General features: G+C 45.5%; 1 protein-coding gene across 2 annotated transcripts; it reads left to right on the top strand.

The window, feature by feature from the left end:
- The first annotated feature begins 167,450 nt into the window (after positions 1-167,450).
- Positions 167,451-470,067, top strand: TNFSF13B (TNF superfamily member 13b). 2 transcript variants are annotated; one of them, XM_069204247.1, is made up of 6 exons: positions 167,451-167,852; positions 167,975-168,074; positions 271,917-271,970; positions 334,966-335,078; positions 335,174-335,324; positions 380,932-381,149. In XM_069204247.1, the coding sequence occupies exons 1-6, from the start codon at positions 167,562-167,564 to the stop codon at positions 381,093-381,095; spliced, it is 873 nt and encodes a 290-aa protein (XP_069060348.1). In that variant the 5' UTR covers positions 167,451-167,561; the 3' UTR covers positions 381,096-381,149. The 2 variants fall into 2 exon arrangements, with proteins under 2 accessions (XP_069060348.1, XP_069060349.1); XM_069204248.1 differs by lacking the exon at positions 380,932-381,149 and adding an exon at positions 467,085-470,067 and having other exon boundaries at positions 167,455-167,852.
- Positions 470,068-545,635: the final 75,568 nt, after the last annotated feature.

The raw sequence follows: 545,635 nt of genomic DNA, 5'->3' as shown, positions 1-545,635 counted from the left end.
GCTATTTTTCTATTCTTCCTTTGCAGCTTTAACAACTTTTACAAGTTTATCGAAATAGTTCACGTCTAACTTAAAGGAAGTGCACACACTGTTGCTAGTGCTCTACATGTAACATTCTTTTGTCCTTGTCCTTAAGGTCATTTAGACCGGTTTGCTTTCAAAATAGCTGAGCCTGCTCCAGCTGAATTACTTTTGTCTGATTTGTTACCTGACTGGTGAGGTCATTTTATCCATAGTTGCAGCAGTTAAAGATCCAACTCTTTTTAAATTTAAGAGATAAAATTCAATCCCTCACTTTCCATTCTTTTCCAAACCCTTCTTCCTTCAATCTAAGATCACTATTTCATTGTGTATTTTTGTTCGTTTTTATGTAACATTTCGCATGTTTTTCCTATGTTTTTGAACTCCCCAGAGCGTTTTAGAACACCACGTTTATGTTACCCAATCGAGTATGGTAGTGCATTTGAATTATTTATTGTTTTAATTCCAAAATGACCTTCTAATTAATTGTGGTGTTCTGCAACTGCAAGACTCAGTCTAGCATCTTGAAATAGTTTCAAAGCACCAGCAAGCGGTGCTGCATGGCCTTGTCCCTTCACAGACTTAATTAACTGAGACGTGCAAGGTGCTATCCTTCAGGCTGACATTCGTTCTCAGCCTTTTTGTCCACATCCTCAGAGGTGAAAATCAAACAGAATTAAAGAACAAAAATTTACACATGTGAGAAGGACAAGTGTACATATGAGAAAGAAACTTTGTACCTTATCAAAAGAATCTGCATGGCCAGTAAGTAAGGAGGTGAGGAAGCGGCGAGCAATCTGCAGGTAGACGAGAGTATCCATTAGAATGATTAGGAAAGGTAAGTAACTTAAGTTTCGGATGGCTGCTTCTACCTGCAGATAACATATTTTTTTAATAAGCTTCCTAACAACACTACCAGATACTGGGTCTGAAGACTATGGCAAACCTGACTTGCAATATGGATGTTGCAAAATTATCTTTGCAGAGTTCGTATTCAAAGCACCAGTACTTAGTAAAGATTAACCAAACGCCTTGTTGCAGCCTGTCAAATCTAAAGAACATCAGCACCCTTGGACAGTGCTGCAAAAAAGTCACTTGCATGCTATTAGAATGCACCCTGCCACCGGTAGGTTGTTCCTTCTTAGCAATTGAAATGCTTTCCAGTGGGAGAACTTCCACTTCTGTATCCCCTTGCTATTTTTGTGTCTTGCTGTACACAGTAACATCTAGTCATAAAAATAGTTTTTCATGGGTCTGTCTGTCTAGATGCTCCAGACTTATTGCAGTTTCAAGCAAAGCAGTCACTCCTCATCCTTTTTAGGATGCAGACAAGGCATAAAGACTGGTAGGATTATACTGTGACTTTCAAAAAAGGGTGAATAATCTTTGGCAAGAAAGAGGTCAGAGTCTATAGCACAGACAAGTCCAGAATGAAGCAGAACATTGATAGAAGAGAAAGAGCCTGCAGTTTGCTCCCCTGCCAAGCTGCAGTAATGGTGAGAAGAAAGTCTGGAGTGAGGAGCCTCAAAGAGCATTTTTACATAGACTCACAGACTACCCCCATTAAAAAAAAACAAAGGGTGTGTTAAATTCAAGTCCCTTAAAAAAAAAAAAAAACACACACAGCAAAGGCAGACCAGGCATAATTATAAAGACAGATAAGGCTGGCAGGTAATCTTCAACCATGCCAAGAGCAAAGCCTTGCCCAGCCAAAAAGAATGCAACCTGCCAAAACAGCGAACAACTATAAGCATGTCGACTCCCTCTTGGGCAAATCAAGACTGAATGCATGACCCAAAGGCAAAATAAACAGATTTGCTGGAGGGACGGTATGCAGCACAAATAATTCCCACAACCTAAGAAGTCCAATTGAGAGAGCTCAAAAGGCTTGCAAAATTTCCATGCACAAAAGAGTAGGCTGAAAGGTTTTGGTTGGGCAACTTGTCAGTTTGCCGTACTACAACATCCTCCCGAAGAGAAAGAGGAGGTCTGACCATGAGGCACAACAGCACTGAATAGAAGATACTCCATAAACCCAGTGTGGAGTAATCTGAAACACTTGCTCTCACTCCTACCTGACTCTCAGAATTCTAGAAACCAGTGGATTTGGTGGGACTATATATTGCAGATTGAATCCCACCTAATATGCAATTAGTCCAAACGGCCTCTCGCAACTTGAACCTGTAGGGTGCAGAACAGATGACGTTACACATTCTCTAATGTGCCGAGACAACCAGTTCAGGCAGGAAGGCAACTCCAGCTCCTCTGGATGGATATATCACTTGTTATGGTCAAGGGACCACCTTCTTAGCGTATCTGGCTCCGAGAGATCACACCAGTTGACTCACAGCAAGTGAGACATTGTGATCTGTAGCTCAGCACCAGAAATTCAGCCTTTTTGTGTACAAGGAAAGAAAGTGTGTGCTGCCCTTCTTGGTGTACCACATCAGGGTTGTGTAGTCATGAAGGATTTGGACATACTTTACTCAGACTGCTGGAAAAATGCTTCAAGGGCAATCCAAATCATTGATAACTCAAGCAGATTGACATGGCATCTTTACAGGTTTTTTCACACATCAGATGGTCCTGCACCAAATATGACTGCAGATACTAGAAGCCCTCTTGAGAATAACCAGTCATTGAGATACTAGAATAGGTGTATCTCTCATCTGTAAAGGTGAGCTGTAACCACTGACAATCACAGGGCTGATGTAAGGACAATTGTGAGCTCTGCAAATTGGCAGTGAGTGGACTCAACAACAAATCATAGAATCTCCTGTATGGCTGCAAGATCAGGATGTGAAAATAAGCATCCTGCAAATCCAAGAGAAGGCAGCATCTTGAATTTCTCTTTGCGGAGGAAAGATTTTGTCATTTGAAGGTCTAGTATAGGTCAAAGTCTCCAGTCCTTGGGGATCAAAAGGTTTTGGAAATAACAATCTTTGCCATTTTCCTTCAAAGGAATCATCTCTGTGGCTCCCATGCTTAGTATGGTTAACACTTCCTTTGAAAGAGTCTTGGCTTGGACTGCTTAAGCGGGCCAGCAAATGAGTAAAGTGAGCGCAAACATCCTGGAATGCAAGGACAAAACCTTTCTCTACAATTTTGAGGACCAAATATTCTGAAATAATGGCATACCAGTTATCCCTTTTACCAGCAGTCTGTCCTTGGAACAGACACCAGCAGTCTGCATCTGACAAACACATCCAGGCTTGCTTCAAAGTAACCACACTCACGGATTTGGCTACAAAGACAACAGTAGCCGGATTGGCTCTCAGAATCTACTTAACCACATACTGTCTATATCTGATTAATTAAGCAAGAAACCACATTTGAATTTAGGGAAGGCTGGGTGTAGCCAAGTGGAAATTTCTAAAATGCTTTGGACTAACATGCCAGTTGGTAGGTAGAATTAGAGGGGTGCAAGAATGACCTGACAGAATAAGACTCTTTTCCGGCATAACATTTATGTATTTGGATTCCCATGGAAGCAGAGCAATTAGGAACAGATCGGGGCTCAGTTTTACAGCCCGCATCACAAAGCCTTTGGGTGATGGGCACACAGTGAGTTTACTACTGGTCTCCATGCACAGGTTTGTAGTTCTGAGCTTCCTGATGGCTTAACAAAGGAGTAGTTCAGGGCTTGCCCAACTTCACTGTATTGGAGCCACATTAAACGGGAGCAGACCCCCAAAATAAAGAGGTCAGCTATAAAATCTGTCATCATAGTCCTGGCACCTTTATATATACCTCAGTAAACAGTTGTTGGCCAGAGGTTTTCATTTTTGAATTTTGTTTTTGTATCATTAGAGAAGTAGTTTAGCTTGGGTAGACATTGCTAATCTGGGCTGATTTGTTGTTGTTGATTTTTTTTTTTTTTTTTTTTTGCTTGTTTTCTTCTTCCCCCTCTGGACCACATCTTTAAAAATGGTGGCTTTGTTTCAGTGATGATGTAATATTTCAGGAACCATGAGACAAATATACTTCATTTTGGTATCCAAACATAGGTTTTGGGGTCAAATAGTCATAGAGACAGAATATAACTCCTCAGAGCAACCTTTCTGCTATTTTCCAAAATGGTGGCTCTGTAATGATGTGCTTTAGCCATCATATTAGTAATTTATTTTAATATTGTTTTTGTTTTATGTTGATTCAGTTTTGTAAACATGAGCGAAGCAGGTAGTAGCAGAGGATCTTTACCTTCTGACAGAGTGTTGCGAACTACAGAATCTGAGGACTCCAACAAAGAACAATGTGTCAAATGTCAAATTAATCCGAAAGAAAAGCTAACATCAACTGCGGCTGGACGGGAGAGAGTTTGAGATGCTGCAGAAATACGACAAGACAAAGTTCACAAACCTTGAAACTGATGGGTGAAGATGATAATTTAATCATTGTAACAACAAGTGCTTTAAGTTGTATAGAATGGAAAAAGCCTGGAAAACAATTGTAAAAAAAATAACAGAAACCAGTGAATCACAACAAGGATCCAAGTCTTCTGAGAAAGCGAAGACAGCCAAACCCAATTCCCATCCATGTAGATATTCGATGGCTATCCCTCGTCCACCTCCAACAACTGATCAGAAAGCAGAGGTTCTTCAATGTGTTGTCTGTGGTTTAGCCAGAACAAGGGCCAAATGGATTGGTAAATGAAAAAAGTACAGAGTATGTGAGTCTCAAAGGGCAAACATGTATTTTCCTGCAGCTAGTTTCTTCCAATATGAAGATTTCATCCGAGCTGCTGATCTACACAATGAGGTGAATGTATTTGCAGTCAATTTGTATGCCCACCAGAACTGCATGTATGCATACATTGAAAAATATGAATGTACAATGTGCTCCCAGCTGCAACATAACCGTCAGCCTTCAGTTAAGTTTGCACTCTTTGAAAATGCAAATGAAGTGTTAATGTCACTCTTGAGTGCTGGCTACAGGTTCACACTCAGGGAGATCAGAGAAATAACGGTCAATATTGTTGAAACTATATAGACCCATTATAATGAAATTAAGATTTTTCTTTTGAGAATATACGACAGAAGTCATTTTTGTCAGTATAACAAAAAGAATGAGGCACTTATGATCTCAACTGATTTGACTCCTGAAGTTCTTGCTGCTGAAATAAGATCACACACTGTAGTAAAATCAACAGGATCCATTTTAGAAAACGTCCTGAAAGATTCAGATTTTGGACTTAATGAAAAAATGTTTAATGCCTCCCGAGCGTTCCAGATCATGGGAGTCAACAAGAATGCCTGATGTTGTCTTAACATTTTCTATTAACAAAACTTTTTTAGTTTGGAACAGAAGCCGACAACATTGATGATGGCTTTGAAGATATAAGCGCCGAAGTGGGAGACTATCCCTTGAAATGATAGGCTTATGCTATGCAAATTTACTGTCTTTTCCAGCACATATTGGGCTGGCGTTTGGTCTGACAAAACAAGCCCTGGCAAGGCAAAGAACCTTCATCTTTTGGGATAAAGCAAGGAGGACATCACCTGACTCTCTAAATTACTGTCTATGACAGGAGTTGCAACAGAGAAACTTATCCCCAGCCAGCATCTACCTCAAAGACTGCCTGCTCAAGGTAATCACTGGAGGAACACCAAGCCGCCATTTCGTCCAGAGCTCATGCCTGGATGGTCGTACTCACCCATACCAAGTTGGAACCCCAGATATATCTAAGCATGGGTTTCTCAAGAGCAATTCAAGACAAAATCTTGGAATATTGTCTTGGTCTGCTGCCTTGCTCCCTGCATCTTCCAAAATGGCAGAGAGCCAACCTGATAACCTGCAGATTGTGTGGCACAGCCCTTTAAGACATGCCACACATACCTTGCAGCTGTGGAAGGATCTGTCAGAGGAGGACAACTTTTAATAAAAGGAGAATTCACTCCCGGAGACAGGCTGTGATGGCCTTTTTTGCCCCAGATGAACCCCAACGGACCTGTCGATTTGTAAAGTCTCTTATGCAGGTCTCCCAAGAAATTGCCATAGGTGGACAGTGGAGAGTCCTGATATAGCCTCTTGTAATTTCCACCTGCCTGCGATTGCGACTTCATGTTTGCATGCTATTTACACAGTTGTTCCCACACCTGAGGGCCGTACTTTGGACTTGGCTGATGCAGTTGCTGTTATGAAAGCTTTGCACAAGTCACTTTATCCCCATTCACTCTTTCTTGGTCTTCTTACATCATGTGATGGTCGGCATCATGTATCCCCGCCACTAATCATTAAGCCTCATAAGGCTCCTGTAAACCTTGGCATGGGTGCGAGTAACAAATAAATGACGCTGGGCCTGTCAAAAAAATTTACTTTGCCTTTTAAACATTTTTAGGGTAATATATCATTTAATATGTATTTTATGTGTTCTTTATGATATGCAATAGCTCTAAGTAACTATGCAATAACATTTACTACTAATACTGTGTTTTCCAAATCCTGTTTTATGAATTACATCAAGGCAAAAAGAAAACTCTGCTACAAATGACTGTAAATCTATGACAAGTGCAAAAGTAGAGAGCTAATCACTTCAATGACTAGGATTTGTGTATCAACAAGTTATAATGACATAGTACAGAGCAGGAACTTGTTAGCAGCTCATGCTGTAAAATCTTGTGACTCGTACAGCACATCCCTTCCAAGTTGCTTTACCAGGAAAGGGTTTACAATTGCTGTTGTTGATAATTTTGATTTTGAAGACAGCTCTTCTTTGTCTGGAATATATAGCACACATGTTACTGCCATAGTGTTTTTTAAAGACTGTACCAATGAAGTAGTTGCTAGAAAACAAGCTGTGCTGCTTTAGGCATAAACAAAATAGCTTAAAGCTTATAACCCAACTGCCTTGCTAACGTGTGCAAAATTACTACAAGCCATCAGCACATTCCAGTCTACCAAAAAGTTTCAAAGTGGCTGAGGACATGGATCTTCTTCTACCTGATGCTGCGGTCCGCAAAGCTGATTTAGCTGAATTTATCATATTGCTTATTCATTGTGGACTGAAGGATGAAGAAAAGCCAGTATCTCTGTGGGCTAGACTTCATGCTCTGATCTCCCAGAATACTGTCCCGCTGAAGAAGGTTGGGTTTTTACCAGTAATACCATCTACAGGTACAAACTACACAACAGTATACACAGCTCTAAAACATTTCCAAAATGTCCGCGCTCAGCTTGAAGACTAGCCTATCCTGCCAATTTTCTGCAATTAAGGTGTTTTCTGTATTGTAGCTGACAATTTTAAGAGTAATCCAGTAGAATTTGATGCTCTCTATCCAATGATGGGCATTTTCTGCATGACAAATGTAGCGTTGCGGTGTGCAGGAAGTTATCTCAGTGGATGTGGCATAATCAATGCACTTATTGAGTCTGAAATGTTTGGAAGCAAAACTGTCCAATCGGTATTGAGCGGAACTAATTACCTTTGTTTGTTACATCATATCTGAGACTATAGAAACATTGCGTTGGAATGCTTTGTGAAACAAGAATGACAAATTAGGTTTTGAATATCTTATCTCAGAAGTGAACAACTGGGTGCACTTCATTCAAAATACATAATGCAAAACCAGTCAATGTTCACTAGAGTTTGTCAAAGAATGTGAAATAAAATCAGAACTTTGCAAGTACTTGGGGAAACATTTTACATGATATCCCTAGTGAAAAACTTGATACATGATGATCTGGAAGGTTATTGTGAGATGCACGTGTAGACTGTGGAGTCACTGATTACTGGGTTTCACAAATTCAATTGCATAAACTACCTGAGATATGGGTCCTGGTATTTGAAGAGACCCAAGAAGCTATAGGTGGAAAAACCATACCTCTACAGAAAATTCATTCTAAGACATTTTGTGGTGAAAGACAGAGAGGGAAGGTTCAATGCTATGGATCCAGATATGAAACTGGAACAGAGGATCCAGAGATCACAGAAAAGCCCCAAGGGAGTTTTTGGTCTGACATATAGAAGTGAATATGTTGCTAAATGGCACCTTCTTTACCATGAAGTCATTTCTATTTGCAATGTTTTCAGAAAGATGACCAATTCAAAATGAATGGACCATTGTGAAACTGTTCCTCACCACAAACGTGTGGGAAAGAGAGGGGGAATGTTTTAATAAACATGTTGACGGCCTTCTTCATGTCAATCAGCAGCAAAAAAAAAACCTTTGAAATGACTGAGCCTGTGTGACTACACAACTTTGTGACCAAACAATATGTGGATAACGATATAAAGGCACATCTACTGGATGTCCGGGAACATGGATCAAAATTATACGCAGAACTGAAGCAGGAGAGATTTGTATTGCAAGAGAATAAGCTGTTTGACATAATCACTAAAGGTACGCTTCCATGCTTTAATTGCCATAGTAAGAGTTTTGTCCAACCAACCATCACAAAACAGGTTACAAAAAAAATACTTTTGCAAGCACCTAGAGAGATGTTTGTAGCAAACGAAAAGGGGTGAATTTATCAAGGACATACTGTCGCATGATCTTCTTCCAACAACATTTGATGGATATGCTGCAAACAAACCAGTGAAGCACAAACTTGTACAAGAGCTCGAAAAAACCTTTCACCTGAAGAATTTCAATTAAAAAAGGTGTCCTAACTGAAAACCGCTGCTGTTGTGGACTAATTGTGAATGGTCAAGTTTTCATTCATGCAAAACTTCGGAGACGTCATTCAGGCTGTTCAGCGTCTTTGACAGTTATCTTGAACTGTCTGTCAAACAATGTGAGACAATCGGACAAATGTCTACGAGTGGAACAATTGGCCTTGCCTGCATCAAAAATTTGACACCTGTACCTCTGCTGCTTGATATATTTTGGTCATCAACATCGAACAAGGTCAACTTCAAGATGTTAGCTCGCCAAAACTTTGCTGATGCTTCAGTGAACACGGAATTTCCAATTATTGGAAGTGGCGTGATTGTTAATGATGAATTGATGCCTGCAGAGAGAGATTCAAAAGGTACGGGCCATATTGTTCAAGAACTTAACAGCAAATTGCTGGAAGCTGACTATTGTGTTGTGCCACATATTGAGTGGGCTGTTCAAAATGGTTCCAATCAAGTCATTGTACTGTCAAATGACACAGATGTTATGGTGCTACTTAGATTTGTTGCAATATTCATAAGTCAAGGATTGCCAGAGTTATGGATATGTATCGGAACTGGTGAAAAAAGACACTTAATCCTGCTTCATATTCTGTTCAAGAAACTTGACCCAGAGATGCCCAGAGTTCTTATCAATGCACATATTCTTACGAGTGATGACTATGAGTAAAACTGGAACAAAGCTTGGAGTTTTAACTGCTGAACCTGTGAAGTTTCTAAAAGGATTTGCTAAGACAGAAGATTGTGACTTTAAAAACAGAGAAAAATATGTTTGTGCATGTATGGAAAAAGAGTTCTGACTGTCACACATTTGACGATTTTCGGTACAGTGAGTGCAAGAGGTCAGTTCTACTAAATGTACTTCGACCATCATATTCTGTGCTCCGACACATTAAAAGAGCTTTATACTTGATCAGACGATGTGTAAATGTTTTGGATCATGCATATGTAGAGAAAGATCTGTGTGAATTTGGTTGGGGAGATATTGATGGGGTGCTAATACTTACACAATTTCTAAAGCCTCTATCCACAGAACTTACACATACAAAAAGCCGTCCCTGTTTATATGTTCATCTCAAATGTTCAACATTCTGCAAATGTACCACGAGCGATTGCCGAAACAAATAAAGTGAACTATGAAAATGTGTATTAAACAGCAGTGATTAACATATTTTTTTTCATATTCAGATCATAAACATTGTTTGGTTTATACATGAAAAGGATTAAAAAAAATGTTGTTTCATTTCTATATATTTCTCTTCTTCCTCTATTATAGCTGCCATTTTGGGAAATGCCTTTGCGATGGCTCTGATGAGTTATTTTCTGTCTCTATAAGATTAGTTGACCCCCAAAGCCTATGTTTTGACAACAAAATGAAGTATATAGGTATCATTTTACCTGAAATATTACATCATCACCGCACTACAGCCTTCATTTTAAAAAATGTCATCCCAAAAAATTCGGCCCGGATCAGCAATGTCTGCCCAAGCTAAAGTACTTCTCTAATGATCCAAAAGCAGAATTTTTGGGGAAGCCGGGATTAATATTTTTTGTACTTTTCAACCGGAAAAGGCAGGTTCAGTAGTTCTGTTGCTTTGTGGATGGCTGCAGTAAAGGAGAAGTCCTCTTCAATCAGTGAACCAGAGGGAAGCATGAGCTCCATCTCAGTGGATTAGTCCAGTTGATTGGCATTCTGCAGGTCAAAGCAGAGAACTTAGTCAGTGTTGTGATGGAGAAGAAACAGGCAACAACTTGCCCAAGCCTGGCTCAAACAACTTGACCAATATGAACACCTACTTTCATCCACAGTTAAATCACTATCAACTTAGGTACTGATCTCATCCTGAAGTGACACATTGGTAAGTAAACCAATAGGACCTGAAACCATACATTCCTCCCAGAAAGTGACGTCAAAAGTTCTGCTCAAGCTGTCATACCTTGTCATTTAGATAATGGCAATACCCTGCTTTACTGCTTCTGTCTCCACACAGGCCCCTTTTTAGTGGCATCCTACATGCCACAGCATGTCTCATGAAGGACCTGATTAAATAAGACTACATAACTCCTCTCCTGATAGACATCGACAGGCTTTCCTTGTTGGCTTGTATAGTTTTTAAAACCAGCTGCATCATCCAAAATACTTGCACAACTGGCAGTTTATGTGACAATGTTGGTTGCTACCTCCAGTGGCTCCAGGTACACCTGCAGCTAGAGCAGAGTGGAAACAAAGTGAAGTAGGAAAACAACAAGGCCAGAGGCCTCTACACATGCATCCGGAATTTGGACTAGCATCCTCTTAGCCATCAGGACTTCATTAACCCTGAACCATTTGTGTAGGAAAAAGCCAAAAAAACACCTCTTAAAAAAAAAAAATGCTACACCACAATATAGTAATGGCCCACTTCTGCTCTCAAAACCCAGCTACTCCCAGTCATTCGCCAATAGATCTTTGCCTTATACCCTCTGCAGCTCTCCTCTGCCTTTTGGCTACGTCCAAGCTATATGTGTATCAACTGCACACATGTATACACACATATGTATCACTGTTGTCATTCTGTGTGATGCATACTGGAAAACATCTAAATGCTCTCCAAATTGAAGATCAAGGAGGCTTCCATCCACACAAACGTATGAGGATGAGGCTCACAAAGAGGGACATCTTCAAAACATGCTCTTTAGCTTGGCCATTTCTGGAGGATCATTCCTATACTATGCCTTCACCCTCCTGTTTTCTGACCTTGTTTTGCTGACTTCAGAAATCTACACAATTTGCCACTGCTAACTAGAGCTAAATTGTTCTTCTTAAAACATGGTAGGATTGGCTTGTACCCAATTGGGATATTTAATTTGCTTTGTAAGTCCCTAGTAAAGTGGCCCTACCTTTAGTCCAGAACCTGTAAATTAAATGTTACTAGTGGGCATGAAGCACTGATTGTGCCACCCACTCAAGGAGCACTTTAAACATGTTTTAGGTCTGCTATGGCAGCCTGTGTGTCCAGTTTTAAACTGCCATATAGACCTGGTAATTTAAACCTTTTCCCAGGCCAAAACCGTTTTTAATAATACACGTCACCCCTAGGGTAGGCCCTCAACAGCCCTGAGGACAGGGTGTAATGTATTTAAAAAGTGGGGCAAGAACCTTTTAGTTTTACATGTCCTGGTAGTGAAAAACTGCTAAAGTTGTTTTTCACTACTGCAGGGCCTAACTCTCCCCTAGGCTAACATTGGAGCTACCTTAATTCATTTAATAAGCTGTAATTTCCAAATGGGAGCAGGTAACCATTTCATGTTTGATGTCTTTGTAATCCTAAAAAAACATACTCTTGTGGTGAAGTATGAATTTAAATTACAGTTTTGAAGATGCCCCTTTTAGAAAGTTGGTGGTTTCCTGCCTTAGCCATTTAGTGACTGTTGCCTGTCTCTGGGTCATGTGACTGGGTGTAGCTGACAGTTGGGCTTTGTGTATTACTCCTAGGCAGCCACACACAATAAAGAGCGTAGGTTTACTGGATGTGCCATCACTGGCAGGATGGAAGGGAGGAGCTGGACAGAGTCCTACATTTGAAAAGCCTGTGTCCTGCCTCAGACCAAGGGTTGTATATCCCCTGTAGTTAGCCTAGAGCCAGGACAGTATACTTAGGGACTTTATAAGGGATTTGTTTCTAGAAGCTCTTTTCAGTTTCCAGAGGAATGTCATGAGGTATAAATATTGGATCTCGGACACCAACTCTTCAGTACATTTCTTGACCTGTGGATACTCTGCCAGGAAGAAGGACTGTTGGGCTGTTGGAAAGACTGTCACTTTGCTGTACTGCTGCTCTGAAGGACTTCTGTCCTGCTGTGATGACTTGCTGCCTGTTTCCGTTTTGCCTAGTTTAGAAGGACTGGACTTGCATCTGCTGAAACCAGGACCCCGAACTGACTCCAAGGGTTAGGTGGCTGGCCTCCTGACTATGACCTCGAACAGAAGACTCCAATGACCTTGAACACAAAACCTGGACTCTGTGAGCCTACCTTGCCAAGTGGTGCCACCCCAGTCCTGGACCCTTGGAAGGGGACCTAAAGTGCTCTGGTAGCCACTGTGGATCCAGCAGAACAGACAAATCTCCTCTGCTGCACAGCGCAACCCCGAGCAGAACTGAAGGATCACCGCCGCTGCATGGATCGTCCCTATCACAACAGCCCGCATTGCATCGCAGCATGCAGCCTCTTCGTAACTACTACTGCGCAATGCATCCTTTGCGCAGGCCCTTGCATCCCCAGTTGACAGCAGCCATGACGACGTACTCCACATCACAGCTCATCTGATGCATCCTTGACTCCGTATTTTGCATCAATAGCCCTCTTCATCAGGATACTTGGTGGTGAAGTAGGCCCTTGCACCACAGCCTTGCTGCACTGGAAACCAACACGCTTCGGCTGTGCCACACATCTTTGAAACAGATCCTTGCAATGCTCCACAAACCAGGATTTAAGGTACTTTGTTCAGTGGACCTAACTGAATCCCTGTAGGTGGCCTGCACTCCAACATGGTCAGCCTGAACTTGAGACTGTTTCCCGGTCCACCGCAACCAGATATCCAGTTAGTAATTTGTGATTTGGCGCTATGTCCATTAAAACCTTTATAGTTGCATATCTTCAGATCTACTGATTTAATTTTTGTTGTTTTGATCTTGTTTTATTTATTAAAGATTACTCTATTTTTCTAATGTGTTTTGGGACCTTTTTGTGTTGTGTTTTCACTTTATTACTGTTTTTGAAGTGTTGGAAAAATACTTTACATGTGACCTCTAAATTAAGCTTCACTATTCTGTGCCAGGCTACCAGAGGGTTGAGCACAGGGTCATTTAGAGTTGTAGTGCCTCACCCTGACAAGTCTTGTGGCTGTTGCTTGACCAAGGCTCACACCCCAGTTAACCAACAACCCAACAAGGTCTTTGTGAATATTTTTGTGAGCTCTTGGACTGTTGCCTTTTGGGTCATCTACCTAAAAAAAGGGAAGTTTTAGTGGTAGTGCCCCATCAGTTGCAGGCTTCTGCGGGGTAGCACTTGGCTTCCCTGGGCTTGATTGACAATGTACATAAAATCCCACATATGGCAGTAACTGGAGTCATATTTGTGGCCGAGGCAGCAGAAGCTCCCTTCATGTGGTTCTGAGATCTACATCTGCTTAAGTCATGCACAATATAGCTTAAGGCCTGACACTTTCAGGGTGTGAGATGATGCCAATAAAGATGATGTTTATTGCTAGAAATCGTTTTAGTTTGATAAACACCAAAGAAGAGGAAATCTGGCCTGCATTAAGTGCTTTAGAAAAAGAGGAGCTAACTCGGAGGGGGTCACCTATGATAGATCTAAGTTGTCATGTTCGAAACCAAGACCGTAGGCACACTCTGGAGCTACTTCGGTTTTCCAGATCCAGTTTGGCACTCAAGGAGATTTAAAGGCGAGCATTTCTTTGTGTAAGACTATCTTTCACAAGTAACTTTCTTGATTGCACTGGTAATCATGAGCGCTTATAATTTAATTGTCATAGCATTAAGTTTCCCCTGACTTTCTAAATATCTTAAGTACATTCGATAAAGGAAGTGGAGAGAAGAAATTGGTAATAATTTAATGGCTTTCCAAACTGATTCTCAAATGTTTTGTATAGGTGGACATTTAAAATACATATACACTAGAGTGGCAGATTTAGCATTGCAAAAACAAGTGGCATATCCACGGCCAGCCATGTTTGCAATTTTCCTAGAAATTAAAGATACTTTCTTGTAAATGAAGGTACGAGAGTGTTTTAACAAGGGACATCTATCAGTAAAATATATTTTAACCAACACCTTCTCTGTTGAGCTGGACACGCCCATACCTCTTAAATCCCTGCCCTTTTCAGTTCTCAGCTTTGTGGGTAGTTGCTTCTTACTGCTGAGACAGAAAACTTTCAAAATATGTTAATTCTGAGTTTTGGGTACACTGCAGGTATTTGTGTAAGAGTCCAGAGCAGCTTGGCAGCCTCCTGTGTGCGTATCTGTATCCCCACCAGTCCCGTTTGTAGGGAATTGGAGGCTTTGCTTGTGGGGCACAATTTTAATGGGAGCTGTGACAGAGCTCTCACAAAGCACAAAAATATGATTCACGAAGGTGTACGGATTTCCAAGTGGAATCCCTGGCTCCCTCTTGGTAGCGTGGCGCAACCAGCATGGCGTTTTCTGGAAAAAATGCATGTATTAAGTGTGTGGCAGATAGCTAACTATTAATGGAAATAAAAACTTAAAATGTCCTGTCTAAGGTAGTTAAAAGACAAAAACTTAATTAAGGAGAGGATCCCAAAAATAGGATGCAGTTCTATATAGAATATAAACCGCCAAAAGCAACTGAACATGCAGTGTGATAGGATGTTAAGTGCAAAAATAAATGAACTCTTAAAGAAGTGTGTTTATTCCAATTGACTAGGTTGTAAGCGCCTGTTTTAACTCACCTGCTGCTGGCTACAAAGCGATGGTTGTGTTACTGCAAATTTGTTTGAGGAAAACTAATGTCTGCAGCAGGACAAACGGTTGTATGTCAATGCAACGCATGCCTTTACCACACAGTTTTTACGAACTAGATGGCTTTACAGTGCATTTTTAATAATATAAGCAAAATGAAACACACATAGACAGATATGCTAAAACGGAAGAGAGAACTCTGGGTAGTTCCCAAGTTTAAGTGAATAGCAGCTCCAATATAGAGCACCCTACAACACCAGCAACACTCAGTTGTTAAGCATAGGATTAGTACAGTGCTATCCACGCCAAGCTAGAAAGGGACAAAAGTCTTTAAGCCTGGGATTGGCACAGTGCCATCCATGCTGAGCTGTGAAATGGCAAACGCCTTTCACCACTCTACGCACAGTATTACAGCTTTGGATTGGTAAAATACCAACCAAACCAACGTGAAATGAGCATAAGCAACCCGATGCATTTTTTTGCCATCATTATAGCTCTTCAGAGAGGTTTAGCTTTGTCCAGACCCAAGAGACCACCCAATATAAGTCAAAAGTGACTGCTAATTGGTTGACAGGAGTGGTAGGTGTGCTGGGGTTTCACATGCATTGGTTTTTGTGCAACCTACACACTGCTTTTGCTGCCGGCTAATGGGCCAATAGTACGTCTGGTACCGTTTCAACGCTGCTTATCCTATGTGAGAGATGGCGAGGGTGTGATTGGACCTCATGAACCGTAACGCCCATATGGTTGTACCTGCACCATATGCTACTTTTTTTATTACGCACTTGCGACCATGCTGCGTTGGTGTAACATAACACCATCTGTTAATTCCAAAATAACTCCTGGCGATAGCTGCTGAAATAAATACAGGGGACGTGCTGAACACTGGAAGGGGGGCTACAAGTCCCATACTACTCTAGGCCCCAGGAGGCAGCCATCTCTCTGCACTAGCTGCCCCTAATCACCTTGTCAGCAGAGCTATAAAGCACCAGGGGGACTATGAGTCCCAGACTGATCTAGGCCCCAGGAGGCGGACATTTCACTGCACCAGCTGCCCCTAATCACCTCTCCAGCGCGCTATAAAGTGCCAGGGGGACAATGCAACAGGGGACAATGCAACGCAGCACTGGACAAGCCCGGGCCAAGGGCCGGCCCATCGGAGCCAGAAGGAGGCTGGGCTGGGCCACCCCTTTAACGTCCATCATTAAGAACTTGGCAAATCGATGGGGGGGGGGGGGGGGTCCACACTATATGCCACAGCAGTCCAGGTGGCGGGGGAAGCTGCATACCGCCTCCTGCAGTGACCGAAGGTGCACTGAATGATCTACGCTTCCGGCAGTTGGGGGCCACAGAAGGGTCTGGGCTCACTTATTCGATTCTTATTGCAATCTTATGAGCAGTGGGATGTTTGTTAGGAGAGCTTGAGCCTCTGGTTGGTGCTTGCTGGGGCCCCTTACTTTAATCTCACAGCATGCCTAGAGCTAAGACATCTTGTCATAAGACAACTAGCAAGGCTGCCCCCGGGCCTACGAACTCTATAGGTCAAATAGGTCACTGCAAGTCAAGTATGGACACATTTATAATAAAGGCTGTGGGGATAATCGATAAGGGAATTGAGCTGGCAGAGCGTCGGCTTTCTGTATCCTCCCTACTTTCCCCGCCCCTGGGGGCCTCATTAATAGGAGCTTCTAATGATGTAGAGCTAGTTGGGAGGGGAGGTAGTAGTGAGGTGATACTCTGTGATGATCCTGTGGCAGTTGGGATTCAGGGGAACATGGACGAGCCAGATCAGGCTCAGAGGCAGGAGTATGATCCCCTTGAGTCTGGAGCCCTGTATTTAGTTCCCACAAATAATACTGGCGATGAGTATTCTGGTATCTGGTAACAAGAGAGAGGAGGAGATGACCAGATCCAGAAAGAAATGATAATCGCTTAAGTTGTGGTAGTATCCAGTTGGCAGCCCAACGCTATGTTTCTTCGAAAAAAAGAGGAGGCAGCCCAACGCTCCATCTATTAAAAAAAAAAAAAAGAGGGGCAGTAATTGGAAGGGACAGGGACGAGGGCAGGCTCAGGGGGAGATGTTTGTACAGATGGAAGAAAAATTATGTAGCATCCTTGACTTAAAATTGCAGCCTTTAATCGAGCATCTCAACTCAATAGAGGCTATGATTAAACTATTTGAGTTTAGTCACGACAACAGAGATCCCTTTATCAAGCCTAGGGAGGGAGGTTGTGGCAGGACCCATGAGCCAGGTGGAATCCCTGACACCCAGAGAGCACGCCTGAGGGGGAAAAGAGAGGAATCGTTGATCCACCAAACAACAAGTAAAGGAAGAGGTCCACCTGTATTTAATGAACCCACTAAGGGACTTTTCCAACACCCAAGTAGTGGACACCGTGTTGGTGATGAGGAAGTACCCCGTAGGAGACCGTGGCAGTGGATCTGAGGAAGCTGGGTCTGTGTGTTTGCGTACTGACTCCTTTGATATACGACCTAGCATTCCTCCGGAGTGTACCCCCTACATTATTATCCTAAAGAATGTTCCTCGGTTACCTAGAGGAACAAGTGAGTCGCATAACTCATTACTAAATAAAGTTGCACACTGGTTACGGAAACAGTCGGGCTGGCCACAGGTCCTCTGTGAGGAAATTCTTACTACCCAAAAGGTGGCATGGGTGGGTCCTAGGCCAAAAGCTTCACAAGAGGACTGTATAATTGTGAACTTCAGTCACCTAGCAGTGTCCAATCGCTGTCAAATATGATTGGTGCTAAAACCCAAGTGAATGGGGGTATTAGGGTGTCACCCCTGAGTTTTTTTTTAATATCCTCCAGTAGCAAGGGGTTTTGGGAATTTACTGTCTGACCAACATCGATCGCTACAAACTGGGTGTATACAACATACTACCTTTAAGGTACCTATTTGGAACCATTACTACCCACTATTCACACTAGACCAGTTAGACTGACTAGGTCCTTTGTGGTTACAGAAGGGCAGGAAAACTCCTACACCCCAAGGACCAGCTGTCACCGAATCAATCGTAGAGGCTCCCGTAAGGGGGGCATCTTGTATATCGATGGGCAATGGACAAAAGGGTGATCCTCCCAAAAAGGTGGCTGAATACAGGACAAACTTATCACTAATCTCCTGGAATGTGGCGAGGATGAACCCTAAGGTAGCTGACAAAGCATGGAACTCCCTTTTAGGGAAATATGATGTCTGTGTGTTCAAAGAAACATGGGCTGTTAACAAGGTCTTTGTTAGAGGATTTACCTCTTATAGCATTGAAGCTCTGCCACCAAGGAAAATGGGCCGGGCAATGGGGGGGACTTATGATCTTGGTCAGAAATGACATAGGGGGTCATTCTGACCCTGGCGGTCGGTGATAAAGCGGCGGCAAACCCGCAAACAGGCCGGCGGTCAAAAAAATGGAATTCTAACCCTGGCGGGAACCGCCAACACAGGCCACCACTTTAACACTCCGACCGCCACGGCGGGACCGACAAACAGCGCGGCGGTCACCGCCAACAGGCAGGCGGCAGACAATGTACCGCCCACCCTATCACAACTCACCAATCCGCCACCTTTTCCGGGGCGGGAGCCCCGCCGATAAAAACACGGCGGAAACAGACTACGAACGGGAAAACGCTCATCTATACACACTCCACGAGGAAGGAGGACAGCATGGAGCCCGAATTACACATCCTACCAGCTATTGTCTACCTGCTCATCTACCAGGAGTACGAACGCCGGCGCAGACGACAACAGTGAGTACTGCACCTACGACACAGGCGAGGGGGGAGGAGGAAAGCTTACGGGCACACACATGCGCCATACACCCACCCCCCACCACAAATACCTACACCCCAATGCCGAGCAACAAGTCAGAGTGACACCACACAAACCCCCCGGAATAATGCAAAGACACAATTTAAATGATCTATAAAATATATGTATCAATAGCTCCATTGAAGGAATGGCAAATATGCCATATAAAAGATACAAAAATAAGGAATGAACATAGTCAACAATATATACATAGGCAAAAAGTCCTGCACATTCCGTCAAAGTTCCATAGTCCGTGGGCCAATGTGCCCAAACACATGGGCAAAGCCCACACAGGAGACCAGATACCATTGGAGAGAACACTGCAGGGGCATCAGATGATAAAACTACAGGCACCTCAGGGGGAAGGGAAGAGGGGGCACCTCAGCCACATGAGTCCACGACGCCAGATCCACGAGGGGCCTCCATGCCCACTGTCCCATCCTGGGGAGTGCAAAGCCACAGTCTCACAAGTCCCTACAGTGGGAGGCTTGCCCACTGTACCATCCTGGGGAGTGAAAGCCACAGTCTCTCAAGTCTCTACAGTGGGAGCCTTGCCCACTGGACCATCCTGGGGAGTGCAAAGCCACAGTCCATCAGATGGATTACCGGCTCCACTGTTATTGGAGGAGGCATGGTGCCCAGAGTGCTTCCTGAAGCCCTGCTCGACACAGAACCAGCACTGTCAATGGGCCAGCGGTGCTTAACAGGAAGGGCCCAGCGGAGCGGTGCTTGAGATGAAGGGCCCAGCGGAGCGGTGCTTGACAGGAAGGGCCCAGCGGTGCGGTGCTTGACAGGAAGGGCCCAGCGGAGCGGTGCTTGACAGGAAGGGCCCAGCGGAGCGGTGCTTGAGACGGCGGGGCCCAGCGGTGCGGTGCTTGAGACGGCGGGGCCCAGCGGAGCGGTGCTTGAGATGAAGGGCCCAGCGGAGCGGTGCTTAACAGGAAGGGCCCAGCGGAGCGGTGCTTGAGACGGCGGGTCCCAGCGGTGCGGTGCTTGAGACGGCGGGGCCCAGCGGAGCGGTGCTTGAGATGAAGGGCCCAGCGGAGCGGTGCTTGACAGGAAGGGCCCAGCGGTGCGGTGCTTGACAGGAAGGGCCCAGCGGAACGGTGCTTGAGATGAAGGGCCCAGCGGAGCGGTGCTTGACAGGAAGGGCCCAGCGGTGCGGTGCTTGAGACGGCGGGGCCCAGCGGAGCGGTACTTGACAGGAAGGGCCCAGCGGTGCGGTGCTTGACAGGAAGGGCCCAGCGGAGCGGTGGTTGAGACGGCGGGGCCCAGCGGTGCGGTGCTTGAGACGGCGGGGCCCAGCGGAGCGGTGCTTGAGATGAAGGGCCCAGCGGAGCGGTGCTTGACAGGAAGGGCCCAGCGGAGCGGTGCTTGAGACGGCGGGGCCCAGCGGTGCGGTGCTTGAGACGGCGGGGCCCAGCGGTGCGGTGCTTGAGACGGCGGGGCCCTGTTCAGCGGTTATTGTCCCGGCGGGGCCCTGTTCAGCGGTGCTCCTCCCGGCGGGGCCCGTTCAGCGGTTCTTGTCCCGGCGGGGCCCTGTTCAGCGGTTCTTGTCCCGGCGGGGCCCTGTTCAGCGGTGCTCCTCCCGGCGAGGCCCTGTTCAGCGGTGCTCCTCCCGGCGGGGCCCTGTTCAGCGGTGCTCCTCCCTGCGGGGCCCGTTCAGCGGTTCTTGTCCCGGCGGGGCCCTGTTCAGCGGTTCTTGTCCCGGCGGGGCCCTGTTCAGCGGTTCTTGTCCCGGCGGGGCCCTGTTCAGCGGTGCTCCTCCCGGCGGGGCCCTGTTCAGTGGTGCACCTCCCGGCGGGGCCCTGTTCAGCGGTGCTCCTCCCGGCGGGGCCCGTTCAGCGGTTCTTGTCCCGGCGGGGCCCTGTTCAGCGGCTCTTGTCCCGCCAGGGCCCTGTTCAGCGGTTCTTGTCCCGGCGGGGCCCTGTTCAGCGGTGCTCCTCCCGGCGGGGCCCTGTTCAACGGTGCTCCTCCCGGCGGGGCCCTGTTCAGCGGTGCTCCTCCCGGCGGGGCCCGTTCAGCGGTTCTTGTCCCGGCGGGGCCCTGTTCAGCGGTTCTTGTCCCGGCGGGGCCCTGTTCAGCGGTTCTTGTCCCGGCGGGGCCCTGTTCAGCGGTTCTCGTCCCGGCGGGGCCCTGTTCAGCGGTGCTCCTCCCGGCGGGGCCCTGTTCAGCGGTGCTCCTCCCGGCGGGGCCCTGTTCAGCAGTGCTCCTCCCGGCGGGGCCCGTTCAGCGGTTCTTGTCCCGGCGGGGCCCTGTTCAGCGGTTCTTGTCCCGGCGGGGCCCTGTTCAGCGGTTCTTGTCCCGCCGGGGCCCTGTTCAGCGGTTCTGGTCCCGCCGGGGCCCTGTTCAGCGGTTCTTGTCCCAGCGGGGCCCTGTTCAGCGGTGCTCCTCCCGGCAGGGCCCTGTTCAGCGGTGCTTGTCCTGTGTGTCTAGGGAGCCAGACCTGGGCAAGACTTCCCGCTCATTCACCATCCGAACTTGCGGTCGCGGCGCCCTCCTGTGATGGAGTCCTGGGCCCGTGGGTGTTGTCCGTCACACCCGGAATGGGGCTGGTGGGGCCCTCCTGGGCAGCTCGCCTGCTGCCTGACTTCTCCGCCCTGCTGCCCTTGCCCTCCTTCGCTGGAGCTCTGTGGCCCTTGCCTCCCTTGGATGATGTGGCAGGTGACGGGACAAGGCTACTGTCCTTGGTGGCAGCCGTCTCAGTCTTGTCGCGCCGGGCCTTTTTCTTTTTTGTCCTCTTCCCAGGGGGGGGGCTGGCTGTCCCCTTGCTGCTGGCCGATGTTCCTGCCCTAGGATCTGGTGGACTCCAATAGCCCTGCACTATGGTCACAGTAGATGCAGGGCTGGTGGTGGCTGAGGTGCTTTTTTTACTCTTACCAGATGGAGGGGGTGGGTCAGTGATTGGAACGAGCTCAAGGTTCGAAAAGAAAAGGACTTTGGAAGGACAGGGACGGGTAGGTGTAGTGGGTTTGGGAGTGGAGGAAGAGGATGTGGTTGTAGGAGAGTCAAGTGTGCTGTCTTTGGGTGCAGGTGCTTGTGACGGAGGCTGTCGTGAGGTGGATGGCTGTTGGGTGGGTGGCTGCCTGCGTTTGTGTGCTTTGGAAGAGGGGGTGACAGACACACTGGGAGAGGACACAGGGGACGTGTAAATGGCAGTGGGGGTGGTGACTGCACGTGTGCGGACTGTAATGGAGGGTGTGCTGGTGATGGAAGTACTGGCTGATGGTGGTGTGCATGCAGGTGTGAGTGGAGACGTCACAGGGAGGGAGGAGGGAGATGAGGAGGTGGGGGACACAGAGGTGGTAGTGACTGTTGGCATGTCTGCATCTGGATGTTGCTTGGGTGAATGCTTGTGGGATCTGTGGTGCTTATGTCTGGATGAGCTGCCCTTGGGTGTAGAGGTGTGTGCAGGCTGGTCTGATGGTGTGGATGGAATAGGCAGAGGAACAGGAGACTGGGACTGGGTGGAGGGAGTCAGAAGAGGGAGGCTGGAGACAGGGACAATGGCTGCCGTCAGTGCTGAGGCCAGAGCGTTGCACGATCGCTGATGGGCAGCCTGACCCGAATGAATGCCCTCCAGGTATGCATTGCTCCGATGCACCTCCCTTTCTACACCCTGGATGGCATTCAAAAAGGTAGACTGCCCAACAATGAGTGTCCTGTGGAGGTCAATGACCTCCTCACTGAGGGCAGCAGGGGTAACTGGGGCAGGGCCTGAGGTGCCTGGGGCGAAGGAGATGCCCGCCTTCCTGGGCGAGCGGGGACGTAGCGAAGGCTGAGGGGCTGCTGGGAGGGCGGGGCTGATGCGCTGGGTGGCGGCTGTACCTGTTGTGGCGGTGGGCGCGGATGTTGCCGCCACCGCTAGGGAGCTCCCTTCCGAGGACGTGTCGGTGTCGCTGACGTCTCCACGGGTCCCCGTTGTGGAGCTCCACTCGCCCTCCGTCTCACTGGTGTACTCGGAGTCTGTTGTATGGCCCTCCGGGGCCATGTGAGATGCAGCTCCCTCGTGCACCGATGCCACTTCTCCTCCGCCTGATGATGCTAATGCACACATGAACAGGAAGACAAAGAAAATGGGGGGGGGAGAAATGAAGACAGGTTGAGTGCATGCATTGGCAACACCGTTGTCGGAGAGGACAGACACAGAAGCCCCCTGAACTAGGCCGCGCAATGGGGGTACACTACTCAGTTATTGTGACTAGGCCTACGGGTCTATGGACGACAAATGCACACATGGGTGAGGCCGGACCATGGATAGCTGTACTTGGCACCCTACAGAGGTGGGGGGGGGGGCACAGGGCCGTGTCTAACGGAGGGGCCTAGCCTACAGAATGCACCCTGGCCTGGAGATAGCCACAGCCCTCCTCCCCCACCCAGACACCTTCACTGCGCGCAAAGATAGCAGAATGTGCTGATACTCACCCCCTTGTGTCTGCTGTGATGTCCTCACGCGCCCATCCAAATCGGGGTAGGCCACCGCCAGGATCCGGGACATCAGGGGGGTCAATTGGCGGCTGGCACCCCTCCTACGTTGGGAGGCCATCCCCAGCAGAGACTCGGCGGTCTTTCTGGTCCCGCGGCGGATGTCCTCCCACCTCTTTCGGCAGTGGGTGCCCCGTCTGTTGTGGACCCCCAGGGCCCGGACGTCCTTGGTGATGGCACGCCAAATGTCGATCTTCTGATGGGCGCTGACCTATGTGACATGTACAGGGTGGTAAAGGAAATCACATCAGTTTTCTGCCTGGTCAATGTGAGTGGACCCCCCCTCCCCAACCTTGCCATGTGGCACATGCTCTCATCTTTCGTGCGTTGCACTCCTCATTCGCTCCCCTCCCCACCATCTTACATACACCCCACTCAACACAGGCATAGCCCATTCAACGTGCACCCTGTGTACTAACCTGTTGGTCTGGAGGACCGTAGAGTAGCGCAAGCCGTTCCATGCATAGCGATTTGTGTACTGTGCAAGCTGTGTGAACTAACCTGTGGGTTGCTTGACTCTGTGCTCCATGTTGTCCTTCCTAGGCACCGTCCGCTGGGACTTGCGAGGAGAAGGATGAATCCTCCCGTGTACCGACCGCTGGTGGACCTGTCGACAATGGAAGAACGACATATCATACTTACATACCGGCTTGACAGAGCAACTATACATGAACTATGTGCCCAGCTGGAGCCAGACCTGATGCCCCCCATCCGCCAACCCACAGGGATTCCCCCTCTGGTGCAGGTTCTGTCAATACTCCATTTTTTGGCAAGTGGGTCTTTTCAGACAACAGTGGCCATATCATCTGGGATGTCTCAGCCTATGTTTTCTAAGGTTTTGTCCAGAGTGTTGTCTGCCCTGATGAAATACATGCAGAGCTACATTATTTTCCCTGAGGTGGGTGAATTGGCTACAGTGAAGGGTGATTTCTATGCCCTTGGACATATCCCCAACATCATTGGTGCCATTGATGGGACCCATGTGGCTTTGGTTCCCCCCAAAGAAAGTGAGCAGGTGTACCGAAACAGAAAAAGTTATCATTCGATGAATGTCCAGGTGGTCTGTTTGGCTGACCAGTACATCTCCCATGTAAATGCCAAGTTCCCAGGGTCAGTGCATGACGCGTATGTCATGCGAAATAGCAGCATCCCTTATGTGATGGAACAGCTACAGAGACACCGTGTGTGGCTAATTGGTGACTCTGGTTACCCCAACCTGTCGTGGCTACTGACCCCAGTGAGGAATCCCCGGACCAGGGCAGAGGAACGGTACAATGAGGCCCATGGGCGATCTAGGAGGATCATAGAAAGGACCTTCGGGGTCCTGAAGGCCAGGTTTAGGTGCCTGCATATGACAGGGGGATCCCTCATGTACTCACCAAAGAAGGTGTGCCAGATCATCGTGGCCTGCTGTATGCTTCACAATCTTGCATTGCGACGCCAGGTGCCTTTTCTGCAGGAGGATGGTCCAGATGGTGGTGTTGTTGTTGCAGCTGTGGAGCCTGTGGAAAGTGAAGAGACGACGGGGACGACACGGACAACAGGGATACAGTCATACAACAATACTTTCAGTAGCACACAGGTAAGAAACAGCCACCCCAATTTACATTTACTTGAGGCCTCATGCATATCCACTGTCTGTGTTTCCCCCCAGTTCCTGTTAACTGATTTGTGACTTTCCCTTCCCTTTTCAGAGCTGTATGACCCACTGCCTGACTTCAGCTTTGTTTGCCCATGGACTAAAGCTTATTGAAATTGGTATGTTGTCATCACAAAGTAACTGGACATTATTGAACCGTTATGTGTAATACATTTGTTAAGAATACAAGCAGACTCCTGTTTATTTAAGTGGAATAAGTGATTTATTTTAAGTGCTACATATAGGTAAATGATTGGGAAGCGGGGATGGGTGGGGGTGGAGTAATGTCCATAGCAGAGTCCAGTTCTCAGTCGCACAGGTGCATTGTCCATATGCCTGTGGAAGGATGGAGCAGGGGCAGTTCAAGGTTGGACAGGGTGACAATGTGGGGACAGTGGGATGACATCAGGGGGTATCTTAGGCTGGCGGGGGTCTTGCAATCCTACTCTGTCTTCTTGTGAGATCTCAGGTTCCGCTTGCGGGGTGGTTCTTCTTCTGCAGGAGGTGGGGTTCTGGTGGCCTGTCGTTGTGTGGGGGCTCCTGTCCACTAGCGCCGGCGGAGGTGGTAGGCTGTTCCTGGCCTGGGCTAGTGACAGGGGCCCTTTGGGGTGCCACATGGTCCCGCAATGTGGTGACGATCTGGGTAAGGGCCAGGACGATGGTCCCCATTGCGGAACCGATGTTCCTCAGTTCCTCCCTGAACCCCATGTACCGTTCCTCCTGCAGTTCCTGGATCTCCTGGAACCGGGCCATTACCGTCGCCATTGTCTCCTGGGAGCGGTGGTATGCTCCCATGATGGAGGAGAGGGCCTCTTGGAGAGTCGGTTCCCCGGGCCTGTCCCCCCCCCTGTCGCACAGCAGCCCTCCCAGTTCCCCTGTGTTCCTGGGCCTCTGTCCCCTGGACGGTGTGCCCACTACCACTGCCCCCAGGTCCCTGTTGTTGTTGCGGTGGTGGGTCAACCTGGGTGCCCTGTAGTGGTGGACATACTGCTGATTTACGTGCCCTGGAGACAGAGGCATGGGCCCGCTGGGTGGGAGCTGTGCTGGTGTTCCCAGAGGGGGTTGGGTCTGGTGTACCCTGTGGCTGTCTGTGGGGAACCGACTGTCCAGAGGTCCCCGATGGGCCGGGCTGGTCGTCTGGCTCCAGGGAGACAGAGCTGCTGTCATCGCTGGGGGCCTCTTCTGGGGGTGGGATGGACATCTCTGGACCCTCCGTGGCGGTGTGGTGGCGTTCGGGTCCTGCAGGGGTATAAAGGTATGGTTATTGCTTCTGTGTGTGGCATTTCGTGTGATGGGTGGGTGTCCGTGTACCCATGTGCAGGCATTTCCTTGTGGGGGCTTTTGTGAGGGTGGCTTGTGGGGGGGATGTGTGTGTGCAGTGGCCATGCTTTGGTGATGGGTGTCCATGCTTTGGGGTCGCATGCAGGGCTTGGTGTTGGGATGGGTGGGTTGTGATGGTGAGCCTTTTGCTAGGGGTTGGTGTGATGGGGAGGGGGTGAGGGTGGGGGTATGATTTGGCATGCAGGTGGGGTGGAGGTGGGAAGCAGTAGTGAAGATTTGCCTTACCAGAGTCCATTCCTCCGCCTACTCCTGCGAGGCCCTCAGGATGCAGGATGTGCAAGACTTCCTCCTCCCACGCGGTAAATTCTGGGGGAGTAGGTGGGGGTCCGCCGCCAGTCTTCTGCACCGCAATGTTGTGCCTTGATACCATGGAACGCACCTTCCCCCGTAGGTCGTTCCATCTCTTCCTGATGTCCTCCCGATTGCGTGGATGCTGTCCCACCGCATTAACCCTGTCCACTATCCTTTGCCATAGCTCCATCTTCCTGGCAATTGTGGTGTGCTGCACCTGTGCCCCGAAGAGCTGGGGCTCTACACGGACTATTTCCTCCACCATGACCCTGAGTTCGGCGTCACTGAACCTGGGGTGTCTTTGGGGTGCCATGGGATGGTGTGTTTGAGGTGTGGGGTGGTGTTTGTGGTGATGAGTGTGGTGCGTGTGGTGGTGTGTGGTGTTTGGTGCGTGGATTCTGTGTGGGTGATAGTGTTGTGTGCCTCTGTGTTGTGGGATTCTCTATTCTGTGCTCTGTCTCTAGCCTTCGTCAATGATTTCGGGTCGTAGGGGCTTGTGGGTGATGTGGGTGTGTGTTTTATATTGTGTTGGGTGTGTGGGAGTGGTGTTAGTATGTGTATCAGGTGTGTGTATTTCGAACTGACCAATGTGGCTGAGTTTTCTATGTGTGTGTGTATTTTGACTGCAGCGGTGTGTACCGCCAATGGAATGCCATGTTTGAAAGACCGCCGCGTGGATTTGTGGGTCGGAATGGTATGGGCGTATTTCTGTTGGCGTGACGGTGGAGGTTTGGTCAGCGCCATTTTTTCGCTGACCTTTGGTGTGGTGGATTTTTGAGGATGTCGGGTTTTCGGCGGTTTGCCAATTGCGGGTCAGAATGACCGTGGCGGTTCACCGCGGCGGTGTTATGGCGGCCTTCTGGCCGGCGGTAAGCGCCTTTTACCGCCGAGGTCAGAATGACCCCCATAGTCTGTAGGCATGAATTACTGAGGATAGACTCCCCCGACCTAATTGGCATTAGCTTATGAATCCCAAGGGGATTAACCTTGGTTATATTAAATGTGTATGCGCATAATTTGCAAGCAAACAGAGTCCTCAGTTTTGGCAATGCTTGAAATGCTAGTGGAAAGTTATAAAAGTAAGTCTAGCCTAATAGTGGCTGGAGACTTCAATAGCTCATTTGCCCTCTACATGGTAATCAGGGAAGAGAAAGAGCAATGGGGTGTCCCATAGCTAGTAGGTAGGCCAATAAGTCATCTTTCCCACATGGCCCTGCAGATAGTGTCAATGTTGGCAGCCCACGGGCTACGTACCTTTAATGGGAGAACAAACTTGGATCGAGCGGCCACTTTTAGAAGGGGGCACCAGGAATGTGATTGATTATATCTTGTTGGATGTGCGATTATGGCCGGATCTGGTAGATATGGAGGTATTTAGCACCACTGAGAGTGACCATCGCCCGCTAGCAGTATGGCTTAATACAGGGAAATTTGTTAGGTCTCCCAACTGGGGACTTTCAGACCTTCCGGAATCCAGTATCTCTAATAATCAGCGACTAGTAACGTGGCCTGGAGTCCTGGCTGATCGGGAAGCGCATGCTGAGATCTATCAGTGATTCGTGCAGTTTTCAGATGAATTTGAAGATCTGCATGTAGACCCCAATCTTTTTTTATAAACTCATGGTCTACTGTTTGATAAATTTAAATTGATTTTCTCTAGTGAATACCGAGGCAGCCGTAGGTCGGGATTAAAACATCCACATTGGTTTAATTGGGATTGTAGGATGGCTAAGCGGGTGCTGGTAACCGCCATAAGGGAGTGTAATCGAGCAGATATTAAGTATGCACGAGCAATGTATAAAAAGGCTCAAAGGGTGGCAAGGAAAGAAAGAGATGATGAAAGCTGGCAAAAGCTACTTAAAGCATTGAAGCTAAGAGATAATCATGCCTTCTGGGCCATAATATCAGATGGAGCTGGTGAATTGGGTACTTTGAGGCGCTGTAACATTGCACCAGATAAGTGGGAGGAACCCTTTGGTGCTTTATATTCAGTGAGTGTAAATGATAAGGGGGAGGTCTCTGGTGGTACCCCACATCAACACACAGGGAGGCCCTTAGTAAACCTTAATATACCATTAGGGGCGGAGAACCCTTGTATAGCTTTGGGTGAGGCAGGTGAGGCAGATAGTCCTCTAATTTTTTTTTCAATGAAAGACACGCTGGCATCTATCAACAGTCTGAAACCTCTTAAAGCTCCAGGCTTGGATGGAATTCCCACACTTATACAAGTCCGAACCACGAGTGTGGAAAGGGTTTATAAATCTTCTTTCTCATGCAATAGTAAGCGGGGGCAGAATGCCGGATACCCGGAAAGGGGGTGAAATTATTCCTGAATTTAAAAAAGGACCATCGATCAGGTATTTAGGTTTTCAGTATTGTACTAGAAACAGGTCCTCCTCCAACATCAGAGGTTACATCTAACCTTTGTTGATCTGCGAGCTGCTTTTGACTTAATCCCACATGATAAACTGTCGCAAGTTCTAAGGAAGATGGGAGTCCCTAGTAGTCTAGTGGACATCTTGATTAGACTACATTGTGGAAACTATGCCCAAGTCTGCCGGGGTGGGCTAGAAGTGACATCTAGAATTCCGATAGGCCGGGGGGTTTGACAAGATTGTGTGCTGGCCCCTACTCTTTTTTCTCTATATATGAATGACATCACTGATTATCTTGGACAGTGTATAAATGATTCTCCCACCATTTGTGATGGGAAAATCCCCAACCTTCTGTTTGCAGATGACTCGCTGCTAATTTCCAAGTCTCCAATGGGACTGCAAAATCTGGTTTTAAAATTCGGGTCCTTTTGTAGAGAAAGGGGGATGGAGATAAACTGCTCTAAGACCAAGTTTATGGTGTTTGAAAATTCTACAGTCAGATCGAGGAGCATAAAAGTGGGTGATTCCAACCTTGAAAGACTGTCAGAATTTGATTATCTAGGTATCACCGCGTCCCCAAAATTAAAATGGGATCCCCAAGTAGTAAAAAGTTCCCTAACACTAGCACATAGATCTAATACCATTCTTTGATTCTTCAGAGCCACAAGCACTCACTCTATTTCACCAGCTCTTGAGGCTTCTCGAGCTAAGGCCCTCATTGCAGCAACCTATGGAGCAGAAATATGGGGTATGCTAACTCACATAAGATTGAGATAGCTGAAAACAATTTTATTAGGGCACTAGCGGACGTACCACCTAGTACCCCACTTATACCCTTGAGATATGATATGGGTATTAATCGGGTGATTGATCAAATACAGCTAAAACCCCTACTCTATTGGGTATGGGTTTGGTCTACCCCCAAGTTGGCCACATATAGTGCATGTCTAAGACGCTTGGTAAGGCTAGACCCATCTCGGAAAGTTCCTTGGTTGGGCTTTGGCTTCGTATGGTTTAAAAAGTTGAAGCTTGAGGCACTCTGGGAACAGCCGACCAAATACGCAGTGTAGACAAACAGGTAGTTAAGGTGGCTTATTGGCAGTATATTAGGGTGCGCCAAGAGTATAGGCCTAACCTGGGTCATCTCACAGAAACATATCTGGAATTCAAAGTTGTGTCCAAATTTGAAGATTTCCTGGACTATGTTACGCCACCTAGGGCAAAAGGTTTGTATCTGCGATTTAGATACGGCTGCTTGCCCTTAAACGCTTTCTGTAGTTCGTAGCGAGGAGATGGGCCATCTGTCTTATGCCTCCTGTGTAAATCTAAGCCTGAAGCGGTAAATCATACTGTTATTGTCTACCCTGGGCATCGAGCCTCAAGGCGGCAGTGGCTTATGCCAGTTTGCTTATCCCTGGGGATTGGGGATTATCGAGTGGCGATGCGCCTGTTTAAGACAAGTACAGACAAGACTTTAGTCTATCCTATGAGCTGTTTTCTCCTGGGTGTGTGGATCAGAAGAGATAGGGCTCTGGCTCGGGAGGGGGCATGCGAGGAGGCTGGGGGGAGTTTTTCCACATGAAGTTTAAGGACTCTGGTATAGTAAGGTCCTTGATAGGCTTGTTGTTGCACTGCCACTTTACAAGGATCGATAGTGGGCTAGTTCTATAGCTAAAATAGAAGCCAAGCTCTGAATGAGCATTGGTGGTAGTGTAGGAGGGGCATAAATATTTTAAACATGTGTTTTTAATGGCTGAAAAGGTTTGAAGGATTTATAAACTGATTATGTGGAGCTAACAAAACCCTCAAAGAGATGGCCATAGTAATATATTGTGACAAGCAATTTAGGGTATATACAGAATGGAGCACCTTAGAAGTCCAGAGATCGATTAGTCTTTGCTGTCTTTTATGAACATTTCATTTTTACTGTTTTTATGTTAGTACTATATATAATTCTATATTTATTAATGTATTGTTTTGTATAATGTATGTTTTTTTATGCTTGCTTTTAGGGCAAACCGCCGAAATAAAGTATTTAAATTGAAGTCAAAACAACATCCTTTCAGTCTTTGAGTGGTGCATAAGTTATGCAAAAAAGGATGAGAGAACTCTGGGTAGTTCCTTAGGTGGAGTGCAGCTCTAATATTCCCATAGACAAAGCATTTTTTGTTTTGCCAATTAATTTGAAGTTGTTGGACAAATCTTCCATATATTTTCAAATGTAGTGTACAACCCACTTCAGCTGCTTTCTGCAAAGTTTTGGGATGATTCATCAAGAATGGGCAGAGAAAACGCGGGTCCCAAAATGCATTTCCCCATGCATTTTCTGGTAGGGATTTTAGACACAACTACAGTCTGAACCACTGGACAGAATTACACCAAATTTGGCAGAAAGCTAGATCTTGGGCCTGAAAACATGCTTTATATAAAGGAAAAAGAAATATAGGTATTTGGGGATGCGGATCCACTCTCTGGGGATCCGCAGATCCTGCGGAAAAGCAAGGCTCTTTTTGGCTGGCCGCAACCTGACACGAAAGTTGTGGCTGCCATTTTCTTTCTTGCTTGCGCTGGGGATAAAATGGGGAAAAGAAACACATGAGGTGGTCAGGATACCGCTATGTATTCTGACCCCATAAGGACACATGGAGCGGTCCCTTGGGCAAAAATGTGCCTAATTAAAAAAAAAAAAGAAATTTGGCCGAATTGCAGATCTGCAAATCCATTGTGTAGCTCAGCACCACCCCCAGAGTCATCACCCTTCTCTGGTCCGCCAATGTTACCATGTTTTGAGGAGAGAGCAGAAGCACTTTAGCACTGGTTAGCAGTGGCAAAGTTCACAGAGTCCTCAAGCTGACAAAAAAAATCCAGTAAAAGCAGGAGGTCAAAGGCAAAACGTTTGGGGATGACCTTGCAGGAAGAGCCATTTTCCAATAAAAGGAATCTCATTCAAACACCCCTTCCTAGCCTTGGTGGGGATATTATTTTGAAATGAGGGCTTATTGCATCCCACAAGCGCTTGGAGAACCTTTTCAATCCTATAATTTGAAGGTCTTCGAACTGTAGGTCACACACCCCTGGGTTTCTGTGGATAGCTTTTCCGGGGGACGGAGGGGTGAAATTCCTTGTCATCTTGGGCCTTAAGTTTAGGAAAGGTGCTTCAGTGCGGGTAGTCCACCGTTTTCCTTGTCTTTGTTTGCAAAGTCTGTTAAAACTGGGGAAGGGAAAATAAGGAGGTCGTAGTCTGATGGGCTGCTGTTAAGTTTGTTGCCTTTCTCACAGAAGGATTACTTAAACCCCTCTCAATTCTTTTTTATAAGACAATTATTCTTCGGCTCCCTTTTATATTATTTAAGGAGTAGATTATCTTCCACTGTTTTTATACTCACATCGACAAAGTCCAAAAATACGCTTTTTGTACCTGTTTTGATTTGAAAATACCAGGCATGATGGAAAAATACTACCCATGTAGTAAATCTGCACGCAAAGCAGCCCTTCTTAACAGTGGCACAGGGAAGGGCAGGTAAGTGGAACAGTTGTTTTCTATCAGAAAGGCAGAGTGAAAGCCTGATGAGGCTTCAGACCAACAGCCCGTGGGAGATAGGAGAGGTACAGAGACTTTTTTTTAAAAAGCATTTGCTATTACATCACTTCCAAATGCAGGTGCCATGTAGCGCTATATAGAATCGAATGACAAAGTGGCAGGTGGCAGCCATTCTGGAGGCCTCACAGCAATGGCACAGGAGAGAGGAGCGGTGTGGCTTTTTTATTACCAGTTATATATAATTATGAGAAATTGCAGGCAGTAAGTAGTACTATGTAGAATGCAATAATAAAGGGAACTTGGGGCATCTTGGTGGGTGCCTAAGAGCGCTGACCCAAGGGAGAGGGATAGGTGCGGAAGCACAGCGTTCAATATTGCAGAAGGTTAAATAGGACCTGGGCTGCAGGTTATTGAGAGGGAATATTGCTCCCCAGTAGGGTGAACAGATTGTGAGAAGCAAAAATCTGGTCAGTTCAGACATAAAAGTAGAACGAAAGCTGTCTGGAAAGGTTTGGGGTGATTCGTCAAGCGGAGGCCGAGAAAAAAGAGAAGGGTGGTCCCAATACACCTTTTCCTCATGCAGTGTCTATGGGTATTTTTTTTCGTTTTTTTAATACATTTTCAGCCCAAACCGCAGAAAGGATTTAAACCAAATTCGGCAGAAGGCTAGATCTTGAACCAGAAAGATCTTTTTGTTACTTGGTGTAAATTTGTTCAGTAGTTTTAGAGCTATTAAAGAAATAAAAATCTAGATACCTAGAGACACAGATCCTTTGCAGATCCATGGGTACGCATTGATCCGGGCAAAAACCAATGCCCAGATTGGCTAGCTGCAACCTGAAAGGAAAATTGTGGCCGCCATGTTGTTTCTTGACTGTGCCCCTGGGGAGAATTCATAAATAAAAACACGCATAGGGGGTCAGGATAGATGTATCCTGACCCCATAGGACACATGGGAAGGTCTCTAGGGGACTCCTCATGGGCGAAAAATTGCACACTTTTTTTATTGGCTGATCTGCAAATCCACTGTGGCACGCAACACGACCTCCAGTGTAAATCTGCTATGGATCCGTGGATCCGAAGTCCAATGGACCAAAAAACACAAACACACACCCTACCCCCGCCTCGCACGACCAAAGGCCGGGCACAGGGTGGTGTTGGGTTTTATGTGAGTTGGGGGGGGTTGGGTGCGGCCAGGCCCTGCTGCCAACTTCTGCCATGCATGGCCTTCAGCGATGGTTGTATTACTGTACGGTAATTATATATTTACTTTATGCTAAAAAAAATAAAAGGTTACAGGGACTTTATAGTAGGTTTATGTTTTACCCACAAAAACATAGAATTTCAGCAGTTATAATTATACTTATCTGAAGAAACTATACCTTGTCCTGTTAAGTAACTTTAGGCCATGAGTTATAACTATAAGTGCTGAATTTCTATGGTTTTGTGTGGGTGAAATGTCAACCTAAATATAACACCCCTGTAACCTTTGTTTATTCCAGTGTGTGTGTGTGTGTGTGTATTTATATATATATATATACACACACACACACACACACAGTGTGTCTGTGTATGTGTGTGTGTGTGTGTATGTGTGTGTGTGTATACATTTATGTATATGTATACGCACATGCACACACACACACACAATCACTTTGTCGGCGTTGCCTTTCCACACCAGTTGTGCCTGTACGGTGACGTGCACCATAGTGTCAATAAATAAACACTCTCATCCTACTGTATGGAAGACAGGAACTCCAAGAGAGAGTGAAATTAAATGATTTATTCAATCCAAACAAGAACACATTTCAGCATATTACTACATTTGTCAACCTGTTCACCACCATCTTAGTTCATCATTTATATAGTCACATGATCGCATTGTCCCACCACATTTACAATCATAATTGTTTTTTTAGTAAATATCCATCATATTATCACAAAGCTGACACACTTTATATCTAATATCCGCATTTGCAAACTTACCGCATTGCAATAATGTATTTTGAATTTTGCTTGTGTAAAACTACCCAAATATCACAAAACAAGGTGGTGAGGCATACAATTGACTAATGTGAAAGTCTTCCTCACACAATCTAGCCCAAATGGGCATTGTATAGAACTCCACCTCTCACCCCATTATGCAGATGTATAAAAACCCATTTTCTTTCGCTCATCAGCTTTGTGATGATAGAATTAAAGACCAAATTAAAACCTTATCCCTATATCTATGTTTACAAACAATTTCAAAATTTAAAATAATCATCACCTTATCTCAAATTGATATACAATTCCTCACTACTGTTTAATCCATTAGTTTATTTGGTATCAAAGGCAAGTATGTATCGCACGCCCTCCTGATCTCATGCTGGTTGTTAATGCCCCGGACTTCTTTGGATCCCTGCCTGGTTGCAAGACATCAGTCCCATGCAGGGTGATGACTGGGGGAGGCCCTGGCCTCACCAAGGGAAAATGCCATTGCATCCAAGTATCGTGTAATCTATTTATGATATCTCCAAAGAGTGCTTGTGGGAGAGAGGTCTGATCGCGTCTGCACAATGCCTGAGCAGCATGACAGGAAAGGGCGACTTTATACACACGTTATGAGGATGCGAGGTGTTGACTCCCTTCTGGGAGGGAGTGTTTCATTGTCTGGAAGGGGGTCGTGGACTCCAAGGTGTGCTTAGTTGCATATCACAGATGATACCAATGCTAACAGATATAAGCGTGCCTTGCTTTAGTTGGGTCTTGTTATCGCCAAAAGAGTCACAACAAGGGCCTGGAAAGAGCCCAAGGCGCCTTCCTTCGAGGTCTGGAAGAAAGGCCTAGATCATAGCATGCGACTGGAATGCCCAATTTATACTGTCAGCGTGTGTCCAAAAAAAGTATTACTGTATTTGGGAGGAATGAGCTGCATGCAGAGGGATACATTTGGAACTATGCCCTGTACCATAGTGGTCGCTGGGGGCTGAAATCCATGAGTTTGGTACATGATCTGGAGTGGGGAGGATGGGCTTATGTCAAGCGGGTGGCAATACACGTCATAGATTGGTCCTGGCAGGCAGCTGGGGGGGTGGATGGCTATATATATTTTCTTTTACCTAGTGGCAGTTGCCACTAGTTAGTTATAGATAGGACCTAGTTTCTATAGAAAAACTGTTTTTTGACTTGCCTATATCTTTGGCGCCGCTTTACAAATCAAAACAAAATTTTCTAAAAAAACTATTGATGCTCATGTCAGCTGCTGTCTGGAAATTTTTAGAGTGATATGTCAAGTGGGGACCGAGACAAAGGAGGGGTCATAAAAGGTGTGTTTCCAATGTTAATTCCTATGGAGATTTTGAACGGGTCCACAGCCCAAACCACTGGACGGAATTACACCAAATTTAGCAGAAAGGTGGCTCTTGGTCCAGAAATCACCCTTTTTTATTTGGTGTAAATCTATTCAGTAGTTTACGAAATATTAAAGAAAAACCAAATACGTATGTATAGGGTTGCAAAGGCTCTGCAAACCCTCCAGATCTCATCCTGAGATCTGATTGGCTGCCAACACTTGGGACTCAGCTTAAGCTGAGTCCCTGAAAAAATGATAAACAAAAAAAAGAGGGCCAGAGGGACTCCTTTCCCCACCCGAGCAAAAAAGTATTTTTGTTTTTGAATTTCCGTCAGGAGACATGGTGGATCCGCAGATCTGCTGAGAATGTGGCCACCCAGATCTGCTGAGAATGTGGCCACCCATAGCCCCTGGGAGTGCTACACCTCCAAGGGTCTAATAAAATGTAACAATCACCCTGCATTGTAGTTAATTGAAGCCCCAAGGAGGTGGTGGTCCCTGGGGCTGAATTTAAATGACCCCAGGACCTGCCCCACCCAGAGGTTCACTGAAACAAGCATGGGAGCCTGCGCTTGATTATTTTCTTTTTGTTTGAGTTTTGTTACAGTTTTGCAGTGTGAGACATTATTGGGGTGCTGCAATACCATTTGAGGATCTGTGCACCCATATGTATATCGGCCCATGTGCAGGCGGAGCCTGTTTCATGCCACTGATACCTGTGTTACCTAACGTAAATTCAAAAAGGATTCTTCACCTAAAGTACTTCCACAGAAAATGCAGAGGCTCTTTCATTGAAAACAATCATTGCAGGCTGGCCTACCATGCCATAACATCAGGGCAGACCAGTTGACACTTTTTTTTTTTTACATTTTCCAGAACAACCCCCTAACAGGAGGGTTTATTTTTTAAAAATCTCCCGGACAAGTAGAGAGCTTTCTCTCATGATTGCTAGTTGATTTCATCCTAGAGCTACTAACCCACCATATTGAATTCCATGTTAAGGTCACATATTCACCACTCTGATACCTGTGGGCCGTAGTACACATTTCAAAACGGCAATGGGACAGTGCACTGCATCATATCATAATAGGTAATTGCTCAGCACACTAAGTAAGCTATACTAAGTAAGCTAACACCTACCACAGCATTTCAACCTTGCCACACTACATTTTAGGGATCTGAATACATCACATGTTACTGCCACCTAGTAGAGGTTGCTGCAACATTGCAATCCACCTAAAGCACACTAATGCATCCTTCTACGCAGTATCCCCAGGTCAATAGTCTAATACACTGACCTTCATACACACTAATCCACTACTAAGAACTGTACCCTAAAGACACTAACCCACACAACTGTACTTCATTCCCAGCCACACTAACCTAATGGTGTTGTATGCATTAATGCATTACAGGAATGCAATACTGTACTGCAGTACTAGGAGGACTCTCATCCTTGGATTATTGCAGTTTTTATATCAACAATGTGAAAACATTAAAATTAATGTAGATAATAAAATACTTGGATTTGTTTGATTTTGTCAGAAAATATATTTGTGTATGTACTTCAGATGTTACAACCTGTTTGCAACAATGATGCAGGGCACTTTAGCATAGTCAGAAAATGGAACTGACCCAACCAAGTACCCACTAAATTTATAGGTAATAAATACTGTTTTTGTTCATCCTTTGCCTCAAATTTGGCATGGATTTAGTAATGACAACAATATATGCAAGTCAGAACCCATTTGCAGAGAATATAATTCTTTGGCAACAATACATTCATGATACACAAGGCCAATAGAAATAAGCAGCGGGGAGGGCCAAATTATGTGGCAGAGTTTACTAAATAAAGCATCAAGACAAGGCACGATATATAGCACAATGAGGCAAATTTTATGATAGTATGAACTAATTTTGGTGTTTTCACACAAGTTAATACTACCTGGCTAAACATTTACCATAGTACCAGTCTGACACCCAAATATGGAAGAAAGCAGCAGAAAGATGATCAATCGACCTTTGCAAATTACCTTATACTGAGCAGCAAAATGTATTGCTGTTTTTAATAACTTTTGATCAGTTTGAGCTATAAATATTTTTTTGTTCAAAATTGCAGATTATGTAGCAGATGGTGGGTTATGTGACAAATGCAAAATCATGCAGAAAATGCCTGCTGAAAGATGATCAGTCAACCTTTGCAAATGGCTTTATACTGAGCAGCAAAATATATTGCTGTTTTAATAACTTTTAATCAGTTTGAGCTATAAACATTTTTTTGTTAAAAATTGCAGATTATGTTGCTGATGGATGATGGATTATGTGGCAAATGCAAAATTATTCAGAAAATGCCCTGGCAACAAAATCATTACATTCCAGTGGCCCTGATGATATGGTGAAGAACACTTTGAAGATATAAAAGTTTCCATAGTTGGATTACTGCACAGGGCAACCGTCTAAAATTTGCAGTGGGGCCAGAATCAGTAAATTTGTTTTGCGGCCTCCTTAAATACATCAGTTGTCACCTTCATAGCAGTGGGGCAAGTGTACTTTCAGAGATGATTACTTTAAATGAGGTTAGTATCCCACATGAAAATATAGAGGATGAGGTTATCCAGTAGACTGATCAAGCAGAAAGCATGGTTTTTCTTTTGGAAAAAAGCTTCTAGAAGGTCAAAACTAAGGATCCTGATCTGAAGATTGTCTGTATGAGTACCAATGGTACCATGAGTAATGAATGCCGAATCTCAGCTCTAATGGTAAGATTTTACATAGAATCACTATACACCTGAAACAATTTCTGGATTGATGAAAAACAACTTTAATCACTTTTTCAGATACTCTGGTTTCTCTTCATATTGAATAAATCTTTCACCTAATCACTTTTTCAGGCTTACAATACCATTTTTATGGAGCATTAGTGATTTCAGTGCTGCATAGAATCAGTATGCAGTTATTAAATCAGTGATCATCTTGAATGAGATGCTACTGTTGTGAACCTCAGCACATCGGGTTAGGTCTCTTCAGCCCCAAGGAGATAATGCATATCACACTCCCCCCATTGGAGAAATAGAGATGAGACAAGTGTGTTACCTTTCTCTGTGACAAGTTAGGTTCATCCAGAATCCATGTGTTAGGAGTTAGACAGCATTGCCAGAGAAACTCATCCACCAGAAGAGATATCCATACGTGCATAAATGAATGCTGACTCTTATCCCAGCCCCTGCAAACAGTGAGTACATATGGCTGTTGTTTTTTTTTTAACGTATTTATTATGTTGTCAGGAAAGAAATATCAGAATGAGGGCACATGTTATGGTAATCTTAGCAGTCATATTAAAAAGACCGAATATGAGAATCCCCCCAAAGCATTTTACATCAGGCATCCCTACTTATCTAATCCCATCTAACACCTATTATTATTGTCCGCATCCTGGTTATTGTACTACTATTAGTAATTCACTAGCTAAATTATGCAAAGCCATGTAATTATCAACTCCTACCTTAAAAAGCTGTTGTGCTTGCAGTTTGATAATGGCCATCTGTCATATCTCCTCCAGCAATCAAAATCAGGGTCTGCTCCTCCCATATTCCTATGCCTCTCTCCTCTTATATCTTGCACTTGAAGGCACAAGCAATTCCTCTGTTAAGACATGTTCAAAAGGTAAGGAACTGTAACCAATACTTCTTCCTTCCAAGCTTCTTCCATGTGAGTCCGGATTCCCTTGCAGTGCTAATCGCTATGTGCCATCCTCTGGACATGAGGTTGAAGATTTTTCTCTGTTGCATTTGTTATTTTTGTTACTGTGACTAATGTAAACTGACCGCTACAATAATATGGTGATCTTGCACACTTATTTATCTAGCAAGACCAATAAGAGTTCTCTAGGCCATAAGCATACACATGCACAATCTAAAGAGTTAGGCCCATATTTATACTTTTTTAGCGCCGCATTTGTGTCATTTTTTGACGCAAAATCGGCGCAAACGTACAAAATACAATAGTATTTTGTTGGTTTGCGCCGTTTTTGCGTCAAAAAGCGGCGCAAATGTGGCACAAAAAAAGTATAAATATGGGCCTTAGTGTCATACATACATAGAATTGGGCCTGGTTTGTATGTCACATATATGTGTTAACAGGTAACCAAAAATGCACACAATATCCCCATATCATGTGAAATGATTGTGTCAGATTGACAATCATTTACCTGTCATTTTATTCTTCCTTGATAACAGCAGGCAATTTTTGTTAATTTAGTAGCATTAGATTCCAAATGTGTAATTATGTCTGTCTGTGTGCAATTCAGTTGTAATGTAATGGAGCAAAAAGAAAAGCTTAGTGGGTTTTGGAATAACTCTCAGTACTTCAGACCATATTGCTTCATGGTGTTACTCTTCAGTGGGTTAGGGGATTGCCCAGTTTCAGCCTTCCAATGTTCTGAGGAAGACAACTTTCAGATCAGAAATTCTCAATTCTTCTTCCATTTTACTGTACTTTATTGCTTTGGATCTTAGGCTAACCAATTACTTCACCTTCAGCTTAGCTTCTTCCAGCTACTTAGTTTTTTCATTTTGTGAAAACATTTCCAAGTATATACCCTAAAAGTTAACCCTAGTGTTTCTTTAAATATTCCAAGCATACCCTTTCCTGCTGATGTTATTTGTATTGTTATGCCTATTGTGCTAGATATGAAACACAGTTTCTAAGGCTTACAAAAAAGGTGATTATGTTGCTTATAAAATGTGTGGTTTTCTATTCGCACTATCTGCAAGTTGAGTTTTATAACAATCTCACATGATTCTAACACAAAGGGCCTGATTTAGAGTTTGACATACTTGGTTCTCCATTACAAACGTGACAGAGTATAGTGCCAGCCAAGCCCTCAGCCTGCCTGCCTCATTTGGTGAGGGGCAGATCGTAAGGTGTCTGTCAGCAGAGTCTCCATCAAATAAAAGCTTTCTCCGACAGCCCAAAGTGGTTGGGGCCGCCAGAAGAAGGCTATCAACCTGCTTGCTCTATTTAGGGTGAACAATTTAATGTCATTATTCTGTCTTTCACCACTACGAAAATCCTGGCAGTGATGGACATATATATACAATAATGACTGCCACACACTAGGATAAAACCCTCAAGGTGTGGGGGGAGGTCATACGTTTTTTGTTTATGAGGCAGAAAAAATATCAAAATCCACAAACGTGTTGTACTCTGAAAGTAACTATCATGAAGGTGGTTCACTTCAAGGTACAGAGATGACTGCTGGGCCAGGGTTAATCTCTAAATTTTACAGACAGTAGTCTGTCAGGATGGTGAAGGTATTATCCTCCAACTTCCTCATGAACAGAGTAACGTCCATGAAACCTAAAACCAGACCCTAAGACTTGCCTTGATAATAACTGATGATACTTGTCAATTCATTAAGGTTCATTTACAAGTGTTGGTAGTATTTTGAGCTGGCTGGTATAGCACATAGCAACACACTCATTTGTCTCACTCACAGTCTCTGAATATGTGTAACTTTGTTATTTGAGCAACAGTTTTTCCTGAATCTCAATCTATAAGTATAATGTTTCATTGTATCTAAAATCATAGTAATTTATGGTTTTACTTTTTCCTTGAAACATTAGCAGTTGCTGCATTTACATTCATCATAAAAACACCTTTTTTGCTTCCAATGTTAGAAATGGGGTCTCTAGTTAGCAGAGGTGCACACCTTTGTCCAAATAGGGATCACAATCCTAGTTAGGGTAAGTCACACACAATCCAAATTATCCTGTGCCCACCCTCTGGTACCTTGACACTGAGTAGACTGGACTAACTTAGAAGGCAATGTGTAAAATATTTGTGCAATAAATCGTGCAAACACCACAAAAAGACACCACACAGGTTTAGAAAACTATAAGATATTTATCTGATTAAAAAAGGTCAAAATGATCAAGATTTGATAATCACAAGTTGAACTATCACTTTTTGTAATGATAAGAAGAGTCTTTAGTTCTTAAAACCAAAAATTGTCTCTTGCAAGCACAAAGTACCTGGTTTGCGTCAAAATTACACGCACGAAAAAGGAAAACGGTAGGTGTGCGTCGAATTTGCGTGCACACACAGATGATGCTTTGATTCTTTTCCACGCAGCAAGGGCTTTGCTTTGAATTCCAGCAGGCAGGTTTGAATCATCTTTGCGATGCAGGGTCTTTTGACGCCCAGGTACAATGCGTGGAAATCCTGGGCGTGCAGGACGAAGTCACATCTGGTGCATGGATCCAGTGGGTGATGTGGCAGAGTCTCTATTGCATGGCTAGTGCTGCATTGATTCCTCTCACAGGAAGTCGGGCTGTGTTATTCCGGCTCGGCAATGCGTCGATTTAGTGGGCTGTGCATCAAAGTTCCAGTCACAACGTTGGTGCTGCGTTGATCTTCACTCAGGAAGCCGGACTGCATCATTCCAGTTCGGCGATGCAGTGATTTTCTCACCGCTGACAGGCTGTACGTCAATTCCAGCAGGCTGTGCGTTGATTTTTGCTGCACAAGGAGTTTCTTTGCAGAAATGAAGTCTTTATGACCCTGAGACTTCAGGAACAGGAGGCAAGCTCAATCCAAGCCCTTGAAGAGCACTTCTCAGCAGAGCCAGAGGCCAGCAAGGCAGCAGGGCAACAACAAGGAAGCAGTCCCTTACAGCAAAACAGTTCAAGTGAGTCCTTTGGGCATCCAGGCAGCTTTTCTTGGCAGGTTACAGGTTCTGGTGCGGAGTGTCTGTCCCAAGAAGTGTCTTAGTTGGTAGGGTCAGGAATCCAGTTCATTTACCCAAAAGTGCCTTTGAAGTGGGGGAGACTTCAAAGAGTGGTTTTGAAGTGCACAAGGTCCCCTTTCAGTACAACCATGTCTACCAGGGTCTCAGTAGGGGGTTTGGCAGTCCATTTTGTGAGGGCAGGCCACTGTCCTTTGAAACATAAGTGTCAGGCCCTCCACCCTTCCAGCCCAGGAAGACCCATTCAGTATGCAGATGTGTGCAGGTGTGACTGAGCATCCTGTGTTTGTGGTTGTCTGGGTGAAATGCTCAAGGGAGCTTTCAACCAGCCCAGCTCAGACGTGGATTGGAGACAAGCTGTAAGGCACAGAAGGATTTAAGTGCAGAGAAATGCCCACTTCCTAAAAGTAGCATGTCTAAAATAGTAATATAAAATCCAACTTCACCAATAGGCAGGATTGTGAATTACCATTCTGGCCTTACTAAATATGACCTGTTTACCCCTTTCTAATCAGAATCTACCACTCAAAAACTATATGAGGATAGCTCTAATGTTAGCCCATGAAAGGAGCAGGCCACATGGCAGTGAAAAGCAAATGTAGGAGTTTACCACTACCAGGACACATAAGACACAAAGATAAATGTTCTGCCTTTTACCTACATAGCACCTTGGGCTCTGGGTTTCCTAGGGCCTACCCTAGGGGTGGCATATATGTAGGAAAAGGGGGGTTTAAGGCTTGGCAAGTACTTTTAAATGCCAAGTCGAAGTGGCAGTAAAAGTGCACACACAGTCCTTGCAATGGCAGGCCTGAGACATGGTTAGGGGGCTACTTATGTGGGTGGCACAACCAGTTCTGCAGGCCCACTAGTAGCATTTCATTTACAGGCCCTGGGCACATATAGTGCATTTTACTAGGGACTTACAAGTAAATTAAATATGCCAATCGGATATGAGCCAATGTCACCATGTTTTAAGGGAGAGAGCATACACACTTTAGCACTGGTTGGCAGTCATAAAGTGAGCAGAGTCCTAAAACTAGCAAAAACAGTGTCAAAAAGTGGAGGGAGGCAGGCAAGAATTTGGGGATGACCACCCTAAGGCTGTGAGGTCTAACATGTGTCCCCCCAGCTGAAAGTGGGGAGAGCTACCCAACCCCTTGGGAGCTCTCATATCTAAGGCAGAAGTATCTGGGTCACCCCACACGCATCCCACATGGACTTCATGTACGCAGACATGAAGTTTGTGCCTCCTTCAGACACCACCTATTTTGGGAATCCCACATGGGTAAATATCCCCATTAGAGCTCTGGTCACCAACGGTGCAGTCACTGACCATAGAGGGATTGCCTCTGGATAGCAGGTTGCACGGTCCACCAAAACCAGTATAAACCTGTTGGTTAGGGCAGTTTTGGGTTTCAAGGGATCAATGGCATCGATGCCCACCCTTTCAAAGGGGGTGTCAACGACAGGGAGTGGGATCAGGGGGGCCTTTAGCCTTTTCCCTGTCTTCCCACTAGCCTGGCAGGTCGGGCAGGACCTACAGAAAGCCTCTGCGGTTACCCGAATTCGGGGCCAATAAAAGTAGGTGACAAGCCTGGCAAAGGTCTTGTCTTGCCCTAAATGTCCCGCCAGTAGGATGTTGTGAACCAACCCCAGTTGGAAGCCCCGGTAGCACTGGGGGACCTCCAGCACATGTGTTGCCCCAGCTTCCAGTACCTTGGACTCACTGTAAAGGAGATAATTCTCCCAATAGATATAGTGATCACCAGAGACTTCAACTGCTGCCTGGGCTGCGGCCTGTCACCTCAAACCCTCAAGAGTAGGGTACTCTTTCTGCGCTTTGCAGAACTCCTCCCTGGTTGGCCCACCCTCAACTTGCCAGCCAGCAAGCTCAGGCATGCAGGTTACCCAGGGCGGCGATGTCCTCCCCAGTTGGCTCAGGGGTCTCCTCCTCTGGGACCCCATCAACCACAGCGGGAACACCTGGGACCAGTTTCCCACACCCCTTTCTCTTCCTCTTTGTAGCTGTCTGGGCCATTGTTCCAGGCTCCAGACGCCCTTGACTCCCTTCCCGGACAGCCATGGACCGTGTGGTCATGCAGACCCACTCAGGCAAACCTAACATCTCCAGGTGAGACCTGAGCTCCACCTCCTTCCAGGCAGGCAATCCTCAGGCATGGCAGGACTCACAGCTACCTTTAGAGTACCAGAGACCCCCTCACACTCAAAGAGAACAAGAGCCACTGGTAGGTGACTTTCACAATTGTCAATGACTATGACCTGGTGGATTGTATTGGGGATGACCTGCTCTGCTGACACCAGCTGACCCCTAACAGTAGTCATGCTGGCTCCTGTATCACGCAGAGCCTCCACCCTTTGCCCATTAATGGAGACCCACTGTCTATACTTGGAAGTATTTGCAAGCAAGTGGGCTTTTGGCACCATTTCCTCATCTCCTATGGACAACAGGGTTACCTCTATCTGTTCCCCAAAACTCTCTGGGACTAACTCCTCCCCCAGGGCTACGCTAGTCAACCCAGGTGTGTGCCCTTCAGTGGGGGGCTGCGCCCGCATGGGACACTTGGAGTCGCCCTTGAAGTGACCATGCTTGGTGCACTCTAAGCATTTGGGTACCAAATCAAAGAACCCTGGCCTCTTCTCAGACTCAGACTGGGACTGGTTACCGCCACCCTCCTGGGAATTGTTTTGGGGGCCTTTTTCCCCCCTTTCTTCTGAAGGGAACCCTGACCACCTTTGTGGGTCTCTGGTGCTAACCCAGAGGTCCGCCTCCTCAGCAAGATTCCTACGGTCAGTCAGCTTTCTGTCAACTAGGTGCTGGCACAACTCTGTAAAGCAAAAACTGAGCATATGCTCCCTCAGAATCAAATTATACATCCCTACATAGTCATCTACTTTACTGCCCCACACCCATCCATTCAGTGCCTTACTGGAAACATCAAAAAAGTCTACCCAAGTCTGTGTGGAGAGTTTGGTGCTGTCCCTGAATCTCTGATGGTACTTCTCAGGGGTCAGCCCAAACTTGGCAAGGAAAATGGTTTTCATGGGTGGGTATGTGTTCTGATCCTTTTGGTCTAATGTAAGGAAGTGTCCCTCCCAACAACTGGAACATATCCCCACAAGCCTGCCCCCCATTGCTCTTCAGGAACCCCATGAGCCCTTAGTGCAACTTCATTAGCAGCCAACCATTTATAAATGTCATCTCCCACCACATAACTTGCCACCACATTCTTGGGTATATGAACCCTCTTGTCCCCAGCAGGTCCTGCATGTATGCTGCCACCATCACTGCTGGACTCAGATTGCCTAGACTTGAGGTCTGTCTCTTAGAGGCTCAGTTCATGAGCCAGAAGAAGTTTCTTTTCAGCCAAGGCTCTCTTAGCTGCAGCCTAAGCTCTTCTCTCCTCTGCCTCTCTCTGAGCTTTCTTTTCTTCTGCCTCCATTTTAACCTTGCCACTTGCAATTTAAATGCTCTCTCCTCCCTCCTTTCCTCTGCAGTCAGGCCATGGCTAGAGACACTGCTCCCTGGTTTAGCAGGGGACACAATTCCAGGGGTAACATACCCCACTGCTGGTGGCAGATCCTCTGAGAGGCCATTCTCTGGCTCCTCCACCTCAACATCCTCTTGTGAAGGGACTTCTCAGCGCCTTTTGGTCTCTTCCTTCCTGGAGGCACCCTGGGTAGGTACTCCCATTCCCTTGCAGAACCCTTTCAGCTGGCTGACATTATGGCCCTCATTACAACCCTGGCGGTCGGTCATAAAGCGGCAGTAAATCCACCAACAGGCCGGCGGTAAAAAGTTTTTTAATCATGACCATGGCGGAGACCGCCAACACACACAGCCACTTTAAGACTCCGACCACCACGGCGGTAACAACAAACACTGCGGCGGTCACCGCCAACAGACAGGCGGAAGACAATGTACCACCCACACTATTACAAGGCACCAATCCGCCAGATTTTCCGGGGCAGTACCAACGCCATCAAAAGCACGGCGGAAACAGCCTGTGGAATGGAAACCACTCACCTCTCGACACCCAACGAGGAACCAGGACGCCATGGAGCCTGAGTTACAGGTGCTACCAATGTTGGTTTACCTCCTCTTCTACCAGGAACATCAAAGACGGGGGTGACGACCACGGTGTGTACTGCACCTAGCACACAGGGGAGGGGGAGGAAAAAGAGAATGACACACACATGCAACACCCCCATCCCCACCCTCACCCACAACACCACACACACAAACACATGCAATAACATTACATTTACACCCTGTAACCCCCTGGAAGAACGCAAGGACCAAATGAAATGATTGTAACGGGTGTAATCATCGAAAATCCAGATAGGCCAACATAACTTTAAAAGATCAGTATATACAAATATTAACAACAAGTACACAAGTCCGTATACTGATCCATCACATGTCCGTGGACTAGTGGTCCCAAAAAGGATGGGCGAGGCCGACACATGACACCTGCCTCAAAACGGAGAGAACACTGCAGGGGCATCAGGTCGAAAAAAACACAGGCACCTCAGGGGGAAGGGGAGGGGGGGCACCTCAGCCGGATGATGGGACGACACCACTGCTCCTCGAGGGGGCTCCATGCCCACTGCCTGGTCCTGGGGAGTGCAAAGCCACAGTCTCTCAAGTGGGTGCACTGCCCACTGCTTGGTCCTGGGGAGTGCAAAGCTACAGTCTCTCAAGTCTCTCAAGTGGGTGCACTGCCCACTGCTTGGTCCTGGGGAGTGCAAAGCCACAGTCTCTTAAGTCTCTCAAGTGGGTGGATACCCACTGCCTGGTCCTGGGGAGTGCAAAGCCACAGTCTCTCAAGTGGGTGGTTGCCCACTGCTTGGTCCTGGGGAGTGCAAAGCCACAGTCTCTCAAGTGGGTGGTTTGCACACTGCTTGCTCCTGGGGAGTGCAAAGCCACAGTCTCTGGAGTGGATGCAGTTTTCCACTGGTTCTGGAGGGGGCTTTGTACCCAGAGTGCTTCATCCTGCCAAGGACTGGGGTAGTGGACGCATTTCTTCACTAGTTCTGTAGGGGCCTTTGGGCCCAGAGTGCTTCATCCTGCCAAGGACTGGGGAAGTGGATGCAGTTCTCCACTGGTTCTGGAGGGGGCTTTGTGCCCAGAGTGCTTCATCCTGCCAAGGACTGGGGTGGTGGATGCAGTTCTCCACTGGTTCAGGAGGTGGCTTTGTGCCCAGAGTGCTGCACCTGGGGTGTGGCAGTTCCCATTCTCTCACCTGGGTGTCTGAGCCACGAGATTTTCTGGGAACAGGTAGCATGTCACTCCATGGAGGCAGAGACACAATCCACCCTGCGGCGAGTTAGCCTGCCACCTGATGGTGCTGCCATTGCCGGTTGTGGTGCCTCATGTAGTGTGTGCAAGGTCCAGAACATCTCCTGCAGCCTCGGACGGCTGCCCACTGGGAATGCTGCTGATGTCCGCTGTGGTGGCACTGGCTGGGCACGTAGCGGGCAGGTGGCGGTGACTGCCGCGGTGTCTGCGGCGTGATGCTTCCTGTGGTGCAGGAGTCAGCACCTGTGGAGGGAGACACCAGGACGTCTCCTGCAGTCTCGGACGGCTGCCCACTGGGGATGATGCTGGGGCCTGTAGCAGAGGCAGCAGGCGTGCAGGTGGCGGTGGGTGCGAAGGTGGCCACTGCTGTACAGGTTGCTGTTCTGTCTTGCAAAAGGGGTGACACTAGTCCCTCACCCAGAGGCTGCGTGCCCTGAGCTGACTTCCCTTTGCCCTTGTGTCCCTTCCCCACCTTGGAAGTCGCTTTTGGGACCTTGGCACTGTCCTCTTTTGTCTTGGATAAGGCCTTGCTGGGTGGTTGGTGTGGGTTTTCCCTACAGCATGTGGGCCCCTTCTTCACCTTGGCAGGTGGTGTAATATGGTGAGCCTTGGCCTCACTAGGTGGCACACTGGCAGCCCTGATGGGTGCCGCCTTCGATGTTCCCGGACTTGCAGGGACCACAGTGCTCGAGGATTTTGTGCCTGAGGTGCTGGGCTGGGATCTGGACATCCTGGCCCTACAGGAAGGACGGGGGAGGTGTAGGGAAGAGGTCAATGTTAGCTAGGAAAAGGTTTTTAGACACACTGGGAAGGGAAGATGGAGGGAGTTTGTGAGTGGAGGAAGAGGTAGTGGTTGTAGGAGGTATACGTCTGCTGAGTTTGGGTGAGGGTGCATGGACTGGAGGCTGTTGTGAGGTGGATGGCTGTTGAGTGGGTGTGTGCCTGCGTTTGTGTACTTTGGGAGGAGGGCTCACAGACACACTGGGAGAGGACACAGGGGACGTGTGCATGGTAGTGGGGTGGTGATTGCACGTGAGCGGTGTGTGGTGATGGGCGTGCTGGTGATGGAGGTAGTGGCTGAGGATGTAGTGCATGCAGGTGTGAGTGGAGACAAGACTGGAAGGGAGGTGGAGGACGTGGAGGAGGGGGGACACAGTGGAGGCAGTGGATGTTGGTGTGTCTCCATGGGTATGGTGCTTGTGTGATTGCCTGTGTGATGTGCGGTGCTTATGTTTGCCTGAGCCACTTTTGTGTGTTGATGAGTGTGTCTGCTAGTCTGATGGTGTGCTTGGGATAGGCTGAGGTAGAGGGGATTGGGTCTGGGTAGTGGAAGTAGGAGGGGGGAGGCTGGACACAGGGACAATGGCTGCCATCAGTGCTGAGGCCAGAGCCTGAAATGCTCTCTGTTGGGCCGCCACGCCAGAATGAATGCCCTCCAGGTATGCATTTGTTTGTTGAAAAGGCCTCTCAACACCCTGGATGGCATTCAGTATGGTTGACTGCCCAACAGTGAGGGATCTCAGGAGGTCAATAGCCTCCTCACTGAGGGCAGCAGGGCTGACTGGGGCAGGGCCTGAGGTGCCTGGGGAGAAGGAGACGCCCACCCTCCTGGGTGAGCAGGCACAGGAAACACTCTGAGGGGCTGCTGGGAGGGCGGTGCTGGTAGGGGGGTGGCGACTGTACCTGTTGTTGTCGAGGGCACAGAGGTGCCCGCCACCACAAGGGAGCTCCCATGAGAGGAGGAGTCGCTGTCGCTGTCGCTGGTGTCTCCTCCTGTCCCCGTCGTGGAGCTCCCCTCGCCCTCCGTCCCACTGGTGCCTTCAGACTCCGTACATTCACCCTCCTGGGCCATGAGTGTTGCAGCTCCCTCCTGCTCCGGTGCCAATGCTCCTCTGCCAGATGATGCTAATGCACACAAGGACAGGGTGACAAAGCAAAAAGGGGGGGAAAGACAGAGGAGACACATGGTCAATGCCAGCAACAACACCACCGTTGGCGGACACAACACACAGGGAGCAGTCCTATGCACTAGGCCATGCACTAACAGCTCTTAGGAAAATCACCTGCCCATGGGGAACTGTGCCCAATCTCATTTGCTGCACACCTGGAGCCCACAGGAGCCTGACTAGGTGTAGATGGCCACTACCACTTTTGGAGTTGGAATGCCACAGAGCCTGCCTATCAAGGGACCTACCCTAGCAAGTTTGCCCTGGCCTAGGGGAACCAACAGCCCACTTCCCCCTCCCAGACACCTCGTAAAGCGTGCAGAGTCAGCTGCATGACACTGCACTCAACTCCTTGTGGCTGCTGTGATGCCCTCAAGCGCCCATCCAACTCAGGATATGTCACCACCAGGATCCGGTACATCATGGGGGTCATGGTGCGACGGGTACCCCTTCCACGTTGGGAGGCCATCCCCAGCTGGGCCTCCGCTGTCTTCTTGCTCCAGCAGAGCAGGTCCTCCCATCTTTTGCGGCAGTGTGTGCTCCGTCTATGGTAGACTCCCAACGTCCGCACTTCCTTGGCAATGGCACGCCAAATACCCTTCTTCTGGTGGGCGCTGAGCTACAGGAAAAGTGTAGTAAGAATGAATTTTACTCCCCCGTCCAGTTATTGTTACTCATTGGCAACAACTTCCCCACCAAGTCCTGAAACACATACACTGACCATCCTCACATGCTAGCCACAACCTCCCCACATGTACCTTTCATCCACACCACTCCATACATTCATGTCCCATTTATCATGTTCACAATGTACTCACCTGTTTGTCTGGAGGACCGTGGAGTAGCGTGTACTGGGGGAGGACCCCAGCCACCAGGTTGTCCAACTCCTCCGCAGTGAAGGCGGGGGCCCTATCCCCAGACACTTGCCATTGTCGCTTCCAGACTCAGGTCACAGCAGCACTTGCAGTGTAGGTCCTCTCCTGTTGAAGGTCAGGTATCAAGTGAGTGAACTGATAGAAAATGGTGGTTACGTCCGCGGCGGTGCGTACCGTCACCGCCGCCGTACATCCTCATTGACTCCTGGAACCCATAGGGCCCAATGACAACCAATGCTGAATTGCGCCGCAGTCTTCGTCCGCCTACTGCGACGCTGCACAATGCCAGCACAGTTACCTCATTTCCCCTTGTCCCTCCTTACAGGTCAGGCAGCTGCCATTTCAGGGGGCCACATGGCAGGGCAACTAAATGCGTCACAGCACTTTTGGGCAGGAATATGGACAGACAGCGCCACACACCGATTACATTACAATAGTGCAAAACACCCTTGTGCAAGCTATGTGGTGTATGACCCTCTTCTCACCCATCTTCTCCATAGGCACATCCGCTGGGGCAGATGATGAGATGGCATCATCCTCCGGTATACAGACCCCTGGTGGACCTGTCGACAATGGAAGGCAGACACATCATTATCACCTACAGACTTGATCGTGCCACAATCTATGAACTGTGTGCCCAGTTGGAGCCAGACCTGATGTCAGCTTCCCGCCATCCCACAGGAATCCCCCCTCTAGTGCAGGTCCTGTCAGTACTCCATTTCCTGGCCAGTGGTTCCTTTCAAACAACAGTGGCCACGGCATTAGGGATGTCACAGCCAATGTTCTCTAACGTGTTGTCCAGAGTGTTATATGCCCTTCTGAAACACATGCGCAGCTACATCGTTTTCTCTCAGGTGGAGGATTTGCCCACAGTGAAAGGTGACTTCTATGCCCTGGGACATATCCCCAACATCATTGGTGCCATTGATGGTAAACATGTGGCATTTGTCCCACCCCGCAGGAATGAACAGGTGTATAGAAAACCGCTAAAGCTGCCATTCCATGAATGTGCAGATGGTGTGTTTGCCTGACCAGTACATCTCCCATGTGAATGCCAAGTATCCTGGCTCAGTGCATGAAGCTTACATTTTGAGGAATAGCAGCATCCCTTATGTGATGGGCCAACTCCAGAGGCACTGTGTGTGGCTGGTAGGTGAGCCCAAGGTCCCCACACAGTTTGAATAGGTGTCTGGGTATGGGAGAGTCCCTAAGGGTTGGTGTGTGTCTAACAGATACCCATCGATATTTGCAGGTGACTCTGGCTACCCCAACCTCTTATGGCTACTGACCCCAGTGAGGAATCCCAGGACAAGGGCAGAGGAGTGCTACAATGAGGCACATAGGCGAACTAGGAGAATAATAGACCGCACCTTCAGCCTCCTGAAGGCCAGGTTCCGGTGCCTCCATCTGACAGATGGCTCCCTATACTACTCACCGAAGAAGGTGTGCCAGATCATCGTGGCATGCTGTATGTTGCACAACCTGGCTTTGCTACACCAGGTGCTTTTTCTGCAGGAGGATGGGCTTGATGTTGGTCTTGTGGCAGCTGTGGAGCCTGTGAACAATGAAGAAGAGGAGGCAGAAGAAGAAGATATAGACAACTGAAACAACATCATCATGCAATATGTCCAGTGAGACACAGGTAAGAGACTGGCACTGCTCCTCTCATATCAGACTACTGTAGGACATTGCATGATTCTGCCTTTTTACCTCTGTGTATGGACCCTGACAGTTCACTTTGCCTTTCTATTTCACAGATCTGTGTACCACTTTCTACCTTCTGCTATGTTTACTGCTGCCCAACAACTGTCAAACATTGGTATGTGAAAATGAACATTGACATTGATATTTGTCAGAGAGGTAATAACACACTTGTGAAAGTACAGACTGAGTCCAGATCGTTTTGTGATTCAAGGGTGTTTATTTAAGTGCTATTCAGTGGAGGGGTATGTGCAATGGGCTGGGGTGATGGTGGAGGAATGTCCATGGCGGAGTCCAGTCTCTTTCTATCACAGGTGCATTGTCCAAGGGGGCATAGGAAGTGGAGTAATGGCAGTTCAAGGTTGTCAGGGTGACATATTGGGACAGAAGGGTGACAATCAGGAGAGTCTTATTTCCTGGCGGGGGTCTTGGCAATGTTCTCTGTCTTGTGCCTGGATCTCAGGGACCGTTTGCGGGGTGATTCTCCTTCTGCAGGGGTTGGGGTGCTGGTGGCCTGTTGGTCCTGTGGTGGCACCTCCTGTCCACTAGCACCGGGGGACGTGGACGGCTGTTCATCGTTCAGGCTAATGTCCGGGGCCCGTTGGTGTGCCACTGTCTTCCTCATGGTATTGGCCATGTCTGCCAGCACCCCTGCAATGGTGACCAGAGTGGTGTTAATGGACTTCAAGTTCTCCCTGATCCCCATGTACTGTTCCACATGCAGCCGCTTGGTCTCCTGAAACTTGGTTAGTACCGTGCCCATGGTCTCCTGGGAATGGTGGTATGCTCCCATGTCGTTGGAGAGTGCCCCGTAGAGAGTGGGTTCCCTGGGCCTGTCCTCCCCATCGCACAGCAGTTCTCCCAGCTTCCCTGTTGTCCTGTGTCTCAGTCCCCTGAACCGTGTGCCCACTGCCACTGACCTCAGGTCCCCGATTGTCTTGGGGTAGTGGGTTTGCCTGGGGTCCCTGTAGTGGTGGACACACTGCTGATTGACGTGTCCTGGGGTCAGAGGGATGGGCCCGCTTGGTGGGTGCTGTGGTGGTGTTTCCTGAGGAGGAGGTTCAGTGGTGGTTCGGGACTGTGTCAGGGGACCCAACTGTCCAGAGGTCCCTGATGGGCCGGGCTGGTCATCTTGATCCAGGCGTGCAGAGCTGCTGTCGTCACTGTGGGCCTCTTCTGGGGGGGACTGAATATGGCTGGCACCTCCTGTCTGGTGATGCTGGATAGGGGTCCTGTTGGGGTGTAAATGCATAGTTATTGTATCTGTGTGTGCCATCTTGTGCATTGGGTGAGTTACCCTCTACTCCTGTGCTTGCATTATTGCTTTGGCCCTTGTGTGATTGGTGATTTTGGTGCCTGGGTGAGTCTCTCTACTGGACCTGCTTTGGTGATGGGTGACCATGCATTGGTGTTGCATGCAGGGCTTGGTTTTGGGATGTGTGGGTTGTGATAGTGGGGTATCTGTGAGGTGTTGGGGTGACGGGTGTGAGGGTAGGGGTAGGAGTTTGTGATGGCATGCAGGTAGGGTGGGGGGGATATAAAAGTAAATATTTGCCTTACCAGAGTCCAGTCCTCCTGCTACTCCTGCAAGGCCCTCAGGATGCATGATCGCCAGGACTTGCTCCTCCCATGTTGTTAGTTGTGGGGGAGGAGGTGGGGGTCCACCGCCAGTCCTCTGTATGGCTACCTGGTGTCTTGATACCACGGAACGTACCTTCCCCCGTAGGTCGTTCCACCTCTTCCTGATGTCATCCATGTTCTTGGATGCTGTCCCACTGCGTTGGCCCTGTTGACAATTCTCCGCCATAGCTCCGTCTTCCTAGCAATGGACATCTGCTGCACCTGTGATTCGAATATCCGTGGCTCTACCCGGATGATTTCCTCCACCATGACCCTGAGCTCCTCCTCAGAAAACCTTGGGTGTCTTTAAGGTGCCATAATGTGGTGTGGGTGATGTGTGAGGTGATGTTTGTTGTGCTGTGTGAAATGTTGTGTTGGTGTGTGTTCTTTGAGGTGCGTGGATGTTGTATGAGTGATGGTGTTGTGTGCCTGTGGATGCTGGTGTTGTGTTTGCTATTCTCTCTCTCTCTGCTTTTTGAAAACATTTTGTTGTAAGGGGTTGTGGGTAATGTGGGTGTGTGTTTTATAGTGGTGTGAGTGTGTGGTGTGTGTATGTGTATCAGGTGTGTGTATCTTGATTTGTCTAATGTGGTTATGTTTTGTAAATGTGTGTGAATTTTGAGCGCGGCGGTGTGTACCACCAGAGGATTACCACGTTTGAAAGACCACCATGTTGATTTGTGGGTCGTGATAGTGTGGGCGTATTCCTGTTGGCGTGACGGTGTAGGTTTTGCTATCACCAGTTTATCACTGACCTTTGTTGTGGCGGACTTGTGTGGGTGTCTATATTGTGGCGAAATACGAGATGTGGGTCGTAATACCTGTAGCGGATTTCCGCCGTGGGCACGGTATATTGACGGCCGTCAGCACGGTGGTAAGCGGGATTTACCGCCAGTGTTGTAATGAGGGTATGTATGTCTCCAGCTTGGCTAGGTCGAACTCTCCAGCTCCTACTTGAGACCCAACCAGAGACGTGTTGTTTGAGGATTTGGTTAAAATGTCAAGCAGAAAAACAAAACTGCAGAAAAAGAGAAAAAAAATAAAGATGACCTTTAACTGTGGGTAGGTAGTGTACATGTAGCTATTGTTTGTTACTGCACAAATATAAGTCCTATTCTCATCTCTGATCACCAATGTTAGAAATGGGGTCTCTAGTTGAGGTATACGCCTTTGTCCAAATAGGGATCGCATTCCTAGTCAGGACAAGTCAAACACAATCCAAATTATCCTGTGCCCACCCTCTGGTAGCTTGGCACTGAGCAGTCAGGCAATGTGTAAAGTATTTGTGCAATAAATCATTGAATAACATAGTGAGAACACCACAAAAAGACACCACACAGGTTTAGACAAATATAAGATATTTATTTATGTGATTAAATTAAGGTCAAAACAATCAAGATTTGACGATCACAAGTTGAAATATCACTTTTTGTGATGATAAGAAGAGTCTTGAGTTCTTAAAAGCAACAATTGTCTCTTGTAAGCACAAAGTACCTGGTTTGCATCAAAATAACACGCAAGAAGACCGCAGAGGAGGAGATGCGTGGAATAAAGTAGGTGTGCGTCAGATTTCCCAGTGCACACAGATGATACGTCGATTCTTTTCCATGCGTCAAGGGCTTTGCGTTGAATTCCGGCATGCAGGCTTGAGTCCTCTTTGCAATGCAGAGTCTTTCGACAGCCAGAGACGATGCGTGGAAATCCTGAGCGTGCGGGACAAAGTCGTAGCTGTTGCGTCGATCCGGTGGTCCATGCAGTGGAGTTTCTGTCGCACGGCTGGTGCTGCGTCGATTTCTCTCGCAGGAAGTTGGGCTGTGTCATTCCGGCTCTGCAATGCGTTAATCCGGTGGGCTGTGCATCAAAGTTTCGGTTGCAACATTGGCTCTGCATCGATCTTCACCCGGGGAGCTGGGCTGTGCCGTTCCAGTTCGGCGATGCAGTGGTTTTCTCACCGCTGGACAGGCTGTGCGTCGATTCCACCAGGCTGTGCGTCTATTTTCACCACAAAAGAAGTTTGGAGATGATGTATTTTTGGCCCTGAGACTTCAGGAACCAGAGGCAAGCTCAATCGAAGCCCTTGGAGAGCCCTTCTCAGCAGAGCCAGAGACCAGCAAGGCAGCAGGCCAACAGCAAGGCAACAGTCCTTTATAGCAAAGCAGTCTAGGTGAGTCCTTTGGGCAGCCAGACACCTTCTCTTGGCAGGTTGCAGGTTCTGGGGCAGAGTGCCTGTTCCAAGAACTATCCAAGTCAGTAGGGTTAGGGACCCAGTTGTTAGACCCCAAAGTGCCTTTGAAGTGGGGGAGACTTTAAAGAGTGGTTTTGAAGTGAACAAGGTCCCCTTCCAGTACAACCCTGTCTGCAAGGGTCACAGTAGGGGGTCCATTGTGTGAGGGAAGGCCACTGTCCTTTAAAATGGCAGGCCCTCCACCATTCCTGCCCAGAAAGACCCATTCAGTATGCAGATGTGTGCAGGTGTGACTGAACATCTTGTGTTTGTGGTTGTCAGGGTGAAATGCACAAGGGAGCAGTCAACCAGCCCAGCCCAGACATGGATTGGAGACAAGCTGCAAGGCACAGAAGGATTTAAGTGCAGAGAAATGCTCACTTTCTAAAAGTAGCATTTCTAAAGTGATAATATAAAACTACCATTCTGGCCTTACTAAATATGACCTGGTTACCCCTTTCTAATCAGAATCTACCACTTAAACAGTATATGAGGGTAGCTCTGATATTAGCCTATGAAAGGAGCAGGCCTCACAGCAGTGGAAAGCGAATTTAGGAGTTTTCCACTACTAGGAAATATAAGACACAGAGATATATGTCCTGCCTTTTACCTACGTAGCACCCTGCCCTCTGGGTTTGCTAGGGGTGACATATATGTAGAAAAAGTGGAGTTTAAGGCTTGGCAAGTACATTTAAATGCAAAGTTGAAGTGGCAGTGAAACTGCACACACAGGCCTTGCAATGGCAGGCCTGAGACATTTTTAGGGGGCTACTTATGTGGGTGGCACAACCAGTGCTGCAGGCCCACTAGTAGCATTTAGTTTATAGGCCCTGGGCACATGTTCTGCATTTTACGAGGGACGTACAAGTAAATAAAATATGTTAATTCGTTATGAGCCAATGTCACCATGTTTTAAGGGAGAGAAGATATACACTTTGACACTGGTTGGCAGTGGTAAAGTGTGCAGAGTCCCAAAACCAGTCAAAAAGTGGAGGGAGCAAGGCAGGCAAAAAGTTGGGGGTGACCATCCTAAGGCTGTGAGGTCTAACATGGATGATGTTTCAAGTGGGTTTGAGCAGTCTTTTGTGTTTAAAAACATGGATTGTTCTTGAGATATAGTTTATTGAATAGGAGTTTCCCAACTATATTTTAAGAAAGAGTTCTCTAGTTGTGTGTACCACACAGAATGTTTTGGAAGATACCCTTCAAACTGTAAACCAATAGGATTAATAGCCATTATCATCAGCCAGATGCCATAACCAACACAACAGTCCGTATTGAGCATAAGCTGTGCCACAACCATTACATGTGCAGTCATTACATTATAAATATGTACACAGTGTCAGTTGGCAAGTCAGTACACACCAATTGCAATCACAGTCTTAATCGTCTGCCCATAGGGTTTGTCAGAGGATGTATCCAACAACAAAAACCTTCCCTAGCACGGTCATGTGTGAGATTTCATGTAAGGAAAGTCCACTCTACAGACTTTATCAGTGTAATACCAATTCAGCTTGTTGGAAATGGCCCTCTCTACAGGGTCACCCCCAAACCTTGTGCCTTTTGTTCCTCCAATAGTTTGCTGATTTCTTTTTGTTTGCCTTAGGACTCTGAGCACTAACCAGTGCTAAAGTGCATGTGCTCACTCCCCTAAAACATGCTAACATTGGTGTATCCATAATTAGCATATTTAATTTACTTAGAAGCCCTCAGTGCACTATAGGTGCCTAGGGCCTCTACATTAAATGCTACTAGTGGGCCTGCAGCACAGATTGTGCTCCCCCACCTCATTAGCTCCTTAGGCATGCATCAGGCCTGCCACTGCAGAGTCTGTGGGTGCAGTTTGACAGCCATGGCGACTTGGCATTTAAAGCTCCTTTCCAAGCCTTAGACTCCCCTTTTATTACTCATAAGTCACACCTAAGATAGGCCCTAGGTAGCTAATAGGGCAGGGTGCTATGTAATTAAAAGGCAGGGCATATACTTTTACGTTTTACGTGTCCAGATAGTGAAAACCTCTCAAATTAATTTTTCACTACTGTGAGACCTATTCGTCTCCTTGGACTACATTGCGGATTCCTTATTATATTTAATAAAGTGTAATTCCATACTGAGAAGGAATAGCCCTGTCATGTTTAGTTCCTATGGAATTGTAATGATAAATCCTCTTTAATGGTAAAGTCGAATTTACTATGACAATTTTGAAAACGTCATTTTTAGAAAGTTGCCATTTTCCTTCTCTTAGCCCTGTGTGACTGCAGTCTGTCTCCAATACATGTCTGAGCTGGGGTGGCAGCTGATTTCCTACATTCCCTCTATAGAACCTCACACAAAGGAAGTGTAGGTGTAACAGGGTGGCCCTCTGCTTGCTGATGAGCCATCCTGGCAGGATGGGAGGAAAGAGCTGACACAAACACCTGAATAGGCAGTATCCTGCTCCTGCTGCAAGGGAAGACTTCTGTGCACTTCAAAGACCCCTCTTTGAAGTCACCCCCACTTCAAAGACACAGCTGGATATAAGTACTGGACCTCTTAGCCTACCAACTCAGTACACTTCTGGACCTGTGAAGAACTATGCCAGGAAGAATGACTGCTGTGCTGCTACAGGGACTATCACTCTGGAAGAACTGCTTTTCTGCTGTCATGCCTTGATGCCTGCTGCCCTCTGCCTACTGAGGAAAGACTGGTCTCATCTCACTTGAACTCAGAGTGATTGCAAGGGCTTGCTGGCTTGCCTCCAGTTCTTCTCAAGCCTCAGGGACACTAAAGACTTTGATCCATCGTCATCTTCAGCAACTGGACTTTACTTGCTGTTAGTCTCGACCTGCTAAGTGGTCCCAATATAGTACTGGGCCCTTGGAAGTCATTATAAAGTGTTGCAAATGTCAAAATCCACGCATCACGGCCGTTGCAGCAGTCGCAACCGACTTATCTCCTTCTATGCCAGCGGATCACTGCTCAAGGACTTTGCATTATTGGCTGCGTCACTCAGCAACGACGCATTGCCTTCATCAGAAAGGGTTTAATGATGATGCATCTTTGACTGCGCAGACCGGAACAGACAGATCGCCTGTATCCAAATGGATTAACGATGACGCATCGCCTCCTATGCTCCTTGCATCGGATCTTCAAGATCCTCCATCCAAAGGTACTTTTGCAGCAGGGCAGGTTTGGTCCTTGTATCCAAGCCACACTCCATTGCAGTTGGCCTAAACTTTCAGATTTGGTGCTTTATGTTTCTAAGCACTGTATCTGCAGATATTCTTTAAAAATGTATATATCTTGAATTCTGCTTGTTGGACTTTTTCGTTTTAGTCTTGTTTTGCTCATTAAATTAAGCTATATTTTTCTAACACGGTGTGGTGTCCATTGTGTAGGGTTTTCACTGATTTACTGTTTTAAGTGTTGCACAAACTGACTCTTAAGTTAAGCCTGACTACTCTGTGCTACCAGAGGGTAAGCACAGGTTAATTTATGGTGTGTATCTGACTTACCCTGACTAGGATTGTGGTTCCTGCTTGGACAGGGTGTATACCTCCGCCGACCAAAAAACCCAATTTCTAGGATAGCTTTATAGACCTTTTGCCTTTGACACATACCTTTTTTTCAAAAATATGTCAGGCTTACAGCCTTTGACATAACTTTTCATAATAAACAGAACAGTCTAATGACTTCTGACATAACATTCCCAATATGTAGACTTTTTGGCTGACGTATCCTATAAACATCCTTGGCCTACTGTATTGAGCTTAAGCTTTCCCACAATGCATAAAGTACAATACAAACTGATATAACATTCCCTAGTGAACCAATCAGTCCAATAGCATTGATTAATTTCTTGACACCATAACGAGCAACATTACTGAACATAATCTTTCCAATAAGGAACAAAGTGCAATACAATAATTATTTTCAGCAGCGCACCTACCCAATCAAAAGCTTGTACAGCAGATCAACGTGCTCAGATCTAAAGACACTCTCTCTGTACTGCTTCTTAAGGCTCTTTTTCGGGTGGTCATATAAGATCTTGTAACAGCTGCATTGCCAAGCCAGCTTAAAAATAACAAGTTGACCTATATTATTTTTCCTACGCCTTTCCCTTGCACCTGGTAGGTACAGTGTCTGAATACAAAGGCAAACACGGTTAACACCTGCTACATGCAATCAGGCCTGTAGTACAAGTAAAAGGAAAACAAATATAAATTGTATTGATGCATTTATTTGTTTATGTGTTTATTCATCCAATGTTGTTATTTAAAAAGGGGAAATTGCTTTTCTATTTCCCAAATCAAAATATAACACTCCCTATACATCAATACCAAGTTGTCTTTCTCATTGTTAACATTATGTGTTAATTTCAGCTGTTTCAATAAACTCTACTTCAGAACATTTATATTTCACGAATCTATTTAATGAGTTGCCCCTATTTAATTTCAATTTTTCTGACCAATCCCTTTCGGCAATAGAATTGCCCTTGCCTTGCCATTGTCCTTTTTATTTTCTACTGCTATTTCTGCCATGTGGAATAACTTTAGATCTTGATTTCTGAGTGACCACAGAATGAGCAAATAATGATCCGAAGTAATTCAAATTATATATATATATATTATTAGGCCTTATCAGGTCAGTTGCCTGCCAAGGAAAGCCACACATGGGTTATTTTTCCCAGGCTACTCTGTTCATAATGTTTCCCCAAAATATAATTATTAGACATTCCTGTTAGAAATGGGGTCTCTTGTTGGCAGTGGTTTGCACCCTGTTCAGGTAGGGACCCTCACTCTAGTCAGGGTAAGGGAGTCACACAGTTAAGATAACGACCTTGGTAGCATGGCACGAGCAGTCTGGCTTATCTCAGAGGCAACGTATAAAGTATTTGTACACACACACACACACACACAGTAACACAGTGAAAACACCACAAAAGTACTCCACACCAGTTTAGAAAAATAGCCAATAGTTACCTGAATAAAACAAGACCAAAACGACAAACATCCAACATGCACAAGTAAAGATACAAATTTACAAAGATCAAATCTTAGTACAGCGCTTAGAAAAACAATAGCTCCAACTTGGGCTATCACAACGTCTTGACAGAGTCATTCCCAACAGTCTGACGCCACTCTTGAGGGAGTGCGGGCCAATCACGGAGTTGCACGGACCCCAGGTACATTACCTTGGAAAACAAGGAAACAAAGACGTTGCATGGAGTCGGAGAGGTGAGGCGTTGCTGGAGTGAGTGCGGCATTGGTTCCATACTGCTACCGGGGAGGTGAGGCATCGGTCCCTTACTGCTAGGCAGGGGAGGTGAGGTGTTGGTTCCTTGCGGTTGCAGGGGAGGTGATGCAGCATCGGTGGCAAGGCATTGGTTACTTATGACAGGGCGGGGTCAATAAATCCAGCTGGTCAAGGCACAAGGGGTTGACTTTGCTGTGTTGCAATCACAGTACAGGACCACAGGTGCTGCAGCGGAGTCAGGTGTCAATGACATCGGTGACACCCACCCGGGACTCACGCTGTGGTGGGTCTTCAGCCTGCGGCGCCGGTCGCGATTGTTTCACTCAGCGAGGTCCAATGCTCCAGTGCAGGCAGGGCCACAGAGTTGGACAGCGGTGCTGGTTCTGAAGTCACTCTGGAGTCGATGTGCTTGTTTATTCTTTGTTACACCAGAACTCTCTCCCAAGGGCCCAGGAACTGGATTTGGCACCACTTGGCAAGACAGGACTCTCAGCTAGAGAGCCCAGGTGCTGGCAGATGAAGTCTTTGATATCCCTAAGACTTCTTAATAGGAGGCAAACTCAGTTCAAGCCCTTGAAGAACCTTTGGAAGCAGGATGTAGAAAGCAAAGTCCAGTCCTTTCACTCCCAGGACAGAAGCATCAAGTACCAGGCCAGCACAGCAAAGGAACAGGCTGAGTGGCAGTCCCTCCTACAGCATCCAGCTCTTCTTCCAGGCAACATTTCCTCAATCCAGATGTGTTCTCACTTTGTGGGTCAGAGGTCCAGTACTTATACCCATTTCTGTCTTTGGAGTAGGCAAACTCCAAAGAGACGTCTTTGTAGTTCACAAATGCCTACCTTTCCTTCCCTGGCCCCAGACACAATTCAGGGGGTTGGATACTACTTTGTGTAAGGACAGGCATAGCCCTCTTCAGGTGCAAGTGTCAGCTCCTCCCCCCATCACCATTCTAGCTCAGGAAGACCCATCAGGATATGCAGGGGACACCTCAGCTCCCTTTGTGTGACAGTCTAGAGTTAGTTCACAAACAGCCTCTGCTTGACTGTGGAATACATGTCTGGGTCAGGATGACAGTTAGGCAACTTTTAGAAAGTTGGCATTTTCTTGCTTAACTTAACCAACTTCACCCAAAGGTTTATTTCTAAATTGTGAGTTCAGAGACCCCAAACTCCACATCCCTATCTGCCCCCAATGGGAAATTACTCTTAAAAGATATTTCAAGGCAATCCCATGTTACCCTATGGGAGAGATAGTCCTTGCAATAGTGAAAAACTAATTTAGCAGTATTTCACCACCAGGACATATTAAACACACCAGTACATGTCCTATCTTTTAAATACACTGCACCCCACTCATTGGGATTCCTTGGACCTGCCTTAGGGTTGACTTACATGTAGTAAAAGGGGCGATTTGGGCCTGTGAAGTGGGTGCACTTGCCAGGTCGAAATGGCAGTTTAAAACTGTTCAGTTTAAAACTGAACACACAGACACTGCAATCGAAGGCCAGAAACATGTTTGCAGGGCTAGTCATGTGGTTGATAGTGCTGCAGGCCCACTAGTAGCATTTGATTTACAGGCCCAGGGCACACATGGTGCACTATGCAAGGGCCATACTAGTAAATCAAGTATGCAATTATGGATAAACCAATCACCAATACAGTTTAGACAGAGAGTAATTGCACTTTAGCCCTGGTCAGCAGTGGTAAAGTGTACAGAGTCCTAAAGCCAGCAAAAACGATGTGCAGCACAAATTCAAAAACAGGAGGCAGCAGGCAAGATGTTTGGAGATAACCCTGCAAAAATTTCATTTCCAACAATTCCCAAATCAAATGCCTCCAATTCCTCATTTTATTGGAGCAAATTTACTAATACTGTCCGCAGTAAGTTATGAACATGCACAGAATATTATTATACACAACGGAGGTTAGAGAAATGGTGTTTATGGGTGGCTTGATTAATTTTAACCTAGTCTTTATCTGAGAATACAAACCCCTACTATCCGTCTCACTTTGCTCTCACACTTTGGTCTCACCTTGCAATTGAGTTTGTCTTCTCTAGATAAACCCTTAGCAGGCAATGTAAAACTTCAGTATAGACCAACCGTTCTTTGATCTTAGACTTCTAGAAAGAAGATCCTTAATTGAAAAAGTAAAGAATCTTTCCTGAAACACAATTTAAATATTTTTGTTGGATATTAAAAAATGTTATTATACCTTCTCGTGACAAGATTTGATTTAGCTTCCACACCTGTATTTCTTCCCATTTTTCCCATTCCCTAGCAGACGTGGAACCTTTTTCTGGAAAAGTGGAAATCCTCCAAAATGGTAATTGTTTGCTACTATAAACGAACTAGCAAATCCTTGACAACAGACAGTTAATGTTTGAATTTTTATATGTTTTTAAACCTACAGCTATTATATTGGTCTTCAAAGCTTTTTATATCATACAGGTCGGTTATCTCTATGAGCCCTCCAGTACTTAACTGGAAATTCACGTCAGGATATTGTTGTGTAGCCATTTTAGTTATAGCTTCATACATGTTATTTTAGCAAACTAGGCCTGCCGCTGTGCACTTTTACCTAGACATATTTTATTCAGCTTTGTTTTATTATTTTAACAATAGCCACATTTGCGGCCTTGTTTTATTTTCTCTATCTAGCTGTTCTTTGCCTAGGCCAGCACTGCGTTTGTTTTTCTCTCTGTGCTTTTTTTCAAGGCTGCAGTAAGATAGGTTGCCAGCAAAAGTGGTACGCTTTGTCTCTAATGTTCACGGAAACATAAACACTCTTATTAGGGGATCCTTTCTTGGAACATCAGCTGTTTTATTATAAAAACACTACTTTGACCCATGCACGTTAGACGGAGATTCCAGCCAGATGACCACGACTGTATGCTGATTGCTGAGTGCTTCCCTGCAGCTGCTTATGTAGACTACAGGCTTCTTGCTCAGGTATGAGGGATGATGTCTTCCTAGGGTAACCTGAAGGGCAGAATTAGAGCTGAACATGCTGTGCTCTAACATAGCCTAGGTAGGTTCTATTCTTAACGATCGTATTGACAATATGATAGCGTTATTTTTATGTTTCACTCTCCTTGTCACAATTTTAATCCTCTCATGCTTCATCGTCCTAGTTATTGCAATACATGCTTTATTATCTAAGATGCAGATACTTCAATAAAACCTTATTGAACTATACTCTGCCTCTGATTGTCCTTGTATACGTGAGACTAATGTAACTGAGAGAAATGGATGTGGCCTGAGTGACCACGATTTCCCTGAGGAGTCAATTGTGTCATTCGCTCGGTTAACCAATCATCCCTGCTCTTGGGTGGAGACGAGGCACTGCTAGTTAGCCGGAACAAAACCCGGATTAGGCCGACAGGTGTCCCCTGTAGTGGGTTCAGATACAGTCCCTCAGTGCGAGTGATTCTGCCGCCCAGATCCAGTAGTCTAAGAATATTAAGAACATATGCGACAATATAATATTTTTTGAAGGGTTAGCAAGACTAATATTTTTCGATGCAAAATTGACTTAATTTGCTGTTGTGCTTTTTCAGTGCTTTTCTCATTTTGTTGGCCTTTTCCCCTTTTGCTTCCAAAAAACATGAGTAACATGACTCAAAGAGGGTTCCTCGCTTTAAGTGCACTGTGCCAAAAGTAGAAGTAGATAAATACTTGGTTTGTTTTCAGAGTGACTGGCCTTGGAGGAAGCCTTGGTACTTCCTTTCCTTTTTAACTAATTGGATCATTGTACAGGACTGATACTGGAATTCAATCAAGATCCTCTAAATCAATAAGGATACTCGTTCAGGTTTGCTCTAACAATGATATATTGCTTCCTTTGAGTTGGGGATTTAAAGCGCTATAAGGGCAGCTAAGAATGTTAAAGAAATTAGGGGTACAGTTGGGAAAATATATTTTGATTGACAAACACTAAGTGGGTCATTACGACCCTGGCGGTCAGAGACCGCCAGGGCTGAAGTGGCGTCTGTACCGCCAACAGGCTGGCGGTACGAAGACCCATATTATGACCGCGGCGGTACCGCCGCGGTCGCACCGCCGGGGCCTGCGGTTTCCCGTGCAGCTTTTCACTGTCTGCATAGCAGACAGTGAAAAGCGCGACGGGTGCAACTGCACCCGTCACACGGCCGCAACACCGCCGGCTCCATTAGGAGCCAGCTCCTATGTTGCGGCCGCATCCCCGCTGGGCCGGCGGGCGTAAACTAGGTTTGCGCCCGCCGGCCCAGCAGGGATGTTGTAATGGGCATTGCAGGAGTGCGGCCGCATGGCGGTTACAGCTTGGCGGGCGGCGGTAGCTGCCCGCCAATGTTGTAATGACCCCCTATGTGTCTGAATGAATATGGGGCCCCTTCCGTATTTCTAGATGCCTCTACATGGCATTTGCTTTGATTAGGCCCTGTTACTGGGCCTTTTCAAATCACTGCTGCTGTGTAGAATGAAGTACAGCTGAAGTACCTTGATTCCTGTCATAAATGTGGTGTAGTAGATGAATTCTCTCTTCCCTGGATAATTGTTTTCCTCTGGTCTGGAACTTTAAAGGATGATATACTGTACAATGTTCTCTGTCCCACTTCCTGCCAGATTGACCCTATGGAGCCCCGTGAAGTGTCTTCCCCATTTTCTTGTAGTGGTAGTTCCTGCCATGTGGGTTCTGCATGTAGTGACAACTTTGTGGACTTCAGCAAATGCTTACTACTTTCATTTTGTATTATTGGAGTTTAAAGACAGAGCCCTCAGGCCAACCCTTTCAAGCCGGATTTCACAAGGGGGTATGCTGCCTGAATTAATCTCCTGCAGACTTTAGATGCCCAAGCTTCCATGCGTCCAATAACATGCTCAAGGTGTCCTTTATCAAAACATAGGAACTGGCAAAGCCAAAGCTAGCATTGGTTGCCAGTTAATGCTTGTTTTGTTAAGATATAGTTTTTGAAAATCATTATTGCTGGGGAACAGTATAAATATAAACAAATACATTGGCTAAAAGCAAACATATTTTTGTCTGAAGTAGCACACATTGAAAAGTAGTCCCTGGCACTTTAAGGAAAAACGTTGTGTTTGGATATGTCCTTTGTGAAAGGTAAGAATGCCATCACCCACCGGGAAGTTAACCAATGCTGAAGTGGACTAACCATTTTCCCTTGCTGTATGCTGTAGTGGGTTGAACGAAAATATGAATGACACAATAAAAATCCAACGGATCAGGGGCAGAATAAAAATGTGAATTTTACAATAACAGGGCAATTGATGAGGAGGGCTGACTGAAATCACAAATAAATAGGTATATTGTATATATAATTTTAGTGAAATAATAATATTCTGGTCAGCATATTACTAGGGACTTATGAGTAAATTAAATATGCTAATCAGGTGTAAGCCAATTGTACCATGTTTTAGGAAGTGAACACAAGTACTTTAGCAATGGCTAACAGTGTTAAAGTGCACAGAGTACAAAGGCCCAAAAAACAAATTCAACAAAACAGTAGAGAATGCAAAGAGTTTGGAGATGACCACTGCAAGACTGACAGGCTTTAGAACTTTCAAGGTCTCTATGACCTTTAGGGGGAGCACTTAGAGTCCCTCAGAGTATCAGGCAGAGAGCAGCAGCAAAGTCCAGTCCAGGTCCAGTCTCCACTAGTCAGCAGTGATTCTTCACAAAAATTACTTCTTGCTTTTTTACGGGTGAGCGCAAAGTGCTCAGCTCCGTGTTGTTATCTCTCTTTGGGCTTCAAGCCACGCCCATGTCACGTCAGTGTATTTCATTGGTTCGTGGGCTTGCCTTTTAAAATCTGCTTGCTTTCATTAGTGGAAGGCATGCATACATCATGCCTTTTCTGGTGGTTAGCCCTTCTCGAGCGCAGCGACCAAGTACTGAAAACATACCAGGCTCGCTGTTTTCCGTCTGGTTTGTGGACTACTTTTCCTCTTTTTTAGCAGCGTGATCTCGCTTGGCAGAAGTCGAGCGCTTTGCATGACATCAACCCAGTTACATAGTTAATTGCACTTTTGCCAGTTACGTAGATAATTGCACTTTTTCCAATAGGTTTCACTACGAGTGAACTATTTCCATTTGTGTGTCTGCTTTGCACTGTTGGCAGCTGTCAGTTCGCTTATTTGAAACTTTTACTTTTCAATTTATATGGCAAGAAAAGTCCAGTTAGTTATGTGAAACTGTTTTATTTTCATTTTCAATTTATGTGGCACGAAAAGTCAGGTTAGGAGTTTACCATGCTAATTGCTTGTTTCTTTTGTCTGCCCCTTCGCGCTCCATGGCGCTTTGAAGTATCATTAGCCAAACCATTTTCATTGCCTCACAGTTGGAGTTGCAAACAAAAAGACGCATAAAAGTATTATAAATAAAAATAAAAATTAACAGTGTATTTTCCATACACAAAATGGCTATTAAATTCAAGTTTGCAAAACCAGATGTAATCTAAACCAATCAGCGCACAGCAACCGTCAGTTGCTAGGTAGACTATGCTAATATCTGCAATACAACTGTCTCTTGCTCTCTATAGACCTCAGATGCGTGCATCTCTACAGCACATGCACTACCATCCTGAGCTGTTTCACATGGTTTGGACCGGTGTTTATGCAGTCCTGCAGAAGGAGCAGTAAAATCACATCTGTCTAACTGGGATTGGGACTTGTGACCTACAGTTTACATGCACAGTCTTTGCAGCAGGCGCATTAACATTCTGAGATGTCTTGCTTGGATTGGAACTTGTGACTCTGGTCCACTTAGTGTTAGTGTCCATCTAAGTTTGGTACTTGTGACCTGTTGTGGGTAGGGTAGGCAACACACACATTCTCCCCAGCAGACACATTTACAACCAGAGATGGATTGGAACCAATACCAGCTAAAATACATGAGATTCTGCCTTGGGTCCGGTGACTACAGAGTTATTGCACTGGGATTGGCGCTTGGTGATATGCAGGTTACGCATGCACACTCTTTCTCCCCAATAGGCGCATTAACAGTCTAAGCTGTCAAGTATGGGTTGGAACTGGTAACTTCTAGGCGCTACACAAATCTGCAGTAGGATCAGAGTTATTTTCCCAGGACTAGTGCTTGTGAGCTGTAGATTTTGTTTACGCTACAGCAGGCACATTAACAGTCTGAGCTGTGTTGCATGGACCGGTAGCGGTGGCTTTCAGGATACACACTCAGCGGGCTGGTGAGGGATTTTTCTCACACTCACGATGATCACATATGTGCAGCCGCTTGGCTGCCAGCCTACCGCGATGACAAAGAGGAGCTGCTCCCACTGTCTCCCGCAAAATGGGGAAGAAGCACCCCAGGAGCTGCGGCACGAAGCAGGCCTCTGCAGAGGAGCGCACCATGGGCAGGTGAGAGTGGCACTGGGCAGTCCGGGAACTGGTGTGGACCACTTGCATTGGGCTGTGTCTGGACTATTACTCAATTTAAGTGTTTGCCTTTTTTTACCCCCCCGGTGCTTGTTATTAAAGGGTTCTAAGTACAAGTCTGCAAAGGAAACTACTGTGTGAGCTAATCATAGGAAAGATTTTATCTGAAAGGCCATGACATGCTGTGTCATTCTGATAGGGTCATTGTATGATTTTCTGCCATTTAGGAGCCACGTGCATTATGGGAGCGGTAATCATGGCTCATTTCCTGTGTTCTTAAGTACAAGAAACTGTGGTCTGGGTAAATACTCTCTGGCACGGTGTCTGGTAATAACAAACTGAGGAAGCCTCTTCTGACACAATATTGCGCAGTCTAGGCCTAGTTGTGGCAGCAGCTATGCTTCAGTTGCGGCGTTAACCTTTGCCCTCTGTGACGAGTGTGGAGGTCTCAGGTGTTCTGCCCTCCTGTGTAGAAGGGGAGAGGGTAATTAACCCTGCGCTGCTGCCACACATGTTGAAGTAAGCCTCAGCAAGGCTCACTAGTGCAAGGGGTTCACCTTTCTCTGCACAAAGTCCTTAGACCATGTAGGAAGAAGTTGGCACAGGAACTGAAATAAAAGACAAAGTTTATTAACCTCATGAGGTGGTACCACAGTTCAAACAGCACCCTTAGGTAATGCTTGAAGTAGCACACTGAAATGAGAGAGCATGGTCCTTTTATACCCACGCAGGGGCTAAAAGGAGGTGGTACAATTATAGAAGCAAGACTTGTATACATGTAAGGTCATGTGGAAAATGCACAGTCGACAGGTAGGAGGAGCTAACAGTTTTCAAGGACTAACAGCTGCAGACCTTACTGAGCATGTGCGAAAGTGGTAGATGCTAAATATAACTTGTCACTAGGCAGATTTCAAGAGTAGTTAACAGAAAGGTAGGACAGAGCACATGGTGAGCACATGGCAGCATGTGGCAGAGAAAATGGCTGCCATGAATACAAAATGGATTCCGCAAAATGTTCACAATAGTCACTAAATACAGATGTCTTCTGCTAATGCTTAATCTAATCGCTGCTAAACTACAACAGACAACCCTTTCAGCATTAGCTGAAGACATTCGTCTTTCTGGGATAATCTAAATATTCATCTTGTATATTTATGCTCATCATTTCAGCTATTTCCTTATCTAACATATGTTGTGCTTTCATTTCTGTAATATTTCTTTTGGTAGGCATACAAGCAGTAATACACATGGAGCAGAACATTGGACCACACTGAATACAGATACAGCATGTGAAAAATATTGTAATCATTACACACAGGATAGTCAGTAGTTTCCAGCCCCAGGCGGAAACAAGAGCCCAAAACCATCCAGAAAAAGTCCAAGTACCAGTCCCTGTGTGGATTTCTGCAGCAGTTTTATGCAATTTAGATATTGCATCATATACTGAAGGTGAGTGATCGGGAATGAAAACACAGCAACTACTACCGATGACGCGACATGCACCACCTCGGTCTGCTAATATCACATCTAGTACCATATGATTTTGGAGCGCTACAATCCTCGCAATTTGGAGCTCCTCAGTAATATTCCCAAGTGCCAGAGCTGCCTGATTGGAAACAGCTTCCACAACCCTAGTCAATCGTCTCACTTTCCTACTGTTTAACGCAGCACCCACAAAGGGGAATAACCCTAAATTAAAATCAACATATTGTTGCAGGCTAGTATCCGTTTGGTCTACCTCATTTGTACTTATTTCCCTTTTATATATATTGTTAATGATGTCATTGAACAGTTTTAAATCTCGGTGATATGATGCAGGGGCCAAAAACACAGGGGGTAATAGAAAAGATACATAACACACACCTGACCACCCAACAGGTAGTTGGTAATATCCATAGTTACCACAAACAAAATATGTATTATGTGAAGCTGTAAAACTACTATTATTTACACCCTCAATAGTTAAAATCAAGGTATAATCGATTATCCCTACTGGAATTCGCCCAATGCTACGTATACATAAATCTGCTTTAGTTTTTGTAACAGAAATCACAAATTGTTCTTTCTTGTCAGAGTCTCTTATATTTGTGAAGACATATGGTATTGAAACATTGTCCGGTTGATACTCTTCCCATTCCCATTTAGTTCCTTTGGCTTGGGGATATCCATCTTTGTCTTGGTAGCATACTTTATTAAGGCAAAAAAGAAGTCCGCCCTCTGTACGTTTTCCAGATGCAAACAAAAGCGTGTACCAAGCTTGACAAGAACCATTGTGTGAAAAAGGAAGAGGAATGAAAGGTGTTCCTCCTTTCTTTTGATGCGCAGGTATCATTCCACATACCTAACAGTTGGTAGTATTTGTAGCATTATGAGTATGATGCAACATCTGAATGAAAGTATTATTGAAGTACGATTGACGGTGCTTCTGCTCCTGATAGGGAAGCGTAAAGTAATAGTGATCCTCTGGTACTGGAGTAGTGGCAACAAAAAACTCACAAGCAGGAGCCTTCTTTTCAACAAACCAGGTGATTGTTGCTGTAACCACCAAAACAACAACAAACCCCATAGTACTAATGATCAGTTTGTTATTCATTTTAGCAACAGTGATAATCGACCCTTTCAGAAATGGATTAAAAACAATCGTTGGAGCTCTTATCCCTGGGCAGCCACTGATTTCTTCACCACGGGCCAAGACGGGTGTCTCTACTCTAATGCATGGCTGATCCCCCCCCCTTGCCACATTGGCTCTCCGTTTCACTAACCCAGGGCGGTAGCTCAACCAGTTTGTTTCAAAATATTTTCAGATTCTTTCCTCGGTCTCAAATTATATCGCGACACTCCAGAAGTCGTATGGTCCGGGAAGACCTCTGCAGATTCGTCAGGTGATATAGCACGGCCTTTCTCCGTAGTCAAAATCTCTCGATGATCGGTCAGCACAGCAGGTTCCACCAAGGTAGGTAGCACTCTCTTGCAGTGAGTACTATGGACCCATTTCTTTCAGTTCGTCACTCGAACTGCTGTCCTTGTCGCAAGGAGCACCTGTGCTGGGCCTCGCCACCTTGGTTCCAAGCTGCTTGATCTTTCAAAGGACGTAATCATCACCTGGTCACCAGGTCGGAGTTCATGGCCTTCACCTGTAGATCTGTCAGGAAGTGCTTCTCGAACCTGTTGATGAATAGAAACCAAATTGTCGGTTAACTGTGCCAAATAATCATTCATCAGGACACAAGGTACATCATATACAGATTTTGGCTTAGGAACTCCCCAAATATTCATTGGCCTTCCGAATACTATTTCGTATGGGCTAAGGCCGAGTCGAGAGTGTGGCACTGACCTAATAGACAATAATGCCAACGGTAATGCATCCGGCCAAGTTAAGGATGTGGAAGCCTGTATCTTTGCTAACGTCAGCTTTAAAGTAGCATTATACCTTTCCACCAACCGTGCTGATTGTGGGTTGAAAACCGCATGGAACTTCTGTTTGATCCCTAATCCTTTCAGGACATACTTAATAACTTCCCCAACAAAATGAGGTCCGTTATCACTCCATAAAGGTGTGCAAACACCAAACCTAGGGAAAAATTATTTCAAAAGCACCTTCGCTGGGGTAATGGCAGTATTATCCTTTGTGGGGTACGCCTCTATCCATTTACTGAAGGCACAAGCCACCACCAAGACATACTTTAAATTGTTGCAGCGTTCAAGCTGAATATAATCCATTTGTAGAACTTCAAAAGGTGCAGTTGGTGTAGCAAACCCTCCCGCAGGAGTTCGTGTCCCTTTTCCAGGATTGTATTGTAAACAGATCAAACAAGACTGTACTACTCTCTTAGCTGAACTGGAAATTTCTGGATGCTCCCAAACTTGCGTAAGCAACTTCATTATTGTTGAAGCTCCAACATGTGCCAGCCCATGTGCCATCTGAACCATAGGTTGTACAAAAGCTATAGGCAATTTCCTTTTATCCATCTGCTTATTCCTCCAACAGCCCTCATCATCCAATTCTCCATCTTCAGACCATTGCTCACGCTCTTTCACAGAAGCAGATTTCTGTATATCTAATACGTCTTGTCTATCATTATGCCAACGTTCAGCTTGTGACTTCACTACATACATAGAAGTAGTACTTTGCTGCATCGCAGTCTCACGTGCTACGTGGTCTGCAAGAGCATTACCTTGCCCTATCTTATTGATCACTTTCTTATGTGCACTACATTTCACAATAGCTAGTTTCTTTGGATATGTCAATGCAGTCAAGAGGTTATGCACTAATTCTCCGTGCATTATCTGCATCCCGTGGGATGTGAGAAAGCCTCTCTCCTTCCAAAGCAAACCAAAATCATGAGCCACTCCAAAAGCATAGCGGCTGTCTGTATAAATGTTCACACACAAGTCAGTACTAAGCTCACATGCTCGAGTCAAAGCTATTAGTTCAGCTGCTTGAGCTGACTTCTGTGGTATACGAGCTGTCTCCACTACCGTGTGTATTGTGGTGATTGCATATGCAGCTGAGGTCGTACCATCTGGCAACTTCAAACAAGACCCATCAACCCACAATTCCCCGTCTATATCTGGAAGTGGCGTATCTTGTAAATCAATACGACCCTTTGTCTGTTCTTCGGTAAGAAATATACAATCATGTGTTTCTTGTGACTGAGGCTGAGTAACCGGATATGGCACCAAAGTGGCTGGATTTAGTGTTGCACATCTCTTCAGTGTAATGTGAGGAGCCAGCTATGTCAAATCATATCCTGTTATACGGGCGCTAGTTAAATGTTGTGTCTTTGTTTGATTTAAAAGAGCATCAACCGCATGGGGTACTAACACCAACATCTTATGTGACAAAACTATCCCTTTACTCTGACGTATTGACACAGCTGTTGCGGCAACTGAACGAAAACACCCAGGCAACGCGCGAGCGACAGGATCAAGTACTGCTGAAAAATATGCACAGGGACACTGCTTATCGCCATGTGTCTGTACTAAAACTGACAATGCACATCCATCTTTCTCATGTACGTAAAGTTCAAAAGTCTTCATGTCATCTGCAGTACCTAACACTGGTGCGGAACAAAGGGCTTGTCGCAGCTGCCTGAAAGCAGTCTCACATTCATCTGTCCATGGGAGGGGCATTGGAGTATCTTTAGTCAAAAGTGCTAGCAAAGGTTTGACAATGTGTGAAAACCCTAGTATCCATTGCCTACAAAAAGAAGTAAGACCAAGGAATGCCCGAACATCTTTCTGGGTAGAGGGTACTGGTGTGTCTAAAATTGCTTGAATACGATCTGATGTAAGTGCACGGCCCTCCTTAGACAAAAGGTGACCTAAATAGGTTACCTTTGGTCTACAATATTGCAATTTCTTTCGTGACACTTTATGATGGTGTGAAGCAAGAAAAGAAAGTAAGGACAAAGTGCACTTTTCACATTGCTCAGGGGTATCAGCCGCCAACAAAATATCATCGACATATTGTATGAGAGCCACACCTTCAGGCAAAACAAAAGAATCAAGTTGTCGTTTTAACGCTTGACTATAAATACTTGGACTCTCCGTATAGCCTTGAGGAACTCTGCAAAATCTATATGATCGTTTATTCAAAGTAAAACCAAACAAATATCGGCTGTCAGGATGAATAGGGATCGAAAAGAAAGCATTCTTTTAGTCTATCACAGAGAACGTAGTTGCTGTCGGGGGAACCAAAGTAAGAAGTGTCGTGATGTCAGATACCACAGGATATTGTGGTATCACAATCTTATTGACTTCTCGTAAATCAATAATGAATCGGTAAATCCTAGTATCAGTATCCTTTTTCAGAATAGGAAGAATCGGACTGTTACAAACATTATACAGAACTTCCTCAACAACTCCAACTGCAATAAGATCATGCACAATTCGGGTGAAATGCTTCTTCGCCCTCCTGTGAAATTTTGTATTGAGGCAAACGTGGCAATACAGCTCCCTCCTTGACACTAATATGTACCGGTGGAATAATCATTTGTCCCACATCAGTATCTGAAGTAGCCCACAAAGTACTAGGGAGTGAAGCTAATGCAATATCCTCTTCAACAAGACAAACTCTTTCCATCACAGGATGATTATCATTTAAAATAACACGCACCCCTCCAGGACAGCATCGTATTGTAGCCCTGAAATACTTGAGCATATCAAGACCCACAATATTGTCTGGTGTATTTGGCGAAAGCAAAAATGGACATGGAGCAGTAAATTTATCAACATGGAATGCAAGTGGTTGTGACAATGGGCTAGGGGAAGGTGTTCCATCGAAACCTATCGATGTAATGGTTAAGCCAGACAGGGGAGCCCTTGGAATCAATTGTTTAGACAAGGCGCTACGAGTAGCTCCTGTATCAACCAGAAACTGATCAGTAGAACCCAAAACATGTGCTGTAACATAGGGACCCCTTTGATCTACTGGAACTTCAACTGATTCCTTACCCCATCCTAGGCAATCCTATGCATAAGTAGAATCTTGGAAATCAGGCTGCACATAGTTAGACATCTGGTATTGGTTCCGTCTATCAAAAGTGTTAAACCCATCCTGCCCTCGTACATTAGAATCAACCCTAGCATGATCATTCGTGCTTCTTCTTTGTCCTGAATATCCTGAGCGATTTTTCATTTGTCCCCGACCACGTGAACACTGCTGAACACGTAGTGCTGGACTGCGCCAGCCCAATGCCCAAATTTCTTACAATACGCACACTGATCAACAGACAAATTCGAACGAGTGTAAGAAGAACCATAAGATCCAAGTCCACCTCTATCACTACCTCTAAAAGGCGGACCATAAGCTTGAGCCAACATAACCTTCGTCTTTAATTCTTTAATCTTTTTGTCCTCGCTTCCTTTTGCTTCTAATTCCTGACGTTCATAATACTGAGCCATAGTCAAAAGAGAAACCGGAGTAGAGGTAGTCCATGAACTTTCACTAGCTTTTAGACGACTAGCTATTCCTGGTAACAGATTTGCAACATATTTATCGACAAACAAATGTCTGCCCGTATCATCTGACAATAACTGACCGCTAAAATCATGAAATGCTTCTTCAAAGCGTGTAAAGAAATCAGAGACCGATTCATCTGCCTTTTGCTTACAAGACGCTAAAACAGTCCAATCTATCTTTTTAGGGGGAATAATCGTTTTTAACTTAACTAATATGGCTGCAGGAAGATCTAGAATCAACTGATATGGCTTTTTCGCAGGTTCCCTATCCCCGTCCATCTGTTCTAATTCTTTCCATAATGCCCCAAAAACTGCACGATCATCAATTTTACGAACAGTTCTCCACATATCTGGCGGTAATATTAATCCGAAAAATAAATCAATGTCAGCCAAAGTCATAGTACAAGAACTAATTGCTCCCTCAACTTCCTCATAAAAGGCGGCTGGATTATTCCGCGGGTCAGGTAATGCTGTTTTAAGTGCCATTACATCTGCCCTATTCCAAGGAGTATACACCCAATTATAAATAAAATGACCCTTAGCATCAACAGAAGTTTTATCATCACTTGTACCCAATCCTTTAGGAGGAACATACAAAGGCGCGGCCTCCCGCATTGGTTTCGCTAGAACTATCATAGTCTTATCTGTTCCGAAGATGGAAGCTTGCACCCCACCGGTCTGAGATGTCCGTGCAACTATGTCCACAGCCCTTTTCTCCTCTTGCAAGCGGACTGCCGTAACACATAATTTCACCAAACGCCTGATTGCATCAGCCACCTGGGAGAAAACAAAAAGACCATCACGCATTTGCTTATGATCAGCTGCTACATCATCGGGCTCTAACTCATCAGAATATTTCCGATATAGTTCAATAACTTCTGAGCCAAATGCCTCAATAAAATATAGCTGCTCTTTTTCCGTCCACCCTTTCATGTTGTCTAAAAGTTCAGAAGCAGAGACAACGCTACAAATTGTTTTACGAGCAATAGATCTAAGCTCAGACGCACAGTCAGCAGGCAACATAGAGCGACTGTCTCGCATCTTCTGTTGCTCCGAACTGGAGACCTTAGCTAATTCATGAGGGGCAGAAGGGACGACATACGGAGGTTGAGGGCGATCTAGTAACAATAAATCATCATGTGGTTTATTAAGGATAGGATAGAGAGGTTGCCTAACGGTGTATTGGCCAGTTACCTGTAATTTACGTTCTTTCTCTTCTAGCTCCTTTAAGTCATTTATTTCTTTCTTTCTCATTTCCAATGCTTTCACATATACATTCTTCCGCTGCTCTTTCTCAAGCAAGGCTTGCTCACGCTTCACTCGTCCACGCACTTCTTTCTCCCACATTCGTACACAGTCAAACATATCTTGCCTAGACTTTCGCTACCACATACATTGTTCCACATACTCAATCTTTCGCAAATCAAATGACCCATGCATAGGCCAACGTAACTCAGGATCCGCACGAGTGTATTTATTCCATAATGTGCTGTACATTATAGAAGAAAGACCATGTTTAACATACATATCTCTATTTGGCATCCCCTCTGGGGGTGCCGGTTGCAATTCTTCCAGTCTCAAATTGGTACCATTACAAAAGCAACACATCCTACGAAGTGCGCTAAAAACAGGCATGTCAAAAATAGTGCAAAATATGCAATATTATAATCAAAGTAGCACTTAAGGTGCCGTTCAAATCAAAATTAAATTGGAGAAAATTCTCCTCATTACCTGCCTATATAAATTGCAATTTATATATCAATTCAAAGGATACAAATTGACTAGTCACCCAAAACACGAGAGCCACAGTAAGTAGTGCTAAACTACATTACCAAACAAAGGCATCAAAACCCACAGCAAGTGCCGTAAAATGGCTCTTACCAATCACAGGGTGTCCAGGTTCCAACTGCCAAGTTCTAAAATCGACCAAATGGTCACTGCATGCCGAATGAACAAAAAGGATCTCAGTCGAGGACCGGTGCCACCTGGATGGTCAAATCAGAAAGAAGGGAAAAACGCTGTGGATGCCAAGACTCGTGTCTCCTCAGGCATTGATCGTCCGCAGCGAGAGATCCCGATCCTTCGTCGCGACCAATCCGCTGGGCATCCGAGTCACTGATGAGTCCCTGTTCGGGCGCCAATTTGTTGAAGTAAGCCTCAGCAAGGCCTACTAGTGCAAGGGGTTCACCTTTCTCTGCACAAAGTCCTTAGACCATGTAGGAAAAAGTTGGCACAGGAACTGAAATAAAAGTCAAAGTTTATTAACCTCATGAGGTGGTACCACAGTTCAAACAGCACCCTTAGGTAATGCTTGAAGTAGCACACTGAACTGAGAGAGCATGGTCCTTTTATACCCACGCAGGGGCTAAAAGGAGGTGGTACAATTATAGAAGCAAGACTTGTATACATGTAAGGTCATGTGGAAAATGCACAGTCGACAGGTAGGAGGAGCTAACAGTTTTCAAGGACTAACAGCTGCAGACCTTACTGAGCATGTGCGAAAGTGGGAGATGCTAAATATAACTTGTCACTAGGCAGATTTCAAGAGTAGTTAATAGAAAGGTAGGACAGAGCACATGGTGAGCACATGGCAGAATGTGGCAGAGAAAATGGCTGCCATGAATACAAAATGGATTCCGCAAAATGTTCACAATAGTTACTAAATACAGATGTCTTCTGCTAATGCTTAATCTAATCGCTGCTAAACTACAACACACAGATTGGCCAGACAGAAGAATGCATGGAGTGAGGCAAGGCAGCATGGATTTTACTTGCACCCACCTCATGTGATTCTATCAACTGTGGAACTGTGGGGTGGGGCTGAAGGAAAGGATGTGTAAGGGCGCTCACAGAAATGAAAAGAACACAACTAATCTGTGGATGTGCTGGGAGCTCTGTGCCAGCTGCCCTGGACATCAGCAGGCCACAAGCTAAACGTGACTGTAGAAACTGTAGAAACTGTAATAAGCTGTATTATCCTGATGCCAGCAGATGATAAATCTACCACTTGCTGCATAACTGGGTACATTTATACAAAATATTTCATTATTTGTTCTGTAATATTAGTTAAAGAGATGTTTCATCCTCTGCTTGGAGATGAGGGTTTTTTAAGTATCAGCAGCAACAACAATTCACAGGGATGTGTTATAAAAAAAAAAACGAAGCATTGCCAGAAATAATGTGTGCGACACAACCCTTAAGTTGTTATGAAATGGATAGCATGCCTGCATGCCTGTCCTAAGGGATGCCACCTGACTCCCTGCACACCTGCTCGGGTGGCATCTGGGCAGCTGTTGCAAGTACTGTTAATGCTGTCACAGGGGTTAATGCTGCTGTCACATGTTGTCTGTACCCCTGGAACAGAGGTAGTGCCTTGCCTGTTTCAGTGTACCTGCACCAATAGGTAGTACTGGTACTGTGTCACTGAAACATTCTCTACAGCTGCTCAAACATGCTACCTTCCTGTACCACCTCATGCCATACAAAAGTCCACCTCTTGCACCCCCTACCCAAACTCTGGGTGTCCCTCCTACTTGCCCCTCTCTCTCTCATACTATCACACTTCTCTCTCGCTATTATGCACTCCTTCTCACATGTCACAGATGCCAATTGCAGCAGGTTCAGTGTGTCTGGAATCCTTTTGCAAGTCTAGGAGAGTTCTGAGGAAATCTGGGTGTTGGTCCAGCTTTGTAGGGTTTCACTAGCCTCAATGTGGGGGACTACCTGAGAGAACCGTATGGAGTAAAACGTTCGGACCAATGGAGTAAAAGTTACCTGACCTGCCCACTTTTGCCTTACTTCCTGTTTGTTTTACTGCAAACAGGCTCAAAATGCAACATGTCAGAGTGAACCCATGTTGGTAAAGGTCTTGGACCAAACTAAACTTGAGGAGATCCACAAGAATTGTCCTGGCATCCTGTTCTCTCCCTTTCAAGTACACCAAGGTGTTACATATGGCTCACCATACCAGTCAGGCAGCATTTGGCACTGTGGTGTCAACAGATAGCCCACAACTTGAACCATACATATTCTATTGAGCTTAGAAGAGTCATCTATACACATTCAGATCAGCCTATTGTGGCTCCTGTAAGTAATTTCACACCTCTTTCAAACCTCTTTCCATTCTGAGCACAGGCTGGGAGTTGGCAGAGGCTAAGACTAATTATCCTCCTCACAGCTAAGGCAGGTAAGGGGTAGCTTTCTGAAAGGTACTGTTCCTTAATATTTATTAACAATCTGACTTTGTCATTGAATGGGATTTTTAATAAATATTAAAAAAGTGGTTTAATTATTTTTCTAGCTGGTCCCATTCCTGAGATGAAGTAATAATATTTTAATTTAGACTCACATTTTGATCATAGAGACAGTAAGGCTTGCAGCAGTGAAAATAACTTTTAGGGACTGGTCAATATATGGACATGGTAACTTTAATTTCCTACATGTCCTACTTTTAAATGCCATACGTCGTACCTTGTGGGCTAGAAGGATTAAGTAAGGGTGGCTTACTAATGTAAAATTCAGATTTTACTTGTTAAAAATAGTTATTTGAACAGGTTGCACTGCAGGTTTTACACTGCAGCAGTCATGCTACAATGGCATGCCTGAAGATATGTTATCTTGTTATACTTGTGGATATTACAGCATGTTCTGCAGTCCACAAGTGAGGATTAAAAAGTCATGCTATAGTTGCTGTTTCTGCACTATATACTATGGCCTCATAGGAGCGTTAAAGATGCCAATTAGGGGTTAGACCATTTTTTACATGGTTAGTGGTTGGACCCTAAAAACCAGCAATAAAATTCAGCAAAAAAGGGGGTGACCATGCACACTTCCAACTCCCTCTTGGATCTGGCTCTTTTATTGAAATTATGGCGGTGATAATAAAGGCCAGGTAGAGCGAGAGGATCCCACCCTCCAAATACTGGGTGTGAAAATCAAAACATGTCTTCTCTCATGATGCTAGGACAGAGGAACACCACTGCCAGTGAATCCTGTTTTGAAATGTGACAGTATGCCTCCTTTCTAGGGCTTTGGGTTTATGGGGGTGTTTCTGGAATAAATTGTTAATCTGCAAGGGTGTATGGACAGAAGAAGCATCTTCCCTGGAGCATTCGCTAGTAGAAAAATCTTCCCAATGTGTCAGAAATTAAGGATGCCTTGGAAAAATTGGGATTTGCAAATGTCTTAAACTTTGCATTGCAGTTGACCCTGCACCTTGAAAGTGAGTGTATATTAAAGTAAAGAATTATACGAATCGGAACCGTCTGTGAAGCATGACTGCTGCAAGACAGGATGAACTCACCAAGCGAAGGGAAATTCAGATAATAAATTACAGGATTGTCCTGATTAGTGATAATAAATGGTCCAAATTATAATAGTTGAAACTAGAGGAGAAATTAGTTTGTGTTAAAACAGGAACACAAATACCAAACCTTAAACACAGTGGGTAAATGTGACAACAGTGGAGTGTAAACAACTATCTGCTATTACATTGAGCAGGCGAGCAATGCAACAGAGCGCAATTCATTGAACAAATAGACATGTGCATAAAATATTGATGCCTCTTTTGAAAGGCACCATGCTACTTGGAGGGACACTAATAGGAAAATGCCTTCATGGACATAAACCATTTTCCTGACATTCAAGACTGTGCGTGTTTCTGGCCTGTACAGTGCACGGTGTAAAATCCTTCAAGCCTTCTACTCTGTGCAGAATTATTTAAGTGCCAGGCTGTTACTGCCATTACTTCATTTTGTATCTGTTTCTATGCAAAGAAGGACACAGGAGACCCTTTGAAAGAGACAGGAGAATCATCATATATATTTCAGACCAGCAAATCTTATTTTGGATGAGTCCATTATTGTCTTTGAGCACAGACTGAGAAAGTGCGAGTGAATTAATGTGCCCATTTCAGTGCAACGAAACACTATTATTTTGCCATTTGTTTGTCATTGTAAGCAGGTGCATGAAAAACGCATGTGTTCATTTCAAATACTTGTCTCCTTTTTTTCAGATAATGTACACACCAAGACGTTCTTTCCATCACCTTCTTTTTCATCAGTTGATCCGTCTCTCCATCCATTGTTTTGCTTATCTTGTTATCTTCTCCCTTCCATCCATTTAACTCCTCTATGACTTCCCTATTCTTCCTCCTTTTGAGTTCTAGTATCTCTCTCTTCCACTCACTTCTTCACTACATTATCTCTTTTCCTCTGCTCCTGACCTCTGATTCGTCTCATATTTATTTTTCTGAGCATCATATTGCTCTTTCCTGTGCCAAAAAGGCTAAGGGGCATATTTACATGCCCTTAGCGCCATCTTGCGTCACATTAGCCTCATTTTTTACACTAATGTGGCATTAGGAAGACTTGTTTGCTGCACTGTGTTTACAAAGTGGCACAATGCTCGCATCGTGCCACTTTGCACCTCTTTGCGCCACATTATGCCTGCACCAGGCATAATGTTTGCAAGGTGAGAGTTCCGGCACTAGGAGGCTCGCAAAAATGGTGCAGTGAAATCTACAAAATTTCACTGCGCCATTTTTTGCATTATTTATAACACTTGCTTAAAGCAGGCGCTAAAATGATGCACCCATAGAAACCTAAGGGCTTCCTTGCACTTTGCTGCACTAGCATCAACATTTTTGATGCTAGTGCAACAAAGTGCGACAATAGCGTAAATAATTCTGACACTTTTGTCCTAACGACCGCCATGGTGCACCGTATTATAAACGGTGTCATTAGGTAGTGCAGGGGGCGATGCAACAAAATTGGCGCATCAGCACTGATGTGCCAGTTTCTTGTAAATATGTCCCTTTGATTTGGAACCTAGAGCAGACATTCGCAATGAGCTCTTGCGAGATTATAGGAGGTGACATTCCACAATGAGAACAGGTTTTACATTCAAATCCGCCATTTGGAAGAGAAAGGTTGCAATAAATCAACCCCAACCGCTCATTCTTTAAGATACCCGGCTCAATGAACACACAAAGGCATCTATTCCTATTTCTCTTCTTGTGGAAAGCCATGCTGTGGACTGCAGCTTCAGGGAGCACGTATTCCCTTAAGGAAAGTATGGTCTCCATTGTAGTAACAGCTCCTTCTCAGGGCTTTTTACAGATGTTGCTTGGCGCTCCAATCATATTAGGTAGAGGAGATTCCTGTTCTGTGCTTAAGATCCACTTCTGCAACGCCAATCGTTTTGTTTTCTACCCCGAGTGCTCTGGGACGATTTGTATCAGTGCGAGGTACATTGTGAATACAATAAATAAGTAACAGAATCTGTTGCCAGTGTACAACATATCTAGTAGCCCACATTCCCACACAGAGGGTCAAGTAGAGGGTATGGACTGACAAACAAAAGGCAGAATTGAACTGGATGCCAAAATGGCTAGGCGAACTGCGTCCTTCCGACCCCACAAGCCCACTTTCTCAGAAAGCTGACTAAACATGCCGAGTGAGGTATATGAGTGGATGAATGACACGCTGAGCACTGGAGCAGAAAGCCAGACTGGGGCCCACGTTAGTTTTACTATTGGACAGGCTTTTTATCAGAGTTAATGGCTGTAACAACAGTGACAACATTTACTACGTTAAAGTAGTAAAATGTTAACAAATAAACTGCCTATATTATATTATAGCTACTCTCATACTTAAAGTGTCTCAATAAAGTCACCTGATACACATCCAGCTTTCAGACTGACATGGCCTCAGCTATCCTACACAAAGTTCCAGAACGGAACTTTCCAGAAATTGGTAAAACAGAAACTTGCTATCTTTAAATACACCTCCCTTAAAGCTAGTGAGTTTTACCAATCGCTTATAGTGTCTGTCTCGAGCTATGTGAACTAAAGCTAAGGTAGGCTGCACAACGGTTGCTAGAACTCCCGAGGCAACACAAGATATTTTCTAAATCATCTCACATTAAAGAACTCTTGTGTACGAGTTCACGTGCGCGTGCCCTGACTGATAAGTTACAGATGGTAGGTACAATTTGTCACTTTTAAACTCTGTAGGTCTGTGCTACAGTGACAGAGGAAATGAGAGTGGAAAGACGGGTAATAATGTGCCAGTACTCACTGTTGAATTTCAAGGGGCAAGTGATCAGTTCGTTGAGAGCAGAGGGCATTGTAGGCATGGCTTCTCCACCGGGGCAGAGGAGCATCGCCCCCCACCCCCCGATAGCAGCAGCAGCTGTAAAGATTTTACTGTAAAACAATAATAAATTAGTTTATAGTAAAAGAGGTGGGGCCATGGGGCATGACAGGGATGGAGGGGGAGTGCACAGCACTCCGCTCAGTTTGCATGTGTGTTTGGCCAGCTGTCTCGGTCTGGCAGAACACACAGGCGCACTGGGCTGTCTCCAACCCGGCACTGTGTTACCGGGTTGGAGAGAGCAGGCAGAGACTCACAAGACAGCAGCGTTTGGAATGGCTGCAGGGCAGGGTGGGGGCATGTTCCTGCAACTGCAGCAGAGGAGTGGCGTGGTGGTGGCAGCGGCGGCGAGAAAGGTAAGTGGTTTTTTTTTTGTTTGTTTTTTTAAAATCCTCCTGCACGTGCCCCCGCCCCTTCAAAGTGCCACGAGCCGCTGCTGGTGCATTGCCAAATCTATTTAGTCCAGTTGCTGTGATGATGCATTACATCTGAAGCCATTTCTGGATGCCACCCCTTTCCCATCTTATCACAGGGGTAGGTGGGATCAGTCTTGATGTTTCCATCCTTCACTGAGAGGGAAAGGGTAGCCAGAACCTGCTCGACAGCCTCGCGATTGACAGGGCTAAATTCTAATCCTTCTGGCCTGTGATCAATTAGAAAAGTTGTATCATGGCACAGGATGTGTGGAACTACAGCCTTGGCAGCCCAACCATGGCCAGAGCTGACAAAAGTGAGCCCATCAAAAACTGCCACACCAAGCATATGTACATAATTGTATGTTGCTCTGAAAAGTGCCTGGCTCAGTAAGAGACAATGCTGTTAAAAAAAAAGAACCAAAAAAACAGAGGTGAAAGGGAAGTGGGTGAGGATCTGCATCCAGACACTCATAATAACAAGTAGGATTTATCTTGACTTGACTTCATTTTCTGTCATCTTGGCAGTAACATGAGGCAGGGTGTCTGAGCCCAATTGTCTTGTTTTCTTTAGATGATTTATATAGTCTATAGCTGCTGAACCCAGAGAATGTATACAAGGTGATGGGGAAACATAACAGGTAGAAAAGCAAAACTGTAGTAGCACTTTGAGTTGCATGGTTATATGAAAATTCCAAAAAGTGGGACATCCAGTTGTCCTGAATGGCACTATAGCGAAACTGAAAATATTATTTCTGGCTCTGATTGGTTTGTTGTCTTTGCTAGTAGAACTGGGAGAGATAGCCAGAGGAAAGAGCCTGTTTATTTACTAATGCTTTGCAAAGCCATTTGCAAAAAACTTGAAAGATATTGCATTTGTAAGATCTGACAACCTTAGGGCTGTCGTCTCCCAATTGTTTGCCTGTCTCCCTCCATTCTGATCTCGTTTTTTGCTGGTTTCAGGACTGCACACTTTTCCCCTGCTTACCAGTGCTGAAGTGCTTGTGTTCTCTCTTCTTAACATGGTAACACTGGCTCACACCCGATTGCCATATTTATTTTACTTGTAAGTCCCCAGTAAAGTGCACTATATGTGCCCATGTCCTGTAAATTAAATGCTACTAGTGGGCCTGCAGCACTGTTTGTGCTATCCACTTACGTAGCCCCTTAACCATGTCTCAGGCCTGCCATTGCAAGACCTGTAAGTGCAGTTTCACTGCCACTTTGACTTGGCATTTAAAGCTACTTGCCAAACCTTAAACTCCCTTTTCATTGCATATGCCACCCCTAAAGTAGGCCCTAGGTAGCCCTGGCAGGGTGCTTTGAAAGTAAAAGATAGGACATGTACGTGTAAGTTGTATGTGTCCTGGAAGTGAAAAATATTCAAAGTCGTTTTTCACTGTTGTGAAGCCTGCTCCTCTCGTAGGCCAGCATTGGAAATTCCCTTACATACCTTTAAGTGGTAACTTCCGATCTGAGAGGAGTGGTATTGTCATGTTTGGTATGGGTGAAATAGTAGAGAGAACTCCTGCTTACTGGTGAAATTAGATTTAGCCCTACTATTTTAGAAATGCCACTCTTAGAAAGTAGGCATTTTTCTTCCCCTCCTGCTCTCTGTGCCGTACAGCCTGTCTCCAATGCACTTCTGGTCTGTGCTGGTTGACAGCTCCCCTTGTGTGTTCCACCCAAACAGTTATTAACCCAGGGCACTCAGCTTCATCTGCATTAAAAGGCTAGTGGCCTGACCTCTCACAAAGTACTGGTAACCCTCCATAGGTCTCCTGGTAGATAGGGCTGGGTTGAAAGGGGAACTGGTGCACTTCAAAACCACTCTTTGAAGTCTCTTCCACTTCAGAGGGACATTTGGGTATAAACACTGGGTTTGCAACCCCCTAAAATCAGACACTTCTGGACCTACAACTGGACTCTATCAGAGGGATTGCCGTGCTGCCCAAAGGACTCATCTGGACTGCTTTTCTTGAAGGGCTGCTCTCCTGCTTGTTGCCCTGCTGCCCGTACTCTGCTGGAAGGATTTTGCTTTCCCCACATGTGATCTCCAAGGGCTTGGATGAGCTTGGCTTCTGTTAAAAAGTGTCAAGGACATCAAAGACTTCACCAGAGAGAGAGAGAAGATTCACCACGTTGGAAAATCGACACAACGCTTGCAAAAATTGATGCATCTTCGGCAGAATTGATGCAGCGCCTGTCTTGTGACTGGAAAAACTCCACAGTGCCTACTGGATCAATGCCTGTTTCATCCTTGCACTGCATTTTGGATTTTTCCACATTGTCCCTGGGCATCAAAATATCCAGCACCGCAGTATGGTGCCAAGGCTGCGCCCCCTGAAATTAACACACCACCTTGCCTACGAGGAAAGAATCAACACATCACCCCTGCCGCACAGGAAAAATCAACACTTCGCTTTACTTTCTAAAGCATCACCTCCTCTGCGGCCCTTTGTCTCTTCATTTTTGACGCATCCCAGGTAGTTTGTGCTAAAAATATAAATCCATTGATTCCTATGTACTAAAGACTTGCTAAACCTCTATCAAGTGATATTTTGACATGTGCATATTGGAATCTTGTCATTCTGATGTTATTTTATTCAGATAAATATTGTCTATTTTATTATTGCACAAATACTTTACACACTGCATTATAAGTTAAGCCGGCCAGCTCTGTGCCAAGCTACCCAAAGTTGACCACAGGATAATTTAGATTGTGTTGTGACTTACCCTGACTAGAATTGTGGTCCCAACTTGGACGTAAAGACCCAATTCCTAACAGAGTTCCACTGTCAATGTTTTAAAAAAAAAACATTTCTATTTTGGCGTTTTCACAGTGTACACGGCGTTCCGCAGCGAGTTTGTAGTTAATCATCCATTAAACAGTAAACAGTAAAAGACCAACCAGGTTAATACAGAACAAACAATACAAAAAAAGCAATAAAAAGAGAAATAATCAGCAAAGTAAAACGCTATCAAATAGCAACGCATCCCAGAGCTGGACGTTAATGTTAATACTAATGGTAATCGTGCCCTTGACCACCAACATGAGCGGTCCAGGTGTTCGTGAATGAAAATCAGTTGCACACGGGCCCCTACAATCATCAAGCGCAAGGTCTCATACATGCTACTCTATCTATAAGCACGAGGTGGGGGGTATCCCCCAATGGCCTCATGGTGGCATTCAGGAATGGGCAGGCAGACACCGGGGTGAGGTGGTCATGTGTCCAGATGTTGTCTGGACTGCCCCACAAAGCTCCTAGCACTAGGGATGGAAGAGATTGGATAGAGACTATCATGGGCAAAGGGGGAGGGTGTAAAAAGGACTCCCAGGTAGCCTCATACTGACTCATTTAATCATTAAGTGTATAAATTAAGGGCTTGCAGTCTGCCACCCCTACCAATTCCACTAGACACTCCGAGGGGTTAGGGAGAGAGGGCTGCCTCCAATGCTGCAAAATGCACACTTTGCCCGATGCATGGGCCATTGCTAGTCAATGTTTTGAATGTTTAGAGGTTATCACACAGTCCACCATGTTGTGGAGAAGGGCTAGGAGCATTGTGGGGTATGTGGTCTGTCAGTGCCAACCATACTGTTGACCAGATTGGCTGAAGTGCTAGGCAGTCACAGAGGATGTGTGGGGGGTGACAGATTACCAGCTCCGCACCTCCAGCAGGAGGAGAGTGGTAAGAGGCTAGCTCTGTGCAGCGTCTGAGGAGTCCAATGCCAACCATGCAGTACTTTGAAGTAGTGGAATTTCAGTTCAGCTTCTCGTAGGCGAGTGTCATGTGTGTGAAGGAGAATATATTGTCGTCAGTATAGTCCCTTGCTAGCATGACTCAATACTTATGCCTCACCTGCCTCCTGGTTGGTGTGGAGAACTGGTGGTTTACAAGTAAGTTATACAGACCAGATACTCCCAAGTTTCAAGATAATGTCTTATGGGGAAGTGGTGAATCTCGAACGCTGCTTGCAAATGTTTTCTAAGACAGTGGAGCATTTCGACATAGCACCAATATTTGGATGGGGAGGCTGAATTCCACTTGGAGCACTGGGAAAGCCTTACATTTTTAACTATCAAGAAGCTGATCAACCCTCATTATTCCTGCTGCCCTCCAGGGAGGTCATCAGAAGATGCGACCACCAATGTGTCTCCCTTGATTATGCCAAATACGAGTAGGGGCATGTAGCCATAAGCTGTTTACTAGCAGGATGAGGGAAGACCGCCACGTGGTCAGCATAGCTCTTGTCACCGGATTATCAGGTTGTAATGTGCTGGCCTTGAAGTTATAGAGGGAGTTGAGGGTCCTGTTATATCTCAGAAAACTCTCCTCCACGGAGACCCACATAGGCGGGTCTGAAGACAGCCAACAAATGAGTTCGGAAAGATGTTGCACTGTGCAGTATGAGGACATGTTTGACATACAGTGACCTCTGGATTCTGTGTGGGTATAGAGTTTGTCTAACTTTAGATGACAGCACATTACGTCCCATGTGAAGGACTGGATGGTGGACTCAATTTGCAACAACAGGTCCTTGGAAATCAGGATTGGGAGCATTCTAAATTCATAGTTAAAGGAAGGATCAATGAGCATTTTCATTGTCTGCACTCAGCTTCAAAGAGAGAGATGAACAGCCGACCAGCTGGCAAAGTTGGTACATGTCTTGGCCTACAGGGGGAGAAAATTATCATTTACTATATGGGAGAGAACTTTGTTCATTTGGATCCCAAGTTTCTTCATACCTTTGGGCACCCATCAGACGTTAAAGACCTCAACACAGGCTGTGGCACAGACCCAGGACACTGGCATCATCTTGCTCTTATCCCAGTTGATCGGAGATATGAGATAAGGAATCCATGAGGCTAATGAATGCTGAGAGACAATGCCCCGGCCTTGTCACCGTCAGGAGAATGTCGTCTGTGTACAGAAAGTCTTTGACAGTGACACCACCTAGTGTCACCCTGTGGATCTGATTCGAGGTTCAGATCACCAGGGCTAGAGGTTCCAAGCCCAGTAATAATAACAATGGGGAGAGAGGGCACCCCTGCCATGTCCCACAGCAAATCGGAACTCTACATGATAAGAACCCACCACAATTAAACCTCACTTTCTTCTTTTGGTAAAGCTATCTCACTATGGCGATGAATTGCTGTCCCACACCAAACCTCTGGAGAACCTTAAACAAATAAGGTCACTCCATGTGATAGGGTCTTCTCAGCAACCAAAGAAACCCCCAAGGTCCCCTGATCCGAGGTATTAGAGGTGCATAACAGGTGTGAGAGGGTCCAGGGGTGATTCCTAGACAACTTGCCCGGTCCGAACTTGACTTGGGATGGATGAATAAGTGACAGGATTACTCTGCTCAGTCTTTTTTTTGTTGTCTTCATACACGTCACAAAAACTCCTATATCATCCCCATAGTTGATCTTTGCACCCTTTCCAGAGTGAAGCTGATCATGCCAAGGAGCCCCCATTTCATTTCATTTAGACATCAAACGGTAGATAGAAAATCCACACTAGCCAGTCTAACGAAAGAGGGGGAAGAGGAGAAAGAATCATTGGACGTTGGTATACAAGACCTCACTTTATACCCTCCATATTGTAATAAAGCTGTACTTAGCCACCTCGCCACTTGAGAAAGGGGCCCACATTTCCTCTTTCCTCTTATTTGGGCCTCCCACCGCCAAATCCATTTTTGCAATATAGAAGAGGGCCTGAAGCCAATCCTTGAGAAGAGGAGGGGCATTCACCGTCCATTTTTGACCTATTTCCCTCCTGGCCTCCAAGATAGTATAGAAAATTAAGTTCTTTTGAGCTTTATGTCCATTGTGACTTTCGCCACCTACCCCTAGTGTCTGCCCAAAAATAATCAGAGGGAGAGTTACCAGAATTTCCCATCCCAACATACTAGAGAGAAAGTTACACAGATCTTTCCAGAGGAGCTCCACCACTGGACACTCCTAAAACATATGTATATCAGAATCAAGCTGTAAGTCACATTTAGGGCACTTGATTGCCTAGTTGCTATCTATTTTAGAGAGCCTTCCTGGGGATAAGTATGCTCTATATATAGTGAACAGATGGTTCCTCCTCAAAGGCGCCGGCTTTACTATCTTAAACAGAGTTAGCATAGAGGATTCCCACCACTGCACAACTTTTCCTTGTAGCATAACCTTCCCCAAAGGGAGATGGGCAGTGTAAATTCCCCATCCAATCCTTCTAATATATCCCAATACCAATTTGAAACCCGCTTGGGTCTGGGGCACTCTGCTAACACACACTCCTCCAAAAAGACGGCACCCCCAAATGATACTCGAGATTCCCGTAACCAGCCTTTTATTTGAGCATATTTCAATCTAGAGAAAACACCCCACAGCTTAACCTCAAGGTCCTCCAGGGAGATTACCACTCCTTTGCTAAATAGATCCCCCCAGGTCACTATACCTGCCTTCTTCAGTGGCAGTGCTAGACGTCCTTTAAGCATTCAGGAGTACCTGGGGAGTCCCAAATCGGAGCATAGGGGCTGTAATAGCTGACTCAAGCCACAACCCTCAAATGATACCAACTTGCCGCAAGGTCCCGGAGGGTTTTCAATTTTATCTTTTTGAAGAATTTTGGATCTCCACATTTGTAAAGACATCTCTTAGAGGCTCCATTGACAGTGCCCAGCATAGCTTTAAACATTACACCAATAGCCGAGGAGTCAGGAATAGAAAACAACATTTTTACGGAGTTCAGTTGGAATGCCCAGGCATAATAGTTTAAATCGAGAAGAGCCATCCCCCCTTTTTTCTCTTTCTCCTCAATTATTTCCATGAGATCCCAGGGCCTTTTGATGCCCCAAAAAAGGAATTAATAGCCTGTTGAAGCTTTAGCAAATACTGCCTATGCATTAGTAAAGGTATACAGAAAATTGACTTTGGGCAGAATCATTATTTTTGCCAAATGAACCTTCCCAACCAAAGTCAGGGGGAGATACATCCATCTCTGAAGAGATCTACACCTTTCCTCTAACACTGGCTTTAGATTCGTAATTTCAAGCTGATTAATGTCTTATGTAAATGAAATCCCTAAATATCTAATTTCTCTCTTCAGTTGTATTCGTCCCACCGACTTATGATTCCATGCCATAGCCTCTGTTTTCTCAGTATTCACCCGAAACCCCGACACTTTAACAATTGAAGGGTACAATAACCGAATTCCCTCTTATTTTCCTAGCCAGTGGCTCTATATACAAGTCAAACAACAGCGGGGAAAGAACTGCTTAGTGCCCCTTGTGATCTTCAAAGGCTCTGTAAGATTGCCATTTACTAAGACTCATGCAATGGGATCTTTATATAAGAGACCTATTGTTCCACACAAATGTTCTCCTAGACCAACTGATCTCAAAATTAAAGCTAAGTATTTTCAGTTCACTCTATTGAAGACCTTCATTGCATCCAGGGTAACTACAGCCAAAGGCATTTCAAAAGATGTGGCCATGTCTATTGCCCACACCAAATTATATGTCAATTCATGTGAAAATCTACCCTTGATTGATCCTTTCTGATCTGGATGGATTAATTGACCCACCACTCTGCTGAGTCTCTCAGCAAGATTTTTAGCAAATATCTTATAATCACAATTCAGCAGGGAGATAGGCCTATAAGAATCACACTTAAATGGACTCTTACCCAATTTCAGAATTAGTGCAATCGTAGCCTCATTCCATGACCCCGGGACAGGAGCCCTATCTTCAAAAATCACCGCAAATAATTCTACCATAATTGGAATTATTAACTCAGCCATCGTTTTATAGAATTCCATAGGAATGCCATCTGGCCCAGGTGCCTTGCCATCCTTACTATCAATCAGTACCTTCCTAATTTCCCCAGCAGAGATCAGGCTATTCAAAACAACTTGCTCCTCTTGTGAGATAGCTGGGAGTATATCATCCGCCAACCATTTACCAATATCCCCCTCTCTTACCTGAGCCTCTTCTTTATACAATTCAGAGAAGAAAGACTGAAAAGCTGCGTCCATTGCCTCGCTACTTGATGATCTCTCGCCTACTTGATTTATCTCTACTTCCTTAATATAGTTCCTCACTAAATCCTGCTTGCATTTCCAGACTAATAACTTCCCTGCATTCTCACCGTATTCATAGTGAGCTAGCTTAGTAGCCTCTACTCTTTTGACAAACCTAGCTTGTAACACCTCCTCCAACTGGAATCTCAACTCCTTCAACTTGTTCTCCAGAACCTCACCCTCCTCCTTCTTAGTATTCCCCAGTAATTGACTCCTTACTTTGAGCATTTCCTGTTCCAACTGGGAAGTAGCAACCCTAAACTTCCTGTTCTTCTAACTGGCTATGCTCATAAGTTTGCCTCTCATAACAGTTTTAAAGGTATCCCATACCATTGCCAAGGAAGCCGAACCCAGATTGGCTTTAAAAAAGACCTCCGTCTCTGTTCGTAACTGATCGAGAACCTCCAAATCTTGTAGTAGCGTACGGTCAAATGTCCATCTACTAGCACCCGACCCTCCAACCACCCTTAAACCTAATATCACCGCTGCATGATCTGAGAGGTGGGCGGGCAGATAAGTAATATTGCCTACCAAGCCCTCGAGCCTCAAGTCAACAAGAAAATAATCTATATGAGAGCATGCTTATATTTTTATTGTAAAGGAAAACTCCCTTAGATCTCCCTTTCTCTGCTGCCATAAATCCCTTAATCCCCACTCTTTCATCATTCCTCTCAAAAAGCGTTGAGATTTTGGAGTCCTTAATGACCTGCACTTCTCAGATCTCAGTTTGTAATCTAGCACAACATTAAAGTCTCCAGCGATTAAAACTGGATCCAGAAAGTCTACTAGCTGTGAGAAAGACTTTTCAAAAGGGCCAGTATCATCTCAATTCGGGCCGTAGAACCCCGCCACTGTAAATCTTCTGTTGTAAATTTGTAATTTGACTACAACTCATCTACCCACTGGATCAGATCATATCTCTAATAATCCTGCCTTGATCCCATGCTTGACTAACATAGCCACTCCCCTGGTATTAAAATTGTGCTCAGTGCAAGCATAGGAGTGTAGCCATTTTTGCTTTTTAAAGAGTTCAACCCCTTCTTCTCTGCTCAGATGGGTCTCCTGTAGAATTACAATTTGAACTGGGGAGACTTTTAGATATTGTAAGATTTTATCTCTCCTGCCTTTTGTTCTTAAACCATTAACATTCCAAGAAAGTATCTGGAAAGAACTACGCCTGGGGTCCCGGCATTCACTACTCTCATCAGCCATTATCCCCTGGGTGCCACAATAATTGAGGTGAAAGAGGAACCTTTTAAAACTTTTTTTCCCCACATGCTCCCCACCCTGTGACCCATCCCCTCCCTTGGAGAACCTCCTTCGAATAGTGGACTCAAATATGTCCACAATTAGAGCACACGTGACTGCCAGGCGAGGACCACAGATGTTACTTTACCGTAGCACTCTGCTCAGTCTTGTCACCAGAATTGTGTCCAGAATCTTAACATCCATGTTGATTAAGGATATGGTCTGGTAACTCTCACAGTCCAGGAGGTATTGGGAATGGTGCTGAGTGAGTCAGTGGTCTAGGCCTCCTTAAAGTCCCTGTGGGGCATCTGCATGACTGGGAGTTTGCAGGTTTTATAGAATTCTCCTTGGAATCTGTCCATACCCAGCGATTTACAAGTGTGGAGATTGGTTATCACCTCTCTTATCTCCTCCTGTGTGATCTCACACTCAAGGAGCACCCGACTTTCCTCAGAAAGAGCGAGTATGTGAAGGAAGTTCAGAAAGGACTTCTCCACTTCATAATTCGATAAACCAGAAGTGTCATATAGGGTCTCATAGTAGGATGCAAAGACTTCCACAATGTCTTCTGGGTGCACCTGAAGGGTCTCTTGCGAGTCCTGGATAGCTGGTACTGCAAACTGTGCCTTCAGCTGCTGAAGCTGAAAAGCTAATAGCTATCCGGATGTCTCCCCCGCTCGTGATGTCACCACTGGAGGTACTGCAATGCTTTTACAGCATCTGAAATGTATTGTTGGTTAAGAGCAAGCTTTGTGGCTTCCAGCCAGTGGCAATTCTCAACATATGTGGATTCTTTATGGGCAGAAGTGAATCAGATGATGGCCTCATCCAATTGCCTCCTCTCCATCCAGGCTTTACTGCGATTGAGAGTGGTGTCTCACATTAGCAACCCATACCAGGTGGTCTTGCCTGCTGCCTATATGTTCGGAGGAGAATCTATCAAGTGGGCATTGTCAGAGTGGTATACTCAGATGTGAGGCAAGGCAGCATTTTTCCTCTTCGGTCTTATAGATGGCCACATTCATTTGCCAGCCCCTGCCTGGAGGTGGCTTGTGGCACAGGTTTAAGGCAAGTTGAATTGGACAGTGGTCCAATATTTCCCCGGGCAGAATAGCAGCTTGGTACCCGTAATGAAGAAGAGGGCCCCGTATGAAGAAGTATTCTATTCTGGAGGATGTTTCATGAACCTTGGAGTAGTAAGGGTAATCTCTGTCTGTTGGATGGGAGAGATGACAGGTATTAATGAGATTGTGGTTTTCGAGGATGTCTTTCAGTACTGCCCTGTCTACAGCATGGCCAATATCTGGGGAGACCCATGCAGTCTAGAATTGGATCAGTGGCTAGGTTCCAGTCGCCCCCCTAGTACAACCCTGATGTCCCTGAATTCCATTACAAGCTGTGATATGTGCATCAAGAAGTGGGTTTTACTTGTTGTGGTTGCATAGAGTTAGTCCACTATGTACATGTGGCCTAATGTTTCGAGTCTGGTTAAGACATATCTGCCATTAGGGTCTACTCAAGTATGGAGTATGGTATGAGAAAAGGTTGTGCTGATGTGAATAGCAACACTGCATCACATTTCTTTGTGTTGTTGGCAGCTCACGGTCTGGGTCATTCAGGCAACTATGTACTATTCGTCCCACCCAATCCCTTTTCAGCTAGTCTGCCTCCACTGGGGAGATGTGGGTTTCTTGGATCAATGTGATGTATATGTGCTGATGTTTCAGGTAAGTTACTATCCTCATGCATTTGATATAGGTCTACTGCCTGTTCACATTAAGAGGTAGCATGTTCACAGGGACTCACATGGGGGTAGGCACTAGCATGGACAGTCTGGATGCAGAAGTCTGGGAGGTATGTACCCGAAAGGAGGCCAATGGCATAGACCAAGAAGTGTGTCAAGATGGATGAGTCTACAGAAACACTGGACCCAGGTGGTAGGGTACCACCGGTTAGGGGCAGTGTGACCGGGGAAGGGAGAGTAGAAAGCTTTCATTTTTACCTTAGTCTGCCTATCTTAGTTTACTAAGTTTGCTTTGTTTACTTTGTGGTAAAGCTGGGGTAGCTAAATTTATAAGTATAAAATTACTACTGCTGACTTTTTACACGTAGGCAGAGGACTCTGCCACCAGGAGATCTTGCTATGGTAAATTTAGGGACATTTGAAAAAGTGTAATAAACCTTAAAAAATAGGAAAATTATTTGTATGTTAAATAGTAACATAAATCATGTTATCGATTTATTTTAAATGTACAACAAAATAAAAAATACTAGAGCACTGGTAACTTAATGTTGATTTAAAAATGTAAACAATTTAAATATAGCAAATTATTTAAAAAAATTATTTAAAAAAATCCCTCCTAAACTGTGTACATAGTTGGAGACTCTCTCTGTCCCAGTGTTTGAGCGGTTGTCAACCAGGTTGCTACACAGTGGGAGGGAGCTGGTGATCCCATTGATGGTGGAAAATAGGGCAATAGGCCACCCTCTGATGGTTCTCCAGGCAAGGGGTAAGAGGGGTTGAGAGGGTCTCTGACCACAAGACCTGGTTATCCAGAGCACCAAGGTCCTTTCTAGGGTTGGGGTTTGCTGTCCAGAGTATGCTGTGGTAAGTGGAGGGGTGATCAGCACGGATCGGACCGGGGTGGAGAGGGGTGATGGAGATGATGGATTGGAGCTCCACCGCTGGGGAGAGTGAAAAGGTCATTCCAGCGGCAGGTGGTGAGGGGGTCATCTTGTGAAGTGCCTCTTTAGAATCAGCAGCTGCCCCCCAGGCATGAGCAAAATCACTTTCACAGAGGCCCCAGCGCATGTCAGTACTCTACGGAGCCACCCTCTTGCTCCATGGCTGGCTTCACTCTCTCCCACTGTAAAACATTATTGTCTGAAGCAAGGCAACAAAACAAAAAATATATGTCTGAGCTATTTCTTCATCTGTCGATAGGATACACAAAGGAGAAAGAGTGTCAACTGTAACCCATATTACTTGACACTACTTATAAGGTAGAAAATAATTATTGAAATCAGTAGCAATTTCATACACTGGGTCAGGAGCCACTTGAAAAAGTTCCAAATATCTAAAAGGTTTAAAACGCAAAGACTTATTTGGAACACAAATGGATCACAAAATGACATAATCTTGAACATCCTCATGCACTGTCAGCCACCAATAATATCAAGTAAAAACTTCCAGTTTAGTCCTAACTCCTCTGAATTGAAAAAGCAAACCCACTTGTAATTCTTTAGCTGGACTGAGAATTGCTTGTTGACTAAAACACAAATCTTTGTGCCATGTCTATGAAGATTTGAGTTGGAGAGCCCTTGGATCCTTGGAATCCAATTTCATTGAGCCTCTTTTGCCCTCTCCAAAAATGACTGAACAATTTCAATAATACAGTGAGGAAGAATTATATGCCTGGTCCCTTATTTCCTGGCTGCGCACTGTGCTCTTTGCTGTGAGTAAAAGGTTTTTTGACAAGTCCTGAGCTGGGGTCTATAGGGTGGGATGGTTGCTGGAAGCCCAAATTTTTAGGGATGCACACAGATTGCTGATCATGGAAAGTAGTGTGGATAGTTTGTCTATAATTAGGCCACATGTGCAGTTGGCCTGTGCATTGGCCGAGTCAGGATGTGCCTGCATTAGAAGAGATTCCAATTGATATTGAAGAGCTTCTACTAGAAGCTGCATGGTTTTAAGTAAGGATGACCATGCACCATCAGTGTACAATTCCCTAAAGTGTGGGCTGGTGTCCAGTCCTGTTGGCATGGTGACCCTTTTGTTTGGGGTCACACCGATGCTCTTGGCATTCTTATGGGTTGTTAAGCAGAGTTCTGTGCCAGACGTGGCCATGTGGGCAGGAAGGGAGTCTTGTGAGTATGCAGTCAGCACATCGTTCCATTCTTGCGTGCCTAGATATGATAGTATCTCTTTGTCCTCTGTTGCTGGAAATTTCCCTGCATTTGGGCTCCCTGAAAGCACTGACGATTGATGAGCTTGGTTTGTGCATATCCTTGATGTTGCTTTTGTGACAAAGTCTGTAAGTGAGGTCGCGTTCAGAGTACCTGCACGCAACAGGGACTCCTCTTTGGGGAACATGGTATGTGCCATTGCGGTTTCGTTGAGGGTTGAGGTGTTTTTGCAGATCACGTTTTGTTGGAGGGAGACCATCACCTGGTCCTCGAAGTCCTGCCCGGGTAATGCATGAATCTGTGCTTGGATAGTTTGCTCATGTTGCCACCAAGACAATATGGGTTTATTTGTAGTGGCAGATCTACTGTGACTTTGTCTTGCGGCTTCATCCGTTCTGGTAGGATTTTGCAGAGGTTAACTGCTTGCAGTGTGCATAGTGGAGATTGCAGGTTGTAACTGTGGCTGTAGACTCTGAATATTACTGTTGCTTGAGCAAATGAATGACCTAGCATTTTTCAGAAAGGAGAACTTTGTGTAGGTTTTCGCCTGAAGATCAGCAGTGCAGCATTTTTTTGCTTGTTCTAAGTTGTCACTAGTATTGGGCTTGCTGCTTCCTTGTCTGCTTCTGTCTCAGTCTCAATAAGGAAGGGGGCTGCCTGAAGTTTGGGGTGAATTGCTGATTCTTAGGGTTTTTGCTTCTGCTTTCCTGCTGCAGTTTTGTTGGGAAGAGATTTCCTTGTTTTTCTTGACTGCATGGTTTCCTTTCTTCTGTTACTTTCATCTGATTCGTGTGATTCGTGTGAATCTTAATGTTGAACTTGTTGGATTGTTGGGTCTGTAGGTTTATGAGGCCTGTATTGTTTAGTTCTCTTGTTGTACGATTATTTAAAGTGATGAGCACCGTGTGGGTCACCTCAACACAGCACTACCCAATCCCTCCCAACCAGCTTGAATCAATGTGTTGGTAGGGGCGGGGCTCTAGTGGTCTGGCAAGTGAGGCTCACCAGGCCCCTGCAAGACGCACCCAGCCTAACTGGGCCACTTCTGTGATGGCCCAAGGAACACACTTCGCAGTGACTGTCTTCAGTCACTACACTTGCCTGCTGCCTGGCTTGTGGTCAAGGCAATTGAGGCTCGCCAAGCCCCCGCAAGCCGTACCCAGCCTAACTGGGATGCTTCTGCGTTGGCCTGGGGCACACCCTTTACAGTAACTGCCTACAATCACTACACTTGCCTGTTTCTCATCACCTGGCTTGTGGAGTCTGCTGGGGATCTCCAGTCTGTGCTCAGAGTTCCTTTTCACTTCGTTGCAGAGTTTAAAGGCATTCAGAAAGGCAGTCAGTAGGGCCAGAATGGTTCACGGGGTTGATTAAATGATCCATGTATCAAGGTGCGACTAAGATGATACTAAGCTGACACTGACCCAGCTTGACATGTTCGAGATTCTGTGCAGGGGTGTGAAAGAAGGTCCTGTGTGGGAAGTACTGGGTGGTGCTGGCATGAGGAGTTCAGCTGGTCCTGTGCAAGGGAATGCTCAGGAGCCCGAGGAAGCAGCCAGGGCTCATGGTACAACGGCGCTGGTTGATTTGGCCCACAGTGCATCTGCAGTTGCAACGCTGACTCCCTGCCTGGCTCCCTGCCTCACGCTATTGGCTCCTGAAGATGGAGGATCTGCACTGAAGCCAAACAGGACAGGCAGGACAGGTGAGGCGACAGGGAGATGGACTGGCAGGGAGATGGACAAGCAGCCTCTCCTCAACCTTCTTCCCCCTTAGCTGATCCCCCAGTGCCACTATGCGGCTCAGGATGGTGGCAGATGATGGTGATGTGAGGAAGAGGGAGAGAAGGGCCAAGCGGGGCAGAGCACTCAACAGTACAGAGGAGCAGCACAAGAAAAAGCTGCAGGCTGGAGGTGCATCGTAGGGGCTAGGCCGAGCTGGTATCTGGAGACTGGGTGGGCTGGGACTCAGCCTGGCAACTGATCATGGTCTCCTGTCTCCCATCAAGGGTCTGAGTCTCTGGGGCCTGATCTTGGTCTCAGAGCTCTGAGGGCGCCACACACTGCAGACGCTGCACACGCTGCACACTGGAACACCTACTGCCTACTGCTTCTGGGACTGAAGGAAATGCCTCAAGTAAACATAGCAGTTAGTTACCTCTTTATGAGTTTTTACTACATTTTACACAGACTGGATGATGTCATCAGTGAAGTCATTTGAGATGTCATCAGTGATATCATCAATGATGTCACTGGCCATGTCATGAGTGATGTAATATGTGAGGCCAGAAGAGTGCATTGCGGGGCATAAGTTATAGTTAGGGCTGGCAACTATAACCGCAGAATTTCTGTGGTTTTGTCCATGTAAATTCAGTAACTAAATATAATGTCCTTGTAAACTTAGTTTTTTTAAGTGAATTTCTAAGATTTTTTTTATTTATTCTAGTCCCTAACTATAACGCCCCTGTAATCTTTGTTCATTTAAGTGAATTTCTAAGTTTTTTTTTTACATCTATTTTCTAACTATAACATCCCTGTAACCTTTGTTTTCTTCAGTGAATTTTCTAGTGTTTTCTTAACATTAAGTAAAATGCCCATCACGATGCATGATGGTAATTGGAGGGGGAGTGGGGATAAACGCAGGGACTGGCTTGGCATTGTGCTGTCATCAGCCAAGCTTGCTGCTCCTGCCCTTCCTGCAAATAAAGAGTACTCTGCTTATCACAGAACCGTATTCTATGTGCATTCTTCAGTAAGAAACTGCTTTTGTCACAGAGCTTGTTTTGTTATTGTGCAGTTCATTAGTAACAATTATAATGTAGCAGAATTTCCTATAAAATGCCATGAAACATCTGCATGCAAACTGCATGGTATAAGTCAGAAAGGTATATTCTTCCCCAATCTTTTATTATCCTAATGCTACTAAAAAACTATTTCTTCGGGTCGAAATAAATTGTTTATCAAAGTTGGTCCTAACTGAGTCTCCCATTCTGAATCTTGAGTTTATGCTTCCGCAGACCAAGTACTCTAAGAAAATTATTTCCAATATGAATCTTATGTGCATGTACACCTTGAATTCCCCTTGTTAACATTTTCTATACAGGAAATGTAGACACATGTGATTTACCGTCTCTCTATGTATGATGTAAAGTGCTCCAATATCCTTTGTTGGTAAGAGAGGTACTGTGAAACAAATGAAATATATGTGAGAGAGGAATTATAGGGTGATAAGAGGCACTGTTAGATCATGATGTTAGGAGCCATTAAAGAAAGCTAACAACAATTAATGTATCCTGGTGCACTTTAAGGTCAATGTTTACTATGGGTTAAGCACGTATAGTATTCCATGTATAAAGAAAAACATATTGGAAAATGCACAGTTTTTGCCATTTTTTCTTAAATTTTGTGGGAGGAGAGAAGACCTCCCAAGCTCTATTGTTGTGGTGAGGCTCACTCCGTATGAACCCTAGAGGGCTGGTCTGACAACATTTGCACACCTGGTTTGGGTTCTCAGTATAGGCCTGAAAATGTATTAGCTATGGTTATGTATTTTCATTTTGTTTTAAATTTTCCTATATTCGTGAATTCTTCTCAAACTGTCCTATCACATAGATTCCGGTTTATTCGAAGAATTTGCTGTGATATTTACAAAGTGATAAAATGATATATAGACATTCTTAACATTATTTTGGAGGTGGGAGGTTTAATAATGTAATGTTTTAATAATATACCCATGAGTAATTTGACTTTATAAGCATGTTCTAATACATATTTGAGTTTTTGTGGTGATATCGCAACCTCATCGCGACGTCCTTGCAAATATCATGTGACACAGGAATAAAGAGATCTGATTACCTAAAACAATCTTCATGTGTGAAAAGGAAGTCAACACCTTGTTTTTTCCCATTTGTCTTTAGCTGATAGGATGGAAAGGCTGTTTCACACCTTTCAGAAATGTTTTCTTTTGGGTGCTTTTGTTTACTAAAATGGATGCCTCCGCATCTTCTCAGGCTCCAGATGCAGAAAAACATTTATCCTCTTCTGAAGAAGAACAGCCAATACGGAAGGAAAGCATCAACTGGAAATAATTTTTGATCCCATCCAGAGAGAAGAAGGGTGTGGCATGGCAAGTGCAGTGTACGCTGTGCAGCAAAATGTTGCCTAGGGGGACTGCAAAGAAATACAGTCACAGGACCACTTCTATGTTGAAGTATCTCCAGGTGATGCATCCAAGACATTTATTCTGTGCTGAGAAGGAGCACAAAGAAGAATCTCAACCAAAAGCTTGAGAGCTACAGGTGGGGAGCACTATTGCAGTACCTGGGACAGAGGTTTTTCCAGCTGTTATCCCAGGTTTAAAGGACGTGGGCACTTTTTGTCAAAAGTGCAACAAGGTTATTTCTGTTGGGGAGCAATCTTTCTCTGCTAACCTAGCAGCCTTGCATTGTTGTACACGCTTTTTTCCTTTTTTTAAGTTTAATATATATGTACTAATTCTGTGCAGCTTGTTTTTCCAGTTTTGTGTTACAGGTTTTCCATTTTAAACAACAAAAACACCCAAAAAAGAAGTTAGAAAATCAGAAAAAAAAATAATAATAATAAGTTCCAGAAAATCTAAAATAAAGGTTATTTTTAAAACCACCTTATCTAGTTAAAAGAAAGTTGCTCTATATGTTTTTGTTTATATGTCTTAGTATGCACCTGTTAGTACGTGTGTTAATATTTATTTGTTGAATGAATGTTACAGTAAGAATCCATATGTGAGCAAAAGCCTATGTAATGTTTGAATGTCTGTTTGAGTGGGAATGTCTACATATGGATGAGTGTTTACTCGGGTGTGTCAGCGTATGCAACAGTATGTGTGCCTGTGTATATCAGTCTGTGTATGAGTGTGTGCATGGGTCTGTTAGTGTATGCAACAGTGGGTATATGAGTGCATGCATCAGTGAGTGCCTGGGTGTATTAGTATATGTATCAATGGGTGTCTGAGTATATCAGTGTAAGCATTAGTGTGTTCCTGGGTATGTCAGAATATGCGTCAGTGAGTGCCTAGGTGTATTTGTCTATGCATCAGTGTGTGCTTGGATGTATCACTGTATCTTTGAGTTTATTCTTGTATGCATTTGTGTGTGGCTGCGTGCGGTAGTGTATGCATTAGTGTGTGCCTCGATATATCAGTGTATGAATGAGTGTGTACCTGAGTGTGTCAGTGTATGTATTAGCATATGCATACACTGACACACTCAGGAAAGGTAAGTATATGTATTATTGGGTGCCTGTCTGTGTTAGTGTATGCATTAGTGTGTGCCTGAGTGTGTGAACATATGCATCAGTGTTTGCCTGGGTGTATTAGTGTATGCATCAGTGTGTCCCTGGGTGTGTCAGCCTACTTATCAGTGTCCGTCTGGATGTGTTGGTGAATGCATCAATGTGTGCTTGGATTTATCCCTGTATGGATGAGCGTGTTAGTGTATAGTGTAGCTGGGTGTGGTAGTGTATGCATTAGTGTGTGCCTGGTTGTGTCAGTATATGTGTCAGTGTGTGCCTGGATGTACTGGTGTATGCATCACTATGTGGCAGATTGTGTTAATGTGTGCTTGGATGTATCAGTGTATGCATGAGTGTTTACATGGGTGTGTCAGCATACAGATTAGCATGTGTCTTGGTATGTCAGTATAAGCATCAGTGTGTGCATGGATGTGCTAATATATGCATTGGTAGGTGTCACAGTGTATGTATCAGTGTGAGTATGGGTATGTCAGTGTATGCATGAGTGTGCGCCTGGGTGTGGTAGTGCATGCATCAGTATCTTCCTGAGTGTATCAGCGTGTCCATCAATGTGTGATTGGGTGTCTCATCATACATGTCAGTGTGTGAATGGTAAAGGTATGTACACGTGAGGTCCTGGGTATGTCAGGCTATGCATAACTATGTCTCTGGGTGTCTTATTGTATGCATCAGTGTGTGCCTGTGTATGTTAGTGTATCTATCAAAATGTGCCTGGATGAATCAGTTTGAGGATGAGTGTTGCTATATGCATGAGTGTGTGCCTAGGTATGGTAGTGTACGCATCAGTGTCTGTGTGGGTGTGTCAGCACATGTATCAGTGTGTGTCTAGGTGTATTAGTGTATGCATCGTTGTGTGACTGGGTGTGTCAGCATATGTGTCAGTGTGTGTCTGGGTGTATTAGTGTATGTATCAGTATGTGCTTAGGTGCATCGGTGCATGTATCACTGAGTGTATAGGTGTATTAGTGTATGCATGAATGCGTGCCTTGCTGTGTCAGTACATCAGTATGTGCCTGGTGTGTTAGTGTATGTATTAGGGTGTACCTGGGAGTGTTATTGTATGTATTAGTGTGTGCTTCAATGTATTAGTGTATGGATAAGTGCTTAGCTGGGCGTGTCAGAATGTGCATTAACATGTTCCTGGGTATATTAGTCTATGGATGAGTGTGTGCCTTGATGTAGTAGTGTACGCATCAATTAGTGCCTGGATGTCACAGCATATGCATAACACCTTAGTGTATTATTCTATAAATTCGTATGTGTGTTGATATGTTAGCTTATGCATCAGTGTGGGCTAAGGTATATTATTGTATGGCTGAGTGTACATCTGGGTGTCTTAGTGTATGCATCAGAGTCTGCCTGGGTGTGTTAGTGTACATATCAGTGTCTGCCTGGATGTATTAGTGTACTGATATGTTTGTAAGTGTATGTATAATTGTGTGCCTGATTGTGGTACTGTATGTATTAGCATGTGTATGGGTGTCCCAGCATATGCATTAGTATGTTCCTGGGTGTTTAAGCATATGCATCTGTGTGTGCCTGAGTGTGTTAGTCTAGGCATTAGTGTATGCATCAGTGTATAGCTGAGTGTACATCCTGCGATTGTCAGTCTATGCACTGGTATATACCTGGGTATGTTACTGTACGCACTAATGTCTATGATTGAAGAAAGATATATTTAGCTACCTATATTACTGCAATGAATCGTTCTGTTAATCTGTGTAAAAAGAGAGAAAACATAAATAGAAATTAAAGTGTCCTATAGTAAATTTGTCTGGTAAAGTTTCACAATCTGTAATTTTATAAACTATCGTTCATAATAAAAGATAACAAGTGTATATAATTGTATAGAAATGATATATATTATTTAAGCATCTCATTTTCCCTTTTTCACTGTTCTCAGCTTCAATACGTATACACTATAAATTAAGTGTTGTATAGATACTCATCACTGGACAGTGGGGTAAAAAGCAATCATATAGTCTGTAAATAAAAACATAGGTGCATGGTATGTTAGTTTCAATTAACATTACTATGCGTCACACTCACTACAAATAATTAATTATGTATTTTACCTATACTTATTAAGTAGTGTAATGTATATAAGCTTGATATAAATATTTTTCTATATTATGAGTCTTATAATACAATTAATATGGGTCAAGGATGGTAGTATATGAAAACCCTTATAAAATCATGACCATTGGTAGGCAGCATGATATTGTAGAATCTGGTAATCCTTTAATAAGCCGTAGAGTATGTCAGAGTTATTATTCTTATTCTTTTTTATATAATTTTGCAGCTATTCTTGAAACACCTGATTGTGAAGATATTCTTATGATATTCTGTACACCCATTTTTACTTTCTAAAAACTAGTTGAAGATCCAAAAACATGTTTAACTTTAATCACTTTATTAGTTTCTATATAAAATAGTTGTTTTACTTGTTTTTACTTTCTGATCTGTTTTTTCAGGTTAGTGGTGTGTCTGTTGTTTTGTTCCAGGAGTAAGTCCATTTTAATTTTCGGAAGCTATTATGAAGACATCACCCTTGGTAGGCCATAATCTTAACTTACTGCATCACTAGTCCTAGAAGTGAAGTATTCCTTTTTTTTAGTAGCAATCATCTTTAGAATTTTAATTCAATAAACAGAGGGGAAGAATGATAAGGTAATCACTGCTTGAATGTAGCTAGTGTCTAGATGTTATATTAACTACTTTGTGGAAGATACAAGGTTTCTTAAATTTTGCAGCACTTTTTAAAGACATCACCCCTGGTAGGCTGAATGATGTCTAAAATACTGAGAATCTCCATAGAAGGAGAATTGTATATTAGTTTTTTTAATAAATACATATTAGAATTTTGGTTGAAGAAAGAGAAGGTAAGAATTCCATAGTTTGAAATGTCGTTTTGGTTTGAATATAAGGTTTTGTAATTTGCATTCCATACATCCACTTTCAGTCTTTAAGTATACAGTATAGTGTCCAGATGTTATATTAACTCCTTCGTGAAAAGTAATAGCTACAATTGTATACATTTTTCCAGAAACTGAAATTTGTCCAGCTTTAAAGTTTGTGATTTTGTTTTCCAATTTAGATCCTTCTGCTCTGCATCATTGTAACATTAGTATTAAGTATTTTCTAGTTCTTTGTATATACAACGTATACATAAATTCTGTTCTACTATTTGGCCACATCATATTTTGGTTTGCATTTTTAATCAATCTGTCAAAAGACACAGTTTTCCTATCCAGTAGTGTGAAGTACAGAAATCCCTCACAATTTATTTGAGTACAGGATGTAAAAGAGCAATCTTCACAGCTATGGTTCCATTTATAACTGAGTCTAAAAAAACTCTTCAATATTTACTTCTTCTTCTAATGCTTCAATAACCATTAGAAATTATTGTGCACCTTGTTGACTGTTGAGATTAAATACTACTAATCCACTACATGCATTTACAAGGTCTTGAATACCTGACGCAGAATGTATTACAGTCTTTTCATTCAGTAAATATTGTAAAAAATGATACAGTGCAAATCACAACCCCTTATACGTTTTCTATTGAATTCCATTTATAACATGTGGTAAATGAAAGAATACATTGAGAACTACCTTTGCATAGCAGTTGACACCTGAACTGTTTTCCAGCCAGTAACCTACAATATCTCCCTTATTTTCCAATTTCTTCTTCTTAACATTGTCTAGCGCGTCCTTCTTTTTTTCTTCACTTCAATATCTGTTCATTCTTTTGCAAGCTTTCTCTTTGGACAGATTACCTATTTCTTATAAATAGGATATTCACCTAAGAGAGAAGCATATTAATTTTTTAAACGATTATACTCTCTCACACAGCTTATATTGGCACTAACTTTGCTTTCATCAAATTCAACCAAAAATAAACCAGACAATCTTCTATTACACAATAAGGCTACATATGACGTACCTTCTTTGCATACTGTACTTTCAATATTAATAAAAGCTGTGTCTAGACTTAAACCTTCTGATTTATGGGTAGTTGCAACATATGCTAGAGAGAATGGAAACTGTTGCTGACTGACATATAAATCCTTTACAAGCAAAAAAAGTAAAATACATTGGCCAATCTGCTTCAAACCATCAGTAGGATCACATTTTCCAACCAAATATTCAATCTCATCTCTGTTTAGAAAAATAATTAAATCAATAACTTTACCCACTGAACCATTTAATAACCCTACCTCAACATTTAAATTACCCTGCAAAATTATTCTACAGTTTTTGCACACATGTAAACATTTTCTATTCCTGCAATCATTAATACAGACTTCTCCAAAGAATCTAATTTTGCTTGTATTTTTTCAGTTAATAGTATTGTGACTCCTCGATGTTCCATTTTATCAATTGATGTGATTTCCAAAATATCGTCCTTCTCTACTATCAATAACTTTTCATTGAAGTTGGAACACTCTTGAAGTGTAGGCATTAAAAAGAGTATAGATTTCTCTTCTTGAATGAATTTGTACATTAGTTGTACTGCGGTACTCTTTGATGAAAATAACTTCTTGATAAGCCAACGTCGCGAAGCATGTTTACCATCCTTTGTTAAAACTCCCTAATGTCCTTTACAATATTTCCATATTCTATATCAGATGCTTGACACATATTCTTCAGTAGTTCCTTGTATTCAACATTTAACCAAATATTCACATTGCCAATACTCTCCAAAGAATTTCTTGTTTCATTGTGGAAAAATGTTTTGAAAACATATTGTCCATTCACAGGAGTTAGTTGAAGTAGGTCACCAAAGACAATTAAATGCTTCCCTCCAAAGAGTACGTCATAGTCTGTTATAAAACTTGGCTGCATTCTTAAGTGTATTAAGGCAAGCATTAAGTTTGACTTCATGCTCACCAAAACTCTGGAAACATTGTGACAAGCTTCAGCAGATAATTTCTGCTGTTCCAGTTTATCATGTTTAACAGGAAGCATAAGTAGCCGCTGTAAAGTAATTCCTTTAATGTTGTGAGCAACTAATCCTGTTGGTGCTGTTACTACACCTGATAAATTTGTTCCTGTAGTTTTCTCCACCTCATTCATAGCTATGGCTGCTTCATTTTGAATATCTGGTTCTCCAAGAAGATCTTGACTCACTGGTCCAGAACTTTGGCTGCTTTGTGAACTCTACGTCACCATCTCAGTAGCAATCATCTCTACCTGTTCAATTTAATCTTTCAACATTTGCCAATAGTTAGGAAAGACTTTAATCTTTCAACATTTGCCAATAGTTAGGAAAGACTGAACACTCAATGCTGTGTTTCACAGCACTGAAGGAGTCTTCTTAGGAGTCATAGGGCCTGATTCTAACTTTGGAGGACGGTGTTAAACCGTCCCAAAAGTGGCGGATATACCACCTACCGTATTACGAGTCCATTATATCCTATGGAACTCGTAATACGGTAGGTGGTATATCCGCCACTTTTGGGACGGTTTAACACCGTCCTCCAAAGTTAGAATTAGGCCCATAGTCTCCAAGTAATTCTGATTCATCACGCCATGGCTTGAACAGCTGCAAAAGTAAGCTTTCTGGGGTTAATTAGATTTCCTTTGCTGTGTCTCACTAAACAACCATCACATCCAAGTATTGCATACCTCCCTTCTTCTATGTTTTCTGTTACATTATATCTATACCTGTAGTGCTGAAGTACTTAATAGAGGCACATGTTTTCTAGATGTGGACTCTCTCTTCGGTAATTTGTCCAACATATTTGATTTTACAATGTCGCTACTTTGTGGATCAAACTCTGCAAGATACTAAGGCCCTCATTACAACCCTGGCGGTAAATCCTGCTTACCGCTGTGCTGAAGGCCGCCAACATACCATGGCGGAAATCCGTTTCAGGTATTACGATCCACATCTCGTAATCTGCCACAATACAGACACCCACACAAGTCCGCCACACCAAAGGTCAGTGATAAACTGGCAATACCAAAACCCACACCGTCATGCCAACAGGAATACACCCATACTACCACGACCCACGAATCAACATGGTGCTTTTTCAACCGCGGTAATCCATTGGTGGTACACACCGCCGCGTTCAAAATACACACACATTTACAACACACAACCAATTGGACAAATCAAAATACACACACCTGATACACATACACACACCACACCCACACCACTTTAAAACACACACCCACATTACCCACAACCCATTACAACAAAAATTTTTGTGAAGAAGCAAAGAGAGAGAATAGCAAACCCTACACCAGCATCCACAAGCACACAACACCATCACTCATACAACATCCACGCACCTCAAACAACACACACCAACACAACATTTCACACAGCACAACAAACATCATCTCACACATCACCATGGCACCTCAAAGACACCCCAGGTTTTCTAAAGGAGGAGCTCGGCATCATGGTGGAGGAAATCATCCGGGTCGAGCCACAGCTTTTAGGATCACAGGTGCAGCACACCTCCATTGCTAGGAAGATGGAGCTATGGTGGAAAATCATCGACAGGGTCAACATAGTGGGACAGCATCCAAGAACACGGGATGCCATCAGGAAGAGATGGAATGGCCTACGGGGGAAGGTGCGTTCCATGGTTTCAAGACACCAGATTGCTGTACAGAGGACTGGCAGTGGACCTCCACCTCCTCCCCCACAACTAACAACATGGGAGGAGCAAGTCTTGGCAATGCTGCATCCTGAGGGCCTTGCAGGAGTAGCAGGAGGACTGGACTCTGGTAAGTCGTATCTTTACTACTATATCCCCCACCCCACCTGCATGCCATCACATACCCCCACCCTCCCCCTCACCCCCATCACTCCAACACCTCACATTGCCCCACTATCACAACCCACCCATCCCAATACCAAGCCCTGCATGCAACACCAATGCATGGACACCCATTACCAAAGCATGTCCAGTACAGATACCCACACAGACCCCAAAACACTAATCACACAATGGCAAACACAACAATGCAAGCACAGAAGTAGAGGGTAACTCACCCAATGCACAATATGGCACACACAGATACAATAACTATGCATTTAGACCCCAACAGGACCCATACCCAACATCACCGGACAGGAGGTGCCAGACATATCCAGTCCCCCCACAGAAGGAGCCCACAGTGACGACAGCAGCTCTGCACGCTTGGATCTGGATGACCAGCCGGGCCCATGAGGGACCTCTGGACAGTCAGTTCCCCTGCGACAGTCCCAAACCACAAGAGAGCCTCCTCCCTCAGGAGACACCACCGCAGTACCCACCCAGCGGGCCCATCCCTCTGTCCCCAGGACAAATCAATCAGCAGTGTGTCCACCACTACAGGGACCCCAGGCAAACACACAAACCCAAGACAATCAGGGACCTGGGGTCAGTGGCAGTGGGCACACGGTTCAGGGGACAGAGGCACAGGATAACAGGGAAGCTGGGAGGACTGTTGTGCGACAGGGGGAGGACAGGCCCAGGAAACCCACTCTCCACGAGGCGCTCTCCAACATCATGGGAGCATACCATCATTCCCAGGAGACCATGGTCATGGTACTGGTCAAGTTTCAGGAGACCTAGCGGCTGCAGGAGGAACAGTACCTGGGGATCAGGGAGGACTTGAAGTCCATCAACACCACCCTTGTCACCATTGCAGGGGTGCTGGCAGACCTGGCCAACACCATGAGGGACACACTGGCACACAAACAGGCCCCTGACACTAGCCTGAATGATGAACAGCCCTCCACCTCCTCCGGTGCTAGTGGACAGGAGGCACCGCCACAGGAACAACAGGCCACCAGCACCCCACCACCAGCAGAAGGAGAACCATCCCGGAAACGGTCCCTGAGATCCAGGAACAAGACAGAGAACATTGCGAAGACCCCCTCCAGGAAAAAAGACTCTCCTTTTGTCCCACTTTGTTACCCTGACAACCTTGAACTGCCATCACTCCACTTCCTATGCCCCCCTTGGACAATGCACCTGTGAGACCAAGAGACCGAACTCTACCATGGACATTCCTCCACCATCACCTCAGCCCATTGCACACCCCCTCCACTTATTAGCACAGAAATAAACACCCTTGAATCACAAATCAATCTGGAGTCATTCTGTACTTTCACAAATGTGTAATTGCAACCTCTCAGAAATATAGCAATGTCAATGTTCATATCCACATACCAATGTTACATAGTTGTTGGGCAGCAGTAAACATAGCAGAGGGTACAAAGTGGGACCCAGATCTGTGAAATGGAAAGCCAAAGTGACATGTTGGGGTCCATACACAGAGGCAAAAAGGCAGATTTATGCTATGTCCTACAGTAGTATGAGATGTGAGAAGCAGTGCCATCCTCTTACCTGTGTCTCACTGGAAGTATTGCATGATGATGTTGTTTCGGTTGTCTATATCTTCTTCTTCTGCCTCCTCTTCTTCACTTTCCACAGGCTCCACAACTGCCACAAGACCAGCATCAGGCCCATCCTCCTGCAGAAAAGGCACCTGGCGTCGCAAAGCCAGGTTGTGCAACATACAGCATGCCACGATGATCTGGCACACCTTCTTCGGTGAGTAGTATAGGGATCCACCTGTCAGATGGAGGCACCGAAATCTGGCCTTCAGGAGGCCGAAGGTGCTCTCTATTATCCTCCTAGTTCACCCATGTGCCTCATTGTAGCTTTCCTCTGCCCTTCTCCTGGGATTACTCACTGGGGTCAGTAGCCATGAAAAGTTGGGGTAACCAGAGTCACCTGCAAATATCGAGGGTCAACTGTTAGACATCCTCCAACCCTTAGGGACTCTCCCATACCCAGACACCTAATTAAACTGTGTGGGGACCTTGGGCTCACCTATTAGCCACACACGGTGCCTCTGGAGTTGACCCATCACATAAGGGATGCTGCTATTCCTCAAAATGTAAGCGTCATGCACAGAGCCAGGATACTTGGCATTCACATGGGAGATGTACTGGTCTGCCAAACACACCATCTGCACATTCATAGAATGGTAGCTTTTGCGGTTTCTGTACACCTGTTCATTCCTGCAGTGGGGATGGACAAATGCCACATGTGTACCATCAATGGCACCAATAATGTTGGGGATATGTCCCAGGGCATCGAAGTCACCTTTCACTGTGGGCAAATCCTCCACCTGAGGGAACACGATGTAGCTGCGCATGTGTTTCAGCAGGGCAGATAACACTCTGGACAACACGTTAGAGAACATTGGCTGTGACATCCCTGATGCCATGGCCACTGTTGTTTAAAAGGAACCACTGGCCAGGAAATGGAGCACTTGCAGGACCTGCACTAGAGGGAGTATTCCTGTGGGATGGCGGATAGCTAACAACAGGTCTGGCTCCAAATGGGTACACAGTTCCTGGATTGTGGCACGATCAAGTCTGTATGTGATAATGATGTGCCTGTCTTCCATTGACAGGTCCACCAGGGGTCTGTACACCGGAGGATGCCGCCATCTCATCCCCTGCCCCAGCGGGTGTGCCCTATGGAGGAGAAGGGTGAGCAGAGGGTCATACGCCGCATAGGTTTCACAAGGCTGTTTAGCACAATCGTGATATAATCGTTGTGTGCCTTTGTCTGTCCGTATTCCTGGCCAAAAGTGCTGTGACACAGTTAGGTGGCCTGCCATGTGGCCCCCCGAAATGGCGGCTGCCTGACCTGCAAGGAGGGACAAGGGGAAATGAGGTAACCGCGCTGATGTTGTGCAGTGCCGCGGTAGGCGGTCGAAGTCTACTGTGCAATTTAGCATTGGTTATCACTGGGCTCTATGGGTTCCAGGAACCAATGACAATGTACGCCGGTGTTCACTCACTTGATACCTGACCTTCAACAGGAGAGGACCTACACTGCAAGTGCTGCTGTGACCTGCATCTGGAAGCGACAATGGCTACAGTGTCTTGGGAAAGGGCCCCTGCCTTCACTGCGGAGGAGTTGGACAAACTGGTGGATGGGGTCCTCCCCCAGTACACGCTACTCTACTGTCCTCCAGACAAACAGGTGAGTTAACTGTGAGCATGGTGGATGATACATGATTGTATGGAGTGTCGTGGATGGAAGAGACAGGGGGGGCACAGACCAGCATGTGAGGATGGTGAGTGTATGTTTTTGAGGGCCAGGGTGGGAGGTTTGTGGGCAATGAGTGAGAAGAACCAGACGGGGGAGTAACATCCATTTTTTCTTCACTATTCCTCTAGGTCAGCGCCCACCAGAAGAAGGGTATTTAGCGTGCCATCGGCAAGTAAGTGTGGACCCTGGGGGTCTACCAGAGACGGAGGACCCACTGCCGGAAAAGATGGGAAGACCTGCACTGCTGGAGCAAGAAGATGGCGGAGGCCTAGCTGGGGATGGCCTCCCAACGTGGAAGGGGTGCCCGTCGCACCATGACCCCCCTGATGTACCGGATCCTGGCGGTGGCATATCCTGAGTTGAACGGGCGTTTGAGGGTATCACAGCAGCCACAAGGGGGTGAGTACAGTCTCATTCAGCTGACTCTGCGCGCTTTACGAGGTGTCTGGGTAGGGGAAGTGGGCTGTGAGTTCCCCTAGGCCAGGGCAGAAGCACCAAGGTACTTCCATTGTTTTGCAGCCTCAGTGCCACTCCAAGCCCAAAGGTGGTAATTGCCCTCTACACCTAGTTAGGCTCCTGTGGGGTCCAACTGTACATCAAATGGGTCTTGGCAGAGTCCCCCATGGGCATGTGCTTTTCCCCTGCACTGTTAGTGCATGCGCTAGTGCATAGGGCTGCTCTCTGTGTGTTGTGTCCGCCAATGGTAGTGGTGTTGCAGGCATTGACCATGTGTCTCTTCTGTCTTTCCCCCCCTTTTTGTTTTGTCACCCTGTCATTGTGTGCATTAGCATCTTCTGGCGGAGGAGCACTGGCACCGGAGCAGGAGGGAGCTGCAACCCACATGGCCCTGGAGGGTGAATTTACGGAGTCTGAAGGCACCAGTGGGATGAAGGGCGAGGGGAGCTCCACAACGGGGACAGGAGCAGACACCAGCAACAGCGACTCCTCCTCTGATGGGAGCTCCCCTGCGGTGGCGGGCACTTCTGTGCCCACCGCAACAACAGGTACAGCTGCCACCCCCTCTACCAGCACCACCCTCCCAGCAGCCCCTCATCGAGTTTCCCGCGACCACTCACCTAGGAAGGTGGGCATCTCCTTCGCCCCAGGCACCTCAGGCCCTGCCCCAGTAAGCACTGCTGCCCTCAATAAGGAGGCTATTGACCTCCTGAGATCCCTCACTGTTGGGCAATCAACCATTTTGAATGCCATCCAGGGTGTCGAGAGGCATTTGCAGCAAACAAATGCATACCTGGAGGGCATTCACTCTGGCGTGGTGGCCCAACAGAGAGCATTTCAGGCTCTGGCCTCAGCACTGATAGCAGCCATTGTCCCTGTGTCCAGCCTCCCGACTCCAACCTCCACTACCCATACCCTATCCCCTGTACCTCAGCCTATCCCAAGCACACCATCAGACCTGCATGCATCAACACACGAGTGGACATGGCAAACATAAGCACCACACATCCCACAGGCACTCACACAAGCACCATCCCCATGCAGACACACCAACATCCACTGCCTCCACTGTGTCCCCCTCCTCCATGTCCTCCTCCTCCCTCCCTGTCTCGTCTCCACTCACACCTGCATGCAGGTGGCAGGATGAAGCACTCTGGGCACAAAGCCCCCTCCAGAACCAGTGAAAAATCACATCCACTCTCTCAGTCCTTGGCAGGATGAAGCACTCTGAGCACAAAGGCCCCTCCAGAACCAGTGGAGAATCACATCCACTCACACAGTCCTTGGCAGGATGAAGCTCTCTGGGCACAAAGCCCCCCTCCAGAACCAGTGGAGAATCGCATCCACTCACACAGTCATTGGCAGGATGAAGCACTCTGGGCACAAAGCCCCCTCCAGAACCAGTGGAACATGTCACTAACTTGAGAGACTGTGGTTTTGCACTCCCCAGGACCAATCGGTAGGCAAACCACCCACTTGAGAGACTCGAGAGACTGTGGCTTTGCACTCCCAGGACCAGCCAGTGGGCAAACCACCCACTTGAGAGGCTTGAGAGACTGTGGCTTGCACTCCCCAAGACCAAACTGTGGGCATGGAGCCCCCTCGTAGAGCAGTGGCGTTGTCCGATCATCCGGCTGAGGGGCCCACCTCCTGCTCCACCTGAGGTGCCTGTTTGTATTCGATCTGATGCCTCAGCAGTGTTCTCTCTGTTTTGAGTCAGGTATCATGTGTGGGCTTCGCCCATGAATTTTGTGACCACTGGTCCACGGACAATGATTGGAACACTATCCGGACTTGTGTAGTTGCTGTAGATATTTGTATATACTGATGATGTAAAGTTATCTTGGCCTATCTGATTTTTCGATGATTACACTCGATACAATCATTTCATTTTGTCCTTGTGTTCTTCCAGGGGATGATGGGGTATAAATGTAATGTTATTGCATGTATTTGTGTGTTTGCTGTTGTGGGTGAGGGTGCGCATTTGGGTGTTGTGTGTGTGTGTGTCACTCTCTCTTTCCTCCCCCCTCCCCTGTGTGCTAGGTGCAGTACTCACCGTGGTCGTCGCCGGCGTCTTTACTGCTCCTGGTAGAAGAGGAGGTAAACCAACATGGGCATGACCTGTAACTTGGGCTCCATGGCATCCTGGTTCCTCGTTGGGTGTCGAGAGGTGAGTGGTTTCTGTTCCAAAGACTTTTTCCGCCGTGCTTTTGATGGCGTTGGTACCGCCCCGGAAAAGGTGTCGGATAGGCCTGTTGTAATACAGTGGGCGGTACATTGTGTTCCGCCTGTCTGTTGGCAGTTACCGCCGAGGTGTTTGTTTCGACCGCCGTGGTGGTCGGAGTGTTAAAGTGGCTATCTATGTTGGCGGTTTCCGCCATGGTCGTGATTCCAATTTTTTTACCGCCAGCCTGTTGGCGGTATTACCGCCGCTTTAACACCGACAGCCAGGGTTGTAATGAGGGCCTAGATGTTCAGGAAAAACTGCCCTAGACTTACTCAAACAATTCCCCTTGACTTTGAGGATAATCTAGATGAGCTAAACCTCAGCTCTGCACACTCATAAGATCCAGTTTCTCTGTGGTAAAGCATTTTCAAGCTGAAACCGCACAATTTCTTAGTGAGGCTCTTTTCTGCAGAATTCTCCTCCCACATCTCCTTCATCTTTGTCGTCTCAGATTTTGTGATATACGAATTGACATATCAAGCAACAGCGAAAGAGTTATCTGCCACAAACTGTATGTCCATGTTTGCATTCCACATCTTTAAAATGACTGGATTATAATCATTAATGTGCTTCGAGGCTTCTGTTCTTTTCAGGTTGTAAGTAGTTTTCAGTGACTTTTTGTTAATGTATGTCCGACTGCAGACAGAAAGCTGTTTACTCTTCCTTCTGAAACTACAGTTCAAGGGAACCCAAAGCGACATCTTGTACAACATTTAGCTTTGATTCTATATTTCCGATGGCAGTACTTTCACATCTGTGATTTTGGAACTGCAGAATATATTGTCTCAAACCTTTTTCCCCAGTATCTTTAGGAATGGCACATGTTACATACTGTTCTATAAACAAGAGGAAGGACTCATCACTGTCTGCTCCAAATGTAGGTGCCTCTTTTATCTATAGTAGCATGTGAATATGAGGAGCACCTCCTGCTTGGTACTATTTACGCCAAAAGAAATCTGCTACATCACCAAGAGGAGAGTCAGTTTTGTTACAGAAGAAAAACATCAGTGCTTAAAGTATTTGCAAACATTAGCAGAACCTAAGGAACAAAGTTTAATGTCCTTAACTGTGCAGGGGCATCGTTATTGAAGTGGGCAGGCACCTCAGGGTGAGGAGGGGGGTACCTCAGCCAAAGCCAGGAACTCGCCCACTGGTTCTGCAGGGGGCTCCATACCCATATCCCAATGCCGGGGAGTTCAAGGTCACAGTCTTTGAGTTGGGGAACTCACCCACTGGTTCTGGAGGGGGCTCCATGCCTATTTCCCAATGCTGGGGAGTGCAAGGTCACAGTCTCTTAGGTGGGAAACTCGCCCACTGCTTTCTGGAGGGGGCTCGTTGCACAGCAGTCCCTGGAGGGTTTGCCTACATGTCTGCTGCTTGAGGTGAGGTCTGCACAGTCGCAGCTGGAGGTGAGGACTCCCTGACCACTGGTGGTGATGGTGGTACCCTGCCAGCTTCTGCTGGAGGTGAGGGCTGCCTTGTCTCAGCTGTGGAAGGTGCCTCCTGGGCAGCCTCCGTTGGAGGTGAGGGCTGCTGTGTGGCAGCTGTAGGTGAGGGCTTCTTCACTTTCATGGCAGGAGGTGAGGGCTTCTTCCCTGTCCTGGCTGTTGGACTGGGATCCTTCCCCTTCCTGGCTGTTGGAGTGGGATCCTTCCCCTTCCTGGCTGGTGGAGTGACGGGCAGGTCAGGCGGGTGGAGGGAAGAGGTCAAGTTTGGCAAGGAAATGTTTTAAGGGACACTGGGCATAATGAGGGTGGATGGATGGGAGTGGATGTTGAGGAAGTGGTTGTTGGAGGAGTATGTCTGCTGGACTTGGGTGCAGGTGCATGAGGAGTGTGCTAATGTGAGGTGGATGGCTTTTGGGTGTCTGAGTGCCTGCATTTGTGTCCTTTAGGAGGGGGGACAGACAGGGTGGGAGAGGACACAGGGGACGTGTGCATGGATGTTGTGGAGTTATCTGCAAGTGAGGTGTGTGTGCTGCTTGGTATGGTGATGCTGGTGGTGGATGTTGAAACAGTGCATGCAGGTGTGAGTGTGGACGTGACTGTGAGGGAGGTGGAGGAGGAGGAGGGGGAGACAGTGGAGGCAGTGGTTGTGGTTGTGCCTGCAACTGTCTTGTATTTGCGTGAGTGCTTGTGGGCTGAAATGTGATGCCTGTATTTGACTGTGCCACTCTTGTGTGTTGTCTTGTGTGCATACTTGTCAGCATGTGTGCATAGGATGAGTTGGGATTCAGGAGACTGGGACTCGGAAGGGGTAGTTGGAGGGGAGGCGGTAGGAACAGGAACAATGGCTGCTATCAGAGAGGAGGCCAGAGCCTGAATCAATCTCTGTTGGGCTGTCAATCCACCATGGATGTCCTCCAGGAATGCATTGGATTGCTGCATCTGGGATGCCAACCCCTGGATGGCATTCACAATGGTTGACCGCCCTACAGAGATGGATCTCAGGAGGTCAATAGCCTCCTCACTCAGGGCTCACTGGGGAAGGGTCTGAGGTGCCGGGGGCAAAGGAGATGCCCACCCTCCTGGGTGAGCGGGCACGGGCAACTCTCTGAGGCGCTATTGGGAGGGCAGTGCTGGTACGGGGGTGGCGGCTGTACCTGCAGGTGTGGTGGTCACAGAGGTGTCTGCCACCACCAGGTAGCTTCCATCCAAGGAGGTATCTGAATCTGTGTTGTTACCTCCTGTCTCCTGGTGCTACCCTCGCTCCCTGTTCCACTGGTTCCTTCTTCGTTGGTGGTCTTTGCCTCCTGGGGGATGCAGCTCCCTCTGTCACCAGTGCCACTGCTCCTCCGCCAGATGATGCTAATGCACACATAGACAGGATTACAGAAGGAAAAAGGAGGGAGAGAGAAAGGGAACACTGGGTCAATTACTGCACCAACACCACAGTTGGCATACACAGCACCGTCACACACAGGGATCAGGATTGGGTACTATGCATTGCACTGCCATTGATTTAGGTAGATGCCACAGCAAGATGGGGGCCAAACACTGCCAACTGCACCCCTCCTGGGACCCACAATTCCCTGACTGACATGGAATGCATTTACCACACACCCATTACCCTTGAGCTGGATCACACTGCAATGTCTGTCCTACCATTAAGGGGCACCCACTAACCCACATGCAGCCCCAGATCCCATGCCACCTACCAATTATTGTAGTAATGCCCACTGTACTCACCCCCTTGGGGCTGCTGTGATGCCCTCAAGCACCCATCCAGCTCTGTGTAGTCCACGGCCAGTCTGCGGGCCATCAGGGGGTCAGGTTCCGAAGGGGCACCCCTTCCCCGTTGGGAAGCCATCCCCAGCTGGGCCTCCGCGGTCTTCCTTGCCCAGCATTTCAGGTCCTCCCACCATTTCCTACAGTGGGTGCTTAGCCTGCTGTAGACCCCCCAGGGTCCGCACGTCCTTGGCAATGGCATACCCCACAATCCCTTCTTCTGATGGGCGCTGACCTGCAGAGGAAAAACAGACAGGAGGATACCATTAACCATACAATCCAGCCTGTCACACATATGGCCCACCAATCCCGTTTCCATCACCATTGGCACACACATCATCCGGCGCCCACCATGTACACTACCACCAGACATCCCCCCCAAGACACAATGCTTGCACACACATCCCCATGCATCCTTCCCACATGCATTGTGCCCATGGTGTTGGTCTGGAGGCTCATACAGCAGTCCATACTGGGGTAGAACCCCATCCACCAGTCGCTCCAACTCCTCTGAAGTGAAGGCAGGGGCCCTTTCCCCAGTCACACGGGCCATGGTAGGTTCCAGTCATAGGTCACAGCAGCACACGCAGTGTAGGTGTCGTCCTGTGGAAAGCCAGGAAGCAAGCGAGGAGTTGGATATAAAATGGCTGCCACATGTGCGCTGGTGTATACTGTCACCGCCGGCGCAGATCCCCATTGGCCACTGTACTCCATAGAGCCCCATATTAGCCTATGAGGAATTGCACTGTGGTGCAAGATTGCCTTCCGCCATGACGCCTAACGTCGGTGGAGTTACCTTACTTCCACCTGCCCCAAGATACAGTATAGGCGGTCGTCATTTCATGGTGGTGGACACGATCAGATAAACCGTAACTGCATCATTTACTAAATTAGCACATACATTGCCATTCACACTGTCCCATCACAGTGATGATGTATGTACACTGAGGTGGAGGTTCCATTGTTCAAATTGCAACAGCCTACTCACTCTTGTGTCCCTTAGATACCTACTGCTGCGGATGAATAGGAGGAGGAGACAAACCCCCGTGTTCAGACCCCTTGTAGACTTGGCTACCCTGGAGGACAGGCACATTATACTCACCCATAGATTGGACAGGACCACAATCACAGAGCTGTGCGACCAATTGGAACCTGACCTGATATCAGCCATCCGTCATCCCACTGGGTTCCCCCCTCTTGTGCAAGTGCTATCAGTGCTCCATTTCCTCGCAACTGGTTCTTTCCAAGTAACAGTGAGCTTGTCAGCAAGAATGTCACAGACAATGTTCTCAATCGTGCTGGCAAGGGTTGTGTTTGCCCTGGTGAAGCACATGTGCAGCTAAATTGTTTTCCCCCAGGAGCAAGATTTGGCCACTGTTAAGGCAGGATTCTATGCAATGGGCCGTATCCCCAATATTATTGGGGTGATTGACTATACACCTATTGCGTTAGTCCCCCTGCCAGAATGAACAGGTGTTCAGGAATCTGAAGAGTTTCTACTCACTGAATGTGCAAATGGTGTGCCTGGCTGACCAGTACATCTCCCACGTCACTGCCAAGTATCCTGGGTCGGTGCATGACGCCTTTGTCCTGAGGAATAGCAGCATCCCGTATGTGATGAGCCAACTACAGAGGCACAGGTTGTGGCTAATAGGTGAGCCTCAGTTCCCATCCACTGTATGTCAGTGTATGCCTTGAGGTGTTATCCCCATAGGATTGTGTAAGGCTAAAGTTTGTCCCTCACTATTTCGAGGTGACTCTGGCTACCCAAACCATTCGTGGCTCCTGAACCCTGTGAGGAATGCCAGGACAGGGGCTGAGAACCGTTATAATGAGGCACATGGGCGACCCAGAAGAATAATTGAAAGTACCTTCGGCCTACTCACCCAGGAATGTCTGCCAGATAGTAGTGGCATGCTGCATGTTGCACAACCTGGCCCTCAGACAGCATGTGCCTTTTCTGCAGGAAGAGGAGACTGGAGATGCCCCTGTGGCAGCAGTGGACCCTGAGGACAGTGAGGATGAGGAGGATGTGGACAACAGAACATCAGTTATACGTCAATACTTCCAATGACACACAGGTGAGACAGTGGAACTGATCATTGCTCTAATATTGATTTAATCTGTGTGACTGTGGCATGATGGCATTCACTTCCCTTGCATCTAAACTTACTGCATCTGTGGCTTATTGTTTTACAGATGTTGGTGATATGACAACAGTGTCCTGATGTGATTACTACAGACAGATAAAGGTCATTAATTGTATGCTATCACAGTGTCCATATCATTTGCACCAGATGTGATTGTTCCCCTAAATGCACATTTTCAACACATGAAATACTATCAGTCAAGTTGTGTTCAAGGGTGTTTATTGTGGTGCTATAAAATGGAGGGTTAAGTGCAATGGAATGGGGTGATGGTAGAAGAAAATCCAGGGTATTGTTCCAGTCTGTTTGTAGCACAAGTCCAGTATCCGAGGGCCCACAGGAAAGGGAGCCAAGGCATTTAAAAACGGACAATGGTGCAGGGCGGGACACAAGGGGCACAATCAGGAGAGTCTCATTTTCTGGTGGTGGTCTTGGCAAGTGGCTCTGGCTTCTGTCTGGGTCTCAGGGAACATTTGTGAGGTGGTTCACCTTCTGCAGGGGGAGGGGTGCTGGTGGACTGTGGGTCCTGTGGCGGGACCTCCTTCCCACTAGTTACAGCAGAGGTGGTGGGCTGGTCAATAGACTGGCTAGTTGTAGGAGCCCGCTGGTGTGCAGTCGATTCCCTCATGATGTTGGCCATGTCTGCCAGCACCCCTGCTATGGAGATCATGGTGGTGTTGAGAGCCTGCAAGTCCTCCCTGATCTATTGATGGTGTTGCTCCTGCAGCCGCTTGTTCTCCTGCATTTTGTCAAGGATCTGGTCCATCGGGTCCTGGGACTGTTGGTAGGTACCCAGGATCTTGGTGCGTGCCTCCTGGAGAGTTGATTCCCTGGGGCTGTCCTCCCTCTGGCGTACAGCGGTGCTCCCAGTGTCCCTGTTCCCCTGTGCCTCTGTCCCCTGAATGGTGTGCCCACTGCCACTGACCTCTGGTCCCTGATTGTCTTGAGTGTGAGGTGTGGACTGGGCTCCTTGTATAGGTGGGCACACTGCTGATTGACATGTCCTGGGGTCAGAGGTGTGGGTACGCTAGGTTGGTGCTGTGGTGTTAGATACTGATGGGGGAGGCTCTGTGGTGGACTGTGAGTGGGCTAGGGTGACCGAGTGTCCAGTGGTCCCTGATGGGCCAGGTTGTTGATCCAGATCCTGAAGTCCAGAGTTACTGTCATCACTGGGGGCATCTTCTGTTGCGGGACTGGTTTGACGTGGCACCTCCTCTCCCCTGACATTGGCTGGGGCACCTGCGGGGATGTAAGTGATGTATTATGCTTCATGCCTGTGACATATTGTACATCCCTAGCTTCCCTTCTATTGTTTCTGTATCCCTGCCACCTTGGTTTGTGTATATTGATGTATTGTGGGATTGTTAGTTCCCCTATGCTGTGCATGCTTTAGTGACGGGTGTCCATGCAGGGCTGGGAGGGCTGTCTGTGCATTGGTTTTGCATGCAGGGCTGGTCATTGTGGTTAGTCATGTGTGTAGGTGCAATGTGAAAGATGGAGTGGAATGATGGAAGTGAGGGTGAGGGGGGTGTGATGGCATGCAGGTATGGGGGTGTTGACTCACCAGTGTCCAGTCCTCTGGCAACTCAAGTGAGTCCGTCAGGCTGCAGTAATACCAAGACTTGCTCCTCCCATGCTCTGAGCTGTGGGGGAGTAGGTGGGGGTCCACCGCCAGTCCTCTGTTTGACGAGCTGGTGCCTTGCTGCTATGTAATGTACCTTCCCCCATAGGTCGGTCCATCTCTTCCTCATGTCATCCCTAGTTCTTGGATGCTGTCACACGGTGTTCACCCTGTTTATGATTCTCCACCATAGCTCCATCTTCCTGGCAATGGATATCTGCCGTACCTATGCTCCAAACAGCTTTGCCTCTATCCCGACTATTTCCTCCACCATGACCCTCAATTCCTCATCAGTGAAACAGGGGTACCTTTTTGGGGACATGGTTGTTGTGTGGTGTGTGTAAGTGTGTGGGTGTTGGGTACTGTGGTTGGGTGTTCATAGTGGTGTGCTTGAGGGATGTATGGGTGTATGTGGTGTGTGTGTCTAGTTGTTGCAGTGGTCTTCGGGTCAGTCTGGTGGCAATTATTTGTATTCGTAAAGGGTTGTGTGTAATCTAGGTTTTTGTTTTATAGTGCTGTGGGTGGGTGGTTGTGGTGTGTGTATGAGTGTCAGGTGTATGTTTATGGTATTGGCCAATGCTGTGTTGTTTTGTATTTGGATGTCCATTCTAAGCGCGCCGGTGTGCACTGCCAATGGTTTACCGCCGTTGAATGTTTACCGTGGTGATTCGTTGGTCGTGATGTAGTGGACATTGTTTTGTTGGCGTAACGGTATGAGTGTTGGTACTGCCACTTCAGCATTGACCTTTGGACTAGCGGATTTGTGTATGTGGCAGTATTTAGTCTGATTGGTGTGTGTGTGTCATAATATGGAGAACAGATATTTGCCACCACGTCGGTATGTTGGCGGCCGTTACTGTGGTGGTAAGCGGGATTTACCACCAATGTCATAATGAGGGCCTGAGTCTCAAAACAACATGTCTCATGTTTTAACCACAAAGCACCATCTCTATGCCCTACCTACAACCTAGCTGAGGGGTGAACTATGTATAGTACTATTCCAGTTTAAGGCTTGGCATTTGTGTTTTCAAATGTCATTTTGAGCTGCCAGGAAAATTACACACACACACAGCCTCTACAGTAGTAGGCCCTTGCCATGTTTAAAACACTAGTTTTCTTGATGGGTGACTAGCTTCTATTACTACTTGACTACATATCTTAGTGAGCGTATCAGTCCCTCTATGAGGGACTGATACACAAATGTTTAAATAAGTATCTTGGTAATGACTGGCTGTTTTAGTAACTCCATGGTCTAAATCTGTTTGAAATTGGCTGTATGAATGGCTCACTGGGTACGTTGGTGAGCACATAGTTATGTAACTGTGTTTTCAACTGGCTCTGATACTTCTGCACATATAATTGCTGTCTGTGTGTGTGAGTTAAAGTATAAGTGCCTCTGTCTGACTGGGTGAGGGAGAGGTTCCATGCTTTTGAAAACATGTAAGTGAGTTGCATTCTTATTGCTTTACTCTATATTGTACCGGGTATAAGTGTGCATTAGTAAATAAGTGAAACTAATAGGACATCTCTTACCTTTTAAGCACAAAGCACCATACTTTATTGCATACCCTAATACCCCAGGCACAGCTACCTCACTGGGGCTCAATTTGAAGTGGAAGGCTGGGGGCTGCCTGCACTCCTACAGCCTGAGGACTGCCACCCCGAGGCTAGAAACTAATTAATTGTGGTGGTGCATGTCCAACTGCAGCCTTTGGGACCAGCACCTCCCTGGGTCTAACAAGTATTTAAATGTGGGGGAGGCACCATGTCCCCCTACTGCTCCAGGGACCACCACCCCCCTGTTGCTAACAACTAATTAAATGCAGGGGACCACCCAACCCCCCCACAGCCTCAGGGGCAGTCACCTCCCCGGGACTAATAACTATTTAAATGTGGGAGGGGGACCTGCCTAACCCGCAGCTCCAGGGACCACCACCTCCCAGGAGCTAAACTTAAATAAAATAGGCGGTCTGTTTTGGACCCTTGCCCCGGGCACTACTGCCTACCTGGGGCTAATTGAATCACTGGAGAGGGGCCACGCAGCCCACTCAAGGAGCTATAGATGTCCCTAGAGACTGCCAGTGCCCAGTTCCGACTCCTGCTATGTCCTGGGGTGTCCATCCCAAGGACATAGCTGTTTGCTCTCACTTGGTGGGAGCTTTGACAGCTCCCATCATGTCAGAGCAAACACTCCACTTTCTGCAAGTAGGAACTGTCAAACAGCTCCTTCTTGCAGAAAGTGGAGATTTAATCTGTTTCCCTGCATGCTAACATGCATGCAGGGAGAGAGATGAAAACATTGCTCCCGCAAAAAGGGAGCTGCTATTTAAACCAGCTCCCTCCTTGTGGGAGCAGTGCTGGCTCCCACAGGATGCGAGGAGCAGGCTAGGACCATGGGGGCCTTAAGGGTCCCCCTGCGGTCCTGTCACTCTCTCTCTCTCTCTCTCTTCCATCCCTCAATGGAATGGAAGAGAGAGCAGGAGGGATTGTCATTACAATGGTCACTCCATACAATTACTTGTTTGATGCAAACAGTATAGTGACATTTTGATGGACAGCAGACCAGGGTCACTGCTGGCTTAATGGTAAAGGTCTTGGACTGTCAGTAGGTTGAATGCTCAAATCCTAGTATCTTATGACAGTGTGATTATTTGTTTTCTAGTGTTTTGACTGTCAAACATTCCTAGTGATGGAACATTGAAGTCTTTTCCCCCCTCAAAATCTGTGTGTTGAATGTCATGGCTAATTCTGGACACTTCACACCAAGGAGTCACCTCTGGCCTAGAGGTTACGGTCTCAAACATGCACACTGAAGGTTAAAGGTTCCAGTCTAAGTAAGTCTGTGGAAATGTCCTGCTTTAGTTTCTTTTCAACCATAAATATTTAAGTTACATACTGAAAGGTGATCTCACTCTTTTTAATTGACACAAACATTCTTCTTTTCAATAAGTCCAGAAATATCTAATCCTAATATCATTAATCAAAGCCTAAAACAACTCTATCTCTGTCTCTGTCTCTCAATTTCTCTCTGTCAAATCTTTCTCTAAATTGCTCTCCCTCTCTCTCAATGTCTCACTTTCTCTCTCTCTCTCTCTCTGACGGTAGGGTGGTTATAAGGGATTGGCTTCAGACCCTGGCCACAGGCCAGGCCCTGCAGCAACCTCCACTGCGCATGTCCGAAGGCCGTGTGCATCAGTAGTTGGATTAAAGTATAGTAATGAAAATTACTTTACATTAAAAAAACATACAAATTCACTGAAACAACAAAGGTTTCAGGGACGTAGTAGTTAGAAATTAGAATTAAAAAAACATAGAAATTTACATAAAAACAAAGGTTACAGGAAGGTTATTGTTAGTTTTTGAATTTACTCATTCAAATCCTTAGAAATTCACCAATTATAGTTATTTCAAGTAACTGTAGGTTGTCCCCTAAGGTAACTATAACTTACACCCTCACCATGCACTGTTAATTACCCCAGATATTACAGCAATAATTGCATCTTTTCTAACATAATTAATAATATCACTGTAACATTTGTTGTAAAATTATTCATTAAAAAACTGTGAATGGGGGGGGGGGGTGAGTTAGAGTTATTTCAAGTAACTACAACTCGCACCCTAAGGTAACTATAACTCATGCCCTCACCATGAACAGGTTTTTGCCATGTAGGGTTTTTTCTTCAACAATATGACTGCTAATGTTTCATTTACATTTTTATTGACATTGTGGAAGTTGTCATGAGTACTCTAATATCTAGGGTAATTAGCAGTGCATGGTGAAGGAGTGAGTTATAGTTACCTTAGGGCGCCAGTTATAGTTACTTGACATAACTCTAACTGCTGAATTACTATGGTTTTGTACTAGTTATTTCAGAACCTAACTATAATGACCCTGTAACCTTTGTTTTTTTCAGTGAATTTGTATGTTTTTTAACATAAAGTAATTTTAATAACTATACGTTAATCCACCGAACGCCTGCGGGGTTGGCAGCAGGGCCTATCTGCAAGCCAGGTCCTGTGGCCAACCCCTGATAATCACCAAACCTTGTGCCGCATACGGCCTTCTGATGTGCATGCCAGGGCTTGCCGCAGGCCCTGCTGCCAACCCCATAACCACCCAGTGTCTGGGTGGGTCAGGGAGTGGAGCATCAGTGTCGGAGTAGGTCTCTCAGTGGGTGCATGAGGGTCTGAGTGAGTCTGTGAGTGTGTGCTTGAGTGTTTGAGTGTGTCTTTGAATGGGTGAGGGTCTGAGAGAGTCTGTGATTGGGTGTGAGAGTACTATTATAAGTGAATTAATTAGTGTATGAATGACACAACACTGTGAACTTTTTTTGTTGTCGCCAATATTTGTGAATTTTTTTCCATGTTACACTAGGGGCTGTGCTCAGCTTCGCAACAATATCAATCAGCGTGAAAAAATATTTTTAAGTACATAATTTAACCCTCACAGACCCTTATATCACAGCTCTGGAGTCAGCGAACATACATCCTGACCCCTTATGCTACTTTTCATTTTATTTTTCAACCACTTGAACCTTGTCTGTTACCTAAAATGGTGGCCCCAAATTTCTGGTCAGGTTGTTGCCAGCTAATCACAGCATTCCTGTTGGGACGCGCATTCACGAATACGCTGTGACTGTCACAAAATAATTGCAAAAAATCCAAGGCCCTAGATATCCCCTTAAATTTCGGAAAAACTACTGAACAGATTTTCACCAAACATGCAAAAGTGTAATCTGCATACCATACCTACCTTTCTGCCAAATTTGGTAAAATTCTTTGTAGTGGTTTGGGCTGTAGTCATGTTTAAAATTCCTAATGATATTAACATGGGAAATGCACTTTTTTTACCCCACTTTTTTCTCGGCACCCACTTCAAAATCACCCCAAAACTTCCTGTGCGCAACTAAAACCACTGGGGCACTCCTTTTAGAAAACTTTGTGAAGATTTGTCAAACGGTGCCGAAGATATAGGCAAGTCACACATGCACGTTTTCGATGGAAACTTGGTCCTAACTATAACTACCTACTAGAGACCACCAGTACGTAAAATATATGTATATATATATACACATATATATTTATATATATGTGTATATATATATATATATATATATATATATATATAATTATATTAAAAAAAAGGTGATAGGGATATTATAGTTACGCTCACATTTAAATTCAAATGTACAAAACCATAGAAAGTCAGCAGGTATTGTTAGAGTTATTTTAACTAACTATAAATCATGCCCTCAGATAACTTTAACTCATGTCCTCACCATGCACTGTTAAATACCCCAGATAGTACAGATAGTACATCACTCATGGCGTCTCCTATGACATCATTGATAATATCACTGTAACAATTGCAGTAAAATTATCGAAGAGAAAAAATGATGTGTGTGGCGGGGGCCTGAGATATAGTTACCTTAGGGAACGAGTTATAGTTACTTGAAACGACTCTATCTATAACTGCTGGATTTCTATGGTTTTGTACATTTGAAACGTGAGCTTAACATCCCTGTATCCTTTGGTGTTGTTAATTTCTCTGTTTTCTTTTTTTATATCCTAACTATAACATCCCTGTAACCCATGTTTTTTTCAATGAATTACTGTGTTTTTTTTATATAAAGTAATTTTAATTACTTCACTGTAATCCAACCACCACCACACCCGGCCTCTGGCCAGGCCCTGCGTACTACTCCTTGTAAGTACCAATCCATAGCCACACACAACCTTCTGCCATGAGTGGCGGGTGTTGGCCGCATCGCCTTTGTCCACACTCAGGCCCTGTAGCCTATCCCATATAATCACCCAACCCTACGTCACTCTCAAAGTGCTTCTTTGCTTGGTGAATATGTGATTATATCCCTGTGCATCACAAACATGTCTCCAAAATCAGTGAGAAATGCTCTTGGGGGTCCTTTTAGTAAGCTTTCCATCATTCTTGGAAAATGGCAGGAAGGTTTTGCATACCAATAATGTATATGGGGTGGGGCCAAAAGAGCGGGGCTTCTAGGCCATTTCACATACTTGTAGTTTTTAAAAGGGAGAACACAATTGTTAGTCTAAGCAGCACATGACAAGAAAGAACCCACTCATCACAGTCACTCCATCAAGGATTACAGATAACGTTTCAAGATGCAAATGCAGAGAAAAAAGATTTGGTTTGCCTTGACCATGCACAAGAAATTAGGATGATTAGTTCTTTACATAAGTGGAGCTTCAAATTAGGCACCTGCTTTGTTTATGTCTATAAGTTTGATTTTTGTAAAATGAGCATCATGCCAGAAAGAATCCTGACCTGTTTATTTACCCAAGAAGAGGCCACCATTTTTGTCTACCCAACTGGAGTACTTTCTACTGGCTAATCAATAAGTGCTACCTCATTGGGGATATGTATAGTGCATCTCCTCCACTACAGCTGCATAAAGGATGCCGAGGTAATGTCTCCAGACCTTGTGTGTCTGTAACTTTGCCATTCTTATTGTTCCTTGAGCATCTTCATCAGATAACTTTTCATAGTGGAACTGCATAGAAAATGTACTTGGGAGTTTAGTTCTTTTTTTCATACCGGGGACCATGGGGGAAGTCTCAAGGACCCTCACTCCCAGCTGGCTCCCTGCCTCCTGCAGGAGCTGCAATTGCTCCTGCATGCAGTTAGCTGCTGGAAATGCAGCTCCCTTCATGTGGGAGCAATGCTTTCATCTCTTTCATAGCCTGCATGTCTGCGAGTAGGGAAATAAATGAAAATTCTGCTTCCAGCAAGCAGGCACATTTTGAAAGTTCCTGCTTGCTGGAAGTGGGGTGTTTGATTTTGCTTGTTGTTCAGCTGTCACAGTTCCCACCAAGAAAAAACAAAAAGCTATCTCCTGAGGGTGGGCACCTCAGGAGAGAGCTGACCCTGGGAGGTGGCGGTCACCAGGGCCATAAATGACTCAAGGAGGGGAGCCGCATGGCCGCCTCTTTTCTTTAGCATAGGCTGGCCCCGGAGAGGTGGTGATGCTCAGGGTTGTAAATGGCCCAGGAGGGGGGCAGCACTGCCCCCTCCCTATTTTAAAATTGAAAATTAGCCCCAGGGAAGTGGTGGTCCCCGGGCCAGGGGTCCGCGCAGACACCTTCCTTCACATTCATTTTTGCCCCAGGTAGGTGGTCATCCCCTGGGCTTTTGTAAGCCTCAGGATGGAAGTCTGTGTGCCCCCCCCCCTCCTTACTTTAAATAAGCCATTGGGAATTGGTGGTTCCTTTCCTTTTTTGTACTTAGCATGTTCCCAGGATCTGACCCACCCAGGAGCTGAATGAAAAACAAGCGCAGGGGACCGGGTTTGTTTTTTTTGTTTTTTTAATTTCGGTGGATCCGCTTGCAGAAAAATAAAAAATAAATGCTTTTTTGACCTGGTTGGGTGCTGGTGGGAGCCCAGCACCAAAGCCAGGGTGGTAAGGGTATTCCTTCCCGCACCCCTCTTTTCTTTTTTTTATGTTCTCTTTTGGGACTCGACTGAAGCCGAGTCACAGAATAGCTTCCAACACTACCTAGTGTTGGCAGCCAATCAGATCTCAGCATGAGATCTCTGGGATCTGCTGAACCTCTACGTCCCTAGATATACAAATTTGGATTTCTTTTAATTTCTTGAACACTACTGAAAGGATTTACACTAAATAACAGAAAGGGTGCTTTCAGGACCAAGAGCTACCTTTCTGCCAAATGTGGTGTAATTCAGTCCAGCGGTTCGGGTTGTGGTCATGTCTAAATCTCTATGGGAATTGACATAGGAAACCACTTTTTTAACCCACCTTTTTAATGACTCCTGCTTCATGGATCACCCCAAAACTTTTCATGTACAGCAAAACCCTAGAGGACACATTTTGTGGAAAATTTCATGAAGATTCATCAAATGGCGCAAAAAATATAGCCATGTCAAAAAACGCTTTTTCTATGGAAGCTAGATCCTAACCTAGGTCCCACTATCGAGTCTCAAAAGTAAACATCAAAAAAAAGAAAAGGAGGCAGGGTATGTTTACCCAACCCCTTAGCCTTGGTGCACAGGTTCCCCTGGGACCCCGTCTGGGCAAAAAAAAAAATTCTGTTTTTAACTCACAGTGAAATTTGCCAATTTCGCAATTATTTTTAAAAAAAAAGCAAGAATGCTTTCCCACGCCTGCTTTTAATTTTATTCCCAGGCTGGCCAGGTCCCGGGGGTATACCTATTTTTAATATTAAGGAGGAGGGCACACGGACCCCCCCCTCCTAGGGCTGGTAAAAGCCTAGGGGACCACCACCTCCATGGGGTTATATTTTAAAAATATGCGTGGGCCATTTGGGCCCACCGGGCCCTAGGACCACCACCTCCACCAGGCAGCATAATTTAAAAGAATAAGGGGGGCTGGGCAGAGTCCCCTAAGCCAGAAGGACCACCAATTCTCTTGGGCTAAATTTTAGGATTATACAGGGGGTCGCGCTGACCCCCCTAGGTCCCAGGGACTACTACCCCCTCAGGGCTAAATGAAAAAAAAAAGATGGGGGTCCGGGCAGACCCCCTATGGGCCCTGGGTACCACCACTTCTCTGGGGCTACAATAAACTTCACAGAAGGGACTGTGCGGACATATGTATGTTGGCTTCTCTTTGAATGTTTGAAGTTTACTGACACAGGATCCTCCATATGGACATGCATGAAAGAGGCATAGCTTCTGTGCAGAGTTGTAATTTGTCATCTCAAGCTTAATTGGGCCTTTGGATTTTAAAATCTGGTTAGAACCCAGCTTTAACATTTGTTGACTGGCAATTTGCTTAAAGGTTTGTGATGGAAAAATGTGTTATCTTTGGGAGTAAACTATTTGATTTGATTTGGATGTTTTCTGACATTTTCATATGTACCTTTTTGTCACAATGGCTGATTTACTAAAGCAATATACCATTACATCTTCTACACCTTTCTATTTGCAGGGGTATATAGAGTGTGTATGTTCTCCAAGAACCCAAGATACCCAGAGCAAACAACTGAGCTGCACTATAAAATGGTTTTATAGACCAATAAATATGGTGAAATATGTAGACTTAAAAATGGATATTAAGAAAACCTATGCACTTTAGAAATCGGCACAAGATAAGGAGTTATTTGTACATCTCTGAATTTATGGGTACCCGTACTAGTGTATGAGTCAGAGTTCTGTTTTTCAAAATGTCTTCTTTCTTATATACTGGCTTACATTTGAAAGACAAAAATGCAGTGAAATACAATTGGTACTAACAAATGTTCTACAATTCTATACTCCCACAATTCTTCTGATAACAATGGTACCTCACATGTGTGGGTAGGTCTAGTGGCTGCAACAGGAAATGGGCCAAAACACAACAGGGATGCATCACATTTTCCCACTGAAAATTGACCTTTTTTTCCAATATGGGGCGCTGTAGATTTTTGACCCTAGCTCAGTTGGCATTCAGAGAAACTTAGCCAACCTGTACATTTTTGTAAATGAGACACCTAGGTGCATCCAAGGTGGGGTGACGTGTATGTCTCACCAGGTTTATTTTACCCAGAATCCCTTGCAAACCTCAAACTATGACTACAAAAACACATTTTCTTCACATTTCTGTGATGGAAAGTTCTGGAATCTCTGGGGGAGCCACAAAGTTCCTTCCACTGGCAATCCCCCAAGTCTCCTGATAAAAGTGGTGTACATCGTTTGTGTGGGTCGGCCTAGTGCCTGCAACAGAAAATGGCCCAAAACACAACATAGACGCATCACATTTTTCCACTCAACACTGACCCTTTTTTCCAATGTGGATAGCCGTAGAATTTTAGATCCTACATAGCGGGCACCTGGGAAACCTAGCAAATAGGTACATTTTTTAAAACTAGGCACCTAGGGGTATCTACTGAGGGGTGGCTTGCATGGTTCTCACCAGGCTTTCTTACCCAGAACTACTTCAAAACCTAAAAGTTTGACAAAAAATTATATTTTGCTCTCATTTCTGTGATGGAAAGGTCTTGAATCTGTGGGAGAAACAAATTTGCTTCCACTCGGCATTCCCCCAAGTCTCTTAATAAAATGCTGCCTCTCTTGTGTGGGTAGGCCTGTGGCCCACAACACGAAGCGGCCGAAAACAAAATATAGACGCATCACATTTCTCCACCGAAAAAATGTCAATTTTTATCTATTGTGGGTACCTGCAGATTTTGGACCCTAGCTCAGCTGGCACCTACTGAAACCTAGCAAGTTCACTGGAATTAATATCTCAGAGCACAAAATTATTAGATGGAGTTGACTAAATTATGCGCCATAATGTGGAACTTTTTGTATTACTTCATTATATTTTTCATTTGTAATCTTGTAAACATGACAATACTGTCTGGCTAAATATTATATCTCATTAGTACCAGTTTAGCAATCAAATGCAAAAATAAGCAACTGAAAGATGACCAGTCAACCTTTGTGTAGTCCCTTTCACTGCCTGCAAACACATATATATATAGCATATACCACATGAATCTACCACCTGCTGCACAATCTGTAGATGGTAGACACATGTGATATGTGCAGTATATATATACATATATATATATATATATATATATATATATATATATATATATATATATATATATATATATATATTTTTAGAAATGTATTTTTTCTCCTGGGGTGGCACTATCTGCCCCCCTGAGGAAAAAAACACATTAAAAAAATATATACTGACCACCCCCCCAAAAAGAGGGTTGACCCAGGTGATAAGGGTCGACCCCTCACCTTTTATTTAGTTTTATTTTAAATGTTTTTAATATATCCCTCAAGAGGGTTGGGGATTGTCCTGTTACCACAAGGCTTGACCCTCTGTCATTTTCATTCTCCTGGGGACTGGATTGCACCCCCAAAAAACATCATTCATTTTTTTATTTTGTGTGCACAGAGGATGGGAATTGGCCCAATATGATGAGGGCCAAACCCCCCCAGAAAAGCTCCCAGGTGATCTAGTGTTTTCCTGATTGTGGCACAACCACAATCCACAATCAGGAAACAGTTTCAGGAAGGCCTCATTTGAAAGGGGAGACACTGTCATGTCAAACAAGCCCTCCCTGAAACCTGGGGAGGCAGTTTTTGGCTTTTTCCCCACTGGAATGGGAGAGAGCGCTTACCTAGCCCTTGCTCCGGCTCCAGTGGGGAAATTGTAATGTCTGCACGCTTCATGGTGAGAAGATGTCACAGATGGTTGTGGGAGTGGCTGGAGCTGAAATGTTTCTGCATCACCCAGCACCTTTTTTTAATGGAATCCTCACACTGAAGGATCCATTGGATCCCTCCTGCACTGGCGAATGTGTGCAGGTGTCAGCCGTTGGCTAACACCTGCAACAGATGGGTTTTTCAAAAAGTTTCAGCCCCACACATTTTAAAGGCCACAGTCTAGACCTGTTTTTTGGACCTTCTAATTCTGGAAACTGGGGTAAACTTCAACTCAAGTTAAATGGGTCACCATCTTATCAACTTCATCCTAAAGCCACAGCCATAAGTGTAAGCAGCAATTTCTTCAGGGGGTTGGCATAATGTTAATGGAGGCCGCAGCTTTATTAGTGCAGGCAGTGTAACACTACAGCAGCTGTAGTGTTATGCTGTACTGTGAACATGCATACCATGTTGTACCTAAATCCTAAATCCCATTGCCCCCCTCACAGACATCCATTGCCACAGCCCTGTAGCCCCCAGGGTCAAACCAGCCTCATGATATCACAATTAAAATGTCCCTGGAGTAAACCATATGTCCCCAGACTTGTTAATCACTTGGTGGAGGTGGAGAGCCCATCAAAAGCTTACAGTTTAGAAAATAGTTATAATCAGTGGGTAGAAGCAGCATTGGGTGTGGTCTTACCACTAAATAGAAGTCAGCCTGAAATGTACCAGAGCCTTAGCCCTTTGGTATATCACTATCTTTCTGAGGCAAAAAGAGGTTGTAAGAAAGTAGAAGGGAGAGTCCAAATTGGAACTAAAATGGGATTCATCACAACTGTAGCCTCTGCCAAAGCAGATTCCATTGAAAACAAATTCTAGCCATAGAGAACTCATCTAAGGAAATTTTCAAATTGGTGAGAACACTCTCCTCACTGAATTGCCTGTCCTCTGCTATTACACACCCACAAGAGCTTGCCTATGAGCTCTCTCACTATGGCGGTCATTCTGACCGCAGCGGTCGGCGGTCGCCGCCCTCCAAGCGGTTCCCGCCGAAAGACCGCTCCGCGGTCAAAAGACCGCGGTGGCCATTCCGGCTTTCCCGCTGGGCCGGCGGGCGACCGCCATAAGACCGCCGGCCGGCCCAGCGGGAAAGCCCCTTCAACAATGAAGCCGGCTCCGAATGGAGCCGGCGGAGTTGAATGTGTGCGACGGGTGCAGTGGCACCCATCGCGATTTTCACTGTCTGCAAAGCAGACAGTGAAAATCTTTGTGGGGCCCTGTCAGGGGGCCCCTGCACTGCCCATGCCAGTGGCATGGGCAGTACAGGGGCCCCCAGGGGCCCCACGGCACCCGTTCCCGCCATCCTGGTTCTGGCGGTGGACACCGCCAGAAACAGGCTGGCGGGAAGGGGGTCGGAATCCCCATGGCGGTGCTGCAAGCAGCGCCGCCATGGCGGATTCCCTGGGCCAGCGGGAAACCGCCGCCTCCCCTTTTCTGACTGCGACTTTACCGCCGCGGTCAGAATCGCCCAGGAAGCACCGCCAGCCTGTTGGTGGTGCTTCCGCTGTCCTCCGCCCTGGCGGTCATGGACCGCCAGGGTCGGAATGACCCCCTATGTTTGAAATAAAATAAGTGCCATCTGTGCCTCAGTATGTTTTCCGAGAGATGAGTCAGATCCTAATCGAAAGAATGTCTCCAGTCATCCATCTCCTCCTCTTACCAGTACATGTGAGGTATGTGTTTCTGGTTCTCACGATGGGCTGAATAAGTCACATTTGGTTGCTTGCTTAGGCCACTTTGAAATCCTGTCCGAGAAACACTTAACAACCATTGTTGCGTCTATTATGTTGAGCTCTCCCCTGGACCCTAATTCTCCAAAGTTTTGGTATATGGCTAGATGGCTCTTATACAGACTCTGTTGGTTGTTTGTAAGTTCTTAATCAATGCCTGGAAGCCTAAGGAGTGGAAACAGGCACTAATTGCCCCTCCGCTTAAAAAAGGTAAAGCAGATACCGGCTATTCTGTCAGATTTTCATCCTATTTGTTTTCTTCCATTTGTTGTTAAATTCTTGGAAAGAAATGTCAACTACCTGCTCTGTGGCTTCTTGAAGCAACACCACATTCTTGATTCTCTACAGTCAGGATTCCGTCCGTTACACAGCGCTGTACCACATTATTGACAGTTTTAGATGACCTGAGATTGTTGGCAGATAAGGAAGATCCTTTTGCCTTAGTTCTTCTCAAGATGTCTGCAGCATTTTAAACAGTGTCCCCCTCCTTTCTTCTTTCCAGACTTTTGTAGACCGCAATCTGAGGAATGGCTCAGCAATTGTGGAAATCCTATTTAGAGGATAGACACCAATCTATCTTCCTCCTTTTATGCCATCTCTCAGAGGACTTGGCAAAGGGGTCCTGCAGGGGTCTGCACTTATCCCCACCTTGCTCAATATTTACATATGTCCATTGGCTAATTTAGTGTGGTCTTTTGATATCAGGTGTATGAATTATATGAAGGACACTCATCATTGCCTCGGATAGGACAGGGAGAGTCTCGCTTGAGGCCGTCCATTAGTAAGTTTACTGTATCTTCGTGCTGCAATCCAATACCTTGAAGTTTAACACTGATAAGACTGAGGTTTTATGGGTCTCTCTCACTTCCCTGGCTAGACCTTTTTCTTCTGCTAGCGCGCCTAGGGCCAGATGTAGAAAAACAAAAAATTGCGACTCGCATTTTGCGAGTTGATGCGACTCGCAAAATGCGAGTCGCAATTCGGAATGCAAGGAAAAAAAAGGTGCCGAAATAGCGACTCGCACCCGGACTCGCAACGCAGTGTGCGAGTCCGCAGATTGCGAGGTCGCTTTTTGCGAGTGTGCAAAAAACGAACTCGCAATTAGCGAGTAGATGTCGCAAATTGCGATTACCTTGAAAATTGATTACAGGTGCAGCAGAACACTCCAGAAACCACTCCAGAACACTCTGGAAACACTTCCTGGCACATGATGATGACATCACAGCCAGGAAGTTTACAAATACACCTGGGAGGAGGCAGGACCACACACTTTTATAACTGCCGAATTTCACACAGGACAAACAGCAGCTGCCATGGAGGAACACCAAGAAAGAGGAAGCTGAAATTCTCTGAGAGGGAGCTGGAGGTGCTGACAGAGGAATGCTATCAGCACTATGATGACTTGTTTGGGAGATCAGCCCTCAATGTTCCTGAAGCCACCAAGAAACAGCTGTGGCAGGACATACAGGACAAGATTAATTCCCTGGGGGTGAGCCATAGGACCATCTACGACATCAAGAAAAGGTGGTATGACCTCCGCTCCCGGACCAAGGAGAGGGTGGCTGAAAGGCTCCGGGAGATGAGAGGCACAGGAGGGGGACCATCGTCTGTGCCACCACCCACACCCCTGGAAGAAAGGGTGGAAGAAACCTTGGAGCAGGAGGCAGTGTCTGGATTTGGGGACCTGGACACCTCAGAGCCCAGCACATCAACCGGTGAGTACCATGTGATATGCCTGTACCCCTATCAATGCCATACCCCACCCACCATGTACACAGGGGCATGCACAACCAAGATAGCTCCATTTCAGGGTAGCAAATGCCAGAATGATGCATTATGGGAAATGTAGTCAAGTAGGCAGTTCATAGGCAAATGTTTATTAGGAAGTGTGCAATAGATAGTAGACACTGACAGTCTGTTCCCCATGTCCCACAGGTCTCCAGCAAGACACCAACAACACTCCAAGCAGCCAGGCCCATGAGGACACCCCAGGACCCGCCTGCACCCCCACCTGCACGGTCAGCAGCATCCCTGCAGTAGCCACACCTGCTGCAACAATTCCACAAGAGGCTGCCCCAGCAACAGGCAGGGATGAGACAGGTGGAAGCACAGGGCAGCCACCGCTGCGCAGGCGTCGCAGGTCCATACCATCAGGGCTGCAGTCTGCATCCGGGCTCCTTCCTCCCAGCACCAGTGAGGCACATCTGCTTCGTGGTCAGTGCCTACAGAATAGAATTTTGGGGAGAATTAGTGGTGTGCTGCACCGCTTTGTGCGCAACAACCATGCCAGCATGCAGCACCTCAACACACGGATGGACATGATCTGCAGTAACACTGGGGACCTTGCCCATGCCATGAGGGAACTGGCGGAGGACTACTGGCCCAGGCCGAGGGTGGGCGGCGCAGGGATCGGCAGCTCCTGCACAGACTGGACAGGATGGCCACATCCATCGGCAGGCTCGCCATGAACACCACAGGCCTGTCGAGGAGGACAGTTGGGCTGCAAGTGGAGATGGGCCATTTCGCTGGGGATGTGGCTAGGGGCCTGGGACGTCTGACCCACATTATAGAAATGATGGAGACACGGGAAATGTCGAGGGCCACAGGGGAAACACCCCAGGACAGTGAGGAGGGCTCAACAGTGAGCAGTGTCTCTGTCACTGACAGCAGGGTGCTCAGGAGTGGCAGGCAGAGCACCACGGAAGCACCAGGGACCAGCCAGGCTGGCAGGAGGGGCAGAAGGTCTTAGAGATCACCCTGGACCATAAAATGTGGCACATGACGTTAATGTGCCACATGCCTGGTTAGCATTTTCCTGCCCATGGACAATCTTTACTTGTGAATAGTTTCATTAATGCACTAATAAATCAGTTATTTTTGATCCACTTAACAAATGGAGTTTTTGGTTAATAGGTGAGTATGGTGGGAGTTGACACGTACCGTCCAAAATATTGTGTTGCAATGTGTTCCCGTCTCAGTCTGCCTTGATTTGCCATGCTCCTATCCCCATGATGGCGATGTGGTTGTTCTTGCTCTTCATCATCAGGATCTGGGTCTGCAGGGGTGAGAGGTAGCCCACGTCGGGTGGCTATGTTGTGGAGGATGGCACATGCGACCACAATTTTGAATGCGGTAATGGGGGTGTATTGGAGGGCACCTCCACTGCGGTGGAGGCATCTGAATCTTGCCTTCAGGAGTCCGAAGGTGCGCTCGATGAGGTTCCTGGTCCTCTTATGTGCACTGTTGTATTGCCTCTCTGAATCATTGCTGGGTGTTAAAAACGGAGTCATGATCCAAGGCCTGAGAGCATATGCACTGTCACCTGTTGGGCACAAAAGTACACTGTTAGGAAGTCCAGATTGTCGTGCACAGTGACCTGTGTGTATGTCTGCAAGTGTCTGTGGCTCTACCTAGGAGGTAACCGTCTCCGAATTCCCCACGTTCCAGGCGTTGATGTATCCCACTATGCCTAAAAATGTATGAGTCATGGGTACTGCCTGGAAACTTAGCTACAATGTCAGTGATGACATAATGGGCGTCACAAACAACCTGAATATTGAGTGAGTGGGTACACTTTCTGTTGCGGAAAAGGTGTTCTAGATTAGCAGGGGGGCATATTTGAATGTGTGTCCCATCTACACACCCTATGACATGGGGAAAGTGGGCAATGCGGTAAAAGTCCAGCTTGGTGCTGTTCATTTCTGCCTCATTCCTTGGTAAGTATATGAAGTGGGACATGTGCATGACTAAGGCATCTAGGAAGGCCTGAGGAACCTTGACACTGCACTTTGGGATACCCCACCTGCCACAGCAATGACCCCTTGATAGCTCCCTGAGGCCAAGAGGTGCAGTGAGCATAGCACTTGCACATGCGTGGGGATGGCGCTGCCACGCAGAGTCTGGTGTTCTAGCTGTGGTTTGAGTAAATCAATTAATTCTAGTATGGCTGCGCTGCTAAGGCGGTATTTGTCATAGATCTCTTCCTCAGTTTGCTGAAAAAGAGTCTGCCTTGTTCTATATATCTTCTCCTGTCTGTGGCCCCTCCTGCTCCTCTGCTGTGCTGCGTGGACTCTCCTTCTCACTGCTATCAGGTATATCTCCGCCATCTTGTGTAACCCAGATGCCTTCTGGGTCTCCTTTTATACTTTGATAATGGTTACCACCTGCTCTGAGTTAGTGGTAAATGGGACATGCAAAATGGGCTTTTTGCGACTAGTCGCAATTTGCGAGTTGCAATTGCATAAGGTTTGCGACTCGCAAATTGCGACTTGGTATATGCGGGTCGCAAAATGGGGTCGCAACGGATGCGACTCGCAAACGGGTCCCATCGCTTTTTGGGAGTCGGAAATGGGCTTTTTGCATCCCATTTCCGATTTTGCACTGTCGCAAATAGCGATTCGGCCCGTTTGCGACTCGCAAACCTTTGCTACATCTGGCCCCTAGTCCTTAGTAAGTGAACTTACAAGGTGATGCATATAGGTCGATGAACCTTTTAGATCGCATGGTGTATCCTAGTCAAGCGGTAACCAATGGAATAGCAATAAACATTATAATCAACAAGGAACACCAAGAAAGGCCCTATCTAATAAGAAAATACTATCACTCTCAAAAAGGTTAATCATTTGTATTCCCTATTAGTTACAATTCTAATCAAAATATTTATTCGACTTTAATGTTAATCAAATGTTATTAGCATCATAAGCAACCATTCACCAAGAATTATTGATAAGTAAAAAACGAGCATCAACATAAGTCAGCAAATTCTTTAACATTTTTAATAATTCAGCAATGCAAGTCATTCAGTCAACTGTAACCATTAAGTGACCCTTGTCAGCCTACCTAACTCAAATTAGCATCAGCATGTGGGTCTTCATGCAAAAACAATTTAGACAAAAATCATTAATTTGCAAAAATCTATCTACAGAGAGAAAAATATTTTAAAACAGCGCAGTTGGTACCTAGAAGAAAAAACACACGTTAGTCAGTCACATTGTTATAGCTACCTATCCAAGATAAATCAGCAACGAGTCAGTCTTCGTCTCCAGGTCATCAGTCATCAGCAAGTATCAGGCTCACAGAGAGTAAGCCCAATTATCAGCACTTCGGACAGCGTCTCCTGACGTCATTAACTTTCGCCTCTCCGCTCTGAATTTCCTTCCCTTGTTATGACTTTTTTTTAGGGTCTCTCAGTCCGTCCCACAATTTGCTAATTGGTCAACCTTATCAGAGGTTATGACTCTAACCTATAGTTTTTGTTTACCACTTGCTTGCGTCGGTTCAAGCATCAAGTTCCATTAGTTTGATTGGTCCTTCTCTCTATGAGAATATCATCCGGCTTTTCAGGTAACAAAATTGTTGCCCACAGTCTTTTAGTCAGTGCATCCATTGTTCAAGTCCTGGGAAAGTACGTTTAGCCTACTCTACACATAATTGTGTCAACACCAGGACAGTGCGCGCTCTACGGGCATCTAGAATGCAAAAACCCAATACTTGCAAGATAAAGTAATTTATGCATTGTGATGATATGTTATTGTTTAACCTTTTGCATTGCAGAATTCCATCCAAAAGATTCATTTTTAAGGTGCTTATAAATACTGTACATTTACAATGTATTGCTGCAGACATTCAGAGTATGTTAGGGTGTGGTCCCTTTCCAGGGCCTTCTGGAGACTTTCCCTGCAATATGTCTGGGCGTGGTTCTAGGCTGGGCCAAGACTCTATAAAAGAGAGTCAGCCCAACTTCCAGTGCTCACTATTCAGATGTCCCGGTGCAGAGCAGCAGCTTCTTCCTGAGCTCCTGTCCCGGCGGCCTATTTGGATTTTCCAGTCTTCTGCACTCATCTCTCATTGGTGATCACTGTTTCCAGGCTGTAAGACGGTGTTTGGACATTTCCCAACACCGTAATTGAGAATCTTCATATTCTTGCTTTTAATTCTTAAATGAATAACAGATTACTTGTGCGCTGCCATTTTTTGACATTTGTATAGTGGTTTGCAAATAGGGAGGACGCGCAATTTATTCCATAAAGATTTGACTTCGTTATTACATTATTGTTCATTGCGCGCTGATATTTCTTGACATTTACATGATGTTTTACGAGTTGGCAAGACGTGCAACTCGTTTCATGAGCATTTAACTTTGTTGTTCATTGCGCGCTATCTTTTCTTGACATTTACATGGTGGCATTCGAATCGGCGAAACGCGCGATTCACTTCTCGTGTGTAATTCATGCTGTTCATTGTGCGCTATCATTTTCTGGCATTTACATGGTGGCATTCGAATCGGCAACACGCGCGATTCTTTCCTTGAGTGTTTTTTCATGTTGTTCATTGTGTGCTACTATTTCTTGGCATTTGTATGGTGGCATTTGAATCGACAAGGCGCGCGATTCTTTCCCTGAGTGCTTTTCATGTTGTTCATTGTGTGCTACTATTTCTTGGCATTTGTATGGTGGCATTTGAATCGGCAAGACGCGCAATTCTTTCCTCGTGTATAAATAATGTAAGTTACTGTGCGCTACCATTCTAAGACATTTTCTTGGTAGCATTTCAAGTTGACACGTCGCATGATTTATTCCTTGAATCTACGTTGTGTGATTTCATGGTGCACAAACCTTTATGGTGTTTAATACTCATATAAAAATCTGCAATGTGCGCAATTTACTTCCAAATGTTTTTTTCTGAGATGAACACAACAATACCAGCATTTTAGATGTAATGCTGTGTGTTCCTGATATGTATTCATAAAAGGAGATTCATATGGTTGTTTAGAAATTGCTCAGAGTGTTTTCTGATTCTCATGCTAAAGAAAGTACTTGAATCTGAAAGTCCTATTTAACTTTTCCTGTTTCCTCCTCAGGTATTTGGTCATCTAAAGCCTAGTAAGTTTTAGGATTATTCCAGGGTTGTTTATGTTTTTTCGGAAAAGACGAAGCTTAGAGTTGTAGCATGGTACTGATTTCATGAGATGTAATTTTGATGTTGTGTTTTAACCTTTTGCTTCCTACAGGTCTCCTTCCCAGCTGTTCCCGTCCTAATCCCCTTTTCCCCACTTGGACTCTCTTAGACTCTGTGATAAATCTAATCAGAGTATTGGAGCTGTCTTGTGGTGGAAGTGTTGGGAACGTGCACGGACCCCGAGGATCTGGTGACTCTGACAGAATAGTGAGCCCACAAATTATTATCCTCCTGGTTTGTGTATGTTCTCAGCATGGCCACACTGGACGAGCTAGTCAAGGCTATCACCCAGCTCCAGTCAGAAGTGGTATCATCAAAGGATTTGACAAATAGTCTAGCTGAGAGGGTGAGTCAGTTACAGAATAAGGTTGAGAAGTAAGAACAAAGTCCCACAGGTGTGTCTTGGCCAGGTACTTCTTCTCAAACTTCTGGAGGTAGCGCGACTAACATTTCCCTCAATGTTCCTTCAGCCATTCCTTTAGCTCCCCCAGAACGCTTCTCAGGTGATCCCTTGAAAGCGCAATAGTTTCTGGTTCAAGTGGAACTTCACTTCACCTGCAGACCACATACTTTCCCCGATGCCCAGTCTAAAGTAGCTTTCTTGTTGTCATATCTGTCTGGAGATGCAGCTTCTTGGGCTATTCCTCTTGTGCGTAAAAATAGTCCCCTGTTGTACAACTGGAAAAAATGTGTTCGTGAATTTGAGAGAGTTTTCGATCGTAGAACTGTAACACAGTCAGCAGATCGTGAATTATTAGACTTATGCCAAGGGAATCAGGACTTAGTGTCATATTTAGCCAACTTTAATCGGCTGGTCGCTGAGACATCCTGGCCTGAAGAAAAACAAGGGGTCTTGTTTTACAGGGGACTCAAAGAGGAGCTAAAAGACATCTTAGCGCAAATCGACCCACAACCTGCAAACTGTCAAGATTTAATAAACCTTGTCTTGAGGCTTGATCATCGTTTAAATGAACGAAAAGGACTGAAAAACATTCTTGGCATGCTCATGATAACAAATACCCAAGAACTCAGAGAGAAAGAACGCCGGAACCGATGGAAATTGGAACCATCAGGAGACCTTTGACCAAAGACGAAAAGGACCTACGCAGAAAAAATGGGCAATGTCTCTATTGTGGGCGGAAAGGTCATTTCGCCAAGATTGTCCAATCAAAACAAAGAGCAAGCGAGGCCCAGTTCAGAAAGTTGCAACCAATGCATCAGTCGAGTTGGAAAATCTAAAGCACCCAAGTTGCAGAGAAGGATTGCTCTTGGGTGTCACCGTGGATCCTTCACAATCCAAACATCTAAAATTGGGAATAAGAGTTCAGGTCAAGAAAAAGACCTATTTCAAGAAGGCTCTAGTCGACTCTGGGGCTACCGGAAACTTTGTTGACGCCCAATTGGTTCATGCATGCGGGATCTCATGTATTGAAAAGAAGACTCCAAAAACCATCCAGGCAGTTGATGGAAAACTCTTGACTGGAGGTCCGATAACTCTTCAGACTGTCCCCTTGACAATAATTTGTGAAGGTAAAAATCAAAGAAAGAAACATAAAGAGGAACTCATCCTTGACGTGATCCATTCTCCCCAGTATGGGATCATCCTTGGCTTGCCATGGTTAACTCATCACAATCCAGAGATTAATTGGGCTGAACGAAAAATCTTGTTCTCATCAGTGCTATGTAAAGAACATTGTCTCCAAAGGACTCAAGAATCGGAAGTTCGCCATTCTTACGTAGCTACCGCCGCAGAGAAAGAAGTTCAGTTGCCCAAACAGTATTCGTCTTATGAAGATGTATTTGATGAGAAGGAAACAGAGAACTTACCTCCTCATAGATCTTATGACTGTCAAATTGATCTAGTCCCAGGGGGGATACTTCCCAACTGTCGTGTGTATGCCCTGTCAGAATTTGAAAATCAACATTTACGAAAATACCTGGATAAATTCTTAGAGAATGGTTTCATCCGCCCCTCTAAGTCTCCCACAGCTTCTCCTTTGTTTTTTGTTCCAAAGGCGAACGGAGAGCTTCGAATTTGTATCGACTATAGGGGCTTGAATAAAATCACCATCAAGAACAAATATCCTTTGCCTCTAATTCCGGTCTTACTGGAACAAGTAAAGAAAGCAAAAATCTACACGAAGCTTGATCTTCGAGGTGCTTACCATTTGGTCAGAATGAGAGAGGGTGACGAATGGAAAACGGCATTCAAAACAAGATATGGCCTTTTTGAATACACCGTCATGCCTTTTGGTCTGTGCAATGCTCCAGCAATATTTCAATTTTTCTTAAATGACGTTCTTAGAGAGTACCTCGATATCTTTGCCATAGTTGACATTGATGACATTTTGATCTACTCAGACAATGAGAATGAACATGTTCAACATGTCAAGAAAATGTTGGCAGCCCTTCGTAAACACCATTTATATTGCAAGCTAACCAAGTGTGAGTTTCATGTTACCACAGTTGAGTTTTTAGGGGTTATCCTTACCCCTCAAGGTATGGTGATGGCAGAAAGGAAAGTAAAAGCCGTATCTGAATGGCCCATCCCAAAGACTGTTCGTGATGTACAATGTTTCCTGGGCTTTGCAAATTTTTACCGGAGGTTCATCAATCATTTCTCCCAGACAGTAACTCCAATTACTAAGTTATTAAGAAAGAAAGAAAAATTTGTATGGTCCCCAGAAGCAGACCAAGCCTTTTCAACTTTGAAAGAAGCTTTCTCCACTGCCCCAGTCTTGACTCATCCAGATGCGGATCGACCTTTCATAGTGGAAGCTGATGCTTCAGATGTGGCGATAGGAGCAGTCTTGTCACAACGAAACAAAGACACTGGTCAGCTTCATCCTGTAGCTTACATGTCTCGGAAGTTGAACGAAGCTATGTCATTGCTGAAAAAGAGCTTCTGGCGATTTGTGACGCCTTTAAAGAATGGAGACATCATTTGTTGGGAGCTAAATATACTGTCACAGTATATACTGATCATCGCAATCTTCAATTCATGAGTTGTGCCAGACTTTTGACTCCTCAGCAATTACGCTGGATGCTGTTTTTTACTGAGTTTGATTTTGTGGTAACCTTCCGGCCTGGTAAAGATAATCGCAAAGCTGACGCCTTGTCCCGCTAAGAGTCTACCACATTGCCTGCAGTTCAAACCTCCAGAGCTATCATTGCTCCTGACAAGGTCCTATGTATCATAAAAACAGAAGATTTCTTTGAAGACATCCGCAATTCATTCACTGTTGAAAAATGGCAGGCGTGGGCCCAAGCAGATCCGAAAAGATCAATCAAGCAAGGATTACCCTTTTACGATGCTCGTTTGTTCGTGCCCACTACCAAACTTCGCAAGATAGTGTTTCATTGGTTGCATGTTATACCTACAGCAGGTCACCCTGGTACTCCTAAAACTCTTGAATTAATCCAACGCTATTTTTGGTGGCCTACCTTAACAAAGGATGTAAAAACAATGGTAAACAACTGCGAAGTCTGTGCTCGCACTAAAACAAGTCATTCAAAACCGAAAGGGTTGTTACACCCACTCCCAACCCCAAGTCGTCCGTGGGAACACATCTCTTTAGACTTTATTACAGGTCTGCCAGTGGTTCAACAGCATTCAGTAATTCTGGTGGTAGTAGATAGTCTCACGAAATATGGACATTTCATTGCCTGTAAGAAATTACCCACCTCTAGTGAACTGGCAACTATCTTACTGAATAGAGTGGTTCGTTATCATGGACTGCCAAAAGTGATCCTCTCCGATCGGGGATCGCAATTTGCCTCCAACTTCTGGAAGACATGGTGTAAAACACTCCAAGTGACATCTACTCTATCTACTAGCCACCATCCTCAAACAGATGGTCAAACGGAGAGACTAAATCAGACTTTGAAGCAATACTTACGTGCTTACGCTGAAAAAGCACTTAATTCATGGACATCAATGCTCTGGTTAGCTGAGTTAGCCTACAACAACTCCTTCCACACTTCTACTGGCGTTACACCCTTCTTTGGTTTGTTTGGCTATCATCCTGACACCTTGCCCATCACAATTCCTCAAGAAAGCTCTCTCACTCCAGCTGTGTCAGAAATCATTCAACATTTGCATCAAACTCAGAAATCGATTCAACAACATTTAGAAAAAGCCAAACAAAAATACAAAAAGCATTATGACAAGAAACATTGTGAGGGACCGCAGTATCAACCTGGTGACAAAGTGTGGCTTTCCACAAAACATATAGACTTCAAGACGAAGCACATGTTCAACCCCAAATTTATAGGTCCTTACACTGTTCTTCAGCAAATCAATCCTGTGACCTATAAACTACAATTGCCAAAATCATTACGGATTCCTCCAGTGTTCCATACTTCCCTCTTAAAAAAGGCAGTCCAAAAGGTCCGCCCTCATCCAGCTCCTGTTCTAGTACAGGGGGAAGAAGAATATGAAGTCAAGAAAGTGTTGGACTCTAAACTGAGAGGGCGTAACCTATGGTACTTAATCTCATGGAAAGGTTATGGCCCTGAAAGTAATTCATGGGTTTCCGCATCTGATGTTCATTCTCCAGTACTTGTGAGATGCTTTCATCGTCTCAATCCAGATAAACCAGGCCCTAGAGCGCGCCTGGGAGAGGGGAGTACTGTCAACACCAGGACAGTGCGCTCTCTACGGGCATCTAGAATGCAAAAACCCAATACTTGCAAGATAAAGTAATTTATGCATTGTGATGATTTGTTATTGTTTAACCTTTTGCATTGCAGAATTCCATCCAAAAGATTCATTTTTAAGGTGCTTATAAATACTGTACATTTACAATGTATTGCTGCAGACATTCAGAGTGTGTTAGGGTGTGGTCCCTTTCCAGGGCCTTCTGGAGACTTTCCCTGCAACATGCCTGGGCGTGGTTCTAGGCTGGGCCAAAACTCTATAAAAGAGAGTCAGCCCAACTTCCAGTGCTCACTATTCAGAGGTCCCGGTGCAGAGCAGCAGCTTCTTCCTGAGCTCCTGTCCCGGCGGCCTATTTGGATTTTCCAGTCTTCTGCACTCATCTCTCATTGGTGATCACTGTTTCCAGGCGGTAAGACGGTGTTTGGACATTTCCCAACACCGTAATTGAGAATCTTCATATTCTTGCTTTTAATTCTTAAATGAATAACAGATTACTTGCGCTGCCATTTTTTTACATTTGTATAGTGGTTTGCAAATAGGGAGGACGCGCAATTTATTCCATAAAGATTTGACTTCGTTATTACATTATTGTTCATTGCGCGCTGATATTTCTTGACATTTACATGATGTTTTACGAGTTGGCAAGACGTGCAACTCGTTTCATGAGCATTTAACTTTGTTGTTCATTGCGCGCTATCTTTTCTTGACATTTACATGGTGGCATTCGAATCGGTGAAACGCGCGATTCACTTCTCGTGTGTAATTCATGCTGTTCATTGTGCGCTATCATTTTCTGGCATTTACATGGTGGCATTCGAATCGGCAACACGCGCGATTCTTTCCTTGAGTGTTTTTTCATGTTGTTCATTGTGTGCTACTATTTCTTGGCATTTGTATGGTGGCATTTGAATCAACAAGGCGTGCGATTCTTTCCCTGAGTGCTTTTCATGTTGTTCATTGTGTGCTACTATTTCTTGGCATTTGTATGGTGGCATTTGAATCGGCAAGACGCGCAATTCTTTCCTCGTGTATAAATAATGTAAGTTACTGTGCGCTACCATTCTAAGACATTTTCTTGGTAGCATTTCAAGTTGACACGTCGCGTGATTTATTCCTTGAATCTACGTTGTGTGATTTCATGGTGCACAAACCTTTATGGTGTTTAATACTCATATAAAAATCTGCAATGTGCGCAATTTACTTCCAAATGTTTTTTCTGAGATGAACACAACAATACCAGAATTTTAGATGTAATGCTGTGTGTTCCTGATATGTATTCATAAAAGGAGATTCATATGGTTGTTTAGAAATTGCTCAGAGTGTTTTCTGATTCCCATGCTAAAGAAAGTACTTGAATCTGAAAGTCCTATTTAACTTTTCCTGTTTCCTCCTCAGGTATTTGGTCATCTAAAGCCTAGTAAGTTTTAGGATTATTCCAGGGTTGTTTATGTTTTTTCGGAAAAGACGAAGCTTAGAGTTGTAGCATGGTACTGATTTCATGAGATGTAATTTTGATGTTGTGTTTTAACCTTTTGCTTCCTACAGGTCTCCTTCCCAGCTGTTCCCGTCCTAATCCCCTTTTCCCCACTTGGACTCTCTTAGACTCTGTGATAAATCAAATCAGAGTATTGGAGCTGTCTTGTGGTGGAAGTGTTGGGAACGTGCACGGACCCCGGGGATCTGGTGACTCTGACAATTGTATCAATTTGTCCTCATCATCTCCTGTCCTCTGGTACATTTGCAGAATTTTCTAGCAGAGCCCATCTGAACTCTATGCAGTTCCAGGTCCTTTTCTCCAGTTCCACTCCTCGGCAGCTCATCGCGTCTCCACGTTTAAGCAAGCAAGGCCCAGCGCCGACCAGGCCTCTAGCTCGGCTAAGTTAAGAACATGAATCATCATAAAACATAGGTTATACGTTCAAATATGACATATTAGTACATAATTTTTATATCTTTTCATTATTTAGCATTGTGAACACACATGATGACCACTCCCCATGGGCACATTTTACTCATACATGTTATTTTCAATTATTAGTTTCTTTTATCAATATTTCTCATTAGTAATTATATGCAAATTATTAGAAATTTCTTATATTAATATATCTTCTCTAACAGTCCCTCCTCTGATGACTAAATATGTCATCACACCTTTCTCTTGTCAATCATTGGACATATTACTTTCAGCCACATTTTGATTTCTTCTCCTTACATTTTCCCTATAGATTCTTCTTCTGGGTTGTTCTTCCCATTTTTGGCCCTATTTAATTTAATTTTCTGTCATAATTTACATGCCCCCCATAATCCTAATATAGCAATGATCACAATTACTATTCCTTGGACAATTTTCCACAGTATCCCACCCCAAGGTTGACCTAACCAATTTACCACAGTAACAAATCTATTTCCAACCTTTTCCCAAACTGCTGGTTCCTTCAGTTCTTTCAAATCCTTACTTGCATTAATTAAATTTGTAAGCAGATCCTTTATCTCTTTCTCGTTCTCAGGAATATATGAACAGCAGTGCCTTCCATTAATTATTTTACAGACTCCTCCGTCCTTCGCTAATAATATGTTTAAAGCAAGCCTATTTTGAAGCGTTATAACTCTATCCACAGCTAATTCAGTGTTTAGTAAAAGCATGGCTCCTGTAAAATTGATTAACATATTATCCACTATAGTAGATAGTTTTCGTATCTTATTTGCATTCAATATAACTCCTACTGAATGAATTTTTGCTCCCCAAATATCCCCTAGAATTGCAGAGGCTGCCTCTCTCCTTTGTCTCATCTGGTGTAACTCAGTCATTTTTGGTATCTTTTTCAGATCATCTATTTGATCAATCTTAGGAAAAACTATTCCCAAGTAACATGTCCCAGACCATCCTCTAGGAAGACGGTAATAAGCATTAAGTCCAAAAATAAAATAAATTGCAGGAATCATAGGGTCTGCACCATTCAGCATAAACGTCCATTTACTCTGAAAAAAAAAACACATGCCTACGTTCACTCATTCCCACAAATAAAGTGTCAGTGCATGATTTTGTCCTATACATACAAAGCTTCCCTACATGCAATTCATCTAAAGCTAATTTCCCTTGTGGTTTAATAGCAATGTAAGCATAATCATTCTTGTAAGTTCTTTTCTCTAAGCCTTTCTCTATTTTCTCTTTTAGTGCTTTTCTCCTGTCATCAGTATGCCCAATAAAGCTGTTTTCCATAGGTGTTAATAAGCAAGTTAAATTTTTACGATGCACATAAGCTGTGCCAAAGGTAAGTGTAGGCTCAAACAATCCTCCAACTAATACTATATCATGATCCTTAGCCACCCTACTCAAATATCTAACTATAGGAACAAAAGAAAATACCATGTCATAATTTGAATAAAAGTTTTGTATGTACTCCTGATTATAGAATCGAGTTAGTAGCAAACTACAAGTTATACCGTAAGTCAGAGGTAGGCTATGGTAAGTGACCCGTTCTTCCACAGAGGAAGTTATTTGCATGCACACAAGACAATCCCTTGCATCCATCGTTTCCACATACTTACTCAGCAATCGATAAAAGACGTTAGGAGACAGCTCTCCCTTTGCGTTAGTATAATCATGCAAATATTGCTCATCTAACTCAAACCTCTCTAAAGCTGTTAGTGTAGTAGTCTCAAGTAGAGATGTAACTTCAGCCTCTCTTATCTCATGAATTGACATTCCCACAATCATTATTATGAGCAATATCCTACACTCAAATATCTACAGTACTTAATGTTCCTAGTGTTATTATCTAATCCAGCCATGATCTGTAAAGAATCAGAAAGCAGAATTAACTCTTAATTAATATGCAACAAGAAAATAAAAAATATACTTCTTTTTCACACTTCAGCTTCACACAACAAGACCCCTTTTTCTTCCTTTGTCAAAATTGGTTAGCAGCTGGTCATCTCCAGGATTCTAAGTGTCATATCAGGCTATCAGCGTCTCTTCTGGTAAAATCAATAATCTCAGTTTCTTTTTCTTTTGCTCAACGACTCAGTCTATTGATTTCCTCCTTCAGGTTGCATCAAAATACTGATTCGGAACTTTTCTGTCAAAGCAAAAAGACATAAACTTGTTTTGCCAATCACTTGTTGCGGCATATGCCCAATCTGATCCTGCGTATCTTTGACTTGCTACTCTCTTTCTTTTCAACTTTCTTTCTAACTACTTTTCCATCACTCAATTCATCTTTCCTTGTGGTGTCTACTTCTTCCTCTATTTTCTCATTTATAACCAAGTCCCTTTTCTTGCCTATTTGATATTCAGGCCAGTGATCTCCTTTTCTTGCTCCTTCTGTCAACAATCTCTTCAAGATCGGACTCTTCTCCTTCCCCTTATCTGTAGTGCCTTCTCTTGAAGGACCTGCAACGGGTTCAGGAGGAGTCAGATCACTTTGGCTTTGACCTGTCTCAACTCTTTCCCCCTCTGGCTCTGACACTTGGTCTCTGCGTTTCCACACCCTTTGCTTCTGAGAGAACCTCTCCTGTGCATGGTTCTCTTGTCACCTCTGCTGGGTTGATCTCTCGTTCTGTCTCCTGAATTTCCATATCCTTGTCTCTTACTGGGGTGATCGATCCATCTTCCGCCAATTCTGGGTCTACTTCAGGCTCGACCTGCTCCGGTTATGGTTCAGGTAGAACTATTTGCTTTGCTGCTGTTGGTGTCCTCAACAACACTTTCTCATGCTCCTGAGGACTCACCACTTTCTTGGTATGGCTTGCATGTATTCAGTTAGGCAAACCTGCACACTTCACAGCTGTTGTAGTTGTCAACATCACTTGATACGGACCTCTCCAGCATGGCTCTAGGAAAGTCTTTCACCCATACTTTTTGATCACAACCCAATCTCCTGCTCTTAGATTGTGACCTGGGTCATGGATAGGTGGCAGGGTAACAGTTTGGACCTGCTGAGAAAAAGACCGAACCACATCAGCTAGACCCTTGCAGTAGTCCAACACCATATCATCTGCAATATTGACAAGAGCATTGGCTGGTATTGCTGGCAACCTCATTGCTCTTCCCATAAGAATCTCATGTGGGGACAGCCCTGTCTTTCTGTCAGGTATATTTCTCATTGACATCAACATTACAGGCAATGCATCTGGCCATTTCAGATTTGTGGCAGTGCACATTTTGGCAATTCTTGATTTCAGAGTACCATTAATTTGCTCTACGAGTCCTGATGCCTCTGGACGATAGCTGCAGTGGCGCTTCTGTTCAATGTTCAGTGCTGCACATAAGAGCTTAATCACTTTGTTATTGAAGTGCGTTCCCCTATCTGGTGCTAAAGAGATCGGGAATCCGAACCTTGGTATCAACTCTCTGAGTAACAACTTTGCAACTGTGAGGCTATCATTTCTATGTGTGGGGTATGCTTCAATCCAATCACTAAACACACACACAATCACCAACACGTACTTCAATCCACCACATGCAGGCATTTCAATTAAATCCAACTGTATTCTGCTGAATGGTCCAACTGCTCTTCCAATGTGGGTTAGGTTCCCTTTTCCCATGTTTAACTGCTGACAAATCACACATCTGTGACACTGCTTCAGCTGCTTGCCTAAATTTTGGATTGAACCAATTAACCTTGAACAACCAAATCATGGCATCTCTTCCAATGTGTGCCTGACCATGGTAATACCGAGCCATCTGAGTCAACAGACAATTCGGTAATACCATCTGACACTCCTCAGATACCCAGATCTCATCTGACCTCTGTACTCACTTCAGCTTTGCCCACAGCTTTTTCTCATCCTTGTCTGCATTTTCTTGAAATAATTTCAGTTCTTCTAGAGTATCGATTATTTTCAATGCAAAACTTGCACAACTGGTCTCTTCTTCTGGCATCAATTCCATTTTGTCCTTGAACGATATACAGTTCAGGGCACAAATCCTTGCAACCTGATCTGCATACCCATTTTCCAAAGAAATGTCATCTTGCGTTTTTGTATGTGCACTGCATTTTACCACAGCAATCTCCTCAGGCATTTGGAGTGCATACAGTAATTCTTTTATCCTGTCACCATTTCGTACTGGGGTTCCACTGGAGGTCATAAAACCTCTTTGCGACCACAATTGACCAAAATCATGAACAATTCCAAATCCGTACTGACTATCAGTGTATATTGTCACTCGTAGCCTGGTAGAAACATAAGCTCTGGTAAGAGCCACCAGTTCTGCTACTACTGATGAATATACACCAGGAAGCCATGATGCTTCTTGGGTTCCTGTAATAGTACATACAGCATATCCTGCTCTCAAAGTGCCCGTTCCATCTCTAAGACATGCACCATCAACAAAGACAATTTGGTCATTTTCTTCTAACCGAGTATCTCTGATATCAGGCCTAGGCTTTGTACAAAGCTCAGTTACTTCAAGACAATCATGCTCTATATCCTCCTCCTTTTCAATTTCAACAGTACCACTTGGCAATAATGTTGCTGGATTCAACACTGTACATCTTTTCAAAGTTATATTTGGAGCTCCCAATATGCTTGTCTCATACCTTGTCAGTCTGGCCCCCATCAAACGTTGTGTTTTCATCCTTGTCACTAAAATCACAACAGAACGTGGTACCATTACCGTCACTGGGTATCCAATGACCACCCCTTCACATTGGGAAAGACTTTGACCAACTGCGGCTACTACTCGCAGATAACCTGGTAAAGCTGCTGCAACCGGGTCCAAGGTAGCTGAAAAATAAGCTACTGGGCGATAAGCACCTCAATTGACCTGTGTTAAAACAGATAAAGAACAAGCATCACGTTCATGACAGAACAATGTGAAAGGCTTTGGGTAATCAGGCATTCCCAACGCTGGAGCTCTGCACAAACTCTCTCTCAGTTCAGTGAAAGCCCTCATCTGATCCTCATCTAGAATAATGGGATCTGTAACTGCTTTGTGTGTCAACTGCTGTAGGAGTTTGGCTATCTCAGCAAACATTTGGAATCCACTGTCTACAGTACTCTACCATCCCCATAAGCATGCGCACATCCTTCTGGGAAGTCGGGGGACTTCTGTGCAAAATCATTGTTACCCTTTCTCAGGAAATTCTTCTCAGCCCTTTCTCAATTTGATGTCCCAAATATTTGAGAGACTTCTGGCAATACTGCAATTTCACAGGTGAGACTTTGGGGGTCATTACGACCCTGGCGGCCGGCGGTATGTTGGCGGTAACATTGCCAACAGGCTGGCGGTGTTCCGCCAGCAATTATGACCATGGCGGAATTGCCACGGCCATACCGCCGGCCCCTCCACTTTCCTGCCAGGATTCCGCCTGGCGGTCATAATCCCCAGGGCAGCGGTGCCTGCACCGCTGCCCTGGGGATTATGAGTCCCCGACCGCCGGCCTGTCCATGGCAGTACACACCGCCATGGAAAGGCCAGCGGTAAGGGGACTTGGGATGCCCCTGGGGGCCCCTGCACTGCCCATGCACTTGGCATGGGCAGTGCAGGGGCCCCCAGGCATAGCCCCGTTGCGCATTTCACTGCCCGAATTTCGGGCAGTGAAATGCGCAACGGGTGCTACTGCACCCGCTGCACATCAGCATTGCCGCCGGCTCTATTATGAGCCGGCTGCAATGTTGATGTGACATTTCTGCTGGGCCAGTGGACGGTAACACTGTTACCGTCCGCTGGCCCAGCGGAAATGTCATAATAGGGAGACAGAAATACCGCCCGCAATGGTGGTATTGTGTCTCCCGCGGCCTTGGCGGTCTTTTAAAAGACCGCTGAGGTCGTAATGACCCCCTTTGTGTCCAAACTCTCCCAAATGATTCAGCAGGGCAATCGAGTCGTGCTTACATTCGTCCCTTGTTCTGGATGCAATCAATAAGTCATCAATGTACTGCACAAGAGTCGATTGGCAGGGTAATTCCAATGACTCCAAATTTTTCTTTAAAATCTGATTGAACAAAGATGGTGACTCCGTGTACCCTTGTGGAAGCCTGCACCAGCTATAGACTTTATCTAAGAATTTGAAACTGAAAAGAAACTGACTATCCTCATGAAGTTGCACCGAAAAGAAAGCTTGTGACAAGTCAACCACCGTGAACCACTCTGCCTCACAAGGAATCTGAAACAGTATCACTGCTGGATTGGGTACAATCGGACAGCACTTAACCACCTTTTCATTCACTTTTCGCAAGTCCTGCACAACCCATACCTTTCCAGATGGCTTTTTCAGTCCCATTGTCGGTGAATTACATGGGCTGCTCAACACTACCTTTAGCACTCCCTGTTTTAAAAAAATCCCCAATTATCTGCGCCACTTTCATCATCACATCTTGTGCCATGTTATACTGAGGAAGTTTCAGATATTCGATATTTGGCTTCAAAGTGATTTTAATATGTTCCACTCCTTTGATCAATCCCCCTTCCTTTCCTGTCAAATCCCAAACCTTCTCTTTTATGGTTCCCTGCAAGTCTGCATGCAACTCCTTTATAATGAACATCAGGAAAATTTCAATCAATGGGTATTCTTCATAAGTATCATTGAATACCATGGATGATGCCTGCTCCTCCTCATCATCACTATTTGTTTGGACTTCTATCCCTGCATCTGTAAAATGTATAGGACATTTGGTCTTGCACAATAAGGCCCGTATTTATACTTTTTGACGCTAAACTGCGCTAACGCAGTTTAGCGTCAAAAAATTTTGCGCCGGCTAACGCCATTCTGAAGCACCATGCGGGCGCCGTATTTATTGAATCCCGTTAGCCGGCGCAAGCAGACCGGCGCTGCCTGGTGTGCGTGGAAAAAAACCACGTACACCAGGCAGCGCCGGCGTTGGGAAAAATGGCGTTAGGGCGTCTTAAAATGGCGCAAGTCAGGTTGACGCTAAAAAATCGTCTTAACCCGATTTGCACCATTTGAAACGACGCCCAGACGCCATTTACATGACTCCTGTCTTAGTAAAGACAGGAGTCATGCCCCCTTGCCCAATGGCCATGCCCAGGGGACTTATGTCCCCTGGGCATGGTCATTGGGCATTGTGGCATGTAGGGGGGCACAAATCAGGCCCCCCTATGCCAAAAAAAATATATATAAAAAAAAAAATGTATACTTACCTGAACTTACCTGAATGTCCCTGGGGTGGGTCCCTCCAGCCTTGGGTGTCCTCCTGGGGTGGGCAAGGGTGGCAGGGGGGGTCCCTGGGGGCATGGGAGGGCACCTGTGGGCTCATTTTGAGCCCACAGGCCCCTTAACGCCTACCCTGACCCAGGCGTTAAAAAAGTGGCGCAAATGCGGGGTTTTTTGACCCGACCACTCCCGGGCGTGATTTTTGCCCAGGAGTATAAATACGACGCATTTGCGTCGCCGTAATTTTTTTAGACGGGAACGCCTTCCTTGCATCTCATTAACGCAAGGAAGGCGTTCACGCAAAAAAATGACGCTCTTTCCTCATACTTTGGCGCTAGACGCGTCTAACGCCAAAGTATAAATATGGCGTTAGTTTTGCGCCGAATTTGCGTCGAAAAAAACGACGCTAATTCGGCGCAAACGGAGTATAAATATGCCCCTAAATCTCTTCCTAAAAAGGACACAGCACTTGAGTCACACACCACAAATCTATGCAGTCCCAAATAATTTCCAATTTCAACTTGCACTGGTTCTGTGATAGGGTTCGTTAACTGCCTATTCTCCACTCCCACAACCTGAACTGTCCTGCCGGAAAGGGGTAAATTTGGTACTTCCACACTCCTCACTGTGGAGTGCGTGGCTCCAGTGTCCACTAAGAATGAGACCTTATGTCCCATTACTTTTCCCTTCACAAAAGGCCCTCTCTGATCTACATCTAGGGACGCAGCAAGAATACAAGCTCCCTCATCAGAACTGTCACTCATCCATTCATCGTTTATTTCATCCTCACTGTGAAATGGGAAATGGTGTACTGTATTGTTAATATTGTCTGGTCTCTGACCTGTGACCTGTTGAGTAAGCATAACTTGTTGCTGTTCCATCAGTGCTTGGGGTATGTGCATTTGCTGTCTAGGCACCATAGAAACCTGCTGCTACTGGTGATAGAGAAGTAAATTGTGCTCGAGGCAACTGTTGTACAGGCAAGAAATTCTGACCTCGATTTTGAGCATTCGGAACTATGCCCCTCATTCCTGGGACCCTTACCGTTTGAACTGCACCAACATCACTTTGCTGAACCATTCCTTCCTGCACCATCAATGGGCACTCCCACTTCCAGTGTCCCATGTTTCCACACAAGTGACATGGCAACATTTTTTTCATGCCCTGCATGTCATTCTGAACAACCACAGTGCTTAGGTCCGGACCACACATCATACCCATTCCGTTTCCTCTATACCTCACTTGAGGTTGAAACATGACAGCTCTCTGTTGCGGCGGTATCGGCGGCACTAAAGCTCCTTGTACTCCTGATTGTGCTGCCTTAATCTGCATCACCATTGCCTTCTCTTTCAACTTCTTTTGTTTCAATTCGATCTCACCGCTGCAGTATTTAGCATACTGCTGCACCTCATCAATCGGCTTTGCCTGGCAGCAAATCAAATGATTCTTAATCATCTGCCCTACTTCAGGTTTCAACCCTTCAACAAATCTAGACATGAAATGCAACATGTCTTTTGGTTCGACCGCTTCCTTGCCACTGTACTCCTTGAAAGCCTTTAACAACCTTTCATAGTAAGTATGTATTGACTCTTTAGTCTCCTGGTCTGTCCTGTCAATTCTCCGCCAATCAATGTTTTTAGGAAAAATCCTAGTCTTTAGGAACTCAGTAACCTTATAACAATTCTTCATTACCTCAGGTGATGGTGCGCCTGTAATCTTGTTCCTCTCAGGTTCACTCATTGGCCAGTCTACTGCCCTCTTACACTCGACCCATAAGTCGGCTGGTGCAATTATCTAGAATAAGGTATTCAAGTCTTCCCACAAACACCAAGAGAGTTTCACGAACCTCTCAGTCTGCTGATACCATTCAAATGGCTTCTCTCTCAATCTGGGATAATCATTCGTAAAAGACAATATGTCACTTCTGTGCCATGGGACATGAACAAATTGACCCCCTGGAATTTCTCTCATCGGAAGCATTTTAACTGACTCTCCTTTCTCAGCTACCTCTGCTTCTTCTTGGGAATTTCGTTTTCGTTTCTCCTTTTTCTTTGTCCATCTGCCTTCCCACTTCTCTAATGCTTCCCAGATTTGCACACTCTGCAGTAAGTCCCTTAAGTGTGCCTTCATTCCAGCTGATCTCCTTTCCCTCGAAATCTAATCTGTAACTCTGTCTCAAATGCTTCATAGTTTTAAGATCAATGTCATGCTTCTCTGCTACTTCCGCTAATTTCTGGTGTATTTTCTTTACCTCTTTTGTGATCCTTGGGCATAAATACCTCAGCTCTTCTTCAGTGTAGGATTCTAACCTATTCAGTCTCATTGTTCCCTCGACTATCTCATTTGCCTCAATATTTAATCCCACTCGGTTCAGCTGATCTTCTCCTTTTGATGCACCTTGCGAAGAATTTAAACTATCCAGCCAACTAGTTAACTGCTGAGCTGTTAACCCTTGCAATGAAATATTACTTGAATTCTGGACTGGCAGCTGCTGTGCCATGGTACCCGAGGCCTGCGGTGTCAGGAGTCTCAAGCTCTGATTTGCACTAGAGACATTTGCCACATCCAGCAATGTCACAAGCGGACTAAAACCCATAGGAGATCTAAGCTCACGAGGACCCTGTCCTGCAGATGATGTCGATTGTGTTGAATCTCCTGCTCCCCTTCTCACCAAGCTCTGTGACATCTCAGTTTGTTCCCCTGCTTCCGTTTTTTTCTGCGCATATAAAGGTACCGCTGGACCAACAGTAATCGGTAGCAATATTGCATCTGGAGCTGCCCTAGCACCTGCACCTTGTGTGAGTGGTACTCCCATTGCCTGATTCATAAGTGGTGTAAGATCAACCGAAGTCCCTGTCAACGGGGTAAACTTCGACATGCCCTGTGTCTGTCGCGGGGGCAATAACATTGGTGTTGGGTCTGTCTGAACCAACATTGGCTTCGGAGGCACCTGTTCCCTTGGCACCACAATATTTGAAACAGTCTCAAGAAATGGCACATCTGGATAAACTCTCTGTACTGAAGGTGTATGTACCTGCGCCTGAGCTACAGCACTGGTTCCTGCAACAGGTGTACTCTGTACTGCCCTGGGTAACTGTCCTCCTTCTGCTTGTACAGCTCCTGCAGCTCCCCGGGAAGTTCCAGGAGTAGCAGGAGGGGCTGTAGCACTAGTTACAGGATCCCCTGCATAGGTTGTCATAGGTGGAGGTGTATCTCTCAGCAACTGTGTAATGAGATCCTCCACATCAGAATCATCATCATCCACAGAAGACTTCTTCCTTTTCTTCTTTCCCTCATTCTCCTCTTCCTTGGCACTATCCCCTTTATCTGAGTCATCACCCTCTGTAATTGCTAGAAACATCTTAATCTCTTTCATAGTCGCCATCCTCCATCTCTTCTGCTCCCAATCCCATCTAGCTTCCGCTAGTGACTTTTCTATTTTCTTCATCCTTCTATAGAACTTCAGCTCTTGCTGCTGCCTGGCCACTAGCTCCCAAACTGCTAAAGCCTCAAACTGTGCTGGTCTCGGTAACGGCTTCATGTCATACAATGATAATCGCAACTGATCCAAAATTCTCAAATTAAACGTTCCATGCTCCGGAAAAGTTAATGTCCCTTGATTTTTAGTCAATTTACTCCATTGCTTTAACCAAAGACACAAAGCTATGCCTTTCTCTGTCATCACAAGATGTGCCTGAGTATCCTCTGGGGGGGTTGGCTCCCCCACTGATGCTTTAATGTAAGAATCACCTCTCATCGCACTCTTAAATGCCTTGAAAAACTTCATTTTACCTGTTTTTGTGTAGTACTAATTCAATAAATTAAATGACTTTTACTCCCAAGATTCCCTTCCCCGTTTGCTCAACCAATTGCCTCTTACGGGCGGCTGCCAATACGGTTGCAGCTCTTCTCACTAACTGACCTATCCCAGCGCGGCACACACTGACGTCACACTGACACACAGCGGCTGACAAAGTCTTGCGGCTTGTCCTCCTCAACTCGATTTCACTCAACTAATGCAGTTTATTGCGAGCGCCTTCACCAAATATTAACTAAAACAAACCTGCTGGTTTACTACAGGAAGGGGCACAATTGCTTCAGGGACCTTATGGATTTTCACTAACGGCTTTTTCTAGCTCTTTAGCTATTCCTCTTTATCAGTCCCCCAAATTCGCAAGTAAAATTCGACCCGCAAATTTTACTCTCAACTGATCAATGGGTCTGTCCTGGTGCACATAGGACTCGCCAAATCTCAGTCAAAGCTTCTTTTACACGACTAACATGCACTTTGAATTGTTGACCATGCCTGATCAGCCTACTAAGTGTCTCCTATACTTGTTAATATACTCTGGAGTTTTAGACCACGCAGGGTCCGTACATCACCAACAACCACGTGGACAATTTTTGAGCACAAAGCGCCACACACATATGAAGTTTGATGACTTCCCTACTCACACACTTTGGAGTACACATACTCCTACTAACCCTTAACTGGAGTACGTAGAAGTCCTACTTTTACCTCACATACATCACAATTCACCTGCGATTTGCCCAAGCCTGTGCAAGCGCAACCTACTACTCTCATACTATCTCAAAATATACCGAGAACATACCCAATCTTACCAACGGGATCCAGGATCTGGGAAAGTCATTTCTAGGTTTAAGGGAACATCATCTTTGCTACCATTGTCATTTCAGAAAAACAAAATTCAATTCTCATAAAAATACAAACAACTGTACTTAACTTAAACCACTACCATAACCACTAGTCACCACTTAACTAGTTCCCTGAGGAAACTAACCATCAGGCTGCTACCAAAAACTGCTAGCGCGCCTAGTCCTTAGTAAGTAAACTTACAAGGTGATGCGTATAGGTCGATGATCCTTTTGGATCGCATGGAGTATCCTAGTCAAGCAGTAACCAATGGAATATCAATAACATTATAATCAACAAGGAACACCAAGAAAGGCCCTATCTAATAAGAAAATACCATCACTCTCAAAAAGGTTAATAGTTTTTATTCCCTATAATTATAATTCTAATCAAAACCTTTATTCTACTTTAATGTTAATCAAATTTTATTAGCATCATAAGCAACTATTCACCAAGAATTATTGATAAGTAAAAAACGAGCATCAACATGTCAGCAAATTCTTTAACATTTTGAATAATTCAGCAATGCAAGTCAGTTAGTCAACTGTCACCATTAAGTCACCCTTGTCAGCCTACCTAACTCAAATTAGCATCAGCATGTGGGTCTTCATGTAAAAACAATTTAGACAAAAATCATTAATTTGAAAAAATCTATCTAAAGAGAGAAAAACATTTTAAAACAGCGCAGTTGGTACCTTATAAGAAAAAGCACATGTTAGTCATTCATATTGTTATAGCTACCTATCCAAGATAGATCAGCAACGAGTCAGTCTTCGTCTCCAGGTCATCAGTCATCAGCAAGTATCAGGCTCACAGAGAGTAAGCACAATTATTAGCACTTCGGACAGCATCTCCTGACGTCATTAACTTTCGCCTCTCTGCTCTGAATTTCCTTCCCTTGTCATGACTTTTTATTAGGGTCTCTCAGTCTGTCCCACAAGTTGCTAATTGGTCAACCTTATCAAGGGTTATGACTCTAACCTATAGTTTTTGTTTACCACTTGTTTGCGTCAGTTCAAGCATCAAGTTCCATTAGTTTGATTGGTCTTTCTGTTGATGAGAACATCATCCGGCTCTTCAGGTAACAAAATTGTTGCCCACAGTCTTTTAGTCAGTGCCTCCATTGTTCAAGTCCTGGGAAAGTATGTTTAGCCTACTCTACACATAATTGTATCAATTTGTCTGCATCATCTCCTGTCCTCTGGTACATTTGCAGAATTTTCTAGCAGAGCACATCTGAACTCTGTGCAGTTCAAGGTCCTTTTCTCCAGTTCCAGTCCTCGGCAGCTCATCGTGTCTCCACGTTTAAACAAGCAAGGCCCAGCACCGACCAGGCCTCTAGTTCGACTAAGTTAAGAACATGAATCATAATAAAACATAGGTTATACATTCAAATATGACATATTAGTACAGAATTTTAATATCTTTTCAGTATTTAGCATTGTTAACACACATGATGACCACTCCCCATGGGCACATTTTACTCATACATGTTATTTTCAATTATTAGTTTCTTTTATCAATATTTCTCATTAGTATTTATATGCAAATCATTAGAAAGTTCTCATATTAGCATATCTTCTCCAACACTTCTATGTTCTAGCCCTCTAACCTAGTCTGAATTCCCCTCTCCCATTGGAAAGACAGGCAAATCATTTAACATCCTCTTGTTTTCTCCTGATGAATATCATAAGGAATATTGTCCCATTCCTCCTCCTCAGCCCAAAGATAGTGGTTCGGGCCACTGTCCTTAGTCTGTGCGCTACTGTAAATTCTCTTTTTTTCATTGCTCCACATTGTGAGAAATTGGGCTGTTGATAGGCTAGGGTGTGAGCCCTGGTCAACCAACAGCCACAATCCCTTCCAGGGTGAACCACAAAAAATCACTAATTTAACCTGCACTTAACCCTGGGTAGATTGGCACAAAAAGCATTGAGGCTAAACTTAGAGGTGATGTGTTAAGTATTTATGCAGCACACAAACAGCAATACAGTGAAAACACAACACAATAAAAATCCCAAACCAATTTAGAAACAGAGAAATTGTTAAACATTATTTGACACCAAAACCATCAAAATCCAATTAGTAAAACCGAAGTTATGAATTTTCAAAGTTTAAGGGTCAAAATAGCAAGTCCTCAGTTTCAGAAAATGGCCATCTAGGCACCATTAGCACCACAACCAAGGGACCAGGAATGGAATGAGACCATTTGATGCAAGAGTATGTGTGTGACGTGAAGAACAAGCGTTGCTCTGGAAAGCAGCACATACAAAATACTATGCTTAGACATAGCTTAGCACTTTCCCCTTTTTTATATATGTTGTGCAGTGCAGCACACTTGCAAAGTTGAAAAGGTATGGAGCAGTGATTCTTAACTTGTGGACCAGGGACCACTGGGAGCCCACAAACCCTACTCAAGGGGTCCAAGACTGCTTAGAAAATGAAATATCATTAACAGATTAATAAAGTGTATATAAATAAAAAAGTAAAAATGTGCCAATGAACATTTTTAAACATTCTGTAAATGTGAAGGTATTTGGAATTGGAAGCCAAAAAGATAAATTAGTATCCTCAGGTGGATTTGTGGGAGCATTGGAAGTGCATGAAACAGAATATAATATTGAACGTGAGTGGCCTCAATTGAATTTAGAAAAGCTCCAACCTTCCTATTAAATTTAACATTTTGATTTTTTAATATTTTACTGGAATTATATAAAATATTTAATCATGCATGTACTTCTTCGTGTGATGAATGCTTGTTTCTGTAGTTTTGGGGTATTTTGCATTTCAAATCATAGAAAATGCTTAAGATGGGGTTTCCAGCTTCCAGTAATGACTCAGTGGAGAACCCCAGATTCCAATAATGACTTAGTGGGGGTTCCCAGGTTCCAGTAGTGATTAAGTGGGGGTCCACAGAAGTCAAAAGGATAAGACCCACTAGCTTAGAGAAATAAGAGTTAATGTAAATAAACAGGGCTTTGTTCAAATACCATAGGTGGTCCCATTGTACACTCCCTTGATGCAAATCAAACCAGCACTAGCGCTACTTTGTGTTAATATAAAGGTATTTTGCAACAGAAATAAAGTTTTGATTTGTAAGGTAAAACCCATATTAATAGTGTGTGCCAGCTTTCATCACTTTTGTGCAAATTGTTAGTAAATCTGCGACGTAGAAATGACTACATAAGGCAGCAGTACATGAAGATGTTGCTGTGCTAGTCCAGTACAGGTGGTTTTCATCACAAATTGACACTCACATAATGAGGATCAGATTACCTTGCTCTTGTTCCCATTTGGCTTGATGCCTGGTATAATACCCATGCTGCCTTGACTCAAAACGTAATAAATGTCTCTACAAGCTGCCAAAACCATGGGTCTTTTTACTGATTTGCGCATAAAAAAGAAAAAAGAGAAACTTTTCTCTGTCAGAGCCATTGTGTTTTTGCCCATCCGTGATGATTCAATAAATCACAAAAAGGGTGATAAATTGATTGGATAAACAACTGCATGAGAAAAGCTAAACTCTTCATTTAACAAAGGTTACTGTCTGAGCATAGCTACCATCTATAATTTCACCTCTCCCTGAATCCTAGTTTGTTTCCCTCTAAGCATCTTGCATGCTCATTACCCTATGGCCTCACTTTCTTTGAGAGCCGTTCACGGATATATCAACATTAATCCACCTACAGGCAAGCAATGTTACTGTAATTTTACACCCATCAAAACAAATGTTACCATCTTTTGTAAATCTTTTTCCAGACTATGCAGGAAGTTTATTAAACAATTGCTGAGGAACCTCTGTCTTCATCAGTGGTGACTGTTCTTCCTCGGGCTGCAAATGTTACTGGACAATTTCATTGCACATGCTGTTGCATAATTCATTCTTTAAGCTCTCTGCTGTAACGAAGAATAACTTACTGTTAAGGACTTTGTCCAGTGTGGCAAGTGCTACATTTCGAAAAGGTGACTTTGCTCATAACCATTCACCTATTTTAATATAGCCTTTTATGTTTTTTTATGTTGCTGCAGCAATGTATTGTGCATTTTGATATGGCATTAGTCTTACTTATCAATGAATTATATTGGCTGGTTGACTTCCTGCCCTAAATGTTGATCCATAAAGGATAATATGCTATTTCTCAATCTTGTGGAAAAAGGGTGAGAATGTTCAACATGGCCCAGCAGAACTGCTACCTATTTTGAGATACTGGGCCTTACTTTGAATGTGGCAGATGGGATACTACATTACAAATGTGTTGGACACCCCCTCTGCCATTTCAGAAATACTGTCATAGTATGAAATAATATCCAATTCATGTTCTGCTCTGGATATTCGTTCTGCCCACTGGTTGCTCCCTGGAACCTCTGTGCACTCCTTCTGGCACAGAGCTGGAGGAGGGACTTTGACTGCTCTCACCTGCACTGTGCAACTTGCTCACACCTGTTTTGATTTCCAATCACTGTGTGTGGCAGTGAGATGGAAGGAGGGATATAAAGCTGTCTTCTGCCTTCAGAGCTCGTGCTTCAATGACTGTTGCTGGATGCTCCTGCTTTTTTCTCAAGTTGCCTGCACTCCTGAATCCTTGAAACCAGGAGGAGTTCCTGATTCCTGCTACTGCTTTTTTCAGTGTCCTGTTTTCTTGTGGCTTCCCTGAGCAGCATTGTGTTTGTGTTTTCCTTGTCTCTCAATCTCACCTTCCTTTCTAGCCTGATATACTGATTTCTTTGTTTGCCCTGTTGAGGTTCCCTTGTATTTGCTGAGTTGGTAGTGGTTCCTTTATTTCCTTATTCTGAATATGTGCTGTCCTTGTTCTGAATTCCTGTGTTTATCCCATGTACCAGCTGGGCACAATGTGTTACAGTGCCTGTTGGGCGGATCCTTGAGTTCCTTGCTCTGAATCCTAGTTTCAGTTTCCCTGTACCAATAAGGTGTTTCTGTTCCAGAGCCAGTTGGGTACAGCCTTGAGTCCCTTGTTCTGAATCCTAGTTCCAGTTTCCCTGTACTAACGGGCCATTTCTTGTTCCAGTGCGTGTTGGGTACAGCCATCAGATCTTTGCTCTGATTGCTAGTTCCAGTTTCCTCTATCAATGGGGCATTACTTGTTCCAGAGGCTTTTGGGTACATCCTGCCCTTGATTCCTCTACTTATGCTCTTTATTTCTGATGCCCTGTTCATAAATCCCTGTCCTGTTTTTCTGCTTGTCTGATTGCTGTCTTGTCTGTTCTGTATTAAGGTTGCTCTAACACTCAGGTTTTCTGTTCCATTTCAAATGCGGTCCCTTGTCTGTTTCAGTCCCTGTCCTTTTATACTGTGACTTCTGGCTTGGTTTCTGTTCTGATTGGGTAAAGGAAAGACTGATGTTGCACCCAGGACCTTTGGAACCTTAAGTGTCTCAGTGTTGTTGTCAGTCTCGGTCCACCTTGCACTGAGTACAATCATCTCTATACAGCAGGCCCGCTGTTTCTTTGCTGTAGGTCTTGTTAAGTGTATTCTGCTGGTGTCAGCCCAAAGGGTTTCCTCTAAGCTATCAAGGGACCTCTTGTTCATATTCCAGTACACCCCATACTTTGACCATCCTTTGTTCTTGTCTATCTCCTGTCCTGTGTTGGTGTGGCCTCAGTTATACCTTTGGTAGCCTGGTATTACCTAGCCTTGTCTGCATGCTAAGTGTTACCTCTGGAATCACTCTGCGAGCTTTTGTTCCCTGACAATGGTAATATAAAGCACATTACACAGAAACAGAATGTTATCTGAAAAAAAGAAAAGAGGATTTTTTTTTCTGTAGCGATTTCTTCACTTAAAGCTGTTATGTTTTTTTATATATTTTAACAGATATACCAGTTTATGGTTAAAAGTAGTAGACTGAAAAACTTTGAAAATCTTGAAGCTAAGCCAAGAGAGATGTATTTTTGTCAGTGCTGAGACTTTATTTTGTGCAATGCACATCTAGAAAAGGCAGGGGGAACACCGGTGTGTTAAAATCACAGATGGCATGAGTGAAACACTTGATACACGAGGCGACTGTTTCCTTTTCAAAGGAAAGGGAAGAAGAACCCATCTGGTAGAATGCCAACAGAAAACTGTTACTTTAGAGAGAAACAAGTACAGACATGCAAATAAAAGCGGCATGGGGGAAAGAAGACCTAGCCACATGCGATAAAAATCGCGGCGGAAGAGACTGGGTGATAGCGGTGAAATTCTGTGAACCGAGTTTCTAACAAACCATCAAAGACCATATGACAGGAAATGACCTGTTTATTTTGGCAACCATATTGCACGCCCCTACTGTAACGTAACGTACAGTAGTGAAACTGGCTGGCATCATGTATGGCAGACACAAGACTCAAGCAATGAAAACCCTTCTCTTCTTTTAAAGGACATCTGCGGACCGCTGAGATGAAACCTGCGGGATACCCTATGCTCACCACCAAGGGGGTACCTGCTGCGTCATATGAAAACAAACTGTTCTCGGCAGCATTTCTTATTGTACTAACAACAATTTCTTCCAGCCTGGCTGCACTTTCTCTCTATCACGTCATAATAATGAAAGCAGAACTTGCACGTTTCCGACAGGAGCTTAAATCTTATTCAACACCAACTGCCATCTCACACGCCCCCTTCCTCCCCCTGAGGGAGGGGGAGGTGAATCAGGGGTCGACCGACCCCTTACCTCTAAAATCAAGCCAGGTGAGCAGGCAATAAGTTCTGGTGTTTGGGCTGTGGAGATGAGTAGGATATATTACTTTGTTTGTCTTTTTACTTGTTCACTACGGTTGTTTTCATTTACGTTTGTGCCTGCACCTCAACAGGGAAGTGAAGTATCCTCTGATCAGGCAGACGGAAGTTCCGAAAATGGCCAAACAGTGAAAGTGAGGGCACCAAGATTTGCTCCGGCAGCCGAAGGAGAAGGTAAGTAACAACACAGGCTGTGGAAATAAATGCGTAGGTTGCCACCAGTACTAAACCTTGGGCCGAATGAATATGTGCGAAGAGGGAAAAGACAAATAAAATATAGGAATGTACATTCACTTTGCCTGAAAAAAAGTAAATCTGAGGCCATATAATTTTCCTCATTGCTTTAAATGGTTTGCAATAAAATCAGGCTATTGTAATAAGAAGATAATTCACGATAATGCGATAAAAATTACGGATGAGCAGTTTTGAAAAAAATCCCTGCTAATTCTTAGCGATGTAAATAACGCAGTGTTCTACTTGTTTTGTATTTGTACATCTTTTTTCACGGATCAGTTCGTTTGCAGAAAAAGCTGTTTTGCTTTGATGAATTGACCTGATTTTGTCCGGACTAATTTTTTTTTCACCAATTGTGTTCTTTTCATGAATTTGTTCAAATTTGCATTGTTTTTGTGGTACTACTAAGGTCAGCATTTATATTTGAAATGGTGGTTGATTTCAATTCTATAAGAACAAATTTGATTCCCTATTTCATCTGCTATTTTTTTGTGTGTTTGATCCACGGAAGCATAAAAAGAACCACATTTCAACGTTTAATATTTCCCAAAGTTTAAGTGTGTTCATGGACAGTGCGAAAAACCACACTTAAGTGCATTATATCACATAGCAGTCGTTATATGGTTGCCAGGTTATCCCTAATGTTTGCAATAGAGTAGCCTGTCAACCAAACTCTAAGTCAGGCCCTTAATCTGCTTATTATGATACAGACTTTGTTCCTGCATTTTGCATCTCTATAATTTTTGACGATCTGGCTCTTAAGGTGAGCTTGTGAAATAGGGCACCTTTTACGATTTTAACTTCGTATTAAACTGGCTAGCAGAAACATTCTATTGGCAACCCCAATTGTAATGTGCTCAAATGTTAAAAGCGTGAAAGAATACTTTCCTAGAGTTGTGGTGAGTAAGCAAAGTGAAGAAAACGGGATCAACTAGTGCATCTTAAAGCTAAATGCTTACATACATTTGCTAAAAAAGCCATAGGCTCTGAATGGGCACTCATTAAATATTAAATATTGTGGTGTACTAAGACAATGAAACCTGGCCCTCCGAATGAATAAACTCCTTAATTTTCAAAATGTTCTATGGCTACCCCTGAACGTCAAAATGTACCTTCATTGTTAAAGGTTTAACATTTTGTAATGAGTGCCCCCCCCCACATGCTAAGGGTGCCCCCTTCGTCCAAAAATGACATGCAATATGTCAGTGTCAGAATTATGCCAATAGTGCCATGTATATGCCATGAATTAATCGTATGAAAAAAAATACCTGTTGTGTAGGCCAGCATTTTTCACGGTTGCCCCCTCCACATATCCCATTGCTGAACTCCCTTGTAGCAGGAATTTCCTCTAGTTGCCAACAGCAGCATTTTTCCTAGGATGCTCCTAAATTACAATTTACCTCCAGTGTGGCAGTGCCAGTATCTTACGATGGGTGCCCTTTATGCCACATATTGCCTCTAATATAGCCTTAGAACCCGCCGTAGCGGCTCTACCGGCTATTAATGGCCCGCTCCCGAGTTAAATGCCCGAGCCGAAGGTGAGGGCATTTAACAAGGGAAAGGGCCTTTAATTGGTTCTAAGGCTATTAGAACATTCTGCCACTGAACATTCTGCCACTCAGGGCAGAATGTTCTCTTAAAAAAACCAAATTGCTCACGGAGCCCGAGGGGATTAGAATCCCCTCGGGCTCCGTGAGGCTTTGTTCACAGCTGCTGCTGTGAACAAAGCCCATTGGAATGTTGGCGCTGCAGGCTTTTACCGGCCAGTAAAAGCCCGCAGCACTCCATTGTTTTCAATGGAGCTACCAACTTCCAATGTTCTAATATGTCAATACTGTTATGTTGTCACAGGTGCCTGTCATTCTAAATATTGCCTCCAGTATGCTAGTGCCAGCGTTTTTCCATTCATGCTTCTGTAATACAATCTTTATCTTCAGTTTGTGGGGGCCAACTGCAGACGCACAACCATAACACATTTACTCAGTCACACTCATTCTCATGCACTCACTCTTACTTTGACTCACTCATGCCTGCACTCACCTGCACTCACTCATTCTTACACAATCCTTCAGTCACTCAACTCTCACTCATACTCACACTCAGTTAATGATTCTCACTTATTCTCACTGACTCAGACTCACATCTTCTCACTTAGTTATGTGCACCCATTGTCACTTACTCACACTAATTATTACTCACCATTCTCTTACAGTCACCCTTCTCTCACTCTGTCGCTCCCATTAATTGACATTCAATCACTTTTACTCACACATACAGACCCACACTCTATGTATACACATATCTGTCTAACAGATACAACCTCACCCATTCTCACATTACTTATATTTAAAGGCATTTTATACAGCTTATCTCAGTTACCAGTGCATGTCCCATCCCATCTGCTGGTGCTTTATTTTTATTACAGCAATGGTGAATAATATACTGTTATGTACTATTAGTGTAATACAAATGGTTAGAAAACAAGTAATGCCGCTGTGTTCTAGGCAGATTTTGACATCTTTCAGGACAGTGGTAGGAAAGATAGTGCCTGTGGTTGCAGGGGGCAAGTCAGGGCGACCCCATGGTTGCAGAAGCTTATATAGTTCAAATAATATTGGAAATTTAGTCTGTGCCTTCCCTGCTTTGTGAAAAAGCACCCACAGACAAATGCTGTCTTGAGCGTTTTGATTCCAAAGGAAGGTGCTATAAAAATCTGTCAATGACAATGCAGATTTTAAGAATATGTGTTTGCTTTAGCAAAATAGAACGCTCTAAAATGTACATAACTAGATAATCTTAGCACTATATGGAACAGCTGTTAAAATATATCTAAATAAAATGAATGCCAATGAGTTTTGAGCTTGTGTTTTTTTTAATGTTAAGTGCTGGTGTTTTCAGAGAGAGTGAGTAAAGAGCGCATATGTAGCAGTTTATTATGTGTTGGTTTCCAAGCACTCGGAATTGAAATGCAAATCCATTGTTTCTGGTATTACAGTAGGATTCAGACAGACCTGCATTTGACAGGAATGCATGCATGTACAACTTTAAAAGGCAAACCCCTTAAGTGTTATGTATAAGCAGTGCACCCTTTAATTAGTGAAGAAAATTCTTCTTAAAAGCTCAAATTGTAGCAGAATTCAGTATTGATAGTCATAGGGGACTGATTTGTCCGTCAGTTTTAAAGGCAGACGAATAAATTAAACAAGTAACCTTTCATTTTACTTAGAAGACAACATTTGATGTTTCTTCTTTTTAGAGACCTCATTTGCTGCCTGTTTTGAATACCTATATTCTTGTCCAATCCGGGTTCTTCTTCTTACCAGTTGAAATGGAAAAGTGTATTTTCATTCTTCATTACTGGCCATGCCCATGAGGATAAGAGCTGAGGCCTGCATAGTGGGTAGTAGTGAGATCCCTTAGCAAGATCAAGGGGACAGGTTGGAAGAAAGCACCAAATTGTGTGTGGAATTTTGTTTGGTTGCATGCTAATAGTTTTTAGTAGGATCCATGCGATCAGTGCTCATGGATCCTGTCTCATGACATTTTTAAAAAATCAGGCTGTGTAACAGGCATCGAGGAACAGGCTAAGCATTAATACTTCAGAAGAAGACACGAAGGCAGAGTAAAGAAAGACCTTTTTTATATACAGGGAGTGCAGAATTATTAGGCAAATGAGTATTTTGACCACATCATCCTCTTTATGCATGTCGTCTTACTCCAAGCTGTATAGGCTCGAAAGCCTACTACCAATTAAGCATATTAGGTGATGTGCATCTCTGTAATGAGAAGGGGTGTGGTCTAATGACATCAACACCCTATATCAGGTGTGCATAATTATTAGGCAACTTCCTTTCCTTTGGCAAAATGGGTCAAAAGAAGGACTTGACAGGCTCAGAAAAGTCAAAAATAGTGAGATATCTTGCAGAGGGATGCAGCACTCTTAAAATTGCAAAGCTTCTGAAGCGTGATCATCGAACAATCAAGCGTTTCATTCAAAATAGTCAACAGGGTCGCAAGAAGCGTGTGGAAAAACCAAGGCGCAAAATAACTGCCCATGAACTGAGAAAAGTCAAGCGTGCAGCTGCCACGATGCCACTTGCCACCAGTTTGGCCATATTTCAGAGCTGCAACATCACTGGAGTGCCCAATAGCACAAGGTGTGCAATACTCAGAGACATGGCCAAGGTAAGAAAGGCTGAAAGACGACCACCACTGAACAAGACACACAAGCTGAAACGTCAAGACTGGGCCAATAAATATCTCAAGACTGATTTTTCTAAGGTTTTATGGACTGATGAAATGAGAGTGAGTCTTGATGGGCCAGATGGATGGGCCCGTGGCTGGATTGGTAAAGGGCAGAGAGCTCCAGTCCGACTCAGACGCCAGCAAGGTGGAGGTGGAGTACTGGTTTGGGCTGGTATCATCAAAGATGAGCTTGTGGGGCCTTTTTGGGTTGAGGATGGAGTCAAGCTCAACTCCCAGTCCTACTGCCAGTTCCTGGAAGACACCTTCTTCAAGCAGTGGTACAGGAAGAAGTCTGCATCCTTCAAGAAAAACATGATTTTCATGCAGGACAATGCTCCATCACACGCGTCCAAGTACTCCACAGCGTGGCTGGCAAGAAAGGGTATAAAAGAAGGAAATCTAATGACATGGCCTCCTTGTTCACCTGATCTGAACCCCATTGAGAACCTGTGGTCCATCATCAAATGTGAGATTTACAAGGAGGGAAAACAGTACACCTCTCTGAACAGTGTCTGGGAGGCTGTGGTTGCTGCTGCACGCAATGTTGATGGTGAACAGATCAAAACACTGACAGAATCCATGGATGGCAGGCTTTTGAGTGTCCTTGCAAAGAAAGGTGGCTATATTGGTCACTGATTTGTTTTTGTTTTGTTTTTGAATGTCAGAAATGTATATTTGTGAATGTTGAGATGTTATATTGGTTTCACTGGTAATAATAAATAATTGAAATGGGTATATATATTTTTTTTGTTAAGTTGCCTAATAATTATGCACAGTAATAGTCACCTGCACACACAGATATCCCCCTAACATAGCTAAAACTAAAAACAAACTAAAAACTACTTCCAAAAATATTCAGCTTTGATATTAATGAGTTTTTTGGGTTCATTGAGAACATGGTTGTTGTTCAATAATAAAATTACTCCTCAAAAATACAACTTGCCTAATAATTCTGCACTCCCTGTAGAACTCATCTAATTGCAAATGTCCATTGTATTAAATGAACTTTAAAAAAATCAAAGGTAAAAACAGCATTTTGAAATCTGCAGGTGCGTTCTGTGTTTGATAAACTTTCCTAAAATTCTGAGCTCATTGTTCTGTTCATGAGCTTTATCAATAGGCATAACTGAGAACATATTTGTTGTTTTATGAACAACCCAGTGGTTATGTTTCACAATTTCGTCCAAAATGGACAGTGGCAGTTCCTCATGTTGCATATATGGATAGGGATCCAGTGGGCATAATTCTGATGGTCCAAGGCAAAGAACCATGGGACCAGGGCTTTCAGTGACTCTACATACAAAACAAAGTCAGCTTCTTGATGAGCTCTGACAAGGAGAAGACCAAAGAGTTCCAGTCTGAAGATAGTATCCCAGTTGTTAGACCTGACAGCCTTAGGGTGGTCATCCCCCAACTTTTTGCCTGCCTCCCTCCATCTTTCTGACCCTGTTTTTGCTGGTTTTGAACTCTGTACACTTTACCGCTGCTGACCAATGCTAAAGTGCATGTGCTTTCTCCCCTAGAAATGGTAACATTAGTTCCTACCCAATTGGCATTTTTAATTTACTAATAAGTTGCAGTGAAATGCACTAGAGGTTCCCAGTAAATTAAATGCTACTAGTGGCCTTGCAGCAGTGGTTGTGCCACCCACATAAGCAGCCCATTAACCATGTCTCAGGCCTGCCATTGCAAGGCTTGTGTGTGCGGTTTCACTGCCACTTCGACTTGGCATTTAAAACTACTTGCCAAGCCTTATACTCCCCTTTTTCTACATATACATCACCCCCAAGGTAGGCCCTAGGTAACCCATAAAGCAGGGTGCCATGTAAGCAAAAGGCAGGGCATGTACTCATGTGCTTTACATGTCCTGGGTAGGGGAAAACTCACAAATTCATTTCCAGTACTGTGAGGCCTGCTCCTCTTATAGACCAGCATTAGAACTGCCCTCGTATACTTTTCAGTGGTAGATTATGATCTGGAAGGAGTAGCCCTGTCATGTTTAGTGTGGAGATAAGGGTAATAGAAAATCCTGCTTACTGGTGAAGTTGGATTTAATATTAAAATTTTATAAATGCCACTTTTAGAAAGTGGGCATTTCTCCTCACTTACTGACATCTGTGCCTTACAGCCTGTCTCCAACCCACGTCAGGTCTGGGGTGGTTGACAGCTGCCCTTGAGCATTCCACCCAGTCAGCCATAAACACAGGACACTCAGTCACATCTGCAATCATCTGCATACTGAATGGGTCTCCATGGAGAGGAAGGGTACATGGGCTCTCTCTTACACTTCACAGGTTAGTGGCTGACCCTCCCATAAAGAAATGATAACCCCCCCACAGGGATCTTGGCAAACAGGACTAGGCTGAAAGGGGAACTTGTGCACTTCAGAACCACTCATTGAGGTTTCCCCCACTTCAAAGACATTTTTGAGTATATGTACTGGTTTTCTGACCAAATCAGACACTTCTGGATCAACAACTGGACTCTCTCAGAGAGGCTGCCTGGCAGCCCAAATGACTCATCTGGACTGCTTTGCTGAGAAGGACTGCTGTCCTGCTTGTTGCCCTGCTGCCTGCTGGCCTCTGACTCTGCTGGAAGGACTCTGCCTCCCCACAAGTGCTCTCCAAGGGCTTGGATTGAACTTGCCTTCTATTCTGAAGTCTCAGTGCCACAAAGACTTCACCCCGGAGAAGAAAATCCCCATGCATCAGAAAATCACAACCCCTACAGAAATCGATGCAGCTCCTGCCTCGCGGTGGAAAAATCGCTGCATTGCCTACCGGATCAACACAGCACCTGCTCCTTCTACCAGCCCTTCAAGGATTTTTAACACATCATCCCTGGGCATCAAAATGTCCCTGCATTACACTGAGGAACTAAGGCTGCGCTCATGGAAATCAACGCATCACCTTGCAGCGTGGAAAGAAACAATGCTCAGCCTGTGCCACGCTGGAAAATCCATTGCAGCACCTTATTTTTCAATGCATCTTCTCCTCTGCAGCCCCTGTGTGTCATTATTGTTGACTTGATGCATCCCAGCTAATGTGTGTCACAAGGATATAACCACTGATTCTTAAGGATTGAGACTCTTTTAAACTTTTAAAAAAGTGAAATCTCGATTTTTGTTGTTTTGATCTTATTTGATTCAGATACATATTATCTAATCTTCTAAACTGGTGTGGAGTACTTTTTGTTGTGTTTTCATTGTTCCTGTATGTAGTATTGCACAAATACTTTACATATTATCTTCTAAGTTAAGCCTGCCTGCTCTGTGCCAAACTACCAGAAGGTGAGCACAGGATAATTTGGATTGTGTTGTGACTTACCTTGACTAGGATTGTGGTCCCTACTTGGACAGGGTGCATACAGTTGCCAACTAAAGACCTCAATTTCTAACACCAGTACTGGAATATTGGGCCCTTTCTGACTATTTCCTGTCTCCATGTTTCTTCTGATACCTCAGTGTCTGGGGACTGTGATGTAAGAAATGCATCTCTCTAACGTTTTTCAGAACAACAGCACATACCTGGTGTGCATGTCTCATCCTGTTGATATGTGAGCAACTGTGAAAAGAATCTGCTGTTCCTGATGAGACAAGTCTTGCATTTGTCAGAGCGCTTGTACCTCCAGAGCTTTCCAGGTACTCGCCAATGCTTTTCCGTACAGCTAACTCTATGTGGAGACCACTGAACATCACCACAAACTTGTCTTCTCTGTGCATCTTGGGACATTTCCAATGTATGTACTTTGCCAATGCAAACAGAGAAGCATCAATTGCAACTACTGGGATGTACATGGGACTGAGGAACTCTGTTGACTGATGAACACCATCAATGCCATGCTTGATCATGGCCACTGAAGTGGTCTTCTCATAGAAGAGAGGCAGCAGCTGTGAAAGAGTAGGCTCTTCATTCAAAGGAGGCTTTGTCTGATGCGAAATATGGTAGGCTGACCATGCCAGACTATTTTCCTTTTCTAGCTTCTCCTTTTCAATCAGTGGGAGAGATGATTCAGTCCTCAGTTTCTTGTACTTCATTGTTTCCACCATATTTCCCACAACTACCTTTTTCGTGTTGAGTTTTTGCAGCACCTCAACTGTAGATTCTTTTAGAGCTACTGCTGGTACAGTGGTAAAGCTTTCAGGCAAAGATAAGTTGTTTCTCTCAGCCTGTGCAGGAAGAGTGCTAGCTTCTCTGGTCTGTCCTGGGTTTCAGTTTGATAGAGTCCAAAACATGATCATTTTTATGTCATGGAAAGAACCCTTGGCAGTGGTGCTTGAAGGCTTGTGATCAGATTCTCTATTGCACCATTATGAAAAACCCTGTTCGATGCTTATATGGGCACACAACTCCTTTTCTCTGCGCTTTCTGGGAAACACAGCTGATAGCTGATTCTCCACCTGAAGAAAGCAGTGGTAACTGATGCTAATTCCCAAATGGTGCAATTTAGTCTTGACCATGTCAGGGTGTGCACATTCTGTCCTATGTACAAAGGAAGTTGTGGATCAAATGACAAAGAATGTGAGATTGTACTACCAATTTTGTTGTCTTCTTGCAGTTCAAAATGATTGTTTGGAAGATAGCAAGAGTTTTCTGGGATTGTTGTGAGTCTTCGCTGTGGATGCCAAATCCATTTAACAGCATTGAAGCAAGCATTTTCAAAGTCAATTGTACTGAGTTACTTTGACATTTTGCTTGGAAGGTGGCATCGAAGTGAAATCCATTAGATTCCAAAACGTCTTCCCGAATAATATTAACAACTTTTGCCAGTATGGCTGCATCTCCTTCATAATCATTAAAAGCATGTTTTAGCATATGCTTCATGCCTTGGTCTACAATAGGTGCAGCATGCTTTCTATCATTCTACATTTGACCGTGTGGAAAGCAGCCAAGAATCTTTTCCTTGAAGTAAACTTTATTGACCTCCTTCTGAACTCAAAGTGCCACAAGATGATCTGCATGGTTGTGACACAATTCAGACAGCTCAAAGCAGAAAACCTCTTCTTCGGAAAGAGGGGCATATTTATCCTCTGTCTGCTCCAAATTTGTGTCAAAAATTTTGATGCAAATTCAGCGCAAACCTTACACCATATTTATATTTTGATGCCCGCGAACGCCAAAATTCCACTGTGTGCGTCATTTTCTGGATGCATGAAACCGCCTTGCGTTAATGACATGCAAGGTAGGCATTCCTGTCCCAAAAAAACGACTTAAACACCCGTGCGCCATATTTATCGGACCGCGAAAAAATGCTGCACGGCTGGGAGGCGGAGTCGGAAAATGACACACATCCCGATTTGCGTAAAAAAATAACACCTGTGTCAGGGCAGGCATTAAAATGGGGCGAACACACCACTACTTAAGGAAAACACACAGAAGCAACATCAGAGCTCAAAAAGGAAGACATGGAGGTGCTATTCATCCAGCATGCACGAAGACGCAGAGCACAGGAACAACAGCAGCAGCTTCCACCATACCAACAGGGACCCCAAACGCTGAAGGCAGGAGAGGATATTCCAGACCAGGAAGACCCTTCTGGGCCTTAGGGAACATTACATCATCCAGAGGTACAGACTAAACTGCCAAGCCATTCAGCAGCTGCTGCGCCACATTGAGCCACAGTTGGCACCCAGCTTGTAGACACCCCACATCATTCCACCAGAGACTAAGCTGCTAGCTGTCCTCCACATGTTGGCAAGTGGCTTGTTTCAAACCACTGGTGCCCTGGTTGTTAGGATCTCACAGCCCTCATTCTCTGCCTTCCTTCCCAAGGTATTGGATGCCATCATCTCCCTCACACCCCGCCACATCAGCTTCCCCAACACACAGCAGAAGCAGCAGGAGACCAAACAGGGCTTCTACCAAATCAATGGCTTCCCACACGTGCTTGGTGCCATTGACTGCACCCATGTCAGGACTGTACCACCTGCTGCAACCGAGCATCTATGTCACAACAGGAAGCACACACACTCCATCAATGTGCAGGCCATTGTGGATCACCGAGGTTTGATTACCAACATCGTGGCAAAGTATCCTGGGAGTGTACATGATTCATTCATCTTCCACCACTGCACCATCAAGCAACACTTCCAGGATGGACGATATGGAAATGGCCTACTTGTTGGTAAGTAAATAAACCTACTTAAATACACACTGCACGGCAACCCTGTAGGACACACAACACATACACTACTACATTGACACGTGGCCAGGAAGACACTGAGGTTGTGCTACTGCTAGTCATATTTCATATCCTGACCCAATAGGATACACACCTATGGACAAATGTCAGATGCAAATAACAACAGATGCCACTCCAGAGACACAAGGGAACCATTTAAAACCACACAGTGACAATGACATGGCTTTAACTGTCAGTACAACTTGGAAGATGAATCTTACAATATCACGACAATAACACTCAATCACACACCCTTCCAAACAATATGTACTGTGTAAGGGGTATGCAATGTGTTTGCTGATGGTCTAACACCATGACACACATAGCATGATGATGATGACTCCAATGAATGGGACATGGAATCATTGAGGCTGTGCTAACATCTCACATCACTCCTGGTCTGACATTGCCCACTACTAATAAGCAAGTGGACTGTGCTAAGAACACATATTGATGTGAAAGTATTGAAAACTGCACATTGCTACACATGCGGATTGAGACAATTACACATATGCACAACAGATGTACAGGCATATGGACCTTCTGACACTTAAATTTTCACCCCCACAACCAAGTTGGCCAGCTTACATGGACCAGGTTCAGTAGTGTAGGTACACGTTTGAACATGAGCCAACTTCGTGAGGGCAGATAAATAGGTTTGCATAAAACCTGTCACACATGGGATATTTGTACATTGTCAATTGTCAACACATCAGTGCTGTTAACTTATGGAGATGTGTTGTACATTGTCACCTAGCCAAATCAAAGGGCAACACTGATGTTGAACAAATTCTATTGCAATTGTTAAATTGTATGGGATGTCCAGGCCATATAGATGCAACTGTGTTCATTACCCCATTTACAAACCCAAGCACTGCAGCAGAGTGTGCCTATAATTAGGCACATCGGAGGACACGCACCATAGTAGAGAGGACCTTTGGCAACCTGAAGTCAAGATTCAGGTGCCTCGATATCACCGGAGGCAACCTCTTATACTCACCTGAAATGGTCTGCAAGATCATTTTGACCTGTGCCATCCTGCACAACATTTGTGTAAGGAAGAACATTCCCCTTTATGAACCAGATCCACAAATGCCTGAAGAGGAGGAAGAGGAGGATGTTGTCCATCAACATGAGGGGGACCATCCAAACACTGCAGCAGGATTGTGTAGGAGACAACACATTGTAAAAAACTTCTTTTAACTCTAGTCACCATCACCACTGTCTTACCATATGTCAGTAAACACCTCACTTCATCACTAAATCATGGTCTGGGTAATTATTTATGCATCACATGATCCCTAGGAATCATAATCAAAGTTTAGCCTCATGGAGCATTGCAGATATACTGATTAGGATACTGAAAAAGCCACATCACATTTTATGGATATGAATGTACACCCAACTTCACACACAGTGTAAATGAAATATATATCCTGTCCATTTCACATTTGAAGGGCAATATCAGAGTAGCACAGCGATGGCACACATCCATGTTGGCAACATGGTTCATTCCAGGATATGGCACACACCTAAGACACCATCAATCATACGGTAAAAAACTGCTTCATACATGAGGCAGTGGATGTGCTATTGCATTGTTAACAGGAATGTATGACCAGACCCTTGACAGCAGTGTGACATCAGCTGTCTCTGCAAGGAGTATGTTCGGCAAGAAGTCTATGTAAGCTGCAAATGGATAGCACAAGTGCCCACGTATGACAAGCATTGCTTCCATCCCAGGTTATAAGTCCTGCCACAGGCATGTTTTCAGTCTCTCCCTACCCTTCCCTAGGGGGCCCGGTAAATGGACTGTTTGTACCCTGATAATCCTTCATCTGCACACACCCAGGCTCACATTCTGACCCCAGTATGCTTCCCTCTTTAGTATGGCATGTTCATCTGTCTGCATGGACTTCAGATCCGATAATGCACTGCCTGGCAGTCTGTAGGACCTGTAATCACCTGTCCCTTGCTTCCCATGTGAAAGGTAATGTTGGCCCTTTGAACATGATTCTCACCTACAGGACTTGTGAGAGACTGAAGCTGCACACACCTGTGAGCACTTCCATGCAGACCAGCCATTTGAACCTGCACTGCCCTTGATGCTGCCTGGAATGGCTTAGAAGCTGCCATTTTGTGTATATCCTTGTTGTGCATTGCCGTATAAATCACTTGTGTAACACAGGCCTTGGGTTATTGTGTAACGTTGCAGCCCACAGCACAAATACAGTTTTCATTTTCCACAGTTTTGTTCCAGCTTCTCCCAGTCAGAGTCTGCTCACTGTGAATTTGCCTTGTTCATGTTAGTTCCTGACAGAGCCTCCATCCTCTTAGCCTGATTGGTTCCTGTCTTTCTGTTACGATAAAGGTTCCCTGTGGCACATTTGTTTCATAGTTGCTTTCCATGCCCTCACTTTCCTCCTGGGGTATTGTGTCTATGATGAATCCTCAAATAGACTGTATAGTGTAATCAGTTTACTTATCGTATCATGGTATGGGACATGTATTCAAATAGCCTAACCCCGGCCATATCCATTGTCTGGGTTTCATGTATGCATGAGTGACAAACAGTGACAGTGTACCAGGGCTGTATGCATGGATTGGGTATGGTGCTTTCAGAACAAAAAACAACGTTTGCTAATGTGCAAAAAAGGACAAAACAAGTTTGTGCCCTGACGGTCCACACACAGATTCACATTGGCTGCAACCCAATGATGGTGCTTGCGTTGTGACTAGCTGATGAGATTAATCAGCACAGAGGCACTGATGTTCCCTGTTGCAGTGGGAATTTTAGAGGCCACCCTGTGTACAAATGTGATGAAACCTGCCGGTTTTAAATTACTGATCCATTAACTTTGTGAGCGCACCAAGGTTGCCCTGTTGTCAGTCTCATAAAATTTCTGCAGTGCCATAGCTGGACTATCCTATGTGTGTTGTCAATTCCTCGTTGGCTTTCGGTCAATTCTGCTTTGAAGGATATTCTGTTAATGTAGGGAATGGCTCCACAGGCTCATGACTAGACCTGCACGTAACTGTGACAACATGGAAGTCAATAATGACACAGGGTACACATGGCCACACACTTGAACTGGACACCTTTGTGAAATTAACCACTGGAAATATGTGAACACATGCAGCTTGGTCTGCTGGTCCTCCACTGCCACAAGAGAAACATAGGTCAATTATATGACTCAAACTGTGGAGTGACATTACATTTTTTGATTGGTTTTGGGACTCTGTGTCACAACTACACTGTACCCACATAGCATTTTCAAATGTCTGACTCATGGGTAGTGTACAAACAAGTGACCAGGAAGTGGTATCCAACATTCCAGTACATGCGATGGCTGACTCTTGTAACATTGCCATTATCAACCGTCCTCTATCTATCCTGTGCATAGTTTGTCATGGGAGATGTTTTGTCCCAAAAGTCAGGGAAGTTCACACAGCATTAGTTGCTACGTGTATGACAAACATGTATCCTGACTCATTTCCACACTGAATAGCATCTGATGGTTATCCACATTTACAACACATGCATACAAGCACATTAATGAAAGCACGTATTGTGATGTTCACACAGAGGCCCAACTTAAATTGAAATAGCAAATTCACAGACATTGACACACAGGCAATGAGTTAATGTATTAAGTTGCATAGCCTTGCTATCCTCTATTGACGCACAACCTGCTCAAACTGGGTAGTACTAATTTGTATTCCAAAAGATTGGGTGTCTATTCCATCAGTGAAGAGTGCTCATCCGGTACAACAACTGGAGCATCATGGTCTGCAGTAGTGTGATCTGTCACATCTGCCCAAACACTGGAATACACAATGCAGGTGCAAACAGCCTGCCTCTGTACAGTTACAGATGTCATTTACTTTAAAAATGTGAGAAATGACACAAACCCAGTAAAATACATAAATATTGACACAAACGAGTCAAAAAAGACACGTATGCGTCAAAAATCGCTGCATATGCATAGAAAAATTATACTCACATGCAATGATACATCCATTGGCCCAGAGCGGTAATTCCTACACTGTACCCCATGAAATTGGTTACCAATGCTAAATATTTAGAACTATGGATGCGGGGTAATTTGTAAGCATTTGCGTAAAAAAAAATTGACGCACAGACTGTAAGCGTCATAAAATTTTGACGCATCATAATAAAAACGCACCACATTTGAGGCAGGAAGTGATGTAATAGAATATCCTGTTTACAGTACAGTGGGTGTACTTCCACTTTCACTTTGCAGTCTGTGATTTTTCTAGACTGTGTGGCTGTGCTTAGAGTTTTGTCTGTCCCAATTGTGCTTTTGTCTCCTGTGTGCCATCCTATTTGTCATCTGTTTTGTATGTAATTATCTCCGTTGTTCATTGTAAGTGTTTATCTGTCATATTTGGTGTCTAAATGTGTCTTTGTACTGTTGGGAGTCTTTTGGGTATTGTTAGTTTGTGGATAGTTGGGCTGTTTGAGGGTTACTTTTCTTTCATTTTCCTCCCTCCTCTCCCTTCATTTTCCGCTGTACCCTTTATTTTTCCTATTATTTCTGTCATGTTGGGCAGGCCACATCTGGGGAGAATGGGTGAGGAGGAGCTGGGGGCATTCATTTGGCTGGTGTGCCACTTTCTCCCCTTGATGATTGAAGCAGGTGGCAGGGTGATACAGGGGTATCACACACAGGTGATGAGGCTCCGGTGGTCAAAGGTGTTGTACCATCTGCGTGGCATCTTCAACACACCACGCAACGACCACCAACTGAAGCACCACTGGGCTGACCTTGTTGCCAGAGAGCAAGACCTGCTGGACCACCTGGGTATTGTGATTGGTGGCCCTGTTGGTGAGTACAATTCAGAGTAACGTGCACATTTAAATATTCTGTAGTGATAGTAGCAGATCTGTTGATATGCTGCAGGCAATGTTTTTGGACATGTGGATTGCAAGTTAAACATACAGTGGCCCTGAGTAATAAAATAATTTCTACACATCACCGTCATTTGTTGACGCAACAGCTGCACTAACTTACAAAACGCAACTTGATCTTGTAAATTAGTGCTGCCTTCACATCAATAAATGATGCTAATGCGGCTCAAACATATATTTTATCCATGGTCTGTGAGTGTACCAGGAAAGAGATGTTTTCCACAAGCTAAAGCAAAGAATTAATGTGTTCCCCAATTTTGAATACATGTCTGAACTGTATTCTGGCCCATACGTACCAATTTCTTTCTAACCTCCGGTAATATCTTAGGCTGATAGTTTGACTTGGTTGTGCCGCAATTAAATTAGGAATGAATGCCAAAGTAATGCACACAGGTCCATATCTAAATGTTTGGTGCTGCTTTCCATAGCTGTAGTGTACAACATGAAGCAAATGATACAAATTGAGGGATAACAAATATCCCTGGCCCTCTGTTCATTGTACCTGTGTGTTTTAAATTGGTTTTGGGAACAATAGCTGGAACAGAGCTGATGCATTTCCCATCTGTGCTACTCTATAGCCATGTACGTCTCATAAGTTATTGGGTCATCATGGGATACTCGACATTGGGGAATGCATGGTCACAATGTATTACTTGCATGATGTTGTGCAAGGGACCCCTGACCAATTCCATCATACATATAAAGTTCCCTAATACTTTGCCAGTTTATGTTTGGTACACCCCTGCTGATCTAGTGCAGCATATGTTCAATAGCTAACTTCCCAGTATGGAGGCTATCATAGACATGGGTGTATGCTAAGATCAGAAGACCAACATTCCTGTGACTGCTGCCATTCCGAAGGTACATACAAATTGATACCTACATCATCATGATTGACACAGTAGGACATTTGCTAAACCATGTTTCAATAATGGGACAGTGTCAGATTGCTGTATACCCGCTGATCTCCCAACTTGGCAAATGTAAGATGGTGAATGTGGCTAACTGTGATTTCCAAAACCCAATATGGGTACAAAGGGCAATGAGTGACACATTTCAGGTGCAATGACTACACCTGTGCCCATACATTCTGTCTTGTATGACCACAATATACACAGTCAGCATATATTTCTTTGTTGTATTAAATTTTGAAAAATGGTCAATCCATGTTTTGCCTCAGATTATCACCAAGTAACGCACAGGATCCCTGCCATTATGGTGTCATAGGAGGCATATGTGGCTCAGGGTACGCTGTAAATGTAGCATAGGTAACCTACACACTCACAGGCCCTACATGTAAGGGACCATAGAAAGCATAATAAATCATGACCTTCAAACAACCGACATGAGCATCACACAGTAACTGATTGTCCCTTGATGCACAAGCCACAATACCTGAGTGACTGGTATTGCAGTGCTCCAGGAATGTGGCTTTGCATGTCTCTCATGACAACAAATGATGAAAGGAGTACACTCCATAAATGAGTCTGCAACCAATTGATGGATCATGTTAGTCACCACATGATAGTCAGGGCCACAGCATGTGTGCAGATGTGTGTGTATCACTCACTGGAGTGACAGGGTCTATACAGGTTTGCAGTGCTATGTATGTTGGAGTATCATCATGCCTGAGAGGCTGGACTTTCAGATATAATGTCACACACAGTAATTTTATTTGAATGTGTTGTACAGTGCACAGACATTGAGCACATTTCACCCTTCCATGGTTTACAGGTGGACCTGCCCCTTACACAATTGACGAAGTGGCTCGATCTGCAGACCCAGACATATCCAGTAAGTGTTGATATTTCTGTTCTGTGTCGTGTTTGCAGCTGTTGTGTGCTTGACTCCTGTGTGTTGGGCACATAGCAAGGTATGATGTGCTGGCACATGATCTGATATGTAACTTGACTGAAGTTTCACTTTTTTTCTCCATATTTGAGTTGGACAACCAGTAGTGTAGAGTCATATTTTGGGATTGTAGTGCAGCCCTGTAGACATGGCCATGTGAATATGGTGCCATTTGTTGGTAAATTTCTTGTAAAGAAAATTTTGCAGAGGGCCATTTTCATGATTTAGTGAGCAAGTCATACCCTGAATCTCACAGAATAGGGAGGCCAAATTATTACCCACAGACTTTAACCTCCCTGTTCACTAATGAACATGTCCACTGTATGTTTGACTTCCTAGCAGCATCTAGCTCCACATGTTGTGGTACATGTATATGGCATTTGAGTACAATGTCATAGGTGTGCATGCAGCTCATGCCCAGATGCCCAGATGTGTGCTTGCATCTATCTGCTTGTTGTAGGACAGGTATAGGTGGTATAAAATGATGTTGACAATTGTCTGCAATTACAAACATAAATGTGGATGGGATTGTCCAAAGTTTGTGTCGATCCTAGTTGGACACCCTCCTTACCTATGGTGGACTGACTAAACCCATGTACAGCTGTCCAAAGCTTCCTGGGTGTGCTTGATGTTTGAAAGTATGTGTTGCTTGTCCATCCCCCCTGAGGCACAGGCTTAGGGTTATGATGAATGTGTACCTAGGTGTGATGATCCAAGTGTAGTACACAGACATGTAAATCTGTAAATCATTTGTCCCAACCTAGGATTCCCACTCTTGATTAGCAACTGCATACCATCCTGGCAATTCCATTTACAAATCACAGATCTTGTGGCCCTCGATTGTCATCCAGAAGACAGTCATTAGTTGGCCTGTCACATGTGGAGGACTGGCAGCATTTGTTACGTGACTAATGGCTGAACAATGATGCTTAGATCATTTAAGTTGGTACACATCTTTTATAGCATTGCTGTGCTGTTTAAATAGGACATATGTAGGCTGCGTTGGCATGTACTTCCTCAGGGAGAATCTGTGATCTGTATGGTGATATGGCCTGTTTCTCATCAGTAGCTGTACCACACAATGATGTACCTAATGTTTGGCTTAATCTTTTTTAACAGCAGCCAATATGGATGCCAGACAGATCCGTGAATTTCAGTGGAGGGCGATGAGTTACCGCCACATTCTGGATGTAGAGTCTGGGTTCCGCCACATGGCATGTCATTATCGCCATGAAAGAGCTTCAGGGGTGTGGAGGGCATTTGCCCAAGGGGACCCTTCTGTATCCACAACAGCCGCCAACACCAGCACCACACTATGACCCAGGTGGCTCCAAGGATGACAGCCAGCACTGCAGGACAATCAACTTCCTCAGCTCCTGGAACACTGATACCAGCACCTGCACCTCCCCTCCAAGCATGACACCACCAACTGAACAACCCTCAACAACTGGCACTCAGACCACCCCTGCTGCAGTCATTGACACTGGTGATTTTCGTGCTATGTAACGTGACATGCAACTGATGTAGCGCAGACTGGACAGGCTGCAGCAGGAGATGTCGCAAATAAATAAGAGAGTGTGTGCTATTAAGAAGACCCTGCGGAGGGCGAACTTGTGAATTTGATACCCTCACCCATGATTTCCTCCCCTCCCTTCTCTTTCCTTGTTCTTTTAATTAGTGGGTTTAGGGGGCTTAGTGTTAGGTTATAATAGGCTGTTAGTTTAGTTAGTAGTAGTGGGTTGAGGGGTGGAGGGTATGATATTTTTACATGTTTTTTAAGTGGGTGGGTGGGGGATGGTGTTGGGGATTTTGTGTATTAAATTAAAAAAATATACAGTAACCCCCCCAAAAAAATATATTTGTTTAGTATAAGATAGTATGTGTTTAGGTTAGTATATGTTGTCCTTAATGTGTCCCCTCATATAACGGGGTGGGGGGTTGATGTTTAGAGTGTTTAGTTAAATGTGATAAGTAAGTTTAGTTTAGGGTAGTTACGGACAGTTTTTCGGTAATGTCTAGTTAAGATAGGTTAGGTTAGTTAAGGTGTTTCCCCTAGTTTTAGTATCCTTTTTTACTGTTAAATACATATTTAGGTACTCCTTTACAGTATGTGTCATATGCTTGGGGATCAGGACCTTGGCATGGGTGAACAGTGTCAATTTAGTATTTGCATTTGTATTCCATCCTGCATCCAAATCCCAATTGAGCTATCACATTGGCAGCTACACCAAAGCTACTTCTTTATGCATCTGCCATCCATTGCACCCACCACTCAAGGTTACTATGGTTCCCAATGTGTTGTTAAGTTTGGATGTATGTTTTCAATCTGACATACTTTGAGACCAGATTTGGTATTGAGAACACTGTGTTACGTCTGCCGGCAGCCTGATGTTCATGTGAACCCTGATAAGGTGAGTGGTGGTATAATCTCATGTAGTGTAGTATACTTAACTCACACCTATCATTTGTTACATTGTACAGTCAGGTTACTTATTTGTATGTGCACTCATACACATCCATTCCTGCTGTATGGTGTGTGTGATGAAAAACGTGAGTCAAATGTCACATACGTAAAGATTGTCTGGAAGAAAAATTTAAAGACAATGATTTTCTGCTTAGACATCCCTTGAAGAAGACTTATTCTGTCCAACACAGCATTGTACTGTGATTTTTCTATTTACTTCAGAATTAACCCTCAGGAAGAGCAGATGATGGTAGAATCCAGACCCCAGTGCACAGTTATCAGCCCACAATCTTTCAACACAGTTGTATTACATTCTATGGCCATTGACATGAGCCAAACATCACTAATCTCCCTCACGGTTGATGTGTCACATTACATAGAGACAAAGTGGTTGTGAAAGTGCTATTTATTTTAAAGTGCTGTAGTGCAATATTTACATATTCAAGGATTGTGAGTCCATTAGTATGACGCCTTCTATTGTGATACTACAAAAGTGCAAAAGGACGTGTCATTGGACATGCTGGGTTGAAGTGTCATACAGTGCAGAGGAACATGAATGGCCAATGAGGGAGTGAGAGACAATCACAGAGCATATTGTCAAGGTAAACAGTGGGCTGGAGAACAGTGCATGTGAGCAACTGTTGCAAGACTGGCATGTTACGAAGCACAGGACCTTGGTTATAAGTGCCCATTTGGCATGTACTTGTGCTACCGGGTACTCTTACGGGTGAAGGTGATCTGTTCCACGTCTTCATCTTCTGATGTGTGTGTTGTCTCCTCTGCCTTTGGTGGTGGTGAGTTTGAAGGGGCAACACACACTTCAGTGTTTGAAGACATGGAGTCAGAAATCCCGGTAGCTGCCAAGTGTGGGGCTATTAAGGGCAGTACTGCAGCAAGGAGGAGCTGCTGGTTCTTAAGGATAGCAGCTACATCACTGTGGTAAGCAGACAGGTCGGCCCTGAGGGGGTCAATATTGCATTCGTGCACGCATTGAAAGGTGTGTTGTTGGAGGTGTTGTGTCAACTCTGTTATTGCTGTGCTGATTTCCTTCACACTTTGTTGAAGTTCTTGCAAGATTGATGATCACCCTTGCATGGCTGCTGCCTGTTCTGCAGTTGACATCATGCACAAACGCACAACCTCTAGGCTGGCTGCCATATTTTGCATCCCCACCCGCACCTCCTTGGACAGCTCCAGCTGTACTCCAACTACAGTCCTCTCAAAGCTGGTGTCAGTGTCATCAGAGTCCTCATCTGGGTTGGAGCTGGCAGATAGTACAATTGGGGTGGTGGGTGGGTCCTCTGTGATGGCTGCTGTATCTGTGCTCCTCCTTGCAACTGAAGGTGGGGTCTGGAGGGTTCCAAGGACATCTTGGAGGGACTGCTGGCTGATGTTTGTCAGCTCATCATCCATGTCATCAGCGAAGTCCAGGACAGGCATATCCCCAGGAGACCCATAGTCCTCTGCAATGAGATATAGTACAATTAGTTTGTCTGTGTTATGGCATTTGTAATGCAACATGCCTGACTTCCTATTAGTTGCACATTGTGATATTGGTTCCTGTTCATTGTTCCTGTCTTTAATATTAGCATTCTCCCAGGTCTATGCCCCACCTGCATGTCAGATGTAGTGTGGGCAGTTTGGGGAATTATCTGCGTCACATGCTGTAGGTGTAGGTTCTGCCCAAATTGTATGTTGCCACCTTCTTGTCTTACTCAACCCTCCGTCTACTTTCATTCTCATGTTGTGGCCTTGCACTGGCTGTGGGTGTTCTGATGGCACTTGCACCACACTTAACAATGTGGAACTTCCCCAGTCTCTGATATTTCACATCCAGCTATATGTTGCTGAGACCTAGCATATACTATGTATAGCATTGGCATGACACACTACAGATGTCAGCATTGGTAGTGTGTAATGTTGATGTTGGGGAATGTGTGCTACATTGGATTGCACTGACGGTCCTAGCAGTGTTCCATTTCCTCGTCTGACTGTGCGGGTGTATTTCACTAGCCGGTAACATATGTCCTCCCCCTCAATGCTGTTGTCTGAGCAGTATCACAGTTGGGAAATAGAATGGTGTCATTGCAGCTATTGTGACCCAGGCACAGGGTGGACCCTGACATATGCAGCATGGGTATTACATTACTGCTGTGTACGTCATAATGTTTATGACAATGGCAGATGTTTGTAGCAACTATGGGCATTCACATTTGACAGGGTTAGCACATTTGAATTGATTACAGGGGATTAATAGCGTTGTCATCCTGAATCCTCTAATTTGGGTGTGTTTAATCCATGGGCATGTAACTGCCATTAGCTACTTGACATGCAAATGCAGCAGAGGTGGTAGTGGCAACTGTTGTCAATGTTAATTTACACTTGCGGATATGGCCTGAGACTGTTAATTGAGCCCTAGTTCATGTAAGGAGAATACTAGCTGTCATGTGACAGCAGGCCAGTTTTACGATGTACCCTACCCTCCTGGACTGGCTTTACCTTTCCATCATCCTTGGCATGGCAGCATACCCCAATGCAAAGGTTGTTGGTGTAGTGTAGTACTGTGCCCCAGGTTTCCTCTGAACAGCCCATGCCCCCATGCCATGCCCCTTTGCCCATTCTACTCCCTGAATATCAGGACTTCCATGCATTGTGTAGTAGGTATGTCCCCCCACCCTGCTTACAGTTTACAAATAGGCATTTTAGTTCCCCATGCCACTAACCCTGCATCTATGTTGTCTCCTGGTAGTCTGCGCTGTCCTGTCCTTGAATCCCTTTGACGATCTCCTCAGGGATGACGGCTGCCACAATCTCCTCCATGTGGTCCAGGGCCTCCTGCGGTGCTGGACCCCCACATCCAGTCTGCAGTGCTGCCTGCCTGTTCCTAGCCATCTTTTCCTTGGTCCTCCACTTGCAGTCATGCCATCGTTTCTTGCACTCGATGACTGTTCTCCATTCTTCTGCCACACTGTTTATCTTGTCAACAATTTGTTGCCAAATTGCCTCTCTCCTACCAATTGGCAATTTAGAGGTGACAAAAAGTTGTGCTGGTGTTCCGTCACCTCTTTCACCAGTATTTCCTGCTCCTCTGCTCTGAACCAACACTTCCTTTACTTCTTCTCCTTCTCCTTGGTCTTGTGTGGGTCCTCATGGCTGGTTCCTGGTCGGTTGTCATCTTCCTGGGGTCTCTCAAAGCTTCTGGGATCCATTTTTGCTCTCCTTTGCACATTTTGCAGTGTTTGCGCTGCGTTTTGACGCAATTGCGTAAAAAAATGCCACCTATCTGGTTTGCGACATAGTAAACCGGATCAAAGTCATTTTCGCTGCGTTAATGTCATTTTTCTTTACGACATGACGCATTGGTTTGAGTAAAAAAAACTGACTCACACCAGTGGTTTGCTCCACTGTGTGTCAAAGTATAAATTTGACGCCCGAGCCAAAATACGGGCCTGAGTTTTCTATGAAGTTGATAAGTTCAAAGAAAGCCCTCTTCTATCTTCTTTTCTTCCATCTGACCTCCATCACTGTTTTTTCTTTTTCTCATGACAATTCCGGAATAAAGTGAGGCAGTTCATGTGGTACATACAATCCATTGCTAAAACATCTCCAGCAGCTTTTCTCTACACCATCAGTATTCTGTATGTCACTGACCATGTATCTGATTTTCTAGCATACTAGCAAGAACTCATGAAGGACATCCTGACTTGCTATGCAGAAGATGCAGATCTTCTTTTTCTGTGGCAGGTGATCATTTTGTCACTTTCCTCTATACCTTCCTTGGATGGTCCTGCTTCTTCCCAGTCTCTTTTTTCTGAGTTCCTACCAACTTACACTTGTTGAATTTTCTGAGCTAGGATTTATGCCAACTAGCTTGATGCTTGATTAAATCTTCAACAGTTGTGGCTTCTTCGAAGTAAAGAGTCAGAGGGAGTCTGTTCAATTTTAGAAATTCACTGACTGCATTCAGAAAGTTCTTATATGACTGAGATTTATCTCTGAGCCCTACTGCATTAATGGAACACTTCAGCCCTTTAGTATTTCTTTGCTGGCATATAGCTCAGGCTTATGAAAAATACAGAATGTAAAGGTAACATTAGTTTTCTAGAAAACAGCTGAAATTAAATGTGAAGGTAAAATTAGTTTTCTAGAAAACAAGTGAAATTAAATGTGAAGCAGAAACAACAGTGTCACACTTATAAATAAGTAATATATATATATATATATATATATATATATATATATATATATATATATATATACATATATATATATATATATATATATATATATATATATATATATATATATATATATATATATGTAACCAATTGACCCCCCATTATACACTTTACTTAAATAACACCTAAATATCATATGAGTAGCCTTTGGAGAGCCAGGTATTGTTATTTGTAATATGGCACTATCCAACAGCTGTATGCTCTGTCAGCTGACACGTTCATGTAGAATATATATCATAACTTGTGATCCGTTGTCTTGAGCATGTCGATCCTAGCAAAAATCTAAAGTGTTAGCAGTACAGATCACATTAAAAAAAATAGGGTGCTTTAGTCCGGCCTGCCACCATACTATTAAATTATGGGTCTAACAGACTGTACTGTTGGCCAAACATTTGCTCATGACTGTGCATGCCCAAGCACTCTTTTTATGTCTTGCAGCTATGCTATTTGTTAATACCTCCTTTTCCCAGTTGTCAGAGAAAGGGGTGGTTTTGAGTGAGGCTTGATGTCCTTACCCCATCCTGTGAGAAGCTGTGAATGGGTGAGTTGTGATCAGGCTCCCACACTGTGATTAGAATGCAGCCCAAGCATTACAGGGCTTAAACCTTAAACTCCCAGGCTCTCTTTGTCTGCAAAGTTGCCTGTGAGTTATCCATCTACGTGTACGGAGAGAGTTTTACTAGGCTGATGACATCACAGGCCTCAGTTCTGTAAAGTTGTCAGCCCTGCAAACACTAACTGATAGCTCAGCATCTGCAGTGCAAGCATGAGACGGGAGTAAGATAGTGGCTTGCCTCCTTTTCCCAATCAGCTCAAAATGGTACAGTCGTTTTTTTATTCCATATTTTTCTGACTGACAAAATATATAAAGCAAGAAGAAGTCAGAGAAAGCAATGACGGCGGAGCCCTGTTTCTCGCTCTTAGTAACCGTTGATGCTTGCTGATACCCTCTACCTTTCTGCTCGACTACTGTATTCTGCCATCCTTCACCTTCAAAATATATCCAATTCTCCATACACTCCTTCTCTTAAATTGATGTATATGGTCCCTAAATGTTTTTTAATTAACTTTGGCCTGCCCTAATATCCTCTGAAATACCTTCTTGCGTCCATTACCAGTAGACTGCTTAGTTATTATAACTTTAAATATCCTCTATACCCCAGTAGCATGGGGATCTACATGCTTCTTTCTAATTTGTTGTAGTGTCAGTCTCTTGTCTTATCCATGACTCCCAATAATTTAAAAAAAATATCTCACCATGTGTTGCACTGTGTTCTGCCCCAGCAGTTTGGCCACATTTTTTTACTTCTCTGATCGCCCGATTTCCGGACTATTTACTGTGGGTGAGCCTCACTACCAGTGTCTCACCCACTGTAATCACATGGTAAATGGGCTGTGCATATTTACCTCCAGTATCCACCTTTTAAAATAAGGGTGATGCTATTCAGCAAGGGTAAGGAGGTGACACGTGGACACGTATGTTGGAAAGTGGATTATTGTTAAGGGCAGTTAAGTACCTACACTTAGCAATAGGCCGCTAACCCCACTAAGCTCACTTAGGTCTCAATAAATTAACCCCAGCACAACCCTTGGTCGCTTGGCAACAAGCGACCAGGCTTAACTTAGGAGACAAAGGCCCTCATTTCGACCCTGGTGGTGAGTGATAAAGTGGCGGTAATACCGTCAACAGGCTGGCAGTAATTACCGCCAAATTATGACCATGGCGGTGATAACTCCCATAGACAGCCAAAGCACCACACCAACCGCCAGGGTGGAAACAACACTCACCACGGCGGTAGCCGCCTACAGCCAGGCGGGAGACAAAGTACCACCCACCAAATTAAGACACTGCAAACCACCACCTTTTCTGAGGCGGTACCAACGCCATCAAAAGCCAGTAAGAAACGCATCACAGAAGAGAAAGGACTCACCATCGGAGGCACAGGGAAGAAGAATGCCACCATGGAACCCGAACTGCAAGTTTTCCCAATGATCTTCTACGTTATGCTCCACCTGGAACACAAATGTTGACAAAGACAAGGACGGTGAGTATCGCCACCTAGCACTCAAGGGAGGGAGGGAGGAAAACAAGAGTGACACACACAACACACATCCGACACACGTACACACAACCAGCTCCTCACGGAAAACAATTTGCCCCCCATACTCAGCAGAATAATGCAGGGACAACAGGAATGGACGAAAGTGATTGTATTAAAATCAACATCTAAAAAATTTATTGATTTGTCAATGAAACAGATATGTAGACATGTACATAAAGGGACACTGCCCAATCCAATGTTCAAAGGGCCCACATGGCCACAGGGCACAGTCTAAGGCTCAACTCGAATCCTGACTTCATCCGGATAGAACTCTGCAGGGGCATCAGTTTGCAAGTGGGCAGGCACCTCAGGGGGAGGGGGAGCACCTCAGCTGGTTGCGGGAACAAGCCCTCTGGCTCTGGATGGGGCTCCATGCCCAGTGCTCTGTCCTGGGGAGTACAAGGCCACAGTCTCTCAGGAGGGTGATTTCCCACTGATTCTGGATGGGGCAAAATGCCCATTGCTCTGTCCTGGGGAGTGCAAGGCCACAGTCTCTCAGGTGGGTGACTTTCCCACTTGTTCTGGTTGGGGCTCCATACCCATTGCTCGGTCCTGGGGAGTGCAAGGCCACAGTCTCTCAGGTGGGTGACTTTCCCACTGGTTCTGGATGGGGCTCCATGCCTATTGCTCTGTAGTGGGGAGTGCAAGGCCACAGTCTCTCAGGTGAGTGACTTTCCCACTGGTTCTGGATGGGGCTCCATGCCCATTGCTCTGTCCTGGGGAGTGCAAGACCACAGTCTCTCAGGTGGGTGACTTTCCCACTGGTTCTGGATGGGTCTCCATGCCCATTGCTCTGTCCTGGAGAGTGCAGGGCCACAGTCTCTCAGGTGGGTGACTTTCCCACTGGTTTTGGATGGGGGCAACATGCCCATTGCTCTGTCCTGGGGAATACAGGGCCACAGTCTCTCAGGTGGGTGACTTTCCCACTGGTTCTGGAGGGGGCCCCTCGTACACCAGTCACTGGAGGGTGGCCTAGATGGTGTCTGCTGGCGGTGATGGCTGCAGTGTGTTGGTGGATGGAGCTGCCTCCTGGGCAGACTCTGCAGTTAGTGATGGCTGCAGTGGGTGGTGGATGGAGGTGCCTCCTGGGCAGCCTCTGCAGTTGGTGATGGCTGAGCTTCCTCAGTTGGCGTTGGGGGCCTCGTGACAGCTGGTGGTAGTTGTGGAGGTGTCACCCTGACAGCCTCCACCGGAGTAGAGGGCATCGTCTCCACCATTACATGGGGCGTAGATTCCTTATGCTTCTTGGGAGGGGTGGATGGCTTCTTCCCCTTCTTGGATGGAGGTTAAGGCTCCTTCCTCTTCTTGCCTGGAGGTGCAGGCTTCTTCTTCTTCTTGCATGGAGGTGCTGGCCCCTTCCCTTTCTTTGATGGAGGTGCAGGCTCCTTCCCCTTCTTCGATGGAGGTGTGGTAACCTTACCACCACGATTAGGTGGTGCCACTACTGTCCCTGTGGACTGTTTGGCTGAGGTGCTGGGCTGGGTCTTTGGTACCCTGCTCATATGAGCAGGATGGGGGGGAGGAGAGGGATGGAAGAGGTCATATTGGGCAAGGAAAAGCTTTTTAGGGACGGTGGGGTGGGAGGAGGTAGGAGTGATGGGAGTGGAAGTAGAGGGAGTGTTTGGGAGCAGGTGCATGGGCTTTATGCTGATGTGAGGTGAGTGGCTGTTGGGTGTGTGAGTGTTTGTGTTTGTGTCCTTTGGGGGGGACAGACAGGGTGGGAGAGGACAGAGGGAACGCGTGCATGGCTGTTGTGGAGGTGTCTGCTAGTAAGGTGTGTATGCTGCTTGGTGTGGTGACACTGGTGGTGGATGTTGATGTAGTGTATGCAGGTGTGAATGTGGACATGACTGGGAGGGAGATGGAGGAGGAGGAGGAGGAGGAAGGGGAGACAGTGGAGGCAGTGGATGTTGTCGTGCCTGTATGGTGTTTGCGTGAGTGCTTGTGTGATGAAGTGGGGTGCTTGTATTTGCATGTGCCACTCTTGTGTGTTGTCTTGTGTGCATGCTTGTCTGTATGTGTGCCTGGGATGGGTTGGGGTTGAGGAGAATGGGACTGGGAAGTAGTAGTTGGAGGGGGGGATGGTAGAAACAGGGACAATGGCTGCCATCAGAGAGGAGGCTAGAGCCTGAATCGATCTCTGTTGGGCTGCCACTCCACCGTAAATGCCCTCCAGGAATGCCTTTCATTGCTGCATCTGGGATGCCAGCCCCTGGATGGCATTCACAATGGTTGACTGCCCTACAGAGATGGATCTCAGGAGGTCAATGGCCTCCTCACTCGGGCAGCAGGGCTCATTTGGGCAGGGCCTGAGGTGCCTAGTGCAAAGAGATGCCCACCCTCCTGGGTAAGCGGGCAAGGGCAACTTGTAGAGGGGCTGCTAGGAGGGCGGTGCTGGTACAGGGGTGGTGGCTGTACCTGCAGCTGGAGTGGTCACAGAGGTGTCCGCCACCACCAAGGAGCTCCCATCGGAGGAGGTATCTGAGTCTGTGTTGTCTCCTCCAGTCTCTGCCGTGGTGCTCCCCTCACCCTTCATCCCACTGGTTCCCTCTGCATCGGTGGACTTTGCCTCCTGGGTCCTGTGAGATGCAGCTCCCTCTGTTGCTGGTGCCCCTGCTCCTCCGCCAGATGATGCTAATGCACACAAGGACAGGATTACAAAACAAGAAAAGGGGGGAGAGAGACAAAGGATACACTGGGTCAATGACTGCACCAAAACCACTATTGGCATACACATCACCATCACACACAGGGAATAGGCTTAAGCACTATGTATTGCACTACCAGTGATATGGCTAGTTACTAAGTCAAGATGAGGACCACACACCGCCAACTGCAGCACTCCTTGGATCCACGATACCCTGCCTGAAATAGACTGCTAACAAGCTAGGTTACCTGTATTTTCCATACACCCATTACCCATCAGATGACCCACACTTCAATGTCTGGCCTGTCCTTGGGGGCACCCACCAACACACATCCACCACCCGGATACCACCCCCCAGCCAAAATATGTAATGATACCCACTGTACTCACCACCTTGTGGCTGCTGTGATTCCCTCAAACGCCCATCCACCTCAGGGCAGGCCACCGCCAGTATGCGGGCCATCAGGGGGGTCAGGGTCCAAAGGGCACCCCTTCCTCATTGGGAGGCCATTCTCAGCTGGGCCTCCGCGGTCCTCCGTACCCAGCGTGTCAGGTCCTCCCACCATTTCTGACAGTGGGTGCTCTGCCTGCCATAGACCCCCAGGGTCTCCATGTCCTTGGAGATGGCACGCCATATTCCCTTCTTTTGATGGGCGCTGACCTGCAGAGACAATAGAGACAGGAGAACACCATCAAACAAACCGTCCAGCCTGTCACACAAATTGCCCACCATACCTGTTTTCATCAACATTGGCACACATCATGTACTCAGCCACAAGACATTTCCCCCACCCCTTTACACAATGCTTCCACACACATCTCCATGCATCCTTCCCACATGCATCATGCCAAAGTTTACTCACCTGTTGGTCTGGGGGCCCATACAGCTGTCCGTACTGGGGTAGGCCACCATCCACCAGTCGCTACAACTCCCCCAAATTAAAGGCTGGGGCCCTTTCCCCGGTCACATGGGCCATGGTAGGTTCCAAACGCAGGTCACAGCAGCACATGCAGTGTAGGTGTTCTCCTGTTGAAGGTCAGGAAACAAGTGAGGAATCAGATAGAAAATGGCGGTCATGTCAGTGACGGTGTACACCGTCACCACCAGCATAGATCCCCATTGGCCACTGTACTCTATAGAGCCCTATATTATCCAATGAGGAATTGCACAGCGGTGCAAGATCACCTTCCGCCACGACGCCCAACGTCGGCGGAATTACCTCACTTCCACCTCTTTCTACATACAGTACAGGCGGTCGCCATTTCGGGGGGGAACAATCATATCGACAATAACTGCGTCACAGATTAGATTGGCATATACCTCGCCATTAACACTGTCCCAGTACATAAGTGCACCATGTGAACTGCAGTTGTGGTTTCATTGTTCAAGTTGTGACAGCCTACAGACTCTTGTGTCCCTCAGATACCTACCGCTGTGGATGAATAGGAGGTGGAGACATACCCCCGTGTACAGATCCCTGGTGGACTGAGCTACGCTGGAGGACAGGCACACTGTCTTCAATTATAGACTGGACAGGGCTACAATCACACAGCTGTGTGCCCAATTGGAGCCTGACCTGATCTCATCTATCAGTCTTCCAACTGGGATCCCCCTCTTGTATAAGTGCTATCAGTGCTCCATTTCCTGGCAACAGTTTCTTTCAAAGTGACAGTGGGATTGGCAGCAGGAATGTCACAGCTAATGTTCTCAATCGTGCTAGCAAGAGTGTTGCCTGTCCTGGTAAAACACATGTGCAGCTACATTGCTTTCCCCCAGGTGGAAAATTTGGCCACTGTGAAGGCCGGATTCTATGCAATGGGACTTATCCCCAATATTATTGGGGAGACTGACGGTACACATATCTCCCACGTCAATACTAAGTACCCTGGGTCAGTGCATGATGCCTGTGTTCTGAGGAATAGCAGCATCCCAAATGCGATGGCCCAACTACAGAGGCACAGGATGTGGTTAATAGGTAAGCTTTGGTTCCCACCCACTCTATGTTAGTGTATGCCTCTGGTGTTGACCCCATAGGATTGTGTGAAACTAAAAACCCTCCCTCAATACTTGCAGGTGACTCTGGCTACCCAAACCTATCGCGGCTGTTAACCCCTGTGAGAAATGCGAGGACAGGGGCAGAGGAACGTTATAATGAGGCACATGGGCGAAACAGATGTATCATCAAAAGGACCTTCGGCGTACTGGAGGCCAGGTTCAGGTGCCTCCAGCTGACAGGTGGATCCCTGTGCTACTCACCCGAGAAGGTCTGCCAGATAGTAGTGGCATGCTGCATGTTGCACAACCTGGCCCTGAGATGCCATGTACCCTTTCTTCAGGAGCAGGAGACAGGAGATGCCCCTGTGGCCACAGTAGACCCTGAGGACAGTGAGGCTGAAGAGGCTGAGGATGAGGATGAGGACAACAGAACAGCAGTTATCCATCAGTACTTCCAATGACACAGGTGAGACAGTGCAACTGCACAATTCTATGACTGTTGGTGTATTCTGTGTGGCTGTGGCATGATGGCATTAACTTCCTTTTATCTCTACTTACTGTCACCTATGGTTTGTCATTTTACAGATGTTGGTGATATAACAACTGTGTACTGATGTGCTGACTACAGCCAGCTACAGATCATTATTTCATTGTTCTCACAGTGTCCAGTTCATTTGCAATGGATGTGACTGTTTCCATAAATACACATTTTAAACAAAATAAAGTACTAGTAGTCGAGTTGTGTTCAAGGGTGTTTATTGTAGTGCTAAGAAATTGAGGTTCAAGTGCAATGGAAGGGGGTGATGATGGATGAAAGTCGAGGGTATTGTTCCAGTCTTTTTGTAGCACAGGTGCAGTGCCCATGGGGCCATTGGAAGGGGACAAACGGCTCTTCAAAGTGGACAAGGTGACTGAGTGGGACACAAGGGGGACAATCAGGAGAGTCTAATTTCCTGGCAGGGGTCTTGGCAAGTGTCTCTGGCTTCTGTCTGGGTCACAGGGAACGTTTGCGGGGTGGTTCGCCTTCTGCAGGGGGAGGGATGTGGTGGCCTGTGGGTCCTGTGGCTGGGCCTCATGCCCACTAGCGGCAGCAGAAGTGGAGGGCTGGTCAATGGACTGGTTAGTGGTAGGGGCCCGCTGATGCTTTTGCCTCCTGTTCCTCCTGCAGCCCCCTGTTATCCTGCACGTTGTCAAGGATCTGGCCCATCGTGTCCTGGGAATGTTGGTAGGCTCCCAGGATCCCAGAGAGTGCCTCTGGGATAGTCATTCCCTGGTCCTGTCCTCCCCCTGGCGCACAGCAGTCCTCCCAGTGTCCCTGTTGGCCTGTGCCACTGTCCCCTAAATGGTCTGCCCACTGCCACTGGCCCCAGGACCCTGATTGTCTTGGGGGTCGAGGTGTGGCCTGGGGCTCTGTACAGGTGGGCACACTGCTGATTGATGTATCCTGTGGACAGAGGTGTGGGTACGCTGGGTGGGTGCTGTGATGTGGGATACTGAAGGGAGAGGCTCTGTGGTGGTCTGTGAGTGGGCTTTGGTGACCAACTGTCCAGTGGTCCCTGATGGGCCAGGTTGTTGGTCCATATCCAGAAGTCCAGAGTTACTGTCATCACTGGGGGCATCTTCTGTTGGGGGACTGGATAGTCGTGGCACCTCCTCTCCACTTACATTGGCTGGGGTACCTGTGGGGATGTAAGTGATGTATTATGCATCATGTGTATGACATATTGTACATTTGTGGCTTCCCCTCTATCGTTGATGTTGCCCTGCCACCTTTTGCTTGTGTACGGTGATCTATTGTGGGATTGTTAGTTTCCCTATGCTGTGCATGCTTTTGTGCTGGGTGTCCATGCAGGGCTGGAAGGGCTGTCCATGTATTGATAGCACATGCAGGGTGTCAGCGAGACCGGATCCTCGGGGTTTGCGCCTGTTCCCAATATGTCCACCTACTGGCAGCTCCAAACTCTACTAGCTATCATAGCACAGAGTTAAAGAATGGCCAAGTGGGGGATGGGGTTTAGGTTGGAAATAGCGGGGAAGTAGACCTTTGGAAGCAAGAGTTAAAAACACAATAGCAAGGTAATTCACACTAATCTTCATGAACTTTGTTTTACTTCTTGATGCTCTAATAACATGAGAGATCAAGAACTCTTCAATAACGTGACCTCTTTATACTCATATGCTCTGAACATTGAACTCTCTCAAGTTAATCCTTAGGATAGCAATTACATCACAACAAGGGTCAATGAGTATATTCGTTCCCAAAGAATTAACTGCTATAGGATTCATGAATGATACTGTAGAATAGGCAACCCGACTAAACTTGTTTTGTCTAGAAAGATCACACTCTGTTTGATCTAAGTTTCAAGAGTCACTTGCCCAGAAATTATTGCGCACCTTATTGCCAGACTGCGCATCAAGACTCAAGTACCTGGAATGATCACGCAATCTGCCGATCTGAACTGTAAGGGTTAATTGCCAAGAATGAATCGCCCACACTGTTGCCGATTCAACCATCAAATGCCTTGAAATGATCGCGCACTCTGCCGATCCGAACTGCAAGGGTTAATTGCCAAGAATGAATCGTGCTCACTGTTGCCACTTCAACCATCAAGATTCGAATGCCTCGAAATAATCGCACACTCTGCCGATCCGAACTGCAAGGGTTAATTGCCAAGAATGAATTGCGCACACTGTGGCCGATTCAACCATCAAGATTCAAATGCCACAAAATGATTGCGCACTCTGCCGATCAGAACTGCAAGGGTTAATTGCCAAGAATGAATCACGCACACTGTTGCCGATTCAACCATCAAAATTCAAATGCTTCAAAATGATTGCGCACTCTGCCGATCCGAACTGCAAGGGTTAATTGCCAAGAAGGCATTGCGCACACTGTTGTCGATTCAACCATCAAGTTTTAAATGCCTCGAAATGATCGCGCACTCCGCCGATCCGAACTGCAAGGGTTAAGTTCCAAGAATGAATCGCGCACACTGTTGCCGATTCAACCATCAAGATTCAAATGCCTCGAAATGATCGCGTACTCTGCCGATCCGAACTGCAAGGGTTAATTGCCAAGAATGCATCGCGCTCACTGTTGCTGATTCAACCATCAAGATTCAAATGCCTCGAAATGTTCGCGCCCTCTGCCGATCCGAACTGCAAGGTTTAATTGCCAAGAATGAATTGCGCACACTGTTGCCGCTTCAACCATCAAGATTCAAATGCCTCGAAATGATCGCGTACTCTGCCGATCCGAATTGCAAGGGTTAATTGCCAAGAATGAATCGCGCTCACTGTTGCTGATTCAACCATCAAGATTCAAATGCCTCGAAATGATCGCGCCCTCTGCCGATCCGAACTGCAAGGTTTAATTGCCAAGAATGAATTGCGCACACTGTTGCCGATTCAAACATCAAGATTCAAATGCCTCAAATTGATTGCGCACTCTGCCGATCCGAACTGCAAGGGTTTATTGCCAAGAATGAATTGCGCACACTGTTGTCGATTCAACCATCAAGATTCAAATGCCTCGAAATGATCGCGCACACTGCCGATCCGAACTGCAAGGGTTAATTTGCCAAGAATAAATCGCGCACACTGTTGCTGATTCAACCATCAAGATTCAAATGCCTCGAAATGATCGTGCACTCTGCCAATCCGAACTGCAAGGGTTAATTGGCAAGAATGAATCACGCACACTGTTGCGATTCAACCATCAAGATTTGAATGCTTCGAACCGATTGCGCACTCTGACGATCTGAACTGCAAAGGTTAAGTGCCAAGAATGAATCTCGCACACTGTTGCCGATTCAACCATCAAGATTCAAATGCTTCAAAATGATCGCGCACTATGCCGATCCGAACTGCAAGGGTTAAGTGCCAAGAATAAATCAGGCACACTGTAAATCACAAAGCCAAAAACTCAAATATTTCTAGAAACGGAGTCAGGGGCCTACCCCGACCTCCGTCTTACCGCCCTGCTTGAAGATCAGCAAGATTATAAGGACAGGGCCAGGAAATGTCCAAGTAGTCCTCCGCAACAGGAGCCCAGGAAAATGCTGCTGCCCAGCACCGGGACCTCTGAATAGTGAGCACGTGGAGCTGGCCTGGGTTCCTTAAATACACCAAAGCCCCGTCCACATGCCACACCCAGCCAGGCTGCAGGAAAGGCTTGAAAATTAACAATATATTACAAACACCATTAATGACATTTCAAGATAAATACCTGCAATGCAAAAAGTTAATATACAATATCAACACACAATGCATGAATTATTACATTGCATAAGGTTTGTCATTTTGCATTATGTTGCCCGTAGAGCGCGCACTGTCCTGGTGTTGACACAGGGCCTGGCATTGGACATATGTGTAGGTGCAGTATGTGGGATGGCGTGCAGTGATGGGAGTGAGGTTGAGGGGATGTGATGACATGCAGGTATGGGGGGTGATAAGTAGTAAATGTAGACTTACCAGTGTGCAGTCCTCCGGCTATTCCAGTGAGTTCCTCAGGATGCAGTAGTGCCAAGACTTGCTCCTCCCATGCTGTGAGCTGTGAGTGAGGAGGTGGGGGTCCACCGCCAGTCCTATGTATGGCAAGCTGATGCCTTGCTGCTATGGAACGTACCTTCCCCCGTAGGTCGTTTCACCTCATCCTGATGTCGTCCCTTGTTCTTGGATGCTGTCCCACGGTGTTTACCCTGTCCACGATTCTCCACCACAGCTCCATCTTCCTTGCAATGGATATCTGCTGTACCTGTGCTGCAAATAGCTGTGGCTCTTCCCTGACAATTTCCTCCACCATAACCCTTAACTCCTCATCAGTGAAACGGGGGTGCCTTTGTGGGGACATGGGTGTTGTGTGGTGTGTGGTGGTGAGAGTGTGTTGAGTAATGTCGTGGGGTGTGTGATGTGGGGAAAGTGAGGGATGTATAGGTGTAAGTAGTGTGTATCTAGTTGTCCCAGTTGTCTTGATCTCAGTCTGGTGGCAATGACTTGTATTTGTAAAGGATTGTGGGTAATGTGGGTGGGTATTTTAGAGTGGTGTGGGGGTGTGGGTGTGGTGTGTGTATGAGTGTCAGGTGCGTGTCTTTAGTATTGGCCAATGTGGTGTTTTGTGTGTGGGTGTCCATTCTGAGTGTGGTGGTATGTACCCCCAATGGTTTACCGCTGTTGAATGTCTACCGTGGTGATTCGTGCGTTATAATGTGATGGGTGTTGTTTTGTTGGCATAAAGGTATGGGTGTTGGAACCACCACTTTTGCACTGATCTTTGGGCTGGTGGATCTGTGTGTGTGGCTGTATTCTATCGGATTGGTGTGTGTGTGTCATAATATGGTGAACGGATATTCGCCACCGTGGCAGTATGTTGGTGGCCGTCAGAGTGGCAGTAAGTGGCATTTACCGCCAATATCATGATGAAGGCCAAAGTATGTAAAGCATTCAAGTATCACAATACAACAATTAAATAAAACACAGGAAACAGTTTAAAAATCCAAAATCAATTTATAAAAATAGGAAATATTTCTATCTTTAATTTGACAGAAAAATGAATAAAATCGGATAAGGGCAACAGGAGATATGAATTTTTAATTAGTGTTTTTTAGCGCATAGAAACAAATAGCGCCAATGTGGTCAACTGGTCAGCCCTCGACCAGGGCAAAGTCAAAGTTTAAGGCCGACCGCGGTAGAGCCCTGCTCGGCCACAGCAAGCGCGAGGCCTCGGTCAAAAGTTTACCTTCGGACTTAGTCGTTTTCTTGAAGATTTTCTTCAGCTGGACGAAGTCACCAGTCTGATCTGACCTCCCTGGAGCTCTTCCTCGGATATGCGTTGCAGGATGTCTCGGTGAAGTTTTCTACATTCAGACTTAGCTGATTTTTCGAGACGAAAATCCTTCAACCGGGACAAACCTGAATCTTGATCTGATGTCCCTAGAGCCCTCTGCGGATACACTGTGCAGGACGTCTCGGTCAACTTTCTATGTTCGGGTTTAGTCACTTTTTCAGAGATTTTCTTTAGTGGGATGAACCTGCAAAGTCAGGCCAGGTCGCGGTTGAGGCAAGCCAGCTAGACTCACCGCAGCAGGTCGGTCCCTCTATAGAGCTTTTTCCAAAAAGTTCACCAATGTCCTCCAAACTCTTGGATCTTCTTCCAGAAGGTCTTTGAAGCTCCTTTAGAAGTCCACAGCTCACCCCAAGGTTCCAGAGGCTCTGAGTTGCTCCTTGAGGTTGCAGACTCCAACTCCCAGAATGCACCTGGCTGAAACTCCAAAATGGCCATTGGACATTAGTCAGCTGGTAATTTTCTTCAGGATTTGATACACGGGACTCTGCTTAGCTATTTTTAACATGTAGCAAACAGGGAGTCCATTCTTGAACCAGTTGAAGCCAAGCAATGTCCTTCTTGTGGTGAAACCCAAGAGTGCAGCTGGTGCAGTCCTTCAGAGTACAGTGTCCAGGTACAAGTCAGGGGTCCAGTCCTTTTTCTTCTGATGTTCTTTCTTGTATGGATCTGAGATGTGGGTACAGCTCTGCAGTATTTATCCTTGATTCTGGATAAAAAACAGGGGAATCCTGGGTATCCAATCACAGACAAGCTCCCTCCCCCTTTGATGACCACTTCTTGGGAAGTGTGCCAAAAATCAATCCCAGGGAGCAACATTCTTCAAAAATCCAACATGGCTGAAGATGATTTTTGAAGGTTAGATCTGGCTGAGCCCACCCACTGGTGTAGCTAAAAATCCTAAACACACCCTTCTCCTGCCCTCTTCTAATCTAATCAAGAGGGGACCTAATTATCTGGGTTTGCAGGATGTGAGAGGAGGTGCTGGACTGCTCCAAATGTCCTTCCCTGCCTTTGAAGACTAGTTTGGCCACCCTCCCCCTTCCTGCTTCACCATCTGCCAAGGCAGATCTCCTCCCCCAGGAACATCCTTTGTGTTCAACCCAGGCACTTCACACCTCATCAAGGCAGCCTGGCCAGAGCTGAAGTTGGGAACTTTCTGGCAGAGTTTTAAAACTCTTTACCTGAACTAATTATATTAAATACAGCAATTGTAAGTTGTGGGATTTATTATAACAATTAATTTGATACCAAACTCAAGAGGTATCTGACACTTAAGTGGACTTTATTAATTAAAAATAAAGTCTCTCCATTTTAGCCTATGGAGGCCATTCACTACATTGAGAGAAAAACTATTTGGCTATTTTACCTCAGTGGTGCTTATAAAACAATTTGTATAAGGACCCTGTCTATAGTTACATGGCACCCAACCCTAGGGGCACGTAGGGCACACCTTACGGGTGACTTATATGTAAAAATAAGGTACTTTAAGACTCTGGAAGTGCTTTTAATTCCAAAGTTGAATTTGCATATAACTTTAGTTTAAAAGCAGCCAGCAAGGGAGGCCTGCCTTTAAAATGACACTGGGCAGGCACCTCAGCAGTGTACCTTTGGGTGCACTACCTATGCTGGGGGCCCTAAACCTACATGCCATACCATATACTAGGGACTTATAGGTAGGTTGATACTGCCAATTATAATTAGCCTAATTTGCATTTCCACTTTATACAGAGCACTGGCCCCAGGACTGGCAAGCAGTACCCAGGGCACAGCCAAGAGTCAGCAACCACCAGTATCTGTCCAAAAGGTTTGGGGGTGACCAGGGCAGAAAGGAGGACTTTCATACACTGACCCCCCAGATGAAAGGTGATGGGTACTATCTTACACCCTGGTAGTCCTCATCAGCTAAGTGGAAAAATCTGGAAAGGCCATCTGTGTTGGCATGTACGCTCCTAGGTCTATGTACCACTGTGAAGTCCATCCCCTGTAGGGAACTTAAAGTTTTGGTTTCTCTCCCCTCATTTGCACCACCATCTGAGAGGTCTGTGGTCAGTTTGAAAATGGAAGTGAGTGCTAAACAGGTATGGACTCAACTTCTTCGGGGACCAGACCACAGCAAATGCCACCCTCTCAGTGGCACTCTATATTTTCTCTCTTGGGTGTAGTCAACTGCTGATGGAGGTACCTGGCTGATCCTGGACCTCTTGATTAACTTGTGCTAATACTGCCCCAATCTCTTCCTCTGAAGCATTTGTTTGCACTATAAACTCTTTGTTATAGTCAGGGGCACGTAACACTAGTGCTGAACACATAGCCTGTTTCAGAGTGTCAAAGGCTTTTTGACATACTGGGGTCCAAATTACTTTCTAAGGATGTTTCTTTGAGGTGAGTTCTGTCAGAGGAGCCACTATGGTCCCAGAGTTTTGAACAAATCTTCTGTAATACCCATTTAGATAATGGAAGGCCCTGACCTGTGTCTGGGTTTTAGGAGCCTCCCAATCCAGGATAGTCTGGATTTTGGGCTGGAAAGGCTGTATATGGCGTTCATCAACAAGGTGGCCCAGGTACACCACTGAATTCTGCCCTATCTGGTATTTACTTGCCTTGATAGTCAGGCCTGCTTGAAGCAGGGCCTGATGCACTTCCTTCAGGTAGTCCTCCCAGGTGGAACTGAATACAGATATATCACCCAGGTACGCTGCACTGAAAGATTCCAACCAAGACAGGACTCTGTTCACCAACCGTTGAAAGGTGGCAGGAGCATTTTCCAAGCCAAAGGGCATCACTTTGAACTGAAAGTGGCCCTCTGGTGTGGAAAATGCTGACCTCTTCTTAGCTCCTGGACTTTAGGAAATCTGCCAGTATCCTGGCCAAATGTACTCAGGAACTTGGCAGCCCCCAACCTATCAATGAGCTCATTAGCTCTAGGTGTGGGTTGAGCATCAGTGTTGCTGACTGTATTTAGACCTCTGTAGTCTACACAGAATCCAAATTCCCTTTTCACACCTTGGGGATTGGGTTTGGGTACCACTACATTGGACTGGCCCAAGGAATATCACAGGGCTCAATTACCTTGAGATCCAACATCTTAGCCACCTCAGCTTTGATGTTGGCCTTGACCTGGTCAGACAGCCTATACAGCTTCTTCGTGACAGGTAAGCTGTTCCCAGTGTCAATATCATGGACACACCAATTGGTGAGTCAGGGGGTCAAAGAAAACAGACAAGCAAACTGCTCCAGAATTTGTCAGACAGCCTATACAGCTTGTTCTTGACAGGTAAGCTGTGCCCAGTGTCAATATCATGGACACACCAATTGGTGAGTCCAGGGGGTCAAAGAAAACAGACAAGCAAACTGCTCCAGAATTTGTCTGCAGTCTTTTTTTCTGCTGGACTGTTATCTTGGGAGAGAGTACCATTCCCTCCACTGACCTATTGTGTGCATTTGTGGAAAGGAGGTCCGGCAGAGGTTCACTCTCCTCCTTCCTTTCATCAGTGACCATAAGAATGGTCATGTCTGCCCTGTCCTGGTGAGGGTTCAGTCTGTTGATTTGCAGGATCCTATGAGGATTCCTGGGGGTGCCAAGGTCCACCAGGTAGGTGACCTCACCCTTCTTCTCCAAAATTGGATAGGGCCCAGTCCATTTGGCCTGAAGTGCCCTAGGAGCCAAAGGCTCCAAAACCCACACCAGCTGACCTGGGTGATATTCAGGCAGGGTAGCCGTCTGGTCATGTCACAGCTTCATGAGCTCTTGGCTGGGCTCCAGTTTGCTGCTTGACTTCTTTATGTACTCAGCCATGCGTGACCGAAGGCCCAGCACATAATCTAGTACATTCTCCTTGGACTCTTTGAGAGGCTTCTCCTAAGATTCTCTCACCAAGCACAATAGGCCTCTTACGGGGTGCCCAAACAGTAACTCAAAGGGGCTGAATCCAACCCACTTTTTGTGGCACCTCTCTGCCCTTCAGGGTCTTATGAAATCTTTCCCCCAGACCATTTGTCTGGGGATGGTGAACTTATAGGTTACACCACACTCATCCCACATTGCTTTCAGATAGGCTGACATAAAATTGTTGCCCCTGTCTGAGACCACCTCCTTTGGAAATCCTACTCTGGTGAACACACCAAGTAGGGCCCTGGCCACCATGGTAGCAGTGACTGTTCTGAGGGGTATTGCCTCAAGGTACCTGGTGGCATGGTCCACAACCACCAAAATGTACCTGTTGCCTGAGGCAGTTGGTGGGTCTAGGAGACCACAAATGTCATTCCCCACCCTCTCAAAGGGAGTCCCAACCACTGACAGTGGTATCAAGGGAGCCTTTGGCATGCTCCCTGTCTACCCACTAGCCTGGCAGGTGACAAAGGAGCTGCAAAACTCATTGACTTTCTCTGACATGTGGAGCCAAAAGGCTCAATGTTAGGAGGAATTCTCTGTACTTCGTGGATACCACCACTCTCCTGGTTGCCTCTGGTTTGGAGTCCCTGGCCTCCGTGTAGAAAACTCCATTCTCCGAATAAACCTTGTGGGTCCAACCGACATCCCCTTGTTCTTGTCTGGCAGCAGTCTGCCTCAAGCCCTCAAGAGTGGGACACTTTCTTTGTCCCTGGCGCAATTCCTCTCTAGTGGGCCTACCTGCCCCTTGCAGTTCTGCCAAGTCAGGCAGGGCTTGCAGGAGGAGGGGCTCCCTCAGAGGTCAGATCCTCCCCTGCAGGTTTGGATTCCTCCAGACTCTCTGTACTTGGTGGGGCTGGCAAGCCAGACCCAGTGCCCTTTCTCTTCTTCTTGGAGACTTGGCCCATTGTTCCAGGGCCCAAGTGTCCAGCACTTCCCTGTTGTGCTGCCTGTGACCTAGTCACCGCACACACCCATTCAGAGAGGTCCAGCATCTGTGCATGGAACCTTCTTTCCACCTTTGACCATTTAGATGCTTCCAGATCATTTCCCAGCAGATATTCTACTAGGAGGGCAGGAGCTACCGCTACCTTTTTAGGGCCAGTCACACCTCCCCATTCCAGGCTCACTATGGCAATGGGATGGAATTTGGCTCTGCTATCTGCATATGTTACTTGATGGAAGACACCAGGTAAGACCTGCTCTGGAGAAACCAGCTTTTCTGTGACCATTGCCACACTGGCTCCTGTATCTGTCAGAGCTTCCACCTCAGTCCCATTGACTTTAGTCCTCTACCTATACCTCTTCATGCTGGGAGGTAAGGTGGCCATAGTTGCAATGTCCACCCCACCCACGAACACTAAGGTGACCTCTGTGTTTCTTGCAGCAGATAGCATCCCCTCTTTTGTGTCCAGGTTGATGACACTTAAAACACTTGCCAGCCTTAGCAAGCTCTTAAAACTCCCCTGCCTTAACAGGATCATAATGCTTCCCCTGGTACCCCTTCCCCTTAGAAGGGGCATGGCTCGGTGCTCCACCACCCTGAGAAGGTTTTGAGGACTCTTTAGACTTTTTATCATACTTCCCTTGTCTCTTCCACTAAGAAGAACCATGTCCTCCCTTTTTCTGGTCATCCCCTAGGAGTTTCAGGTTAACCCTAGTTCTTAACCAGTCATCTGCTACCTCCCCCAGCTCTCTGGGGTTGGTCAACTTAGAGTCAACTAGATACTGGTGGAGCCTTTCTTGGGTATAATTAGTCAGAAGGTGCTCCCTCATAATCAAATTGTAAAGCCTCTCAAAGGTACTTACCTTGTTGCCCTGTATCCAGCCCTCTAGTGCCTTAACTGAGATGTCCACAAAATCAACCCAGGACACGGTAGCTGTCTTCTGGGTGTCCCTAAACTTAAGCCTATATTGTTCTGGGGTCAGACCAAATTTTTTAGTTGAGCACCTCTTCATACTAGGGTATGAATCTGCCTCCGCCCCACTTAGGGTCAGAAGTCTATCCCTCCCAGAGTTGGGGATCAACTCACATAGAAGTGAACCCCAGTATTGAGGCTTAACTCTCCTCCTCAGGAGGGCCCTCTCAAAGGCACCCAGCCATTTGTCTGTATCATCCCCCCTCTACATAGGCAGGAACCACCCCCTTAAGAAGTCGGGGACAAAACCCCCCAACCGTGGACATCTCAGCTTCTCTGTCACTGCCACCATCTCTTTTCTCTTCCTTTGTCCACTTTTTCTCTTCCAGGGCCAGCTTCTCTGCCTCCAAAGCTACATATGCTATCTGGGCCACCATCTCTCTTTCCCTAAAGGACAGGTTCTCTTCTTCTGAGGGGACCCGCTTCCCCCAACTAGCTTTGGGCATGGGACTGGTAACTGTGTGCAGTGAGGACTGGTTTTCCTCATCCTCACCAAGGCTCAGATGCCCTCCCTCCCCTGCGTGATTGGAGCTAGCATCCTCTCCTTCTTCTTCCCCTCCGGAGCTTCCTCTGTGCCTATATATTAGATCTCAGCCCAGGCTGTCAAGGATTTAATCAAAACATTTTTTCTGAGGTTAGTGGCTGCAGGCAACCCCCTCTCAGTACACAACCCCCTAAGCTGAACTACTGTCATTTTGGGTAGGCTAGCTAGCTCAAACTCCATGGTTCCCTAGTTTTGTGTCAACAAAAACTTTTTGCAAAAATTGAAATCAAGAATTTAGAATAAATCCTAAAAATGCAATAATTTAAATTATTTCAAATTAAAAATCAAGAAGTATTTTTGCACTGGACAATGTAAAGGATTTTAATTTGCTTTACTTAAAACTGTAGTGTGATGCTAAACACAAGCACTGGATCCCACCACTGCACACCAAAAATGTTGGAAAGTGGATTATTGGTAAGGACAGGTAAGTGCCTACAATTAGCAAACCCCAGCGCAAACCATGGTAGCTTGGCAACGAGCGACAAGACTTAATTTGGGAGACGAAGGCCCTCATTATGACATTGGCGGTAAATCCAGATTACTGCCACGGTGACGGCTGCCAACATACTGCCACAGTGGTGAATATCCAATCACCATATTATGACACACACACACCGATCCAACAGAATACTGACACATTCACAAATCCGTCAGTCCAGAGGTCAGTGCTAAAGTGTTGGTACCAACACTCATACCGTTAGGCCAACAAAACAACGCCCGCTACATCATGACCCACGAATCACCATGGTGGACATTCAACATCAGTAAACCATTGGCGGTACACACTGGTGCACTTAGAATGGACACCCAAATACTAAACTGCACAAAACTGGCCAATACCAAAAACACACACCTGACACTCATACACACACCACACCCATCAACCCACCCACAGCACTATAAAACACATAACCACATTACCCACAACCCTTTACAAATCCAAATTATTGCCACCAGACTGACACCAAGACCACTGCGACAACTAGACACACACACCACATACACCCATACATCCCTCCCTCACACCACTACGCACACCCAACCACACTACACAACACCCACACGCTTACACACACCACACAACACCCATGTCCCCACAAAGGCACCCCTGTTTCACAGATGAGGAGTTGAGGATCATGGTGGAGGAAATACTCAGGGTAGAGCCACAGCTGTTTGGAGCACAGGTTCAGCAGATATCCATTGCGAGGAAGATGGAGCTATGGTGGAGAATCGTGGACAGGGTGAATGCCGTGGGACAGCATCCAAGAACAAGGGACGACATCAGGAAGAGGTGGAAGGACCTACATTCAAAGGCATGTTCCATTGTAGCAAGGTACCAGCTTGCCATACAGAGGACTGGCGGTGGACCCTCACCTCCTCCCCCACAGCTCACAGCATGGGAGGAGCAAGTCTTGGCACTACTGCATCCTGAGGTACGCACTGGAGTTGCCAGACAACTGGACACTGGTAAGTTAATATTTACTGCTTATCACCCCATACCTTCATGCCATCACATACCTTCACCCTCACTCCCATCACTCCACTACATCCCACACACTGCACTTACAAATATGACTAACCACAATGCCCAGCCCTGCATGCTATACCTAATCCATGGACAGCCCTCCCAGCCCTTCATGGACACCCATCACTAAAGCGTGCACAGCATAGGGAAACTAACAAACCCACAATACATCACCATACACGATCAAAGGTGGCAGGGAAACAGCAATGATAGAGGGGATGCTAGGGATGTACAATATGTCACAGGCATGAAGCATAATACATCACTTACATCCCCACAGGTGCCCCAACCAATGTTATCGTAGAGCAGTCATTATCACGGTTCTCAGCCCCTGTACTGGCATTCCTCACAGGGTTCAGGAGCCACGAATGGTTTGGGCAGCCAGAGTCACCTGCAAATAGTGAGGGACAACCTTTAGCCTTACACAATCCTATGGGGATAACACTGCATACACTGACATACAGTGGGTGGGAACTGAGGCTCACTTATTAGGCACAACCTGTGCCTCTGTAGTTGGCCCATTACATTTGGGATGCTGCTATTGCTGAGGACAAAGGCGTCCTGCACTGACCTAGGATATTTGGCAGTGACGTGGAAGATGTACTGGTAAGTCAGGCACACCATTTGCACATTCAGTGAGTGGAAACTCTTCAGATTCCTTAACACCTGTTCATTCTGGCAGGGGGGACTAACACAATACATGTACGGTCAATTGCCCCAATAATACTGGGGATATGTCCCATTGCATAGAATACTACCTGAACAGAGGCCAAATCTTCCACCTGGGGGAAAACAGTGTAGCTGTACATGTGCTTCACCAGGGAAGGCAGATCCCTTGCCAGCATGATTGAGAAAATTGGCTGTGACATTCTTGCTGCCAAGCCTACTGTCACTTGGAAAGAACCAGTTGCGAGGAAATGGAGCACTGATAGCACTTGCACAAGAGGTGGGATCCCAGTGGGATGACGGATGGCTGATATCAGGTCAGTTTCCAATTGGTCACACAGCTCTGTGATTGTGGCCCTGTCCAGCCTATAGATAAGTATAATATGCCTGTCCTCTAGCGTAGCCAGGTCCACAAGGGGTCTGTAACCAGGGGTTTATCTCCTCCTCCTATTCATCCATAGTGGTAGTTGTCTAAGGGACACAAGAAGGAGTACGCTGTCACAATTTGAACTAAAGAACCACCACCTCAGTGTCCATATAGCATCAATGTGATGGGACAGTGGGAATGGCAATGTATGTAGTATTTTAGGCAATGACGCAGCTATGGTTTATCTGATCATTGTCCACCACCATGAAATGGCGACCACCAGTCGTGTATCTTGGAACAGGTGGATGTGAGGCAACTCTGCCGACGTTATGCGTCATGGTGGCAGGCGGTCTTGCACCGCCGTGCTATTCCTCATTATATAATATGGGGCTCTATGGAGCACAGTTGCCAATGGGGATCAGAGCCGGCAGTGACGGTATACGCCGCTGCGGATGTGACTGCCATTTTATATCCAAATCCTCACATGTTTCCTGACATTCTACAGGACGACACCTACACTGTGTGTGCTGCTGTGACCTGTGTCTGGAACCTACCATGGCTTGTGTGACTGGGTAAAGGGCCCCTTTCTTCACTTTTGAGGAGCTGGAGCGACTGGTGGATGGGGTCCTACCCCAGTAGGGACTTCTGTATGGGCCTCCAGACCAACAGGTGATGACACCATGAGCACAATGCATGTGGGAAGGATGCATGAGTTGTGTGTGCAAGCATCGTGTCATCGGGGGAATGTCTGGGGGTGGTGTACATGGTGGGCGCTGGAGGATGTGTGTGCCAATGGTGATGGAAACGGGGATTGGTGTACCATATGTATGACAAGCTGGATTGTATGGTTAATGGTGTCCTCCTGTCTGTGTTTCCTCTGCAGGTCAGCACCCATCAGAAGAAGGGATTGTGGCGTGCCAAGGACGTGCGGACCCTGGGGGGTTTACAGCAGGCAGAGCACCCACTGTCGGAAACGGTGGGAGGACCTGAGACACTGGGCATGGAAGACCATGGAGGCCCCGCTGGGGATGGCCTCCCAACGAGGAAGGGGTGCCCGTCGAAACCTGACCCACCTGATGGCATGCATACTGGCGGTGGCCTACCCAGAACTGGATGGGCGCTTGAAGGCATCAAAGCAATCACAAGGGGGTGAGTACAGTGGGCATTACTACAGTAATTGGTAGGTGGCATGGGATCCTGGTGGTGGGTGTGAGTTAGTGGTTGCCCCTTAATGCCAGGCCAGACATTGCAGCGTGATCCAGCTCAAGGGTAATGGGTGTATGGTAAATGCAGGTAACTTAGCTTGTTTGCATTCCATGTCAGTCAGGGCATAGTGGGTCCCAGGAGGAGTGCAGTTGGCGGTGTTTGGCCCTCATCTTGCCAAATCAATGGCACTGCAATGCATTGTGCTCAATCCTGATCCCTTTGTGTGACGGTGCTGTGTATGCCAGATATGGTATTGGTGCTGTAATTGACCCAGTGTTCCCATCCTCTCTCTCCCCACCTTTTGTCTTTTGTCATCCTGTCCATGTGTGCATTAGCATCATCTGGTGGAGGAGCAGGGGCACCAGTGACAGAGGAAGCTGCATCCCACAGGACTCAGGAGGCAGAGTCCACCGACGCTGAGGGAACCAGTGTGACGGAGGGGGAGGGGAGCACCAACGCGGAGAAGGAGGAGACAACGCAGATTCAGATACCTCCTCCGATTGAAGCTTCCTGGTGGTGACCACCAAGCTGCAGGTACAGCCACCACCCCGTACCTGCACCGCACACCCAGTAGCCCCTCAGTGAGTTGCCTGTGCCCGCTCACCATGGAGGGTGGGCACCTCGTTCACCCCAGGCACCTCAGGCCCTGCCCTAGTGAGCCCTGCTGCCCTGAGTGAGGAGGCTATTGACTTCCTAAGATCCATCTCTGTAGGGCAGTCGACCATTGTGAATGCCACCCAGGTGCTGGCATCCCAGATGCAGCAATGCAATGCATTCCTGTAGTGCATCCACGGTGGATTGGCGGCCCAACAGAGATCGATTCAGGCTCTGGTCTCCTCTCTTATGGCAGCCATGGTCCCTGTTCCTACCATCCCCCCTCCAACTACCACTTCCCAGTCTCAGTCCCAGTCTCCTCAACCCCAACCCATCCCATGCACACATGCAGACGAGTATCCACACAAGACATCACACAAGAGTGGCACAGTCAAACACAGGCACCACACTTCAGCCCACAAGCACCCACGCAAACATTGGACAGTTGAACACACATCCACATCCACTGCCTCCACTGTCTCCCCCTCCTCCTCCACCTCCCTCACAGTCACGTCCACATTCACACCTGCATGCACTGCTTTAACATCCACAACCAGCACTGACCCTGCGCTGCATATGTTGGAACAACATACAGATGACAAAAAGATCTGGTTTCATGGGATTGATACGGTACCATCAAACAAAAGAGGGGGTGACAGAGAATTGACCCTGCTGCACATGGATATGCAGCCTACGCGCCGTGAGTATGGGCCATAATACAGATGAAGAATTCCATGATTTCCTTTAAATAGGCATCGTTTGTCAGGTCTTTGTTCTCTTTTTTCCCCTGTTGGCTAAATTCAATTTAGAATTTCCCAATTTTTTAATTTTTTTTAATTGGATTCACCCACAATTAATGGTGGGTCATAATTGTCATATAACCTATATACATTTAGTATAGCTGAAACCAGTTCAAAATGGCCGACGCCTTTATCCAATATGGCGAATATTTCAATTATACTATGGTTGCTATAGTGACGGGTATGTTTCCTGTGTTCTATTCATCACAGATTATCTTTCTCTTCTTACCTTGTAGGGCTTTATTAAAATCTTTTTCAAGCCCCAACAATGTTTTATCAATATTCTTCCTTGTTTTGTCACCATCTACGTTATTGATTACATCTTTTTAAGATGGCTGACACTCCATTTTAAAATGATCAGTTTTTCGTGGTTCTTCCTATGTCATGTTAATATAACATGGCATAGTTTGTAAGCTTTACACTTTAGGGCTTTATTATAAGAATGTCTTAGGCTCCGTTGGTTCTCAATATAGTTGACACCAGTTCAAAATGGCCGACGTATTTATGCGATATGAAGAGTAATTTTATCGTATAATAGTCGCTATAGCAATTTATATGCCTCTTGGGTCCTGTTTAGTATAGAGTATCAGTTTCTTTTTACTTCTTAGGGCTTTATCAAAATTCCTGTTAAGCCCGTATAATGCTATATGGATCCTTTAAATCTGTTTATAGAATGGATGACACCATTCAAAATAGGCCGATCTGTTTACCTAAGATGGCGACTATTCTCATTATAGAACGGTTGCCATAGCAATGAGTATGCCACCTGTGTCAAATAATCTCGTTATCAAGATTGCTAGGGTTTAAAAGTGGATGACAAGCTGGGCTCGGTTTACTTCCTTTGCTGACCGGGACGGACATGGTTGATCCCTTACTTTATGTGGTAAGCGGCTTCTAATTGATTGCAATTTCACGTGCTTCACGGACCTTTCAGGCAATATTATCGATGACTCGGCATTTAAATTTAAATATACTGCAAATGCCTTATCTTTGTAAATGTCATCCTGTGGAACGCTGTTTTGTATTATGTTTATTAATTTCCTCTCCCATTGGGATTTTTTTGTAGTGATAACACGAATTAATAGCATATTAGTATATGTGGGGTGTTAGAATTTATAAATATATGTTTTTGTCTAAGCATTTGTAGGTTTGTGGGGTTATGGTTTATGAGTTGTGGTTTTTTGTAAAATAGAAATAGTTATATTTATATATTTATTCATATAAGCCTTGGTTATTATCTTTAGAGCGTAATTTCTCGTGTCTTTTTGAAATTATATCATGGGTTCTTTTGGTGGTCTTTCTTTGTGGCATTTTTGGCCATTTATGTAGGGCTATTTGTTTAAGGAATTTGTTGACTTCTTTTTAGATTCTCCATCTTTTGAAAATTTTGAAAATATTAAATTTATGTGTGGGTAGTCTATACCTTTTGGTTGTTACTCGTTTTTCAATCCGTGGGATACTACATAGTCTTGTCATTCTTTTCAGTAATAATAGGTTGGACATTTAATTCCAATAATATGGAAAGACAATCAATTTAAAGACCATGCAAATATAAGGTATGACGTGTTTGATATCATATTTATTTCTTTACATATAAAACATTTATTTTTTCTTTTCAACAAATATATTGTTAAAAATTACAGAATGATGGCGATATTATAAAAATCTTTAAAACTATGTAGACTATGGCCCTCATTACAACATTGGCGGTAAAAGCCGCTTACCGCCGTGCAGAAGACTGCCAGCACACCGCCGCGGCCGCGGAATTCCGCCACCGCTATTATGACCCACATTTCGGAATCTGCCAAAATTCAGACACCCACACAAGTCCGCCACACCAAAGGTCAGTGATAAACTGGCAAAAACAAATCCTCCACCGTCATGCCAACAGAAAAACGCCCACACCATCATGACACACGAATCCACGTGGCGGTCTTTCAACCGCAGTATTCCATTGGCGGTACACACCGCCGCGCTCAAAATACACACACATATACAAAACACAGCCACATTGGAAAATTCGAAATACACACACCTGATACACATACACACACCACTCCCACACACCCAATACAATATAAAACACACACCCACATCACCCACAAACCCCTACGACCAAAAATACCGAAAGAAGGCCAGAGACAGACAGCACCAGCAAGAACAACGGCATCCACAGGCACACAACACCATCACCCACAGAACTTCCACGCACCTCACACAACACCCCACTACACATCAGCACACTTATCACCACACACTCCACCCCACACATCACCTACACCACCCCATGGCACGGCAAAGACACCCCAGGTACTCGGAGGAGGAGCTCAGGGTCATGGTAGAGGAAATCGTCCAGGTAGAGCCACAGCTATTCGGATCACAGGTGCAGCACACCTCAATAGCAAGGAAGATGGAGCTATGGTGAAGAATAGTGGACAGGGTCAACGCAGTGGGACAGCACCCAAGAAATCGGGAGGACATCAGGAAGAGGTGGAATGACCTGCGGGGGAAGGTGCTTTCCGTGGTCTCAAGACACCACCTGGCGGTTCAGCGGACTGGCGGTGGACCCCCACCTCCTCCCTCACAACTAAGAACATGGGAGGAGCAAGTCTTGGCGATTCTGCTTCCTGAGGGCCTCGCAGGAGTAGCTGGAGGAATTCGACTCTGGTAAGACAAATCTTAATTATTACATCCCCCACCCTACCTGCATGCCAGCACATACCCCCACCCTCACCCCCAGCACCCCAACTCCTAACATATGTCCCAACATCACAAACCACCCATCCCAACACCAAGCCCTGCATGCAACAACAAAGCATGGACACCCATCACTAAAGCATGCCCACTGCACAAACCCATAGAACCCCCTAAACCATCCTCACACAAGGTCCCACACAGGAATGCAAGCACTGGGGTACACGGTCACCCACCCATTGCACACCATGACACACACAGATGTAATAACCATCTTTTTATACCCCTGCAGGACCCCTACCCAACGACACCGGACAGCAGGGTCCACACATGTCCACACCACCAACAGAAGAGGCCCACAGTGATGACAGCAGCTCTGTACAACTGGATCTAGATGACCAGCCCATCGGGGACCTTGGGACAGTCGGTTCCCCTCACCCAGTCACAGGCCACCATAGACCTTCCCCCTTCTGGAAACACCAGCACAGCACCCACCCAGCGGGCCCAAACCTCCGTCCCCAGGACACGTCAATCATCTGTGTGTCCACCACTACAGGGAACCCAGGATAACCCACCACCCCAACAACAACAGGGACCTGGGGCAGTGGCAGTGGGCACATGGTCCAGGGGACGAAGGCCCAGGAACACAGGGGAACTGGGAGGGCTGCTGTGCGACAGGGGGCGGACAGGCAAAGGGAACCCACTCTCCACGAGGCCCTCTCCTCCATCATGGGAGCCTACCACCACTCCCAGGAGACGATGGCAACGGTACTCGCCAAGTTTCAGGAGACCCAGCGCCTGCAGGAGGAACAGTAAATGGGCTTCAGGGAGGAACTCAGAACCATCAGCTCCACCCTGGGCACCATCGTAAGGGTGCTGAAGGAAGTACTCAACACCAGGAGGGACACTGTGGCACTACAAGGGGCCCCTGACACTAGCATCGACGATGAACTGCCCACCACCTCCGCCGGCACTAGTGGACAGGACGACCCGACACAGGACCACCACACCCGCACCCCACAACCCTGCAGAGGGAGAACCACCCTGCAAATGGTCCCTGAGATCCAGGACAAAGACAGAGCACGTTGCCAAGACCCCTGCCAAGAAATTAGACCACCCTGATTGTCATCCTACTGTCCCACTTTGTCACCCTGTCCGTACTTAAACTGCCCCAGCTCCAATTCCTATGCCCATATGGGCAATGTACCTGTGAGACTAATAGACTGGACTCTGCATGGACATTCCTCCGCCATCACCCCTCACCATTTCAGTACCCCCTCCAATATTGAGCACTTAATAAACACACTTAAAGCACAAAACAATCTGGAGTCTGTGATTTCGAATTAGTGTATTAGCAATTACAGTGACAAAATGCTCTTTCAATTGTAATGTCAACTTACCTATGTCACACAGCTCTAGTCCATGAGGAATCTAAGCAGATGTCACACAGTGGGACCCACATCTGTGAAATCGTAAGGGAAAGTGACGACTCAGTGACCATACACTGGGTGAAAATGACAGACCGTAGAGAGGTAGTAGTGTTAAAGTACATGTAGTAGGCAGGTCTGTACTCTTACCTGTGTCTCACTGGAAATATTGCTGGATCACTGAGTCCCTGTTGTTCATGTCTTCTTCCTCTGCTTCCTCGTCTTCACTGTCCACAGGCTCCACAGCTGCCACAACACCGCCAGCTGGACCATCCTCCTGCAGAAAAGGCACCTGTCGTCGCAAAGCCAAGTTGTGAAGCATACAGCAGGCCACGATGATCTGGCACACCTTCTTTGGTGAGTAGAATAGGGATCCACCTGTCATATGGATGCACCTGAACCTGGCCTTCAGGAGGCCGAATGTCCGCTCAATCACCCTCCTAGTTCGCCCATGGGCCTCATTGTAGCATTCCTCTGCCCTTGTCCTGGGATTCCTCACTGGGGTCAGTAGCCATGACAGGTTGGGGTAACCAGAGTCAGTTGCAAATGGTGAGGGACAACTGTTAGACACGCACTAACCTGGAGGGATATCTCCAGACCCAGATAACCATTCCCACTGACTTGCTTCCAGGTGCTCACCTAATAGCCACACACAGTGCCTCTGGAGTTGACCCATCACATGAGAGATGCTGCTATTCCGCAGGATGTAGGCGTCATGCACTGAGCCAGGGAACATGGCATTCACATGGGAGATGTACTGGTCTGCCAAACATACCATCTGTACATTCATCGAATGATAACACTTCCGGTTTCTGTACACCTGTTCACTCCTGTGGGGATGGGGAACCAAAGCCACATGGGTCCCATCAATGGCACCTATGATGTTGGGGATGTGGCCCAGGGCATAGAAATCACCTTTCACTGTAGGCAAATCCTCCACCTGAGGAAAAACAATGTAGCTCCGCATGTGTTTCAGAAGGGCAGACAACACTCTGGACAATGCATTGGAAAACATAGGCTGGGACATCCCTGATGCTATGGCCACTGTTGTTTTAAAAGATCCACTTGCAAGGAAATGGAGCACTGACAGCACCTTCACTTGAGGGGGGATTTCTGTGGGATGGCGGATTGCTGACATCAGGTCTGGCTCCAACTGGCTCCAACTGGGTACACAGTTCCTGGATTGTGGCACGGTCAAGCCTGTATGTGATTATCACATGTCGCTCCTCCATTGTCGACAGGTCCACCAACGGTCGGTACACCGGAGGATGCCGCCATCTCCTCATATGTCCCAGCGGACGGTGCCTATGAAGGACAACAGCGAGCACAGAGTCAACCAACTCAGAGGTACGTACCCACAGTTTACACAGAACACCATTCATACACAAAAGATGTCCTGTATGTGTGTAAAGTCTAGGCGTAGGTATGTGTGACGCATTTGAAAATGAAGCCATGTGGGCCCCTGAAATGGCGGCTGCCTAACCTGTAAAGTGGGACAATGGGATGTGAGCTAACTGCGCTGGCGTTGTACACCGTCACGGTAGGCGGTGGAAGACCGTGGCACAATGCTGCATTGGTCAAAATTGGACGCTATGGGTCCCAGGAGCCAATGACGATGTACGCCGGCGGTGATGGTATGCACTGCCGTGGACGTGACCGCCATTTTCTATCTGTTCAATCACTCAATACCTGATCTTCGACAGGAGAAGACCTACACAGCAAGTGCTACTTTGACCTCGGTCTGGAAGAGACAATGGCTCGAGTGTCTGGGAAAAGGGCCCCTGCCTTCACATCGGAGGAGTTGGAGAAGCTTGTGGATGGGGTCCTCCCCCAGTAAACGCTACTCTACGGTCCTCCAGACAAACAGGTAAGTACACAGGGAGCATGTTGTATGGGCTATGCCTGTGTGGAGAGGGCTGGATGTAAGAAGGAAGGGGGGAGAGTGCTGCGTGCATGAAAGACGGTGAATGCATGTGCCACATGGCAAGGGTAGGGATGGGGGCCAATCAGTTTGACGGTGCAGTTGGTAATAACTTCTCTTTTTCCCCTGTACATTTCATGTAGGTCAGCGCCCACCAGAAGAAGGACATTTGGCGTGCCATCGCCAAGGACATCCGGACCCTGGGGGTCTACCACAGACGGAGCACCCACTGCCGTAAAAGATGGGAGGACATTCGCCGCTGGAGCAAGAAGACGGCAGAGGCTCAGCTGGGGAGGGCCTCCCAACATGGGAGGGGTGCCGATCGCACCATGACCCCCCTGATGTTCAGGATCCTGGCGGTGGCCTATCCGGAGTTGGATGGGCGCTTGAGGGCATCACAGCAGCCACAAGGGGGTGAGTACACTCTCATTCTGCTGACTTTGCGCGCAGTGGAGATGTCTGGGTGGGGGAGGTGGGCTGTGGGTTTCCCTGGGCCAGGCAAGTTCGGTAGGCAAGGCCCCTCTGTAAGGCAGGCCATGTGGCACCCCACCCCACCTCTGTAGGGTGCCAAGTACACCTAGTCATGCCCCTGTGTCATCTATGTGTGCAGATGTCGTCCATAGCCTTGTAGGCCATTTCCCAGGAATTGAACAGTGGGCCCCAAGAGCGCGGCGTAGTGCAGGGGGTTTCTGTGTCTGTCGTGTCCGCCAACAGTAGCGGTAATGCATGCACTGAACATGTCTTTCTTCTGTTGTACCCCCCTTTTTGTGGTCTTCCTGTTCTTGTGTGCATTAGCATCATCAGGCGGAGGAGCAGTGGCACCGGAGCACGAGGGAGCTGCATACCACATGGCCCTGGAGGGCGAGACTACGGACTCAGAGTTCACCAGTGGAACAGAGGGCGAGGGGAGCTCCACGGCGGGGACAGGAGCTGACACCAGAGACCCGGACTCGTCCTCTGATGGGAGCTCCCTTGTGGTGGCGGCAACATCTGTGCCCCCTGCATCTACAGGTACAGCCGCCACCCCCCCACCAGCACCGCCCTCCCAGCAGACCCTCAGCCTTTGCCCCGTGCCCGCTTACCCAGGAGGGTGGACATCACATTCGCCCCAGGCACCTAAGGCTCTGCCCCAGTCACTCCTGCTGCCCTCAGTGAGGAGGCCATTGACCTCCTCAGGTCCTTCACTGTTGGGCAGTCTACCATTTTGAATGCCATCCAGGGTGTAGAGAGGCAGTTGCAATAAACAAATGCATTCCTGGAGAGCATTCATTCTGGTCAGGCGGCCCTTCAGCAAGCTTTTCAGACTCTAGCCTCAGCAGTGATGGCAGTCATTGTCCCCGTCTCTAGCCTCCCCCCTCCAACTTCCTCCACCCAAACCCAATCCCCTGTACCTCAGCCTATCCCAAGCACACCTACAGACCAGCATGCACACATGTCAACACACAAGGGAAGCTCTTACTAACAGAAGCACCACACATCCCACAGGCACTCAGGCAAGCATCACACACATGCAGACACACCAACATCCACTGCCTCCACTGTGTCCCCCTCCTCCTCGTCTCCCTCCTCCCTCCAAGTCTCGTCTACACTCACACCTGCATGCACTACCTCTACAGCCACTACGTCCCTCTCTAGCACACCCACCACCACATCCTGCTCACATGCAGTCACCACCCCTACTACCATTCACACGTCCCCTGTGTCCTCTCCCACTGTGTCTGTGACACCCCCTCCCAAGATACACAAACGCAGGCACACACCCACCCACCAGCCATTCACCTCACGACAGCCTCCAGCGCATGCACCTTCACCCAAAGTCACCAAACGTACACCTCCTACAACCACCACCTCTTCCTCCACTCCCAAACCCCCTCCAGCTATCTGTCCCAGTGTCTCCCAAAAACTTTTGCTGTCCACCCTTGACCTCTTTCCCACACCTCCCCCACCCCGTCCGTCTCCTAGGTCCCGAACTAGCACCTCAGCTACAACATCTCCGGGACCAGTGGTGCCTGTAGTCACCGGAATCTGGAGTGCACCGACCACCAGGGCAGCCAGTGTGGCACAGAGCCAAAGCACAGACAGTCCCCCACCTGTGAAGCATCAGAAGTTGGCCAGTGCCCGGCGGGAGAGGGGGAAGACTCCAGCCACCAAACCCGCTCCCAGGGGTCCCGGTGGGAGTGTAGAGTCAACTCTGACACTTTCCAAGGTGGAGAAGGGCCACAAGAAACCCGGAAAGTCTGGGAAGAGCAGCACGGCGGAGAAGACTGCCATCATCCCCGATGCCCTGGAGCCCACCTTCAGCACAAGCCCAGCTGCCCAGGACAGGACCGCCAGCACTAGCCCACCTGCCCAGGAGGGGCCCGCCAGCACCAGCCCAGCTGCCCAGGAGGCCAGCACCAGCCCTCCTGCCCAGGAGGCCACCGCCAGCACAACCCACCTGCCCATGAGGCCACCGCCAGCACCAGCCCACCTGCCCAGGAGGCCACCACCAGCACAAGCCCCGCTGGGCCATGAAGGACTGCCAGCAAAAGCCCCACTGGGCCATGAAGGACCGCCAGCACAAGCCCCGCTGGGCCATGAAGGACCACCAGCACAAGCCTGCTGGGCCATGAAGGACCGCCAGCAGCTGAGACCCTGCAATGGAGACCGCCATCTTAAGCACCGCTGAAGAGGGCACTGCCATCTCAAGCACCGCTGAACAGGGCACCGCCAACTCAAGCACCGCTGAAGAGGACACCGCCATCTCAAGCACCGCTGAACAGGGCATCGCCATCAGCGCACCGCCGTCTTAAGCACCACTGAACAGGACACCGCCATCTCAAGCACCGCTGAAGAGGGCACTGCCGTCTCAAGCACCGCTGAACAGGCACCGCCAACTCAAGCACTGCTAAACAGGGCACCGCCAACTCAAGCACCGCTGAACAGGGCACTGCCGTCTCAAGCACCGCTGAACAGGGCACCGCCGTCTCAAGTACAGCTGGCCCATGAGCGGCAGGGGCACTGACGCAACTGAGTCCGTCACGGGGTGAATAATGCACTCTAGGCACCATGCCCCCCTCCAGAACCAATGGAGACTGTCATCCACTACCTCTGTCCTTAGCAGGATGAAGCACTCTGGGCACCATGCCCCCTCCAGAACCAGTGGCGAAAAGCATCCACTGCCCCAATCCTTGGCAGGATGAAGCACTCTGGGCACCATGCCCCCTCCAGAACCAGTAGAGACTGTCATCCACTACCTCTGTCCTTAGCAGGATTAAGCACTGTGGGCACCATGCCCCCTCCAGAACCAGTGGAGACTGTTATCCACTTGTGAGACTGTGACTTTGCACTCCCCAGGATTGAACAGTGGGCAACCCACCCACTGTAGAGACTTGAGAGACTGTGGCTTTGCACTCCCCAGGATGGAACAGTGGGCAAACCACCCACTGTAGAGACTTGAGAAACTGTGGCTTTGCACTCCCCAGGACTGAACAGTGGGCAAACCACCCACTGTAGAGACTTGAGTGACTGTGGCTTTGCACTCCCCAGGATGGAACAGTGGGCAAACCACCCACTGTAGAGACTTGAGAGACTGTGGCTTTGCACTCCCCAGGATTGAACAGTGGGCAACCCACCCACTGTAGAGACTTGATAGACTGTGGCTTTGCACTCCCCAGGATGGAACAGTGGGCATGTGGCCCCCTCGTAGATTTGGCGTCATGAACTCAAGCAGCTGAGGTGCCCCCCCTTTCCCTCCCCCTGAGGTGCCTATTTAGTTGCTGTCTGATGCCCCTGCAGTGTTTTCTCCGTCATGGTCGGGGATCTTGTGTGGGCCTCGCCCACACCGTGTGGTCCCAGTGTTCCATGGACTTTCTTAGAGCACTACCTGGACTACTATGCTTGTATACACTATGTACATGGTGTATATATATATTTCTGCCTACTTGCTTTTAATATATTACGATGGTTACACTCATTTTCTATTGTCTTTGCATTCTACCCGGAGGTTTGGGGGGTGTAAATGTGATGTATTGATATGCATTAGTGTGTGTGTTTTAGTGGATGAGGGTGGGGGTGTTGCGTGTGTGTGTCCCTGTTTTTTGCCTCCCCCCTCCCCTGTGTCGTAGGTGCAGTACTCACCGTGGTCTTCGCCGCCGGCGTTCGTGCTCCTGGTAGAGGAGCAGGAAGACTATTGCAGGTAGAATTTGGAGTTCCGGGTCCATGACGTCCTCGTTCCTCGTGGGGTGTGTAGAGGTGAGTGTTTTTCCTTCGGGATTCCTGTTTCCGCCGTGTTTTTATCCGCGGTGAATCCACCCCGGAAAAGGTGGCGGATTGGCCTGTCATAATAGTGTGGGCGGTACATTGTCTCCGCCTGTCTGTTGGCAGTGACCGCCGCGCTGTTTGTTTGTACCGTTGTGGCGGCTGGAGTGTTAAAGTGGCTGTCTTTGTTGGCGGTTTCCGCCACGGTTGTAATTGCAAATTTTTTACCGCCGGCCTGTTGGCGGTCTTACAGCCGCTTTAACACCAACCGCCAGGGTTGTAATGACCACCTATATCCTTTTTAAAAAAAACTGGTGTTTGTATTTTGTTTTTTGTATTTTGTCTTTGTAAATATTAGCAATATGTGTCATGTGGTATATCAATATATATGTCTCTATCGATTATATGTGTGAATAACATTCGTAATAGCATGTGTCCCTTGTCTCTTATGATTATGAATTCTTTATGATCATAAGTATGTGCATTAGAGGTGATTTTTTGTATGTTCTTGTACATTTTTTTGTTGTTTAACTATTTTTGTATTTACTGTGTCTTATCTGTCCTGGTGTGATATATACATTCTTTTTGTGTTACATTGCAGCCCTGAAGAAGTCCTTTTGTGTAGGACAAAACGCGTTGGCTGATTGCTCGTTTGTTAAAAAAAAAGCAATTAAAAAAATTAAGATGTTTAAAAGACAACGTTGTGTTACTGGACTTTACTGACTTTGCACAGTTGTGCACTATCCATTTCTTTTTGTATGTAATCCTTTCAGGATTGACCCTTTGGTGGCAGGTGCCGTGATTTGTGCACAGGTATAGCCATAGATATTGGGTGACAATATAGTTCACAGAGTTTTAATATTTATGGTAGTCTAAGACAGGTGCATTCTTAAGGTTTAACCCGCCACCAATTCAGTAGCAGTTCATCCACATCCAGCACCACCACTCCAAGCAGCACACACACCTCACTTGCAGACACCTCCACAACATCCATGCACACGTCCCCTGTGTCCTCTCCCACCTTGTCTGTCCCCACCTCCACAAACGCAGGCGCTCAGACACCTAACAGCCATCCACCTCACATCAGCACACTGCCCATGCACCTGCACCCCAGTCCAGCAGATATACTCTGCCAACAACCACTCCCTCAACCTCTACTACTTTCCCTCCTCCGCCATCCCTCCCACCGTCCCTAAGAAGCTTTTCCTTGCCCAACTTGACCTCTGACCTCCCCCTCCGTCCCCCTGTCCTGCCTGTAAGAGCATGGTCCCAATGACACAGCCTGCTACCTCAGCCAGACAATCCACGGGGACAGTGGAGGAATCTCCTAATCATGGAGGCAATTCAGTGAAAGTTCCCACTCCACCTGCCATGAAGGGTAAGGATCCCACTCCAACAGCCAGGAAGGGGAAGGATCCCACACCAACAGCCAGGAAGGGTAAGGATCCCACACCAACAGCCAGGAAGGGGAAGGATCCCACACCAACAGCCAGGAAGGGAAAAGATCCCTCCCCAACAGCCAGGAAGGGGAAGGATCCCACACCAACAGCCAGGAAGGGGAAGGTTAACACTCCAACAGCCAGGACAGTGAAGAAGCCCTCACCTCCTGCCATGAAAGTGAAGACGCCCTCACCTCCAGCTGCCGCACAGCAGTCCTCACCTCCAACAGAGGCTGCCCAGGAGGCACCTTCTACAGCTGAGACACAGAAGCCCTCACCTGCAGCAGAGGCTGCCCATGAGGCACCTTCCACAGCTGAGACACAGCATCCCTCACCTCCAGCAGAGGCTGCCCAGGTTGCATCTTCCACAGCTGAGACACAGCAGCCCTCACCTCCAGCAGAGACTGCCCAGGAGGCACCTTACCCAGCTGAGACACAGCAGCCATCATCTCCAGCAGAGGCTGGCAGGGTATCACCACCACCAACAGTCGTCACGGAGCCCTCACCTCCAGCTGAGACGGTGCAGCCCTCTCCTCCAGCAGCGGACATGTGAGGCACCCTCCAGGGACTGCTGTGCAAGAAGCCCCCTCCAAAAGCAGTGGGCAAGGTCCCCACCTGAGAGACTGTGACCTTGCACTCCCCAGCAAATGAAAAGGGCATGGAGCCCCCTCCAGAAGCAGTGGGCGAGTTCCCCACCTTTGAGACTGTGCACTTGCACTCTCCAGCAAAGGAAAATGGGCATTGAGCCCCCTCTAGAATCAGTGGGCGAGTTCCCCACCTGAGAGACTGTGACCTTTCACTCCCCAGCTAAGGATATGGGCATGGCACCCCCTCCAGAACCAGTGGGCGAGTTCCTGACTTCGGCTGAGGTATCCCCCCACCCCTCTACCCCCTGAGGTGCCTGCCCACTTCAATCATGATGCCCGTGCACAGTTCTGTGAGGATGTCATCAGGAAACAAGTTGGGCCTTGGACTGTGTCCTGTGGCCATATGAGCCCTTAGTATTTAGGACTGGGCACTGGCCCTTTGTGGACAATTGTACATATTTGGTTCATGTGGTGGCTTTTCCCTTGCTAATACATTTTCAGTACTTCAAAAATCTAGTCCTTGTTTTATTATGACGTGTGTCGTGTGCCATTGGTTTACGTCTGCAGCTGGTTGTGTGTATGGTGTGTGTGTGTCTGGTGTGTGTTGTGTGTGTGTGTCACTCTCCTTATCCTCCCTCCCTCCCTTGTGTGCTAGGCGGCTGTACTCACTGTCGTCATCTTCGTAGGTGAAGCATGGCACAGAAAAGCATCGGGCAGACTTGCAGTTGCGGTTCCATGGCGACGTTGTTCTTCTCCATATCTCTGATGGTGACCCTTGGTCTTCTGTGCAGTGTTTCTGCCAGGCTTTTGATGGCGTTGGCTCTGCCCTGAAAATCCTGTCGGTTTGCTGTGTCATAATATGGTGGGCGGTACTTTGTCTTTCGCCTGGCTGTTGATGGCTACCACCGTGGTGCATGGTGTTAATGCCCTGGCAGTTGGTGTGGTACATTGGCTGTCTATGGGAGTTCTCACTGCCATGGTCATAATTTGGCGGTTATTACCACCAGCCTGTTGGCGGTGTTACCGCGAATGTCATAATGACCACCAAAGTGTGTAAAGCATTCAAGTATCACAATACAGCAATTAAATAAAACACAGGAAACAGGAATCCAAAACCAATTTATAAAAATAGGAAACATTTTTATCTTTAATTTGACACCAAAATAATAAAATTGGATACGGGTAACCGGAGGTATGAATTTTTAAAGAATTCATATTTTTTAGTGCATTTTGGAGATTTTCTTCAGCAGGACAAGCCTGCAAGTCAGGCCAGGTCGTGGTTGAGGCAAGCCGCTAGACTCACAGTGGCGGGTCAGTCCCTCTATGAAGCTCTTTCCAAAAAGTTCACCAAACTTCTCCAAACTCATGGATATATTTCCAGAAGGTCTTTGAAAATCCTTTAGGAATCCACAGCTCACCTCAAGGTTCCAGAGGCTCTGAATTGCTCCTTGAGGGTGCAGACTCCAACCTGGTTGAAACTCCAAAATGGCCACTGGACATTGGTCAGCAGGTCAGTTTCTTCAGGAGTTGATGCAGGAGACTCTTGTTATTTATTTTTCACCTGTAGCAAACAGGGAGTCCCTTCTTGAACCAGTTGAAGCCAGACAAAGTCCTTCTTGTGGTGAAGCTCAAGTGTGCAGCTGGTGCAGTCCTTCAGAGTGCAGGGTCCAGGTGCAGGTCAGGGGTCCAGCAGGGCAGTCCTTCTTCTTCTGATGTTGTAGGGATCTGAGATGTGGGTGCAGGGCTGCCATATTTATCCTGGCTCCTGGGTGAAAAACAAGGGGGTCCTGATTATCCAATCACAGGCAGACTCCTTCCCCCTTTGAGTACCACTTCCTGGGAAGTGTGGCAAAAATCATTCTCAGGAAGCAACATTCTTCAAAAATCCAACATGGCTGAAAGTGTTTTTTGGAGGTTAAATCTGGCTGAGCCCACCCACTGGTATGACTAAAAATCCTAAACACACCCCTCTCCTCTCCTACCCTCTCCTAATCTAATCAAAGGGCACCTAACTGGGGTTGCAGGATGCGAGGGAGGTTCTGGGCTGCTCCAAATGTCCTTCCCTGCCTTTGAAGACCCTCCCCCCTTCCTGCTTCACCATCTTCACCAACAACCCCAACACTGCCACCCACAACCTCACCCAATGGCTAACAACCTGGGCAGACTCCCTCGCCCCACTGAAAAAAAACAACAACACCCGCACTTTCAAGACTGCCCCCTGGTTCACCACAGAACTCAAAGCTTCCAAACCAGAATGCCATAAAATTGAGAAAGCCTGGCGCCAAGAACCCTCAATGAGCAATTTCTGCGCCCTCAAAACAGCCATGCGCAAACACCACCAACTCATCCGGACCACCAAACAGTCCTTCTACAAAGAACGCATAGGCAAAAACACACACAAGAGCAAGGAACTATTTGCCATCGTCAAAGAACTCACCAAACCCAAATCCAGCACCATCAACCCTCCACACTCCCAAAACCTCTGCAACTCCCTCTCCAACTACTTTCACCTCAAAATCGCAGACATACACAACAGCTTCACAGCATCAGCACCCACCATCACCACCACCGACACAATCAACAACACAACGCCCTCCCACACCAACCAACTACACACCTGGACCCCCACCAATGATGAAGAAATCGACAAAACCATGAACTCCATCCACTCAGGCTCCCCCATAGACCTCTGCCCCACCACATTTTCAACAAGACCAGCCAAATCATCGCTCCCCAGCTCCACGCCGTCATCAACAGTTCCTTTGACACCGCAACCTTCCCAGACGTTTGGAAGCACACCGAAGTCAACGCACTACTCAAAAAACCCAAAGCAGACACGGAAGACCTCACAAACTACCGTCCCATCTCTCTTCTCCCCTTCCCTGCAAAGTTCGCCCAACTGTCTCACTTCTTAGAATAAAACAACATACTCAATGCCTTCCAGTCTGGATTCCACAAGAACCACAGCACTGAGACCACCCTCATTGCCTATACAGACAACATCAGGACCAGAGTGGATAAGGGCGAGACCGTCACCGTCATCCTCCTAGACCTCTCCGCAGCATTCAACACTGTATGCCACCAGACCCTCCGCGCATGCCTTTTTGACGCTGGAATTCAACACAAGGCCCTCGACTGGCTCACCTTCTTCCTCACCAAAAGAACCCAAAGAGTTTGCCTCCCTCCCTTCCTGTCTCCAGCCACCAAGATCATCTGCGGGGTCCCCCAAGGATCCTCCCTCAGCCCCACCCTCTTCAACATCTACATGGCCCCTCTCGCCAACATCCACTCCCCCTACGGAATCACCATCATCTCTTACGCAGACAACACCCAGCTCATCATCTCCCTCACCAGGAACCCAGCCACCGCCAAGATAAACCTGCACGCCGGACTCCTCGACATCGTCAAATGGATGACAGCAAGTCACCTCAAACTTAACTCAAGCAAAACAGGAATCATCATCTTCGGCCCCAACAAGACAGCATGGGATGACTCCTGGTGGCCCACCACCCTCGGACCTCCCCCAAAACCCACCACCCACGCATGCAACCTTGGCATAATTCTAGACTCATCTCTCTTCATGGCCCAGTAAATCAACACCATATCGTCCCCCTGCTTCAACACCTTTTGCATGCTATGCAAGACTTTCAAATGGATTCCTTTACAAACAAGAAGAACAGTCACCCATGCCCTCATCAGCAGCAGACTGGACTACGGCAACACCCTCTACGCAGGGACCACAGCCAAGCTTCAAAGAAAACTCCAGCGAATTCAAAACACAGCCGCATGTCTTATCCTCAACCTCCCTTGCCACAAACACATATCCACCCACCTCAGATCCCTACACTGGCTGCCCATCAGCAAAAGGATCATCTTCAAAGTCTTTGTCCACGCTCACAAAGCCCTCCACGACACTGGACCGGCCTACCTCAATGAATGAGTAAACTTCCACATACCAAATCGACAGCTCCGCTCCGCTGACCTCGCCCTCGCTACAGTCCCCCGCATCCAACGCACCACCTCCGGTGGCTGATCCTTCTCCCACCTCGCTGCCAAGACCTGGAACTCCCTCCCCAGCAACCTACTCAAGACCCCGGACCTCCTAACTTTCAGAAAGCACCTCAAGACATGGCTTTTTGAGCAGTAACCGGCACCCCCTCCACGGTGCCTTGAGACCCTAACTGGTGAGTAGTGAGCTTAAGAAATGTTTTGATTGATTGATTGACTGATCTGCTGAGGGAGATCTACTCCCCCAGGCACATCATTTGTGTTCAGCCCCCCAGGCCACTTCACACCTCATCAAGGCAGCCTGACCAATCAGAGAAGGGCACTACAGAGCCGAAGTTGGCAACTTTCAGGTACAATTTTAAAACTCTTTACCTGAACTAGTTATATTAAATCCAACAATTGTAAGTTGTGGGATTTATTAGAACAATTAATTTGATACCAAACTCAAGGTATCTGACACTTAAGGGTCTTTATTCATTAAAATAAACTCTCCCCATTTTAGCCTATGGAGGCCATTCACTACAGTGAGGGGAAACAAAGTTGGTTATTTTACCTCACCAGGGCCTATAAAACAATTTTATAAGGTCCCTGCTTATAGTTACATGGCACCCAAACATAGGGGAATATAGGGCACACCTTAGCAGTGACTTATATGTAAAAATAAGGTAGTTTAATACTTTGAAAGTACTTTTAATTCAAAAGTCGTATTTGTATATAACTTTAGTTTAAAAGCAGCCAGCAAGGCAGGCCTGCCTTTAAAATGACACTGGGCACCTCAGCTGGGGTCCCTAAACCTACATGCCATACCATGTACTTGAGACCTATAGGTAGGTTGATACTGGCAATTATAATTAGCCCAACTTGCATATCCACTTTAAACAGAGTACTGGCACTGGGACTGGTAAGCAATACCCAGGCACAGCCAGGAATCAGTAACCACTAGTATCTGTCCAAAAAGTGTGGGGGGTGACCAGGGTCAACAGGAGGACTTTCCTACAACGTATGCGCACATGTACGGGCTTCGTATGGGAGACTACTGTTGTGCACAGCCTGGAAACACCGTACAGGTAGCCTAGCGCAAAGAGGACTCAGCAGGATTAGGTTTTCTCCTGGGAAAGGCCTCATGAGGGTAGTGTACACCATTATGGAAAGTCACTGTGCTTTACTGTTTTAACCACAGCGACACTCCATTATACATGTAGGAAGGTCACTGCCTTAGAGTGTAGTATCCCCTCCACTTGGCCTACAGAGACCTTTGACAATTTGAATTAGAGTCTATCCTATGCAAGAAAACCAAATTTGTAAGATCCAAAATGATAATTGCACATCTTGTCAATCATTCAGATTTTCAATGTTTTCCTGGCTCAGCTCAGGATCAGAGCCCAGGCTTGTTGTCACCCGGCTGTGTCAATTTATTTGTTTTTTTCCAGCAGGATAAGCAAAGGCTGTCCTCACACCAAAGGAACAATTAGCTCAACTTCTCCTAGCCCCTGAGGAGGAAGGGGGTAGGGAGGGATGATCTGTATCAATCGCCCAGCTGTCACACTGCACCAGGGATGGGCTTGCCCAAGCCCACTGAACAAAAGAGGGTACCCAGACAACTGGAGCCAACCCACAGGGGGAAGGTACCCTTTGAAATTCTAGTGTGCAAGTCCCTCACCATGATGACAGTGAGGGGTGGAGCTGAGACCCCAGGAGCTGATATTACCAGTGGCTCCTTGAAGACGCCATTTTGGATTATCCCCACGTGCAATGCAGGACAGGTGGGGAAGGGGTAGAAAAGTGATGTAGCAGTCCAGGATTGGTTAGAGGTTCCTGTCTTCTGGAACCTTCTTCTTCCCTTTATAAACTCTTGCTCAAGGGGAAGATTCTCTCTTGTCTGTAGATTTTATAACTACTGCACTGCGGAGTCCTGGGACAGCCATGGAGAACTAGAAGTGGGGACCCCTGACACCCACTCAGTGAGGCTGGCCCCTTTACTCCCCTGAGGACCAGTTGGGGGAATCCCTGGACTTTTCTGCACCCACCAAAAAAAGCCGGCAAAGCAGAACTGGGGCAGGGAGCTAGAAGTACCAGCTTTTGAAGGACTGCACTGCTTTGGAGGTGAGGGGGTTGTTGCAACTGCCTCTGGTGGATCGCGATTACCCCCAGGAGTAAATGAGCCCAGGATTGTCCATATCAGCCCAACAGAGCCTGAGTTATGGCATTCTAAAGTTTGGTGTCCTTTGACTTAATTTTTATTTCCTCAGAGATCATGGGGCTCCACTGCCATTTTCACCTGAGGTGGACTCAGGGGATGTTGCAAGAAGACTGTATTTATAATGTTGAGGAAGAGGTTGTAGATGGGGCCCCTCCCTGTGTTCCTATCTCGTCCATCATTCACCAGGTGGACTTATGAAAACCCCATCCCAGGACCTCCAGCACCGCAAGACCCCATCTCTGAACCCCCTTTACCGCAAGAATGCAGGGAAGCCCCACTGTGCTTCCCTGTTGAAAACCAGAGAGGTGGTTCGCGTATGAAGACATTTCAACCATGGTTTGAACTGTCCTGTTTTTGGAGGGCATCCCCTGTAGTAACATATTCCTCAAGGGGCAGCACCCACCTGCATCCTATCATGACCCATCTAATAGCCGTCTCATGTCTCAGAGCATAAGGCAATAGCTCCTTTGACTATTAGGTAGAATTAACCGAACATTGTTTGCATGAGAGGGAGGTCCCCTCTTGTTTGCTTGCACTATTTGGGTTTATTGTTACCACAATGCAGGGATCCATAAATGAATCCCTGATGAATGCCCAAGACCTACTTTGTCTGTTAGAAGGGCAGAAACATGTTGGCAGGCGTACAGACAGATATGAGAGTCATTATACCCTAGTAGCATCCACTGAAGATACTTTATTTTTAATCAGCCGTAGTGTTCCACCAAATAAAGGGTAGTTTGTGGTTTACACTAAGGGATTTATAACCTTAACAGCTGGATCCCCAAAATATTGTCCAAAAGTACTAATTTATAAAAACTCTCCTGAGTTAACCCCACTCGAGGTTGAGTCTGCCTTAGTAGCACTGTCTTACCAGTGTGGGGATAGATGGTCCATGATGAAGCGTGCCACATTACGTGAATGAGCCCACCTTGTCCAATTTTTTTATTTGCCAAGAACATGAGTGAGATAGTGGCAATATAAAAGATAGTTTCTCAACAGGACAGTTCAAAACATGGTTGGAATGTCTCCATATGGGCAACCATGTCAGATTGTGACTGATTTATGTTTTGAGAGGAAGACATGGTCTTCCCTTCCCTCTTTAGGATTGCTCCTATTTTGCTTTAAGTGTTAAGGAAAAAGCAGCAGGCCCAGGCCTCGGGTGTGTGGGGAGTTCCGCTCCGCTGGCAGAGCTAACAGAGTTTTTAGAACCCCACGCTCCACTTGGAGCACAGAGATAGTGCAAACACTCAGCTAGCCCTATCAGTGGAGCAGAGCACACCCTGTGCTCGCTGCAGCCAATTTATGGGCTGCACAGTGCAAGTGCAGTCAGTCTGCACTTGCACTGTGCAGCCCATATCTGGGCTGCAGTGTGCAACAGAGCAGAGGCCAGAGGGAGGCAGCCGATGCAGACTCGTCGCTATTGGACAATGAGGAGATGAGGACCCCTGGAAGACCCAGGTAAGTCCTCATCTCTTTTTCGTTGTTTGTGCACAAACAAGGACTGAAATGGTAGCTTTCGCTGCCTACGACCCTGGCCTGAATTCAGGCCAGGGCCATATGCAGTAAAAGTAGCTGTTTCAGGCCTCTTCTGCACTGGCCTTCCACTCCCTAGGGCCCTCTCCCAAATGTGCCCAATCTCAGAAGCGCTAAGCAGGGTCGGGCCTGGCGATCAGGCCTGACCCTGCTTAGAGCTTTTGAGATCAGGTGCGTTCAGGACCCGGAACTCCGCCTCTGCGGAATTCCAGAGTTTTTTTTACCTCCGCTGAATACTGTGCAGTCAAACTCAGTGAACTCCACACAGGCCTACCGAGGACCCCATCCTGATCCCCAGAATGCAGCGGTAGGAAGCCTCCCCTGGACACGTCTGCCCATAGGAGTGGGCAGATACAAAGACGTCTTGCTGGCTCCCGCGACCACAGGCAGGAGTGTAGTCCATGCAGGGGGCCGGCAAAGGTAGCTTGAGTTTGGCTCTCCTTTACTACCCTCCAATGCCAGCCAGCTCTGTGTTGCTGAGGTGGGACCAGGCACTCCCCCATCCAAAATGGGAAAAACGACATGCAAGTCTGCATTTTAGAAAAAGGAAACCACCATGAAAAACCTCTCTGGTGCTCTCCCCAGCTCAGCGCTAGAGCCAATACTATGATTTTCACACTTCTCAGTAAAATTGCCCCCTAATGCTTTGCAGGGCCCTATATTTACAACACATTTCCCCCCATAACTTAGCCTATGATGGTCGTAGGATGATGGGACCAGCACCAACCTGCTCAGTATGACGTGCCTCTTCTTCTCATGTCATCATCTGTGTTCCCATCCTAAGTGTGTGGGGAGGGGGGGTGAAATTCCTCACTTTTCTCACTATTCAAGACATTTTGAAGGTCTCCCATGGCAGGAGCTTTTGGTCTGCAGCTGTGGGTAATTCTCCATCTAGGGGCCGTGTGTATGATAAGGTCTAAATTGTGTGAGGCACTGTTGGTTACACCCTCTAGGGGCTGATTGTATGCTAACATTGAATTGCTGTTTCATGTAGCTGTTTTAGTGTTATGCCATCTAGGGGTTGTTCTAATCACTACAGTTCAATGGCAAATATATAAAAAATGAATAAACACAAACTTTATTCCTGATAAATGTTTTATTGGGTTCTTATGATGATTGCATATGGTTTATTGATACATCATTATTGCAATTATGACAATGATTCATGCCGAAGTAATATGGTTATTACTCAATGCCATGTATGTTGAAACTCACTTGATATGCTTGGGTAACCCCTCTAAGGGATCCATCCGACAATTGATATTTGTAAATTATGCGTAGTATTTAGTAGTGTGTGCATAATAACTGACTAGACAATAATTTATAGAGTGCTATTATTGTGTGCCAGTGATTGGTGACTACTAGCTCAACCACCTACCCTGAGTAGGCCTTAGACTTCTCCGCCTCTGCTACCCTGTGAGAGTCAAGCACTACAATGGGGTGTTTCGTTCCCGCTGAGGAAAATTGAGGAATTATTACTTGTGTGGCCACAGAAATAATGACCCAATTTCCAACACAAACCAAATAACATTAAGGTTAAATGTGTCTGATTGCTATATGAAGTGTATGCATATGAAATGCTCTCACATGTTCATGTATAAAAAGTATGTAGGGTTAAAAAAAATCTGATGCATTGAAGCCAAATTAAAAATTAAAAATGATTTTCCTTAAAGTTCAAATAAAATGTCAAATCACATTTTCTATGGGCACACTTCGCTGTAGTGGATCTCAACTCTACAGGAACACTTTAAACAGTGCTGATGGAGGGAAAACTATCATTCAATTCTAAATCCACCTACCACATTCTTTTCAAAATCTCAAGCAATATGCTGCCCTGATACAAAAATGGTAACACAAAGGAGAAGTAAAGAAGAAAAACAAGAACAGACTTACAGATGTCACAGAAAAAGGAGCTCATATGATGTCTAAAATCAAGAGAAATGACTATGGTGTAAAATATTCTTGCAGGGTTGATAACCATGATCGATATATTTAACTGCTTAAAATTAAGCCGATTGTACCAGTGCAGATCTACGCAGCAAAACAAGGCTTACGTGATGGCAAGTGCACCAAATGTTTCAACATTGGGATGAGCAAACTGTTTTTGGGGTTGTCATAAAGGGGGCAAAAAAAACTAAGATCAATTACATAGTTATAGAGCAAGGTGCACAAGCTTTAGGAGGAAAACACATTTTTCTGATCTAAACAGGCAATAGAGTTATTTAATTAGGGCAGAAAATGCCTCATCCAATTATTATTGTTGCCCTTGAAAGTGCCTGAAAAATCAACAAATTGCCACTAAATCAACAGGACGCAAAACGTAATAAAGTTACTATAACCACAAGGTCTACACTCAACCTTGTGTTCTTTAATTAGGAGTAAAGTATGGATTTTATGTACAGTTTTTGAATTTATCCAAATACTTTAATTAAGATGGGTGCCCAAATATTTAAAATTCTCCTTTGCAAACAAGCAACTCCCATATACATTATTATGGCATACAGGACATATTTAAAAGTTTACATTATAATATGACAGCATTGAACATTTAGCACATTGCATTGCCAGTTTACTGACCTACATTCATGCCAGGGTAGGCCAGCAGAAGTAAAATATTCACTAGAAGTGGTCCTTACAAAGAAAAAAAGGACATGTGGAAACACCTTTACCACCCATATTTGGCATTTATTTGCACAGCTATTGTAAACAGTGTCACTATGGTATAATGTGGTTTTCTGCAGTGGTGGCAGTTGATCTTTGAAAGTGGTGGGGGTAATAACTGGCAGGACTTCACCCCATTTTTTTCAAAATTTGCCTCACTCATACTCACTCGCTCTCACACTTACCCAGATACAAATCCAGCACAGTCACTCTAACTCACATTCTCCTACTAATTTACTGTCACTCATACTCACTCCCATTCACTCTTACCCATATACAAATGCACTTAACTCACTGGTTCTTATTCTCATCTCACTCACCCTTTCACACCCACTGACTCTAGGCCCTGGTACAACTACACCTGCTACACCATTGATACCTACACCCCTAACTCACTTCTACTCCCTTGCTCAGTGTCCAGTCATTCACTCCTTCTAGCACACTCTCACTACTTCACTCACTCATTTGTGCTCACTTTTACTTATTCAAATGTACTTCATCTCTCAATGACTCGTGCAAACACACTCATACACACACTTTCACTCAATCGCATTAACTTTCAGTCACTCACAAACACACATACATGAACAAAGAAACTTTTTTTGTACTTACCTTGCTTCTTTTGCAGCAGAAGAGCAATCTGGTGCTGGACATTGGAACCAGCAAGCCATGATAAAAAAAAGGAGCTAGACAAAGCAGCAAGGGCAGGTTTGAAAAGGGAAAGACCACCCTAATCCCGCTCCCAGCTTCATATTAGGATTAAAAGCACAGCCCTATAAGAAACTGGGACAGAGCTGGAGATCCTTCCCCTGTTGCTGTGGGTGGCTTCTCATTGGCCTCAGGGATACACTCACATGCACCCTGAAAGCCACATTTTAGCTGATGTGCTGTAGTTTCTGAAGCATGTGCAGTATATCTTTAAAAGCAAATGGATTGTGCCCATGTGACAGGACTGTAGTTGAACAGCAACCCTGAGACATGCACAATCCAGAAATCCCTCATACAGAGTGTTGTGTGTCACAGCATTCTATAGCTGGATTGTAATTCAGCCCTCTCCTCTGCCTCTTACTGTCACTAGGAACCAGGAGACATGTTTTGATGAACACTGCTAAGTTAAATAATACTCAGCTTCAGGATTCATAGAGGAAAGCTGCAGAATGTAGAGCCTTTCAGGAGGCGGATGAGCTGGGCCCTGGGGCCCCTAACAAAGAGTCACCACTGTTTTTCCACATCATTGTTTTCCTATTATGGTATCACTGGTAGTTTTAGTGACATTTAAAATGTTAATAAATTGGGGGGGGAAATCATATTTGGGTTGTGGTATATTTGCTGTTTGTCAATTGTCTTAATGAACAACTAAATTTGGTCCATCATCCTTTGGATTAAAAAAAGGTTTAGTGGCCAGGCTGGTCCACAAAGGGAATTGATCAGTGTGCAGTAGGTATTGGGCCACTGAGTAAAGTTGCCTCCACACTTAACAAACAGAGCTCATTTCTGTTAAACGGACATAGTTTGATGGCATAATGTGAGTAAATTGTCAAATCCCCGAATCAACAGAAGGTGTTCTCATGGTCATCAATTTAAAGATTAGGAAAAATAATCTAGATGGGTGTATGCACTATGACAGACTAACGCATGATGAAGATTCTATACTTGATACGTTGGTCTCACCCAGTCAGTTCTGATTTGAGTGTCTACAAGGAGTGAAGCTCTTTTATGTGGGAACAGATCATAGGAAATGCCCAATAAATTAGGGGCCAGATGTATGAAGAAATGGCTTTGCGAATCGCAAATAGCGATTTTTAAGAAATCGCTATTTCCGAGTCGCAATAGGCCATGTATCATATTTGCGATTCGGAATTAGCGATTTCTTAAAAATCGCTACTTGTGGTTTGCAAGGCCCATTTACCGAATCGCAATTAGCATTTTCGCAAATTGCGATTCGGTAATTGAAAATCGCAAATTGCGAGAAAGCACACCTGGAGGAGCCTGATGACATCACAAGCAGGAAGTGAGTCATCCCAGGCAGTTTCAGGTGCCACACCCAAACCAGCATCCAGAGAGAGTCAGCCCAGCCACACTGAGCAACACTCTGAAGGAGGCAACACACCAGAACAACCATGGACACCTCTGCCCAAGGAAAGGAGAAGGGAGAAAGAAAGCATAAGCTGAAATTCAGCGAGCAAGAGCTGGAGGTGCTGACAGAGGAGGTGGTCAGGAGCCATGACCGGCTTTTTGGCAAAAGCTAACTCCAGGTGCCTGAGAGTGAGAAAAGGAGACTCTGGGCAGAAATACAAACAAAGATCTGAGCTGTTGGAGTGGCACAGCGTTCGGTTGAAGAAATTAAGAAGAAGTGGTACGACCTGCGGTCCCGTGCCAAGGAGAGGGTGGCAAGACGAATGCAGGAGGCCAGGAGCACAGGAGGCGGCCCACCCACAGAGTCACCCTCCACCCCGATAGAGGACCTAGTGGAGTCCACATTCCTCCCTGAAGCAGTCAGTTGGGTAACTGAGATTGACACCTCCGGCACACCAAGTACCAGCAAAGGTAAGTGCAATATTGAATTGTAACCCCATATGTGCATGCACAAAGCCCCTTAGGAATTAGCAAGTAATGTAAAACATTGTGAGAAGTAGTCTATTCCACATCTTAGAAGCAGCACAACAATGCATTATGGGAGTGGCAGTCCACAACCCTGAGCTGTAAGTAGCACATACAATGTAAGTAAGTAGAGCGACACCCAGAAGAACACAACACCCACAGCACAGTGAAGAGAAGTACCTGTACCTTCATTACCATTGTGTGACCGTAATTGTAACAAACATCACTGACATGCTGCATATTGTCGTTGCAGGTGGGCCAGGCCCAGCAGCCACAGCATGTGCCAGCTTAGGGGAGACTGACACCCATACTGCTTCAGACTCCAACACGAGTGGGTCTCTGAACATTGCGGCACTCCGACGCAGGCCCAGGGCACTGCCACTGCCAGAGCTCAGTCAGGACTCCAATGAGCAGCAGGAAGGCCCACATACACCATACCCAACTGGCAGATGCACCCAGATGCAGGAGCCCAGTTCGCAGCAGACCACAGCACCCCGCAGAATGGCTACAAATACAGGTGCACAGGCGTAGGCAGGTGAGGGAACCTCCTTCTTTGGTGGCCTGGAATCAGCTATGTTGCAGCAGCAGCGCCTGCAGAATAAAAAGATCATTGCATTACAAAAACAGATGCAGCAACATAATGCCAACATGGGGGGCCTGCATCGCCAGCTGGAGTGCCTGAATGCAAACATTGAACAGCTGCATAAGGGGCAGGTCCAGGCATCGCAGGACACAAGGGAGCTCACTTCTGCTGTGAGGGAACTCTGTCAGGAGCTGCACCATGACAGGGTGAGCCACCGCAGGCAGGAGAGACACTTCATGAGCATGTTCGGGGGATTTTGTCGCTCTGTGACTAGGCTGGCTAATTCCACCTCCCAAATTTCACATCGTGCAGTGGCTGCACAGGTGGAGGCAGCACACAGCAGCAGGGATGTGGCTCACGGACTAGTCCAAAGCACAAATGTGATTGACAATATAATAGGAAACAGGTCAGCCACACCTAGCGAGCTTGGACTTGGGGACACGAAGGACACATCCAGCCTCAGCAGCCTAGCTGTGCCCGCAATGGACACCAGACGGCACAGTGCAAGGCACAGCACTGCTACAGAGGCAGACAATCGAGGTGCCAGTGAGGCAACTGGGCACCCGAGTGGCGTGCGTGGGCACAAGAAGTGAATGTAGTGGCCAGAGGGGTAATGAGTACACTATGAAGGAATAGTACTTTACTGTGGACTTCTATTGGGTTTTTTTAAAATCACTTTTGGTGGTATTCGTTGGACTAACATTACCTGACATTAAGGTAATAAATTTACTCACTACAGGTACATTTGTCAGTGCATTTGTGTTGTTCATACTTACATCTGAAATGGTTGTGTGTGATGTCAGCACGCCTTTGCCTTCCCTCTGCTGCACTGGTCCTGTCTGCTGGCTGTAGGGGTGGTATGGGATCATCAACCTCATCAGATTCAGAATCACATATTTCTACAGGTATGCCCCTGGTGGTAGCTATATTGTGCAAGATTGCACAAGTAGCCACTATTCTACATGTCATTTCTGGGCTGTACTGTAGTGCCCCTCCACTTTTGTGGAGGCACCGGAAGCGACTATTCAGCAGTCCAAAGGTGCGTTCCACCACGTTGCGGGTCGCCCTGTGTGCTGCATTGTATCTCCGTTCAGCAGGTGTAGTAGGATTTAGGTAGGGCTCATCATGTAGGTGTGCACTGCGTAGGCACTGTCTCCTGGAAGGGACAGAGGGTATATTGAGTAACTGAGCCATCTGACATCAGCACGCCATCAATGTGCCAGTGTACAGAGGGACAATACCTAGTAGATATCCTTCTCCAAACTCCCCAGCTAGCAGTCTTGTGTGAATGCCGCTATGGCGAATGATGTATGAATCATGGGTGCTCCCTGGGTACCTGGACACGAGATCTGTTATGATGTAGGAGGCATTGCATATCACCTGTATGTTCATTGAATGTTGGTATTTACGGTTGCGGTACACATACTCTGTGGCTGATGGTGGACAGATTGCAACATGTGTACCATCTATGGCACCTAGGACATGGGGGAACTGTGCTATCTGGTAAAAATCTATTTTTGTCTGCTGTATTTCCTGTGGGTGTGGGGGAATCTGATGTACTGGTGTATCCTGCTCAGCATGGCATTGATAAATGCATTGAAAAAACTAGAGAGGGTACTCTGTGAGACCCCTCCAGCTGCTGCTATGACCACTTGATAGCTCCCTGAGGCAAGTAGGTGGAGGGAGCATAATACCTGCACATGGGTGGGGACACTATGAGTCCTATGTGTTCTGCACTGCAGTATGGGTTGTAGCTCAGCTATCAGATCAAGTATCATGGCTGAGTTCAACCTATACCTCTCAAATATTTCCTTCTCAGTCTGGTCAAAAGTGTAATACGCACTCTGAAAATGTGCTCCTGTCTTCTCCTCCCTCTCCTCAAACCTGCCAAGATCCTCATCCTCCTCGCCATTACGTAGAGTGCAGCCATTGTGGAAAAGAGTCTGAGACATTCTGGGCCTCTTTATATAGGTTGCACCTGGTTACCACCTGGTTTCGCTTAGTGGTATGTTGCATGTGCAAAATGCCATTCTGCGAAAAATCGCAATTTGCGATTTTTTGGTGCATCGACTTGCGACTTGGATTTTGCGAATCGCAATTTGCGTCTCGCAATTTCATACTGGAAATACTGAATCGCAAAATGCGACTCGCAAAAGCAGGTCGCAAGGAAAAAAATCGCAATTTTTGTGATTTCTTATTTTTGGTCTGCAAATGCCTTTCATGCATCACAGACCACATTTTTGCATTCGCAAACGGCCGAATTTTGCAATTCGCACCGTTTGCTAATGCAAAAAAGTTTCATACATCTGGCCCTAGATTCCTTGGATTGGCTCAATATTTATTCAAAGTAAAAGTGTTCAACAGAGAGGACATACACATACTGGCAGCTGCCACTGTTAGACCATAACTAACAAGGGTACCCTCACAGCAGAAGTCTCTCCCTATTGTCTTTTTATGAAGCACAGAAATTCATTGTAGCCTTTGCTGAGGCATATGGATGGCTGCAGAAATTGATTTCTACTGCTGGGCTCCACGTTTCTCTCATTCAATTTGTAAGACTCCACAATGAGATTGCTGCCTTCAGTCGGTTTAGGGAACCATGAGAATGGGTTTCAGAAGCGAAACTCCTCAATCACCAGTATAAAGACTCTCTTTCCAGCTAACAAAGTCCAAATATGAAAATGACAAAGTCAGCTACACTTTCTCCCAACTTCAGACCTCAGGAGACTTCATTAAGGCATATTTCGTCCAGCTTTGTTGCTTGAGACCTCTTCCATATGTTTTCCTTGATTATCATTTACAAAGTTTTGTCCACCTAATATGTGGATTTAAGTAACATCAACATTTTGAACTTTCCTGTCAAATTGTTGGCTTGCAACAGGTCCGGCATGCTGTTAATTGCCTGCTGTTTTTGTCATGCTGCTTCATCTTAACACATCTGATCATGGGTATGCCATAATTCATACCTTTCTACTGGGACACAGTGTCTGTGGATGGACATGTTCAGGGAATCTCTCTGAACTGCACCATCCTACTTTCTGTTACATTTAAGGGTCCTAATTAAATACTTTTAAAAGTCACTTCCATAAACTGACTGGTATCCCCTTATTTATTTTCTGGTTGTCTGACTTAATTGTACTGCGTTGCTCTGCTTTTTGGGAAATAAAGAATGTGTATCTTCCTACCCCCAGTCATTCAGTTAAGTGCTGAAGCATTCAAAGACAATGGATCGCTATTCAGACCAGCAGGTCAGGGCTCAAGTGGACACAATCTGGTCCCCACAACAACAAAAATATTCTTAAGGATCAGCAGTGGTACTCATGACTTGTCTCTAATGGTCATGTAAGTTGATTTAAGGCAATACACCTCAGTAGCAAAATCTCCCTCACCATCTAAGCAGGAATTTATGTTCCAGTGGAAAACACAACTGTTTCCAACTGAGACAACCACAAGAGGCCTACTTGTCAGACAGGCATTTTCCATCCAGAACCTTATGGAAAAACCTACGTCATACGTTCCGCCCAAGAGAGCAGCTCCCTCCATTTAGAAAAACTTTAATGATACAGCTGTAATAAGTTCTCAGGTCTCTTCTGTGGCCAGTTTTGCTCTAAGTAATTTGTTGCCATAGGACTTTAAATACCGTGTAAGTGCATTGATGATTATTATACTTCTTTACCATGCCTTACCTCACCAGTAAAATATTTTTTTCATAATATTTCCTGAAATAAAAAATGATGATGATCATGATTTAGGGCTTGATTATGACTTTGGTGGTCTTGGTACCACCATCGTGGCAGCGTCTGAATACCTGACCACCGACTAGGCGGTGTGTCAGCCGAATTACAATATTGGTGGTCTCATTGATGAAAGACCACCTTGTCTCTCCGCCCCGCAAGTCTTTCACTTCCACATGAACGGTGGTCACAGGCCCTGTTCCGGCGGTATTACGATGTGGCTCACCACCAAGCCGACTGTGGCAGGAAGACCTCCATACTTGACCTGGCAGAAACATGAGATATAAGGTAAGTACTCACCTTATATCCAGTTTCCACTCCTCTTCCCATCACAAAGCTCCTCTTCAAGGTCTTCCCTTTGCTGCAGATACTTTCCCACGTAGAAAATCCACACCGTCGCATCAACTCCTTTGTTAAGCCACTTGTATTCCTTCACTGTTACAATGGCAGCAGACCTGTGCTGTTGGACTAGGTATGTTTTCCATAAGTCTAATACATATGTGTGTATTTTCAGACTTGCTTTGTGTACATACACATATATGAATTAGCACTGTGGAACAAAACCTGCAAAAGTGAGGTTCCTAGTAGGGTGGTCCATCTCGATCAGAAAACCACCGCATCAAGACCACCACCACAACAGAAACATTGCTATACAGCAGGTGGAAGACCGTCGACTCATCAAACTTCTTGGGACCGCTGCCACGGCAGTACAGCGGCGAGGCACGCAATCAGGTCCTAATGTTGCAAACGTTAGTACCCAAATGAGAAAAAATATCCTCTACATATTTCTGCATAAAACTAATAAAAGTTGTAATTTCTTAATTCTTAAACTGTAATACATAAGCCCGACATATTTATCAATTTATCTCAGTCACATAATCATATACTTTATTTGCATGTGGCTTCCTGCATTACATCCAGGGACTGGATCAGGTACACAGTTTTCTATCAGCAGAATTCAAATTTCTGAATTTCATTAACCATATCATGTAAATAGTTTTATGTTGACTGAATATATGTAGAGCTATTGACGATATTTATAGTTGCAAAATGTTATTCTATAACATCCTTCTGAAAACAACAAAAATACGTCTTAATCTGATTTACTTTTCCTTTTTGTTTATATTTATTTAATGATTGATATACATTTTCTTTTATACTCTTACACTGTAATCATTGTTTTCATGCCTTTTTTGTTTTCACTTTACATTTATTATGTCCAAAAATGTCTTGTTCAGTCGGCCACAAAAATCTATTTCCTGCTAGCAACGGGTTTATAAGATAGGAAGAGAGATATTAAAAACAGTAATTGCATGCAAGCCACAGAGCGTGACTGACACCTGCAAAACAACCGCTTACTGGACACCGCAAGTGCACATTTCTTTCATACGAATTGCATCCACAAATAAAGAGAGCAAATGAGAGTGGGTGCCATAAGGTGTGTACTGCAAAACAGCAACACACAACACACACACACTCAGCTTTACGGTGGTGCAACTGGTGCAGCCGCACCTGACGCTGATTTATTTTTTGGGGTAGGGGGACTTGGTGTAGGGATAAATTATAGGTTTAGGAGCACCTGCTGCAGAGTTCCTTGGGAATCCAGCAGTTTTCAGGCAACAATGAACATGTTAAAATAACTGTGGGGAATATGATCCTGCTAGAGAGAGAGATCAGAGTCTCCTAGCAGTTTTGACTTGTAATAGTGTAGCCCAGAGGGTTGATATGCCTGCTGCAAAGAATGTGTACCATGTAGTATTTAATTTGGGTAGCTCAGTAGGTTACTGCTTTTGACATAGAGATCATTTTATTACTAGCAGTTCATAAGTTACAATCCTATAGCACAGTGACCTATGAACTGTCATCAAAGAGATGCATTCAAACTGCAAAGCATAAATGAGAACGTTATGATGTTTCCCCATTCTTTGATTACCCTAATGTTTCTAATAGGGGTTAGTTTCGGGAAAAATATATTCTTATTAGTAAAGCCATCCTCAATCACTGTGGTACGTTTTAAATCCTGAGTTTGTGCGTCTCCAGACCAAACACTCTTAAAATATATGGTGTACTAGTATGGATGACATGTGAGTCCTACATTTTGTAATCCTCATTTTCTTGTGTAGCAGTTCCTATAAGCTGATTTCCATGTTTGATTCATTGTTGCTGTATAATATATGTGTGATGTGAAGTGCTCTGACACCCTACTCAGGTATGAGCAGTGCTATTAAACACATGAAATGCATTTGAGAGAGGGGCTGTGGAGAGATGCATGGCACTGTTGGAGGGTGGTAGTGAGGACATTAGTGGAAAAGGAGGTCATGTGAGTGAGGCAAAAAAGATTGTTTCACTAGACCCACCAGTGTTAAACCTGGCCACACACACATGCACACGCATACACAACTGTCTCTCTTGCCATTTCTCTCTTCAGGACCCGATTTACAAAAGTTCTTTTTAGCTGTAACCAGGGGCATTAGTAGAGAATACTTAAATTAGATACCCATAAACTGCTCACTCCCTCCCCAAAAATTATAAACATGCGACTCCTGGGACCCGAACCACCCCACCCACCCACCCACTCAGTGATGCAACTTTTTAACAAACATATTTGTTACTTACAGTTGAACAAACACAAATTTAATTTGCGTGGTGTAACTTATGCTTTTCTTCCTAAATTGTTGTAAATAAAAATAGTCAAACAATCAGGTCTTAGTGATCAGGTTAGTCATATGAATAAGTAAGTGAAGTGTGGTAAAGTGACCCATTCAGTGAAGTACAAATGAATAATACCACATCATGCTCAAAGAAAAAATATAGATATCTCAAACCATAAGGCAACCAGCAGCCACAAAATAATAGAAATTTCATACAGGGCATCTCTTAAATTACTTTTCAGTGCTCATATTTAAGAGAAGCAATAATAAGAAACCAGAGCATCTAGCATATAAATAGCTAATTATAAAAATTAATTCCCTTTCAGACTTATGACGCATTGTGGTAATGCAATATTCAGTTTATGTTTTAACCAGAAAACAGTCAGTCACCATTCTGCATGACACCTTCTGGATAAAACTTCTTCTTTTTATGGATTTTCTTTTTTCCTTACAGTCTTTCCATCTACATTCCAAGAAAGTTCCTTTTAGGGCAGACATGGCATACGTTATAATGGTTAGGCAGAGGTCGAAATTGGCAGGAGAAGAATGTATGACTTTAACAAGAATGCCTTCACCACACATGCCTTTACCACGCATCTGCCATATATATATATATATATATATATATATATATATATATTCAAAACAAAGCACGCCAAGAGAAAAAACAACGCACACTCAGCTGGTGCGAGGCAAAGAGGGTGGCTGAACCCTCAATTAATTTTGTAAGCAAGAGATAAATGCCACGCACTCCGTTCAGCTCCTCAAAAAATAAATCAAGTTTAATCAATGCAAAAAGAGAAAACCAACGCGTTTCGACTTTACAGTCTTCTTCCTGGTTTTACAGTCCTTTCACCATTCTCACTATTTATAGTGCTTTATTCCCAAAGTCATTACAATGCATTATGGTCTGAGTAGTTTTTCCGTGTATACTCTCATATAATTAACCTAAAAAGGAATTTTTCAGTAGTTAGCAATTGCATTGGGGTTGAAAAGAAAATATCTGAACAAAATACTATGGAGAAGGGAATCAAAAATCACTTAAATAAATTAATAATTATCCCATTATATCATTTTGAAAGGTAGGCAAAAAGTAATCAACTTCTTATGTACATGATTAATTTAAAAATACTTATGAGGAGTAGCCACAGTAATTGTATACAAAAAATGTTTTGAATTCACATTTTAACATTTAACTTAAATTAAAGTATTCTAGTTTCATAAAGACATCATTAACATGATAAATACCAATATTCCAAACTTTAAAGATGAACAAAAAGTTCCTCATCATTATTCAATCCCAATAGGCTCTTTGTCCTCATTAAGATAATATATTTAGATTCAAGTTGTCTGAGTTTCTTTACTCTATCTCCACCCCTCTCATGTTCAGGAATATGGTCAATTCCATAATACCATAACTGTTTCCAGCTGTTCACTTCATGTTGCTGAAAATGTTTAGCAATAGCATATGTGAAATCCTTATGCAGAACTGCTCTAATATGTTCTAAAATTCTTTTCTTAAGCATGCAAATTGTACTACCTATGTATTTTAAACCACAATGACACTCAATGACGTAGACTGTAAATTTTGTATTGCAAGTAATTCGATGTTTTATCTTCAATTTCATATCATTCCATAATTTCACTTCTTTGGTTGATCTACCAATTTTACATGCTTTACAACTATTGCATTTAATAAATCCAAGTTGTTTTTCTGACAGCCAATTTTGTTGATTTTTTATAATGAAGTGACTACTAATAAGATGATCTTTTAATGAAGGTGCTTTCCTATATGTTATTAATGGGGCTAAACCAATTTTAGGACCCAAATCTTGATCTTTGGGTAAAACATGCCAATGTTTACACAAAATTCCTCTAATTAAGCCACTTTCCTTTGTGTAATCCAATATCATTCTAACTTTACTTTCACCAGAATTATCCTGTCTTGTCCTTGCTCGTTTTGGAACTGATGTTTCATCCCGAGGGATGGTTCGTACTCTTTCTAAATTCTTTTGTAGAATTTTCTGATTATACCCTCTTTGTCTAAATCTTTGTATAGTGTCTTGATATTTTAACTCAACTTCCCGATCATTAGAGCAATTTCTCTGCATTCTGAGTAGCTCCCCATATGGGATACTCTTTATAAGAGGTTTAGGGTGAAAGCTTTTACCATTCAGAATGCTGTTTGTTGAAGTTTTCTTACGATATACTGTGGTTTCTAGTTTATTATTTTCCACATAGATATTAATGTCCAAAAAATTAATCGATAATTTGCTCATTTCACATGTGAATTGTAAACCTAAATCATTGTTGTTCAATTTGTTAAAATACAACTGAAAGTCCTCCTGTGATCCCTGCCAAATTATAAATAAGTCATCAATAAACCGAACCCAAAGTGCAATTTTATCCATAAATACATCATTGTCCTTACCCCAAGCAATTTCCCTTTCCCACCAACCCATTGTGAGGTTGGCATAATTCGGAGAAAGGGAAATGCCCATTGCCGTTCCGCACATTTGTTGGTAAATTTCATGATTAAAAATAAAGATGTTATTTTTGAGACATAATTCTATCATAGATAATAACAGTTTTGAATGCTCATACTCCACAATACTCCTCTGCCTTAAAAAATATTCACCTGCTCTCAAGCCAATTTCATGATTAATAGATGTATATAACGACACAACATCAATTGTGACCAATAAATATTCATCTGACCAATTTATATCCGATAAAATTCGCAATAAATCTCCTGAATCTTTAATATATGAACTTAAGGTCATCACTATGGGTGCTAGATAATAATCAACATAATCTGAAATTCTCTCATATAATAAATCACACGCCGAAACTATTGGCCTTCCTGGTGGTGCTGTTAAGGATTTATGTATCTTGGGTAAGAAGTAAATTGTGGGTATGGTTGGATTTTCTTTTTGCAAAAATTGAAGTTCTTCCTTGTTCAAAAGTGATTGTTCATACCAATCATCAAGTCTTGAATGTAATTGATAAATCATTCGATTCATGGGATTATGATTTAATTTTTTATAATTGGATTCATCATTCAATTGCCTGTATTTCCTTAGACATATAGCTCCGTATGTTAGGAATCACAATATTTCCACCTTTATCCGCAGGTTTTATTATGATGTTATTATTGTTTGTCAATTTCTTTAAAGCCAATCGTTCTTCTTTCGTCAAATTTTCCCGTTGTCCATGATGTCTAGTCTTTTGTAATCTATTTAGATCCTCCATCACTAATTCAGAAAATATGTCAATTTTGTTACCAGGTGATAAGACTGGACAAAACTTTGATCTTTCTTTAAAATTGCTAAATTGATGTTTATTAGTGTCCACTTGCAATTCTCGAAGGACCTCAGCTTCAGTATACTCCTCATCCGGTAAATCATGATATAAGTCAAATAGAGTTTTCAAATCTGCAATCTGATCAATTTGCAAATCTGTTGTCATAGAATGATCAGTTAGTACCTCCTCATGATCTAGATCTGTGTTGCTGGAATTTGTAGAATAAAATTTTGCCAATTTTAATTTTCGAATAAATTTATAAATGTCAATACGAGTATTTACATAATCAAAATGTTTTTCAGGGCAAAATGATAAACCTTTATTTAATAATTGTAGTTCAGATGAAGTTAACTCATAGTCTGAAAGATTTATCACCAATTTTGGCTGATTTAATGTTATTTCTTCTGACTTCTTAGGGGATATTGTCTTTTTCCTATTTCTTTTGGCTCTTCTGGTTTTTCTTTTATGTTTACCATTTGGTCTGTTTTTCTTCCAGAGCCTCAATTGTAATTTCTTCCTCTGCCCCTCATTAATCCTTTGATCCAGATATAATATTTGCATTTCCTCTAAAAAAGTATTCCTACTTGGAGTTTCCATACGTTCTGAAGAGCTTTCCCCTTCACTTACATCTACGTCCAATTCACTGGGAGTATCATCATTACTAGGAACAGTTCTAAGGTCCTTTCGTCACATATCCAGTTTGAGGCTTTCAAATCTTCTCGCAAAAGTTAAAATCCTACCATATTTATAATCTTTTTCATCCCGTAGGAATTTGTTTTTCTTGCGTTCCTGTATTTCAACTTCATATTTCTCCAATTTCCCTTCCATATTTTTTCTCAATAATATTTTATCTTCCTTTTCTTCACTCTTCTCAATCTGTTCCTCCAATTTTTTTATTTGATTATAAATCTCTTCCAAATTAAGTTTAGCATATTTTATGAGAATCCTGATCATATTGAGTGAGCACTGTGTGTTATTCTCTTCCCACTCCTTGAATAGTTCAGAATTTTCTCCTGAATATGTTGGTATAGTAAATATGCGTAGGCCTCTTGGTATTCTTTTCACTTCAATATATTTTTCTAATGATAATACTTCCCAGCTTTTACTGATTTCTTTCTTATAAATATTTTCCAGTTGAAAAAATAAATATTTTAATGATGAATTTCTCTGCATTGGTGTGGTTCCTGATAAAGTGGTGGAGACATCCTCATCAAATAATTTGGTGGCCACTGCTAGCCGTTTCATATGCCTTGCTTCCATTTTAAAGTATCACACTGTGTTTGTCATTCATGAATAAAGCATCGAAAAATAATAATCACCAGTGTTTCGTTTCCAGAGACTGAACCGCCCGTGCGTTAAAGAAACAATTACTCTCTTTACGCGAGGACCGCTTCGGCAGTAGCAAGTTTCAGTGATTAAAACAATGATACAATGTATCCAATATGTCCGTGTGCACGGTCTTACCCCGTTTTGTAGCAGTTTGTTCGGAAGGCACCCTTCGACTCCAATCCTCCCAGAACTGATTTCAGGGGCCACGGTTAGACGGAAAACTTGTATCCTGCCGGGCGCTGTCGTTTGGAAGAATAATTCAAAACAAAGCACGCCAAGAGAAAAAACAACGCACACTCGGCTGGTGTGAGGCAAAGAGGGTGGCTGAACCCTCAATTAATTTTGTAAGCAAGAGATAAATGCCACGCACTCCGTTCAGCTCCTCAAAAAATAAATCAAGTTTATTCGATGCAAAAAGAGAAAACCAACGCGTTTTGACTTTACAGTCTTCTTCCTGGTTTTACAGTCCTTTCTCCATTCTCACTATTTATAGTGCTTTATTCGCAAAGTCATTACAATGCATTATGGTCCGAGTAGTTTTTCCGTGTATACTCTCATACAATTAACCTAAAAAGGAATTTTTCAGTAGTTAGCAATTGCATTGGGATTAAAAAGAAAATATCTGAACAAAATACTATGGAGAAGGGAATCAAAAATCACTTAAATAAATTAATAATGATCCCATTATATCATTTTGAAAGGTAGGCAAAAAGTAATCAACTTCTTATGTACATGATTAATTTAAAAATACTTATGAGGATTAGCCACAGTAATTGTATACAATTTTTTTTTTTAATTCACATTTTAACATTTAACTTAAATTAAAGTATTCTAGTTTCATAAAGACATCATTAACATTATAAATACCAATATTCCAAAATTTAAAGATGAACAAAAAGACATACATAGGCCCTCATTACGAGCCTGGCGGTCTGTGACCGCCAGGCTCGCGGTTGGCGGGAGCACTGCCGACAGCCTGGCGGTGCCCCTTAGGGCATTCTGACCGCGGCGCTTTGGCCGCGGTCAGTGCAGGAAAACCGGCGGTCTCCCGCCGGTTTTCCGCTGCCCGTCAGAATCCTCCAAGGCGGCGCAGCATGCTGCGCCGCCTTGGGGATTCTGACACCCCCTACCGCCATCCTGTTCCTGGCGGTTCGCCCGCCAGGAACAGGATGGCGGTAGGGGGTGTCGCGGGGCCCCTGGGGGCCCCTGCAGTGCCCATGCCAATGGCATGGGCACTGCAGGGGCCCCCGTAAGAGGGCCCCGCTTGTATTTCACTGTCTGCATAGCAGACAGTGAAATACGCGACGGGTGCAGTAGCACCCGTCGCACCTTCCCACTCCGCCGGCTCGATTCCGAGCCGGCGTCCTCGTGGGAAGGTTGTTTCCCGCTGGGCTGGCGGGCGGCCTTAAGGCGGCCGCCCGCCTGCCCAGCGGGAAACTCAGAATGCCGGCCGCGGTCTTCAGACCGCGGTGCGGTATTCCTGCGGCGCAACTTTGGCGGGCGGCCTCCGCCGCCCGTCAAAGTTGTAATGAGGGCCATAGTCTTTTTGCATTTCTCCTTCTCTTCTTCCTGATCTAACATCCTAATCTGTTCCTCCAGTTCATTAATACTCTGCCTTAATTTCTCAATATCTTTTTTGGCATATTTAATTATGATCTCCATCATACGTTTGGAACATTCCATGGTGTTCATACCCCATTCCTCAAGCATCTCAGGACTTGTATCCGAGTGATTTGGTAAGGTGAAAATTCTCAATCCTCTTGGAACTCTACCCACTTGTATATATTTCTGTAATGTCATTAGTTCCCAACTTTTTCAGATCTCCTTTTTCATAAGACGTTCTAATTGCAAAAAAAGATGTTTAACATTGTTCCTGGGAGCTGTTACTACACTTGTTGATGGTTGCCCATGGGTTTGAGCACTGCTCGTTAACTCAAAGACTGTTTTTGCTCTCTGAATACGTTTGGCCAGTCTTTCTTCCATATTATCACCAGGTAAATTCACCTCTAACTGACAAAGATTTGTATGTCAAACGTAGAGTAATCCCACTTTCAATCTCTTTTTAGGGTCTCATTCAATATAATATTTCTTTTTTAGATATTCAATCATGTGTAGTTTACAAGACCTCACATTCCTTATGACTTGTAACTACTACTAGAAAGTGATTTATATTGATAGGACACCTGCTTGCTTCTATGTCCCAAATATAAATCGTTATACAATTATTGCAGTGGAAATAGATCACTCACTTTGTTTTGTGCTAGGGAAATCTTCTGTTCACTTTAACCACTGAGATATTTTACCTTTCTTCGAGACTCATAATCAACACTTCTTCCAGCATCTTATTTCAGTCAATCAGAAGCAGGTATAGCGAAATCTGGGGTATCGTAACAAGGAGGAAAGATTCAGCTTTATGTTGTGGTACAAAACAATTGCCGTTCTACATATGTTTATTTCATAGATTTAATGTGCTCAGCGCTCCAAAACACTGTTTAATGGTTACTACTCATGTGCCAGGTGGACTCATTGGGAAAAGTACTTAACAGTCTGATTACACACAAAATGCAATAAACGAATGCAATGCAGCGAGGCTTGTCGCTTTCACCAAAGTGCCTAAGTTATTTTAACTATTTATCACTCACCACTTAATCTACCCGATTATTCAGGAAGACTCATGTCTAATAACAGCAACCAGGTTTCGTTCCCTGAATTCAGTCGACACCAACATTCAGCTCTGAGTAGTTTTCCGCATGTAGCTTATTGCTTAATAACTCGCTCTGTCAGCAATCCACCCGATTGTTCATCATTCAGGAAAACACGTGTCTAATAACAGCAACTGCGTTTCGTTCCCTGAATTCAGTCGACACCAATGTTCAGCTCTGAGTAGTTTTCCATGTGTAGCTTATTGCTTAGTAACTCGCTCTGTCAGCAATTCCAGCGGCCGCTCGTACTCCCTGTTATTCACAAGATTTCAAATACAGGGAGACGTGTCTGTACGCGGAAGGCTGCAATATTTGCCTATTTGTACTTAACCAATAATTGTTTTGTAATTAAAAAGAAGCTTCAAAGCAACTTGGTCTTACCCACTATACTCGCGGAACCTCGCTGATAAGAACACGGGTCTCTTCAGTGCGCGTTTAAATAACCGAACAGCAATATCTTTCTCTCATTTTGTTCAACCACATTACAGTTAGTCCAAGCAAGTCGTTTATTTTGTTTTACCCAAAATATATTGTCTCTATCGCAGTAGCACAATTAATTCTGTTGAGCACAGGAATTTCCCTCCGACTTGACTCCACAATTAGTTCCGCTGCACTTGTATGCAGATAACATCTCTTCACTTTCCGGCGCTGCCTAAAATGAAAACATCAATTCCAATAGGTCCAGAAAAGGCGCGCATACTTTATGTCGGTGCCAATGCCAGGGAAGGACCTATTCCCTTAATTAATCTTCACACCAGTTTGACAATTATGTCAAGGACGTGGCACTCACAGGATTGCATAAATCTTCATTTAATACATGAAATGACCCTGAACAAACTAACACCAACACGTTTCGACCTTCACGGCCTTGATCACGGTGATTACACAGTCCATTATGTGCACTATTTATACTAATCCTCTCAGCCATGCCCTTATGTGGCATTCTGGGATATGTAGTCTACAGAATGTGTACATATATTAAATCAACACCAAACCAATACACATATTTACACCCAATGCATTCCCATGACAAAGAAAACTAACAAGCAACTATATAATGACAGAATATTAAAATAAACGTAAAAACAGGTACTCTACTCATTACTCCAATTAATTATGATATTACACTGTCCTCATTATTTAGATAGTTGGGTCCAGACTTTACACACACAAAACCATAGAAATTTGCAGTTATAGTTAGAGTTATCTCAAGTAACTATAACTCGTGCCCTAAGGTAACTACAACTCTCACCCCCACATTGCACAGTTTTCTCATCAATAATTTTACCGCAAATGTTGCAGTGATATTATCAATGATGTCATAGAAGATGTTATGAGTGATGTATTATGTGGGGTAATTAGCAGTGCATGGTGAGGGTACAAGTTATAGTTACCTTACCGCACAAGTTATAGTTACTTGAGAAAACTCTAACTATAGCTGTTGAATTTCTATGGTTTTGGGTGTATAAAATCTGAAGCTATCTATAACTTCCCTGTAACCTGTGTATTTTTAGTGAATTTCTGAGGTGTTCTTAATTCTATTATCCTAACTATAACATCCCTGTAGCCTCTGTTTTTTATTGAATTTCTACCTTTTTAATGGTAATTCTTAACTATGTAATCCCTATAACCTCCCTGGGATGATTTCAGTCATGGGCACACTATGCCCAGGGCTGTCTATCTTTTTAAAGGGGGAGGGGCATGCAGCCCCTTCCCCAGGCCAATTTGTCCCTATGGATACCAACCCCTGGGGCCCTCCATCTTTTTAAATGGGGAGGGGGCATGCAGCCCCCCCCCCAGGCTGATTTCAGTCCTAGACCCCCCATCTCCCAGGGCCTGGCTGCCTTTTTAAAGGTGGAGAGGGGCTTCCTGGCCCCCGACCTGGGCTGATTTCAGTCCCGTGGGCCATATCCCACAGGGCCTGGCTAAGAAAGGGTGGGTGCCCTATAGTCTACCCAGAGCACTCACTACATCTTCGATGGGGGTGCGGGCAGCTCCAAGGCACCCATGGGCCCAGCCAACTACCCACATCCAGCAGGAGCTGACATTGCTGTTGCCCGCCGGGAGCAGCTGAAAGTGCTACTCCCTGCAGGTGGGAGCAATATTCAGTTTACTTGCTCAAATTGTTGCGGGGAGGGAAACAGATCTGAAGTTCTCTCCTAGGTAGCGGGAGCATTTTTCATGCTCCTGCTTGCTGGGTGAGAACATCGTGTTTGCGCTCCATTGGTGGGAACATTTAAATTGCTCCCTCCAAGCGAGAGCAAACAGCTTTCCCTGCCCACATCAGGTTTCCCTGCCCGCACCAGAAGTCGGTCCTTATTCAAGCTCCCCCTGCGACAGTACTCACTTACAGCATGCCCTGTAGTCCCCCACCATCTGCTGCCCTCTGGTTGTGCCCACCCTGTGGCTCATTCTTCAGCTTTTTCTGCTCCTCTTCTACTCATTTTCTGCACTTTTAGCCACTTTCCTGCTCATTCTTCTGCTTTTTCTGCACCTCTTTTGCTAATTTTTCAGCATTTTCTGCTCCTTTTCTGCTTGATTTTTTGCCTTGTCCTGTCCTTTTCTGCAACTCTATTTTGCATTTTCTTTCCCTCTTCCTGTTTTTTCCCTTACCCTGCCATTTCCCTTCACTCACCACCCAATGCCCCGCACTCCCCCAGGCCCTACTTAATGGAGACGCAGCGGGACTGCGTAGCGGATGCGCAGCGGGTGTGCCACTGCATGGCGAAGGCACACCAAAGGCAAGCACATCTGTGCCTGTCCATGCCTGGACCATGCCCGGTACCAGGATCCTTGGCCTTCTCACCACCCTCCACTACACCACCCAGAAACTCCTGGCCCTGGACCCCAGACACAGCAACAACTTCTGCTACCCTTCCTCCCTGTGATCAACCAAAGGACCTTTCACCTGCTGCCACTGCCGCTTCTCCTGCAACACAGGGCCAACAGTCCACACTGGATCTCTCGCCGCTTCTACCCAGAAGGCCATAACCAACCCAGAACTACTTCAATCCACCCTGCTCAACACCAGATACCTTTACAGGGATGCAACAGAAATCTGAGGCGACATCGCTACCTACTATCCTGATGTTGCCTTTATCACCAAAACATGGCTCAACCCCAACTCGAACCCCGGCATTGCCACTGCAACACCTGATGGCTATAAGATGATAAACTGCGACTCCACCAACAAACACGGCGGGGGCATTGCCATCATCTTCAAAGAAACCATCCAATGCATCACTACCATCACAATCCAACACCTCTTATGGAACACCTTAACCTCCAGCTACAGAGCGATGCCAAGACCACAATAAGAGGTACCCTCATATACAGACCTCTGGGACCTCAACCGGCATTCTGTGACACCATCTCCAGCCTCATTGCTCCCCTAGCCATCGACTCCAAGCCTTACACTCTACTCTGCAACCTTAATTTCCATGTCCATGACCCCCAAAATGCCAACTACCTCATGGAAAACCTGACCAACATTGGCCTCACCCAACTGGTCACCTTAACCTTTGCACAAGGCCAGACACACATTTACCTCCATCTTCACCTCCAACAAAAGAATCAAATTCAGCCAAATCACAGAACCCACCTGGACTGACCTCACCATCTCTGTTGCTCAGCACACCACCCCAAGCATCACAGTTCCCTCCACCGGATCTGGGACAAGGTAATGTAGACACAGGAAACTCAGGCCCTCAGTTCCACTTAACCCAAGGCTTCGTCAGACCTCAACCAGGCCTTCCAGAAATTCTCCACATAGATCACCAGATGCACTGACAGAGTCACTCCAGTGAAACCAGCAAAAACCAGCAAACCCAGTAAAACCTTAAAAGAAGCCATCAGGTACACCCGAGAGCTCAGAATCATCAAACACAACTGTTACCAACTCGAGAAACAATGGCACGCCACAAGGAACTCCTGTGATGGAACCACTTACAAAGTAGCCCTCAGCAAGTAACACCGGCAAGTCAAGGAAGCCAAGAGAACAGCCATCACATTCTGCATTGACACAGCAGCCAGCCACACAAAGAAACTCTTTAAGGTAGTCTAGGAATTCTCCAACCCACCAGTCAAGGAGATCAACGTCCATCCCTCTCAAGAAATTAGCAATATCCTCTCAGACTACTTCCACAACTAGATTGCCACCATCTACAACAACTTCAACCCCAACCCCTAGCTTTCAACCTAAGCAACCTCAACCAACAAGCACACACCAGCCAATTGATCACCACTTGTTCCTCATTCACCTCTCAGACCACCAAAGCTATCATGTCATCCATTTTCTCAGGGTCCCCATGAACCTCTGCCCCCACTTTTTTTCAATCTAGGAACTGACCCTATCAACACATAACTCACCAGCATCATCAACACCTCCATCACCACAGCAGCCTTTCCAGACAGCTGGAAATATGCATGGGTCAGAGTGCTCCTAAAGTAACCCTCCGCCAACCCAGCAAACTAAAAAATGATCGACCCATCTCACTGCTCCCCAACCCAGCCAAAGTACTCGAGAAGGCCATGAACAAACTTCTTACTGAATACCTGGAACAAAATCACCTACTTGACGCCTCCCAATCAGAATTCTGTGCCAACAACAGCACTGCGACCACCCTGGCCGCTGCCACAGATGACATCAGAACCCTCCTCGACTGTAGGGAGGTGGTGGGCTGGATCCTCCTCAACCTCTCTGCTGCTATCAACACTGTTTCCCACCACACCCTCATCAACAGACTCTACAACATCTGCATTCATCAAAATAACCACAAGTGGATTGCCTCCTTCCTCACGGGACACACACAGAGCATTCGGCTGCTTCCTATCACTTCTGAACACAAAGATATTTTATGCGGCATACCCCAAGGATCATCCCTCAGCCCCACCTTATTTAACACTTATGTGACCCCCTCACAGACAATGTCAGATCCCACATCCTTAACATAATTTCCTACGCAGAGGACACTCAGTTCATCACCTCACTTACTGAAGATCCCTCCACCCCCACAATCAACTTCGACAATGCCATATCCAATGTAGCCAACTGGTTGAGAGACAACTGCTTTGACTCATCCCCAACAAGACAGAAGTTCTGATCATGAGGAAGAGCACCTCCATATGGAACCAAAGCTGGTGGCCACCAGAACCTGGACATACACCCACACCCATGGACCATGCACACAACCTAGGCATCATCCTCGACAGTGAACTGACTATGAAATGACAATGCAGTCTTCTCCTCCTGCTCCCACACCCTTCTCACTTTCCACATAATCTTCAGATGAATCACACTTAACTCCAGAAAGAATGTCACTCAGGCCCTTGTCACCGGCCACCTTGACCATGGCAACACTCATGCACTGGCATCTCCACCCAGCTCCTCAAAAAGCTGCAGATCATATAGAATGCTGCAGCCAGACTCATCCTGGACCTCCCCAAAGAGACCCACATCACCCCCACCTCAGAAAACTCCACTGGCTCCTCATCCAGAAAATATGCCAGTTTGAGATCCTCATACAGGACTACAAAGCACTACAAGATCAAGGACCGGCCTACATTCATCATTGAATGAACTTCCACCTACCTGCAAGACACCTGCACTTTTTCTCACTAGCCCATGCACACCCCCCACATCTGTGGCATCCCCAGCTGAGGTCGCTCCTTCTCCTACATTGCCATCAAAGACTGAAATGAGCTACCCCTCCATCTTCAAACAGCACCCTCCCTGGTGGATTTCAGGAAGAAACTCAAGACCTGGCTCTTCAACAGAGACATCGCACCCACAGCACCCAGCTACCCCTTGGGGTGACAGTGATGCTCTATACAAATATAAATACTAATTAATTGAGTGGGAGCAGGGAAAATGAAATTGGGACATAGCAGGAGCTGGCTGACGGAACGGAGTCCCAAGGGCCATTAACAGTTGAGAAAAGGGGGCTTTGGGGTGCCTTTTCATCTTGCAGCCTGCCCCCCTAGGTATGGGGTCCCTGGGGCCTATATTGACTTGGGGAAGGGTGCCAATGCACCCCCATCCCCATTCCTAATCCAATTGGACAATGAGGAATGGCTTCCCGGGGCTGAAATCAGCACGGAGAGGGGGTCTGCGTGTCCCTTTTTTCAACTTTAGCCAAGCCTGGTTACACAAGGCTGAAATCGGCCTGTGAGGGGAGCTGGTTGCCCCTTCTCAGTTTATAATAAGGTTAGACCCTGGGGGATGGGGTTCCCAGGGTCAATCAGCCAAGGCAGGGAGCCTCAAGGTCCCCCTCTCCTTACCAATATTGTCCAGACCCCAAGGGATGGTGTCACCAGGGCTAAAATGTGCCTTGGGAGGAGTGCACATGTACTCCCTTAATAACATTATGAATTCCCCCCAGGACCGTGCCTACCCAGTGGGCCAAAAAAACAAGCATGGATAACTACGTTTTTTTTTTTTAAAGTTGTCTCAGGTCTGTGGATCCTCTGTGAAGTTGCAGCAAAATAAAAAATAAAAATGGTTTTGGCCCCTTGTGGTGTCCCTGTTGGACCCCACCCTACCCTGCTCCCTTTTTGTTTTGTTTTTTTGCATTTTTTCTGAGGACGCAGCTGAGTCCAGGTCCAAAGATGGCTGCCACCACTTACTGGTTGAAGTGTGGCAGCCAATCTGATCTCAGTTTCAGATCTGTCAGATCCGCGGACCCTCCGCTTCTCCAGATACACCTATTTGTTTTCTTTTATAACTCCAAAACTACTGAACAGATTTAAACCAAATTACAACAAACACTCTTTCTTGACCAAGATCTAGCTTTCTGCCAAGTTTGGTGTAATTCTATTCAGTGCTTCAGGCTGTAGTCATGTTCAAAATCTTATGTGAAATTGCATGGTGAAAACATATTTTGGGACCCTCCTTATTCTCTGCCCACACTTGACGAATCACCCTGAAGCTTTCCTGACAGCAGCTGAACTAAATAGCACACTAGTTTTGAAAATTTGGTGGAGATTCCTCAAATGGTGCCAATGTTTTTAGCAAAACAAAAAGAAACTTTACCTATGGAAACTAGGTCCTAACTATAACTACCTAGTGGTGACTCCCAGTAGGCAAAATATATATAGATATGTGTGTGTGTGTATATGTACATACATATACATTTCCATAAATACCCTTACCATCCAATACCCTCTGCTACCCCAAACCTTAAAATCACCATAAACACCCAACAAACCTACCCTCCCAAACCCTAACAACACCCTTACTACCAAATACTCCTACCCACCCATAAACCTTAAAAGCACCCTTAACACCCTACACCCTTAACCACCCATAAATCCTAAACACACACTTACCACCCAATGCTCCTACCCAGGCCTAAACCATAAAACACCCTTGCAACCGTATACTCTTGACCACTCCTAAACCCTAAAAATACCCTACCCATCATGTGCCTGTAACCCCTAAGTCCTAAGAATACCCTTACCACCCTATACCATTGCCCACCCCTAAACCCTAAACATATCCTTACCACCTTATACCCTTGCCCATCCCTATCATGTAATACCCTTACCCACCCCTAAACCCTAAAAACACCCTTCCTACCCAATCTCTTGCGATTAATTTTGTGATAATTAAATGCCGGTTCCTAATTGTTTTTGTATGAATATCGGTTTAATAACATTATTTAATTCTAATATTACCCTATTTATCTTTTGTGCTTGAAGGAAGTAATTCTCTGTCTCCTCACTTATTTTTATTTACAGGTGAAAACCCTGAACCCAAGGTTGTTTGTTGTTTCTGTTGTATTTGCATTCCAATACGTTTTTTCAGCATGATTTTTAATGTCACCATGAGTTATTCAAGTTTACAAAAGACACAAAATTCATGCACCTTGCTGAAAAGGGAAGATCTTTCCCTAGTTGCAGACCACCACACGATTGTGAAATAAATTTGGTCAGACAGGTTTCAGGTGCATGCATGTTAAATAAACTTGAAGAACACAAAGGGAGTGATCTGATGTGATAGTCACCATCTTCATAAGCAAGTCCATTGATCTGGCTTTTTTATATTTGAAAGTTGTTCTTTATTAATTGATACGTTTTGTGTGTAGGTGTGAATATGTCAGAATGAAACAACTTCTGAATTAATTAATGGATACATGAGTAAGTGCGTGGATGAAGGAATGGGTGAGTAACTGAGTGCTTAAATGAATGAAGGGGGAAAGATTACACAGAGATTGGGTGAGCAACATTGGCTGGAGGAGAGAATGGACGTGTGCCCCAGTAATGCTGCGGCATCTGCCCTCCACCAGCCAAGCATTAACTGATCATCTTATCTATTCACCTATCAGGTCACTTATTCATTTCACACTTTTGTCTAGTCATACTCATACACTCCCACTCATCTATCAGCCTGTTATCCAAATATTATTCACCTGACAAAACGCCCATGCACTCCTTTGGCCATGTATTCAATCACTCATCTTTTCATCTATACACTGAATCTTATTTTCATTCAGTCATCCATGCACTTAACAATTGACACATTCATTTATCCATGTATTCACTCATCCATCCATATATCCTTTCACTCATGCTCACACTCACTCGTTCACCAATTCACTGAGTTACACATTCAAAATCTGTAATTAATGCACTTTAAGTTGAAAAAAGGCAGATCATTTGTTTTTGCTAGTGCTTGTTTTTTTTGACTTGGCACTTTAGTACTTGTAGGTTTGCCTTTCTACATTTTAAATAGAGTTTTATGAGTTTCAAATTGTAAATTTACAACCATGTACCTACTCTGAGCATCAAAGAAACTGCAAGCCAAGCATTATCTCCTATCAAACTACAGGTGGTGAGGGTCGGGCTGTTAGAGAAGCTGGGGATGCTGATGGTTGAATTACAAACCAGGGACAGGCATGTGAACCAGGTTGTGTACCAAACTCAGCGCTACTCAACCAACTGGCCGAGCCCTGTCTTCCCTTCTTGATCTCATCCAGTCCTCCTTCTAGCCTAAAGTTGTGTGTGAGTGTAACAGATGCTGCTGATTCTTCAAAAGACGTCCCAACTGTACTGGACCATGGCAGTTTCTAAATCCTCACCACCCACTCTCACAGCAAAACACCACTTTGAAGAGTTTGTGTACAGGTGGCCCCGTCACATGAAAATCTGAACGCCTTTGCATTGACATTCTTATTCCATATGCAGATTCACACAATTCATTGGCTAAGCGTGTCTGAAGCTGTATGAAGACAGAAATCCATATTTAATGACTGACACATCACAAGTTGAATCACTAAGGTGTGGGTTGTTCAGCAACATGAATGACACTTGAAAAATGAAATAGCTAAATGGGGCTTACCCACTGCCTCTACTACACTACCAAAAACAACCACTAGTATCACTAGTTTGGCCTAATTTAAAGGTGGATTGTTTGCTAAACAAATACAACTCCTAGCCATGGAAGGCCAGAGATGGTAACTAACCACATATCCACCAAAGAAATAAATTCAACTGCTTTAAACTCTATGTCAGCTGTCACAATCCCATGAATATGATCAACACAGATCTATTGTAAGCCAAGATTTATGTTTGGTAAAGAAAACAAAAGACATCTGATGACAATAAATGGCCCAATGATGCCAGCACAAACATGACTATAGATCATAGCTGATGATGGGCAAATTTATGCCTTTCAGCCAGTCTTGGCTTTTTTTGCCCTACTTGTTTCTGCCCCTTTTACAGTGCTATCCGTTTGCTTAACTGTAAAGCTTCATAGAAACCCTAAACCTTGGATATCTGAATCCTTCTTTAATCAGGAGAGTCTCTTACTGTCGCTAAACCATTTACTTGTTTGGATGAGGCCTGATAACCTCTGTTAGTGTTAAAGCTGGTTTTACCTTTTGATGACTTTGAAGCCTGGAGGTTTAGGATACCTTTACGAATGAATGGGACCCCAGCTTGGCATCTCCAAGTCATAAGGGGTAGTGTTAAGGTTTCCCTTGTTGGATTTCACTTCTTTCTGTCTCTTCCATTTGGCTATTCACTTGTAAGTCGCCACTTGTTGACAACACCTCTGCTGTCCTAGGTACAGAGGCCAGGGTTATTAGCTTAGGCCAGGAATTAATATTAAGCCTCTAGAGGCAAGGTGAGTAGCAACACTGGTTCTTAGCCAGTTTGGGCTCAGATAGCATAGTGTATATTTTTATATTGTGACTTTTCTATTGAAGTTAGCAGACTCCAATGCCACAATTAAATTAAATGTTGACAACCAAATGGAAAAAAACTTAGAATCATTTTCAAAGCATATTTCCAAGTGGATATATAAATTGATGCATTTAATTATACCTAGACCTGTTCTTGAAGAATGCAACCCACACTTACTCTATGAAGACAGCTTTTGGACCTATGGGCACCAATTTTAAATATGTACTGGACACTTCTTCATACATTAGACACTAAACCATGTGGACCTATAATGCACATGTTAGGAGTGGCATGTTGATATATAGAACAGTTTTTCGTACATGACAAGTGTGTCACTGCAGGACTATGAAACTGCAGACCAGCTAAACCACAGTTGTTCCCCGGCAGCCATATATCTTTGATATATTTGTGTGTGTTGTAAATACGTATTGCAGCCTATATATGGCAATAAACTCCTGACACCAATTGGTGCAATTTTTGTGCCATTTACTATGGCCATCCAGGAAGGTTGAACCACATAATTGATGAAACCAATTTTAACTGTAATGTGTTGGGGGCAGTGCAAATGTACCATGGCACTCAATAAATCGTCACCTTGCACAGAGTCCTAATGCAGTCATATATTAGGTCTGCAAAAAGAGAGAAATCAAGGGTGACAAGAAGAAAAGATGAATATCTTGCACTCAAAAACTTAAATGGATTCTAGAACCAAAGAAAGAAACACAAGAAAAGTAATTGCAACTCGTTATTCTTAGGTAGGTTTACATGATTCACTATAGGTGTAACGTCTGCTCCATCATATTAAGGAAAGCATATTTGCTAATTGTTATAATTCTGCGAATGCACCTGACATCCTTTCATGACCACTTTTCACACTTTAACATTACTGCTTTTGTGGATTCAATGGCGCGTGGTTTCCCAGCTCTCATCTTTATATTGCGTTTTTTGTGTTGTTATCCAGTTTTTGAAGGAGCAATAATGTTTTCTTTTACAGTGCTCCTTTCCAGGATCACTGGCCTTACTTACAAGCCCACAAACAGCTATAGCTACTGTGGACTTCTCATTTCTTTTTTGCACGGCTTGGAATCAAATCATGAGGGCTCTTCTCACCTAAATAAGAGAGTGGGAGGAAATTTGAATGATGCCTTCTTCCACTGATTCTCCCTGTCATCAGAGAAATACACCAGACCTTATTCTTATTTCCATATCAGATTGTAGACAGTCATAGTGCTCCCACAGTTATGCTTGTGAACTAATCAGTCACTGCATTTGTGTTCCAATAATATAAGATGACTCTGTGGCTTTCAACACTCACCAGTCCATTAATGAAGCTAGATCAAATGTTGTGTCTTAATTAAAGAGCCATATGATATTCATCCCACAAACCTTAAAAATGCCTACTAAGAAGATCACCTCTTTCTCTTGTTTCAAAAGAAGAGTTTTTAAATTTAAAAGAATTTACAAAATTACTTCTCTCTCCCATCCAGATCAACTTGAGAGATCAGGAATACCCTGTGTTCATTTCACACAATCAGCTGGGAGTTATTCAAAACAGAGTATCTGGTATTTAAATCACCATTCTCACTCTTTTCATGGGGTCTCATTTAGAGCACAGCTGGCAGGATGCCCTGTTTCTAGGATGGCAGATGCCCCACATCTCTTTTCTCCATGGTAAGCCATCTGCAATATTCCAGCATTGCCTCTTTTTTTGCTGTTGGCCTGCAATGCAAAAGAGGCATGGCGAACCAGCTAGCATTTTTTTTTACATTTTATAAAACAAAGTGTTAAAGATTATTTGTTTTGTAAAATGAAAAATCAATGTCCCTAACATACTTCAAGTTTTCTCTCAACGTATTCATTGCTGATATTGGATTGTTTCCTCTCAGGGGCTCCATGGTGTGCATCTGGTCGACTGCATTAGTATTACCAAATAGAAAGCCACAGTTGGACCTCATTATGAGTGTTCCTGCCCATAAGGAATGATAAAGCCTGTAGATACCCACAGACCTATTATTTCCCCTTGGAGATTTTGGCTGATAAATGGGGGAAAACAATTGAGTGCAAGAGAGATAAGATTTTCAATTACTGATTCTCCTCCTAATTCCACATTTATTCAGGGATTCTCAGGGTTCACCTCATGCATCTCTTTGATTCTGCACTTCCGGAGTGAATGAGTCCCTGGCTTGATGGCTCTGGGGTGCAGAATTAACAAATTCATCTCTGCCTCCGCACTAGGGCACTCATAATGAGGCCCTTAGGCTCTGGCATAAGGAAAACATTAGTTCTCCCACATTAAAGTAAGTGAGGAACTAAGAAATGGATGGACACGGCATCTGTAATTTTTTGATTAATGCTCACATACCGTCCATCTCTAAATGAAACCTTTAATGTCTAGTTTTATTCAGCTTTTAAACCAGGAGGGTACTTTGAATTTCATATGAATATCACATATGTTTTGTATGGGTAGACACATATCTACTGTTGGATTTTATATTGAGTATCACTGAAATGGGTGACAATAACACCTGTTGTCTACAGTGCTTAGAAACATCAAGAATGTAGTATGAGGCACTATTCTAATAATGTATTATTATTATTATTATTATCTTTCTAAGGCAAATTCCTCTGCACAATGTATACAATTGATTGATTTTATTTTCATCCCCTGATATTTCTAAAGTTATAAATAAATAACTTCACATCTAATATTAGTGAGGTGCTCCACATAAAGAGAGAGGAACTCAGTGGTTAAGCTCCCTGTAGCAAATCCACCTTTTCTGAATAATAACTCTAGATTTCTTACATTTTTCTAGACTCTATTTTTTGCTGGACTCAGAACTATAGGTACTTTTACCTTTGCTAAACAAGAGTAAAGTGCCTGTGCTTCCCCTTTAAACCTTGTTATCCCTGATTGACATGTTTAACTTGCCTACAAACCCTAGTATATGTTGTAGAAAATGCACCCATGGCCTGGAAATTCTAAGCAACCTGTGGCTACCCAAGGCACCCTCCTGAGAATATTTCCTGGACCTTTCACACACTGTGCATCCACGCAGTGGGCCTGTCAAAATATGCATTTTAACAGGTGGGAAACCTTGTTTTTAAATATTATTAAGTCACCATATGCCCACAAGGTAAGGAACCTGATATTCAAAAGTGGAATATGTGCAAAATTAAAGTTAGGATGGTACACCAGTGATTAGCCCCCAAAAGCTATTTTCACTTGCTGGGCTATAGCTGAATTGTGGAAAATATCAAAGTATGGATTATAAACTTTAATCTGTCAGGAAACAGCTACAAAAGATACGCAAAGACTTTTTTAAATATGTATTAAGAAATAAAATGTAATTAAAAAATCACATTAACAGATATTTAGGGAACAACTTTTAGGAATTTAACTTTTACCTGCCTAACCCTCTAGTAGGCTAACTAGCATTAGCCAACTGACAGCTGGTCTACCAGACTTTAACAAGATTTGCTCCCAGAGCATAAACAATATCCTGGGTATTGGTTGATGATGGTCTTCCCCTTGCAGGAAGAGTAGTTAGGGTGGACCCAGGAACTCCATTAATAGGTAAAGAGCTTGTCCATTCACAAGTAATTGTGAAGGGAGACCTGAGGACTGCAAACCTTTGTTCCACCAACTGGGCTGACTTCAAACTCGGTGGTAAGGAAGCTAGCCCCAGAACTGGTTTTGAGAGACCACAAAGGAGGGGGCTATTTCTTTCCATGGACATACCTCTGGGCAAACGAACGCACAGGTCAGGTACAAGGGAGAAAGAGATTCCCCATCTTGGATTTTATGATTAAGGTGCACTGTGGGATGTCTGTGATCTTAAGAGTAAGGTGCACTGTGGGGATGGTTGTGGAAAGACAAACAGGACCTGCTAAAAATATTGGTAGGGCTGCCCCTTCCCATTGGTTAGAGAGGAGCCAGGAGGAAACGCGACCCACTAGCCAGTGCCAACGATATATGTGACTCCCCAAGACAACCCCATGAAAACACTTTCTGGACCTGCAGAATATCAAGAGAGGACTGAACCCTGCTTGCTGTAACCTGAGAGGAGCTCTGATGGGTTGGACCTGTTCCCCCATGTACCCAGGATGAAGATGCAGCATCTGAGTGTCAACAGGTTCACCTCCTTTGTAATTAAAAAGATATAACAAGGTGCAGGGCCGCTTTTTCTTGGTTGGCTAGATGTCCAGTCACAACCCTGCACAAGGACTTTGATGACCCAAGCAGTGATGTCCCAAGAGCAACCACAGATCCTGGGAACCTTAGGTGAAGATTGGTAGAAAATGTGGCTTACCTCTACAAAGTTATTGGACCAGAGATAATCAGGGAAAAGCGTGACTTTGCTGTGCTGAAGAAACATGTTTGTCCCACTTGCACATTCTATGCTGCAACAAATCTGTTGAGCTGATCCTCAATCAGAAGGTAACCTAACCACATGGAACACTTTTCGGAAGCAGCCTGCTGCTTTACTCCACTGAGAGATTCTGACTTCCATCAAAAACGTGACAGATATCCCACCTGCCGTTTTACAAGTTCCATAGGATATACTGAAACTTGTAATATGGCGGGTGGGATATCTGTCATGTTTGTAACAGAGTTTCCCATCTGCCAAGGTCGTAATCAGACCCTCAATCTAAAGGTAAATTCCTTGACCGGGCTGTCCCGCGTGGTCTGTCCAATCTCGGGATATGTCACGGTCTGCCTCAGCGTGCACCTTGGTCCTGGTTTGCAGTGACTGTGGACTATCTTTGGCACATAGAGCTTTTTGACACTATTTTAGTTTAAAACTGTAAAAACTCATATCTCTGTTTTCCCTTTTTGGATCTTTGACATTTTTGGTGTCATATTGTTCATTGAAATGTACTCTTTTCTCATTAAATTTGGGATTTCTACATTTTGGTGTATTGCCTTTACTACTGTTTTCATACTGCATAAATAAAAAATGTACTCTTTTCTCATTAAATTTGGGATTTCTACATTTTGGTGTATTGCCTTTACTACTGTTTTCATACTGCATAAATACTTTACACATTTCCCAAAGTTAAGGCTGTCTGTTCTGTGCCTGTGCCAAAGTTACCAAGGGGTTGAGCTCAGGATAATTTAGTGATGCATGGGGTTCACTATGACTCAATAGTGTTATTATACTTTGAAGTGGGCTACTGCCTACCCCAAATACTAATCCACTTTTTCATGCTCCTAATTATCTTTCATTAGTTGAGAACTGAAGCCACAGGCCAAATAACATGTTGCAATTGTTAAACCTCTTTTCCAGTCACTAGTCATGTATCGTGATAACTAATAATAATTTTCTGGCCATGTTAATGACTACCATCTATTTTCCATCTCTCTAGTCAGTAAGTCTTCCTTAGTATTCCCTTGGCTGTTTTTTGTCCAAAGACCTTATATACATATATCCTTTGCGGAACAACTCGTATGTGACACAAGTTTCCCACATTAAAGTTACGATTATATTGTTGAGAAAAAAAACATGTAAATGTTTAATGTGACAAGCGTTTGCATGTGACATCTGAGTATTTATACACAACACTCGTCTGAATCTGATAGAAATGATAGATATGTAACAAATGAACACAATGTAACGAAGAACCGCTAGGCAAATGAGTAGACAAACAAACTTCATGAAGAAGTCATAGACTGGTCACGTAAAATCAGCAGAAGCTCTGACAATGAGTTCCTCACACATGATTGGTTTTACTGTTGACCCTCTGAGTGTTTTCATATGAAGAGTTGAATGTACATGTATATGTCCGTTACCAATACAGCCTAATTTCTTCGTCTGAGGAGATTCGCAGAAAAAAAATAATTCCACAGACAAAATGATTCAAAGCTTTGTAATATTGTGAATTTTTATAACTGTGAAAGTGTCCTAATTGCGGCTTGTGGGTTGTTTAATGTTTCCTCTCAATCTCTGGTAGCAAAATGTTGACTTTTTCCTTTCAGTGATGCATGCTTGTTTGCAACTGATAGCTGACAAAAGAAGCGTTCAACAAAAAGGTAAAACAAATTACTATCATTCATTTTGTTACATGTATTGCAAGGCTAATTGGCTAGTAATATTTTCATGTATTTTTTAATAGGTGAATAAAGATTTTTTTTTAAAAGTATAACAGAAAGAGTTGAGTTTATCATAATAATAATAATAATAATAATCATCATCATCATCATCATAAGGAAACTCCAAAAACGCTGAATCCCTTTAAATTTGTAAATATTACCATGCATGCATATTCGGTGATTATGTTGCAATTTCCATCAAAGAGTTACAAAACATTTACCATTCCTATGCACAAATAGATGTCCTCTGTGAAATCTAAGGGTTTCTAAGTTGAGTATTAAGGGAATGTGCCATTTCTCATTTAAAGAAACCTTCTTGTCCTTAGTATACTGAAGCTGTACCCTGAGGTTGCTCTCTAATTCACTACCATCTCTATTAGGAATTAGCGATTTCTGTTCGATACAATTGATTACGAACAGTTTTGTATAATTATCATGAAATGATATAGTAATTATCTATTTGCAATCCGTTTGCTTTGTTGAGGAGACACCTTGAGCAAAACGATGGGGCAGATTTAAGAAAAGTGGCGCTGCACTGGGTGCAGTGCACTTTTCTTGTGCCCCTTAGCGCTCCCCTACTGCCACCATGGGTGTGCCATATTAAAATTATGGTGCACCATCGAGCAGGGTAGGGGAAAATAGTGCCATTTTTTACGCTATTTCCCCTGTACAGTACATAGGGGTCCATTACAAATAATGATGTGCCCCCTTTTAATGCCTGCTCTGAGCAGGTGTTAAAAATACCGCAAATAATGGCACAAAGAAATCTTTTAGATATCTTTGTTCCATTTTGTCAGCCCCCTAATCTGGGAAAGCCCCCCTTGCATACATTATGCCTGGCGCAGGCATAATGTGGCACAAAGGGGTTACAAAGTTATGCAATGCATCTATTGCGCCACTTTGTAAATCTGGAGCTGCAATTTTGGCCTTATTCAGCAACATTAGTGTAAAGAAAATTATGCTAATGTGGCGCAAGGAGGCGCTAAGCCCTCTTAAATCTGGGCCGATATCTGTTGTTTTCAACAGAAGTTTTTACAATGGACAATAAAAAGTACAATGTGAGCAAACCAATTGGTTGCAGTGGGAATGAGTAGAACTGAATTTCCACCAGGTGATTGTAAGTTCAGTCATTTTAACATCACAATATTACTGTGTTACAGCCAATTCATTAATAACTAGCAAGGTATTTCGTACATTATGAACTGAGAGTTAGGCTTTAAAGACATTTGTAATTTCTCAGCCGAAGGACTCCGGCATTTACGAATTACTAATATTTTAGGATAGTGCAGGATACTTGGCTGACAGTGCCTTAATAACCACTGTTGCTTCTCTAATTAAATTGATTTGCTTAGGGCTGGGAGAGGCTACTGAGGAAGTAGTGGCACAAATAAGTCAATACCTCGTCCACTGTGAGTTATTAGTGGTATTGCGGATTAGCACTTTGCAGGACTGGCTTGACAGCACAGTTGTCTACACGACATATTATCAATTATTTAAAATATATGTAGAATACATTTTGGTCCACTGGTTATAGGCTGTTTGTTGTATTACTCACCCTTGTACAAAGCGGTTTAATTGCAATAAATGAGAAACTATTTTACAGTTCAATAGCATTGTGAATCATCCCACCTTAACATATTTAGGTCATATATGCACGCTTTTCCTAAAATCAATCCTTTTTTAACTTTGTGTCTTTCCCATTAACTTTCCACCTATGTTTATTTCTTGATGTTTTTCCCTGTATTAATTGTACTGTTGTTTTTTATTTTTCTAATAAGATAGTATATGCAAAGACAGACATGAACAAATACTGTTTCAAGTGACCTCACAGTAAAGCCAGACCTACTGATACAAGCATGACCAATTGTTTTAAATGTTTTACTGTAACTAAGATTTTGTGGTTCCTTGTGATTTTGTTGCGGAGCATTAATAACTTCAGTCAGTTTATTAATCTGAGGGTGCTTGTACAAACCCTTTATGAACCCTTTATATCATTCAGCATATGAGGCAAATATGGTGAAACTTTAATTTCTTTTTGGAAGTATTTTCCCATTCAGTGAGGCACTGAGCCTAAATGTGGATATTTTATTCACCAATGCATCCATCAATAGTGATGATTACAATGCGCTATGTGTTGAAGTTATTCAATTATATTAGAATAAGGGCAAAACAAATTGTGGTACACAACATCATGGCTATGTTTATGTTTATTTTAAATTATGATTATTAGTTAGTTGGGCACTAAGCCAAGAGGGCAAACCTCAGTATATGAATGCACGCATCATCTATGATGATTTTAAAGAATGTGCTATAATTGCCTAATGTTATAACATTGAGGGCAATATCAACATGGACGCAGTACATCATGAGTAACAATGTTTACACGTTTAACAATGTTTTGCTGATCTGCAATATGAATGGAGGAATGCAGGACTGATTAAGTTTTAGCACTCCAAGAATGCTCCATTATGGGCAGGACATAATAACATATATATATATATATATATATATATATATATATATATATATATTACCTAGTGGAGTTCGCCACGGGGGAAGAAAGCCCGGGGGAGGTGGTGATTCCCAGGGCTGCAGGAGGGGCGTGGCAGAGAAAAAGGGGGGGTCCCAAAACACTTTTTCCCTATTCATTTTTCCATGGCAATTTGAACAGCAATAGCGCAGAAACTATTTGAAGCACTTACACCAAATTTGGCAGAAAGGTAGGTCTTGGTCCAGGAGGAAATCCTTTTTTGTTTTGGTGTAAATCCATTTAGTAGTTATTGAGAAATTGAGACCTGATTGGCTGGAAGTGTTGGCAGCCACCTTGGGATTCAGCAGCCTTTCTATTTAACACATACATTTTCAGACTGGTATATGGTATGGTAATGGGCACCTGCTCTTCCCCCAGCTATGCTTGTTTGCTAATTGGTTTGTGGGAGGATCAGGTGATGGCAAATGCCATGGTGCTATGTGGGATGAACATGTCATTTGTTGGTTGCGCTTCATTGATGACCTATTAGTTATATGGAGGGGCACACGTCAAACAGCTGAGTTCTTCACAGAGGCAATCAACCAGAATAATCTAAACGTGTACTTCATAGGTTATAGCAGTGCAATAAAGATAGAGTTTTTAGACATGCAGGAGTTTGTTCATAATGACAAATTGGAAACCAGATTGTTTAGGAAGAAAACTGCTGGGAATTCCAATCTACATTCTGGTAGTTTCCACGCTAGTCATCTGAAATCTAGCATCCAATATGGGGAGATGCTCAGACTAGGAAGAAATTGAAGCTGTACAGAAGATTGGGAGGTCTATAGGGGTGAGACAGTGGATAGATTTGTGCACCATGGCCGCACAAGAGAATCTCTCCAAAAAACAGTAAAAGTAACAATAGTGGAACAGAAAAGCAGGGAATCCTTACTCTTATAGAAGATAACAACATATAGCAAGCAAGACAGCCAATTAAGGACCATCTTAAGAAAGTACTGGGACTCAATTTGAGGGGAATTACATGTCCTATCTCTCTGACTTTAATGCCCGCTGTCCTTAGTTTCCCCTATATTGCATACCGGAGAGCATATTCGATGAGGGATGCTTTGGCAAAAGCAGTTCAGACATCATGAAGAAGAAAAATTGGTAGCACGTCATAAGGGGACTCCGCAAATGCCAAAAGTTTAAGGCGTGTATGCATGGTGTAAATGCGGTTGAATACACAACACCTTTTACAGTGAAACCAATAAATTGAAATGCAATACAGAGTTAGCTGTGTATGTACTGATGTGTGACTGTGGGCTGAGTTACATAGGCAGCACAACTCTGCAGGTCCACAAGAGGATCCTTCAGAATTTGAGGGCGTTCAAAAACAATGATTGGTTGTATACAGTGGCTAGGCAAGTGAATGAGTGCCACAACAAAAATGTCAGGTGTCTGAAGTATTTTGTGATTGATGCAATCCCAAAGGACATCCAAGGGGGCAATCATAAGTGATTGTTGAGACAGGCTGAGAGCAGGTACATAATAAATCTTGATACTAAGGCACCAAATGGTTTACATGTCGAGGAGGAATTATACATTTTTTTGTCAAACGCATGATGCTGAAATCCCTTAAGTTTGATTATTGCCTAGTGTCCAAGTGAGAGATATAAACATTGGTGAGGAAAGCAGGGATGGGACTTTGTGTTGTATACATTAATGTTGAAGTGGGGGGCATGATGATTAGTGAATTAGGTGTTATTGGTAGCTTGTGAGGGCTTAATCATGGGGTGGTAAAAGTATATGTTGACAATGTATGTGAAATATGATATTTATTTCATTAAATGAAACATTGTGTTGTAGAAATTAATTTAATAATGTCAGAGTGAGTTCAAGGACCGTTTGCCCACTCGGGCTTAATTTAGTTAATTATGATTATTGAACATGTATATGGTTGGGTTGGATCCAGATTTCTATAGGAACTGCAGTGCTATGGGATTTAATTTAATTTCAGGGTACAATGGATTTGAACAAAATTTGCTGCCACAGTATATAATTGAGATATTAACTATTGTGAACTGCAGCAGCGAATGTGCTCTTGATTCTAACTGCAATTCTCATTGTGACAACCTCAGTTACATGTAGTTCACATTTTATTTTCATTTTTTTTTTATTATTTAAAATGTGAATGAAGACATTACCTGAATGTACTGTTTGCAAATTGTGCAAAGAAATGAGGAAAGAGACTATCTGCAAAGTCTTTCCTCAACGTTGAATACTATGTAGACTATACAAAATGAAACAATGATGGCGCCAGGCATCTATGTGATCAAGGACGGTTCTGTGACTGAAATGCATAATGGCGGTATTGTAGTTGAAGCTGGAGTTTTAAACATTTCTGGAGAAATTCTGGTGTCTACTCCAGGGCTTAGACTGATTGTTTGGATTAACGGGCCATATATATATATATATATATATATATATATATATATATATATATATGTATATAAAACCTCTTCTGTTACCAGGACGTAATGGTTACGTCCAGAGGCACAGTGCTCGTGTGCCCAGGACGTAACCATTACGTCCTGGGCACAGAGCCCAGAGGGAGTGCTAGCGCTCCCTCTGTGGGTTCCCCCCCACCCCCCCAAGGCAGGGATGGAAGGGGAAGACCTTCCCATTCCACCCCCGACCCTCCCACCCCCCCCTGTGACGTCAGCACGTGATCACGCACTGATTGTCACAGAGGCCTCCTCCCATCGAGAAGAGAAATGCTTTGCATTTCTCTTCCAATCACGTGGGGGAGGCCAGAGAGACTTCAAAGGGAAGGAAAGGAATTTCCTTCCCTTTGAAGTCTCTCTCTGCGTTTCAAAAGCCGGATTGTAAAGCAATCCGGCTTTTGAAACTACCAGTAGACACCAGGGATTTATTTTTTAAACGAAACTGGCATGAGGGAGAGACCCCTTGGGCAAGGGTCGCTCCCAGGGGTGCATTTTTTTTAAGGCCTTTTCTGCCCCCCATGGGGGCAGAAACCTCTAGGCACCAGGGATCCAAAAAAAAATTGTTTTGTTTTTGTTTTCATTTTGATTTTAGAGGTGGGGAGCGACCCCGTAGGCAAGGGTCGCTCCCATAGGGGGCAAATTATATTCAGGCCATTTCTGCCCCCCTTGGGGGCAGATTGGCCTATTTTTATGAGGCCAATCTGCACCCAAGGGGGACAGAAACTACTAGACACCAGGGAGTTATTTGTTTTTTTCGTGAATTTCACGCAAGGGGAGCGACCCCTTAGGCAAGGGTCATTCCCCTGGGGGGCAAATTTATTTTAGGCCATTTCTGCCCCCTTGGGGGGCAGATCAGCCTATTTTAATTTGGCCGATCTGCCCCCAAGGGGGGCAGAAACCACTAGGCACCGGGGATTTTTTGTTGTTTTACAGATGGGTTGCTCCCCGGGGGGGCGGGGGCAAATTTATTTTAGGCCATTTCTGCCCCCCCTGGGGGCAGATCGGCCTATTGTTTTAGGCCGATCTGCCCCTTGGGGGGGCCGAAACCTCTAGGCGCCAGGGAATTTTTTGTTGGTGTGTTTTATTTTTTGTTTGTTTGTTTTTTTAGAGATGGGGAACGACCCATTAGGCAAGGGTCGCTCCCCTGAGGGGCAAATTGTATTTAGACCATTTCTGCCCCCCTAGTTTGCAGATCAGCCGATTTTACGTCAATCTGCCCCCAAGGGGGTCAGAAACCACTACGCACCGGGGATCTTTTTTTTTTGTGCCAATATCACGCAGGGGGAGCGACCCCGTAGGCAAGGGTCGCTTCCCGGGGGGGTTGGGGGGGGGAATTTATTTTAGGCCATTTCTGCCCCCACTGGGGCCGGCTGAGCTATAGGCCAAAATCCACAGGTAGGCACTTTGCAAAAAACACCTTGTTTTCTGTGAAAAAATGTGATGTGTCCACGTTGTGTTTTGGGCCATTTCCTTTTGTGGGCGCTAGGCCTACCCACACAAGTGAGGTACCATTTTTATTGGGAGACTTGGGGGAACGCTGGGTGGAAGGAAATTTGTGGCTCCTCTCAGATTCCAGAACTTTCTGTCACCGAAATAAGAGGAAAAATCGTTTTTTGGCTAAAATTTTGAGGTTTGCAAAGGATTCTGGGTAACAGAACCTGGTCAGATCCCCACAAGTCACCCCATCTTGGATTCCCCTAGGTGTCTAGTTTTCAAAAATGCACTGGTTTGCTAGGTTTCCCCAAGTGCCGACTGAGCTAGAGGCCAAAATCCACAGGTAGGCACTTTGCAAAAAACACCTCTGTTTTCTGTGAAAAAATGTGATGTGTCCATGTTGTGTTTTGAGCCATATCCTTTCGTGGGCGCTAGGCCTACCCACACAAGTGAGGTACCATTTTTATCGGGAGACTTGGGGGAACACAGAATAGCAAAACAAGTGTTATTGCCCCTTGTCTTTCTCTACATTTTTTCTTTCCAAATGTAAGGCAGTGTATAAAAAAGACGTCTATTTGAGAAATGCCCTGTAATTCACATGCTAGTATGGGCACCTCGGAATTCAGAGATGTGCAAATAACCACTGCTTCTCAACACCTTATCTTGTGGCCATTTTGGAAATACAAAGGTTTTCTTGATACCCATTTTTCACGTTTTATATTTCAGCAAATGAATTGCTATATACCCGGTATAGAATAAAAACCCATTGCAAGGTGCAGCTCATTTATTGGCTCTAGGTACCTGTAGTTCTTGATGAACCTACAAGCCCTATATATCCCCGCAACCAGAAGAGTCCAGCTGATGTAGCGGTATATTGCTTTAAAAAATCTGACATTGCAGGCAAAAGTTACAGAGTAAAACGTGGAGAAAAATGGCTGTTTTTTTCACCTCAATTTCAATATTTATTTATTTCAGCTGTTATTTTCTGTAGGAAACACTTGTAGGATGTATACAAATGATCCCTTGCTGAATTCAGAATTTTGTCTAATTTTCAGAAATGTTTAGCTTTCTGGGATCCAGCATTGGTTTCTTACCCATTTTGGTCACTAACTGGAAGGAGGCTGAAAGCACAAAAAATAGTAAAAATGGGGTATGTCCCAGTAAAATGTCAAAATTGTATTGAAAAGTTGGGTTTTCCAATTCAAGTCTGCCTGTTCCTGAAAGCTGGGAAGATGGTGATGAACAAACCCTTTGTTGGTGCCATTTTCAGGGGAAAAACCACAAGCTGCCTATTGCAGCCCTTTTTCCCATTTAAAAAAAAAACAACTACATTTTCACTGTATTTTGGCTAATTTCTTGGTCTCCTTCAGGGGAACCCACAAAGTCTGGGTACCACTAGAATCCCTAGGATGTTGGAAAAAAAGGATGCAAATTTGGCAAGGGTAGCTTATGTGAACAAAAAGTTATGAGGGCCTAAGCGCGAACTGCCCCAAATAGCCAAAAAAAGGCTTGGCACCTGAAGGGGGAAAAGGCCTGGCAGCGAATATATATATATATATGTGTGTGTGTGTATATATAAATATATATGTGTGAGTGTGTGTATGTGTGAGTATTTATATACATATGTAAATATGTGAGTGGGGTGTGAGTCTTTAGGTGGATGATATCATTAGTGATGTGATCAGTGATATCCTTTGAGATGTCATCAGAAATGTCACTCACCATTTCATGAGTGATGTACTATGTGAGGTCATAAGCAGTGCATTGTGGAGGCATAAGGTAGCCCTAAAGTAGCTATAACTAGTGCCCCTGCCATGCATAGTTTTTTCATCAAAAATGTTCCAGCAAGTATTAAATTGATAATGTCAAGGATGTTATCAAAACTGTCATGAGTGCCATAATTTGTGGGGTAATTAGCAGTGCTTTGCAATGGCAAAAGTTATAGTTACTTGAGATAACTCTAACTATAACTATTGAATTTATATGGTTTAAAATGTGAGCCTAACAATAATTGCCCTGTAACCTTTGGTTTTTTGAGTGAATTTTAATGCTTTTTTAATCCTATTTCCTAACTTTTATGCTCCTTTGACCTTTGTTTTTTTCAGTGAATTTCCATGGTTTTCTTAACTTATAGTAATTTTAATTATTATACGTTAATCCCCCTATAGGCACCCAACCTTGAACCGTACACAGCCTTCACCCATGTGCAGCAGAGGTTGCCTGCAAGACCTGTCCTGCAGCCAGATACTGGGTCCAACCCCCTAACCACAAAACCCTATGCTGTGCCAAGCCCTTGGGCCATGCATGGCGGGGGTTGGCCACAGCCTCTCTGGGTGTAAGAATAGGTGTGAGAAGATGTATCTCGGTGTGAGAGTGGCTGTCAGAGTGTCTGTCTGGGTGTGAAAGTGTGTACATCAGTGATGAGCGTCTGAGTGCATACATCCGAGACGAGGTTCTGAGTGGGTCTGTGAGTGAGTATGTGAGTGTCTGAATGGGTCTGTGAGTGTGTGCGTAAGTGTCTGAGTGGGTGACTGAGTAGGAGAAAGAGACTGAAAGAGAGAGAAAGAAAGAAAGTGGGAGGGAGGGAGCGAGATAGAGAGCTTTTTAGGCTTTGATGTACGATACAGTTAGGATGAGATATTCCTGCACAATTTAAAAAGAAAAATGTATTTGTCACTTTTAAAAAGTAAAATGGGCTATCTGGGACAGCGAGCGAGCCCTCAAGGGCTCCCCAGGGTCCCTATATGTTTATTTATTTATTTATTCATTTTAATTTTTAGCAAAATGCCCTCTATAGGCTATACGGGGGCGCAATGGAAGCTTCAAAGCCTCTCCCGCTTGAAATGTAGTGCATTTTACATAGACTTTTCTATTTCACATAGTGGCAAAATGGCTGAATGTATTGCAATTAAACTTTACAGCGAAATATATTAGACTATGTAAATGTTTCTGTTTACTATTGCAAGTGATGTTATGAAGTGGTTATGAAGTTATAAGGGACAACAACTTAGCCACGTAGGGCAATACTACTAAAAGTCAAACGGAAGCCCAAAGAATAAACTAGACTGCTTATGAAAATTTTCAGATTTACTCCATGATCAACTGAAAGACCCATTATTGATCACATGCTAATGGAAACCTATAAACAAATACTTAATCAATAGAATACATCTTAATCTACATACATTTTCTTTGCTCACAAAATCAAGGAAAAAAAATCCTCCTTCTGCACTCATGTGCAGCAAAATGGAAAAGTGAACTAGCTGCGTGCTACACACACTATTATATGGAGGACATGATATTTGGTCATTAGGAAAAAATATAATAATGCTAATTTTTAAAACAACATTGATCGGCTATCATTCATTTTGGTCTTCATATGTAGCATAATTCGCTTAAAAGTAGCAAGGAAGCCCAAAAAATAAACCAGACTGCATATGTTAACTTTTAGAATTACTACATGAACAAGTAAAAGACACATTTATGGTCACATGATTATGTATCATAACAAATACAATAGAATATATAAAAAGAAAGAAATCCCACCATCTCTGATCGCTTCTCTGTAGCTATAGTTAGTATTCCCAAAGATAGGAATTCCTCGGATATTAGCTCCCTCATAGTATTGTACTCATTTGGCGAATTAACAAAAAACTTTCAAGTCCTATGGCATTTTCTATATTATGAGATGATGTAAATAATTAGTGTTGAATCGTTAAGGGGGTCCCAAAACATGTTTTTTTACCAATGCATGTTCCATAGACTTTGATGTAGCACAAAAACAGCTGTATGGATTTACATGAAATTTGACAGAAGTACACATTATAATGCACAGATTATGGTTTTTGGGTAATATAGTTAAGTAAGGTAAGTATTCTTTAAGTTACAAGGTGTTAGACCAGTCATTCTAAGGGTAGGCATCCTCCAAACATTTTGCCTGCATGCCCAATATTTCTGCTGATTCCTTTTTTTGGGCCTTAGGACCCTGAGCCTTTTACTGCTGCTGACCAGTGCTAAAGTGCATGTGCCTCTCCTCTAAACTTCGGTAATGTTGGTGTATACACAAGTTGCATATGTAATTTACTTGTAAGTCCCTTGTAAAATGTCATTCCATATAGCCAGGGCCTGCAAACTAAATGCTACTAGTAGGCCTGCAGCACTGATTGTGCCACCCACTAAAGCAACATTTTAAACAGGTCTCAGGCCTGCCACTGCAGAGCTTGTGTGTGAAGTATGACTACCACTTCAACTTGGCATTTAAAACCACTTGCCGAACCTCACTCCCAGTTTGTTACATATGTGACCCCTAAGGTAGGCCCTATGTTGCCCATAAGTCAGGTGTTATGAAACTAAAAGGTAGAGCATATAAGTTTAAGTTTTACATGTCCTTGTAGTGAAAAACTCCCAAAGTCGTTTTTCACTACTGTGAGGCTTACTCCTATCATAGATCAACATTTGGAATTCCTTAATACACTTTTAAGTTGTAATTCCTGATTAGAAAGGAGTAGTTGTATCATATCTTTCGAATGGTAATAATAAATCTTTTTCACTGGTAAAGTCTGATTTAACATTACTATTTTAGAAATGAAACTTTGGAAGGTGGGCATTTCTCTGCTCTTACATCTCTGTGTGCCTGCAGCCTACTCCAATACACGTCTAGGGAAGGGGAAAACTACACTTTGTGCATTCCCTCTAAACAGCCACAAACACAGGAAAGTTAGGTGTGTCTAAGTGCTCATCTGTACTCATCTGCATTCTGATGGCTATACATGGAAATGAAGGGCAGGAGGGGATGACACTTACATCTGAATAGGCAGACCCTTCTTTGAAACCATCCCCACTTCAAAAGCATGACTGGTTATAAGTACCGGGTCTATGAGCGACCTTTGACCCTGTCACCAGGCAGGTCTCTCCCCCCATCTGCCACGCAGCCCCCTGTGGGTTGAACCTCCGTTGGCGCTTTTGCCGCCTGACTACTCGCTCCCTTTTTAATGTACCCCTGCGCTTGGCCTCTGTGCCACTTTGTTTTTTCATTCTGTGCCCCTGTGTTTTGCTTTCTGTACCCCTGTGCTCTGTTGTCCCTCTCCCGCCGTCTTTTCCCGCCGTTTTTTCCCCGGGTTTTCCCCCGGGTTTTTCCCTTGCTGCTGAGCCCCTGCTGCCCCGCCCCCCTCACTCCCATTGACCGCCCTGCTCCCACCTCCCAGCTGCTCCTCCCTCCCTCTGCCCTCATATGGAGGCCGCGAAGCGGTGGTAGAGAGCGACCTTTGACCCTGTGCCCAGGCAGGTCGCTCCCCCCGTCTGCCACGCAGCCCCCTGTGGGTTGAACCTCCGTTGCCGCTTTTGCCGCCTGACTACTCGCTCCCTTTTTTCTGTACCCCTGCGCTTGGCTTCTGTGCCACTTCGCTTTTTCATTCTGTGCCCCTGTGTTTTGCTTTCTGTACCCCTGTGCTCTGTTGTCCCTCTCCCGCCGTCTTTTCCTGCCGTTTTTTCCCCGGGTTTTTTCCCCCAGGTTTTTCCCCGGGTTTTTCCCTTGCTGCTGAGCCCCTGCTGCCCACCCCCTTCACTCACATTGGCCGTCCCGCTCCCACCTCCCAGCTGCTCCTCCCTCCCTCTGCCATCATATGGAGGCCGCGAAGCGGGCGCGCAGCGGACATGTGCAGCGGACGCGCCGCTGGCGTGCAGAAGGCGCACCTAAGGCAAGACCGTCTGCGCCCGTCCGCGCCTGGACCGCACCCAGCACCAGAACCACTTCAACTTGGCATTTAAAACCACTTGCCGAACCTCACTCCCAGTTTGTTACATATGTGACCCCTAAGGTAGGCCCTATGTTGCCCATAAGTCAGGTGTTATGAAACTAAAAGGTAGAGCATATAAGTTTAAGTTTTACATGTCCTTGTAGTGAAAAACTCCCAAAGTCGTTTTTCACTACTGTGAGGCTTACTCCTATCATAGATCAACATTTGGAATTCCTTAATACACTTTTAAGTTGTAATTCCTGATTAGAAAGGAGTAGTTGTATCATATCTTTCGAATGGTAATAATAAATCTTTTTCACTGGTAAAGTCTGATTTAACATTACTATTTTAGAAATGAAACTTTGGAAGGTGGGCATTTCTCTGCTCTTACATCTCTGTGTGCCTGCAGCCTACTCCAATACACGTCTAGGGAAGGGGAAAACTACACTTTGTGCATTCCCTCTAAACAGCCACAAACACAGGAAAGTTAGGTGTGTCTAAGTGCTCATCTGTACTCATCTGCATTCTGATGGCTATACATGGAAATGAAGGGCAGGAGGGGATGACACTTACATCTGAATAGGCAGACCTTTCTTTGAAACCATCCCCACTTCAAAAGCATGACTGGTTATAAGTACCGGGTCTATGAGCGACCTTTGACCCTGTCACCAGGCAGGTCTCTCCCCCCATCTGCCACGCAGCCCCCTGTGGGTTGAACCTCCGTTGGCGCTTTTGCCGCCTGACTACTCGCTCCCTTTTTAATGTACCCCTGCGCTTGGCCTCTGTGCCACTTTGTTTTTTCATTCTGTGCCCCTGTGTTTTGCTTTCTGTACCCCTGTGCTCTGTTGTCCCTCTCCCGCCGTCTTTTCCCGCCGTTTTTTCCCCGGGTTTTCCCCCGGGTTTTTCCCTTGCTGCTGAGCCCCTGCTGCCCCGCCCCCCTCACTCCCATTGACCGCCCTGCTCCCACCTCCCAGCTGCTCCTCCCTCCCTCTGCCCTCATATGGAGGCCGCGAAGCGGTGGTAGAGAGCGACCTTTGACCCTGTGCCCAGGCAGGTCGCTCCCCCCGTCTGCCACGCAGCCCCCTGTGGGTTGAACCTCCGTTGCCGCTTTTGCCGCCTGACTACTCGCTCCCTTTTTTCTGTACCCCTGCGCTTGGCTTCTGTGCCACTTCGCTTTTTCATTCTGTGCCCCTGTGTTTTGCTTTCTGTACCCCTGTGCTCTGTTGTCCCTCTCCCGCCGTCTTTTCCTGCCGTTTTTTCCCCGGGTTTTTTCCCCCAGGTTTTTCCCCGGGTTTTTCCCTTGCTGCTGAGCCCCTGCTGCCCCACCCCCTTCACTCACATTGGCCGTCCCGCTCCCACCTCCCAGCTGCTCCTCCCTCCCTCTGCCATCATATGGAGGCCGCGAAGCGGGCGCGCAGCGGACATGTGCAGCGGACGCGCCGCTGGCGTGCAGAAGGCGCACCTAAGGCAAGACCGTCTGCGCCCGTCCGCGCCTGGACCGCACCCAGCACCAGAACCACTTCAACTTGGCATTTAAAACCACTTGCCGAACCTCACTCCCAGTTTGTTACATATGTGACCCCTAAGGTAGGCCCTATGTTGCCCATAAGTCAGGTGTTATGAAACTAAAAGGTAGAGCATATAAGTTTAAGTTTTACATGTCCTTGTAGTGAAAAACTCCCAAAGTCGTTTTTCACTACTGTGAGGCTTACTCCTATCATAGATCAACATTTGGAATTCCTTAATACACTTTTAAGTTGTAATTCCTGATTAGAAAGGAGTAGTTGTATCATATCTTTCGAATGGTAATAATAAATCTTTTTCACTGGTAAAGTCTGATTTAACATTACTATTTTAGAAATGAAACTTTGGAAGGTGGGCATTTCTCTGCTCTTACATCTCTGTGTGCCTGCAGCCTACTCCAATACACGTCTAGGGAAGGGGAAAACTACACTTTGTGCATTCCCTCTAAACAGCCACAAACACAGGAAAGTTAGGTGTGTCTAAGTGCTCATCTGTACTCATCTGCATTCTGATGGCTATACATGGAAATGAAGGGCAGAAGGGGATGACACTTACATCTGAATAGGCAGACCCTTCTTTGAAACCATCCCCACTTCAAAAGCATGACTGGTTATAAGTACCGGGTCTATGAGCGACCTTTGACCCTGTCACCAGGCAGGTCGCTCCCCCCATCTGCCACGCAGCCCCCTGTGGGTTGAACCTCCGTTGGCGCTTTTGCCGCCTGACTACTCGCTCCCTTTTTAATGTTCCCCTGCGCTTGGCCTCTGTGCCACTTTGTTTTTTCATTCTGTGCCCCTGTGTTTTGCTTTCTGTACCCCTGTGCTCTGTTGTCCCTCTCCCGCCGTCTTTTCCCGCCGTTTTTTCCCCGGGTTTTCCCCCGGGTTTTTCCCTTGCTGCTGAGCCCCTGCTGCCCCGCCCCCCTCACTCCCATTGACCGCCCTGCTCCCACCTCCCAGCTGCTCCTCCCTCCCTCTGCCCTCATATGGAGGCCGCGAAGCGGTGGTAGAGAGCGACCTTTGACCCTGTGCCCAGGCAGGTCGCTCCCCCCGTCTGCCACGCAGCCCCCTGTGGGTTGAACCTCCGTTGCCGCTTTTGCCGCCTGACTACTCGCTCCCTTTTTTCTGTACCCCTGCGCTTGGCTTCTGTGCCACTTCGCTTTTTCATTCTGTGCCCCTGTGTTTTGCTTTCTGTACCCCTGTGCTCTGTTGTCCCTCTCCCGCCGTCTTTTCCTGCCGTTTTTTCCCCGGGTTTTTTCCCCCAGGTTTTTCCCCGGGTTTTTCCCTTGCTGCTGAGCCCCTGCTGCCCCACCCCCTTCACTCACATTGGCCGTCCCGCTCCCACCTCCCAGCTGCTCCTCCCTCCCTCTGCCATCATATGGAGGCCGCGAAGCGGGCGCGCAGCGGACATGTGCAGCGGACGCGCCGCTGGCGTGCAGAAGGCGCACCTAAGGCAAGACCGTCTGCGCCCGTCCGCGCCTGGACCGCACCCAGCACCAGAACCCCTGGAACCCGCACCCCCCGCAACGTCAGACTGCACTACGACGCAAGCACCTTCCACGCACTCAACACCAGACGAGACCACCCCTGCTACCGGGCCACTCCGAAATGCACCCAGGGGCCTTTCCCCTGCCGGAACTGCAGATTCACCAGCATCCAACCCTCCACACCACCAGCCAGAGAACCCAACCACCTCCGCTGCATCCTCCTCAACACCCGCTCCGCTCGCAAGCACGCAATCGAACTTTGGGACCTCCTAGACTCCACCCCCCCCGACGTCGCCTTCCTGACGGAGACTTGGCTGAACGCCACCTCAGCACCAAACATCGCCATAGCCATCACACAGGGCTACAAGAGCTCCCGCAGAGACCGCACCAACGGAGTGGGAGGAGGAATCGCCATCATCCACAAAGACTCCATCAAAATCTCAACGAACACCGATGACACCCTCACCACCGCCGAGCACATGCACTTCCAGATCCACACCGACTCCAACACCACCCTCAGAGGAACTCTCATCTACAGACCTCCCGGACCCCGCCCACAGTTCAGTAACACCATCACCGACCTCATCCGCACCCACGCCCTCGCTTCCACGGACAACATCCTCCTCGGGGACCTGAACTTCCACCTCGAGAACAACAACAACGCCAACTCCACCGCCCTGATCGACAACCTCGCCAACCTCGGACTCAAACAGCTCGTAACGACACCCACTCACGCCGCTGGACACACGCTCGACCCCATCTTCTCCGCAAGCCCCCATGTCTCCTTCAACCACACCACCGAACCACACTGGACCGACCACAGATACGTCCACTTCACCTTCAGTAAACCCACCACACACCACCACACCCAACAGCTACCACGCCGCTGCTGGGGCAAGGTCACCGAAGAACAACTGACTACCGCCCTCGCCCTGAGACCACCCACCGACCCCACCGACCCAGACACCGCCACAACCAACCTCACACAGTGGATCAACGACTGCGCCAACACCCTCGCCCCTCTCAAGACCTTTACAACCAACCACACCAACAAGAAAGCCGCCTGGTTCACCGAGGACCTCCGGATCTCCAAGCACACCTGTCGGAAGCTGGAGAAGAAATGGCTCCACGACCGAACACCAGACAACCACAGAGCCCTCAAGAGCGCCACCCGCAGACATCACCAACTCATCAGGACCGCCAAGAAGACCGCCTTCAAGGACCGCCTAGACAACAACGCACACAACACCAAAGAGCTCTTCAGCATCGTGAAAGAACTCTCCAACTCCAGCTCCAACAACACCCCGCCATCTCAAGACCTGTGCGACTCCCTAGCCACCTTCTTCCACCGCAAGATCACTGACATCCACAACAGCTTCAACCCCGACACCCCGCACCCACCACCGAGTCCACCACCCCTGCGACTACCACTCGCACCAGTTGCCTGACTGTCTGGTCCAGCGTCAGTGATGAAGACACCATCAAAACCATGAACTCCATCCACTCCGGATCCCCATCGGACCCCTGCCCTCACCACGTCTTCAACAAAGCCAGCGCAGCCAGTGCGCCCCACCTCCGGAAAACAATCAACTGTTCCTTCGAGACAGCAACCTTCCCAGAAAGCTGGAAGCACGCCGAGATCAACGCCCTTCTGAAGAAGCCCAAGGCGGACCCCAAGGACCTCAAGAACTTCCGGCCCATCTCCCTGCTCCCTTTCCCGGCAAAAGTGACAGAGAAGATTGTCAACAAACAGCTGACCCGCTACCTCGAAATCAACAACATCCTGGACCCTTCCCAATCCGGTTTTCGCAGTAACCACAGCACCGAGACCGCCCTCATCGCCGCCACTGACGACATCCGGACCCTGATGGACAAAGGAGAAACAGCCGCCCTCATCCTCCTGGACCTATCAGCAACCTTTGACACGGTCTGCCACCGCACCCTATCAGCACGCCTCCATGACGCCGGTATCCAAGAGAAGGCCCTGGCCTGGACCACATACTTCCTCTCCGGCAGAACCCAGAGCGTCCGCCTCCCACCCTTCCGCTCCAAAACCACCAAGATCATCTGGGGCATCCCACAGGGATCCTCCTTCAGCCTGACACTGTTCAATATCTACATGGCCCCCCTCGCCCACGTTGCACGACAACACAACCTCAACATCATCTCCTACGCCGACGACACCCAGCTGATCATATCCCTCACCGAAGATCCCCACACCACCAAAGCTAACCTCCACCGAGGAATGAAGGCCGTAGCCGACTGGATGAAGGACAGCAGACTGAAGCTGAACTCAGACAAGACAGAGGTCCTCATTCTCGGACCCACCCCATCAGCCTGGGACGACTCTTGGTGGCCCACGTCACTAGGCACAGCCCCGGAACCCAGAGACCACGCACGCAACCTGGGGGTCATCCTCGACTCCACTCTCTCCATGACCAGGCAAGTCAACGCCGTCTCCGCGTCCTGCGTCAACACCCTCCGTATGCTCCGCAGGATCTTCAAATGGATCCCCCTCGACACAAGAAAAACCGCTACCCAGGCCCTCATCACCAACAGACTCGACTACAGGAACGCCCTCTACTCAGGAATTGCAAACAAGCTCCTGAGACGACTCCAACGCATCCAGAACGCCACGGCCCGACTCATCCTCGATGTCCCCCACCGCAGCCACATTACACTCCACCTGAGAGGCCTGCACTGGCTCCCTATCAACAGAAGGATCACCTTCAAGCTCCTGATCCACGCACACAAAGCACTGCACAACACCGGACCCACCTACCTCAACAACCGACTCAGCTTCCACACCCCCACCCGAAGCCTCCGCTCAGCCAACCTCGCCCTCGCCACAGTCCCCCGCATCTGAAAAACAACCGCCGGCGGCAGATCCTTCTTCTACCTCGCCGCCAAGACCTGGAACACTCTCCCCACCATCCTACGACAGACCCAGGACCTGCTGGCCTTCAGAAGACTCCTCAAGACCTGGCTCTTCGACCAGTAGCACCCCCCTCCCCAGCGCCTTGAGACCCTCGCGGGTATGTAGCGCGCTTTACAAATGCAGTGATTGATTGATTGATTGATTGACCCCAACAAATCAGACATTTATGGACCTACAACTGGACTCTATTCAGAAGAGGTGTTGTGCTGCATGAAGGACTGTCACTCTGTTGGACTTCTGACTTGAAATGACTGCTTTTCTTCTGCCTGCTGCTCTCTGACCTTTCTGAAGGAGATATGGACTCTGCCTTGCACCCCAAAGTGATCTCCAAGGACTTGATTGTTTGCCTCCTGTTGCCAGAGGCTCAGGCATATCGAAGTCTATAACCCTACTCTTGTGCATGATTCACAGAAGCGGACCAAGATGCTTGCACCAGCTAAATCGCCACATCTCCTGCCTGCTAGAAACAGCAATTGGTGCATTGACCTGTTGTGGGAGTAGAACCGGTGCACCACATTCAGAACCAGTGATTCGTCATCACATCATCGCCACATCAGAATCATCACATTGCCACCACTGCTGCAGGAAGATTGATAAAACCCTTCACTGCTTGGAGAAACCAGGTGCATCGGCTTCGGAAACTTTGCATCACCGGCGGGTTCTGAACTGACGCATTGCCAGCGCTGCATGAGGAAAATCAACTTGTCTTGTGTTTGCGACCATACTCTGTTCTCCAGGCCTGCTTGTCTCCTGTTCCCGGTCTGTGCTCCAGCATGGTTGGCTTGAACTGTTGACGTTTGCCCGGGTCGAGTGTGACTTCAAGCGACCCACAAAGAGCTATTTGCTTCTAGGTGCTAGAACTATTTTTTTTTTTTTTAAACTCATAACTTGACTTCTACTTATTGGATTTTTGTTGGTTTGGTCTCGATTCATTTATATAATAATTGTCTATTTTTCTAAACCAGTGTGGAGTTTTTGTGCTGTTTTCAATGTGTTACTCTGTGTGCTTTGCACAAATATTTCATACATTGCCTCTTTAGATAGGCCTAAAAGCTCTGTGCGAGCTACCAGAGGATGAGCGCAGGTTATCATTTAGTGTGTGTCTGACCTACCATGACTAGAGTGATGGTCCCTACTTGGACTGGGTGTATACCTCTGCCAACTTAAGATCCCATTTCTAACAAAGGCATTTAAACTTGGTGATATCTGTAACCACTGTACTTTCACAGAATTTCACAAAAATTTGGGAAACTACCACAATAAATGGACGTAAATATATTTTCCTACCTATTAACACTTCAATAAAACTGATTATCGGTAGGTCCCTACCACTTACCTATATCTAAGGCCCTAACACTGAACACAGTACCAGGGTAGTGAAATCAAAGTCACTACCTTTTCAGTCTCTAAAACAGCCATTACCCAATTATATACTGGCTTGTCTTTGCCCTGTACCACGGTATACTGCAAAGATTTCACGGTATATCATGGCCCAAAATATAGCTAAGAGCTAGCTGTATTATTGCATTGCAGTACCCCTGCATCATTCATGGTGTGGCATGGCCAGCTCAAAACTTAAGTTAGATTTACAAAGCAACATAAGTCCACACTGAGCAGCCCTGCATTCATTGGTAAATGTGGAGAAAAACAAGGGAGTGGAATTCACTGTTTTGCGTTACTCTGCATGCCATCATCTACATCTCTGCTAGGTTTCACATAAATCTGTATGCCATGCCACTGTAGCCACTCCACTGTACGTTATCCCACTCTAGGCCCCTCCACTGTATGAAACTCTACTCTATGCCACTCCACTCTGCATTTACACTGTACCCAAAGCCATTGTACGCCACAACACTTGATGTTCTAACACTGTACCCACCTCCACTCTATACCACTCCAGTCTACATCACTCCATTGTGCACCACTTCACTGGATGCTTTTCCAGTACACAATATTCCATCATGCGCCATTCTATTGTATGTCACTTCACTCTGTTGCATTCCACTGTTGTAGGAGGCTGGACTGGCTTGTAGTGAGTACCAAGGGGTACTTGCACCTTGCACCAGGCCCAGTTATCCCTTATTAGTGTATAGGGTGTCTAGCAGCTTAGGCTGATAGATAATGGTAGCTTAGCAAAGCAGCTCAGGCTGAACTAGGAGACGTGTGAAGCTACTACAGTACCACTTAGTGTCATATGCACAATATCATAAGAAAACACAATACACAGTTATACTAAAAATAAAGGTACTTTATTTTTATGACAATATGCCAAAGTATCTTAGAGTGTACCCTCAGTGAGAGGATAGGAAATATACACAAGATATATATACACAATAGCAAAAATATGCAGTATAGTCTTAGAAAACAGTGCAAACAATGTATAGTTACAATAGGATGCAATGGGGAAACATAGGGATAGGGGCAACACAAACCATATACTCCAGAAGTGGAATGCGAACCACGAATGGACCCCAAACCTATGTGACCTTGTAGAGGGTCGCTGGGACTATTAGAAAATAGTGAGAGTTAGAAAAATAACCCTCCCCAAGACCCTGGAAAGTGAGTGCAAAGTGCACCAAAGTTCCCCTAAGGACAAAATAGTCGTGTTAGAGGGAGAATGCAAGGAAAACACAAATCAGCAATGCAACAACGATGGATTCCTGTCTGAGGGTACCTGTGGAACAAGGGGACCAAGTCCAAAAGTCACAAGCAGCTCGGAGATGGGCAGATGCCCAAGAAATGCCAGCGGGTGGTGCAAAGAAGCTCTTAGTAGGCTGAAGAACTGTGAATACTGCAGGAACGACAAGGGCTAGAGACTTCCCCTTTGGAGGATGGATCCCGCACGCCTTGGAGAGTCGTGCAGAAGTGTTTTCCCGCCGGATGGACGCCAACAAGCCTTGCTACACGCAAATCGTGCGTTTGGCGTTTTTGGACGCTGCTGGGGCCCAGGAGGGACCAGGAGGTCGCAAATTGGACCTGCAGAGAGAGGGGACGTCGAGCAAGACAAAGAGCCCTCACTGAAGCAGGTAGCACCCGGAGAAGTGCCAGAAACAGGCACTACGAGGATGCGTGAAACGGTGCTCGCCGAAGTTGCACAAAGGAGTCCCACGTCGCCGGAGACCAACTTAGAAAGTCGTGCAATGCAGGTTAGAGTGCCGTGGACCCAGGCTTGGCTGTGCACGAAGGATTTCCGCCGGAAGTGCACAGGGGCCGGAGTAGCTTGCAAAGTTGCGGTTCCCAGCAATGCAGCCCAGCGAGGTGAGGCAAGGACTTACCTCCACCAAACTTGGGCTGAAGAGTCACTGGACTGTGGGGGTCACTTGGACGGTGTCGCTGGATTCGAGGGACCTCGCTCGTCGTGCTGAGAGGAGACCCAAGGGACCGGAGATGCAGCTTTTTGGTGCCTGCGGTTGCAGGGGGAAGATTCCGTCGACCCACGGGAGATTTCTTCGGATCTTCTGGTGCAGAGAGGAGGCAGACTACCCCCACAGCATGCACAAGCAGGAAAACAGTCGAGAAGGCGGCAGGATCAGCGTTACAGAGTTGCAGTAGTCGTCTTTGCTACTATGTTGCAGGTTTGCAGGCTTCCAGCGCGGTCAGCGGTCGATTCCTTATCAGAAGGTGAAGAGGGAGATGCAGAGGAACTCGGCTGAGCTCATGCATTCGTTATCTAAAGTTTCCCCAGAGACAGAGACCCTAAATAGCCAGAAAAGAGGGTTTGGCTACCTAGGAGAGAGGAAAGGCTACTAACACCTGAAGGAGCCTATCAGCAGGAGTCTCTGACGTCACCTGGTGGCACTGGCCACTCAGAGCAGTCCAGTGTGCCAGCAGCACCTCTGTTTCCAAGATGGCAGAGGTCTGGAGCACACTGGAGGAGCTCTGGACACCTCCCAGGGGAGGTGCAGGTCAGGGGAGTGGTCACTCCCCTTTCCTTTGTCCAGTTTCGCGCCAGAGCAGGGGCTAAGGGGTCCCTGAACCGGTGTAGACTGGCTTATGCAGAATTGGGCACACCTGTGCCCAACAAAGCATTTCCAGAGGCTCGGGGAGGCTACTCCTCCCCTGCCTTCACACCATTTTCCAAAGGGAGAGGGTGTCACACCCTCTCTCAGAGGAAGTTCTTTGTTCTGCCATCCTGGGCCAGGCCTGGCTGGACCCCAGGAGGGCAGCTGCCTGTCTGAGGGGTTGGCAGCAGCAGCAGCTGCAGAGAAACCCCAGGAAGGGCAGTCTGGCAGTACCAGGGTCTGTGCTACAGACCACTGGGATCATGGAATTGTACCAACAATGCCAGGATGGCATAGAGGGGGCAATTCCATGATCATAGACATGTTACATGGCCATATTCGGAGTTACCATGGTGAAGCTACATATAGGTAGTGACCTATATGTAGTGCACGCGTGTAATGGTGTCCCCGCACTGACAAAGTTCAGTGAATTGGCTCTGAACAATGTGGGGGCACCTTGGCTAGTGCCAGGGTGCCCTCACACTAAGTAACTTTGCACCTAACCTTTACCAGGTAAAGGTTAGACATATAGGTGACTTATAAGTTACTTAAGTGCAGTGTAAAATGGCTGTGAAATAACGTGGACGTTATTTCACTCAGGCTGCAGTGGCAGGCCTGTGTAAGAATTGTCAGAGCTCCCTATGGGTGGCAAAAGAAATGCTGCAGCCCATAGGGATCTCCTGGAACCCCAATACCCTGGGTACCTCAGTACCATATACTAGGGAATTATAAGGGTGTTCCAGTAAGCCAATGTAAATTGGTAAAAATGGTCACTAGCCTGTCAGTGACAATTTGGAAAGAAATGAGAGAGCATAACCACTGAGGTTCTGGTTAGCAGAGCCTCAGTGAGACAGTTAGGCACCACACAGGGAACATACACATGCACACCTATGAGCACTGGGGCCCTGTGTGACAGGGTCCCAGTGACACATACATATAGGCCACAAACCTATGAGCACTGGGGTCCTGACCAGCAGGATCCCAGTGACACATAACAACCATACTGAAAACATGGTGTTTTCACTATGAGCACTGAGGCCTGGCTATCAGGATCCCAGTGAGACAGTGAAAACAGTGACAAACACCCTGTCATACACTCACAAACAGGCCAAAAGTGGGGGTAACAAGGCTAGAAAGAGGCTACCTTCTCACACAACCCCCCCCCAAACGAAGGACAATAAGGCTAACCTTGGCCAGTTGAGACTTTATTGTCTAAGTGGTGATAAGTAGAGAGTAGCTCTGCAATAGACTGGTTACTCCCTTTATCATCCACTATATGGTTACTTCCCTGTGGGGATGTAAACCACCCTGTTTGAAGTTTTTTAGCTAAGCAACAATGTGAAGATGTATTTTCAGAGTTTCTATCAGTAAGTTTTAGTTTAGAGCAGTGGGAATTGTCCACTGAACCTATTTGTAGTGATGGAAATGCCAGACAGGGATGCTGTCTCAGAAAAGCCATAGCTGGGCAAAAACTTTGTCCATCTGGCTGGAAGAGAGAACAGGGATGCTGTTTCTCTTGAGTTGGAGCAGGGCAGGGATGCTGTCCTATGAGCTCCACACTAGGGCAGGGATGCTGTCCTAAGTGTTGTGAGGTAGTGCAGGGTTTCTGCACTAAAGTTTCTCTGGAAGGGTTGGAGGGATGCTCCATGTTAACTAAAATGGTGCTGTTTTTCTCACCAATGTTAGTTATCCCACAGAGAGGTACTTCCACCTCAGGGAGTCCAGCTTTGCCAGCTGATGATTCCCTTAGAACAGGTGCCACCCCAGGAGAGGTTTCTCCCACCACAGGAATAGTATCCTGAATGGTAGGGTGGTTAGGGGATACTGTGATACCCTTTTTACCTGTTGATGGAGAGGCATCCTGAGTTTTCAGGCCTTCTCTCCTTTGCTTTTTCATTTCACTTGAAATGAGAGGGAACAATTCCTCAGGGATGCCCAGCATGGCTGCATGGGCATAAAACTCTACATCAGCCCAACCTGAGGCCTCTAGGTCATTACCTAAGAGACAGTCTACAGGTAAGCTAGGTGATACCACCACCTGCTTAGGGCCAGTAACTCCACCCCAACTAAACTGAATTATAGCTAAGGGAAGAAACTTAGTGGAGTTATGGACATCAATAATCTTATACTGTTGTCCAATGATGTGTTGTTCAGGAGGCACTAGGTTTTCAGTCACCAAAGTGAAACTGGCACCTGTGTCCCTGTAGGCCAAGGCCTCAACACCATTTATTGAAACTGTCTGCCTGTACTTATCCATTGTAAGGGGACAAGCAGCCAGTGTGGCAAGGCCAATGCCACTAGGTGTGACAGAAACTGTCTTGGGACTGATTACATCAGTTTCCACTATGGACCCATAAGTGAACCCAACTACACCCTTTGCTTGACTGTTGCCAGCAGTCCCACCACTAGTACCACTACTGCTAGGGGCACTAGAGCTTGATGTATTAGTGGTGGTAGGCTCAGGGGGTTTACCTGGACAGGACTTATCCCCTGGCCTATGGCCTCTGTTTTTACACACAAAGCACCAAGGCTTTTTAATGTGTGCAGGTTGGGAAGAAGAGGAAGAATTTGTTTTATCCCCACCCTCTGAAGAGTGTTTAAGATTTGAAGTGGGATCTTTGGTTTTACCCTTATCCCCATGCTTATCTTGAGATTTTTCACCATCTTTCTTCTTATTGCCATCTTTGTCACCCCCTGTATGAACTTTTCTGTTCACTCTTGTTCTGACCCATTTGTCTGCCTTCTTTCCCAATTCTTGGGGAGAGGTCAGATCAGAGTCCACCAAGTACTGGTGCAACAAATCAGACACACAATTATTAAGAATATGCTCTCTCAGGATCAAGTTATACAGGCTGTCATAATCAGTAACTTTACTGCCATGTAACCACCCCTCCAAGGCCTTCACTGCCTGGTCAATGAAATCAACCCAGTCTTGTGAAGACTCCTTTTTGGTATCTCTGAACTTTATCCTGTACTGTTCAGTGGTTAAGCCATAACCATCCAGGAGTGCATTCTTAAGAACTTGGAAATTGTTAGCATCATTTTCTTTTACAGTAAGGAGCCTATCCCTACCTTTTCCAGTAAATGATAGCCATAAGATAGCAGCCCACTGCTTTTGAGGGACATCCTGTACAGCACAGGCCCTCTCAAGTGCAGCAAACCACTTGTTAATGTCATCCCCCTCCTTGTAAGGGGGAACTATCTTATGCAGATTCCTGGAATCATGCTCTTTTGCAGGATGACTATGGGGAATACTGCTGCTGCCACCATGGGTATCTAAACCCATTTTCTGTCTTTCCCTCTCTATTTCTAAAGACTGTCTATCCAAATCCAGCTGTTGCTTCTTGAGCTTCAGTCTGGTTTGTTCCACTCTCAATCTATTGAGCTCCCTTTCCAACAATCTGTCATCAGGGTGGGTGGGAGGGACATTTCTAGATACAGAGGTATGATGGGAATGAACAGAAGGAGACCTGTCCCTTACCAAGGGCACCCTAACAGCTTGGCTACCAGCATAATGTGAGAGCACATCATCAGTATGATGTGATTCAACCTCTGTACCAACTATGCTAGACTGTCTAGTAATGGGCAGGCTGAGAAGTTTCTTTCCTGAACCTTTTCCTGGGGGAGTCCCTGGATCAGATTGAGAACCATTAGCTACTTTTTCTACAGATTGGGCACTTATGGCCTTATCCTGTACTCTAAGCATATTAATTAACAGTTCTAAGGAAGGATTCTTCCCTACACTCAAACCTCTCTCTATGCAGAGACTCCTTGCTCCTTTCCAGCTAAGGTGATCATATGCAAGTTTGGACAGTTCAACTTTTTGGCCTGTGCCAGACATTTTTTAGAGAGAGTTAAAGTGATAGTAAAAGATAAAAAAGTTTTCAGAACTTTTTTTTGGAAAGACAGAAAAAAACTTTTTAAACTTTTAAGAACTTTTTGAAAGTTTAGAAGTACTTTTCAGCACTTAGAAAAGAGTGAAAAGAGGAAATGCAAAACTTTTTGGCTATGTGTATATACACTGACCTTGTTTTGTATATTTTTCTCTTATGAAAAGTACAATGACAAGAGTGGTAAGTAGTCTCAAAGCACTTATCCCACCACTGCACAACCAATGTAGGAGGCTGGACTGGCTTGTAGTGAGTACCAAGGGGTACTTGCACCTTGCACCAGGCCCAGTTATCCCTTATTAGTGTATAGGGTGTCTAGCAGCTTAGGCTGATAGATAATGGTAGCTTAGCAAAGCAGCTCAGGCTGAACTAGGAGACGTGTGAAGCTACTACAGTACCACTTAGTGTCATATGCACAATATCATAAGAAAACACAATACACAGTTATACTAAAAATAAAGGTACTTTATTTTTATGACAATATGCCAAAGTATCTTAGAGTGTACCCTCAGTGAGAGGATAGGAAATATACACAAGATATATATACACAATAGCAAAAATATGCAGTATAGTCTTAGAAAACAGTGCAAACAATGTATAGTTACAATAGGATGCAATGGGGAAACATAGGGATAGGGGCAACACAAACCATATACTCCAGAAGTGGAATGCGAACCACGAATGGACCCCAAACCTATGTGACCTTGTAGAGGGTCGCTGGGACTATTAGAAAATAGTGAGAGTTAGAAAAATAACCCTCCCCAAGACCCTGGAAAGTGAGTGCAAAGTGCACCAAAGTTCCCCTAAGGACAAAATAGTCGTGTTAGAGGGAGAATGCAAGGAAAACACAAATCAGCAATGCAACAACGATGGATTCCTGTCTGAGGGTACCTGTGGAACAAGGGGACCAAGTCCAAAAGTCACAAGCAGCTCGGAGATGGGCAGATGCCCAAGAAATGCCAGCGGGTGGTGCAAAGAAGCTCTTAGTAGGCTGAAGAACTGTGAATACTGCAGGAACGACAAGGGCTAGAGACTTACCCTTTGGAGGATGGATCCCGCACGCATTGGAGAGTCGTGCAGAAGTGTTTTCCCGCCGGATGGACGCCAACAAGCCTTGCTACACGCAAATCGTGCGTTTGGCGTTTTTGGACGCTGCTGGGGCCCAGGAGGGACCAGGAGGTCGCAAATTGGACCTGCAGAGAGAAGGGACGTCGAGCAAGACAAAGAGCCCTCACTGAAGCAGGTAGCACCCGGAGAAGTGCCAGAAACAGGCACTACGAGGATGCGTGAAACGGTGCTCGCCGAAGTTGCACAAAGGAGTCCCACGTCGCCGGAGACCAACTTAGAAAGTCGTGCAATGCAGGTTAGAGTGCCGTGGACCCAGGCTTGGCTGTGCACGAAGGATTTCCGCCGGAAGTGCACAGGGGCCGGAGTAGCTTGCAAAGTCGCGGTTCCCAGCAATGCAGCCCAGCGAGGTGAGGCAAGGACTTACCTCCACCAAACTTGGGCTGAAGAGTCACTGGACTGTGGGGGTCACTTGGACGGTGTCGCTGGATTCGAGGGACCTCGCTCGTCGTGCTGAGAGGAGACCCAAGGGACCGGAGATGCAGCTTTTTGGTGCCTGCGGTTGCAGGGGGAAGATTCCGTCGACCCACGGGAGATTTCTTCGGATCTTCTGGTGCAGAGAGGAGGCAGACTACCCCCACAGCATGCACAAGCAGGAAAACAGTCGAGAAGGCGGCAGGATCAGCGTTACAGAGTTGCAGTAGTCGTCTTTGCTACTATGTTGCAGGTTTGCAGGCTTCCAGCGCGGTCAGCGGTCGATTCCTTATCAGAAGGTGAAGAGGGAGATGCAGAGGAACTCGGCTGAGCTCATGCATTCGTTATCTAAAGTTTCCCCAGAGACAGAGACCCTAAATAGCCAGAAAAGAGGGTTTGGCTACCTAGGAGAGAGGAAAGGCTACTAACACCTGAAGGAGCCTATCAGCAGGAGTCTCTGACGTCACCTGGTGGCACTGGCCACTCAGAGCAGTCCAGTGTGCCAGCAGCACCTCTGTTTCCAAGATGGCAGAGGTCTGGAGCACACTGGAGGAGCTCTGGACACCTCCCAGGGGAGGTGCAGGTCAGGGGAGTGGTCACTCCCCTTTCCTTTGTCCAGTTTCGCGCCAGAGCAGGGGCTAAGGGGTCCCTGAACCGGTGTAGACTGGCTTATGCAGAATTGGGCACACCTGTGCCCAACAAAGCATTTCCAGAGGCTGGGGGAGGCTACTCCTCCCCTGCCTTCACACCATTTTCCAAAGGGAGAGGGTGTCACACCCTCTCTCAGAGGAAGTTCTTTGTTCTGCCATCCTGGGCCAGGCCTGGCTGGACCCCAGGAGGGCAGCTGCCTGTCTGAGGGGTTGGCAGCAGCAGCAGCTGCAGAGAAACCCCAGGAAGGGCAGTCTGGCAGTACCAGGGTCTGTGCTACAGACCACTGGGATCATGGAATTGTACCAACAATGCCAGGATGGCATAGAGGGGGCAATTCCATGATCATAGACATGTTACATGGCCATATTCGGAGTTACCATGGTGAAGCTACATATAGGTAGTGACCTATATGTAGTGCACGCGTGTAATGGTGTCCCCGCACTCACAAAGTTCAGTGAATTGGCTCTGAACAATGTGGGGGCACCTTGGCTAGTGCCAGGGTGCCCTCACACTAAGTAACTTTGCACCTAACCTTTACCAGGTAAAGGTTAGACATATAGGTGACTTATAAGTTACTTAAGTGCAGTGTAAAATGGCTGTGAAATAACGTGGACGTTATTTCACTCAGGCTGCAGTGGCAGGCCTGTGTAAGAATTGTCAGAGCTCCCTATGGGTGGCAAAAGAAATGCTGCAGCCCATAGGGATCTCCTGGAACCCCAATACCCTGGGTACCTCAGTACCATATACTAGGGAATTATAAGGGTGTTCCAGTAAGCCAATGTAAATTGGTAAAAATGGTCACTAGCCTGTCAGTGACAATTTGGAAAGAAATGAGAGAGCATAACCACTGAGGTTCTGGTTAGCAGAGCCTCAGTGAGACAGTTAGGCACCACACAGGGAACATACACATGCACACCTATGAGCACTGGGGCCCTGTGTGACAGGGTCCCAGTGACACATACATATAGGCCACAAACCTATGAGCACTGGGGTCCTGACCAGCAGGATCCCAGTGACACATAACAACCATACTGAAAACATGGTGTTTTCACTATGAGCACTGAGGCCTGGCTATCAGGATCCCAGTGAGACAGTGAAAACAGTGACAAACACCCTGTCATACACTCACAAACAGGCCAAAAGTGGGGGTAACAAGGCTAGAAAGAGGCTACCTTCTCACAACTGTATGCAACTCCACTTCACAATACTCCATTGTATGCTTTTACACTGTATGCTGCTCCACTCTAGGCCACTCCAGTGTATGGCACTTCACTCTACACCTCTTTATTCTGCTCTATTCCTTTGGACACCACTGTACTGCAATGTATCCCACTACATTGTATGCTATTACACTCTACCCCATGCCACTGTATGCCACTCATGTCTACATCACTCCATTGTATGCCTGTCCACTGTATGCTACTCTACTATACACTATTACACTCTATGCCACTTGACTGTACAATAGTTTGCTCTACACCACTATATGTATGCTGTTACACTGTACACAACTCCGCTCTACAGAAGTCCACTTTATGTTGTTACACTGTATGCAACTCTAGCTTCTTGAGTGTATGCCACTCCACTGTATGCTCCTCTGCTGTACGCTACTCCAGTATATACTAGTTCTCTCTACACCATTCCACTCTATGTCAACACACTCTATGCTATTCCACTGTAAGCCACTCAACTGTATGCTACTCCACTGTACCTCACTCCATTGTATGCTATTCTACTGGACACCATTCTACTGTATGCCACTCCACCATTTCCTATTACATTCTACCCCATTCCAGTGTACACCAGTCCAGTTTACATTACTTCGCTGTGCACCTCTGTACTGTATGCTACTCCACTATACGCTATTCCAGTCTAAACCACTCTACTGTACACCACTCCACTCTATGCTATTTTACTGTATATGCTACTCTGCTCTAAGCCACTCCAGTGTACATCACTCCACTCAACGCCACTGCATACATATGTTAGTCCATTGGATGCCACTCCACTCTACTCTAATCCACTGTATGCTATTTAACTCTACCCCACTCCATTGTACACTCCTCCAGTCTACTCCATTCCACTTTATTCCACCCCACTCTATGCAATTCTACTCTACACTAGTCTACTCTACACCACTCCACTGTACTCCCCTCTATGCCATTCCACTGCTATGCCACTGTACGCCACTACCCTCTATATTACACTGTACGCAACTTCAATGTTTGCCGCTCTACTGTATGGTATTTCACTGTACACCACTCCACATTATGCCACTCCACTGTGTGCTATTAAACTCTACACCAATTCACTGTATGCCACTCAACTGTACGCTACTACTCTATATGTTATTTCACTACACAACTCCACTGTATGCTACTACACTATGGCCCTCATTCTGACCTTGGCGGGCGGCGGAGGCCGCCCGCCAAAGTCCCGCCGTCAGGTTACCGTTCCGCGGTCAAAAGACCGCGGCGGTAATTCTGACTTTCCCGCTGGGCTGGCGGGCGGTCGCCTTCAGACCGCCCGCCAGCCCAGCGGGAAAGAGGCTTCCACGATGAAGCCGGCTCGGAATCGAGCCGGCGGAGTGGAAGCTGTGCGACGGGTGCAGTTGCACCCGTCGCGTATTTCACTGTCTGCACAGCAGACAGTGAAATACATGTAGGGGCCCTCTTACGGGGGCCCCTGCAATGCCCATGCCAGTGGCATGGGCACTGCAGGGGCCCCCAGGGGCCCCGCGACCCCCCCTACCGCCATCCGGATCCCGGCGGTCGGACCGCCGGGATCTGGATGGCGGTAGGGGGGGTCGGAATCCCCGCGGCGGTGCAGCAAGCTGCGCCGCCGTGGAGGATTCAATGGGGCGGCGGTACACTGGCGGGAGCCCGCCAGTGGTGCCGGTCCGACCGCGGCTTTACCGCCGCGGTCGGAATCCCCATTGGAGCACCGCCGGCCTGTCGGCGGTGCTCCCGCGGTCCTCCGCCCTGGCGGTCTTTGACCGCCAGGGTCAGAATGAGGGCCAATGTGTTATTCCAGTCTCTGCTATTCCACTGTATGCGGCTTCAGTCTACACTACTCCACTCTATACTATTCCACTTTATGCCACTCCTCTGTATGCTACTCCACTCTATGCTATTCCAGTGTACTCTCCACCAAGCTAAATAACTCCACTCCACAAAATTCTACTTCACTCTAGGCCACTCTACTAAACTCTACTGCAGTCTACTCCTGTACACTCCGCTCTCCAACTTTGCACTCAGCTCTACACGTATGCTCTATTCCACATCACTCTACTGCACTCTACAACAGTTTCCAACACTGTACAATATAGCACTCTACTCTACTTAATGAGACACTGCTCCAATATATAATAGTTTCCTTGACTCCACACTATGCCACTTCATTGTATGCTACCCCTCTCTTTGCTAATCCACTGTACCCTACTCCACTGTGTACCAATACATTGTAAAGCACTCCACTTTACACTATTCCACTCTATGCCACTCCACTCTTCTACATGTCACTGTACAGTATTCCATTGTATGTAATCCTCTGTTTGCTACTCCACTTAACAGTAATCCACTCAACACCACTACAGTGTATGCCACTCCACTGTATTCCACTCCATTGTATGACATTCTCTTCCACTCTATAAAAGTCTACCACTCTTCATGGCACTCTACAACATTCAACTCCACTCTATCCTCATAAACTCAACTGCCCAAGTCTATACGCCACTCTGTGCCTATACACTCCAATCTACAACACTCTTCCACTATACCTTTTCTATATGACACAGCAGTTCACTCTACGGTACAAGACCCCTCTCTAATTTATAACAGTTTACAACCTTCACTATGCCACTACAGTACACTTCATGGCATTCTACTATAAGATAATACACTCTATTGTACTTTACTCCCCACTACGTTACACTACTCCACTCAACTCTACTCCACTGTACAAGACTTTACCTCGCTCTACACTACTATATAACAATCTTGACGCGGCTCCAGTGTTTCACACACTTATGCAACTCCACTCTACAACAATCTAGTACACTAAATGCCACTCTCTGATACTTTACTTCTGTCTATATCCCTTCACTCCACTGTACCCCACTGTAGTATTGTAAGTCGCTGTACAACACTCTGCGATATTAAAGTCTGCTATACGACACTGAACTCAACTCTTTGTATGCCACTGCATCCACTTTACTCCACTCTAATCTGACACAGTACTCTACTCCATTCCACTACTCCACTGTATGCCACTCCACTCTATACACAATATGCCATTTTACCATATAGCACTGTATGCCATCCACTGTAACACACTCTAGAACACTTGCCTGTACTGTACACCTCTCCATTATACAAAAATCACCTATAATGTATGCCACCATACTCAAATGTAGTCCACATCACTGTTCAATATTGTACAACACCCCACTACACTCTACTGCACAATATGACACTTTGTTTACTATGTGCTATGCCACTCCACTCTACTGCATTCCATGCTATTATAGTCTATGACAAGCAATCCCACTCTATGACACTTTACTCTACACTACCCTACTCCAGTGTGCTCCACTCCACTACACTCTACTAAACTTTATTCCACTCTACGTCACCGTACTGTATTCCACTCCACTGTCTGACACTCTACTCCACTGTATGCAACACCAGTCTACAACACTGTACTACACTCTATGCTACTCTATGACACTCTACTCCACTCTGTACACATCTACTCTGTGCCACTGTTCTAAATGTATGACACTCAATGGCACATCACTCAACCTCTCTCTATGATACACCACTCCACTATATGACATGGCACTCCACTCTACCTCACTCTCCTTTGTTGTACTCTACAACACTCCACTTGATGTTACTCCACTCTCGGACACTCTGCTTCACTGCACCCCACTCTAAAACACTCTACTCTACTCTGTGACAGTCCATGACATCCTACTCGACTGTTCACCCCGCCATTCCACTGTACAACTCACTGCCTCAGCCTACGATACTTGACTCAGCAATATGAGACACCATGCCACTATACTACGTAACACTTTACTACAATGTACAATATGTTACTACACTCTACTCTATTCCACACTATTCCAAACTACAATACTCTACTAATGGAAATGACTTACAACACTCTCCTCCACTGTACTGTATGACACTCGACATAACTACTCTTTAATTGCAACACTTGACTCTACAATTTGAAACACATTAAAAAAAAAGAAAAATATTTAAATTCAATTTAAAAAAACAAAGGTTAAAGCTTAGTTATAGTTAGGAAAACTTATTTTCCCTATACAAACCAATTTTGAACTACACAAATTTAAAAAATCCCAAATTATAGTTATAACTTTCATTTACAATTTATCCGCCTCCTACAAATTGCTATAAGTAGCAGATCTTGTTTGATGATGTAGGTCTGGGGAAGTGGCAGTCCCTGAGGCTTGGGTGAGTCAGTGCAACCACCCCCAACAAATTTTTGTCATTTGTCCCCGGGGAGGTAGTGGTCCCTAGGGCCCATGGAGGTCCACACAGTCCCCCCGCATATTACAGTATTGTAGCCCCGGGAGGTTGTGGACCATGAAGCCTGAATGGTGTGCTGGGCCCTGCTATTCATTTTCTGTTTCTTGCTCCGTGGAGGTGGTGGTTCCCGCAGCCTGGGGGTTAGGCTCAGATGCTATAATATTCAGCCCCAGGGAGGTGGTGGTCCCTAGGGCTTAATAAACCCTAGGAGGGGAGCTCCATGCACCATCCTCCTTTATTTTGGGAATGCCCCCAGGACCTGGCCCACCCAGGGGCAAAATGAAAAGCAAACATCAGAGAACATACTTTTTTGTTTTTATTCACAATGAAATTCACAAATGTTTGCGAATTTCACTGTGAATAAAAAAAAAAAATGCTTTTTTGCCCTGGTAGGGCTCCAGGGGGATCCCTGGAGCAAGGGTAGTGGCTCAGGATATTCCAACCCTGTCCCTTATCCTATTTGTTATCTTTTACCTTTGGGACTCGGCTGAACTTAGTCCCAAAATGGCTGCCAACACTTCCTGTTTGTAGTGTTGCCAACCAATCAGATCTCTGCACGAGATCTGGAGGGTTTGCAAAGAGTTTGTGCCTCTAAATATATAAACATTTAGTTTTCTTTTATTATTTCTTTTCAGATTGCACCAAATTAAAAAAAAGGGCACTTACTGGACCAAGGGCTACCTTTTTGTCAAATTTGGTGTAATTCCATCCATCGACCAGGTATAGGTGTGTTTTAGGGGCAAATTATGGGTTGAAAATTATTTTGCATCACCACAAAGGTTATTCGCGATAATTCACATTTTTGCGAATTATTTATGAATATGGAAATATTTGAAAGAAAACCACAGACTCATTCATACACCAATTTATTCACTCATGCATGCACTCCGAGACTCATGCACCCACTCCCACACTCACTCAGACGCTCATGCACCCACTCACACCCACTCAGGCTCACACACCCACTTTCAGACCCACTCAAACACTCACACACCCACTCACAGATCTACTGACAGAGACAGGCCCTATGGACAACCTGTGCAGCCCACAGCCAAAGGACGTGCCTGGCGCAGAGTGGTTATAAGGGCTTGGCTACAAAGGCTGTGAGCAGTGGGGTTTGTAATAGCATATAGTAATTAAAATTGCTTTACGTTAAAAAACCATAGAAATTCACTGAAAAAAACAGAGGTTACAGGAACGTTATACTTAGGTTCTCAATTACTCACATAAAAGCATAGAGATTCAGCAGTTATAGTTATAGTTATAGTTCTTTCAAGTAACTATAACGCGCGCCCTAAGGTAACTATATCTCGCGCCCTCACCATGCACTTCTTATTACCCCAAATTACTCCAAATGTTTTGAGAAAAAACTGTGCATGACAGGGATGTGAGTTATAGTTACCTTAAGGCACGAGTTATAGTTACTTGAAATAACTCTTAATATAACTGCTGAATTTCTATGATTTTGTATGAGTAAATTTGGAACCTAACTATAACGTCCCTGTTTTTTTCAGTGAAAATATATATAAAATGGATTACACAAATTATAAAAGGGCACTTTTTGGACCAAGAGCTACCTTTTTGCCGATTTTAGTGTATAATACATTACCTACTGGTTATCGCCAGTAGGAAGTTATCGTTAGGACCATATTTCCATATAAAAATAATTTTTTGACTTGCCATCTCTTTGGCACCGTTTGACGAATCTTCTCAAAATTTCTTCAAAAAAGTATTCCCCAGAATCTTGTTATGCTTAGGAAGTTTCAAGGTGACGCATCGAGCGGGGGCCAAGAAATAGGGGGTATCAAAAACATTGTGTTTCCCATTTTAATCGCATAGGGAATTTGAACAGGACTACAGCCCGAACTGCTGAACAGAATTCCACCTAATTTGACAAAAAGTTAGCTTTTGGTCCAGAAAGAAGCCTTTTTCTTGTTTGTTGTAAATCTGTTCAGTAGTTTTTGAGAGAGTAAAAGAAAAAGAAATATAAATACCAAGAGGTGCGAAGGATTCGCAAATAATTCACAAATATTCACTAATGTGCGATCAAATAGAAGTGATGTAATAGGCTGCCCACAACCTGAATAGAAAGTTGCAGCCGCCATTTTAATCATTTTCATGTCCAGAGCAATCGTCCTGGAGGCCTAAAAACAAAATGAAAAGTAGCATAGTGGGCCATGGTGGAGGTACCCTGACTCCAGGGGTGTGATACAGGGGTGTTTGAGCGTCAAATTGTGGATTTAAAATGATTTGTTTCACCATATATGATATTCACAAATTATTCAAGAACATTAGAACATTTTTATAAATAATTAGTGAATATTACTCATGGTGAAAATACATTTAAAAAAAAGGGAAAAACAAAAGCATGTGCATCTGATTCACTCACAAGTATTCACTTATGATGAAATAATTAGCCCATGTTGTTTGCAGAAGGAAAATTCAAAGAAGGGGAATTCAGACTCTAAAAGCATTTTAAGTATCTTCCCTATTTCCAGGATATTCATCAAACAGTGCCTAAGTTATAAACAAATTAAAAAATGACTTTCAAACTGACAAGATATACGAAATGTAAACCCTTGAAATCCCACCTTTCTGCGTAAAGTTTGATAGGAGTCCATTCAGTGGTTGTTGCTTTATCTTTTTTGCAAAATTCGTTATGGGAGCTAAATGGGAAATTAAAAAAAATTTCACCCCCCCTTACCTTTTCCCCATCAGCGGATCTTCTTGAAACTTGACATGACAAACTTAACTGACTGGATAGTTGATAAGTTTTAGGTGGAGAGCATTTCCTTGATGGGAACACTCCACAAGAACACACACTCTAAATCTGTTCACCTCAAATGTCTGTTTAATATATGTATCACTCTAAGCCTGAAAGTTAATTGTTTTGACTTATATTGGGTGCTCCATTTGTCTGAACAAAGCTGTTCATCTCTGATAGGATCTAATAAGAGTGCAAAACATGTCAAGGACTGCTTTCATTCATTCCAGGTTGGTTTAAATGGTACCTGGAATGGAAAAAGGCTTCTGCCATTTTTCAGTTCAGTGTGGATAGCACTCACTAATCCTATGTTTAAAGCATTTGCTGCAAAAATGGCAAAATGCTTTGTCATTTTCATAGTTCGGTGTGGTTGCCTCTGTTCCCATGGTCTCAAGGTCCTGTGCTACAACTACAGTTGCTGTTCGACTCCCATTGCAGACAGCCTTCAGCCATGTACCATAGGGGAGGTCAGCTGCAGGACCATGTGCAAGAAGTCCTCTTCAGTCTTTGAAGCTTGCTCTGGTGTTTGCTTGCCGGATGGGGAGGAGGGAAACTTGGCTGCAAAGCCTTATACCACAGCTCCCAGTTGTGCGCAGCTGTGGTGCTTGTATCCGCTGGTGGTGTATTGATGGGCAGTCCTAGCACTTCAGCAGCCACACTGCTTGAGTTCAGTAAGTTAACACTCAGGCCTGGTATACCAGGTGGGTCGCACTGGTCCTTCTACAGCCAGGTCATTTGAGTTTATGAAACGTTCACTCAGTGGTCGTGTACTGAGGGGGTGGTACTAACCCCTCTGCAGCCAATCCCACAGTGCATTTGAAATATAATGGAGTTTAGCAGCAGAGTCTGGTGTATGAACAATGCCTTCTGTCTTTTTTTGTAATTTCTTTTAGATCCGCAATTTTACATGGGATTCTCAAATCCACCTTGCCTGACTTCGCTAGAATCCATGAATCCAGACACTGGATCAGTGAATCCCACAACAAAGTTACATATATTTTAATTTTAAACATTAGAGTTCCCTTTGGGACCACTCCACATGAGCTTAGGGTCAGGATGTGCTCACTCTGCCCGTTATGAACTTTTCCGTTTTTTTTTCGCGGCTCAGGGACTGGATCCCTGAGTCCTTTTGTGCCCGCCGCAGCATTTTCTTTTACTGTTGTGATACCAATGATATCTGTTCGAATGTACATATTCTCCTTTGAATCTGCAAACCTGAACTGGCTGTCAGGAGAATAAGCTCCATTGGCCAATAGATTTTGTTTAGTTTTTTAATTTTGTGATCCAAGGATGTCTACAGATCTTTAACTGTCAGTATATCTCTATCTTTTTCTGTCAGTTAAGCATTTCATGCTTTGCTTGATCGCCTATTTAAACACTGGTTTCTCAAAAAATACTAAAAGCTACACAAACCCAGAAAAGCACAATCATACGAAAAAGTTCTACCTTTGTGTAAAGGTTTGTGTAATTCTACTCAGTCATTTTATCTGTATCAGCACAGCACCATAGAGTAATAGAAATGGGAAATTGCACAAACCTTGCCATGAACGACGCAAAGTGGATGAACATTTATTGGGAAATTTTCCTACAGGTCCTTTGACCAGCCCAAATTTTATTAAGAAAACTCAAACATCCTTTCCTCTGGGAAATCTGATTCACCCATAACTAAACTGATGCAATCAACACCAGTTAAATGCATATCTAGAAATGCATATTTATTTGTGTATAACTTTGGCCCCATTTGACAAACCTGCACACTAATTGGCGGCATTTAGAGTGTTCAGCTCACTATCAATGTACTGAAAGTTGTGTTGATTCATCGGCGAGGCACATTTAAATGAGGGACTAGAATGAGTTCATTTTCATATTAACTGTGTTACTGTGTCCCAAATCAACATGAAATTTGGCAGACATGTAATATGGTAGTCTTACCCTTTCTGTGTGAAGTTTCATGAATATCTATCAACAGGCAGGAATTGGGGTGTTCGTTTGCTAATAATTTGCTAAGCTACCTCAGGCTGCCAATCCCCAATGTGCAAAGCTTTCAAACATACATAGCACAGGTTGGCCATAGAGCCTGACCTGTAGCCTGGGCAAGAATTGTACAGTATTTGTGGGTCCTTCTTTAATATGCTTGCAGTCCAATCATTTGCACTGCAGACTCGAAATGGACAGTGGGCACTAAAAGCTTATTTCTTGCGTGGGGCCATTTGATTTTAAATGTAGTTCGAAGAAAAGACCTAAAACATTTTTTCAATGTTTTTCTGCACAATAATGGTTCAGCTATCTCTGTTCTTTATCCCTTTCAAACCCATTCACACATTGTCATGCTATTTTCTTGACAATTAATGAGCGGATTTACTCCAAACCAAGCAACAACACTTACGTTAGTAAATATTGAGGTTCATTCCAAGTTTACTATATTTTCATTCAGGGTTGCTTTTTGTAGCAGAAAATTTCCAATGGATGTTGAAATGGCAACTTCTGCTTTTTGACTACCCCTTTAAATGTATTCACTCTCAACAGATTTGCATAAAACTCAAAATATCACAAGTAAGCTAAACTTGCCAAGTGTTGTGCAGATCTGTAAAGCATTGCCAAACTAATAAACAAGTCAGCATTTGTTGGTTCCCCTGCAACTTTGCCCCTCTTCACAGATCTGTATGAAACATGAGATTCTTCCATATGACTCAACCCTTTCCCTGCTAGACTTTCTCCCCGCATCACCACCACCCACCTGCCCCTGTACTAAGCCTTGTTTTGCTGTTTGGGGTAGTTCACGCTTAGGCATCCATAACATTTTGTCCATGTAAGCTATCCATTCCAAATTTGAGTCCTTTTTCGTTCCGTTGTTTCACAGAGGTATTCTCCTAAATGTTCCCTAAGGAGTATACCTACGGATTTATTCAATCTTCCATAGAAGCATGATTCTTTTACTTATATTGACTGCCGTCCCTGCCTATTTCTTTTCCCTTTCCCTAGAGTGTGACTATAAGGGGACACTCCCACTCCTGGAATCTGGGGCAAGTAGCCTTTAGACTTGGGGTATGATATTATGTTCTTGGTAGATATATGTTGCACCTTTTACATTGCATGACTTTGGCTTGCTGTGTCACCCCTGGGTGTGTTTTGCTGTGCTGTGTTTTTTACGAAATGTTAATCACGCTTCTGTTCCCTTAGGCCTACGTTAGGTAGCTCCTCGCCACAGGTAGGCCTCATCATTTCTTATTTTTCTGTACCCACTCTCTTACTGAGTGTTGGATGTTTGTCTCTGCATTGCATGACGTTTAGGGATCCTAGGCCCTGAAGAATGCCCCCAGACCTTCCTTGGCTCATTGTAGAGGGCAGAAACATGTCGGCCATTTTTAGATAGGTGACCCAGTGAGTCCTTGTTCTCACCCTGGTGTCCCATCCTTGTTTTTAATACACCAGCAGACACCATTATTAAAAGTGTAGATTGTACACCGATAACTGCTTAGGTGTTTTTATATCTTTCCCTAGCTTAGCTGGATCCCGCTCATTCCAGAAAATAATAATTTACGCACTCCCTCCCGTTCCTTTAACAGTGAGGTTGAGTCCGCCCAAGTGGCATTGTCCTACCTGGGTGGGCTAGGTGGTCAAATGATGAAGCGTGACACTATATAGTGTGTGACACCACCTAGTCCATAAAGGAAACACCCCCCCACCCATCACCACTCCACAGCACTCACCCTTAATTCACACACCCATTGAGGTCTAGGAGCCCCTGGATAATCTCCCTTCGGTATAGCTCCTCATTACAAGTGAACCGCATACCCTTTTTGTGTTTTTTCCTTTTTCCAACACCTTCAGAATTCCAATATCACCCAGGGTTTGTGGATCCCTCTTGGAGGGGACCTTGAAATTAGCCAAAATATAGCTAAAGTTTGTGTTTTTGGGAAAGAGGTGGTGCAGAAGAAAGTGTCAGTTGTTTCCCTGCAAAATGGCATTAGCAAAAGGTTTACACTGTTAGAATTACCATCCTCTCAGTTATCAGAAACAGGCAGACGTGATACAGAACGCCACATTTTTCACTACAGTTTTCGCATTTTATTAGGAGATAGCCCATTTTTCCTATTTTTTGTGCTATCAACCTCCTTCCAGTTGGTGGTGGAAAGGGTTGTGAAAGCCATGGTGGATCCCAGAAAACTATACATTTCTAAAAACTAGGAAAAATTCTGAATTCAGTAAGGGGTTAATATTATAGATCCTTTAAGGTTTTCCCCCAAAAAACAAAGGCCCTCATTATGACTTAAGTGGGCGAAAAAGGCTGCATGCTGAAGTCCCGCTGTCAGGCCACCACCAGTGCGGTGACCTTCCGGCAGCCCCTATTACTAGTTTATCACTGAGTCAGCTGAGTTTCTGCCCGCTAGCACTGTGGAAACAGCCCACAACATTGACACCGGCTCATAATCAACCCGGCAGCAATGTTGCGGTACATAGGGTGCAACAGCTTGAAAAGTGTGACGGGCTGTCCATGGGGCCTCTGCACTGTCCATGACAAGTGCATGGGCAGTGCAGGGACCCCCATGAGGCTTTTATGCTGGCGGTGATGGGGGTCATAATCCTCAGGGCATCGCTGCATGCAGCGATGCCCTGGCAGATTAGGACTGCCAGCACAGTGACTCCCTCCAGTGGAGGGAAACCTGCGGTGCTGGTGGTCTGACCGTGGCCAAACCACCATGGTCATAATGTGGTGGTCTGACTGCCGCCAAAGTGGTTGTGCCACCGCTTTGGTGGCGGTCAGACCGCCACCGAGACTGCCAGACTTGTAATGAGGGCCTAAGTGTGGACATAAAAAAAATATTGAAAATTAGTAGGAAAAAATGGGCATTTGTGAAGTTTTCATTTGTAGCTTCTCATCACGATGGCAGACTTACAAAAAGCAATACACCATAACATCTGTTAGACCCCTCTGGTGGTGGGGATGTATAGGGTTTGTGGGTTTTCCAAGAACTTGAGATACCTAGCCAATTACTGAGCTGCACGTTGTAATGTTTTTTCATCGTGTACCGAGTATAGAGCAATTCATATGGTAAAAGATAAATAGTGAAAAAAAGGGATCAAGGAAACCTATGACTTTTTTAGAAGATATTCACTTTAGAAGTAGTGGTTATTTGGGCATCTCTGAATTTGTGGATACCCATGCTAGCTTGTGAAAAAGAAGGCATTTCTCTTACATTTGGAAGGCACAAATGCAGAGAAATACAATTGGTAATAACACTTGTTCTACGCATCTGTGTTACCTTAAGTCTACCAATAAAAAAGGTATCTCACTTATGTGGGTAGGCTTAGTGCCTGAGACAGGAAACAGTTCAAAACCAACATGGACACATCACATTTTTCCAGTAAAAACTGACCTTTTTTTGCAGTGTGCCTAGCTGTAAATTTGGGCCTTAGCTCAGCCAGCATTTAGAGAAACTTAGCAAACCTATGCATGTTTGAAAACTAGACACTCTGGGGAAGCTAGGATGGGGTGATGTGTGCGGTTCTCATCAGGTTGTGTTACCCAGAATCCCTTGGAAACCTCACACTTTGACTAAAAAACAAATTTTCCTCACATTTCTGTGATGAAACGTTGTGGAATCTGTGGGCAACCATAAACTTCCTTTCACCTAGCATTCCTCCATGTCTTCTGACAATTGTGTGGGTAGGCGTAGTGCCCGCAACAGGAAATGGCCCAAAACACAACATGGACACATTTTTCTATTGTAAACTAACCCTTTTTTGCAGTGTGCCTAGCTGTGGATTTTGGGGCCTAGGTCAGCCAGCACCTAGGGAAACCTAGAAAACATGTACATTTTTAAAACTGGGGCAATCCAGGATTGGGTGACTTGCATGACTCTCATCAGGTTGTGCTACACAGAATCCCTTCAAACCTTAAAATGTGACTAAAAACACACTTTCCTCACACTTCTGTGATGAAACGTTCAGGAAGCCAAGTGCAACCATAAACTTCCTTTAATCAAGCATTCCTCCAAGTCTTCTGACATAAGTGGTACCACGCTTGTGTGGGCAAGTTTAGTGCCTACAACAGGAAATGACCCAAAAAACAATGTTGACACATCACATTTTTCCACTGAAAACTGACCCCTTTTTTGCAATGTCTCTAGCTGTGGATTTTGGGCCCTAGTTCAGCCGGCACCTGGGGTAACCTAGAAAGCCTGTATATTTTTTTAAACTAGACTCCAAGGAGAATCCAGAATGGGGTGACTTACGTGACTCTCACCAAGTTATATTACCCAGAGTCCCTTCAGATCTCAAAATCTGACTAAAAAACACATTTTCATAACGTTTCTGTGATGGAAAATTCTGGGATCTGCAGGGAGCTGCAAGCTTCCTTCCACCCAGCATTCCCCCAAGTTGTCTGATAAAAATAGTACCTCACTTGTGTGGCTGGGCCTAGTGCCTGGGACAGAACAAATCAAACCAAGGCCAATGAGAGTCCCTTTGTGAGGACTCCCATTGTTGTTAGTTTGATACATTCCTGTTGCAGGCACTAGGCCCAGCCACATAAGTGTAGCAGATTTTTTATTAAGACAAGAGGGAAACACTGAGCAATTGTGTGGTTTCCTTCTGATTTTGGAAGAATGTGGCACAGAATAGAAAGGAACATATCTGATTTTAGTCTGATTTTGAGGTGTGCAGAGCATTGTGGGTCTGAAAAATTGATGGAATCCATAAGAGGAACACCACCATCCACTCCCCTGGGTGTCCAGTTCACCAAAATATCTACAGTTAGTAGATTTTCCCTAGAGACAATGTATACCTTGGCAGAGAAAGACAGAAAAGACTACACAACCATCTATTCCTCGAGTGCACACACATACTGGTTGGATCTGGCACTCGGATGAGTGAACGGTTCAAAATGTAAATTTTATTAACAAGTGATTCAGAAAACTGAAATACACTGTTAATAATCGAAAGTTCGAAAAAACCTGAATCAGTGACTCACAGCTCATTGGCTGTAACACCGCAACAGCACCAACCGCTCTATAGACCATTCACATACCTTTTGTGTGTGCACACACAATTCCATTCACAAGGCCAGTCATGGGCCCAACACATTACAATGCTCACATCAACAGTGCTATTTAAGGACCCATCACTTACATATACCTAGGTGATTCACACAGCAATCATACCGGCTGGTGGCAGATGGAGTGTGTGGACAGGCGTTTGGCTGGCAATGTGTGTGTGGTGACCATCAGCAAGTCACTGCACACACACCACCAGCCAAATGACAGCTCGCACACACCACCGGCCAAGTGCTAGCCCACGCACACCACCAGCCCAGCACTAGTCCATGCATACTGCCAGCCAAGCACCATCCACACACATTGCAGCCAAGCGCCAATCCATGCACACCGCCAGTCAAGTACCAATCCACGCACACCTCCAGCAAGGCCCCATCCACGTACACTGCCAGCCAAGCACCAGTCCACGTACACCATCAGGCAGGCACCAATTCACCCCCACTACCAGCCAGGCACCAGTCCGAACACAGTGCCGGCCAAGCACCAGTTCATGCACACCACCAGCCAAGCACCAGTCCACACACACCACCAGCAAGGCACCAGTCCCTGCACATTGTGAGCCAAGCGCCAGTCAACCCACACTGCCAGGAAGGCACTAGTCCACCCACACCGCCAGCCAGATGCCAGTCTACACACACTGGCATCACATTATTTAAAAAAAAAAAAACACAAAGCACTGTGAAGGAGATTGAAAAACCAACTATGGCCTCAAACACAAGAGGTCTAACTCAAAACATCAAACTACTGCCAACCGTGAAACTGGACACAAAATATAAAACTATACAGACTTGTCAGTTTACTTTTCTGCTCATAGTTGCTCCAAAAGATTCTGTTGCATGTGGTACAATTTAAAATAAGTGGGAACACTAACCCAGGTGTTGTGCATACAACTCTCCTTCTACACACCTCTTGAACACAGACTCTACATCTCCTAAAGGGAAAGTTTTTAAACTTTTTTGGGTGTGAGAGGAATGTAATCAAGAAAGTGGCGATCTTTTAATCTATTCACATTCCCCAACACACAAGCTCTAGGAACACTTGCCTGCTCCACTACAACAAGGCTGCCTATAATATACTGCTGAAACTGAACAAAATGTACCTTTAAATCTGGAGAACAATCCTTTTATACGACATTAGTGACCTTTGTTAAAAAGTCCTCTTCCAAGTTCCCAGACAATTTTCTCACTCACTCCAAAAGTGGATGGACGAGGGGAGTCAATAGAAGAATCCCTACCAGTGTACACCCTAAAATTATAGAGATATCCAGTACTACTCTCAGGCAGCATATATATCTTAATTCCATAATGTGTCCTCTTGCTAGTAATGTACTGTCTAAAAACCATACCGCCCGTAACAGGACAAAAGACTCATCCACAGCTATTTCTTTCCCTGAACCATAGATCTCTGAAAAGCGAACATAAAATGATGGACAGGCTGAGTTTTGAAGAGACGGTCACAAAAATTGTGATCTTGTGGTAATGCTGAAGCATTATCAACAAAATGCAGTATCTGAAGCAGAAGAAAATACCAATCACAACTCGTGGTTGCAGGAAGTATAGCTGTTGCCATCACAGGACTAGTAGACCAATATGAAGACAGTGACGTCTTCCTTATCAAGCCTATAAGAAAAGTTATTCCAAGAACTTCTTCAACTCATCCAGATTTGTGGGAGTCCACCAACTGGCTCTAGAGTGGGGCTTAAGTCTGGCACTGTTGCCTCTCAAATACTGTTTGGGCATACAAATTAGTCTGATCAACAAACCACCCAAAAATACAGCATCCACGAACAACTGAATAACATTTATAGACAATAAAATGTCAGTATTCACTCTGCACCCTACAACAACAGTAAAGACAGGCAATCCACGCTGCACCATGTTTGGGGCAACCCAGAGTTCAGTGCTTCCAATAGGAAGCCTTTCTGCCCCAGCCTGCAGTCCAGATGCCTCTTGTGGCATATCAGTGTCAGTGTGAGGCACTTCCTCTGCACTGAGCGTGACTTCATCGCACAACAGAAAGTTAACTGACAAAATCTTGGACTTCCTTCTCTGTCTCAGATGAAGAGTTAGTCTCAGAACCATGGGGAAGAGGTGGCAGGAAACAAAAACTGAGCCCCCAAGGGGAGCTACCTTTGCCCAAGGGACTCACTTCCTTTCTGCATACATTTCCCTGATGTCTAGCGTGCTTCGCACCCCCAAGGACAGATCGACCTGAAAACGGCCTAGCTTCCCTCCGGAGTGGGGGGGAGAATTCTCATAACAATATACCACATGGAGAACGACCCTTGCCCTAGGGGGTAACTCCCCGTAATCATAAGATTAACAAAATTCTTGTCACCTAGCGGGTTTTGACCACCTCTGAGGTGTAGATCAGATGGAAAAATTGCCAAACTACCCCACCAGGGGGTCCAAAACATGGATGCTTTATATTGCTCCCATGGAGTGCAATCCTTGCCCAAGGGGGTCTCTCCCCATACATATATCAAATTCCCGGGGTTCCAGATGTAGGGTTCCTGATCCCCGATTGCCATCCGCATGGCGATCGTTGAGTACGAATCTACTCCAAACAGCCACGGGGGAAAGAAAAACTCTTTCCTTTTCTCCTGTGTCTGTTTTTTTAGCTAATTTCTTCCAACGACCTAGAAGCAAATGGCTTCCACTGAGTCCTCTGCAGCATCTGGTGATGGGGTTCTGTGTGAGTGCCAACATCATCAAATCACCAAAACGGGGGTGGGGGGTTGGGACTGGCAGGGGAAGCGCTTTCTTGTATTTTCAGTCATGTTTTCGCTATTGAACAGCAAAACAGCCTATGGTAATGAAAATTGCAAATCACTCTTCTGGGACCTCCTCTTTTTTCTTAGACTGCGCTTTATGTAGGAGTCACATTGGAAGCAATTGTGTTGGTAAATTTTCCATCAGATTTAATGAATGAACTCAATGTTATTAAGGAAACAAAAAATGTATTTTCTATGGAAACTCCTGATCAACCACATCTACACTAGTGCTATCACTACCAGTGAAGCAGTTAGGAAGGCTAAGATTAAGAATATGGAATATTTTTGAACAGTATTATAAGAAATTAGGTTGCTAGTTGAGGGGGGTGACTCCGCACCTCAAGTAGCAATCACAATCCTTGTCAGGGTGAAACCTCGAGGTCGCTATACCCTTGGCATAGAACAGAATTTAGGCCATTGTGTTAAAGCATTTATTCAGCAACAAGTCCCAGATGTAGGCTAGACTAGATAAATAGAGTGCATTTTAATAAATAAGATGACACCAACGCGACAAAAATCCATCAAGGGAATGGGAGATATGACTATTTAACATTTTCAAGGAAAATAGCACCAAAAAGCATTAAGTGCCAATTATGGCCAACTGGTTGAGGTAGACCAGGACCTAGAACTAATTTGAAGGTGACCACGATGGATTGTGGGTCAGGTATAGAAACCAGGTTCAACATGTTGTGGGGTTTTACCTTGGGACTTATATTTAAAAATGGAAGTCCAAAATCTTCAGTGGGGCAAGACAGTAGGCAGTAGCTGAATAGGCCTCCATGAGGTCGGCTACCCATTGGATGCAGTCCCATTGCAGCCAATGCTTTTTGGGAGGAATATTCATAGTGGGAAAAATCTGAATTTCATGCCCAAAGAAGGTCTTTCGCCAGTCAGCTGCATTTTGCAACCTTCAGCCAGTCAAATTTCATATGTTGGCACCTTACCACATTTTCAGAGCTGTGAGTCCTTCAGTGGGGGAAGGCTCCAGGTTGTAGCTGAAGTGTGTTTTACAAAGCCAAATACCTCCTCTGAAAGGTCCTGTTGAATTTTATTTGCTGCTGCAGAGCAGCTCCAAACAGGAGAAACCTGAATCTTCAACCCAGCAACAATACATCTCAGTCAGATCGGCTTAGCAGACTTGTCCTCAGGAAGTCTTGAAGCTGAGACATTTCTAAGACCCAGGTTTTCAGGGGTGGTGGGAGTAATCTGGCTAAACGCATTCAAAGTCCCAAGACCTCAGGAACAGCACTTGGCAGTCTTGACTCGCTTCAGCAGCAGCCAACTGCTAGGCCAAGGGCACATCCAATTGAGACTGGTCAGCAGGGACGTTTTTGCATAGGCCTCTTGTAGCTTGTGGCATCCTTGTAGCATGAACAGGTGGGCAGCCTTATGACCCTTAGAGTCCCCTTTATGTCCTAGGAATAAAAGGGAGCTGATCCAATATTTCAGGGTTTCTTTCAGGTCACAGACAGCAGGCCCAGTGTTCTTCTGTTCTTTGTCAGGTCAAGAAAGTGTTCTGAAGAGGGTACTATTGAATGCCACCTTTTTGCATGGCCCTAGTCTGTCGCTGGAGGTTACACCTCGCTCCTTCCTAACCAATGGGGTACAAGATCCTAGGAGTTACCCCACCCATTTTACAGTAGGTCCTGCCTGGCCTACTGCAAGCTGTCCCATTGAGCGCCTCTCTGTCTAAATCCAAGATGATGAAACACTTCTCCTGTTGTACAGAGTCTGTGTGCGCTCTCACAGGTGTGGTCAGGACAATGTGCAGACCCTCATCTCTGTTCACTCTAAACCCGTTTTGAGGGCTACTCCCTTCCCACTAGGATTGGTGCCTGCCTGGCAGAGGAAAACAAGAAGAGGCCTGTCCAGGGTCATCTGACATCTGATTTTGACAGAGGAAGCCCTTTTGAAGCAAATTAAGTTATTTGGCGCAGCGCAAATGGTCATCCTGATAGAGGAATGTAGGCAAATGGGAGTACTATATAATAGGACTGGAGTCTAATTGTGCAGTACTTAGACATTTCGGTCTAGTCAGGTACATTTCCTCAACCTTAGGGTACAGAGTTTAGCGGTGACTCTAGACAGTAAGCCTTTAACAACACCAAATAACGGAATATGAAAGTCACATCATAAGAAAGAGACACACAACAATTTATACAAATAGAGCATATTTGTATGAAGTTTTTACAGCCCTTGATCGTTAACATCCACTGCGGGGTTTCCAGAGATATGAAGTTTTAAAGCATTTAAAAGCTTTGATGTCAACCACAAACAAGCATGTGGCAAAACAAAACTTTGAAAACATTTGAAGAGTTTGCCAAAGTTTGTAACACCTAGGTCGGCAACTCCTAAATGGATTGGGTGACCAAATCTGACGGATATAGAAGGCCAAACAGTAATCACTGGACAATTGCCTGGCCACCAGAGCATTTTTTTAAAAAAGGTTCCAAACTTAATAGGACAACTGCCATAGAATTCTATTGAGAAGTCCTTATGCTGAGAGATGCAGACTTAAGGATGCTCAAGTGATGCACCAGATGCTGTGCGGTCCCGGGGGTGAAATTCGGTTTAGTCCTCAGTCCATAGGTGAGTGCAGGGGACTCTGTCCATGCTTCTCAGGGTCCCACAAAGTCGTCCATGCAGGGGTCAAGGGGCTGATGATGCAGGTCTTTCAGTCTTACAACACCTTGGTCAGGCTGTAAATCTTTGGTGGGGGCTAACGCCTTATAGGGTAGACATATCCGGCCACAATCAACACCCACAGGTCCGGCAGACATGGGTGCAAATTCTGGCTATATCCAAATTTTCTTTCAAAGTGCCCAGCGTCTGGTAACAGCAAACCCAGTGCGGTGGCTACCAGAGTGCCCATTTCAGATCTTCCAGCTTTATGGTCCCCAGTGCTGTCCAAGGTGGTCAGTCAACTGACCCTTGGAGTCTCTGCTTTGAACTGGAGCAAGAAATCAACTTTTCCCCTAGCCAGAAATGCAGAGCGGGGTCTAAACTCAGCTAGCCCGAATTGAAACAGGTGCAATCACTCCAGCGTCAAAGCCTCTCCTTTTGACTTTCTAAAGGTGCAAATTGGTCTTCTTCTCATTCTCTCTCCAAGTCCAGTGACTACTAAAGTCTCAGGTGCCAGGACTGCCCATTAGATCCCATAAAAGTGGCCCAAGGGGACAATGGGGTCAATAACCAATGGACTAGTCGGTCCCATGCTATCTGGTGACACAGTTCCATTGATGGGTGGCATCTGGCTATCTCAGGGTGCAATATACATGCTACAAACAACATGGCTGAAGCCATCCTCAACTGTGAGGACCTTAGTAGCTCACTACCAGGGGTGTGGCTACCATGGGGTTGCATGCCCAGGAAATCCAGTTTGGGATCTGGTTTTCCCTATCTTATCAATGGCTCTACTCTACCTAGCAGAACCAAAAGGCATACTGCCCAAGAGTGTTCTCAAAGTAGCCCTTCAAAGGCAGCTTCCTATATGAAGATGGCCCTGTGGGCTAACTTCCCGGTCAACCATCCTGTGGGAGGGTGTCAAACATTCCAGTGCAGCAACAGCTTTTGTTCCTGGCTTAGAATCAATCACATGTCTCCCCTGGTGGACAGAGTCTCAGTCACAGTGCCTCTGGTCAAAGAGTGTCAACTTGGCAGAAGTTGCTAGTATAAAATTGACATAAATGTTGACTACATCATTGAGTCACATTTAATGTAACTTTATTTTGATTCCTTATTTGACATAGTTAGGAAGCCTTTGTCTGGGGTAGGTCGCTCCCCCTGCCGCTGCAGCTCCTCCAGGTTCCTGAGTTCCTGAGACCCACCTCACAGTAAGTACCCCCACCCTCCCAGCCCCTCGCTCTGCCCGCGCTACTCACCCTCTCTCCTGCTCCTGCTTCTTTTCTTCTTTTCTTCTTCTCTGTTCTTCTGTTCTTCCTCCTCGCTCCTCGTCTGTAATCTTCTTCTGTACTCTTCTTTCCCCCGTCTTCACTCTTCTTCTCTTCTTCCTCATCTTCTTCTGTGGTCTTCTGCCCTCTGTTCTTCGTTTTCTGTATCTTCTTCTGTGTTCTTCTGTGTTCTTCTGTGTTCTTCTGTGTTCTTCCGGTCTTCCTTTCTTCTCTCCTTCCGGTCTTCTGATCTTCCTTTCTTCTCTCCTTCCGGTCTTCTGTTCTTCTGTTCTTCTGTTCTTCTTGTCTTCTGTTCTTCTTGTCTTCTGTTCTTCTTGTCTTCTGCCTTCGGCTCTTCTGCCTCCTCCGTCCTCTTCTCCCCGCGCCTGCCCTCCTGCTCCTGCCTCATCCCCCTCCCCCACTCGCATCCCCCTCTCTATCTCCCCTATCTAACCCGTTCACTATCTACCTCCCTCACTCCTCCTATCTACCTATCTCTCTATCTCTCTATCTCTCTATCCCACTATCTAACTCCCTCACTCTCCACCTCCTCCTATCTTCCTATCTCTCTATCTATTTCCCTATCTATCGATTTCCCTATCTATCCATTTTCTCTATCTATTTCTCTATCTCTCCCCCCCTCCCTCACCCCCTCTATTACCTATCTCCCTATCCTCTCACTCTACCTCTCACCCTCACCCACTTCTACAACCCCCCCTCCCCTATCTTCTCAACCCTACTCCTATCTTTCTCCCTTATCTCCTAAACCTCCTAACACTCACCCCCCTCCACCCTTAAACCCCCTCCCCCAGCTCTTCTCACTCTACCTGTCCCCCCCCTCCCTCGCGCTTTCCCGCCGCGACCTCCTGCACGCCCCACCCCCCAGCTCCCATTCGCCCCCACCTGACCCCTCCCCCCCCTCCTACCTCATATGGCGGCCGCTGTGCGACAGTGGTAGCGACCCTTGACCCAAGGGTAGGTCGCTCCCCCTGCCGCTGCAGCTCCTCCAGGTTCCTGAGTTCCTGAGACCCACCTCACAGTAAGTACCCCCACCCTCCCAGCCCCTCGCTCTGCCCCGCGCTACTCACCCTCTCTCCTGCTCCTGCTTCTTTTCTTCTTTTCTTCTTTTCTTCTTCTCTGTTCTTCTGTTCTTCCTCCTCGCTCCTCGTCTGTAATCTTCTTCTGTACTCTTCTTTCCCCCGTCTTCACTCTTCTTCTCTTCTTCCTCATCTTCTTCTGTGGTCTTCTGCCCTCTGTTCTTCGTTTTCTGTATCTTCTTCTGTGTTCTTCTGTGTTCTTCTGTGTTCTTCCGGTCTTCCTTTCTTCTCTCCTTCCGGTCTTCTGATCTTCCTTTCTTCTCTCCTTCCGGTCTTCTGTTCTTCTGTTCTTCTGTTCTTCTTGTCTTCTGTTCTTCTTGTCTTCTGCCTTCGGCTCTTCTGCCTCCTCCGTCCTCTTCTCCCCGCGCCTGCCCTCCTGCCTCATCCCCCTCCCCCACTCGCATCCCCCTCTCTATCTCCCCTATCTAACCCGTTCACTATCTACCTCCCTCACTCCTCCTATCTACCTATCTCTCTATCTCTCTATCCCACTATCTAACTCCCTCACTCTCCACCTCCTCCTATCTTCCTATCTCTCTATCTATTTCCCTATCTATCGATTTCCCTATCTATCCATTTTCTCTATCTATTTCTCTATCTCTCCCCCTCCCTCACCCCCTCTATTACCTATCTTCCTATCCTCTCACTCTACCTCTCACGCTCACCAACCTCTACAACCCCCCTCCCCTATCTTCTCAACCCTACTCCTATCTTTCTCCCTTATCTCCTAAACCTCCTAACACTCAACCCCCTCCACCCTTAAACCCCCCTCCCCAGCTCTTCTCACTCTACCTGTCCCCCCCTCCCTCGCGCTTTCCCGCCGCGACCTCCTGCATGCCCCCGCCCCCCAGCTCCCATTCGCCCCCACCTGACCCCTCCCTCCTTCCTACCTCATATGGCGGCCGCTGTGTGTCCGTGCAGCTTGCGCGCCGTTGGCGCGTGGAGGCACGCCAGAGGCAAGCCCGTCTGCGCCCGTACGCGCCTGTCCCGCGCCCAGCGCCACGACCCCTGGTCCCCAGCTCTCCCAAGCCCCGCTGACCCGCTACGACCCCACCACCCTCCACGCCCTCAACCCAGGACGCTCCAACACCTGCTTCCAAGCTCACCCCAAACGCACCCATGGACCCTTCGCCTGCAACTCCTGCAAACGCACCTTCCACCACGCAACAACCACGACCACAAGCCCACGCGCCATCAACCACCTCAAGTGCATCCTAGTCAACGCTCGCTCCGTCCACAAACACGCCGTTGAACTCTGGGACCTCCTGGACTCCATAGCACCGGACGTCGCCTTCATCACGGAGACCTGGATGAACGCCTCCTCGGCCACAGACATCGCCACTGCCATCCCCGAAGGCTACAAGATCTCCAGAAAAGACCGCACCAACCAGGTAGGAGGAGGTATCGCCATCGTCTTCAAAGACTCCATCAGCGTCACCACCTCCACCGAAGACACCCCTCTCGCCGCTGAACACCTGCATTTTCAGATTCGCACCGATCCGAGGACCACCCTCAGAGGATCCCTCATCTACCGTCCTCCCTGGCCACGCGCCCCTTTCAGAGACGCCATCGCCGACTTCATCTCCCCGCACGCCCTTGCCTCGCCGGACTACATCCTCCTAGGTGACCTCAACTTCCATCTGGAACAAAACAACGACCCCAACACCACCACCCTGCTCGACAACCTCGCCAACCTCAGCCTCAAACAACTGGTGAACACCGCCACCCACATCGCCGGACACACGCTTGACCCCATCTTCTCCGCCAGCAAACACTTCTTCTTCAGCCACGCCTCCGCCCTACACTGGACCGACCACAGCTGCGTCAACTTCACATTCCGACGCGAGACCCGCCACCTCCGCACCCAACCCATCCCTCGTCGACAGTGGAACAAGATCCCCGAAGAGCAACTCTTCTCCGCACTCGCCGCCAACCAACCCACCCTCACCACCGACACCAACGATGCAGCCCTCAACCTCACAAACTAGATCTCCAACTGCGCAGACATCCTTGCTCCCCTCAAACGCACGCATCGACAGACCAACACCAAAAAACCTCTCTGGTTCTCTGACACCCTCAAAGAATCTAAGAAAAGTTGTTGCGCCCTTGAGAAAGCCTGGCGCAAGGACCGCACCGCTGACAACATGACCGCCCTCAAGAACGCTACCCGCGAACACCACCACCTGATCCGCGCTGCCAAAAGGAACTTCTTCACGACAGACTGGACAAAAACAGACACAACAGCAGAGAACTCTTCAGCATCGTCAAGGAGTTCTCCAACCCCAGCGCCAACGCCAACGCCGTCACGCCCTCACAGGATCTGTGCGAATCCCTCGCCACTTTCTTCCATCGCAAGATTAGCGACCTCCACGACAGCTTCGGACACCAGACCCAACCAAACACCACCGAACCGGCATCCACGGCCATCACCCTCAACAACTAGTCCCACATCAACACGGAAGAAACCAAATCCATCATGAACTCTATCCACTCCGGCGCCCCTTCGGACCCCTGCCCGCACTTCATCTTTAACAAAGCCGACGACATCATCACCCCGCACCTCCAGACCATCATCAACTCTTCTTTTTCTTCTGCTACCTTCCCCGAATGCTGGAAACACGCCGAAGTCAATGCCCTACTAAAGAAACCTACGGCTGACCCGAGCGACCTGAAAAACTTCCGCCCCATCTCTCTTCTGCCTTTCCCAGCCAAAGTAATAGAGAAGACCGTCAACAAACAGCTGACCACCTTCCTGGAAGACAACAACATGCTCGACCCCTCACAAACCGGATTCCGAACCAAACACAGCACTGAAACCGCCCTCATCTCAGTCACTGACGACATCAGAACCCTGATGGACAATGGTGAAACAGTCGCCCTCATTCTGCTCGACCTCTCGGCTGCCTTTGACACCGTCTGTCACCACACCCTAATCACCCGCCTCCGCTCCACCGGAATCCAAGGCCAGGCCCTGGACTGGATCGCCTCCTTCCTCTCAAACCGTTCCCAAAGAGTTTACCTCCCTCCGTTTCGCTCAGAACCCACCGAGATCATCTGCGGCGTACCCCAAGGCTCATCACTCATCCCGACACTCTTCAATGTCTACATGAGCCCCCTCGCCAACATCGTACGGAAGCACGACATCATCATCACCTCCTACGCCGACGACACCCAACTTATACTCTCCCTCACCAAGGACCCCGCCAGCGCCAAGACCAACCTACAAGAGGGTATGAAGGACGTCGCAGATTGGATGAGGCTCAGCCGCCTAAAGCTGAACTCTGAAAAAACGGAAGTCCTCATCCTCGGCAACACCCTGTCCGCCTGGGACGACTCCTGGTGGCCCACGGCCCTCGGCACCGCACCGACCCCCACAGACCACGCCCGCTTCATCTTGGACCCTCTTCTCACCATGACCAAGCAAGTCAACGCCGTGTCCTCCGCCTGCTTCCTCACCCTCCGCATGCTCCGCAAGATCTTCCGCTGGAGCCCCGCCGACACCAGAAAAACCGTGACCCACGCCCTCGTCACGAGCCGCCTGGACTACGGCAACACCCTCTACGCCGGGACCACAGCCAACTCCAAAATTGCCTGCAACGCATTCAAAACGCCTCGGCCCGCCTCATCCTCGACATACCCCGCAGCAGCCACATCTCCGCACACCTGAGACACCTGCATTGGCTCCCAGTCAGCAAAAGGATCACCTTCCGACTTCTCACCCACGCACACAAAGCCCTCCACGACAAGGGACCGGAATACCTCAACAGACGCCTCAGCTTCTACGTCCCCACCCGCCTCCTCCGCTCCTCTGGCCTCGCACTCGTTGCTGTCCCTCGCATCCGCTGCTCCACGGCGGGTGGGAGATCTTTCTCCTTCCTGGCGGCCAAGACCTGGAACTCCCTCCCCACCAGCCTCAGGACCACCCAGGACCACTCCGCTTTCCGGAGACTCCTAAAGACCTGGCTGTTCGAGCAGCGATAACCCCCCTTTTTCCCCTAGCGCCTTGAGACCCGCACGGGTGAGTAGCGCGCTTTATAAATGTCATTGATTTGATTTGATTTGATTTACCATTAACCCTGTATTTGCCAGTAAGGCTACGTAACTGTCCTAAAAAATGCTGACACTTAAGGACTTTGCTGTAAATACATATCAAAAATATATGTCTATCTTAACAATATACAGCTCATTGCCCGAGGGCTTCATATACCTGCCTTAGAAGAGACATATATATGGGTAAGGGACTTGATGACTTTGGGCCTGATTTAGATATTGACCGAGGGAATACTCCAAAACAAACATGATGGCTATCCCGATTGGGATTGCAATACGATGGATGGGATATCTGTCACATTTGTAACAGAGTATTCCCCTCCTCCATGACCTAAATCAGGCCCTTTTCCAATAATGGTAATGGCAGAGTCATGTGTGCAGCGCAAGCACTGTCTCTCCAGTCTGCAATGGCATCTGGAAGTCTTGTTATACTTCTGTCACACAAAAAGTTGCACAACCAGTGCTGCTGCTCTTGTGTGGGCAGCATGCCTTACCTACCCTGGGTTAATGTGTACTATATACTAGGGACTTATAAGTAAGTCAGCACATGCCAATTGGGCACACAAATTAAAAATAACATTTGAAAATGGATTGAACACTGTCACTGAGGTCTGGACAGCAGGCATCAGTGCACTCTCAAGGTTGATAGCCAACATATAATAGTCTAAATGGGGACAATAAGTTAGTGGAAACCTGCAAAAAGTCTGTTTTTCTACACAACCACCCAACCCAGCTAATACACCATGGAAGCCTCAACCACCACTTGGTGAGTTTCTGGGGGCATTAAGCGAGTAAGGATGTAGAAAAAGGTCTGCCATTATTGCAGGCCTACTCTGCCTTACATCTTGTGACTGGGTTATCTCCATTGGGGAATTGGCCAACTTCTATCCTGACAGGACCCATCCTGAACAGGACTTTAGCTGGCTCATTGGTTCCCTTAGCCTTTTCCCTGTCCTTCGGAAGAGAGTATTTACCTCTGCTAACCCTATCTTACCCGGGGCAACATGTAGTTTGCCCAGTAAGGTCATCCATAACTGGAGTTATGGTCAGTGGGGCTATCTTGATACCTGATATGTGGTCGGGCCACCAATCCAATGACAGTGCAGCCATAAAGGCAAACATCCAGCAGAGGCTACTGACAGCTGTCTGTAGGAAACTACCATCTTTCTTGGCATGTTACCCCCAATGTCTGCCTGTTTGTCAGTGTGTTTTGCCTGTCTCACTGGGATCCTGCAAGCCAGGACCCATGTGCTCATAGTTTGTGGCCTATGTGTGTTGTCAGTATGCCTAACTGTGTCACTGAAGTTCTGCTAACCAGAACTCCAGTGCTTATGCTCTCTCTGCTTACCAGATTTGTCACTGCACTTTAGTGACTTCAGTATTCCAATTCTGATTGGCACACTGGACCCCTCTAGGAACCCAGGGCATTGGGGTCCCAGGAGATCCTTATGGGCTGCAGCATTTTGTTTGCCACCCATAAGGAGCTCATAAAAACCTTTCATCAGGACTGCCACTGCAGCCTGAGTGAAATAGTGCACACACTATTTCACAGCCATTTTCACTGCATTAAGGTAAATTATAAGTCACCTATATGTCTGACTTCCATTTACTGAAAGCTAGATGCAAAGTTACTGTGGTTGAGGGCACCCTTGTACTAGCAAAGGTGCCCCCAAGTTGTCCAGGGCCAATTCCCCGGACTTCGTGACTGCGGGGATACCATTATAAGCGTTCACTACATATATGTTAATACATATATGTAACTTCACAATGGTAAATCCTATGTGAGGTGTCAAAGATCATGGATTGACCCCCCAATCCAAATCTGGGATTGGAGGGGCCAATCCCATGTACCCTGGGGGCTCCACCATGGATCCCCAGTACTGCCAAACCAGCTCTCTGAGGTTTCCACTGCAGCCCCAGCTGCTGCCACCTCACAGACAGGTTTCTGCCCTCCTGGGGATTGAGCAGCTCAATCCCAGGAAGGCAGAACAATGCATTTCCTTTAGGAGAGGGGTGTTACACCCTCTCCCATTGGAAATAGGTGTTACAGGCATGGGAGTGGTAGCCTCCCAGAGCCTCTGGAAATGCTTTGTAGGGCAAAAATGGTGCCCTCCTTGCATAATCCAGACTCCACTGGTTCAGGGACCCCCAGTCCCTGCTCTGGCGTGAAACTGGACAAAGGAAAGGGGGGTGACCACTCCCATGCCCATTTCCACCCCTGGGGTGGTGCCCATAGCTCCTCCACAGTGTCCCTGGTGTTAGCCATCTTGGATTCCAAGACGTGGGGACCTTCTGGAGACTTCTGAGTGGCCAATGCCAGCAGGTGACATCAGAGACTCCTCCTGATTGGTGCATAGCTGGGTAGGTAGCCAATCCCCCTCTCAGGGCTATTTAGGTTCTCTCCTATGGGTGTTTCCTCAGATGTGTTTTACAAGATTCCTCCAGGACTCCTATGCATCCTCTGCTTCAGCTTATGACCATCTGATCAACCACAGACTGCTCCAGGAACCACTGTAACTGCAACAAAATATCCAGGATGACTTCTGTGACCTGCAACTTCAGCTCCAGCCAGCATTTGCAACAGTTTCCAAGGTGTGCATGCTCTGAGGGCTGCTTGCCTTCACCCTGCACCAGAAGAACCGAAGGAATCTCCAGTGGAATGACGGAGTCACTTCCCTGCTTCTGGAGGCACACTTCTGCGATGACAACCAGTACCCTGGGACTCTTCTCCTGATGATGAGTGTGCTCCCTGGAACACAGATGGTGGACCAAAGTGACCCAGACTGTACAGAGGTCCAGCTGTCCAAATTTGGTGGAGATAAGAGCTTGCCTCCCCATGCTGCGACAGCACCCCTGTGTACCGCGTCTGCAGCAGCTTGAGCTTCTCTGCACTTCTACCAAGAATCCTTTGTGCACAGTGTAGCCCAAGTCCCCAGCACCCCATTCTGTGACGCACAGCTCCCTTAGCTGTTCTCCAGCAGTGCGGGACCTTCCAGTGTAGTGCTACAATGACTCCACTGTGCATCTTCTTTGTCCCTGTGTTCTGGGACTCCTGTGGGTGCTGCTTGGTCTTTTGAGGGCTCCCTGAAGTGCTGAGAGCCCCCTCCCTCTGTCTCCTCAGTCCAGGTTGAGACCCCCAGGTCCCTCCTGGGTCCAGGCAGCTTCTTTTTGAAGCAAACTGCACACTTGCTTGAACCAAGACTTGTTGGCAGAATCCAGTGATGCAAACAGCCTGCATCCAACTACTCGATGTGGGATATCTCCTCTACCAAGCAGGAGCCCACAGCCATCTTATTTGGTGCTCTTCTGTACTTTTCTTCTGACCGGAGAATCCACTTTTGCACCTTCTTCTAGGTTGGCAGGGGCTCCTGTCCTTCCTGGACTCTTCTTCGACTTCTGGACTTAGTCTCCTCTCTCCATAGGTCTTCAGGTTCAGGAATCCATTGTTTGTTGCTTGCAGTCTTGCTTGGTTATTTTAAAATCCTTTATCACGACTTGTAGTGTCCTGAGGAATCTTGCTGTACTTTACTCCTGGTTTCCTGGGCTCTGGGTTGGGGTACTTTACTTACTTTTTGTGTTTTCCTACACTCCCAGCACCCTTCTACACAGTACACTTGCCTAGGGGGGAATTCGACATTCGCATTCCTCTATTTTAGTATATGCTTTGTGTTGCCCCTAGGCCCATTGCAATCTATTGTATTTTCTACTGTTTGCACTATTCTATGACTGTTTACTTACCTGATTTTGGTTACTACTGTATATATTATGTATAATACTTACCTCCGGAAGGAGTATTGCTTCTAAGACATTTTTTGCCTTGTGTCACTAAAATAAAGTACCTTTATTTTTGATAACACTGAGTATTGTCTTTTATTGTGTAACTATAGTGGTATAGCAGGAGCTTTGCATGTCTCCTAGTTCAGCCTAAGCTGCTCTGTGACAGCTACCTCTAGACAGCCTAAGCTGCTAGAACATTGCCTACATTTGACTAATAAGGGAAACTGGACCTGGTATAAACCAGGCCAGCCTCCTACACTGTCAATAGCCAGCACCACACCTTTAGCGCTCCACTGACAGGTGGATGTGCTATGCAATAGGTTTCTTTCTGTTTAGGGTGCCTTCCTTTTCTAAGTATGGGCTGCCACATCTTGTAGCAGGCACCCTCCTTCCACTCTCTCTTCTTTCAGTTCAGGTGTCACAACCTGTTGATGAACAGTTTCCTGACTGGTCAGGATGTCTGTGAGGACATGCGAGGCCTTACCAGTGCCATACTTGGAGTTCTTCCTTAGTGGAGTAAAATCCCCTTGGCTCACTGGAACATTTCTAAATGTTGCCTACCTGTTCTAACTTTCTTTCTCCTGCCTTTCTTTTGGGGCCTACTTTCACTAACTATGAGAGCAGCAGCTCCATAATCCTTGGGAGAGGTATTGCAGTGGGCAACTGCCTTCTTTGGGCTCAGACCAACCTGTGGGAACTAATTTTCAAAGAGACAATCAAGGGGGAGGTCTGGACTGACTACCATCCCCTGCCAACTAAGGAACCATCTACCTCTAACAGTAACTTTACCTTGGACAGCCCTTACTCTTCTGGTCCATCCTGGCAAATACTGGTCTGGGGTTACCAGCCTGTCATGCCCAATGGTGTGGCTTGCCCAGATATCCTTCAGGGCAGTGACTGGGATTCCATTCACTTCGCCTGGATGTGGTGAAATTCACTACCCTCTGGATTCACCAACTTACCCCTGGGTACTTGTCCCAGTTAAAGGCTATTAAGATGTCCTCATCGGAGGAGCAATCCCTAAAGGATACACTGACAGCTCTAGTGTTTACCTTCTTCTTGGGACAATCTAAGCCCCCTCTGTAGTGTCCAACCTGCTGACAGTCAAAGCATGGCCTATCTTCTGTAAACTGTTCTTTAAGCTTAGTGTCCCCACAGCTCAGCTTACTAGACCTGGGGTAGGATGTACTATCCTCCTTAGGGTGTTGGGGTTCTGAGGAAGTACTTTTGGTGAGCTTGCCACCTGCCTTCCTTCCCTTCTGTGGGCCTAGCCCCTCCTTCTTATGATCTCTCCCGATGCGTTTGGGAATTCTAGTTCTAACCCACTCATCAGTCTTTTTACCCACCACTCCAGGGCCAGAAACCCTTGAAACTGCTGGTGTAACTTACCTGAGAAACAATCTGCTTTGGTTAAGAGACTTGTTGACTTTGTCATTCATGGTAATACCAAAGTCGCATGTGCAGTTCAAGCACTGTCTCTCCAGTCTGCAATGGCAGCTAGAAGTCATGTTTTACTTTTGTCACACAGAGTGGCCTCTCTTGTTTGGGTGGCCTGCCTTACCTGCCCTGGATGCCTGGGTACCATATACTAGGACTTATAAGTAAGTCAGTACATATCAACTGGGGACACCCAATTAAACATTACTTTTGAAAATTGATTGAACACAGTCTCTGAGGTCTGGACAGCAGGCATCAGTAAACTCTGAAATTTAAAAACCAGCAGATAATCGTCCGAATGGGGGCTAAACGTTAGTGGAAACCTGCAGAAAACTGTTTTCCTACAAGGAACAAAATCACCTCTCCACACAAGACCTTTCTCTCTGCTCTGAAAACAGTTTTCAAATCTCATCAGGGATTGAGCATTCAGAAGACTGCAGCTAGAGGCTAATGCTAAGCAGCCTTCTGAGACTTTAACCAGGGAAAAAGTAAATGTCTAAAAGTTACTTTTTCTTAATGTTCCTCAAAAATATGACTTTATTAGTTTCTACTGCATCCCAAAAAATAAAACTGTTTTTCATTTTGGCTTATTTTTAATGGAGATTATTTTGGGTGCAATTCTTGATTCCTAACCAACGTTTTTTATAACAATAAGGTTCAGTATTTCTTAAAGGTGATAATGCTTTTGTGATGTTTTACTTGTACTTCATGTTTTTTCTCTCAGGGGGGTGTTATTATGTGAGTTAAGCTGCCAAGAGCATACAAAAACCAGATTACTTATTAGAAGTCAGATTGTTCCGATTTTGTAGTAGCTGAGAGTATGATCTCTCTACTATAGCTTATCACTCAGATTTCCAGTACCTGATATTTAATAATATTCATCTATTTGGTTTGTGGGTGCTACTCAGCACATGCGTTTTAGTTCTATACAAATAAATCCCAAAGCTTCCACTGAAGAATGAATACCACTTTGTTAGTAAGTGATGTGAAAATATAATTAGACCTGGCAAATTACATTAAAACTATAGGTTTGAAATGTTCATTGAGTAAAATCCCGAAATAAACATTTTCTCACATTGTATACTAATATTGTACTGCTCATTCTTTGAAAGAAGGTTTTGGAGTATGGTGCCAGAATATCACAATTCAAATATTGTTTTACGGAAATATTGTGTCTTAAATATTGGCCCAGATTTACGTTAAAGTGGCACAGTGCATGGCTGCCCCAAAAATAGCAGCTCCACTTTAGAAACAAACACAGAGGTGCACCACATTTAGAGGAATACAGTGCACCCCTGCGTTTCCCCCTGTGCTGGTGCTGAATCAAGCTGCCTAGCACTAACAAGGCAACCTAGCTTGTATAGTGAAAGGGTGTCTGCATTGAGAGGATAGACTGTTTATGTGCAGGAAGGCGTCCCTTCCTGCACAAAAACAATCTATAATGGCGATTTGGCACTTCTTATGTGTGCTGTAAAATGCAGCACACATAGTAGTACCAAAGCACCATTTTGAATGATTGTTTATGTGCAGGAAGATGTCCCTTCCTGCATGTAAACAATCGACCAGGCATTTTGCTTCTTCTATGTGTGCTGCAGAATGCAGCACACATTGATAAAGTTAAAAAATGAGGAGGAATAAAAGCATTCCTCCTCGTTTTGTCATGCTAACTCCACCCCTGAGATGAAATTAGTTTTTGGCGCTGCCTCAGGTTTACGGCAACTCATAAATCTGAGGCAGCGTCAAAAGCAATAGGTGTTGTTTTGGAACCCCCATAGCAATACCCACTGCACGTTCCTCTGATGCTGAAATCTGCATCGGAGGGGCCATATTTACAAGGAGGCGTAACGCCACAAAAAAGTGGTGTTACACCTCCTTGTAAATATGGAGAATAACTTTTTGCCACCAGAAGCGTCAAAAAAGTGACGTTCCGGTAGTGCTAGGGACTCTTAAATATGCCCCATAGTTTAAAAAAGTATTGCATCATTTGACTCAATAACAGAAAACATATACCAATGCAACATCTTTTTGTTAACGATATTTACCTACAGAGTACTAAAATTATAATTTCTGCAATAAATTGTCTCAAAATCACACCCTTTAAATCCTTAAAAACACCATGGGGACCAGTGCCTGTAGTGCACCATTCATCTCGCAGGTACTGTTCATCTGGCTTGTTTAGATATTAACATCACTATGTGGACCAGGCCAACTCCCAAAATGTGTCATGTAGATGCATCACCCCCAACACGCCCTACTGACATGTTTCTCATTTTGTTCTACTGATCTGCTAATTTTTTTAGATTGCCACTGTTTTCTCTACCACACCAATTACGTATCTTCTCATTGAGTGTATGTTCTCCTTTAGGTACCACAAGCACTGTCCCTTGGATCCTCAGCTTTAAAAGAGGAGCAGCTCTTGAAGAACGGCAAAATAATATATTAGTGAAAGAAACAGGTTACTTCTTTATTTACGGCCAGGTAAGACTCTAATTCAGGCCATACATATATACAATAATGACCTTACTTTCAGATAAGGATGCACCAATAACATTCCTGTATTCCATGCTTTTTAGGTTTGGTATCAGGACACAAGGTTTGCAATGGGACATCTGATACAGAGGAGAAAAGCTCATGTAGTTGGTGATGATCCCAGTTTGGTGACATTATTCCGTTGTATTCAAAACATGCCCAAGTATCAGCCCAACAATTCCTGTTATACAGCTGGTAAATATCCTATTTTATTTTCCTATTATTTGGTGTTTATTTTATCATTTATTTGTTTTTACTTTAAGTAAAATAGCGGAGATCATCAAATTGCTCACTCCACCATTCAACAGTTGAAGGTTGTATTTTTGAAAGCTGTGACCTATAATATTTTTTAGTTAAACTTTTTTTGCATTTTTGAACTTGTTGTGTCCTTACAAAAACACCCCTTCTAATACTCACCTTATTCTTTAGATAGAGACAGTTATTATTTGTTTCTAATATTTATTAGTCTTCAAATGAGTCTCAAGGTCTGCAATTTTTCAATGTTTATTCCTCAGAAAGTTTATTTTGAATGTATCTGTTCTTAAATGTACATTTCTGTCAGCGAGACCGGATCCTCGGGGTTTGCGCCTGTTCCCAATATGTTCACCTCTTGGCATCTCCAAACTCTAATAGTTATCATAGCACAGAGTTCAAGAATGGCCAGGCGGGGGATGGGGTTTAGGTTGGGAACAGCAGGGAAGGAGACCTGTGGAAGCAATAGTTAAGAACACAATAGCAATTCCTTAAAATTGCTTTTAGAATGCCTTTGATACATTCTGTAATGGCTTTTTGCATTTGCACCGTTTGCGAATGCAAAAAGCTTTGATACATCTGGCCCTTTGTCTTGTAACTGATCCACCCTTTCTGCTAGATTGGTTGCTATGTTTTTAGATTCGACTACATCCAATTGAAGCTGCGTAATTACCTTAAGTAGCTTGTCCAATGTGGCCATATTGAAAACCTAGCACAAACCCGGATAAAAATGTGTGGGCTCACTATTCTGTCAGCGAGACCAGATCCTCTGGGTTTGCGCCTGTTCCCAATATGTTCACCTCTTGGCAGCTCCAAACTCTAATAGTTATCATAGCACAGAGTTCAAGGATGGCCAAGCGGGGGATGAGGTTTTAGGATGGGAACAGCGGGGAAGGAGACCTGTGAAAGCAAGAGTTAAGAACACAATAGCAAGGTCATTCACATTAATCTTTATGAACTTTGTTTTAATTCTTTATGCTCTAATAACATGAGAGATCAAGAACTTTTCAATAACGTGACCTTTTTATAATCATATAATCTGAAAATTGAACTCTCTCAAGGTAATCCTTAGAATAGCAATTACATCACAACAAGAGTCAATGAGTACATTCGTTCCCAAATAATTAACTGCTATAGGATTCATGAATGATACTGTAGAATTGTCAAACTGACTAAACTTGTTTTTGTCAAGAAAGATCACACTCTGTTTGATCTAAGTTTCAAGATTCAATTGTCCAGCCATTTTTTGCGCACCTTATTGCCAGACTGCGCATCAAGACTCAAGTACCTGGAATGATCGCGCGCTCTGCTAATCTGAATTGCAAAGGTTAATTGCCAAGAATGAATTGCGCCCACTGTTGCCGATTCAACCATCAAGATTTAAATGCCTTTAAATGATCGCGCATTCTGCCGATCCAAACTGCAAGGGTTAATTGCCAAGAATGAATTGCGCCCACTGTTACCGATTCCACCATCAAGATTCAAATGCCTTATAATGATCACGGACTCTGCCGATCCGAACTGCAAGGGTTAATTGTCAAGAATGAATCGCGCACACTGTTGCCGATTCAACCATCAAGATTCAAATGCCTTCAAATGATTGTGCACTCTACCAATCTGAACTGCAAGGGTTAATTGCCAAGAATAATCGCGCACACTGTTGCTCATTCAACCATCAAGATTCAAATGCCATGAAATGATCACGCACTCTGCTGATCTGAACTGCAAGGGTTAATTGTCAAGAATGAATCGCGCTCACTGTTGCCGATTCAACCATCAAGATTCAAAAGCCTCAAAATGATCACGCACTCTGCCGATCCGAACTACAAGGGTTAAGTGCCAAGAATAAATTGCACACACTGTAAATCACAAAGCCCAAAACTCTAATGTTTCTAGAAAACGGAGTCGAGGGTCTTCCCCAAACTCTGCCTTACCGCCCTGCTTGAAGATCAGCAAGATAATGAGGACAGGGCCAGGAAATGTCCAAGTAGGCCTCTGGGACAGGAGCCCTGATAAATGTTGCTGCTCTGCACCGGGACCTCTGAATAGTGAGCATGTGGAGCTGGGCTCCTTAAATAGACCCAAGCCCCGCCCACATGCGACACCCAACCAGGCTGCAGGAAAGGCTTGAAAATAAACAAGCTTGAAAATGAACAATACATTGCAAACAGCATTAATGACATTTCAAGATTAATACCTGCAATGCAAAAAGTTCATATGCAATATCAGCACACAATGCCTGAATTATTACATTGCATAAGGTTTGTCATTTTGCATTATGTTGCCCGTAGAGGGCGCACTGTCCTGGTGTTGACAATTTCAGCTGTTGTTTCATTCAATTGGTTTCACTTGCTTTGTAGATGTGGGTAATACCCTATAATCTCTCTTTTTCCCTACAAACGCTTTCCATATTTAATTTCCCAATACATGTAGCCATTCTTTTGTCACGTCTCACAAGACCTTCTCTGTCTTGTGGCAAACTTCCCTCCCATGCTGTGCTATGCTTGTGCCATCTGACATTTTCTACAGATTCAGATCATGAGGTGAAAGTGATGCTTGGATATTCTGGCACGTTGATGGCAGCTGTTGCATCAATTAATTTCTGCTTCTGGTTTAATCACAGAATCGGCAGTAACAGCGAGCAGTAACAGATGCTTGGCTTGCTTGCTTCATTGCTTTCTTTTGGGTCTTTTCTTGGTCATTCTTTCCTCACAGCAATGAGGGGCAGCTGTGGGATCTGGGATTCACCTACCCATAGTAGCCTAAGTTGTGGGCTTCCAGCCTTCCACCACTGTGCTTACCGACTTGTGGAACTTGGAGAGGTGAGTGGGTGGGAGGGGTTTGGCATGGTTCTCTGAAGCCTCAATGGTCCTGGCACCAACCTAAACACATGTGGAACTTTTTAATGAGGTTGTCTCAAAACAGACTTTCCTCAAGAGATTTCTTTGCCCACCAAGCGAAATCACTGAAACAGCAGTGGACATAATATTGGATGCAATATTGAGGACAACAAATCTTTCAACAACTGGGTAACATTGGATAATAAGCCCTCTATCTCCATTCTGAAGGTGATGGTGGTTTGGAGAGATCCTGTGAGCCTGTGAAGAATTGGTGTAATTATTTATCCCCGAACACTCACCTAAAACTCAGACCTGTAAATGTTCATCATACAGACTTTAAAAACAAGCCTTTGACTGACACTCTTCCACAGTGTAAGGGCAACTGGTCTTCCTCTATGTATGTTCCAACAAACTGACCACACAGGAACCAGAAAATGAATCGGCAGATGTGAACATCAAGACCATCCTTTCTCTGCTTGAGGCTATCTGGTAACATGTATTTTTTTGATGAGACAAGGAAATTATGGAAGATCCTACAAATCTTCTCCCAAAAGAAAGAGCAAACATCTAAAATTATTGAAAGCTCATGTAAACATTAATATGACACATTCTATATATGTCAACACCCCTAATGCATGCCACCACCCCTAACCTTAGTTCTAAAAACATTGGCACTATACTTTCTGTTCCAACTACTCACTCAGTTGTTTCTAACTTTGGCAAACTCTCCAAGGAATTGATAACAGTCTGTCCCAGGCTTCACTTCCATATAAAGAAAAATGTTGCTGAAGCATCAAATCCAAGACAAATAACATCTATTGAAACGATTGCCCAGGTTCACTTTGCGCTACTGACCAAGTTGACAACCCTTTGATCAAATTATCATCGACCAATCTCTCACCTCATTGTGAGAATAAGAATACAGGGGATGTCATCAATATTATTAAATCCATCTGTGTTGTCTTGAATTATTAAGGTTGGTGGAAACTGAAAGACTGCAATTACTAATTGATAAATGAAAACAAATACATTTCTCTAACGTAGTGAGTAGTATGGAAGAAGCATGTTGGCAGACCCTCAACTCCTCTACATTCTTCAACATTAACGATGTCAGATGAATCTACTGAGAAGTGAATATCTATATATATATATAGTCAATACAGATAATATTCTTAATCAAAGTTAAAATACCCTTATTGTTTTACTCCACGTGACCATAATAGGGGATAGAGGAAACATTTTAAACAGAGGCACATTGTATATTTCCTGTTACACATACCGACTCAGCCACATTTAAAAACAGAGGATATTAATTGGATTTAATTTATGAGCTCACAATTGCATCCTGATAAGGAAGCTACATCATTCTCCTGGAAAACCAGAAATACATTGGAACTGGTATTTAGTCAGAAGCATATTTTTATCCAATGGACATATTTTTTTTTACCCAATGGGGTATTAATGTCAATGGAAGGAGCCAGGGAGATATCCAGTAGTCCTATTTAAATGGGGCATCAATGTTCAAAGAAAGGAGACAGCAATACCCCCAAAAGCATTTCAGTCTGTACATCTTTCATTGCTCTACAGAGAAGAGAAAGTGAGCATTTCCTGCTATCATCAACTGTTGACTACCACCGTTATTTTGCAGAGAACTTGGTTCTAGGGTGATACATAGAAGGGTAATGCCAACTAAACAGGATCAAATGGAGCCCAGCATGTTGTGTGAAATAATGAGTGGCAAGACTCTGAAGAAAACACAGAGTTTATGGAATGTCTCAACCATCCACCAGGAGCTTTTTATCCCTTGTTAATATGGTCGGCCATTATAAAATCATAGATTGAAACTTTAAATGGTAATAGAAAACAAACTCCTCCCTTAAAAAAGCTCTTACCTTTTAAAGAAGTTGTTCTATTTAGCATTAATGGCAGAATTGTATGAACTGAGGACTTTGAAAAGGAAATTATTAAAACAAACAAATATATTCAGAGGGCCTACTCAAATTACAAGAGCTTAAAAGATCCTATAATGAACCTATGTGGGAAGAAAGTATTTTGAGCTACAATGGGAAATGGTATATATACTCCCAAAGCAGCTGGATAAAAGGGAATTTTGGTCATATATTAAGCTTGGATAGCTACAATAATTAAGCTGAAGAAAATTTGGCAATAACCCAAAAATGGAAAGAACACACCAAAAAGATTCATCACTCAGCAGATCGTAATTTATTAACAGCTAGAACAGACTCTGGCACCTAAATTAGCATCTATAACATACCATCCCCAGTGACATAATAACTGATACAACCACAAGCAAGGCAATAGTTGCATGCCAAAAGGTGCAGCTAGTACTAATGGCATTCTCTGGTAATTAAGTAAACATGCCATTGAATGTTGGATTAAGTAGCCCCAACTTGTATTTAGTGTCTCCCTGCACTTTCAGTGCATGACACCTGAAGAGCGTATATTTACATAAGACGGGGGATGATCTGGTCCAGCAAATTACTGTCTTATTACACTTGTGGATTTTGAGTCCAAGGCCTAGGCATGGAACTTGTTAGATTAACTTGAACAATGGTCTGAGCAAAATCAAACATTTCCTTTCCACCAAACCTAACTGCATCAGTTAATTTACTGTTCACCTCTATTTGTATGTTTCATTGATTACATGGCTGTTTTTAGTGGGGTTGGTAATTAGATCTTGTAGGCAAAACTGGATAATTTGGTGCATACCACCCAATCCTGCTAAACACGATTACCTCTCTTTACTCTGAGTCATGTGGAAAAGTTAAGATGGACAAGGGCTGCAGAATCGCCGACTGAATTATTAGCTGCAAGTGCCTCAAATGGGCTGCGTTGTAGCCCCATAGTTATTCAGGCCCTCATTACCGGTGCAGCGGTCTTACCGTCACAGTCCTAGCAGTAAAGACTGCCTCTTTACGAGTTTGGGGGTTTGACCAAAACCAAACCACTACAATGCCGCCAGTCCCACTGGTTCACTCAGACCGGCGTGGCTGACGGTGGACTCCTCCGGGCCGGTGGCATGCCTAAGACCTCCACCTGTATTACGAGGCAGCAAACCGCCAGGCTTTTGGTGGCAGTCACCCCACCACGAAAACCCTGGTGGTAATGCACCCAGTGACAGGAATCCCCATTCTTGTTGCTAGCACACACATCCTCCCACGTCCACACACTTGCAGACACACCCCCCACTTGTCCACACACTTGCAGACACACACCCCCATGCACCCACACACTTGCAGACATGCACTCCCACACATCAAAACACTTGCAGACACACACCCCTACTCATCCACCCACTTACAGACATGCACCCCCACTCGCTCGCACATAGACATGCACCCCCACTTGCTCGCACCCAATCAGACAGACATCCCCACTTGCTCGCACACGGACATGCATCCCCACTCGCTCACACACAATCAGACATGCATCCCTATTCGCTCACACATATATGCAACCCCTCCACATTTATGCACACACACATACACACACTCTGCATACATTCACACACACCCTCACCCTCCGCATTCATACACACACCCCCACCCTCCATATTCATATACACACACACCCACCCTCTTCATACATTCACACCCCAACCACCACGCACGCATACAGTCACACACACACGCACGCCCATTCCAACACATGCTCACACACATACACGCACACACCACAAACATGCTCCTACCACACACACATACACCCCGTTCCGGTCAGTGTACCTACCTGTCTGGGCCGCACAGCAGCCCAGGTCGAAGTGGTCATCTGGGAGGGTGTGGATGTCGGAGGTTCCACTGCCAATGCAGCACCACTACCCAAGGACCGGCATGTCATATTACCCCTCGTAATATGGCAGGTGGAGTCCTTTTGGCGTGGTGGTGCTGGCTGTAGAACTGCCTCTCACCTGCCATCTGTCAGATTGATGGTGTCAGATTTCTGCCTGCTTATGGGTGGAAATCTGTAGGTGCCTCGTAATATGGCGGTCTTCCGACCATCAACACTGGTCGGTCTTTTGGAGCTTGCTTTGACAGCGGTGTTCGCAAAAGACCACCAAAGTTAAAATGAGGGCCCCAGTGTCTATACATATGTCATAAGCATCACACTTCAAAGGTTGAGAGCATTCCCTTCAAGAACTGGCCATGAAAAATACACATTTTGCAATATGCTGATGACCTTGTGATTTTCAACCACATATAAATAAGCCTCCAGAAAACATTAAATATATAAATATATAATTTAAAAAAACATGCTAGAAGCCATTGAGTTGAAAGCCAAGGTCATGCTATTTGGCCAGTCGCAAATACAAGACTAAGACCCTCTTTACAACCCTGGCGGTCGGTGTTAAAGCAGTGGTAATACCACCAACAGCCCGGCAGAAAAAAAATTTAATCACGACCATGGCGGAAACTGCCAACATAGACAGCCACTTTAACACTCCGACCGCCACGGTGGTAGAAACAAACACCGCGGCGGTAACCGCCAACAGACAGGCGGAAGACACTGTACCGCCCACTGTATTACAAGAGGCCTATTCGCCACCTCTTCTGGGGCGGTACCAAAGCTATCAAAAGCAAAGCACGGTGGAAACAGGACTTGGAACGGGAACCACTCACCTCTCGATACCCAACTAGGAACCTAGATGCCCTGAAGCACGAACTACAGATCCTGCCCATGCTGGTCTTCCTCCTCTCAGGAAAGACGCCGTTGATGACCACGGTGAGTACTGTACCTACAACACAGGGTAGGGGGGGGGGGAAGAGAGTGACACACACACGCAGCACGCAACATCCCCACCCCCACCCTCACCCACAACACCATACACACAAATAGATGCAGCAACATTGCATATACACCTCCTCACCCCCGGAAGAACGCAAGGACAAAAGAAAATGGTTGTAATGAGTGTAATCAATAAAAATCAGATAGGGCAATTTCAAAAATCAGTATATACAAATATGTACACCAACTACACAAGTCCGGATATCACTGAAATCATTGTCCGTGGATCAGTGTCCCAAAATGCATGGGCGAAGCCCACACAAGATACCTGACTCGAAACGGAGAGAACACTGCAGGGGCATCAGATTGAAATGAAACAGGCACCTCAGGGGGAGGGGGATGAGGGGCACCTCAGCCGGATGAACAGACAACGCCACTGATCCCGAGGGGGCTCCATGCCCACTGCTGTATCCTGGGGTGTGCAAAGCCACAGTCTCTCAAGTCTTTACGGTGGGTGGTTTGCCCACTGCTCTATCCTAGGGAGTGCAAAGCCACAGTCTCTCAAGTCTTTCCAGTGGGTGGTTTGCCCACTGCTCCATCCTAGGGAGTACAAAGCCACAGTCTCTCAAGTCTTTCCAGTGGGTGGTTTGCCCACTGCTCTATCCTGGGGAGTGCAAAGTCACAGTCTCTCTTGTGGATGTATCTCCCCACTGGTTCTGGAGGGGGCTTTGTGCCCAGAGTGCTTCATCCTGCCAAGGACTGAGGAAGTGGATGTATCTCTCCACTGGTTCTGAAGGGGACTTTGTGCCCAGAGTGCTTCACATGGAGTATGGCAGGTCCCATTCCCTCACCTGTGTGTGTGTGCCACGAGATTGCCTGGGAACAGGTAGCATGATATGCCATGGAGGCAGAGACACACTCCACCCTGCTACGACTTCGCCTGCCACCTGCTGGTACAAACAGTGCTGGGAGTCATGCCTCATGGATGCTGGACAGGGTCCAGGACGTCTCCTGCAGCCTCGAATGGCTGGTCACTGGGGATGATTGCCATGTCAGCTGTGGTGGCACTGTCTGAACACGTCGCAGGGCTGGTGGTAGTGTTTGCGGCGGTGTCTGTGGAGGAGGTGTTGGCAGTGGTGCATGTGATGTACCTGTTGAGGGACACAGCAGGACGTCTCCTGTAGCCTCGGATGGCTGCCCACTGGGGATGATGCTGGGGACTGTTTCTGAGGCAGCAGACGTGCAGGTGGCGGTGCAGGTGGCGGTGTCCACCGCCGTACAGGTTGATGTCGTGGTTGACAGAAGGGGTGACTCTGGTCCCTCAGCCGGAGCCACTGTGCCCTGTCCTGACCTGCTCTTTGGCTTGTGTCCCTTCCCCACCTTTGATGTTGCTGTTGGTGTCTTGCCACTGTCCCATTTTGGTTTGGAGGAGCACTTGCTTGCTGGTAGGTGCAGCTTCTCCCTCTGGCATGTGGGGACCTTCTTCACCTTGGAAGGTGGTGGAATGGCCTGCTCCTTGGCCTCGCTAGGTGGCACACTGGCAGCCCTGAAGGGTGGTGTCCGCGATGAGACCGGAGTTGCTGTGACCACTGTGTTTGTGGATTTGGTAGCTGAGGTGCTGGGCTGGGACCTGGACAGCCTGGACCTAGGGGAAGGACGGGGGGAGGTGTAGGGAAGAGGTCAATGTTAGCCAGGAAAAGTTTTTTAGACACACTGGGATGGGAAGATGGAGGGGTTTGGGAGTGGAGGAAGAGGTAGTGGTTGTAGGACGTGTACGTTTGCTGAATTTGGGTGAAGGTGCATGGGCCGCAGGCTGTTTGAGAGGTGGATGTCTGTTGGGTGGGTGTGTACCTGTCTTTGTGTAGTTTGTGAGGAAGGCTCACAGACACACTGGGAGAGGACACAGGGGACGTGTGAATGGTAGTGGGGTGGTGACTGCACGTGAGCGGTGGGTGGTGATGGATGTGCTGGTGATGGAGGTAGTGGCTGAGGATGTAGTGCATGCAGGTGTGAGTGGAGACGAGACAGGGAGGGAGGAGGAGGACGTGGAGGAGGGGGGCACAATGGAGGCAGTGGATGTTGCTGTGTCTGCATGGGGATGGTGCTTGTGTGAGTGCCTGTGGGATGTGTGGTGCTTTTGTTTGCCATGTCCACTCTTGTGTGTTGATGAGTGTGCATGCTGTTCTGATGGTGTGCTTGGGATAGGCTGAGGTACATGGGATTGGTTCTGGGTTGAGGAAGTAGGAGGGGGAGGCTGGACACAGGGATAATGGCTGCCATCAGCGCTGAGGCCAGAGCCTGAAAGGCTCTCTGTTGGGCGGCCTGGCCAGAATGAATGCCCTCCAGGTATGCATTTGTTTGCTTCAAATGCCTCCCAACACCCTGTATGGCATTCAAAATGGTAGATTGCCCAACAGTGAGGTATCTCAGGAGGTCAATAGCCTCCTCACTGAGGGCAGCAGGGCTGGCTGGGGCAGGGCCTGAGGTGCCTGAGGCGAAGGAGATGCCCACCCTCCTGGGTGAGCGGGCATGGGAAACATGCTCAGGGGCTGCTGGGAGGGTGGTGCTGTTAGGGGGAGTGACGGCTGTACCGGTTGATGCAGTGGGCACAGAGGTGCCCGCCACTGCAAGGGAGCTCCCATCAGAGGAGGAGTCGCTGTCGCTGGTGTATGCACCTGTCCCCGTCATGGAGCTCCCCTCGCCCTCCATCCCACTGATGCCTTCAGACTCTGTTATTTCACCCTCCAGGGCCATGTGGGATGCAGTTAACTCCTGCTCCGGTGCCACTGCTCCTCCGCCAGATGATGCTAATGCACCCAAGAACAGGGTGACAAAACAAAAAGGGGGGGAAGACCGAAAAGATCCATGGTCAGTGCATGCATCACCACTAGCATTGGTCGGACACAACACACAGGGAGTAGCCCTATGCACTAAGCCATGCACTAACAGTGCAGGTGAAAAGCACATACCCAAGGGGACTCTGTCTAGACCCATTTCATGCACAGCTGGAACCCATGGGAGCCTGACTAGGTGTAGAGGACAAATACCCCCTTTGGGGTTGGAGTGGGAATGAAGCTGCAAAACAATGGATCTACCTTTGTGCGTCTGCCCTTGCCTAGGGGAACCCACAGGCCACCACCCCCACCCAGACACCTCGTCAAGCGCGCAGAGTCAGCTGAATGACAGTGTACTCCCCCGTGTGCCCATCCAACTCCAGGTATGACACCGCCAGTATCCGTAACATCAGGGGGATCATGGTGCGACGGGCACCCCTTCCACGTTGGGAGGCCATCCCCAGCTGGTCCTCCGCCGTCTTCTTGCTCCAGCGGCGCAGGTCCTCCCATCTTTTCCGGCAGTGGGTGCTCCGTCTATGGTAGACCCCACGGTCCGCACTCCCTTGGCCAAACACCCTTCTTCTGGTGGGCACTGACCTAGAGGAAATAGGAAGTTATAATGGATGTTACTGTCCCGTACAGTTCTTCTCACACATTGCCTAAAAACATCCCACCCTGGCCCAGACATACATACACACACACTATCCTCACATGCTGGCCTGTCCCCCCGCTCCCTCTTCCATCCACGACCCTCCATACAATAATGTGCCATCCACCATGCTCTCAGTGTACTCACCTGTTTGTCGGGAGGACCGTACAGTTGCGTGTACTAGGGGAGGCCCCATCCACTAGTTTCTCCAACTCTTCTGAAGTGAAGGCAGGGGCCCTTTCCCCAGACACTGTAGCCAATGTCGCTTCCAGACACAGGTCACAGCAGAACTTGCAGTGTGGGTCCTCTCCTGTTGAAGGTCAGGTATCAAGTGAGTGAACAGTTAGAAAATGGCGGCCACGTCCGCGGCTGTGCGTATCGTCACCGCCAGCATACATCGTCATTGGCTCCTGGAACCCATAGGGCCCAATGATAACCAATGCTGAATTGCGCCGCGGTCTTCGACCGCCTGCGGCGACGGTGTACAACGCCAGAGCAGATACCTCATTTTCCCTTTTCCCACCTTTCAGGTCAGGCAGCCGCCATTTCAGGGGGCCACATGGCAGGCCAAATAACTGTGTCACACCTATTTAGGCCGGGAATACAAACAGACAAAGGCACAGAGAGAAAATGTAACGTTTTTGCAAAACAGCATTGTGATACCTAAGTGTTGTATGACCCTCTGCTCCCCCTTCTCCTCCATAGGGCACGTCCACTGGGGCAGGTGATGAGATGGCGGCATCCTCCGGTGTAGAGACCCCTGGTGGACCTGTCAACAATGGAAGACAGACACATCATTATCACTTACAGACTTGATTGTGCAATAGTCCAGGAACTATGTGCCCAGTTGGAGCCAGACCTGATGTCAGCTATCCGCCATCCCACAGGAATACCCCCTCTAGTGAAGGCCCTGTCTGTAGTCCATTTCCTGGCCAGTGGGTCTTTTCAAATAACAGTGGCCATGGCTTCAGGGTTGTCCCAGCCAATGGGCCAGATGTATCAAGAATGCCTTTTGCTAGTCGGAAATAGTGATTTTTAAGAAATCGCTATTTCTGATTCGCAAAATGCAATATCTCACATTTGCGATTCGGTAATAGCGATTTCTTAAAAATCGCAAATGCTATTACCGAATCGCAAATTGCGATACCTGCCCCATTCGCACCTATGGGCCCTTATTTGCAAATTTTTTGCATTTCCAAAATTGCGGTTTCTTAACTGGAAATCTCAATTTTGGAAATACAAAACCCCAGGGTGCTGGGGGCCTAAAGCCCCCTCTGCTGCACCCCAAAAAGTTTTTTAGGACATGTAAAGTGCACACATGCCAAAAGGGCATGTGTGCTTCACATGTACATTTAAAAAAAGCATTTTAAATGCATTTTCAAAATTTGCACATGGTTACCACTAAGTTCAACTTGGTGGTAAATAGCGATTCCTTAGTGCCCAATTCGCACTAAGGAATCGCTTCTTACATGTGCTTCAGAAATCGCAAATAAGGAATCCTTATTTGCGATTTCTTATTTAGAGAGTCGCAATTTGCGACGTTCTAAACAGGGTCGCAATTTTAAGGAATCGCTATTTTAGCAATTCCTTAAAATTGCTTTTAGAATGCCTTTGATACATTCTGTAATGGCTTTTTGCATTTGCACCGTTTGCGAATGCAAAAAGCTTTGATACATCTGGCCCTTTGTCTTGTAACTGATCCACCCTTTCTGCTAGATTGGTTGCTATGTTTTTAGATTCGACTACATCCAATTGAAGCTGCGTAATTACCTTAAGTAGCTTGTCCAATGTGGCCATATTGAAAACCTAGCACAAACCCGGATAAAAATGTGTGGGCTCACTATTCTGTCAGCGAGACCAGATCCTCTGGGTTTGCGCCTGTTCCCAATATGTTCACCTCTTGGCAGCTCCAAACTCTAATAGTTATCATAGCACAGAGTTCAAGGATGGCCAAGCGGGGGATGAGGTTTTAGGATGGGAACAGCGGGGAAGGAGACCTGTGAAAGCAAGAGTTAAGAACACAATAGCAAGGTCATTCACATTAATCTTCATGAACTTTGTTTTAATTTTTTATGCTCTAATAACATGAGAGATCAAGAACTTTTCAATAACGTGACCTTTTTATAATCATATAATCTGAACATTGAACTCTCTCAAGGTAATCCTTAGAATAGCAATTACATCACAACAAGAGTCAATGAGTACATTTGTTCCCAAAGAATTAACTGCTATAGGATTCATGAATGATACTGTAGAATTGGCAAACTGACTAAACTTGTTTTGTCAAGAAAGATCACACTCTGTTTGATCTAAGTTTCAAGATTCAATTGTCCAGCCATTTTTTGTGCACTTTATTGCCAGACTGCGCATCAAGACTCAAGTACCTGGAATGATTGCGCGCTCTGCCGATCTGAACTGCAAAGGTTAGTTGCCAAGAATGAATCATGCACACTGTTGCCGATTCAACCATCAAGATTCAAATGCCTTGAAATGATCGCGCACTCTGCCGATCCAAACTTCAAGGGTTAATTGGCAAGAATGAATCACGCACACTGTTACTGATTCCACCATCAAGATTCAAATGCCTTATAACAATCACGCACTATGCCGATCCGAACTGAAAGGGTTAATTGCCAAGAATGAATCGCTCACACTGTTGCCGATTCAACCATCGAGATTCAAATGCCTTGAAATGATCGTGCACTCGGCCGATCCAAACTGCAAGGGTTAATTGCCATGAATGAATCGCGCACACTCTGATTCAACCACCAAGATTCGAATGTCTTGAAATGATCGTGCACTCTGCCGATCTGAACTGCAAGGGTTAATTGCCAAGAATGAATCGCGCACACTGTTTCTGATTCAACCATCAAGATTCAAATGTCTTGAAATGATTGAGCAGTCTGCCGATCTGAACTACAAGGGTTAATTGCCAAGAATGAATCACGCACACTGTTTCCGATTCAACCATCAAGATTCAAATGCCATGAAATTATCATGCACTCTGCTGATCTGAACTGCAAGGGTTAATTGTCAAGAATGAATCGCGCTCACTGTTGCCGATTCAACCATCAAGATTCAAAAGCCTCGAAATGATCACGCACTCTGCCGATCCGAATTACAAGGTTTAAGTGCGAAGAATAAATTGCACACACTGTAAATCACAAAGCCAAAAACTCTAATGTTTCTAGAAAACTGAGTCGAGGGTCTTCCCCAAACTCCGCCTTACCACCCTGCTTGAAGATCAGCAAGATAATGAGGACAGGGCCAGGAAATGTCCAAGTAGGCCTGTGGGACAGGAGCCCTGGAAAATGCTGCTGCTCTGCACCGGGACCTCTGAATAGTGAGCACGTGGAGATGGGCTGGGCTCCTTAAATAGACCCAAGCCCCACCCACATGCGACACCCAACCAGGCTGTAGGAAAGGCTTGAAAATAAACAAGCTTGAAAATGAACAATACATTGCAAACAGCATTAATGACATTTCAAGATAAATACCTGCAATGCAAAAAGTTAATATGCAATATCAGCACACAATGCATGAATTACTACATTGCATAAGGTTTGTCATTTTGCATTATGTTGCCCGTAGAGGGCACACTGTCCTGGTGTTGACAATTTCCGCTGTTGTTTCATTCAATGGGTTTGACTTGCTTTGTGGATGTGGGTAATACCCTATAATCTCTCTTTTTCCCTACAAACGCTTTCCATATTTAAGTTCCCAATACATGTAGCCATTCTTTTGTCACGTCTTACAAGACCTTCTGTGTCTTGTGGCAAACTTCCCTCCCATGTTGTGCTATGCTTGTGCCCTCTGACATTTTCTAACAGATTCTGATCATGAGGTGAAAGTGATGCTTGGATTTTCTGGCACCTTGATGGCAGCTGTTGCATCAATTAATTTCTGCTTCTGGTTTAATCACAGAATCAGCAGTAACAGCGAGCAGTAACAGATGCTTGGCTTTCTTGCTTCATTGCTTTATTTTGGGTCTTTTCTTGGTCATTCTTTCCTCACAGCAATGAGGGGCAGCTGTGGGATCTGGGATTCACCTACCCGTAGTAGCCTAAGTTGTGGGCTTCCAGCCTTCCACCACTGTGCTTACCCACTTGTGGAACTTGGAGAGGTGAGTGGGTGGGAGGGGTTTGGCATGGTTCTCTGCAGCCTCAATGGTCCTGGCACCAACCTAAACACGTGGAACTTTTTGATGAGGTTGTCTCAAAACAGACTTTCCTCAAGAGATTTCTTTGCCCACCAAGCGAATCACTGAAACAGCAGTGGACATAATATTGGATGCAATATTGAGGACAACAAATCTTTCAACAACTGGGTAACATTGGATAATAAGCCCTCTATCTCCATTCTGAAGGTGATGGTGGTTTGGAGAGATCCTGTGAGCCTGTGTGAAATTGGTGTAATTATTTATCCCCGAACACTCACCTAAAACTCAGACCTGTAAATGTTCATCATACAGACTTTAAAAACAAGCCTTTGATTGACACTCTTCCACAGTGTAAGGGCAACTTATCTTCCTCTATGTATGTTCCAACAAAGTGACCACACAGGAACCAGAAAATGAATCACCAGATATGAACATCAAGACCATCCTTTCTCTCCTTGAGGCTATCTGGTAACATGTATTTTTTTGATGAGACAAGGAAATTATGAAAGATCCTACAAATCTTCTCCCAAACGAAAGAGCAAACATCTAAAATTATTGAAAGCTCATGTAAACATTAATATGACACATTCTACATATGTCAACACCCCTAATGCATGCCAATACCCCTAACCTTAGTTCTAAAGACATTGCTATACTTTCTGTTCCAACTACTCACTCAGTTGTTTCTAACTTTGGCAAACTCTCCAAGGAATTGATAACAGTCTGTCCCAGGCTTCACTTCCATATAAAGAAAAATGTTGCTGAAGCATCAAATCCAAGACAAATAACATCTATTGAAACGATTGCCCAGGTTCACTATTCCGCTACTGACCAAGTTGACAACCCTTTGATCAAATTATGATCGACCAATTTCTTACCTCGTTGTGAGAATAAGAATACAGGGGATGTCATCAATATTATTAAATCCATCTGTATTGTCTTGAATTATTAAGGTTGGTGGAAACTGAAAAACTGCAATTACTAATTGATAAATGAAAACAAATACATTTATCTAACGTAGTGAGTAGTATGGAAGAAGCATGTTGGCAGACCCTCAACTCCTCTACGTTCTTCAACATTAGAGATGTCAGATGAATCTACTGAGAAGTGAATATCTATATATATATATATAGTCAATACAGATAATATTCTTAATCAATGTCAAAATACCCTTATTTTTTTACTCCACGTGACCATAATAGGGGATAGAGGAAACATTTTAAACAGAGGCACATTATATATTTCCTGTTACACATACCGACTCAGCCACATTTAGAAACGGAGGATATTAATTGGATTTAATTTATGAGCTCACAATTGCATCCTGATAAGGAAGCTACACCATTCTCCTGGAAAACCAGAAATACATTGGAACTGGTATTTAGTCAAAAGCATTTTTTTATCCAATGGACATATTTTTTTTACCCAATGGGGTATTAATGTCAATGGAAGGATCCAGGGAGATATCCAGTAGTCCTATTTAAATGGGGCATCAATGTTAAAAGAAAGGAGACAGCAATACCCCCAAAAGCATTTCAGTCTGTACATCTTTCATTGCTCTACAGAGAAGAGAAAGTGAGCATTTCCTGCTAACATCAACTGTTGACTACCACCGTTTTTTGCAGAGAACTTGGTTCTAGTGTGATACATAGAAGGGTAATGCCAACTAAACAGGATTAAATGGAGCCCAGCATGTTGTGTGAAATAATGAGTGGCAAGACTCTGAAGAAAACACAGAGCTTATGGAATGTCTCAAGCATCCACCAGGAGCTTTTTATCCCTTGTTAATATGGTCGGCCATTATAAAATCATAGATTAAAACTTTAAATGGTAATAGAAACCAAACTCCTCCCTTAAAAAAGCTCTTACCTTTCAAAGAAGTCGTTCACTCTAGTATTAATGGCAAAATTGTCTGAACTGAGGACTTTGAAAAGGCAATTATTAAAAAATATATATATTCAGAGGGCCTACTCAAATTACAAGCGCTTAAAATATCCTATAATGAACCTATGTGGTAAGAAAGTATTTTGAGCTACAATGGGAAATGGTATATATACTCTCAAAGCAGCTGGATAAAAGGGAATTTTGGTCCTATGTTAAGCTTGGATAGCTACAATAATTAAGCTGAAGAAAATTTGGCAATAACCCAAAAATGGAAAGAACACACCAAAAAGATTCATCACTCAGCAGATCGTAATTTGTTAACAGCTAGAACAGACTCTGCACCTAAATTAGCATCTATAACATTACCATCCCCAATGACATAATAACTGATGCAACCACAAGCAAGGCAATAGTTGCACGCCAAAAGGTGCAGCTAGTACTAATGGCACTCTGTGGTAATTAAGTAAACATGCCATTGAATTTTGGATTAAGTAGCCCCAACTTGTATTCAGTGTCTCCCTGCACTTTCAGTGCATGACACCTGAAGAGCCTATATTTACATAAGACGGGGGATGATCTGGTCCAGCAAATTACTGTCTTATTACACTTGTGGATTTTGAGTCCAAGGCCTAGGCATGGAACTTGTTAGATTAACTTGAACAATGGTCTGAGCAAAATCAAACATTTCCTTTTCACCAAACCTAACTGCATCAGTTAATTTACTGTTCACCTCTATTTGTATGTTTCATTTATTATATGGCTGCTTTTAATGGGGTTGGTAATTAGATCTTGTAGGCAAAACTGGATAATTTGGTGCATACCACCCAATCCTGCTAAACGTGATTACCTCTCTTTACTCTGAGTCATGTGGAAAAGTTAAGATGGACAAGGGCTGCAGAATCGCCGACTGAATTATTAGCTGCAAGTGCCTCAAATGGGCTGCGTTGTAGCCCCATAGTTATTCAGGCCCTCATTACCGGTGCAGCGGTCTTACCGTCACAGTCCTAGCAGTAAAGACTGCCTCTTTACGAGTTTGGGGGTTTGACCAAAACCAAACCACTACAATGCCGCCAGTCCCACTGGTTCACTCAGACCGGCGTGGCTGACGGTGGACTCCTCCGGGCCGGTGGCATGCCTAAGACCACCACCTGTATTATGAGGCAGCAAACCGCCAGGCTTTTCGTGGCAGTCACCCCACCACGAAGACCCTGGTGGTAATGCACCCAGTGACAGGAATCCCCATTCTTGTTGCCAGCACACACATCCTCCCACGTCCACACACTTGCAGACACACCCCCCACTTGTCCACACACTTGCAGACACACACCCCCATGCGCCCACACACTTGCTGACATGCAGTCCCACACATCAAAACACTTGCAGACACACACCCCTACTCATCCACCCACTTGCAGACATGCACCCCCACTCGCTCACACATATACATGCACCCCCACTTGCTCGCACCCAAACAGACAGACATCCCCACTTGCTCGCACACAGACATGCATCCCCACTCGCTCGCACACAATCAGACATGCATCCCTATTTGCTCACACATATATGCAAGCCCTCCACATTTATGCACACACACATACACACACTCTGCATACATTCACACAACCCCTCACCCTCCGCATTCATACACACACCCCCACCCTCCATATTCATATACACACACACACACCCACCCTCTGCATACATTCACACACATACCCCCACCCTTCGCATTCATACACACATACTCCCACCCTCTTCATACTGTACATTCACACCCCAACCACCACGCACGCATACAGTCACACACGCACGCACGCCCATTCCGACACATGCTCACACACATACACGCACACACCACAAACATGCTCCTACCACACAGACACACACACACACACACACACCCCATTCCGGTCAGTGTATCTATCTGTCTGGGCCGCACAGCAGCCCAGGTTGAAGTGGTCATCTGGGAGGGTGTGGATGTCGGATGTTCCACTGCCAATGCAGCACCACTACCAAAGGACCGGCATGCCATATTACTCCCCGTAATATGGCGGGTGGAGTCCTTCGGGCGTGGCGATGCTGGCTGTAGAACTGCCTCTCATCTGTCATCTGTCAGACTGATGGTGTCAGATTTCTGCCTGCTTATGGGTGGAAATCTGTAGGTGCCTCGTAATATGGCGGTCTTCCAACCATCAACAGTGGTCGGTCTTTTGGCGCTTGCTTTGACAGCGGTCTTCACAAAGGACTGGCAAAGTTAAAATGAGGGCCTCAGTGTCTATACATATGTCATAAGCATCACACTTCAAAGGTTGAGAGCATTTCCTTCAAGAACTGGCCATGAAAAATATACATTTTGCAATATGCTGATGACCTTGTGATTTTTAACCACATACAAATAAGCCTCCAGAGAACATTAAATATATAGATATATAATTAAAAAAAACAAGCTAGAAGCCATTGAGTTGGAAGCCAAGCTCATGCTATTTGGCAGGCGCAAATACAAGACTAAGACCCTCTTTACAACCCTGGTGGTCGGTGTTAAAGCAGCGGTAATACCGCCAACAGCCCGGCAGAAAAAGAAATGGAATCACGACCATGGTGGAAACTGCCAACATAGACAACCACTTTAACACTCCGACCGCCACGGTGGTAGAAACAAACACCGCGGTGGTAACCGCCAAAAGACAGGCGGAAGACAATGTACTGCCCACTGTATTACAAGAGGCCTATTCGCCACCTTTTCTGGGGCGGTACCAAAGCTATCAAAAGCACAGTGGAAACAGGACTTGGAACGGAAACCACTCACCTCTCAACACCCAATTAGGAACCTGGACGCCCTGGAGCCCATGCTGGTCTTCCTCCTCTTGTATCAGGAGCAGGAAAGACGCCGTCGACGACCACGGTGAGTACTGCACCTACAACAAAGGGTAGGGGGGAGGGAAAAGAGAGTGACACACACATGCAACACGCAACATCCCCACCCCCACCCTCACCCACAACACCATACACACAAATACATGCAGCAATATTACATATACACCTCCTCACCCCCGGAAGAACGAAAGGACAAAAGAAAATGGTTGTAATGAGTGTAATCAATAAAAATCAGATAGGGCAATTTCAAAAATCAGTATATACAAATATGTACACCAACTACACAAGTCCGGATATCACTGAAATCATTGTCCGTGGATCAGTGTCCCAAAATGCATGGGCGAAGCCCACACAAGATACCTGACTCGAAATGGAGAGAACACTGCAGGGGCATAAGATCGAAATGAAACAGGCACCTCAGGGGGAGGGGGATGGGGGGCACCTCAGCCGGATGAACGGACGATGCCACTGCTCCACAAGGGGGCTCCATGCCCACTGCTGTATCCTGGGGAGTGCAAAGCCACACTCTCTCAAGTCTTTATGGTGGGTGGTTTGCCCACTGCTCTATCCTAGGGAGTGCAAAGCCACAGTCTCTCAAGTCTTTCCAGTGGGTGGTTTTGCCCACTGCTCCATCCTGGGGAGTTCAAAGCCAAAGTCTCTCAAGTCTTTCCAGTGGGTGGTTTGCCCACTGCCCTATCCTGGGGAGTGCAAAGCCACAGTCTCTCTAGTGGATGTATCTCTCCACTAGTTCTGGAGGGGGCTTTGTGCCCAGAGTGCTTCATCCTGCCAAGGACTGAGGAAGTGGATGTATCTCTCCACTGGTTCTGGTGGGGGCTTTGTGCCCAGAGTGCTTCATCCTACCAAGGACTGAGGAAGTGGATGTATCTCTCCACTGGTTCTGGAGGGAACTTTGTGCCCAGAGTGCTTCACATGCAGTATGGCAGGTCCCATTCCCTCACCTGGGTGTGTGTGCCACGAGATTGCCTGGGAACAGGTAGCATGATATGCCATGGAGGCAGAGACACACTCCACCCTGCTACGACTTCGCCTGCCACCTGCTGGTACAAACAGTGCTGGGAGTCATGCCTCATCGACGCTGGGCAGGGTCCAGGACGTCTCCTGCAGCCTCGAATGGCTGGCCACTGGGGATGATTGCCATGTCAGCTGTGGTGGCACTGTCTGAGCACGTCGCGGGGCTGGTGGTGGTGTTTGCAGCGGTGTCTGTGGAGGAGGTGCTGGTGGTGGTGCATGTGTTTGCACCTGTTGAGGGACACAGCAGGACGTCTCCTGTAGCCTCGGATGGCTGCCCACTGGGGATGATGCTGGGGACTGTTGCTGAGGCAGCAGACGTGCAGGTGGCGGTGCTGGTGGTGGTGCTGGTGGCGGTGCAGGAGGTGTTGTCCACCACCATACAGGTTGATGTTGTGGTTGACAGAAGCGGTGACTCTGGTCCCTCAGCCGGAGCCACTGTGCCCTGTCCTGCTCTTTGGTTTTTGTCCTTTCCCCACTTTTGATGTTGCTGCTGGTGTCTTGCCACTGTCCCCTTTTGGTTTGAAGGAGCCCTTGCTTGCTGGTAGGTGCGGCTTCTCCCTTTGGCATGTGGGGACCTTCTTCACCTTGGCAGGTGGCGGAATGGCCTGCTCCTTGGCCTCGCTAGGTGGCACACTGGCAGCCCTGATGGGTGGCGCCCGCAATGAGACCGGAGTTGCTGTAACCACTGTGCTTGTGGATTTGGTGGCTGAGGTGCTGGGCTGGGACCTGGACAGCCTGGCCCTAGGGGAAGGACGGGGGGGAGGTGTAGGGAAGAGGTCAATGTTAGCCAGGAAAAGTTTTTTAGACACACTGGGATGGGAAGATGGAGGGTGTTTGGGAGTGGAGGAAGAGGTAGTAGTTGTAGGAGGTGTACGTTTGCTGAATTTGGGTGAAGGTGCATGGGCCGCAGGCTTTTGAGAGGTGGATGTCTGTTGGGTGGGTGTGTAGTTGTCTTTGTTTAGTTTGGGAGGAGGGCTCACAGACACACTGGGAGAGGACACAGGGGACGTGTGAATGGTAGTGGGGTGGTGACTGCACGTGAGCGGTGGGTGGTGATGGGCGTGCTGGTGATGGAGGTAGTGGCTGAGGATGTAGTGCATGCAGGTGTGAGTGGAGATGAGACAGGGAGGGAGGAGGACCACGTGGAGGAGGGGGGCACAGTGGAGGCAGTGGATGTTGCTGTGTCTGCATGGGGATGGTGCTTGTGTGAGTGCCTGAGGGATGTGTGGTGCTTATGTTTGCCATGTCCACTCTTGTGTGTTGATGAGTGTGCATGCTGGTCTGATGGTGTGCTTGGGATGGGCTGAGGTACATGGGATTGGTTCTGGGTTGAGGAAGTTGGAGGGGGAGGCTGGACACAGGGACAATGGCTGCCATCAGTGCTGAGGCCAGAGCCTGAAAGGCTCTCTGTTGGGCCGCCTGGCCAGAATGAATGACCTCCAGGTATGCATTTGTTTGCTGCAAATGCCTCTCAACACCCTGTATGGCATTCAAATGGTAGATTGCCCAACAGTGAGGGATCTCAGGAGATCAATAGCCTCCTCACTGAGGGCAGTAGGGTTGACTGGGGCAGGGCCTGAGGTGCCTGAGGCGAAGGAGATGCCCACCCTCCTGGGTGAGCGGGCACGGGAAACACGCTCAAGGGCTGCTGGGAGGGCGGTGCTGTTAGGGGGAGTGGCTGCTGTACTGGTTGATGCAGTGGGGACAGAGGTGCCCACCACAGTAATGGAGCTTCCATCAGAGGAGGAGTCGCTGTCTCTGGTGTATGCTCCTGTCCCCGGCGTGGAGCTCCCCTCGCCCTCCATCCCACTGATGCCTTCAGACTCCGTTATTTCCCCCTCCAGGGCTATGTGGGATGCAGCTCCCTCCTGCTCCGGTGCTACTACTCCTCCGCCAGATGATGCTAATGCACGCAAGAACAGGGTGACAAAACAAAAAGGGGGGGAAGACCGAAGAGACCCATGGTCAGTGCATGCATCACCACTAGCGTTGGCGGACACAACACACAGGGAGCAGCCCTATGCACTAAGCCATGCACTAACAGTGCAGGGGAAAAGCACATGCCCAAGGGGACTCTGTCTAGACCCATTTCATGCACAGCTGGAACCCATGGGAGCCTGACTAGGTTTAGAGGACAAATACCCCCTTTGGGGTTGGAGTGGGAATGAAGCTGCAAAACAATGGATCTACCTTTACGCGTCTGCCCTTGCCTAGGGGAACCCACAGTCCACCACCCCCACCCAGACACCTCATCAAGCATGCAGAGTCAGCTGAATGACAGTGTACTCCCCCCCTGTGTGCCCATCCAACTCCAGGTATGCCACCGCCAGGATCCGGTACATCAGGGGAATCATGGTGCGAAGGGCACCCCGTCCACATTGGGAGGCCATCCCCAGCTGGTCCTCCGCCGTCTTCTTGCTCCAGCGGCACAGGTCCTCCCATCTTTTCCGGCAGTGTGTGCTCAGTCTATGGTAGACCCCAGGGTCCGCACTCCCTTGGCCAAACACCCTTCTTCTGGTGGGCACTGACCTAGAGGAAATAGGAAGTTATAATGGATGTTACTATCCCGTACAGTTCTTCTCACACATTGCCTAAAAACATCCCACCCTGGTCCAGACATATATACACACACACTATCCTCACATGCTGGCCTGCCCCCCCCCCTTCCATCCACGACCCTCTATACAATAATGTGCCATCCACCATGCTCACAGTGTACTCACCTGTTTGTCGGGAGGACCGTACAGTTGCGTTTACTAGGGGAGGACCCTATCCAATAGTTTCTCCAACTCTTCCGAAGTGAAGGCAGGGGCCCTTTCCCCAGACACTGTAGCCATTGTCGCTTCCAGACACAGGTCACAGCAGAACTTGCAGTGTAGGTCCTCTCCTGTTGAAGGTCAGGTAGCAAGTGAGTGAACAGTTAGAAAATGGCAGCCCCGTCCGCGGCGGCGCGTATCGTCACCGCCGGCATACATCGTCATTGGCTCCTGCAACCCATAGGCCCCAATAATAAGCAATGCTGAATTGCGCCGCGGTCTTTGACCGCCTACGGCGATGGTGTACAACACCAGCGCAGTTACCTCATTTCTCCCTGTCCCACCTTACAGGTTAGGCAGCCGCTATTTCAGGGGGCCACATGGCAGGCCAAATAAGTGTCACACCTATTTAGGCCGGGAATACGGACAGACAAAGGCACAGAGAGAAAATGTAACATTTTTGCAAAACAGCATTTTGATACCTAAGTGTTGTATGACCCTCTGCTCACCGTTCTCCTCCATAGGGCACATCCGCTGGGGCAGGTGATGAGATGGCGGCATCCTCCGGTGTACAGACCCCTGGTGGACCTGTCGACAATGGACACATCATTATCACTTACAGACTTGATCATGCAACAGTCCAGGAACTATGTGCCCAGTTGGATCCAGACCTGATGTCAGCTATCCGCCATCCCACAGGAATACCCCCTCTAGTGCAGGCCCTGTCTGTACCCCATTTCCTGGCCAGTGGGTCTTTTCAAATAACAGTGGCCATGGCATCAGGGATGTCCCAGCCGATGTTCTCTAACATGTTGATCAGAGTGTTGTCTGCCCTGCTGAAACACATGCGCAACTACATCGTTTTCCCTCAAGTGGAGGATTTGCCCACAGTGAAAGGTGACTTTTATGCCCTGGGACATATCCCTAACATCATTGGTGCCATTGATGGTACACATGTGGCATTTGTCCCCCCCGCAGGAATGAACAGTCACACAGAAACCAGAAAAGCTACCATTCAATGAATGTGCAGATGGTGTGTTTGGTAGACCAGAACATCTCCCATGTGAATGTCAAGTATCCTGGCTCAGTGCATGACCCTTACATTTTGAGGAATAGCAGCATCCTTTATGTGATAGGGCAACTCCAGAGGCACCGTGTGTGGCTAATAGGTGAGCCTAAAGCCCCCACATAGTTTCATTTGCTGTCTGGGTATGGGACATTCCCTAATGTTTGGAGGATGTCTAACAGTTGTCCCTCGATATTTGCAGGTGACTCTGGTTACCCCAACCTGTCATGGTTAGTGACCCCAGTGAGCAATCCCAGGACAAGACTAGAGGAACGCTACAGTGAGGCACATGGGCAAACTAGGAGGATAATAGAGTGCACCTTCAGCCTCCTGATGGCCAGATTCCGGTGCCTCCATCTGACAGGTGGATCCCTATAGTACTCACCGAAGAAGGTGTGCCAGATCATCGTGGCCTGCTGTATGTTGCAGAACCTGGCTTTGTGATGCCAGGTACCTTTTCTGCAGGAGGATGGGCCAGATGGTGGTCTTGTGGCAGCTGTGGAGCTTGTGGACAGTGAAGAAGAGGAGGCAGAAGAAGAAGATGTAGACAACTGAAACAACATCATCATGCAATACTTCCAGTGAGACACAAGTAAGAAGCTGGAACTGCTTCCCACATCTCATACTATTGTGGACCTAGCATAAGTCTGCCTTGTTACCTCTGTGTATGGACCCTGGCTTGTCACTTCGGCTTTCCATTTCACAGATCTGGGTCCCCATTTGTGCCCTCTGCTATGTTTACTCCTGGCCTATAGCTGCGTAACATTGGTATGTAAACATGAACATTGACATTGCTATATTTCTGAGAGGTTGCAATTACACATTTGTGAAAGCACAGACTGACTCCAGATTTGTTGGTGATTCAAGGGTGTTTATTTCTGTGCAAATAAGTAAGGGTGTGTGAAATGGGCTGGGGTGATGGTGGAGGAATGTCCATGGCAGACGCCAGTCCCTTGGTCTCACAGGTGCATTGTTCAATGGGGCATAGGAAGTGCAGCTATGGCAGTTTAAGCTGGACAGGTTGACAAAGTGGGACAGAAGGGTGACATTCAGGAGGGTCTTATTTCCTTGCGGGGGTCTTGGCAATGTTCTCTGTCTTGTTCCTGGATCTCAGGGACCGTTTGCGGGGTGGTTCTCCTTCTTCAGGGGGTGGGGTGCTGGTGGCCTGTTGGTCCTGTGGCGGTGACTCCAGTCCACTAGCGCCGGTGGAGGTGGAGGGCTGTTCATCGTCCAGGCTAGTGTCAAGGGCCGGTTGGTGTGCCACTGTGTCCCTCATTGTGTTGACAAGGACTGTCAGCACCCCTGCAATAGTGACCAGGGTGGTGTTAATGGACTTCAAGTCCTCCCTGATCCCTAGGTAGTGTTCCTCCTGCAGCCGCTGGGTCTCCTGAAACTTGGCCAGTACCGTGCCCATGGTCTCTGGGGAATGGTGGAAAGCTCCCATGATGTTGGAGAGTGCCTCGTGGAGTGTCGGTTCCCTGGGCCTGTCTTCCCCCTGTCGCACAGCAGTCCTCCCAGCTTCCCTGTTATCCTGTGCCTCTGTCCCCTGAACTGTGTGCCCACTGCCACTGACCCCAGGTCCCTGATTTTCTTGGGTTAGTGGGTTTGCCTAGGTTGCCTGTAGTGGTGGACACACTGCTGATTGACGTGTCCTGGGGACAGAGGGATGGGCCCGCTGGGTGGGTGCTGTGGTGGTGTTTCCTGAGGGGGGAGGTGCAGTGGTGTTTTGGGACTGTGTCAGGGGAACCGACTGTCCCGAGGTCCCTGATGGGCCTGGCTGGTCATCTTGATCCAGGCATGCAGAGCTGCTGTCATCACTGTGGGCCTCTTCTGTGGGGGGACTGGATATGGCTAGCACCTCCTGTCCGGTGACGTTGGGTATGGGTCCTGTTGGGTTGTAAATGCATAGTTTTAGTATCTGTGTGTGCCATCTTGTGCATTGGGTGAGGTATCGTCTACTCCTGTGCTTGCATCATTGTGTTTGCACTTTTGTGATAGTTGTTTTGGGGTCTGTGTGAGTATCTGTGCTGGACATGCTTTGGTGACGGTGGTCGATGCATAAATGTTGCATGCAAGGCCTTGGTATTGAGATGTGTACGTTGTGATAGTGGGACATATGTGAGATGATGGTGTAATGGAAGTGAGGGTAAGGGTGGGGTTATGTGATGGCATGCGGGTGGGGGGATAAAGTAGTTAAGATATGACTTACCAGAGTTCAGTCCTCCTGCTACTCCTGCAAGGCCCTAAGGATGCAGTATTGCCAAGACTTGCTCCTCCCATGTTGTTAGTTGTGGGGGAGGAGTTGGGGGTCCACCGCTAGTCGTTTGTACAGCAATCTGGTGTCTGGATACCACGGAACGTACCTTCCCCCGTAGGTCGTTCCACCTCTTCCTTAAGTCATCCTGTGTTCTTGGATGCTGTCCCACTGCGTTGACCCTGTCGACGATTCTCCGCCATAGCTCCATCTTCCTCGCAATGGAGGTCTGCTGCACCTGTGATCCGAATACCTGTGGCTCTACCTGGATGATTTCCTCCACCATGACCCTGAGCTCCTCCTCTGAAAACCTGGGGTGTCTTTGAGGTGCTATGATGTGGTGTGGGTGAAGTGTGAGGTGCTGTCTGTTGTGATGTGTGGGGGGATGTGTTGGTGTGTGTTGTTTGAGGTGCGTAGATGTTGTATAAGTGATGGTGTTGTGTGTCTGTGGATGCTGGTGTTGTGTTTGCTGATCTCTCTCTCTGGCCCTCTTTGAAATTTTAGGTTGTAAGGGTTTGTGGGTAATGTGGGTGTGTGTTTTATAGTGGTGTGTGTGTGTGTGTGGTGTGAGTATGTGTATCAGGTGTGTGTATTTCTAATTGTCCAATGTGGTTGTGTTTTGTAAATGTGTGTGTATTTTGAGCGCAGCAGTGTGTATCGCCAATGGATTACCGCAGTTGAAAGACCGCCACATTGATTCGTGGGTCCTGATAATGTGGGCGTATTCTTGTTGGCGTGACGGTGTGGGTTTTGGTATCAGCAGTTTATCACTGACCTTCGGTGTGGCGAACTTGTGTGTGTGTCTGTATTGTGGTGGATTCCGAGATGTGGGTCGTAATACCTGTAGCGGAATTCCGCTGCTGCAACGGTATGTTGGTGGTCTTCAGCACGGCCGAAAGTCGGATTTACCGCCAGGGTTGTAATGAGGGCCTAAATATTCCTAGCATCTTGGATCTTCTATTTTGAGTAGCACTACCTCACATATTATTTGGGTGCTTGGTTCATTCATTGATGTTTTTCAAGATATCACATATCTAAAATTAAGAATAAAGTAGCTGCCCTCATTTTTGTATTATGCACAGTAAAGTCAAAATTATATACCCCCTCAGCTGAGCCCATTTTAAATGTTACTTAAGTTACATTTATGACCACACTATTGTACACCTAGCATGTCATTCCACAGAAATCAGTGCTTGTTTTGTATCATCTACAGTGCACAGTTCAGTGGACATTTTTTCACTAATAACATAGTACACACAGATCCCCGATTCATCTGAAATTTGGACTTGTAGTTCAACATTTAGGTCCTGATTTAGGTTTTGTGGACAGGTTACTCTATCACAATGGTGACGGATATCCCGTCCGTCAAAATATAAGTCTAATTATTTCCTATGGGATTTCAGTGAATGGGATACCCGTCACCGTTGGGTTGGAGGGACCAGTCTCATGAAATCTAAATCAGGCCCTCAGTCTGTAAAGTCAACTTCATTAAATAGTGTCTGAAGCACACATTAACATTTTGTCACAAACAGTATGCCAGGACACTTCTTGAATATCATCTGTCGTTGCTGAAGGACCCTGTTTTACTCCATCAAGACTGTCTCTGGGATTGTTGTGAGCAGAGTGCTGCTTCAAACTGGATTTAGTCTCAGATGTAGGAAAACTCTAACATTATCATAGCACATCCTTCCACCAACCCCTCCTAGCCCTCAGAGCCCATGTTTAGTGTGGCTGAAGATTTTCACCAGCTTAAAAAAGCCCTGACACATGTTTTTTTTGGACCTGTTTGCAGTAAAGCAAACAAGAACTGCTGCCACAGTTGGTAGGTCAGGGACTGGGAACTTTTGCTCCATTGGTCAGAGAATATTCTTGCCCACAGGCTGCTGAACCCTACAAAGCTGGACACTCACTCTGAAAGAATGACCTCCAAAGATCATAAGGTTGATTTCTTAGGTGGCTTTAGGAACTTAAAAAAGGTGAAGAGTACATTTGTGTGAACAACCAAAACTGACTAGTGGCAACTGGACTTTGCTGTTGCTCTCTGCCTGACATCTTGAGAATCTTTAGGTTCTCCTGTGAGGTCCTGGTGCCTCAGAAGTGCACTCCTAAGGTTGTTTGGGCACCAAATGAAGTTTGGGAACCTTTTCAAAGCTTTACATTAACTAGAATTCTCACTATTATCTATCTCATGTGCTTACAGCTATCACACTGTTCTGAAACAACTTATCAAATGTCTTTCTTTCTCAGCCTCAACACACTATCTGCAGCAGAATGATTAACTCTGTTGTATCTAACAGGTCTGTAGCAAGACACTTCTCACACACAAACCTACTCTCCTTAGCTAATGCAGTCAGCCCAGTGCAGCTATTCTAGAATATTTTCTCAATCTTTCTACAGCTCAATTGACGTATAATGCTCTCTAATGACCTGTGGCTCTCAGCTCCTGCAGCAGCAGTGGCAGAAGAAGTGGTGGCCCGAAGCAAAGGAGACTGTAGTCGTCTCTCGCTCTCTATCTTCTCACACACACTACTCTTTCCCTAGAAGACATTTTTATAATTATTTGATCAATACATTTATTAACAAAGTTGTACATCTATTTAGAAGTTGCAGAAATAAACAAAGCTTCTCTTGACAAGCAGCAGGGATTGCATACTCATACTTTCTTTCTCATGCATTCCTTCACCTCTGCAAGAACAATTTTACATACATAAGTATAACACCCGCTCAATTTCCATTATTCATATAATGTTAATGTTTCAATCACACAAGTAGTTGCTGTTTTCCGAATACACATCAGTGCATACCATAGCAGTTTTGTAGGTGGGTAATGGTGTAAATAAAACTGGTTTCATTTTTTTTAAGGCAGGTTTGTTGCATCTCTCAAGTCAAGAAAAGGTTATAGAAGAAACATTTAATAGAAAAATGTGCCAGCCTCTCAAGTTTTGCAACTCATGCAGCATGTGTTACATAAAGTTTAGAGCATGCTTTTAAACTTTTAAGCAACCGCAGTTTCTGGGCCTAGCAATTCACTCTCACATTATTATTATTGATTTGTATTATGATTTTAATTTTCTATTGCGGGCACATCAGTTTCCTCCAGAAGCTCTACAGCATCAGATTGAATTTGGGGTTTGTCCCACACAGAAAAGGGTTTTTCATCATAAAAACATCAAATTCCCTTTTCAGATTGCGATTTAGAATGTTTTTTGGACTGCCCTATTTCCAGGCCTTAGAGGAGCAAATCTACTTTGTGTTTCTGACCCGGGCTGCAGCACGGTCTGCTTCAAATTCCACCTAGATCATGGTTTACCATGACCATTGACCATAAATGACACATTGCTCTTCTTGGATAGTATTTTCTCTTGAATCTTTTTTTTTTCAACTGGTATTTTTTCAATTCATTGAAAGTATCAACAAAAGCCTTTGCATTCATACATGCAAAGCAAGATGCAAATTACAAAGTTGCAATGGCCATGGATATCTGATAGAATCTGAGACAATATAAAAAGGTACACATGGGAATCCTCGGGGGATTGAGGGTTGTATAACAAGTGGGGGATGTTTTGATGGGGCTTATGTAACCCACAGGGAAATGACTTATGGTGGGCATTGAATCAAGGAATGTGATGATTTAAGTGGTGTTAATGTCGGAGACATCTTTTTCAAGTGTTACCAGGCAAGTGTGCAGTGGTTGCCAGATTGGCCTTCAGGACGGGGGTTGTAGTGTTGCAAAAACCTCAATGACAGTGTTGCAATAGATCAGATCTTTTAGCCAGTCTGCTGTGCTTGGGTGTCTTGTTGTTGATATCCAGTGCTTGGCTAGTAGGAGCACAATTGTGGTAAAGCTCCTAATGCTAGTTGGGAGGTGCTTGACGTAGCCAAGAGGGATCAGCAGAGGGTCAGTGTTGATGGTGATTTCTGTCATTGTTGTAAGTATAGTAAAGATCTGGGACCAATAGATTTGGATAACTGGGAAGTTCCAGGCAATATGTATAAAATCTGCTTGATCTCAGCCACACTTCAGGCAGCTGGGTGAAACATGTGGGGTTGTGTGTCAGAGGCAGTGCCAGGGAGTAAAGTTGTCTGCCTCCCAAATGCCTGTGTAGTATTATCCAGGCCCAACTCATCATGTTGAGTATTTGGATGTCTGCAGGGTCTTGTGTGAGGCCCTGTGATAGGATGGAAGAAAGTAGAGGGTGCAGCAACAGTCCCCTGATGTGGCTAAGAAGCTATTAGTCAGTGGAAACAGGATGTTTCTAAATATGTAGAAAAAACGCGGGAGGGCCACCATTTTAATAATGGTTATTCTGCCAGCCATTGAGAGCAGGAGTTTGATCCAGCGTTTGATCTGTGTGGTGAGTTTGTTGGTTGCTGCCGCATAGTTTAACCAAATTATCATGTATTTCTGTTGATGTAGGAAAATACTGAGGTATTTGGAGGAGTTGACACACCGAGTCAGTGGGTATTCCAGCGCACAAGGTGTTGTGACATCAGTGAGTGACAAGAGTTCTGATTTACACCTAGAGAGGCATCCAAATCACATATTTAGGTGGATGATAGGGGGAGGTGGTTGGCCAAGTCCCTAATAAAAAGACAAATATCACCTGTGTACATAGATGTCAGGAGTGGACTGTGTCAGAAATGTAAGCCGCAGACATGGGATGTTCTTGTAATTGCCAGACAAGTGGGTCCAAAGCAATAATGAAGAGCAGTGAGGAAAGAAAGCAACTCTATTGGGTGCCCCTGGTGATCAGAAAGGGGCCTGTGAAAGAGCCATTCTTGCTGAGTCTAGCGGTTGGTTCTCTGTAGAGGAGCTCAATGAAAATTTGGAAGCCAAGAGGAATGTCAAGCTTTGTCAGGGTTGTCTGTAAGAAGGGCCATTCCAGGGATTCAAACGCCTCTTCAGCATCCAGTAGGGCAACTGCAACCTGTACAGTTCGGGAGATCTGGTTAAGGACGGCAAAAATGTTGCAGGGATTTAGGGCCAGATGTAGCAAAGGTTAGCGACTCGCAAACGGGCAGAATCGCAATTTGCGACAGTGCAAAATCGGAAATGGGATGCAAAAAGCCCATTTCCGACTCGCAAAAAGCGATGGGACCCGTTTGCGAGTCGCATCCGTTGCGACCCCATTTTGCGACCCGCAAATAGCAAGTCGCAATTTGCGAGTCGCAAACCATATGCAATTGCAACTCGCAAATTGCGACTAGTCGCAAAAAGCCCAGTTTGCATGTCCCATTTACCACTAACTCAGAGCAGGTGGTAACCATTACCAAAGTATAAAAGGGGACCCAGAAGCCATCTGGGTTACTCAAGATGGCGGAGATATACCTGATAGCAGTGAGGAGGAGAGTCTACGCAGCCCAGCAGAGGAGGAGGAGGGGCCACAGACAGGAGAAGATATATAGAACCAGGCAGACTCTTTTTCAGCAAACTGAAGAGGAGATCTATGACAAATACCGCCTTAGCAGCGCAGCCATACTAGAATTAATAGATTTACTGAAACCACAGCTAGAACACCAGACTCTGGGTGGCTGCGCCATTCCTACGCATGAGCAAGTACTATGCTCACTGCACCTCTTGGCCTCAGGGAGATATCAGGGGGTCATTGCTGTGGCAGGTGGGGTATCCCAAAGTGCAGTGTCAAGGTTCCTCAGGGCCTTCCTAGATGCCTTAGTCACGCACATGTCTCACTTCATATACTTACCAAGGAATGATGCAGAAATGAACAGCACCAAGCTGGACTTTTACCGCATTGCCCACTTTCCCCATGTCATAGGGTGTGTAGATGGGACACACATTCAAATATGCCCCCCTGCAAATCTTGAACACATTTTCCGCAACAGAAAGTGTACCCACTCACTCAATATACAGGTTGTTTGTGATGCCCATTATGTCATCACCGACATTGTAGCTAAGTTTCCAGGCAGTACCCATGACTCATACATTTTTAGGCATAGTGGGATACATCAACGCCTGGAACGTGGGGAATTCGGAGACGGTTACCTCCTAGGTAGAGCCACAGACACTTGCAGGCATACACACAGGTCACTGTGCACGACAATCTGGACTTCCTAACCGTGTACTTTTGTGCCCAACAGGTGACAGTGCATATGCTCTCAGGCCTTGGATCATGACTCCGTTTTTAACACCCAGCACTGAATCAGAGAGGCAATACAACAGTGCACATAAGAGGACCAGGAACCTGATAGAGCGCACCTTCGGACTCCTGAAGGCAAGATTCAGATGCCTCCACCACAGTGGAGGTGCCCTCCAATACACCCCCATTACCGCATTCAAAATTGTGGTCGCATGCGCCATCCTCCACAACATAGCCACCCGACGTGGGCTACCTCTCACCCCTGCAGACCCAGATCCGGATGATGAAGAGCAAGAACAACCACATCGCCATCATGGGGATCGGAGTATAGCTAATTGTAGGAGGCTGGACTGGCTTGTAGTGAGTACCAAGGGGTACTTGCACCTTGCACCAGGCCCAGTTATCCCTTATTAGTGTATAGGGTGTCTAGCAGCTTAGGCTGATAGATAATGGTAGCTTAGCAGAGCAGCTTAGGCTGAACTAGGAGACGTGTGAAGCTACTACAGTACCACTTAGTGTCATATGCACAATATCATAAGAAAACACAATACACAGTTATACTAAAAATAAAGGTACTTTATTTTTATGACAATATGCCAAAGTATCTTAGAGTGTACCCTCAGTGAGAGGATAGGAAATATACACAAGATATATATACACAATAGCAAAAATATGCAGTATAGTCTTAGAAAACAGTGCAAACAATGTATAGTTACAATAGGATGCAATGGGGAAACATAGGGATAGGGGCAACACAAACCATATACTCCAAAAGTGGAATGTGAACCACGAATGGACCCCAAACCTATGTGACCTTGTAGAGGGTCGCTGGGACTATTAGAAAATAGTGAGAGTTAGAAAAATAACCCTCCCCAAGACCCTGAAAAGTGAGTGCAAAGTGCACTAAAGTTCCCCTAAGGACAAAATAGTCGTGTTAGAGGGAAAATGCAAGGAAAACACAAATCAGCAATGCAACAACGATGGATTCCTGACTGAGGGTACCTGTGGAATAAGGGGACCAAGTCCAAAAGTCACAAGCAACTCGGAGATGGGCAGATGCCCAAGAAATGCCAGCGGTTGGTGCAAAGAAGCTCTTACTAGGCTGAAGAACTGTGAATACTGCAGGAACGACAAGGGCTAGAGACTTCCCCTTTGGAGGATGGATCCCCCACGCCTTGGAAAGTCGTGCAGAAGTGTTTTCCCGCCGGATGGACGCCAACAAGCCTTGCTACACGCAAATCGTGCGTTTGGCGTTTTTGGACGCTGCTGGGGCTCAGGAGGGACCAGGAGGTCGCAAATTGGACCTGCAGAGAGAGGGGACGTCGAGCAAGACAAAGAGCCCTCACTGAAGCAGGTAGCACCCGGAGAAGTGCCAGAAACAGGCACTACGAGGATGCATGAAACGGTGCTCGCCGAAGTTGCACAAAGGAGTCCCACGTCGCCGGAGACCAACTTAGAAAGTCGTGCAATGCAGGTTAGAGTGCCGTGGACCCAGGCTTGGCTGTGCACGAAGGATTTCCGCCGGAAGTGCACAGGGGCCGGAGTAGCTTGCAAAGTCGCGGTTCCCAGCAATGCAGCCCAGCGAGGTGAGGCAAGGACTTACCTCCACCAAACTTGGGCTGAAGAGTCACTGGACTGTGGGGGTCACTTGGACGGTGTCGCTGGATTCGAGGGACCTTGCTCGTCGTGCTGAGAGGAGACCCAAGGGACCGGTAATGCAGCTTTTTGGTGCCTGCGGTTGCAGGGGGAAGATTCCATCGACCCACGGGAGATTTCTTCGGAGCTTCTGGTGCAGAGAGGAGGCAGACTACCCCCACAGCATGCACAAGCAGAAAAACAGTCGAGAAGGCGGCAGGATCAGCGTTACAGAGTTGCAGTAGTCGTCTTTGCTACTATGTTGCAGGTTTGCAGGCTTCCAGCGCGGTCAGCGGTCGATTCCTTATCAGAAGGTGAAGAGGGAGATGCAGAGGAACTCGGCTGAGCTCATGCATTCGTTATCTAAAGTTTCCCCAGAGACAGAGACCCTAAATAGCCAGAAAAGAGGGTTTGGCTACCTAGGAGAGAGGAAAGGCTACTAACACCTGAAGGAGCCTATCAGCAGGAGTCTCTGACGTCACCTGGTGGCACTGGCCACTCAGAGCAGTCCAGTGTGCCAGCAGCACCTCTGTTTCCAAGATGGCAGAGGTCTGGAGCACACTGGAGGAGCTCTGGACACCTCCCAGGGGAGGTGCAGGTCAGGGGAGTGGTCACTCCCCTTTCCTTTGTCCAGTTTCGCGCCAGAGCAGGGGCTAAGGGGTCCCTGAACCGGTGTAGACTGGCTTATGCAGAATTGGGCACATCTGTGCCCAACAAAGCATTTCCAGAGGCTGGGGGAGGCTACTCCTCCCCTGCCTTCACACCATTTTCCAAAGGGAGAGGGTGTCACACCCTCTCTCAGAGGAAGTTCTTTGTTCTGCCATCCTGGGCCAGGCCTGGCTGGACCCCAGGAGGGCAGCTGCCTGTCTGAGGGGTTGGCAGCAGCAGCAGCTGCAGAGAAACCCCAGGAAGGGCAGTCTGGCAGTACCAGGGTCTGTGCTACAGACCACTGGGATCATGGAATTGTACCAACAATGCCAGGATCGCATAGAGGGGGCAATTCCATGATCATAGACATGTTACATGGCCATATTCGGAGTTACCATGGTGAAGCTACATATAGGTAGTGACCTATATGTAGTGCACGCGTGTAATGGTGTCCCCGCACTCACAAAGTTCAGTGAATTGGCTCTGAACAATGTGGGGGCACCTTGGCTAGTGCCAGGGTGCCCTCACACTAAGTAACTTTGCACCTAACCTTTACCAGGTAAAGGTTAGACATATAGGTGACTTATAAGTTACTTAAGTGCAGTGTAAAATGGCTGTGAAATAACGTGGACGTTATTTCACTCAGGCTGCAGTGGCAGGCCTGTGTAAGAATTGTCAGAGCTCCCTATGGGTGGCAAAAGAAATGCTGCAGCCCATAGGGATCTCCTGGAACCCCAATACCCTGGGTACCTCAGTACCATATACTAGGGAATTATAAGGGTGTTCCAGTAAGCCAATGCAAATTGGTAAAATTGGTCACTAGCCTGTTAGTGACAATTTAGAAAGAAATGAGAGAGCATAACCACTGAGGTTCTGATTAGCAGAGCCTCAGTGAGACAGTTAGTCACTACACAGGTAACACATTCAGGCACACTTATGAGCACTGGGGCCCTGGGTTACCAGGGTCCCAGTGACACATACAACTAAAACAACATATATACAGTGAAAAATGGGGGTAACATGCCAGGCAAGATGGTACTTTCCTACACAACCCCCCCCAAACGAAGGACAATAAGACTAGCCATTACCTGATGAGTCTTCATTGTCTAAGTGGAAATATCTGGAGAGTCCATCTGCATTGGAGTGGCTACTCCCAGGTCTATGTTCCACTGTATAGTCCATTCCCTGTAGGGATATGGACCACCTCAACAATTTAGGATTTTCACCTTTCATTTGTTTTAGCCAAAGTAGAGGTTTGTGGTCTGTCTGAACAATGAAGTGAGTGCCAAACAGGTATGGCCTCAACTTCTTCAGAGCCCAGACCACAGCAAAGGCCTCCCTCTCAATGGCAGACCAACGCTTTTCTCTAGGGGTCAACCTTCTACTAATAAAAGCAACAGGTTGATCCTGGCCCTCAGAATTAAGTTGTGATAGGACTGCCCCTACTCCTAATTCAGATGCATCAGTTTGGACATAGAATTTTTTAGAGTAACAAGGGCTTTTCAGGACAGGTGCAGAGCACATGGCCTGCTTCAGCTCCTCAAAAGCTTTCTGACAGCTTGCTGTCCACAATACCTTTTTAGGCATTTTCTTGGAAGTGAGGTCATTAAGAGGGGCTGCAATAGAGCCATAGTTCTTAATGAACCTCCTGTAATACCCAGTGAGGCCTAGGAAGGCTCTCACCTGAGTCTGTGTGGTAGGGGGAACCCAATCAATAATAGTTTGGATTTTCCCCTGAAGTGGTGCAATCTGTTCCCCACCAACAAGGTGTCCCAGATAAACCACCTTACCCTGCCCTATCTGGCACTTTGAAGCCTTGATAGTGAGGCCTGCCTTTTGCAGGGCCTCCAAAACTTTCCATAGGTGGACCAGGTGATCATCCCAGCTGGAGCTAAAGACAGCTATATCGTCCAAATATGCTGCACTGAAAGCTTCCAGCCCTTGCAGGACTGTGTTCACCAACCTCTGAAAAGTGGCAGGTGCATTTTTCAAACCAAAAGGCATTACAGTAAACTGGTAATGTCCTCCAATGGTAGAAAATGCAGTCTTAGGTTTAGCATCTTCTGACAATTTGATCTGCCAATACCCTGCAGTCAAATCAAAAGTGCTTAGATACTTGGCAGATGCCAGTGTATCTATGAGCTCATCTGCCCTGGGTATAGGGTGAGCATCAGTTTTGGTTACCAAGTTGAGACCTCTATAGTCTACACAAAACCGCATTTCTTTCTTTCCATCTTTAGAATTGGGTTTTGGTACCAGTACCACAGGAGAAGCCCATGGACTGTCAGAGTGCTCAACCACTCCTAGTTCCAACATTTTCTGAACTTCTTGCTTTATGCAGTCCCTGACATGGTCAGGCTGCCTATAGATCTTACTTTTGACAGGTAAACTGTCTCCAGTATCTATAGTGTGCTCACACCAAGAAGTGGTGCCTGGCACAATGGAGAAGAGTTCTGAAAATTGTCCTAGGAGATTTATGCAATTATCTTTCTGCTCAGCAGTAAGACAATCAGCCAAAACTACACCTTCCACAAGAGCATCTTGTTCTGTGGAAGAGAAGAGATCAGGTAGAGGATCACTGTCTTCTTCCTGTCCCTCATCTGTTGCCATGAGCAGGGTGAGATCAGCCCTGTCATAGTAGGGTTTCAGGCGGTTGACATGGAGCACCCTAAGGGGACTCCTTGCAGTGCCTAAGTCAACCAAGTAGGTGACTTCACCCTTCTTTTCAACAATTGTGTGGGGTCCACTCCATTTATCTTGGAGTGCTCTTGGGGCCACAGGCTCCAAGACCCACACTTTCTGCCCTGGTTGGTACTGAACCAAAACAGCCTTCTGATCATGCCATTGCTTCTGGAGCTCTTGGCTGGCCTGAAGGTTTTTACTAGCCTTTTTCATGTACTCAGCCATCCTTGATCTGAGGCCAAGTACATAGTCCACAATATCCTGCTTAGGAGCTTTTAAAGGTTGTTCCCAACCCTCCTTTACAAGTGTGAGTGGACCCCTAACAGGGTGTCCAAAAAGAAGTTCAAAGGGGCTGAAGCCCACTCCTTTCTGGGGTACCTCCCTGTAGGCAAAAAGGAGGCATGGTAGAAGGATATCCCATCTCCTGCGGAGTTTTTCAGGGAGTCCCATAATCATGCCTTTGAGAGTTTTGTTAAATCTCTCCACCAGTCCATTTGTTTGTGGATGATAGGGTGTTGTGAACTTGTAAGTTACACCACACTCCTTCCACATGGCCTTTAAGTATGCAGACATGAAATTGCTTCCTCTGTCTGATACTACTTCCTTTGGGAAGCCCACCCTGGAAAATATTCCCAGGAGGGCCTTTGCCACTGCAGGAGCTGTAGTGGTCCTTAAAGGAATAGCTTCAGGATATCTTGTGGCATGGTCCACTACCACCAAGATAAACCTATTGCCTGAAGCAGTAGGAGGGTCAAGGGGGCCAACTATGTCAACCCCTACCCTTTCAAAGGGAACCCCAACCACAGGCAGTGGGATAAGGGGTGCCTTTGGAGTGCCACCTGTCTTGCCACTGGCTTGACAGGTTTCACAAGACTTACAAAATTCCTTTGTGTCCTCAGACATCCTAGGCCAATGAAACAATGGTACCAATCTGTCCCAAGTTTTCATTTGACCCAGGTGCCCAGCTAAGGGAATGTCATGTGCCAGTGTTAGGAGGAACTTTCTGTACTCCTGAGGGATCACTAATCTCCTGGCAGCTCCAGGTTTAGGATCCCTATGCTCAGTGTACAAGAGGTTGTCCTCCCAGTAAACTCTGTGAGAGTCACTGACATCCCCATTAGCCTGTTTGACAGCTTGCTGTCTGAGACCCTCTAATGTGGGACAGGTTTGCTGTGCCACACTCAGCTCCTCTCTGGCAGGCCCCCCTTCACCCAAAAGCTCAGCAGTGTCTGCTTCAAGCTCCTCTGGTGTAGGTTCTGCACAGGGAGGGAATTCTTCTTCCTCAGAAGTAGAATCCACTGTAGAGGGAGGGATAGTAGGAAGTGGTTTGCTTCTACTAGCCCTAGTTTTAGGGAGCACTTGGTCCATTGTTCCAGGATCCAAGCTTCCCTGTCCTTTTTGCTTTTTGGCCTGAGCCCTTGTCAAAGCAAAAATATGCCCTGGAATGCCCAGCATTGCTGCATGGGCCTCCAACTCCACATCTGACCAAGCTGATGTCTCCAAATCATTCCCTAATAGACAGTCTACAGGTAAATCTGAAGCTACCACAACTTTCTTTGGACCAGTTACCCCCCCCCCCCCAGTTGAGATTTACAACAGCCATGGGGTGGCTTTGTGTTATGTTGTGAGCATCGGTTACTTGGTACTGGTGTCCAAGTATGTGTTGTTCAGGGTGTACCAGTTTCTCAATCACCATTGTGACACTGGCACCTGTGTCCCTGTAGGCCTGGACCTCAACACCATTTATTAGGGTTAGTTGCTTGTACTTCTCCAAGTTATGGGGGCAAGCAACCAAAGTGGCTAAATCAATAGCCCCTTCAGAGACTAAAGTAGCCTCTGTGGTCTCCCTAATCAGACCAACCCCAACTAAATTACCAAAAGTGAGCCCAGCTACTCCCTTGGATTGGCTATTAGTAGGTTTGCTCCCACCACCACTGCTATTAGTAGGGACACTAGGTGTAGCAGTAGGGGTTGTAGTGGTAGGAGCTGTGGTGCCTTTCTTTGGACAACTGGGATCTGTTGTCCAATGGCCTTTTATTTTACATAAATAGCACCATGGTTTCTTTTCATTGTTCTGATTAAAGGAGGATTTGGGCCCACCACCCCCACCAGAGTGTTTTTGTGGGCCTGATGAAGACTCATTTTTAGATTTGTCCCCACCCTTGTCAGAAGACTTACCATCCTTCTTTTTGTTGCCATCTTTGTCACCCCCTGTATGAACTTTTCTGTTCACTCTTGTTCTGACCCATTTGTCTGCCTTCTTTCCCAATTCTTGGGGAGAGGTCAGATCAGAGTCCACCAAGTACTGGTGCAACAAATCAGACACACAATTATTAAGAATATGCTCTCTCAGGATCAAGTTATACAGGCTGTCATAATCAGTAACTTTACTGCCATGTAACCACCCCTCCAAGGCCTTCACTGCCTGGTCAATGAAATCAACCCAGTCTTGTGAAGACTCCTTTTTGGTCTCTCTGAACTTTATCCTGTACTGTTCAGTGGTTAAGCCATAACCATCCAGGAGTGCATTCTTAAGAACTTGGAAATTATTAGCATCATTTTCTTTTACAGTAAGGAGCCTATCCCTACCTTTTCCAGTAAATGATAGCCATAGGATAGCAGCCCACTGCTTTTGAGGGACATCCTGTACAGCAAAGGCCCTCTCAAGTGCAGCAAACCACTTGTTAATGTAATCCCCCTCCTTATAAGGGGGAACTATCTTGTGCAGATTCCTGGAATCATGCTCTTTTGCAGGATGACTATGGGGAATACTGCTGCTGCCACCATGGGTATCTAAACCCAACTTCTGTCTTTCCCTCTCTATTTCTAAAGACTGTCTATCCAATTCCAGCTGTTGCTTCTTGAGCTTCAGTCTGGTTTGTTCCACTCTCAATCCATTGAGCTCCCTTTCTAACAATCTGTCATCAGGGTGGGTGGGAGGGACATTTCTAGATACAGAGGTATGATGGGAATGAACAGAAGGAGACCTGTCCCTTACAGAGGGCACCCTAACAGCTTGGCTACCAGCATAATGTGAGATCACATCATCAGTATGGTGTGATTCAACCTCTGTACCAACTATGCTAGACTGTCTAGTAATGGGCAGGCTGAGAAGTTTCTTTCCTGAACCTTCTCCTGGGGGAGTCCCTGGATCAGATTGAGAACCATTAGCTACTTTTTCTACAGATTGGGCACTTATGGCCTTATCCTGTACTCTAAGCATATTAATTAACAGTTCTAAGGAAGGATTCTTCCCTACACTCAAACCTCTCTCTATGCAGAGACTCCTTGCTCCTTTCCAGCTAAGGTGATCATATGCAAGTTTGGACAGTTCAACATTTTTTCCTGTGCCAGACATTTTTTAGAGAGAGTTAAAGTGATAGAAAAAGAAAAAAAAAAGTTTTCAGAACTTTTTGGAAAGACAGAAAAAACTTTTTAAACTTTTAAGAACTTTTTGAAAGTTTAGAAGTACTTTTCAGCACTTAGAAAAGAGTGAAAAGAGGAAATGCAAAACTTTTTGGCTATGTGTATATACACTGACCTTGTTTTGTATATTTTTCTCTTATGAAAAGTACAATGACAAGAGTGGTAAGTAGTCTCAAGCACTTATCCCACCACTGCACAACCAATGTAGGAGGCTGGACTGGCTTGTAGTGAGTACCAAGGGGTACTTGCACCTTGCACCAGGCCCAGTTATCCCTTATTAGTGTATAGGGTGTCTAGCAGCTTAGGCTGATAGATAATGGTAGCTTAGCAGAGCAGCTTAGGCTGAACTAGGAGACGTGTGAAGCTACTACAGTACCACTTAGTGTCATATGCACAATATCATAAGAAAACACAATACACAGTTATACTAAAAATAAAGGTACTTTATTTTTATGACAATATGCCAAAGTATCTTAGAGTGTACCCTCAGTGAGAGGATAGGAAATATACACAAGATATATATACACAATAGCAAAAATATGCAGTATAGTCTTAGAAAACAGTGCAAACAATGTATAGTTACAATAGGATGCAATGGGGAAACATAGGGATAGGGGCAACACAAACCATATACTCCAAAAGTGGAATGTGAACCACGAATGGACCCCAAACCTATGTGACCTTGTAGAGGGTCGCTGGGACTATTAGAAAATAGTGAGAGTTAGAAAAATAACCCTCCCCAAGACCCTGAAAAGTGAGTGCAAAGTGCACTAAAGTTCCCCTAAGGACAAAATAGTCGTGTTAGAGGGAAAATGCAAGGAAAACACAAATCAGCAATGCAACAACGATGGATTCCTGACTGAGGGTACCTGTGGAACAAGGGGACCAAGTCCAAAAGTCACAAGCAACTCGGAGATGGGCAGATGCCCAAGAAATGCCAGCGGTTGGTGCAAAGAAGCTCTTACTAGGCTGAAGAACTGTGAATACTGCAGGAACGACAAGGGCTAGAGACTTCCCCTTTGGAGGATGGATCCCTCACGCCTTGGAGAGTCGTGCAGAAGTGTTTTCCCGCCGGATGGACGCCAACAAGCCTTGCTACACGCAAATCGTGCGTTTGGCGTTTTTGGACGCTGCTGGGGCCCAGGAGGGACCAGGAGGTCGCAAATTGGACCTGCAGAGAGAGGGGACGTCGAGCAAGACAAAGAGCCCTCACTGAAGCAGGTAGCACCCGGAGAAGTGCCAGAAACAGGCACTACGAGGATGCGTGAAACGGTGCTCGCCGAAGTTGCACAAAGGAGTCCCACGTCGCCGGAGACCAACTTAGAAAGTCGTGCAATGCAGGTTAGAGTGCCGTGGACCCAGGCTTGGCTGTGCACGAAGGATTTCCGCCGAAAGTGCACAGGGGCCGGAGTAGCTTGCAAAGTCGCGGTTCCCAGCAATGCAGCCCAGCGAGGTGAGGCAAGGACTTACCTCCACCAAACTTGGGCTGAAGAGTCACTGGACTGTGGGGGTCACTTGGACAGTGTCGCTGGATTCGAGGGACCTCGCTCGTTGTGCTGAGAGGAGACCCAAGGGACCGGTAATGCAGCTTTTTGGTGCCTGCGGTTGCAGGGGGAAGATTCCGTCGACCCACGGGAGATTTCTTCGGAGCTTCTGGTGCAGAGAGGAGGCAGACTACCCCCACAGCATGCACAAGCAGGAAAACAGTCGAGAAGGCGGCAGGATCAGCGTTACAGAGTTGCAGTAGTCGTCTTTGCTACTATGTTGCAGGTTTGCAGGCTTCCAGCGCGGTCAGCGGTCGATTCCTTATCAGAAGGTGAAGAGGGAGATGCAGAGGAACTCGGCTGAGCTCATGCATTCGTTATCTAAAGTTTCCCCAGAGACAGAGACCCTAAATAGCCAGAAAAGAGGGTTTGGCTACCTAGGAGAGAGGAAAGGCTACTAACACCTGAAGGAGCCTATCAGCAGGAGTCTCTGACGTCACCTGGTGGCACTGGCCACTCAGAGCAGTCCAGTGTGCCAGCAGCACCTCTGTTTCCAAGATGGCAGAGGTCTGGAGCACACTGGAGGAGCTCTGGACACCTCCCAGGGGAGGTGCAGGTCAGGGGAGTGGTCACTCCCCTTTCCTTTGTCCAGTTTCGCACCAGAGCAGGGGCTAAGGGGTCCCTGAACCGGTGTAGACTGGCTTATGCAGAATTGGGCACATCTGTGCCCAACAAAGCATTTCCAGAGGCTGGGGGAGGCTACTCCTCCCCTGCCTTCACACCATTTTCCAAAGGGAGAGGGTGTCACACCCTCTCTCAGAGGAAGTTCTTTGTTCTGCCATCCTGGGCCAGGCCTGGCTGGACCCCAGGAGGGCAGCTGCCTGTCTGAGGGGTTGGCAGCAGCAGCAGCTGCAGAGAAACCCCAGGAAGGGCAGTCTGGCAGTACCAGGGTCTGTGCTACAGACCACTGGGATCATGGAATTGTACCAACAATGCCAGGATGGCATAGAGGGGGCAATTCCATGATCATAGACATGTTACATGGCCATATTCGGAGTTACCATGGTGAAGCTACATATAGGTAGTGACCTATATGTAGTGCACGCGTGTAATGGTGTCCCCGCACTGACAAAGTTCAGTGAATTGGCTCTGAACAATGTGGGGGCACCTTGGCTAGTGCCAGGGTGCCCTCACACTAAGTAACTTTGCACCTAACCTTTACCAGGTAAAGGTTAGACATATAGGTGACTTATAAGTTACTTAAGTGCAGTGTAAAATGGCTGTGAAATAACGTGGACGTTATTTCACTCAGGCTGCAGTGGCAGGCCTGTGTAAGAATTGTCAGAGCTCCCTATGGGTGGCAAAAGAAATGCTGCAGCCCATAGGGATCTCCTGGAACCCCAATACCCTGGGTACCTCAGTACCATATACTAGGGAATTATAAGGGTGTTCCAGTAAGCCAATGCAAATTGGTAAAATTGGTCACTAGCCTGTTAGTGACAATTTAGAAAGAAATGAGAGAGCATAACCACTGAGGTTCTGATTAGCAGAGCCTCAGTGAGACAGTTAGTCACTACACAGGTAACACATTCAGGCACACTTATGAGCACTGGGGCCCTGGGTTACCAGGGTCCCAGTGACACATACAACTAAAACAACATATATACAGTGAAAAATGGGGGTAACATGCCAGGCAAGATGGTACTTTCCTACACTAATCAAGGCAGACTGAGACGGGACCACATTGCAACACAATATTTTGGACGGTACGTGTCAACTCCCACCATACTCACCTATTAACCAAAAACTCCATTTGTTAAGTGGAACAAAAATAACTGTTTTATTTGTGTAATTAAGAAACTATATACAAGTCGAAATTGTCCATGGGCAGGAAAATGCCAACCAGTCATGTGGCACATTAACGCCATGTGCCACATTTAATGGTCCTGGGTGTTCTCTACGATCTTCTGCCCCTCCTGCCAGCCTGGCTGGTCCCTGCTGCTTCCGTGGTGCTCTGCCTACCACTCCTGAGCACCCTGCTGTCAGTGGCAGAGACACTGCTCACTGTTGAGCCCTCCTCACTGTCTTGGGGTGTTTCCCCTGTGGCCCTCGACATTTCCCGTGTCTCCATCAGTTCGATGATGTGGGTGAGACGTCCCAGGCCCCTAGCAACATCCCCAGCGAAATGGCCCATCTCTACTTGCAGCCCAACTGTCCTCCTCGACAGGTCTGTGGTATTCATGGCGAACCTGCCGATGGATGTGGCCATCCTGTCCAGTCTGTGCATTATCTGCCGATCTCTGCGCCGCCCAGCCTCTGCCTGGGCCAGCAGTCCTCCCGCCAGTTCCCTAATGGCAAGGTCCCCAGTGTTCTGGCACATCATGTCCATACGTCTGTTGAGGTGCTGGATGCTGGATGCTGGCATGGTTGTTTCGCACAAAGCGGTGCAGCACACCACTAATTCTGCCCAAAATTCTGTTCTGCAGGCGCTGACCACGCAGCAGATGTGCCTCACTGGTGGTTGGAGGAAGTATCCCGAATGCAGACTGCAGCCCAGATGGACTTGACCTGCGACGCCTGCGCAGCGGTGGCTGCCCTGTGCTCCCACCTGTGTCCTCCCTGCCTGTTGCTGGGGCAGCCTCTTGCGTAATTGTTGCAGCAGGTGTGGCTACTGCAGGGATGCTGCTGACCGTGCAGGTGGGGGTGCTGGTGGGTCCTGGGGTGTCCTCCTGGGCCTGGGTGCTTGGGGTGTTGGGGGTGTCTTGCTGGAGACCTGTGGGACATGGGGAACAGACTGTCAGTGTCTACTATCTATTGCACACTTCCTAATAAACATTTGCCTATGAACTGCCTACTTGACTACATTTCCCATAATGCATCATTCTGGCATTTTCTACCCTGAAATGGAGCTATATTGGTTGTGCATGCACCTGTGTACATGGTGGGTGGGGGTATGGCATTGATAGGGGTACAGGCATATCACATGGTACTCACCGGTTGATGTGCTGGGCTCTAAGGTGTCCAGGTCCCCAAATCCACACACTGTCTCCTGCTCCAATGTTTCTTCCACCCTTTCTTCCAGGGGTGTGGGTGGTGGCACAGACGATGGTCCCCCTCCTGTGCCTCTCATCTCCCGGAGCCTTTCAGCCACCCTCTCCTTGGTCCGGGAGCGGAGGTCATACCACCTCTTCTTGATGTCCTCAATTGTCCTGTGGCTCACCCCCAGGGAATTGATCTTATCCTGAATGTCCTGCCAGAGTTGTTTTTTTGTGGCCTCAGGAACATTGAGGGCTGCTCTCCCAAATAGCTCATCACAGTGCTGACAGCATTCCTCTGTCAGCACCTCCAGCTCCCTCTCAGAAAATTTGAGCTTCCTGTTTCTTGGGGTTCCCTCCATGGCAGCTGCTGTTTGTTCTGTGTGAAAACCGGCAGTTATAAAAGGGTGTGGTCCTCCCTCCTCCCAGGTGTATTTGTAAACTTCCTGGCTGTGATGTCATCATCATGTGCCAGGAAGTGTTTCCAGAGTGTTCTGGTGTGGTTTCTGGAGTGTTCTGCTGCACCTGTAAGCAATTTTCAGGGTAATCGCAATTTGCGACACCTACTCGCTAATTGCGAGTTCGTTTTTTGCACACTCGCAAAAAGCGACCTCGCAATCTGCGGACTCGCACACTGCGTTGCGAGTCCGGCTGCGAGTCGCAAATTCGGATATTATTTTTTTCTGGCATTACATATTGCGACTCGCATTTTGCGAGTCGCATCAACTCGCAAAATGCGAGTCGCAATTTTTATTTTTGCTACATCTGGCCCTTTGTGTAGTAAATCGGTGAGGTTTAAACAGAGCCTGCTTGGTGATTTGCTTTTTTCCATTAGAATGGCCATATGTGTGGCAAGGAGTTTTGCTAGTATTTTGTTGTCATGGTTTAAGAGAAATAGAGTTCTGTATGATGTGCATTGATGTGCCTGATAGCTAGGTTTGAGCAATAGTATGATAACTTCTTCCCTGAGTGTGGGAGGAAGTGTACCAGTCTCAAATAATTCTGTAGCCTGGTAGAAGTGTCCTGCTAAGCCAACAAATCCAGTGGCTTTGGAGCCATATTGTGTGTTAATTGCCTGGATTATTTCTTCACATGTTATGGGGGCAGCTAGGAATTGTTGCTGACCATCCATTAGCCACACCATTACTACTTCTGCCAGGTATTTTGCTATTGCGTCTATGCTGTCCGTCGTGCGAGCAGTGTATAGTTGGCAGTAGTATTGGAGGAACTTTGTGGCTATAGCAATATTGTCCATCGCTGTCTCTCCTTCATCTGTGTGGAGCTCCGTCACATAGGTGCTGGGAATATTTGGGCACCGTAGTCTAGCTAGTGTGCGGCCTGGACTTTCACCCTCACCAGACCTGCATGCTAGTCATATTTGCCAAAGCAAGCTACTTCCTCATCTGCAAGTTCTCTAAATTCCATCATAGGCATCTTGCATCGGTGGAGGTGTGGATCGGGTCCCTTTTTAAAAGAACCTTGGTTTATTTTCAGTAGCTCCTTTTGTACTCGCACCAAGTCATTGCGAATGCTATTAAGCGCCCCTGATTGTTTGGTGACACATATGCCACGTATATAGACTTTAAAAGCCTCCCATAGAGTAGCTTGCTTGGCAACTGCCCACACTGGGCGAGTGTGAAGTACTCAATAATGGCTTCTTGGAGTTCATAGCGGAAGGCACAGTTCTGAAGGGCATTAGCAGGGATCTGCCACTGACTGGTCCTAGCTTGGGTGGATGAGCTTTTCAGTTGTAGCTTCACTAGGGAGTGCTCAGACAATGTGTTGGGTAAATGATTAATGTCCTATAACTGTAAGAGTGCATCTTGAGACACAAACCAATAATCTTGTCAGGACCAGAGATTGTGGGAAGCCGAGTAAAATGCATTCATGGATCAGTTGTTGTGGCTAGAGGGAGGGGTGTCCCAATTGGTTTCAGGACAGTCCATGGAGGGGACACCAATGCAGTGGGTGTGCAGTCAGATGCCACGGAAGCTGTTACTTTTTTGCCTGCTCCTTGACGCAAGAGATTGCTGTTACACAGAGCTGTCCACATATAGATATCCAGGCATCCCCTGCACCATGTGGGGCACATGTACAGGTGCCTCTGTTGCTAAGGTGTATGATGCAGGATGGTTATGCCCTCCTTTTGGGCTCACAGCACCTGCACACCCCAGCCAGGGCTTTGATGCAGAGCAGCAGACGTGGTATTGGCCAGGCCATGTGTGCAGGCCTAATGGACTGCTGCAATCCTCAACTACGTGGGCCCGCAAGTGTATGTACAGGCCCCAGGCCATAGTGCCTGCCAAGGCTCTCTCTGTTGAGGCAGATGAGGTGTTTAAAACCCCGGAGTGGGGAGAGTCACACCGGGTGATGCATGCAAAGTGGCCAGCAGCCAGCAGGACTCAGTATCCTGCCCTCAGGCTCACTGATGGTCTCTCCCACCGTGGAGCCTCCGAGGACTGGGCTGGTGTGCTGGACCACCATCGCCTCCTTCTGCTGCAGTAGTGGGCCCCAAGGAGGGAGAGTCAGGCCGATGGGTCCAAGGGTATCACACCCCCATCTTATCTCAATGGCACATTGCTGGGACTCATTGTAGGCAGTAACACCATGATTGGTGGGCAGGTGGCTCTGGAGCTTCACTGCTGTGTGGCCATTATAGTTGGCAGCATGACTCCATCCCTTTTCTCTTAACTCTTTAGAAAATCATGTATCCAGTTTCCCATATTGAATTTTATAAATTGAGTGAGATTTTTATTGATTGGGTTTTTGACTTTTTAAATCTTTCAGTTCTGCTGAATGCTCTACATATTTCTCTAAGTTAAGTCTGTCTGCTCTGTACCCATATATAATAAATTCAGATACTTGTTAAGGGTGGTGAAACTCTACTCAAACAGCAACCACAATCTTTGTCAGGGTGAAGTTACTTGCAAACCCAAAATTAACCTTTGCTCAGCCCTCTGTTGCTTGACCCAGAACAGTCAGGCTTACGTTAAAGGTAATGTGTAAATTATTTATGCAGCACTTCAAACGGTGATCCCACACCAAATAAAAAAAATAGAGTCAATTTTTATAAATAAAAATGAAAAACATCCAAACATCTCAGAATTAGAGATAACCAATTATAAAGATTTCAGTAAATATAGGGGGTTATTCTAACTTTGGAGGAGGTGTTAATCCGTCCCAAAAGTGACGGAAAAGTGACGGATTTACCACCAGACGTATTACGAGTCCAATGTATCCTATGGAACTCGTAATACGGCTGGTGGTATATCCGTCACTTTACCGTCACTTTTGGGACGGATTAACACTCCTCCAAAGTTAGAATAACCCCCTTAGTGTCAAAAAGTACAAAACACCAACTGTAGGTATCTGGTCATGCTACACCAGGACAAAGTGACAAGTTCAGGCCAACCATGATGGAGTGTGCACCAGCTAAAGGATGCATGAAAAGACATTATGCCCCTCATTACAACACTGGGGGTCAGTGATAAAGTAGCGGTAATACCGCCAACAGGCTGGCGGTATCTAGTGCCAAATTATGACCATGGCGGTGAGAACTCAGAAAGACAGCCACTTTACCTCACCGACCGCCAGGGCAGAAACAACAACCACTATGGTGGTAACCGCCATAAGCCAGGCGGAAGTCAATGTTCCACCCAGCGTATTATGAGACAGGAAACCGCCACCTTGTCCGGGGCGGTCCCAATGCATCAAAAGCCTGGTGGAAACATTGCACGGAAGGGAAAGGACTCACCTTTGGTGACACAGGGAAGAACCACGCCGCCATGGAGCCCAAGCTGCAAATATTTCCAATGATTTTCTACGTCCTGCTCCAACATGAACACCAACGACCGTGAAGATGAGCATGGTGAGTACAGCCCCCTAGCACACAGGGATGGCGTGGGAAAAAGAGAGTGACACACACACGTAACACACACACCCCCAACACCATACACACAATCAGCTGCAGTACTCAAACATATTTACCCCGTACCCCTGAGGAATAATGCAAGGACAACAGGAATGTGCTACAGTGAGTGTAATAATAACAACACAGTAGAAATATGAAAATGCAATGTAATGGTATATACATATGTACAGTTCAAGGGACTCTGCCCAGTCCTCATTGTGCTTGGGCCACAGGGCCACAGGCCAAAGTCCAAGGCCCCACTTGTCATCTGCACCAACACAGAGAGAACACTGCAGGGGCATCAGTTGGAAAATAGGCAGGCACCTCAGGGGAATAGGGAACGGGGGCACCTCAGCCGGCAGATGGAACAAGACCACTGGTTCTGGAGAGGGCAACATGCCCTTTGCTTGGTCTTGGAGAGTGCAAGGCACAGTCTTTCAAGTGGGTGACTTGCCCACATGCTCTGGAGGGGACAACATGCCCTGTGCTCGGTCCTGGGGAGTGCAAGGCCACAGTCTTTCAAGTGGGTGACTTGCCCACATGCTCTGGAGGGGGCAACATGCCCATTGCACTGTCCTGGGGAGTGCAAGGCCACAGTCTCTCAGGTGGGTGTCTTACCGACTGGTTCTGGAGGGGGCATCATGTTCTGTGCTCTTGATCCTTGGGAGGCTGGGGTTGGTGGGTATCTTTCCCACTGGCTCTGGAGGGGCCATCATGCTCTGTGCTCTTGATCCTTCGAGGCTGGGGTTGGTGGGTGTCTTACCCACTGGTTCTGGAGGGGGCCTCGTGCCCTGTGCTCTTGATCCTGGGGTTGGTGGGTGTCTTACCCACTGGATTTGCAGGCGGCAGGCTGCACAGCAGCCCATGGAGGCAGGACTACATACCATCCGCCGGCGGTGACGGCTGCTCAGGTGTGGCAGTGGTGCTGCTGCAGCCGCTGGTGGGGAGAGGCTCCAGCCCATCCCCTGCAGCCTCTGACAGCTGCCCACTGGTGGTGGTGCTGCTGCTGCTGGTGGGGGGAGGCTTCAGCCCATCCCCTGCAGCCTCGGACGGCTGCCCACTGGTGGTGGTGCTGCTGCTGCTGATGGTGGTGGTGGGGGGAAGCTCCAACCCAACGCCTGCAGCCTCGGATGGCAGCGAGGCTCCAGCCCATCCCCTGCAGCCTCAGACAGCTGCCCACTGACGGTGGTGGTGCTGCTGCTGCTGCTGGGGGGAAACTTAAGCCCATTCCATGCAGCCTTGGATGGCTGCCCACTGGTGGTGGTGCTGTTGGTGGTGGTGGGGGGAAGCTCCAGACCATCCCCTGCAGCCTTGGACAGCTGCACAACCATAGTTGGTGGTGGGGGCTCCACCTGAGTCTCTGCACCAGGCCCTTTGTCCTTCCTGTCTGCTGGTACTGGCTCCTTGCCCTTCTTGGCAGCAGCTGGGGCAGGCTCGTTGTCCTTCCTGGCAGCAGCTGGGGCTGGCTCCTTGCCCTTCCTTGCAGCAGCTGGGGCAGGCTCATTGGTCTTCCTGGCAGCAGCTGGGGCAGGCTCCGTGGTCTTCCGGCCCGCAGCTGGGGCAGGCACCCTTTCTTTGAGGCTGCTTGGTGCAGGCTCCTTCAACCTCTGGACATTTGCCCTGGATCTTTTCCCACCATGAGTGGGTGTGGAGACTACTGGGCCCGTGGACTGTGTGGTTGAGGTGCTTGCCTGGGTTTTTGCCACCTTGACCAGACGTGAAGGATGGGGGGAGGAGGGGTAGGGAAGAGGTCAATGGTGGAGAGGAAAAACTTCTTAGGGACATTGGGGCAGGAGATGGAGAAGGTCTGGGAGTGGAGGAAGAGGGAGTGGTTGTAGGAGGTGTCTGTCTGCTCTGCTTGGGTGCAGGTGCATGGGCTGGATCCTGTTGTGAGGTGGATGGCTGTTGGGTGTCTGAGTGCTTGCGTTTGTGTACCTTGGGAGGGGGAGTGACAGACATAGTGGGAGAGGACACAGGGTTGTGCATGGCTGTTGTGGAGGTGTCTGCCAGTGAGGTGTCTGTTCTGCTAGGAATGGTGGTGATGCTGGTAGTGGGTGTGGAGGTTGTGCATGCAGGTATGAGTGTAGACAGAACTGGGAGGGAGGTGGGGGAGGAGGAGGGGGAGGCAGTGGAAATTGTGGATGGTGGTATGTCTGCACCTGGATGGTGTTTGTGTGAGTGCCTGTGGGATGATGTGTGGTGCTTGTGTTTGCCTGTGACACTCTTGTGTGTTGTCTTGTGTGCATGCTCGTCTGCCTGTGTGGTTAGAATAGATTGGGGTTGATGGGAATGGGATTGGGAAGAGGAAGTTGGAGGGGGGAGGGTGGAAACAGGGACAATGGCTGCCATCAGAGAGGAGGCCAGAGCCTGGATTGATCTATGTTGGGCCACCAAGCCAGTGTGAATGCCCTCCAGGAATGCATTTGTCTGTTTCATCTGGGCTGCCAGCCCCTGGATGGCATTCACAATGGTTGACTGCCCTACAGAGATGGATCTCAGGAGGTCAATAGCCTCCTCACTCAGTGCAGCTGGGCTAACTGGGGCAGGGCCTGAGGTGCCTGGGATGAAGGAGATGCCCACCCTCCTGGGTGAGGGGGCACGGGCAGCTCACTGAGGGGCTGCTGGGAGGGCAGTGCTGGTACAGGGTGGTGGCTGTACATGTAGCTGGGGTGGGCATAGAGGTGTCTGCCACCACCAGGAGCTTCCATCGGAGGAGGTATCTGTGTCTGAACTGTCCACTCAAGTCTCCGCCGTGGTTTTCCCCTTGACCTCCGTCCCACTGGCTCCCTCACCGTCAGTGGACTCTGCCTCCTGGGTCCTGTGGGATGCAGCTCTCTCCGTCACCGGTGCCTCTGCTTCTCTGCCAGATGAGGCTAATGCACATAAGGACAGGGTGACAAAACAAAAAGAGGGGGAAGTGCCAAATGCAGCACACCTGGAACCCACCCAGCCCTGACCTGTTGTTGATGCCTACGAGCTAGGTAGTAGGATTATCACTTCAGAACCCTGGCCAACATGGGACCTACTCTGCAATGTCAAGCCTGGCCTAGGGGCACCCACTGACACACATCCCCCACCCGGGTACCCCACTACCATGCATAAGTTGTAATGATCAGCACTGTACACACCCCCTTTTGGCTGCTGTGATGCCCTCAAGCGCCCATCTAGCTCTGGATAGGCCACCGCCAGTATGCGGGCCATCAGAGGGGTCCAAATTTGACAGGCACCGCTTCCTCAATGGGAGGCCATCCCCAGCTGGGCCTCCGCTGTCTTCCGTGCCCAGCATCTCAGGTCCTCCCACCTTTTCTGACAGTTGGTGCTCCATCTGCCGTGGACCCCCAGGGTCCACACGTCCTTGGCGATGGCATGCCATATACCCTTCTTTTGATGGGCACTGACTTGCAGAGAAATACACACAGGAAATGGTATCAGTCAGACCGTCCTGCCTGTTCCTCTTTTGGCCCACTATATCCCTTCGCATCACCATTAACACAAACACATGGCCGAGCACACAAGCTGTACGCCGCCCAGGGGACATCCACCCAACCCCCTACACGAGGCCTTCACACACACCACTCCATGCATTCATACCACATGCATCGTACCTACTGTGTACCCACCTGTTGGTCTGGAGGCCCATACAGCAGCCTGTACTGGGGTAGGACCCCATCCAACAGGCTCTCCAACTCTGCCGAGGTGAAGGCCTGGGCCCTTTCCCCAGTCACACTGGCCATGGTAGGTTCCAGACACAGGTCAAAGCAGCACATGCAGTGTAGGTCCTCTCCTGCTGAAGGTCAGGTAGGAAGCGAGTGATCAGATAGAAAATGGCGGTTACGTCCATGGCGGTGCATACCGTCACCGCTGGCGTACATCACCATTGGCCAGTGTACCCCATAGGGCCCAATGTTAACCAATGAGGAGTTGCATGGCAGTTCCCGACCACCTACCGCAATGGAGCAGAACGTCAGTGGAATTACCTCACTTGCACCTGTCCCTCCAAACAGGACAGGCAGACGCCATTTCAGGGGGTGGGCAGGTCCTGTATAATAACTGCTTCACAATTAAAAATAGGACATATAGGACAAATCCCACTTAACCATTTCAAATTAACATCATGCATTATACTGTTGTGGCTCCGAGGTTCAGTTTGTGACCAGCTCCTCACTTTTTTGTCCCTTAGACTGCAATCACTGTGGATGAATAGGAGATGGAGACATACCCCCTTGTACAGACCCCTGGTGGACTTGGCAACAATGGAGGACAGGCACATTATCCTCACCTATAGACTTGACAGGGCCACAATCACAGAGCTGTGTGCCCAACTCGAGCCTGACCTGATATCTGTTATCCGTCATTGCACTGGGATCCCCCTGTGCTATCTATGCTCCATTTCTTTGCAACTGGTTCTTTCCAAGTGACAGTGGGCTTGGCAGAAGGAAAGTCACAGCCAATGTTCTCAATAGTGCTGACAAGAGTGTTGTCTGCCCTGATTAAACACATGTGCAGCTACATTGTTTTCCCCTAAGTGGAGGATTTGGCCACAGTGAAGGCTGACTTCTATGCAGTGGGACATATCCGATTAATGGAACTCATATTGCATTTGTCCCCCCCCCCCCGGAAAAATGAACAGGTATTCAGTAATCGTAAGAGTTTCCACTCCATGGAATGTACAGATGGTGTGCTTGGCGGACCGGTACATCTCCCACGTCAATGCTAAGTATCCAGGGTCGGTGCATGATGCCTTTGTCCTGAGGAATAGCAGCATCTCAGATGTGATGGCCCACCTACAGAGGCACCGGGTTTGGCTAATAGGTGAGCCCTGGTTCTCACCCAGTAGATGTTGGTGTATGGTGTGGGCCATATAGGATAGTGTGTGCCTAAATGTTGGCCCTCGATATTTGCAGGTGACTCTGGTTATCCCAACCTATCATGGCTACTGACCCCTGCGAGGAGTGCCAGGACAAGGGCAGAAGAACGTTACAATGAGGCACATGGGTGAACAATAAGGATAATCAAACAGACCTTCGCCCTCCTGAAGGCCAGGTTCAGGTGCCTCCATCTAACTGGGGGATCCCTGAGCTATTCACCCATGAAGGTCTGCAAGATAATAGTGGCATGCTGCATGTTGCACATCCTTGTCTTGAGACGCCATGTGCTTTTTCTGCAGGAGGAAGAGGCTGGAGATGGCCATGTGGCAGCAGTGGACCCTGTGGACAGTGAGGATGAGGAGGCATAGGATGAGGATGAAGACGACAGAACAGCAGTGATACGACAATACTTCCAATGACACACAGGTAAGACAGTGTTACTTCACATTTCATTGTCATTATTTAGATTATCTTTGGCACTGGCATGCTGCTACTTCCCACTTCTATGCCCACTCACTGTACCCTTTGGCAATTCATTTTGCTGATGTTGGTGCCCCACCATCGCTCCTGGTGTGATCACTGCAGCCAACTACAGGACTTCCCCATGTGAAAATTACTTTACAGTTGAATTGCAATGTTTGAACCTGGTTAAACGAATACGTACTTAAAAATCTGACATACTCCATACTTGTATTTTTTCAAAGGGTGTTTATTGAAGTGCTAAAAAGAAGAGGGGCAAGTGCATTGGGATGGGGGGATGATGGAGGAAAGTCCAGGGTATTGTTCCAGTCTATTTGGTGCACAGGTGCATTGTCCAAGGGGACATAGGAAGGGGAGCAACGGCAGTTCAAGGTGGACAGGGTGACAGAGTGGGACACAAGGGTGACAATCGGGAGAGTCTCATTTCCTGGCGGGGTCTTGGCACTAGTCTATGGCTTCTGCCTGGATCACAGGGTGCTGGTGGCCTGTTGGTTCTGTGGTGGGCTTTCTGTCCACTAGCGGCAGCGGAGGTGGAAGGCAGTTCAGATGTCTGCTATGTAGACCAGGGTGGTGTTGATGGCCTGCAAGTCCTCCCTGATCCCCTGGTACTGTTCCTCCTGCAGCTGCCTGTTCTCATGCACAGTATCCAGGATCTGGCCCAGCATATCCTGGGAATGTTGGTAGGCTCCCAGGCTCTCTGCAAGTGCCTCCTGGAGAGTCAGTTCCCTGGGCCTACCTCCCCCTGGCACACAGCAGTCCTCTCAGTTTCCCTGTGTACCCACTGCCACTGACCCCAGGTCCCTGATTGTCTTGGGTATGAGGTGTGCCCTGGGGTCCCTGTAGTGGTGGACACACTGCTGATTGATGTGTCCTGGGGACAGAGGTATGGGTATGCTGGGTGGGTGCTGTGGTGGTGTTTCCAGGTGGGGGAGGCTCTATTGTGGTGTGTGACTGTGCCTGGGTAACCGACTGTCCAGAGGTCTCTGATGGGCCAGGTTGGTCATCCAGATCCAGGCGTCATCACTGTCATCACTGTGGGACTCTTCCGTAGGGGGACTGGATAGTGATGGCACCTCTTCTGTTTCTGTGTGTGACATATTGTGCATTGGTGGGTTGCCCTCTTTGTTTGTATTTGCGCTGGAAGCTTTCACTTGTGTACGTTGGTATATGTTAGGATGATTAGTTCTCTATAGTCTGCATGCTGTAGTGATGAGTGTCCATGCAGGGCTGTGAGTGTTGTCCATGCATTGGTATGCACTGCAGGGATTGGCATTGGGGTGAGTGAGATGTGATGGTGGGGGGTGGGGGAGGTGGTGGAGTGATGGGAGTGAGGGTAAGGGTGGGGGTATGTGGTGGCATGCAGGTACGGGTGATAGTAGTAGAGAGTTTACTTACCAGAGTCCAGTCCTCCTGCTTCTCCGGTCAGGCCCTCAGGATGCATGATTGCCAGGACTTGCCCCTCTCATGTTGCTAGTTGTGGGAGAAGAGGTGTGGGGTCCACCGCCAGTCCTCTGCACAGCGAGTTGGTGTCCTGCTGCAATGGAACGCACCTTCCCCCGTAGGTCATTACACCTCTTCCTGATGTCGTCCCTTGTTCAGGGGTGCTGTCCCACAGCGTTGACCCCGTCGACGATCCTCCGCCATAGCTCCATATTCCTAGGAATGGATATCTGCTGCACCTATGCTCCAAATAGCTCCAAATAGCTGTGGCTCTGCCCTGAGGATTTCCTCCACCATGACCCTTAGCTCCTCCTCTGAGAATCTGGGGTGTATTTGTGGTGCCATGGGTGTTGTGTGAGTTGTGTAGGTGAGGGTGTGTAGGGTGATGTGTTGGGGTGTGCGATGTGGGGTGCGTGGATGGTGTATAGATGTAGGTGGTGTGTGGCTCTGGTTTTGTCTGTAGTCGTGGTGTCTGTCTCATGCCAATGGTTTGTATTCATAAGGGGTTGTTGTTAGTGTGGGTGTGTGTTTTATAGTGGTGTGGGTGTGGTGTGTGTTTGGGTGTCAGTTGTATGTTGTTTGAATTGTCCAATGAGGTGTTGTTTTGTTTGAGTGTGTGTATTTTGAGCGCGCCGGTATGTACCGCCAATGGTTTACCGCCATTAAATGTCCACCGTGGTGATTCGTGGGTCATAATGTGATGGGCGTTGTTCCGCTGGCGTAGCGGTGTGGGTTTTGATACCACCAGTTTATCACTGACCTTTGGTGTGGCGGACTTGTGTCTGTGGCTGAATAGTGACATATTGGTGTGTGTGTGTCATAATATGGTGAACGGATATCCGCTGCGGCAACGGTATGTTGGCAGCAGTCAGCATGGCTGTAGGTGGGATTTACTGCCAATGTCATAATGAGACCCTAAATAATCAAATCTTCCTAGTGCACTCAGGAGGACGAGCATGCTGACCCCCTTCATACCTGTAGTGTGACACCTCTACCTTTATGGTGCTGAGTATATGGAGTGTGAAGAGTAAGTGTAGGGCTGGAGGGCTTACCCCTTGAGTGTCTTCGCTATGCTGTGTGAGCCACAAGTCGAGGAGTGGAGAGCAGAGGAGTGGAGGATCAACAGCTGCCTTGAAGGCTGATGGCCGCTGGAAACTGGTGAGCGCATTGTGGGGCTTCTGCAGGAGTCTTGACCATGTGGTGCATAGGGTTTTGGGCCCCCTGCCTGTTGCTCTAGGGAGCAATGGCAACTGTGGCAGATCTCTGATGCTGAGAAGCAGGATTTTTCCCCTCCCCTAGAGAACACACAAAGTATTGCAGAGCCTTTCTTCTTGCTCCCGATACATTGTTTCTCACCTAGCAATGACAAGACAGGGTGGCTACCCACATTACTAGTTTTATTCTCTGTTGGACACTCTCTTTCACCCGTATTCTCCTCAACAACGGATTCCCTGCCAGCAGGAGCTGCTGATGGCCGTGAGCACAGAGTTATTTAATGTAGCTCTGAACTTCTTGTGGTTTCTATTTAGATGCTTCGACTACACACTTGATAGGATGCCACATAAGGGGCGACTGAAAAGAGAGGGTCAGCAGGCTGTTGCTGGCCTTCATCCTCCTCCCAAGCTTGGCAAGAAGTGTTTACTTTCTAATGATCAGGGTATCAATACTCACAACAGCCATAAGGCTCCTGGGGGAGCCGAAAGCACTATGCAGCTTTCAATGGCTACTACCCACCAACCAGACTGAAAGAAGAGCGATCTTGATTTCTATGGACGGGAGTGTGGACCTGAACGAATGGCTGGCGATAATGCTCCCTCAAATATTACCTCTAATGATAATGCTGTTGCACTCCAACTTCCAACTGCAACTGCAATTATTTCTAATGGGATAGCGCGAGGGCAGATCAGAAGTTCACAGAGATCATTAGATTTCTTTAAAAGCCACTCCTTACAAGGTGCACAGGTATGCCGGCAACCAAGGAAGCATTCTAGTTTCCAGTGACGAGCAGGCCCCTCCTCAGCACAGCCTTTGCTGATCTCCGACGACCTCTTTACCTCTACAGATGCCCCCTAACCCTGAATGGATCAGCTAATGGGATCAAATCAAATGAGGCAATATTCCAGCTGGAACCAGGGGATGGGCAGAATCTTTACAGTCCACACAGAATGGGCTAATCGTGATTATAGCACAACCTCTGGTCCCCTTTGCCGCTAATAGGGAATAGTGACCAGGAGGTCTTCTTTTTCTTCTCTGACTTGGGCAGTATTTCTGAGAATGAGGACAATGATGATAATGATGATCAAGTGGTCCTATGAGTGCTAGTAGACAAGGACCACGTCATATATTCAGAGCTCTCATGGAGGCCCCCATGAATTCAGGCATTTCTCATGGCACCCCTGCGATCTGTCACGAGGGAAAAGGGTAGTCCTGGGAAGCTGTTGGCAATGCAGTTGGAGGATATTGTTAAAACAGCCTTTGAGCAGGGGGTATTGGACCCCATTTCTCCTTTATCTGATGAGGCTGAAGACCTGATATGGGACCTCGAAGGGATGAAGCTAACTCTTAACAATTGCTCTCCTCCTGTTACTGCTCTTCCTCAAATTTCATCTGCTACTAACCAGTATAGCTCAGAGGATCAGGTCGCCGGAAAGGATTTCTCATTGGGGCAAGATGCTCCCACCCTGCTTGCTATATATCATCTTCTCTAGCAGCAGAGGGAGGAGTATGGGAAAGATTCCTTGGCTCTGAAGTCAGCTAATTTAAAGACTCAGGTTGTTTTACAGAAGCTATCTACAAACATGGATATTATTCAATTTCACCTAGGTGTTGTGGTGATGTCTCCGACTGCCCTCCACATAGCTGTGGAGGAGAATCACTCACTGATTACCTAGCATGAATCACAGTTTCCCAGTTTGTCAGTCTTTCATCTAGGGTGGAAGACCTAGAGAATAGGTCACATAGAAACAGCTTACAGGTTTTGGGATTCCCGGAAGGCACTGAGGGAGATGACCCTGGGGGTTTGTGGTTCTCTCCAGCTCTCCGGGTTTAAAGGGTAAACCTCTGAGTGGAGATTGCTCTTAGAGGAGGGCTATATCTCCTCCCACTATCCTCGTGCCATCCCTATTTATCTAGGCAACTTTATCCTGCAGCAGGAGATCTACAGAGCAGCTCCACCTAAATTGCCTGTGAAGGCTTGTGGGGTAAAGTTTTTCGTTCACTCAGACTTCTGCCACCAAACTGTGGTAAGGTGGTGGCAGCTCTGGGAGCATATCCCAGCACTCCAGTAGCTTGGGACTATCATCTCTCTTATAGAGCCTGCAACTTTGAGGATTTGTTTTGATGGCCTGACATTTCTGTTATGAAAGTCCAAAGGTTCAGAGCTTTTAACTAAGTAGCAGACGGGGAGGGGTGAGTTTGCATTGTTACCTTATTTATGCCCAAATATGTCTTTGTCCACCCTGTTAAATTGAGCAGCACTTTGTGTTTTGGTGGCTCCTTTGTGTTAAAGGTATAGTCTTGGGAGGACCTTGATACAAGTTTAGTATGGGGGGTTGCCCTTTAGGAGCCTGCGTGCCATGTAATGAGGTGGATAAATCCACCCTTCTTTAATGCCAAGATATAAGAACATGCAGGCAGGCAGTGATACCTAGTTTTGCAGGAGGAGATGTTAAGCTGGCCAGCTGACTTGTACGATCCTTAAGCACTGCTGAACAGAAATTAAACAGTATGCTAATCATTTGTAAGTTTCCACAGGGATCTGGAACTTATAAAGTGCTTCGTCAATAGCTACCTTTTGTTCTGCAAGAATGGTTCACAAGCAATGACAACATTGCAGGTTGGTCCCTACTGCTCACACAGTGTTGTAAGTTTCAATGGTCATTTAAATTTAACAAACCTTTGGCTGCTAAAAGCTGGCTTGGTCTGTGCTAAACGATCCTAGAATGCCCTCACTTGCTGGCTAGACAATGAGTTCATAAGATGCTGACTTTGCACATTGGACTGTGCCCCACATTGAATTTTACAGCCAATTAGTGCTTTAGGTTTAGTAGTCTTAGGTGGTCATTACAACCCTGGCGGTCGGTGTTAAAGCGGCGGTAAAACTGCCAACAGGCCGGCGGTAAAGAAAATGGAATCACGACCATGGCGGAAACCGCCAACATAGACAGCCACTTTAACACTCCGACCGCCACGGCGGTACAAACAAACACCGCAGCGGTAACCGCCAACAGACAGGCGGAAGACAAGGTTCCGCCCACTGTATTACAACAGTCCAACCAGCCACCTTTTCTGGGGCGGATTCATCGTGAACAAAAACACGGCGGAAACAGGACTTGGAAGGGAAAACGCTCACCTCTACACACCCCACGAGGAATCAGGACGCCATGGAACCCGAGCTCCAGATACTGCCAGCCTTTATCTTCCTGCTTCTCTACCAGGAACAACAAAGACGGTGGCGAAGACCACAGTGAGTACTGCACCTATGACACAGAGGAGGGGGGAGGGAAAAAAGAGTGACACACACACACAACACGCAACACTCCCACCCTCACCCACTACTACACACACACAAGTACATGTTGATACATTACATTAACAACCCCCAACTTCCCCTGGAAGAATGCAAGGACAAAAGGAAATGAGTCGAACGTTTGTAATCTATTAAAAAACAGTAATAAAAAAAATATACATTCATATACATATGTTTACACTAGAAACAAATAGATACACCGAGAATACAAGTCCAAGGTATTCCACCATCATAGTCTGTGGACCACTGGGCCCAAAATGCATGGGCGAGGCCCACACTCAATACCCGATCAAAACTGAGAGAAAACTGCTGGGGCATCAGATAGAAATACAACAGGCACCTCTGGGGGAAGGGAAGGGAGGGCACCTCAGCCGGATGAGTGCACGACGCCAGATCCACGAGGGGGCTCATGCCCATTGATGTAACCTGGGGAGTGCAAAGCCACAGTCTCTCAAGTCTCTCAAGTGGGTGGTTTGCCCACTGCTGCATCCTGGGGAGTGTAAAGCCGCAGTCTCTCAAGTGGGTGGTATGTCCACTGCTGCATCCTGGGGAGTGCAGAGCCACAATCTCTCAAGTCTCTCCAGTGGGTGTTTTGCCCACTGCTTTATCCTGGGGAGTGCAAAGCCACAGTCTCTCAAGTCTCTCCAGTGGGTGGTTTGCCCACTGCTTTATCCTGGGGAGTGCAAAGCCACAGTCTCTCAAGTGGATGCCTTTCTCCACTGGTTCTGGAGGGGGCTTTGTGCCCAGAGTGCTTCATCCTGCCAAGGACTGAGTGTAGGAAAGTACCATCTTGCCTGGCATGTTACCCCCATTTTTCACTGTATATATGTTGTTTTAGTTGTATGTGTCACTGGGACCCTGCCAGCCAGGGCCCCAGTGCTCATAAGTGTGCCTGAATGTGTTACCTGTGTTATGACTAACTGTCTCACTGAGGCTCTGCTATCCAGGACCTCAGTGGTTATGCTCTCTCATTTCTTTCCAAATTGTCGCTAGCAGGCTAGTGATCAATTTCACCAATTCACATTGGCATACTGGAACACCCTTATAATTCCCTAGTATATGGTACTGAGGTACCCAGGGTATTGGGGTTCCAGGAGATCCCTATGGGCTGCAGCATTTCTTTTGCCACCCATAGGGAGCTCTGACAATTCTTACACAGGCCTGCCACTGCAGCCTGAGTGAAATAACGTCCACGTTATTTCACAGCCATTTACCACTGCACTTAAGCAACTTATAAGTCACCTATATGTCTAACCTTTACCTGGTAAAGGTTAGGTGCAAAGTTACTTAGTGTGTGGGCACCCTGGCACTAGCCAAGGTGCCCCCACATTGTTCAGGGCAAATTCCCCGGACTTTGTGAGTGCGGGGACACCATTACACGCGTGCACTACACATAGGTCACTACCTATGTGTAGCTTCACAATGGTAACTCCTAATATGGCCATGTAACATGTCTATGATCATGGAATTGCCCCCTCTATGCCATCCTGGCATGGTTGACACAATCCCATGATCCCACGGGTCTGTAGCTCAGACCCTGGTACTGCCAAACTGCCTTTTCAGGGGTTTCACTGCAGCTGCTGCTGCTGCCAACCCCTCAGACAGGTTTCTGCCCTCCTGGGGTCTAGCCAGGCTTGGGCCAGGATGGAAGAACAAAAGACTTCCTCAGAGAGAGGGTGTTACACCCTCTCCCTTTGGAAAAAGGTGTCAGGGCTGGGGAGGAGTAGCCTCCCCCAGCCTCTGGAAATGCTTTCATGGGCACAGATGGTGCCCATTTCTGCATAAGCCAGTCTACACCGGTTCAGGGACCCCTCAGCCCTGCTCTGGCGCGAAACTGGACAAAGGAAAGGAGAGTGACCACTCCCCTGACCTGCACCTCCCATGGGAGGTGCCCAGAGCTCCTCCAGTGTGCTCCAGACCTCTGCCATCTTGGAAACAGAGGTGCTGCTGGCACACTGAACTGCTCTGAGTGGCCAGGGCCAGCAGGTGATGTCAGAGACTCCTTCTGATAGGCTCTTTCAGGTGTTGCTAGCCTATCTTCTCTCCTAAGTAGCCAAACCCTCTTTTCTGGCTATTTAGGGTCTCTGCTTTGGGGATTTCCTTAGATAACGAATGCAAGAGCTCATCAGAGTTCCTCTGCATCTCTCTCTTCACCTTCTGCCAAGGAATTGACTGCTGACCGTGCTGGAAGCCTGCAAAACTGCAACAAAGTAGCGAAGACGACTACTGCAACTCTGTAACGCTGATCCTGCCGCCTTCTCGACTGTTTTCCTGGTGGTGCATGCTGTGGGGGTAGTCTGCCTCCTCTCTGCACTAGAAGCTCCGAAGAAATCTCCAGTGGGTCGACGGAATCTTCCCCCTGCTACCGCAGGCACCAAAGAACTGCATCACCGGTCCCCTGGGTCTCCTCTCAGCACGACGAGCGAGGTCCCTTGAATCCAGCAACTCTGTCCAAGTGACTCCCACAGTCCAGTGACTCTTCAGTCCAAGTTTGGTGGAGGTAAGTCCTTGCCTCCCCACGCCAGACTGCATTGCTGGGAACCGCGTCTTTTGCAGCTACTCCGGCCTCTGTGCACTTCCGGTGGAAATCCTTTGTGCACAGCCAAGCCTGGGTCCACGGCACTCAAACCTGCATTGCACGACTTTCTAAGTTGTCCTCCGGCGGCGTGGGACTCCTTTGTGCAACTTCGGGTGAGCACTGTTTCACTCCTCTTCGTAGTGCTTTTTCTGGCACTTCTGCGGGTGCTGCCTGCTTTTGAGAGGGCTCCTTGTCTTGCTAGGCGCCCCCTCTGTCCCCTGACGCAATTGGCAATACCCTGGTCCCTCCTGGGCTACAGCAGCATCCAAAAACCCTAACTGCATGATTTGCAGCTAGCAAGGCTTGTTAGCGGTCTTTTGGCGGGAAAACACTTCTGCATGACTCTTCACGACGGGAGACATCCATCCTCCAAAGGGGAAGTTTCTAACCCTTGTCGTTCCTGCAGAATCCTCAGCTTCTACTGCCTAGTAGCAGCTTCTTTGCACCCACAGCTGGCATTTCCTGGGCTTCTGCCCATCTCCGACTTCCTTGTGACTTTTGGACTTGGTCCCCTTGTTCCACAGGTACCCTCGGTTGTAAATCCATCGTTGTTGCATTGCTGGTTTGTGTCTTTCCTGCAGAATTCCCCTATCACAACTTCTATGTCCTTTGGAGAACTTTAGTGCACTTTGCACTCACTTTTCAGGGTCTTGGGGTGGGCTATTTTTCTAACCCTCACTGTTTTCTTACAGTCCCAGCGACCCTCTACAAGGTCACATAGGTTTGGAGTCCATTCGTGGTTCGCATTCCACTTTTGGAGTATATGGTTTGTGTTGCCCCTATCCCTATGTGTCCCCATTGCATCCTATTGTAACTATACATTGTTTGCACTGTTTTCTAAGACTATACTGCATATTTTTGGTATTGTGTACATATATCTTGTGTATATTTGCTATCCTCATACTGAGGGTACTCACTGAGATACTTTTGGCATATTGTCATAAAAATAAAGTACCTTTATTTTTAGTATATCTGTGTATTGTGTTTTCTTATGATATTGTGCATATGACACTAGTGGTACTGTAGGAGCTTCACTCGTCTCCTAGTTCAGCCTAAGCTGCTCTGCTAAGCTACCATTATCTATCAGCCTAAGCTGCTAGACACCCTATACACTAATAAGGGATACCTGGGCCTGGTGCAAGGTGTAAGTACCCCTTGGTACTCACTACAAGCCAGTCCAGCCTCCTACATTGGTTGTGCAGTGGTGGGATAAGTGCTTTGTAACTACTTACCACTTTTTTCATTGTACTTTTCATAAGAGAAAAATATACAAAACAAATTCAGTGTATATACACCTAACCAAAAAGTTTTGCATTTCCTCTTTTCACTTCTTTTCTAAGTGCTGAAAAGTACCTCTAAACTTTCTAAAAGTTTAAAAAGTTTTTTTCTGTCTTTCTAAAAAGTTCTGAAAACTTTTTTCTCACTTTTTCTATCACTTAAACACTTTCTAAAAATGTCTGGCACAGGCCAAACTGTTGATCTGTCCAAACTTGCTTATGATCACCTTAGCTGGAAAGGAGCAAGGAGTCTCTGCATATAAAGAGGTTTAAGTGTAGGGAAGAATCCCCCCAGAGAACTGTTGGTTAACATGCTTGTAGAACAGGATAAGGCAAGAGGTGCCCCTTCTGTTGAAAAAGTAGCCAATGGTTCCCAATCTGACCCGGGGACACCCTTAGGAAAAGATTCAGAAAAGAAACTTCCTAGCCTGCCCATTATCAGACAACCTAGCATAGCTGGTTCTGATGTAGAGTCACACCATACTGATAGTGTTGTCTCACATTATAGCAAGAGTATTCCTTCTCATCACAGTAGAAGTGATGTTTCTGTTAACCAAGTTGTTAGGATGCCTTCTGTTAGGGCCAGGTCTCCTTCTGTCCATTCTCATCATACTTCTGTTTCTAGGCATATCCCTCCCACCCACCCTGATGACAGAGTGTTAGAAAGGGATCTCAATAGATTGAGAGTGGAGGAATCCAGGCTGAAGCTCAAGAAGCAACAGCTGGATTTAGATAGCAGTCCTTAGAAATTGAAAGAGAAAGACAGAAAATTGGGGTTGAAACCCATGGTGGCAGCAGTAGTATTCCCCATAGTCATCCTGCAAGAGAGCATGATTCTAGGAATCTGCACAAGATAGTTCCCCCTTATAAGGAGGGGGATGACATTAACAAGTGGTTTGCTGCACTTGAGAGGGCCTGTGTTGTACAGGATGTCCCTCAAAGGCAGTGGGCTGCTATCCTATGGCTATCATTTACTGGAAAGGGTAGGGATAGGCTCCTTACTGTGAAAGAAAGTGATGCCAATAATTTTACAGTTCTTAAGAATGCACTCCTGGATGGTTATGGCTTAACCACTGAACAGTACAGGATGAAGTTCAGAGAGACCAAAAAGGAGTCTTCACAAGACTGGGTTGATTTTGTTGACCATTCAGTGAAGGCCTTGGAGGGGTGGTTACATGGCAGTAAAGTTACTGATCATGAAAGCCTGTATAACTTGATCCTGAGAGAGCATATTCTTAATAATTGTGTGTCTGATTTGTTGCACCAGTACTTGGTGGACTCTGATCTGACCTCTCCCCAAGAATTGGGAAAGAAGGCAGACAAATGGGTCAGAACAAGGGTGAACAGAAAAGTTCATACAGGGGGTGACAAATATGGCAATAAGAAGAAGGATTGTAAGTCTTCTGACAAGGGTGGGGACAAATCTAAAAATGAGTCTTCATCAGGCCCACAAAAACACTCTGGTGGGGGCGGTGGGCCCAAATCCTCTTCTAATCAAAACAAAGAAAATAAACCATGGTGCTATTTATGTAAAATAAAAGGCCATTGGACAACAGATCCCCGTTGTCCAAAGAAAAGCACCAAGCCTCCTACCACTACAACCTCTACTGCTACACCTAGTGTCCCTACTAATAGCAGTGGTGGTGGGAGCAAACCTACTAATAGCCAATCCAAGGGAGTAGCTGGGCTCACTATTGGTAACTTAGTTGGGGTTGGTCTGATTAGGGAGACCACAGAGGCTGTGTTAGTCTCTGAGGGGGCTATTGATTTAGCCACCTTGGTTGCTTGTCCCCTTAACATGGATAAGTACAAGCAAGTACCCCTAATAAATGGTTTTGAGGTTCAGGCCTACAGGGACACAGGTGCCAGTGTTACAATGGTAATAGAGAAACTGGTCCACCCTGAACAACACCTACTTGGTCATCAGAACCAAGTAACCGATGCTCATAACAACACCCTTAGCCACCCCATGGCTGTTGTGAATCTCAACTGGGGGGGGGGTTACTGGCCCAAAGAAAGTTGTGGTTGCCTCAGATTTACCTGTAGACTGTCTATTAGGAAATTATTTAGAGACATCAGCTTGGGCAGAAGTGGAGTTGGAGGCTCATGCAGCAATGCTGGGCAGTCCAGGGCATATTTTTGCTTTGACCAGGGCTCAGGCTAAAAAGCAAAAAGGACAGGGTGACTTGGATCCTGGAAGAATGGGCCAAGTGCTCCCTAAAGCTAGGGCTAGTAGAAGTAAATCACTACCTACTATCCCTCCCTCTACAGTGGATTCTACTTCTGAGGAAGAAGAATTTCCACCCTGTGCAGAACCTACACCAGAGGAGCTGGAAGCAGACACTGATGAGCTTTTGGGTGAAGGGGGGCCTGCCAGGGAGGAGCTGAGTGTGGCACAGCATACCTGTCCCACACTAGAGGGTCTAAGGCAGCAAGCTGTCAAACAAGCGAATGGGGATGTCAGTGACTCTCACAGAGTTTACTGGGAGTACAACCTCTTGTACACTGAAGCAAGGGATCCAAAACCTGGAGCTGCCAGGAGATTGGTGATTCCTCAGGAGTACAGAAAGTTCCTCCTAACTCTAGCCCACGACATTCCCTTAGCTGGACATTTAGGGCAAATGAAAACTTGGGACAGACTTGTTCCCCTGTTTCATTGGCCTAGAATGTCAGAGGACACAAAGGAATTGTGTAAGCCCTGTGAAACCTGTCAAGCCAGTGGCAAGACAGGTGGCACCCCAAAGGTACCCCTTATTCCACTGCCTGTGGTTGGGGTTCCCTTTGAAAGGGTAGGGGTTGACATAGTTGGCCCCCTTGACCCTCCTACTGCTTCAGGCAATAGGTTTATCTTGGTGGTAGTGGACCATGCCACCAGATATCCTGAAGCAATTCCTCTAAGGACCACTACAGCTCCTGCAGTGGCAAAGGACCTCCTGGGAATCTTTTCCAGGGTGGGCTTCCCAAAAGAGGTGGTATCAGACAGGGGAAGCAATTTCATGTATGCTTACTTAAAGGCCATGTGGAAGGAGTGTGGTGTGACATACAAGTTCACCACACCCTATCATCCACAAACAAATGGACTGGTGGAGAAATTTAACAAAACTCTCAAAGGCATGATTATGGGACTCCCTGAAAAACTCCGCAGGAGATGGGATATCCTTTTACCATGCCTCCTTTTTGCTTACAGGGAGGTATCCCAAAAAGGAGTGGGCTTCAGCCCCTTTGAACTCCTATTTGGACACCCTGTGAGAGGTCCTCTAACACTTGTTAAGGAGGGTTGGGAACAACCTTTAAAAGCTCCAAAGCAAGACATAGTGGACTATGTACTTGGCCTCAGATCTAGGATGGCTGAGTACATGAAAAAGGCTAGTAGAAACCTTCAGGCCAGCCAAGAGCTCCAAAAGCAATGGCATGACCAAAAGGCTATTTTGGTTCAGTACCAACCAGGGCAGAAAGTGTGGGTCTTGGAGCCTGTGGCCCCAAGAGCACTCCAAGATAAATGGAGTGGACCCCACATAATTGTTGAAAAGAAGGGTGAAGTCACCTACTTAGTTGACTTAGGCACTGCCAGGAGTCCCCTTAGGGTGCTCCATGTCAATCGCCTGAAACCCTACTATGACAGGGCTGATCTCACCCTGCTCATGGCAACTGATGAGGGACAGGAAGAAGAGAGTGACCCTCTCCCTGATCTCTTCTCTTCCACAGAACAAGATGCTCTAGTGGAAGATGTAGTACTGGCAGATTGTCTTACTGCTGAGCAGAAAGACCACTGCATAAATCTCCTGGGTCAGTTTTCTGAACTCTTCTCTACTGTGCCAGGTACCACTTCTTGGTGTGAGCACACTATAGATACTGGAGACAGCTTGCCTGTCAAAAGTAAGATCTATAGGCAGCCTGACCATGTCAGAGACTGCATAAAGCAAGAGGTGCAGAAAATGTTAGAACTAGGAGTGGTTGAGCACTCTGAAAGTCCATGGGCTTCTCCTGTGGTACTTGTACCAAAACCTCATTCCAAAGATGGAAAGAAGGAAATGTGGTTTTGTGTAGACTACAGAGGTCTCAACCAGGTAACCAGAACTGATGCTCACCCTATACCCAGGGCAGATGAGCTCATAGATACACTGGCATCTGCCAAGTATCTAAGCACTTTTGACTTGACTGCAGGGTATTGGCAGATCAAATTATCAGAAGATGCAAAAGCAAAAACTGCATTTTCAACCATTGGAGGCCATTACCAATTCACAGTAATGCCTTTTGGATTGAAAAATGCACCTGCCACTTTTCAGAGGTTGGTGAACACAGTCCTGCAAGGGCTGGAAGCTTTTAGTGCAGCATATCTGGATGATATAGCTGTCTTTAGCTCCAGCTGGGATGATCACCTGGTCCACCTATGGAATGTTTTAGAGGCCCTGCAAAAGGCAGGCCTCACTATCAAGGCATCAAAGTGCCAGATAGGGCAGGGGAAGGTGGTTTATCTGGGACACCTAGTTGGTGGGGAACAGATTGCACCACTACAGGGGAAAATCCAAACTATTTTAGATTGGGTTCCCCCTACTACTCAGACTCAAGTGAGAGCCTCCTTTTTAGGCCTCACTGGGTACTATAAGAGGTTCATAAAGAACTATGGCTCCATTGCAGCCCCTCTTAATGACCTCACTTCAAGAAAATGCCTAAGAAGGTATTATGGACAGCAAACTGTCAGAAAGCTTTTGAGGAGCTGAATCAGGCCATGTGCTCTGCACCTGTCCTGAAAAGCCCCTGTTACTCTAAAAAATTCTATGTCCAAACTGATGCATCTGAATTAGGAGTAGGGGCAGTCCTATCACAACTTAATTCTGAGGGCCAGGATCAACCTGTTGCTTTTATTAGTAGGAGGTTGACCCCTAGAGAAAAGCGTTGGTCTGCCATAGAGAGGGAGGCCTTTGCTGTGGTCTGGGCACTGAAGAAGTTGAGGCCATACCTGTTTGGCACTCACTTCATTGTTCAGACAGACCACAAACCTCTACTTTGGCTAAAACAAATGAAAGGTGAAAATCCTAAATTGTTGAGGTGGTCCATATCCCTACAGGGAATGGACTACACAGTGGAACATAGACCTGGGAGTACCCACTACAATGCAGATGGACTCTCCAGATATTTCCACTTAGACAATGAAGACCCATCGGGTAATGACTAGTCTTATTGTCCTTCGTTTGGGGGGGGTGGGTTGTGTAGGAAAGTACCATCTTGCCTGGCATGTTACCCCCATTTTTCACTGTATATATGTTGTTTTAGTTGTATGTGTCACTGGGACCCTGCCAGCCAGGGCCCCAGTGCTCATAAGTGTGCCTGAATGTGTTACCTGTGTTATGACTAAGGGGGTCATTCCGACCCCGGCGGGTGGCGGGCGCCGCCCGCCGGGCGGAAACCGCCCAAACGCCGCCCCGCTGTCAGATGACCGCGGGGGGCATTCCGACTTTCCCGAATGGAGCCGGCGGATTTGCTGAGGTGCGACGGGTGCAGTGGCACCCGTCGCGATTTTCAGTGTCTGCCAAGCAGACACTGAAAATCTTGCTGGGGCCCTGTTAGGGGGCCCCTACACTGCCCATACCAGTGGCATGGGCAGTGACAGTGGCATGGGCAGTGCAGGGGCCCCCAGGGGCCCCACGACACCCGTTCCCGCCAGCCTGTTCCTGGCGGTGTAAACCGCCAGGAACAGGCTGGCGGGAAGGGGGTCGGAATCCCCATGGCAGCGCTGCTTGCAGCGCCGCCATGGAGGATTCCTTTGGCCAGGGGAAAACCGGCGGGAAAACCGCCGGTTTTCCTTTTCTGACCGCAGCTTTACCACCGCAGTCAGAATTGGCCAGGAAGCACCGCCAGCCTGTTGGCGGTGCTTCCGTGGTCGTGACCGCCAGGGGTCAGAATGACCCCCTAAGTGTCTCACTGAGGCTCTGCTATCCAGAACCTCAGTGGTTATGCTCTCTCATTTCTTTCCAAATTGTCACTAGCAGGCTAGTGACCAATTTCACCAATTCACATTGGCATACTGGAACACCCTTATAATTCCCTAGTATATGGTACTGAGGTACCCAGGGTATTGGGGTTCCAGGAGATCCCTATGGGCTGCAGCATTTCTTTTGCCACCCATAGGGAGCTCTGACAATTCTTACACAGGCCTGCCACTGCAGCCTGAGTGAAATAACGTCCACGTTATTTCACAGCCATTTACCACTGCACTTAAGCAACTTATAAGTCACCTATATGTCTAACCTTTACCTGGTAAAGGTTAGGTGCAAAGTTACTTAGTGTGAGGGAACCCTGGCACTAGCCAAGGTGCCTCCACATTGTTCAGGGCAAATTCCCCGGACTTTGTGAGTGCTGAGACACCATTACACGCGTGCACTACACATAGGTCACTACATATGTGTAGCTTCACAATGGTAACTCCGAATATGGCCATGTAACATGTCTATGATCATGGAATTGCCCCCTCTATGCCATCCTGGCATGGTTGGCACAATCCCATGATCCCACGGGTCTGTAGCTCAGACCCTGGTACTGCCAAACTGCCTTTTCAGGGGTTTCACTGCAGCTGCTGCTGCTGCTAACCCCTCAGACAGGTTTCTGCCCTCCTGGGGTCCAGCCAGGCTTGGCCCAGGATGGCAGAACAAAGGACTTCCTCAGAGAGAGGGTGTTACACCCTCTCCCTTTGGAAAAAGGTGTCAGGGCTGGGGAGGAGTAGCCTCCCCCAGTCTCTGGAAATGCTTTCATGGGCACAGAGGGTGCCCATTTCTGCATAAGCCAGTCTACACCGGTTCAGGGACCCCTCAGCCCTGCTCTGGCACGACACTGGAGAAAGGAAAGGGGAGTGACCACTCCCCTGACCTGCACCTCCCCTGGGAGGTGCCCAGAGCTCCTCCAGTGTGCTCCAGACCTCTGCCATCTTGGAAGCAGAGGTGCTGCTGGCACACTGGACTGCTCTGAGTGGCCAGGGCCAGCAGGTGACGTCAGAGACTCCTTCTGATTGTCTCCTTCAGGTGTTGCTAGCCTATCTTCTCTCCTAAGTAGCCAAACCCTCTTTTCTGGCTATTTAGGGTCTCTGCTTTGGGGATTTCCTTAGATAACAAATGCAAGAGCTCATCAGAGTTCCTCTGCATCTCTCTCTTCACCTTCTGCCAAGGAATCGACTGCTGACCGTGCTGGAAGCCTGCAAAACTGCAACAAAGTAGCGAAGACGACTACTGCAACTCTGTAACGCTGATCCTGCCGCCTTCTCGACTGTTTTCCTGGTGGTGCATGCTGTGGGGGTAGTCTGCCTCCTCTCTGCACTAGAAGCTCCGAAGAACTCTCCCGTGGGTCGACGGAATCTTCCCCCTGCTACCGCAGGCACCAAAGAACTGCATCACCGGTCCCCTGGGTCTCCTCTCAGCACAACGAGCGAGGTCCCTTGAATCCAGCAACTCTGTCCAAGTGTCTCCCACAGTCCAGTGACTCTTCAGTCCAAGTGTGGTGGAGGTAAGTCCTTGCCTTCCCACGCCAGACTGCATTGCTGGGAACCATGTCTTTTGCAGCTACTCTGGCCTCTGTGCACTTCCGGCGGAAATCCTTTGTGCACATCCAAGCCTGGGTCCACAGCACTGTAACCTGCATTGCACGACTTTCTAAGTTGTCCTCCGGCGGCGTGGGACTCTTTTGTGTAACTTCAGGTGAGCACTGTTTCACTCCTCTTCGTAGTGCCTTTTCTGGCACTTCTGCAGGTGCTGCCTGCTTCTGAGAGGGCTCCTTGTCTTGCTGGGTGCCCCTTCTGTCCCCTGACGCAATTGGCGACATACTGGTCCCTCCTGGGCCACAGCAGCATCCAAAAACCCTAACCGCACGATTTGCAGCTAGCAAGGCTTGTTGGCGGTCTTTCGGCGGGAAAACACTTCTGCACGACTCTTTACGATGGCAGACATCCATCCTCCAAAGGGGAAGTTTCTAGCCCTTGTCGTTCCTGCAGAATCCTCAGCTTCTACTGCCTAGTAGCAGCTTCTTTGCACCCACAGCTGGCATTTCCTGGGCATCTGCCCATCTCCGACTTGCTTGTGACTTTTGGACTTGGTCCCCTTGTTGCACAAGTACCCTCGGTTGTAAATCCATCATTGTTGCATTGCTGGTTTGTGTCTTTCCTGCAGAATTCCCCTATCACGACTTCTATGTCCTTTGGGGAACTTTTCAGGGTCTTGGGGTGGGCTATTTTTCTAACCCTCACTGTTTTCTTACAGTCCCAGCGACCCTCTACAAGGTCACATAGGTTTGGGGTCCATTCGTGGTTTGCATTCCACTTTTGGAGTATATGGTTTGTGTTGCCCCTATCCCTATGTGTCCCCATTGCATCCTTTTTTTTTTTTTTTTGTTTCATTTTGTTTATTGATATAGCAAGTGCATTTACAAAACAAAAAAACTAAATTCTTAACACAGAAAGAAAGAGCTACAGGTGAGCAAAAAATACAAAAAGCAACAATAATGAACAATAATGTTAGACTTCATAAAACCATATAAATACACATTGTAAGAAACAAGTAAACAGATCGCTTATGTCTAACAAATATTAATAAAATTTTATAACAATCTCAAGAAAGCACCCAACGCTCCTCAACCATCTTTGAATTTTCTTCATACAATCCAGAAAATGATGCAATATTAAGGCAGCTTGTCTGTCATTAAGGCTCTTCTCCCTTTCGTCATTGCTACATCTCAGAAAGATATTCTCTGAATGTCTTCTAAGGTCATATATTATGCCAGGAAAAAAGGAATGGCTCCATTCTCCACATCACACATTTAGCTTCAATCCCCCTTCAACTAGCGTAATTAAAAAAGTTCATAAGGATACCAATACAGATCTGATGGTGAAAAAATACAACCTAAAATCCCTGTAAACTCCAGCACCCCACCCAGCATTTCAACTATTCTTCTTCACCTACAAACATAGCAAATTCTTTCGCTACTCCATTTTTTTAAGGATAGATGCCCCTCTTGCCAAAATCAAACATATCTAAGAGACCCATTCAATGAACTAGTTCCACCTATTGATTTCATTATTCCCCTAGCCTCATTAAAAACCTCCTTCATTCATAGGTACTGTCCTTACTGGTAGAACCCATATGATAACTGTAGCTTCACCCTGACTCAGCCCATATATGTCCTCCAGAAAAAGAAATCCTGCAAACATCTGCTCCATATTAGAATGCAGGATGGAGGATAGGCAAACAATTATATTAAACTACATTCTCCAACTCAAAACAAATTTCTTTAATTTCATCTTGGAATTACCATAAAAGGGACATTTGTTAACCAAGTGCAGCACCACTCTCGCACTGTCTCCATTTATATTATCATGGTAGCTAAAATACTTACAAGAACTGTCAATCTTCCACAACATCATGAGTCATTGAGAGCTTTAGTAGGAGATTATTTCATCATCTGATATTTCTCCACTTCAGTCCATCCAAAAGTGACTCCCCAAATGTCTAACAATATCTTCCTCATCTGATGCAGAATATCTGGCTAATGACAATGTATAACAGCCAGAAAATTAAGCCATACCTAATAACATGATGCTTGGAGTTTAATTCAAGACATTTAGGTCTCTTTTAGATAAGTCACATGAATGGGCATAAATAATAAATAAATCATCCTGTAGAGCCAACAGGACACAAATTAAAATGTTACTGAAAAATTATTCAAGCATAGTGAGGATACACATTTGTTAGAGTTACCCAATAGTCATGGTTTTAAATTAGTTAATCATTTTAGATCTTTTTTGGTATTTTAAATCAAATGTTCAAAGTCAATTTTAAACATTTTAAAGCGCCATTCTGGATACTAATACCCAAACACCTTGCCCTATTCACTTCCAATTTAAAATCCCTGAAGAAAGACACAAGTACTGCCTGTTAACTGCTAACCACAGCTTGAACCCAAATTTCACTACAAATGCTAGAAGTTGTGGTGTAGGATTGTCAAAGATGGTTCAGTCACACAAATGGCATATCTCACACATGCAGGAAATCCTCTTCCTTCCTTTGACCACTGACACTAAAATTGAAATCCCTCAATGCACCTATCATCAATAATTTCATTTTTTTAAATTTTTTATTTTTAATTTTTTAAGGACACGCAGCGGGTTACATGTTTGCAATAATAAAGAGGAAAAAAAAAAAAAAGATGCATAAATACATCAATATTGTCGTACAGGTGAAGCAAACATTCTAAACAAGAGTCAATGATAATAGTTTCTACTCTTACGAATCTCATAAGTTTACTTATATAATCGGCGCGTTCTCGGGGCCCAAGAGCCATACGGAGAGAGGTGCCCAAGCTCTAGTGAATCTTTACAGGCCGCTGCTCCTTTTAGTTCATACAGGCTATTCTCCAGGTGATACATAGATAAGAGTTGTGAAAACCATTGATTGAACCATGGGGGATGAACATCACGCCACAGAGATGCTATGCAGTTACGAAATACTGACATTGCTATGAACAGAAAGTATCTATCTCGACTATTGCAGACTGAATGATCAACTCCCAGTAAAACCATTTGAGGTTTCAGATAGATAGACTGTTTCAAGATTTTCTTCAATATATCGGATATACCAGTAATCAAACTTCCCAGTTTTACACACTGAAAGAACATATGACAGAGATCTGCTTTCGGGCAACCGCATCGTGGACACATAATTCCCGCCGTTTTGCCCCAGCTCGCAATCTTAGCAGGTGTATAATATAAATTATACAATACCATAAAATGTTGAGCTTGCGGGCCAGCAGACACTAAAACAGTCCGTGCCATTTCCATAGACTCACATTCCTCTGTCTCTTTAGCTCCAACCCGTGCTTCCCATTTTTTAACCAATGTCGCCAGGTCATCTTGTATAGAATTTAAAAGCAGTGGATACAGGTTTTTAATACCGCAGCCAGTGGGGTGTCGTGAGACTTCCATTAGCTTAATCTTATCCGTGTGCCAACCTTGGGTCATACTAGTTAGTAAAAAGGCTCTAATCTGTAAAAATTTAAAAAATTCTATTTTTTCCAGCGCAAATTCCGCACTCAGTTCCTCAAATGATTTGAGGTGGCTGCCAGAGTGAAACAAGTCCCCGACTTTGTGAATACCCCGATTACTCCACCTCAAGCAATAGTGGTCTTTAAATATTGCTGGAAGCGTGGGGGTAATCCACAAGGGAGTGTAGTGGCAGATTCGTCCTATACCTATCTTACGCTTAACCTGGGTCCATGCCTTAAATGCAGCATAAATTACCTTAAATTTAACCTTTTTATAGTAGCTGGGTTCCAGAATCCGCAGGAAGACTGCGTCTGCTTCTTTGCCCAGAATCAGGGTATATATCGAAGGGAGAGCATCTTGCCCGGGTCTATCCGTAGCATAAAGTATCTGTGCATACTGAAGCACTGCTGCCAAATAATAAAGTTTAAAATTGGGAAGTGCCCACCCCCCTTGCTCTCTTGGGAGAGTCATATAATGGAAAGCCCGGCGCGGTTTTGTATAGGACCAAATGAAGCTATTAACCAATCCCTCTATTAATTTAAACCAATCTTGCCCAATCTCTAGGGGGATTGTTCTAAAGAGGTAGAGTACTTTGGGTAGAAACACCATTTTTATCACATTACAGCGTCCCATGAGTGACAAGTGTAGATTGTTAATGCGAGCGAGATCTTTCCTAGTCTTTATTAAAATTGGGCCCATGTTTATTTTCACCACTTCGTCAAGGTTTGCTGTAAGTTTAACACCTAAATATTGTACCTGTGTCAGCACCGGCTCGTCCTTAAAATCTACTGATTCATTCGCCAATATTTGGCATTTACTCTTGTTCAGCAAATAACCAGATCTTTTCCCAAACTGCAGGGCTTACTGCTCTATTTCCAATATAGCAGTCCTGGGGTCCGTGGTCACCACCGCGATATCGTCTGCATATGCTAAAATCTTAGTACACCCCCCTTTCAATGAGACTGGCATGATCCGACCATTCCGGATCATTTTCCAGATCAAGGGATCAATATATAGCGCAAAAAGCAGTGGTGAACACGGGCACCCTTGTCGCTTGCCTCTCTGAATATTGATTGAGGACGACTTTAGCCCGGCAACTTGTATCGTAGCCGTTGGGTTTTGGTAAAGCTGTTGAATTGCCTTGACAAACCCGGGACCGATGTTATTTTTACGCAGGACAGACCATAAGAAGGGCCAATGGACCCGATCGAAGGCTTTTTCCGCGTCTAACAAGATTACTGCCATGGGAAGCCTGGCTATTGCACTAACATCAAGTAACGTAATAACTCGTCTTATATGATCTGCCGTGCTTTTCCCCGGGATGAAGCCATGCTGCCATGGAGATACTAGGCCTGAGATTACCAAACTCAAGCGGCTAGCAAGTATTTTAGCGTAGATTTTGGCATCGCTGTTAATTAAAGATATTGGGCGATATGAACCAGGCTGAGTGGGTTCCTTGTCCTTTTTCAAAAAAACTACTATCTTAGCCTCCCCCCAGGAGGCCGGTCGAGGAGCCCCTGCTTGTACTTCAATAAATAAGTTAAGTAGCTGTTTACATATCTCCACAAAAAAAACTTTATAGAATTCTAGTGGAATTAGATCCCCCCCTGCCGCCTTCCCACTTGCCAAGGCACGAGTTGCTATATCCAATTCCTCCAATGTCATAGGTGCTTCTAAAGCTGCCTTATCTTCCTCTCTTAACTGACCTGATATCTCATTGCCCGCGGCATCGATCCCTTCCTCTTCTTGGGGCTGTTCTTCCTGGGTATATAATCTTTGATAGAATTGTCTAAAGACTTCCATAATCTCAGGACCGTTGTGTACCATCCGCCCTTCTTCATTCACTAAGCTTTTAATACTCCCAAATACCTGCTTTTGTCTTATTCTTAAGGCCAGCTGTTGGCCCACTTTCCCGCTATACTCATAACATTTCTGACGATATACTAAAAATTTTGCAGCGGCCTTATCCATAAAAATCTTGGCGGCTTCTGCCTTAATGATATTCACATCACACAGAATGTCTGAAATATCTACTCCACTGCGGATCACTTCCCCTAGTCGCTGCTCAGCTTTAACCAGCTTTGTCTGAACTAATTTTAGCTGATCCGTGCGTATTTTCTCCTTTCTTAACCCATAACTCAGGGTTTCTCCTCTGACAGCAGCTTTAAAAGTATCCCAAACTATCTGACAAGAAGCAGAACCCTGATTTATCTTAAAAAATTCAGGGATCCATTCCTTCATTTTAAGAATATACACTGGATCAGCTAATAGTGTCCTATCAAATGTCCAAGATCTCGGCTGCGGGCCCTTTCTCCCTGTCTCCAAAGCCAAAACCAATGGGTTGTGGTCTGATATAATTCTAGGAAGTCTGTTGACCCCTATTTGGTTTTGTAGAGAGGCTGTCACAAAAAAGAAGTCTAACCTGACTAATTTCTTATGCGGAGCAGAGAAAAAGGTGGACCCTGAATCCTGTGGGCAACACAACTGCCAGACGTCGATCAACCCATGATTAATGGCCAATGACTGAAGTGCCCTAAAAACTTTGTTTTTTCTACCCAGGTAGAGTGTTTGTTCCTGAATGGGTTCTTTACTATCTAAATGTATATTGAAATCTCCACACAGTATGATAGGTGTTGCCCAATTCGTAAGTTCTAAATTAAGCCAATCCAGTATCTCTGGATCATCTGTGTTAGATCCATAAATAGAACATAGAGTGAACCTTAGTCCCTTAGCCGAGCATTCCAACAGAGCAAGCCTGCCAAGATTATCAGCAAATTGTTTATGTATAACCAGAGTACTGATCCGAGTTAATATCGCTACCCCTCTAGTGGTTGTGTGTTGTCGTGTAAAAACCGCTAGCTTCCACCCATAAAACTCCATTAGCTGCTTTTGTGTACCTGGAATATGTGTTTCCTGCATACAAATAAAATCGACATTCCATGACTTGAAAACCTCTCCTACAAACTGCCGCTTCTTGTTATTATTGAGCCCACAAACGTTCACTGTGGCGATACGTATTTCACTTTGCTGTCCCATTTTTATGGATGCTGATCCTTCTAGTTCCCCTGTATGCCTTGTTCGACTTTGCTGCTTTCACACCCTGACACCTTTTCCACTGATAAGAGCCATCCCCGCACCCCCTGCTGCGTGTCCCATTATCCTTTTTGTCCCTGTGACCCCCCCAGCCTCCTCTAACCCACCCCCCAACCCTTACCCCTACAAATGGAATCGCCAGGCTTCTGAGCCTGTAAGATGGTAATTGCCAGTCCCGTTAGCCCACCCATACGTAAAAACACCTTCACACACTTATGGCTTGCCAATCAATACACGCGGCCCCTCATCTTCACCCTCACAATCAAAACCCTTAACCGATAGATGTTCAAAAAAACACCCCAATCAGTATCACATACATTTACATATAAACAACTATTCACGGCAGTCCCTCCCCCCCCCTTCCCCCGTACCCCCTGCACTTGACCGGTTTTCAGCTGCTGTACATATTCCCCCGCCTTAATTTCTGAAAGAAAAAATCTTGTAGTTGTTTTGTAGACAACTTCTAGACGCGCAGGGCTTAGCAAGTAGGCTTCCGCCTCCAACTCTTGAAATTGAGCAATCATCTGCCTAAGTCGCCACCGTCTTTCTACAGTGGCATGTGCGAAGTCTGGCCTACTAAAGAATGATACACCTTCCACCGTCACCTTTGAGTTGGGGCGAGCTTTTTCAAACACAGCCTGTCTCAGTAAAAAATTACCAAAATACATTATAATGGCCCGTGGGTAACTCTGGTCTCTATTAGTAGCAGTCAAAGCTTGTTTTTTCTTCATTAACGGAAAACGGTGTGCTCTCTGAATCTCCTTTTCCCAATCCCAACCATTCAAGTCTGGGAATGCTTGCTTAAAAAGTGAAGCTATATAAGCCCTAGTATCCGGCCCCTCGAGGTCCTCTGCTATACCCAAGATCCTCAAGTTATTCCGCCGCTGACGGTTTTCAGCATCTTCCAGTTTCCATTGAATATCCGAGATCTGCTGCCCTTGTGTCGTCGTCTGTGCTGTTGCTGCTTTAACTTCGATTTCCAGCTCCTCCGTTCGAGTCTCCATGGTGGCGATGCGTACACCAATATCCTGGCAGGATTTGACCACTTTTTTAATAGATAGTTGTAGCTGTCTGCTAGCTGCTTTCATTTTCCTGCTCTCCCTCTGAGTCTGTTCATGATTCTGAACCATTGTCCTGTAAATAAGATCCAAAGAAGGAGGTTCTGCAAGGTCGCCCGTGGGGGGGTGGCACCAGAGTACTACAGGCTGAATCCCTTTTCGAAAAGGCCTGTTGGGTGGCCGTATAATCCCACTGCATTTCACCATCCACCTCTTGAGGCTTGATCGGGTCTCTCCTAAGCTTGGCCCCTGAGCTGCTCCTGGCTTCAGTTTGCTCAACTGATTTTCTTCTGCATGTTAAGTAGTTCGATACCCAGATACTTGCAGCAGAGCTACTCTCGATATCTGAATCTGTTAAAGGAATTTCTTCGTCCAAATCTGAGTCTTTAGACTGATCGGAGAGAGAAAAAAAACTCTCTGCTGTATCAAATGGCCCCTGATCGGTGTTTGTTGGTTTCGCCTCTTTTCCCCTCTGGGCAAGGGCTGGGGGGGTAGTCTCATATATCGTTGAGGACTTGGCCATATCGTCAATTTGTTGCAGATTTAACTTGCAGCTTGATGGACTAGATTGTACTACACATTTCTCTGGAATGGATTCCTGAGACCTCTGATTTGACTCCTTAAGTTCCTGCCCGGATAGCTTTGCACACCCCATTGGGGGAAGGGCCACCCCCTCCGCGCTATTTCCTGGGCTTGTACTGGCGGTCTCTTGACAGGGTGTCTCCCTCCCCCCTGCATCGAACATAGGAGTGAATGCTTCAGGAGATGTAAATGCAACAGGTACATGCTCATCATTGACTCCTAACACGTTTGGTTGCGCATCACAAGCTGCCTTTTCCGTGGACCTTTGCTTAGGCCGCATCACACTAGAAAACATTGTTGGAACAGAGTACCTTGCGTCTTTTTCCATGTTGGTTGTTTTGTGCGGGCCCCCTTTCACTTGAAGATTGCTGTGCTCCTTTGATCCGGGGACCGGTAGCTTTTTATCCTTTCTGGTTCCTCCTGGGTCTTGGTTCTGCCGTGCCCGTAAGGAGCGAGGGGTCCTGTTTATCTTCGGCGCCATCCGAGCGTCCCACATGCCCCAAACACCAACTAATATTGCCAGGAAGCAGCGGGAATCGCGCTTAGCCGAGAGGGGTAAGAGCGCGGGTCTGGAGCGGGCGTCATGCTCGCATATTCTTGCGGGGCCCACCGGTGCCTGCCGTTGCGGCCCCGATCCTGGCAGGGACCACCAGAAAGCCGAAAAGCGCCCGCAGCGGTCCGTGCTGCCGGCGCACAGCGTCCGCGGCATCCGCGGCCGCAGGTGAGCGAGAGCCGCGTGTAGTCTGGGGATGGGCTAGAGCGGTAGTGGCGATCAGCCGGGAAATCCGCCCGCCATCTTGGATTCAGCAGCTTCTTTGCACCCACAGCTGGCATTTCCTGGGCTTCTGCCCATCTCCGACTTCCTTGTGACTTTTGGACTTGGTCCCCTTGTTCCACAGGTACCCTCGGTTGTAAATCCATCGTTGTTGCATTGCTGGTTTATGTCTTTCCTGCAGAATTCCCCTATCACGACTTCTATGTCCTTTGGGGAACTTTAGTGCACTTTGCACTCACTTTTCAGGGTCTTGGGGGTGGGCTATTTTTCTAACCCTCACTGTTTTCTTACAGTCCCAGCGACCCTCTACAAGGTCACATAGGTTTGGAGTCCATTCGTGGTTCGCATTCCACTTTTGGAGTATATGGTTTGTGTTGCCCCTATCCCTATGTGTCCCCATTGCATCCTATTGTAACTATACATTGTTTGCACTGTTTTCTAAGACTATACTGCATATTTTTGGTATTATGTACATATATCTTGTGTATATTTGCTATCCTCATACTGAGGGTACTCACTGAGATACTTTTGGCATATTGTCATAAAAATAAAGTACCTTTATTTTTAGTATATCTGTGTATTGTGTTTTCTTATGATATTGTGCATATGACACTAGTGGTACTGTAGGAGCTTCACTCGTCTCCTAGTTCAGCCTAAGCTGCTCTGCTAAGCTACCATTATCTATCAGCCTAAGCTGCTAGACACCCTATACACTAATAAGGGATACCTGGGCCTGGTGCAAGGTGTAAGTACCCCTTGGTACTCACTACAAGCCAGTCCAGCCTCCTACACTGAGGTAGTGGATGCCTTTCTCCATTGGTTCTGGAGGGGGCTTTGTGCCCAGAGTGCTTCATCCTGCCAAGGACTGAGGTAGTGGATGTGAATCTCCACTGCTTCTGGAGGGGGCTTTGTGGCCGGAGTGCTTCATCCTGCCAAGGACTGAGGTAGTGGATGTGAATCTCCACTGGTTCTGGAGAGGGCTTTGTGCCCAAAGTGCTTCATCCTGCCAAGGACTGAGGTAGTGGATGTGAATCTCCACTGGTTCTGGAGGGGGCTTTGTGCCCAGAGCGCTTCATCCTGCCAAGGACTGAGGTAGTGGATGTGAATCTCCACTGGTTCTGGAGGGGGTTTGTGCCCAGAATGCTTCATCCTGCCAAGGACTGAGGTAGTAGATGTGAATCTCCACTGGTTCTGGAGGGGGATTTGTGCCCAGAGTTCTTCATCCTGCTCGTGGCGGCCTCAGTAGCGTCGGAATCTTTAGCGCTCACTGGCCTGTGGTGCTTGTTGCGGCGGTGTCCTGTTCAGCGGTGCTAGTGGCAGCGGTGTCCTGTTCAGCGGTGCTGGTGGCGGCGGTGTCCTGTTCAGCGGTGCTTGTTGCAGCGGTGTCCTATTCAGCGGTGCTGGTGGTGGCGGTGTCCTGTTCAGTGGTGCTGGTGGCGGCGGTGTCCTGTTCAGCGGTGCTGGTGGCGGCGGTGTCCTGTTCAGCGTTGCTTGTGGCGGTGGTGTCCTTGGCAGCAGTGCTTGTGGCGGCGGTGTCCTGGTGTCCTTGGCAGCGGTGCTTGTGGCGGTCTCGTCTGCCGTCCCAGACTTGCTTGTTTTACTGTGCCCCTTCCCCACCTTGAATGGTGGCGCAGCTGTTTCCACACTCCCAAATGTACCCCTGGGAGAGCCTTTGGTGGAAGATGTTTTTCCTCTCTCCCACCGGGCACTGGCCAACTTTTTGTGCTTTTGAGGTGGACTGTCCGTGCTCTGGCTCCTTGGCACACTGGCTGCCCTGCTACCTGGTGCCCTCCAGAAGCCGGTTACTACTGGCACCACTGTTCCCGCTGATGTTGCTGAGGCTCTGGGTTGGGACCTGTAGAGGCGGGCCCCAGGAGACTGAAGGGGTGGGGGAGGTGAGGGGAAGCGTCAAGGTTGGACAGGAAAAGTTTTTGGGACACACTGGGACGGGTAGATAGAGGGGGGCTGGGAGTGGAGGAAGAGGTAGTGGTTGTAGGAGGTGTACGTTTGGTGACTTTGGGTGAAGGTGCATGGGCTGGAGGCTGTCATGAGGTGGATGGCTGTTGGGTGGGTGTGTCGCAGCGTTTGTGTACCTTGGGAGGTGGGCTCACAGACACACTGGGAGAGGACACAGGGGATGCGTGAATGGTAGTGGGGGTGGTGACTGCACGTGAGCGGGGTGTGGTGGTGGGTGTGCTGGTGATGGAGGTAGTGGCTGACGATGTAGTGCATGCAGGTGTGAGTGGAGACGAGACTGGTATGATGCTTGCGTGAGTGCCTGTGGGATGTGTGGTGCTTATATTTGCCTGAGCTTCCCTTGTGTGTTGACGTGTGTGCATGCTGGTCTGATGGTGTGCTTGGGATAGGCTGAGGTACAGGGGTTTGGGTCTGTGTGGAGGAAGTTGGAGGGGGGAGGCTAGAGACAGGGACAATGACTGCCATCAGTGCTGAGGCCAGAGTCTGAAAAGCTCAATGATGGGCTGCCTGACCAGAATGAATGCCCACCAGGTATGCATTGGTCTGTTGCAACTGCCTCTCTACACCCTGGATGGCATTCAAAATGGTAGACTGCCCAACAGTGAGGGACCTGAGGAGGTCAATGGCCTCCTCACTGAGGGCAGCAGGGCTGACTGGGGCAGGGCCTGAGGTGCCTGGGGCTAAGAAGATGCCCACCCTCCTGGGTGAGCGGCCACGGGGCAAACGCTGAGGGGCTGCTGGGAGGGCGGTGCTGGTAGGGAGGGTGGCAGCTGTACCTGTAGATGCGGGGGACACAGAGGGGCCCACCAACTCATGGGAACTCCCATCAGAGGAGGAGTCCGTGTCGCTGGTCTCAGCTCCTGTCCCCGACGTGGAACTCCCCTCACCCTCCGTCCCACTGGTGAATTCTGACTCCGTTGTGTCGCCTTCCAGGGCCATGTGGGCTGCAGCTCCCTCCTGCTCCGGTGCCACTGCTAATGCACACAAGCACAGGGAGACCACAAAAAGGGGGGGGGAGAAAGAAGAAAGACATGTTGAGTGCATCCAATACCGCTACCGTTGGCGGACACTACAGACACAGAAGCCCCCTGTACTACGCTGTGCACTTGGAGTTCCCTAATCAATCACAGGGACATGAGTTACAAGGCTTTGCCCGATTGCTGCGCACATGGAAGTCACAGGAGCCTGACTAGGTGTAGTTGGCTCTGTACACAGGTGGGGTGGGGTGCCACAAGGCCTGACTTAAGAAGGTACTTTGCCTACTAAACTCACCCTGGCCAAGGGAAACCCACAGCCCACCTCCCCCACCCAGACACCTACAATGCACGCTGAATCAGCTGAATGAGAATGTACTCACCCCCTTGTGGCTGCTGTGATGCCCTCAAGCGCCCATCCAACTCTGGGTACGCCACCGCCAGGATCTGGAACATCAGGGGGGTCATGGTGCGATGGGCACCCCTCCCACGTTGGGAGGCCATCCCCAGCTGGGCCTCCGCCGTCTTCTTTCTCCAGTGGCAAATGTCCTCCCATCTTTTCCGGCAGTGGGTGCTCCGTCTGTAGTAGACCCCCAGGGTCCGGACTTCCTTGGCGATGGCACGCTAAATATCCTTCTTCTGTTGGGCGTGACCTACAGGAATAGCACAGGGGAAAAGGAGAAGATATAACCGTCCGTACCGTCACAGTCATTGGCCCGCATCCCTACCCTTGCCATGACGCACATGCACTCACCGTTCTTTCATGCACGCCTCATTCTCCCCCACCCTATCTTTCATCCACACCACTCCAAACAGGCATTGCCCATACAGCATGCTCACAGTGCACTCACCTGTTTGTCTGGAGGACCGTAAAGTAGCGTGTAATGGGGGAGGACCCCATCCACTAGTTTATCCAACTCCTCCGTGCTGAAGGCAGGGGCCCTTTCCCCAGACACACGAGCCATTGTCTCTTCCAGACTGAGATCACAGCAGCACTTGCAGTGTAGGTCTTCTCCTATCGAAGATCAGGTATCAAGTGATTCAAAAGACAGAAAATGTCGGTGACGTCCGCGGCGGTGCGTACCGTCACCGCCGGCGTACATCATCATTGGCTCCTGGGACCCATAGGGTTCAAGGTTAACCAATGCAGGATTGGGCCGCGGTCTTCAACTGCCTACCGCGACGGTGTACAACGCCAGTGCAGTTACCTCATGTCCCCTTGTCCCACATTACAGATCAGGAAGCCGCCATTTCAGGGAGCCACATGGCATTATTTTTGACTGCGTCACACATATCTAGGCCTTGCTTACACACTAATACAGCCATATGTCGATTTTAAAACATTTTCCGATTAAGTTGTGTTTACGTACCTCAGAGTTGGTTGACTCTCTGCTCGCTGTTCTCCTCCATAGAGCACGTCCGCTGAGGCAGGTGAGGAGATGGCGGCATCCTCCGGTGTACAGACCGCTGGTGGACCTCTGTACACCTCCTGACAATGGAGGAGTGACATGTAATTATCACCTACAGACTTGATCGTACCACAATCCAGGAACTGTGTGCCCTGTTGGAGCCAGACCTGATGTCAGCTATCTGCCATCCCACAGGAATCCCCCCTCTAGTGCAGGTGCTGTCAGTACTCCATTTCCTCGCAAGTGGGTCTTTTCAGACGACAGTGGCCATAGCATCAGGGATGTCCCAGCCTATGTTCTCCAATGTGTTTTCCAGAGTGTTGTCTGCCCTGCTGAAACACATGCGCAGCTACATCGTTTTCCCTCAGGTGGAGGATTTGCCTACAGTGAAAGGTGACTTCTATGCCCTGGGACATTTCCCCAACATCATAGGTGCCATTGATGGGACACATGTGGCCTTGGTACCCCCCGCAGGAGTGAACAGGTGTACCGAAACCGGAAGAGTTGCCATTCTATGAATGTGCAGATGGTGTGTTTGGAAGACCAGTACATCTCCCATGTGAATGCCAAATTTCCTGGCTCAGTGCATGACGCTTACATTCTGCGGAATAGCAGCATCCCTTATGTGATGGGGCAACTCCAGAGGCACCATGTATAGCTATTAGGTGAGCACATGGACCCAATACAGTGGGAATAGTTGTCTGGGTCTGTGGATGTCCCTATGAGTTAGTGTGTGTCTAACAGTTGTCCCTCGCCATTTGCAGGTGACTCTGGTTACCCCAACCTGTCATGGCTACTGACCCCAGTGAGGAATCCCAGGACAAGGGCAGAGGAACGCTACAATGAGGCACATGGGTGAACTAGGAGGATTATAGAGCGGACCTTCGGCCTCCTGAAGGCCAGGTTCCGGTGCCTCCATATGACAGGTGGTTCACTATTCTACTCACCAAAGAAGGTATGCCAGATCATCGTGGCCTGCTATATGCTTCACAACTTGGCTTTGCGACTACAGGTGCCTTTTCTGCAGGAGGATGGTCCAGATGGAGGTGTTGTGGCAGCTGTGGAGCCTGTGGACAGTGAAGACGAGGAAGCAGAAGAAGAGGACATAGACAACAGGAACACAGTGATCCCGCAATACTTCCAGTGAGACACAGGTAAGAAGACAGCACTGCCTGCTACATCTGATTGAATTCATCTGTCTGTCATTTTACCCACTGTATGGACACTAAGTTGTCACTTTCCCTTTCGATTTCACAGATTTGGGCCCCACTGTGTGACCTCTGCTTTGTTTCCGCATGGACTAGAGCTGTGTGACATAGGTATGTTGACATTACATTGGATATAGCATTTTGCCACTGTTATTGCTAATACACATTTTCGAAAGCACAGACTGACTCCTGATTGTTTTGTGAATTAAGGGTGTTTATTTCAGTGCAAAATAGTGGAGGGGGTTGTAAAATGGTCAGGGGTGATGGTGGCGGAATGTCCATGGCAGAGTCCAGTCTATTAGTCTCACAGGTGCATTGTCCAATGGGGCATAGGAAGTGTAGCTGGGGCAGTTGATGGATGAACAGGGTGACAAAGTGGGACAGAAGGATGACAATCAGGGTGGTCTCATTTCTTGGCGGGGGTCTTGGCATTGTTCTCTGTCTTTGTCCTGGATCTCAGGGACCGCTTGCGGGGTGGTTCTCCATCTGCAGGGGGTGGGGTGCTGGTATGGTGGTCCTGTGGCGGTGCCTCCTGTCCACTAGCGCCGGTGGGCAGTTCATCATCCAGGCAAGTTTCAGGGGCCCCTTGTTGTGCCACAGTGTCCCTCCTGGTGTTGATGAGTTCCTTCAGCACCCCTACAATGGTGCCCAGGGTGGAACTGATGGATTTAAGTTCCTCCCTGAAACCCAAATACTGTTCTTTCTGCAGCTGCTGGGTCTCCTGAAACTTGGTCAGTACCGTTACCATCGTGTCCTGGGAATGGTGGTAGGCTCCCATGATTTTGGAGAGGGCCTCGTGGAGAGTGGGTTCCCTGGGCCTGTCCTCCCCCTGTCGCACAGCAGCCCTCCCAGTTCCCCTGTTTCCCTGCGCCTCTGTCCCCTGAACCGTCTGCCCATTACCACTGCCCCCAGGTCCCTGGTGTTATTGGGGTGGTGGGTTAGCCTGGGTTCCCTGTAGTGGTGGACAGACAGCTGCTTGATGTGTCCTGGGGACAGAGGTATGGGCCCTCTGGGTGGGTGCTGTGCTGGTGTTTCCAGAGGGAGGAGGCTCTGTTGTGGCTTGTGCCAGTGTGAGTGGAAGCGACTGTACAGAGGTCCCAGATGGGCCGGGCTGGTCATCTAGATCCAGTTGGACAGGGCTGCTGTCATCACTGTGGGCCTCTTCTGTGGGTGGAGTGGACATGTCTGGACCCTCCTGTCCGGTGACATTGGGTAGGGGTACTGCAGGGGTGTAAAAGCATGATTATTGCATCTGTGTGTGCCATGGTATGCAATGGGTGGGTGACCCTGTAGCCCAGTGCTTGCATTCTTGGGACCTTGTGTGATAATGGTTTAGGGGGGTATATGGGTATGTGCAGTGGACATGCTTTGGTGATGGGTGTCCATGTTTTGGTGTTACATGCAGGGCTTGGGTTTGGGATGTGTGGTTTGTGACATTGGGACGTATGTGAGGAGTTGGAGTGATTGGGGTGAGGGCGAGGGTGTGGGTATGTGATAGCATGCAGGTGGGTGGGGGATGAAGTAGTTAAAGGTTTGACTTACCAGAGTCCATTCCTCCAGCTACTCCTGCGAGGCCCTCAGGATGCAGTATAGCCAAGACCTGCTCCTCCCATGTCGTGAGTTCTGGGGGAGGACGTGGGGGTCTGCCGCCAGTCCTCTGAACCACAATCTGGTGTCTTGAGACCATGGAACGCAACTTCCCCCGTAGGTCGTTTCACCTCTTCCTGATGTCATCCCTAGTTCTTGGGTGCTGTCCCACTGCGTTGACCCTTCCCAAGATTCTTTGCCATAGCTCCATCTTCCTAGCTATGATGGTGTACCTGTGATCCGAATAGCTGTGGCTCTACCCGGATGATTTCCTCCATCATGACCCTGAGCTCCTCCTTAGAAAACCTGGGGTGTCTTTGCGGTGCCATGGGGTGGTGTGGGTGATGTGTGGGGTGGTGTGTGTTGTGATGTGTGGGGTGATATTTAGAGGTGTGTTGTGTGAGGTGCGTGGATGTTGTGTGAGTGATGGTGTTGAGTGTCTGTGGATGCTATTGTTCTTTCTGGTGGTGTCTCTCTCTGGCCTTCTGTTGCAGTTGTTGTCGTAAGGGTTTGTGGGTGATGTGGGTGTGTGTTTTATATTGTATTGAGTGTGTGAGAGTGGTGTGTCTATGTGTATCAGGTGTGTGTATTTCGAATTGTCCAATGTGGTTGTGTTTTGTAAGTGTATGTGTATTTTGAGTGCGGCGGTGTGTACTGACAATGGAATACCGCGGTTGAAAGACAGCCACGTGGATTCGTGGGTAGTGATAGTGTGGGCATATTCCTGTTGGCGTGATGGTGGAGGTTTTGTTATCGCCATTTTATCACTGACCTTTGGTGTGGTGGACTTGTGTGGGTGTCTAGATTTTGGCGGATTCCGAGCTGTGGGTCATAATGGCTGTGGCGGTATTCTGCGGCCGTGTGTTGGCGGTCTTCTGCATGGCGGTAAGCGGCTTTTACCGCCAATGTTATAATGACCCCTTTAATCTCTAAAAGTAGAATTTACCCTGATAACCTTTTTTGTATTGTTTTATTGATATCGATTTTATACTGTCATGATTGACCTTTGATATAACATTGAACTACAAAATGGATTTTAATCGTGATTGACTAATTTAAGTAATTTAATTTTCCATTTTTTATTTATCACAATGGTTTTATTGAAACATACAAACAAAGATTTACTTACTTAAAAAAGGTAATGAAGTGGATAAGTCAGTTATTTTCCTCTTCCTTTTCGTGGTAGGGGGTCTATTTGACATATTTGTTCCCTTTTTTTGTATTTTCTTGTTTGTGTCCTTTACTTTTTTCTCCTTTTCTTTCAGTGTTCATGGAGGCTTTGCACCAGGGTGGTTTTCAGCTATAAGCCAAAATGGTTGGTGGCCCCGTGTGTAGGGAGTTATGGCCCTTTTCTAGGGCAAAAGTTAGGGGGGGTGGGATATTTCGCCACAATGGGAACGTGGATAGAAGGGAGGAAGATGGGGGTGGGTTTTTGACTTTTTTTAGGTAGTTTGCAGTGGTTGCCATGATGTCAGGTGCCGGGATGGAAAAAGTAGATAGGAGGAAAACAAGTAAATGTATTTTTTGGGGAAAGCTGGTGACTAGCAGTTTATAGAAAGCTCTTCAGGTGGAACACTGGAAGAAACTGCCCAGCAATTGCATGTAATGTCCCAGGATATTAATGGGGTTAAGCCACCATATAAGAGTAGGATGATTCAGAAGGAACTAAACATTCTTATTTGCCTTCAAGAGACTCATTTGTCTCCTGCAAAAATTCCATTATTAAAGAACCTGTGCTACAGAGTCATCTCTACTTAGGGGCAGATTTATAACAAATTGCACCAAGTGCAGCACCACTTTTCTAGCACCCCTTAGTGCCCCCATAACGCCACCATGTGTGCACTGTATTTAATATACGACGCAACATGGACGCAACATGAACTAGCGATATCATTTTTTACGTTTGTTCAGAGCTTTGCAGGATTAGTGTCAGGAAATTCTGACTGTAATCCTGTGAAGAACCCAGAGGCCCATTGAAACCTTCTTTTAACGTCTCCTCTGAGCAGGTGTTAAAAGCCAAAAAATGATGCAAAGAAATCTCTTAGATTTTATTGCGCCATTTTTTTGCCCCCCATTTGCACACATTATGGTTGGCGCAGGCATAATGTAGCGCAAAGGGTTACAAAGTGGCACAATTCAGCACAGTGATTTTGGCCTCATTGGGCCACATTAGCGTAAAAAAAAGTATCCTAACGTGGCGTGAGAAGGCGCTTGGGGCTCCTTATTCTGACCCTTAGTGTTTTAGCTCCACTCAGAGGGTGTTTGAGTTATTGGTGTCGGACATTAAGTGAGTGGTGTTGAGGGAAAGTCAGACTCGGTGGACTGATGGCTATTGGTAATCATCCAGAAGGACAAGTTGTGTTTTACTGTCTGTGGTATTTATTTATTTGAGAGTTTTCTATAGCGCTTGCTAGACCGAGAGGGTATCAGAGCGCTTTACAACAGAATAGATAATAAACACAAGAAAAACATGTGAAAAGTCAAGAGTCACATTACAGAACTATATTACACAGGGATTCTCATGAATAGAAGGGTAGCGATCCGAGGATGGTGGGGTGGGGAGTGAGAGACCCTTATTGATGTGAGGGTTGGTTTAGGAGGTATTCTTTCAGTAGCTTCTTGAAGGTCAGATGGGAAGGGTTTGATCTGATGTGAATAGATAAGGAGTTCCAAATTCTCGGAGCGTTGTTTGAGAAGGAGCATGACCAAGTTTTTTGCTTGTTGGATTTCGGTAGGAGGAGTGAGTTTGTGCTTCTCAGAGATGCTGGTTTGACCAGCTTTCACCAGCTTATTTGCGAGGTATTCTGGTTTCCCAGTGTGAAGTGCTTTGTGTGATAGGCAAGCAGTGCGGGACAGGCAACGGGCCTCAATGGGGAGCCATTTAAGACTCTTCAAGGCTGGGGAGATGTGGTCAAATGTTTGAATTCCAGTCACTAGTCTGGCAGCTGCATGAAGAGTGGACCTCATAGGGGCGAGTCCGGATTTGGCCGTGCCAGTAAGAATGGAGATCCCATAGTCTAGTCTTGAGAGTGCCAGTGCTTGAGTGGCCTGTTTGAGGTCATACTGGGGAATGAAGGATTTGATATTGTGAAGAAGTTTAAGGCTGAGGAAGGCGTTGTTAGCGTTTGTCTTGATGTGGTCCTGCATAGTCAGGTTCGAGTCCAGAGAAATTCCCTGGGATTTGACCGTGCTAGATGGGGAGAGAGTACATTTGAGTGCGTCAATAGATTTTAGCCATTCTTGCAGTTGAGGAAGCTGGTTAGAATTCGAGGTTCGGGGTATTTTCCGTCTTGTCGTGATTAAGTTTGAGATGGTTATGGGAGAGCCAACAGAGGGCTTCTTTAAGGGTATTGTTCAGACGGTGGATGTCTTCTAAAGAGGATAGTTCAATATAGAGTTGCGTGTCATCCGCATTGAGATGGAAGGGGATATTGGCTCGAGTAAGGATAGTGGAAAGAGGTCCATGTAGATGTTGAAGAGAGTTGGTGAGAGGACAGATCCTTGGGGGACCCCTTTGGTAATTAGGGAGGTGGGTGAGGTTTTACTTGTTGCGTTCGATTTTGTAAGAAGGAGGAAAACCAGCGGAGGACAGTACCTTCAAAGCCTAGTCTCTTTTGGAGTCGAGAAGGAGTTTGTGGTCGACAATGTCAAAGGCCGCTGTTAGATCAAGGAGAATCAGTAGGCAGGGTCGGTTGGAGTCAAGGGAGTTGTGGAGGTCATCTACTATGTTAAGGATGGCTGACTCTGTGCTACAGCCTTTCCGGAAGCCTGATTGAAGAGGATTGAGGAGGTTGTTGGTATCAATATGTTGGGTTAGTTGTTGGAGAACACATTTTCCAAGAACATTGTCAGGAAGGGAAGGTTGGAGACAGGTCTGTAGTTGTGGAGGTTGTTCGGGTCGGCTCCTGGTTTCTTTAAAATCAGCGTGATTTGGCCTAGTTTTAGGCAGTCAGGGAACACGCCAGTCTGAAAGGAACTATTGATGATCATAGTCCATGTAGGGGAGAGGGACTGGTGGAGTTTTTTTGCCAGGGAGGAAGGGAGGGGGTTGGCTAGGTGGGAGGACATTTTGGAGGTGGACATAAGTTTGGAGATGTCCGATACCAGGAGGGGTTGGAAAGATCTCCATCTTGCGGGGGCTGACAGCTGCGTCTGGATGGGGAGAGTGATATCAGTTTTGGGGGGCGGCTTGTCGGAGAGGTATGGAGCAGGGATAAAATTGTTAGAGGAAGGAAGGCGGGGCACAATGTTGGGGGAGTGTCCAGTGCTAGGGAAAGTTCAATCTCAGTGATTTTATCATTGAAGAATTTGGCAAAGTTAACGCAAGTGTCCGTGGTAGTAGGTAAGGGGTTGGGAGCAGGTTTGGCAGTTTGTTGTTTAATGATGTTAAAGAGCTGTTTATGGCTCTGTCAAGGGCATTCTGGAAAAAGGATCTTTTTTCTATGTGTATGTGTTTTTTGTAACTTCTCCGTGCTCTTCTGAGCTGCTCCAAGTGGGTGGAGGAGTGGTCGGATCTCCAAAGTCTTTCAGCAGCTCTGAGTTGTCTTCTCTCTGAATTGAGGTCATTGTTGAACCAAGCTCTGGATGGGGTGTTTCGCAGTCTTTTCAGTTTTAGAGGGGCTAGCTGATCAAGTATGGTAGTTATAGTCGAGTTGCAGTGGGTGGTTAAATCTGTCGTGGAGAGGTTAGTCGAAGGGGGGGAGAAGGGAGGTGATTTTTTCTTCCAGGGTAGATAGGGGGATTTGGCTGACATTTCTTTTCCAACTAAAAGATTTTTGGGGATGTGTAGTGAGTTGGGGGATATAGTTGAGATGGAAAAGGATGATGTGATGATCTGACCGGTCGACAGGAAGGATATCTTCGACGTGAGTGAATCTTTATGCGCTATTATCGCATCGAGTGTAGCGCCTTTGATGTGGGTTTGGCCCTTGCAGTGTTGGGAAAGGTTGTTGCTGTGAAGAAGGTCATTTAGGGTTTGGATGAGTGCATTGTTCTCATCGTTCCAGCGAAGGTTGAGATCACCCAAGATAATTAAGCTGGGGTTGGAGAAAGAGCAGTGCGTTATTAGGTCAGCTAGGTGGTCCGCAAAAGGTTGGGTGTTACCAGGGGGGTGGTAGAGAAGGTGGAAGGTCACCTTAGAGTTGTCGCTGGTCTTTGTAGAGGCGTTCAAGTGTTCACAGGAGTTGAAATTGAAAGAGTCTTTCAAATCTATTTCTATGGTATTTTTGTGGATGATGGCAATGCCTCCCCCCGGGCGGTCCTTTCTCTCCTTGATGGAAATAGAGTAGCCAGGAGGGACGAGGGTGTCCACGATCGGTTGCGAGAGTTCAGTTAGCCAGGTCTCTGTGATGAAGGCAATGTCAATGTTATGGTTGAGGATAGCGTCAGAAAGATCCGTAGCGTGTTTGACTGCTGATCTGCAGTTTATGAGCATGCAGTTAGTGCGCGGATGGATCTTTGGTTCTGGCCTGGAAGGGAATGGGGGGATATTAACGAGGTGAGCAGAGGGTCTGGGAGAGGGAGGCTGTATATGTTGTCTCCTGAGGCCAGTGATGACCTCTATGTTAGAAGGGGCATTCAGGGTATGGAGGGGCGGGTTGTAGGAGTGAGCGTGTTTAGTAGCTTCCTTGTGAGATAAAGGAGAGGTTGTTCTTCTTGGTCTCGAGGTGTTTCGAAGAAAGGGTCTAGAGGGCCAGCGGATGCTCTGTGAGGAGTTGTTGACCGACGAAGGCGTGAGTGTCTGGGTCGGCACTGGGAGTATCAGTGGGTAGAGGCTTCTTGCTATCTTGTTGATGCCTTGAATGGTGAGTTCTAGTTGTGATTCAAGGTTGGAGAGTCGTTCATTGATTTTTGTGGAGTGGGAGATAAAGTTCCTCTTAGCTGGGGGCTGGGGCGACTGTTTCAGATGGGATATAAGATCACTGGGCAGAAGGTTAAAAGAGGCAGTTGTGCGGTGAGAGGGGTTAGATTCAGGGTACGGGTTAGAGGTGATGGGGGGCAGGCTTGATATGAGTATCTTTACAGTTCAACAAGTTTGGTCTAGAGGAGGGCCGGGGGAGAAGGGGGGGTGGGAGGGGAGACAGTGGAGGGGGAGTCGTGGGGAGGTTCAGGGAATGGAGAGGTATTATGAGGGAAGATTGAGGAAGTTTGGGATGGGAAGTTTTGGGGGAGTAAGGGGCATGGTTAGGGTGAAAAGGGATAATGGGGATGAGTGGGTCAGACAGGATGGGGCTGTCTACTCTGGGAGCAGGGGAAGCAGGGGGTGGTGTTGGGAGGGATAGTGGGGGTCGGGCGTCGAGGGGCTAAGGGTGGCTAGGGGGAGAGGGAGTGCTGACTTAAAGGGAGGGGAATAAGGATTCAAAGGCACTGAGGTTGGAGTCATTTGCTTGAATCATGATGATTCCATTTCTGAAGATGGAGATGATGACGTTTCCCTGGAAAGCTGGGGAACTGGAGATAGAGAGTTTGCAACCGTATGGGATATTAGTAGTTGTGGAGGGGTGGAGGTGAGTAGTGAGGAGGGTGTTCCATTTAGCAGGGCGTTTAGTGAAGAAGATAAGATCTGTCTTTTTCGGGCCTTTTTGGGAATTGTCCATGAGAAGTAGCTCCGGATGTTGCCTGGTAAGTTTGCGTTTAAAGTTGTTTAACGCAGAGGGGGAGAGGTGGTTAGGGGGAGATATGGAGAAGGAGTTGGGCCTGTGGGGTTTAAGGAAGGGGGAAATTGGTGAGGTAGTGGATCTTGTGGGGATCGACATCATGTGAAGGTGAGGAGGCCAATGCTCGTAAGGGGGTTAAACAGGACGCTAGATGGGCTGGAAAGAGGGGAGGGGGATAAGATGGGAGGGATCTAGGTTGGGGCCCAGGATGGGGAGGTCGTCGGGAGGAAATTCTAGGACTAGTAGCTCGAACAGGGGTTGAGAGGTCCTACAGATTGTGACAGGGTGGGGAACAGGGGAGATCCAGAATAGAGGGTTCGTGTTGGGAGATGGGCGGACACGGAGTGAACTAGTGGGATGGGGTGGGAGGGGGACCACTAGTTAAGGAGGAAAGAAGGGTGGGTGGCTTGCTGATGTGGACCCACCGACATTAGTTCAGGGAAGGGAGGATGGTCCCGGGGGGTGGGGGGGACACCAGGGTTACAATGTCTCGGCCAAGGGTGTTGGGAGACGAGGGTCTACAGGGTTACGGACAAGGGAAGGGCAGAGGGTATTCCCGCAAAAGCGGACCAGGGAATGACTCTCCGTGAGCAGGATCGCCCAGAAAGCCGAGAAGGGCGAAGGGGGGTCGGAGAGGGTCAGGGGGGGTCAGGAACAGGGGAAACAGAGCAGGGTCAGTACCATAGTCTCAGTAGAAGAAGAGGGAAATACCTCACCGGGAGTTCCAGTTCAGGAAGTGTGGTCCTAAGTATGGCGCTGAGGAGGGACAAGACACCAGTGCTCGTCATGCAAAGGCTCCAATAGGGAGAGAGGAACCTCCTGCTCTGAGGGAAAGGGGGTCACAGCAAGAAGGGTCAACACCGTGTGTCCGAAATAGCTGGCCAAGAACAAGGTGCGATCAGGGCCAGATCCCGGTGGGAGCCAGCTGGGAGGAGGAGGGCTTCAAGGGCCAGTGGGGAAAAAATGGGGCCCCAAGGGGGGGTTGGTGCAGCGGCCCGGAGATCTGCAGTGAAGGACAGGCAGGGGACCCTACGCCTGGGGTCCACCTAGGACCGGCACTTTGGGTCAGAATGGGCAGCCTCGCTGCCTGCTGGAATGTTGGTTGAAGACCGCGTGTGGATGGTGGTCGAGAACTTCGGTCAAATAGCAGTTCGCCCGTTTTAGATTACTTGTTGATGAAGCTTTATCTCTGGTTTCCTCCCTTTATTATCTGTGGGGATTTTATTTTGACACTTTGCCCAAAAAAGACTCCATATCTCAGGCTTCCAGCAGCGGGCTGTGGCCTTTTGGTGGAAGTGTCATCTCAATATTTCTTTGTATATGCTGGTTGATCACTGGCACTTTGAGTGCCCCAATGAACCGAGCTTCACATTCTATTCCACCCCCCCCCATAAATCCCTTTCATGCCTAGTCATGTATTTTGTTACCAATACTCTGGTCGCATCATCAAAGCTGGTGCTGAATCCAAGAGTCCTATCTGATCATAAATCTGTATCTCTGTTTTGACTATATCTCCTCTGTGAGCTTATTGGTACAGGAGTTTCTGGTGGTCAATAAAGGCTCAGCAGCTCCCAAGTTTGTTTGGGATGCACTCAATGCTTTCTAGAGGGGACAGACCCTCCAGTTAGTTGTCAGCGATTGTAGGGAAGGCTTGTTGGAGGTGACCTAGGCCTGGGATTGGCCCGGGTGATGCTCTCATGAACAGATGACAGTTCTTGAGACATCTCTCAGATGGCAAATCAGGGAATGGGCTGGTTCAAAAACTCTTGTGCTAGGCAGATGTTAAGCTTTGAGAATAGCAAAGAGATGCAGCGGCTGCTTTCTTTTCGAGTGAAGGATAAATCCAGCAGATAAGGACTGAAAAAGGGGACAGTGTTGTAGATCCGGCTGCTATTAGCAATGTCGAGAGGATTGTTTCCCTTCTGCTGAAGCCATCTCTCAGTTTTCTTGGTGGTATTTTTGTTCTGAAGTGAGCTATACCAAAAGGTTGATTTAGATGCTCTGGTGACTCTTGCCAAGGTGGAGGCTGACGTTGGTTCTCTTGATCAGATCATGCTGGAGTTTTATGACCCCATTTTGCAAATCTTGGCTCCTGCTCTTCAGGATCTGTTTAACTCCTTCAATAAGTCTGGTCAGGTTCCTGATTCTTAGGGCGAGACTACTATGGTCATCTTCCCTGAAAATGGGAAGGATCCTATGCTCTGTGGCTCGTACCACTCAATTTCTTTAATCAATGCTTAATCAATTTCTTAAACACATGTATGTTGGCCAATCAGCTAGCAGCAGTTATTTCGGGTTTGGTAGATTCTAACCAGCACAGCTAAATTCTTGCTGCAACACTACCTCGCATGTCAACACGGTAATAACCACCCTAGAGGCTGCTTCTGCTGTTAAGGGTCCAGTTGGTATGATCCTTTTGGATGTGGAGAAGGCCTTACATAGGGTTTCTTGGCTCTTCCTTAGGGAAGATAAGGAGTTTGCAGGGCTTGGCTCTGGCTTTTTTTCCAGGGTCTGTTGATTTTGTATCGACTTTGTTCGACGGTGTGTGGGGCTTCTTTCTGATGTTATTGATTTCTCTTGCTGTACTTGGCAGGGGAACCATCTTTCTCCTCAGTTGTTTGCCTTATGTATTGAGCCTTGTATTCAGTCTCTCAAACGGACTGAAAATATCCAGTTATTGAGAAAACATCGGTTCAAGGTAAAGGTCCTTGCCTACATGGATGGTGTGGCAGTTTTAACTCCTATTACGGTTAGAGCCTTGTGGGTAGTTGGGTAGGTTGCCCATTTATTTGGGGAAGCATCTGGCTACAAGCTGAATTCGGTCGAAACAGAGGTTCTGTCCAATATTACTTTCCTGATTCAGGATAGGATATGGTTGCAGTCGGTGGTCTATCTGGAGGGTCAAGCTATTGGTGCATATGGAGGAGATTGGGGAGAATAATTATGGGAAGCTATACCAACAAGTGGCTAAGATACTTACAAAGTGGAATTGCTTTCATCTGGGCTTGATAGGCCAGTGTATTCTTATTTAAAATGATTGTCCTATTAAGGTACATATACCTCTTCCATTGCATTTATCTCTTTCTTCCTGCCACATTTTTGAGAGGATTACATTTTAATGGCAGAAATTCATCTGGTGCTATATGAAGCCTCACTGTAAGATGCAGTTACTTCAGCAGCCCAAGGAGTATGGAGGAGTCTTTCTTCAGGTTCTGAGGTTCTGCTACCTTGCTGAGTTTTCCTCCCGACTTTGTCTGGTTTTGGGTTGGGGTATGTTGGAATGGGGGCACATGTTTACTGACTTTTTGCCTTTAGGGGATTAAATTACCCCATACATTGGTATTGTGGACACAGTATATTTTTAAAGAACTAATTTTAAGGCCCTAAAGGCCTTTCATCTTATTTGGGGCTCTCTTAAGCGCATATTCCCTGAAATTACCCAGTTAAATCAAGTAGAATATTTAGGGTACCACCCTAATCTACCCTTGTGTGTCCAAGAGTGCTATCAGAATGGTTGGGAGGAGGACAGACTCATGGTTGTGGGTCTGTTGTTTGAGGGGAAGCCTGTCTCCTTCAAGAATTTACAGTGCCAGTTTTCTCTCCCTCATACCTGCCTTTATAGATATCTGGAAGTATGACATTTTATCTCCAGGCTTATTAAAGGCAAGATTAGCAGCTCTAACAACCCTCTCTTAGCACTGGTTATGGAAGCACCAGTGAAGAGGAATATTCATCTGGTCTATATTGCAATTTATTTTTCTTTTCGCCTTGATGCTGCAGGGGACAAAATGGAGTAAGCTCCTGAAGTGTGAGGAAAGAGTAGGGTATAAGTGGTTGAATAATCTCCTGGCAAAAAAAACAATCTTGAATGTGTCACGTATCAAGGTACACCACATTGAGGGCGTACATTGACAAGGCCTATATTGCAGGGCAGTGCAGCAAGTGACCTTGTCGGGCTCTCCTGTGTCACAGGGAAAGGGCAGAAATGCACTGTATTTACAAGATAAAGTGCATTTCTGTCCTTTCCCCCTGCGCTTGCACCCAAATTACTGCTTAGCACCAACAGAAACACCATTGCACCATGATGAAAAGGGTTTCTACTTTTTTTTGTGCAGTTAGGGACACCTATGTGCAGCACAGATAGAAAGAGGAAACAATGAGGAGAAATAAGGATATTTCTGCTTGTTGCACCTGCCTTGGGGAGGCGTACAGTTTTGACGCATTGTAAATCTGGAATGCATCAAAACCCCTGGGTTTTTGTGGGAACATCCACCACAATGCTCATTGTGTAGCTCCCTAATGCAGTGTAAGACAATGCAGCTACTTGCTCTATGTTACCTTACACCATATCTACGAGGCAATGAAAAGTCATGCAAAGTGGGTCTGCACTATGTGCCGCCTGTACCTCACAAAAAGTGACTCACTGGAGGTACATGGGGCTTGTCAATAAGCCACTGAATGTATTAATGACTTTTACTACATTCCTCATTGCCTTCAGGTTGTGACACTTCACCCTGAAGACCACTGCTTTCACTGTGGGCTTGCCTTGGTTCACATTTTTGCTTCTTGTCCTGCCCTCCATTTATTTATGGATTGTTTGGGGAAATTAATGGTATTATAAATAAATGTATCTGTAGTGTGGGACTCAAAGTTAATCATGTGTGGGCATTCACCAGCCATCCCTCAACGCCTTAAAGGTTTATAGTTTTTCTCTATTTCTTTGGCTAAACTAGTGCTAACTGGTGCTTGGCACTCAAGTAGGGCCCCCGATTCTTCGAACTGGTGGCAGGAATTCTTGAATCTGTGCCAGTTTAAGATGGCATTGCTAGAGAACTATTCGTGGAGATGGAGGCTGAGACGGATGTGGGACCTGGTCAGGCTCTGGATGGGTGAAACTTTTGCTGATCATGACTCCAGCATTAAGCCTATACCTTTCACTACGATCCTCCCCTCTAGCTTCTTTTTATTTTTTTTATATGTTCTTATGCTCAGCTTAGGGATCGATTAGCTTGTTATTTTGCTTTACTGTTTTGTTTATGCAAGATGTCTTCTCTGTATTTCATTTGTTGGAATTTAACCTGTTTGTGCCCCTGTTTGGATTACCTCTTTCTTTAAAAAAAAATCATCTGTGTATACTAAAAGCATGAATCCACCACCAGAGACTATTTTTTTCACATCTATGACAAAATGTTATGGCAGTAAAAAAATTTTAGCTGCCAAAATTTATAAAGAGTAAAGTTGTTTTCCAAGATGTTTGTTAAGGGCATTATAAAAAACCCTTTTCTTACTACTAATGTTTGTTAAGGACAGTAACTCATCACTTGATATGTTCCGTCCAATAATTTCAAAAATTGTCAAACTTAATATGAATATATACAAAATTAAAAAAGAAAACATTATTCCAGCACAGCGCTTCTTAAACTTTCGACTTCTGTAGACCCCCACTAAATTCACTGCTGAAGTTGAGCACCGCAGCCTAAGCAAATTCTACTTTAATTTAATGGGAAGAGCAGAGTTTTTCAACTTTGACTGAGGTCACCCTTTGTCCATACTAGCTTCGGTTTGCTTCACTTGTGTTGCTCCCAAGAATTAAGCTTAGGATGCCAACTAAATTTCTAGCCTCCAGTTTCAAATTTCTTCACATTTATAAAGATTTAAATTGACCATTTAGCTTTTTATGTAATTATTCTTTGCATATATGTGCTGGGGTGCTCTCCAAGTGCCTGCGCTTACGCTTTTAATTAAGGCAGTGTGAATCAGTGATTATTGCCTTCTGCAATCATTGCTACTTGTAAATCAGCACCTGCTTTGTATCTTATTAGTTAAAGTACCACTAATGAACCATTAAACCTTTGACAACATGCAGTGCCATTCTTTGTGTGCAGTTGGCCTGCCCAGCACAACATTTCTTTTTTATCTCATAGACAATTTCTCACTATGATGTTGAAGATGTTTGTTGTGCAGTTCTTAAGAGCAAGGTTACAACTGCACCCATGCAATGTGCCTACTAAGGGTCTGGTTTAGAGTTTGACAGATTGTATGCTGTCAGTATGAAGAAAGACATTAACTCTGCCATCCTGAGAGACTACCATCTATCAAATTTAGATATGACCCTCGGCTCAGCGGCCATCTCGGTACAGTGAAAAGAACCACGATCACTGGGGATATCCATAGAAAGGGTGGTAGAAAGCTTTTTCTTATTTTTATTTGTGATCATAGACTTGATCACAGAATGTGAGGGTGTGCCACCTGCTGACTGACATGCTATTCAAGCCCATACCATATACAAACATGAAGTATTGAATCTAAGGATAGTTAATTGAATAATACTTTGGTGTAGTTAACCAGCAACAGTAGAAGCCACTAGGAGCTCTAAATGAGGGCTATACTCACCATTCCTCAACTCATTACAAATGACTCCATTGGCTTGTAATGCTACTCCTTGTACTTTCTCTGTTCCTCCACCACTTTTCTTTTAACATCCTCTCACCCATACACCCTTTCAAATGGTTTTACTGTCCGAGGAATGCATTTGAAACTCTTTTATGGTACCAAATGGTGACTACTCAGTTATGCCACTGGTCATTATGTGAAATACCCACACTGCTGTTTTGACTCCATCATTCTAACTCTTCATTTGTTTCCAGGCCGACTCAATTGTTTCCTTCATAGCTCTATTATTTCTTTCTACAAGATAAATTACCCATGAATGGCATAGTGACCTAAACCTATGCTCTACTCTATAATCCAGGATAAACTTGTTAGTTTTATATGATGTCAATTGAACGTTAGTGTCACTCACTAAGTATTTTGGTACCCTTTTCTAAACATTATTGTCATTAAAGTTGTAACATATGAGGTGTTTGATCTACAACATCCATCTCTGGAATTTTACTAAAGTTGTAATCCCATAGTAACAAATATGTATTCATCTCTACACCAAACTAATTACGAACCCTCTCTGTTAAAAGCTAGCTTTTCTAATGGCTTTTGGGGACAGGCTACTGGAATCAATAGTGGACTATGAATCTTCTTAGCCATATCTAACTTGGAAATTACCACATTTTGATTCACCATACTTTCATCACACGTTCATAAATGGTCCTAAATATTGATATTTACTCCATTGGCCTTGCTAATCTCAAAGTGCTTCTCATGACGTACCATTAAAATCCTATCACAGTGCTCTAATGCTTTTTTGTCTAGGCTTGCGTTATACAAATACAACTTACACTTCAAAGAAGGGGGAACCACTTTTCTTCTTCTCAAGCAAAATCATTTTTGTATCACAATTTGTTACACACATCTTGGAGCAGTCTCAAAAATACCACATTTTTTCATCAGGCCATTTTTAAACAACTCACTTTAATTTTTTTGTGTTTCATCTCTTTCATACTTATTATGATTATCTTCATTTTTTAATGGCACTTTCCAATTTCTTTTGAAACACTTATTAATGTGCAGTGGTCCCATTCATCTCTCTCGTTCCCAGCATACTCTTCTGTCAAGAGTGAAAAGAAATATCTCATACAACTTCCTGTCCCTGGAACATATTCCACTGTATAACAATATTTCTGTAGTTTGATAGACTCCATATCCACACCACCAGATGCTCTCTACATTCATTCTGTGTTCAAAACAAATAGGCACATGAGTTTCTTTTTCCTTTTCATTGAGTGACTTTGAAGTGAAAGCTATCACATTCAGCTTCTCCTTTATCATTTGATACAGCAATCACCCTAATAAATAGATCTGTTACCAACTTTCACCACTTAATTACATTCTCCAAAAGTTCTGCTAGATCAAGGAAGGTTCTCAGATTAGCTTAATTGGTCATAAATGATTCCTCTTAGAATGCACCAATCAGTGTTTTGGGGGTTGCGGTGCTCTACTCTCATAATTCATTACTAAATATGTCTTTCAATCTTTATTGATTTTACATTTTTTATTTTCTATTTTAAACCATTTTCTTTGTGCACATATAAACCATTCTCAATTTTTTATCATGATAAATTTTGTTTTATGGCACTGTACACCACACGTCTGCCATTTCTAACTGCTGTAAATGAGAGAGTTAATATCACCAACTCATGGCATTCAATTTACTAATCTTTAGGAGGACAGAAGGCTGAGTTTGACTTACAGTGGTTGAAACTAGTGACCTGAAGATCACCAGTTTGTGGTAGGAGCAAACATCAGCCAATTAAGCTATCCCTTATGATTTATCTGGACACTCCATGTATGAATCTTTGGAATAAGGCAAATTCAATTCTAGGCCAGAGGACCTCTCTTTGAACTGGAATAATGCAAAAGGAAAATATATCCTTTTAGGAGCCTAGAATCTCAGGGACATATTCACATAGGTAAATCTACACATGAGTAAATCTATACATGTAACTTTACTCTTATACTTTAGTACTTTACTCTGAGTGTAAATTTATTACAAAGTGTAGACTTGCACGTCTCCACTCCTAAATTCAGATGGTGGATTCTAATTTATAGGTGTTCAGTTGCTACTGCTACCTTTTCTCACAAAGGCGGAGGCAAAGGGAAGTCTCTGCCACCTGTGCAGAGACCTCCTCTTGGTAGGGTACTGGGGAATTAAACAAAAGTTTAATCAACTTAAAGAAACACTGAAATATAATGATGTTACATATTAATGTAAATCTATTAAATGTATTAAATTTAATTAAAATCATTTTTAAGTTGTAAAAAATACTCACTTTGAGTAAAGTGTTTGTTTTTATTTATGTCTTAAAAGTTGCTAAATGTTATTTATAAAATTTATGTAAATTAATTTAATTATTTTTAAGAACATAGTTATATGTGTCTTTAAATGAATACAAACGATTTATTAAATTATTTTAAAATAAAATGTAAATGTCTGAATTATCTGTATACTTTTAGCATAAAACTTTATATATATATATATATATATATATATATACGTATATATATATATATATATATATATATATATATATATATATATATATGTATATATATATATATATATATATGTATATTACCTAGTGGTGGTTGCCACAATGTGGTTATAGTTAGGACCTAGTTTCTATATAAAAAGTGTTTTATTTACTTTCCTATATCTTTGGCACCACTTGACGAATCTTTATTAAACTTTCTGAAAACATTTGACAGTGATGTCAGCTGCTGTCTGGAATGTTTTGGGGTGATCCGTCCGCAGGGGCAAGAAAAAGGGGGAGGGTCCCATTCAGTTTTCAGTAGTGATTATGAATTACACCAAATTTGACAGAAAGGTAGGTCATGGTCCAGATAGTGACCTTTTTTTGTTTTGGTGTAATTCTGTTCAGTTGTTTTGGGGAAATTAAGGAGAAAACTTATTTGTGTATATATAGGGACGTGGAGCCATTCCAGGTCCAGCACAGAGCGCGCAAATGTGCGAGCTACTCAGAGGAGTTTGATTGATTGGGGGCAAGCTCTTCAGAAAATTGTGGCTGCCATTTTCTAGACCAACAATAGTCATGGGTAGATGTATTTTGTTTGAGGAAGGTGTATAAATGGTCAGGGTAGAAGTACTCTGACCCCATGGGGATAATGTGGGAGCTTGTAAGGCATATATTATGAGTTTCAAATGATGAAAACCTTATTTTTTACGTGATTGTGAATCCGCGACTCTCTCGCAATGCTCAGCGCGTCCTCGTGTAATGTTGTGATGGAGTCGAGAACCTGCCAATGAAAGAAAAAAATCTGTATATTTCAGCAGATACTGCTGCACACACTGTCACACCCTCTCACAGACCCTGTCAGATAGTGACATACCCATTCACAGACTGATGCACCCACACATAGACCCACTCAGTCCATCAGGTACTCACTCACAAACCCAGTCCAGACACTCATGTACCCACTCACAGACCCACTCAGATACTCACACACACACTCTCACAGACCCAATGAGACACAAACACACCCACTTACAGACCTACTCAGAGGCTCATACACTCTCTCATGGGCCCACTCAGACACTCATGCACCCATTCACATGCCCACTCGCAGACTCATGCACCCATTCATGTACCCACTCAAATAGTAAGGTAGGCACTCACAGACCCACAGAGATACTCATGCACCGAGTCACAGAACTACTGAGGGACTCACGCACCCAGTCACATATCCACTCAGAGCCTCATGCATCCACTCAGAGAAACTTTCTTACCCAGTCACAGTCCCATAAGACACTCACACACCCACTCACAGACTCAGTCAGACACTAACACACCCAGTCACAGATCCACTCCGAAAGTCACGCACTCACTCATGAACCCACCCAGACACTCACACACCCACTAAAAGACCCACTGAGAGACTAGTGCAGTCACTCAGAGATCCACTCAGAGCCTCATGCACCCACTCAGAGACTTCCTTAAACACTCACACACTCACTGACAAACCTACTCAGAGACTTATGCACCCACTCAGTTATGAAGCACTCACAGGCCCACTGAGACATTCATGCACCCAGTCACTGACCCACTCATAGACCCACAGATCCAGTTACAGATCCAGTCAGAGCCTCAGACATTCACTCACAGGCCCACTCAAACACTCATACTCTCACTCACAAACCCACTCAGAGAGTCATGCAGCGACTCACATACACACTCAGATAATCGTGTAGAGATTCAAAAGGCTCACTGACACACTCACACACCCATGAACAGACTACTCAGAGACTCGGTCACCCACTCACAGACCACTCAGTGCATCATGCACCCAGTCACATATCCGGTCAGAGCCTCATACATCCACTCACAGACCTATGCACACACTCATACACTCACTCACAGAACCACTCAGAGACTTAAGCACCCACTCACAAACACACTCAAATAGTCATGTAGACACTCAAAAGGCTCACTGAGACACTCACACACCCACTCATAGAGCTACTCAGAGACTCACACACCCACTCACAGACCACTAACATCCTCATGTACCCAGTCACACATCCACTGAAAGTCTCATGCACCCACTGACAGACACACTCAAACACTCATATAGTCTCTCACAGACTGATTGAGAGACTCATGCATTCACTCAGAGATCCAGTCAGAGGATCATGCACCCACTCACGGACCTACTGAAACACTTACACACTCATTCACAGACTCGCTAACAGACTCATGCAGTCACTCACATACCCAGTCAGATAGTCATGTAGGCACTCACAGACTCACTGAGACACTCATGCAGCCTCTCACAGACTCATTCAAAGTGTCATGCAGCGACTTACAAACACCCGGAGAGAGTCATGCTCTCACTGACAGGTCCACTCAGAGAGTCATACATCCACTCAGAGACACACCAAAACACTCACATACTCACTCACAGATCCACCCAGAGACTCATGCACCCACTCACTGACTACTCAGAGGGTCAGGCACCCACTGACAGATCTACTCAGAGTCTCATACAGCCACTCACAGACCCACTCAAACACTCATGCACCCATTCATAGACCCACTCACAGACACTACCACCCACTCATAAACCCAGTCAGAACATTTTTCCATTGAGTAATAATAGGTAATCTTAACTCCAGTGACGTATTCTAAAATGTACTGTTATATATGTTTAATAAATGAAAATATATGATAAATATGTTGGCTATTGAGCATTAAATTGTGCTTTTGGTTTGCGAATCTACGACGGGGACGTGAACCAAATTTATTCTTAATAAATCAACAAATCAGAGTTATGTGTAAATTTTTAAAGTGTTTGGAATGTAAAGTAACTCTAAGAAGAGCCTTTGTGTTTCTTTGATGTATGTGTTCCAATACATATATATGAGCAAGCAGTTTTAAGTTACTGAGAAATACTCTGTTGCCCTCATCTGTGAAGTGCACACCATTTCTTCTGTATATGCCATCCATGTGAAATTGAGGGTAATTATTGTACATTGAGCCCATGATATGGTCTCTGAGAAATGCTGAAACTGTTTTATTAACATGTTTCCTTGCTTTGTCTATTTATGGACAGAATTGAGTTGACTACTGCCATTTCTCACTCTGGCAAATATTAGACTACACAAAGTCAGTGTGAGGAAAAAGGTGCATTAATTGAACATTAGTATTTCCAGTCCTTCTCTAGGCACAGTGCCCACGTCATTACCACTGCAGTGCACAATGATGAGGTGAAGAGGCTGGGTACCTCTAATGCTTTGAACCATTGCAAGCAATTGCTGCTACCTTAATCATCTCTGGCCAGCCCAAGTAATATATACACTAGACAAAGCCAGGACCATTTTAAAGCCACTTTTTCTTGCATAATCATTAGCCCCAAAAACATAGCTGTGACCTACAGTCTACATTTTGAAGGAAAGGAACTGATACATACAGGAGAAGGTTGTAGATGAATGAAGGAGTTCTGAAAATGTGAGGTGGTTAAAATAGAAAGACTTGCACATTTAAAAAAATGCATGTATTTGATTGGATATTGTGAAAAGAGTTATGTATTGAAGTAGGTTGTAACTAAGAAATAAAAGTTAGTGGATTTGTGATTGGTTCTTATTTTTTTAACACCAGTAACTTGTTTTTTTATATGGTTATATTTACTGGTTGTAAATCACACCTGCTGCAGCATACAGTAAAGCTAGACTGCTGCTAGCACCAAACGTAGTGAACTGTTGATCTCTTGTTAAGGTACAGCGGCCTAGAGGCGGTTGACATGGCATCTGTGAACGTTCAGTGCAGGGGAAGAGCAGCTCTTAAAGGAGACATTTACTAAGATCAAGAATATGGGGGAGTAGGTTTTAGTAAAAGGTGTACCTACTAAGAAGAAGACAATTTGATAAGACTTAGTTGATTTCAATAAAGTTAAACAAGCCACAGAATTTGGAGACTCGCAGCTTTCCAAACTTGTTTCCCACAGGAGTAGGAGGTCGGTATGATGATCGGCTTGTACAAATACCAGCAGCTGAATACCAATCAACAAGATTATACTCAGAGGATCCAATATTTAGACAGTGCATTCCATATATATTTCATCTTCTATTTGAGAGTGACTTGTCTGGACTCTCATACACAGTGAATCATATCTTAAAAACAGGAGTTAATCTTTAACATATGTCTGCAAGAGAGTTTGTTAGCAAAGTTGAAGAAAAGGAGGAAACTTGAAGTATAACAATCAATTTAATGGTGTGCTTATGTGGCACCGATGAACCACAGGTTTCAAGCTCAAGCTATGCTTGTTTTTATCTACAACAAAACAATCCTCTTTTTGGAGAAGTAACTGAATTCTTTTGGAGGAAAGAGGTGCTCCTCACATTTACATGCTGTTATGGATAAGAGATGCACACAAGTTTGGAGCAGAAAGTGATGACTCTGTTTTGTCTTTTATAGAGCAGCATGTGACAGGTAGTATACCAAAACAGAGTGCTGAAAAATGTCTTAGCGAACATGTTTTGCGTTTCCAAACACATAGATGTGGGAAGTATTACTGTCGAAAATATAGGTCCAGAGAAAAATTCTATACACGATGTTGATTTGGATTTCCACAACCTGTTATTTTAAAAGTAAGAGTAAACAGCTTCTTGTATTCAGTGAGACATACACTAACACGGTAATCACCAAAGAACACATATAACTTAAAAAGAAATGGAGATTCCAAATTATTGACTATAACCCTGTGCTTCTAAAAATGTGTAATGTTAACATTCAATTTGTTGCAGACAACTTCATTGTTGTGGCTCGCTACATTGCATCATATATCACAAAATCTGAGAAAACTGAAATGAAAGAAATGTAGTGGGGGGTTTCTGCAGGAGTTATGAGTCCTGTGACAGGTTAAGTTTGACAAGTTTATTCTCAAAATCAAAAGAAATTGTGTGGGTTAGTCTTGGTCTGTCTTTCGCAAGAAACAGAGTATTGAAGTATTTTCCTGAAATTCAGTACCTGGCAGAGTTTGACCCCCAAAGTACTGACACTGTATAATCAAATGTGCTGGACACATACTATCCAAGAAGGAGTGTGCATCTAGAGGACAAGAGTCTTTATGAAATTCTTCAAAATTATATATATAAAAGTAATGCATCTGAGAACATAGAAGAAGGAAAATATGCAGTTAGTGGGTGTGATGGATGCTTATATGAAAAAGAAAATGTAATTAAACAACATAAATTAACCTGCCAAACTCATGAAAAAATATAATTTCTTTATTTAGCACTCCTTCAGTTGTTCAAACCTTGGCATAGTGAATTGGATTTACTTGAGGATTACAAATTCTATGAAGGTTGTTTTAAAGCTGTCAAAGATACTATTCAGTGTCCCATGTTCAATAGCTAATTAAAAGTGGTAAATTATGAAATAGAACAGGAAGAGATGATTGAAGCTGAGGTAACTAAGGATAGCTCTCAAAGCAGCCAAAGTTCAGCACCTACAAGTCAGGATCCTCTTGGAAAATCTGTTATTGAAATTGAAGTTGCAATAGCCATGAATGAAGTGGAACCTGCAATAGAACTAGCTAGACAAGAATGAGTAGATCTGGAACAGTTAGATGGGCAACTGAACAACGAGCAAAAAGAGATTTATTTTAAAGTAAAAGGTAAAATAGGACATGGATTACAACATGAAAAGAAATAATGCAATTGATCATCTTTCAAGCCAATACTATTATATATTAATTGCCAAACTGGCACCTGAAAAAGCATTTTAATTAAAGGTATCTCATCTTATCTACAGAAGACTACGAATTCTAACTTATCATGTGTGGTAACAGCACTTACGGGAATAGCTGCACACTCTATCAAAGGTATTACTCTACATAGACATTTAGTGCTGCCAATTGAACATGACGATAAACTAGAATACCAGAAGTTACCAGGTGAAGCTTGTCATGAGGTAGCAAGAGTTTTGAAAAAAATGAAGCTTTTGATTATTGACGAAGTAAGCATGGTTTCAAATCTCATGCTTGCACTTGTCCACTTTCGAATGCAAGATTTTGAAGACTTAATAGATATCTTATTTGAAGGGAAACATTTTTTGGAGACTTATTACAACTTGCTCCAGTGAAAGGACAGCCTGTTTTTAAAATTATTTGACATAAAGAGACGCAAAACTAATTGAGAAGTATTGGTAGCGTCAACATTTGGCAATTTTTCCAATTCAAAGACCATCCGAAAAATATACATACATTGACTATTCAAACATTTTAAAGGACATTAGAGTATGCATTCTGACAAAAGAGGCAAAAGTTATGTTGAAAAGTCAACTTATTAAATAACTGTTTTTCTCTAAGAACACAGCAGCAGACCTAATGTTTAATTTTTGTAAAGAGGGGAAACAGATAGTTTGTTTGATACCTACCATTCAATAGTGTGCTGCTTCTAATGAAGAATTACTAAACTTGAGAAAGACGATATTTTGGAGATTACAGCAATTTACAAAATGGAACAAGAAAGGTGTAACTATAGTTGTGAGTGAAAAATTATAAAACAAATGAGACTCTTTCAAAAACTCAGTATCCAAGACTGCTGGACTAGAGAAATGCTTACATGTTTGTAAAAATTGCAGAGTAATTTTAAGATGTAATTTAAATGTGGAAGAAGGATTAGTAAATTGTGCCATGGGTAAAGTTGTTGATTTAATTAATTTTCCTAATCGTAATCAGGTTGAATACTTAAGTACAAAGTTTGATCAGGTATATGGCATAAAACAAATTGGATGATGTGTTGTACGCTTTTTGCTAGCCAAATATGTGTATGTGCAATGAAAACAGTTTCCAGTTTGTCTAGCAAATGCTCCAACAATCCACAATTCTCAAGGCTTAAGTGTTGATACTGCATTTGGAAATATTGGAAGTACAGTTTTTAAAGATGGAATGTCATGTGTAGCATTGTCAAGAGTTCAGGCATTATCTGGTTTGTTCCTGGTTGATTTTGGTGAGAACCAAGTTAGTACAGATTCAAATTGTGTGAGAGAGTACAACAGACTAAGAAGTAAATATGCTCCTCATTTAGAACAGTATCATGTTTATGAGAAAAGGGTATTTTGTCCTAGATGAAAATTGACAAAAGATTCAAAAAACCTTAAGGAAAAGACAGAAATCACAGATGAAGACGAATGTGTGAAGAAACAAAAAGTGGAAAAACATGGAAATATTGTTTGATACTAGTTGGATAATACTAGTGTTGTTAACTGCTACACTAATGCTGTTCTTAACGTTTTCTTCCATCTACCACATTTTGTAAACGCAATCCAGGATAAACCACTGAACACATGGTGCAGAACATTATTTAATTGCTTTCAATGCTTATGTCGTAACATAGCTGTAATATAAACTACTTCAGGAATTCGAGAAATGGCAAGTATAGCAGATCTGTTGTATTTAGTCTAAATGCTCAACAAAATGCACGGGATTTATTATGGTGATCCTTGGAATTTTAGAAGAAGAAAATGTGAATATTGATGATATAGTTGGACTTAGTTATATTTGGAACCATGAGTGTGAAGGTAGGTCTGGTTAAGATATAATTTGGCATATTTAGGGTAATGTCAAGAACACCTTTGGAAAAAATCAACTGACCATGAAGTTGTTGATACTGTTTCTCAGAAAAAAAAAACATTTGTACCAGGTATATTATGTCATCAACATCTTTGTAGGATGTGAGGGTTATTTTATTGGAGGAATTATAGGAATAGTTCAATTATATTCAGAATTTATGCTGGGCGCAAATTTTAGGTATTTAAAGAACAATATTGAATGTTCAGAATTGGTATGCATAGTATGGTTAATTTTCAGTAACATACTATGGGCCTGATTATGACTTCGGCACAGGGGATTCCTCCATCCCAATTGTGATGGATATCCCTCCCGCTGTATTACGAGTTCCATAGGATATATGGACTTGTAATTGTGCGGGCAGAATATCCATCACATTTGGAACAGAGTAATCCCCTCCGCCGAATTCATAATCAGGCCCTATGTGCTTATGGTTTTTTTTCAAGTCCACGTGACTGTGCCCCCACCTCACCCCTTTTCAGTGATGAGCAGCTATATACACTTATTTTATAGTGTAATAGTTTAGCATCTGAGAATAGCGGAGAAGGAAACATAACATGTCAATAAAGTGTGTCATTGCTCTGTCAAAAATGAAAAGATGATTCTACTTTCTTGATGATAACATAATTTATATTTCAGGTTATCAAGTTGCAATAGATTTAAAATGATATAAAAGTTTAACTATTTTTATCTTCAATAAAGATGAAAGGACAATTTCTTATGCCAAATAAACATAAGTAATTACTTGTTGCTTTATTATTAGATACCATACATACATTTATTTACCCATTCACTCAGTTTTAGAGTCAGTTTTACACTCATACACTCATTTGCATCCTTATGCAGACAATCAATTATGTCTACCTCAACTTAACACTGTAACACTAAGATATACAATACATTATTCACCCAGTCAGTTACCTACAAAACACTCATGCAGCCAGTGATTTACCTATAAATCCAGTCATACACACTATGACTTACTTGTAGATATACTGACACACCCAGGCAGTCACCCATGCAGCCACTAATGCACACAATAATGTACCTGTACAGCAACTGGTACACCCAGTTAGTTATCCATATACTCACTGATGCACATATTTACCCCTTATACACTCACTTATCCATTCAGTCACTCACTGAAACAGCCACTTACATACTCTGTCACTCAGCAATACACTGAGTTATTCACAGAGATACTCATCCATATAACCATTCACACTGTCAGTCAATTGACTGTATAGACACTCATCTCTCCATTCAGTAAGCTGTGCAGGCAGTTACACATCCAGATACTCACACATCCAGCCACACATACATACAACATATCATGCATACAGTAACTCACAAATGCAGTCCCTCACCCATACAGATAAATATGCAACCACTCACTCATTTATGCAACCACTTAGTCAGTTACTCATACACAGACTTATGCACCCAGTCAGTGACCTATTCACGTACTTATGCACCAGACACTCACATATACAGGCACAGAGTCTCTCAGTGACTCACCCATTCAGTTGATCATACACACAGTCAACACAGTCAACATCACAAAATAAAATGATGGGCAGTGTTGCCCTAAGTGGGAAGGATATGCCCAGACGTAGGTCCCTTGCTCACTGTGCCAGTGGATTCAAGCTAGCCTGGCTGATGAAGGGTGATACCCTGAAACCGGTCCCAGGATGCTTGCTTCTGGTCTAGGGAGGACCCGGTCTGGCAGTTTGGGCTGGTCTGTTCCAATGCGGAACAGAGTTGAGACTAGTTTGCATATGGCTGGGTCCAAACTGGGGTGGCATAGTGAGCAAACGAATGATGGATTAAACCCAGATCTGTGACTGGGTGTGATTGGTTGAAAGGTTTCAGCACTCCTCCATCATCCTTTTGTTATGCTAAAGTTGCCCTAAGAGGGAAGGGTATGCCCAGATGTGGGTCCCCTGCTCACTGTGCGACTGGTTTCAAGCTAGCCTGGATGATGAAGGGTGATACCTTGAAACTGGTCCCAGGAAGCTTGATTTTGGTCTAGGGAGGACCCGGTCTGGCAGTTCGGGCTGGACTGTCCCCATGAGGAACAGGGTCAAGACTAATTTGCATATGGGTGGGTCCAAACTCAGGTGGCATGGTGAGCAAAAGAATGATGGATTAAACCCAGATATGTGACTGGGGGTGAGTGGTTGAAAAGTTTCAGCACTCCGTCCATCATCCTTTTGTGTTGCCATACACACAGTCAGTCAGCTATAAAGTCGTATATACATCTAGTCACTCAAATGCATTCATGCGCAGTCACACAGCAATACAACTATACATGGAGCCAGTTACTCACTTATTCAGCCACTCACCCATGTAGTTACTCATCTGCAGACACACCTATACACCTAGTTATTCAACCATGTAGCCACTGATAGATCCAGTCACTTACCTGTACAGCCACTTTCACAGTCACTTACTCACCTACAGTGCTATTCACCCATACACTCACTCAGTCACCCATTCATATACCCTTCCACTCACTGATACAGTCCCTCATACACCAAATCATTCATGTATATATGTAATTGCACATGCAGTCACTCACTTAAATATATAATACATGCTGTTAGTTACCCATAGAGGCACCCACACAATCTGTCACTCACCAGTTGATGCACTCACACATTCACTCGTTCACCTGTACATCAACTCACACACCCAATCTTTCACTGATAACAGCACATATGGGCTCAGACATTCACGTATTCAAGCAATTAGGCATGTGATCTCTTACCAATACAGCTACTTATACAACTAGACACTCACCTAGACAGGCAATGACAGAGCCAGTAAGTCACCCACAAAACTACTTGTACACTTACTTACTCAGCCATAAATGCAGTCATGCACACAGTTACTCATTGATGCACCCCTATATGTAGTCAGTTATTCACCCATACAGTTACTAATATTTTCAGACACTTAAATGGAAAATCAGTTAGATGTCCACTTACACACCCATTGTTTACTGATGCACAGAATTACTCACTCGTACAGGCACTAATGTACCCAAACATTTAACCATTCTACCAGTTACAGATACACCCTACTCACCCATGCAGACACTCATGTAGTCAGTCACTGAAGCATACAGGCGTTCTCACACCCATACACTCAACCATTCAGTCACTTACACATTCATTCACTCACTCATACAGTGACTGGTGGACCAAGTAACTCATTCATAAACCCAGATCACATGCAGTCACTTGTATTAAAGACACAAATGCACCCAGTAAGTGACCCATGCCGCTACTGTCACACTCTGTCACTCAATCAAAGAGCCAGTCATTTACAGAGACACTCACCCATGCAGCAACTCACACATAGTCAGTCAACCATATAGACAATCATGCACCCAATAACTTACCCATACACCTACTGTCGCATCCACTCACTCCCTAATACAACCGTTATGTACTCAGTCACTCACCTGTACAGCCATTAACTTATCAAGTCTGTCACCAATGAGGACTCACACACCCATTCACTTACCCATGGAGACGGTTATGCATCTAGACACTCTATTCAGCCTTACACATGCTAGTACTTATCTACACAGTAATGAATACACGTACTCACTGAACTACACAGCACTGATCTATTCATATACTCACTGATATAGACACAGTCACCCTGTCATCTCCATAGCCATTAACACAGAAAGAGACTCACAAATTCAGCCACTCATCCATTAACTAACTCTCATACATTAACTCACTCACCAAGTCACTAAACCATACTGTTACTTACACATGCAGTCTCTCACATATATAGACATTCAGACACGTTTTCACTTGCCCATATATCCACTCATACACTCTGTCACTCTTCGAACATATCAATATTTTTGTTTTATAAAAAGAAGTATGTGGTCCTAACAAGGACCTTTTATTGTGTTTGTGTTTATTGTGTGTTTTTTTAACACATTTTGATTTTTGTGTGTTTTTTTAGTTTAAAAAAATAACAATAGTTGCAACAGCAACTGGAACAATGTCACATTTCTAGAAAAACAGAGAAAGCCAGAGGGGAAACAAATTAACATTTGTGCATGTTGAGAGTGTCCTTTATGTTGGACACAACTTGCTTTCCAATACTGAGAACTTTATTACAGTTTTTGCAAAATAGACCAACTTGTGCCAGCTCCAGTATTGATGAAGGGATGGTTGAAATGACACCTCCAACAGAAGTTTTAAGTCCTTGCTGTCAAGAAGTTGTTGTACTGCCATCTGCTTCCAAGTGCTGAATCTCTGCATGAGCCAATCTGGTAGAATGCATTGTACTTAAATACTTGTACATGCTATTTGTGCCACAGGAGTACTTTTTTCACCCCCTTGGACAAAATCTCATTACATAGCATGCATGTAACCTTTCTTGCATTTACTTTCTTTTCTTCCTCTGATATAGAAACAAACTGCCAGACAACACTTTCTTCCTGTCTTCTTGAAAATTCCTCCTCCTCATCCTAGACAACTGGATCCTGCACCTTCAGGCCCTGCTGTGAAAATGCCATTCTATTTTCCAAATGAAAGGAATAGAAAATCACAGGAGCAATATCTGTGCCTCAGTTAGAGAAGTGTGAATGTAGACAACAACTCTCTAGATCAGTTGAAATAGGTGGGAACTATCACACGTTGAAAGCTAAAAATTATTTCAGCCAATCAAAACCTTTTTTTTTTTTGGTCACTTGGGGTTCACAGTGTCATCACCAACCTTTGAGACAGAAGTACAAATTCTCGAAAAGTATTTACATCTTCTTATAAATGTACTTTTACTGTAAACGTTTTAAGGATACTGTAGTACACCTCTATAGATAATGTCAACATTAAAAAACAGTGCATATATTTTTAAGGTGATTTTAGAAAACACCGAAGTCGCGCACTGATTGTGAGTCCAGGAAAACGTGCAGACAGGTTATAGTTAGGTAATGGAATGTAAAAAGCATACACATTCACTAAAAAAACAAAGGTTAAAGTGATATAGTTAGCAATAAATTACAAAAATACAAAGCAACTGAAATTGCCCAGTTATAGTTAAAACAGCTAACTATAACTTGCGCCCCCCCATGCACTGCTTATGAGCTCACATATTACATCACTCACAAATGGTTAGTGACATCACTAATGACGTCTTAAAAGACATCACTGATGACATCACCCGCAAAAAAATCAAACAAGAACTGATACCTCAAAAAACACATTCTGCATCCACACATACAACTACTAACATGGATTTATACACCCATAACATTACTGACAGAGTCACATTCACTCACTCACACAGCAGTAACACAACAACACACTCACCACAGATTAATAATTTAGATAATCATACAGCTACAGAGCTACTCACACTCTAACTCACACACTCATATAGTCACTGAAACAGCAACTCATACACATGTAGAACCACTTACATAGACAAATAACTTACTGACTCAGACATTAATATACACAGTCACTCACTCATAGAAACAGTCATGCACCCACGCACTCAGCTATCTACTCTCAGACACCTGCACTCACTCTCTAATGCTGACACTTATACGCAATGTAACTCATTTCTACAACAAGCACCTCACACACTCAGCTGTACAATCACTGACATACCCAGCCACTCACCCATGCAGAAACTAAGACACCAATTCACATACTTAAAACTACTCACAAATCCACTTTCTTTCCAAAACAGTGACTGATACAGCCTGTTACCTATGTATAAATTTACTGTTATACCACTTAGTCAGCCATACATTCACTGACTTTTCCAAATAGCCACCAATATATTTACTAACACATCCACAAAGTCACCTATACAGCCACTCACACACCCACTCACTCATCCATGCAGCAACACATACAACCACTCACTGACCAATGCACACACTAACACACGTAATCAACTGATACAGCTACTCACGTCCATTCACTTTCCAATGAAGGTAGACACAGATCAACACACAAACAAAAAGTAGCTATATGTCCACTCTATCATCTGTACAGGCACTCACTCAGCCAGTCACTCAATGATACAGTATAAAACATACTATCTCACTCAACCACACAATTAAAGACACACCCAGTCACCTCTATGGCTACTGAGACTCCCAGTCACACATCTATACAGCCACTTATACTCAGTCAATGATGTAATCAGTGATATGATTGAGATGTCACCGGTGATGTCACTGACCATGTCATGAGTGATGTAAAATGTGAGGTTATAAGCAGTGCACTATGGGGGAGCAAGTTATCTATAACTTAACTAGCCTTAGCTATAACTGGCCAATTCCAGTGGTTTTGTATGTTTGTAATTTATTCCCAACTATAACATCACTTTAACTGTTGTTTTTTTAAAGATTACAGGGACAGTAGGCTCACATTTTAAACGTATAAAACCATAGATATTCACCTGTTATAGTTATAGTTAGCTCAAGTAAGTATAACTCGCTCCCCCGCCATGCACAGTTTTATTTATCAAATAACATTGATATTATCAAGGATGTACTCAAAGATGTCATACATGCCATTATTTGTGGGGTAATTAACAGTGCATGCCAAGGGCGCAAATTATAGTTACATCAGGGCACAAGTTATAGTTACTTGAGATAACTCGAACTTTAACACGTGAATTGTTATGGTTTTGTATGTTTAAAATATGAGACCTGGTAACCCTTGTTTTTTTAAATGAATTTTTATGTATTTAATTCTATTTCCTAACTATAACATCTCTGTAACCTTTGTTTTTTACTCTGCGGAAAAAATATATATATATATATATATATATATTTATATTTATATATATATATATATATATATATATATATTTTTTTTTTTTTTCTTTTTTTTTCCGCAGAGTATATATATAACATAAAAATAGCAAATCAAAATCAATTAATTTATTTTAACATTATTTCCTATAGGGTTCTACTTGAGGTTTCTTCCTCTACTATTGTCTATGGGAGGTTGTAGAAGTACCATTGGTCGGTAATGTGTGGTACAGGACAAATCTCAGCTGAAGTGCAGTTATAACTATTTCGGCTGTAGTAACTGCAGTTTGTGAATGACAATGGTCTTTAGTCTTTTGTGAATAGGTGCATGTCCTTCCCCAAACTCCTCCTTAACATCCCTAATTCCTCCTTACTCCTCTCTTAATCCCTTCAATTTTTCAATAAGTATTCCCTATTTTTCAGACACGCTACAGTCCCTTCTAGATTTACTACTAAAATGAAGGTGTACTTGTGTGGAGATTTATGCAGTCGAGGTAGCGAGATCTGCAGAAGAAAGATCGGAGTCCTGGAGTCAGATGCCCATCAAAGTAGGCCAGTCAATGGCATTTTGCAATACAGGAGTAGTACTACTGAAGTACTTCTAAATGTACTACAAGATGTAGATTGTGTTCAGGCCCCTGATTGTACTTATATCTGATGGTATGTAGAAATGTTAAGTCTTAACTGCAGAAGACCCCATCTCTCACCAGAACAAATATTTACACAATTCTGCGGTGAGAACTTGTCAATCTAGTTGGTCGTTTTCATTACCTTATAACACATTTACTTTCACAATTCCCTGCATAGAAGACTGTCTCTAATTTCTTTATAAATGATGACTCACCAACACCCTGATTATATAAAAAAGACATCAGAACTGAAACTGTAACGTTACTACAGTTGAGTTCTGATGTCACAATGGCTGCTGCCATAGTCATCAGCCAAAGGGAAAAGCAGAAGAAAGACGGGTCAGGTTATACTGCATAACTGAAACAGCAGTTTAAAGAACCAAAACAGAACGTGTTTTTTCAATCTTCCTCTCTGCTATTTCTAGCTGCACGTTGGTGACTAGAAAGGAGATATTTATGGCAACATTTTTATTTTTTTAGTCCTTAGGTAATTATTGAAAGGTTGGAAACTTTCTGCATTTTTCTACACATTCTAACTTAATGCAACTTTTTTCTTTTAAAAAGCTGACGTATCAAACTGATCCTAATATCTTCTTGCAACAAATATCTCACAGCATTTCATGATGTGTTTAATTTAGCACTAGGGATTCTACTTGTATTCTTTATGTTTGCAAACACGCCTTCTCTTTTTTATGAAAGAGTTCAGTGCCAAGGATTTAAATGGTTTGAGAGAAAGGTGATGGTGTGACCGTGCATTATAAGGGATAAAGTAGCCCATGCTGCACAATATAAGAATATTGCAAGTCATCTTGGAGTTCCATAACCTTATAAAGGAAATTGGCCTTCGTCCTCGTTCCTCTATATTGCCATGAAACTCCTTGGTGACTTGCAATATCTGTATAATGTATCCCATGCATGCTCACACAAAGACAGTATTTTCTGCTGTCTGTTTGGCAACCCTCAGGGGGCCATTCTCAGAAATTACTCTCTTAATGCTATTATATCTGCATCCTCCATTCATTTTAGTTCTGCATTTAATTTCTGACCCAATATCTAGTCTTTGCGCCCACCAATTGTCTTTTCTGGATTCTGTTTGTTGTACTTAACACTGTTCCCTCAAATCAAGCTAAGGATACCAACATAAACCTAACCCTCACATTTCAAATTCCTTAACATTTACTGTGCATTTTAGAATTTTCAGTTCTCAATTTTGCTTTATTATGTATATGTACTTTATTAATCTGTTAAATCATTATTTAATGTATATAATCAGTTGCTGAGGTCAGCTGAAAATGCCTTCTGATCCCACCTCAGAGCAGAAAAAGGAGGCAGTGTTTCACCAAGCATTGCCAGCATACAATGCAGCTTTCTCCCTATGCAATTATAACTCACCCATCAGTTCCTTTTGTTCGGATGGCACTATTTTGTAATAACCCTGTCTGTGTCCTCCGCCGTGCTTACTTGTCTATTTTAGTCTTTTGCACTATCTAGCAATGATTATAATAATGATTGAAGCTTCACCTTCCCGTTGAATCCTAAGGAGGGTACTACATTTCTGGTGTAGCTTTTGTTACCATCCAGAACAGTATGACCTAGCAGTGTGAAATGTGTTATCATTTTTTGGGGGGGCTGAGAATGGGTTGACTATGGTTGGTCTCAGACTGTAGTGGCACAGTGAGCAAAAAACAATACATCAGAATGGGACTCACAGTAATTATCAGTGTCTGAGAATGTAAGTATTTTATTTGTTGTATTTTGTAATCAAGCATTGCATGATGTATTTCTGCCAGAATGTTAGAGACAAAAGATTTAGCATGGCACTTGTTAAAATATATCCTTAACAGGTACAGCAATACTTCATTTGCAACATAACAAGATGCCAAAGATTGAGTATGTTTAAAGATCAGGGTTCACAATGACTTCCTTCTAGCCTGCCTCTAAACCATTTCAAGGTTGGTGAAATGGGTACTGTTACTACCTTAGTTGGAAAATAGGCTCCAGACATCTAACTGGTTGATGAGCATTTGGCCATATTTTGGCATCTCTACCTAGATCATTTACCCAAGACCAGTGCCACTAAAAAGAAATGGTCACAGATCTTAATTCAGCATGTTTAAGTTTGTGTGATCACATATTCGACAGGCTTGGGGAGGCCCCTTTCAGATGAATGGCAGTCTGGTGGGATTGGAAGAGCTCATTTAGGGGTCATGACCAGAGAGTGGTTCATAGATGCTCCACATAGGATCTTGAATTATTGTGTGTATGTATATGTGTGTGCGTGTGTGTGTATACACACATACGGGTAATTGCAAAGCACCAACCTAGCTGGGATGAGAATCTAGGGAATATTTAATTACATTTGCAAATATCCCACATCTTTTATACGGAAGAGAGCCTTCCAGAGCACATAAAGTGGCATGATGCTACACATATTTGGTATGTTTTTCACTGAAGTTTCCTCTTATATTCCAACTAGAAGTAATAGTTAATTAATACATGTATTTGAATATTTGTTGTATTTATTGAGGAATTAATTTAAATCCTTGTTAAAGTGCAATTTTAACATTCATTCTTCAATTAAATCATAATCAACTAAATACATTCTTTTGATGCCTTTCATGAGATCGTTCAAATGCATTTTAGACCATGTTAATGATCCTATGTTGGGGGTTGCTTGTTATCTTCCTCCAATCCTGAATCCAAATCCCCGAAAAGGGGCCATTGCTGAAGTCAGTTGATAGTGCTGGGTTATTTGGCAGAATCACAAAACTATGAAAGATGTGCTTTTTGTTGCTGTTTTTGGTTCTGGAAGTTGGAATTACTGGCAGAATGTTAGATTTAAAGCCTCAATTTGTGCCTTTACCTCTGAAGCACTCTGCTTCTCAATTTTTAGTCACAGTTCATCATTTCAACTGCTGCATGTCTTCCTATGAATAGTGCATAGTTTGGCAGTCTTAAAGGTGTTGGAAGATCAATTACATCAGAAACATTCCCTTTCAAGGATTATTGATTATCCTTAAAGTATTTTGAAGTGTACATTTCTGAGCTTTGTTTTCTTGAGGGAGCTGTGCCCCGTTAGGGGTTTGGCACTATTGGGTGGAGAGCTCACCTTTAATAAAAACGTGTTTGTGTTGTTGTCCTACCTGAAGAACCTTAGTCTGATATTTGCTGTTTCTGAGTGAGGCATACGAACTAGTCAAGATTCTGTTCTCAGGAATAGATTTGCTACTTTGACATTTGAGTAAAGCCTACTTTGTCCATGCCTTGTACCTGTTGGTCTTGGATCAGTCATGCTCCCATATATTCTGGTCCCCAGATATGAAGGCATGATTATGGATGGATGAGGAGGATTATTTTAAGGATGGTGGCAATAGTTTAGAAGATGGTAAATGAATGTGTTCATAAATTAGGTACAATGGCTATAAATGTGTTTTTTAAGAAGAGGTGTTTGAACAATTAAAATGATGGAATTTATGTTCCCTTTCCATTTTATGGAGGTGTGCTAGGCTGTGGCTTCTATATCTCACCTTCCTCACATTTTATTACTGAACATATCGCGGCCATATACATCGTATATTGATAGTGGCATGTTTTTTAACCATTTATTCATAAATATAAACAAGTGCTTGATTTCATCTCTTGATTACTGACACCCAAATATGTAAAGAGGAATAAAAACAGACCGTCAGTCATTAAGGTCGATTTAGGAGTAGTATCCTCCTTAAATAATTGAATTACGAAACAAATCCCCCTAATTGACACCAGTACGCTAATACAGGCATAATCATGTTTTAAACCATTGGCAGGCAGCAGAACAAGTTTTAATCCTGGAAAAACACTAAACACAGAGAAGCAGGGAATCTGACAACCATTTCAGGCACAAGCATGTTTTAGAACCTTTGGCGACCATTAAAAACAGCAATTATCAAAATGAACAATGGGGACTTGATTGAAGAATAACATCAAATAGCATCGCATGTGCTCCGTGATGCCAAGTTGTACATTGCCAACTTTAATTTCTCCTAGAGGCTAATTCTCAGCGTGAGAACAGTGAAACGGGAAGCCTATTTTTTTTTAAGTCACAGCACACAAAGTGCATGTTGTGTTCGCCTTCTTAGGTAAGCCGAATTAGAAAGATGTATTTAACAAGTATGTTACTTACAATTTATAAATAACGACAGATTCTAAAAAGGATGAACAAGCGAGTAGCTAGGGAGAACAACAAAAATATGCCTCCTGGTGGAATAGAACGCCCGTAGAAATTAAACTGCAACACTTTACCCTCGCACAGAAATGTATACCGATAGCAGCAACAAACAGTTACTAGTTATGTAAATCTAAAATGAAGGTCACTTTATAGGAAAGATACAGTCGCTAAAGTCACAGTAATTCAAATATTAAGTGAACAGCTGCCCTGTCAGGTATCAAGTCAATAGACTATGTAAATACGGAAAGCATTGAATCATCTTTAACTGCTGAATTATGAGAATGTTTGTCGGAAACCAAACACAGTTGTACACCTACTCGATGTATCTTTTGAGATCAAATAGTCAGCAGCTGTTTTTATCCAAACGCCCTGTAGAATAAAAAGAAAAGTCATGAGGAAGTCAGAAAAAGCCAGAGAAAATATGAGTTGAAATAATTAATGTATCTGCTCTGCATCCCATCTAGCTTCTGCTAGTGCCTTCTCTGCTTTCTCATTCTCCTTTCAAATTTCTGAGCTACTTTCTGTTCATAACTAATTCCCATATAGCAAGTGCTTCAAATTGTGCAGGTCTAGGGAGGGACTTTATTTCATACATCACCCTCCTCAGAATCTCTAAAATTCTCAACATTTCCTTTTCCTACATCCTTTTCTTTTTCAAATCAATCTCATCACTACAGTATTTTGCGTAGTGCAACACCTCATCAATCGGCTTTCCTTGCCAGCAAATCAAATTATTCTGAATCTAATTGCTAACTTTAGGCTTCAATCCTTGAATGAATCTAAACACAAAGGCCCTCATTTCAACTTCGGGGGACAGAAAAGCCTGTCCGCTGAAGTCCTGCGTTCAGGTCACTGCCAGTGTGGGGACCTTCCTGCGGTCCCATTACGAGTTTCCTGCTCGGTCAGTGGGTGGAAACAGAGTTTCTGTCCGCTGGCCCAGCGGGAAACAACCCACAACATTGAAGCTGGCTCGTAATCGAGCCAGCAGCAATGTTGCAGTGCATAGGGTGCAACAGCACCAGCTGCGCTTTTAGCAAACAGTGAAATGCGTTCAGGGGCCCCTATGGGGGCACCCTGCCTCTGCCAGCTTTCACATGGCGGTGCAACCGCCATGTAAAAGCTGTCAGAAAGGGAGGTTGTAATCCCCAGGGTGGGGCTGAAACTGGCAGTGCTGGCTGTCCGACCTTGGCCGAACCACCATGGTCATAATGTGGCAGTCTGACTGTCGCCAAAGTGGTCAGACCACTGCTTTGGCAGCAGTCAGACCCCCACCGTGAGACTGGTGGTCCTAGGACCGCCAGACTCTTAGTGAGGGCCAAAATGTCTTGGTTCAATAATTTCTGTGCCACTGTATTGTCTGAATGTTTTCAGCAGTCTCTCATAATAAGCATGGACAGTTTCCTTTGACTCTTGAGATGTCCTGTCAATCCTTTGCCAATCAATATTTTTAGGGGAAACTCTAGTTTTCAAAAAATCATTCACCTTGTCATAGTTTTTCATCACTTCTTCAGAGGGTTCACCTGTTACTACATCTCTTGGCAGCTCACACGATGGCCAATCCACACTCCTTTTACACTCAACCCACAAATCTGATGGAACCATAATCTCAAATACCTCTCTGGTAACATGGTAACATTTCATTGGTTTCTCCCCCAACTTTGGGTAATCTTTTGTAAATTACAGTATGTCACTTCTACTCTAAGTGCCATGAACAAAACTCCCTCCCAGAATTTCTCTCATTGGCATCATTTTTTTTAGCTCCTTCAGCCTGCTGTACATCGTTTGAAGATGCAGTCAGCTTTTTCTTCTGATCTCTTTCCTCTGCCCATCTGCCTTTCCATTTATCTAATGCTCCCCATGCTTGAATACTTTGAATCAGCTCCTTAATGTGAATTTTCATTCCAGGCAATCTCATGCTTGCAATGTCTCTCGTGTCGAATTCTAATCTGTAACTCTTCTTCATTTGTTTGGATTTATTTATCTTGATCTCATATTTCTCAGCCAAATTAGTTAATTTCTCATAAACATGTCCTGAACGAACAGTAACATCCTTGCACATGAAGCACAATTAATTTTCACTGTAAGAACCTAATTAAAACTCTCAATCATTTCATTTGATGTCAATTTTAATCTGGCCATGTTCAAAGTCTTTTCTCCCTCCATTGTATTTCCTGAAGTTGATGTTCCACTCAAATTGTCTAACCATTCAGTCAATTGTTGGGCTGTTAAACCTTGTAGGCTAATGTTTTCACCACTATTTTGAGGCCCAAACTGGTACAATGCATGGTGCTCTCATAACCTGCTCTTGAGCCATCACAGATGATCCCATTGAGCGTGGGGGACATGTCACATCCATCAGTGGCCCAACTCTATTATGTGTCTGGTTCAAACCAAAATAATTCATAGGGGTCATGGCTGGCACTTTAATGCTCAGTCTCTCCATTTGTGCATTATTTCCAAACAGTGAGTTCATTACTGATACTGGATTTGAAATCTGGGGACCACTCTCATTATTACCCTGGGTATACAACGGGACTACTGGACCTATGGTTAGAGGAACTGTTAATGCTTCAGGTCCTGTCAAGTTTGACTAATTTTGAGGGCACATTAAACCTTTACTATAGCCAGCTAATACTGTACCAAATGTCTGATTTGACTGATTCAGGGCAACACTCTGTGGTGTCATTAGTGGGGAAATACATTGGCATGGTTGGTTTCTGATTTAGAAATTGTGCAGGTGTCTGTACATTAGGTGTGGACTCATACTGAGTCACTCCTGCATTCTGACTTGGCTGTGGCATAACTGGAATTGAGACATTCTGAACTGTGTTAACAGCTGGAACTGTCTGATAATTCACTGGCACCTGTGCAACAATAGCAGAAGGCACATTTGAAATTATATGAACCTGGCTTTGTGCAGCTGGAGCTGTGCCAATTCTTGGAACTACATTCTGGTTTACTGATTCAACCGAACTATATGGTGGGGGATGGTTTTGCAACAAGTTGTAAATTGATCATCTGATTCACTCTCAACATCTTCTACCTTTTTGTTTTCACCCAATGTATGTTCTGTATCTTCCTCAGATTTCGTTTTGGCTTTGAGCTTAACACTTCCATCACCTTCCTGTGTAATTGCTGGAAACAACTTCACTGTATGTAATGTACCAGCTTTTCATATTCTCTGCTCTGCATCCCATCTAGCTTCTGCTAGTGTCTTTTCTGATGTTCTCTTGCACCTTTTGAATTTCTGAGCTTTTTCTGTCTTGCAACTAATTCCCAAATAGCAAGTGCTTCAAATTGTGTAAGTCTAGGAAGGAGCTTAAATTCATACATCACCCTCCTCAGATTCTCTAAAATTCTCAAATTAAATATTCCATTAGTAAGGAAAAGTTAAGGTGCCTTCCTTCTTAGTTATCTTGCACCATTGATTCGCCCAAAGACATGCTAAAACTGTTCTCTCTACTTCGAATGCTGGTGCACATTCAGGTCAAGTAGGCTCACCCTCCCTAACTGGAATAAAAACATCTCCTCTCAACACACTCCTTAAAGCTTTGAAAAACTTCATTTTTACACAATTCTAATTCACAAACACAAAATTTATGAAACCAGGAAGTAATTACCAATCCCACAATCCTGTTCACGAGCTGTTCTCAACCAATAGCAGTGCAGTCTTGTCCACCAATCCGTGCTCAGCTTTTCTCACCAACTGACCTATCCCAGCACGGACCAAATTATGTCACACTCACCCCGTTCAGCAGCTGTGACTCACTTCAAAGCCATCTCACACACCTCTCACGCAAAACCTAAATGCAAATAATGGAAGCACAAAAACCAAAACCTATCTGATTACTACAGTTAGGACTCAACTACTTCGGAAGCAGTACGGAAATTTTGACTGTGACCCTTCTAACAAACAGCTGCTCATCCGGCTATGGCTTTCACACAAACGCAAGTAAGATTTGACCCACAAACCTCACTCCGATTGGTACAGATCCCCCATGTGCACTAAGGATTCACCTACTACATACCAACAACACACACACACGGGAAATCTATTGGCGTTGTTGACATCGCTCAATTGACTAACACCTTTACATGCAAATGATAAATTAACCAAGTGTCTCCATACACTTGCCCAATACTCTGAAGTCTTAGGTCTTGCAGGCCCTTTTACAAAAACAACAATGAGGGCAATTTTTTAGCACAAAGCACAGCATTTACTTGGAGTGCGCCAACTTCCCACTCTCTTACTTGGGGTATTCAAACTCCCTACTCAATTACGTTGCAGGATGAAAACTCCCTACTTACTTCATACATCACAGTTCACCACGATTGGCCAATTTATTGCAAGCGCAAACCCTACTCACAACACATACTGTACACTTGTAGCACAACGCTGAGATTTCATCAACCCTTACACTACACCAAGAACAACTCACAATATTGGCGAATTCTTACTCTCCTTTGTGCAAGACAAATATATCCTTTGCTGGCAAAACTGCTGGAGTGCTGGGGCCCTGGAAAATGTATGCTCTCCAGCTCTGAGCAAAGCAACCACCAGGGCTCAGAGTGGGACACCATAACCAACCTCACTTACTGAGGTTGACTGAATCTGTGGACTTGGCGAAGAATGTAATAGTCAGAATCTTTCAATAACAAATCAATAACATTATATCACAAACAATAATAAACACCATAACAATTTAAACACTAACTCAAACTCCAAACCGAGTAAAGTTTCAAAGCTTTATTACAATCCCAAAATCAATGTTACGTAGATGTTGCTCAAAACTAAATTATAAACATACATGAAAACGATAGGCTGACCAAACCGTCTGAAAAGATTCAACCTACCATACAGCAATACTGTTAGACACTGCAAAAGAATAATAAAGATTAGCAACAATACAATACGCTCATTATTACTAACATTCATAGCAGATGATAGTGACATTAGTTAATCATCAAAATACAGTTTTAAAAATCAATATCAGATTTAAGATTTCAAACCTAGGCCATATCTAACACTAACCGGAATTGGGACTTGCATGTGTGGGAACGGGGTAACACATGCTGGCAAAAGCAACATAAAAGGAAGACAAAAATAATTTGGAAAATCATCTAACTAGGGCAACTCAGCATAAAAATATGCTGGTGTAAGTGACTAAGCTAAAAAGGAAATAAGAAACCACATTTAGTTATACCTTTCCTCCTGGGACAGCATACAAGATGATTCCACAGGAATGGTCACCTTCTTCCAGCGTCAATTGATAGAAGCTTTAGGATGGTGCAGAACACAGGCTGCCCATAGAACATTTCAGCAGTTCAGAATGAGTTGCCCATATACAATACTGAACCACTTAACAGACTAGGGCAGTTAAAACTATGATGAGGAAACTCAACAGGGATCTCAGAGAATAGGAATGTGAGAGAACAGAGTTCTAAGCAGTACCAGGCAGGGGAGAAGACTGACATCAGTTCCAAAGTCCTACATACAATTCATTCATTGGTTCTTCAGGTGGGCATACTTTGGGCATCAGTTTCAGCATCCAATTACTGCAGACGGCACCACCAAATTTCTCTATTTCTCATACTTCTAAGACTCTTCTCAGCAAAAGTGTGTTGTAATATTCTTTCACATGAGGTCTGTGAATGTTCTGTTCAATTCGACAGCTAGAACAAATACTATTACATTAACTAAACTTGAAACGTGCTCTTCTCCTGCAATACAATAGAAAATTCAACATTACATTAGCCGCCTAGGGAAAAAATTCAAGTCAGAAAGGACAAAACAAACAAGTGATTTCAATTGCTGCATGCAAAATGATACTTCAGGCCTAGTGAAGTAAAGAAACCCAAACACTCATTAATACATTAATAAAACCTATTGCACACCTTACAATTCATATATGCAAAGCAAGTAATTTAATTGTAAACATTATTCGTGACATGTTAGAACTAATTTAAATGTGTATTTATTTGTCTGCATATACGTAATTTACGGTAATATAATTCATTAAAATCAATAATAGTACGATTAGTTCATATTCTTTTAATACTTTCAATAACACCTTAAATATTAATTCACAATAGTACATTGTTTAAAATGAATGTAAAACTCTCATGTTAAAACCTGATACGCAGTACGAATGGCACACTAAAATTCAAATTAGCACATTTTGTTAGGCCTTTAAATGCAGGTTAATTCATCACCACATACCAACTTCTATACCATTAATTAATTAATAACATTTGATCTCTCTCAGAACACACACAGAGCTAACAACAAACTGGATGGCCAGTTTTTAAAAACACATAGAAAGCCTGTGCAGGGAATACATATATCTAAGCAAACTTAACCTGGCACAGGTGAGCTGAGAATGAGTGGCACATCAACCAAAGGGAAACACCAAATCAAAGAGGCCCATGTTGAGATTATTTTTTGTAGCAGATGAGGCTTTACAGAGTAAGCACAGCTAGTCAGCATGACATATAAAAGGTACACAGAGTGAACACATAAATAAATATATCCAAGAAAAATGAAAAGAAACAAACCATCTGTGCATGATTGGCAAGTGGGCAATGCTCAAGATGTACTAATCCAACCGAAAAGTGATAAGCCTTTCCTAGTAAGAAATGTTTACAAAACATAGGGACTTCCCTGGGATAGTCCAGTGAGATAAAATAACTCAACCAACAAAAAGGAAAATGTGCTGATCCAACACAAAATTCACGATCATTAACTAGTCACAATAATAGTGCAATACACAAAATAACCATATTATAGAATAGGCAGGAGGTGTCCTTCTACTGAAGTATTAAGTCTACGGTTTGCCTTATCTGATTTCCACATCTATTTGTTTTGTTTAAATAGTAGTTTCTCTATGTCAACACCTTTTTGTATGACTAGTGGAGCATTCATCACTCGATATCTGATCTGCGACTGATGTTGCAGTGTGTGTTTATCCTGTTAACTCGTTTTCCCAATTTATCTTAAGCCACATTGGCATTTAATGCAGTAAACTACATTACACATTTGACATGTAGAGAAGCAAGACAGTGTACAAGTACTATCATTCACTGATCATCCGCCTTGGTAAAACAGCATGGTGTGGTGCTTAATTGTGTACCAAGCGATCGTTGTCAAATTCTTTTTTGAGTAGTGTGGAAACAGTATTCATAGTTATTTTTGTGATAAATGTGTGGTGTGTGTTGGATTCGCATTTGGCTATGTAGTTGGGTTTTTAGCTCTATTATTGGGAGACAGGTTGGCTTTTTTTTCAGGAAAGGATGTCCTCTCTTAGGGAGGTTGGAAAGGATGTGTTAATATTTTTGAAAGGGCTAGTGGAGATCTATGGGCAATCGAGAGTAGGTTATTGTATTCATTAGATGCTCCCTTGAGAGACTTGCCTGGTGATAAGGTCAGTTCAATTCTGAATATGAAGAAATTGGTTATGATGTTTGGTGGAAATGTTGTTATAGTGGGGGTTTGCTTGGAGGTGCCAGTATATTGTCTGAAATTGTCACTTATTTACAAATATTTCCTGGTTCATAACAATGCATTAGGCTAATGAGTTTGATGTTGGTTGGTCCATTATGAGAGGAGCGCAGCAACTGACTGTTTTGAAGAGGTCTCTGCTTTTACAGGAGGCTTCTGAGAAGGCTAATATCCAGCCAGTAGATTTTATTTGTTGACATGAGTTTCCTGTGTGCCAATTTGAAGCGTTCATTCCTGTTTGATCATTTGAAACTACACAAATTGCCTACTTTCTGCAGCTAATTAGGAACACTTCATAACACCAATTGGGATAATGTTGTATCCATTTAAAATACAATATGTTACAAACATCACTAATGCGTTTTGGGGTACATACACTGATGCATAAAGCCATTTTCAATTCAAATGTATGCTTTCTTTTTGTGAAGTGCAAGGGTGTTGTCATATCTTTTTGTGAAACATTAATTTTCTCATTCAGCTAAAACTATTTTTATCTCTCTTGCCAGGAATTGCACGATTAGAAGTAGGAGATGAACTTCATTTTACAATCCCACGTGCTAAGGCTAACATCTCATTGGACGGCGACGGAACTTTCTTTGGTGCAATAAGATTACTGTGATTCTGATCTAGCCTACATCGGGAAGACCATTCGTATGGTTTTATTAGCTGCCCTGCACTGAAGACATTGAATAAGCCTGACATGTCAATGTCTCTTCATCCAGTCTTATTTTTTTTACTGTTTGAGTAGTTGTGTCTGAAACAGGGAACTTGAATGCAGAAAGTACCATCTGAATTACAAGAAATACAAGTTATTTTAAGAACTTCATTAATGACAGTGTAAATATGACAGTGCTACAAGACAGTGTTTCCTGCAAGCCTTTTTGATATTTTAATAATGGTCGCTTCCTCTAAAAGTGATTTAAGGATGTTTTGGCCAGGCGTTGCAAATCTTTATATCTGTCAATGTAATTTGTATTACAGTGCAGGTAGGCTTCAATCCCTGCATAAATTAGACCTATCTACTTTTACTACAATTTCTTAGTGACACCACTAACCTGTTGTAATACAAAAAACAACATTGTTATTGTACTGTAATATTTTAGTACAATTACGTTGAGAAATCACAATATCTGATGTTAAAACCTACAGGCCCACAGCAAAGCAACGTCTATCTGTCATTTATACAAATAAAGGGAAGCTTAGCTATCATAACATTTTTTCTCTGAACTTTCAACCAAATTCCATTGTAATCTGCATTATAATGCATGGTAGGCTTCAATGCTTGCATAAACAAAACATATGCATATTTTTATTATAATTGTCATCTAGCACCATTAGCCGCTTGTTATAAGAAAACAACATTGCTATTGTACTGTAATATTTTAGTAAATCTGAGTTGTATCTGGTGCTAATGCCTACTGGTGCACAGCAAAACAGCTTCCTGAACAGAACACCTAATAGCCATTTATACAATTTGAGGGAAAATTCGTTATCACCTTACTGCTGTAAACTTTTAGGAAAATCCATGGCCACTGAAATTATTTGATATTTATTGATATGTTTATTTTTGCCACATTTAATATACACGATCTGCAACTGGAATATATTTTTGGTCACAAGGAGCAAAAGACCAAGGGTCTGATTTATATTCTGGCATATGGAGTATTCACAAATGGCTTGGTGGAGGACTTTATGTCCACCAGGCTGAAAATACTCCACCCGCCAGATTTATAAATGACCACCTCGTAGGCAGTCATTTATAAAAGCATTGGCAGGAACCTCAATCACAGTGGTTCCTGTGAATGCATTTCATTGTTTGCTCCAGGGCTGCATTGGAAGGAAGCAGCCCTACAGCAAACAGTATTCTTTTTCTTTAAAAAAAGAAAATCCAGAAATTATTTTTTCTCGAAAGGAAAAAGTAATGCTCCCCTCACCATGCGAGGATTCTCACATGGCGAGGCGAGCAACCTCCCATGGCGAGCGCAGCATTAGAATGATTTTACAGTTCCTTATCACCAGGTTTTACCTCACGGTAATGAATAATAAAAATGATTACATGTCTGCTCATCTAAATTAGGTGGGTGAACATGTAACCATTTCTCTGATGGCCCTTACTTACAAAGGCCATTGAAGAGGGATTAATCTCAGCAGACAGAGTAGCCTCTACCATGATTAACCTAAGGTCCATTAGCATTTAAATGTAGTGGGTGGACCACTATGTTGTCAGGGAAGGAACACTCAATCAATCAATCATTCAGTGATTTTTCTGTTGCTGTCGCTACAGAGTACCCTCTCCATATATATAATCAGGCCACAAGACTTGCATGAGTAGGTTGGCGTTGGAATGGTGGTGCCCCACTGTTATAAAGAATGATATAGTTCTTACTGTACATAAAGAGGATATTGCAAGTCACATCAAAATTTATGAATTCAGCTATTACACTCATTCCTCTATTTGATCATAGAGCACCTTAGTAACTAGTAATATTTTTGTAACATTGGGTTGGTGCCACTTTATCCCATCTATAAAAAGGCAAAGTGGCTTTCCCTAAACTCAGTTGTTGACGAAAATTACAATATAGAAAAAAAAATGTATATTTTTTTTAAATAATGCATTGTATGGCATGTCGTTGTGTAGTGTATAAATACCATGTACAATTTAACATTTGTCGGTCCTTTTAGTACCAAAATATTCTATTATGTTCCTCACAAATCAGCTAAATATTATTATACCTCAATACTGTGTAATACCTCTATTCAAGCACTGATTCTGAGACTAATAGCAATACGTCCTTAATTACTTCGTTTTTTCTCTGCTGTGAATTATAGCTTTCTTTGTTGGGGGATTACTTTATTTGATATCTTTCCATCTGCGTATATTTTTTATAGTTGCCCAGTTATTTTGTTAGTTCCTCAAAATATGAATATTCAATATATTTTATGTAAAATGTACAATATATTTGCAATTCCTGACAATGTACAAAATATGAAATACGCACAAAAACAACACCTTGTTCGATCCAAAGTGTAAATAGTTACTTACACTTTGAATCACTTTGGGAAATGGAGGGATGTGAGTACAAAATAGCCAAGAGGTTTAACAAGGCCAATTTAGCCTTTTATCTTTTTGAGTTTGAACGGCTAAAAATGAGACTTATTATTTGAATGGTGCTAGACCTAAGAGCCTTGGGATGTCTTCCCTCAACCCTTTTGCCTTCCTCCTCTATCTTAGCTGATCTCGTTTTTTCTGCCATTAGGACTCTCTGCACTTTTCCACGGCTTACCAGTGCTAAAGTTCATGTGATCAGTCCTTAAAACATGGTAAAAGTGGCTTACCCCAATTGGTGTATTTAATTTACCCTTGCCCCGAAGATGGCGGGAGTGAGACTCGTTGCTATCTCACTGGCTACCAACGGAGATCAGAACCCTGAAGAAGTCCTCTTTTAAAGGACGAAACGCGTTGGCTGTGCTATAAATATGGGCTGTGTTAAAAAAGAATAAAAAGAAAATAATAAGAAGATCTCTATGGACTTATTTTAAAAATTTGACTTTTTAATTTAGTGTTCTGTGGTGCATCATCTTTTGTATGTTCTCAATGTTTTCCATTTTGGGAATGCACCTTGGCAGCAGGTGCGGTATGAGTGCACACATTTTTCACTTCCATACTGATACAAAGGAGAAGTAAGGGTTAGGTGCATTTATGAACAGCCGCTGCCATTTGTTAGGATATACCTATTTAATTTACTTATACGTCCCTAGTAAAGTGGTACTACATGTACCCAGGGCCAGTAAATTACTCCTACAGGTAGGCCTGAAGCAATTGTGCCACCCACTCAGGTAGCCCTTTAAGCATGTCTCAGGCCAGCCATTACAACCTATGAGTGTAGTTTTAAACTGCCATGTCGACCTGGCAAAATAAACATTTTGCCATGCCCAAACACTTCTTTTTTAATACATTTTTCACCACCTAGGGTAGGTCTCGGAAAGCCCAGAGGGCAGGGTGCAGTATATTTAAAAAGGTTAGAAATGTGCCCTTAAATTTTACATGCCTTGGTTTTGGAAAACTCTTAAATTTGTTTTTCACTACATCAAGGCCTACCACTCCCATAACATAATATTACCACGACCTTATTGCATTTAATAAGCTGCAACATCCAAATGGGAACAGATGACCAGTACATGTTTGGTGCTTTGGAATTGTAATGAAAAATCCTGTCTCATGGTAAAATCGGATTTTAAATTACAATTTTGAAAATTCCACATTTAGAAAATTGGCGTTTTCCTACATTAGCCATTTAGGGCTTGGTGCCTGACTCTCGGTCACATGACTGGGTGTAGCTGAAAGTTTGGTTTTGGGTATCCCTCCTAGACAGCCACATACAATAGAAAGCGTAAATGTACCTAGATGGCGAGAACGGGAGGGCAGAGCTTGGCACAGTACTACTTACACTTGAATAGGCTGTGTCCTGCCTGCACAGAACGGGCTGCATACCTTCTGTAGTTAGTCTAGTGCCATGGCAGGATAGACAGGAAACCTATGTTCTTCATAGGGAAACCTCTAGAAGTGTCTCCTACTTTAAAGTAGGTACCTTGTATGAATATCAGAAACCAACTCTTCAGTACACTTCGGGACCTGTGGCAGACTCTGCCAGAAAGAAGGACTGCTGTGCTGCTACAAGGACTACCATTCTGTTGGACTGCTGGCCTGAAGGATTGCTTCTTGATGTGCTGACCAACTGTCTGCTGCCCTCTTGCCTGTGTAGGAAAGATTGGATCTGTAACCTGTAGCCAGGACAAACCAGAGTGACACCAAGGGCTAGCCTCTTGTACCCAGCACCTGGATTCTGCAACTATGAGTTCTACCTTACTAAGTGGGGCCACCCCATTCCTGGACCCAAAGAAATGGGCCTGCAGGTTCTCTTCCAGCCCATCTGTGGATCCAGCAGAACCAATGCATCTCCTCTGCTGCACAGTGCAACCCTGAGAAGAACTGATGCATCACCTCTTCTGTGTGGATTTTCCGGTCGCAAGACTCTGCATCACTCTCACAGCCCACTGCTTCATCAAAACCATTGATGTGCAATGCATCCTCAACACAGACTCTTGCAGTCTCAATGATGACGGCAGAATCTGCATTGCAGCCCCGTAGTTCCTCGGAACTGATGCATTGCCTTGGCTGTGTGACGTATCTTTGACTTTGACATGAGGCTGGACAATGCTCTCTAGCTGGAATTTAGAGTACTCTTGTTAAGCTGGCCTAAATGGGTCCCACACTCCATCACAGTCAGCCAGGAATTGTGACTTTATCTCAGGCCAGCGCTACCAGATAGTCACAGCTGGCACTTGCTTTTTCACACTGTTTTCACTATAATCTTTAATATTACCCTAATCTACTGATTAGATTTCTGTAATTTTGGTATTTTGGTTTTATTTTGTTCATTACACATTTCTTCATTTTTGTAATGTGATGTGTGATTCTTTTTGAATGCTGTTTTCAGTGTGTTACTGTTTTAAGTGTTCCCCAAATACTTTGCATATTTAGCCTCTAAGTTAAGCCTGACTGCTCTGTGCCATGCTACCTGAGGGTTGAGCAAAGGTTAATTTAGGGTTTCCTTGTGAGTTCATCCTAATGGTGATTCCTGCTTTGGTAGAGTCTCAGCCTCCTCAACCAGTAATCCAGTTCCTTACAAATGGCTAAAAGTAAGTCTTGTTATTTGCATTTAACCAAAAACCATAGTATGGCCTGTGTTTGACGTGGCCATCTCTGCAGGGTTATCCCCAACATTTTTGCCTTCCTCCTTCTCATTTTCTGACCTGGTTTTGTTGGCTTTAGGACTCTGGGCACTTTATCACTGCTAACCATTGCTAAAGTGCATGTGATCTCTACTTAAATTATGGTAACATTGGCATATCCACAATTGGCATATATAATTTAATTATAAGTACTTGGTAACTACCTGTGCCCAGGGCTTGTAAATTAAATACTACTAGTGGACCTGCAGCACCGATTGTTCCATCCACTTCAGTAGCCCTTTAACCCCCTTAGCTGCTGAGCCTTCACCCCCTCCAGTGCTGAGCCTGTTTTTGGCTATTTGGGGCAGTTTGCGCTTAGGCATTCTTAACTTTTTGTCCACATAAGCTATCCATGCCAAATTTGCATCCTTTTTTCCCAACATCCTAGAGATTCTAAAAGTACCCAGAGTTTGTGGGTTTCCCTGGAGGAGACCAAGCAATTAGCCAAAATACAGTTAAAATGTTGGGTTTTGTTTTTCAAAAAAATGAGAAAAAAGGGCTGTAGAAGAAAGCATGTGTTTGTTCCCCTGAAAATGAAACAACAAAGGGTTTTCAGTGTTAATATCATCATCTTCCCAGCTTTCAGGAACAGGCAGGCATGAATCAGAAAACCACATTTTTCAACACAATTTTGGCATTTTACTGGGACATACCCCATTTTTACAATTTTTTGTGCTTTCAGCCTCCTTCCAGTTAGTGACAGAAATGTGTATGAAACCAATGCTGGATCCTGGACAGCTAAATATTTCTAAAACGTAGACAAAATTCTGAATTCAACAAGGGGTCATTTGTGTAGATCCTTTAAGGTTTTCCTACAGAAAGTAACGGCTAAAATAAAAAAATATTGAAATTGAGACAAAAAAGAGCCATTTCTGTCCACGTTTTCTTCTAGAATGTTTTCCAGCTATGGCAGATTTTTTAAAGCAATATATCGTGACATCTGCTGGACTCCTTTGGTTGCAGGTATATATAGGGCTTGTAGGTTCATCGAAAACCTTAGGTACCCAGAGCCAATAAATGAGCTGCACCTTGCAATAGGTTTTCTTTGTATATCAGGTATAGAGCAATTCATTTGGTGAAATATAAAGAGTCAAAAATAGGTATCAAGGAAACCTTTGCATTTCCAAAATGGGCCCAAGGTAAGGTTTTTAGAAGCAGTGGTTATTTGCACATCTCTGAATTCCAGGGTCCCATACTAGCATGTGAATTACAGGCATTTCTCAAATAGACTCCCTTTTTAGACATTGTCTTGCATTTGAAAGGAAACAATGTAGAGAAAGACTATTATGTGTCCCCCAAGTCTCCCGATAAAACTGGTACCTCACTTGTGTGGGTAGGCCTGCTTCCCACAACAGGAAACGCAACATGGACACATCACGTTTTTACATTGAAATTTGACATGTTTTTTGGAAAGTGCCTTGCTGTGGAATTTGGCCTCTTGCTCATGCGGCACCTAGGGCAACCTACCAAACCTGTTCATATTTGAAAACTAGACACCTAGGGGAATCTAGGATGGGGTGACTTGTGGGGCTGTCACCAGGTTCTGATACCCAGAATCTTTTGCAAACCTCAAAATGTGCCAAAGAAACATTTTTCCCTCAGATTTCGGTGCTGCAAAGTTCTGGAATCTGAGAGGAGCCACAAACTTCCATCCACCCAGCATTCCCCTAAGTCTCCCGATAAAAATGGTACCTCACTTTTTTGGGTAGGTCTAGTGGGCGTGACAGGAAATGCCCCAAAACACAACGCGGACACATCACATTTTCCCAAAGAAAATGTATGTGTTTTTTGCAAAGTGCCTAGCTGTGGTCTTTGGCCTCTAGCTCAGCTGGCACCTTGGGAAACCTAGCAATCCTATACATTTTTGAAACTAGACATCTAGGGGAATTCAGAATGGGATGACTTGTGGGGCTCTCACCAGATTCTGTTACCCAGAATCCTTTGCAAACCTCAAAACCTGGCCAAAAAAAAACACTTTATCCTCACATTTCAGTGTTGGAAAGTTCTGGAATCTGAGAGGAGCCACTAGTTTCCTTCCACCCAGCATTCCCCCAAGTCTACCAATAAAAATGGTACCTCACTTGTGTTGGTAGGGCTGGTGCCCACTACAGGAAACACTCCAAAACGCAACACAACACAGATACATACGTTTTTACAGGAAAGTGCCTAGCTGTGAGTTTTGGTCTCTAGCTCAGCTGGTACCTAGAAAAACCTAACAAACCATAGAATTTTTGAAAACTAGACACCAAGGGGAACCCAGGATAGGGTAACTTGTGGTGCTCTCACCAGGTTCTGTTACCCAGATTCCTTTGCACACCTCAACATTTGGGAAGAAAACAATGTTTCCTCACATTTTAGTGATAGAAAGTTTTGTAATCTGAGAAGGGCCACAAATTTCCTTGCACCCTGCACTTCCCCAAGTCTCCCAATAAAAATGGTACCTCATTTGTGTGGGTAGGCCTAGCGCCAGTGTCAGGAATGGATCACACAACTGTCAATGTTAGTCCTTACTTGAGGGCAACTGTTGACCCTGGAGTGATCCATTCATGACGCAGGCACTAGGTACAGGCACTCAAGTGGGGTAGCATTTTTATCAAGACAGGTGGAGAAACACTGGGTTGTAGGAACTTTGTGGATCCCATTATATTCCTGTAGTTTGTGTGAATTGGCACCAGATAGGTATTTTGAGTTTGGTGTCTATAGACTCAAAATTTAAAATCACAACTTATGGTAAAGTCAGATTTTAAATTGCATGTCTGAAAATGTCACATTTAGAAAGTTGCCATTTTCTTAATTTAACTGCTCTGTTCCTCTGCACATCACTGAATACAAGCCTGGGTGGATGACAGCTGGGCTTTGTACATTCCCTCTAGACAGCCACACTCAAATGGAGCATACGTGTGTCTGATGGACCAAGCCTGATCTGCTTTTAAGATCTTGAAGGGACATCCTGAGCAGGATGGGAGGGAGACACTGACACTTACTCCTGAATAGGCTGGATTCTGGGCCCTCACGAAGGTCTACATAACCCCCTGTAGAATATCTGGAGCCAGGGAAAGAAGAGCAAGGACTTTGTGCACTTCAAATGCCCCTCGTTGAAGTCTCCCCCAGTTCAAAGGCACAACTAGGTATAAGTACTGGACCCCAAACCCCACCACATCAGTACACTTATGAATCTGAGGACGTTCTGCCAGATGAAGGACTGCTGTACTGCCAGGAGGGACTGCCACTCTGCTAAACTGCTTTGCTGTGTTGACCTGCTGCCTCTCGCCTGGAATTGAGAAGGACTGGGCTTGCCTCTCTACATTCTCTAGGTGATTTCAAGGGCTTGCTGGCTTACCTCCTGTTTTGAAATCTCAGGGACATCAAGGGCTTGCTGGCTTGCCTCCTGTTTTGAAATCTCACGGACATCAAAGACTTCCTTCAACCCTGCTTCAGGTGCTGGGCTTTGCCAACTGTGAGTCCTGACATGCCAAGAGATGCCAACGCACTCATGGAACCTTGAAAGTGAGTTTTACGGCTGTTTTTCTAAAAAAATTGATGGTGATAGGAACATCTGCATACCTGCTGCACTGAGGATGACGACATTGCATTGCAGACTGCTTGGCTCCGGATTGATGCATTAACATCCGCCTCAGAACATTACCTTTGCAATGCTAGCTGCGCATCTTGATGATAACACACCTTTAATACAAAAAGGCTCGATGCCACACCCTCAAGTACCTCATATCGACAACTGCATGGCTTGATGATGATGCATCACCCAGTTGTGCGGAACAGAAATGACACATCACCTGTGCATTGCATTCTCAAAATTGATGCAGCCCTCCATCCAAGGTACTTTTTCAGATGGCCCTTCGTGGGTACTGTAGCTGGCCTGCCCTCCATTGTGTTTTCTAAACTGCTGTGGAGTCATTTTGTGTTGTGCTTATGTAACTTTAGGTCTGCAGAGATATTTTACACATTGCCTCTTGAGTTAAGCCTGACTGCTCTGTGCCAAGATACTAGAGGGTGAGCAGAGGTTAATTTAGGGTGTGTATCTGACTTACACTGACTAGGTTTGTGGTCCCTATTTGGACAGGATGCATACCTCTACCAACTAGAGCAAGCCAGCAACAAACAACCTTAAATAACTTTAAATATATATATATATATATATATATATATATATATATTTTTTTTTTTTTTTTTCACACTAAAAAAGCAAAAGGTTACAGGGACGTTATAGTTAGGTTCTGAATTTACTTGTATAAAACCCCTGCCACGTGCATTTTTTTTTCAAAAACGTTACTGGAAATATTGCATTGATATTATCAATAATGTTATCAAAGATGTCATGAGTGCTATAATTTGTGGGGTACGTAACAGTGCATGGTGATGGCGCGAGTTATAGTTATCTTAGGGCACGAGTTATAGTTACTTGAGATAACACTATGACAGGTGATTTTCTATGGTGTTGTACGAGTAAATTCAGAACCTAATTATAACGTCCCTGTAATCTTTGTTTTTTCAGTGAATTTCCAAGATTTTTAAAATTCTATTTCCTAACTCTAACGTCCCTGTAACCTTTGTTTTTTCAGTGAAATTCTATCTTTTTTTAAAAGTATAGTAACTTTCACTTCTATGCATTAATCCAACCACCGCCAAGCAAGGCCGAAGCCCAAGCGCAGTGGCAGTTAGCCACAGGGCCTGGCCTGTAGCCAGGGCCTTAGGCCAAATTCCTATAAGCACCCAACCTTGCACCATGCATGGTCTTCGCCAGTGCACAGCAAGGGTTGCCCGCAAGGCATGGACTGCAGCCAGTCCCTGCGGCCAACCCCACTAAACACCCAAAGCTACTCTGCTTCATGGCTCTTTGGCCATGTGCGGCGGGAGTTGGCTGAAGCCTATCTTTCTGGGTGTGAGAGTAGGTGTAAGAGGGTGTATCTGACATTGAGAATGGCTGTGAGAGTATCTGGGTGTGAGAGTGTGTGCATCAGGTCTGTGAGTTGGTGCAAGGTGTCAGTGGGTTCTGTGAGTGGGTGCGTGGGTGTTTGAGTGGGTCTGTGAGTGGGTGCGTGAGGGTCTGAGTGGGGCTGTGAGTGGGTGCGTGAAGGTCTGAGTGGGTCTGTGAGTGGGTGCATCAGTGACTGAGTGGGCCTGTGAGTGGATGTGGAAGCATCCGAGTGGGTCTGTGAATGGGTGCATAAGAGTCTGAGTGGATTTGTGAGTGGATGTGTCAGTGTCTGTCTGGGTCTGTGAGTGGTTGCGTGAGAGTCTGAGTAGATTTGTGAGTGGGTATGTGAGGGTCTGAGTGGATCTGTGAGTGGGTGCTTGATGATCTGTGTGGGTCTGTTAGTGGGTGCATGACAGTTGGAATGGGTTTGTGAGTGGATGCATCATTGTCAGAATGGTTCTGTGAGTGAGTGCATGATGGTCTGAGTTGGCCAGTGAGTGGGTACATGAGTCTCTGAGTGGATCTGTGAGTGGGTGTGTCAGTGTCTGAGTGGGTCTGTGAGCAGATGTGTCAGTGTCTGAGTGGGTCTCTGACTCGGTGGGTCTGTGAGTGGGTATGTCAGTGTTTTGAGTGTTGGAAAATGGGGTATTGGTAAGGGCAGGTAAGTACCTACACTTAGCAATAGGCCACTAACCTACACTTAGGTCCAGTTAGGTCTCAGTAAATTAAACCTAGCTCAACCCTTGGTAGCTTGGCAACGAGCAACAAGGCTTAACTTAGGAGACAGAGTGTAAAGCATTCAAATATCACAAAACAGTAATTAAATAAAACACGGGAAACAGTTTAAAAATCCAATTTATAAAAATAGATTATATTTTTATCTTTAAAATGACACCAAAGTGAATACAATCGTATAAGGGGAACCGGAGACATGAATTTTTTAAAGAATTAATGCTTTCTAGCGCATAGAAGCAACTAGCGCTCAAAGGGTTTAAAAAAAGGTCACACTGGAAAGGAACAAAGTCCAGAGTTCAGGCCACCGATGAGGTAACACTGTCACACTTACTTTCAGAAGTGTTTGATTCGGAAAGTGGTCCACAGCACCAGCCAAGGGTTGAGAGGCTCTGTTGTGCCTCTTGGGGTCTGGGACTATATCTCCCACAATGCACCTCTTCAACCTATGGAGTTGCTCCAAACGTCTCCAAACTTCTGGATCTTCTCCAGAGGTCCTTTTTGTGTCCTTGAAGTGTCCACAACTTGATCCAAGGTTCCAGAAGCTCTGAGTTGCTCCTTGGGAGTTGGGACTACATTTCCCAGAATGCACCTGGTCAGAATCCTCAAATGGCCACTGGACGCTGGTCAGCTGGGCTCTGCTTGCAGGACTTGATGCAGGGGACTCTGGACAGCTCCTTTGTACCTGTAGCAAACAGGGAGTTCCTTCTTGAATCAGTAGAAGACAGGTAAAGTCCTTTTAGTGGTGAAGCCCAAGTGTGCAGCTGGTGCAGTCCTCCAGAGTGCAGTATCCAGGTGCAGGTCAGGGGTCCAGTAGGGCAGTCCTTTTTCTCCTGTAGTTCTTCCTTGTTGGAATCTAAATGGGATCTGGTAGGGAACTGAGGTGTGGGTTCAGGTCTGCCAGTTTTATCCCTGCTCCTGGGTGAATAACAGGGGGGTCCTGGTTCTCCAATCAGGTGCAGGGTCCTTCCCCCTGTGATGACCACTTCCTGGGAAGTGTGACAAAAATCAATCCCAGGGAGCAACATTCCTCAAAAATCCATCATGGCTGAAAGAGATTTTTGGAGGTTACATCTGGTTGAGCCCACTCACTGGTGTGGCTAAAGATCCTAAACTCACCACTCTCCTGCCCTCTCCTAATCTAATCATGGGGGCACCTAATTGTCCGGGTTTACAGGATGTGGGGGTGTTGCTGGGTTGCTCCAAATGTCCTTCTCTGCCTTTGAAGACCAGTTTGGCAGTCCTCCCCCTTCCTGCATCACCATCTGCTGAGGGGAGATCTCCTCCCACAGGCACATCTCTTTGTGTGAAGCCAGGCCACTTCACACCTCATCAGGACAGCCTGGCCAGGCTGCCAGAGGTTGGCCAATCCGAGACCACAGCAAAAACACTGCAGGGCTGAATTTGGCAACTTTTCAGGTAACGTTTAAAACTCTTTACCTGAATAAGTTATATTTAATCCAACAACTGGAAGTTGTGGGATTTATTATAACAATTAATTTGATACCAAACTCTTCGTATCTGTTACTTAAGGGGACTTTTAAAATTAAAATTAGGTCTCCCATTCACTACAATGAGGGAAAAACGAATGAGGCTGTTTTTACCTCACCAGGGCGTATAAATCTATTTTTATAAGATCCCTGCTTTTAGTTACATGGCACCCTGCCCTAGGGGTACATAGGGCACACCTTAGGGGTGCCTTATATGTAACAATAGGGTAGTTTAAGACTTTGGAACTACTTTTAATTCCAAAGTTGAATTTGCATGTAACACTGCAATTTCTGAATTTGCATGACACTGGGCACCTCAGCAGTGCACCTATGGGTGCACTACCTATGCTGGGGTCCCCAAACTTACATGCCCTACCATTTAATAGGGACTTATAGGTAGGTTGACTTAGCCAATTATAATTAGCCTAATTTGCATACTGATTTTGCACAGAGCACAGGTCCTGGGACTGGTTAGCAGTACCCAGGGCACCAACAGAGTCAGGAAAACACCAGCAAAAAGTGGAAAATGGGGGCAAAAGGTAGGGGGCCTCTGCAATCAGCCCTATTCTCTCACACAAGCCCCCACAGCCCATACGCCCAGGAGATTCAGCCCAACCCTGGAGAGTCTTCCTGGCTTATCAGGCAAAGAAGACAGTGAAGAGAACAGTCTGTCCATTTTTAGGGCCTACTCTGCCTTACATCCTCCTGCCATGGTCACTCCCTCTGGGTAGTGAATCCATCCCAACAGTGAAAGGACCCATCTCAAACTGAAACTTCCCTCTAGGGGGGGTCTTCCTCCTCTCTCTCTGCCAACTTGGGTAGTGAGGTGCCCACCTCCCCTACCCTTAACTTTGCTAGGGCAACACCTAGCTTACCCAAAGAGGTCACCCAACACTTGAGCAACCCCACCATGACCAACAGGGTCAGGGGGCCTACTTTGCTTTTGGCCCTGGGGTCTGCCTCCCAGGCCAAGGACAGTGCTGCCAGGAAGGCTAGCATCCAGCTGAGGCTACTGACAGCTGTCAGTACCCAGAACCACACCCTAAGCTCTCCACTGACAGGTGGCTGAGCTGCTTTAGGGGCAACTGTGGGGTCCTGGCACCCATCTTGCTGTCTAGAGTGGGGGGATATCACCACCTGTGGCAGACACCCTCCTTCCACTCTCCCTTCTGTCAGTGCAGGGGCAACACCCTGCATCTGGACAGCTGCCTTACTACTCAGGACTTCCTTGGGGTCATGTGAGGCCTCACCAGTGCCAACTCTGGGCTCCCCCCCTACTGGGGCAGAAGGCCTTTGGCTCCCTGGAACTCTCTTTAAGAGTGGCCCAACCTTCCTTTTCTTCTTTCCTTTTCTTGGGGACCCCTGTCTCCTAACTGTAGGGACTGACTCCCCAGAACTTTGGGTTGGGGGGGCGCCCTGGGTGACTGCCCCTTCTGGGACCAGACTCACCTCTGGGAGGTCATTGCCCAGGATACAATCTAGGGGGAGGTCAGCACTGACTGGTACCCTAAACCAGCCATGGATACCCTCCCTCTCTAGGGGCACTATGGCTACAGGTTTGGAGGTGACCTCCCCTGTGACTATCCTGACTTTCCTGGTCTCTCCTGGGACATACATGTCTGGGGTCACTAACCGGTAACTCACTATAGTGTGACTGGCACAGGTGTCTCTCACGTCAGTGGCGGGGATCCCATTCACCTGAATGAGGTAAAAGTGCCTACTCCCACTCTCAGGGATCACCAGCTTACCATCTGACCCTTTGTCCCAGCCCAATGCTAACCCGACTTCATCATCTGAGGAGTCCTCCTCCATGGCTACATTGGACAGCCCAGTGCTAAACACCTCTTTGGACAGGCTGCATTTCCTCTGAAATGACCTGTCTGCTGACAGTCAAAGCAAGCCTTACTGTCCAAGAGCTTTTTTAACCCTGGGTCTCCCTGTCCCTGCTTGTCAGAGTGGGAGTGGGATATACTCTCTTCCTTCTTAGGGTTCTGGGGTACAGAGGGAGTCTCTGTGGTGGGCTTCCCACCTCCCTCCTTAGGTTTTTGGGGACCTGACCCCTCCTTCTTGGAGTCTCCCCCCTGGGACTTGACAACCACCCTGGTTCTCAACCAATCATTAGCTGCCTCCCTTAGCTCTCTAGGGTTGTTCAGCTTAGAGTCCACTAGATGCTGGCGTAACCTTTCTTGGATACAATTTGTCAAGATGTGTTCTCTCATGATCAGATTGTATAACCCTTCATAAGTATTTACTTTGTTACCATGAATCCAGCCCTCTAGTGCCTTAAGTGAGGTGTCTACAAAGTCAACCCAAGACTGGGTACTGACCTTTTGGGTGTCCCTGAACTTCACCCTGTACTGCTCTGGGGTTAGACCAAACTTCTTGGTTAAGCACCTCTTCATACTAGGGTATGAACTTGCCTCCTCCCCAATTAAGGTCAGGAGCCTATCCCTCCCTGAGTTGGAGACCAACTCCCATAAAAGTGTACCCCAGTATTGAGACCTAACCCTTCTCATTTGGAGTGCCCTCTCAAAGGCCTACAACCACTTGGCTATGTCATCCCCCTCTGCATAGGCAGGAACCACCCCCTTTGGTAATCTGGGGCAAAATCCCCCACCCATGGACACCTCAGCTTCTCTGTCGCTGCCAACATCTCTTTTTTCTTTCTTTGCCCACTTTTTCTTTTCTAGGGCTAGCTTCTCTGCCTCCAAAGCTATAAATGCTAGCTGGGCCTCCAGCTCTCTTTCCCTGAGGGACATGTTCTCTTCTCCTAAAGGGATCCCCTTCCCCCCACTAGCTTTGGGTATGACCCTAGTGACTGTGTGTAGTGAGGACCGGTCTTCCTCATCCTCACTTAGGCTCAGATGCCCTCCCTCCCCTGAGTGGTTGGAGCTAGCATCGTCCCCTACTTCTTCCTCCCCTGGAGCTTCCTCTGAGCCTACTTCTTGGGCCTCAGCCCATGCTGTCAGGGATTTATTCAGGACATGCTTCCTGATGCCAGTGGTTGCAGGCAACCCCCTTGCAGTACACAACCCCCTAAGCTGGACTACTGTCAGTGTGGGTAGGCTAGCCAGATCAAGCTCCCCGGTTCCCTAGTTTTGTGTAAAAAAAAAACTTTTTGTAATAATTGGAAACAAGAATTTAGAAAAATCACAAAAATTCAATAATTGAAATTAATCCAAATTAAAAATTAAAACATTTTTTGTACTAGGAAAATTTAAAGGATTTTTAATTTGTTTTACTTAAAACTGTAATGTGATACTGAAGACAAGTACAGGATCCCACCACTGCGCACCAAAAATGTTGGAAAATTGGTTATTGGTAAGGGCAGGTAAGTACCTACACTCAGCAATAGGCCACTAACCTCCACTTAGGTCCAGTTAGGTCTCAGTAAATTAAACCTAGCTCAACCTTTGGTAGCTTGGCAACGAGCGAAAAGGCTTACCTTAGGAGAGAGTGTAAAGCATTGAAATATCACAAAACAGTAATTAAATAAAACACAGGAAACAGTTTAAAAATCCAAAATCAGTTTATAAAAATAGATTATATTTTTATCTTTAAAATGACACCAAAATGAATAAAATCGGATAAGGGGAACCGGAGATATGAATTATTAAAAAATTAATGCTTTCTAGCTCATAGAAGCAACTAGCGCTCAAAGGGTTAAAAAAGGTCACACTGGAAAGGAACAAAGTCCAGAGTTCAGGCCACCCACGAGGTAGCACTGTCACACTTACTTTCAGAAGTGCTTGATTCAGGAAGGTGGTCCACAGCACCAGCCAAGGTTTCAGAGGCTCTGTTGTGCCTCTTTGGGTCTGGGACTACAACTCCCACAATGCACCTCTTCAACTAATGGAGTTGCTCCAAACGTCTCCAAACTTCTGGATCTTCTTCCAGAGGTCCTTTTTGTGTCCTTGAAGTGTCCACAACTTGATCTAAGGTTCCAGAAGCTCTGAGTTGCTCCTTGGGAGTTGGGACTATAATTCCCAGAATGCACCTGGTCAGAATCCTCAAATGGCCACTGGACACTGGTCAGCTGGGCTCCGCTTGCAGGACTTGATGCAGTGGACACTGGACAGCTCCTTTGTACCTGTAGCAAACAGGGAGTCCCTTCTTGAATCTGTAGAAGACAGGTAAAGTCCTTTTAGTGGTGAAGCCCAAGTGTGCAGCTGGTGCAGTCCTCCAGAGTGCAGTGTCCAGGTGCGGTCAGGGGTCCAGCAGGGCAGTCCTTGTTCTCCTGTAGTTCTTCCTTGTTGGAATCTGAATGGGATCTGGTAGGGACCTGAGGTGTGGGTGCAGGTCTGCCAGATTTATCCCTGCTCCTGGGTGAAAAACAGGGGGGTGCTGGTTCTCCAATCGGGTGCAGGGTCCTTCCCTCTGTGATGACCACTTCCTGGGAAGTGTGGCAAAAATCAATTCCAGGGAGCAACATTCCTCAAAAATCCATCATGGCTGAAAGTGATTTTTGGAGGTTACATCTGGCTGAACCCACCCACTGGTGTGGCTAAAAATCCTAAACACACCACTCCCCTGCCCTCTCCTAATCTAATCAAGGGGGCTCCTAATTATCTGGGTTTGCAGGATGTGGGGATGTTGCTGGGTTGCTCCAAATGTCCTTCTCTACCTTTGAAGGCCAGTTTGGCAGCCCTCCCCCTTCCTGCCTCACCATTTGCTGAGTGGAGATCTCCTCCCACAGGCACATCTCTTTGTGTGAAGCCAGGCCACTTCACACCTCATCAAGTCAGCCTGGCCAGGCTGCCAGAGGCTGGCCAATCAGAGCACAGCAGCAAAAACAATGCAGGGCTGAAATTGGCAACTTTTCAGGTAAAGTTTAAAACTCTTTACCTGAACAAGTTATATTAAATCCAACAACTGGAAGTTGTGGGATTTATTATAACAATTAATTTGATACCAAACTCTTGGTATCTGTTACTTAAGGAGACTTTTAAAATTAAAATTAGGTCTCCCCATTCTAGCCTATGGAGGCCATTCACTACAATGAGGGAAAAACAAATTTGTCTTTTTTTACCTCACCAGGGCGTATAAAACTATTTTTATAAGGTCCCTGCTTATAGTTACATGGTTCCCGGTCCTGGGGGCACATAGGGCACACCTTAGGGGTGACTTATATTTACAAAAAGGTAGTTTAAGACTTTGGAACTACTTTTAATTACAAAGTCGAATTTGCATATGACTTTAATTTAAAAGCAGCCAGCAAGGCGGGCCTGCCTCTAAAATGACACTGGGCACCTCAGCAGTGCACTTATAGGTGCACTACCTATGCTGTGGTCCCCAAACCTACATGCCCTACCATATACTAGGGACCTATAGGTAGGTTGACTTAGACAATTATAATTAGTCTAATTTGCATACTGATTTTACACAGAGCACAGGCCCTGGGACTGGTTAGCAGTACCCAGGGCACCATCAGAATCAGGAAAACACCAGCAAAAAGTGGAAAATGGGGGCAAAAAGTTAGGGGGCCTCTGCAATCAGCCCTATTCTCTCACACTGAGTAAGTCTGTGAGTGTGTGCATGAGGGTCTGAATGGGTCAGTGAGTGGATGCATCAGTGTCTGAGTGGGACTGTGAGTGGATGTGTCAGTGTCTGAGTAGGTCTGTGAGTGTTTGCATGAAGGTCTGAATGGCTCTGTGTGTTAGTGTCTGAGTGAATATGTGAGTGGGTGTGTCAGTGTCTGACAGGGTATGTGAGTGGATGTGTCATTGTCTGAGTGGGCCTGTGAGTGAATGTGTAAGTATCTGAGTGGGTCTGTGAGTGGGTGCATATGCGTCTGAGTGGATTTGTGAGTGGATCTGTCAGTGTATGAGTGGATTGGTGAATGGGTGTGTCAGTGTCTGAGTGGGTCTGTGAGTGGGTACGTCAGTGTCTGACTAAGTCTGTGAATGTGTGCATAAGGGTCTGAATTGATCAGCGAGTGGGTGTGTCAGTGTCTGAGTGGGTCTGTGAGTAGATTTATCAGTGTCTGGGTGGGTCAGTGAGTGACTGCTTCAGTGTCTGAGTGGGGCTGTGAAGGGGTGCATCAGTGTCTGAATGTGTCTGTGAGTGAGGCATGAAGGTCTGAGTGGGTCTGTGAGTGGGTGTGTCAGTGTGTGAGAGGGTCTGTGAGTGTATGTGTCAGTGTCTGTGTGGGTCTGTGAATGGATGTGTGAGGGTCTGAGTGGGTATGTGAGTGGGTGTGACAGTGTCTGAGTGGGCCTCTGAGTGGGTGCATTAGGGTCTGTGTGGATTTGTTAGTAGGTGCATAAGGGTCTGAATGGGGCTGTGAGTGGGTGCATGAGTGTCTGAGTGGGTCTGTGAGTGAATGTGTCAGTGTTTGTAAGAGGGTGTGTAAGAGTCTGAGTGGGTCTGTGACTGGGTGCATCCGTGTTTGAGTGGGTCTGTGAGTGGATGCATCAGTGTATGAGTGGATCAGTGAGTGGGTGCATTAGTGTCTGAGTGGGACTGTGAGTGGATGTGTCACTGTCTGAGTCTGTGAGTGGGTCTATGATGGTCTATGTGGGTCTGTGAGAGGGTGCGTCAGTGTCTTAGTGGATCTATGAGTGGGTGCATGAAGGACAGTGTGGATCTGTGAGTGTGTGCGTCAGTGTCTTAGTGGGTCTATGTGTGGCTGCATGACGGTCTGAGTGGGTCTGTGAGTGGATGCATCAGTGTCTGAGATGGTCTGTGAGTGCTTGCATGAGGGTCTGAGCAGGTATGTGACTGGGTGTGTGAGGGTCAAAGTGGGTCTGTGAGTTGGTGTGGGAGGGTCTGATTGGATCGATGAGTGGGCGCGTCAGTGTCTGAGTGGGTCTGTAGGTGGGTGCATCACTGTCTGAGTGGATGACTGTATTTTTTTTATTGCCAATATTCACGAAGGCATTGCGACATTACACAGGGGACTGCATTGAGCATTGCTATTTATTTGTGATTATAACAACAGTCGACTGCAAAAATATTTTATGGTCTTAATTAGACCACAATCGTGTCCTACATAACAGCCCTGGGATCAGGGTAACACCACCCTGAACCCCTATGCCACTTTCAACATCAAATTCCAGCCCTAGGGACCATAATCCAATCCCTAAAATGGCAGCCAAAACTTTCTACATAGCTCAATCCCAGCCAGTCGCAGCATCTCTGTGTCACGTGCATTCCTGAATACAGCATGATGATTGCGAAATTGTTTCAAGCCAAGATATACAAATTTGTTTTCACTTTATTATCTCCTAAAGTACTCCTGTATTCCATCAGATGAGATATACGTCAGATAATAGAGACCAGCTTGAGCAGTTAAGTTTAGGGGGGTTGTCAGCCGATCTTCTCAATGGTAGCCATCACTGACAATTAAACAGTCTACCGATACGATCCTGTATGGCAAAATCTCATTAAAAATCCTTTAAATTCTGTTCTTGGATCATAAATGGGATTAATTCAAACAATCAACAAAACGACCTAACAAGTCTATTAAAAGATTATGAAATTATTTTATTACAGTAGACCTGGGCTACAAATCCCTTTTCGATAGATGGGTATATCAGCTTTTTCTCCCCCTCATTAAAGGTAAAAACGTTTGGACGCCAGAGGAAGGGTTTCCCATCTTCATTGCAGTAGGGTTAAACAATTCTTAAATGATTGAATGGTTAAATGATCTAAAAATCATTAATAATACTCATCGGAAGCAAATTTGTGAACATAAGGCAAGAGAAAGACACAACTTTTGGGAAAAGGCATGATTTTTAAGTAAAAAATGTAACTCACAGGGGTTCTGGAAATGGTAAATGGTCTGAATAATGCTACTATGACCCTAACAAGTTCTAATACATCAGAATCATCTCAGATTGACTTTTTAACACAGCATTTTAATTGAATTAAGGAAATCAAAAAAAGATGTGTTTAAGATGGGTGACTCACGCCCTGGAGAAGGTGCAAATATGGTCTCTGACAGTCAAAAGGGAGTAATAGAATCAACATTTTCTATGTCTCAGGTTACTGGACAGATCAGGCAGAGTAAGCAGGCAGGGGCTCGTAGCCCAAATGGCAACCCAAATGCTTTATTCAAAATGAAGCCGGGATTTTGGGCAGGGAGTTGGTTACGGTTTTCAACAGGTCTTTAGTGCTTGAAACCATCCCTAGGTCCTGGAGGGAAGCGATAATACACCCAATATATGAAAGAGGAAATCGCTCCTGTCCAGGAAATTATCATTTAATTACCTTAACAGACTCTGAGGCACAATACTATGCAGGTCTACTTTTAGAGGACTTTAAAATCTGGGCGACTGAAAATAATATTATTCAGTCTAATCAGTCAGGTTTTATTAAATGGCCAGGGACGGCAATTAATATTTTATCCCTTTCTATTATTATAGACAAGCATGAGCAAATAAATCAACCTTTGAATCTGCGTTTTGTAGATTTTAAATCTGCTTTTAACCTGGTACAGCATAATCATTTATGGGAAAAGTTAACCTCCTGGGGAAGTCCTGCTTGGTTATTAAAATGCATACAGATGTTACATACCAATACATGGGTTTGAGTGAAGATAGGGAACACTTCCTTCCTGTCAAGGAAAATCGAGACAAAACAAGGACTTAAGCAGGGCTGCTTGCTTGCACCATATCTTTTTAATCTCTTTAATTTCTCAGACTTGGCTGTTCAGCTAAATGAGGTGAATGCGCATTCTCCAAAGATAGGAGAAATGTTTATCTCAAATCTGCTTTATGCAGATGATATAATAGTTCTAAGTAAAAAAATGTGGGATTACAGCGATTTATTGACTGTGTGATTTTGCTGAGGCAAATGGAATGATAACAAATGATAAAAAAATAAAAGTTATGGAAGTAAGTAAAAAAATACAGACATCATACAAGTAGTACCTGCAATGGCAAGAATTAGAACAGGTTAAGTTTCATACATACCTGGGCAAAATATTTGATGGAAAGGTATCCTTTCTACCTCAAATGCAGGATTTACAGCAGAAAGGAAATTCGCTGCTGCTCACTTTCTTTACTTTGCAAAGATAGCTAGACACCCCAGCTGTCAGCCTCTGTTAAGTAATTGCTACAAAATTAATGTCAATTATAAGCTACGGAAGCCAGGCTCAGAGTGGAAGCGATGCCGGTATTCTGAATGGGATAATTGGAAAAGTTTTTAGGTCCCTGTTCCATCTTCATGATGACTCGTCTCATTCCCAGATCAGGTTAGAGTTTGAAATATTAAACCAAACCATAACAAGAAAGGTTAGTTACATTAAGATTTGGAAAGATTTACAGCGAACTACGGGGAACCAACTTTGGCAGGTACTTTAAAAGGAGATGAGTTTGAATCCCTCAACTCTATCCCGGCAGTATGTGGATTTACGCTTTGGGTGATTTGGGGGTTTGGACAATGTGGGATAAAAGTCTCCCTTATGAAGCTTTCCAAAAAGTCATAAACCGTACAGTGAAGAGCAAATCCTTAATTATGGATAAGGGTCTCCTTACTGATAGACCACACTCATGATTGATAATAAATGAGTATAAAACCCTAAAACCCCATTTATACCTGGAGGCGGGGTGGTCAAAAAAAGATAAGGACTTATTTATTAGATATCGTTTTGGCCACCTCCCAGGTTGAGTCGATACAGTTCCCTGAAAACGGTCTGATTTAAAATCTCTGTGTAGTCTGTGTGGAGGTGGGGTAGAAGATGTTATCCATTTGGTTTGTCTCTGTAAATGGTTGTTAAATGAAAGTAGAAGTTTGTTGAAGGCTGCCTTCAATCAGAGAGGTATATAATTGTATAGGCAAGCGGTGATTGCCAGTTTTAAATCAACAGATATCATTTTGAACACCAGATTAATACAATTCTTACACTCGGCATAAAAGAAAACTAAGTACAAAGCAAGATGAACTCAAACGGGGCAGGTGAGTGAGGTTTTTAGGGTTTGATAGATATTTTTTAAAAGTGGTTTTGAAATGATTGTGCTTTTCATACTGAATATTTAGGTGGGTGGGTACGGCTGTGGGCATGTGTTGACTATAAAGCCTTTTAGGCCAATATTTTACTTTGCACTTTATTGGTATTTTGCTGGGATGATCGGGTTACACCCCTTAAAAAACTAGGACGGGTAATCTCTGTTAATTAAAATATATAAGGATTACATTTTTAATACTGGTGCACTTTAAAACTAGGGGCCAGATGTATCCAAAGTGTTTGCATTTGCAAACGGTGCGAATCGTTAAATTTGGCCGTTTGCGAATGCAAAAACGTGGTCTGCAATGCTGAAAGGCATTCGCAGACCAAAAATAAGAAATCGCAAAAATTGCGATTGTTTGCATTGTGACCTGGTTTTGCGAGTTGCATTTTGCGATTCAGTATTCCGAGTAGGAAATTGCGAGGCGCAAAATGCGACTAGCAAAACCAATTCGCAACTCGATGCATCAAAAAATCGCAAATTGTGATTTTTCGCAGAATGGCATTTTGCACGTGCAAAATACCACTAAGTGAAAGCAGGTGGTAACCAGGTGCAATCTATATAAAGAGGCCCAGAATGCCTCAGACTCTTTTCCACAATGGCTGCACTCTACGTCATGGCGAGGAGGATGAGGATCTTGGCAGGTTTGAGGAGAGGGAGGAGGAGACAGGAGCACATTTTGTGCATCACACTTTTTGACCAGACAGAGGAGGAAATATTTCAGAGGTACAGGTTGAGCTCTGCCATGATACTCGACCTGATAGCTGAACTACACCCCATACTGCAGCGCACAACACATAGGACTCATAGCATCCCCACCCATGTGCAGGTATTATGCTTCCTCCACCTACTCGCCTCACGGAGCTATCAAGGGGTCATGGCAGCAGCTGGAGGGGTCTCACAGAGTACCCTCTCTAGATTTTTCAGTGCATTTATCAATGCCATACTGAGCAGAATACACCAGTACATCAGATTCCCCCACACCCCACAGGAAATACAGCAGACAAAAATAGATTTCTACCAGATGGCACAGTTCCCCCATGTCCTAGGTGCCATAGATGGGACACATGTTGCAATCTGTCCACCATCAGCCACAGAGTATGTGTACTGCAACCGTAAATACCAACATTCCATGAATATACAGGTGATATGCAGGTACCCAGGGAGCACCCATGATTCATACATCTTTCGCCACAGCGGCATTCACACAAGATTGCTAGCTGGGGAGTTTGGTGAAGGATATCTACTAGGTATTGTCCCTCTGTACACTGGTGCATTGATGGCAGTGTGACGTCATATGCCTCAGTTACTCATTATACCCTCTGTTCATTGCATGAGACAGTGCCTACGCAGTGCGCACCTACATGATGACGCCCTACCTAAATCCAACTACACCTGCTGAACGGAGATACAATGCAGCACACAGGGCGACCCCCAATGTGGTGGAGTGCACTTTTGTGCTGCTGAAGAGTTGCTTCCGGTGCCTCCACAAAAGTGGAGGGGCACTACAGTACACCCCAGAGACAACATGTAGAATAGTGGCTACTTGTGCAATCTTGCACAATATAGCTACCACCAGGGGCATACCCCTGAATCAGATGAGGATGATGATCCCATACCACCCCCAATAGCCAGCAGACAGGACCATTGCAGCAGAGGGCAGGCAAAGGCTTGCTGACATCACACACAACCATTTCAGATGTAAGTATGAACAACACAAATCCACTGACAAATGTACCTGTTGTAAGTAAATTTATTACCTTAATGTCAGGTAATATAAGTTCCACTAGTACCAACAAAAGTAATTGTGACAAAAAACAAAAGCAGTTAACAGTAAAGCACTATTCCTTCATAGTGTCCTCATGCCAGAAATATATACAGTCCCCTGAGGCCACTACACTCATTTCTTTCGGCCATGCACGCCACTCGAGTGCGCAGTTGCCTCACTGGCACCTCGAGTGTCCGCCTCTGCGATGTCTGGTGTCCGTTGTGGGCACAGCTAAGCTTCTGAGGCTCGATGTGTCCTCTGTGTCCCCCAGTCCCAGTTCACTATGTGTGGCTGACCGGTTACCCATATTTGTCTATCAAGTTTGTGATCTGTACCAGTCCTTGGGCCACATCCCTGCTGCTGTGTGCTGCCTCAACCTGTGCGATATTAGGGCTGTAGAATTAGCCAGCCTAGTCACAGAGTGACAGAAACCGCCAAACATGCCCATGAAGTGTCACTCCTGCCTGCGGTGGCTTACCCTGTCATGGCGCAGCTCCTGACACAGTTCCCTCACAGCAGTAGTCAGCTCCCTCGTATCCTGCGATGCTTGGACTGTCCCTCATGGAGTTGTTAGATGTTGGCATTGAGACACTCCAGCTGGCGATGCAGGCCCCCCATGTTTGTATTATGTTGCTGCATCTGCCTTTGTAACGCTGTGATTTTTTTGTTTTGCAGGTGCTGCTGCTTTAACATAGCTGATTCCAGGCCATCAAATAATGATGTTCCCTCACCTGCCTCAAAAGCCTGTGTGTCTGCATATGTAGGCATCCTGCGGGGTGCTGTGCTCTGCTGTGAACGGGGCTCCTGCATCCGAGTGCATCTGCCACTTGGGGACGGTGTTTGTGAGTCTTCCTGCTGCTCATCTGAGTCCTGACTCAGTTCTGGCAGTGGCAGTGCCCTAGGCCTGCGTCGGTGTGGCGCAATGTTCTGTGACTCACTGGTTTTGGAATCTCAAGCAGGATGGGTGTTTGTCTCCCCTGCACTGGCACATGCTGTAGCTGCTGGGCCTGGGCCACCTGCAAAGACAGTATGCAGCATGTCAGTTATGTATGTATCAATAAATTGGATGCCTCACACCACCGTGGGAGCTGAGGGAATTTAAAAGACGGCTTCCTTCCCTTCAGGAGAGGAACGCCGGGAATAGGAGCTGGGAGGCACAGGAGTTCGTGGATGCAAAAGACTGCGAGACAACCGAAGAAGACGCCGCTTCGGGGAGGAATGGAACGCCGCCGGAATCGGGACCGCCGGAAACCCTGGAAGACGGCTGCTGACCCCGGGGAGCCGAACGAAAGAGCTGCCACGCTTCAGGAGAAGCGTGGCCTCTCCAGGTACGGGGTGCGGGACAAGGGGAACCGGGCGAGAGGCGGGAGGTACGAAAAGGGGCAGGAAAGAGACAACAAAAGGGAACGGCACGGGGAGCACTTGGAGGAAGGGAAAGAAAAGGGGGGGCACGACACGGGGAGCACTGGGAAGAAGGAAGACAGACGGGAGAGCGAGGAGGAGAAAAACAGCGAAGAGAGGTGTATGTGGATATGTGAACCCAGAGAACGGACCCAAAAGGGAAAACAGGAAAACGATAAGAAAGGAAAGAAAAGACAACAAGGACAGGAACAGAACAGCTCCAAAAGAGAACCAGGGAAGAATAAGGGAGTAAAGAGGAAAAGACAAGAGAAAGATACTTAGGGAAGGAAAGAAATGGAAGAAAACCAACGAAACCCCAAACCCACACTTACCAGTGCTATATTCTTCTTTTTCCACAAGCTTCCCGCGAGGTCCTGAGAGAGAGAGAAGAGGAAGAGAACGCGAGCTGTCATCAAGAAGGAGAAGACGCAACAACCTATCAACCCTGAAACTTTCAGATAAGACTGGTTTCCATATATTACCCATTCAACCAAATAAACGAAACCTTCAAAAATAAGGAAAACCTGCGCAGTCTGGTCTTTATAACAACCATCCTCGTACAATTGCACTTACCTTTACTTGTACTTGGTGTGCCGGATGTGTCAATGTCAGTGACCCCACTGACTGCTTCTGGGAGGAGTGTGGACTCCACTAGGTCTTCCATCGGGGTGGAGGGTGTCTCTGTGGGTGGTCTGCCTCCTGTGCGCCAGGCCTCCTGCAGTCATCTTGCCACCCTCTCCTTTGCACGGGACCACAGGTCGTACCACCTCTTCTTGATTTCTTCAACAGAGCGCTGTGCCACTCCAACAGCGCAGATTTTTGTCTGGATATCTGCCCAGAGGCTGCTTTTTTCACTCTCAGGCACCTGGAGTGAGCTTTTGCCGAACAACCGGTCATGGCTCTTGACCACCTCCTCTGTGAGCACCTCCAGCTCTTGCTCACTAAACTTCAGTTTGCGCTTCCTTTCTCCCTTCTCCTTTCCCTGGGCAGAGGTGTCCATGTTGGTTCTGCTGTGCTGCCTTCTTCAGAAACTTGCTCAGTGTGGCTGGGCTGACTCTCTCTGAGAGTTGGTTTGGGTGTGGCACCTGCAAGCTGCCTGGGATGACTCTCTTCCTGCTTGTGATGTCATCAGGCTCCTCCAGGTGTGCGTTCTCGCAATTTGCAATTTTTAATTACGAAAATGCAAATTGTGATTCGGTATTTTGGCCTGGCAAACCACAAATAGCGAATTTTAAGAAATCGCTAATTCAGATTCGCAATTATGATACATGGCCTATTGCGACTCGGAAATAGCGATTTCTTAAAAATCGCTATTTGCAATTCGCAATGCCGTTTCATGATACATCTGGTTCTGGTACCTTGTCAGTCATTAGTTGCTTGGTACTAGGAGAATGTCTTAGTTGTAATATATGCATTTGCTGTACTCACAGATTTTTATGTTTTGCAAAAATCCTATATTGAATTTATGTGTACACAGTAAAGAAGGTATTTATGTGTTTTATATCCTTTTACTAATGGTTTTGATTAACTATGCACTTTAATTAAATAAACTTGAAATGTCCTAAAGTATTGCATGGATTTTCACGAATAAGCAAAAGCGTAATCTGCGTACTGAAAGCTAGCTTTCTGCCAAATTTTGTGTAATTTGGGCCCGTAGTTCGGGCTGTAGTCTTTTCTAAAATCCCTCTGGGAATTAAGATGGGAAACACAACTTTTTTGACCCCCCCTTTATTTCTCAAACCCAGCTTGATGGATCACCACCCAACACTTTCCATGAGCAACAAGAATCACCAGAGCACTGCTTTTGGAACATTTTGTGAAGATTCGTCAAACGGTACCAAAGATATACACAAGTCAAAAAAATACTTTTTCTATGGAAACTATGTTCTAACTTTAACTGCCTACTGGCAACCATCAGTGAAAAGGTGGAGAGGTAAATGCCCAGCCAAGCAGACCGGGGCTTCGTTAGGGGATGCCACAGCTTGTATATTCCTGCTAAAACCTGCACCAATTCTGGTAGAAAAAAAAAGCCACCCCGGTTCAGGTGTTTTGAATTCAATTTGCTTTATTCTGGCACAGGAAAAAACAAAGGAAAAACACAAAACATGTTTCAACAACAAAGTTTTGTTCACCACAATCAATTGGCCCTTCGTTACTGTTGTACAAATAAAGCGTCTAACTATGTCACAATTAACAACTACTGAAGACAGACATCCGGTGCAACTAATGACAGCAAAGATACTTATGCATTAATGCATATTTTGTAATTACTTCACAAATTAAATTCTCTAAGAATCATTGTATAGTTCGTAAATAAAAATATAAATAGCACTCCATTATGTATGGCCATTTGGCTCATCGTAATTATGTCAGGACTGGTGGTCTGCAAATAGAAGGCAATATGTAACACGCCTGCGGTCTGAACTGCTGCACAGAATTACATAAAATTTGACAAAAATTGTAGCTTTAGTTCCGTAGATGATTTTTTTTTATTTGGTGATTATCCATTCAGTAGTTTTCGAGATACTAAAGGGAGAAAATATTTGTATATCCAGGACAGCGGATACAGGGAGATCTCCTCCTGAGAGATGATTGACTGCCAAAACTTCAAACTAGATGTGTTTGAAGACATTTTGTGACATACAAAAAAGAAAAGGGCCAGGGTAGGAGTGCCCTGAGCCCCTAGTCTTGGTCCAGGGGTCCCCGCAGAATCCCTTTAAATCTCCCCCGGGCATCAGGGACCACCACTTCCCTGGGACTACAATATGAAAATAAAGTTTGGGGCTGCAAGGACCCCGCCCAGGCTCTGGCGATCACCACCTGCCCAAGATAGACTTAAATAAAGATGCAGGGCTGCAAGACCCCCCCCGGGGCACTAGGGGCCACCACCTCCCCAGAGCCAATTATTATTTAAAAGAGGAGGGGGTGCAAGCACCCTGGGCTTTATACAGCCGTGGAGACCACCCCATCTCCAGGGCCCACCCTATGCTCAAAGAAGGAGGGGGTGCACAGCCCCCATTCTGGAGCCTTTTATGTCAGGGGGACCACCACCCCCACCAGGGCCAGCTCCTGCTACCTCCTGAGGTACCCACCCTCAGAAGGTAGCTGATTACTTCTGCTTGGTGGGAGGTGACAACTCCCGCTAAGTATAGGCAAACATAAATCCTGCTCCCAGCAAGTGGGAGATATAGTTACTTGAAATAACTCTAACTATAACTGCTGAATTTCTATGCTTATGTGTGAGAAAATTCAGCACCGAATTATAATGTCCCTGTAACCTTTGGTTTTTTAATTGAATTTCTATGTTTTTTTCATTTTATTTCCTAACTATAACGTCCCTGTAAGCCTTGGTTTGTTCAGTGAATTTCTATGTTTTTTTTAACGTAAAGTAGTTTTAATTACTATATGTTAATACAACCACTGCCACACACTGCCTTTGGCCCTGCATGGAAGGGTTGGCTGCTGGCCCCTCCTGCAGTCAGGCTCTGCAGCCACCCCCCTATAACCACCCAACCCTGCACCACTTCTGTCCTTTGGCTGTGCATGGCAGAGGTTGGCCACAAGACCTGGCCTGAGGCCATGCCCTGCAACCTACTCCCTATAACTACCCAAACCCTGCCATGCATGTCCAAAGGTTCTGTCTCTCTGGGTGTAAGAATAGGTGTGAGAGGGTGCCTCTGAGTGTGAGAGTGTCCGTCTGGGTGTGAGAGTGGGTGCATGAGGGTCTCAGTGGTTCTGTGAGTGGATGTGTGATGTCTGAGTGGGTCTGTGAGTGGGTGTGTCAGTGTCTGAGTGGGTCTGTAAGTGGGTGCATGAGGGTCTGAGTGGGGCTGTGATTGGGTACATGAGGGTCTGAGTGAGTCTGTGAGTGGGTGCATGAGTGTTTGATTGGGTCTGTGAGTAGGTGCATGAGTATCTGAGTGGTTCTGTTTATGGGTGCCAGAGGGTCTGAGTGGGTCTCTGAGTGGGTGGGTGAGGGCCTGAGTGGGTCTTTGAGTGAATCTGTGATGGTCTAAGTGGGTCTGTGAGTGGGTGTGTCTGTGTCTGAGTGGGTCTGTGATTGGGTGCGTCAGTGCTCGAGTGGGTCTGTGAGTGGGTGCATAAGGGTCTGAGTGGGTGTGTAAGTGGGTGAGTGAGTGTGTGGGTTTGTTAGCATGTATGTGAGTGTCTGAGTGGCTCTGTCAGTAGCTGCATGAATGTGTGAGTGCTACAATGAGTTAATGAATTAGTGTATGAATGAGTCTGTGAAGTTTTGTTTGCATTTTTTGCTAAAATAATCACCACAACTTTCTGGTCAGGTTGTACCCAGCCAATCACAGATTTGCTGTTGATGCACGCATTCACAAATATGCCGCAATCGCCGCAAAAAGGTTGCCAAGATCCGAAGCCCTAGATATACAAATGTATTTTCCCTTTAATATCTTAAAAACTACTGAAAGGATTTACATCAAATATCCAAAAGCTTAATCTGCACACCAATCTTTTTGCCAAATTTGGTGTAATTCCATCCAGCGGTTCGGGCTGTAGTCCTTTTCAAAACTTCTATGGGAATTAACATGGGAGGCACATGCTTTTGACCCCCCCCCCCTTTTTCTCAGCTCCCGCTTGACAGATCAACATGAAACTTCAAATAAGCAACAAGAATCACGGCACACTTTCAAAAAATAAATGTTGTGAAGATTTGGCAAACGTGCCAAAGACATAGGCAAGTCAAAAAACACTTTTTCTATGGAAACGGTCCTAACTATCACTATATATATTCACTGAAAAAAATGGGTTACAGGGACGTTATAGTTAGGTTCTGAATTTACTCGTACAAAACCATAGAAATTCAGCAGTTATAGTCAGAGTTCTTTTGGGTAACTATGACTCGCACCCTAAGGTAACTATAATTTGCATTGTTATCTCATCAAATTTTTATGGGAAATGTTGCAGTGATAATATCAAAGATGCCATACAAGATCTCATCAATGATATAATATGTGGAGTAATTAGCTTTGCATGGTGAAGGCACGAGTTATAGTTATCTTATGGTGCCGAGTTACAGTTACTTAAAGGAACTCTAACTATAACTGCTGAATTTCTATGGTTTTGTATGATTCAAAATTCAGAACTTAACTGCAAAGTGTTTTTTTAACGTAAAGCGATTTTAATAACTATGGCCCTCATTATGAGTTTGGCGGGTGGTGGAGGCTGCCCACCAAACTCAAACTGCCGAGAGACTCCCTGTGTGGTCCAAACACTGCCAGCCCTATTTTGAGTTTACTTGCTGCTAACAGGGCCTTAACATTGCAGCCAGCTCATAATTGAGCTGGCGGCAATGTGGCGGTGCAATGGGTGCAGCAGTACCCATCGTGCATTCCACTTCATGTAATTCAGGCAGTGGAATGAGCGACTGGGCTATGCATGGGGGCCCCTGCCCTGCCCATGCCAAGTGCATGGGGAAGGCAGGGGCCCCCAGGGGGCTCCGACCCCTCCATTCCGCCAGCCTTTCCATGGTGGTGGAACTGCCATGAAAAGGCTGGCAATATGGGGCCCCGTAATCCGGAAGGCAGTGCTGCTTGCAGTGCTGCCCTGGAGGATTACAACCACTGGGACTGCCAGGCTGCCAGCTGGCAGCAACCGGATGGTGTTGGCAGTCATACCATGGCGGCTCCGCCACAGTCGTAATGTGCCGGTCGGACGGCCACGACCGTGGCAGTCCGACTGCCACCGTGAGTCTGGCGGTCTCAAGACTGCGAGACTCATAATGAGAGCTTATATTTTATTGCAACCCGGCTTGCGGCAAAGCCCTTATAACAACCCAAACCCTCGCCACCCACGTCCTTTGGCTGTGTGCAGGCCAGGTTGGCCACAGGGCCTGTCCCTGTCAGTGGATCTGTGAGTGGGTGTGTGAGTGTTTAAGGGGTTTGAAAGTGGGTGTGTGAGTCTGAGTGGGTGGGAGGGGGTGCATGAGTCTCTGAGGGAATGCATGAGTGAATGAATGTGACCTTGTATGGCATCTTTGACATGATCACAGCAACATTTGCAATAAAGTTATTGATAAGAAAATTGTCCACTCACAAACACAACCATACAGTCCCTGATGCATCCACTCAGAGACCCAGGAAAAAGCTCACACACCCACTCACAAACCCACTGAGGCACTCACACACCCATGCACACAATCATGCTCCCACTCACACACTCATACAGTAACTGATACATCCACTCAGAGACCCAGAGAAAACACCCCTTCACAGACCCACACAGGACTCGAACACCTACTCACACACCCACACAATTACTCCCACTCTCACAGAGCCATGTACTCACCTATACAACCACTTACACATCCACTCACAGACACACACAGCCACTTACACACCCACTCATACAGCAAAATTACTGACACATCCACTCACATACCCATACAGCCACTGACACACCAATGAGAGACTCACAGAGCCACTTACACATCCCTTTATACATCCACCACACACTCACACATCCTCTTACACACCTACACAACCACTCACACACTGACCCAGAGACCAAGAAACCACTCATACACCTATACAGCCAGTCACACACCCAGTCATACATCCATACAGCCACACACTCACCCACTCACAAACCTATACAGGCACTGATACATCCTCTCAGAGACCCAGACAACCACTTACACACCCGCTCACTGACTCACACAGCCATGTAAACACCCATACTGCTACTTACACAACGACTTACAGGGCCACACAGCCACTTACACACACACTCACACACCCATACAACACAACTACTGAACAACCAATCATACACCCATACAGCCACTGACTCAATACTCAGAGACCCAAATAGCCACTTCCACACCCATTCAGACACCCACTCAATCACTTACACACCCATACAGTCTCTGATGCATAGATCTGGAAAACCACTCACACAACTACTCACAGACCCACACCCACTCACACACTCACTGTTAGATCCACTCAGAGACCCTGAGGACCAATCACAAACCCACTCATAGACCCACACATGCATTCACACACTCACCCACATACTCACACACCCACTTACACAGTTATGCACACATCCATACAACCAGTCACACATTCATTAAGACACCAAGAAACACCCAATTCACACACCCTACAGCCACTCATACACCCACCTACAGACCCAGATAACCACTCGCACACCTTTTCACAGACTCACAAAAACATTAACAAACCCACTCACACACCCCTACATACCCATACACCCAGTTACACACCCACTCATACACCTATCCAGCCACCTATACACCCACACTTACTTCCAACTGGAGTAGGCAGATGGCATGATGACCCTTGTGTAAATACCTGCAGCTGAGTATAGATCAATAAGATTATATTCAGAGGACCCTTGATTTGGACAAAGGATCCCATACGTATTCCATCTATTATTTGAAAGTGATTTGTCTGGACGGTCATATGCTGTTACCCATATTGAGAAGCTTGAGTACAATTTGTTAAATTTGATAGCATGCCTTTATACATTCACCACACACTCACACATCCACTTACACACCCACACAACCACTCACACACTGACCCAGAGACCAAGAAACCACTCATACACCTATACAGCCAGTCACACACCCAGTCATACATCCATACAGCCACACACTCACCCACTCACAAACCTATACAGGCACTGATACATCCTCTCAGAGACCCAGAGAACCACTTACACACCCGCTCACTGACTCACACAGCCATGTAAACACCCATACAGATACTTACACAACGACTTACAGGGCCACACAGCCACTTACACACACACTCACACACCCATACAACACAACTACTGAACAACCAGTCATACACCCATACAGCCACTGACTCAATACTCAGAGACCCAAATAGCCACTTCCACACCCATTCAGACACCCACTCAATCACTTACACACCCATACAGTCTCTGATGCATAGATCTGGAAAACCACTCACACAACTACTCACAGACCCACACCCACTCACACACTCATACAATCACTGTTAGATCCACTCAGAGACCCTGAGGACCAATCACAAACCCACTCATAGACCCACACATGCATTCACACACTCACCCACATACTCACACACCCACTTACACAGTTATGCACACATCCATACAACCAGTCACACATTCATTAAGACACCAAGAAACACCCAATTCACACACCCTACAGCCACTCATACACCCACCTACAGACCCAGATAACCACTCGCACACCTTTTCACAGACTCACAAAAACATTAACAAACCCACTCACACACCCCTACATACCCATACACCCAGTTACACACCCACTCATACACCTATCCAGCCACCTATACACCCACACTTACTTCCAACTGGAGTAGGCAGATGGCATGATGACCCTTGTGTAAATACCTGCAGCTGAGTATAGATCAATAAGATTATATTCAGAGGACCCTTGATTTGGACAAAGGATCCCATACGTATTCCATCTATTATTTGAAAGTGATTTGTCTGGACGGTCATATGCTGTTACCCATATTGAGAAGCTTGAGTACAATTTGTTAAATTTGATGGCATGCCAACCTGGGACTAATGAGTACTATGAGTACTGTATCATCTTCATGGTTATTTCAAGTGCAAGTACGTTGAGCTCCTGGGACACAAACCAGTGCAGTCTTCTGTATCCTGGCACAGAGTCTCGCTACTAGCTTGTGTGGGGAAGGCCCTGTGAGGAACAGTTTGAGCACAGACAACATAGGAGGGGCCACAGGGAAAGAGGTGTGCAGCGCCCGAAGCATGAACGTGTCTAATAAGGTCACATCAGTGCCCTGCAGAGTTTGCTGTGGTCTCAAAAAAGAACCTTCCAGGTAAATTGCTCCCATAGACTTCAGCTTTAAGGAGTGCAGTTGAGTATAGGTGCCGGCATCATGCGTTATTTGAAGGATGGGTGATAAGTGGCACAGAGGGAGCGAAAAGAGGGTCTACCCGAGCGTGCCACCTAAATGAATTCCACGCCCATATAATGCAAGCAACAGTGTCTATTTACACCCTCGGTCATCTAATGGTCAGACACAGTGTCATCTGCAGGGGGCACAGTGCAATTTGATCATACTCTGGCACCGGATACGCCATGAACTGCTTAAGGATTAGCCAATAATGCATGAACTGAAATGGAGGATCACCATTTTAGCAATGCTCAGCCTCCCAGTCAACAGAAGCCTCATCCAGCGATGTAATTAAGCACCCATAGTTGTCAGTTCACAGTCATCTAGGTTTCTGCTTATCCAAATACCCAAATATCGTACCAGTTCCCTCACCCAGCAAAGCAAAAACTCCAAGACAAACTCCTCAGTTACATCTGTCAGAGAGAACACAATCAACTTGGCCCAGTTAATAGTGATGTCTGTTACGCCCCTGAATCTGGTAAATTCTCGTATTAATGGGCCCTAGTTAACCTGTGGGTTATTCACATACATGGTGACGTCATCAGAAAACTTGGACACCAAAATTCGGCGAGGTGTGAACGCCAAGCACCGGTTTGAATGATGCTGTCAGAGCCACATGGTGAGGATTTCCATAGTAATTGAGAACAATATAGAGGAGAGTGGGCATCCCTGGTAGGTGCCTCTCGACACCAGGAAAGTAGGAGTAATTGTGCCCGTTGGTTCATAAGTGGGCACCAGATTGGGCATACAGGAGGCCAAAGAGTCTGATAAACGTGGGGCTCATGCCAAGGAGTGAGAGCAACGCAAACAGATAAGGTCACTCTAGTGAATCAAATGCCTTAGTGGTGTCCAAAAACACCACAGCTGCACAGAGGACAGTATCAGTGGTATGTACAAGAGCGAAAAACGTATGCAAATGATGGGCTGTCAACCTTATGAGCACAAAGCCCAACTGGTCCAGGTGTATGATAATTGGCAGGGGCGGAATCAGTCACAAGGCAATCAGTTTTGCAAAGATTTTATTATACTTGTTAATCACAGATAGAGGATGGTACAACTTACACTGGCGGGTGTTCTTGTCATGTTTGTGTATTGTTGTTATTAGCGCTTTGTTGAATGGGGGGTAGAGCACCTGCAGCAGGGAACTCCTCATATAGAGCGAAGAGATACAGAGCAAGGATTCCTGCATATTCCTTTTAAAAGGCAGCAGTGAGGCTGTCCAGCCCATGGGCCTTGTCACCTGGCAGTTAGTTGATTACCTGAACAAGCTCCTCCTAAGTAAATGGCGTCCCCAATAACCGCTGGTGGCCCTCATTGAGCTACAACAACTGCACTGCATCAAAGTAAGGCACTGATGCCTCCCTGCCTAAGTAGTGGGTCTCCCTCTTGGCCTCCTCTTCATATTCCCCCAGCTTCCCTTTAATATCCTCCTGTAGAGGTGAAGTAGTATTCTCAAAGTATTAAAGCTGTAGAGCATGAATCTCACTACAGCTCATCATGCAGTGCTCACAACACCTCCACCAGGTTCGCAATGAAGACCCTGTATAACAACCTTGAAGGCCTCCCATAGTGTGGAATGTTATGAGACTGACCCTTCAATATGCTTAAAATAATCTACTATGGTGAATCTTATATTCTCCCATGTTGGGAATTGCCCTCTCTTCTCCTCTTCCTACTTTTTGCTGGATTTTTGCTTGTTGGCTTAAGGATTCTGTGCACTTTACCACTGCTAACCAGTTCTAAAATGCTTTAGCTCTCTCCTTAAAACATGGTTTGATTGGCATATACCTGATTGGCATATTTAGTTTACATGAGGTCCCTTGTACAGTGGTATACCATACACCCAGAACCTGTTGTGGCGCGCATCGCCAGCCGAATATTCGGCTCGGGGCGCGGCGCGCGGCACCGAGACACACCACGCCCCCAGTCTATCGTGCAGCATACGAGGCCCCAAATTGGGCATGGGGCCTCGTTTCTTCATAGCGCGGCAGACATTCGGGCACGTTTAACCCTCCCCCTCTCACCTGCTATTGTTGTCCATTTCTTTCTGTTGCCCTCATTTGTGCCTCCCTTTATGTTTTTTCCTTCTTTCCCATTATTCCCTTCTCTTCCCAGCATGCTTTGGTTCCCTACTTTCTATTCCTCCTTGTCCATTACTTTCTATGTGTTTTTCCCTATCTAATATGGTGTCCTTGCACTTCCTGTTGGTCGCTTCCTGTTTTTGGGTATTGAAGGGCTGTGATTATTTCCCTCCTTGCGCTGCAACACTTTCTGGTTGGATGGTGTCTTCGCTCCTTCTTCCTTGTGTCAGATACTGATTCATGTCAGTTCCAGTGTTTTCCTGTTCTTTTTGATCTTGAATTTACTTTTTGACTTTTGCTCCTGTTCCAGGAAATGTCCTTTTTGGATGTTTTTTCCCCTTATTAGGGTTTTTTCCATCTGGCACTAATTCTGGAGGACACAGCCTGCCCTTGGCGTTCCTATCGCCTGCAGCACCGTGGCTACCAGAAAGAGTCGCCCCTACCTGAGCCAAGGCCGAACATTCAGGAACAAGAACCTCACCACTCGTTCAGCGGACTCCAGGTTAAAGCAGCGCGTAAGTCGTGACAGAACCTGTAAATTAAATGCTAACAGTGGGCTAGCAGCACTCATTGTGCCACCCACTTAAGCAGCACCTTGAAACATGTCCCAGGCCTGCCATTGCAGCTTGAAGGCCGTGTCCCACTGCCTTGTCGACTTGGCATTGAAAACCCCTTCCTAAGCCTTAAACTCCCCTTTTATTACATATAAGTCACCACTAAAGCAGTCCCTAAGTAGCCCAATGTACATGGTGCTGTGTAATAAAAGTTGGGACATGTACTTTTTAGTTGTGTATGTCCTAGTTTGTTAAAAACTCCCAAATTATTTTTACTACTGTGATGCCTACCCCTCCCATAGGATAACATTGGAACATTCCAGATTCCTTAACATATTTAATAATAAACTGTAATACATAAACTAGAGGTGATAGAAATGTCATGTTTGGTATCTATGAACTTGTAATGATAAACCCTCTTCAATGGTGAAGTCACATTTATCATTACAAGTTTGAAAATGCCACTTTCAGAAAGTTGGCATTTTCCTGCCCTTGACCTTCTGTGCCTGCAGCCTATCTGAGGTAACATGAATGGGTGTAACTGGCAGTTGAGACATTGTGAATTCACCCCAGATAATCACACAATAGTGGGATTAGCAGATCCTAAATGGGCCATTCACTGACTTGATGGAGAGGACAGAGCTAAGCACAGCCCCACTTGCACCTGAATCGGCTGGGCTCTGCCCCCACACAACAGGTTTAACAAGCCTGTATTGTCAGTGCAGCCAGCTAGGTGCCTGGGCAGGGGAGGAAGGAAACTCCTGGAACTTCAAAGAACCCTTCTGGATAGGTGTCCCAACTTCTAGGAGCAGGACACCAGGGTATAAAAATGGGGCTCTCAGACCCACTCTTCACTTCACTACTAGAACTTCGAAAGGACTCTCAGAGGACAGTCTGCTGCTGTGACCTGCAGTACACTCCACCAGACTAGTGCTGTACCTGAAAGGACTGCTTTCCTACCTTAAGCCCGCCTTGAACCCTCAGAGGCTAGACCTGCTGTGGAGCCTCCACCTGCACCCAGAAAGTTAGACATGACTCCAATGGCTAGTTTAGCTGACCTCCTGTTTAAAGCTACAAATACAGAACAGGCTCCTACCATCTTGAAACTGCACCTGGCCAAGCCTGAGAGAGACTTGAACCCCCAAGAGGTCTCCATCCACTCCTGGACCCCTGGTTGTGGTGCTAAAGTTCACCAGGTGGTCATTTTCCAAACCTGAGGACTTGCTATATTGAACCTTAAACTTTTAAGAAGTTTCAGTGTCAGATACTTTATTAAACTTTTCTGTAGCTTTATAAATTGGTTTTTGATTTTTATTGTGTTGTTTTCATTTTATTCCTGTTTGTGTGCTGCATAAGTACTTAACACATTGCCTCCAAGTTTAGCCTAATTGCTTTTTGTGCCAAACTACCCAGGGTTTACACGCATGAAATTAGTGACTTTTTGTGGTTCACCCTGTAGGGGATTGTGGCTGTTGCTTGACCAGGGCTCACACCCCAGTCAACCAACAACCCAATTTCTCACATTCTAGAATACCTGATCCCGTAAGGTGCTAGATGGAAGATGCCATGCACAAGCATGGGTTGCACAATTTGCATCTCTCATAGCACCGAAGCAGGAGTGGACAGTGTCTGTGGAAGGTGCTTGACTTTTGCAGTCCATAGATCTAGAGCTTGCATTGCCAGCCAGTAATCTATGTGCAACCATGTGGTGTGGGAAGCAGACATACATGTACCTTCTGCACTATCAGTATGCAGTGATCTCTACAGGCCAGTAAGGTGGTTGTCTATCTTTAATAAGTGCCTTGACACACTGGAGCAGTCAGGCCTGGGATGCAGGACCACATTCAAGTCCCCTCCCCATATAATTGCCCCCCATCATGCCCGCAAGTCTCAATACCTCTGTAACGAACCAAGGGTCGTCCACATTTGGGCCATCCACCAATATTAGTCTAAGAGGGTGTCCCAGCAGTGTTCCAGAGAATAACACATACTTACCCTGCTTGTCATAGATGCCACTGCGCGTGCACCATGTTAAGCCTTTACAAATTAGGATATCTACTCCACAGTTGGAGTGATAGGTAATGTGGCATTCTCCGACAGAGCCAGTGCGCACGCACTTCCCAGTGCCCTCAATGAGGTTCAGCTCCTGCAGCATGAAAATATCATTCTGATGTCATTGCAGATAAGCTAGCACATGTTGCACCTTGCACCTTTCATTGAGGCAGTGTATATTCCAGATCATGCATTTAATCTGCTGCATTGCGAACAAAGGGTGGATGAATGGTTGCCTGCTACGCTCATATGGGACATCTGCAAGAAAAGCCTATCACATATCACTGAATGGTTAGGGAAGATAAGTGCAGTCTAACTTTAAGGAGCCAAAGCACTACAAACTTATCCAAAGCCCCAACATTTCTCCATCCATCCACTTTGACCGCCCAGTCAGGTCAAATAGTACTGTCCCACCCATTGGACAACCCAAAGGTAAACATCAAATAGGCAAACAACCAGGGAATCATCTAGCAGGGTTGAACCAGAGGTCCAAAGCAATCCCAGCCAGGGAACAGCTGGGTGGCCAGAGACACAGCAGGCGAGTGTCCATGCCCACCCGGGTGGCCCCCAGCATGACCACTAGGGGTACGGTTGTTTCTAATATTCTAGCATCTAACAGTGTTCCCAGATTGGTCAGTCAAAGATTGTGTGGACCCTTAGGGCCAGATGTAGCATTATTGCAAATTGCGACTTGCAATTTGCGAGTCGGAGAGACTCGCAAATTGCAAGTCGCAATTTGCAATGCAGAACGGTGTCTCAGACACCGTCTGCGAGTCGCTATGGGGTCGCAAAGACCCACCTCATTAATATTAATGAGGTGGGTCGCAAATTGCGGCCCCATAGCGACTATAGGCACTCGCAAACATGGAGGCCTGCTGTAGTCAGCAGACCTCCATGTTCGTGACTGCTTTTAAATAAAGCTGTTTTTTTTTTTTTTAAGTGTAGCCCGTTTTCCTTAAAGGAAAACGAGCTGCACTTAAAAAAAAAAAAAAAAACCTTTAGTTTCGGTATTTTTTCAGGGCAGGTAGTGGTCCCTTGGACCACTACCTGCCCTGAAAAAATAGTTTGGGTCCATTCACAAAGGGGAAGGGGTCCCATGGGGACCCCTTCCCGTTTGCGAGTGGGTTACCATCCACTTCAAGTGGATGGTAAATGCGACTCCATTTGCATTCCACTGCGATTCGCAAATAGGAAGGGAACACCCCTTCCTATTTGCGATTCTGAAATTCATTTTGCGAGTCGGTCCCGATTCGCAAAATGCATTTCTGCATGGGAAACACGCATTTGCGAGTCGCAAACGGCAAATTTTGCCGTTTGCGAGTTGCAAAGTGTTTCCTGCATCTGGCCCTTAGTCATTTTCACTGAGATTCCCCATTTCTGTGTCTTGGGTCTCAGTTGGTGAATGTGGCGCTGCTCTGGGTATATGTTTCACAATTTTGCTTGTAGCCTTTGCATCTGTAAAATAATGAGTCTTTCCCTGATATTGAATCTGGAACTTTACGTGGTAAATGAGAGAGTATTTGGCTTGGGTTTTAACCAGCTAAAAGTTCCTCCTGGCAGCCAGTACCTCGACAGTGAAATCTTGGAAGATGGATATTTTGTTGCCTTGATAGTGGAGGATCTTCTGATCCCTTTCTAAACGCAAAATGTGTCCCGATCTCTGTAGTTTAGCAATCTAGTAATTATTGGAAGTTGGGCTGGCATGCCAGTGTATCTCTGTCCAAGCGATGTGTGTGCTTACTCGATAATCAACATGGCAGAGAGTGCATCTCCAAACAACATGCAGAGAATAATTTCTACATAGTCCTCCAGGGTGCCCATTTCCATTGATTCCGGTACGTCAATAATGCACAGATTATTTCTCCTCAAGTGCACCTTCAGATCTTTGTTCTTGCTCCGGATAACCTCCAGTACTTTTTCTATCTGGCACAATTTCTCTCAGGCTGAAAGGTGTTCATCTATGAACTCCGAGGTGCATTGCTTAAGGTGATTAAGTCATTCAACATGCTTATCAACCTTGTCTTTCAGATGATCAAACCTATCATTCAGCAGGTCAATTTTGTTAGTGATTGCTATGAAGATGTCATAAACATAGTGCAAATGTCTGGCTCTTGAAGTAAACTCTCACCATCACGCTGACTCACCTGCAGGCCACCAGGAGGTTGTGTCACTACCCTCGTCTGTCTGCGATGTTTGAATGAGAGTTTGAACTGCTTGCCATCTGTTTTACCCATTCTGTCACAGGTCAAAATCTATGTGGTCACTCCAAAGCTGATCAGCAGCACTCCTGGCTTCCACCTCACCCTCAGATGGCATGTTTGTAATTGTGGTAAGCTTTGACAAAGGTTAAAAACTGTGATTTTCATAATTTCAGTGTTTGTGGCATCACAGAAGTAAGAGACTAGGTAGCTTGGTTGCTTCTTGTGGCTGTTGATAGTAATTTGGGAAGGTAAACATGCTCTCTCTTCTCACTCTTTATTGGTACACACACATCAGGGTTGGATGTGGCACGAGGGTGAGTGAACGTTCAGAATATTTTATTAACTAGCGATTTCACAAAAATGAAATGCACTGTTAATAACTGAAAGTAAAAAAACGGAACCAATGACTGACAGCTTTTGAGCTGTTAAGCCGCAACAAGGCACCAACAGCTTTACAGTCCATTCACACTTGCATACATGGCAAAGACCATTCACAACTCCAGCCACAGGCCCAGCACATTACAACACTCACATCAATAAATAGTGCCGTTCAAGGGCCTATCACTTTGAAACGCCCATATGCCTGACACTGCAATCATATGGCGGCTGAGGGACTGTGTGGACTGGCATTTGGCTAGCAGAGTGTGTAGTGACCAGCACCAAGCCACTACTCACACCACCAGCCAAATGCCAGCTCACACACTGCCAGCCTAGCACCAGTCCATGCACACCACCAGCCAAGACCCAGGTGGTCATTAAGAGTTTGGTGGTAACCAGACCACCACACGGGTAGCAGTGTTGTGACCGATGCCGGGGTGGCAGTGCAGACCGCGAAATAATGAGTAAGGCAGTGAACCCAACGCAACACAGACGACTCACCGATACTACCGCCTCCACCTACGAGCAGCATCTTGCGGTGGTAGCTAACTTCAGGCTGGCAAGAACTAATGTCCTGCTCACTATATTCCGAGTCACCAGACAGCCAGGATATCTGGGGCGGGCAGGCCACAATGGAAATCCTGGGGGAAACAGAAAGTACAAAAGGAGACACACACCTTCAGGTACACAGATGCATCCTCCATGGCGAATGAACTGCTAGTCTTCCGAGCGTTGTATCTCGTCACACACCTTCAGATACAGCGGCAACGCCGAAGTTGACAACCGTAAGTACGCCTAGCACAGAGTGGAGGAAATGGCAGTGATACACACATTCCCAGCACTGACAGCGAAGGCCACAAACACACCGTAACAGCACACACACAGACACAACACACGCACACACAAAATACATAAAAACCAAGTACCCAATACACACACAAAGCCAAGAAGATATGTACCAAACACACAGCACAACGCACATAAACACTACCAACACAGGCATACGCATCAATTCTCAAATTCCCCTAATCACACGACAACTAGACCACAAACACCTCAGCGCAGTCTTAGACAGGCACACTGTGAAACACCACACATCCACACACACACCATAAACCGTATGTAGCAATGACACAATCAATAGCAGTGAACACACATCCAAACAATGACACAGGTGACACATCACATATAGCCAACCTACAAGGAAATCCACAGATGCAGCACATATACACGGATGCACACAACACCCCATACAATCCCACAAGCAAGCAGTGAGACATAACAACATACACATGGCACAACCCATCCACCCAGCGCATGCAACAACACAGACACAACCTATACTCAGACCTCACACCCCGTTGCACACAGATGTCACACCATCAAGTAGAAGGAAACCAGGACAAGCATCTCACCTTGCCAACCACACTAATGTGGGCAGATGTAATTGGAACCATGAAAAACAATTGAAAATATACAAAATGTGCCAAATGGCAAGTCAAATTTGCATAAATGCATAAAGTCCATATATCATGGCCCCAACTTGACTCCTGACAGCAAATAGGCCTCTTCGTCATTGGGGAATACATTGAACATGCAGGTACCTCAGGGGTTTGGGGGCTTGGGGGTGGTGGGGGTGGCTTGGATGTGGAAGGTGGAAGTCTCTGTTTGGGCTTGGGGGGGACTTTGGCTCTGGGAGGATGTACTTTTTGCTGGGTAGAGGAGCAGGGGGAACACCGGAGGGAGAACCAGAGGAATGGGAGGTGGAAGAGCCTGGGAGGGGCAGGGGGATACAATGTTTAGGGCAACGGGGTGGGTGAGGAGTAGGGAAGAGATCAAGGATGGCAAGGAAGACCTTTTTAGGTACCCTGGGGCAGTCACATGAATGAGGGATGGAAGTGGAAGTGCTTGTGTGATGTGTTGGTGTGCTATACGTGGAGGCTGGTGTGTGCAAAGTGTTCATATCTGTGGTGGGTATGTGTTGGGTGGGTGAGTGGGTACGTGTGCATATCTTGGGAGGAGGGGGTAGAGATGCAGGGAGAGGGAATGGTAAGATATATGAGTGAATGTTGGGGTGTGTGCAAGTGAGGTGGATGTGCTGCAGGTGGCAGAGAAGGTGGTTGTGGTGAGTGCGGATGTGGTGTGTCGGGTGGGTGTCTGTGAGTCTGCTGTTGTGGTGATTGAAAGTATGACAGTAATGCTAGCAGGACCAGTGTGTGATGATGCAGTGCTGGCAGGTGTAAGTGGTGTTGTGACTGTAAGGGAGACAGTGTGGGAAGTGTCTATTGTTGTATATGCACATGTGTGTTGTGTGTGTGTGCCTGTGGGTTAATTTGTAGTGCTTATGTTTGTCTTTGCACACCTTGTCTGTTATAGTTGATGTTTGCTGGTGTGTTGTTGTGCCCTGGATGAGTATAGGGAGAGGGGTTGTGGATTGGGAACAGGTAGATGTAGGGGGAATGGAAGAAGAAGGGACACTGGGTGCCGTCAACCAGAAGGCCAGAGCCTGAAACAATCCCTATAGGCCAGACAAGTCACCATGAATGCCTTCCAGGTAGGCATTGGACTGCTGAATCTGGGATGCCAGTCCCTGGATGTCATTCACAATGGTTGTCTGCCCCACAGAAATGGATCTCAGGAGGTCAATAGCCTCCTCATTGAGGGAAGCCGGGCTGACTGGGGCAGGAGCAGAGGTGCCTGTGACGAAGGAGATGCCTAACCTCCTGGGTGCGCGGGCACAGGCAACTGGGTGGGGAGCTACAGGGAGGGTGGTGCTGGTAAGGGGGATGGTGGGCAAAGATGGTGCTGGGGTGGTCCTAGATGGATCCACCACTGCCAGGGAGCTGCCGTCAGAGAAGGAATCTGAATCAGATGTGGTGGTAGCTCCAGTCTCCTAGTGATGTTCTCCTCGCCCTTCGTCCCACTGGTCCCCTCGGCTTCACTTGTGGCGTTGTGTAGCCATTTTAGTTATAGCTTCATACACATTATTTTAGCAAACTAGGCCTGCCACTGTGCACTTTAACCCAGATATATTTTATTCAGCTTCATTTATTATTTCAACAATAGCCACATTTGCAGTCTTGTTTTATTTTCTCTATCTAGCTGTGCTTTGCGTAGGCCAGCACTGCGTTCTTAAACAAGACATTTCTTTCATTCTGTGCTTATCTCAAGGCTGCAGTAAGATAGGTTGCCGGCAAACGTGGTAACTCTTTGTCTCTAGTGTTCATAGAAACATACACACTCTTACATAGGGATTCTTTCTTGGAACATCAGCTGTTCTCTTATAAAAACACTACTTTGACCCATCTACATTAGAGGGAGATTAATGACAGACGACCACAACTGTATGCTGACTACTGAATGCTTCACTACAGCTGCTTATATAGACTACAGGCCTCTTGCTCAGGTATGAGGGATGATGTCTTCCCAGTGGAACCTGAAGGGCAGAATTAGAGCTAAACATGCTGTACTCTAACATAGCCTAGGTAGGAGCTATTTTAATGACTCTAGTGACAATATGGTAGTGTCAATTTTATGCTTTACTCTCCTTGTCACAATTTGAATCCTATCATGCTTTATCGTCCTAGTTATTGCAGTACATGCTTTTTTATCTAAGATGCAGTTGCTTCAATAACACCTTATTGAATTCTATTCTGCCTCTGATTGTCCTTGTTAATGTGAGACTAATGTAAATGAGAGAAACGGATGAGATCTGAGTGACCTTGATTTCCCTGAGGAATCAGTAGTGTCATGCGCTCTAATCCCTGCTCTTGGGTGGAGTTGAGGCACTGCTAGTTAGCCGGAGCAAAACCTGGATTAGGCCAACAGGTGTCACCTGTAGTAGATTCAGACTCAGTCCCCCGCAGTGCAAGTGATTCTGTCGCCCAAATCCAGTAGTCTCATTAGGATAAAGAGAGCCTACACGGCATGGCGCTGCCAAAATCCGGTCAGGCTCAAATTTTCGGCTCCTCCTGAGTATCTCTTTCTCACTACAAACAAAGACACCTCAGCACTATATACAGAGACATCCACGGTATTGAGGATTTTTCTCCCCAAACTATAGAACAGAAATCTTTTATTCTTGGGTCACATTTCCAGCAGCTGATGGGAACACAAATACATTTCATCACTATACCCTGCAAACGCACCTGCACAATACAGAGAATGTGCATATCTAGAAATACCTCTATCTTATCAAAAACATAATAATTGGTTTGATGGTGCTCTGTCCCATACAATTCTACATGTTAGGTTAGGTCCTCTAAGTAATGATGGTCCTACCTGGCCTTCACTGACTAAATATATACACCTCACCCTGCTGCCGCGAACCTAATGGTAGCTGAAGTCCGTCGCTTATATGCTGAGCTTACGGCAATATTCAGATGATTAGTACAGTTTCTAATGCAACATTAAACACAAACCCAGCATGTGCTGCTCTGACGCAACCACATGCAGTAATGCCAAGCATTAATCTCACGACTGCACATTCAATCATGGCTAAAATACCCGCCAAACGAAAAGAGATTCCGTTCTGGTTAGCTCAAAAAATAAAAACACTGGAAGCAGTATTGCCCCTTACGGGACCTCGGGGTAAACATAGAATATTAACTATGTGTTTGCTATTTGGGATGTTTCCCACAATAGACAACTGCAATACTTGGGGCACGGTATTTGCCACACTCTATACTATTGCACATGGTACACCAACACTTGACAATTTACTGGAAGAATTTAAACAAATTCACATTGAATACGGGGGTGCCTGGACCCCGGACTTGGGGATGCAACTAATGGACATTTTTGCCACAGTATTGTCAATTATATTAAGTAACCTCAAGGGGGAAGCTGTTGCACTAGCGGTGCACATGCTGCTCTGGGACATTCCTCGACAGGACCAAGAAAGTGAGCTACGAAAGATTATCGTGGAGACCTACTCTAGTATTGGTTGAGATAGTCTGGGGGCCAGACCTACAAAGCCACAATTTCAGGTTAAATCTAATAAAGATTCTACCAAGAAAGCTCCTGAGGGTTCTAAAAAATGGTGGGATGAAAAAAAAAAACACCTAAAAAAAGAAAGTGGAGAATCTCTGCATATGGAGACCCCATAGAATAGATATAATCTCAGAAATTGAGATAATATAAAAACACCTGACAGATATCAATATACTGATACATGCCAATCTCGTTCCTTTCAGGACTCACCGGAAAAACACAGTGAGAGAGGTGGGCGGTCAGGGCGAAGCCCTGAATACCTGAAACTGAGACTGGAGACACAAGGCTCTATAGAAGTTTCTGTTAAAAAAGAAGAGAAACTTCCCCAACAAAAACCCCAATTTAAAAAGAAAAAAGTGGCAGTAGTTCCAGTTCGTCATGCCACTCAAGAAGAGGGCTACAGGCATTTAAACAGTCATACACGCACATACGCTATACAAAACTCACATAGCGCAGCATTCATGAACAACATAGTGCACAAGAAATACAAAACAACGCTGGATATATCCAATGGTTTGTCCTGTCAAAATATAGCACCTGAGAGTAGAGATTTAATAAGTTTCAGCACACTAGGATCTGTTGTTTATCCCAGGGGTACAAGAAAAGTCCAGGACTGTTCGCGGCTCGTGTGACTTCAATATTGCACAATGTTAACCATGAAGCATTGTCCTATATAGATGATATCTATCTCACAGATGATGAATTACTGCAACATTTAAGACAGGTAGCCCTGTATTATTGTGGGGTTTGCCAAATTCAGATATAAATTCAACTTTAAAAAACAAAAATAGCCTTTCTTAGCGTCCTGTTTTGGGGTTTTGAGCTATCAAGTGAAGGAAAGAGCCAAGTGCCACAATTCTTAGAAAAATGTGTGCAGTTACAACCTCCAAATACAATTAAAAAACTACAATCCATATTGAGATTCCTAAATTTTGGAAGAACTTACATTCTAGAATATGCATCATGCATAAAACCTTTATATAACTTAATACGTCCTGATTTTTCCAGTAAAGTTTGGACAGTCGAACACACACACGCATTCTCAGAGCTTTGCAAGCAGACATGCTTGCAGCACAACCCCTATTCACAAAGGACAACAAAAAAACATCTGGTCATCAGAGTAATCACTGTGCCATTGGTTTCACCTATGTAACTTTCAATGAGGGTGAGACAATCCTGATAGTATACAAATCACATTTGTATTCAGCAGCAGAACAATGCTTTGCTCCCGCTGACAAATTTCTCACAGCTGCTCAGATGGCTGTCATTAAAGAAACACCACTAGCCCAGGCAAAACACATTATTTTTGTATCTCCAATTCCAACCTTGAGGCTATTATCAAAGTCAGTATTCCAAACGCTAAAGCATTACATGCATGTTGGATTCCATGGGCACCGTCTTTGACATCCACTGATGTTGACCATAGTTGTGACCCAAAAATTACAAACTCAAGAATTTTTGCAATATGAACTAGAATCCCCAGTTCTGGCAAATACATTGCCTCTTGATCAATATCAAAGAGTCATGAACACCGCTGCTTGTGCAGTCGTAAGTGGCCATATGGAGGATAATACATTTTGTCCCCAACATACATAAACGCAAACCCTAGGGGATTGCACAGCACAATTAGCAGAGCTAGGTGATGGCACTTGGATCACACAGAGATTCGAAATCCTGCACAGCTAACACTGATTGTCTGTGATTCATATTACTGTGTCCAGTCTTTCAATAAATACCTGCATTACTGGCGCCAGAATGGGTTCAGAGATTCTAAAGGCAACACCATTAAATACAGACTTCTGTGGGGGAAAGCAGCAGATCTGAAGGAAACACTACAAAACATCCATCTTGTACATACAGTTGGACACCAGCGCGTTGGCTGGAAATACACTGGCTGATGAAGCAACCAAATCAGCAGTAGCTATGGCTTCTGTTGCTGCAGTAACTCATTCTGGAGCTAAACCGGACGATAACATATGGTCTGCCGTGAAAGCCACGACTGAAGGCACGCCCTATCCAAAAGCTTTTCCCGCTAAATATTCCTACTGAATGGGAGGCTTCCTTGATGCACAAGTAAAGATACCAGGCGTTGGAGTTCGAGTAATTCCCAATAAAGATATAAGAGTTGATTAAAGCAGCGCATGAGGGGGGTTGCTTATGCCCATGATGGTGTGGCAGCTACAATATCATTATTGCAAGCAAGTTATTGGTTGCCAGGTCAATACAAAGAGACCAAGCAGAATGTACTTTATTGTGACATCTGCCAACAAATTAAGGGCTCCACCATCAAACACCCATCGCAGACACCCCTCCTAATTTCTAGCAAACGTTTACAATGTGTGTACTCAGACCATTGTGGTCCTGTAACACTGGACAGTGCATACAAGTACATCTTAGTTGCTGTCGACTCTTTCTCCAGATTTCTATGAGTGTGGCCACAACGCTCGGCTGGCGCTCAGACTGTTATTAAAGATTTGCAAGTCTTTATCGGCACATATGCAGTTGCGGCTTTCCACTTGAACCAGGGCCCTGCTTTTGCCTCAAGGGCCTTCAGGGATGCCATGGCTTCGTTAGGGGTCCAACTCCATCACTTGTCTCCATTTCATTCTGAGGGAAATAGTGTTGTAGAGCGACAAAACCATGATTTAAAGCAGTCCTTAACAGCCAGAGTATTAGGTGCGGGTCGTAGTTGGCTTAACCTCCTGTGTAGAGTCCAGAGAGCACATAACAATCTGCCTAGAAGGTCCCTTGGGGGTTGTACTTCATATGAGTGCCTTTTTGGAACTCAAATGTATGTTCCAGATCTTGATGGAGCTGGTGTGGAGGTGGCAGAAACACCTTTTGACCTAAATGAACGTGTCACTGTCTTGCAGGAATTACAATAGTTCCATGATGACAACGCTTCTGCCAGTGCAGGAATTAGGGATGTACCAATAACACCTACCAGCTGGATTCCAAAGATTGGGGATCTAGTGTGTGAAAAGGTTGCTGTGAAAAAGGAGTTTGGTCGATCTTATCATGACCAGTCCCTGTCCTGGGAATACACGGTACCAGAACTGTCATTCTACCACCATTGCTTGGCACTAAAGGAAACCGCTTTGTATCTATTGACAATGTCAAGGTACACCATGTGGCCGATCTTGTACAGCAGACCAAGAGGAGCAGCCATTAGTTCCCAAATCCCTCTCACTACTGGTCAAGACTTCCCTCTACAAATTTTTGAGCAGCAACGCTGACACCTCTCCGAGCTTGGGGAGGGTGGAAAATGATCTTTCATGAGTTTCACTAACATCTGTTACAACAAACAATATAGAAATTACTGATCGATTTCACACAACTTCAATACAGACAGATGACGTAATTTACTGTGAACCACCAGTTCTCCTCCAACACAATACGGCTCCAGCTTTTGCACAAACTGCTTCTGGATACTTTGCCGACATCAACGACACTTTCTCTGACTCATTTGCCTCCTCTACATCTGGACTGCCAAAAACACGTAAGCTGATAAACTGGCTTAAAGCAAATTACTTTATTTTCCCATGGAACTATCTGTGGCTTTCCTTGACTGTGTCAGCTTTCCTCCATTGGATTGGCTTTGTCATAACATTCTTTCTATTAATGGTCATTACCTTCCTGAAAGATCAACAGTTGAACTGGTGGATGAGGTCCTAAAACCCCATTATTCTTCCCACAAAGTCTGTAGAGACTTGTCTTTCGTGAACATTTCTGCTGTACCAATTCAAGTTGGGAATGTTTGGGATAATGTCAATTTGATTCATACGGCCCCACGGAGGTAATTCAAATACCATATGTGTTTAAACTTTCTATGAACGATGTAATAGTACCCGGAGTTGTTTCTGATGACTGGGGTGTGAAAACAGTTGATTCTATGATGACTCAATTACAGTATTTTACTGTATTTGAAAGTGAGGATGTTTATCAGTCTAAAGAGAATTATGGTGATATGTATTGCTATAATTATTATGGACACCATTTCATTCACAGAGCAAGTACCCCCAAAACTATTTTTAATTACACCCAATGGGAACATTGTCCAATTCCACCACAAGGGAGTTCTAAAACATATTATGAAAAATGTGAATTTTTTTTGGGCACACTGTTAAAAATGCTGAGTCATATTATTTCAAATTGCCATTGATGGAAAATGTACATATATTATCAATAGATATAAAATTCATTTATTTGGATTCCTTTGTTTCCCCGTTGGCTATAGAAGGTTATGAATATTGGTTGAAGTTGATTGACTTAAAAAGTGTGTGGGGAACAAAAAATTGGCAAATAAGGGGGGAGGAAGCTTTATTTAGAGCATGCCTCATACCTGTTCAAATGATATTTTTAAATGAAACTGTGCAACAGACAAGTTGTTTAGGCTTAGCAAAGATTAAGGAATTGAATGCGCCCAGTATTCTTGCCCCTGCTAAATTTTATAAATAGCAAAAGTATGTAAATGAAACTGAAGATCAGTTCGATGAATGGGTCCAGAATGGCACATTTAATGCTTCACTGCCACGTCCTGGCGGGTGGGTACTGTGGCCAATAGATACCAATGTGTGTTATAGACGTTTTATAAACTCCACTGGGGTTTTAGAACAAGTAGGACAGACCCTCACTATGTGTCATCCAAACATGCGGGTATAGTAACAACATACAGTGTAGGGAAACTATGCCAGCAATGGTTGAAGAGCTGTGCTATTAGAGAACACCTCAGTCTCCTGCCTAATAACACTGACTTACAGGATTTCCTGTTAGGCCCTAAAAAACAACACAGAAATCGCTTCTTATATGCAGTTTATAATGACATTTTGAAGCTTTCTCAACAAGAAGCTGCAGCCTGGTTAAAGCAAATATATCAGAAAAATTTACAGAAGGCATTAGCTGTTGTAGATAATGGGATTAATACCCTGTCCGACCGGATATACACCTTAAACAACATTGTTTCTTCTGCAAAAGACATAATATAAAGTGACATGTCTTCTTTACACCATGGACAGAGTCAACTAAGGTCCATTGTGCAGTTGGGTTGGACATTACAAACACTGAAGGCAGGTCGCATTCCCTGGCAACACGTTAGCATAAGGGACATAGTTTCCACATTTAATTTAACGTGACAACAATAACTAATGGCTAAGAAAGAAGCAACATACGTCATGTTAAATATTGAAAAGTTAGAAAAGTTGCCTTTTACTGTAGCTGTCATCTGCTGAGTGGTTAATATACGGGGTCATTAATCTGCCTGTTTCAACACTTAAATTCACGTCCTGCTTAAAACACATTCCAATAGGCAGATATGAAAGGCTAGGAGTTAGTTACATCCATGAGGGGGCTGCCCTTCTCATAAAAATGTCTCAGTGGCATAAAAGAGGTCTTTCTTAGTGGTAGTGAATATGAGACTTCTTGTCAGCCATTCAATGGTTTGTAAACAGCTGTCCTTGCATGGGGCGTGTAACATTTCAGCAGCAAACTTGGCTTGTTATCGGAAGGGAGTTTCAGTCCCCTTGATTAGACCTGCATTCCAGGTGCTCTCAAATGGCAGCCATGTCCTCCTCAATACTGAAAACTGTTGTTGGATGCGAGCTAAAATAATTTATGTCGTTTTGGTCTCTAAGATTGTTACATGCTGTGGGAATGTACTTTTTCCTCTTACACGACAGAGGGAAGTAGCTGAGATTTGGCCCCACATCGCTACTTCAAATGTGAATTTTGACAAGTTGAGGAGACTCAAGGCTTTATTGTTTCAAAAACATGTGCTGCTTACATCTGCACACAAGACCTATGCGCTTCAGGTGGCAAGCTCATCCTCAGAGATACAGTCCCTTTTAAGGACTAACTTTTCGAGACATTTGGTGAGCTTGTGGGATGAATGTTTGATGCGTCCAGTACTACTGGAATTGCACATTTCTTTAAGGCTGTTGGTTCTGGTTTCATTCACACCTTCTACTCTATATTCGGCTTAATACCATCTGTCATCCACTCAATGTTCTCCAGTATTTTTGGGGGCTTTCCGATAACTTTGGCTATAATAGATAGCATCTTGCTATTGCTACTTTTTCTGCACAATGGCTGTCCCACTGCAACAAGGAGGACTGAAAGCGTACTCACCAGCGCAGCTGTGTCGTGAACTCATGATGCAGTACTTTGGAGCAACACTCCTGGAGCAATTGGAGTATGACTGGTCTCTGTCATTCAGACTGGTTTTGCATTGTGTGCAGCCCGTGTTTCGGTGCCTTTTGTGCTCGTTCGAACATGCACTGAAAGTTTGTCTTTCTACGCAGCCCTTGCTTTCCTAGGAAGCTGATCTGTTGATGTTCTCTCTGAGGGCTCATTACCAGAGATGCACATGGAGGGTATGTTTGTTATGGGAAGCTGCTTGTGAGTTGCCCTTCATGGAGGATTCAGCTCTAAACTCATTGTTGGGAACACCACGGAATGCTGCTGACTTGGCTGGAGCTCAGGCTTTGGAACACGAATGCTCCTTAGCTTTCCTTGGCGATGAATTTCCTAATTTACCACCTGCCGAAGTGGAAGATTTCCTGTCTTCAATTATCCCAGATTCGATTGGCAACTTCTAAAATGACTCTGACTCTTGAAATTCTGCCCTTTGTAACACCACAGTTAACATCTTCAATTGCCCCTTTGACATATGCTCAAGTGTCTTTTTAACTTGTCATTATTGACATTCTTTTATATACATATCTCCACCTAAAATTGGGAACTTCCCAGAGTTCTCCTTTGTTTTTTGCATAATTTATGCGTCGCTCTATCCCTGAAAGGGTTTTGGTTTGACTTATACTGGGTGCTCCCTTGTGTCTGGACAAAGCTATACTCCTCTGAAGAGCTCTAATGAGAGCGAAACACATGTCAGGGGTTGCTTTACTCATTCCAGGTTGGCTTGGACGGTATTTGACCAGTCCAAAGCTGTAATACTGTGCCTGGAGTGGTAAATGGCTTTTGTCATTTTACAGCTCGGCAAGGATAACACTATGTCAGTCCTATGCTTAAAGATTTTGCTGTACAAATGGCAAAAGACTTTGTCACTATCTAGCTCGGCGAGGATAGCACTGTGCTAATCCTATGCTTAAAGACTTTGCTAGATAAGCAGACATTTGAGGTGAGCAAATCTAGAGTGTCGCTGGTGTTGCAGGGTGCTCCTTACTAGAGCAGCTCTCCACCTAAAATTGGGAACTTCCCAGAGTTCTCCTTTGTTTTTTGCATAATTTATGCGTCGCTCTATCCCTGAAAGGGTTTTGGTTTGACTTATACTGGGTGCTCCCTTGTGTCTGGACAAAGCTATACCCCTCTGAAGAGCTCTAATGAGAGCGAAACACGTGTCAGGGGTTGCTTTACTCATTCCAGGTTGGCTTGGACAGTATTTGACCAGTCCAAAGCTGTAATACTGTGCCTGGAGTGGTAAATGGCTTTTGTCATTTTACAGCTCGGCAAGGATAACACTATGTCAGTCCTATGCTTAAAGATTTTGCTGTACAAATGGCAAAAGACTTTGTCACTATCTAGCTCGGCGAGGATAGCACTGTGCTAATCCTATGCTTAAAGACTTTGCTAGATAAGCAGACATTTGAGGTGAGCAAATCTAGAGTGTCGCTGGTGTTGCAGGGTGCTCCTTACTAGAGCAGCTCTCCACCTAAAATTGGGAACTTCCCAGAGTTCTCCTTTGTTTTTTGCATAATTTATGCGTCGCTCTATCCCTGAAAGGGTTTTGGTTTGACTTATACTGGGTGCTCCCTTGTGTCTGGACAAAGCTATACTCCTCTGAAGAGCTCTAATGAGAGCGAAACACGTGTCAGGGGTTGCTTTACTCATTCCAGGTTGGCTTGGACGGTTTTTGACCAGTCCAAAGCTGTAATACTGTGCCTGGAGTGGTAAATAGCTTTTGTCATTTTACAGCTCGGCAAGGATAACACTATGTCAGTCCTATGCTTAAAGATTTTGCTGTACAAATGGCAAAAGACTTTGTCACTATCTAGCTCGGCGAGGATAGCACTGTGCTAATCCTATGCTTAAAGACTTTGCTAGATAAGCAGACATTTGAGGTGAGCAAATCTAGAGTGTCGCTGGTGTTGCAGGGTGCTCCTTACTAGAGCAGCTCTCCACCTAAAATTGGGAACTTCCCAGAGTTCTCCTTTGTTTTTTGCATAATTTATGCGTCGCTCTATCCCTGAAAGGGTTTTGGTTTGACTTATACTGGGTGCTCCCTTGTGTCTGGACAAAGCTATACCCCTCTGAAGAGCTCTAATGAGAGCATAACACGTGTCAGGGGTTGCTTTACTCATTCCAGGTTGGCTTGGACGGTATTTGACCAGTCCAAAGCTGTAATACTGTGCCTGGAGTGGTAAATGGCTTTTGTCATTTTACAGCTCGGCAAGGATAACACTATGTCAGTCCTATGCTTAAAGATTTTGCTGTACAAATGGCAAAAGACTTTGTCACTATCTAGCTCGGCGAGGATAGCACTGTGCTAATCCTATGCTTAAAGACTTTGCTAGATAAGCAGACATTTGAGGTGAGCAAATCTAGAGTGTCGCTGGTGTTGCAGGGTGCTCCTTACTAGAGCAGCTCTCCACCTAAAATTGGGAACTTCCCAGAGTTCTCCTTTGTTTTTTGCATAATTTATGCGTCGCTCTATCCCTGAAAGGGTTTTGGTTTGACTTATACTGGGTGCTCCCTTGTGTCTGGACAAAGCTATACCCCTCTGAAGAGCTCTAATGAGAGCGAAACACGTGTCAGGGGTTGCTTTACTCATTCCAGGTTGGCTTGGACGGTATTTGACCAGTCCAAAGCTGTAATACTGTGCCTGGAGTGGTAAATGGCTTTTGTCATTTTACAGCTCGGCAAGGATAACACTATTTCAGTCCTATGCTTAAAGATTTTGCTGTACAAATGGCAAAAGACTTTGGCCCTCATTCTGACCTTGGCGGGCGGCGGAGGCCGCCCGCCAAAGTCCCGCCGTCAGGTTACCGTTCCGCGGTCGAAAGACCGCGGCGGTAATTCTGACTTTCCCGCTGGGCTGGCGGGCGGTCTCGTTCAGACCGCCAGCCAGCCCAGCGGGAAAGACGCTTCCACGATGAAGCCGGCTCGGAATCGAGCCGGCGGAGTGGAAGCTGTGCGACGGGTGCAGTTGCACCCGTCGCGTATTTCACTGTCTGCGCAGCAGACAGTGAAATACATGTAGGGGCCCTCTTACGGGGGCCCCTGCAATGCCCATGCCAGTGGCATGGGCACTGCAGGGGCCCCCAGGGGCCCCGCGACCCCCCCTACCGCCATCCGGATCTCGGCGGTCCGACCGCCGGGATCTGGATGGCGGTAGGGGGGGTCAGAATCCCCGCGGCGGTGCAGCAAGCTGCGCCGCCGCGGAGGATTCAATGGGGCCGCGGTACACTGGCGGGACCCCGCCAGTGGTGCCGGTCCGACCGCGGCTTTACCGCCGCGGTCGGAATCCCCATTGAAGCACCGCCGGCTTGTCGGCGGTGCTCCCGCGGTCCTCCGCCCTGGCGGTCAAAGACCGCCAGGGTCAGAATGAGGGCCTTTGTCACTATCTAGCTCGGCGAGGATAGCACTGTGCTAGATAAGCAGACATTTGAGGTGAGCAAATCTAGAGTGTCGCTGGTGTTGCAGGGTGCTCCTTACTAGAGCAGCTCTCCACCTAAAATTGGGAACTTCCCAGAGTTCTCCTTTGTTTTTTGCATAATTTATGCGTCGCTCTATCCCTGAAAGGGTTTTGGTTTGATACATACATACATATATATATATATATATATATATATATATATATATATATCTTAGGTTGAGTTTTAGTAGCTTTTATACATAATTAGGCTTTGAACCACCTTTGAACCGGCAAGGGGAGGGTGTTGTGTAGCCATTTTAGTTATAGCTTCATACACTGTATTTTAGTGAACTATGCCTGCCGCTGTGTACTTTAACCTAGAAATAGCAGCTTTGTTTATTATTTGAACAATAGCCACATTTGTGGTCTTGTTTTATTTTCTCTATCTAGCTGTTCTTTGCCTAGGCCAGCACTGTTTTCTTAAACAAGACATTTCTTTCACTCTGTGCTTTTCTCAAGGCTGCAGTAAGATAGGTTGCCGGGAAACATGGTAATGCTTTGTCTGTAGTGTTCATAGAAACATATACACTCTTATGTAGGGATCCTTTCTTGGAACATCAGCTGTTTTATTATAAAAACATTAATTTGACCACCCATGTACGTTAGAGATAGATTCCAGCCAGATGACCATGACTGTATGCTGACTGCTGAATGCTTCACTACAGCTGCTTATGTAGACTACAGGCCTCTTGCTCAGTAATGAGGGATGATGTCTTCCCAGGGGAACCTGAAGGGCAGAATTAGAGCTTAACTTGCTGTGCTCTAACATAGCCTAGGTAGTAATTATTTCAATGACTCTAGTGACAATATGGTAGTGTTATTTTTATGCTTTACTCTCCTTGTCACAATTTTAATCCTGTCATGCTTTATCATCCTAGTTATTGCAGTACATGCTTAATTATCTAAGGTGCAGTTGCTTCAATAACACCATATTGAATTCTATTCTGCCTCTGATTGTCCTTGTATATATGAGACTAATGTAACAGAGAAAACAAATGAGATCTGAGTGACCACGATTTCCCTGAGGAATCAATTGTGTTATGCGCTAGGCTGCCCAATCATCCATGCTCTTGGGTGGAGATGAGGCACTGCTAGTTAGCCGGAGCAAAACCCAGATTAGGCCGGCAGGTGTCACCTGTAGTGGGTTCAGACTCAGTCTCCCACAGTGCAAGTGATTCTGTCACCCAAATCCAGTAGTCTCATTAGGATAACGAGAGCCTACATGACAGTACCAGGCTCCTGGGTCCCATGGGCTACTGCATCCCCACTTGCCAGTACCCTTCCTCCTTCCCCAGATGACGCTAATGGACTCATAGACAGAGGTGGAGAGAGAAGAAGGGTGGGAGAAACAGAAAGGGAGGCAATGGTAATAACCCACACATCCCCTTCACATACACACATTACATACATTTGAACCTGTCAGGAAAACAAGAGACCATTTTGCAGTCATGAACAATAGAGTCCTGCAAGCTATACCCAAACTTATCACCAATCACCTCATTCCTGCAGCCTAGACACCTGATTGAAAAATCGTACATGCCTGTCAACTGACTAAATGACATATCCAAAAAATCAACACATTAACATACCCAACCATATGTCAATCATGACAGGATGAAACAAATCTGACCTCAGAGAAACTGTGCATACAACGTAAATGACAGCTATGTGTGGAGTACATTTGGTACAGAGGTCCATTGATGTTGCAATTGTAGCAATTGCAATGTTAACAAAATATACCTGTTATTACCCAAATACAGTGCCAATAAGATTACCCTGTACTACTACAGTATACGAAGAGATGGCGTAGGCAGCCACTGAAATGTTTGAACATTTGAGCAAACCATTTGTACAGTAGAATGTGTGTTACAGTACCACCACTCCTGTTCCTTCATGGCTCTACATAGCTAAAGTGTGTTAGACTTGGCATCCTTGGCGTGGTCTCACCTAACTTTTTGCCTCTGTTTCCCAGGTTGTTGATGTATGCTGTTTTTGTCACTCTGGGCAATTTTTATATTTGATTTACTAGTAAGTCCCTAGTACAGTGCACTAGAGGTGCCCAGGGCCTGCAAATCAAATGTTACTGGTGGGCCTGCAGTACTGGTTGTGCCACTCACATTAGTATACCTGTAAACATGGCTCAGACTTGCCACTGCAGTGTCTGTGAGTGCAGTTTTAAACTGCCAATTCTACTTGGCAAGTGTACCCACTTGCCAGGCCTAAACATTGCCTTTTTATACATGTAAGGCATCCCTAAGGTATGCCCTAGGTAGCCCCATGGGCAGGGTGCAGTGTATGTTAAAGGTGGGACATGTACTTATGTGTTTTACATGTCCTGACAGTGAAATACTGCCAAATTTGTTTTTTACTGTTGCAAGGCCTATCTCTCTCATAGGTTAACATGGGGGCTACCTTTAAAAATTATTAATGCGTAGATTCCCTTTAGGAGCAGATCGACATTTGGAGTTTGGGGTCTCTGAACTCACAATTGAAAAATACATCTTTTTGTGAAGTTGGTTTTTAGATTGTGTGTTTGAAAATGCCACTTTTAGAAAGTAGGCATTTACTTGCTTAAAGCATTCTGTGACTCTGCCTGTTTGTGGATTCCCTGTCTGGGTCATTTTGACAGTTGGGCTGTTTGCACTTCTTTCTGGACAGTGACACAAAGGGAGCTGGGGTGTAGCCTGCATATCCTGATGAGCCATCTGTGCTAGGAGGGAGGGGAGGAGTGGTCACTTACACCTGAAAGGGCTGTGCCTGTCCTCACACAATGCAGTCTCCGACCCCCTGGTGTGTCAGGGGCCTGGCCTGTGCAAGGCTGGATTTTACAAACAAGAGAGACTTTCCTTTGAAATAGGCCTACTTCAAAGGCAGAAAGGGGTAGAAGAAGAGCCCCCAAAACCCCTGAAAATGAGATCACTTCTGGAATCAAGAGGAACCTCTGCGAGGGAGAAGAGCTAAACAGCTGAGGAGAAGTGCTGCCCTGCCTGTGACTGTGCTTTGTGGAGCTATCCTGCAGTTGCTGCTTCTGCCTGTGAAAGGGGACAAAGACTGGACTTTGTGGTATATTCCTGCTTGAGAAGAATCTCCAAGGGCTTGGACTGAGCTTTCCCCCTGTTCTGAAGTCTCAGGGACATAAAGGACTTCCCCCACCAGCACCTGGACACTCTGCTGAGACTCCTGCCCTGAAAGTGGTGCCCTATCCAGTCTCTGGGCCCTTGAAAGAAGAAGCTCATGAAAATCCCAAAAAACTGACTTTGTACGACTCCGGACCAATGCTGCTCCCGAATCCTGTGATGCCACCTGCACCCAACTCTGTGGTCCTCGCTGGAGTGCGACGACCCTCGCAAGCTGGTCACACTGCAGCCCCGCCGAAGTCCGCAACTCCGTGGAAGTTGCCGCACTTCGTCGTGACTGCTGGGTATCGACTCCTCCCAAAGTGCGCAGATTCAACGATTCGCACCGATGCCGCCCCCACTCCACAGCAAGGACCCGACGCCTCTTCGTGAAGTCGCAGCTCCTTCGCGCCACAGCACCTGAACCAAAACCACCTCAGATTCGGCGACGCAACAATCCCTTACTTCGTGCACTGGGTTATTTTTACACTTTACTAAGGTACTGTACCTGGTGGTCTGCGTGACTCCGAGCCCGGTGCCATTGGTGTCGGATTGGTGGAATGACTCCGTCACGATGCCTTGTTAACACCTCATCAAAGCATTTTGTGTTTCTAAGTGCTATTTTTAAGTTTAAACTTTAAAAATTCATAACTTGACTTGTATATGTCAGATTTTTGTCATTGTGGTCTTGTTTTATTTAGATAAATATTGACTATTTTCCTAAACCTGTGTTGCGTCATTTTGTGTTGTTTTTACTGTATGACTGTGTGTGTTGGTATAAATACTTTATACCTTGTCTTTGAAGTTAAGCCTACCTGCTCGTGCCAAGTTACCAGCAGGGTGAGTGGGGGTTAACTGAGTGTGATTCTCCTTTACCCTGACTAGAGTTAGGATCCTTGCTTGGACAGGGGGTAACCTGCCTGCCAACCAAAGACCCCATTTCTAACAACGTATCACACTCGAACATGATTGGTATGACAACCATGAATCCAGTGAGGGTCCCAGTACACAACAATGGAGAAGTCACCTAACAGTCTACAATTATCCCCATGTGGCTGCTGTGCTGCCCTCAAGCGCCCATCCAACTCTGGATAGGCCACCAACAGTATGCAGACCATTAGTGGGGTCAGGGTATGACAGGCACCCCTTCCACGTTAGGAGGCCATCCCCAGCTGGGCCTCTGTGGTCATCCGGGCCCAGCGTCTCAGGTCCACCCATCATTTCCTGCAGTGGGTGCTCTGTCAGCTATGGACCCCCAGGGTACGTACTTCCTTGGCATTGGCTCTCCACAACCCTTTTTTGTGGTGGGTGCTGACCTGTATGGGAAACATTCCGAAAATGGGGGACATGATGTAAATGATACCAATACAGCTGCAACCTTTGGCGACACACAACATACATGGACCATGCACACTGCCAATATACCACACATATCATGTGCCTGCAAAACCCCAAATCAGTCATGACATGTCAATGTGGACACACATTCATCGTCAAACACCACCCGAAATGTGGTCAAAGGATGTTGTACTGACCTGTTGCCCTGGAGCACCAATCAACCACCCATACAGGGATAGGACCCCTTCCACCAGTTTTTCCAGCTCCTCAGCTGTGAAGGCTCTAACCCCTACAGTGCGTGCCATCATTGCTTAAAGATTAAGGACACCACAGCACATGAAGTAGATGTCTTCCTTGGCAGGAATCATGTGAGCTTTCCCATACAAAATGGCGGTCATTACCGCAGTGGTCATGACTGTCAGCTTTGGTGATGATCGTTAATGGTCCCAGTTTCCCATATATGTCAATGTTATTCAATGTTATTCAATGAGGAGTTGCATGGCAGTTCCAACCGCCTTTCGCCATGACGAGTGCCGCCGGTGGAATGAGGTCATTTTCATCTGTCCAATGCACGCAGGACAGGCAGATGCCATTTTAGTATCTTACATGACTGTCCTGGGTTCACACTGAGTCATTACCTGCCTATCGTCACATATTGATTCATTTAGGTTACCTTTTGTGGATAATCAGATATGTAGTGAGTGTCAGGAGACATCACCACACTTGTCAATGCATATGTCTGTGTTGACAATCTGTATGGTGGAACACATGGAAGGTGTATGTTTACATGTCCTGTACATGTCCCTTGTCACAGTGATTATGTGGCATTGTCTGGCCACGAATGGAGTGTGGAGTAATGTGTCTTTCCACAACATGACAGCAAACTTACATGACAAGTACTTCATGATTGTCATATGTCATATTTTGTGCACAACATTGTGAGAAGTGCCCAGATCATTGTTTCTCTCCCTGCCTAGATACCGTCAAAATGCAGTGATGAGGAATGCACCAGTTTCCCGGCCACTAGTAGATCTTGAAACCATGGAAGAGCGCTGCATCATCCTGACCTATCGACTGAACTGTGTGTGCATCAGGGAACTGGTCGCCCATTTGGAGCCAGACCTCCTGCCGGCTTTGAGAAATCCCCATGCCATCCCTCCAACATTCCAGGTGTTGTCAGTCCTGCATTTTCTGGTGAGTGGCTCTTTTCAGATGACTGTGGGACTGGCTGCAGGGATATCACAGCCCAAGTTCAGTAAAGTGTTGCAGGATGTGCTGGATGCCCTACTCAAGCATTTGAACAGGTACATTAGGTTCCTACAATGTGCAGAATTGCCCACGGTTAAAGCAGACTTCTACAATATAGCACATGTCCGACATGTAATAGGGGCAAATGATGGAACTCACATTGCCTTGGTACCTCAGAGGGCCAATGAACAGGTTTACAGAAACCGGAAGAGTGCATATTAGCTCAATGTACAAGTGGTATGTCTTGCAGACGAGTACATGACACATGTAAACATAAAACTCTCTGGATCGGTACATGATTCCTATGTTCTGAGGAACAGCAGTGTCCCTGTATTGATGTTACAACTACATGGAGAAAGGGCCTGGCTAATAGGTATGTGTACAGCGCTCCATGTCAGACATTTACAACCCTCCCTACACAGTCTGCACTCTCCCTAGCATTGTTACCTTTCGTCATATCTCCTTTTCCACATAGCTGACTTCGGATACGTCAACCTGCCCTGCTCCTGACACTTGTTAGACATCCAACTACAGGAGGGAAGAACAGGTATAATGAGGCACATGGCCGGAAGAGGCAAGTGATTGAGAAGCCTTTCGGCCTATTGAAAGGTAGATTTAGTTGCCTCCATGTGCCTAGTGGTGCCCTACAATACCGCCCAGGGAAAGTCTGCAAGATCTTTGTTGCATGTTGCATGCTGCATGCGCCATAATCTGGCCCTCAGAAGGCACATCCCACTGTTTGAGGAGGGAGACATTGATGCTGGAGCAGGGTTTGGGGCCGATGACTTTGATGCTGAGAAGGAGACAGGCGAGGATGAGGCACATGACAATAGGACTGACCTGATTTGTCCGTACTTTCAATGATGAACAGGTATGTGTGATTTGCATGTCATCTGCACTTGGACTAAATATTGGTAGAGCCAGCCTGTGCCCAGATTTTGCATGCATCAAGGTGTGTGTTGGGACTACTGCCTTCCATATTGGTTTCTGACCCTGAAAGGTAGCTGACTTACCATCAGGGGCAGTGGAAATGCATTGCAGCTAAAGACGTGTGAAATGCTGGTGCCATTACGGAACATCCTTATGGTTGTACCAAAGGCTTTGAATCCTCAGTCTGCCTGTTTTGGTAAATGTAAGGGGGACTTATCAGTCTTGTCCTGCTGTGTAGGCATATCATACTGCATTGTCAGCTGCTGTGTGGCAACTACCTCTTCCCGACTACTCAGGGAGGTGAACAGTAGAGGATGTTACCTATGTGATATCTACTTTCCTACACATGTGTGTGAGTGACAACACAGGCCCTTACATATGCGATATCATAGCTGCTGGGGCAGTCATCCTGTGTTTGTGTTCAACTGCTATTGTGTATGACTATGGAGTACATGCCTTACAACATTGTGCCTAATTCCATGTAATTTTCCCTCTTCAGGTCACATGCCTGTTTGCAAGCTGCTTAATGATTTGCCTATTGGCATTGTTGACACTGGATGTTACTACAATATGGATGTACTTAAACACCTGCTGGAGTATCATACTACATCGGTCACTTTGACATTATTGTGGTGCTGACATGTGTATATGATTGTCTCTTGTAAACAGAATTGGCACTACAAACAATGAAGACACACGTACCATAACTTGTGAAACTTTATGTTTATTTAGTGTATTAAAGTCCGGAGGAGTGGGGACATGGTCTAGGTGAATATCAGAGTGGGTGGTACAGTTTTTGTTTCAAAGCTCCTGTATCCATTAGCCTTGGGATGATTCAAACTTGACATTGGAAAGCCAACAGGGTGTAACAGTGACACAAGGGTAACAGTTCAGGAGAGGGATCACTTCCTGGTGGGAGGATTGGTCTTTGTCTCAGGTCCTGCAAGATGTCTGGATGGCTGACCTCTTTTATGTGGGGGGTCCCTCAGCTGCAGGGGTAGGGATGCTGCTGGATTGTGGGTCCTCCTGCCAGTAGAGGTGCTGATGTAGAGGGCAGTGGTTTTGTCTGACTACTGGATGGGTCCTGCTGTTGGGTGGAGGATGTCCACAGGATGAAGTTCAGTTCCTTGAACTCCCCGAACATGGAGACCATAGTGGCATTGAGTATCTGCCACTGCTGCATGACCTCCTGGTGGTATTCCCCCTGCAGCCTTTGGGTCTCCTGCAAGGTGGTCAGTATCTGGCCCATCTTGTCTTGGGATTGCTGGTAGGCTCCCAGGACTCTGGAGACAGCCTCCTGGCCAGTCGTGTCCTGTAGCTGCCTCGTCCCTTGGCCCAGGATTGCCCTCCCACTGGCCCTTGCCCACTGTGCCTGTGCCCCTGGTGCAGTGTTCCCCCTCGCAATGACACCAAGAACATCATTGTCTTGGGTTTTCACCATTGACTCATGCCCCTGTCCTGTGGGGCAAACTGATGTTCGATGTGACCTTGGAACACAGGTCTGTGAAGGTGGGCTCTTCTGTGCAATAGATGCCACAGGGGTGGTGGTCTCAATTGTGGGCAGGGTGAGGCTGGTGGTGGTTTACTGGCCACTCATGCTTGATGGGCCAGGTTTGTCATCCATACCCAGACATCCAGGGGATTCCTCCACAGTTGGACCTGCTTCCAGTCCTGGACTTTCTGTCACAGGCCTCCTGTGTTGTGAGGCAGTACTTTGGAGACCAGTGTTATGAGAAGAATTGTGTCACATGATGGTATTGTACAAGTGATACACTTGGTTGTATGCCATCATTGACTGGATTTGCAGGGCAGTCATGGCATTGACAGTTACTAGACTACTGCTTGTGTTTCCATCAGTGGAATGTTGCAATGGCCCTATTTTAGGGAATGGTTTGGATTTGTCTTGCTACTGTCATTGCCATGTACTGATGTGCATTCAAAATACGTTTTGGTGAAGGGGAGTGACATGGTTCAATGTGCAAGTGAAGAGATGTGAAGTAGGTGTAGCAGTCATGCAAGGGTAGGGAGTGTTGCATTATGGTAGTTATATAGTTGTACTTGCTGCACTGTGTGGCATCCATGCACTAGGTGGGCCTATGAGGGAATGGTGTCAGTAGGGAGCTGTGGCATGCAAGGGTGGTTATTGGTCCATGGTGGGTTTGTGCATGTTAGGGTGGTTTGTGGGGGTACATGCCGTGCATGGAGACATGTTGGCTGGGGAGTGTAGTTAACTTACCAGAGTCCAGTCCACTAGGTATTCCCGTCAGCCCCTCTGGGTGTAGGATGGCCAATACCTTCGCCTCCCATGATGATAATTCTGGGGGAGGTGGTGGGGGCCCACCACCAGTCCTTATGACAGTGATTTGGTGCCTGGAAGCCATGGCCTGTACCTTCCCCCATAGGTCATTCCACCTGTTCCTAATGTCCTCCCTTGTGCGTGGATGGTTTCCCACAGCGTTCACCCTGAGAATGATCCTCTGCCATAAGTCATTTTTCCAGGCAATGGATGTCTGCTGGACCTGTGTTCCAAACAGTTGCGGCTCCACTCTGATGATTTTGTCGACCATGACCCTCAGCCCCTCATCTGTGAATCGTGGGGTTTTTTGTGGCGCCATGGTGGTTGTGTTGTGTAGGGATGCTGGGTGTGCTGTTTGTTGATATGAGTTTGGGTGATAGGATGTCCGTGTGATTTGTGGTGTTTGTGTGCAGTGGTGATGTGCGTGTTGTGTTATTCTTGATTTTGTGTGTTGTGTGAGGCGTGTTCAGTGTGATGGTGCCTTTGATATCTAGGTGCAGTGCCTTCTTTCAGTGTGCTCTTATCTCGCTCTGTCAAAGTTTCTGGATGCATAGGTTCTCGGTATGTGTGGGGGATGTTTTGTAGTGCTGTGGTCAGGTGTGTGTATGTGTATCAGGTGTGGGGTATTGGTATTGTCCAATGTGGTGCAGTGTTCTTTTGGAGGTTCTTTTTTCCCGCAGTGGTTCGGACCCCCAATGGAATGGTGCAGTGCTACAACCCCGGTGCTGATTTGTGATTCATAATTTGGCAGGCATGATGTTCTCGGTGTGGCGGTGCTGGTGGTGCAGCTGCTTCCTTCACGCCGTCATTTTGGCTGATGGTGTCATTTTTTGGATAATTTTTGGGCAGTGTTGTGTTGGTGACTCGTAATACGTCAGTCTTCAGACAGCCATCACTGGCGCTTGCACGGCTCCAAAGTCAGAATGACCACCCCATTCCATGCACACCACCAGCCAATCTCCAGTCCATACACATCACCAGCCAAGCACCAGTCAATGTACACTGCCAGTCAAGCACCAGTCAATGCACACCGCCAGCCAAGCACCAGACCATGCACACTGCCAGCCGAGCTCTAGTCCACGCACATCGCTATCACATTTTTTTTAACAAAAAAGAAAACACAAACCAATTGGAAGTAAATAGAGAAGTAGAACTACAACTACAAACACACCAGTTCTAACTAAATACATCACACTAATGTCAACTGTGAAATCTAAAAAGAAAATATAAAATAATACATACCAGTCATTTTACTTTTAGGCTCATGGGTGCTTCCAGAAACTCAGTTGAGTGTGGTACAATTTAAAACATGTGGGCACACATAGCCAAGGTTTAGAGGGCAGTCAGGGCAGCACATATGACTCTCCTTCCATGTACCTTTTCGCATACATACTCTATATCTCCTACTGGGAAAGTGTATTTTTGACTTCGGAAGAATGTGATCAGGAAAGTGGCGATCTTTCAATCCAGCCACATCCTCCAACACTCCAACTCCAGGAATACTTCCCTGTTCCACTACAACAAGGCTGCCTATCACAGACTGCTGAAATTTAACAAATTTCATCCTTGACTCAGGGGACCAATACTTAAACACACTAAAAGCATTAACATTTGCTAGATTAAATAAATGAATAGCCAACTTTTTATACCACACGTAAGACTTACGAACAGCAGTGTAGGGTTCCAACCTCTGATCTACTCTAACTCCACCAACCATGTGCTTATTGTAGTCTAAAATGCACACCGTTTTCCACATTTCAGCAACCTGACCCGAAAGAGTCACAGATTAAGTACTTTCATCATGGATGTTAGTCAGCATGTAGACATCTCTCCTGTCTGTAAATTTTCACAGCTAGAAGTGCATCACAAAGCAAGGCACTACACTGTCCCCTCAAGTTTTTTTACAAACAAGCACTTTGGGTAACCTTTACGGTTAGAGTGAATTGTGCCATAAGCAACAGTGCCCACTTTGAACAATTCCTTGAAGAATTGTACACCAGTGTAGAAGTTATCTACGTGTAAATGGTGACCTTTGTTAAAAAGTCCTCTACCAAGTTCCCACACTAACTCGAAAAGTGTATGGGCAGGCAGGTGTAGGTTTTTCTTTTTGAGGAGGAGGTTTGAGTTCAGTTGGAAATGAACCTAGTTCCAGGGACTTGTTAAGTAGGCATCAACCTACCTCTCCCCTACAGGCTGAGTAAAAGATATATTTAAAGATTTTTGGCAGTGCTGGGTCTGAAGGTGCTCCTGATGGTTTGGCTGAAATGATAATATTGAGGAACTCTTTCTGTGGTGGGGCATTGAAGGTATGCATTGATGGATGAGTATCTGCAATAGTTTGTGATTGCAATTTTGGTTTCAAAACTCTGACGCATGCCATTTAAAGTTCCAATAAGAAAATTGTTTTTTTTTAAGTTTTTCTTTTCACATTGGAAAGACTTCTCAAACTCGCAAAAGTGATTTCCTACTTGTGACTTTGATCCTTTCTACCGCTACCAGATACCCGCTGGTGAGGGTTTGCGCTTTTTGGTACTATTTTCAGCTTAAAGTTTAAAATTCATAACTCCAGTTCTATTGATTGGATGTCTGTCACATTGGTGTTATTTTATTTATTAAATTGTACTCTATTTTTCTAGCATCATTTGGGATTTTTCCTCTGTTGTGCCTTCACTACATTACTGTTGGACTGCTACATAAACACTTTACACAGTGCCTCTAAGTAAAGTGTGACTGCTTTGTGCCAAGCTATCAGAGGGATAAGCACAGGTTTATTTAGTGACTTCTATCTTTCACCCTGAGAAGGATTATGTTTATCACTTGAGTGAAGCTTACACCCTTCTCAAATAATAACCTAAGTACATACAGTAAGTATTTGCAGTATCATTCAGATGAGGGCTGTACGTATAACCTGAAAAGCCTAGCAAGATGAATAAAGCTCATGTGGATTTTTTATTCAGCTTTCCAGAGGACCACCAAGAAATTATGTTCATGCAGGAACCTAAAACTGTTATCTCTCGCAGGTGTTCAACTCATCAACCACATTTACTCAAGAGAAATGTAGCCTTGTAGTTGGCTGTAACAATCTTGCCCTCCCCGCTTGCATCTTGGCTCATCAGGCTGTATTTTGATTCTTCCTATAAGACAACAACATGTTTTCTCTTAAGAAACAATGGGGCCTAGAGGACAAAGAGCAAAATGTCCATTACATCAGCAAATATGAAGTGGATTTGAGAAACTTCCGAAGCCAGAACAACAGCCTAATGGACAAAAGCCATGACAGCTGGAGAGAGAGAGCGGGAGAGAGATGTGGTGTCTAGAAGCTTGCACTCAGAACCAGAGGGTTGCAGGGGTAGCATGGAGGAATTCAACCAGAAGTTGGAGAAATGTAGGTCTTTTGATTCTAGGAGAAGAGTTCAGCTGCCATATAAAACTATAGGAACAATGAGGCATATTTGCAAGCCCCTAGCACCCCCGGAGCATCATTTTTTGTGATGCTCTGGTGATGTTGTGCACTGTGTCCGTATTTAGAAGGCCAAGGCCTTAAGCCACTTTTCGTGTCTTACTGCCACCTGGTAAATACGGCCCCTTCACATGCAGCGCTTTGCATGGAAGGGGTTTGCAATGGCTGTTGCTGTGTGTGTTCCACAGCAACACCCATTGCATTTTGATGATGCCCCAGATTTGCAAGAATTCGTAAATCTGTGGCAGCGTCAAAAACTAATGCCACCTCAGGGGTGCCATTAGCATGGTGCAACAAGGAGAAATTATTGTTTTGCTCTTTCCATGTGTGCTGCTTTTTTCTACAGGAACCTGTCCCTTCCTGCACAAAAACAATCTCCCCTGCAATGCTGCCATCCTTGCACCATGGCGCAAGGGGGACTGCGTTGGCACTAGGCAGCTAATTTAGCGCTGGTGCAGTGGGAAACACAAAGATGTGTCATATTTTAGAAAATATGACACATCCCTGTGTTTTAGAACTGACGCAGGTGCGCCGCTGCCAATTATTTGCACCCATGTCCCAATGTTTTGTAAATAGACACTTATTGCAGTCTTTAGAGTGAGTCTGTAATAAGAAGACCGACAATCAACAAAAAGCCTTCTGATGTTCTGATTGCAGTTATGTTGTCACTGTGTGGTGCTTCTTACATCTAAGCTCAGAGTTGCTCCTTGGGAGTTGGGACTACAATTCCCAGAAAGCACCCGGTCAGAATCCTCAAATGGCCACGGGACACTGGTCAGCTGGGATCTGCTTGCAGGACTTGATGCAGGGGACTCTGGGCAGCTCCTTTGTACTGGTAGCAAACAGGGAGTCCCTTCTTGAAGCAGTAGAAGACAGGCAAGGACCTTTTAGTGGTGAAGCCCAAGTGTGCAGCTGGTGCAGTCCTTCAGAGTGCAATGTCCAGGTACAGGTCAGGGGTCCAGCAGGGCAGTCCTTATTCTTCTTTATCTTGTTCCTTGTAGGGACCTGAGGTGTGGGTGCATCTCTGCCATATGTATCCTTGCTCCTGGGTGGAGACCAGGTGGGGTCCTGAGTTTCCAATCCCAGGCAGGCTCCTTCCCCCTTTGATGACCACTTCTTGGGAAGTGTGGCAAAAATCAATTGCAGGAAGCAACATTTCTCAAAAATCCAACATGGCTGAAAGTGATTTTTGGAGGAACTCTCCATACTGGCTGAGCCTACCCACTGGTGTGGCTAAAATTCTAAGCACACCTCTCTCCTAATCTAATCAAGAGGACACCTAATTGTCTGGAGTTGCAGGATGTGAGTGAGGTGCTGGACTGCTCCAAATGTCCTTCCCTGCCTTTGAGGACCAGTTTGGCCACCCTCCCCCTTTCATGCTTCCCCATCTGCTAGGCAGATCTCCTCCCTCAGGCACATCCTTTGTGTTCAGCCCAGGCCACTTCACACCTCATCAAGGCACCCGGCCAGAATGCCAGAGGCTGGCTAATCGGAGTAGGGCACTACAGAGCTGAAGTTGGCAGCTTTCAGGTAGAGTTTTGAAACTCTGTACCTGAACTAGTTATATTAAATCCAACAATTGTAAATTGTGGGATTTATTATAACAATCAATTTGATATCAAACTCAAGATACCTGACACTTAGCGGACTTTGTTAATTAAAATAAAGTCTCTCCATTTTGGCCTATGGAGGCCATTCACTACAGTGAGGGAAAAACAAATGTTGCTAATTTGGCTATTTTACCTAACCAGGGCCCATAAAACAGTTTTATAAGGTCCCTGCTTGTAGGTACATTGCACCCAACCCTAGGGGCACATAGGACACACTTTAGGGTGACTGAAATGTAAAAATAAGGTAGTTTAAGACTTTAGAAGTACTTTTAATTCCAAAGTCGAATTTGCATATAACCTTAGTTTAAACACAGCCAGCAAGGCTGGCCTGCCTTTAAAGTGACTCTGGGCACCTGCACTACCTATGCTGGTGTCCCTCAACCTACACACCCTACCATATACTAGGAAGGTATAAGTAGGTGTACGTAGCCAATTATAATTAGCCTAATTTGCATACTCAGTTTACACTGAGCCCAGGCCCTGGGACTGGTTAGCAGTACCCAGGGCACCATCAGAGTCAGGAAAACACTAGCAAAAAGTGAATAATGGGGGGCAAAAAGTTAGGGGGCATCTGCAATCAGCCCTGTTTTCTCACAGTGCACTTACTCAAAAGAGATTTTTTCCACTTCGCTCAAACAGGTAAACAACACATTTTTCAGATTTCAACTTCTTAAATTTAAGTTTTTTTATTATATGTTAAGAGACACGATTCAGCTGACCATATTTATAAAGCTGATCTTTACGAGACCCCTAGGTGTGCACCCTTCTTACCCAGAGAAAGTCACTACGCAGATTATTTACAGTCTCTAGCTTTGCTCACCTACCCAGATGCTGACTTAGGTTCACTCAAGCGGCCACTCTTATTCATTTGTTTACATTCTGCAAAATGATGGAGCAAGCAAGGAAGTTCAGTAAAGCATGATAGCAACCTGATTCAGGAATGCTGAGCAAAGCCTTTACCATTTCTGCTCTATAAGCCCCGGATACCTATCCCCTACAGAGAAACTGTCACCTACGGTTGTCCCCGTCTCTGAAACAGCTCATGCCTGGAACAGTGGGTGGCATAAACAATGCTCCAGTCCACTCTCACTTAATCCAGGTTTGCCTCTCGTCCTGCAGCCACTAACAACTTACTTGTACTGCACGGGTGAGCAGGGTGGGTGTCGGCACAATATACCAACTTGTGCTTATGCCACAGGCTGGGATATTGCTCTTCATGCCATGGAAGTGGCTAGTTCCCAATAGAGAAAAGGCCACCATTAACGACGCAGCCTAGCCTGACAAGCACAGTCACATCCTAATTCCATACATCAAACCAAGAGCTAGATACACCAGTGAGGCTAGGATGAAGAAGATGGAAGAAGACAGAAGACCGCAGTTGGAGTTGTGACTACTAAGCACGTAGATTCGTGGGGCTCTTTGTACAGGCAGAGTTTGACATTCTTGAAGGTACATTGAATGATTGTATGTGGAGATGTTAGAAATTGGGTCTCTAGTTGGCAAAGATATGTACCCTGTCCAATAAGGACCACAATTCTAGTCAGGGTAAGTCACAACACAACCTAAATTATCCTGTGCTTACCATTGGGTAGCTTGGCACAGAGTAGGCAAGCTTACCATAGAAGGCAATGTGTAAAGTATTTCTGCAATACCTCATACAGCAACACACTGAAAACACCACATAACATACTCCACATCAGTTTAGAAAAATAGATAATATTTATCTGAATAAAATAAGACAATGACGACAAAGATCCAATATGCACAAGCCAAGATATCACTTTTTAAATGTTTAGATGAGTCTCAATCCTTAAGAATCAGTGGATGTATTCTTTTAACACAAAGTACCTGAGATGCGTCACAAATATCCATGCAGAGGACTGCAGAGGAGGAGGTGCATCAGAAAGTAAAGCAATGCATTGCTTTCTTCCCACACGCCAATGTGATCTTTCAATTTTTGGGAGCGAAGCCTTGTTTAGTCACTGCAATGGGTGGATACTTTTGTGTCCAGGAATGAAGCGTGGAAAACCAAAACACATTGTGACCAGGCAACAGATGATACATCGATCCAGCAGGTGATGGAACAATTTTCAAGCTGCAAAACAGGTGCTGCATCGATTCTGCAGGCATTGCATTGAATTTTGCAGGCTTTGCATCTGTTTTTCGGGGGCTGTAGATTTTCTCCTACTGAAGAAGTCTTTGATGGCCCTGAGACTTCAGAAAGCACTTGTGGGGGAAGGCAGAGTCCTTCCAGTGGAGTCAGGGACCAGCAGGCAGCTGGGCAACAAGCTTTAAATTAGTCCTTCCAGAAAAGCAGTCCGGATTAGTCCTTTGGGCAACAAGCCAGTACCTCTGACAGAGGCCAGTTGCAGGTCCAGATGTGTCTGATTTGAGGGGGTTACAGAACCTGTAGATATACCCAAATGTGCCTTTGAAAAAGATCTGTGGGGGTTATCAGTCCTCTGTGTAAGGTCAGGCCACTATCCTTTGAAGTGTAATGGAGAACCCCTCCAACCTTCCTGCCCAGGGAGACCCATTAGTGTGCAGATTAATGCAGATACAGCTGAGTGTCCTGTGTTTGTGGCTGTCTGGGTGGAATGCACAAGGGGAGCTATCAACCAGCACAGATCAGATGTGTATTGGAGACAGGCTACAAAGCACAGAGAACACTAAGTACAGAAAAATGCCTACTTTCTAAAAGTATTATTTCCAAAATAGTAATGTTAAATCCAACTTCACTGGTGAGTAGGATTTCTCACTACCATTCCAACCATACCAAACATGACAATGCCACTCCTTTCAGATTTAGAAATTACCACTTAAAAGTATATAAGACAATTTAAAATGCTGGCTTATGAGAGGAGCAGGCTTCACAGTAGTGACAAACAACGTAGGGAGTTTTCCATTATCAGGACATGTAAAACGTACAAGCACATGTCCTGCTTTTTACTTACAAAGCACCCTGCCCTGTGTGCTACCTAGGGTCTACCTTAAGGGTGACTTATATGTAATAAAAGGGGAGTTAAAGGCTTTGCACTTAGTTTTAAATGCCAAGTCAAAATGGGAGTAAAACTGCACACACAGGGCTTGCAATGGCTGGCCTGAGACATGGCTAATGGGCTACTTATGTGGGTGGCACATTCAGTGCTACAGTCCCACTAGTAGTCCTAAGACCAGTAAAAATGAGGTCAGAAAAATGTAGGGAGGCAGGCAGAAAGTTGGGGAAAGACTACCCTAAGACTGTCAGGTCTACCACCACTTCTCCAGCCCCCTTACTGTATTTCCACTGTCTCAGTCTGCCTGGGGAGCCAGGGATGACAAAGATATTTCTGTCTCATCGTTAGACACTGCCTGCCACACTGGAGGACCTCATTACACCAGAAAAGAGTAGTATTGTGAAAGAATAGCAATCCTCCCCAATGGCCACTTCAGCCTTTGATATTTTAATGTTATCCACCTGTGTGTAGCACTGCACAATATATTTGAGGCTCCAGTGATTCCTGCAGGTCCCTCTGAAAGTGATATGATCTAAAACTTACTAGTAAAAGAAACAGTTAATGTGCACAGGTAACGTTAGTATCAGCTCACAACATAAGCCCCTGAAAAACCCAGAAAACACAAGTTTAAGTTTTGGCGCTGAAACAGAGACCTTAATTTTGGGAGGACCAATTAAAAGGGAAAGCAGTGAAGGGCTGGAAACAAAAATTGAAAAGGATAGCAGGAAAGTTAAGAATACGGTTCTCAAAATCTAAAAGGAATCAGAAGGCTATCTGTTAAGTGTTAGGCAATTAAAAATAAACTATCTGATGTGACTGGTTAAATGTCTTCCCTACAAGCTGCTGTGGAAAAAGCCTCACAAGTGATGGAAAATAATTCTATTGGCCTAGAACCCTTAAAGGCACATGATGAACCTACTCAAGAGACACTAGAAAGACTTGAAAATCAAGGCAGGAAAAATAATGTTATGATATAGAGGCCCATATTTATACTTTTTGACGCTAAACTGCACTAACGCAGTTTAGCGTCAAAAAATTTAGCGCCGTCTAACGCCATTTGGATGCGCCATTCGGGTGTCAAATTTATACTTTGACGTACGGCGGCGCAACCAACAGGTGGGAGTCATTATTTCGTGACGCAAACAGCGTCGGTCTGTCGTAAGGCAAACCCACGTAAAAGTGACGCAAATCACTGTGGGTCGATTTACGACAGCGCAATCGTGAAAACGCCGTTTTTTTTCACGCTATTGCGTGACATTTTTGCGCGAAAACTGCACTTACAGGAGAGGAGACCCAAAATGGATCCCAGATGCCCCAACAGACCCCAGGAGGATGAGAGCAGACCAGGACCCAGCCAGGAGGAAGCACACAGGAACCAGGACATGTTAAAGAAAAAAAGAAAGTGTCGCTTCAGTGCAGAGGAGCAGGAAATCCTGGTGAAAGAGGTGACGGAACACCAGCACCAACTTTTCATATCCTCAAAATTGCCACTCAGTAGGAGAGAGGCCATCTGGAAAGAAATTGTGGACAAGATAAACAGTGTGGCTGAAGAACGCCGGACAGTCACCGAGTGTAAGAAACGCTGGCATGACTGTAAACGTAGGACCAAAGAGAAAATGGCCAGGAACAGGAAGGCAGCAATGCAGACTGGAGGGGGGAGTCCAGCACAACAGGAGGCTCTGGACCACATGGAGGAGATGGTCGCAGCCGTCATCCCAGAGGAGATCGTCACAGGGATACAAGGACTGGACAGCACAGACTACCACGACACTATGCACATGCAGGGTAAGTCGCATGGGGAATTACAATGCAATAATGGGGACTGTAAGCAGGGGGGGGGATACCTACTACACAATGCATGTAACTTAGCACATATATGAAGTGGCATGGGGAAAGGGGCACGGCAGGGGGGAATGCCCAGTACTGACCATAGCCGGGGCACGACAAAATACTGCCACCACTACAGTCCCATGGGGACATCCTGTAATTACAACAAGAGAGCCAAGGGAAACCAGTGACAGGTGGGAAGGACACTACCCTGAATCCACATCCAGGCACTTGTTTTGCACAAACTATTCCCCATCAACTAGGTCCCTACCTGTAATGCAGTAGCAAATACAACAACTGCAACTTAACTGCCACCACAGTTGACAATAACACCTCTCATCTCTGGGCAGCTATAGTACCAAATGGCAGGAACCCCACCCTCGAACATACATTCCTAAATTAGGGGGTGAGGATGACATCTGCAACTACTCCTAGAAATAAGACAAAGCTACCAGTACACTTAAATGCCGAATGTCCATAACTGACAAATACATAAGCCTAAGTAAACAGCAATAGGAGCCACACAGCACTAACAACACACACATGCTGCATACGTCAGGGTCCCTCACGTGCCTGCCTAACAATGCTACATCACAAATGTCATACTGCTCAGACAACAACATTGACGAGGGGACACAGGCAACTGGTCAATGAAACACATCTGCACAGTCTAACCAAAAAATAGGACATTCATACGATAAACAGGCCAATCCAGTAAGACACACATGAGACCCCATCAGATACAAACATCAACAATGTTTACATCCATACCACATCCTAACATTGACATACATAGGTCATGCCACCTAACATGTACAGATCATGCAATGTGAATAAAAAGTGTATGGTGCAGGGCCTGTGAGGCAAGTGTGCTGGCAGGGCAGTCACAACACCCACAGTCAGTCAAAGTGTAGCGTGGCAAGTGAAACGTATACTTTGCGCAATAGCCTCAGGCTGAAGGCCTTTGTGCATCTTACCCTGAATGTACTTATATTCATTTGCTCACATCTAAGTGCCTCAGAGCACTTTGCACTAAATGAATCTCATTGCCCTTCCTATCAGTTAATGTAGCAAATAGTCAGTCCTAAGGTGTTGGCAATTAGTCAAATCACCCTGTTTTGCCTACTTCTGCACCGGAGTTTGCCAGAACATATTCACTCTGTGGCCCAGTCAAGGATACCGTCTGGTTCGTTGATGATAGATGTGGTAGGGGTTAAGGTTTGCCATTCCTGCGTAGGGAAACTTTGTCATCACAATGACATATGTCTTTTAAATTCACTTCCTCGTCCCAAGACACGCATGGGGGAGTTTACAAACAGAAAATCACATCTAGATGCTGCCTGCCTTGCTGCTGATGCACAACCAGATCCCAGCCCATTCCTCTGATATGAGGGATGATGTCTCCCCTGTGATTCAGACAGCCAAGCTCCAAACTTAACATGCAGTGCTATATATAGAACAAGCAGAGGGAGAGTAGAAACTGTTAGGCACCATGATAGCTGTGTACCAATGTATTACTCTCCTGCGGACTATTTCAGTTCTAACTGTGTGTATTGTTTTGGTTATTGGGGCTCACACCTAAATTCCTACAAGTCAGTTGTACAATGAAACTTCATATCAAACAAATACTGTCTGTGTCATTTGTGTATGGGAACATACCGGAAAAGATAGAAATGTGTAGGACCTGAGTGACCACCACTTCCCTGAGAAGTCCCAAAGATGTCATGGGCTTGGACTTCTAAACATTCCTCTGTTGTGGGAGACCAGAGGCACTGCTAGTCTGTCTGAGCTAAATACAATATCTGGGTGACAGAGTTATTTACAAGTGGGTCAAACTTAGTCCCCCACACCATTAGCTATCCTGCTGCCTAGAAAGCCAAGAATCACATGTAGGATAATGAGAGCCCACCCAAACAAATGTCCCTCCATAACAATAGTGAAACACCGAGGGAGGAGTAGGACAAAAAAATGCATATTCCAAAATAATTACAAATCAACACCTAGAGATGACCTGGCAGGCATGTCTGATAGCTCCATATCATATATGTGACACACAGGTGGGCCATAGGCCTACAACAATGCCCTATGACAGACAGCAGATACCAAGACAAAATCAGAGTACAAAGTAAAGGCATCCAAAGGCTTGTATCTTAGTGCTAAATGATCTCAACACAGACACACTAATTGTACCCTGTTTCTTTGCAGAGGAACACGGATCTCCTGCCGATATGCCTGTCCATGAGTTCCCTGATGACATGGATGACGAGAACATCAACCTCTCACAAGAGACCATTGACATGGTCCTCGAAAGCCTCCAAACCCCCCCTTCAGTAACAAGGAGGAGCCAAGATGAAGCAGCCACCACAGTAGAACCACCCGCCACCCCAATTGTAAGACCTGCCAGCTCCAACACAGCTGAGGACTCTGACGACACTGGCACCAGCTTCGAAAGAACAGTCGTTGGGGTCCAGCGGGAGCTGGCCAAGGAGGTGCGGGTGGGGATGCAAACTATGGCAGCCAGCCTTGAGGGGGTGCGTTCGTGCATGCTGTCAACTGCTGATCAGGCAGCTGCAATGCAAGCCAGAACATCGCTGTTGGAGGAACTTTTAGTAACACAGAAGGCAATCTGCACAGCTGTCATCCAGTTGACCAAACAACTCCAACAGCAAGCCAGTCAGCGTGTGCACGAATGCAACATCGAACCCCTCAGGGCAGACCTGGCTGCCTACCATCGGGATGTGGCTGCCATTCTGAAAAACCAGCACGCTCTCCTTGCTGCAGTACTGCCCTTCATAACTGGACAGGGATCAGCCCCCGGGATGTCTGCCTCCATGTCTTCTGACACTGAGGTGTGTGTTGCCCCTTCAAAACCAACAACAACAAGGACACACCAGACAACACACACATCAGAAGAAGAAGACATGGAACAGATAACATTCACACGCAAGAGTACCCGGAAGCCCTAGTCCCTGCACCATGCCCCACTCTGACCAAGGTCCTACGTTTTGACACATGCCAGCCTCACTCCAACTACCCTCAATGACTGTTCGGCAATCTACTGTTTAACTTGTCCACATTGGCTGTAAATGTTTCTCTCCTACCATTTGGCAATTCCTGTTCCTCTGCACCGTCTGTGACATCACCCCAGCATGTCAGGAGCATCATCCACACCCTGTAAATAGGATCACCATTTAAGAATGCACCAGAACGGACTCACCTAACATTGTCAATGGACTTTTTGCACTACTCCACCTAAAAATAAATATCACTTGCACACCTATTGTGTCTCTGTGTCATTTCACACTTCAACTGTGCAGTACATA

The sequence above is a fragment of the Pleurodeles waltl genome, chromosome 8 (assembly GCF_031143425.1).
Source record: "Pleurodeles waltl isolate 20211129_DDA chromosome 8, aPleWal1.hap1.20221129, whole genome shotgun sequence".
NCBI classification, from domain to species: domain Eukaryota; kingdom Metazoa; phylum Chordata; class Amphibia; order Caudata; family Salamandridae; genus Pleurodeles; species Pleurodeles waltl.
The sequence above is the reverse complement of the archived record's forward strand: the minus strand, read 5'-3'. Positions and strand labels throughout refer to the sequence as shown.

What these genes read in the sequence shown, in the direction of transcription:
- TNFSF13B (XM_069204247.1), top strand. Translation starts at nt 167,562, where the DNA reads ATGAAACCTGCGGGATACCCTATGCTCACCACCAAGGGGGTACCTGCT. An exon ending in TCCGGCAGCCGAAGGAGAAG is followed by an intron (nt 168,075 to 271,916) that starts GTAAGTAACAAC and finishes TTTTCCTTTCAG; the next exon opens with TGATGCATGCTTGTTTGCAA. An exon ending in CAATTCCTGTTATACAGCTG is followed by an intron (nt 335,325 to 380,931) that starts GTAAATATCCTA and finishes TCTGTTCTGCAG; the next exon opens with GCGCTGACCACGCAGCAGAT.